At 32.0% G+C, this 576,716-nt stretch overlaps 3 protein-coding genes and 3 long non-coding RNA genes across 10 annotated transcripts; 2 read left to right on the forward strand and 4 right to left on the reverse strand.

The window, feature by feature from the left end:
* The first annotated feature begins 3,051 nt into the window (after positions 1–3,051).
* Positions 3,052–8,554, forward strand: Act88F (Actin 88F). The gene is made up of 2 exons (XM_075290737.1): positions 3,052–3,212; positions 7,213–8,554. Exon 2 carries the CDS (start codon positions 7,236–7,238, stop codon positions 8,364–8,366), a length of 1,131 nt encoding a protein of 376 aa, XP_075146852.1. The 5' UTR covers positions 3,052–3,212; positions 7,213–7,235; the 3' UTR covers positions 8,367–8,554.
* A 16,519-nt stretch (positions 8,555–25,073) lies between these two features.
* Positions 25,074–457,961, reverse strand: AdamTS-A (ADAM metallopeptidase with thrombospondin type 1 motif A). Of its 5 annotated transcripts, none has more exons than XM_075290738.1 (19): positions 456,483–457,910; positions 89,517–90,054; positions 83,362–83,526; positions 82,959–83,113; positions 80,573–80,704; positions 79,572–80,089; positions 74,528–74,677; positions 74,199–74,354; positions 73,445–74,019; positions 67,210–67,392; positions 59,446–59,574; positions 46,647–46,873; positions 46,298–46,578; positions 42,697–42,898; positions 42,442–42,627; positions 42,194–42,376; positions 41,542–41,901; positions 32,950–33,567; positions 25,074–26,681 (listed from the first exon to the last, which is right to left on the reverse strand). In XM_075290738.1, exons 1-19 carry the CDS (start codon positions 456,990–456,992, stop codon positions 26,592–26,594), a joined length of 5,358 nt encoding a protein of 1,785 aa, XP_075146853.1. In that variant the 5' UTR covers positions 456,993–457,910; the 3' UTR covers positions 25,074–26,591. The 5 variants fall into 5 exon arrangements, with proteins under 5 accessions (XP_075146853.1, XP_075146856.1, XP_075146855.1 ...); XM_075290741.1 differs by lacking the exon at positions 456,483–457,910 and adding an exon at positions 269,737–270,699; XM_075290740.1 differs by lacking the exon at positions 456,483–457,910 and adding an exon at positions 176,395–176,759.
* On the forward strand, positions 149,256–150,375 carry LOC142221162 (uncharacterized). Its single transcript, XR_012717961.1, has 2 exons — positions 149,256–149,695; positions 149,766–150,375. It is a non-coding gene; the product is annotated as an uncharacterized LOC142221162 (long non-coding RNA).
* On the reverse strand, positions 217,493–218,141 carry LOC142221161 (uncharacterized). Its single transcript, XR_012717960.1, has 2 exons — positions 217,770–218,141; positions 217,493–217,702 (listed from the first exon to the last, which is right to left on the reverse strand). It is a non-coding gene; the product is annotated as an uncharacterized LOC142221161 (long non-coding RNA).
* On the reverse strand, positions 311,989–312,637 carry LOC142239055 (uncharacterized). Its single transcript, XR_012722905.1, has 2 exons — positions 312,453–312,637; positions 311,989–312,390 (listed from the first exon to the last, which is right to left on the reverse strand). It is a non-coding gene; the product is annotated as an uncharacterized LOC142239055 (long non-coding RNA).
* LOC142219845 (uncharacterized) lies at positions 381,207–383,428 on the reverse strand. The gene is made up of 2 exons (XM_075288627.1): positions 381,595–383,428; positions 381,207–381,532 (listed from the first exon to the last, which is right to left on the reverse strand). The coding sequence occupies exons 1-2, from the start codon at positions 383,426–383,428 to the stop codon at positions 381,207–381,209; spliced, it is 2,160 nt and encodes a 719-aa protein (XP_075144742.1).
* Positions 457,962–576,716: the final 118,755 nt, after the last annotated feature.

Genomic DNA, 576,716 nt, shown 5'->3' on the forward strand with positions numbered 1-576,716 from the left:
AGGACTCAAGCACGCTCACGAATAGAAAATTTGTACTCACGCACGAAAATCTTTTAAATGTCGTGACTCACGAAAAATATCGTGACTCACGAAAAATATCGTGACTCACGAAAAATATCGTGACTCACGAAAAATATCGTGACTCACCAAAAATGTCGTGACTCACGAATAATTTTATGAGTAATTTACCTATAGAACCTGATTGAAAACATGAGTATGATTAAAATCGAAAGCGTTATAAAACTCTTTACACCTAAAGGGTGATACGGTCAAAATTTGGTCAAGGGAAAACGCGTGTAAATTGGTGAAATCGTTTATTTCAAAAATCAAATTAAATTTCTTTTTCAAGTTCAATTAGTATAAAATTCAGGAAAAATATTCAGTTAGGCTTTCGCTTTTCCAAATCCGAATTGCCGGGCCTCACGCTTGACACCTGCCATCAGATTTTGTACAGCCACCTTGTCCACTTTCTTCGCCGCAGAAAGCCAGTTTGCCTTGAACTGCTGCTCGCCATTAGCAGTTTTTTGGTCTCTCCGCTTGACAATAGTCCAGTATTTCTCAATTGGGCGGAGCTCTGGCGTGTTGGGAGGGTTCGTGTCCTTGGGAACCATCTGCACGTTCTTGGCGGCGTACCACTCCATGGCCTTTTTACCGTAATGGCTAGATGCCAAATCCGGCCAAAACAGTACGGAACAACCGTGTTTCTTCAGGAAAGGCAGCAGACGTTTATTCAAACACTCTTTTACGTAAATTTCTTGGTTGACAGTCCCGGAAGCTATGAAAATGCTGCTTTTCTTGTGCTTGAAAATATCTGCTACCTTTCCCCTTCCTTTTGCCGTATAAAACTCCTGTCCCGGAAGCTGCTTGTAGTCGGCTTTGACGTAGGTTTCGTCGTCCATTACCACGCAGTCAAACTTCGTCAGCATCGTCGTGTACAGCCTCCGGGATCGCGCTTTGACCGTCGTATTTTGTTTATCATCTCGATTTGGAGTCACTACCTTCTTGTAAGTCGATAGTCCGGCTCGGTTTTTGGCTCGATGCACGGTTGTAGACGATACACCCAGCTTATTTGCGTCATCTCGAAGAGAGAGGTTAGGGTTTCGCTTGAAACTACCGCCCGATCCAGACTTCCTGGCTGTCGACAAACGTTCCCCAAACACTCTAATTACACTTGTAACGGTTGATTTGGCAACTTTTAGCGATATTGCCAGCTTTGCGTGCGAGTAACTCGGATTTTCGCGATGCGCGAGCAAAATTTTGATACGCTGCTCTTCTTGCTTGGACGGCATTTTGACAACTGAAGAGTGAATTCCAAAATCAAAATAGGAGCAACATTCTACACACACACCTTCAAAATGAAGGGTGTTCAGGTTTTTTAAATGCAAAATTGAAAGAAATACGTCAAGTTTATATTGACCAAATTTTGACCGTATCACCCTTTGCTATCATTTTGGTAAAGGTTTTTTCCTGTTTGCTTACGAAAGAGATCAGCCATTATGGAATGGTTAGAATGCCCGTTGGCCCGATTTCTAAACCAATATTTTTTTAACAGGACGCTTTTTTACCATACGTCCCCACTTTGGCGATTTTGAGAAGTGGTATATTCAGAAGGTTAAAACTTGCAACGTGGATACCTCTTTGTAAAAAATAAATCTACGAAGTTATCTTAAGACTAGAGGTGTGTGACACGAAATTTTCGTGACACGCGTGAATTACGTGAGTCGTGAAAAAAATTTGAAAGAACTCTCGTGAATGTGTGTGAATGGGACTAAAATGAATATGTCGTGCGTGAGCGTGCGTGAGAAATAAAATCGGTTCGTGAGTGTGCGTGAATAAAATTTCTGCAAAATCACGCTCACGAAAAAAAATCAATATTTAATTCATACTCGTATGTAAACTGAAATTAATTTAGCTCTCGAACTATATTCTATTTTTGAATTTTGTTACCTTTGCTGATTTCCGTTTGGAAAATATCGTGAGTCTCGTGAATTTGTCGTGAATCAAGTGAATTGTCGTGAATCATGCGTGAGTGTGAGTCTTAAAAAGTAGTTTGTGCGTGAGTACTGGTTTTAATTTCGTGAATGTGCGTGAGTGGGATTGGCTACCATACGTATCGTGCGTGAGCGTGCGTGAATAAACAAATCTGGGCATCGGTTTATATGGGGGCTACATATAATTATGAACCAATTCTTGCATGGTTGTTAGAGACCATATACTAACACCACGTACCAAATTTCAACCGAATCGGGTGAATTTTGCTCGTCCATGAGGCTCCGGAGGTCAAATCTGGGGATCGATTTATATGGTGGCTATATATAATTATAGGCCGATGTGGAGCAATTTTTGTGTAGTTGTTAGAGACCATATATTAACACCACGTACCAAATTTCAACCGAATCGAATGAATTTTGCTCATCCATGAGACTCCGGAGGTCAAATCTGAGGATCGGTTTATATGGGGGCTATATATAATTATACACCTATGTGGAGCAATTTTTGTGTAGTTGTTAGATACCATATACTTACACCATATAGCAAATTTCAGCAGGATCGGATGAAATGTGCTTTTCTTAGAGGCTCCGTAAGCCAAATCTGGTGATCGGTTTATATGGGGGCTATATATAATTGTGGACCGATATGGACCAATTTTTGCATGGTTGTTAGAGACTAATGTACAACGTGCAGTCTGTAGGGTAAAACATCAGCCTTTGGCCGCATTAACACTTTGAACATATTTGGATTGGTTGTACTTATTGGCGTTAACTAATTTAATCAATTATTTTAGTTTTGTTTCGGTGACAAACATACACACATTTTAAAATACATTCACACACACTCACAGCCAAAATTAAGACAATGAGATAAATGGTCTTTGTGGCCATTGTTTGTATGTGTGTGAGTTAATATGGTACAAGGGAAAATGAGAATATTCTGCAAATCGAATGAATCCGTGGGCATAAGGTCTGTTTGTATGTGTTTGTGATGATCCCTGTGCTTTGGTATTGGTGATAATGCTGCATTGTTTATTTTGAGAATGAATTACGCGTAGAGGTAAATGGCCAAATAAAACGGCTCTTATAAAGGCTAAACTACTTTAGAGTGAATCTATTTGTTGTTGAGTGTAGACGGCAACAAGGATCCTTCGATCGATTCAAATAGAACCAAAGAAAAAAGAATTCTATTTCAATTTCCTTTTTTTGTTGGCCGAAAAGGTGAATATTTTTAATTTTTTTTTTGCAAGTGAAATAAGAAACAGAAAAAAAAACAAAACAGAAAGCAAATGGATTAAGGAACTATTGGACAAGAAAGGATAATACACTGAGTGTTTAAACAAAAGGATAATGTGAAAAAATATCTGAAATAAGAAGAAGAAGAAGAAATTGAAACAACAAAATGCAAAAATAATTTTTAAAATAAGTGAACGATTTAAAAATACATTTATTTCATTGAAAATAAATTTAAAAATATCATGGCTTTTTCTATAGCCCCAATAATCTCGATGATGCTGAACTTTGAAATTTTCGAAATGTGTATCAAATTTCTAACCACTCTAAATGGATATTTTTTTTGTTAATGCAAATTATGCAATGTGTTAAACTCAACATAACCTATGAAAAATGTGATCCAACTTTGAAGTGAAGTTATGCTATGGATTATAAAAGCCATTTATTTGAATTAACCATTAAAATTAAAAAAAAAATATTAAATAATCTTGGAATCTCTAAAAATAGTTTTACAAAATATTTTAATATTTTTATATGGAACTGAAACTTAATGGAAAAGTTATTTAAACAGGCCATTGATTTGTTTGTGATTCCAATTAAGTTTTTTTTTTTAATTTGAGTGCGAAAAGAAAGAAATAAAAATTAATTTATATGAAAGCCACTGAATATTATATTGAAGTTGAAAATTAGTCAATACTATTTAGTGGTTCTGAAGAAAAATTAATTTATTTAAAAAATCGAGGATCCATAATTAATAAAAAATTAATTAATGATTTTATATATATTTTTTTATTTTCGAATTTGTTTCACAAATTTTCAAGTCGGATTAATGAAAATCACTCAATACTAATAAGTGGTTATAAAAAAAAATTAATTAGATTAAAAATTAAAGCCCCATAATATAAAAAAAGAATTAAGGAAAATTAGTCTATACTATTTATTGGTTCTGAAAAAACCATTAATTAATTTATTTACAAATCAAGGATCCATAATTAAAAAAAGATTACAAATGATTCTATATATTACTTCTTTTGTATTTTCGAATTTGGATTAAAGTTCGATTTAACGAAAATCAGTCAATACTAATTAGTGGTTATAAAACTATTAATTAGATTAAAAATTAAAGACCCATAATATAAAAATTAGAGAATTAATAATTTTAAATTATTTATTTTTTTTTATTTTATAATTTGGATCACAAATTTTCAAGTCGGATTAATGAAAATCAGTAAATACTATTTAGTAGTTATGAAAACATTTAATTAAATTAAAAATCAGAAAGAAACATTATTTAAAAATTTTGTGAATTATTGACTTTAATTTTTTATTTTCTAATTTAGATCACAATTTTTCAAGTTGCTGTCTGATACACATTTTGATCAAAGAAAGTTTGGTAGAAAAATTTCCAGGTTATCGGAAACTAAATAATTTTGCTTTTGAAAATATCATTTCATCATTAGAATTTTTTAGAAATGGAACAGACTTGTAGTTTGCAATTGTAAATTAACAACATTTTTAAAATGATACTACTACAGGATTTTCTTCATAATAAAGAACGTATCCAGATATATATGAGTAATTTCAATAAATATAAAAAAGAAAATTTAATAAGTGCTAGTTATAAAATACAAAAAAATAGAATTTAGGAATCCCACAGAATATTCAACGAAATTTTAATGAAAAATACTAAAAAAAAACAAAAAGAAAAATATCACTATATAAAATTTCATCGTGGGGAATTTTAGTGTGAATAGAGGCAATAAGGCATTATGCAACCCATGGGAGGAGTAACTTCATCATCCATTACTATGTAATGACATAGTTCATGTGCTTGAGAGTGAGCTAAGGGTGTAAGCTTAGACACATATACCGTTTAGAGGTCTAAGAATTCCATATAAAAAAAATGGATCTAGGGAGGTATATAAATAATTGAGGCTGATAAGGTGAAGAAGTTTCCCGATTGCTATTATTTCAACTGAAGGCTTCTGCAAAAAATTGCAATTTTTTCAAGCCATGTCGTTGTTTGAATCTAATGCACTCGTAATGTTAGAAACATTTCAGAACTTCTCCAAATGGTGTCACAATGTCTGGCACATTATTTGGACTCACGTGCGAGAAATATTTAACTTTCGCTTTGAAATAAAAATGGAATTGTTAAGAGCACAATATTTCACTAGAATAATAAGAAAAGATTCTGAGGTTAGGGCTTAGCCTCCTCCAGAAAAATTTTAGCAACCCCCTCCCAGAATTTATTGCTGCATTTTATATAGGAGGCTATAGACCCCTCTCCAACTATAAATTGTCTAGATACCTTTAGTCATTTATCATATATTTCTTAAGAAATTTCACCTTAAAGCATTCTCATATAAAAGAGAAACCCAAGAGGAAGTATATTGTTCTCTATTAGTTGAATGGTAAATTATACTAAAATCTTACCACAGTAGTATGAGACTTCATAATCTCCCACAATTTCCAAAGAAATTAGATTTCAATGTCTTGCCACAAAAAAGAGAAACTTAAGAAAAAACATGGAGTTCTCTTAGGCAGTCATATTGGTAGAATTTCATTTATATTTAAGTGAGAGATTAGCAGCAGTGCGTTCCCATAATGAATAGAAATTTCAGAAAAAGAGATTATGGGTATGGATTTCTCTTAGCTAGCCACAATAGGTGAATGGTGATTTTCACATATATTTTAGTAGGAGATTAGCAGCAGTAAATGATTATTTTTGAATTTTAGAAATTTTATTTCAATGTCTTCCCATAAAGAAAGGAAACTTAAGAAGGGTTTTAGACGATGCAATAATTGCATGCAATAATTGCACGCAATTCTTGTTTGTAGGCAAGCGGGGTAGAGAAGCAAAGGGGGTAGAAAAAATTTCATGTTTTCCGTTCCTCTTGCAATTTTTTGACATTTCTGAAACTTGAAATTTCAAGCGATTGCATGAAAAATTTCAACGTATAAATGCTGAAGTTTTTAAGAAGCAACTTTAAAAGAGAATACAAAAAATTGCACGCAACCAATTGCATCGTCTAAAACCCCTCTAAGAAAAAACATGGAGTTCTCTTTATCAACCAAATTAGATGAATGATGAGAGATTATCAGCAAAGAGTTCTCTCAGCTAGCCAAAGAAATTTGGCCTCAATGCGTTCCCATAAAGAAGAGAAATTTAAGAAAAAAGCTTTAAGCTCTCTTAGGCAGTCATATTAGGTGAATGGCGAATTTCAATAATATTTAGAGGAGAGATTATCAGCATGGAGTTCTCATAGGTAGCCACATTGGTTGAATGGGGGAATTTCACTTACATTTAAGTGAGAGATTAGCAGCAGTAAAAGACTATTCTTGAATTTTAGAATATTTTTTCAAACATCAAAGACGATTTATTTTTTTTTTAACGAAAAATAAATCTTTGTTAATGGTAGCCGAAATTTGTTTGGCATAAAAAAAAAACAAAAACAACGCAAGAAAACTTCTTTGGCCTAAAATTGCATTGCAAAAGAAATTAATTTTCTGTGTGTGGAATGTTAGTTAAAATCAAACTGAAATTATAGAAAACCTATAAAAAATAAGTTTTAGATATTCATAGCACACTCATTACGTGTTTCACTTGAAGTCAAATTTTCTTTGTGAAAAATATAATTTTTTGGTAGAACTATATTTTGTGTGGCATTTTTGCATCAAAAATGGTTGCGATCCTCATATAAAAATTTGATATTATCGGGTATTGAATATTCTTCTACGGCGTTCATCAATTAAATTTGGATAATAAATAATTGCATTTTTGTAGTATGTATGATTTTCTAACAATTACAACAAAAAAACTCTATTTCGGTATTTTTACATCAAAAGTCTCTCAATTTCTTCTCCATTAAAATGAGATATTTTCTTTTATATTTTGTTTATCTCGCCCTGCCTGTATTATCTCAAGTTTGTTTTTAGCATACTCTATAATCTCTCTTTCTCTCTCTCTCTCTGTTTGATTTTACAGACACTCTAAAGTAAACTGCCAAAATGTGTGATGATGATGCTGGTGCCTTGGTCATTGACAACGGTTCGGGTATGTGCAAAGCTGGCTTCGCCGGTGATGACGCCCCACGTGCCGTATTCCCCTCCATTGTAGGCCGTCCACGCCACCAAGGTGTGATGGTCGGTATGGGTCAAAAGGATTCCTATGTCGGTGATGAGGCTCAAAGCAAACGTGGTATTCTCACATTGAAATACCCCATCGAACACGGTATCATTACCAATTGGGATGATATGGAGAAGATCTGGCATCATACCTTCTACAATGAATTGCGTGTTGCCCCCGAAGAGCATCCAGTATTATTGACTGAGGCCCCCTTGAATCCCAAGGCCAATCGTGAGAAGATGACCCAAATCATGTTCGAAACCTTCAACTCACCCGCCATGTATGTTGCCATCCAGGCTGTGTTGTCTCTCTATGCTTCCGGTCGTACCACTGGTATTGTCTTGGACTCTGGTGATGGTGTATCCCACACTGTGCCCATCTATGAAGGTTTCGCCTTGCCCCATGCCATTTTGCGTTTGGACTTGGCTGGTCGCGATTTGACCGATTACTTGATGAAGATCTTGACCGAACGTGGCTACTCCTTCACCACCACCGCCGAACGTGAAATTGTCCGTGATATTAAGGAAAAGTTGTGCTATGTTGCTTTGGACTTTGAGCAAGAAATGGCCACCGCTGCTGCCTCCACCTCTTTGGAGAAGTCTTATGAATTGCCCGATGGTCAAGTCATCACCATTGGCAATGAGCGTTTCCGTTGCCCCGAGGCCCTCTTCCAACCCTCTTTCTTGGGTATGGAATCTTGCGGTATCCATGAGACTGTCTACAATTCGATCATGAAGTGCGATGTCGATATCCGTAAGGATTTGTATGCCAACTCTGTATTGTCTGGTGGTACCACCATGTATCCCGGTATTGCTGATCGTATGCAAAAGGAAATCACTGCCTTGGCTCCCTCAACCATTAAGATTAAGATCATTGCTCCACCAGAAAGAAAGTACTCCGTATGGATCGGTGGCTCCATCTTGGCTTCCTTGTCCACTTTCCAACAGATGTGGATCTCGAAGCAAGAATACGATGAATCCGGCCCTGGCATTGTTCACCGCAAGTGCTTCTAAATCTTTTCGCCGGCAAAAGATTTCGACAAGCCCGCTTAGCCAAGACCAAAACCTCACTAAATTTATTTTATTTATATATTTATATATACGATTATATATTAACAACAACAACAATAAGAACAACATTCAACCACCATCTAAACCAACAACAACTAGAAGAAGAACAACAACAGCACACATCCACAAAATATTTTTTTTATGATTTTTAGTTCTATTCGAATGGGGAGATTAACCCATTCGGTACCAATACCAAAACCACCACCACCACTACAAACTACGACAACAAAGCACCAACATCAAATACAAATTTTTAATGAAATTTAACATTTTTTAGTTTATAACCTTAAAATGTTTATTTTCTAATGCGGCCCTGCGATGCGGTAGCAATGAGGGATGGGCGGGCCTTAAGCTTTACAGCTTGGTCTCACTGCCCGCTTGTGCCAATTCCAAAGGGCTATGAGTTGTAAAGTGTTTCATTTTAATTAAGATTTTACATGTTTTTATTTTTTCATAATATTTTTGAATACTTAAGATCATCTTTGGAGAAATAATAAAGGAAAAACAAAAAAAAGAAACAATTCTAAATAAATAAAAAAGTCAGAAAACAAATGAAATTTGTGATTGCTTTGACCATCAAAATGTAAAGAATTGAATGAAATGCAGTTTGAATAGCACTGATGATGCTACAACAAAACCAACAATGATTTTTTTTCTTTGGTACAACCACAACAAGATCAACACAATGTGGAACTTCTATTCCCATATGGCCAGACATCGCGCATAGTTTGACTATTTAGCTTTAAGTGATACAATTTTTTGTTTTATAAATGATTTTTTGTATTAAATGAGCTTTAAAACAAAATATTTCGAATTGAATTCGCATTGCATTATGGAAAGAGGAAGAATTACAAAAGCATTTTAGTTCCGATTTCCCAGATATAGAGGGCGTTGTTAGAAATATTAGACAATTTTAGAGGTAGTAGTTGTAGTCAAACCAAGATTTTATTCACTCCGAGATGGTCAGAAAAATCTGTAACATTGGGGACGAGGTCTTAAAACTTGAATAGATATAATTTCTTTAAAAAAAAATTAATTTGTTTATTGTTTTTGTTTGTGCAATTCAACACTAAAACAAGTATACACGGCCAAAATTTCGACCTCACCTAATTTTAATAAAATTTTGACAAAATTTTTTTATTCAAATAAAATTTTGACAAAAATTTTTTTTAGAAATAAAATTTTGACAAAATTTTCTTTAGAAATAAAATTTCGACAAAATTTTCTATAAAAATAAAATGTTGACAACAATTTTTAGAGAAATAAAATGTTGCATAGAAATAAAATTTTGACAAAATTTTTTTATATAAATAAAATTATGGCAAAATATTCTATACAAATAAAATTTTGACAAATAAACCAAATTAGGAAAGTCTAAAGTCGGGTGGGCCGACTATATTATACCCTGCACCACTTTGTAGATCTAAATTTTCGATACCATATCACATCCGTCAAATGTGTTAGGGGCTATATATAAAGGTTTGTCCCAAATACATACATTTAAATATCTCTCGATCTGGACAGAATTTGATAGACTTCTACAAAATCTATAGACTCAAAATTTAAGTCGGCTAATGCACTAGGGTGGAACACAATGTTAGTAACAAAATATGGGAAACATTTAAATCTGAAACAATTTTAAGGAAACTTCGCAAAACTTTATTTATGATTTATTGCTCGATATATATGTATTAGAAGTTTAGGAAAATTAGAGTCATTTTTACAACTTTTCGATTAAGCAGCGGCGAGTTTACAAGGAAAATTTTGGTATTTTGACCATTTTTGTCGAAATCAGAAAAACATATATATGGGAGCTATATCTAAATCTGAACCGATTTCAACCAAATTTGGCACGCATAGCTACAATGCTAATCCTACTCCCTGTGTAAAATTTCATCTAAATCGGAGCAAAAAATTGGCCTCTGTGGTCATATGAGTATAAATCGGCCGAAAGCTATATATTGGAGCTATATCTAAATCTGAACCGATTTCAACCAAATTTGGCGCGCATAGCTACAATACTAATTCTACTCCCTGTGCAAAATTTCAACCAAATTGGGGTAAAACTCTGGCTTCGGGGACCGTAATAGTCCATATCGAGCGAAAGATATATATGGGAACTATATCTAAATCTGAACCGATTTCAATAAAATTTCGCACACTAGACTATAGTACTGACCAGACTCGTCAATTTGTCTTTGGAATCACACATTATACCCGATGTCTGGAAAATGGGAAGGGTGATTCCACTACTGAAACCGGGCAAAGATTCGAGCAAAGGTGAATCGTACAGACCGATATCCCTTCTTTCGCCAGTAGCCAAGACACTTGAGGCATTACTCCTCCCCAGCCTTGTGGAGAATTTTCCAGCTGCCCACCATCAACATGGATTCCGTAAGGTACATAGTACGACAACAGCCTTACGTGCCATTTCGACACATATTAATAAGGGACTTAACCAGCCCAGGCCGTATCACAGGACGGTCCTCGTGGCGCTTGACCTATCGAAAGCATTCGATACGGTCAACCACGCCACATTATTTGAGGACATCGAGAATACGTCCCTACCGGCAGGAGCGAAGCGTTGGGTGCTGAATTATATGTGTGGACGCCAGTCGTACGTGGAATTCAGGGACAGAAAGTCAAGACCGCGTAGAGTTAAACAGGGAGTTCCCCAAGGTGGGGTGATATCTCCGGCACTGTTTAACCTCTACATGTCCTCGATTCCACCCCCTCCTGACGGCGTCGAGATTGTATCATACGCGGATGACTGTACAATCTTGGCATCTGGGCCCAATGTTGATGACATTTGTGATCGGTTGAACGTCTACATAGCTAATCTTACCAGTTATTTCACTGCGAGAAACTTGAGGATATCCCCCACCAAATCCTCAGCCACACTATTTACTACATGGACGGCAGAAGTGCGCAGGCAGTTGAATCAGAGTCGATGGAGTAATAATTCCGACCACAAATTACCCCAAGATTCTTGGGGTCACATTCGACAGCCTTTTTAGGTCATCTGCCCATGCCACTGCAATTTGTAATAAGCTCCGTGGTAGAAACAAGGTCCTCAAGTCACTAGCAGGCAGTACTTGGGGTGCGGACAAAGAAACCTTGCTAACTACTTATAAGGCAATTGGCCGGTCAGTGGTAAACTATGCAGCGCCAGTGTGGACACCGCAGACCAGTGATACGCAGTGGAATAACATACAAACCTGCCAGAACGCTGCTCTTAGAACTGCGACTGGGTGTCTCCGCAGCACACCCCTGGATCACCTTTATGTGGAGACAAAGATCATCCCTGTGCGAAGACACAACTACATGTTGTCAAAGCAGTATCTCCTGGGTTGTTATCGCAGTAATCATCCAAACCACCATCTTATGGATACACAACCACCACCCAGGAACGTAAGGGTTGATATACATAATCTAGAGCGCGAGATCCAGCGCTATAAAAGAGAGCCTCTAGATCAAGCAGCGTACCAGGCAGGTTTGAACAGGATTCATGAGGATACTGTAGCTGAAGCGGTGAGAAGCTACAAGGTTAATCCTGTTCTTGGAGTCCGACCACCGCCCATAGCACCGGAGGAAAGAGACCTCCCACGGCAGACTAGGGTAGTTTTGGCCCAATTAAGATCAGGCAAGTGCAGCCGCCTCAATTCCTACTTATCGGTGATTGATAGCAGCGTAGCTGACGTTTGTCCAATTTGCAACCAAGGGCCACACGACACGCGTCATCTTTTCTCTTGCCCAGCCAAACCAACCCGACTCACTACCAGATCACTCTGGACACACCCCATCTTAGTCGCAGAGTTCCTTGATCTGCCAACAAGCTGATGTACCAAGCGTATAACATGAAATGGATGAGATCACAATAAACTGTTACAACAACACCAACAACAACAACTAATTGTTCTTCTTGTGCAAAATTTTAAGCAAATTAGGGGAAAACTCTGGATTCTGGGGCCATATAAGTCCATATCGGGCGAAATATATATATGAGAGCTATCTAAATCTGAACCGATGTCTTCCAAAATCAATAGGGATCTATTCTGAGCCAAAACACATACTTGTGCCAAATTTGAAGTCGATTGGACTAAAACTGCGACCTAGACTTTGATTACAAAAATGTGTTCACGGACAGACGGACATCGCTATATCGACTCAAGAGCCCACCCTGAGCATTTTTGCCAAAGACACCATGTGTCTATCTCGTCTCCTTCTGGGTGTTGCAAACATATGCACTAACTTATAATACCCTGTTCCACAGTGTGGCGCAAGAGCCCACCCTGAGCATTTTTGCCAAAGACACCATGTGTCTATCTCGTCTCCTTCTGGGTGTTGCAAACATATGCACTAACTTATAATACCCTGTTCCACAGTGTGGCGCAGGGTATAAAAATTGAGAACATTTTCTGTAGAAATAAAATTTTGCCAAATTTTTCCATAGAAATAACATTTTGACAAAATTCTCTTTAGAAATAAAATGTTGACAAAATTTTCTTTATAAATAAGATTTTGACAAAATTTTCTATAAAAATAACATTTTGACAAAATTTTTATTTAGAAATATAATTTTGACAAAATTTTCTATAGAAATAAAATGTTGACAAAATTTTCTATAGAAATAAAATTTTGATAAAATTTTCTATAGAAATAAAATTTTGACAACATTTTCTATAGAAATAAAATGTTGACAAAATTTTCTATAGAAATAAAATGTTGACAATTTTTTTTTTTATAGAAATAAAATTTTGACAAAATATTCTATAGAAATAAAATTTTGACAAAATTTTCAATAGAAATAAAACGTTGAAAAAATTTTCTATAGAAATAACAATTTGACAAGATTTTCTTTAGAAATAAAATTTTGACAAAAGTTTCTATAGAAATAAAATTTTGTCAACATTTTCTATAGAAATAAAATTTTGACAAATAAAAAAATACAAAGAATTTCAACTGAATCTTTTGGAAGATACCGCTTTCTAAAGATAATCGTATCAACTGGTACGTTTCCAAAGATCAATTTATAATTTTTAACATAAGATAGATAAATTTAAAGAAACTTGTTTAATTTCTAAATTTCTGTCTAAGCGTTCAAGAAAATGAAATTAAGATATAACCTTTTATACGATTTTAGATCTAAAATGTGTAGAATTATATCAAAATGAAAGTAAAAAAATATGTAAAATATATCTAAAATAAATTGCGAACACGTCGAGCAAAAAGTGATATTTCGAGAAAATAATTCTACTCGCAAAGAAAAATAAACGTTTGGAAAACGTGTGCCGAAAACTTTTTTTTTGTGTTAGTGTTTCTTCGAAAATGTTAAACTTTTATCACCAAAAAAATTCGTTTGTTACAAAATTTTTATTTTTTCAATAAAAAAAAATTATTTATGAACCAAAGACACAGTCCATTTCGTTTATATCAAACAATGTTCTTTTCTGACTTTAAGTCTTTAATAAGTCACATTTTACCGTTTTATAGTAATAATTTAATATAGCAGTATGTAATGTTGAACACCTTTTCAGTATCTTCCGAACATATCTGGAATATATGTAAAAAAAAAAACTTTTTGGTGTTCGGTCGAAGCAGGGATCGAACCCAGGACCCTTGCTATGCAAGGCGATCGTAGCAACCACTGCTCCATGGTGCCCAACTAAATTGTATGTTTCTGTTAAATGCTATATAAATATAACTTATATGGATAATTATCTATTGATGAAAATAACAGCTACATAGCTCAGTAGATGGTGTGTTGGCTTACAAATTGCATGGACCGCGGTTCGATTCTCCGTCCAGGCGAAAGGTAAAATTTAAAAAATTTATAAAATCTAATAATTTCTTCTACATTGTTTGTATTAGTATATGACAAGACTAACAACCATGCAAAAATTGGTCCACATCGGTCCATAATTATATATAGACCCCATATAAACCGATCCCCCGATTTGGCTTGCGGAGCCTCTAAGAGAAGCAAATTTCATCCGATCCGGCTGAAATTTAATACATGGTGTTAGTACATGGCCTCAAACACCCATGTAAAAATTGCTCGAAATCGGTCCATAATTATATATAGACCCCATATAAACCGATCCCCATATTTGACATCCGGAGCCCCTTGGAAGAGCAAAATTCATCCGATTCGGTTGAAATTTGGGACGTGGTATTAATATATGGTCCATAACTATATATAGCCCCCATATAAACCGATCCCCCGATTTGGCTTGCGGAGCCTCTAAGAGAAGCAAATTCCATCCGAACCGGCTGAAATTTGGTACATTGTGTTAGTATATGGTCTCTACTGACCATGCAAAAATTGGTCCCCATCAGTCCAGAATTATATATAGCCCCCATATAAACCGATCCCCAGATTTGACCTCCGGAGCCCCTTGGAAGAGCAAAATTCATCCGATTCGGTTGCAATTTGGTACGTGGTGTTAATATATGGCCTCAAACATCCATGCAAAAATTGGTAAAAATCGGTCCATAATTATATATAGCCCCCATATAAACCGATCCCCAGATTTGGCCTCTGGTGCCTTTTGGAGAAGCAAAATTCATCCGATCTGGTTGAAATTTGGTACGTGGTGGTAGTATATGATATTTAAGAACCATGCCAAAAGTGGTCCATATCAATCCATAATCATATATAGCCCCCATATAAACCGATACCGAGATTTGGTTTTGGAGCCTCTTGGAGGAGCAAATTTCATCCGAGTCAGTTGAAATTTGGTACATTGTGCTAGTATATGGCCGTTAACAACCATGCCTAACTCGGTCCATATCGGTCTATAGTTATATATAGCCCTCAGCATAAGCGTAGGAAGGCCTCTGGGGAGGGGGCTTAGACCCCCCCAGAAAAATTTTAGCCCCCCCCAGAATTTGAAAACCTATTTACGATTTTCCATTTTTATAAAAAATAAACAAGCCCAGCCAAAACAGCGTCGCAAAAAAAGTAATGAAAATTATCTTTTTGGATCCGGAAGTGGTGCAAAATTGGTGAAGAAGCGATGAATTTAACATGGGCTTGTCATAGGACGGAAGTCCTCCATTTCAACAGCCGTTGCACTGAATTTGCATCACTTCTTTAGGTGTGATCCGAATTCAATGTTTTGAATGTAAATTAAAAAATTCTGTTATATTTTGTCAAATAAATAATTTTTATAATTTTTAATGGATTCTAATGCTTGTCGGAAACGTTTGACCTCAAACATTTTCAAAAATTCACAAGTTTTTCAGATTGGATTTAGATTTTTATTCGACAAAATTCAAATTATTTGTACCATTTTATGAATTCTTACTTCGTTTTTAAGGTATTTGAAACAAAAAAGTTAAAATTTCCCATTAAAAGTATGAAAAAACTTTTAATAAAGAACTTCCTGAGTAGTTAAAATAAAGAACATCATTGGGAGTACATCTTCTGGAAGTGCTTTTAAAGTTGTGTCTTTGGAAGAACTTCCAAATTTTATTGCTGGGAAATGTGTGGAACTACTTTTACTTGCTTTATTATAAATTAATTTTCGAGTTATTTTGATGTCTAATCTTTTTTATTCATTTTTATGAAATAAAACATTAATTGAAATATAAATAAATGAAATATAAATTTTTAGCTAGGGGGGCTATAGCCCCCCCTAGGAAAATTGTCTAGCTACGCTAATGGCCCTCAGATAAATCGATCCCCAATCACACAAAAATTGGTCCATATCAAGTTCATAATTCTAAATAGCCCCCCTCCCTATATGGGACCCCCATATTTCAATTCTGGCTCTCTACCGCGTATGGACTAACTCACAATTTAGAAAACGATGTTAAGAAGTTTTAAGATACCACAACCGAAGTAATTCGATTGTGAATGACAGTCTTTCGTAGAAGTTTCTACGCAATCCATGGTGGAGCCTGGATTGCCTGGCTGAACTTACGGCCATATATACTTGTTTTAATGTACTTTAAACACAAGTCGTATAAAGGGGCGGCCCACCTCCGCAACCATATATCGAAACATAAAGTGGCGGGCATTTGTCTAGGCATCACCCATAACCTTCCTTGGAAATTTCACCCAAATCGGAAAAGTTTGGCCCAAAAAAAATGAGGTACCCTATTTTAACCACATTATTACCCTCTACGTTCTCCGAACATTTTTCAAGTGAAAAAATAAATTATTTTATAACAAAAGCAAATGCGATGAATTCAAATTATAAATTTTTGTAATATGCGCTATATGTAAAAATAGAATTTCCCACTTTTCTTTTGAAACTTTTCTTGAACATAGCCCGAGGCCTTTCCAACGAATGCAAAAACCGTGGAAATCGGTCCGTGCGTTCTGGAGTTGCTTCAGAGATAGCACTGTATATAAAAAAGATTTTCCCGCTTTTACGTTGAAACTTTTTTCTGTGCTATAAACCTCACAAATCCCGAGGCCTTTCCAACGAATGCCAAGTCGTGGAAATCGGTTCGTGCGTTCTGGAGTTTGGTTCGTGCGTTCTGGAGTTATAGCGTCAAGAAGGAAACCCCGACTTATTTTTATATAGTAAGAAGATTAAAAATTTACGATTTTCGCTCAAAATAACTGCTTGTACAAAACTAATTTCTGTATTGAATCTTCATATTTGTGAACATCTTCGTATTGTAAACGTTAAATATAATATCAAATATGTTTTTATTTTGTAGTGCCTAAATAACCGATAATATAAGAATATAGCACCTAACTTAATAAATGTCTTTATATATTTGCTTCTCATTCCTTCTGTCCGATATATCTTGACTCAATTTTGTACTCAAAAGTACAAAATTTTCCCAAAATCCCAGCAAACCACAAAACGTAGTAAATAATAAAATGCATAACAATTAAAATTTTATCATTCAAATAAAAATTTGAAATATTTATTACATCGTTCATTTCGAATGGATATGTAAATGGTAGTTTTTGTTGTTTTGTTTGTTTACAATATATAATATATGTATATAGATAGATTGATGTATGTATTAAATGTCAGTATGATATGTGTTGAATAGCGATATATATGTGTGCGTGTAGGTAATTCGTTACGATTATCATATGATTGGTGTAAATGTGGATTTTTTTTATTTATTAATTTAAAATACGTTATACATTTAATTAAAAATATACAAAATTTCTACAATGACACAATTCATTAAGGTTCACATGTTTTTTTTTTATATTTATTTAGTTTCTTAAGTAATAGTAAATTATATGCACATTTCTTAATCGAATAAAGTTGGCTACATATACATATTTTCTATTGAAATTTTATGTGGTATTTTTGTGTTTTTTTTATTTAGTACCATAATAATAGTAGTAATGCTAGTAACTAGATAGTATGAAGCGTAAAACTTAAATAGGTTTTTATTTTTGTTTTTAAATTTCTTTCTACAATTTTATATTAAATAGACAAATTAAACTAGCTGTTTTTTTTATTATGGTTATTATACAACGATTGTATTATATCAAAGATACGGGTTGAGGGGTGAAGTATTCTCAAAGATGCGATTATAAATCAAAATTTGATTTTTTTATAATTTAGGACTAACGTAGGAAAACTTGGCCAACATAAATAATTAATGATACAAAGAATTAAAAAATGTTCAATAATTTGTCGTGAAAATCTAAATAAACTGATTTAATAGATTTTTTTTTTTAAATAAGAAACACCAGTTTTCGCTTTCGAAAAATACTCTTTTTTTCCACAACACCATAAAAATCTGTAATGGTAGACTAATAAATAGGTCAATTCGTTATATGTTCATTCACTCAAGAAAAATTGTGTTAGGATGCAAAAGTTTTAATTTAACAAAAATTTCAAAGATTTGTGTGCTAAATTTAATGAAAACAAATTAAAGCAAAATTTAAGAACTTTATTTAATCTTTTTTTTTTAAAGAAATTTTTCCTTAAAATTGAATAGTAACACAAGTTTCAGTAACATAAATTTCAAAGATTTGTGTGCTAAATTTAATGGAAACAAATTAAAGTAAAAATTAAATTAAAAATTTTATTTAATCTTTATTTTAAAGAAATTTGTCCTTAAAATTGTATAATATTTTCGTGACATAGTTTATCATTATTTCTTGTGCTACAAGATAGATTTACATATGCAATAAAAATTAAATTAACTATGAAATCAAACTAAAAGACGGAAAATTTTAAAACAATTATGAAATAACAAAAAAATAAATAAATAAAATAAAATAATAAAAAAAAACAAACACTGAAAATATTGACTAAAACAGCCACAACCAAGATTTTTTCTTTTTTGTAATTATGAAAAATATACTGGAAAATTTGTCATATGTTATAAAATTTTGGCGCCCGAGCAGGCACATATGGTAGACAATTTACATAAGTATGATTACTTAAATAGGAAGGTAACACATACAGTATGTCAAGAAGGTCTTTTGACATTGCCAAATATTTCAAATTCCAGAAATAAGTGAAATATTAAATATCGAATAAAATCAAAATTTCTAATTAAATATTTTATTTTTTTTCGCAGGAATGCTGTGTACGTATGTATACTTTACAAATAAAATTTCATTATATTTAATTTTGGAACAAAATATAATTTTTATCCTATTGTAAATACATTTTCTTGACATACTATATAACTTTTTAATATTTTCTATAACTGACATGGGAAAAATTTTTGGCGCCCGAGCAGACACATAGTCAATTTGCAAAATTATGGTTAATTAAATAATATATTCCGTTTTAACAATTTCTATTAATGAGAAGGGAATAAAATTTTGGCACCCGTGCAGGGAAAGAAATTTGTCCTTAAAATTGTATATTTTCGTGGCATAGTTTATCATTATAGGTCAATAGTATTTCTTGTGCTACAAGATAGATTTGTATATGCAATAAAAATTAAATTAACTATGAAGTCAAACAAAAAGACTGAAGAATTAAAAACAATTAAGAAATAACAAAAAAAAAAAAAAATAAATAAATAAAATAAAATAATAAAAAAAACAGAACACTGAAAATATTGACTGAAACAGCCAAAACCAAGATTTTTTCTTTTTTGTAATTATTAAAAATATACTGGAAAATTTGTCCTATGTTATAAAATTTTGGCGCCCGATCAGGCACATACGGTAGACAATTTACATAAGTATGGTTACTTAAATAGAAAGGTAACATATACAGTATGTCAAGAAGGTCTTTTGACATTGTCAAATATTTCAAATTCCAGAAATAAGTGAAATATTAAATATCGAATAAAATCAAAATTTCTGATTAAATATTTTATTTTTTTTCAGGAATGCTGTGTACGTATGTGTACTTTGCAAATAAAATTTCATTATATTTAATTTTGGAACAAAAGATAATTTTTATCCTATTGTCAATACACTTTCTTGACATACTATATAACTTTTTAATATTTTCTATAACTGACATGGGAAAAATTTTTGGCGCCCGAGCAGACACATAGTCAATTTGCAAAATTATGGTTAATTAAATAATATATCCCGTTTTAACAATTTCTATTAATGACAAGGGAATAAAAATTTGGCACCCGTGCAGGGACATAGTCGATTTGCAATATGTTCGTTTTTCTAACAAGAAGACAACACAAATGCAGTTCAAACATTTTCTGTAAATGACATGGGAATAAAATTTTTGGCGCCCGAGCAGGGACATAGTCAATTTTCAATAGGATAATTCTTCAAATAGGAAGGCAATACAGATTTTGATTTCACATTTTCTATAAGTTACATGGGAATAAAATTTTGGCGCCCGAGCAGGGACACAATTAGCGCACAAATAATCAGTGATTTTGTTCTTCCGCTAGACCAGTTGTTTTTAATGGGAATAAAATTTTGGCACTTGATGAGGAACATAGTCAATTTAAAATATGATCATTATTCAAATAGAAAGGCAATACAAATTCTGGTTTAACATTTTCTATAAGTTATATGGGAATAAAATTTTGGTGCCCGAGCAGCCCATAGTCATATAGGAAGACAACACAAAGGCAGTTGAAACAATTTCTATAAGTTATATGGGAATAAAATTTTGGCGCCCAAGCAGGGACACAATTAGTGCACAAATAATCAGTGATTTTGTTCTTCCGCTAGACCAGTTGTTTTTAATGGGAATAACATTTGGTCACTTGATCAGGAACATAGTCAATTTACAATATGATCATTATTCAAATCGAAAGGCAATACAAATTCTGGTTTAACATTTTCTATAAGTTATATGGGAATAAAATTTTGGCGCCCGAGCAGGGACACAATTAGAACGCAAATAATCAGTGATTTTGTTCTTCCGCTAGACCAGTTGTTTTTAATGCATCAAGAAAAAGAGTTTAGTAAAATTTTGTTTAAAAATTTTGGACATTTCATTCATTCTTTTTAATAAACAAAAAAATGAAATGAAATTATTCAAACAGGAAAAAGAGTTAACCACTATTTCAAATCCTACTTTTTTTTTTGTTTTCAATTATCTTGTAGTCGTAGATTATTTTTCGTTTCGTTTATATACATTTTGGATTAACTAAGTAACCTTAGACTTATGTACGATTTTCTCAAGACAAAGGAATTGATAATTTGTCAAAAATAAAATTTAGTGCTTTTTGGATTTTTAATCATCACGACGCATTGATTTCTACAATCATATTATTATTAAAAAAATTAAATTTTCTTCACTTTATCACTTCTTGTCAAAGATAATGTGAGGAAAACGTAATGAAAAAGGAGTGAAAATGTTTGTATTGAACTCATTTTCAAAAAGTGAAATTACATTGAATTCATAGCGTTTTAAGGCAGTATTTTTATTTTTTTTTTAATTTGTTCTTCTGTATATTTCTTTCTGTCTAATCTTTTTCAAATACTTAGAAATTTTCATTTAATTTTTTTTCTTTCAAATACTTTGAAATTTTCCTGAAATTTTCATTTAATTTTTGTTTTGGGCCAAGCTTTACAATGTTGTTTTTTTTTGTATATAAATATATATAAAATGAATTATAATCGCATAATGAGGTAGATGCTAACCCCCAAATAAAGCAAATACATTTCTTCTTATTGCATAAAGGGGCAAAGCATAAGGAAAAATAGTGTGAACTTGGAAATATTGGGCCATTGGTGCTCAAGGAGTTCTGACTCATACAGGGTAGAGTTATAAGCATAAACTATAAAGGACTTGAATTCATTAATTTTTCAAAGCATTTCAAAATAAAACGGCATAATACATTGTAATAACTACAATGATATTTATTTTTTATTTTTAAATGGATTCCTTTCTTTAGTGGTAAGGAAAATAAACTTTTGAAATGAGAGAAAGTATAAAAATGAAGGATTTTAAAACTTTATATCTATTACAGATTGTATTTATGTTGAATCTCTATTGAATTCACACATTTCTCAAATGCATTTATTTATTATAATACAGATATGTATATCTCTGGCATTTGACTTAAGGTGCACAGAAAAAAATTTCACGAACAATTTTCCAATTAAAATTTTAATTGAGTTTTAAAAAATATTCAATTAAAAATTTAATTGAATCAACAAATTTTTTAATTGAAACAAAAATCAATCACAAAAATTAATAGTATCAATTAATTTTTTAATTGGATCAATTAATTTTTTAATTGACCTTCAATTAATTATTTAATTGACACTATCATTTCTGTGATTGAAGACATTTCAATTAAAAAATTAATTGGATCAATTAATTTCGTGATTGAATCAGAAATTTTTTTTTGTGTGGTTATTAAGTTCGAGTTAAGCCGCTAAAATCGCTAAAGTGAAAACTAAATCAGTAAAAAACCGGCATAAAATTATACATATTAGTTGCAAATTTTGTTATAACTTGATGAGGAATACCCCAAAGTAAATTTACACAACGTTTGTATTCCTTAAGGTGGATTAATTAAGAAAAGTAATCGTGAAAAAATGGCGATTTTAGCGGCTAAACTCGAACTTAGTATCCACCTTTAGGGTTATTTTTTCGATACAAGACTTCACCAAGCCACGTTTAGTTTGAATTCAACATATATTACAAATGGAATCATCCAGACAGTTTTGTAAATAAAAAATATTCTGAAATATAAAACAAACAAAATTTTTGGTATCTCATATAAACTCATACAAAACATGTTGAATATGCAGCAGTTTTTTTTATTGATAGTCGCTTGCATTACAATAAATGTTTTAACAAAATTTCAAAGATTTTTCAAATGTAAATTTTAATTATATTTCGCAATCATGTGTAATTATACCTATTTCCATCTTTATTTCTTATAATTTATGAAGGCTATGTTTGATATATAGGCATGAATTCAAGTATCTTTCAAACGTAAAATTCTACCAATCTGATAATATAGGTCAAGCTTAATTTTCTCCTAAATAATTTCAGTTAGAGACTCCTTGATCTTGAGATTACTTTATTCCTATGAGTATTATAGTAGAAGGCAGGCAATAAGGCAGACACGTTACAAGTTGAGATCAATTTATGTTAATATAACATAAATATCTCCTCAGAGATTTGAATTGGAAATGGGGAATTTTGTTGTGTGTGTGTGTGTGTGGGGGGGGGGGGCAGGGGCAGTAGACCCTAATCCAAGTTCACTGTATCTATTTAAAGAATATTTTTTCTTTATTGATAAAACATACGAAATCTAGTTATAACCTATGATTATGGCAATTTTTTTGAAATATCTCATTAAACACAAACATTGGAATTTCATATGAATTCCATTTGATTCTCAATAATATACGGTCATAAACATTTGTGTTTATTGAGTGTTTTTTTTTTAGTAGTAGACAATTTAGCTTTAAAAGATTTTTTAGTAGATTAAAAAATATTAAGCGTTTTTTTTTTGTTAGTACAAAGCCAAGCAGGTTAGCATGATATTAAGGACATTTAAAATTTTGGCATTTGGGGAATAGTTTGATATTTTTCTTTTTCTTCGTTACTATAAAATGATAGCATGCCAGCTATTATATTATAGAAAATTGTACTTTTGCTATTATTATCTTTTTATTATATGGCAGTAATTTTCAATAGAAATATTATTTGTTTCAACATTTTTCTTCTCACTATATAAACCAACAAAATTCTAAACATTATATTGTTATTTTCTTTTCTCTTAAAAATGTGCTATAATTATAAGAGTTTATGAAAGTTTAGATTTCATATATTTTGAACACAGATGTCGTTAGTAATTATTTCAAATAAATAAATTCTAACTTTTGTTTTTTTTTTTTTTAATATGAATAACTTTAAGTGTGTGTCTATTTTGATGTTTTGTTTGTAAGTAAAAATAAACAAACAAAAAAAGCTTAAAGCTTCAATTCAATATATTTTTGTTTAAATCTAAATAATTGAGTCAAATTTTTGTTGTATGTATTATAGGCAGTATTAAATTCCAAACAAAGGGTAAAGATTTCTTTCTTCTTTTCACCAAGAACATAAAAAAACCCTAATTAAAAATTATATATTTTTTTCTAATTATAATAATAAAATTAATTGGTATATTGAGAGGTTATCTTGGCTAAAAACTTTAAATAATTAACTAGAATCTTCTTCTTGCCACAAGAATTATAATTTAAGATCCTTTAGAAACTCATCAGATGTCGCTCCAAGTAAAATTTTCAAACATTTTCCTTTGAAATTAATTGTTGGTTGAAAAAAAAATAGAAATATTTTTAATATAAAATCGTTGTCCACATTCCAAAGTGCGCTAAGTTAAAAAATGAATTTTTACTGAAAACAAGAAACAAATTTTGTTTTTTGAAATTTCTCAAAAACCGTATAAGATAGAAATTCCCTTATTTTCGGTCTTAAAATCATATTTTTAATAATTTTTTTTAGTATATACGAACTGAAAATAGTGATAATAGAACATACCCAAAAATGGCTTAGACCACTTTAGACCGAACAAAGCTTTTTGCCCTTTTTGGATTGGACATTTTTTAAAACACAGGCTAAGAACAATATTAACCATAACTTTTGATAGAAATGTCCAATAAATTCGAAATTTTGACAGGATGCAATTCACATCAACCCGAATAAAAAACAGCGAACTCCATCAAAACATGCTAAGTCGACTTAGCGTACTCTGGAATGAGGGCATCGAAATAGTGTTAATATGATTATAAAACTATTTAGTCGGTAAGTGTAGTGAGTGAATACTCGTTTTTTATTTACCCAAACTGCCTTATAATGCCAGAGATTCTCAGCGCCATCTAGAGGTTTTACATTAAGTTTATCTCTCCCTCTCTCACTAAAGAAGAGCTATGCTCTTGTATTGTTTTTGTATGGTGTTTGATTAACAATTTGTTGGAATTATATATACTTTACAATACTTTAGGGGATATCTTTTGTTCTCATTTATTAGGTATGGGAATTTTTTTTTTTTAAACTGGGTGAAAAAATTTAATCACAATTGGGCTAAATTTTAGTCATCTTGAAAAGTTAAACAAAAATGTCTATCTAATGAAATGTAATATAACGGCATAGGACGGTCATTTGTATTTAGACAACAATAACGAAATATGGCATCTCGGTTTCATAATATGGCAACCCTGATCCATTTATTCAGGGGGAAATATTTGGTAAGCCTTCGAATCGTTTTACAAATAATCCAACTCAAATTAATTAAATTATGAAGCAAATATTTGTTTCAAAACTTTAAGCTTTTTTTTTTTTTATTTTGAAGGACACACACTAAAGTGTAAATAATAAATGATATAATAAAATGTAAATTATTAAAAACAATTTTTTTGTTTTATAGATAGCAAAGTAATACTAGAACATTTCTATTATATTAAAAATTACATTTTAAACTTTTGGCCTAAGACTGGACATAGATTTTCTAATTCTAATTATCATCAACCAGTGATGGTGGTCCAAGCCCCGGGCCAAATTGCGAGACATATAACAAATTAAATAGCATTTTGCTAAAATTACAAATTAATAATGGTTTTGGGATTTTGTTGTTTTATTTTTTTTGTGTTTTTACTTTTGTCTCACATTAAATTATATATTGGATACACGAGTAGTAATTATTAATTAATTAATAATAATTGTAGTACATTTAGGTATACATACATATATATAAATATATAAAAGCTGAGAAAATTCAACTTTAGTGTTTGCTTTCATTTAAAAATACAAAAATAAATTAAAAAAAAATAAACATATATGTATATAGCTGACGTCAAAGCTTTTGAGGGGCTTAACTTTTCAACTAATGAGCGATGAAAGGCCTTTAAAAGCTTTTCATTTTTTTGTGTTGTTGAAATAAAGCTCTTCGATTAAATTTCTCTATTTCTTTTTCCCACAAAAAGAAAATTTTTACTAGAAATAAAACAGAGCTTTTATTTTTGTGAAATGTGAATGTTATCGTTTGGTGGGTTATGGGGGGGATTGTAGGGGTTTCGGTTTTAGGTGGAATTTTTTAATGAATAATTTTTAATGATATTTGGGGCAAATATTTTCTTTTTTTGGCTATTAATGGATTTATAATCTATCAATGTGATGGCATATGATTTTGTTTTTTTGTTTTGAGGGGTTTTTTTTCTTGTTTTTGGTTTTGGATTTTATGTAGTCTTCGTTTCAAGGATATATTTCCCCCTTTTTACTACTTTCGTGTTAAGAGTGGTTAATTCCAACTCTTCTATGAGTTGTTTTACATTCGTTTGTATGTAGGATTTGTTGTTGTTGTTGTTTCTGATTCAGTTGGTTTATCACTTTCTGTTTTTCCTTGCTCTTCAAAAATCCCTAAAAGTTCACTTTTAGATTCATTCTCTCCAGATATCCAAGGATTTTTTTTCTTTCTTTTTGTTTTTAAGTTAGTCATCGTAAGTAAATAGTTTGTGTGTATATAAAAAAAATCCTTAAAAAAGACCAAAAGGAACTTTTAAATCAGGAATAAATGCATAAAATACAAATTTCGATTTCTTTCCACGGAGTTTGTTTCCTCTTGAACTGCTCTCACTCTCTTTGCATCTCTTGCATTTGTTTGCTTCACTGTAGTGGTAGTAGTAAGTTGTAGTAGTAGTTCAAGTAAATTGGTAGTAAATCGAAAACAGCAGTTGTTGTTTTTAGCACCAAACAAATATAAATTCGTTATAGAAACTGCCCTCATAAAGCTAAACAGGGCTGAGATTCCCACGCTGTCAGCGTTAGATTATCACACATTTAGATAAAGGGCTGATTTACTAGATATCCGACAGCCTCCGCACCAGCCGCCACACAGCGCTCTGTGGGAGGTGATGGAATTCTGAAAGAAAACAAAAGATTAATTAAATTAATTTAACTAAAATAAAATAAAACAAGTAAGGAAAGTCTAAAGTCGGGCGGGGCCGACTATATTATACCCTGCACCACTTTGTAGATCTAAATTTTCGATACCATATCACATCCGTCAAATGTGTTGGGTGCTATATATAAGGGTTTGTCCCAAATACATACATTTAAATATCACTCGATCTGGACAGAATTTGATAGACTTTTACAAAATCTTTAGACTCAAAATTTAAGTTGGCTAATGCACTAGGCTGGAACACAATTTTAGTAAAAAATAAAAATATGGGAAACAATTTTAAGGAAACTTCGCAAAAGTTTATTTATGATTTATCGCTCGATATTTATGTATTAGAAGTTTAGGAAAATTAGAGTCATTTTTACAACTTTTCGACTAAGCAGTGGCGATTTTACAAGGAAAATTTTGGTATTTTGACCATTTTTGTCGAAATCAGAAAAACATATATATGGGAGCTATATCTAAATCTGAACCGATTTCAATCAATTTTGGCATACATGACTATATTACTAATTGTACTTCTAGTGCAAAATTTCAACCAAATTGGGCCAAAACTGTGGCTTCTGGGGCCATATAAGTCCATATCCGGCGAAAAATATATATGGAAGCTTTATCTAAATCTGAACCGATTTCAATCAAATTTGGCATACATGACTATACTACCAATTGTATTCCTTGTGCAAAATTTCAAGCTAATCGGGATAAAACTCTGGCTTCTGGGTCCATATAAGTGCATATCGGGCGAAAGCTATATATGGGAGCAATATCTAAATCTGAATCGATTTCAACCAAATTTGGCACGCATAGCTACAATGCTAAATCTACTCCCTGTGCAAAATTTTAACCAAATTGGGCCAAACCTTTGGCTTTTAGGACCATATTAGTCCATATCGGGCGAAAGATATATATGGGAGCTATATCTAAATCTGAACCCATTTCAATCAAATTTTGCACACTTGACTATACTACTAATTGTACTCCTAGTGCAAAATTTCAACCAAATTCGGACAAAAATCTGGCTTCTGGGGCCATATAAGTCCATATCGGGCGAAAGATATATATGGGAGCTATATCTAAATCTAATCAAATTTTGCACACTTGACTATACGACTAAGTGTTATGTTGGTACAAAATTTCAAGCAAATCGGTATAAAACTCTGGCTGCTGGGTCCACACTAGTCCATATCGGGCGAAAGATATATATGGGAGCTATATCTAAATCTGAACCGATTTTTTCCAAAATCAATAGGGTTCTATTCTGACCTAAATTAGGAACATGTGCCAAATTTGAAGGCGATTGGACTTAAATTGCGACCTAGACTTTGATCACAAAAATGTGTTCACAGACAGACGGACGGACGGACGGACGGACATGGTTATATCGACTCAGGGACCCACCCTGAGCATTATTTCCAAAGACACCATGTGTCTATCTCGTCTCCTTCTGGGTGTTACAAACATATGCACTAACTTATAATACCCTGTTCCACAGTGTGGCGCAGGGTATAATTAAATTAAAATAAATTAAATTAAAAGAAACCCACTGCAAATAACAAGTAGTGAAGTTATTACAAGCAAACATGAACACGGCATAGGTGGCACACGCTCTCCTACCCCACATTGTGAATGAAAAGGAAACAGATTTTGTTATTATCAGTGAGCAATATTGCAATATGACAAACGGCGTTTGGATCGAAGACAATACTGAAACAGCTGCTGTATGGTTTCCAACTTATAGGCCACCCATAAAGGACTGCGGATGCGGCAATGGCTTCGTTTGGGTGCAGATTGCGAATGACAGAATTGTAACAGGTTGGCTGATAAGTCCCCGGTATAACAAAGAAAAACACATTTTTTTGTCGAAATTCGTTTTTATTATTCAACATAGTTTCCTTCAAGAGCGATACAACGATTATAACGACCTTCCAATTTTTTGATACCATTTTGGTAGTACTCCTTCGGTTTTGCCACAAAATAGGCCTCAGTTTCGGCGGTCACCTCTTCATTGCAGCCAAATTTTTTCCCTGCGAGCATCGTTTTGAGGTCTGAGAACAAGAAAAAGTCGCTGGGGGCCAGATCTGGAGAATACGGTGGGTGGGGAAGCAATTCGAAGCCCAATTCATGCATTGTTGCCATCGTTCTCAATGACTTGTGGCAATGGCAATGTCTTGGTGGAACAACACTTTTTTCTTCTTCATATGGGGCCGTTTTGCCGTGATTTCGATGGGTTTTCCCTTCTCAAGATAATCGATAAAATTATTCCATGCGCATCCCAAAAAACAGACGCCATTACTTTGCAGCGGACTTTTGAGTCTTTCCACGCTTCGGAGACGGTTCACCGGTTGCTGTCCACTCAGCCGACTGTCGATTGGACTCAGGAGTGTAGTGATGGAGCCATGTTTCATCCATTGTCACATATGGACGGAAAAACTCGGGTGTATTACGAGTTAACAGCTGCAAACACCGCTCAGAATCATCAACACGTTGTAGTTTTTGGTCAAATGTGAGCTCGCGCGGCACCCACAGAGCACAGAGCTTCCGCATATCCAAATATTATGAATGATATGACCAAAACGTTCCTTTGATATCTTTAAGGCCTCTGCTATCTCGATAAACTTCCGGTCATTCAAAATCATTTTGTGGATTTTTTTGATGTTTTCGTAACCACCTCTTTCCGGCGCCCACTGCGTTCACCGTCCTTCGTGCTCATTTCACCACGCTTGAATTTTGCATACCAATCAATTATTGTTGATTTCCCTGGGGAAGAGTCCGGAAACTCATTATCAAGCCAAGTTTTTGCTTCCACCGTATTTTTCTCCTTCAGAAAACAGTATTTTATCAAAAGAAAGTTGCTTCACAAAAGACGGTCTATCTCACAAACTAATTGACTTACAGACGTCAAATTTTGACACGAATCACTTGAAGGTTGGTACTATATAAAAATAATATGCATTTAATACTAGCGACGCCATCTATGTGTCAGATCAAGGACTTATCAGCCAACCTGTTAAGGTGATATCTAACTCCTAGTGATAGCATCGCTGACTTCCAAGCAAACGGGAGCCACCGTGGTGCAATGGTTATCATGCCCGCCTTGCATAAACAAGGTGGTGGGCTCGATTCCGGCTTCGACCGAACACCAAAAAGGTTTTCAGCGGTGGATTATCCCACCTGCAATGTGGAACGCCGTTCGGACTCGACTATAAAAAGGAGTTTCTTGTCAATGAGCATAACATGGAATCGGGTAGCACTTAGTGATAAGAGAGAAGTTCACCACTCTAGTATCACAATGGACTGAATAGTCTAAGTGAGAATGATACATGCGATCTGGTAATATCGGGGTACTTTAACTCACAGGCGATTGAGTGGGGAATGAGAACTACAGACTCAAGAGGAAGGAAGTTCCTAGATATGCACGCACGGATAGGCATGACTGTTGCGAACTTTGGCACTACATATAATTCCGGCGACCAGGCTGAGGACATTATTCAAAAGATACGAGAATGGGGAATCCTAGAGACATACACCCGGAACTAACCATCTAAAGATCTCTTTCCGACTGCTGGGCAAAGTTGCTACACGACGAAGAGAAACTCGCGAGACTTTCAAAGACGTCAACAAGCTCGAAGGTATATATTAATACTTGAATTCGACAGGCACTCGGAGAAGAATCCAAATAGACGAGACGCAAAGTACATTGTCAATAATAAAGGTCTGCTGCAATAAGGCCAAGCCAAATAAGAAGAATAACCCTGTTCGCATAGTAGTATACCGACATCGACGAAGCATCCTCATCGTCGTACCGGACATTGCGCATGCTGAACGCAGCTGGAAAACTATTCGTACGGCTCATCAAACCAAGACTTGACGAAGCTATCAAGACTGTTGGGGGTCTGTCCGCGAGATAATATGGATTTATACCTGGGAAATCGACACTAGGAGCCCTAAAGGAAGTATCAGATGCCGTTCAGGCGACACAACAGGGCAGTCACGCTTTGAAGTATATACACAGTCTCACATAAGTTTACATACCATTGAGGTTTTTACCTTATAACTAATCATGTTTCTTGTTGTTGTTTATAATCCATACTAAAAACATCTTCTTGAAAATGGAGAAATACTTTGTTTTTCAAATTAATTTACAAAATCTAAAGCATATATATGCATATTTTATTATATTTTAATAATTAAAGAAAATACAATTTCTTAAACCGTATGTAAACTTGTGTAAGACTGTGTAATTCTACTGGCAAGGCTAGGTGGGTAAACGTAATATACACTCTGGAGACGATATTTCACATAGCGAAATACTTAAGGAAGATATTGAAGGACTATCTTAGGGACCGAGTTTAACTATATATGAGGCTATATAGGGCCAAAGAAGAATGGTGACCTCATATGCCGCATGGGGCTTAATCCTTTGACCAGATCTCTGGAAAGCGACATTCGACGAAATACTGAAGATACCTATGCCAAACGATACATTTCTTGTTGGCTACGCTGATGATATAGCCGCGGTGATGAGGGCGAAAAATGGGAGCCACCGTGGTGCAATGGTTAGCATGCCCGCCTTACATACACAAGGTCGTGGGTTCGATTCCTGCTTCGACCGAAAACCAAAATAGTTTTTCAGCTGTGGATTATCCCACCTCAGTAATGCTGGTGACATTTCTGAGGGTTTCAAAGCTTCTCTAAGTGGTTTCACTGCAATATGGAACGCCGTTCGGACTCGGCTATAAAAATGAGCTCCCATGTCATTGAGCTTAACATGGAATCGGGCAGCACTCAGTGATAAGAGAGAAGTTTACCAATGTGGTATCACAATGGACTGAATAGTCTAAGTGAGCCTGATACATCTGGCTGGCACCTAACCTAACCTAAGGGCGAAAAATACTGAAAATACTCAACGAAAACTCAGCCAAATCATGATACGCTCGAAAGACCGGTTAGACACGCATGGCTTAACAAAAAACTGAACTTCTACGAACGAGACGGAACTGTCTCCAGAAATAGAGATGCACATAGACGACATGGTAGTCCCAATAACACAGTCAATCAAGTACCTTGGACTAAGGTTGGCCTCGAAACTAATGTACTCCAAACATAGGAAGTCCTCTTCCAAAAAGAAGAAGGATGCTCATGGAGATGACTAGCAGTATACCCCTCTATGGATGTGAAATCTGAACGTTGATCCTACAGAGACGGATTATACGAAAAAGCTGCTTTCAGTACAGAGAACGGCAGTTCGGAGAATTACTTCAGCATACCGCATGGGGAAAGCCGCACTAACGATAGCGGGAACGATTCCAATATACCTACAGGCGATTGAGCGACAGAAGGTATTCGAGGCCAAACAACAAGGCGCGACGGACATGATACCGAACATTCAATAAGAGACCAGAGATATATGGTAGGAACGATGGAGAAAGGAGGCAAAGGGCAGATGGACACAAGCACTTATTATAGGGTCATGGCAAGAGAGAAGATATGGGGAAGTAACGTATTACATGACTCAGATGTTCTCTGCTCACGGATATTTTCGCAAGTATCTGCATCGTATTGGGAAATGCAGGTCAGAAAACTGTATTTACTAAGAGGAAGAGGTCTCGAACGACGCCGAGCTCACATTCTTCTGATATAGCCGGTGCCCAAAATGACGGAGAGCGCTAGAAGATGAAGTTGGATATGTCTCTTGGAGAAATATAATCCAGAAGATGGCACAGAGCGAGAGGATCTGGGAGAACATAGGGCGATTTGTAGAACACGTTCTCCGCAGAAAAAAGATTGACATGGACTCTACGACATATGTTAAGTAATATAAGCTTGAATCTGGATGCGGACTAGATGGAGATGGTCAAGGATCATATGGGGGTCCACCTCGAAGTAATGCAAATGCGATTCCTGGATCTCATACCCCGAGGAAAAGGGATGGATTTTTAGCCGGTAGCTAATTGTAACGGAGTCCGGCACACGAGTGGACACCCTGTCAAGTGCATAAAGTATTTTCTAATAAAAATCACATTCGAAATATCCCTTTCCCCTTGTGCATCATTTTTATATAACTACTATCCCTTAATTTTATTTGAATTTTGTTTATGGTGAAATAATTTGATTAAATTTCCCTTAATTCATTTCATTTTAAATTAAAATTTAATTTAAATCAGTTTAAATTTCATTTATTTTAATTTAATTATTTTAGCTTATGTTAATTCAATTTCAAACTTACCGATGATGATTCCTTTATTATCACATGATTACCGTATGCTTCCCATACAGCACCATGCCTCAGCCTAAATCCAGTGTGCTCCAAATTTATTGAAAAATCTCCTTGCGGACATTGTTTTCGTCTATTGTAACAATCACCTGCCGATCCATAGGGCTGAGGCGTACCCAGCGTATCGGCAAAGGTGAAATCATCCTCGAATACTCGTAGCGTTACAATATCAATACCGATTTTTCGGAATGTTGTACGTCCCGATCTCAACGATGTATCACGATATTCACGTTCCCTTGATTCGGGTGGACAGTGATCGGGAGTTCGGGTTTTATGATCATAATAAATGGAATAGTTTTCCGTTTCATTTACTGTGACATATTCTTTGGGATGTGCGGATCGCATATCATGACAGTAAATCTTCATAGGCGTTTGATGTACATACAGTACGTATTCACCGTCGGCAAAAGCTTTACGATATTTACGCAGTTCATAACAGGATGATGGATAGCAATGCGGCGGTGGTTTACATTTTTCACGTATGACCTTTTCCTTGGTCGGACAGCTAATACGTTGACGATGCGAATCATAGCAGATGGCACGCCTTCTTCGATATCCTTCACAGTTGCACTGTGTGCGTGTGTGATAGTGATGGAGGAGGGAAATTGGAAAAAATTAATTGTAAGTTTAATTTCGTAAATTCAATTGTAAAGAAGAAAATTTCAGAAAGTAGATAATTTAATCGCTATAAACTAAAACAAGCTTTTATTTGTTTTTTTTTTCTTTTTCAAACAAACCAGTACTGCCAAATCGGAGAAAATGCGCCCTTGAAAAATGCCTTGGAAATTCTCTCTATTCTATTTATTTACATGAAAACAAAGCATTCTTGAAATTTTCTACGATTGTCGCAAATCCCAGCAAAAACGAAAATGATTCAGTATTCCAAAGTAATGGTATATTCTCTACATCCATGTAAATTCCAAGTGTTTACGATTTGCTAAATTTTATTATATATAAAGTAATTATTAAACCATAGAACTAAAGTCGTGCAGAGCTTATATATAGTATACCTTATATTTAACGTTAATTGGACAATACAAATACAAAATGAAATGGCTTAAATAAATAAACTTACTAAATACCTCTCCTATTCATGAAGATTAATAAAGAATAGCGCCCTCTATCTTGCTAATAAGAAATAGTATATGGACCCCCGATTAGAGATATAGAAGTACAACTAGGAAAATGATTATGAGTCTATCGGAGAAGATAATATGTTTAATCGGCTGACTTGCATACAGATCAAATGTTTTATAACCTGGTATAAGTTATAAAGATTAACCGAAATCTGAAGTCTTCAGCATAAATGTTTGCGACTTCAATAGACAATTTGAGGCAAAAAAAAAGAAAAACTGACAAAATTTTCTATAGACATTAAATTTCTGATAGAAATAAAATTTTTACAAAATTTCTGATAGAAATGCAATTTTGACAAAATTTTCTATAGAAATAAAATTTTGACAAATTTTTCTATAGAAATAAAATTTTGACAAATTTTGTATAGAAATAAAATTTTGAGAAAATTTGCTATAGAAATTAAATTTGGACAAAATTTTCTATAGAAATAAAATTTTGACAAATTTTCTATAGAAAAAAAATTTTGAGAACATTTTCTATAGAAATAAAATTTTGAGAAAATTTTCTATAGAAAAACAAGTAAGGAAAGTCTAAAGTCGGGCGGGGCCGACTATATTATACCCTGCACCACTTTGTAGATCTAAATTTTCGATACCATATCACATCCGTCAAATGTGTTGGGTGCTATATATAAAGGTTTGTCCCAAATACATACATTTAAATATCACTCGATCTGGACAGAATTTGATAGACTTCTACAAAATCTATAGACTCAAAATTTAAGTCGGCTAATGCACTAGGGTGGAACACAATGTTTGTAAAAAAATATGGGAAACATTTAAATCTGAAGCAATTTTAAGGAAACTTCGCAAAAGTTTATTTATGATTTATCACTCGATATATATGTATTAGAAGTTTAGGAAAATTAGAGTCATTTTTACAACTTTTCCACTAAGCAGTGGCGATTTTATAAGGCAAATGTTGGTATTTTGACCATTTTTGTCGAAATCAGAAAATAATATATATGGGAGCTATATCTAAATCTGAACCGATGTCAACCAAATTTGGCACGCATTGCTACAACACTAATTCTACTCCCTGTGCAAAATTTCATCTAAATCGGAGCAGAAAATTGGCTTATGTGGTCATATGAGTGTAAAGCGGGCAAAAACTATATATGGGAGCTATATCTAAATCTGAACCGATTTCAATCAAATTTGGCACGCATAGCTAAAATGCTAATTCTACTCCCTGTGCAAAATTTCAACCAAATTGGGCCAGAACTCTGGCTATTAGAACCATATTAGTCCATATCGGGCGAAAGATATATATGGGAGCTATATCTAAATCTGAACCGATTTCAATCAAATTTTGCACACTTAACTGCACTACTAATTGTACTCCTAGTGTAAAATTTTAAACAAAGTGGACCAAAACTCTGGCTTCTAGGACCATATTAGTCCATATCGGGCGAAAGATATACATGGGAGCTATATCTAAATCTGAATCGATTTCAACCAAATTTGGCACGCATAGCTATAATGCTAAATCTACTCCTTGTGCAAAATTTCAACAAAATTGGGCCAAAACTCTGGCTTTTACGACCATACTAGTCCATATCGGGCGAAAGATATATATGGGAGCTATATCTAAATCTGAACCGATTTCAATCAAATTTCGCACACTTGACTATACTACTAATTGTACTCCTAGTGCAAAATTTCAAATTTCAAATTTCGGCCAAAAATATGGCTTCTGGGGCCATATAAGTCCATATCGAGCGAAATATATATATGGGAGCTATATCTAAATCTGAACAGATTTCAATCAAATTTTGCACACTTGACTATACGACTAAGTGTTATGTTTGTACAATTTCAAGCAAATCGGAATAAAACTCTGGCTGCTGGGTCCATATTAGTGCATATCGGGCGAAAGATATATATGGGAGCTATATCTAAATCTGAACCGATTTCTTCCAAAATCAATAGGGTTCAATTCTGGCCCAAATTAGGAACATGTGCCAAATTTGAAGGCGATTGGACTTAAATTGCGACCTAGACTTTGATCACAAAAATGTGTTCACAGACAGACGGACGGACGGATGAACGGACGGACGGACGGACAGACGGGCATACGGACATGGTTATATCGACTCAGGGACCCACCCTGAGCATTATTGCCAAAGACACCATGTGTCTATCTCGTCTCCTTCTGGGTGTTACAACATATGCACTAACTTATAATACCCTGTTCCACAGTGTGGCGCAGGGTATAAAAAATTTGGACAAAATTTTCTATAGAAATAAAATTTTGACAAACATTTGTATAGAAATAAACTTTTGACAAAACTTTCTATAGAAATGAAATTTTGACAAAACTTTCTATAGTAATAAAATTTTACAAAATTTTCTATGGAAATAAAGTTTTGGTAGATTATTTTTGACGATATGGACCAATTTTTGTGTAATAAGTCATCGGCTATATATAACTAAAGACCGATATGGACCAATTTTAACATGGCTGTTAGAGGCCATATATTGACAAAATGTACCAAATTTCAACCGTATCGGATGACTTTTGCTCCTCCAAGAGGTTCCGGACGTCAAATCTGGGGACGGTTTATATGGGAACTATATATAATTATGGACCGATATGGACCAATTTTTGCATGGTTATTAGAGGCCGTAAACTAACATCAGGTACCAAATTTCAACCGGATCGGATGAATTTTGCCCCACCAAGAGGCTCCGGAGGTCAAATCTGGGGATCGGTTTATATGGGGGCTATATATAATTATGGACCGATATGGACCAATTTTTGCATGGTTGTTAAAAACCGTATACTAAGACCATGTACTAAATTTCAACCGGATCGGATGAATTTTGCTCATCCAAGAGGCTCCGGTGGTCAAATCTGGGGATCGGTTTATATGGGAGCTATATATAATTATGGACCGATATGGACCAATTTTTGCATGGTAGTTAGAGGCCGTATACTAACATCAGGTACCAAATTTCAACCGGATCGGATGAATTTTGCCCCTCCAAAAGTCTCCGGAGGTCAAATCTGGGGATCGGTTTATATGGGGGCTATATATAATTATGGACCGATATGGACCAATTTTTGCATGGTTGTTAGAGACCATATACTTACATCAGGTACCAAATTTCAATCGGATCGGATGAATTTTGCCGCTCCAAGAGGCTCCGGAGGTCAAATCTGGGGATCGGTTTATATGGGGACTATATATAATTATGGACCGATATGGACCAATTTTTGCATGGTTATTAGAGACCGTATACTAAGACCACGTACCAAATTTCAACCGTATCGGATGAATTTTGCTGCTCCGGGAGGCTCCCCAAGCCAAATTTGGGGATCGGTTTATATGGGGGCTATACGTAAACGTGGTCCGATATGGCCCATTTTCAATACCATCCGACCTACATCAATAACAACTACTTGTGCCAAGTTTCAAGTCGATAGCTTGTTTCGTTCGGAAGTTAGCGTGATTTCCACAGACGGACGGACAGCCGGACAGACGGACAGACGGACGGACGGACAGACGGACAGACGGACGGACGGACGGACATGCTTAGATCGACTCAGAATTTCACCACGACCCAGAATATATATACTTTATGGGGTCTTAGAGCAATATTTCGATGTGATACAAACGGAATGACAAAGTTAATATACCCCCATCCTATGGCGGAGGGTATAAAAACGTGTAAAAGTGGCCCAGAATCCAACTACCCAAGAGTCACCAACATCACTGGAAATTTGAGTAAACTGATGGAAATTATAATTGAAGAACATAAAATCCAAATTAGCGTACATTTAGTTTCTACGAACTGATTTGATGGTTATGACTTAATTAAATATTATATAAATATTTTTACTAAATTTAAATTTTATATAAATGTAAATATAATATGTATTATCATTTGTTTATAACATAAATTAAATAACAAATAAATATAGTAGGGGGTAAGTACAAACTAACTAAATAATTAAAACACAATACTTAATGAACATTACTATATATCAAGATTTTTAAAATTTGGAACTATTTGGCAAACCACCTTTAAATCACTACAAATATACACTGGATTGTAGAATCATTTGGATATTTACCATTCCTTTGGATTTTCCATTTTGACTTTTTTTACTGGGTTATTACGCATCACATAGGGATTGCTACATACATGCAATGAGACGCATTTTTATGAGGGGTAACTATTCTAGGAAAGTTTTTTGTTTTTTTTTTATGAAATGGTTTGACGAATGCCGCCCATAAGAGTATTGAAAGCATTTAATATAAACGGAAAGAATTGTGTTGGAAATATTCGGAAAAATAAATTGATAATATTAATTTAAAAAAAAAAAAAAAAACACAAGTTTGCACCATTAACGTTTGAATTAAATACCATGCATTAATGCCTGTGCGTTGTTTGAAGGGTTGATTTTTTATCTAACCTAGCAATTGCGTTCACAAGGAAAATAAAACTCTTCAATCAACGTACGCATCCATGCGTAGCATGTAGTTCAACCTTAATTTAAATAATATCTGAAGAAATAGAGATTTTTTTGTGTGTTCTCTAAAGAAGATTTAACTGTAATAGCCTGTATATCCCTAGACACATGAAGATAAACTTCTTATTGGTTTTCAGCGTCGCTTATTTATCTCTTTCGTCCAAATATTTGATATTTTTCAGTACTGATCCTTAAATCTGGTCTGCCATTAATTGATAACGCTATCACGATAAGCCTGTTTTTGGATACGATACTATGAACTATTGCTAACGATTTCAATAACATTTTGCCTTATGTTTTTTTTTTTGCCGTGGTGCAATGGCTAGCATGCCCGCCTTGCATACACAAGGTCGTGGGTTCGATTCCTGCTTCGACCGAACACCAAAAAGTTTTTCAGCGGTGGATTATCCCACCTCAGTATTGCTGGTGACATTTCTGAGGGTTTCAAAGCTTCTCTAAGTGGTTTCACTGCAATGTGGAACGCCGTTCGGACTCGGCTATAAAAAGGAGGCCCTTTGTCAGTGAGCTTAAAATGGAATCGGGCAGCACTCAGTGATAAGAGAGAAGTTCACCAATGTGGTATCACAATGGACTGAATAGTCTAAGTGAGCCTGATACATCGGGTTGCCACCTAACCTAACGTTCGTCAACTTTATCTTAAATTCCTACAGAAACTCTCATAAATAAGTGTATGATTATTTAGCAACAAACGTATAGTAAGCACGGTTCCCACATTTGGTAGAATTGTACCACAAATGGTAGATTTTTTACTGTTTGGTAGATTGGTAGAATTTTTGACGTTTTGGTAGATTTTGCAAGATATTCCTCTCCAACTAAGGGGTAATTCACAAATTTTCTATAAAAATAGAATTTTGTCTAAATATTCTATAGAAATAGAATTTTGTTAAAATTTTCTACATAAATTTCCCATAGAACTTAAATTTTCTACAGAAATAAAATTTTGTGAAAATTGTCTATAGAAATTTTATGACAAGTTTCTATACAAATAAAATTCTGTGAAAAGTTTCTGCAGAAATAAAAAATTGTGAACATTTTCTATAGAAATAAAATTTTAACAAAATTTTCTATAGAAATACAATTTTGACATTTTCTATAGAAATAAAATATTATATCATTATATAATATGATATAATATTGTAATAAAATTTTGTGAAAATTTTCTGCAGAAATAAAATTGTGTTAGAATTTTGTATAGAAATAAAATTTTGTGAAAATTTTCTATAGAAATAAAATTTTGTGAAAATTTTCCATAGAAATAAAATTTTGTGAAAATTTTCTATAGAAATAACATTTTTTGAAAATTTTCTATAGAAATACAATTTTGTGAAAATTTTCTATAGACATAAATTTGACAAAAATTTCTGTAGAAATAAGATTTTATATCTTAATAAAATTTTGTGAAAATTTTCTACAGAAATAAAATTTTGTGAAAATTTTCTATAGAAATAAAATTTTGTGAAAATTGTCTATAGAAATAAAATTTGGGAACATTTTCTGTAGAAATAAAATTTTGTGATTGTCTATAGAAATAAAATTTTGTGAACATTTTCTATAGAAATAAAATTTTGTGAAAATTTTCTATAGAAATACAATTTTGACAAAATTTTCTATAGAAGTAAAAATTTGACAAAATTTTCAATAGAAATAAAATTTTGACAAACATTCCTATAGAAATAAAATTTTGACAAAATTTTCTATAGAAATAAAAATTTGACAAAATTTTCAATAGAAATAAAATTTTGACAAAATTTTCTATAGAAATAATATTTTATACCGTAATAAAATTTTCTATAGAAATAAAATTTTGTGAAAATTTTCTATAGAAATATAATATTCTGAAAATTTTCTGTAGAAATAGAATTTTGTGAAAATTTTCTATAGAAATAAAATTTTGTGAAAATTTTCTATAGAAATAAAATTTTGTGAAAATTTTCTACAGAAATAAAATTTTGTGAAAATTGTCTATAGAAATAAAATTTTGTGAAAATTTTCTATAGAAATAAAATTTTATGAAAATTTTCTATAGAAATAAAATTTTGTGAAAAATTTCCATAGAAATAAAATTTGGACAAAATTTTCTGTACAAATAAAATTTTGACAAAATTTTCTTTAGTAATAATATTTTGACATAGAAATAAAATTTTAATAAATAATTTTTTTTTATTTGGTACTTTTTTTGGTAAGATTTTCTTTAAAATTTGGTATATTATTTTTGGCTCAAGGGCAACCGTGATAGTAAGCTCCATTACAACATTACGTAAAACGTTGAAGAAATCGTAACAGTTACTGATTATCACATCCAAATAGCAGACGGTATTAATGCACCCAGCAAAAAATTTGGAAGTTGTTCTAAAGGCACAAGTTTAAAATCACTTCCAAAAATGCTTGCTCCCAGGAGCAGGAATATCTTTTAATTAAAATTTTTATAACTCTCGGTTTTTCATAATTTAATGGGTAATTTTATTTTGAAATATGATTTTATTTTGAAATTAATCCTTGATAAAATGTTTCAAATTCTTAAAATGATGTCGAAAAAAATGCTTGATCCATTCTAGAAAATTAGCGAATTTTTGAAAATTTGTTTGGGTCAAAGGTTTCAGACAAAATCATAAAAAATTATAAATGTTATTTATTGGGAAAAATATCACAAATTCTTTTAATTCACACCTAAAACACTGACTTCGGATCACACAATAAGAATTGATCCATTTTGCATCACTTCCTGATCGAAACAATACACTACATTTTTGGCCAGGTTGTTTTTGCTGCGTGGTTATTCCATGAACGAAATTGATTGCTATTTTCTTTAGATTTTTGTAAAAACGATAAGCACAAAAAATATCTTTGACTGTATTTATATGTATATAGGAAATGTATATATAAAATATGTAGAGGATTGTCTCTTACATTTGATAATAATTTATATTCTCTTTTGACGCAATTATTACAAATCTTCTTAACGGGAGGTTTCTTCGAAGCATCGCAGTATGTGTGATTTGTAGGATGGCCTAGCGATTCACAATAAACTGAACGGAATTGATATTCGTCACTGCAATCTGCCGGACACTGGGACCAATTTGAGACGGCCCATTTACAGGAGATATTACAAGATTTTTCGGTACGTTTCGGTTTGGGCATAGGCAGATCACGACAGTGTATAGGATCGATAAGTTCTCGTCGTCTGGGTGTACCTTTGATCTCTGCTTTATAGACACGGGCACAATTCATTTCCTTGTATCGTTTACCGTTGCCACATTGAACCGAACACTAGTGGGAGATTAATTAATTAAATGAGCGAATGAATGAATGTTGATTTTTGTTGTTTATTGTTTTGTTTTGTTGTTTTCATGAGCATATGACATCGATGATGGGTATTTGCAAATGGGTTATAGGTATAGGAAGAGGGAGAGAGAGTGAAAGAAAAAGAGAGAAAAAACAAAATACAAAAGGGATGCAAAATTGATTAGTAAAGAGACATAACTTGGAATTATTTATTATGGGGGAGAGAGAGATTAAATAACTTTGGCTTTTGTGAAAACGGTAAGCACTCTGGACTTACGCTTGACCATTTGGAAACATATTTTATGGTACAACATTTCCTTTGGCTTAAGGGTTTCTGGTCAACGGCACAACCAATGCCATCGGAATTAATGCAAATCACAGTACGATTCTTTTCGCATTTCTCATTACATTCTCCCCAATCGCCAGTCCACCAATTATTCGCAATATGCCTTGACGATTTCTGAAATACAAAAAACAAACTGTTCTCTATTCATTCCATATAAGATATTTGGCTTTCCAACTAACCTCTGCCCGCATCAATGTTGATTCTGTTGCCTGATAGGGTTGACAAGGTTCCATGCTACACATGCGAGTGATATCACGTTGATTTATCTTAGTCTTGCTATTGCAATAATCATCATGGACAAATGAGTTATTGAAATAGCAAGCCACGCTTCGAGTTTGAACTCCATAATCACAAGAACGTGAACACTATGGACAAATTGGAAAAGTTAGTGAAACAAATTTCTATCGAAAAAAAATTGCCTCTTCTTCTCTTACCGGTTTCCAATCAGTATATTTCCAGCAACCTTCTCGACATTCTTCTCGAGTGTTTATATCGAAATTCGCTTCACAATATTTCAAGTCCACAATATTGGCTCGTCCAGTTTCGGTAAAGGTTTGTATACACTGATAGATTTTCTCTCTGGTTCCAAGAGCACCACACGAGGCTGAACATTCTGTGTAGCCGGTAACATTCAACCTGAAAACAAATATGTGAATATTTTAATCAAAGAACGATGCCAATTTCTAATCAATACAAGATCAGATCAGTCGTCAGGCGCAAAAAATTTAACTCGGCCTCCGCCAGTAAAAATGGTTCGGCTTCATTATCTGCAGACAACCTGCTTAACAGTGCGTCAGCTTCATTCTCTTCCCTTGCTTAAATCTGACACGTTGCCAGTAAATCATGGTTATGTTAAAAGGAGTATCCTGATTTCACTGCCTCATATTGGCTGACGTACATTGCGCTCTAACTCTTTCTTCCCAGCATATCCCAGGTTCTTCAGTGTGTTGGTCGGTGGTTGGACTCCAATTACATTATTCACTACGTAGTTGTTTGACAATATATTAGGTTAGGTTCGGTAGGCTCGAAAAGAAAAGTAGTGTCATATCCCCTTCCAGCTAGATTCCTTGTCTTAACTAGCAGTGAAATGTATTCAATACTTTTTCTCTCTTTTGTATAGTTAGTCCACTTTCAGAAGATTTTCCACTCAGATATTAACATCTTTGCCTTATGAAATCAGGACAATGACAGGATATTGTGTTATGGTCATATTCTCATTCTATATTCCACAAGGTTCGTGTGTTCAATCTGTAACGAGCCAGTTGCTCGTACATATTGTTCTTGTTTTGGTTTTAATTGATTTATATAGATATCACATTTTTCCCCTTTGTACCACTGTACCCGCTTGGTTGCTGTGCGTCACGGTAACCATTACAACCGTAACCTCTTTCTTGCATGCGGTACAAGTGGTATCAAAGGGAAACATGTTTTCATCACCCAACATTGTTGAGATTACATGTTGGTAATTCTCATTGGGTTGATGTCTCGACCGACTTAAGAATGTAGGCTTTCGGCGACGATGGCATGAATCAACCGAGGCTTGACGAACAGTAAAGCGAGTGGCAACGACCGCTGCCAAACCTCCGAAAGCAACAACCGATTCATCCTAACGCGGTTCGTCCGCTTACGCGATTCGTTCGCATCCGAACCCTGTAGAATAGAACTCCCGACTACCCTTCTCCTATCCTTTCCCTTTCCCCTCTCTATACTAACCCCCCCTTTACGAGATTCGTTCGCTTACGCAGTTCGGCTGCTTACGCGCTTCGTCCGCTTACGCGATTAGTTCGCTTACGCGGTTCGTCCGCTTACGCGATTCGTCCGCTTACGCGATTCGTTCGCTTACGCGATTCGTTCGCTTATGCAGTTCGGCTGCTTACGCGGTTCGTCCGCTTACGCGGTTCGTTCACTTACGCGGTTCGTCCGCATCAACCAAGTGTATTTTCCCGATTCCACTAACATCAAGGTTTACGAACATTGTCGGCCGACATCATCGTCATCCCAGTACACGAACACCATCGGCCCGACCCCACCATCATCATCGTACACGAACATCACCAGCCCGAAACCACCACCTCACACGATCAACATCGGCCCGACAGCCTCGTTATAACCGTACACGAACACCGTCGGCCCGATACCCTCGTCATCACCGCGTACGAATGTCGTCGGCCCGACACCATCGTCATCCCAGTACACGAACACCGTCGGCCCGACCCCACCGTCATCATCGTACACGAACATCACCAGCCCGATACCACCGCCATCACCGCACACTATCAACGTCGGCCCGACCCCATCGTTAACCCCGAACACGAACACCGTCGGCCCGACCCTACCGTCAACTCCGTACTATTCGCCGTCGTCACCAGTTGTCATCACCCAGTCAATCCACCGACATCGTTTCATCATCATCGTCATCAAGCACATCGCCCGCTCCTCAACCAGCGCTGCCCGAGTCTTCGTCATCGTCCGACCAAACCCAGCCCACCATTCATAGTCAAGCCCCACCAGTCGTCACCCCATAGCTTGTACCGTCCATAGCTTGTACCGTCAGCGTTTTGCTTTTGGATTCTTTTTATTTTGGTAACTATCGCCTCCCAAATGATGCGAAACATATTGAGCACTATGTCTCGGACTGGTAGGAATAGTGCTAAGACCATTCAATACCCTTTACTCGCATCTACGCCTCGATTCATTTGAACCAGCTTGCCTTTTTCCCAAAGTAGCGATGGCTGAAAGTTTTACCACTGTTTCATAGAAGTTTTGTCGCTCTTGGAATGCTCAAAAAATTGTAGGCTGAAACCCTTCGAAAATTTCGTAGTATCAATGACAATCAAGTCACCAAAAAGACTGCTGCCGTGTCACCCCTGTTTTCAGGTTTCAAGAAGGTTCAAAAGTTTGGCCACAACTTTCCAATACTGCAGATTAAGTTACATTGCTTTAAGAGTTCATGTGTTTAATACCTTAGAACTCTCCAGATTCAGTTCCGTTATTCTAGTACAAACGCTCGCGTACGAGACCCTCAGCTTCCGATGGGAAATCGGGCCTCCGCTGAGGAATTCCTTGGGGTCAATTGAATCAATCCAATCAGGGTACGCTATAATTTATGTATATCTTTCTTTCACATGTGATGAAATTTGACCATCGATCAATAAATATAACTGTGGGAAATCTCCAATGAAATTAAAGATTGCAAGGTAATCTCTTTCAGCAGACCTGGGACAGTAGCCTGGGACAGTAACCTATAGCAGCTGGGACAGTAACCTATAAACCAATTGGAAATATGGTGATGCCACAACACTTCCAAACGTAGAGTACTCAAATTACTCTGGCAGGACTATAGTCCACTCTTTACCTGGGAATCAATGTTATGTTTCATGGTGTATGGACCATTGCTAACACAATAAGATTGCCTATATTGCATAAAAAAGTCATAGGCAGAGAAAGAAGCCAACCCAGTTTTGTCGGTGGCAGCTGATACTAAATTTTAACATCGGACGGCTGAGACGACGCAAATGTGTCTACTCGGCGTCAATCAATTATCCACTGAAATATCAAAGTATCCGAACTGCTATGAGAAGGTATCCCATACTTCACAAGTTTGGAGAGAATCTGGTTGCACCGAACGGAACTCAGAATCCTTCTATATCCCAGCTTGGATCAGAAGCAAACCGGGTAGGCTTCCGAAAGGTTCCTCGTGCAATGCGGTAAACCGAACAGATCTCGGGATCCTTTTATATGCCTACTTGGATCAGAGACAAACATCGGAGGCTTCCGAAAGGAACCTTGTGATCTACCAATAACACGTAACACTGAGGTGACAACTGTTAATCGGTGAGTAGGATCCCCCGGACAGATCTGGGGGTTCAAAAGACTACGTGTCATTAGGAGTGAAAAAAATTCCGTATATCCTCAACGATACAACATAAAAAGATAACTTCAATGGTCCAAAGAGATAAATTATTCTCTGAGAAGTAACTCTCAATGCCGCAAATAAATTCGAAAGTAAATTATACGAAGTTCTTATATACTTACGTGAGTATACAATCCGTATTACACGCCCTATATTCGGTAGGCGGTTTTGCTTGCATATCACAGAATTGAGGTGCCACTTTCAAACGTCTTCTGGTACTGATACATACCGGAAGACGATGTACACCACCCTGGCATAGAGATTCACAAACGCCCCATTGCTGCATTTCCCAACGATAAAGTTCAACATCCTGTACTACTTGATTGGATCTCTCCATCGTATATGAATAGGTTAAGAGTAACGTATCGTTATCTCTTTGATTGTGAGAAGTCATTGAAATGATCTGTAATAAATAAAAGATGGCAAAACGTTTAATTGATTGTTAGACGAGAGATTATTATTGAGATTTACCTCTACTCTTAGATCTCTTTTCAGTTTTTTCGTGTATGTTGTATTGACTCTCTCAATCGTACTATTCGATCCATTATATTCGTAAGCAACTCCTGCATAATAGCTTACATTTCGATAAGCTGTCAGAATCTGATCACCATTCATTAGTGATCTACCTTGATCATCTCTCAAAACAATGAAGTTCTCATCATGATTGCCAGGTTGTTCGATGACGATATTGGAAGCACCTGAAAGAGAATGAAATGGGGTTAATAAAATAATATTTTGTATTGAGTATAAGCATCGAAAATAATTTAGTAGACTTTGTTTGAGACTGATTAAGAAATAATTGGAGTGATGTAATTGGTATTTTCTTGTGTAGGGGAGGTTCACTCTAATTAAGTTAATGTTTGTCCCTTTCAAAAAGAAGACGATTGTAATTCTCGGTCCTCCGTTTTCTTATGATTGGAGCTGGGATAGAGGAAACCCCCGGAACATGGTACTGTTCTATCTGCCGACACCAGATTAAGCACCGTTCGGCTTCGCTCAGGAGTAACCGGGCGCACTTCCGGAACTGCTACGGCCTAACACTGCTGCGGGAGTATAGTCACTTGTAGCTTGCTCCATTGTGAACAAACTAGGAATGGAGGTGGAGGCCTGGCTTTCCTATTACACCCGGCTTTCCTATTGCGTGGTGAACGAAAAGGTCCCCAAGATAATCATGGGTGATTACACCATGTCTTTAGCGTCACTTGGTCGGATAAATGACGTACACATAGACCTCGCTTTGCGTGAATTATGAGTCTATGGCAAATCATGCAAAAATTGGAGACAGATAACAGCGATAACAACGCATCTTCGAAATTCTAACGACGCAAAGTGTAAACTAGTACTAAGCCAGCAGCGACGCAACTTCGAAAAAACGCAAAACGAAACGACGCAAAGCGAGGTCTAGGTGTATCTTGGTAAGCCGCCATTTGGCTGGGATCAGACCATCTCCCTATAATTATCACCATTGAACAACGGTCCGATTTCATAACCTCTGAACCACGGACGTTTTTCAACTACAAGAAGGCCAACTAAGACGGATTCGGAGAATACGCAGATCGCCGTACTAGCAAGCTCCCATTCCCTTCCCATATTCATGTTTCCCAGATGGTGTTCTGGGACATCAACAACGCAGCAACTTGTTTGAATTTCCCAGATGAGGCCTACATTCCCAGAGCCGTCGTGCTAACCTTGCAGATCCTAGAATCAAGGGACTGAATCTAGAGTACCTGAAATTATCTATGCGGGAGCCAGTCGTACGTCGAATTTAGGGATTACAAGTCAAAACCCCATAGAGTAAACCAGGGAGTTCGAAAAGGTGGGTCGATATTTCCTGCACTTTTCAACATCTACCTTTCCTCTATTTCACACACTCCGGAAAGCGTTGAGATTGTATCATATACGGACAACAGTGCAATCATCTGTACATCTGCGATCGATTAGAAATTTGAGGATATCTGTAACCAAAACCTCAACCAACTATTCAATACATGGACGGCAGAAGTACGCAGGCAGTTAAATGTCAGACTCGATGGCGAAAAAATTCCGGCTATAAATTACCCCAAGACTCTCGGGGTTATATTCCACAGCATTTACAATTTGTCTGCCCATGCCACTGCAACTTGTGATAAGGCTCATTGGAGAGACAAGGTCATCAAGTCTCATGACGGCAGCACTAGGGTTACGGACAAAAAAACTCGTTGTCTTTCTAAAAGGCAATTGGTAAACTATGGAACGCCATCGTGAACACCTCAGACAAGTGATATTTGCCAGAACGCTACCGTTCGAACTGCGACAGTACGTCACTGCAATACACCCCTAGATAGCCTTTGGGTGGAACCCGAGATCCTCCCGTTGCTTTGATCCAATTATATGTTGTCAAAGCTGTATCTCCTGGGTTGTTATCAAAGTCCAGATCTATAAAAGAGAGCCTCTAGATCAGACAGTTCTGGGCAGTATTCAGTAGGACATTGTACCTCAAACGGTGAGAAGCTACGAAGGTAATCCTGCTCTCGAATTGTAACTACCACCCACAGTACTGGAGGAATAGACCTCCCAAGACTAGCGTAGTTTTTGCCCAACTAAGATCAGGCAAGTGCAACCGTCTCAATTCCTACCTATCAGTGATTGGTAGCAGCGTAGCTGATGTTTGTCTCCCCCTGTAATTAAGGGCCTCATGACACTCGTTTCCTTTTCGCTTGATAAGCCAAATCTTCTCGCCTTACTACCTGATCACTCTGGATGCTTCTCATCTTAGTCGCAAAGTTCCCCTATCTGGCTACAAGCTCATGTGCCAACAGCGCCACACGAAATTGACGAATAACACAGTTCGAACAAGAACAACCTGACACAGGTAAAGGTAATAGCCGTCTGCAACTCCACTACAAGGGGTGTTGGGATCTCAGTCACGACTTGGAGGTGAAGAGTCAGAACTTTTTTAATCGACAGTTTCTTGAACATCTAAAGAGTAATAGAGCGAAAAGGAGAGTAATTCGCTGTCTCCACCGAAGTTACCAAAGTCGCCAACAGAGCAAAACCATCCAAGGTGCTGGATCCCCAGGGAATTTCTCTGCTAATGCTAAAGCTTTTGGGAAAATTTTGGGTTTGAATACTTGACCACAAAAAGGAGAGTAATTCGCGGTCTCCACCGAAGTTACCAAAGTCGTCAACAGAGCAAAACCATCCAAGGTGCTGGATCCCCAGGGAATTTCTCTGCTAATGCTAAAGCTCTTGGGAAAATTTAGGGTTTGAATACTTGACTACAAAAAGGAGAGCAATTTGCGGTCTCAACCAAAGTTACCAAAGTCATCAACAGAGCAAAACCATCCAAGGTGCTGGACCCCCAGGGAATTTCTCTGCTAATGCTGAAGCTTTTTGGAAAATTGGGGGGTTTGAATATTTTACCACACAAAAGGAGAGTAATTCGCGGTCTCCAACGAAGTTGGGATCTCAGTCACGACTGGGAGGTGAAGAATCAGAACTTTTTCAATCGACAGTTTCTTGAACATCTAGAGAGTAATAGAGCGAAAAGGAGAGTAATTTGCGGTCTCCACCGAAGTTACCAAAGTCGTCAACAGAGCAAAACCATCCAAGGTGCTGGATCCCCAGGGAATTTCTCTGCTAATGCTAAAGCTTTTGGGAAAATTTAGGGTTTGAATGCTTGACCACAAAAAGGAGAGCAATTTGCGGTCTTCACCGAAGTTACCAAAGTCATCAACAGAGCAAAACCATCCAAGGTGCTGGACCCCCAGGGAATTTCTCTGCTAATGCTGAAGCTTTTGGGAAAATTGGGGGGTTTGAATATTTGACCACACAAAAGGAGAGCAATACGCAGTCTCCACCGAAGTTACCAAAGTCATCAACAGAGCAAAATCATCCAAGGTGGTTGACCCCCAGGGAATTTCTCTGCTAATGCTAAAGCTTTTGGGAAAATTGGGGGGTTTGATTACTTGACCACCCTCCTCAACTTGGTCTTGGAATCATCTATCGAAGGCATTTGATTCAGAATGTCCGACGACATCGAAAACACGTCCCTAGCGAAAGGAACCCTACGTTTTATAATTGTGATACCAATTTAACATATACCCGTTATTCCTCAAGAGTATCATATAGTTTTCCCGTCTTTCTTATTTCTTCGTTAAAAAATGTCTTGATATTCGCCTCAATGTGATATCTTAATCCATCTTCTCTTATAACGTCAGTGGAAGTAAACTGACAATTAATAATGTTCGTTTTATTAACTGATTACAAAATGTCTATGTAATTAATTTACATGAATGCATAAAATGCACCTTTTAACCTCCTTCATAAAATAGCAGTCACTCAACCAGTCAAGCCATCAAATCTATCACCCATCCGGTACCAATCTCATGCACAATCACAATATAAATCTCAGATTGGCTTGTTTGTAATTAAGCTAAATAAATTGCTCAACAAGCGAACCCATCACAGATGGACCAATCAACAGGGAGGTAACCCATCAAACCAGGGAGGTAATCCATCAACGAGAACATGGAACAACTATGAAGGCGCCAATTAAAATCACAATGGAGGAAAATCACAAATTTTAAACAAGTTCAAGTTGATTGTCAAAAGCAACCAACTAAGCGCCATACAAATATCTGCTGATAGTGACTATAGGGATGATAGTCTAGCGAAGCAATGGTGCGGTTGGCGTAAACGTAAAGCAGCTACATAGACTAAATGATCACAACGGCGTTGATCACCATGATCGCATCTCACTGCGAGATTATGATCTACAGGGGTGTCATAAAACGTTTGCCTGTTAAGGTGGCGTACATTACCCTTTTGCCAATTTATGACTCTCAACATTTAAGTGTACATTGCTGTTGTGTAGTGATGCTGCAGCCTATCACCAATGTTCATATCTTCCTTAGTACACTTGGCTTTGACTTTGAATTTGACTGACATTAATTAAGTCCCTCCCTCCATCAGCAGCCAGCAATGATAGTGAAATAACCGACAGACGAAGATAAGGAAGTTGTATGCTGTACTTGATGTTTTAACATGCTTTAAGATGGCTAATTACTAGCAAGCTTAGAGGGTATCTTGTTTAGATATCATTATTATGCATGACACTTCACCTTACGTTGAGATATTATGTACTCGAAATGTGTTTAGATATTTCTAATATCAATTTCGTAACCACTCCATATAAATGAAATTTATATTAATTTTTAATTTAAATTAATTTAATTTACTTTAATAATTCTAGCTCATCTGGCAATGATCAATAAATTTGCATTATCTCCTCTAAGAGAGTTATTTTCCTTAAATTATCTTCTAGGTCTTTCATCCCTCTGATGGAGTGAAAATTTAATTGTAATTTTAATTTATTCATTCGCCTATACTAAATTGCTGGAATCACCCTATTATTTGGGATGAGCTTACAATGTTTTTCGTTTGGTTTCAAATGACATGCACGCATTTTGGAACACACCTTAAATAAAATTAAGTGTTAACTACCAACGGTTGTTGTTCAGAATGTTCGATACTTAATTGTTGTTACTGTTGACGAATAATTTAGCAGTGCTGCTTTTTTTATGTCTTTCGATGACTAAATAATTAAAAACTAAATAGATACTTACAAAACTACCGGATAGACTGAGAATAATAAAATGTTATACACTACCAAAAAAATGGCCGAACAAGAGATATAAGTGAAATTTTTGTCAAAAAAGTCAAAATTCTCTGTGGAACTCAATATTCTGAAGTCGAGCTAGGGCTTTCGGAATTTTATTGTATTAACGAAGCGTTTAGTAACAACTTGCAAATTTTCATGTGACTATATTACATCACTAAACGATACTTGGATCCAAAGATTTTGACCTTCGTTTTAGGGATTTTGGTATTAATTCCGAGCCAAAGATGCGGTTTCTTTAAAATAAGGAATTTTTTTGCGACCTATCTGGCTTTAAATCTAGGATCTATAAAATTAACAATTTCACTACCGAAATAAACCTAATGATAAAAGCTTTTATTTTTCTTCTGTTTTTACTTGCAAAGGGTGGTTAAATTGTAAGGGCCGATGTTGAATGTGAACCACACCTAAACGCCAAGTTTTTTCCGAATTTTTTTGACATTTCTCTATTTCAGACTTACTCAATTTGAGCCATAGAGAGATACACAATCCAACAACGTGTTAAATGGTTCCAAGAAATGTCAACAGTGGATGTTAAATTTTCGAAGAAAATTATCTTCAGTGATGAGGCACATTTTCACCTTAGTGGATTTGTCAATAAACAGAATTGCCGCATTTGGGCCAATGAGAATCCAAGAGTGATTGTCGAAAAACCAATGCACCCACAAAGAGTGACTGTTTGGTGCGGTTTATGGGCTGGCGGCATCATCGGGCCGTATTTTTTTCCAAAATGAGGCCGGTCAGGCAGTTAGTGTGAATGGTGTTCGCTATCGTGAGATGTCATACTGCATCTATTGCCTTTAAACATTTTGGCCAAACAGTCAGCTGCAACAACGGCTGTGCGGTTGCGCGAGCTATCGCTGTGGTCGGAAAAAAGTTACGGTCACAGTTCGGTCCTCAAAATAATGCCAGATGTGCCTAACGTAGTGGATTACACTTTGGCGAGTCCACTTTTCGACAAAAAGTTTGAGACTCTAATTCCCAACAGTGAGGCGTGGTGTACACGGGCCCCGGGGAATAAAAGATATATATATTTCTACACTGATGGCTCCAAATTGGATGGCCAAGTGGGTTTCGGAGTATATTCTAAAGATCTGGAACTTCGAATAGCGAAAAGATTATCTGATCACTGTAGTGTTTTTCAGGCTGAAATATTAGCAATAAGAGAAGTGGTGAATTGGCTGAGAAGTAATGCTCCAAGCAATATTATTGGCATTAATATATACTCAGACAGTCAACCTGCAATAAAATCCTTGGACTCTGTGTTCCTCAACTCGAAAACGGCCATCGACTGCCTCAAATCTCTCAATGAGATGGCTGAGCAGCACAATATTCACCTAATATGGGTGCCTGGCCACAGGAACATACCGGGGAACTGCGAAGCAGATGAGCTAGCAAGGCTAGGAACTACCTTACATATTCCAGGGGAACTAGAATCTGTTGGTGTGCCTCTGGCTACCTGCAAGCTCTTACTGCGTGAGAAGGCTGTCATGATGGCAAATGTTCGATGGGAGAATTGTAAGGGTTGTAACGACACCAAGCAAATATGGCCCCATTTAAACTTAAACCGCACACTAGATATGCTAGTGTTCTCGAGACGCCAGATATCACTCCTGATATCTGCTATAACGGGTCGCTGCCTGATAGGCGATTTTGCAAAAACTATTGGTGCGAAGTATAATGACTATTGTATGAGCTGTCATGATGCGGAGGAAAAGGAATCAATAAAACACCTCTTGTGTGAGTGTCCTGCATTTTGTGTAAGGCGTATGCAAATTTTAGGGACATATAGCTTCAGATTACTAGCGGACCTGGAAAACGTTAACTTAAGCAGTCTGCTAATGTTTTTGGAACAATCTGGTTGGTTCAACAGAAGAAAATAATCGAGAAGGTTCAACGGTTAAAACTAGAAGTGCCCATATGTAATAGGTACTTTTAGTTAATGTGGTATCACAATGGACTGAATAGTCTAAGTGAGCCTGAATATTAATCGGGCTGCCACTTTAACCTAACCTATCGTGAGATGATAACGAACTTTTTATGGCCCGAATTGGAAGATATGGTTGTGGACGATATGTGGTTTCAGCAGGAAGGTGCAACTTGCCACACAGCTGACGAAACAATGGCTCTTTTGCGCAACAAATTCAATGTCCATGTTATCTCACGTAATGGCGATGGGATAATTCAATTGGCCGCCAAGATCATGTGATTTAACACCGTTGGACTTTTTTCTTTGGGATTATTTGAAAGAAAAGGTGTACGTCGATAAGCCAGCAACAATTCAAGAGTTAAGGATGGGATAATTCGGCACATTAACGGCATAGATCCTCCATTATGCCTCAGCGTCATTGAAAATTTGGACCATCGGATGAAGGTGTGCCACCGAGGTCGCGGCGCCCATTTGGCCGATATTTTGTTCCAAACATAATTGAGTAATACCAATATATCATAATAAAATAAAATTACAATAATTTCCTAAATAGTTTGTGTTTTATTCCAAATCAATATCGGCCCTTGAAAATTTAACCACCCTTTACTAAAAGCATGTAGATAAAAAATAATCATTTTGAAAACCTACCTCAATTACTTTAAGAGCTATATGAGCTTGTTCTGGAAAAAGTAAGTACGCTAAGTCTAAAAAGTGAATTTTACAGGAAACAAGTTCAAATTGTTTTTTTTTTTTTAATTTCTCAAAAACCGTATAAGGCATAAATTCACTTTTTTTGGTCTTAAAATCATGTTTATTGTAGATGTACGAATTCAAAATAGTGCTAATAAAATATGGCTAAAAATGACTTAGACCACTTTAGAACGAATAGAGCTTTTTCCCCCTTTTTGGATGTGAAATTTTTAAAACCTTAGTCACAGGCTCGACTTAGCGTACTCTGAAATGAGGACATCGAGATGGGATTAATTTTCCCTTCGAATTCCATATTTTATAGCAGCACATGTACCGCCTAAAACTATGCAAAGAAACTTGTCTATCGTATCTCCTCCAGAATGCTGAGATCGAGATAAAATTATGGTTAGGTTGATTTAAATTTAATTTGAAAAAAGTGATTTCAAAATTCTATTTAGAAAACTGATACAAATGCATTTAATTTTTATTGGTTACTTAGAAAAACTTGAGTCACTTATTGTGCCAATTTTTCCAAATGATTATTCCATCTTCTGGTTATCTTTGTGCCACTTTAAGGTGGGTTGTAAGTTCGAGTTTAGCCGCTAAAATCGTCATTTTTTCACGATTACTTTTCTTTAATAATCCATTTTAAAGAATACAAACTTTGTGAAAATTTGCTTTGGGTTATTCCCCACCAGGTTATAAAGAAGTCTGCAACAAATATGTATAATTTTATGCCTTTGTTACTCATTAAGTTTTCACTTTAGTGAAAAACTTAAGATTTTAGCGGCTAAACTCGAACTTATACTCACCTTTAGTGGCAAATTTTCACTTATTCGAGTGATTTTTGTTGTCACTAAATTTCATACAATTTACATTTTTGTGACACCTTTTTATCATTCTGTGCTCCTTTTTGTTTACATTCATTTATAATGGACTTTATTTTGTACATTTTAATTCCAAATTCCGTTAAGATTACGTAAATGGTGCGTTAACATATAAGAGATTTTACGAGTCAAATATTATATTTGTGATCGATTTTCCCTATATTACCATACTGTTATCAGTGAACACATGTACCTACTGAAAGTATGCAAAGAAATTTATACTATTATTACTATTGTCCTGAAATGGACATAAACCCCCATGTTCCCATAATCGGAATTGCAAATCGCAAAAATTTAGTTTTCTTATGAAGAAACAAGTATATACGGCCGTAAGTTCGGTCAGGCCGAAGCTTATGTACCCTCCACCATGGATTGCGTAGAAACTTCTTCTAAACACTGCCATCCACAATCGAATTACTTGGGTTGCGGTAACGCTTGCCGATGGCAAGGTATCTTAAAACCTCGTAACACCGACTTCTAAATTATAAGTAAGTCCATTAAATACGTATATAATTCAGTTTAACAAAATTTTCTATAGAAATAAAATTTTAACAAAATTTTCTATATAAATAAAATTTGGACAAAATTTTCTATAGAAATAAAATTTGGACAACATTTTCTGTAGAAATAAAATTTTGACAAAATTTTCTGTAGAAATAAAATTTTGACAAAATTTTGTATAGAAATAAAGTTTTAACAAAATTTTCTACAGAAATGAAATTTTAACAAAATTTTCTATAAAAATAAAATTTTAACAAAATTTTCTATAGAAATAAAATTTTGATAAAATTTTCTATAGAAATAAAATTTTAACAAAATTTTCTATAGAAATAAAATTTTGACAAAATTTTCTATAGAAATAAAATTTTGGTAGATTATTTTTGGCTCGAGTGGCAACCATGATTATGAACCAATATGGACCAATTTTTTTTGTGATTGGGGATCGGCTATATATAACTATAGACCGATATGGACCTATTTTGGAATGGTTGTTAGCGGCCATATACTAACTTCACGTTCCAAATTTGAACCGGATCGGATAAGTTTTGCTCCTCCAAGAGGTTCCGGAGGTCAAATCTGGAGAACGGTTTATATGGGGGCTATATATAATTATGAACCTATGTGGACCAATTTTTGCATGGATGTTAGAGACCATACACTAAGACCATGTTCCAAATTTCAACCGGATCCGATGAAATTTGCTTCTCTTAGAGGCTCTGCAAGCCAAATCTGGGGATCGGTTTATATGGGGGATATATAATTATGAACTTATGTGGACCAATTTTTGCATGGATGTTAGAGACCATATACCAACAACATGTACCAAATTTTAGCCGGATCGGATGAAATATGCTTCTCTTAGAGGCTCCGCAAGCCAAATCTGGAGATCGGTTTATATGGGGGCTATATATAATTATGGACCGATGTGGACCAATTTTTGTACCAAATTTCAGCCGGATTGGATGAAATACGCTTCTCTTAGAGGCTCCGCAACCAAATCTGAGGATCGGTTTATATGGGGGCTATATATAATTATGAACCTATGTGGACTAATTTTTGCATGGATGTTAGAGACCATATACCAACACCATGTACCAAATTTCAGCCGGATCGGATGAAATACGCTTCTCTTAGAGGCTCCGCAAGCTAAATCTGAGGGTCCGTTTATATGGGGGCTATACGTAAATGTGGACCGATATGGCCCATTTGCAATACCATCCGACCTACATCAATAACAGCTACTAGCTTGTTTCGTTCGGAAGTTAGCGTGATTTCAATAGACGGACGGATGGACGTACATGCTTAGATCGACTCAGAACTTCACCACGACTCAGAATATATATATATATATATATATACTTTATGGGGTCTTAAAGGGTGATACGGTCAAAATTTGGTCAATATAAACTTGACGTATTTCTTTCAATTTTGCATTTAAAAAACCTGAGCACCCCTCATTTTAAAGGTGTGTGTGTGTAGAATATTGCTCCTATTTTGATTTTGGAATTCACTCTTCAGTTGTCAAAATGCCGTCCAAGCAAGAAGAGCAGGGTATCAAACTTTTGCTCGCGCATCGCGAAAATCCGAGCTACTCGCACGCAAAGCTGGTAAAATCGCTAAAAGTTGCCAAATCAACCGTTACAAATGTAATTAAAGTGTTTGGGGAACGTGTGTCGACAGCCATGAAGTCTGGGGAAATCGAAAAACGGAAGCCGCTGAGACGACAAAGAGAGTTGCCGGTAGTTTCAAGCGAAAACCCTAACCTCTCTCTCAGAGATGCCGCAAATAGGCTGGGTGTATCGTCTACAACCGTGCATCGAGCCAAAAAACGAGCCGGACTATCGACTTACAAGAAGGTAGTGACTCCAAATCGCGATGACAAACAAAATACGACGACCAAAGTGCGATCCCGGAGGCTGTACACGACGATGCTGACGAAGTTTGACTGCGTGGTAAGGGACGACGAAACCTACGTCAAAGCCGACTACAAGCAGCTTCCGGGACAGGAGTTTTATACTGCAAAAGGAAGGGGAAAGGTAGCAGATATTTTCAAGCACATAAAACTGTCAAAGTTCGCAAAGAAATATCTGGTTTGGCAAGCCATCTGTACCTGTGGCTTGAAAAGCAGCATTTTCATAGCTTCCGGGACTGTCAACCAAGAAATTTACGTGAAAGAGTGTTTGAATAAACGTCTGCTGCCTTTCCTGAAGAAACACGGTTGTTCCGTACTGTTTTGGCCGGATTTGGCATCTTGCCATTACGGTACGCCAACAACGTGCAGGGTGTTCCCAAGGACAAGAACCCTCCCAACACGCCAGAGCTCCGCCCAATTGAAAAATACTGGGCTATTGTTAAGCGGAACCTAAAGGAGACCAAAAAAACTGCTAAGGACGAGCAGCAGTTCAAGGCAAACAGGCTTTCTGTGGCGAAGAAGGTGGACAAGCTGGCTGTACAAAATCTGATGGCAGGTGTCAAGCGTGAGGCCCGGCAATTCGGATTTGGAAAAGCGAAAGCTTAACTAAATATTTTTCCTGAATTTTATACTAATTGAACTTGAAAAAGAAATTTAATTTGATTTTTTAAATAAACGATTTCACCGATTTACACGCGTTTTCCCTTGAAAAAATTTTGACAATATCACCCTTTAAAGGGTGTGTGTAATGGTTACTTTTTCTACGAGGGTTGCTTTTATATTTTGGGATTTGTCAAGCGTAGTTTTGCACTCTGTCATCTCTATCGCAAAGCTTGACTTTGAGGTTATATTTAAGATTTAGCTCAGCCAAAACAACTCGAAAACTGGACACGTCGTAATTGTACCACTAGAACTATGCAGAACAGTCAATTCTGAGTGGTACACAACTATTTTTTGTCATTTGTCGCCCAAGAAATCCGAAAAACCAAGCGCCGAAGACGGATCACTCTTCACCACGATAATGCGAGCTCTCACACATCGGCTCAAACAACTGCATTTTGGGAGTACTAAAAACACCGATTTGATGAATTTCAAAGTGTTTTCAAAAGGCGGGCATACCTCGACATAGATTGAATATATCTTCTGCGGTCTTAGACCAGAATGACAAATTTAGTATACCCCCATGTAATGGTGATAAACTATATTTCTCACAGTGTTATATTTTAATTACAATTATTTTGAGCTATTAAATCATTTCTTGTGTTTTTTAATGTCAAAAAAAAAAAAACTTTCCCACTTGGTCTAATGTCTACATGCAAATGATGTAAATCTTACTATCTTTTCGTGATTAGCATTAAACGATGGCTTTAGTGTCAAAACATCCAAATTGGTATTAAAAATTCAAAAAACGTTTTATTAGCATTGGACACCCACAGCATAAGCAAACAGTGAATGATGGAATGGGTCCGATGAAAAACATTGATTGCCTCAAATCAAGTCATTAATAATATGGGCAATAATTAAAAACAACAAAAAAAAAATGTTGCAAAAAAGCAGACAAGTGCGTAATCTACAAATGTTGGCCGCCATACAATTTAGCCAGTTTAACTGGTCACTCAGAATCAATAGCAGTTTACAAAAAAATCTCAATTGTAATAATCATTCTGGTTCATTGTCTGCTCACTACTCACCTTTGGGTATTGTTGTGACATGATAGAAATATGATTTGGTTTTTGGCACCTTCAACAAATCGGAGACATAGAAATGGCCCGTAACATCTTCGCATGTGTCATTGCGTCCCTCACAAACGCCACACTTATCTGCAAAATAAATAAATAAAACGCAAGCCATTAGAATACATCGAGGAAGATATGAAATTTAAATTAACACAAAATAAATGAAATTTATTGGTCTCTTGAGTAGACAAATTTTTGTGGTTTCTTTTTGTTTTTTTGTGTGTCTACCATCTGTCGCACTAGTAGCTACTAGTGGTTCTAAAGGGTGATTTGTTAAGAGCTTGATAACTTTTTTTTTTTAAAAAACGCATAAAATTTGCAAAATCTCATCGGTTCTTTATTTGAAACGTTAGATTGGTCCATGACATTTACTTTTTGAAGATAATTTCATTTAAATGTTGACCGCGGCTGCGTCTTAGGTGGTCCATTCGGAAAGTCCAATTTTGGGCAACTTTTTCGAGCATTTCGGCCGGAATAGCCCGAATTTCTTCGGAAATGTTGTCTTCCAAAGCTGGAATAGTTGCTGGCTTATTTCTGTAGACTTTAGACTTGACGTAGCCCCACAAAAAATAGTCTAAAGGCGTCAAATCGCATGATCTTGGTGGCCAACTTACCGGTCCATTTCTTGAGATGAATTGTTCTCCGAAGTTTTCCCTCAAAATGGCCATAGAATCGCGAGCTGTGTGGCATGTAGCGCCATCTTGTTGAAACCACATGTCAACCAAGTTCAGTTCTTCCATTTTTGGCAACAAAAAGTTTGTTAGCATCGAACGATAGCGATCGCCATTCACCGTAACGTTGCGTCCAACAGCATCTTTGAAAAAATACGGTCCAATGGTTCCACCAGCGTACAAACCACACCAAACAGTGCATTTTTCGGGATGCATGGGCAGTTCTTGAACGGCTTCTGGTTGCTCTTCACTCCAAATGCGGCAATTTTGCTTATTTACGTAGCCATTCAACCAGAAATGAGCCTCATCGCTGAACAAAATTTGTCGATAAAAAAGCGGATTTTCTGCCAACTTTTCTAGGGCCCATTCACTGAAAATTCGACGTTGTGGCTCGTTAGTAAGTCTATTCATGATGAAATGTCAAAGCATACTGAGCATCTTTCTCTTTGACACCATGTCTGAAATCCCACGTGATCTGTCAAATACTAATGCATGAAAATCCTAACCTCAAAAGAATCACCCTTTAGAATATGAACGTATTAAAAATATTTAATAAATTTCGTGGGGATATTTAGAAATTTAAATACCCTGTGATTCGTTTAGACATCTATAGGTAGGAGAGAGATAAATATGATTTGCTGTATCCAGATGAATCATTAATAGGGTTCACATTTGCCCGCCCCCCTCGTTTTCTGGGATATTTGGATTGGAATAGGAATTTTGTGGTATAAAACTGAATGTTATCTTGAGAACGAGTGAATACACTCAAAAAACAGTGAACCCATCAGGAAGGAAATTTTTGGTTAATATTAGAAAATTTCGGTCAATTTTAAAAAATTTAACTAAACTGTATTACAAATGCAAATGTCACTCTGATTTAAAATAATAAGTATACTTTTTCAACAAAGGGCCTGTTCGAAACCGAAACTTTTTACAATGGTGAGATATCAAATTACTATGGTGAAAAACAGTTGCTAATTTGGTGTACTCATTTGTTTAAAAAATAAAACTAATTTCTGATTGTTTTGATATAATCAAAACATGTCAAGCCTAGTGATGTCGTAAATGTCAAGAATTTTCAACAAATGTTAAATTTCTTACTAGCCCATTTGGCTAGTGAAATTATTCTCACCTCGATTTACGTCACATTTTTACCAATGCTAGTAAAAAGTTTCGGTTTCGAACAGGCCCAAACTCAAGAAAATTTATGACACAAGACTTTTTAATGAAAATTTCGTAGTTTGAAGGATAGCATTGGAGTTCAAAATAACAAAAATATATTTAGTGCCATACGAAGTTCAAGATGGGCGCATTATTGATAAAACTTGAAAATTTTAGGAAATATTTTGTGGGAGACATGAATAAAATATTTCATTTGTCTATAATTTTCCCAATTTTAAAGTTAATTTAACTACTACGGACAAAAAAATTATTCAAGTCAAGGAAACTTCCTTTAAACATAATAATTCCATGAACTAAAATATAATTAAATTGGATTTAGTAACATATAGGGTTCGTTTTTTTTTGTTTGCGTGTAAAATATATGTTTGTCGGTAAAAATTCAACAATTAGCCCCTGTGTCATGGTTGCCATTCCTGCCAACAAAATCTAACAATATTTAAGAAAAGTATAAAAATGAAGTTTTTGATCAAATTTTTGTCAAAATTTACATTCTATAGAAAGTTTTTGGAAAATTTTATTTCTATAGAAAATTTTGTCAAAATTGTCAACAGAAAATGTTGTCAAAATTTTCTATAGAAATTTTGTCAAAATTTTATTTCTAATTTTGTCAAAATTTTCTATAGAAATTTTGTCAAAATTGTATATCTATAGACAATTTTGTCAAATTTTTATTTGTATAGAAAATTTTGTCAAAATTTACATCCACAGAAAGTTTTTGGATTTTTTTTTTGTTTCAATAGAAAATTTTCCCAAAATTTTATTTCTACAAAAAATTTTGTCAAAAATTAATTTCTATAGAAAATTTTGTCAAGATTTTATTTCTAGAGAAAATTTTGTCAAAATTTTTTGTTCTATAGAAAATTTTCCCAAAATTTTATTTCTACAATAAATTTTGTCAAAAATTAATTTCTATAGAAAATTTTGTCAAGATTTTATTTCTAGAGAAAATTTTGTCAAAATTTTAGTTCTATAGAAAATTTTCCCAAAATTTTATTTCTACAGGAAATTTTGTCAAAAATTAATTTCTATAGAAAATTTTGTCAAGATTTTATTTCTATAGAAAATTTTGTCAAATTTTTAGTTCTATAGAAAATTTTGTCAAAATTTTAGTTCTATAGAAAATTTTGTCAAAATTTCATTTCTGTAGAAAATTTTGTCAAAACTTCATTTCTATAGAAAATTTTGTAAAAATTTTATTTCTATAGAAAATTTTGTCAAAATTTTATTTCTACAGAAAATTTTGTCAAAATTTTATTTCTATAGAAAATTTTATCAAAATTTACATCCACAGAAAGTTTTTTGAAATTTGTTTTTTCAATAGAAAATTTTCCCAAAATTTTATTTCTACAGGAAATTTTGTCAAAAATTAATTTTTATAGAAAATTTTGTCAAGATTTTATTTCTAGAGAAAATTTTGTCAAAATTTTAGTTCTATAGAAAATTTTGTCAAAATTTTATTTCTATAGAAAATTTTGTCAAAATTTTATTTCTGTAGAAAATTTTGTCAAAACTTTATTTCTATAGAAAATTTTGTAAAATTTTTATTTCAATAGATAATTTTGTCAAATTTTTATTTCAATAGCAAATTTTCTATATTAAATTTTGTCAAAATTTACATCCACAGAAAGTTTTTGGAAAACTTTATTTCAATAGAAAATTTTGTGAAATTTTTATTTCAATAGAAAATTGTGTCAAATTTTTATTACAGTAACAAATTTTGTCCCAATTTTATTTCAATAGAAAATTTTGTCAAAATTTTATTTCTATAGAAAATTTTGTCAACATTTTATTTCTATAGCAAATGTTGTCAAGATTTTATTTCTATAGAAAATTTTGTAAATTTTTTATTTCAATAGAAAATTTTGTCAAATTTTTATTTTAATAGCAAATTTTCTATAGAAAATTTTGTCAAAATTTACATCTACAGAAAGTTTTTGGAAAACTTTATTTCAATAGAAAATTTTGCCAAAATTTTATTTCTACAGGAAATTTTGTCATAAATTAATTTCAATAGAAAATTTTGTGAAATTTTTATTTCAATAGAAAATTGTGTCAAATTTTTATTTCAGTATCAAATTTTGTCCCAATTTTATTTCTATAGAAAATTTTGCCAAAATTTTATTTCTATAGAAAATTTTGTCAAAATTTTATTTCTGTAGAAAATTTTGTCAAAACTTTATTTCTATAGAAAATTTTGTAAATTTTTTATTTCAATAGAAAATTTTGTCAAATTTTTATTTCAATAGCAAATTTTCTATAGAAAATTTTGTCAAAATTTACATCTACAGAAAGTTTTTGGAAAACTTTATTTCAATAGAAAATTTTGCCAAAATTGTATTTCTATAGGAAATTTTGTAAAAAATTAATTTCAATAGAAAATTTTGTGAAATTTTTATTTCAATAGAAAATTGTGTCAAATTTTTATTACAGTAACAAATTTTGTCCCAATTTTATTTCTATAGAAAATTTTGTCAAAATCTTATTTCTATAGAAAATTTTGTCAAAATTTTATTTCTATAGCAAATGTTGTCAAGATTTTACTTCTATAGAAAATTTTGTAAATTTTTTATTTCAATAGAAAATTTTGTCAAATTTTTATTTCAATAGCAAATTTTCTATAGAAAATTTTGTAAAAATTTACATCTACAGAAAGTTTTTGAAAAACTTTATTTCAATAGAAAATTTTGCCAAAATTTTATTTCTACAGGAAATTTTGTCATAATTTAATTTCAATAGAAAATTTTGTGAAATTTTTATTTCAATTGAAAATTGTGTCAAATTTTTATTTCAGTATCAAATTTTGTCCCAATTTTATTTCTATAGAAAATTTTGCCAAAATTTTATTTCTATAGAAAACTTTGTCAAAATTTTATTTCTGTAGAAAATTTTGTCAAAATTTTATTTCTGTAGAAAATTTTGTCAAAATTTTATTTCTATAGAAAATATTGTCAAAATTTTAGTTCTATAGAAAATTTTGTAAAAATTTTAGTTCTATGGAAAATTTTTTCAATAGCAAATTTTCTATAGAAAATTTTGTCAAAATTTACATCCACAGAAAGTTTTTGGAAAACTTTATTTCAATGGAAAATTTTGCCAAAATTTTATTTCTACAGGAAATTTTGTCAAAAATTAATTTCAATAGAAAATTTTGTGAAATTTTTATTTCAGTATCAAATTTTGTCCCAATTTTATTTCTATAGAAAATTTTGTCAAAATTTTATTTCTATAGAAAAGTTTGTCAAAATTTTATTTCTATATAAAATGTTGTCAACATTTTATTTCTATAGAAAATTTTGTCAAAATTTTATTTCTATAGAAAATTTTGTCAAAATTTACATCCACAAAAAGTTTTGGAAATTTTTTTTAATAGAAAATTTTCCCAAAGTTTTATTTCTACAGGAAATTTTGTCAAAAATTAATTTCTATAGAAAATTTTGTCAAAATTTTATTTCTATAGAAAATTTTGTCAAATTTTTATATCAATAAAAATTGTGTCAAATTTTTATTTCAGTAGCAAATTTTGTCCCAATTTGATTTTTAGCAAATTTTGTCAAAATTTTATTTCTATAGAAATTTTGTCAAAAACGTATTTCTATAGAAAATGTTATCAACATTTTATTTCTATAGGAAATTTTGTCAAAATTTTATTTCTATAGAAAATTTTGTCAAAATTTTATTTTTATAGGACATTTTGTCAAAATTTTATTTCTATAGAAAATTTTGTCAAAATTTACATCACCAGAAAGTTTTTGGAAATTTTTTTGCAATAGAAAATTTTCCCAAAATTTTATTCCTACAGGAATAAAATTTTTCAAAAATTAATTTTTATAGAAAATTTTGTCAAAATTTTATTTCTATAGAAAATTTTGTCAAAAATTAATTTCTATAAAAAATTTTGTCAAGATTTTATTTCAGTAGCAAATTTTGTCCCAATTTGATTTTTATAGAAAATTTTGTCAAAATGTTATTTCTATAGAAAAGTTTGTCAAAATTTTATTTCTATAGAAAATTTTGTCAAAATTTGAGTTCTATAGAAAATTTTGTAAAAATTTTATTTCTATAGAAAATTTTGTCAAACTTTACATTCTGTAGAAAGTTTTTGGAAAATTTTATTTCAATAGAAAATTTTGTCAAAGTTTTCTATAGAAATTTTGTCAAAATTTTATTTCTGTAGACAATGTTGTCACATTTGTATTTGTATAGAAAATTTTGTCAAAATTTTATTTCTATAGAAAATTTTGTCAAAATTTTATTTCTATAGAAAATTTTGTCAAAAATTAATTTCTATAGAAAATTTTGTAAAAATTTTATTTCTATAGAAAATTTTGTCAAAATTTTATTTCTATAGAGAATTCTGTCAAATTTTTTATAGAAAATTGTGTGAAATTTTTATAGCAAATTTTGTCCCATTTTGATTTCTATAGAAAATTTTGTCAAAATTTTATTTCTACAGGAAATTTTGTCAAAAATTACTTTCTATAGAAAATTTTGACAAATTTTTATTTCAATAGAAAATTTTGTCAAAATTTTATTTCTAAAGAAAATTTTGTCAAAATTTTATTTCTGTAGCAAATGTTGTCAAAATTTTTATTTCGATAGTATATTTGTCAAAATTTTATTTCTATAAGAAATTTTGTCAAAATTTTATTTCTATAGGAAATTTTGTCAAAATTTTATTTCTATAGCAAATTTTATTTCTACAGAAAATTTTGTCAACATTTTATTTCTGTAGAAAATTTTGTTAAAAATTTATTTCTACAGGAAATTTTGTCAAAAATTAATTTCTATAGAAAATTTTGTCAAATTTTTATTTCAATAGAAAATGTTGTCAAAATTTTATTTCTGTAGTAAATGTTGTCAAAATTTTATTTCTATAGAAAATTTTGTCAAAATTTTATTTCTATAAGAAATTTTGTCAAAATTTTATTTTTATGGAAAATTTTGTGAAATTTTTATTTCAATAGAAAATTTTGTCAAATTTGTATTTCAATAGCAAATTTTGTCTTAATTTGATTTCTATAGAAAATTTTTTTCAATTTTTTTTTCTATAGGAAATTTTTATTTCTATAGCAAATTTTGTCAAAATTCTTTCTCTATAGCAAATTTTGTCAAAATTTTATTTCTAAAGAAAATTTTGTCAAAATTTTATTTCCAAAGAAAATTTTGTCAAAATTTTATTTTTATAGGAAATTTTGTCAAAATTTTATTTCTATAGAAAATTTTGTCAAAATTTACATACACAGAAAGTTTTTGGAAAATTTTATTTCAATAGAAAATTTTGCTAAAATTTTATTTCTACATTTTTTTGTTGTTGTGTAACTTCACTCACTATCCTAAAAAACACCTTCCACAACTTTCCTCGTATAGCAAAAATTTCATGCAATACAAGACAAGACAATTTCTGTGGTTCCATGGATGACACATTTCGCATTTCTTTGCAGTTTATTATGATTGCCAATGACATTGACATATACACATCTGTCATCAGCGATATCACAAACATTAATGCCCCTCTATCATCACAAGCAACATAGGCTACGGAAACATGTATGGTTGCCTTGCGATTTCTAAAACTGTTCGTCATGAATCATTTGGTATCCGCCTAAAATGTAGCCAATGCAGCAGTGAGAACCCATTGTGCAGTCGTAACACAAAACTGTGAGGTTGTCGGCGGTTTACTTAATAGAAATTCTGTTTTTCCCCCATTCAAATGGGTTAATCTATTTTTGTGCGAATCTGCGGCATCTTTTTTTGAAATCTTTATAATTTGCTGTGTTGCGTTTTTTTTTTTTTGATTTTGTTTTTCTTCCTCCCATTGAGATTGTCAATGATTTTTCGAAACATGCACATTCTCATGTGTACTTACCCAATTTGGCGATAGAATTGAGTTCGTTGTCACAACCAGCCGGCCGGCAAACACCGTTGATGCATTTGTCGAATGTGTCAAAGGAGCATGTGGTGCCATCAATGACTGTCTGGGCAAGACGGAAATAGCCAGTGTTAGGACTTTCACCGCGACAATATAAATTGCATTTGTCCCTCGATGATACTGGAATGAAATGTTGACAATAATGAAACGAAATAAACAAATTATTATTAATTACAAGAAAAATTGAATATGTTTGCAAAAAAAAAAAAAAAAAAACTATATAATGATAATAATCTCAGAAAAGTCGCTTTATGAATTCTGAGAATTCTATTAAAGTGGGTCAAAGCTGATATAAAAAACAAATTAAAAAAATATATTTTTTTGTTTTATAATTGTATAAGTTATCTTTAAATCTTAGATGTAACATTAGGGTTACAAATTTAATAAATTTTATTTTAGTTATAATTTTAGTTCTTAATGCTTAAAAATGCATTTTAAATTAAATTTAATTTTGACATAATTTAAATGTTAACAAAAAAAATTAATAGTAAATTTTATTTCACATTTAATTAATTTTATTTTAGTTATAACTTTATTTTTTTATGAAAGTAATAATTTTAAATGTAATTTAATTTTAATTTTAACCTAATTTAAATATTAGTTCCCATTAATTTAATAAAGTTATTATTAATTAAATGTTAATAATAATTTTAAATTTTAATAATAATTTTAATTTCATATTTAATTAATTTTATTTTAGTTATAACTTTAATTTGTATCTAAAGGTGAGTACTATGTTCGGTTTTTTCGCCAAAACACGAAATTAAAAGTACAAATATATTTATGAAAACGATTATATTTTGATCGAGTCTTGCCAAATAATGGATGGAAAAGATCCAGGGAATTGATTGCAAATAATTTTATATTTCTAAATTAGTTATTTAAAAAAAAGTAACCGTGAAAACAAGCTGGTTTTCAGCTTGAAAACTGAACATAGTACTCAGCTTAAGTCATAATTTAAATGTAATTTAATTTTAATTTTAATATAATTTAAATTTTAATTTCTAGTTTAATTAATTTAATTTTAGTTATAGTTTTAATTCTTATTTATGTAAGAATTTTAAATTCAATGAAGATTCAATTTTAATTTCCCGTTAAATTAATATTTTTATGATAGCCTGATATCAATGCAGGCTGGTTTAATGTCCAAATCGTTTAACTTACATATTATTACAATATTTATTCTTCTTGTCCAATAATCTCGAATAAATATTGTAATAATATGAAATTTATATTGTTTTAGTAATAAGTTCAATTCTTATTTAAATAAGGGCTTTTAAATTTAATTAAATTTAAATTTTAGCCTAATTTAAATTTTAATAGTAACTTTAATTTTAATATCAAATTTAATTGAATTTATTTTAGTTGTAATTTTTATTTAAGTAAGAATTTTAGATTAATTTTAATTTTAACTCAATTTACATTTTAATAGAAATTTTATTTTTAATTTCCAGTTTAATTAATTTTATTTTAGTTATAAATTCAATTCTTATTTAAGTAAGGGCTTTTAAATTGAATTAAATTTTCATTTTAGCCTAATTTAAATTTTAATAATAACTTAAATTTAAATTTTAAAATCAAATTTAATTAAATTTATTTTAGTTGTAATTTCAATTTTTATTTAAGTAAGAATTTTAAATTAATTTAAATTTAAATTTTAAATTAATTTTAATTTAAATTTTAATAGAAATTTTAATTTCAATTTCAAATTTAATTAATTATGTTTTAGTTATAATATAAATTATTTTCTAAGGAATTTAAATTTTATATAATTTTAATTTTATATTCAAGTTAAATTAATTTTATTTTTAACAAAAATAATTATGTTTTAGTTATAATTTTAATTATTTTCTAAGGAACATAAATTTTTTATAATTTTAATTTTATATTCAAGTATAATTAATTTTATTTTTGTTAAAAATAAAATTAATTAAGAAATTAAAATTTAATTTTAAATTCAATTATTATAGAAATTTTAGTATAATTTTTGCGTATTATAATTATACAAGTTCTCTTTAAGTCTTAGATCTAACATTAGGTTTACAAATTTAATAAATTTTATTTTAGCTATAATTTTAGTTGTTATTTAAGAAAGCATATTAAACTAAATTTTAACCCAATTGAAATTTTAATTTCAAGTTTAATTAATTTAATTTTGTAGTAAGAATTTTAAATTTAATTAAGATTCAATTTTAATTTCCAGTTTAATTAGTTTTATTGTAGTTATAAGTTCAATTCTTATTTAAGTAAGTGTTTTTATATTTAATTAAATTTTCATCTTAGCCTAATTTAAATTTTAATAGTAACTTAAATTTTAATTAGAAAATCAAACTTAATTAAATTTATTTTAGTTGTAATTTCAATTTTTATTTAAGTAAGAATTTTAAATTAATTTTAATTTTAGCTCAATTTAAATTTTAATAGAAATTTTAATTTCAATTTCAAATTTAATTAATTATGTTTTAGTTATAATTTTAATTATTTTCTAAGGAATTTAATTTTTTTAATTTTAATTTTATATTCAAGTTTAATTAATTTTGTTTAAATTAATTAAAAAATTAAAATTTAATTTAATTTCTTTTTCATTTATTATAGAAATTTTTGAATAATTTTTCCGTATTATAATTATACGAGTTCTCTTTAAACTTAGATGTAACATTAGGATTACAAAATTTATAAATGTTATTTTAGCTATAATTTTAGTTGTTATTTAAGAAAGCAAATAAAATTAAATTTTAACCTAATTGATATTTTAATTTCAAGTTTAATTAATTTAATTTTATAGTAAGAATTTTAAATTTAAATAAGATTCAATTTTAATGTTCATTTTAATTAATTTTATTTTAGTTATAAGTTCAATTCTTATTTAAGTAAGTTTTTTTTATATTTAATTAAATTTTCATCTTAGCCTAATTTAAATTTTAATAGTAACTTAAATTTTAATTTGAAAATCAAATTTAATTAAATTTATTTTAGTTGTAATTTCAATTTTTATTTAAGTAAGAATTTTAAATAAATTTTAATTTTAGCTCAATTTAAATTTTAATAGAAATTTTAATTTCAATTTCAAATTTAATTAATTATGTTTTAGTTATAATTTTAATTATTTTCTAAGGAATTTAATTTTTTCTAATTTTAATTTTATATTCAAGTTTAATTAATTTTGTTTAAATTAATTAAGAAATTAAAATTTAATTTAATTTCAATTATTACAGAAATTTTTGAATAATTTTTGGGTATTATAATTATGCAAGTTCTCTTTAAAATTAGATGTAACATTAGGATTACAAATTTAATAAATTTTATTTTAGCTATAATTTTAGTTGTTATTTAAGAAAGCATATTAAATTAAATTTTAACCTAATTGAAATTTTAATTTAAAGTCTAATTAATTTTATTTTATAGTAAGAATTTTAAAATTAATTAAGATTCAATTTTAATTTCCAGTTTAATTAGTTTTATTGTAGTTATAAGTTCAATTCTTATTTATTTAAGGATTTTAAATTTAATTAAATTTTAGTTTAGCCTATTTTAAATGTTGATAGTAACTTTAATTTTAACCAAGTTTAATTAAATATATTTTAGTTGTAATTTTAATTTCTATTCAAGTAAAATTTGTAAATTATTTTTTAATTTTAACTCCCCAGCAAAACAAGCGTCGCCAAAAAGTAATGAAAATGTTCTTTTTGGATCCGGAAGTGGTGCAAAATTGATGCAGAAGCGATGAATTTGACATGGGCTTGTCATAGGACGGAAGTCCTCCATTTCAACAGCCGTTGCACTGAATTTGCATCACTTCTTTAGGTGTGATCCGAATTCAATGTTTTGGGTGTAAATTAAAAAATTCTGTGATATTTTGTCAAATAAATATTTTTTTAAAATTTTTTATAATTTTTAATGGATTCTAACGTTTGTCGGAATCGTTTGAATTCAAATATTTTCAAAAATTCACGATTTTTTCAGATTGGATTTAGCATTTTTTCGACAAAATTTAAACGATTTGTACGATTTTATGAATTCTTACTCTGGTTTTAACCTATTTGAAATAAAAAAGTTAAAATTACCCATTAAAAGTATGAAAAACCCAGTTATAAAAAAATTGAATTGAAAGAACTTCCTGGGTAGTTAAGATAAAGAACATCATTGGGAGTGCATCTTCTGGAAGTGCTTTTAAAGTTGTGCCTTTGGTAGAACTTCCAAATTTTTTTGCTGGGTCAGTTTTAATTTTAATAGAATTTTAATTTTAATTCCAAGTTTAATTAATTCTATTTTAGTTATAATTTTAATTCTTTTGTAAGGAATTGAACCTTTATTTTTTCCTTTTTTTGATATTCAAGTTTAAATAATTTTATTTTTGTTTTAAATAAGATTATTTAAGAATTTCAAATTTATTTTAATTTCCAGTTTGAATAATTTTAAGAACTATGAATTTTAAATTTTATTTAATTTTAATTTTATATTCAAGTTTAATTTTCTTTTTATTACAACTAAAATAAATTAAGAATATCAAATTTAATTTAAATTTAATTATTTTTTAATTTTAGTAGTAATTTTAATTTTAACATTTTTTCTTATTATTATTTCAATACGTCTCTTCAAGACACTACAATGTTTTCCTGCACAAAGACAGCAATGGTTCCGAAGGACTTTATTATTGTGTAATTATAAATACATTATTCAAAAAAAAAAAAAATAAATAAATAAATAAATAAATAAAATATAATGTTTATTTTAACTTTCTTAAATTTTTATTAAGATAAGATAAATAAAAATTTTCATATTATAATTGTACAAGTTCTTTTTAAATTTTAGATGTAACAGTAAGGTTACAAATTCAATTAATTGTATTTTAGTTGTCATTTTAATTCCAAGTAAAAATGATGATTTTTAATTTAATTTTTATTTTAGATTTAATTTTAATTTAATTTTTACTTTTACCTTTAATTTAATTTAAATTTACACTTAAATTTAAACAATAATTTTTATTTCAATTTTAGTTTTAAATTTAGTTTAATTTTAGTTTCAATTTTATTTATTTATTTTATTATTATTTTTTTTTTTGATTAGGTTAGGTATAGTGGCAGTCCGATATTTCAGGCTCAGTTAGATTATTTAGTCCATTGTGACTAGAGGTGTGCACGTGAGTAATATGTTACTCACGCTCATGCATACTCACGACGGAAAAATCTTACTCACGCACACTACCAAACGATATTGTTTGGTAGGACTCACGCACACTCACGAAAAAAAAATGTGTACTACCGCACATTCACGCACGACATGTTGTGACTCACGGAAAATACAGTGACTCACGAAAAATATCGTGATTCACGAATAATTTTATGACTAATTTTCTTTAGGGACGTATTTGAAAACATGAGCATGATTAAAATCGACAGCGTTATTCAACTCTTAACATCCCAGGTGTCACTAAAATTGTAAATGAATTCATTTTATGTCCGCGGGCGGGATTTTTTCGTGAGCGTATTTTTCCGAAATTCGTTACTCACGCACACTCACGAAGAAATTATTTTCGTGACTCACGCTCATGCACGACTTATGGTTTGTTAATCACGCACACTCACGCCGTAACCATCAGTGTGACTCAAGACTCACGCGTGAGTCACGTAATTTTTCGTGATTCACAATAATTTCGTGTCACACGCACACCTCTAATTGTGACACCACAGTGACAAACTCCACTCCTATCACTGAGTGCTGCCTGATTTCATGTTTAGCTCAATCAAAAGGGACCACCTTTTTATAGCCGAGAGAATCTTTAAAACATTCAGAAATGTCACCAGCATTACTGAGAGGGGTTAATACACCGCTGAAAGACTTTTTGGTGTTCGTTTGAAACCCACGACCCTGGGTATGCCATGCTTAACCATAGTTTTAATTTTAATAGTAAATTTAATTTTGATTAAATGTAAATTTCCATTTTTAATTTAAGATTTTAATTTTATTTCATTAATTTTGATTTTGATTTTAATTTTAGTTTTAATTAAAAATTTTAGATAATAAATTAAAATTTTAATTTTAATAGTACTTTTAATTTTAATTAAATTTAAATTTTATTTAAAACATATAAATATAAATTTAATTATAGCATTAACTTTAATGTTAATTTTATTTTAAAAGTTCAATTTAAAACAAAAATCGAAAAACTTACATCCATATTTCGGTATCCATTTGGTATCTGGTGATATGCCACGAATTCCAAAACGTCGTCCATTCATTTGATAACACTGTTGCTCTCGCGCATCCATCGAACCCGGAGGACAATTTTGTGTATTGCATGAACGATACTTCTTGTGAGCGCCTTTACAATATTTTCCACCATATTTCGCCGCAGGATTATCACATTTCCTTTGACTCTCTTGTACACCACCACCACACGATAAACTACAAGGACTCCATGGGCTCCAAGCACCCCAACCACCGTTAATAGGTTCATGGGGATAACCATCACGTGGTACACATTCTCCCTTCATACACCAATCGCGATTACCATTGCAAGGTGTACCATCGGCCCAAGGTAATTGGCTGGAACGACAGTTCACATTGCTATAATGCGATTTACACCACAAACGTTTGCAGTCGGCTTCGTGTGAACAAAAAACTGATTCATTGCCATGGATTAGTTTACATTGTTGATCCAGAGAATAGATTTCACCGGGTTGGCGGGTATTATAGTTGACCATATAATTTGTGGGTGTATCTTCGAGACAAGAGATATCATGTTTTCTAGGGGAAACCAAAAGAAAAAATCACAATTGGAAAAATATTAAAAACACAATTGGAAAAATATTTTTCTAAGGGAAAGTAAAAAAGAAACACATATGAAAATATATTTTTGTTTTTTGAAAAATTTGTATGAAAAACAAAGCATGACCCCTAAAGAAGGGAAAAGAAACAAAACTCACTCAAAAAATTCCGAAACATAATGCCTTGAACATTCGGACCATGACCATGGGTGAATATCTTTCTCCATAACACTGGACATAATGTGACGATTTTTCCTAACTCCTGCCCTGTGGAATTGCTTGCATCGGTAGTCATCATCATGGGGCATATTTAAACTAAATTAAATAAAATGCAATTGTTATTATTGTACTTTGCTCTTAAAAACCTATTTCTGTTTCAATTGCGAAATTGATTTATTCAATTAATTTTTTAATTGAATTGGTGATATATTTTGTCTACGTATGAAGCAGGACTTTTTACTTAATTTTTCTTTAATTTTTTGACTTACATATGACCCAATTCATGGGCTATGGTAAATGCCGCTGGGAGTCCATTATCCTGTACAATCGAACATGATTTCTTGCGACACACTGTTCCCAGCTCTGCAAGACCTAATGTATCACATTTGGTTTCTTTATCCTTGCGACAAATTTTATCCCTGTAAATGAGAGAAGCAGAAACAAACGATAAATAATTATTTTTGAATATTCTTAATTGTGGAGATAATAACTATGCAATATATCAAAAATGGCGTAACACATGTATATTTATAAAATATTTCATAGTTGAATACGTTGTAAGTTATAATTTAACAATATTTTTTTATACCCTCCACCATAGGATGGGGGTATATTAACTTTGTCATTCCGTTTGTAACACATCGAAATATTGCTCTAAGACCCCAAAAATAAAGTATATATATTCTGGGTCGTGGTGAAATTCTGAGTCGATCTTAGCATGTCCGTCCGTCCGTCCGTTGAAATCACGCTAACTTCCAAACGAAACAAGCTATCGACTTCAAACTTGGCACAAGTAGTTGTTATTGATGTAGGTCGGATGGCATGGGCCATATCGGCCCACTTTTACGTATAGCTCTAGTAGCCATGCAAAAATTGGTCCATATCGGTCGATAATTATATATAGCCCCCATATAAACCGATCCCCAAATTTGAACTTCGGAGCCTCTAAGAGAAGCCAATTTCATCCGATCCGGCTGGAATTTGGTACATGGTGTTAGTATATGGTTTCTAACAACCGTGCAAAAATTGGTCCATATCGGTCCATAATTATATATAGCCCCCATATAAATCGATCCCCATAGAATCGATCCTATAGAAAATTTTGTCAAATTTTATTTCTATAAAAAATTTTGGGAAAATGTTCTTCCTATAGAAAATGTTTTCAAAATTTTAATTCTATTGAAAATTCTGTCAAAATTTTATTTCTATAGAAAATTTTGTCAAAATTTTAATTCTATAGAAAATTTTGTCAAAATTCTATAGAAAATTTTGTCAAAATTTTATTCCTATAGGAAATTTTGTCAAATTTTATTTCTATAGAATATTTTGGCAAAATTTTCTTTCTATAGAAAATATTTTCAAAATTTTAATTCTATTGAAAATTTTGCCAAATTTTATTTCTATAGAAGATTTTGTCAAAATTTTATTTCTATACAAAATGTTGTCAAAAATTTTTTTCTATAGAAAATTTTGTCAAAATTTTATTTCTATAGAAAATTTTGTCAAAATTTTATTTCTGTAGAAAATTTTGTCAAAATTTTATTCCTATAGAAAATGTTGTCAAATTTTATTTCTATAGAAAATTTTGGCAAAATTTTCTTTCTATAGAAAATGTTTTCAAATTTTAATTCTATTGAAAATTTTGTCAAAATTTTATATCTATAGAAAATGTTGTCAAAAGATTGTCAAACGTAATTATATACGTATTAGAAGACTGTGTTAGAAAGTTTTAAGATACCTTGCCATCGGCAAGTGTTACCGCAATCCAAGTAATTCGATTGTGGATGACAGTCTTCAGTAGAAGTTTCTACGCAATGTACAAAATATGTTATCAAGGACAAATTTGTTTAAAATAATGAAATTTTTATTAAAATAAAAGTCATAATCTTTGCTTCAAAATTTTTTCATTATTTCGGAAATTGGCGTCCCTCCCTTAATGTCTTTGAACTAAGGTAAATTTTCCTTCAAGTAAAGAAACATATTTTTTTATTTAAAGAAATCGTCCTTAAATTAACTGAAATATTGAATTTGCAGATTTAAGATAAAAACATCAAATATAGGCTAAGACTTATTTCGAGGATTTAGCATTTTTAGTTTAAAGTTTTTTTTGACATTAAGAAAACAATTTTTACTTTAAAATATCAGCTATAATTTGGATTTCTAAACTGGTAATAGATAGATATACCTCGAAAAGAAAATGAAAAAAGGAGCAGAGAATTGGAATATGGATATATTGATACTAGGAGACAAATTTGAATTTATACGGGTTTTTTTCTGTTTTTTTTTTCATGTTCTATCAGAGTCCTTTCAAAATGTGTTAACGACAACTTAAATTTTCCAATTCAGACTTGATTTCAAGTCGAAACTATTCTATGTTTCAAGACAAACAATCTTAAATATAATATTGGTAGAATTCCTGATGTTTTGGTAGATATTGCAAAATAGTCCTCTCCAACTAAGAGGTACTTCACAAATTTTCTATAGAAATAAAATTTTGACAATTTTTTCTATAGAAATAAATTCTTAACAAAAGTTTCTATAGAAATACAATTTAGACAACATTTTCTACAAGAATAAAATTTAGACAAAATTTTCTATAGAAATAAAAGATTGACAAAATTTGCTATAGAAATAAAATTTTGACAAAATTTTCTACAGAAATAAAATTTTGACAAAATTTTCTTTAGAAATAAAATTTTGACAAAATTTTCTACAGAAATAAAATGTTGGCAAAATTTTCTATGGAAATACAGTTTTGACACAATTTTCAATAGAAATAAAATTTTATAAAATGAGATTTTATGTCTTTGTAGCTTTTTGATAAAATGTTCTATAGAAATAAAATTTTGACAATATTTTCTATAGAAATAAATTTTTGACAAAATTTTCTATAGAAATAACATTTTGACAAAATTTTCTTTAGAAATAAAGTTTTGACAAAATTTTCTATAGAAATAAAATTTTGACAAAATTTTCTATAGAAATAAAATTTTGACAAAATTTTCTATAGAAATAAAATTTTGACAAAATTTTCTTTAGAAATAAAATTTTGACAAAATTTTCTACAGAAATAAAAGGTTGGCAAAATTTTCTATGGAAATACAGTTTTGACAAAATTTTCAATATAAATAATATTTTGCCAAAATTTGCTATAGAAATACAAGTTTTCTATAGAAATAAAATTTTATAAAATAAGATTGTTTGTCATTCTAGTTTTTTGATAAAATTTCCTTTAGAAATAAAATTTTGACAAAATTTTCTATAGAACTAATATTTTGACAAAATTTTCTATAAAAATAAAATTTTGACAAAATTTTCTATAAAAATAAAATTTTGACAACATTTTCTATAAAAATAAAATATTGACAAAATTTGCTATAGAAATACAAGTTTTCTATAGAAATAAAATTTTGCAAAAAAAAAAGATTGTTTGTCTTTGTATTTTTTTGATAAAATTTTCTATACAGAAATAAAATTTTGACAATATTTCCAATAAAAATAAATTTTTGACAAAATTTTCTATAGAAATAACATTTTGACAAAATTTTCTTTAGAAATAAAATTTTGACAAAATTTTCTATAAAAATAAAATTTTGACAAAATTTTCTTTAGAAATAAAATTTTGACAAAATTTTCTACAGAAATAAAATGTTGGAAAATTTTTCTATAGAAATACAATTTTGACAAAATTTTCAATAAAAATAAAATATTGAAAAAATTTTCTATAGAAATACAAGTTTTCTATAGAAATAAATTTTTAGAAAATAAGATTGTTTGTCTTTGTAGAAACCGATTTCCAGTTTTTGCTTAGAGAAGCAAATTTCATCCGATCCATATAAATTTTGGTACGTGGTGTTAGTATCACGCGATCGGTCCATATCCGTCCTGAATTATATATAGCCCCTATATAAACCGATTCCCAGATTTTGTTATATAGGTAAATCCTACACACACTAAAAATATTTTGGTCTTCAATCACAAAATTAATTGATCCCATTAATTTTTAATTAGAATGTCCTCATTCACAGAAAGGATAGTAGCAATCACTACAGTCAATTAAAATATTAATTGATACAACTAATTATTGTGATTGAATTTTGTTGCAATTTAAATATTTGCTGAATCAGTGAAATTTTTAATTGAATATTTTTTTTTACAAATCAGTTAAAATTTTAATTAGAAAACTGTTCACGATATGTTTTTCTGTGTATGCGAATAATATTTCTCTATAGTAATACCAAGAGCTAAATTTTAAACTTAGATGTGATGCAAACCACAAATCATGATAAACGAAATCATTCATTCATTGATGGTAAGTCATTATTCTCCAGCACACGGTATTGCTAGGATGTTTTTATATGAGCTATTTATTGAGTTTTTACTGGATTATCCTGTTGCACTTAAACACAAAGAAAATGTCATTAAAATTCAGCCAACGAGGCTGTTTTATTAATATAAAAAATATATTCGTTAGGACTATGAAAGTTTTCATAAATAGTATGAAATGTTTCACCATTGAAGAGAAAAAACTATTACAGTGAAACCTTTCTAATTTGGACACTCTGCAACCCGGAAACCTCCCGAGGGGAATTTTGCTATATTAACACATTAAAATTAACCTTTCATACTTGGACACCTCTCAAAGGTGGACAACATTTAGGCGACCGTGGGTGACCACCTTTCCGGGGTTTCACTGTATAAAAAGAAACAGTTTCATAGTATTTATAAAATTGTTAGATTATAACCTGTTAAGAACAAATTTCATTAATATAACGAAGTTTCAGGTATCATTGTAGGATGTTGCCTGTTTTTAAATGGCACAAGAAAAACTTTTCCCACCTGTAGTTTGTGTTTCTTTAGATTTATGACAAAACTGCCTACGTTGAAAAATATATTTGGATATGCATTTGCCTTAATAAGACAAATGTAAATTAATTGGCTATTTGTTTATGAAGTAATTAGATGGAAAAAATATGCAATTAATATTTTCTTCATAAAAAATACAGCCTACTATCATTCGGTTCTCAAGGTATTTGAGATATCGATAACCTTGCCACCTAAAAGCTCATGTTCACCATGTACAGGCTTTGATAGCCCACTTATGCGATATATAAATGGACATAATTATTCAAGGTCATGACAGACAAACAAAAAAAACTAGAATATTAAATTGGCCCCATTTGGCCTCTTTCGGCTAGCTGTCAAATTTTTTGACATACTATAATTCAAAAAAAAAAAAAAATTAATAAAAACAAACACCACCAATAACAACTGCAGACAAATTGCAGCAGCTTTAACATTTGAAGCACTTACCTGGTTATTAACATCGCTGTATCATAATGAAAACCACTTGAGGCTACATGAGCACAGAACGACTCCAAGACGGTTTGATTTGAGGCACTTTTACGACGCGGTCTTTTGAAGTCTTGCATTACCAGAATATTGGCCACAGACACACGTATGGTATTGCCAATCGATGCATCCGAAAATACATTCGAGACAATGGACATTAGGGTCAGAATATACGAGGTTAGATCATCCTTGTGGAATTCCTTCATGGTCCTATCGACGGTAACCAATAATTCGATGGTGTATTGATTGTCTTCAGAGTCACGTTTCTTACGTCTCAGCTTGGGCAATACACTTTGTTCGATCTCGCCCAGATTGATGTCAAGAGCGGAGACAGCATGTCTGGCATTGCGACGTGAATGCCGCCAGACTTTATGAACGATGTCAGACGTTGCGGAGGCATTGGGGCTATAGGAATCTTGTGTTTGATTGTTCACCGGTTGTATGAGTAAAGAACCGAAACTTGTTTTGATATAGCCCGTCTAAGATCAATCCAAGCCAATAACCAGCATCAATAACATGAAAATAAAATAAACAAAAAATATAATTTGTGTGTGTTGTTTTTGTTGTTTTTGCTATTTTCTTTCATCAATTTTTCTTGTAAATTATGACAACGGCTAGCAATTAATAGAATATGGGCAAAATAAAATTATAAACATGAATATTTATGAGATCCATTGATAGATGACAAATGATGTTGTTTGCATATGAATTATCAGGCCCCTTTCACTTTCGCTCTCTCTCTCACTCTCATACACAAACACACACTGCCTACCATAAAGTAGTTGATCTCTATACGAGAACTACTTTATGGTAGGCAGTGTGTGTTTGTGTATGAGAGTGAGAGAGAGCTAAAGAGAAAGGGGCCTGATAATTCATATGCATTCCTTCTTTATGGCTATGTATTGGGGGTCACATTGTCCACCATATTTTAATATTTAATTAATGGATTTTCCCATACTTACCATGCCATGACATAGAGACACCGCCACCGCTGATTGATCATCACCTTGCACATGACCTTTATAGTAACAGCCCAAATAGTGTCCTTCCTGTAGATCCACCTCTTCCGAGCGATTATTCAAGATGTTAATGACCTGTTTTGTGTTAAATCACATGTAGAAAAGGATAGAAATTTTTATTAATTAATCATAATAACTTTAGGAAAGCCAACTAAAACTAAATAATTGCAAGAGTTTTATTGCAAACTATAACCGATATAAAAAACCACAGAGGTGGATGCAAAACCAAAAATTCTACTAAAAATCTGTCATTTGTGAAGAACTGAATCAGAACTGATCAGAACTCTTTTGTATGATCGTTATGACATCCTACAAAATTTATGTTTTGATCATCTTAATTTAATTTACACGCACATCCTTGTTTATGGTATCCGTTTATCTCAATGAATTTTGTTTCGCTTCAAAAAATAATTGTAACAATAAATGGTCTAAAATTTTGTTTCCCAGAAACATAAATAGAAATTTGACGTTTCTCGTCGGATAATATTTAATGCGTTCTTCGGGTATATTTATCTCCCAGGTTTATATATCAGGATCTATTACGATTCACAAACTCACGTATCCCGTATTTAACTTTTTTTCTCCCGTTCGTTAAAAATTCAAGACTTGTTTACGGTAAATAAAGGCTTTCGCATATATATATATATATATATATATATATACATATATATATATATATATATATATATATATATATATATATATATATATATATATATATATATATATAATATATATATATATATATATATATATATATATATATATATATATATATATATATATATATATATATATATATATATATATATATATATATATATATATATATATATATATATATATATATATATATATATATATATATATATATATATATATAATAGAAAATGTAAAAAAGTGATGGATTTTTTTTTTTAATTTTAAATTAATTTTTAAATCAAACTAAAAACACTAACCCCCATTTTCATGAAGCTCCGTTAGTGCTCCGTTAACTAACGAACTTTTAAACCGTATTGTGAACATAGCTGCCATCTTGCCTGTATATTCCACATGTCAGTTAGGAACTTAACTGTTGAAAATTTTTCAGTTAAAGTTAACCGGAAAGAAGATATTTGCAATTTACTTTCTGTTAACTGGGAGTTAAAGCCTAACGGAGCTACATGAAAATGGCCGTAAGTCTGTTAAAAAAAGTATTTGAATATAGTTAGTTAGGGAGCCACCCTGGTGCAATATTTAGCATGCCCACCTTGCATACACAAGATCGTGGGTTCGATTCCTGCTTCGACCGAACACCAAAAAGTTTTTCATCGGCGGATTATCCCACCTCAGTAATGCTGGTGACATTTTTGAGGGTTTCAAAGCTTCTCTAAGTGGTTTTACTGCAATGTGGAACGCCGTTCGGACTCGGCTATAAAATGAGGTCCTTGTCATTGAGCTTAACATGGAATCGGGCAGCAGAAGTTCACCAATGTGGTATCACAATGGACTGAATAGTCTAAGTGAGCCTAATAGATCGGGCTGCCACCTAACCTAACCTAACTAACCTACGTTTTGAACGAAAAAATTTGTTGAGTTTTGCAATCAACATCAATTAAAATTTTAATTGAGTCAATTTATAATAAATTAAAATTTTCGAATGAAATCAATTAATTTTTTAATCAAGTATTTTTATACCCACCACCATAGAATGGTGACGGGGGTATAATAAGTTTGTCATTCCGTTTGTAACACATCGAAATATCGATTTCCGACTATATAAAGTATATATATTCTTGATCAGGGAGAAATTCTAAGACGATATAACGATGTCCGTCTGTCTGTCTGTTGTAATCACGCTACAGTCTTCAATAATGAAGCAATCGTGTTGAAATTTTTCACAAACTCTTTTGTCTGCAGGCAGGTCAAGTTCGAAGATGGGCTATATCGGTCCAGGTCTTGATATAGTCCCCATATAAACCGACCTCCCGATTTGGGAGCCCTCCTGAAATGTCAAAGGAAACCCTAATATTTGGTTCATGGTGGTGGGTAATTAAGATTCGGCCCGGCCGTTCGTCCGTTCGTTAGTGCTGTATATACTTGTTTTGTTTTTTTATCCATTGATACTATCATTTGCGTTATTGAAGACATTTCAATTAAAAAATTAATTGGATCAATTAATTTTGTAATTGAATCAGAAAAAAATGTTGGTGTGTATTAAGACTAAAAACATCGTCCAGATAAATATGGGGGGGGGGGGGGTGGTTAATATGTTTCTAGGGGCCCCTGTACCTCTCTAGCTACGCCAATGCATTTTTGCCATGATAGTTAGAGTGGCGTATATACTTACCCTAAATGTTTTTGGTGGTATAAATGAGGTATCTTGGCTCAATACCAAATGCAAACGTTTGCCAAATGCATTCAATATATATTCCGGATGTGGATCCCAAATTTGACTAGATTTACTACGAAATGTACCTGTTCCACTAAATGCGGAAAAATAATCTGAAAAGAAAAACAAAAAAAAAATTATATATATTGAAATTCATTAATAAAATCTGTAAATCAAATTAATTACTAATTGCAAGTCTTATAAACATAAAAAGAATAATATCACACAAACTACGTTAATTAAATTATGTTTAATTTTCACAAATTAATTCTATGAAATATTTTTTTTTTTTTTTTTTTTTGCATTTAAAAGGCATTTCTATTTGTAATGTTTTTTATCATATTTCAAATACGTTACTAACCTTTATTATTTCTATTATCTAAATTCCTTTTTGATTCATATAACAAATCATCGGCACTCAAGGAAAAATTATGAAATTTTATCGGTGTAACTAAATCACTGGTATATTCATCTGGTATACTATGGCTAAAATCTTCGATATCATTTTCAATATCATTTGATAGATCTGTAAAGAAAGAGAGAGAGAGAATAATAAAAGTGGAATATTATATTAGATATAAAAAAATTAATTGATGCGATTGTTACAATTAGTTTTTGTGATTGACTTTTGTTTCAATTAAAAATTTGTTGAGACAATGAGATTATTTATTGATTTTTTTTTAAATTCAATTACAATTTTAATTGGAAAAATGTTGGTGATATTTTTTTTTGTGTAGGAGCAAAATAATCCATGGATTCCATGTTCCTCTTCCGAAGATCTCTCAACCTCTGCCACCTCGTTAATATTAACAAAATGTCTGGTATATCTGGGTATTGTAAACCAGAAGAGAGACTAAGAAATACACTGTATTATTCCGAAAATAAATATTGTCCTAATACAAAAGATAAGGTGTCCTTAATGTTGAAATCGAAGTAGACGTTTCGATAATATGACAGTTGTATCGTCTAAAGCTGAGTACTATGTTCAGTTTTCAAGCTGAAAACCAGCTTTTTTTCACAGTTACTTTACTTAATTAATTAATTTAGAAATATAAAATGATTATCAATCAATTCATTGGATCTTTTCCATCCATTATTTGATAAGACTTGATAAAAATATAATAGTCTTCATATATATTTTTATACTTTTAATTTAGTGTTTTGGTGAAAACCCCGAACATAGTACTCACCTTAAAAGTATGCAAAGAAAACTATCTATACTAGATAAACCCTTGACCCGTCAATGTCAAAGTTTTTATCGATGAATTGAAAATAAAATGAGTCGTAGGTTCGGAATTTCTTCCGTAACTGACTTCTCGAGTTAACAACTTTTTTCAAAAAAAAAAAGTAGAAAAGTTCAAGTTGTTTTATAGTAAACTAGCGTAACCCGGCCCGCTTCGCTGCGCCTTCCGAAGCGTATTTGGAGGAACATTTTGCGTTAACTTAGTCAACTATATCCTTCGTGCTGAAAACAAATTCGAAAAGATTTGAATTCTTTTAAACAAATCGGACTACTTGATTTTTCGTTTATAGGTACAAATACGGCGGGAGAGGGTGTACCTTCTTCTATATTTCTTGTGAATTTTAAGTGTGGTTTGTCAAGGAAAGGTATCCTTCTCCTCAACATATCTGAAAATTAAGCATTATATTATAATAACATACAAAGAATTACTGTTTCCCATCCAATAAATCGCAAAAGGCAAAAGTAGTAAAAAATTTTACCACATTAACATTTGCTAAAATGTTGGAAAATAATGCACCCCTACGTTGGCTGCCAATTTCATGTAAATTTAAGTTCTTTACTAAAAAGAAGTCTGGCAGAAGCCTGTGCAAAAATCATAAAATTATGTACCGAGTTCCCATTTACGGACAACCCTCTACTTTCAACTTAAGAAAAAAAAAACGGACAAAAGGGAACCCTCTCTTTACTAATAAGAAGTCTGGAAGAAAGAAGCCTGTGCAAAAATCATAAAATTATATATCGAGTTCCCATTTACGGACAACCCTCCACTTTTAATTTAAGAGAAAAAACCGACAAAAGGGAACTCTCTCCCCACTCTCCTGATATCGGACTATCACGTACCCTATATAAATTTCGCAACTACTCCCTATAAATTCTATCCAAGTAAATCGACAAAGTTTATTTCAATTTTCCCCTTCCCCAACCAGATATCGAAAAATCATATATTAATTTAAAAATCATGTATAAATTTCATCACCTCCTCCCACGTTCCCTGTAAATTTCAAGTAGATCGGAGATGTTTAATTTTTGCTCTATTGTTTTAAAGGGACGTCACTTTCCCCGATACAATATCGACAAACACCGTAGTGAATAGCACCCTAACTTTCCTTCAAGTGTGGGGCAATTAAGGTTGCCTCTTCATTTATAACCTTTTCCCCCGCTTCCTTTGTAAATTTCAAGAAAACTTAAATTTTTTTATATTTCATGTTAGCCTGATACCGAAACAGGCAATTGACGTCCAAATGCATTATATCTAATTATACAATTATTTTTCGAGCTTTATGGACAGATATAGATTAAGGAACATGGTTAATAGAGCCATTTTTTTGCAGTTTTAGAGGAGGACCTCCTCCCCGACCAAATGTCGAAAAGCGTATCTTTTGTAAACGTCCCAGAAAATGTCAAGCAAATTATAAGCCTAAAGGGGCGGCCTCTCTTCCGTCCAAAAATCACAAAATCAGGTATCAACTATTACGGATCTCTCCCCAGTCCTCTGTAAATTTCAAGTAACTCGGTAAAGTTTAATTGTTTCTCTGTATGTACTTAAGGGAAGCGGATGTCTCCCTATGTCCTTTTATTTTAATTAAAAAATCAGGAACATGATATAAATATCATAACCTCACCCATTTTTCCGTAAAATTTCAGTCGGGGGAGTTTAGTTTTGTTTTCACTGTACTTTAAAAAAAGTCGGGCAAAGGGGTGGCCCCCTCCCCGACCAAATATCGAAAAATAATGTAGCGGATTTTTGTCTAGATGCCAACCCCAACATTCAATGAAAATTTCATGCAAATCGCATAATTTTGTTCCAAGTTTCAAAAAGTAAGGCAAGGGGGAGGTCCCCTCCCCGTCCGCATATGAAATCATCAGGTACCCCATAATAATTCCATAACCTCACCGCATGTTCTCTTTAAATCTCAGATAATTTAGAGAATTTTAGTTTTTTTCAGTGTACTTTAAAAAAAGTCGAACAAAGGGGAGGTCCCCCTCCGCCACCAAATATCGAAATATAAAGTAGCGGATCTTTGTCTAGTTGCCAATCCCAACCTTCAATGAAAATTTCAAGCAAATCGGTCAACTTTGGTCCAATTTTCAAAAAGTCCGACAAAGGAGAGGTCCCCCTCCGCGACCAGGTGTCAAAAAATGAGGTACCCTAATTCACCACATGAACGTCCTCTATGATCTCTGAAAGTTTCAAGTAAATCGGTTCAGCCGTTTCGGAGCCAACTCGTTTCATACAAACAAACAAACAAATAAACAAACATAGATTGAATTTTATATATATAGATTTCACATTCAATTACATGACTATTGGTATTTCAGTTTGAAAATTTTGTCAAATCAAATAACTGAATTTTGATTAAAAAAATAAAATGATTTTTTAAGCTGACAAATCATCGAAAAATCCAAAGTCGTGACATCAAATGTTGACTTGTTCATATTTTTAAATAGTAGAAAAGTATATTTTTTCATATTAAAAAAAGCTTTCCTACTATGTCAGACACTTGTATAGCCTGAAAGTATGCAAAATATTACGATTATATTAGGTAAATAAGGTTAATACCCTGAGCTGATTTACAAAAAAAAAAAAAAAATAAATAAATCTAGTTCGACATTTTGTTTTTCTTTTGAAAATTGAGTTGAGTGAATTAACAAAAAATCGAAAAGTTGGTTTGAATTGAAAGGAAAATGTGATTTAGGTATACTCATCGAAAAGTCGATAGGAGCGATCGGCTTTGTAATTGTCGCAAAAGCCAAAATTCGATTTTATTAATTTTGTAAAAAGTCGAAAATTTAATTTTTTATATTTTGAAGAAATATTCGACTTTTTCGACAACGTTTAGTTCATACTATGCCGGATACTTATATCGCCAGAAAGTATGCAATGAAAATTATTTATAGTAGGCAAACGGCTTACTTTCACAGTTGCAGCTGTTGGAACACTTCTAAAGTGGTATATATTTCACTGTTTGCTAGATTGCTAGCACTCTTAATGGTTTGATAGATTTCACAAGATATTCCTCTCCAACTAAGGGCATGATCACACTAGGCAAATATTTGACAGACATCAAACAAAAAAATCGTCGCCAAAGTCAAACCATCAAACATTGTTAGCTCATATTTGTTGCCTAACGTCACAATTTTGACAAACATTTCTACAGAAATAAAATTTTGACAACATTTTCTATAGAAATAAAATTTTTACAAATTTTCCTATAGAAATAAAATTTTGACAAAATATTCTATAGAAATACAATTTTGACAAAATATTCTATAGAAATAAAATTTTGAAAAATTTTCTATAGAAATAAAATTTTGACAAAATTTTCTATAGATATAAAATCTTGATTTTCTATGGAAATAAAATTTTGACTAAATTTTCTATAGAAATAAAATTTTTACAAAATGTGCAATAGAAATGAAATTTTGACAAAATTTTCTCTAGAAATAAAATTTTTACAAAATTTTCTTTAGAAATAAAATATGGACGAAATTTTCTATAGAAATAAACTTTGGACAAAATTTGGAAATAAAATCTTGACAAATTTTTCTATAGAAATAGAATCTTGACAAATTTTTCTATAGAAATAAAATTTTTACAAAATTTTCTATAGAAACAAAATTTGGACAAAATTTTCTATGGAAATAAAATTTGGACAAAATTTTCTATAGAAATAAAATTTTGGCAAAATTTTCTATAGATATAAAATCTTTATTTTCTATGGAAATAAAATCTTGATTTTCTATGGAAATAAAATCTTGATTTTCTATGGAAATAAAATCTTGATTTTCTATGGAAATAAAATCTTGACAAAATTTTCTATAGAAATAAAATTTTTACAAAATGTGCAATAGAAATGAAATGTTGACAAAATTTTCTCTAGAAATAAAATTTGGACAAAATTTTCTATAGAAGTAAAATATGGACGAAACTTTCTATCGAAAAAAACTTTGGACACAATTTGGAAATAAAATCTTGACAAATTTTTCTATAGAAATAAAATTTTGACAAAATTTTCTATAGAAATAAAATTTGGACAAAATTTTCTATAGATATAAAATTTTGGTAAAATTTTATATAGGAATAAAATTTTTACAAAACTGCCTATAGAAATAAAATTTTTACAAAATGTGCAATAGAAATAAAATTTTGACAAAATTTTCTATAGAAATAAAATTTTGACAAAATTTGGAAATAAAATCTTGACAAATTTTTCTATAGAAATAAAATTTTGACAAAATTTTCTATACAAATAAAATTTTGACAAATTTTTCTACAGAAATAAAATTTTGACAAATTGTTTATAGAAATAAAATTTTGACAAATTTTTCTATAGAAATACAATATTGAAAAAATCTTCTATAGAAATAAAATATTGACAAAATTCTATAGAAATAAAATTTGACAAAAATTTCTGTAGAAATAAAATGTTGAAGATATTTTCTATACAAATAAAATTTTGACAAATTTTTCTACAGAAGTAAAATTTCGACAAAATATTCTATACAAATTGTATTTGTATAGTTTTCTTTAGAATAACAATATTGACAAAATTTTCTATACAGATACATTTTTTACGAAATTTTCTATACAAATAAAATTTTGACAAATGTTTCTACAGAAATAAAATTTTTACAAAATTTTCTATAGAAATAAAAATTTGACAAAATTAGCTATTGAAATTGTATTTCTATAGTTTTCTATAGAAATACAATATTGACAAAATTTTCTATAGAAATACAATATTGACAAAATTTTCTATAGAAATAAAATGTTGAAAAATTTTTCTATAGAAATAAAATGTTGAAAAAATATTCTATAGAAATAAAATTTTGACAAACTTTTCTACATAAATAAAATTTTGACAAAATTGTTTATAGATATAAAATTTTGAAAAAATTTCGATAGAAATAAAATGTTGACAAAATTTTTTATATAAATAAAATTTTGACAAATTTTTCTATAGAAATAAAATTTCTGTTGTTTTTTATTGCAGCTTTAAACCATACATTGGCTAAACTATAAGTGTAGCTTAACCAACAGAGGAAAATAATGTTTGTCAAATTTATTTGGGCAAAGCCCTATAGACTACAAGATGGTTGGAATTTTTGTTTTGAATTTATTTCGGCATAAGCCGGCTATCATGGAAAAATTTTGTCAAATATTTGCCTAGTTTGACCATTTTTGTTAAAATTTTCTGCAACCGTGGTTACTTCCCTGGGCGGCCAAGGATGACATTGCTTCATAAAAATTCTTTGCTCAAAACTAAACTTACCATCTCCAATACCCCAGGGTTCTTCATCACCCTCAAAGGTCTGATTAACATTATAGGAATTAATATCGGTTATATCATACAATCTTCCACCTCCGCCAACGCCATCAATAGTTCGGACATCATCAATATCGTCACCATCATCCGATCCGATTATATCATCAAAGATATGTCTAATGGTCGATGTCGTCGTCGTTGTTGTCGTTATTGTCGATTTTGTTGGCAATGATATTAAAGGCGGTGATGGCGGCGTTGTCGTCGTCGTTATTATCCCCACTGATGTGGGTATTGTTATCGCTATACTAGTGGTGGATGTTGTTGTTGTGGATGATGTTGACCAATTACTAACGATAGTTTTGTGTGTGGATGATGGTTTACTGGTGATTGTGTCCTTGACTGGCAGTGAAAAGAAAATGATAAGGCCAAGGATTATGAAGAGGCAGGTGGTAAGGATGAGAAATGCATTGTGTTTCCAATGGGTCGACATGTTGCTGCATTTATTGCGGTAGAACCACCATTCACAAGTTTTCTTAAGGACAAGCTGAAAGAGAAGAAACAGAAAATAGTTTTAATTATCAGGATCATTAGTAATTTTATACTAATAGGATATTTTTGGTATATTTTGTCACTTTCCTAATTTAAAGATTGTAGTGCTTAAAAGAGCTCTAACACTTCTCTTTATTGTTTGCTTTGTTTTTTTTTTTAGCTCCTTAAATTTGTGCAGTTTCATGATATGCATGTTAATTCGACCACAAGAGTTATTTTATCACGTCTCCTATACCTTCCCTGATGGTCTTCTTAACACATTTGAATTTTCCCTTCCCTTTCTACACCCTTTTAGGTCTTTCCAATATATATTGATTGTTATAATCATGTGAAAATATTTCAGCATGCTTCTTCAATCGGCCTATGGACATGGGCCAAGTGGTTCAGATGTCTTGCAAATTGTTCAACAGCCCATTGAAAGGCAATTCCAAGAAGTTCACCTAGTATTCCAATAAAACACTTGTGTGATATTTGATTTCTTTTCATTTTCATTTCGCATCAACAATCTACAGGGTGTGAACATCACGCTGTGTAGACGTTTTCAGCACAACTTGAGCTGAAAGCAAACAAACAATAGACCGACCTAAACACGCACGCACACTTCACTCGAATTTACCTAAATCCTCATTTTAAGTAGTTCACACAGTCTGTGTATAGGCCTATTAACAAGCCATCACATAAACTGGTGATATGGGTGACTACACAACTAGATTAGAAATAAGAATTAAAATTTAAATTAAAATCATAAGTTTGATTAAATTTTTGCCATAATTGAAGAAATAGGCCGATTATACCTATCGATATCGTCATAAGACTATTCAGCTCATTATGATACCACAGTGCTGAACTTCACTCTACATATAATTCTTATGAACTCCAAAATCACTAAATCGAAAGTATTTGTTTTCAAAATAAATTGTACATGATTTTTATTTATTTAAAGGCTATTGATAGATGAAATTAAGATATAATCCTTAGGAACTCCTAAAAGTGTGCAAAGCTTTTTTTGAACATTTTAGCCCTATTTGTATTTAGGTCCAGGCCTAACGGAAAGCTACCAAAATCAAATAAAAATAGCTTCATGGCATTTAATGTGCCACATTTTAGCCAGATTAGAATGTTGGAAAAATCAAAAAACAATAAAAATATTCCCAAGTACATGGAAGTGTAAAGATTTTGTTAACAATACAAGGAAATTCATAATAGTTCAAAATGTATATTCTGTCTGATCGGAAAATCAAATAGAATTCTTCTAAGGAGCTATGCCAGTGTCCTTCATATTTTGCAATGAATTTAAGGTATGTTGCAGCTTTTATTCCAATCGAAATCGCCCTTAGACTATTCAGTCCATTATGTTACCGCAGTGTCAACTTATCTCTACATAACATTCTTATGAGCTCCAAAATCACTAATTCGCTAGTAATTATTGTCAAAAAAAATTTCAAATAAATGAAGATTATTGAAAGATAAATTTAGGATATAATCCTTAGAAACTCCAAAAAATGTGCAAAATTCTATAGAAAATTTTGTCAACATTTTATTTCTATAGAAAATTTGGTCAAAGTTTTATTTCTATAGAAAATTTGTCAAAATTTCATTTCTATTGAAAACTTTGTCAACATTTTATTTCTATAGAAAATTTTGTCAATATTTTATTTCTATATAAAATTTGGTCAATGTTTTATTTTTATAGAAAATTTGGTCAAAATTTTATTTCTATAGAAAATTTTGTCAAAATTTTATTTAGATAAGAAATTTTGTCAAAATTTTATTTCTATAGAAAATTTTGTCAAAATTTTATATCTATAGAAAATTTTCTCAAAATTTTATTTCTATAGAAAATTTTGTCAAAATTTTATTTCTATAGAATATTTGGTCAAAGTTTTATTTCTATAGAAAATTTGATTTCTATAGAAAATTTTGTCAAAATTTTATTTCTATAGAAAATTTTGTCAAAATTTTATTTCTATAGAAAATTTTCTCAAAATTTTATTTCTATAGAAAATTTTGTCAAAATTATATTTCTATAGAATATTTGGTCAAAGTTTTATTTATATAGAAAATTTGGTCAAAATTTTATTTCTATAGAAAATTTTGTCAAAATTTCATTTCTATTGAAAATTTTGTCAAAATTTCATTTCTATTAAAAATTTTGTCAACATTTTATTTCTGTAGAAAATTTTCTCACAATTTTATTTCTATAGAAAATTTTGTCAAAATTATATTTCAATAGAATATTTGGTCAAAGTTTTATTTCTATAGAAAATTTGGTCAAAATTTTATTTAGATAAGAAATTTTGTCAAAATTTTATTTCTATAGAAAATTTTCTCAAAATTTTATTTCTATAGAAAATTTTGTCAAAATTATATTTCTATAGAATATTTGGTCAAAGTTTTATTTCTATAGAAAATTTGGTCAAAATTTTATTTCTATAGAAAATTTTGTCAAAATTTCATTTCTATTGAAAATTTTGTCAAAATTTCATTTCTATTGAAAATTTTGGCAACATTTTATTTCTATAGAAAATTTCGTCAAAATTTTATTTCTATAGAAAATTTTGTCAAAATTTTATTTAGATAAGAAATTTTGTCAAAATTTTAGTTCTATAGAAAATTTTGTCAAAATTTTATTTCTATAGAAAATTTTCTCAAAATTTTATTTCTATAGAAAATTTTGTCAAAATTTTATTTCTATAGAATATTTGGTCACAGTTTTATTTCTATAGAAAATTTGGTAAAAATTTTATTTCTATAGAAAATTTTGTCAACATTTTATTTCTATAGAAAATTTTGTCACAATTTAATTTCTATAAAAAATTTTGTCAATATTTTATTTCTATCGAAAATTTAGTCATCATTTTATTTCCATAGAAAATTTTCTCAACATTTTATTTCTATAGAAAATGTTCTCAACATTTTATTTCTATAGAAAATTTTGTCAAAATTTTATTTATATAGAAAATCTTGTCAAAATTTTATATCTATAGAAAATTTTGTGAAAATTTTATTTCTATAGAAAATTTTGTCAAAACTTTATTTCTATCGACAATTTTGTCAAAATGTGAATTCTAAAGCAAAGTATGTCAAAATGTTATTTCTATAGAAAATTTTGTCAAAATTTTATTTCTATAGAAAATTTTATAAAAATTTTATTTCTATAAAATATTTTGTCAAAATTTTATTTCTATAAAAAATTTTGTCAAAATTTTATTTCTATAGAAAATTTTGTCAAAATTTTATTTCTATAAAAAATTTTGTCAAAATTTTATTTCTATAGAAAATTTTGTCAAAATTTTATTTCTTGTTGTTGTTTTTTTGATTTCATTTCTATTGAAAATTCAAAATTTCATTTCTATCGAAATTTTTGTCAAAATTTCATTTCTATTGAAAATTTTGTCAACATTTTATTTCTATAGAAAATTTTGTCAATATTTTATTTCTATAGAAAATTTGGTAAAAGTTTTATTTTTATAGAAAATTTGGTCAACATTTTATTTCTATAGAAAATTTTGTCAAAATTATTTCTATAGAAAATTTTGTCAAAATTTTATTTCTATAGAAAATTTTCTCAAAATTTTATTTCTATAGAAAATTTTGTCAAAATTTTATTTCTATAGAATATTTGGTCAAAGTTTTATTTCTATAGAAAATTTGGTCAAAATTTATTGTCAACATTTTATTTCTATAGAAAATTTTGTCACAATTTAATTTCTATAGAAAATTTTGTCAATATTTTATTTCTATCGAAAATTTAGTCATCATTTTATTTCCATAGAAAATTTTCTCAACATTTTATTTCTATAGAAAATTTTCTCAACATTTTATTTCTATAGAAAATTTTCTCAAAATTTTATTTCTATAGAAAATTTTGTCAAAATTGTATTTCTATAGAAAATTTTGGCAACATTTTATTTCTATAGAAAATTTTCTCAAAATTTTATTTCTATAGAAAAATTTGTCAAAATTTTATTTATATAGAAAATCTTGTCAAAATTTTATATCTATAGAAAATTTTGTGAAAATTTTATTTCTATAGAAAATTTTGTCAAAACTTTATTTCTATCGAAAATTTTGTCAAAACTTTATTTCTATCGACAATTTTGTGAAAATGTGAATTCTAAAGCAAATTATGTCAAAATGTTATTTCTATAGAAAATTTTGTCAAAATTTTATTTCTATAGAAAATTTTATCAAAATTTTATTTCTATAAAATATTTTGTCAAAATTTCATTTCTATAAAAAAAAACAACAACAAGAAATAAAATTTTGAAAAAATTTTCTATAGAAATAAAATTTTGACAACATTTTATTTCTTGTTGTTGTTTTTTTGATTTCAGCTTAAAACCATGCATTGACTAAACTACAAGTGTAGCTTAACCAACAGAGGAAAAGAATGTTTGTCAAAATTATTTGAGCAAAGCCCTATAGACTGCAAGATGGTTGGATGGACGCACGTTTCGGAATTGCCACATTCCTCATCAGCATCCTCTACTTGCAGCAAAACTATCAACCAATTATCAGAATAAATTCAGGTAATTCATTAAACCCAACAATGAACCACACTTGAACCTTCCGAAAAAAGGTTTTACATGATAGCTGGCTTATGCTGAAATAAATTCGTACAAACATAACAAACAAAACAACAATAGCAAAACAAAACGAATAAAAAAAATTATTTCTATAGAAAATTTTGTCAAAATTTTATTTCTATAGAAAATTTTGTAAAAATTTTGTTTCTATAGAAAATTTTGTCAAAATTTATTTCTATAGAAAAATTTGTCAAAATTTTATTTCTATAGAAAATTTTGTCAATCTATTTCTTAAGAAATAAATTGACAAAATTGTCAATTTATTTTATTTCTAAGGAAAATTTTGTCAACATTTTATTTCTATAGAAAATTTTGTCAACATGTTATTTCTGTTAACAAATTTCTCAAAATTTATTTCTATAGAAAATTTTGTCAAAATTTTATTTCTATAGAAAATTTTATCAAAATTTTATTTCTATAGAAAATTTTGTCAAAATTTTATTTCTATAGAAAATTTTGTCAAAATTATATTTCTATAGAAAATTTTTTTAAAAATTCTGTTTCTATAGAAAATTTTCTCAAAATTTAATTTCTATAGTAAATTTTTTTAAAAATTCTGTTTCTATAGAAAATTTTCTCAAAATTTTATTCTTATGGAAAATTTTGTCAAATAATTGTTTCTATAGAAAATTTTGTCAAAATTTTATTTCCTCAGAAAATTTTCTCAACAATTTATTTCTATAGAATATTTTGTCAAAATTTTATTTCTATAGACAATTATGTCAAAATTTTATTTCTATAGAAAATTTTATCAAACTTTATTTATTTCGAAAATTTTGTCAAAATTTTATTTTTATTGAAATTTTGTCAAAACTTTATTTTTATAGAAAATTTTGTAAAAATTTTATTTCTATAGAAAATATTGTCAAAACTTTATTTCTATCGAAAATTTTGCCAAAACTTTATTTCTATAAAAAATTATGTCAAAATGTGATTTCTAAAGAAAATTTTGTCAAAATGTGATTTCTAAAAAAATTTTGTTTGTACAGAAAATTTTGCCAATTTTTTTTTATAGAAACTTTGTGAATATTTTGCAAAATTTACCAAAACATCAGGAATTCTACCAATCTACCAAACAGTAAACAATCTACGATGGTTGGTAGAATTCTACCAAATGTTAAAAAAAAATCCCAATTTTACCTGTTCTATCTCCAGTATAGGCCTAATGGAAAGCTACCAAAATCAAATAAAAATAGCTTCGTGCCATTTAATTTGCTACATTATAGCTAGAGTAGGTAACGTGGGAAAAAATCGAAAAACAATAAAAACAATTCCTAAGTACATAGAAGTGTAAAGATTTTGTTAACAATAGAAGAGATGCTGTTTGTTGTCTTAAGGACCATATTGCGAATGTGAAGAATTGAGTCGTCAAAAGCGATACTTAAATGCAAACAATTGAAAATAGCTTACACATCGTTATTATCTGTTGCTCATATTCTTCACACTTGTAATTGTTTCCTTATGCCAGAGCGTATACCAAGTGCTATTTTGTGAATATTAGGTTTTTGGTCTATCTACATCTTGTACTCACCTCACATCATAAGCAATTATCATAATCATTAAAATTGTAATTACAAGTGGTGATTTTATATTAGATTCTCTATATTCATTATACCAAAGTCCAAGAATTTACCCTGAGGTATTGGATACATAGATATTCAATGATTTCAAAGTACATAGTTATTGAATTACAAAATTTGTTAGTCAATACCTAGTTATAATTTTTAATAAAAAGCGATACGCAATTGTCTTCATCGGGGAGAAATATGCCAATAGATTGAAGTCATTCCTTTTAATGGTCCCTCTGTTTTTATGAAAAAAAGGAATCAAAATTTGTAAAACGTGTACCGAAACCGTTTTTCTTTTGTTAGAGATTTTTGAATTACTTCGAAAATTTCAAACTTTTATCACCTAAGAAAAATTTTTGTTAAAAAATTTTTATTTCTGCAATAGAAAAAATAATTTTTGATACAAAAACATAGTCCACAGTAATGACGGAATCTTCCAAACATTTTTGGAATATTGCAATTTTTATTCCAATCGAAATCGCCATAAGCCAATTCAGTCCATTATGTTACCACAGTAGTGAACTTCTCTCTACACTGAAAAAAATATTGTCGTGAGGTCAAAGATTTCATGTCTTTAAAATACGAATACAAATTTTGCTTAGCATAGAAGACGCATTTCTCTAAAATAAAGTTATTTTCCTTGTCCAAAAGTCGATAAACTTTTCAATGAAGTCGTATTGTACTTATAATTAAGTGATTTGACTTAAAAATGGGTATCTTAACATGAAAGAAAAAATTTATAGACTAAGGTCAACTTGAATTTAATAATTCAGAAAAATTCTTTAAATTTAATGAAATTGTCTTTAAATTTGTTGTCTTTTTGCATCTTGACTACAAAGCAAAAAATCGTTCAAATATAGGACATGTTTTTCAAAACTTTATTTTAAAGAAGTTTTTTACTTCAAACATAGCATAATTTCTACTGGATGTCGAGTCCTAATTTGGAAAATAAAGTTGCCGTTAACTCGTTTTTAGAGGACTTTGATAGCATATGAAGAAAAAAAGCTGAGAAAGCGAAAAATTAAAATTTGCTTCCTAGAAGCAAGTACACAAAACCTAAATTTAAAAGAGAATTGTGTCTTAAAAGTATCCTTACTTGTATTCTCCGCTTCTTTGGCTCGGAATCAATACTAAATTTTTTAAAGTAAAGACAAAATCTTTGGAACCGAGTATGCTTTTTTTTCAGTGTACATATAATTCTTATGAACTTCAAAATCACCAATAAGCTAGTAATTATTTTTAAAATAAATTATAAACAAGTATATACGGCCGTAAGTTCGGCCAGGCCGAAGCTTATGTACCCTCCACCATGGATTGCGTAAAAACTTCTACTGAAGACCGTCATCCACAATCTAATTACTTGGGTTGCGGTAACACTTGCCGATGGCAAGGTATCTTAAAACTTAATAGCACCGTCTTCTAAATTGCAAGGTAGTCCATACGTGGTATATATTAAACTAAAAAAGACCGATTAAATACGTATATAATTAAGTTTGACAAAAGTTTCTATAGAAATAAAATTTGGACAAAATTTTCTATAGAAATAAAATTTTGACAAAATTTTCTATAGAAATAAAATTTTGACAAAATTTTCTATAGAAATAAAATTTTGGTACATTATTTTTGGCTCTAGTGGCAACCATGATTATGAACCGATATGAACCAATTTTTGTGTGATTGGGGATCGGCTATATATAACTATAGACCGATATGGACCAATTTTGGCATGGTTGTGATAGGCCATATACTAACACCACGTACCAAATTTCAACCGGATCGGATGAATTTTGCTTCTCCAAGAGGTTCCGGAGATCAAATCTGGGGATGGGTTTATATGGGGGCTATATATATTATGGACCGATATGGACCAATTTGTGCATGGTTGTTAGAGACCATATAATAACACCACGTACCAAATTTCAACCGGATCGGATGAATTTTTCTCCTCCAAAAGGCTCCGGAGGACAAATTTGGGGATCGGTTTATATGGGGGCTATATATAATAATGGACCGATGTGGACCAATTTTGGCACAGTTGTTAGAGATCATATACTTACACCATGTACCAAATTTCAGCCGGATCAAATGAAATTTGCTTCTCTTAGAGGCTTCGCAAGCCAAATCTGGGGATCGGTTTATATGGGGGCTATATATAATTATGGACCGATGTGGACCAATTTTTGCATGTTTATTAAATACCATATACTGGCACTACGTACCAAATAACAACTACTAGTGCCAAGTTAAAAGTCGATAGCTTGTTTCGTTCGGAAGTTAGCGTGAACAGACGGACATGCTTATGTTAGATCGACTCAGAATTTCACCACGACCAAGAATATATATACTTTATGGGGTCTTAGAGCATCCTATGGTGGAGGGTATAAAGGGTGATACGGTCATTTGGTCAATATAAACTTGACGTATTTCTTTCAATTTTGCATTTAAAAAACCTGAACACCCCTCATTTTGAAGGTGTGTGTGTAGAATGTTGCTCCTATTTTGATTTTGGAATTCACTCTTCAGTTGTCAAAATGCCGTCCAAGCAAGAAGAGTAGCGTATCAAAATTTTCCTCGCGCATCGAGCGAAACCCTATCCTCCGCAAATAAGCTGGGTGTATCGTCTACAACCGTGCATCGAGCCAAAAAAGAGCCGGACTATCGACTTACAAGAAGGTAGTGACTCCAAATCGCGATGATAAACAAAATACGACGGCCAAAGCGCGATCCCGGAGGCTGTACACGACGATGCTGACGAAGTTTGACTGCGTGGTAATGGACGACGAAACCTACGTCAAAGCCGACTACAAGCAGCTTCCGGGACAGGAGTTTTATACGGCAAAAGGAAGGGGAAAGGTAGCCGATATTTTCAAGCACATAAAACTGTCAAAGTTCGCAAAGAAATATCTGGTTTGGCAAGCCATCTGTACCTGTGGCTTTAAAAGCAGCATTTTCATAGCTTTCGGGCACTGTCAACCAAGAAATTTACGTGAAAGAGTGTTTGAATAAACGCCTGCTGCCTTTCCTGAAGAAACACGGTTGTTCCGTACTGTTTTGGCCGGATTTGGCATCTTGCCATTACGGTAAAAAGGCCATGGAGTGGTACGCCGCCAACAACGTGCAGGTGGTTCCCAAGGACAAGAACCCTCCCAACACGCCAGAGCTCCGCCCAATTGAGAAATACTGGGCTATGGTCAAGCGGAACCTAAAGAAGACCAAAAACACTGCTAAGGACGAGCAGCAGTTCAAGGCAAACTGGCTTTCTGCGGCGAAGAAGGTGGACAAGGTGGCTGTACAAAATCTGATGGCAGGTGTCAAGCGTGAGGCCCGTCAATTCGGATTTGGAAAAGCGAAAGCCTAACTGAATATTTTTCCTGAATTTTATAGTAATTGAACTTGAAAAAGAAATTTAATTTGATTTTTTAAATAAACGATTTCACCGATTTACACGCGTTTTCCCTTGACCAAATTTTGACCGTATCACCCTTTAATAACATATTCATTTGTTTATAGGCTATTGAAAGATAAAATAATATAGCGATGTCTCCATGAAGTTTACAGGAAACAAGTCCAAGTTTTTTGGAATTTCTCAAAAACCGTATAATATATAAATTCACTTTTTTCGGTCTTAAAATCATGTTTATTGTAGATTTTTTTTTTTCAAAATAGTGACAATAGAACATGGCTAAAAATGACTTAGACCACTTTAGACCGAACAAAGTTTTTGCCCTTTTTGGATCGGAAATTTTTATAACTTTAGTCACAGGCTAACCATAACTTTAGATAGAAGTGTCTACGAACTTTTGACAGGATGCAAGTCACGTCAATCCGAATAAAAAACAATGAACTCCATCAAAAAATGTTAAGTCGACTTAGCGTACTCTGGAATGAGGACATCGATATGTAAAATTATTTGTAAAAAACTATTTGGTCTTCGGTCGAAGCAGGGATTGAACCCTCGACCCTTCGTATGCAAGGTGGGCATGCTAACCAATGCTCCACGGTGGCCAACTCAAGGTATGTTTCTGTTAAACAAAGTTTCTTTACATCGGCTTGTGGGCGCCCAAAACTATGCTATAGAAATATAACTGTTTGACTGTTTGCCAGAAAATTAATTTTTTTTTACGTTAGTCGATATGAAATTGTTATCACATCTTGTAAATAAATCAACGTTTATCACAATAAGTATATACTTTTCTTCCAAACAAACTTTCTAACAGCGACAAGCAAATGGGAAACCATATTTGTTTGTCTAAAATTTCGTTTGGGAGTAATTTTTTGTTTGTTTTGCGTGCAGATCAAATTTATTATAGCCTTACTAATATAGACAGCCCGGCAGACAGACAGATTAACAGCGCATCAAACGCAATGACAGATATATAAATCACTAAATTATCGTAGAATTCCATCCCCTTACCTTGTATAGTTGAAAATCGAATTTCGATGTATTTTAATGGCAATCGAAAAACGTATATTCTCCCATCCCATAGGTTAGGTTAGGTTAAAGTGGCAGCCCGATTAAATTTCAGGCTCACTTAGACTATTCAGTCCATTGTGATACCACATTTAACTAAAAGTACCTATTACATATGGGCACTTCTAGTCTTAACCACTGAACCTTCTCTATTATTTACTTTTGTGGAACCAACCAGATTGCTCCAAAAACATTAACAAACTGCTTAAGTTAACGTTTTCCAGGTCAGCCAGTAATCTAAAGCTATACGCTCCTAAAATTCGCTTACGCCTTACACAAAAAGCAGGACACTCACACAAGAGGTGTTTAATTGATTCCTTTTCCTCCACGTCATGACAGCTTATACAATAGTCATTATACTTCGCACCTATAGTTTTTGCAAATTCGCCTATCAGGCAGCGACCCGTTATAGCAGATATTAGGAGTGCTATCTGACGCCTTGAGAACACTAGCATATCTAGTGTGCGGTTTAAGTTTAAATGGGGCCATATTTGCTTGGTGTCGTTACAACCCTTGCAATTTTCCCATCGAATATTGGCCATCATAACAGCCTTCTCACGCAGTAAGAGCTTGCAGGTGGCCAGAGGCATACCAACAGATTCTAGTTCCCCTGGAATATGTAAGGTAGTTCCTAGCCTTGCTAACACATCTGGTTCACAGTTCCCCGGTATGTTCCTATGACCAGGCACCCATATTAGGTGAATATTGTACTGCTCAGCCATCTCGTTGAGAGATTTGCGGCAGTCTATGGCCGTTTTTGAGTTAAGGAACACAGAGTCCAAGGATTTTATTGCAGGTTGACTGTCTGAGTATATATTAATGCCAATATTTGTTGGAACATTACTTCTCAGCCAATTCACCACCTCTCTTATTGCCAATATTTCAGCCTGAAAAACACTACAGTGATTAGGTAATCTTTTCGCTATTCGAATTTCCAGATCTTTAGAATATACTCCGAACCCCACTTGTCCATTCAATTTGGAGCCATCAGTATAGAAATCTATATATCTTTTATTCCCCGGGGTCTGTGTACACCACGCCTCACTGTTGGGAATTAGAGTTTCAAACTTTTTGTCGAAAAGTGGTTTTGCCAGGGTGTAATCCACTACGTTAGGCACATCTGGCATTACTTTGAGGACCGAACTATGACCGTACATTTTTTCCGACCACAGCGATAGCTCGCGCAACCGCACAGCCGTTGTTGCAGCTGACTGTTTGGCCAAAATGTCTAAAGGCAATAGATGTAGCATGACATTAAGGGAGTCTGTTCCTGTCTTACTAAATGCGCCTGAGATACATAAGCTCGCCATACGCTGAACTTTATCTAAACAAGTCGGTTTCTGAAGTGCCGGCCACCAGACTACAACACCATATAGCATTATAGGTCTAACCACTGCCGTGTATAGCCAATGCACAATTTTTGGTCTTAGTCCCCACTTTTTCCCTATTGCCTTTTTGCACGAGTACAAAGCTACCGTGGCTTTTCTCGCCCTCTTTTCAATATTAAGCCTAAAATTCAGCTTCCTGTCCAAAATAACGCCAAGGTATTTTGCACACTCACCAAAGGGAATTTCAGTACCCCCTAAGGAAATGGGCCTAACCGTGGGAGTTTTGCGATCTTTGCAGTACATGACTATTTCTGTCTTTGCTGGATTTACACCAAGACCATTATCTTTCGCCCATTTCTCAGTCATCCGGAGAGCTCTCTGTATAATATCTCTGATTATGGATGGGAATTTTCCCCTGACTGCTAGCGCCACATCATCTGCGTATGCCACCACTTTTATCCTTTCTTTTTCTAGAGAAACCAGAAGGTTGTTTATAGCAACATTCCAAAGAAGAGGTGATAGAACTCCTCCTTGGGGAGTGCCTCTGTTCACATACCTTTGTATGTTTGCTTGCCCTAGTGTGGCTGAAATACGTCTCTTCATTAGAAGTTCGTCTAACAGCCTATGTATACCTGGATCAACATTCAGAGTTGTCAGTCCATTTAATATCGAGCTCGGATGGACATTATTGAACGCCCCTTCGATGTCTAGAAACGCCACGATTGTGTATTCTTTGACAGATAGTGAGCTTTCAATAAAGCTGACTAGTTCATGCAATGCGGTCTCAGTAGACCTTCCCTTCGAGTATGCATGCTGTCGTTTCGAGAGCAAACCTGAATCCACGCTAGTTCTAAGATACATGTCTATCATCCTCCCCAGGGTCTTAAGTAGGAATGAGGATAAGCTGATTGGTCGGAAATCCTTCGCACTCGAGTGAGAGGCTTTTCCTGCTTTAGGTATGAAGACGACTTTTGTTTCCCTCCACTTTTCTGGAATATATGCTAAGTTTACACATTGTTTATATATCACCGTCAACCAGGGGATAATTCTTTCAGCCACTGCCTGTAACTCCGCCGGAGTAATTCCATCAGGTCCGGGGGATTTGAATGGTCCAAAGCTATTTAAAGCCCATTTTATTCTAGATTCCGACACAATTTCCTCGATAGGAAATGATCGCTGAGCCTCTGTTACACCGCCGGAACATGGTTCAACCGTCTGATTTCCAGGGAAGTGTGTGTCCAAAAGTACCTCCAACGTCTCCTCACTGGACGTTGTCCAATTTCCCTCCGATGTTTTAATGAAACCTGGAGCGGTGTTAGTGGATGCTAGTACCTTCCGTAGTCTGGAAGCCTCTGACGTATTCTCAATACTGCTACAGTAATCATCCCAAGAGTTTTGTTGAGACCTTCTCAGTTCTCGTTTATATTCTCTCAGATTCATCTTGTAAGTGTCCCAATCCTCCGGAGCTCTTGTGGACTTTGCTTTGTTAAAGAGCTTCCTGCAGGATTTCCTCATATTACTTAACTCCGTAGTCCACCATGGCGGCCGATTTTTTCCCCTTGGCTTTCCTCTAGGGCATGCAGCTTTCAGTGAAATGTTGAAGGCCTTAGTAATCCGCTCCACTGCGTGTTCGATATCTTGCACAGTGCTCATATTTGTCTCCGGCACTTCCGGTATCATCAATTTGAACGATTCCCTATACCTATTCCAATCAGCTTTCCTAACATTTGGCGGAAATATGGTCTTTGAAGTACGAACAGCCAATCTGAAACTGATGTAGCGATGATCTGAGAAGTTATGTTCCCTCAAAACTTGCCACTCAGATATCTTATCATTCAGTTCCGGAGAGGTCAACGTTACGTCCAAAACCTCTTGTCTGTTCCTGGTGACGAAGGTTGGTGCATCTCCCTTATTGCAAACTACCAGGTTAGTACGCAAAATAAACTCTATTAGCGACTCTCCCCTTGCATTAGTATCACTACTTCCCCAAATACTATGATGTGCATTTGCATCGCATCCCATAATGAGTTTTGTCTTTGTTTTTAGTGACTCCTCAACTAAGGTCTTAACGGCACAGGGTGGCATATCCCTATCATGTCCCATGTAGACCGAAGATACCCAATATTTGCATGTGGATATCTCTAGACTGGCTACGACAGTGTCTGCATTGCTCAATGAATGAAGCAGAAACAAGTTTAGTTCATTTTTAGCAACTATACATGCTCGATTTATATCGTTACCGGTATTATGCAAAAGTTTGAAACCCGGAGTGCTTAATTCACAGATCTTGTTCTTATATATGTATGGTTCTTGAATAAGAACTATATCTATGTCTCCTTTCATCAGGAGAACTTTTAAGGCAGCACAAGCGGCCTTACAATGGTGAAGATTTATCTGGAGGAACCGTAGAACCATCCAAATTTTAAACCACCGTCACATCAACCGCTTCAATTGAGTCATCAAGGGCTTCCTCTTCACAGATCTCGGTGACTCTCGCAACAATCCGCGGTTCAGCTTTGGTGAGGCTTGAGCCTGTAGAAACTTCCCGCATATGATTTTCGCCATAGTCTGTAGGTTTTATGTCTCCTTCGGCTTCGCTAGGAGATTTTTTCACTGCTGACTCTACCGGAGGCTTGTCCGTTTCGGTATCCTTTGGCTTATCGCTTTTGTATACCTTCATATGGATATCATGAAAGCCATAACTTACGCGTCCTTGGTTCTGGGCTAGATGAGGCAGCGACTCTATGTTTAATATAAACACCGCATGTCGTCTTGGTCCATCCACCTCATCCAAACGACCAACCTTCCAATCGGCGGTTGGAAGATCTGGGTTACATTCTTTTAGTCTCTCTAGTATTGACTCAGGATCAGGAGGGTTTGCCGGTATCAATGCATGTGCTCTAGGTTTAGCCGGTATGTCTTTTTTATCGACTAACTCCAAAGCGGCTCCTTCCCAAACTTCACCAATTAGCATCAATGCAGCTTTAAAGCAATCCATAGACCTCTGGTCTGCAAAAGCTATTAACTTATATCGTCCTTGATACCATCCAGCATCTTGCCGTCGAGGACTTGGTCCGGGAAACTTTTTTCGCACCTCTGAGTAGACACCAGACATCGCGTTCTCAATTTCCCCCCATTTTTGCCTTGGAATCATACCGTCCAATGCTCCTTTATTAATAATAGCCATCACAAGGCTGTCTTTTGCAACTGAGGCAAACGATCTTTGATCCCGTTTAGAGGATGGTAGCTCATCCGGTGATCGTTTCCTTTTTCCAGCTTCAAGAATTCCTTGAGCCCATTTTAAGGAATCGCTTTGCTTAGCCGACAACGTGCTTGGGTCGACTGATCCTAATTTCTTTAGGATAAACAAAGCATTTATTCGTTCCTTGAATCTCTTTCGAGAGGGATTGCCTCCTTTTGATGTCGTCACCTTAGAAAAGGTTCGACTTGCCAAAGTGTCACCGCCAGTCGACCCGTCTACAGGTCGACTAATTGGGCCTGACTCTTGGTCGATGCCCAAATTTATAACTTCAGTCGTTACCCGTCCACTGGGCCCTGAAGTTAGCAACCCAGTGGATGACTTTGAATTTCGCTGCATGGTGGTTTATTATTTCCACCACACGTGAAATTCGTAATAAGTACTTATTACGATGAAATACTCCGCTATTAGAAAACACGTCCGTTCAGTTCGACGGTTGAATAATAATCCCATACGGAGGACTATTATCGTAAATTATGTATTTTTTTATTGCGTTTATTAACCTCATTTAGCAACAATGTCATATTACAGCTAATAAATGTATTATATTCACACATAGTAGGAGTCCTAAAATTTGGTCATAGTTCTGATCAGAATTTCGCTCATATTTTCAATGGGTGGTCCTTATATTCATTATGAAATATTTTCATAATTTTATTTAACAGATCATAAAACAGTGGTGGCAATTATGTTAAACATTTTTTTTGGTTAATCTATGTCTTCGATGTTAGTTTTTTGTTTTAATTATATAAAAATATGTTTGTTTTTTTTCTTAGTTTTGAAAATTGAATACTAATGTTGGCACCTACTCATATCTGTTGGTGTTAGTAGAGATGTAATAAAGTAATTTGTTTTAAATTATCCGTAAGTGTGAACAAGGTAGTGAGAGTATTAATGATAATGAAAAAAACTACACTAATAGAAAAAAATTGCGTTCCACAATCGTGAACGGACGGTAACAAAATGAAACTGAAGCGTTCACAAAAAAAATCAAAATGGTTCATGAACGGCATTCGTTTTTTCTTGGCCATGAAAAATTTTAAATAATCGTTAGACATTGTTATGGCAACTCCGCCGGTGGTGCAATTGGGGAGTAGGAAATACAAGTTGACGAAAAGATCTCTTTTGCAAAAACAACAAATGTAAACAAATTACCGTATAGATGTCGCACAATTACCGCAGCGTTTGGTATCCCCAGCGTTGTATTCGAAGCGCTGCTTTCATAAGTTAGTTATAGAAACATCGACAGTTATAAATTCAAATTTTCTGCTAAAAAATAATAGTATAAAAAATAAAATTTCTTATTATAAATAAAATTTCGTAAACCCGCAGAGAACCGAACTGGGTAACGCCGACGCAAACTGTATGATATTAAAGAGAAACGCCGCGAAAAACTGCATGATATTAGAAAATTTTCCTTGCCTACTGACGCAGTCCCGCTTCTCAGTTTCGTTATCTTGTATTTCCTTCTCTCTGGTGCATTGTGCTAAGGCGACTGTTAACGCGTATGGTGCAGGCAACTCAGGTTCGAGTTACGGTGGCGGAAATCTTTTCATACCCTGCGCCAAACTATGGAACAGGGTATTATAAGTTAGTGCATATGTTTGCAACACCCAGAAGGAGACGAGATAGACATATAGTGTCTTTGGAAATTATGCTCAGGAACGGCCCCTGGGCACCGTTAGGTTAGGTTAGGTTATGTGGTAGCCCGATGTATCAGGCTCACTTAGACTATTCAGTCCATTGTGATACCACAGTGGTGAACTTCTCTCTGGGCACCGTTGCCACAGTTGGTAGAATTCTACCAAAAATGGAAGATTTTTTACTGCTTGGTAGATTGGTAGAATTCTTAAGTTTTTGGTAGATTTTGCCAAACTTTCCTCTCCAACGAAGTGGTACTTTAATTTTCTATAGAAATAAAATTTTGGCAAAAGTATCTACAGAAATAAAATGTTAAAAAAAAAATTCTATAGAAATAAAATTTTGAAAAAATTTTCTATCAAAATAAAATTATGACAAAATTTTCTAAAGAAATAAAATTTTGACAAAATTTTCTATAGAAATAAAATTTTGGCAAAATTTTCTATAGAAATAAATTTTTGACAAAAGTTTCTATAGAAATAAAATTTTGGCACAATTTTCTATAGAAATAAATTTTTGACAAAATTTTCTGTAGAAATAAAAGTGTGACAAAATATCATTTAGTTTTGCCAAACTATCCTCTCCAACTAAGTGGTACTTTAATTTTCTATAGAAATAAAATTTTGGCAAAAGTATCTACAGAATTAAAATGTTGAAAAAAAATTTCTATAGAAATAAAATTTTGGCAAAATTTTCTACAAAAATAAATTTTTGACAAAAGTTTCTATAGAAATAAAATTTTGGCAAAATTTTCTATAGAAATAAATGTTTGACAAAAGTTTCTATAGAAATAAAATTTTGGCAAAATTTTCTATAGAAATAAATTTTTGACAAAATTTTCTATAGAAATAAAAGTGTGACAAAATATCATTTGGAAATAAAATGTTGACAAAGTTTCGATTAAAACTGTGATTGATCAATTAATGTTGTGATCGAATCAGAAAAATATTTGTGTGTGTGTGTGTAGAAATCAGGTTGAAATTCCGTATTCTAAACATTTTTAGATATTTTTATTTTTCCATAAACATAAAACATATTCACAACAATATATTCATAATTTTTGTAACAGATCATAAAACAGTGGTGGCAATTATGATAAGTATGATATGGTGTTTGGCATATACCGAAAGGTATTATTAAAAAAAAAAACAAAAATAATAAAATTTTTCTTTCTTTTTTTGATAATTAGGGATAAATTTTAACACCTTTCCATATCGTTTGTTTGCCCGTAGTTGAGATGTAACCAGGTAATTATTTATTTTTAATAATTATCCCTAAGTGTTAAAAGGGTAGTGAGTGTATTTCAAATATAAGAAATATATAATTTTTTCCCTATTCCATTTAAATTATTTTGCTAATTTGTTTAATAGCATAGCTCAACGTGAGCTAGCTTAATTGGTTGTCAAAAATATCAAACGGAAAACAAAGCAATTTATTATTAAATATTAATTGTTGCCAAGTTCATAAATGAATGAGTGAGCAAGTGTCTATGCGGGACTACATTTGGACATAAATCAATTCGCATATATTTCCCCCAAAACAGACAAAGTAAAAATTGTGGATTTTACTTTTCTTATTTGAGAAAATAAGCAAACAATTATGTGTAAAATTCTTTTCTCAAGAGAAGAAAATATTTCGCACCTTATTTATTTTTTACATTGCAGAAATGAGAATTAATTTTCATATTTTATAAATTTTTGTAGTATAGGCGGGTGGGTTGTAGTAGTTTTTATTTTTGCCCCCCGAGTTTGAGAGAGATATTGAGTGACATAGATAAACAATATAATTTACTAATGTTAATTATTTAAGATTTGTTAAGAGATTTTTATTATACCCAAGTTATTTTAAGGCGTTATGTACAGAAGTACATTGAAACATTTGTAAATATTTAAGCCACGTGGCCAAGCTATTTGTGGAAATTGAATTTGTGGGAAACATTTGTTTTGGTTTTAATATGGACATGGTTAAGGTAAGGAGGCTGTATGTTTAGATTTTATAAAAAGTGTCACTTGCAATAAATTGTGGCACACTAATTTTAAAAGAGTGGCACAAAAATTGGCACAGTTTTTCCAAAAAAAAAAAAAAAGAATACAAAATTAATATAATTTTTCTCAGAAATTTTGAAGTCGTTTTGGTAATTTTTGTTTTTATTTATTTCTAAAAATATACCCAACAATCATTTTATCTCAATTTCATCGAAAATCAATCATTGGAGAACGCGACTTACATACACACAAAAAAATTTTTTTCTGATTCAATCACGAAATTAATTGATCCAATTAATTTTTAATTGAAATGTCTTCAATCACAGAAATGATAGTAACAATTAAAAAATTAATTGAAGGTCAATTAAAAAATTAATTAATCCAATTAAAAAATTAATTGATACTATTATTTTTGTGATTGATTTTTGTTTCAATTAAAAAATTTGTTGAATCAATTAAATTTTTAATTGAATATGTTTTAAAACTCAACTAAAATTTTAATTGGAAAAATTTTCGTGAAAATTTTTTGTGTGTACAATAGAAAAAATTCTTTGCATATTTTCAGGCGTCCTAATTATTCGCTTAACATTGCCTCGATGGCTAATGCACTAAAAAATGAATTAAATAAAGGGTGGCATGACTTGGCAAAAAAGTGGGAGCCATCGTGGTGCAACGGTTATCATGCCCGCCTTGCATACACAAGGTCGTGGGTTCGATTCCTGCTTCGACCGAACACCAAAAAAGTTTTTCAGCGGTGGATTATCCCACCTCAGTACTGCTGGTGTCATTTCTGAGGGTTTCAAATCTTCTCTAAGTGGTTTCACTGCAGTGTGGAACGCCGTTCGGAGGTCTCTTGTCATTGAGCTTAACATTGAATCGGGCAGCACTCAGTGATAAGAGAGAAGTTCACCAATGTGGTATCACAATGGACTGAATAGTCTGATACATCGGGCTGCCACCTAACCTAACCTAACCTTGGCAAAAAAAAGTGACACAAAAATGTAAAAAGTATGATATTTAGAGACCCAATAGTGTCAAGGCTTAAAAATGTGTCATTAATTTTCCACTATGGTTTGAGATGGAAAAACTGATATCCGGGATCAAAATTTACGAAAGCTAATACAAATTAAATAAAAGGTGGCACAACTTCCCAAAATGGTGACACAAAAATGTAAAAGGTTGGGAAGTTAGTGGCACAAAAGTGTCAATGCTTAAAAAAGTGGCAAATTGGTCATTAAAAGGCACAACGGTAACACTGTTGTAGATAAACTGAGACTAACTAGTCCATTATGATACCACAGGTAATTTATCTCTTTGTTGTTGGCTCGAAATTAGAATTTACCCCATGACCATGCAAAGAGAACGTGCTATCTACATTAGTTTCCCTCGTGATTACGATGTCCAAATAACCGGGTATTTTGAAAAAATCAGTTTCGATTTATACGAGAAACCCGATCGTGGAAAATGGAAAAAATTAACTAAAATGAGTTTAATTGCAACCTGAGCTACACTGTGGAACACGGTATTATAAGTTAGTGCATATGTTTGCAACACCCAGAAGGAGACGAGATAGACACATTGTGTCTTTGGGAAAAATGCTCAAGGTGGGCTCCTGAGACGGTATAGCCATGTCCGTCTGGCTGTGAACACATTTTTGTGATCAAAGTCTAGGTTACAGTTTTAGTCCAATCGACTTCAAATTTGGCACAAGCATCTGTTTTGGCTCAGAATAGATCCCTATTGATTTTGGAAGAAATCGGTTCAGATTTAGATATAGCTCCCATATACATCTTTCGCCCGATATGGACTTAAATGGCCCCACAAGCCTAATGTGCTTAAAATTTTGGATAAGAAGACCAATTAGTACTATTGTCAAGTGTGCCAAATTTTATTAAAATCGGTTCAGATTTAGATATATATCTTTCGGCCGATATGGACTGATATGGTCTCAGAAGCCAGAGTTTTATCACAATTTGGTTGAAATTTTGCACTCAGAGTACAATTAGTAGTGAAGTCAAGTGTGCCAAATTTTATTGAAATAGGTTCAAATTTAGATATAGCTCCCATATATAGTATCCGCCCGATTTACACTCATATGACCACAGAGGCCAATCTTTTACTCCGATGTAATTGAAATTTTGCACAGGGAGTAGAATTAGCATTGTAGCTATGCGTGCCAAATAAGGTTTAAATCGGTTTAGATTTAGATATATATCTCCCATAAATAGCTTTCGCCCGATTTACACTCATATGACCACAGAGGCCAATTTTTAACTCCGATTTACTTGAAATTTTGCACCGGGAGTAGAATTAGCATTGTAGATATGCGTGCCAAATTTATTTGAAATCGGTTCAGATTTAGATATAGCTCCCATATATATGTTTTCCTGATTTCGACAAAAATGGTCAAAATACCAACATTTTCTTTGTAAAATCGCCACTGCTTAGTCAAAAAGTTGTAAATAGACTCTAATTTTCCTAAACTTCTAATACATATATATCGAGCGATAAATCATAATTAAACTTTTGCGAAGTTTCCTTAAAATTGCTTCAGATTTAAATGTTTCCCATATTTTTGTACCCTCCACCATAGGATGGGGGTATATTAACTTTGTCATTCCGTTTGTAACACATCGAAATATTAGAGCAATATTAAAATATTAGACCCCATAAAGTATATATATTCTGGGTCGTGGTGAAATTCTGAGTCGATCTGAGCCGTCCGTCCGTCTGTTGAAATCACGCTAACTTCCGAACGAAACAAGCTATCGACTTAAAACTTGGCACAAGTAGTTGTTATTGATGTAGGTCGGATGGTATTGAAAATGGGCCATATCGGTCCACTTTTACGTATAGCCCCCATATAAACGGACCCCCAAATTTTGCTTGCGATTGCTCTAAAAGAAGCAAATTTCATCCGATCCGGCTGAAATTTGGTACATGATGTTAGTATATGGTCTCTAATAACCATGCAAAAAGTGGTCCATATCGGTCCCTTTTTACGTATAGCCCCCATATAAACGGACCCCCAAATTTGGATTGCGATTGCTCTAAAAGAAGCAAATTTCATTCGATCCGGACGAAATTTGGTAGATGGTGTTAGTATATGGTCTCTAACAACCATGCAAAAGTTGGTCCATATGGGTCCTCTTTTACGTATAGCCCCCATTTAAACGGACCCCCAAATTTGGCTTGCGATTGCTCTAAGTGAAGTAAATTTCATCCGATCTAGCTGAAATTTGGTATATGTTGTTAGTATATGGTCTCTAATAACCATGCAAAAATTGGTCCACATCGGTCCACAATTATATATAGCCCCCATATAAACCGATCCCCAGATTTGACCTCCGGAGCCTCTTAGAGGAGCAAAATTCATCCGATCCCGTTGAAATTTGGTACGTGGTGTTAGTATATGGTCTCTAACAACCATGCAAGAATTAGTCCATATCGGTCCATAATTATATATAGCCCCCATATAAATCCATCCCCAGATTTGTCCTCCGGATCCTCTTGGAGGAGCAAAATTCATACGATTCGGTTGAAATTTGGAACATGGTGTTAGAATGTGGTCTCTAACAAACGCGCAAGAATTGGTCCATATCGGTCTATAATTATATATAGCCCCCATATAAACCGTTCCCCAGATTTGATCTCCGGAGCCTCTTGGAGGAGCAAAATTCATCCGATCCGGTTATAATTTGCAACGTGATGTTAGTATAGGGCCGCTAATAACCATGTCAAAATTGGTCCATATCGGTCTATAGTTATATATAGCCGATCCCCAATCACACAAAAATTGGTCCATATCGGTTCATAATCATGGTTGCCACTCGAGCCAAAAATAATTTACCAAAATTTTATTTTTATAGAAAACATTGTCAAAATGTTATTTCTATAGAAAATTTTGTCAAAATGTTATTTCTATAGAAAATTTTGTCAACATTTTATTTCTATAGAAAATTTTTCCAAATTTTATTTCTGTAGAAAATTTTGTCAAAATTTTACTTCAATAGAAAATGTTGTCAAAATTTTATTTCTATAGAAACTTTAAACTTAGTTATATACGTATTTAATCAGTCTTTTTTAGTTTAACCCTCGGACAGACACATGAGTCTGGCCAGACCTTTTTCGATTCTAATTGTAATTAAAATACATTTATAATATAGCTAGGGACTTAAAACTTCTGGTACCATCCAAAAATTTTATTACCTATCGATGTGTGAAAAAATCAGGACGGAAAATACGACAGTAATAATGTAATAATATCAACAAAATAGCATATTTTCCTTGTGTTACGAATGTGACTATTGAAACATGTGTATGACGGAGGCTTAATATATACCACTTATGGACTATGTGGTATATATTACGGTGTTAGGAAGTTTTAAGATACCTTGCCATCGGCTTCAGTAGAAGTTTCTACGCAATCCATGGTGGAGGGTACATAAGCTTCGGCCTGGCCGAACTTACGGCCGTTTATACTTGTTTATTTATAAAAAATGTTTGCCACTTTCTTAAAATAGTGTGCCACCTTTTATTGCTAGTCACACTTTTTGTGCCACTTTTTTATTCTCAACAGTAACGATGACGCAACACAATTCATTGACGGCATGCCATCTTCTTCTGGGCTTGTTTTTTTCTTCTACTTTTCCTCATATTGGACAATTTGGGGGTTTGAAGCTGGGGGTTTAAAAATGTAGAAAATTCATCTTCATTCAAACACATCTATTTTTCCATAAACTTTTAATTGTGATATTTTAGATAGTGGATTAAGCCAATTGTATTTTTATATAGATCTCAGACAATTTAATTCGGGTGTTATTTATGGAATTTTCTCATTACCGAATAAATTATCGCCACATGAAATGGATCTCATTTGTCATCTCCCTTTGTATTAAAAAGCACAACTTAAACGTTTAAGATTTTTTTATATCCAGATAAGCTGGCGATCATAAATTATAGACCTGGTTAGCGAACTAAAACAAAATGAGTTGTTAACCAATGTTGTCATACTAATATGGCATATTTATTAGGTTTCCTTCTTTAAGCCAAAAAAAAAAACAAAAAACAAAATTTAACATCTCAATCTCTTTACGTTTTACTAAAATAAAGATATCCAATTTGTTTTAATTACGGTGGTGATATCATTTAGCTGATGATCTACTCACCATATCAGATTACATTTCCTCAATTTTTGGAAATTAATTTATGGCCATAATTCGTGAAAAAAAATCAACGATAATAGCCAAACGTCAAGATCAATTAAAAAAATACAAAGTAATAAAATCATATGATTTAGGAGCAAATGGGATTGATTTAACATTAATGAGATTACCTCAATCTTTTCTATCAAAGAGTTGATGTAAATGGCAATAGAAACGTTGGCGAAATAAGTTTCCCCCATAGTTAGTGTCTAATATTAATAGCAAAACAATAAACTAAAAATTTATTAAATTGCGAATTCAGCCATATTTGCTATGGCCTATTCATTCCCAAAAACTTTTGAATTTAATCGTTTTATCCCCTAAAAAAATACCAAAAACATGCCATATAAATTTTCCTATTTTGCTATTTTAAATAGGCTAGCCTCTGCATCTAGGTTAAAATCTATAAAAAAAAGTTTCTTAATCTTTCATGACATCGAACACCTCCGCCTATTTCGATGATGAGGCAAACAAAAAATCGAGTAAAATGCCAAACACGTTTCGAAATCCATTGCAATCGATATTTTTGTATAGTTTTTGAAAAATAAGCTCTTTTTTCCAAAATTTTTATAAACATTAACAAATCGATGTAAATTTATATTCCCATGAATTTTGATTGAAATTCTAGAGAAACAGTCCCACACATGTTGTAAGAGTGTTAACACATCTTCCAAAAAATAGGGAAAGCTGAGGAAGTAATAAAAAACGAAAAACGAAAAAAAAGAAAAACGAAACTTTTCACACAAGAAATTACATTATTTTGTGCATTTGGCAAATAAGTGTTACATTGGATGACCTGCAATATTGGAATATAAATTTACTTAGTCTAGAGTTTAAATATTTTTTTCAAATTAATTTAATTGATTTTAATTTATTTTTATTTATAAAAAATTAAAGAAAATAATAAATTACGATATTAAATGGGAAATGTGCTAATAACAAAGGCTTTTGACCTAATTGATTTAATTTATTTCAGTTCCATTTAATACCAATATATTAAATTCAGTTTACTGTAATCAATGAAAATAAAATAATTTTTTATGATTTATGTTTTTTTTTGTTTAATTTATTTAAAATAAAAAAAAAATTATTTTAAAAAATTAACTAGAAGAAAATGCATTGGATTATTTGCTTACGTTAGAATATATAAACTTTAATTTAATATAAATCTATCTATTTATTTTAATAAATTCCAATTGTAATAAATTAGGTTAAACTAAGCTTTTTTATTACATTTATGTTTTTTGTAAGTTTATTTTATAATAAAACAAGTATATACGGCCGTAAGTTCAGCCAGGCCGAAGCTTATATACCCTCTACCATTGATTGCGTAGAAACTTCTACTGAAGACGGAAGCCACCGTGGTGCAATGGTTAGCATGCCCGCCTTGCATACACAAGGTCGTGGGTTCGATTCCTGCCGCGACCGAACACCAACAAGTTTTTCAGCGGTGGATTATCCCACCTCAGTAATGCTGGTGACATTTCTGAGGGTTTCAAAGCTTCTCTAAGTGGTTTCACTGCAATGTGGAACGCCGTTCGGACACGGTTATAAAAAGGAGGTCCCTTGTCATTGAGCTTAACATGGAATCGGGCAGCACTCAGTGATAAGAGAGAAGTTCACCAATGTGGTATCACAATGGACTGAATAGTCTAAGTGAGCCTGATACATCGGGCTGCCACCTAACCTAACCTAACCTCTACTGAAAACTGTCATCCACAATCGAATTACTTGGGTGCGGTAACACTTGCCGATGGCAAGGTATCTTAAAACTTCCTAACACCGTCTTCTAAATTGCAAGGTAGTCCATACGTGGTATATATTAAACTAAAAAAGGCCGATTAAATACGTATATAATTAAGATTGACAAAATTTTCTATAGAAATAAAATTTTGACAACATTTTCTATAGAAGTAAAATTTGGACAAAATTTCTATAGAAATAAAATTTTGACATAATTTTCAATAGAATTACAATTTTGACAACATTCTCTGTAGAATTAAAATTTTGACAACATTTTCTATAGAAATAAAATTTTGCCAAAATAAAATTTGACAAAATTTTCTATAGGAATAAAATTTTGGTAGATTATTTTTGGCTCGAGTGGCAACCATGATTATGAACCGATATGGACCAATTTTTGTGTGATTGAGGATCGGCTATATATAACTATAGAATTATATGGCATGGTTATTAGGTCCATATACTAACACCACATTCCAAATTTCAACCGGATCGGATGAATTTTGCTTCTCCAAGAGGCTCCGGAGATCAAATCTGGGGATCGGTTTATATGGGGGCTATATATAATTATTGACCGATATGGATCAATTTTTGCATGGTTGTTAGAAGCCATATACTAAAACCACGTATCAGATTTCAACCGGAGCGGACGAATGTTGTTCCTCCAAGAGGCTCCGGAAGTCAAATCAGGGGATCGGTTTAAATGGGGGTTATATATAAATATGGACCGATATGGACCAATTTTAGCATGGTTATTAGAGACCATGTACTAACACCACGTATCAAATTTCAACCGGAGCGGACGAATGTTGTTCCTCCAAGAGGCTCCGGAAGTCAAATCAGGGGATCGGTTTAAATGGGGGTTATATATAAATATGGACCGATATGGACCAATTTTTGCATGGTTATTAGAGACCATATACTAACACCACGTATCAAATTTCAACCGGGTCGGATGAATTTAGCATCTCTAAGAGGCTCCGGAGATCAAATCTGGGATCGGTTATATAAGGGCTATATATAATTATGGACCCATATGGACCAATTTTAGCATGGTTGTTATAGGCCATGTACCAAAATACCATGTACCAAATTTCAGCCGGATCGGATCAAATTTGCTACTCTTAGAGGATCCGCAAACCAAATCTGGGGATCGGTTTATATAAGGGCTATATATAAATATGGACCGATATGGACCAATTTTTGCATGGTTGTTATAGGCCATATACTAATACCATGTACCAAATTTCAGCCAGATCGGATGAAATATGCTAATCTTAGAGGCTCCGCACGCCAAATCCGGGTGTCCGTTTATATGGGGGCTATACGTAAAAGTGAACCGATATGGCCAATTTGCAATACCATCCGCCCAACATCAATAACAACTACTTGTACCAAGTTTGAAGTCGATAGCTTGTTTCGTTCCGAAGTTAGCGTGATTTCAACAGACTTAGATCGAGTCAGAATTTCACCACGACCCAGAATATATACTTTATAGGGCCTTAGAGCAATATTTCAATATGTTACAAACGGAATTTCAAAGTTACTATACCCCCCATCCTATGGTGGGGGGATTCAATAACGAAATTAATTGTAGGACAATTAAAAAATTAATTGATTCACTTAAAAAATTAATTGATGCCATTAATTTTTGTGATTGATATTTGTTTCAATTAAAAAATTTGTTGAATCAATTAAATTTATAATTGAATATTTTTTAAAAATTTTCGTGGAATTCCTTATGCAAGAGTTGAACAAAATTATACTCCAATTCGTGAAATTTCCCAAATGCCTTGTTCTAATATCCCGGCAAACAATTTAGAAGTTCTTTCTAAGTCATTGCTTTTAATGTACATCCAAAAATGCTCTTCTATAGGGTGATACGGTCAAAATTTGGTCAATATAAACTTGACGTATTTCTTTCAATTTTGCATTTAAAAAACCTGAACACCCTTCATTTTGAAGGTGTGTGTGTGTAGAATGTTGCTCCTATTTTGATTTTGGAATTCACTCTTCAGTTGTCAAAATGCCGTCCAAGCAAGAAGAGCAGCGTATCAAAATTTTGCTCGCGCATCGCGAAAATCCGAGCTACTCGCACGCAAAGCTGGCAAAATCGCTAAAAGTTGCCAAATCAACCGTTACAAATGTAATTAAAGTGTTTGGGGAACGTTTTTCGACCGCCAGGAAGTCTGGATCGGGGGAAATCGAAAACCGGAAGCCGCTGAGACGACAAAGAGAGTTGCCGATAGTTTCAAGCGAAGCCCTAACCTCTCTCTCCGAGATGCCGCAAATAAGCTGGGTGTATAGTCTACAACCGTGCATCGTGCAAAAAAACGAGCCGGACTATCGACTTACAAGAAGGTAGTGACTCCAAATCGCGATGATAAACAAAATACGACGGCCAAAGCGCGATCCCGGAGGCTGTTCACGACGATGCTGACGAAGTTTGACTGCGTGGTAATGGACGACGAAACCTACGTCAAAGCCGACTACAAGCAGCTTCCGGGACAGGAGTTTTATACGGCAAAAGGAAGGGTAAAGGTAGCAGATATTTTCAAGCACATAAAACTGTCAAAGTTCGCAAAGAAATATCTGGTTTGGCAAGCCATCTGTACCTGTGGCTTGAAAAGCAGCATTTTCGTAGCTTCCGGGACTGTCGACCAAGAAATTTACGTGAAAGAGTGTTTGAATAAACGTCTGCTGCCTTTCCTGAAGAAACACGGTTGTTCCGTACTGTTTTGGCCGGATTTGGCATCTTGCCATTGCGGTAAAAAGGCCATGGAGTGGTACGCCGCCAACAACGTGCAGGTGGTTCCCAAGGACAAGAACCCTCCCAACACGCCAGAGTTCCGCCCAATTGAGAAATACTGGGCTATTGTCAAGCGGAACCTAAAGAAGACCAAAAAAACTGCTAAGGCAAGGCTTTCTGCGGCGAAGAAGGTGGAAGGTGGCTGTACAAAATCTGATGGCAGGTGTCAAGCGTGAGGCCCGCCAATTCGGATTTGGAAAAGCGAAAGCCTAACTGAATATTTTTCCTGAATTTTATACTAATTGAACTTGAAAAAGAAATTTAATTTGATTTTTTAAATAAACGATTTCACCGATTTACACGCGTTTTCCATTGACTAAATTTTGACAGTATCACCCTTTACAGATGGGTTTAATTTTCACTTCACAAGAAGGTGATTTATACAAATCCTTTGATTTACACATTTTTCTCTATAAATTTAAATTTTCTGAATTCTACCGGGTATTAAACATATTGAGGAGAAACAAAATAATGAAAATTTCCCAAAAAATATTTAAAAAGTATACTAACCCATTTCGAGGCAGACGTGAAATTTGCGAACAAATATTTGGTAGTATTGTTCAAAACGCCTTACATGTAAAAAATAAATTATGTTTTTTTTTATATTTTTGTCCTTATTTTGTTTTTATATTTTTGTCCTTATTTTTTTTTTTTTTGACGTCCGAAATACTGAAATATTATCACATTTGAAGAACTAATGTGAAATCAATGTTGCGGATTTCAATGCTTTAAGCCCTATGACAAGCCCATGTAAAATTTATTGCTTTGGAGCCCATTTGCACCACTTCCGGATCCGAAAAAAACATATACAAAATATAAAAGATGAATTAATGCTAAAAAAATCTTTTTTTCAAAAATGGCTTTTAACTTTTGTTCAGGTTTATTCCTCTGAGTACGGTTAACGATGGTGTTCGAAATATTACAAATTTTTCATAATAAAACCCTGTAAAAATCAAGACCTACAAGCCTTACCAAATTATTTTGTTTTTTTTTGTTTTTGCAAGTGAAATTCTCCATCGGTTTAGCAATGGACTTTTTGTTCTGTGTATCAGTATAGGGCAAAAAATAGCTGCATTCGATGATTTGCACTGGTAGAATGTAAAATGACTCAGTAGAGAATTTAAATCTAATTAAATGTAATTTTAATTAAATTAAATATAATTAAATGTAATTTTAATTAAATCCAATTAAATGTAAATTTAATTAAATATTTATCTTCTCTTGGATGACATCAAGCACCGTTATAATTACGTGTTGCGGAAGCGATGCAACAGTATGTTCGTACTTGGTTCTATCTTCAACAATGCCCTTAGGAGGGAACTGCATCTCGGCACAGGCAATTCGTCCAAAATTAAGGAAGTTTTACCGAAGCTACAGATATCTCCATTTCAGGCTGCTGGTTTTGGGCATTCAAACCACTGGCTGAGTTTTCGCTATCTTTGCCCCTACCAGTATTCACGTCTACTTCTAAGTCAAACAATGATGTGTCGGCGTTTTCTATTGCTTGTTCCCTATTATGCGGTGATGTATGGTACATATTTCTCAGAGAAGGAGTTTACAATTAATAAAAAAATGTATATTACACTAATTTATAGGTATGTTAGCTTAAACAAATCTAAGGATAAAATCTCGGCTGACTTACAAATGATGTAGTTGTAGTATGGATGGTCATGAAACTTCGCATATTTATTTTTTTGTTGTTTTTCAAATCAACCTAATTGGATATATTTTTATTATTTTCTTCCCAAAAAGAGCCTTCAGCATTACATACCCCAATATCTATGACTAAGATTTCCTTTATGACACTCTCCACCCACTATTCCCTCCCATGTGAAATATCTTACAAAATCACTGCCATTAAAACAAACAATCAGAGTCCAGGCATATCATACACATATGAATAATGTAAACTTTACAAAATAATTAACACCTTAACAATAAAAACAAATAAACTAACATTTGAATAGGCAGTCGGTGGGGAGGGGGCGACTGGTTGTCTGGCGGACAAAGTATTCAATGGACAGTAAATAGGCAACACCGGCAACATCAACAAACAAGCCATCAGTGTCAGATACTAACTCAAAAATAATGAATGAATGTTTAAATGAGCACTGCTGAACCATGTAAATTGTATGAGTGAATGGAACTGCATGTCCAAAACAATGAAATACCACCACTGAAATCATTTGCTTGTGAGGCCAATGTTAAGCTGGTGAATACCCTACTGGGCAAGAGCTGGAGAATGAAGTGTAAAAAGTTACGAATACATTAAATGAAATTGAATTACTGATTTTTATTTTTTAAATTTATTAAAAAAAATATTCAATTTAAATAAAATAAAATTAATTTAAACTAAAAAAATAAATGTATAATATCTTACTATTTCTCTTTGGTATTTATTATGTTAAGAAAATTTTTTTGGTAAATAATAAACATATAGTTTATATTTTCCATAATTATTCCTATCCCAACAAAAAAAAAAATATTTGGAAGTTGTTTAACAAACATTTCTTTTTAAGATCATACCGGGATCCTCTATTAAATTTTTTTACTTCCGATGATGTTCAAATTTTCATTGAGTTTAAATGGAAAAAAATGGAAAAATATTTCTACAAAAATATAAGCCGAAAATAACAAAATAAAAACGGTCCAACATAGAAAAACAATCTTTTAAAAAAATATGTGATACAAAAATTTTGTTGCTGGTAAGATTTGAACCTGTGTTCTTTATTTTTTTCGCTCATACTAATAAAGAACATCTCGAGAAGTGGATAAAATGTTATGCCTTGGTGTTATCTAACGGTGATATCACAAAAATTTGAACGTTTCGGCGCTAGTGTTGTAAATTTTGATTACTTTTGACTACTCGTTACTATCCGTTACTTTTGAATTGGGTACTCGTTACTTCTATAAAAAAAAATTAAAAAAGACAGTACAGAAAAGCAGATTACATTATCCAGTTTTATTCTAGTGTTATAAAATGTGGTGGTATATGGGTCTCGTTAGAAAAAGATTTTCACCAATTTTAGAGCTAATTTCGTATTCACTATTCGGTATATTTTTGTCAGGGTATATCTGGATGGCATTGTGTATGTATTATATAATACATCATTGACAGTGGATGCAAATATTTAGCGATCATTTTTGTCGTGAGACCCAATGTTGAAATCTTCCATGGGTTTTTGAATAAGCTTGGACCCTTCTCTGAAAACAATTGGATTGAACCAGCTGAAGTCAACGACATTCCTTCACCCAATGCAATTTTTTTTTTTCAAATGCAAACGTTTTTAAGAAATCAGATAAATTTTTCACTTTCTTCAAAGATGAAGCCATATATCCTTTTCGTGTCATTTTAACTGATAAAACGATTTTCGAAAACTTCAATTAATTTCGAAAACTTCAAAATTTTCCAAGAAGTCAAGAAAAAAACTGGCATTGAAGATATTGAGTACTCATTTACTAGTAACGAGTACTAAAAAATTAGTCAGTAACGAGTACTTGTAATCAAATACTCGTTACTTTCCCAAAACTTTACGGCGCTTTCTGTTCGATGGCGCGTGTGGCTGAGTGGCGATCCGTGCAAAAAAGTTTATCAAAGTGTAAAAATTAGATAATTAGAATATAAGAATGTAATACAAAATACTGATAAAAAATAAAAAGTGAAGTTGGCGAAAAGAAATTTGTTATTTCAATATTTCCATTCAAACGAACTTCCAAGGTATAACTTCTATTGCAATGTAAAGGATCCGAAAAGGAAGTAGTTTTATCCTATGACAAGCTCATGTATAACACATTGGAGATGATACAAATTTGCACTTCACAAGTTGGGAATCCAAACGACTTTTTTGGAAGCTCGTGATATCTTGGATCTTTATATCTTCCATTCTCGTGTTCTTTTTGTATTATGCTCATGGCTATAGTAGAGCGGTGTTTGCAGAGAATATAGGAATTCTTTACAGAGGTTAGGTTAGGTGGCAGCCCGATGTATCAGGCTCACTTAGACTATTCAGTTCATTGTGATACCACATTGTTGAACTTCTCTCTTATCACTGAGTGCTGCCCGATTCCATGTTAAGCTCAATGACAAGGGACCTCCTTTTTACAGCCGAGTCCGAACGGCGTTCCACCTTGCAGTGAAATCACTTACAGAAGCTTTGAAACCCTCAGAAATTTCACCAGCATTACTGAAGTGGGATAATCCACCGCTGAAAAACTTTTTGGTGTTCGGTCGAAGCAGGAATCGAAACCACGACCTTGTGTATGCAAGGCGGGTATGCTAACCATTGCACCACGGTGGCTCCCTAATATTAAGTAGTTGCCTACTACTTGCGCTATTACCTATAGTACCAGCAAAAAAATTTGGAAGTTCTTCTGAAGGCACAACTTTAAAAGAACTTCCAAAAATGTTCTCCCAAAGATGTTCTTTATTTTAACTGCACAGGAAGTTCATTTGAGTCAATTTCTTTATAACTCGTTTTTTCATACTTTTTAATGGGAAATTTATTTTTTGTGTTTCAAATAGGTTAAAAACAGATTATGAATTAATAAAATAGAACAAATTATTAAAATTTAGGCGAAAACAATGCTAAATTCTTTGTAGAAATTTTTTTAAAATATTTGATCACAAAAGTTCCAGACAAGCGTTATAATGCATTAAAAAGCATAAAAATGTTTTAAAATTATTTATGTATCAAAATATCACAAAATTTCTTAACTCACATCCAAAACACTGAATTCGCCTCACACCTTAAGAAGTGAGGCAAATTCAGTGCAGCGTCTGTTGAAATGGTGGACATCCGTCCTATGAGAAGCACATGTTAAATTCATCGCTTCTGCGCCAATTTGGCACCACTTGCGGATCCAAAAATAACATTTTCACTTCTTTTTTGGCGACACTTTTTTTTGCTGGGATGCTATTCATCATATAAGATTTGATCAGGGCAAAGAAGTCTTGTTTAAGGACATAAAAGTGGGAGCCTAGGCATAGGTGGCATATTGCATATACCGCCTTTCGGATTTTGTTCGGAAATTGTTCTGAATAAGTTTCTCACTTAAATTTGCTAAATTAAATTCAACCAATATAAATTATTATAAAATTAAATTAAATTAAAATAAATTAAATTATATTATCCTCAATAAAATCAATATACATTTTTATATATTTAGTTTCGATATTTATTATAATTCGTTTCACTTAAATACCCAGAAAAACGAACACGAATATTGCCACCGTAGCGTATTGCCATTTACGATGTGGCAATATTTTAAACATGATCATATCTAAAGAATTTAATGTTTCGGCTTTACAACTTCATGATTTCACACTGACACTGGCATGAAAACATCAAACAGCTATAAGGCAAAAATTTACAGCTGCAGATAGAAATCTTAACAGCAAATACGAGTACATTTTTCAAATAATTCATTGATAGTTTTGACACTTCGATGGACTGAAATCTAGCAATTGAAAATGTTTTTTTAAGAGTCTATGAAGTAACACTGGTTAACACATTTAAGGTTTTTATTTCAAAATGGTTATATTTTTGAGCTTGCTGGAAGACAACAAATTCAACAATAAATGCACTAAAGGGTGATACGGTCAAAATTTGGTCAATATAAACTTGACGTATTTCTTTCAATTTTGCATTTAAAAAACCTGAACACCCCTCATTTTGAAGGTGTGTGTGTAGAATGTTGCTCCTATTTTGATTTTGGAATTCACTCTTCAGTTGTCAAAATGCCGTCCAAGCAAGAAGAGCAGCGTATCAAAATTTTGCTCGCGCATCGCGAAAATCCGAGCTACTCGCACGCAAAGCTGGCAAAATCGCTAAAAGTTGCCAAATCAACCGTTACAAATGCAATTAAAGTGTTTGGGGAACGTTTGTCGACAGCCAGGAAGTCTGGATCGGGGGGAAATCGAAAACCGGAAGCCGCTGAGACGACAAAGAGAGTTGCCGGTAGTTTCAAGCGAAACCCTAACCTCACTCTCCGAGATGCTGCAAATAAGCTGGGTGTACCGTCTACAACCGTGCATCGAGCCAAAGAACGAGCCGGACTATCGACTTACAAGAAGGTAGTGACTCCAAATCGCGATGATAAACAAAATACGACGGCCAAAGCGCGATCCCGGAGGCTGTACACGACGATGCTGACGAAGTTTGACTGCGTGGTAATGGACGACGAAACCTACGTCAAAGCCGACTACAAGCAGCTTCCGGGACAGGAGTTTTATACGGCAAAAGGAAGGGGAAAGGTAGCCGATATTTTCAAGCACATAAAACTGTCAAAGTTCGCAAAGAAATATCTGGTTTGGCATTCCATCTGTACCTGTGGCTTGAAAAGCAGCATTTTCATAGCTTCCGGGACTGTTAACCAAGAAATTTACGTGAAAGAGTGTTTGAATAAACGTCTGCTGCCTTTCCTGAAGAAACACGGTTGTTCCGTACTGTTTTGGCCGGATTTGGCATCTTGCCATTACGGTAAAAAGGCCATGGAGTGGTACGCCGCCAACAACGTGCAGGTGGTTCCCAAGGACAAGAACCCTCCCAACACGCCAGAGCTTCGCCCAATTGAGAAATACTGGGCTATTGTCAAGCGGAACCTAAAGAAGACCAAAAAAAACTGCTAAGGACGAGCAGCAGTTCAAGGCAAACTGGCTTTCTGCGGCGAAGAAGGTGGACAAGGTGGCTGTACAAAATCTGATGGCAGGTGTCAAGCGTGAGGCCCGGCAATTCGGATTTGGAAAAGCGAAATCCTAACTGAATATTTTTCCTGAATTTTATACTAATTGAGCTTGAAAAAGAAATTTAATTTAATTTTTTAAATAAACGATTTCACCGATTTACACGCGTTATCCCTTGACCAAATTTCGTATCACCCTTTACTATTCGACTTAATTTAATTTTTTATTATTTGCTTTTTCATAAAAATTTTTACATTAAAAGCAAATATGTAACAGGTTGGCTGATAAAATACTGTTTTCTGAAGGGAAAAAATACGGTGGAAGCAAAAACTTGGCTTGAAAATGAGTTTCCGGACTCTGCCCCAGGGAAATCAACAATAATTGATTGGTATGCAAAATTCAAGCGTGGTGAAATGAGCACGGAGGACGGTGAACGCAAGTGGACGCCCGAAAGAGGTGGTTACCGACGAAAACATAAAAAATCCACGAAATGACTTTGAATGACCGTAAAATGAAGTTGATCGATATAGCAGAGGCCTTAAAGATATCAAAGGAACGTGTTGGTCATATCATTCATCAATATTTGGATATGCGGAAGCTCTGTGCAAAATGGGTGCCGCGCGAGCTCACATTTGACCAACAACAACAACGTGTTGATGATTCTGAGCGGTGTTTGCAGCTGTTAACTCGTAATACACCCGAGTTTTTCCGTCGATATATGACAATGGATGAAACCAACGTCCATCACAACACTCCTGAGTCCAATCGACAGTCGGCTGAGTGGACAGCGACCGGTGAACCGTCTCCGAAGCGTGGAAATACTCAAAAGTCCGCTGGCAAAGTAATGGCCTCTGTTTTTGGGATGCGCATGGAATAATTTTTATCGATTATCTTGAGAAGGGCAAAACCATCAACAGTGACTATTATATGGCGTTATTGGAGCATTTGAAGGTCGAAATCGCGGCAAAACGGCCCCATATGAAGAAGACAAAAGTGTTGTTCCACCAAGACAACGTACCGTGCCACAAGTCATTGAGAACGATTGCAAAAATTCATGAATTGGGCTTCGAATTGCTTCCCCACCCACCGTATTCTTCAGATCTGGCCCCCAGCGACTTTTTCTTGTTCTCAGACCTCAAAAGAATGCTCGCAAGGAAAAAATTTAGCTGCAACGAAGAGGTGATCGCCGAAACTGAGGCCTATTTTGAGGCAAAACCGAAGGAGTACTACCAAAATGGTATCAAAAATATGGAAGGTCGTTGTAATCGTTGTATCGCTCTTGAAGGGAACTATGTTGAATAATAAAAACGAATTTTGACAAAAAATGTGTTTTTCTTTGTTAGACCGGGGACTTATCAGACAACCTGTTAAAGAGCATTTTGTCTTTCCGCGTATTTTCTCTTCTTTCAGATGTAATCATAATACTGCAGAATAGTGTTCTAGTGGTGAATAATGTTATGTCCATGTGAATTCAACTACCTGCAATTGCTTGGGCTGAAATATTTAAACTTTTATGAATAAGATTTCTTTTCCAGGCAATTTTAGCCAGCTGCACGAGATTCCACAAAGATCACAAAAATACCAACAACATAGCCATTCACTAAACACTAAGGCTCTCTCATTGCCGTATAGACACATATGGACTGCTGGGGCTACTGCGCTAGCCAACAAAACACCTCGGCAGACAGTTTGTCGACTTTGGTATTAAGACAAATATTTAACAACAAATACGACAATAGTTTGCCAAAAACAACAACAACAACAAAGAAATATTTGTATTTCACTTAAGTTCACTCATTTAGACAATCGACAGCAACAACCACTCGCATAATATGGCCATAATCAAATATTAGCCAAATCTTTGCATTTTAAATAAAATATTGACATATTTAACATAAATTTTGCTAAATAAAAACACCAACGATAATAACATTGCAAATAGCAACAATAACAAAAGCTAACCCACAGCCAACATTGATGATGACAACAATGCCAAGAGGTGATGGGCGAATATACTACACCAGAAGAAGCCGGAGTAATGGCCAACCAAAAACAAAAACAATTTTTATAAAAAAAACTAAAATTGATTGGTGCACAGTGAGAGATAATCCTCAAAACCTTAAAACAAATTTTCATAAGCATTCTCTAAAATCGGGCAGCACTCAGTGATAAGAGAGAAGTTCAGCAATGTGGTATCACAATGGACTGAATAGTCTAAGTGAGCCTGATTCTTCACCGATTTCAATAAAATGTATGCTTAATTAATTTAATTTTATAGTAATTTTATATCATTTTATTTAATTTGATTTATTTAATTTAGTTTAATTTGATTTGATTTACGTTAGCATAGTTTAATTTAAATTTAGTTTAAATAAATTAAATAACATTTAGTTTAATTTAATTTTAATTCAATTTAATTCAACTTAAAATCATTTCATGAATTTTGATTTAATTATTTTAATTTAATTATACCCTGCGCCACACTGTGGAACAGGGTATTATAAGTTAGTGCATATGTTTGCAACACCCAGAAGGAGACGAGATAGACACATGGTGTCTTTGGCAAAAATGCTCAGGGTGGGCTCCTGAGTCGATATAGCCATGTCCGTCTGTCCGTGAACACATTTTTGCAATCAAAGTCTAGGTCGCAGTTTTAGTCCAATCGACTTCAAATTTGGCACAAGTATGTGTTTTGGCTCAGAATAGAACCCTATTGATTTTGGAAGAAATCGGTTCAGATTTAGATATAGCTCTCATATATATATTTCGCCCTATATGGACTTATATGGCCCCAGAAGCCAGAGTTTTACCCTAATTTGCTTAAAATTTTGCACAAGTAGAACAATTAGTACTATAGTCAAGTGTGCCAAATTGTATTGAAATCGGTTCAGATTTAGATATAGCTCTCATATATATATTTCGCCCGATATGGACTTATATGGCCCCAGAAGCCAGAGTTTTACCCTAATTTGCTTAAAATTTTGCACAAGAAGAACAATTAGTACTATAGTCAAGTGTGCCAAATTTTATTGAAATCGGATCAGATTTAGATATAGCTCCCATATATATCTTTCGCCCGATTTACACTCATATGACCACAGAGGCCAATTTTTAACTCCGATTTAGTTGAAATTTTGCACAGGGAGTAGAATTAGCATTGTAGCTATGCGTGCCAAATTTGGTTGAAATCGGTTCAGATTTAGATATAGCTCCCATATATAGCTTTCGCCCGATTTACACTCATATGATCACAGAGGCCAATTTTTAACTTCGATTTAGTTGAAATTTTGCACAGGGAGTAGAATTAGCATTGTAGCTATGCGTGCCCAATTTGGTTGAAATCGGTTCAGATTTAGATTTAGCTCCCATATATAGCTTTCGCCCAATTTACATTCATATGACCACTGTGGCCAATCTTTTACTCCGATTTAATTGAAATTTTGCACAGGGAGTAGAATTAGCATTGTAGCTATACGTGCCAAATTTGATTGAAATCGATTCAGATTTAGATATAGCTCCCATATATATATTTTTCTGATTTCGACAAAAATGGTCAAAATACCAACATTTTCCTTGTAAAATCGCCACTGCTTAGTCGAAAAGTTATAAAAATTACTCTAATTTTCCTAAACTTCTAATTTACTTGTAATTTAATTTACATTAATTTAATCTAATTTAATTAAACATAATTTCATTTAGATTAATTTAATATAGGTTAATTTAATTTAGTTTAATGTAATATATTTGAATTTAATTTAATTTAAGAAAAATTCCAAGGAAAAAATTTCAGTATAAAATTCTTTATTTCATCCCACGGTGCCCACTTGTCTTCTAGAACAAGTTTTCAGAGAAGTCTTTAACGAATAGCTGATAGGTTTTTAGGTAAAATCATCGAATCATGCTAAATAGGCAAACCAAGAATCAGCATCAAGCCTCTCTTAAATGCCATGCTTAAAGCAGCTTCAATCATAAATTCGATGCGGAATGAAAACCCAAATTGATAGTTCAAAAAATGCCGCAAACTTTATTCATAAGCCACCGTGATGGAAGGTGTGTTCAAGCTATAAGCAGTCTTCATGAACCCTGCGTGAAGCATGTCAGACTTTAATAAATTTAACGCAAATTAATAGAAGTAATAATGATAACAATAATTTCATTATAATATACACTTGTATTTATTCGAAAAAAAAAAAAATTGGAAGCCTAACTGATGGGAAATAATGCCTGTAGCCATTGGCCCATTATTTACAGTATTGATGCTTCAGATGTGTATTCGTGAGTTTTAAAAGTGTTTTGATTTTGCATAAATTTTATGGGAATAATTATCTGAGGTTATTGTAAAAAGAAAAGAAACCAAAGCTATTTAATTTATTCATTTTTAAATATTTTTTTATAAGCCCATCAAATGATCAGAATTAATTTAATAATGCCCTATAAAAGGAGAGTCAATGATGTGACCTAATTCAAAAAGTTAAAAAGAAGATTTTTTTATGGAAAATTTTAAAACCATTACAATGTTAATTTATCAATTATGAATCATTTCATAAGCCATATTACGCAATTCATAACGTTTTTAAATTATTTATAATTTTGTCCCTCTCTTTTGTTCTCAAAGATTTGTAACCCTTGCTTATTTTTGCTTTCAAATGGTGTTGACAAATCATTTAGAAATTTCTTGTAAATATATACGATATATGTTAGTGATATTAGAGAGAGAGAGAGAGAAAAGAATAGAAAGAGTGAATATAATGAAGTAGACGAGGAGACAGGGCTGTCAATTTATCGGCATTTTGACGATTTTTTACTCAAAAAATAGCAAATGCCGATTTTCCGATTTTTGCCCCAAAAATGACAATATTAGCTCGGTTCAAAAATTTGCATTAGAAGCGGTTCATTTACACAATTAGAGCCAGCAAAAGAGAGAATTCATTTGACAATAGTCAGATAGAGAAATTGCAAGTTTTTACTGGAGATTTCATACATGTAGGAGCTATACCTCATTTTACATCTACAGTATTAGTATCACGGTTGCCACTCGTGGCAAAAATAATCCACCAAAATTTTAAGAAATTTTTTTTTGAAAATCTACCAAATTACAAAAATATCTCGAAGTTGTTCATGAAATGGTTAGTATATACCAACAGTTTGTTTTATTCGAAAGAAATGTTTTATATGGAATTTATAGAAAATTTTGTTAAAATTTTATTTCTACAGAAATGGTTGTCAAAATTTTATTTCTATGGAAAATTTTGCCAAAATTTTTATTTCTATAGAAAATTTTTCCAAAATTTTATTTCTATAGAAAATTTTGTCAAAAGTTGTTCAAATTTTATTTCAATAGAAATTTTCGGCAAAATTTTATTTGTACAGAAAATTTTGTCAAAATTTTATTTGTATAGAAAATTTTGTCAAAATTTTATTTCTACAGAAAATTTGGCAAAACTTTATAGAAAATTTTGTCAAAATTATATTTCTATAGAAAATTTTGTCAACATTTTATTTCTATAGAGAATTTTGTCAAAATTTTATTTCTATAGAAAACTTTCTCAAGCATATCTGTAGAAAACTTTTGCACATTTTTATTTCTTTAGAATATTCTTGCAAAAATGTATTTCTATAGAACATTTTTGGCAATTATTTTCTATAGTAAATTTTTGCAAAAATGTATTTCTATGAGCATTTTTGTATTTCTAAGACAATTTTGCAAAATTTTATATTTTTTTTTTTTTGCAAATTGTCAAATTTTGGAAAATCGGGCAACACATATGTAAATATTAAAGATCTTTATTTTTATTTTTAAATAAAAAACTTACTGAAGTAAAACTATACATTAAAAAAAATATTTTTATATTTTTATACCCTTCACCACTACTGTGGTACAGGGTATAATAAGTTTGTGCATTTGTATGTAACGTCAAGAAGGAAAAGTCTGAGACCCATCTTTTAGTATACCGATCGGCTTAGAATTAAATTCTGAGTCGATTTAGCGATGTCCGTCTGTCTGTCTGTCTGTCCGTCCGTCTGTCTGTACATGTAATTTTGTGCACAAAGTACAGCTCACAATTTAAGTCCGATCGTCCTCAAATTTTGCATAGGGCCGTTTATTGGGACAGAGACAATCGCTATTGGTTTTGGAAAAAATCGGTTCAGATTTAGATATAGCTGTCATATATATTTATCCCCGATCTGGTTATAATTGGCGTATTTATCAACCGATGTTCTTCAAATTCCGTACATCCGAATATTTAGATATAGCTCCCAGATATAGATTTCGTCCGATTTAGACTCATATGGCAACAGAGGCCAAAGTTTACTACCGATTTTCGTGAAATTTTGCACAGAGAGTAGAATTGACATTCTACCAATGCTTGGTAAATTTGATGGAAATCGGTTCAGATTTAGATATAGCTCCCATATATATCTTTCGTCCGATTTGCACTTATATGACCTAAAAAGCCATTGTTTTGCCCCGACTTGCTTCAAATTTTGCACGAGAGGTACGTTTAACGTTGTCGTTATGTGTGCCAAATTTGGTTAAAATCGCTTCAGATTTAGATATAGCTCCCATATATATCTTTCGTCCAATTTGGGCTTATATGACCTCTAAAGCCAGAGTTTTGCACTGACTTGCTTCAAATTTCGCACATGGAGTGCGTTTAATAGTATGGGTATGTGTGCCAAATTTGGTTGAAATTGGTTCAGATTTAGATATAGCTCCCACATATCGGCTCAGATTTAGATATATTAGCTGTCATATATATTTATAACCGATCTGGTCAGAAATGACGTATGTATCAACCGATCTTCTTCCAATTTCGTATAATCGAATATTTTGTGAGTCTCGTAAATGCAAAATATCATTCACATCGGTTCAGATTCGGATATAGCTCTCATATATAGTTTACGCCCGATTTACCCTCATATGGCCTCAGAGGCCAATCTTTTGTTGCGATTTACGTGAAATTTTGCACAGGGAGTAGAATTAACATGTCCACACCGAATTTGGTTGAAATCGGTTCAAATTTGGATATAGCTTCCATATATATCTTTCGCCCGAGTTAGATTCATATGACCACGGAGGCCAAAGTTTCATTTCGAAAATTTTGAAGTTTTGCACTGAGCGTTCAATTAAAATTTTAGCAGTGTGTGCCAAATTCGGCTCAGAATTAGACAAATCCTTCATATATATGCTCTTCCGATTTTAGCAAATATGGCCAAAATACCCACATGTTCCTTGTAAAATCGTTCCTTGTTAAGTCGAAAACTCGCAAAAATGATTCAAATTTACCTATACCCTAATTAGTATATATCGACCTATAAATCATAAATGCAGATTTGCTAAATTTTATGCAATTTAAATATTTGCGATATTTTTTACTAACATTGTGGTCCGTCCCGGTCATCAACCAATTTAAATTTTAAGTCCAGACATTTTCTAAACGTTTAAAAAATTTTGTCCAAATCGGTTCATATTTAAATATTTGTATATGGGAATATAAACCTTTATATAAAGGGTGATTCTTTTGAGGTTAGGATTTTCATGCATTAGTATTTGACAGATCACGTGGGATTTCAGACATGGTGTCAAAGAGAAAGATGCTCAGTATGCTTTGACATTTCATCATGAATAGACTTACGATCTGCCACAACGTCGAATTTTCAGTGAATGGGCCCTAGAAAAGTTGGCAGAAAATCCGCTTTTTTATCGACAAATTTTGTTCAGCGATGAGGCTCATTTCTGGTTGAATGGCTACGTAAATAAGCAAAATTGCCGCATTTGGAGTGAAGAGCAACCAGAAGCCGTTCAAGAACTGCCCATGCATCCCGAAAAATGCACTGTTTGGTGTGGTTTGTACGCTGGTGGAATCATTGGACCGTATTTTTTCAAAGATGCTGTTGGACGCAACGTTACGGTGAATGGCGATCGCTATCGTTCGATGCTAACAAACTTTTTGTTGCCAAAAATGGAAGAACTGAACTTGGTTGACATGTGGTTTCAACAAGATGGCGCTACATGCCACACAGCTCGCGATTCTATGGCCATTTTGAGGGAAAACTTCGGAGAACAATTCATCTCAAGAAATGGACCGGTAAGTTGGCCACCAAGATCATGCGATTTGACGCCTTTAGACTATTTTTTGTGGGGCTACGTCAAGTCTAAAGTCTACAGAAATAAGCCAGCAACTATTCCAGCTTTGGAAGACAACATTTCCGAAGAAATTCGGGCTATTCCGGCCGAAATGCTCGAAAAAGTTGCCCAAAATTGGACTTTCCGAATGGACCACCTAAGACGCAGCCGCGGTCAACATTTAAATGAAATTATCTTCAAAAAGTAAATGTCATGGACCAATCTAACGTTTCAAATAAAGAACCGATGAGATTTTGCAAATTTTATGCGTTTTTTTTTAAAAAAAAGTTATCAAGCTCTTAACAAATCACCCTTTAGTTCCTAACAAATTTGAAGGTGTTAAGATGGTATCAAAAATATTGATATACATAGTGGTGAAGGGTATAATATAGTCGGCCCCGCCCGAGTTTAGACTTTCCTTACTTGTTTATATTGTGTTTTTTTTATTTTATTTATATACAAGACTGAATTCATTATGATTTTGTTGTTGAAATGCATAGTTGTGTTAATTTTCTGTTCTTTATATGAAATAAATATTTTTGTTTTTAACCAAAAATTTAGTTTGGTTTTAATATTATTAACATTGCAGATTTTTTGACGATTTTTACAATGGAAGTGACGATTATGACGAATTTTTCGGATAAAAGTGACGATTATTCTTGAAATTTTATTGGCAGCCCTGCGCAATATTCAAATAAATTACAAAAATGTATTTTATTTATAGTCTAGTATAAGATAAATTTGAAAAATTTAACGCAAGTTAACAACTTTGTAGTAATTCTCAAAATGTACATATATGCTTGCAACTGATTATGTTTGGGAGTCGTATGTAGATTTCATCACCTCATCATAGCTTGCGTCAATATTGAGCTGTAAGTCCGATTTTCTTGCCAATTTAACTCCCTAAGACTATCAGCATTAGCCTGTAATACTTTACTAGACTCATTTCCATCTCCCATTTACAAATTTTGCCCTCTTTATAACAATTGTCATTGTGTTAAAAAATTTGTTTTGAGAGAAGAAGAGAGAAGTTCACCTCCTGTGGTGAACTTCTCTTTTCTGCTATAACACAGCAAAGGGCTTGATAATCTAAGAGTGTCTGTTAATAATATCTAAACTATCATGATAGAAATTCGCATATGAATGTCTATACGAATTCGTTAAATTTTTTCCTAAACATTTTATTTAAATTTAATTTCGTGTTCGTGTTCGAGCTTCACGTCACGTCAAAATTAAATTACCTAATACAAACTACAACATAACGTTAAAACAAAATTCCCACCAATGCCACTCTCAGAGTAGTGGAAGCGTGTAAACTAACATAACAGACCACCAACACCCCCAAAAGCAAACCGCAAAGCGTTAAACTTCATTTCAAATCAATCGAAGCTAGCACGAATTTGTTTTGGGTTGTTAACATTCGTTTAATTGCGTGCCAGACACAATGTTAACAAAATCATTGGCTTAATTAATTAACCAACAACCAAAATGCGACTAGACACGAGACACGACTTAAGAGAATCATCATCCATGAAAGTTTTAAATCCACAATCGACAACAACAACAACAACAACCAGCTTCACCCTAAACTGGGCATCACGTTTCATTACGGGGCTCTCTGTGTATTTATACCCCCCCCCACCCCCCTGCACAAGCTGTGGGTGGCTCTTTGTGGTGAATGGGAAATAATATCTTGACATATGTTTTTTTTTGAATGGGTGGCAAACAAGCAAAAACATGGTTAGTTTAGGTGAATTATCATTAGGTGAACTTTTGAATGAAGACTCTAACACCTACAAATATCCGCACCTTATGTGGTATACACTGAAAAAATAAATTATATTTTGTAATGTTCAATGAAATTTTAAATGCAGTTTAATGCATATGAAATAAGACGAAAAAAATATATTTAGCAACAAATCAAGAATATATCATTAGGGGTAACCTTAGACAAAATAGGTGATGCCACGTTAAGAGAAGGTTCGCAGATCTTCGACACAATACCGAAAAGGAATGGGATCAGATTAGGATGCGATTCACTATTAATATACATTTAGTACAACAATAATGTGGCACACCGCACACTAATAGAAAATGTTTCGTTATATTAACGAAATGTGTCGTTAAAAGTCAGTCAATGAAACAAATTCGTTAATACAATGAATTTTTTCGTTAATATAATGAATTTTCTGCATATCAATGTAACATTTCGTACTATTAACGAATATTTTCATTGTATTAATGAAAACGTTTCGTTATATCAATGAAAACTTTTCGTTGGCTGACTTTTAATGAAATTGTCTTTGTGTGCATGGAAAAAGTGACAAATTTGACACTTATGGGGCGAAACGGTAACACTGGACGAAAGCACATGCACAGAACACGTTGTTTTTCTTTTCTTGATTCAATAACGGAATAAAGTGATCCAAATAACAAAATTTTCTATAGAAATAAAAATTTTACAAAAATTTTTATAGAAATAAAACTTTGACGAAATTTCCTATAGTCTAAAATTTTGACAAAATTTTTTACAGGAATAAAATTTTGACAACATTTTATAAAAAATTTTATAAAAATAAAATTTTGACAATTTTTTTATAGGAATTATAGGAATTTTCTGTAAAACTAAAATATTGACCAAATTTTCTATAGGAATAAAATGTTGACAACATTTTCTATAGGAATGAAATTTTGTCAAAATATCCCAGCAAACAAATTTGGAAGTTCTTCCAAAGGCACAACTTTAAAAGTACTTCCAGAAGATGCACTCCCAATGATGTTCTTTATTTTAACTACCCAGGAAGTTCTTTTAATTCAATTCAATTTTAACTTTTTTTGTTTCAAGTTGGTTAAAACCAGTTTAAGAATTCATAAAATGGTACAAATCATTTAAATTTTGTTGAAAAAAAATGAGGTTAAACGTTTCCTACAAGCGTTAGAATCCATTAAAAATTATACAAAATTATAAAAATTATTTATTTGACGAAATATCACAGAATTTTGTAATTTACATCCAAAACATTGAATTCGGATCACACCTGAACAAGTGATGCAAATTCAGTGCAACGGCTGTTGAAATGGAGGACTTCTGTCCTATGACAAGCCCATGTTAAATTCACCGCTTCTGCGTCAATTTTGCACCACTTCCGGATCCAAAAAGAACATTTTCATTACTTTTTTGGCGACGCTTTTTTTCCTGGGATTCTATAGAAATAAAACTTTGACACAATTTTCTCTATAAAACAAGTAAGAAAAGTCTATAGTCGGGCGGGGCCGACTATATTATACCCTGCACCACTTTGTAGATCTAAATTTTAGATACCATATCACATCCGTCAAATGTGTTGGGGGCAATGTGTTGGGTTTGTCCCAAATACATACATTTAAATATCACTCGATATGGACAGAATTTGATAGACTTCTACAAAATCTATAGACTCAAAATTTAAGTTGGCTAATGCACTAGGGTGTAACACAATGTTAGTAAAAAAATATGGGAAACATTTAAATCTGAAGCAATTTTAAGGAAACTTCCCAAAAGTTTATTTATGATTTATCGCTGGAAATATATGTATTAGAAGTTTAGGAAAATTAGAGTAATTTTTACAACTTTTCGACTAAGCAGTGGCGATTTTACAAGGAAAATGTTGGTATTTTGACCATTTTTGTCGAAATCAGAACAACATATATATGGGAGCTATATCTAAATCTGAACCGGTTACAAGCAAATTGGGCACGCATAGCTACAATGCTAATTCTACTCCCTGTGCAAATTTTAACTAAATCGGAGTAAACAATTGGCCTCTGTGGTCATATGAGTGTAAATCGGGCGAAAGCTATATATGGGAGCTATATATAAATCTGAACCGATTTCAATCAAATTTGGCACGCATAGCTACAATGCTAAATCTACTCCCTATGCAAAATTTCAACCAAATTGGGCCAAATCTCTAGCTTTTAGGACCATATTAGTCCATATCGGGCGAAAGATATATATGGGAGCTATATCTAAATCTGAACCGATTTCAATCAAATTTTGCACACTTGACTATACTACTAATTGTACTCCTAGTGCAAAATTTCAACCAAATTCGGCCAAAAATCTGGCTTCTGGGGCCATATAAGTCCATATCGGGCGAAAGATATATATGGGAGCTATATCTAAATCTGAACCGATTTCAATCAAATTTTGCACACTTGACTATACGACTAAGTGTTATGTTTGAACAAAATTTCAAGCGAATCGGTATAAAACTCAGGCTGCTGGGTCCATATTAGTGCATATCGGGCGAAAGATATATATATATATAGGAGCTATATCTAAATCTGAACTGATTTCTTCCAAAATCAATAGGGTTCTATTCTGACCCAAATTAGGAACATGTGCCAAATTTGAAGGCGATTGGACTTAAATTGCAACCTAGACTTTGATCACAAAAATGTGTTCACAGACAGACGGACATGGTTATATCGACTCAGGGACCCACCCTGAGCATTATTGCCAAAGACACCATGTGTCTATCTCGTCTTCTTCTGGGTGTTACAAACATATGCACTAACTTATACCCTGTTCCACAGTGTGGCGCAGGGTATAAAAATGACAAAATTTTCTATAGAATAAAATTTTGACAAAATTTTCTATAACAATAAATTTGGACAAAATTTTCTATAACAATAAAATGTTGACAAAATTTCCTATACAATGGAATTTTGACAATTTTTTTATTAATTTATTTAGTTTTTATAAAAATAAAAGTTTGACATAATTTTCTCTTGGATTTTCTAGGAAGATATTCTATAAACATAAAACTTTGACAAAAATGTATATAATAATAAAATTTGACAAAATTCTATAGGAATAAAATTTTGTCAAAATATTCTAACATAGAAATAAAACTTTGACAAATTTTGACAAAATTTTCCAAAATAAAATTTTTACAAAAAGTTCTATAATAATAAAACTCTGACAAAGTTTTCTCTATAAAATAAAATTTTGACAAAATTTTCACTCGGAAAATTTTGACAATTTAAATAAACATAAATAACAAATAAAAAATAACATTTTTTTGTTGGGAAGCCAATTTGACATTAATTTACCTAGAAAAAATATGTTTTGTCTTCAATAGCGAAATTAAATTTTCCCATTAATTATACCCTTCACCACTACTGTGGTACAGGGTATAATAAGTTTGTGCATTTGTATGTAACGCCAAGAAGGAAAAGTCTGAGACCCATCGTTTAGTATACCGATCGTCTTAGAATTAAATTCTGAGTCGATTTAGCGATGTCCGTCTGTCTGTCTGTCTGTCTGTCTGTCTGTCTGTCCGTCTGTCTGTCTGTCTGTTGATGTATATTTGTGTGCAAAGTACAGCTCGCAGTTTTAGTCCGATTGTCCTAAAATTTGGTATAGGGTCCTCTTTCGGCTCAAAGACGATCCCTATTGATTTTGGAAAAAATCTGTTCAGATTTAGATATAGCTGCCATATATATTTTTCACCGATCTGGTCATAATTGGCGTGTGTATTAACCGATCTTCCTAAAATTCCGTACATCCGAATATTTTATGAGTCTCGAAAAACTTGCGAAATATCAGCCAAATCGGTTCAGATTTAGATATAGCTCCCATATATATCTTTCGCCCGATTTACACTCATTTGCCCACAGAGGCCAATTTTTTGCTCCGATTTAGTTGAAATTTTGCACAGGGAGTAGAATTAGCATTGTAGCTATTAGAGGTCTGCATCGAATAACTTTTCACTACATGTAAGCAATTCGCTGTCGAATATAGTACATACACTGTTTTTCTCTCAGAGCGCAAGTAGTGAAGTGAAGAGAACACTTGCTTGTCAAATACCACCAAGTACTTATCCGAAACAATATGTGTTCCGAAAAAAAGGAACAATACAAATGTAAGTACTTGAGAAAAAGTACAACATGGATTCTCTTCACTTCACGTGGTACCACAAGTATTTCTCAGTTATGTGCGAAGCAAAACTTTTCATTATTATTAATCATAGATATGTATGTATTTCACATATTTCATATATTTATGTATGTCACACACCTACCTTAACGTTTGCCGTTCTTTAAACAAATCAAAAACATATATTATGGAGAGTAACTTTTTTTTTGTATTTCTGAAACTGCACATGGTACATGGAGTACTCTATGAAGTTTTGTTCTCGCAACATACTCGACGTGATCACTCTGTGTACACTCCAATAAGAGAGAAAGAGGAATATGTGCTTGTTGGTAGTGAAGACATCAGAGTAGCAACAAGAAGTTACTCGTGGCTTTTGGTGTTCATCAAAATGTGTACCAATTATTTTGCGACTCTCTCAAATAGATGTACTCATGTAGCAAGTACACATGTACTCTGCATTTACAAATGGAATTGTGCAGACCTCTAGTAGCTATGCGTGTCAAATTTGGTTGAAATCGGTTCAGATTTAGATATAGCTCCCATATATAGCTTTCGCCCGATTTACACTCAAATGACCACAGAGGACAATTTTTTGCTCCGATTTAGTTGAAATTTTGCACAGGGAGTAGAATTAGCATTGTAGCTATGCGTGCCAAATTTGATTGAAATCGGTTCAGATGTAGATATAGCTCCCATATATATGTTTTTCTGATTTCGACAAAAATGGTCAAAATACCAACATTTTCCTTGTAAAATCGCCACTGCTTAGTCGAAAAGTTGTAAAAATGAAATTTTACTGAACTTCTAATACATATATATCGAGCGATAAATCATAAATAAACTTTTTCGAAGTTTCATTAAAATTGCTTCAGATTTAAACGTTTCCCATATTTTTTTACTAAGATTGTGCTCCACCCTAGTGCATTCGCCGACTTAAATTTTGAGTCTATAGATTTTGTAAAAGTCTATCAAATTCTGTCCAGAACCCGTGATATTTAAATGTATGTATTTCGGACAAACCTTTATATATAGGCCCCAACACATTTGACGGATGTGATATGGTATCGAAAATTTAGATCTACAAAGTGGTGCAGGGTATAATATAGTCGGCACCGCCCGACTTTAGACTTTCCTTACTTGTTTTTAATTTAAATTTTTTAATCACAGAATAGATTTATTTATTATTTAAAGAAGTCGAGACTTTTGTTCAAAATCGAAAATATCGAAATTCTTCTATGAAGGCCAAAATCTTTGGATCCAGATAAAAATTGTTTCGGTGTTACCATATCATCTATTAATTACGGCCAAATATAATTATTTTTAGATCCGTTGTAGTAAACTTAATTTAATAATTAAGTTAATTAAATTTTATGATAAATTTCAAACCAAATTACAGTTTGCATCTCCCCAATTGGATCCATTGAATTTGTCACAGCTAAAATTTCCGTTATATTAAACTGAAGTTTAATAATTTATTTATATTTTATCATAAATGTCAAACCAAATTTCTTTCTGTGTCTCTCCTTCCAGTTTGATTCATTCACTTTTTGTCACTATTAAAATTTTTCTTTAAGGAATGTCTTCAGGTATTTTTACGCAAGCGGAAATGCTGGCTGGCCCGAATTATTAATATTCTCACAGAGACGACTCATTATTCCACGAAGAGATGACGCTGTTTTACCAAAAAACATACATATATGCCTTCGAATCCGTATATGCCTGTTTTTATATTTTAAAATGTTCGTGAATACAACGTGAGCTATTTTTAACACTTGAATAACAATTCATACCTTCGATCATATTCAATATGATTTCAATGGGATGTCATCAATTACAAATACACCATCTATTAAAAGAACCGATAATAAAAATCCATAATAGGTTTTGGCTTATGGTTAATTTTATTTTGGGTGAAAAAGTCAAATAAATCAATCATAATAATAAACTTTGAATATCCATATCAGACATGGACATGCTATGCTATTCAGGAAATAGAATTGGATGAATTGAGTTGGCAATATTTGTAATTTACAAGATATTGAACATAATACCTAGTTTGGTGTTCAAATTATCTCTATGCCAAGTTTGCTAAACAAAGGTTAACAAACTAATAATGGATCCTCATATTTATGTATTTCCTACACATGTAGAAATCAATCGTACTGCAAACAAGTATATACGGTCGATCAGGTCGGCCAAGACGAATCTGTATATACCCTTCATCATAGACTGCGTAAAGAGTTCTACTCAAGACTGCCATCAAGAATCGAAAATTGACAACATTTTATACAGAAATAAAATTTTGAGAAAAAGTTCTGTACAAATAAAACTTTGCCAAAATATTTTATAGAAATAAAAGTTTGGCAACATTTTCTATAGAAATAAAATTTTGACACAGTTTTCTATGGGAATAAAATGTTGACAAAATTTTCTATAGAAATAAAATTTTGACAAAATTTTTGTACAAACAAAATGTTAACAATATTTGCTAAGAAAGGGAATTTTGACAAGGTTGTCTGTAGAAATAAAATTTTGACATAATTTTCTTTAGAAATAAAATTTTGAGAAAAATTTATACAGAAATAAAGTTTTGACCCGATTTTCTATAGAAATAAAATTTTCTATAGAAGTTAAATTATAGAAATAAAATTTTGACAAAATTTCCTATAGAAATAAAATTTTGACAAAATTTTTTATAGAAATAAAATATTGAGAAAGTTTTCTATAGAAATAAAATTTTGACAAAATTTTTTATAGAAATAAAAGTTTTACAAAATTTTCTATAGAAATAAAGATTTTGACAAAAATTTATATAGAAATAAAAATTTGACATTTTCTATAGAAATAAAATTTTGACAAAATTTTTTATAGAAATAATATTTCGACAAAAAATTTTATAGAAATAAAATTTTGACAAAGTTTTCTATAGAAATAAAATTTTGACAAAATTTCCGATAGATATAAAATTTTGACAGAACTTTCCAAAGAAATAAAATTTTCATAAAATTTTCTATAGAAATAAAATTTTGACAAAATTGGCAATATAAATAACATTTTGACAAAATTTTCTGTAGAAATAAAATTTTGACAAAACTTTCTTTATGAATAATTTTTTGACAATATTTCTTAAGGAATAGAATTTTGACAAAATTTTCTGCACAAATAAAATTTTGACACAATTTTGCGTAGATATAGAGTTTTGACAAAATTTTCTCTAGAAATAAAATTTTGAACAATTTCTCTATATAATAAATATCTCTATATATAGAACTTCAATTTTGAGAAAAGTTTCTATAGAAATAAAGTTCTGACTATAAAAATTGGCTATAAAAATAAAATTTTGACCAAATTTTCTGTAGAAATAAAATTTTGACAAAATTTTCTATAAAAAAAATATTGAGAAAAAATTCTTTATAAATAAAATTTTGACAACATTTTCTATAGAAATAAAATTTTGATAAAATTTTCTATAGAAATAATATTTTGTAAAATTTTTTTTTGAAATAAAATTTTGACAAAGTTTTCTATAGAAATAAAATATTGACAAAATTTTCTATAGAAATAAAATTTTGACAAAATTTTCTGTAGAAATAAAATTTTGACAATATGTCTTAAGAACTAAATTTTGACAAAATTGGCTATAAAAATAAAATTTTGACAACATTTTCTATAGAAATAAAATTTTGACAAAATTTTCTATAGAAATAAAATTTTAACAAAATTTACTATAGAAATGAAATTTTAACAAAATTTTCTATAGAAATAAAATTTGGACAAAATTTTCTATAGAAATAATTTTTTTACAAAATTTCCTATAGAAATAAAATTTTGACAAAATTTTCTATAGAAATAAAATTTTGACAAAGTTTTCTATACAAATAAAATTTTGGCAAAATTTTCTATAGAAATGAAATTTTGACAAAATTTTCTATAGAAATAAAATTTTGAACAATTTCTCTATATAATAAATATCTCTATATATAGAACTTCAATTTTGAGAAAATTTTCTATAGAAATAAAGTTTTGACTATAAAAATTGGCTATAAAAATAAAATTTTGACCAAATTTTCTGTAGAAATAAAATTTTGACAAAATTTTCTATAAAAAAAATATTGAGAAAAAATTCTTTATAAATAAAATTTTGACAACATTTTCTATAGAAATAAAATTTTGATAAAATTTTCTATAGAAATAATATTTTGTAAAATTTTTTTTTGAAATAAAATTTTGACAAAGTTTTCTATAGAAATAAAATATTGACAAAATTTTCTATAGAAATAAAATTTTGACAAAATTTTCTGTAGAAATAAAATTTTGACAATATGTCTTAAGAACTAAATTTTGACAAAATTGGCTATAAAAATAAAATTTTGACAACATTTTCTATAGAAATAAAATTTTGACAAAATTTTCTATAGAAATAAAATTTTAACAAAATTTACTATAGAAATGAAATTTTAACAAAATTTTCTATAGAAATAAAATTTGGACAAAATTTTCTATAGAAATAATTTTTTTACAAAATTTCCTATAGAAATAAAATTTTGACAAAATTTTCTATAGAAATAAAATTTTGACAAAGTTTTCTATACAAATAAAATTTTGGCAAAATTTTCTATAGAAATGAAATTTTGACAAAATTTTCTATAGAAATAAAATTTTGAACAATTTCTCTATATAATAAATATCTCTATATATAGAACTTCAATTTTGAGAAAATTTTCTATAGAAATAAAGTTTTGACTATAAAAATTGGCTATAAAAATAAAATTTTGACCAAATTTTCTGTAGAAATAAAATTTTGACAAAATTTTCTATAAAAAAAATATTGAGAAAAAATTCTTTATAAATAAAATTTTGACAACATTTTCTATAGAAATAAAATTTTGATAAAATTTTCTATAGAAATAATATTTTGTAAATTTTTTTTTTGAAATAAAATTTTGACAAAGTTTTCTATAGAAATAAAATATTGACAAAATTTTCTATAGAAATAAAATTTTGACAAAATTTTCTGTAGAAATAAAATTTTGACAATATGTCTTAAGAACTAAATTTTGACAAAATTGGCTATAAAAATAAAATTTTGACAACATTTTCTATAGAAATAAAATTTTGACAAAATTTTCTATAGAAATAAAATTTTAACAAAATTTACTATAGAAATGAAATTTTAACAAAATTTTCTATAGAAATAAAATTTGGACAAAATTTTCTATAGAAATAATTTTTTTACAAAATTTCCTATAGAAATAAAATTTTGACAAAATTTTCTATACAAATAAAATTTTGACAAAGTTTTCTATACAAATAAAATTTTGACAAAATTTTCTATAGAAATGAAATTTTGACAAAATTTTCTATAGAAATAAAATTTTGAACAATTTCTCTATATAATAAATATCTCTATATATAGAACTTCAATTTTGAGAAAAGTTTCTATAGAAATAAAGTTTTGACTATAAAAATTGGCTATAAAAATAAAATTTTGACCAAATTTTCTGTAGAAATAAAATTTTGACAAAATTTTCTATAAAAAAAATATTGAGAAAAAATTCTTTATAAATAAAATTTTGACAACATTTTCTATAGAAATAAAATTTTGATAAAATTTTCTATAGAAATAATATTTTGTAAAATTTTTTTTTGAAATAAAATTTTGACAAAGTTTTCTATAGAAATAAAATATTGACAAAATTTTTTATAGAAATAACATTTTGACAATATTTCTTAAGAAATAGAAAATTTTGACAAAATTTTCTATAGAAATAAAATTTTGACAATATGTCTTAAGAACTAAATTTTGACAAAATTGGCTATAAAAATAAAATTTTGACAACATTTTCTATAGAAATAAAATTTTGACAAAATTTTCTATAGAAATAAAATTTTAACAAAATTTACTATAGAAATGAAATTTTAACAAAATTTTCTATAGAAATAAAATTTGGACAAAATTTTCTATAGAAATAAATTTTTTACAAAATTTCCTATAGAAATAAAATTTTGACAAAATTTTCTATAGAAATAAAATTTGACAAAATTTTCTATAGAAATAAAATTTTGACAAAATTTTCTATAGAATTAAAATTTTGACAAAATTTTTTATAGAAATAAAATTTTTACAAAATTTTCTATAGAAATAAAATTTGACAAAATTTTCTATACAAATAAAATTTTGACAAAGTTTTCTATACAAATAAAATTTTGACAAAATTTTCTATAGAAATGAAATTTTGACAAAATTTTCTTGAGAAATAAAATTTTGACAAAGTTTTCTATAGAAACAAAATTTTGACAAAATTTTCTACTGAAATAAAATTTTATATAGAAATGAAATTTTAAATTTTTTCTGTAGAATAAAATTTTGACAAAATTTTCTATAGAAATAAAATTTTGATAAAATTTTCTATAGAAATAAAATTGTGACAAAATTTTATGTAGAAATGAAATTTTAAAATTTTTTCTATAGAAATAAAATTTTGACGAAATTTTCTATAAAAATAAAATTTTGACAAAGTTTTCTATAGAAATAAAATTTTGACAAAATTTTCTATAGAAATAAAATTTTGACAAAAATTTCTATAGAAATAAAATTTTGACAAAATTTTCTATAGAAATAAAATTTTTACAAAATTATTTATAGAAATAAAATTTTGACAAAGTTTTCTGTTGAAATAAAATTTAGACAGTATATCTTAAGACATAGAATTTTGACAAAATTTTCTCTAGAAATAAAATTTTGAACAATTTTTCTATCCATTTTTTTCTATATATAGAACTACAATTTTGAGAAAAATTTCTATAGAAATAAAATTTTGACAAAATTTTCTATAGAAAAAAAAATATTGAGAAAAATTTCTTTAGAAATAAAATTTTGACAACATTATCTATAGAATAAAAATTTTGACAAAATTTTCTATAGAAATAATATTTTGACAAAATTTTCTATAGAAATAAAATTTTAACAAAATATTCTATAAAAATAAAATTTTGCAAAAATTTTCTATAGAAATGAAATTTTGACAAAATTTTCTATAGAAATAAAATTTTGACCAAATTTTCTGTAGAAGAAAAACTTTGACAAAATGCGTCCATTCATCTTCTATAGAAATAATATTTTGACAACAAATTTTATAGAAATAAAATTTTGACAAAATTTTCTGTAGAAATAAAATTTGACAATATTTCTTAAGAAATAGACTTTTGAAAATATTGAGAAAAATGTCTTTAGAAATAAAATATTTAGAAAAACTTCTTTAGAAATAAAATTTTGCAAAAATTTTCTATAGAAATAAAATTTTGACAAAATTTTCTATAGAAATAAAATTTTGACAAAATTTTCTATAGAAATAAAATTTTTACAAAATTTTCTATAAAAATAAAATTTTGCAAAAATTTTCTATAGAAATGAAATTTTGACAAAATTTTCTATAGATATAAAATTTTGATTAAATATTCTGTAGAAATAAAATTTTGACAAAATGCGTGCATTCATCAAACTCGGCCAAAAGTAGTGATCAGTAACAAAGATATTGTCCCAAGGTCTCATCATCCTCAAAACATGCCCTACACGCATCATCTTCTGCTGATCCTATTCGGCAAAGATGTGCTCTCGGTTCTAGGTACCCGTCATTATTCCCCTGGCCCTCCTGGTTGTCGTTCTACTCTCCTTGAGTAGGTATCCAGTCTTTTTATACCCTGTGCCACACTGTGGAACGTGGTATTATAAGTGTCAGATAGACCCCAGCAAAAAAAATGGAAGTTCTTCTAAAGGCACTACTTTAAAGGCACTTCCAGAAGATGCTCTCCAAAAGATTATGTTTATTTGAACTACACAAGAAGTTCTTTTGATTCAATTTTTTAAAACTCCCTTTTTTCATATCTTTAATAAGAAATTTTAAATTATTTTGTTTCATATAGATTAAAAAGAGAGTAAGAATTAATAAAATGATACAAACTATTTAAATTTTGTCGAAAAAAAAATTTTAATCCATTCTAGAAAAATTGCAAATTTTTTCAAATATTTAAGGTCAAACGTTTTAGACAAGCGTTAGAATGCATTAAAAATCATAAAAAAATTTAAAAATTATGTATTTGGCAAAATATGACACAATTTTATAATTCACTTCCGAAACATTGAATTCGGACCACACCTTAAGAAGTGATGCAAATTCAGCGCAACGGATGTTGAAATGGTGGACATCCGTCCTATGACAAGCCCATGTAAAATTCATCGCTTCTGCGTCACTTTGGCACCACTTTCGGATCCAAAAAGAACATTTTCACTACTTTTTTGGCGACTCTTTTTTGCTGGGGACACATAGTGTCATTAATGCTCAGGGTCGCCCCAGAGTCGCCATGTCCTTCCGTATGTTTGTGAAGACATTTTTGCAAAAAATTTAGGTCGCAGTTTTGGTGCAATCAACTTCAAATTGAGCACAAGTATCCAGAATAGAACCGTAGTGATTTCGGAAGAAATCGGTTCACATTTAGATATATCTGAAATATATATCTTTCGCCCGACTAGAACTCATTTGATCACAGAGACTATATTTTTACTCTGATTTACTTGAGACTTTGCACAAGAAGTAGAATTAACTATGCATGTGAAATTTGGTTGAAATCAGTGCAGATTTTCTTAAATTAGCTCCAATATATTTTTCCGCTTTGGACAGAATTGCCCAAAATACGCACATTTTCTTCCATGTAAAATCGATGTTATCGGTGTAGGGTATATTATAGTCGGTCCCACCTGACCTATGACTTTTTTACTTATTTTACTTTTATTTTTTTATATATAAGTTCACAATTATTTATTAAACAAAAATACCAGGTCTTTTTCCATGTTGGAAATCTCAAAATGTGAAATACAATTTTGGCTCAATTTGCACACTAGGTAGTTCATTTTTCTCATAGTACCGTGCTTGTTGTTGTTGTTGTTGTTTTTTTTAATACTGAACTTTGACTCTGTTTAAGACCCAAAAAACCTGAATCTATTTTTTAATTTGTTCTAATTTTGTACGGAAAATATTCACCATAAAGCTGTGATGATTCAAATCCATAACTCCAAGCTAGACAAAAATTTATTCCAAAAATGGTCCAATTATTTTGATGTTAATAAAATCACAATTTTTTCTAAAAAATTTCAAATATGTAGTAGATTTATTACTCACTTTTTATATTACCTTTTATAATTAACGCTTTTCGATTGATGCCGCTTAATTCGATGGAAATCACTTTTTTTTCACTAGAGATCGATATGTTTTTAATTAATTTCGTTTTATTATTTTCCTTTTTTTTATATTAAAAAAAATTATTCAGTTTCTTTTTTATTAAAAAAAAAACCATATTAATAGAGGGGGTCCGTTGAACTGTGTTTCAATACTGATTGGTAATTTTTAATATTTCATAGAGCATCACAGGTCTTTCTAAATTTGAATTATTGAAATCTAAAAGACTTAATTTAATGGACAAAATGGTGACACATCTTAATACTTTGAGCCCAAAAACAAATGTGGGGATTTTTTTTCACATAAATGTAAATTTTTTGTTTTTAAATTAAAAATTCAAAATGCATGACTAACAGCTAAAATCAATTTTTCTGATAATTCTATCTTGATCACTAATCACAAAAACATCACTTCACACATACAATGTTTCATTGATTAAAATTTTATTTTTGTTTTTAATTCGCAAATTAGACTAAACCTTCATCGGTGACAGTCTACAATAAATTTATTTGTATTAAAAAAAATTTATAATTTTTTTTCGAAATGTTAGCATTATTGTTACATCCGTTTTTGTGTAAGAAAATGAATGTGTTATCGAAATTCTACCATATTTTGTTGCACAATTTCATTTCCTTTAATTTATTTTAAGGTGACTGCCTTAAAAAAATTCACCAACACCCTCTTCTTGTACGTGTAATTTCATTAACATTTTCTATTTGTTGTTCTATAAAATTCTAAACGAAACTTTAAACAAAGCTCTGAAAAGTATGGAGATGGATCCAATCCGTTCATTAGAAAGTTACATCACATAGTTTTTTGTGAAACCGAAATTATTATTTTTTTTTTTTGTGGGAATAATTTCTGTTGTGAATTTAATACCGGTGAGGTTTGGCGTAATTCTAACAAATGGACAAGAAACGCACGTCTGTGCTGTGTAAAGATTTCACATTGGACTGACTGCAGCCATGAGGCGAACAAAGTAAATATTTAAATACAAAACACCGAACGGACCATGGCGGGCAACGCAAGCCAAGGTAAGATCCAACCTGACCAACAGAATATACAGTGACCAGGTAAGTAGCCAGTAGCGGCAGCCAATTAGTCACATTCAGCACCAACATCGTTTATTCTCTTTAATAAAAGTTGGGCCAACAGAATAAGAAGAGAAACACATGGAGAGCAGTTTACACAGTGAGACCAATGAATGAAATCCCACCAGATACTGGAAATGTATACTAATCAATTTTGGAGAAACAAAAATAAACTATACTGAGATCCTCAAAGAGAGCCTGCCATCTTCTCTCTTTTAAAAATGTTATACGTAGAGAATCTGTGTTAGCATCGTTAGCAATTTCTAAGAGAAATGCTTTTCATTTTCTTCAGAAATATTTCCCCAAATTTGTAAGAAGTCAATAAAAGTGCAAGTGGAAATGTGGGCCAACTAAAACGAGAAACACATGGTGAGTGGTTTTCATAGAGAGCATGGACATGAAAAAGAAGAGAAATACAACAAAACACTGAAAATGTTTCTACTAATTCATTTGGGGTAACTAATCCTCCAAGAGCAACGATAAAGAGAGCATTTTATGTGCTCTCTTAAATACATTCAATATTGAGATGCTTTGGTAGCAATCTGTAGCAATTTCTAAGAAATTTCCTAAAGAGAAAGCATTTCCTTTTCTCTTCAAAAATATTTCCCAAAATTTCTATAACAAAAAAAAATATCAAATCAATAAAAATGCAATCAATAAAATGTGTTAACAATTTTTTTTTCTTCAAATCAAAATATTTAAGAAAACAAAATCATTTGCCTATTTAAATAGTCTCATTACTACAAAAGAAATCCCCTTTTGAAAATGAAAAACAATTCTCTGGAATTGTTTTTCTGCAGTTTTTTTTTTTTTTTTGAAATGATTATTTATCGAAATGTGCATTTGTATGGTTTTTCTTGAAAGCAGAAAACCACCAATATTGATTTGTTTTCAACAAGAATTTTTGAATGCATAAATTTTCAAAATAAAAACAATTAATTTTTATTACAAATATTTGTGAATAATTTTTCATGGGAAATAATTTAAATTTGTTTACAACTATCAGACATAAACAAAGCGATAGATGGAGCATAGATAAATGTGGGAAAAGGTTAGTAACGGATAATTAGTTAATTATAATTAATTTATAGAATTTGTTTTTATATTAATCTAAAGAAATAATACAACTCAAATTTGTTATACCCTAAACCACATAATGGTCAGGGTATAATAAGTTTGATCGGCCAAAAAATGTGCCTACCAGAAATATTGATTTTAGACCCCATAAAATATATACTGATCGACTCAGAATCACCTCCTGAGTCGATCTAGCGCTTGGTGTCCGTCCGTCCGTCCGTTCGTCCGTCTGTCCATGTATTTGTTGTTCTCAGGATTCCGGTCGCAATTATTAACCGATTTGGATGAAATTTGGTACGCTATTGAATTTGGAAGAAATCAGATCAAATTTAGATATAGCTACCATATATATGTATCGCCCGATTTCGACAAATGGAGTCACGTTGCGCTTTTTTACAAACCGATCGTCATCAAATTTTGCACATAGTAAGCTTTTTCATCACCCTTTAAGTCTGCAAAATTTCATCGAAATCGGTTCAGATTTATATATAGCTCCCATATATATGTATCGCCCGATTTTCCCAAATTTGGCCATAAAAAACTTATTTATTAAGAGATCTTACTCAAACTTGGCTTACTCTAATTTTTTATGGTACTGACAATATGTGCCAAAAATGATCGAAATCGGTTCAGATTTAGATATAGCTCCCACATATATGTATCGCCCGATTTTCCCAAATTTGGCCGTAAAACCCTTATTTATCAACCGATAGTGCTCAAAGTTGGCTAAATATAATCTTCTATACCTCTAACTGTATGTGCGCAATTAGATTTAGATATAGCTCTCATATATATGTATCGCCCGATTTGGTCAAATTTGGCCGTAACACCCTTATTTATCAACCGATTGTACTCAAAGTTGGCTAAATGTAATCTTCTATAGCTCTAACTGTATGTGCGAAATTTCATCGAAATCGGTTCAAATTGAGATATAGCTCCCATATATATGTATCGCCCGATTTTGCCAAACTTGGCCGTAAAACCCTTATTTATCAACCGATCGTAACCAAGGTTGGCTAAATGTAATCTTCTATAGCACTAACTGTATGTGCAAAATTTCATCAAAATCGGTTCAAATTGAGATATAGCTCCCATATATATGTATCGCCCGATTTTGAAAAATTTGCCCCTAATAACCTTATTTTTGACCATAGGGGCCTCATTTATTAACTGATCGTACTCAACTTTTACACAAAGTGACCTTCTGTGGTATCAATCATATCTGCAAAATATTATACAAATTGGTTCAGATTTAGATATAGGTCCCATGTATATGCATCGCTCGATTTTGACCATAATACTCTTATTTATTAACCTATGTTATTCAAATTTCAAATTTTTATGTACTAGCTGCTCGTATTTAGACTTACACACATGCTTATGTTTACTAATTCCGTAGGGGTGGTTTAGGGTATGATATAGTCGGCCCCGCCCGACTTTCTACTTTACTCACTTGTTTTAGATATAATTTTAATATTTAAATTAATTTAATTTAGATTATTTGAATGTAATGTTTTTAAAATTAAAAGTAGACGATAAAAAGCTGTACGCACCATTGGTTACATAATTGTGTACTTAACTTTCCTTTAGTGTTGATTGCACAATTTATTTTCTTACCTGCAAAGAAATAAAAGGTAAATGGGATTTTTAAAATATATATTAAAAGAATTCACATTTCGCTCTACATATAAAATAATTAAATTATTGTCGTTTATTTCATTCATAAAAATGATTTATTTGTATCACACTCTAGGAGTATTTCTGTTGCATGTTTGTAAGAGCTTTGTGTGTTAGTGGTAGTCTCTGTTTAATAACAGAGAAGTTTACATTGAGGCTTTATCTTCCAGCTATGGTGTTTCTCTTTCTCTCTCTGTAGGACCATGGCTAGTCCAATTAGATGTTTGTTTGTACATTTTAACATTTCAGATTGTTCTGTATGACAGATATTGAGGTATGTTTGGTAGACATTCAAATTCGTAATATCTGATAAGTTAACCTGGTTTCTTGTTGACAAAATGTGAATGAATTTGTCTATGCATCAGTTTTTTGGGTATTGCATCAATTCGCATACACCCTTGAACGCATCCTATAAAACTGACACCAAATGATCAGTAACGCAATGCTGAGTAACATATTGCGTGTGTGACCTTGAAGATTTTTAAAACTATAATAAAATGAAGCTGAAACATATGGACACACACAAATACACGCATTCAACCATTAAAAAAAAAAGAAATATTCAATTTTAAAACCAAAAACGAAATCATAATAAAAAATACACGCCCCAAAAGTCAAGTAAAAAAAAAACAAAAAAGAAACACAACATCTAATCAGATATAAAGAAAACATTTCACTTGAATGCTCACCGATGGATACCAGCGATCTGATGTGGGCCTCGTTTCGTTTTTTTTTTTCAAAATTTAGTTTTATGTGTCAGACGTATAGACGTTCGGTTTGCCTAGTCGTCCTCACGTCTGTCAGTGAAATAGAAAGCAATAACATTTCTTATGCTACGGTCAGTGCGTATGGAACAACTATTGGCATATGTTTGATTACAGTCAGTTTCTTCAGTCTTCTTCTCTTCCATTTCTCAATATCATATGAAATTGAAATCCATTGGCAAATTTCAAACATATCCAACAAAAGTTGATCGAAAACTAAAAACAAAAATTCGCAATGTGAATCTTGAGTCAAACAAATCGAATTGATATGCCATTCTAACTGACTCATGGTCTATATAACATGAATAAGAAAAATCCACAACAACTGTGTTATAGCGCCAATATTTAAATTAATCGAAACTAAAAAAAAGTAGTTTTCTATTCTATGTGTGACGTAGGTAACGCATCATGGCAACGTAGGTGAGTAAGATTGGCCAAGGTAAAAATTGAATTGAACCAATCATCAGCACATGTTTTGATAATCAGGAACACTGTAGAGAGGCTTAACAATGATCTTAACCGTGCATTTAATTGGGCGAAGGCTAACGGATTATTGCTGAACCCTACAAAATCGAAATGCCTTATAATACACAGGAACAATAAGATGGGCGCTAAATAGCTTTGGACCATTCAAATCCCCTGGACCTGATGGAATTACTCCGGCGGAGTTACAAGCTGTAACTGACAAAATTATCCCCTGGTTGTCGGTGATATATAAAGGATGTATCAACTTATCATATATCCCAGGAAAGTGGAGGGAAACAAAAGTCGTCTTCATACCTAAAGCGGGAAAAGCCTCTCACTCGAGGGCGAAGGATTTCCGACCAATCAGCTTATCCTCATTCCTACTTAAGACTCTGGAGAGGATGATAGATATTTATCTTAGAACTAGCATCGATTCAAGTTTGTTCTCGAAACGACAGCATGCATACTCGAAGGGCAGGTCTACTGAGACCGCACTACATGAACTAGTCAGCTTTATTGAAAGCTCACTATCTGTCAAAGAATACACAATCATGGCGTTTGTAGACATCGAAGGGGCGTTCAATAATGTCCATCCGAGCTCGATATTAAATGGACTGACAACTCTGAATGTTGATCCATGTATACTCAGGCTGTTAGACGAACTGCTAATGAAGAGACGTATTTCAGCCACACTAGGACAAGCAAACATACAAAAGTATGTGAACAGAGGCACTCCCCAAGGAGGAGTTCTATCACCTCTTCTTTGGAATGTTGCTATAAATAGCCTTCTGGTTACTCTAGAAAAAGAAAGGATAAAAGTGGTGGCATACGCAGATGATGTAGCTCTGGCAGTCAGGGGAAAATTCCCATCCACAATCAGAGATATTATTCAGAGGGCCCTCCGGATGACTGAAAAATGGGCGAAAGACAACGGTCTTGGGGTAAATCCCGCAAAGACAGAATTAGTCATGTACTGCAAGGATCGCAAAACTCCCACGGTTAGGCCTATTTCCTTAGGGGGTATTGAAATTCCCTTTGGTGATTGTGCAAAATACCTTGGCGTTATTTTGGACAGGAAGCTGAACTTTAAGCTTAATATTGAAGAAAGGGCGAGGAAGGCAACTGTAGCTTTGTACTCGTGCAAAAAGGCAATAGGAAAAAAGTGGGGACTAAAACCAAAAATTGTGCATTGGCTATACACGGCAGTGGTTAGACCTATAATGCTATATGGTGTTGTAGTCTGGTGGCCGGCACTTCAGAAACCGACTGGTTTAGATAAAGTTCAGCGTATGGCGTGTTTGTGTATTTCAGGCGCATTCAGCAAGACAGGAACAAATTCCCTTAATGTCATGCTGCATCTATTGGCTTTAGACATTTTGGCCAAACAGTCAGATGCAACAACGGCTGTGCGGTTGCGCGAACTATCGCTGTGGTCGGAAAAAGGTTACGGTCACAGTTCTGTCCTCAAAACAATGTCAGATGTGCCTAACGTAGTGGATTACACTTTGGCGAGTCCACTTTTCGACAAAAAGTTTGAGACTCTAATCCCCAACAGTGAGGCGTGGTGCACACAGACCCCGGGGAATAAAGAATATATAGATTTCTACACTGATGGCTCCAAATTGGATGGACAAGTGGGTTTCGGAGTATATTCTAATGATTTGGAACTTCAAATAGCGAAAAGATTACCTAATCACTGTAGTGTTTTTCAGGCTGAAATATTAGCAATAAGAGAGGTGGCGAATTGGCTGAGAAGTAATGTTCCAACAAATATTGGCATTAATATATACTCAGACAGTCAACCTGCAATAAAATCCTTGGACTCTGTGTTCCTTAACTCAAAAACGGCCATAGACTGCCGCAAATCTCTCAACGAGATGGCTGAGCAGTACAATATTCACCTAATATGGGTGCCTGGCCATAGGAACATACCGGGGAACTGTGAAGCAGATGTGTTAGCACGGCTAGGAACTACCTTACATATTCCAGGGGAACTAGAATTTGTTGGTATGCCCCTAGCTACCTGCAAGCTCATGCTGCGTGAGAAGGCTGTTATGATGGCAAATGTTCGATGGGAGAATTGCAAGGGTTGTAACGACACCAAGCAAATATGGTCCCATTTCAACTTAAACCGCACACTAGATATGCTAATGTTCTCGAGACGTCAGATATCACTCCTGATATCTGCTATAACGGGTCGCTGCCTGATAGGAGATTTTGCAAAAACTATTGGCGCGAAGTATAATGACTATTGTATGAGCTGTCATGATGCGGAGGAAAAAGAATCAATTAAACACCTCTTGTGTGAGTGTCCTGCATTTTGTGTAAAGCGCAAGCAACTTTTAGGAGCATATAGCTTCAGATTACTGGCGGATCTGGAAAACGTTAACTTAAGCAGTCTGCTAATGTTTTTGGAACAATCTGGTTGGTTCAACAAAGAAAAATAATCAAGAAGGTTCAGCGGTTAAAACTAGAAGTGCCCATATGTAATAGGTACTTTTAGTTAATGTGGTATCACAATGGACTGAATAGTCTAAGTGAGCCTGAATCTTAATCGGGCTGCCACTTTAACCTAACCTAACCTTCCACCCACATGCGCCGGATATTATTATAAATGATCAGAAGGTGGATGTTGTCACCAGAGCGAAGAATTTAGGAGTAATTTTCAATAGTTCACTTAGTTGGACAGATCATGTCAATTCTGCTGCGGGCCAGACTTATGCTAGGTTAAGAGCGCTGTGGTTTAGCCATTCCTATACGCCACTGAACATACGAATTTTCTTGGCGAACACTTTACTGGTACCAGGACTGGTTTATGGTTGTGAACTTTTTGCTAATTGTGAGTCGGGGAGTCTACGGAGGTTAAACGTTGCCTTCAATAGCATCATCCGTTATGTGTATGGACTGAACAGGCGACAACGTGTCATCCATCTAGCGAATTCTCTGTATGGATTTAGTTTTCAGACTCTCCTCAATTCAAAGGCTTTGAAGTTTTTGCAGAAACTTATAGTAAAACGGACACCGGATAACTTGTACTGCAAATTGAGATTCACAAGATCAAGCAGAGGAAGAAAAATAATACCATTTAGGCGTCGATGTCTTGTTTCCGAATGGCATTTCTTTATCAGTACCATACGTCTTTGGAACACATTACCAAGCAACATACAAAGCATCAGCAACCCCTTTATTTTTAAAAATCGAATACTTCAATTGTATCGGAATTAATTTACATCCATCTTGTCCTTCATAAACTTCTTTTTTACATACTATCACGTCTTTGCATTTAAATGTTAAATTTTCTACGATATTATTATAAATACTAATAACATTTTACTTTTCAAAAATCATTAATTATATAAATTATTACAATTTAAAAGAATTTTTTATAAAATTTCCCATTATATTAATTATTGTAATCCTAGTTAAAATGGATATTATTTCAACTATTGAAATCTGCACTATAATTATAAGACATTGTCTTGCTGTGTAGAAATATACAAATAAATAAATAAATAAATAAAGAGCTAATCTCTGAACAAAAATAAAGCTGAATTAAGGGAGGATATTTAAAATTAATTTCTTCAAATAGCTGAAATAATTTTTTCCCAATTCGAGATTCATTCATAGGACCAAAAATTATTAAAAAAATAAAACCAGTAAGTTCGGCCAGGCCGAATCTTATGTACCCTCCACCATGGATTGCGTAGAAACTTCTACTAAAGACTGTCACCCACAATCGAATTACTTGGGTTGCGCTAACAATTGGCGATGACCAGGTATCTTAACCAACAGAGGAAAACAATAAAATTTTGAGAAATTTTTCTACAGAAATAAAATTTTCTATAAAAATGAAATTTTGACAAATTTTTTTATAGAAATAAAAATTTGATAAAATTTTCTATAGAACTAAAATTTTGACAAAATTTTCTATAGAAATAAAATTTCATTCGTTTTGTTTTGTTATTGTTGTTTTTTCCTGTAATCATTGTTGTTGTTTTTTTTTTTTTTTTTTGATTTCAGCTTAAAACCATGCATTGACTAAACTACAAGTGTAGCTTATCCAACAGAGGAAAAGGATGTTTGTCAAATTTATTTGGACAAAGCCCTATAAACTGCAAGATGGTTGGATGGACGCACGTTTCGGAATAACCACATTCCTCATCAGCATCCTCTACTTGCAGCAAAACTATCAACCATTAACATAATAAATTCAGGCAGTTCACTAAACCCAAAAGTAAACCACTCTTGTACCTTCCGAAAAAAGGTTTTCACGATAGCCGGCTTGTGCCGAAATAAATTCGTACAAACATATGTCGTTTCTTTTGCCACCCTCAAATCATCCATTTGAGTGCAGTTGTCTGGGTTAATTTTGAGAAATAACATTTTGACAAAATTTTCTATAGAAACAAAATTTTGAAAAAATTTTTTATAGAAATAAAATTTTCACAAAATTTTCTATAGAAATAAAATTTTGACAAAATTTTCTATAGAAATAAAATTTTGACGAAATTTTCTACAGAAATAAAATTTTGGAAATTTTTTCTATAGAAATAAAATTTTGACAAAATTTTGTATAGAAAGAAAATTTTTACAAAATTTTGTATAGAAATAAAATTTTGACAAAATTTTGTATAGAAATAAAATTTTGACAAAATTTTGTATAGAAAGAAAATTTTTACAAAATTTTGTATAGAAATAAAATTTTGACAAAATTTTCTATAGAAATAAAATATTGAGAAATTTTTATATAGAAATAAAATTTTGACAAAATTTCCTATAGAAAGAAAATTTTGACAATTTTTTTTATAGAAATAAAATTTTGACAAAACTTTCCATAGAACTAAAATTTTGACGAAATTTTCTATAAAAATAAAATTTTGACAAAATGTTCTATAGAAATAAAATTATGACAAAATTTTCTATTGAAATAAAATTTTCTATAGAAATAAAATTTTGAAAAATTTTTCTATAGAAATACAATTTTGACAAAATTTTCTATAGAAATAAAATTTTGATAAAATTTTTCTCTATGTTAGCAATAAAATTTTGACCAATTTTTTTATAGAAATAAAATTTTGACAAAATTTTCTATAGAACTAAAATTTTGACAAAATTTTCTATAGAAATAAAATTTTGACAAAATTTTCTATAGAAATAAAATTTTGACAAAATTTTCTATAGAAATAAAATTTTGGCAAAATTTCTATATAAATAAAATTTTTAAAAATTTTTCTATAGAAACAAAACTTTTACAATTTTTTTTATAGAAATAAAATTTTGACAAAACTTTCCATAGAACTAAAATTTTGACAAAATTTTCTGTAGAACTAAAGTTTTGACGATATTTTCTATAGAAATAAAATTTTGACAAAATTTGCTATAGAAATAAAATTTTGACAAACTATTCTATAGAAAAAAAATTTTGAAAAATGTGTCTATTGAAATAAAATTTTGACAAAATTTTCTATAGAAATTAAATTTTGATAAAATTTTCTATAGGAACAAAACTTTGACAAATTTTATTATAGAAATAAAATTTTGACAAAATTTTGTATAGAACTAAAAATTTTGACAAAATTTGCTATAGAAATAAAATTTTGACAAACTTTTCTATAGAAAAAAAATTTTGAACATTTTTTCTATTGAAATAAAATTTTGACAAACTTTTCTATCGAAAAAAAATTTTGATAAAATTTTCTATAAGAACAAAACGTTGACAAATTTTATTATAGAAATAAAATTTTGACAAAATTTTCTATAGAACTAAAAATTTTGACGAAATTTTCTATAAAAATGAAATTTTAACAAAATTTTCTATAGAAACAAAATTTTGACGAAATTTTCTATAGAAATAAAATTTTGATAAAAATTTTCTATAGAAATAATATTTTGACAAAATTTTCTATATTAATAAAATGTTGACAACATTTTCTATAGAAACAAAACTTTGACAAATTTTTTTATAGAAATAAAATTTTGACAAAACTTTCCATAGAACTAAAATTTTGACAAAATTTTCTATAGAAACAAAATTTTGGCGAAATTTTCTATAGAAATAAAATTTTGACAAAATTTTCTATAGAAATAAAATTTTGAAAATTTTTTCTATAAAAATAAAATTTTGAAAAAATTTTCTATAGAAATAAAATGTTGAGAAATTTTTATATAGAAATAAATTTTGACAAAATTTTCTATAGCAACAAAACTTTGATAATATTTTCTATAGGAACAAAACTTCGACAAATTTTTTATATAAATAAAATTTTGACAAAACTTTCCATAGAACTTAAATTTTGACAAAATTTTCTGTAGAACTAAAGTTTTGACGATATTTTCTATAGAAACAAAATTTGGACCAAATTTTCTATAGAAATAAAATTTTGACAAAATTTTCTGTAGAACTAAAATTTTGACAAAATTTTCTATAGAAACAAAATGTTGACGAAATTTTCTATAGAAATAAAATTTTGTTAGATTATCTTTGGCGATATAGACCAATTTTTGTGTGATTGGGCATCGGCTATATATAATTATAGACCGCTATGGACTATGGTTGCATGGTTATTAGAGACCATATACTAACACCACGTATCAAATTTCAACCGGATCGGATGAATGTTGCTCCTCCAAGAGGCTGCGAAAGTCAAATCAGGGGATCGGTTTAAATGGGGTTTATATATAAATATGGACCGATATGAACCAATTTTTGCATGGTTATTAGAGACCATATACTAACACCACGTACCTAATTTCAACCGCATCGGATGAAATGTGCTTGTGGCTCCGCAAGCCACATCTGGGGGTCGGTTTATATGGAGGCTATACGTAAAAGTGAACCCATATGGCCCATTTGCAATACCATCCGTCCAACATGAATAACAACTACTTATACCAAGTTGCAACTCGATAGCTTGTTTCGTTCGGAAGTTAGCGTGATTTCAACGGACGGACGGACGGGCATGCCTTGATCGACTCAGAATTTCACCACGATCCAGAATATATGTACTTTATGGGGTCTTAAATCAATATTTCGATGTGTTACAAACGGAATGACAATGTTAATATACCCCCCATCCCATGGTGGAGGGTATAATAAATGAGATCTTAATTTTCTTTTTGCATAAAGCTTGAATAATAATTTATTATAAATGAAATGAAGATATCTTGAAATGTATGAAAAGACGGACAGATATTTTAAATTTGATAAAAAATGAGATTAGTTCAGATGATATGGATACCCATGGTAAATATTGGATAAAATTATATTATATTGAGATTTCAAAGAAATTTTCTATCACCAATAAAATATTTATTCTTTCTTATGGTCCTCTATCAACATTAAAAGAACTCTAGTGATATTCTCATTATTAATCTATTAGGCCATAAAACCCAAAATGCCATGTCAAAAGACAAAATCCAGAAAATCTAACAGAAATGAATTCTTCAACACTAAAATCATAATAATAAACTAAAGAATTTTATTTAGGAGAATAGAAAGCGGGAAAATCACAATAAAATTTAGCCTTTGATGTTGCTACAAATATTAAAATTGATGGCCAAGTTCATGCTTCAGGTTCAAGCAGATGGTAATAGTCGATGTTTGATGATTTTTATAAAACTTTCCAAAATAACGTGATTAATTTTTTTTTGTTGAATGTTTTCAATTTTCCCGTGATGTTTAATGTGGTTGTTTTTTTTTCACTGCCTAGAAATTTGTTATTGCCCTCTAATAAGAAGAAGAACATAAAGTAAAATTATATATAGGTTTATAACACAAAATGCAATAACATTTGTATTTATAATATATTATTAAAATATTTTGCTTTTCTACATTTTAAATTGTTATTATCCTAAACCCAGTGAGAGATTATCCATTCTTCGATAGCTGATTGTAGTAGGGTTATTGTTTTGTTTTTAAGGCATTTAGTTTTGTGGTTAATTTTTATTGCAAAATTTACTATTTGTTTATTTGCTTAACGAAGAGAAAACATTCATTATTATTATTATTTTTTTTTTTTCAAATATGAAATTAAAATTATGTTTGCCTTTTTGTTTTAGTTTCATCAATATTATGGTGAGTTTATGTTCATCTTAGCGAATCCCATTCCATCAACCACCAAATTCATATGCCACCATTGCGTATGAGCGATTTGTAATTATTATTAATTAGCAGTTCGTTGACCTATGTATTATTTATTGAAGACTTTTGTTTGATATGGGATAAACAAAATCACTTGAATGTTTTAGAAATATTTGTAAAATGGCCATTATTTATGGATTCTGTTTTTGTTTTGTTTTGTTTTAGTATTTGCTAAACTATTTCTTTGGACTTTCCATAAACATAATGGTGGGTTTATAAACAATCTATATTAGTAAGGATTTTTGTAAATATCAATTATATAAGACCTAAAACCTATTCTCACACACCGTTCTAACTATTGATATAAAAATTTTGTGAAATAATTTGAGTGATTGAAATTGAAGTAATAATTTAAATCAAGTTAATTTTCGATTAAAATTAAATTAAAATAATATGAATTAAATTAAATAAAGTTAAAATGTACTGAATTAAATTTTATTATATGAAACTATTTCGAATTAAACTAAATTAAAATAAACAAGTAAGGAAAGTCTAAAGTCGGGCGGGGCCGACTATATTATACCCTGCACCACTTTGTAGATCAAAATTTTCGATACCATATCACATCCGTCAAATGTGTTGGGTGCTATATATAAAGGTTTGTCCCAAATACATATATTTAAATATCACTCGATCTGAACAGAATTTGATAGACTTCTACAAAATCTACAGACTCAAAATTTAAGTCGGCTAATGCACTAGGGTGGAACACAATGTTAGTAAAAAAATATGGGAAACATTTAAATGTGAAGCAATTTTAAGGAAACTTCGCAAAAGTTTATTTATGATTTATCGCTCGATATACATGTATTAGAAGTTTAGGAAAATTAGAGTCATTTTTACAACTTTTCGACAGTGGCGATTTTACAAGGAAAATGTTGGTATTTTGACCATTTTTGTCGAAATCAGAAAAACATATATATGGGAGCTATATCTAAATCTGAACCGATTTCAACCAAATTTGGCACGCATAGCTACAATGCTAATTCTACTCTCTGTGCAAAATTTTCACTAAATCGGAGCAAAAAATTGGCCTCTGTGGTCATATATTAGTAAGGATTTTTGTAAATATCAATTATATAAGACCTAAAACCTATTCTCACACACCGTTCTAACTATTGATATAAAAATTTTGTGAAATAATTTGAGTGATTGAAATTGAAGTAATAATTTAAATCAAGTTAATTTTCGATTAAAATTAAATTAAAATAATATGAATTAAATTAAATAAAGTTAAAATGTACTGAATTAAATTTTATTATATGAAACTATTTCGAATTAAACTAAATTAAAATAAACAAGTAAGGAAAGTCTTAAGTCGGGCGGGGCCGACTATATTATACCCTGCACCACTTTGTAGATCAAAATTTTCGATACCATATCACATCCGTCAAATGTGTTGGGTGCTATATATAAAGGTTTGTCCCAAATACATATATTTAAATATCACTCGATCTGAACAGAATTTGATAGACTTCTACAAAATCTACAGACTCAAAATTTAAGTCGGCTAATGCACTAGGGTGGAACACAATGTTAGTAAAAAAATATGGGAAACATTTAAATGTGAAGCAATTTTAAGGAAACTTCGCAAAAGTTTATTTATGATTTATCGCTCGATATACATGTATTAGAAGTTTAGGAAAATTAGAGTCATTTTTACAACTTTTCGACAGTGGCGATTTTACAAGGAAAATGTTGGTATTTTGACCATTTTTGTCGAAATCAGAAAAACATATATATGGGAGCTATATCTAAATCTGAACCGATTTCAACCAAATTTGGCACGCATAGCTACAATGCTAATTCTACTCTCTGTGCAAAATTTTCACTAAATCGGAGCAAAAAATTGGCCTCTGTGGTCATATGAGTATAAATCGGGCGAAAGCTATATATGGGAGCTATATCTAAATCTGAACCGATTTCAATAAAGTTTTGCACACTTGACTACACTGCTAATTCTACTTCCTGTGCAAAATTTCAACCTAATTGGGGTAAAACTCTGGCTTCTGGGACCGTATTAGTGCATATCGAGCGAAAGATATATACGGGAGCTATATCTAAATCTGAACCGATTTCAATGAAATTTGGCACACTTGACTATAGTACTAATTGTTCTTCGATTGGACTAAAACTGCGACCTAGACTTTGATTACAAAAATGTGTTCACGGACAGACGGACAGACGGACAGACGGACATGGCTATATCGACTCAGGAGCCCACCCTGACCATTTTTTCCAAAGACACCATGTGTCTATCTCGTCTCCTTCTGGGTGTTGCAAACATATGCACTAACTTATAATACCCTGTTCCACAGTGTGGAGCAGGGTATAAAAAATATTATACAATTAAAAAATAAATTAATAATTTAAAGATAAATTAAACAAATTAAATTTTTAATTATATCAAATATTTTTTTAATACCGCCGGTAGTTAAAATAAATAAAATAAAATAAAATAAAGTAAAATAAAATAAAATAAAGTAAAAATGTACTGAATTAAATTTTATTATATAAAACTATTTCGGATTAAACTAAATTAAAATAAACAAATATTATAAAATTTAAAAATAATTAATAAATTAAAGTTAAATTAAATTAACAAAATAAATTTTTAATTATATCAAATATTTTTTAAACTACCGCCGGTGAGTGATTTAACAAATAAATTAAATTACAAATAAACTATTTGATTTTAATATTTAGATATTTGAAGATATTTTTACACTACACAGATTATTTTCAGCAAAATTACTATTATTTCTGGTAAATATTATTTACCTTCCAATTTGTAGGTTTTTGAATTTTTTGGAAAAATTTAATTTTCAAGTTTGACTGCAGATTTCTCGGAAGTACTACAAACTTTTCGAAAAATCATATTTGTACAAATAGCGTTATGATGTTGTAAATGCATTAAACTTGATTTCAAAATTTTAAGATGTAAGAATTTTTTTGCTGATTGTATCTTAAAAGATACAGTGCGCATTTAAGGGTTAGAAAAGTTTTTTTTTTTTTTTAATATTTTTTAATAACAAATATCATGTATTGTAAAATTTTGCACAGGATGTATCAATTACAAAATCTGATTAAATTCTTTGTAATGTTTTCTTCCAGTAATAGGTTTGTTTTCAAATCAAAGAAAATTATTTATCAAAAAAAAAAAATTCTTTTAAAAAGTAACGGTCGTTACAATATAAAAACTTAAACGATTTTTGTGTTTAAATTCATTTATTGTGGGTAAAAAAAACATAAATGAAAAGCTATATTCTATTGCATAATTCTGGCATACTTTTATTCGTTATGAGATCAGTAAACATCATTACAATCTAAGAATTTTAGAGTGTTGATTTTTAAAGTTGATATGCCTGTTAAGGGGTCATTTACTTTGGAATTACCCATATCAAAATACGCGGCCATTAAGCTAACAAAATCTGTGCTAGATTTCAACAAAACAGGCCAATTAATCCCAAGATTGCCGATGTACTCTATAGAATATGTCATTCAATTAAATTAATTATGTTGAATTAAATTACGTAAAGATGAGTTATTTAAATTTAGCCTAAGATAAAATAGAAGAGTTTAATTTCATATTAAATTTATTTGTAGATTGTTTTCTTTTTTTATACCCTTCACCACTACTGTGGTACAGGGTATAATAAGTTTGTGCATTTGTATGTAACGCCCAGAAGGAAAAGTCTGAGACCCATCGTTTAGTATACCGATCGTCTGTCTGTCTGTCTGTCCGTCTGTCTGTCTGTCTGTTGATGTATTTTTGTGTGCAAAGTACAGCTCGCAGTTTTAGTCCGATTGTCCTAAAATTTGGTATAGGGTCCTGTTTCGGCTCAAAGACGATCCCTATTGATTTTGGAAAAAATCGGTTCAGATTTAGATATAGCTGCCATATATATTTTTCACCGATCTGGTCATAATTGGCGTGTATATCAACCGATCTTCCTCAAATTCCGTACATCCGAATATTTTATGAGTCTCGAAAAACTTGCAAAATATCAGCCAAATCGGTTCAGATTTAGATATAGCTCCCATATATAGCTTTCGCCCGATTTACACTCATTTGCCCACAGAGGCCAATTTTTTGCTCCGATTTAGTTGAAATTTTGCACAGGGAGTAGAATTAGCATTATAGCTATGCGTGTTAAATTTGGTTGAAATCGGTTCAGATTTAGATATAGCTCCCATATATAGCTTTCGCCCGATTTACACTCAAATGACCACAGAGGCCAATTTTTTGCTCCGATTTAGTTGAAATTTTGCACAGGGAGTAGAATTAGCATTGTAGCTATGCCTGCCAAATTTGGTTGAAATCGGTTCAGATTTAGATATATCTCCCATATATAGCTTTCGCCCGATTTACACTCATATGATCGTAGAGGCCAATTTTTAACTCCGATTTAGTTGAAATTTTACACAGGGAGTAGAATTAGCTATGCGTGCCAAATTTGGTTGAAATCGGTTCACATTTAGATATAGCTCCCATATATATGTTTTTCTGATTTCGACAAAAATAGTCAAAATACCAACATTTTCCTTGTAAAATCGCCACTGCTTAGTCGAAAAGTTGTAAAAATGACTCTAATTTTCCTAAACTTCTAATGCATATATATCGAGCGATAAATCATAAATAAACTTTTGCGAAGTTTTCTTAAAATTGCTCCAGATTTAAATGTTTCCCATATTTTTTTGTTTTTACTAACATTGTGTTCCACCCTAGTGCATTAGCCGACTTAAATTTTGAGTCTATAGATTTTGTAGAAGTCTATCAAATTCTGTCCAGATCGAGTGATATTTAAATGTATGTATTTGGGACAAACCTTTATATATAGCCCCCAAACACATTTGACGGATGTGATTGGTATCGAAAATTTAGATCTACAAAGTGGTGCAGGGTATAATATAGTCGGCCCCGCCCGACTTTAGACTTTCCTTACTTGTTTATTATTGCATTTTACTTTATTTAATCTTAGATTAAATCAATAATTTTAGCAATTTGGTAGATTTTGCAAAATATTCTTCTCCGACTAAGAGGTACTTCACAAATTTTCCATAGAAACAAAACGTTGACAAAATTTTCTATAGAAATAACATTTGATAAAATTTTCCATAGAAATAAAATTTTTACAAAATTTCCTATAGAAATAAAATTTTGATAAAATTTCCTATAGAAATAAAATTTTGAAAAAATTTTCTATAGAAATAAAACTTTGAGAGAATTTTCTATAGAAATAAAATTTTGCCAAACTTTTCTATAAAAGTAAAAATTTTAATAAAAATTTCTATAGAAATAAAATTTTAATCAAATTTTCTATAGAAATAAAATTTAGACAGAATTTTCTACAGAAATGCAAGTTTCACAAAATTTTCTATAGAAATAAAATTATGACAAAATTTTCTACAGAAATACAATTTGAACAAAATTTTCTATAGAAATAAAATTTTGACAAAATTTTGTGTAGAAATAAAATTTTGACAAAATTTTCTGTAAAAATAACATTTTGATAAAATGTTCTATAGAAATAAAATTTTCATAACATTTTCTATAGAAATAAAATGTTGACAGAATTTTCTATAGAAATAAAAGTTTGACAAAATTTTCTACAGAAATAAAATTTTGACAAAATTTTCTATAGAAAAAAAATTTTGACAATATTTTCTATAGAAATAATGTTTTGACAAAATTTTCTATAGAAGTAAAATTTTGGCAAAATTTCCTGTAGGAATAAAATTTTGACAAAATTTTCTATAGAAGTAAAATTTTGACTAAATTTGCTATAGAAATAAAAATTATAAAAACAGAAATAAAATGTTGACCAAATTGTGTACAGAAATAAAATTTTGACAGAAGTTTCTATAGAAATACAATTTTCACAAAATTGTCTATAGAAATAAAATATTAATAAAATTTTCTACAGAAATAAAATTTTAATAAAATTTTCAATAGAAATTAAATTTTGACAAAAATTTCTAAAGAATTTTCTTAGAAATACAATTTTCACAAAATTGTCTATAGAAATAAAGTTTTGACAAACTTTACTATAAAACTAAAATTTTAATAAAATTTTCTACAGAAATAAAATTTTGACAGAATCTTCTATAGAAATAAAATTTTGACAAAATTTTCTATAGAAATAAATTTTTGATAACATTTTCTATAGAAATAAAATTTTGACAAAATTTTCTATAGAAATACAATTTTCACAAAAATTGTCCATAGAAATAAAATTTTCACAACATTGTCCATAGAAATAAAATTTTGACAATATATTCTTTAGAAATAAAATTTTGACAATATTTTCTAAAGAAATAATGTTTTTACAAAATTTTTTATAGAAATAAAAATTTGACAAAATTTTTTATAGAAATACAATTTTCACAAAATTGTCCATAGAAATAAAATTTTGACAATATATTCTTTAGAAATAAAATTTTGACAATATTTTCTATAGAAATAATGTTGTGACAAAATTTTCTATAGAAATAAAAATTTGACAAAATTTTCTATAGAAATAAAAGTTTGACAAAAATTTCTACAGAAATAAAATTTTGACAAAATTTTCTATAGAAAAAATTTTTTTTGATAAAATTTTCTATAAAAATAAAATTTGAACAAAATTTTCTATAGAAATAAAATGTTGACAATATTTTCTATAGAAATAATGTTTTGACAAAATTTTGACAAATTTTCTGTAGGATTAAATTCTAACAAAATTTTCTACAGAAATAAAATTTTCACAAAATTTTCTATAGAAATAAACTTTTGCCAAGTCTTCTATAGAAATAAAAATTTGACAAAATTTCCTATAAAATAAAATTTTAACAGAATTTTCTAAAGAAATAAAATTTTGACAAAATTTTTATAGAAGTAAAGTTTTGACAAAATTTTCTATGGAAATAAAAATTTGACAAAATTTTCTATAGAAATAAAATTTTGATAACATTTGCTATAGAACTAAAATTTTTACAGAATTTTCTATAGAAACAAACTTTTAACAAAACTTCCTACAGATATAAATTTTTCCAATATAAGTTTTTTTTGTTGGGTAATCTCTTGGTAAAATATTCTCCAAATTTTTATAGTTTATTTTTGGCTCGAGTGGCAATCATGCTCTGTAGTCGTTGGTCATTATTAGAAAAAAAAAAAACTTCAAACTTCCAAATTTTTATTCCAAAAGTATTCCTATAAAATATTTTCTATAAACCAAGTACCTTGAGTCTTTAGTTCATTGCAATAAATTTTACCAAGTTTTTTCTGTTTGTTTCCCATGGCCTAAGACCAATAAATTCATGTTTGCTGATTTTTCTTTTTTTTCAATTTAAGTGAAACATTTTGTTTAATTTTTTAAGTTAATACACAAATAATTTCACGTTTTCAATTTCTATTGAAGTAAAGCCAGCGACCGCTGCAATAAATCACCGAAGGAAACATTAAATTTCGCCATGCAAACAAACACCTCTTAAATCACTACGTGGCGTAAAATCGAATTTCCTGAATGCATTTTGCCTTTAGCATGAATGTGTCGAAAATGAAAATAATATTGAAGCGTGTGGACGTGGATGGAACAAAAAAAAAGGTGAGCCATATATAGGCTCTCATAGTAATGGGTGTGTATAATTTCTTATTTTAGTGAATTATTTTTTTCTTCTGTTGTTTTTTCAATTGAAAATTTGATTTGCTATGAAACATTAGAAAAATATTTGCAGGCAAACAAATTCTAAATTTTGAAATGAAAATTCAAAGGGGAAATCAAAGCATAGTCATGCCATGTTGCTGGGATCCCAGAAATCCACAAGAAGATTATTTACAAACCAACATATAAAGTTAGGGAAATGGTGAAAAGAGTCGGCGAAATTTACAGCAGTTCTCTTGAATCACAGTGGGGGAAAATTGTTTTCACAACTAAAAAACTTGTTCTCTTTTGCAGGTTAAGTTAAGAAAAGGAGTAGGATCGTATATGCCTTATGATGGCGGTCATACTACTAAGCCAATTCCAGTTGCCAATCATCTTTGCCTCATTCACAGAAAAAAATATCACCAAAATATTTCCAATTAAAAAGTTAATTGAAGTTGAAATTTTTTTCAATTAATAAATTAATTGGTACAATTAACTTTTTAATCAAGATAGAAACGTTAAGTTAATTAAGTCAATGATTGAAAATTTTCAAATTTTTAATTAAAAAGTTAATTGATACAATAAACTTTTAATCAAATTCGGAAGACTAAGTCAGTTAAAAAAGTGATTAACATTTTTTTAAATTTTTAATTAATTTTTTTTTCAAACAATCAATTTTTAATCCAAATAAAATTTCTAAGCCAATTCAAAAGGTAATTGAAAATAGTTAACTTTTTTTTAATTAATAAATTAATTGAGTTTTGCAATCAACACCAATTAAATTTTTAATTGAATCAATTAAAAAATTAATTGAAAATTGGTGATGATATCAATTAATTTTTTAATCAAAATTTTTTTCTATGCCCAATTAAAACTGTGATTGATACTATCATTTTCGTGATTGAAGACATTTCAATTAAAAAAATTAATTGGATCAATTAATTTCGTGATTGAATCAGAAAATTTTTTTTGTGTGTTTAGAGACTCAGTCTCCTGTTTAAATTTTCTTTTATTCTAGTCCAGATCGTGGCTTTGGAGGAAGACCTTTGGATAGATATACCTCGAAAAATCAACAGGAAGCTCTTTTGAAGACAAATGAGTTCTTCAAAAAATAATCTCTCTTGTCATAACAGTTTTCCTTTGGACAAGTCAACCGAAAGTTGTGGCAAGTTCCTTTTTTTTAACAAGGAAAAATTGATATTAACAAACGAAGAATTATGTGTATCTATCAATTGTCTATTGAATCACAGAAAGAAAACATTACGGATGTGTGCAGTATATTTGTGTGATTTTTAGGTTAAAACAAAATAATGTTTTATACAATGTTACAAAGCTATCTTCATGGGGTTTCCAATACTTAGTATTGAAAATCGTTTATTTATTTAAGTAAAACTTGAAATATAAAGAAAGTTTGTTTTTTCGACGATTAATTGTCCTCATTTACTGTTCAAAGTTGCCATAGTTTTCGAATTTCAATAAAAAAAAAAGCGAACTGATTATGGAAAGCAGAGGCTAGGGTATGTCCCAGTTTTGTTCTTTTTACACACAAAAAATAATACATTTATTTTATGAATAGTGTTCACAAAAATTTTCCAAACACGGGATTCATAAATTATATGAAAACAATTCATTAAGTAAAAATACAGGTTTTCATTGACTACGAATGTATACAAAATATGAATGGAATTTTTAATATTATAAATGAAGTATACATATTTTTGTCATTGAAAAATATGAACTTTTACATAATAAAAACTTCATGCATTACATGTAACTTTGCATTTAGATTTCTGATTCTTAATGCCTGCATAATTGGTCCAAATGTATGAACCCTTTTATTAAAACCCGCATTAAATTCCAGCCAGCAAAGAACATAATTATATAATTAATAATTACAATATTTTATATTATTTATAAACATAAGCACCAACGCTTCCAGTTAATATTGTTTTTTCGTCAAATTTTTTACAGCAATAAATAATCTTCGAATCGCGACGGAGACTCAAACTGTACTGAAAAACTCAAACACACGTGTTGCCTTCACAACGTTATGTTTCGTTTTTTTTTTGTCTCGTATTATATGCTTGTATTGTATACACATGAGAGTAACTCTATGTTGTGGCTCTCTCACGCTAAGATAAAACCAGTATTTTTGATATATTAAGTAAAGTTTCATTAATTTTATGAAACCGTCCCTAAATATTATTAAAAATTGATAATTTCATAACAAGTATTTACGAAAACAATATATTATGTAGGTGTACACATTTTTTATGAAAAAGTCCGTAAATTTATAAAAATGTACAAATTTATGTACAAATAAATATTTTATTTTTTTGTGTGTATTCAACAAATCAAATATTATTGATGTGTGCACTCATTTACGAAACTTGATCGATATGACCCGTCTTCCAACTTGACCTGCCTGCAAAACAAAAAACGAGATTTCTTGATGATAGCGCTGTAGCGTTATTATAACAGACAGACAGACGGACATTGTTATATAATGTTAGAACATTTCACTGATCGAGAATATATGGTAGGTTATGTTAGGTTAGGTTATGTGGCAGCCCAATGTATCAGGCTCACTTAGACTATTCAGTCCATTGTGATACCACAGTGGTGAACTTCTCTCTTATCACTTAGTGCTGCCCGATTCCATGTGAAGCTCAATGACAAGGGACCTCCTTTTTATAGCCGAGTCCGAACGGCGTTCCACATTCCTGTGAAACCACTTAGAGAAGCTTTGAAACCCTCAGAAATGTCACCAGCATTACTGAGGTGGGATAATCCACCGCTGAAAAACGTTTTGGTGTTCGGTCGTAGCAGGAATCGAACCCACGACCTTGTGTGTGCAAGGCGGGCATGCTAACCATTGCACCACGGTATATACTTTATATAGTCGAAAATTTCGATATTTTGACAGACGAAATGAAAAACTTATTACACTGAAAAAAAAGCATACCCGGTTCCAAAGATTTTGTCTTTACTTTAAAAATTTTGGTATTGATTGCGAGCCAAAGAAGCGGAGAATACAAGTAAGGATACTTTCAAGACACAATTCTCTTTTAAATTCGGGTTTTGTGTACTTGCTTCTAGGAAACAAATTTTAATTTTTCGCTTTTCACCTTTTTTTCTTCATATGCTATCAAAGTCCTTTAAAAACGAAATAAAGACAACTTTATTTTCCAAATTCAGACTCGACTTCTAGTAGAAACATGCTATGTTTCAAGTAAAAAACGTCTTTAAAATAAAGTGTTGAAAAACATGAATTGAACGATTTTTTGCTTTGTAGTCAAGATGCAAAAAGACAACAAATTTAAAGACAATTTCATTAAATTTAAAGATTTTTTCTGAATTATTAAAGTCAAGTTGACCTTAGCCCAAACATTTTTTCTTTCATGTTATGATATCCATTTTTAAATCAAATCAATTAATTATAAGGACAATACGACTTCATTGAAAAGTTTATCGACTTTTTGGAAAAGGAAATAAACTTTATACTAGAGAAATGTGTCTTCTATGCTAAGCAAAATTTGCATTCGTTTTTTAAAGACATGAAATCTTTGACCTCACGACAATATTTTTTTCAGTGTATATCCTCATCACCAATCTATGCTAGTGGGTATAAACATAATAAAGCATCTTCGTGTACTATTCCGTATATACCCAACTGTACGATTTTATAAATAAACCACAACTAATATTATTTTATTTTACTTTATTAATTAATAATATCAAATTATTAGTTAGGTAATGGAAGCTATAGCTACATACACCCAAACGAAATTTTAGCCAAGCGAAATTCCTTTTTAACGTAAAGTACTTAAATTGATGACGAACTATTCAACGATTGTTTTAATACTTTTTATACCCTCCACCATAGGATGGGGGTATATTAACTTTGTCATTCCCTTTGTAACACATCGAAATATTGCTCTAAGACCCGGAGTGGATCTAAGCATGTCCATCCGTCCGTCTGTTGAAATCACGCCACTTTTACCCGATCCGTCTGAAATTTGGTACATGGTGTTAGTATATGGTCTCTAACAACCATGGAGAAATTGGTCCACATCGGTCCTTAATTATATATAGCCCCCATATAAACCGATCCCCAGATTTTACCTCCGGAGCTCCTTGGAAGAGAAAAATTCACCCGATCCGGTTGAAAGTTGGTACGTGGTATTAGTATATGGTCTCTCACAACCATGTAAAAATTGGTCCATATCGGTCTTAATTATCTATAACCACCATATAAACTGATCCCCAGATTTGACCTCCGCAAAATTCATCTGATTCGGTTGAAATTTGGTACGTGGTGAAATTTGGTATATTGCGCTAGTACACGCAAAGAAAAAAAACTTTTGGAAAACGTGTACCGAAAACGTTTTTCTTTTGTTAGAGTTTTTTGAATTGATTCGAAAATTTTAAACTTTTATCACCAAAAAAATTCGTTTGCTACAAAATTTTTATTTTTTCAATAAAAAAAGTCCTTTTTGAAACAACAACACAGTCCATTTCGTTTATATCAAACACTGTTCTTTTCTGACTTTAGGTCTTTAATAAGACACATTTTACAGTTCAAAAATTAATATACTAAAATGTAATGTTGAACATTTTTTCTTCCGAACATATCTGGAATATATGTAAAAAAAAAAAAAAACAAAAAAAACTTTGGTCGATGCAGGGATCGAACCCACGACCCTTGACATGCAAGTCGGACGTAGCAACCACTGCTCCACGGTGCCAAACTAAATGTTTGTTTCTGTTAAATAAACTTTATTCGGTTCGTGGGCGCCGCAAGCTATGCAATATAAATATAACTTATATGGATAATTATCTATTGATGACCATAACAGGTACATAGCTCAGTGGTTAGTGTGTTGGCTTACAAAGTGCATGGTCTGCGGTTCGATTCTCCATCCAGGCGAAAGGTAAAAAAAAATTTGAAAATTTATAAAATCGTATAATTTCTTCCACATTGTTGGTATTACAGGAAAAGGTGTTAAGAACTAAAAAAACTCGTGGATGTGAGAAAGATGTGAGGGAAAGTGCAATTAGCAAGAAAACAATGTTTTTTTTTTAATTAGGCTTTATGAAATTATTTTTACATCGTGGAAAAGAATAAACGGTTATCACAAAAAGTATATACTTTTCTTCCAAATACTCTTCCTTACAGCGAAAAGCAAATGAGAAACGAACTTTGTTTGTCTAAAATTTCGTTTGGGAGGAAAGAATTATTTTTTTGTGTGTATATGGCCGCTAACAACCATGCCAAAATTGGTCCATATCGGTCTATACATATAGCCAATCCCTAAAAATAATCTACCAAAATTTTATTACTATAGAAAATTTTGTCAAAATTTTATTTCTATTGAAAATTTTGTCAAAATTTTATTACTATACAAATTTTTTTTCAAAATTGTATTTCTATAGAAATTTTTTTCAAAATTGTATTTCTATTGAAAATTTTGTCAAACAGAATTATATACGTATTTAATCGGCCTTTGTTTTTTGTTTAATATATACCCCGTATGGACTAACTTACAATTGAGAAGACGGTGTTAAGAAATTTTAAGATACCTTGACATCGGCAAGTGTTACCGCAACCCAAGTCATTCGATTGTGGATGCCAGTCTTTAGTAGAAGTTTCTATTCAATCCATGGTGGAGGGTACATAAGATTCGGCCTGGCCGAACTTACGGCCGTATATACTTGTTATTTTTGGGAGCCACCGTGGTGCAATGGTTAGCATGCCCGCCTTGCATACACAAGCTCGTGGGTTCGATTCCTGCTACGACCGAACACCAAATAGGTTTTCAGCGGTGGATTATCCCACCTCAGTAATGCTGGTGACATTTCTGAGGGTTTCAAAGCTTCTCTAAGTGGTTTCACCACAATGTGGAACGCCGTTCGGACTCGGCTATAAAAAGGAGGTCCCTTGTCATTGAGCTTAATATGGAATCGGGCAGCACTCAGTGATAAGAGAGAAGTTCACCAATGTGGGTTCACCAATGTGGTATCACAATGGTGAACCCATGTGGCAGCCTGATACATCGGGCTGCCACATAACCTAACCGAACCTAACCTAACCTACTTGTTATTTGCTGTTAAAGAAAAAATTTATCGTCAAAATAAAATTTTGGTTGTCTAAAATTACGCTTCTGAGGCAAGAAACCTCTTCTTTCAGTGTAGACATTAAGCTTACCTAAGCACTACCTATTATTTTTTCCTCACTTTACAGGACAAAAAAATCTTCATGGAGAAATTTATGATTTATGATTATTCAAATTGATTGTGAAAATCGAATTATTGAGCAAGATAATTCAGTGCCCACTGTGTTATAACAATTAAAATTTATTGATGTGTGCAGTCAACTGATTGAGTTTTGGGTAAGCAAATGATATAGTTATATTAAAATTTAAACATAATAAAACCATCTTCATATATTTTACCCTATACAAGTTAAGATTTGGAAATGAAAAGTATATGCTTATATTATTATCTATGGTAAATATAATAATAACATCTTCATACATCCCATAGTGCAATTGTATCTAAACCAATAACTGCATAAAAATACTTCTACCTATTGTTGTTTTTCTTCACTTTAGATGACAAAAAAATCAAACCCAAATTCTGGCTTTAAATAATCCATTATGAATGATTATTAAAATACGTCGCGAATTGATTGTGGAAAACAAATAGTTGGACATGCCAAAGCAATGTCCACTGTATTATAATAATTAAATTTTGTTGATGTGTGCAGTCAATTTATTATGTTTATACTTATATCAGAATCTAAATAGAGTAAATCCATACAATATACACCCCATTGTGCAATTCTATATAAAATCAAACAACTACATACAACTACTACTACCTATTGTTTATTTTCTTCACTTTGCGTAAAAAATTAAAATTTAAACAAACCATTTTGAAGGAATCTGCTGCAACCCAGCCATCCAGATACCCAAGAAGGTGTGTTACAAATTGCGGTCGTTCGTGCTGCCCGATCGTGTGATTTAGGGCCCACGTCCGTTAAGTAGCTTGCAGATATCTCCAAATAGAGAGGAATAAGTTTGATATCCGTGTGCGTGTGGATTGGCGTGTCGGAATATTTATGGAACAAATAAAATACAAGCACACACCTTTGGCTTTCTTTTTTGTTTCTTCAATGTTTACACTACACACTTTTCTTTTGCCTCAAAGTTGCACGAAAGCATGAACTTTGTGCGATTTTCGCCAATATCATAATACTCAATGCGAATTGGAAAAAGTTTAGGAAGATTTGTACACTCAACTTGCAAGAATTTCACACCAACAGGTACTTTATGCAATGGGAGATTTTTTTTTGATTTTCTTCACAACAAAACTACTGTTTATATGGTAGGTGTAGCGGTTAATAAAATATATATTTTTTTGTTATAATAATAATAATTAGTAAATTATACGAATGATATATAATTTTTGGTAGCCCCAAAAGATTTTTGCCAACAATGAAATTTTATTTTCTTCATGTGTGGCAAGATGCCGGTCTTATACCGCTCTCTGATATATGACTTGGGGTGTGTACGCGAGATCGTTATTTCATCCGTCTGGATCAAAAAAAAAAAACGAAATGTACCAAAATTATGCAATATTTTGTTTTTATGGCCTTTTCGCAAATGATTTGTTTATTTATTTGGTTTTGGCTGGCAATGGATTGGTTCATACACGGTCGCTGATTTGATTTTATGATAGAAAATTAAGGTGGGATCATTCACAGTGCTATAACAAAATTTGAAAACTTTTTTCTTCTTCTTAAGAACCGGCATTTGTTTTTTTTTTTTTGGCAAATGATTAAAATCTATTAACACTTGCTAACATTTGATTGAAATATCAGAAATTTTCTATTCGTTGTTGATATTTTGTTGTGGGTGCGAATTTTTGCAACACAATTTTTCGATGTTTTGTTTTTTTTTTTTTTTTTTTTAAATTCAGCACGCGACAGACGACATGATCTCTTTTCATCAGCTTTTAAAATTCATTTTGTTTTTCGTTTTTTTGTTTTGCCATATTTTTAAACGTTTTCACATTCATGCTATACACGATAAAACCGAAATAACGAAACAATTGGCCAGAAATCAGACGTTTACATGCGATCGCCTTTAATTGAAAACTGAAATGATTAACATTGACAGTGAACACAATGGCAGCGATGCCACCAGAGACTAAGAGCTCCGTGGTGCAGTGAATATCCCCGAAAGGCAGATGCTATACGCCGAGATGGTAACAAAGAGCCAAGATGATAGTAATGTTTACAGTGCACAGTGTGATCATGATATTGCATTTATATATCACCATAAAAACCGGGTCCATATCCAATTTTCGTAAATTTCGAAATCGTTTAAACTATTTTAAATTTTTTTCAAAGTCAATTTAGATTGATTTTGGCCAAAATGGTTCATATCCAATTTTCGTAAATTTCGAAATCGTTTAAACTATTTTAGATTTTTTTTTTCAAAATCAAGTTAGATTGATTTTGGCAAAAATGGTATAGGAATTGCGATGCGAACAAAAAGTCCACTTTAAATTATTTTCAACTGTCGACTATTCGAATTATGTAAAAGTCGACTTTTACTATACACAGAAAAAAATTTCACGAAAATTTTTCCAATTAAAATCTTAATTGAGTTTTATATTATATTCAATTAAAAATTTAATTGAATCAACAAGTTTTTTAATTGAAATAAAAATCAATCACACAAATTAATAGTATCAATTAATTTTTTAATTGGATCAATTAATTTTTTAATTGACTGCCAATTAATTTTTTAATTGATACTATCATTTCTGTGATTGAAGACATTTCAATTAAAAAATTAATTGGATCAATTAATTTCATGATTGAATCAGAATTTTTTTTTGTGTGTAAGACTTTTTTAAAAGTCCACTTTCCCATTTCCATCCATTTTGTGGAGCTATTGTGGGGCAGTTATAGGAGGCTTCGTTGACGTTGTTACAAATAACAATTCCGCTATGCAGTGTGACCCATTAGTAGCAAATTTGCCATTTTTTCATGTGATCAAACAATCGTGCCACTTTTTACATTTTTCTGCCACCTTTTAGCATTCTTTTGCCACTTTTCATTTCATGAACAGTCGAATTAGTATCTTTTTTCAAATTTGCTTACTTTCCAAGTCGATTTTGTACTTTTGCAATTTTAAACAAGTATATACGGCAGGGAGCTACCGTGGTGCAATGGTTAGCATGCCCGTCTTACATACACAAAGTCGTGGGTTCGATTCCTGCTTCGACCGAACACCAAAAAGTTTTTCAGCGGTGGATTATCCCACCTCAGTAATGCTGGTGACATTTCTGAGGGTTTCAAAGCTTCTCTAAGTGGTTTCACTCCAATATGGAACGCCGTTCGGTCTCGGCTATAAAAATGAGGTCCGTAAGTTCGGCCAGGCCGAAGCTTATGTACCCTCCACCATGGATTGCGTAGAAACTTCTACTGAAAACTGTCATCCACAATCGAATTACTTGGGTTGTGGTAACACTTGCCAATGTCAAGGTATCTTAAAACTTCCTAACACCGTCTTCTAAATTGCAAGGTAGTCCATACGTGTAAAACTAAAAAAGGCCGAATAAATACGTATATAATTAAGTTTGACAAAATTTTTTATAGAAATAAAATTTTGACAAAAGATTCTATGGAAATAAAATTTTGACAAAATTTTCTATAGAAATAAAATTTTGACAAAATTTTCTTTAGAAATAAAATTTTGACAAAATTTTCTATAGAAATAAAATTTTGACAAAATTTTCTATAGAAATAAAATGTTGACAAAATTTTCTACAGAAATAAAATTTTGACAAAATTTTCTATAGAAATAAAATTTTGACAAAATTTTCTATAGAAATAAAATTTTGACAAAATTTTCTATGGAAATAAAATTTTGACAAAATTTTCTATAGAAATAAAATCTTGATAGAATTTTCTATAGAAATAAAATTTGGACAACATTTTTTATAGAAATAAAATTTTGACAAAATTTTCTATGGAAATAAAATTTTGACAAAATTTTCTATAGAAATAAAATCTTGATAGAATTTTCTATAGAAATAAAATTTTGACAAAATTTTCTATAGAAATAAAATTTTGACAAAATTTTCTATGGAAATAAAATTTTGACAAAATTTTCTATAGAAATAAAATCTTGATAGAATTTTCTATAGAAATAAAATTTGGACAACATTTTTTATAGAAATAAAATTTTGACAAACTTTTCTATGGAAATAAAATTTTGACAAAATTTTCTATAGAAATAAAATCTTGATAGAATTTTCTATAGAAATAAAATTTGGACAACATTTTTTATAGCAAAAAAATTTCGACAAAATTTTCTATAGAAATAAAATTTCGACAAACTTTTCAATAGAATTAAAATTTTGACAACATTCTCTATAGAAATAAAAATTTGACAAAATTTTCTATAGAAATAAAATTTTGGTAGATTATTTTTGGCTCGAGTGGAAACCATGATTATGAACCGATATGGACCAATTTTTGTGTGATTGGGGATCGGCTATATATAACTATAAACCGATATGAACCAATTTTGGCATGGATATTAGCGGCCATATACTAACACCACGTTCCAAATTTCAACCGGATCGGATGAATTTTGCTTCTCGAAGAAGCTCCTGAGTTCAAATCTGGGGATCGGTTTATATGGGGGCTATATATAAGTATGGACCGATATGGACCAATTTTTTTGCGTGGTTTTTAGAGACCATATACTAACACCACGTTCCAAATTTCAACCGGATCGGATGAATTTTGCTTCTCAAAGAGGCTCCTGAGTTCAAATCTGGGGATCGGTTTATATGGGGGCTGTATATAATTATAGACCGATATGAACGAATGTTTGCATGGTTGTTAGAGACCATATACTGATACCATGTACCAAATTTTAGCCGGATCGGATGAAATTTGCTTCTCTTAGATGATCCGCAAACCAAATCTCTGGATCGGTTTATATGGGGGCTATATATAATTATGGACCGATATGGACCAATTTTTGCATGGTTGTTAGAGATCATATACAAACACCATGTACCTAATTTCAGCCAGATCGGATGAAATATGCTTCTCTTAGAGGCTCCGCAAGCCAAATCGGAGGGTCCGTTTATATGGGGGCTATACGTAAAAGTGGACCGATATGGCCCATTTGCAATACCATCCGACCTACATCAATAACAACTACTTGTGCCAAGTTTAAAGTTGATAGCTTGTTTCGTTCGGAAGGTAGCGTGATTTCAACAGACGGACGGACGGACGGACGGATATACTTAGATCGACTCGGAATTTCACCACGACCGAGAATATATACATTTTATGGGATCTTAGAGCAATATTTCGATGTGTTACAAACGGAATGACAAAGTTAATATACCCCTCATCCTATGGTGGAGGGTATAAAAAGTCGACTAATAATTTGGTGACTTTTGACATTTTAGGAATTTTTAAGACTATCCGACTTTTGGCCATGGCAGTCCTCATCATGGCTTACTGCCGTTGTTGAAAATAAAAATTCGGCCAAACAATGATACCTTTGCGACTCTTTAGTTGAAAATTTGCCACATTTTTCATGCGATCAAAATGTGGTGCTACTAAATGACACCCTTTTTTAATTTTTGTGCCACCTTTTCCTATTGTTTTTCCACTTTTCTTTTAATGCCATTTTTTCGATTTTTTCCAAATTTGGAAAGGTCTATATTCCCACTTTTTTAAATGTTAACAGTCAATTTCATATTTCTCCTTTTTTGAAAAGTCGACTTATAATTTTGTGACTTCCAACCTTTTTTATGAACTTGTGGTGAGATTTGCGGCAGTCATGGATCATGGATTACTGCCGTTGTTGAAAATAAAAATTCGACCAATCCATTTGACCTTTGTAACCTTAGTAGAAAATTTGCCACATTTTTCATACTATCAAACTGTTGTGCCACTTACATGTTTTTGTTACTTTTTACACATTTGTGCCACCTTTTAATTTTGTTTTGCCACTTTTTGACTTTTTATTAAATTTGGAAAGGTCTACTTTCCTACTTTTTTGAATTGTAAAAAAAGTTGATTTTGTACTTTTGCAATTTTATGTTACAGAAGTCGACTTATAATTCGTTGACCTTGGAATTTTTGAATGAATTTTTAGCCACAAAAAGAACTGCATCATATTCCCATTTCAATACAAATTCGACTTTTACATTAAAGTTGTATTAGTCGGCTTTAGTCACTATAAAAATTCGATTCTGAGCAACAACAAAAGTTGGGTTGAAGACTTGATTCGATTTTCAAAAATATTAAAGGCACCAAAAAGTCGACTTCGATTTTTTGTTCTAAAAATTGTCGACTATATTTCTCTATTTTATATCCATAATTATATTGAAAGGAGAAATTTTTGTGGTAGAATCAAAAATCGACTATTATTGGACTCTTTATGAATTTCTTTGAAGCGATTTAAAACTTTTTTTCCAAATTTGCGGGATTTTGTATTTTGAAGAAAACGTAGACTTTTTGGGCTTATAGAAAAATCGAACTTATAAATCGCGACTTCCTTCAATTTAAAGTAAATTTTTCGATATGGTGTTCGAAAAATATCCTCCTTCCACGATTAAAAAAGTAGACTTTTTGGGCTTATAGAAAAAATCGAATTTGGCAATCGCGACCCCTTTAAATTTAAAGTCAATTTTTCAATATGGCGTTGCAAAATTTTCCTCGCTAAAAAATTGTGTAATAGAATTTATAGTTTACAAACAAACACTCTTCCACTTTTTTTGACTTTTAAATCTCTATAGTTGACTCTGTGTTATATATGACGAATGATGTTTTTTGTGCTAATTATGAGAAGTTTCAACAAAGTGTTCTCATCCTATTCCCAATCATTGGAAAATCCAACTTTCTAATTTTCTTTAAAAAAAAAATCATAATGATGGCCTTCTAAATCACTGTATAACGAAGGCGTCAACGCCAATCTACAACAAGTTGTGGGAAGCATTGAGCACCATTCTGAAGAAGACTCCTTGTGGCTGAACAACATAAAATGTTGCACGACAAAATTGTAAACGATAAGATGGTAGCAGCAGCAACAGCACATTCTACCTTACCCATAGCCGAAAACAGCCAAATGCACTAGCTGCTGGCCTCATGAAGATCACCATTACTCTTCCTGAAACAGTGCAGAGAGAGAGAAAAAGCAAAAATCAAAAACATATAAAACGATCAACGACTCCACAGTCATTGTAAACGATTGTGTGTAAATGAATGCAGCGTGGTCAACAAAAAACGCCAAAGAATGGAACTAGCAAACATTCACTCATATACCGACAACTATCGGTAATTGAAGGCAACATACCAGCAACAACAAATAAACCAAAAAAAAAAAAACAAAAATTAAGAGGATCTTCACAAGCCAAAAGACAAAATGTAACAACCATGCATGTATGCTTGTTGCCTCATTCATATTTACAGAGCATGTATCTCATGACCATGTAAGTGTGGTGTCTCTCTCAGGCCTAATATGTATGAATGTTTATATTTGTGTGTGTTGTACTCGTAAAAGTTCACATATGAGATGATTTCTTCGACAATAATGATGATGACGACAGCGACGGTGACGTAAATAATGATGACCATTTTGCTCATGATCACTTTGCCAAAACTGCCGGCTTTTTGCTGTATCGTATATTTATTGTTGTTGTTGTAGACGTGTAGTAGAGTTGAATGACAATCAGGAATATTAAGTCGTCGGCGATGATGATGCCGACAACGACGACGACTACATCAAGAATGATGAGAACAACAGTGTGCATACAAACGAATCAGTTAGACGAGAATGCATTAACATTCGACTAAACATACCCATTATACAGTTAAGACTCGAAGAACGTTGATGAAGACTCGAGTACCCAATTGAATGTGATTTGTATTTATGTGAGTGAAATATCAATTATACGTTAGGGCATTTATTTTGGGGTATCTTTGATAAAGAATTTTCTTATTAGATTTGGTAAATATTTGATAGAGATGTTAATTTTTTTAACCTTCCTCCTAAATTGAATATTTATAAGCCGATAGCTCTTGTGGCTATCCAGTAAAAAAGTGTCGCCAAAAAAATAATGAAAAATTTCTTTTCGGATCTGGAAGTCCTATTTATGAGAAGAATTGGCGCAGAAGCGATGAACTTAACATGGGCTTGTCATAGGACGGATATCCACCATTTCAGTAGCCGTTGCACTGAATTTGCACCAGTTCTTAAGGTGTGATGCGAATTCAGTGTTTTGGATGTGAATTAAAAAGGGTGGTATTTTGACAAATAAATAAAATTACAAAAAATTTATGATTTTTAATGCATTCCTACGCTTGTCTGGAACGTTTGACATCAAATATTTTCAAAAACTCGCAAGTTTTCTAGAATGGATTTAACATTTTTTTCGGCAAAAATTAAATAATTTGTATCATTTTATTAATTCTTAATCTGTTTTTAACCTATTTGAAACAAAAAAATTTACATTTTCCATTAAAATTATGAAAAAAGCGAGTTATAAAAAATGGACTCAAATGAACTTTCTGTATGTTGGAATACAGTTAAAATAAATAACATCTTTGAGCGAACGTTTTTGGAAATGCTTTTAAATTGTGCCTTTAGAAGTACTTCCAATTTTTTTGCTGGGTAGTGCTTTAATGTTTATTATAGTTTTTAGAATTGTAATAAATAAATAAAATAAATAATATTTATATACGACCAAAGTTATACCCTCCACAGATGGCGACCGCAAGGCATCATATGCACGGTGCCACAGTTGATAGAATTGTACCAAAAATGGTAGAGTTTTTACTGTTAGGTAGATTATCAGAATTCTTGATGGTTTGGTAGATTTTGCAAATTATTACTTTCCAACTAACAGCTACTTCACAAATTTTCTATAGAAATAAAATTAAAAAAAAAATAGAAATAAAATTCAAAAAAAAAAAAATATTCCATATAAATAAAATTTAGATAAAATTTTCCATAGAAAAAAAATTGACAAAATTTTCTATTAAAGTAAAATTTTGACAAAATTTTCTATAGAAATAAAATTTTGACAAAATTTTCTATAGAAATAAAATTTTGACAAAATTTTCTATAGAAATAAAATTTTGACAAAATTTCCTATAGAAATTTTGACAAAATTTTTAATAGAAACAAAATTTTGATGAAATTTTCCATAGAAATACATTTTTGAGAAAATTTTCTATAGAAATTTTGACAAAATTTTATAATAGAAAAAAAAATGTTGACAAAATTTTCTATAGAAACAAAATTTTAACAAAATTTTCTAAAGAAATACAATTTTGAGAACATTTTTTATAGAAATAAAATTTTGACAAGATTTTCTATAGAAATAAAATTTTGACAAAATTTTCTATGGAAATTAATTTTTGAGAAAATTTTCTATAGAAATAAAATTTTGACAAAATTTTCAATAGAAATAAAATTTTGACAAAATTTTCTATAGAAATAAAATTTTGACAAAATTTTCTATAGAAATAAAATTTTGACAAAATTTTCTATAGAAACAAAATTTTGACAAAATTTTCTATAGAAACAAAATTTTGACAAAATTTTCTATAGAAACAAAATTTTGAGAAAAATTTTAATAGAAATAAAATTTTGAGAAAATGTTTTTATAGAAATAAAATTTTGACAAAATTTTCTATAAAATAAAATTTTAACAAAAGTTTCTATAGAAATAAAATTTTGACAAAAAATATAATAGAAAAAAAATGTTGACAAAATTTTCTATAGAAACAAAATTTTAACAAAATTTTCTAAAGAAATAAAATTTTGAGAACATTTTTTATAGAAATAAAATTTTGATAAAATTTACTATAAAAATGAAATGTTGACAAAATTTTCTATAGAAATGAAATTTTGACAAAATTTTCTATAGGAATGAAATGTTGACAAAATTTTCTATAAAATAAAATTTTAACAAAAGTTTCTATAGAAATAAAATTTTGACAAAAAATGTCAATAGTTGTATTAAGCTTGAGATCTTAGTTTTCCTTTATTTATTTTTAATCCATAAAGGAAAACTAAGATCTCAAGCTTAATAAAACTATTAATATTTATTAAAAGAAAAAGATCGAATAAAACACCAAAAAAAAACAAAATTTTTGACTACATATTAGTTTTCCTTTATTTATTTTTAATCCGTAAAGGAAAACTAAGATCTCAAGCTTAATAAAACTATTAATATTTATTAAAAGAAAAAGATCGAATAAAACACAAAAAAAAAACAAAATTTTTGACTGCATATTCTGTAGAAAAAATTTTTCAAAATTTTCTAAGAAATAAAATTTTGCAAAATTTTCTAAGAAATAAAATTTTCCAAAATCATATCTCTCTCTCTCTCCAAAATTTTGGTAGATTATTTTGGGCCTGCTTAAAATTGTCTTCTGAATTTTTAAATTAGTCCATATGGAGTGGAGCTTATGGATATGGAGCTTAAAACAGGCAAGTACGGCCATTGTCTTCTGAATTTTTAAGTTAGTCCATATGGAGTGGAGCTTATGGATATGGAGCTTAAAACAAGCAACTACGGCCGAATCCTATGTACCCTCTACCATGGATTCCGTACAAAGCTCTACTAACGACTATCATTCACATTTAGTATCTAAAATAGGGAGCCACCGTGGTGCAATGGTCGTGGGTTCGATTCCTGCTTCGACCGAACCAAAAAGTTTTTCAACCTCAATATAGCTGGTGACATTTCTGAGGGTTTCAAAGCTTCTCTAAGTGGTTTCACTGCAATGTGGAACGCCGTACGGACTCGGCTATAAAAAGGAGGTCCCTTGTCATTGAGCTTAACATGGAATCGAGCAGCACTCAGGGATAAGAGAGAAGTTCACCAATGTGGCATCACAATGGACTGAATAGTCTAGTGAGCCTGATACATTGGGCTGTCACTTAACCTAACCTAACCTAGTACCTAAAAAAACTTAATGTGATTTAGTTAAAAAAAATATCTTACGTTTCTTTCGTTAAATTTATTAAAACTAAATTTAATGCATTTTATTTTTGTATTATAATTTGATCCATTGTAGAATACAAAAACTTTATCTTAAATTCCATACCTACCTATAGCTTTTCTCAGAAGTTTTTAATTTCGTTTCATGCACTTCCTCTCTATGGAATGACAATTTAACATACAAGTGTTGCTGTATATCGCAGTAGCAGCCGCAGCAGCTGCAGAACACCATTGCAGCATTATAACAGAAATTCAATCTACTGCGGATACTTAAGTCTAGTAAAAGAATAAAAACATATCGGCGTCATGTAAAACATCATTAAATGTCTGATTGGTTAACATGAGATTTTAAGAAGAAAAATTACAGTGGAGCAATTTAGTATGAAAATTAAAAAAAAAATATATATTTTAAGAATTTTTATTTCTCTATGGGAATTTTTAATATTCGATGGTATAATATATCTTGGTACATTTTTATCTACTATGTACGATATTACACCTTCAAATAAAAGAAAAACATATGCACTAACTTATAATACCCTGTTCCACAGTGTGGAGCAGGGTATAAAAATAGCTAAAAGTGACAATAAATCATAGGCGCCAAATCATGACCATTTGACCCATGCAATAGTTTATAAATATTTGAGACATACTTGGGATAAGTAAAATTGCATTGCATTGGGAAAAATTTGCAAATAATAATAATAATGTTTTCTTAAATAAAAATATATTTACATTAAATAAAAATATATTTCCATTATTCTAAGCCTTCTATTGTAACGTCTTAGTTATTGACCATGATCTATGGTTTTTGTCGAGCCTTGAAATATCCATAAATAACAAAAGTCATTTTATAAGAGGGAGAGTGAACAAAGGCCTCTCCTTTGCTGTTAATTTTTTTTTTTTTGTTCAATTTCCAATAACTTATGTCAAGACAAAAAGCCACCACAATTTAATGCAAAATATTCCTGCCTTATTGTTTTTCTTTTTGCATAAAAATAAAGAAAAAATTACACAAAAGAATTCTTACAAAAATCGTGCGCTTCTTCATTGTTTAGAGCTCATCTGATTGGAAGAGAACCGGCATGGAACGTTCAATGCACTTGTCATACTTTAAACTTTTGTTATTTAATGGTCACCGTCGTGGCCAATTGAAGGAGTTACAAAAAAAAAACTACATACAAAAAACAAAAACATCGACACCAGTTTTTGAAGCATTATCGAGTTATTCCTCTACACTTGAAGCAAGTAATGGAGAATGATAACATTTGCCATTGCTTGCAAATGTGTTTAGCCTAATGAAGGATATGCTAAGCAAGAAGACAACACTAAAGTGTAGAATTGTGTGGATTGCTTACATCTGTTGCTATGTTGCATTTCCTCGCAGGAATTTTACTATATATTCGGAATTAAATGCGAGTCTTGTCTGTCCCAAGAACACATTTTTAAGAGCCTTTTACAGCCTTTTATTTTTTGACAGCAACTACAACTTTATACCACTTTTACCCGACACTGTACTGCATTGCCATCGTCTCCATCTGTACCACGTACTTGTGCATTGCATTGGAACTTTTAAAAATGGTTCATTCGACAAACGATCATTGAAATTCCATCGTAAAGTGTCTTAAGAATTGGAGGCGTTTTGGTATCTTCCTTTTTTTAAGCACCTCCTTTGCAATGAATTCATGACTTCATGGCAAATTTATCGTTGTGAAAGTATTAACTGTTATTTTCGAGGGACAATAAAATCGGTGCTTGTATAAAATTTACCGTTTTTGATGTTAAAAAAAACAACAAAAACATGTACTCTGGTTGTTCTTTGATGCTCCTCATTGATTTATGGCTTACTTTTTTATTATGCGAGTGTTTGCCTTTTATGGAGCTGGGAAGAACCAGTTTCATGTGAAACAAAACATTTTAATTGCGAAACAACATGAATGCATGCAATCGTTACATTGAAACACTAACCCAGTCAAGGAGATGAGCAAAAATTTATTGAAAATTGGAACGAAATTTGTAAGCCAAATGAAAAGGACATGATTTTCAACCTGTTGCATCAATGATTTCATGATATCAATTAATCATACAAATTTAAACAATTTTTTTGCGCCATCATTTAATTGGAAACAATAGTTGAATGATGTAAAAAAAAATTTCTATAGAAATAAAAATTTGACAAAATTTTTATGGAAATAAAATTTTGACAAAACTTTCTATATACATAAAATTTTGATAAAATTATTTATAGAAGAACAAATTTGAGATAATTTTCTATAGACATAAAATTTTGAGAAAATTTTCTATAAAACTAAAATTTTGACAAAATTTTCTATAGAAACAAAATTTTGAGGAAATTTTCAATAGAAACAAAATTTTGAGGAAATTTTCTATAGAAATAAAATTTTGCCAAAATTTTCTATAGAAATAAAATTTTCTAAAGAAATAACATTTTAACAAAATTTGTCTATTGAAATAAAATTTTGACAAAATATTCTATACAAATAAAATTTTGACAAATTTTCTATCGAAATAAAATTTTGACAAAATTTTCTGTAGAAATAAAATTTTGACAAAATTTGTCTATTGAAATAAAATTTTGACAACATTTTCTATAGAAATAAAATTTTGACAAATTTTCTATAGAAATAAAATTTTGACAAAATTTTATATAGATATAAACTTTTGAAAAAATTTTCTACAGATATAAAATGTTGACAAAAATTTCTATAAAAATAAAATTGTGACAAAATTTTCTATAGAAATAAAATTTTAACAAAATTTTCTATAGATATAACATGTTGACAAAATTTTCTATAGAAACAAAATTTTGAGGAAATTTTCTATAGAAATAAACTCAAAATTTTCTATAGAAATAAAATCTTGACGAAATTTTCTATAGAAACAAAATTTTAACACAATTTTGGCAAAATTTTCTATAAAATTTTGACAAAATTTTTCTGTTGAAATAAAATTTTGACAAAATTTTCTATAGAAATAAAATTTTGACAAAATTTTCTATAGAAATAAAATTTTGACAAAATTTTCTATAGAAATAAAATTTTGACAAAATTTTCTATAGAAATAAAATTTTTACAAAATTTTCAATAGAAATAAAATTTTGACAAATATTTTTATAGAAATAAAATCTTGACAAAATTTATATAGAAATAAAATTTTTTCGTTTTGTTTGTTATTATTTGGCTTCTCTACAATCGTTATTGTTTTTTTTTGATCTCAGCTTAAAGCCATGCATTGACTAAACTACAAGTGTAGCTTAACCAACAGAGGAAATGTATGCTTGTCAAATTTATTTGGGCAAAATTTTCTATAGAATACAAATTTGAGAAAATTTTCTACAGAAATAAAATTTTGACAAAAATTTTTTGTTGAAATAAAATTTTCACAAAATTTTCTATAGAAATAAAATTTTAACAAAATTTTCTATAGAAATAAAATTTTGACAAAATTTTCTATCGAAATAAAATTTTGGCAAATTTTCTATAGAAATAAAATTTTGACAAGATTTTCTTTCGAAATAAAATTTTGACAAATTTTCTATAGAAATAAAATTTTGACAAAATTTTATTTAGATATAAAATGTTGACAAAAATTTCTAAAAAAATAAAATTGTGACAAAATTTTCTATAGAAATACAAATTTTTGGAAAATTTTCTATAAAATTTTGACAAAATTTTTCTGTTGAAATAAATTTTTGACAAAATTTTCTATAGAAATAAAATTTTGACAAAATTTTCTATAGAAATAAAATTTTGACAAAATTTTCTATAGAAATAAAATTTTGACAAAATTTTCTATAGAAATAAAACTTTGACAAAATTTTCTATAGAAATGAAATTTTGACAAAATTTTCTATAGAAATAAAATTTTGACAAAATTTTTTATAGAAATAAAATCTTGACAAAATTTTCTATAGAAACAAATTTTGACAAAATTTTATATAGATATAAAATTTTAACAAAGTTTTTTCAGAAATAAAATTTTCATAAAATTTTCTATAGAAATAAAATTTTGACAAAATTTTCTATAGAAATAAAATGTTGACAAAATTTGTCTATAAAAAAAATTTTTTTGACAAAATTTTCTATAGAAATAAAATTTTGCCAAAATTTTCTATAGAAATAAAATTTTCTACAGAAATAACATTTTGACAAATTTGTCTATTGAAATAAAATTTTGACAAAATTTTCTATAGAAATAAAATTTTTCCAAAATTTCCTATGGAAATAAAATTTTGTACAGAAATAACATTTTGACAAAATTTGCCTATTGAAATAAAATTTTGAAAAATTTTATATAGATATAACATTTTGACAAAATTTTCTATAGAAGCAAACTCTTGACAATATTTTCTGTAGCAATAAAATATCTATAGAAATAAAATTTTGAAAAATTTTCTATAGAAATAAAATTTTGATAAAATTTTCTAAAGAGTACAAATTTGAGAAAATTTTCTACAGAATTAAATTTTTCCAAAATTTTCTATAGAAATAAAATTTTGACAAAATGTTCTATAGAAATAAAATTTTGACAAAATTTTCTATAGAAATTCAAATTTGAGACAATTTTCTACAGAAATAAAATTTTGACAAAATTTTTTATAGAAGCAAACTCTTGACAAAATTTTCTGTAGGAATAACATTTTGAAAAAAGGCCAATAGAAATAAATTTTGAAAAATTTTCTATAGAAATAAAATTTTGATAAAATTTTATATAGAGATACAAATTTGAGAAAATTTTCTACAGAAATAAAATTTTGCCAAAATTTTTCTGTTGAAAAAAAATTTTTTCTATAGAAATATAATTTTGACAACATTTTCTATAGAAATAAAATTTTGACAAAATTTTCTATAGAAATAAAATTTTGACAAAATTTTCTATAGAAATAAAATTTTGACAAAATTTTCTATAGAAATAAAATTTTGACAAAATTTTCTATAGAAATAAAATTTTGACAAAATTTTCTATAGAAATAAAATTTTGACAAAATTTTCTATAGAAATAAAATTTTGACAAATTGTAACAAAGTTTTTGACAGAAATAAAATTTTCATAAAATTTTCTATAGAAATAAAATTTTGACAAAATTTTCTACAGAAATAAAAGTTTGACAAAATTTGTCTATTAAAAAAAAATTTTGACAAAATTTTCTATAGAAATAAAATTTTGACAAAATTCTATATAAATATAAAATTTTGACAAAATTTCATATAAATATAAAACTTTGACAAAATATTCAACAGAAATCTACTTTGAAAAAATTTGTCTATGGATATAAAATTTTGACAAAATTATCTACAGAAATAAAGTTTTGACAAAATTTTATATAGATATAAAATTTAAAAAAAATTTTCGACAGAAATCAAATTTTGACAAAATTTGTCTATAGAAATAAAATTTTGACAAAATTTTCTGCAGAAATAAAATGTTGACACCATTTTCTACGGAAATAAAATTTTGACAAAATTTGTCTAAAATTTTCTGTAGAAATAAAATTTTTACAAAATTGTATATATATTTAATTTTTTGGCAATATTTTTTATAGCAATAAAATTTTGGCAAAATTTTCTATAGCAATAAAATTTTGACAAAATTTTCTATAGCAATAAAATCTTCACAAAATTTTATAATTTTGAAAAATTTTCTACAGAAATAAAATTTTGACAAAATTTGTCTAGTAAAATAAAATGTTCACAAAATTTTGTGTAGAAATAAAATGTTGACAAAATTTTCTTTGGAAATAAAATGTATCCTCTCTCAGCAATGCTAGCGAAATTTCTGAGTGTTTCTCTAGGTGGTTTCACTGTAATGTGAAGCACCGTTCGACCTTGGATATAAGAAGATAGTCCCTTAATAACGAGCTTAGCATGGAATCTGGAAACACACAGTGATAATAGAAAATTTCACCGTCACTATGGACTGCCTTAGAAATCGGGCTGTAACTATTATTAACCTAAGCCAACGTTGGTACAAAATTCATTCAAAGAATTTTGGAGAACACTTTGCAGGTCTTGGTTATATCCTCTCCGATGGGTTTTGCATTCGTCCTAACCCTCCCAAGACCTAGTGGTACTTTCTGTGTTAAACACCTTCCTCTAGGATTTTGTCAATTTTGTTGGCCTAATTTTCAGGATTCCGTTCTTGTCTTATTGTTAAAATTAAACTTACCAAGATTTAGGATTATTCAATAAAACTCTCTTTCTTACCTGAAAAGTGAATAAAAAATAAAGGTGAGAACAAATATATACACGAAAGTAATATTAAATATTTAAATCTATTTTCTGACCTGCATGAGAGGTTCAACATTTCTCAATTACTATAATTTTACAGTAATTGTATTCAAATGCTTTACACTATGGATAATTTTGAAAATGCGCCAATTTTGCAAAAGTTCACACAACTCTCTGATTAAAAACTATTACAAGTTGAACCCCATACTGGTCCAAGGTGTTGCGGATGTAGGAATTAATGGTCAATTAATTTTAGAAGTCATAACCCCTTGCCATATAACAGCAGGCCACAATAAACCACCATCGTTATGTACCAAGTATCAACTAATGAATGGTTAAACATTGAAAAATGATTGGCTAAATATAAAAATGCGAGAGATTTTTAGATATGATCGAATAGTCAGATAATGCATAGGGGTTTTATGATTGAGGCTAAACAAAAATATGTGCTATTAATTTGTTATAATGTTTGCAACAGTGTCAGATATTAAAAAAATAATAATAAAGGGTGGTTAAAATGTCAAGGGCCGATGTTGATTTTGAATAAAACACAAACTATTTAGGAAATTATTGTAATTTTATTATGATATATTGGTATTACTCAATTATGTATAAAACAAAATATCGGTCAAATGGGCGCCGCGACCTCGGTGGCACACCTTCAAATTTTCGATGACTCTGAGGCATAATGGAGGTTCTATGCCGTTAATGTGTCGAATTATCTCATCCTTTAGCTCTTGAATTGTTGCTGGCTTATCGACGTACACCTTTTCTTTCAAATAACCCCAAAGAAAAAAGTCCAACGGTGTCAAATCACATGATCTTGGCGGCCAATTGACATCGCCATTACGTGAGATAACAAGGCCATTGAATTTGTTGCGCAAAAGAGCCATTGTTTCGTTAGCTGTGTGGCAAGTGGCACCGTCCTGCTGAAACCACATATCGTCCACATCCATATCTTCCAATTCGGGCCATAAAAAGTTCATTATCATCTCACGATAGCGAACACCATTCACAGTAACTGCCTGACCGGCCTCATTTTGGAAAAAATACGGCCCGATGATGCCGCCAGCCCATAAACCGCACCAAACAGTCACTCTTTGTGGGTGCATTGGTTTTTCAACAATCACTCTTGGATTCTCATTTGCCTAAATGTGGCAATTCTGTTTATTGAGGAATCCACTGAGGTGAAAATGTGCCTCATCACTGAAGATGATTTTCTTCGAAAATTGATCATCCACTGTTGCCATTTCTTGGAACCATTCTGCCCATTCATGACGTCCATGGTTCAAATTGAGTAAGTCTGAAATAGAGAAATGTCAAATAAAATTCGGAAAAAATAACTTGGCGTTTAGGTGTGGTTCACATTCAACATCGGCCCTTACAATTTAACCACCCTTTATTTTGGCCCCACGAATTCTTTCTTGTCCTTGTCCCTGCAAGGGCCTTAGTGGCATTTGTTAATTCGGAGATCTAGATGTGCGAACTGCAGATTGAAGGCTCAGGTTTGCAGTTCTTAACAAATGTCTTTGTAGTTCATCTGTAGGACAAAGATTCACTATTATTATAGTTTTTCCACAATAAATCTACAAGAATTTGGGCATCTGAACAGTCCATCTACAGTTCACACACACTGAACTCTTAGTGTCTGAACTGTAGACCAAAGTTGAAATTGTTGGGCCCACTCTGATGCGAATTCTTCGTTCCTGCAAACATCTTAGTGGCATTCCTTAAGTCTCAGTGTACTAATTGCAGATCGAAGTCTCGATTTTTAAGTTGTTAACAAATATTTCTGTAGTTGATACGTAGAACAAAGGTTCACTGTCCTTATAGTGTTTCCCCAAGAAATCTGCAAGAAGTTGGACGCCTTAACAGTCCATCTACAGTTCACACACTGAGTTCTCATTATAGATCAAAATCTGAGAGAGATCTGAGATTGCTGATAAATTTCTCAGTATTTTATCTATAGATCAAAGTTTTGGAATTAAGAACTAAATAGCAGTATTTAAACTGTTTTCAGTGATGGTTACGAAAAGTTAATTTAAACAAGTATATACGGCCGTAAGTTCGGCCAGGCCAAAGCTTACGTACCCTCCACCATGGATTGCGTAGAAACTTCTACTGAAGCCGATGGCAAGGTATCTTAAAACTTTCTAACAACGTAATATATACCACAAAGTCCATACGTGGTATATATTAAACTACAATAGGGCCGATTAAATACGTATATAATTAAGTTAGAAACTTTTCTATAGAAATAAAATTTTGACAACATTTTCTATAGAAGTAAAATTTTGACAAAATTTTCTATAGAAATAAAATTTGGAAAAATTTTTCTATAGAAATAAAATTTTGACAAAATTTTCTATAGAAATACAATTTTGACAAAAATTTCTATAGAAATAAAATTTTGACAAAATTTTCAATAGCAATAACATTTTGACAATGTTTTCTGTAAAAATAAAATTTTGGTAGATTATTTTTGGCTCGAGTGGCAACCATGGTTATGAACCGATATGGACCAATTTTTGTGTGATTGGGATCGGCTATATATAACTATAGACCGATATGGACCAATTTTGGCATGGTTATTAGTGGCCTTATACTAACACCACGTTGCAAATTTCAACCGGATCGGATGAATTTTGTTCCTCCGGAGATCAAATCTGGGGAACGGTTTATGTGGGGGCTATATATAATTATGGACCGATATGGACCAATTCTTGTGTGTTTGTTAGAGACCACATTCTAACACCATGTTCCAAACATCAACCGGATCGGATGAATTTTGCTCCTCCAAGAGGATTCGGAGGACAAATCTGGGAATCGATTTATATGGGGGGATTTTATATATAATTATGGACCGATATGGACCAATTTGTGCATGGTCATTAGAGAACATATACCAACACCATGTACCAAATTTCAGCCGAATCGGATGAAATTTGCTTTTCTTAGAGGCTCCGCAAGCCAAATCGGGGGATCGGTTTATATGGGGGCTATATATAATTATGGACCGATGTGGACCAATTTTTGCATGGTTGTTAGAGACCATATACTAACACCATGTACCAAATTTCAGCCGGATCGGATTAAATTTGGTTCTCCTTGAGGCTCCGCAAGCCAAATCGGGGGATCGGTTTATATGGGGGCTATATGTATTTATGGACCGATTTGGACCAATTTTTGCATGGTTCTTAGAGACTATATACTAACACCATGTACCAAATTTCAGCCGGATCGGATGAAATTTGCTTCTCTTAGAGCAATCGCAAGCCAAATTTGGGGGTCCGTTTATATGGGGGCTATACGTAAAAGTGGACGGATATGGCCCATTTGCAATACCGTCCGACCTACATTAATAACACCTACTTGTGCCAAGTTTCAAGTCGATAGCTTGTTTCCTTCGGAAGTTAGCGTGATTTCAACGGACGGACGGACGGACGGACATGCTCAGATCGACTCAGAATTTCACCACGACCCAGAATATATATATACTTTATGGGGTCTTAGAGCAACATTTCGATGTGTTACAAACGGAATGACAAAGTTAATATACCCCCATCCTATGGTGGAGGGTATAAAAAGATAAACAGAGTTGGCAACCACTTAGACCCACTTAGGTTCATTGCGACCCTTCAAATTTATTTTTTCGTCTTTCTCTTAATCTTATCATATTTGAGTTCTTTAATAATTTTTATTGGTCTTCTACCCAAAAGCCTCGACGTAATCAGCAATAGCTTTAAAGAAATTGGAACCTAGTGTCTTGTTTATTCTAAACGATAATGCAGGACACTGGGACAGAAAACAAAAATAAAGCTCATTCGGATCCAGAGACCATCTAAAAATTATCATTAATCCAATCGTAGCCATGTGTTAACCATGTGTGTCCTATTATGATTAAGGGTCTCAAATCCTCCCTGTGTGTTAAAATTAGAATTTCAGTGATTGCGGACGTATGATGATAAGTGATCGAATTACTGAGCGAAGTGTAAGTGACTAGACTGCACAGTGACAGAATTTGACCAGCAGATTGATTTGCAGCTCTTAAACAGCAATTACATTGTAGAACAAAATCTCAGCGAGAGAACTGTAGATGGATGGCTAGGTGATCGAATTGTAGCACGTAATTAATCAGTGTTAAATTGCTGCAAGAAGTTTATACAGTTGATCTGGAATTAGTGATGTAAGTCATAGTATTGAAAAACTCTAAATTGAAATTTCAGTGATAAAACTGCAGACGGATTGCTATGCAATCGAATTGTGGAGCGAATTCCCCGGGTTTCAATTGCAGACTCATTGATTGTGAATCAGACCCAAGCCTCAGAGATTAAAATGCACACTGAAGTCTCTGCAGCTGAACTAGAATTGAAGATAAAAGTCACAGTATTTGGTCTATAGGTTGAAGTTTTAGTGATAGAACTGCAGACGGATTGCTATGCAATCGAATTGTGGAGCGAATTCCCCGGGTTTCAATTGCAGACTCATTGATTGTGAATCAGACCCAAGCCTCAGAGATTAAAATGCAGACTGAAGTCTCTGCATCTGAACTAGAATTGGAGATAAAAGTCGCAGTATTTGACATACAGGTTGAAGTTTTAGTGATAAAACTGCAGACGGATTGTTATGTGATCGAATTGTGGAGCGAAGTCCCAGTGTTTCAATTGCATACCGAAGTCTGAGTGACTGCCAATCAAACCGAACCTTAGCGATTAAAATTCAGTTAAAAGTCCTTGCAGCTGAACTCTACTTGATGGTCTAAGTCGTATTTAACCAGCACATAGAAGTTTCAGTTATTGAGTTGTAGCCCACAAGCGGTTCAACTGCAGACTGAAGTCTCAGTGTTGGAATTTCTGAATCTCAGTACTTGAATGCAGCCTGAAGTTTAAGTGTGTAGATATCAGATCAACATCTTAGTGTTGACCAAACTCTGAGTGCTGAAACTGCAGATTGTAGTTTTAGGTGTTGAATTGGAGACCAAATCTCAGTATATGAACTGCAAACTCAAAATTCAATGATATGTTAGAATTCCAGATGGATGACTATACAATCGAATTGCACACCGAAGTCTGAGTGTTTCAATTGCAGACTGAAGACTCAGTGACGGCGAATCAGACCGAAGTCTCAGTGATTCAAACACAGACTAAAGTCTCTCTAGCTGAACTCGAATTGGTGATCAAAGTCGCAGTATTTGAATTGAATTTCGGGGATAGCTGCAACAGCCCAGAACTGAAGTCGCAGTAGATATTTGCAGTCTGAAGTTTATGTGTGTAAACATCAGATCGACGTCTTAATTCTCATGACGTCTCAGTGCTGGAATTACATACTGAAGTTTCAGTGGTTGAACTGTAAACCAAAATCTTAGTATTTGAATCTTAGTATCTTGAATATCTTAGAATTTGAAATGCAAACACTAGCTTCAACAATAGACGTGCAGGCGGATAGGTATGTGATCCGATTGTACATCGAAGTCTCAGTATCTCAGATCATCGCTACATCAGTTTCAAATTGGATGTTCATACCAAAAAGACCATATTTCCGCCAAATGTTAGGAAAGCTGATTGGAAAAGGTATCCGGAATCGATGATACCGGAAATACCAGAGACACATATGAGCTCTGTGCAAGATATCGAACACGCAGTGGAGCGGATACCTAAGGCCTTCAACATATCACTGAAAGCTGCATGCCCTAGAGGAAAGCCAAGGGGCAAAAATCGACAGACATGGTGGTCTACGGAGATAAGTTAATTTGAGGAAATCCTGCAGGAAGCTCTTTAACAAAGCAAAGTCCACCTGAGCTCCTGAGGATTGGGACGCTTACAAGAAGAATCTGAGAGGATACAAGCGAGAACTGAAAAAGGCTCAGCATAACTCCTGGAATGATTACTGCAGCAGTATTGATAATACGTCCGAGGCTTCCCAACTACGGAAGGTACTAGCATCCACTAACTCCGCTCCAGGTTTCATTAAAACATCGGAGGGCAATTGGACAATGTCCAGTGAGGAGACGCTGGAGGTACTATAGGACACACATTTTCCTGGAAATCAGACGATTGAACCATGTTCTGGTGGTGCCACAGTGGCTCAGCGGTCATTTCGGAATCTAGAATAAAATGGGCGTTAAATAGCTTTGGACCATTTAAATCCTCTGGACTTGATGGGATTACTCCGGCGGAGTTACAAGCAGTGAGTTGCAGAATTATCCCCCGGATGTCGGCGATATATACAAGACGTATCAACTTAGCATATATTCCAGAAAAGTGGAGGGAAACAAAAGTAGTTATCATACCTAAAGCGGGAAACGCCTCTCACTCGAGGGCGAAGGATTTCCGACCTATCAGCTTATCCTCATTCCTACTTAAGACTCTGGAGAGGATGATTGATATTTATCATAGAACTAGTGTCGATTCAAGTTTGCTCTCGAAACGACAGCATGCATACTCGAAGGGCAGGTCTACAGAGACCGCATTGCATGAACTAGTCAGCTTTATTCAAAGCTCACTATCTGTCGATGAATACACATATCGTGGCGTTTCTAGACATCGAAGGGGCATTCAATTACGTCCATCCGTACTCAATTAAATGGACTGACAACTCTGAATGTTGATCCAGGTATACTTAGACTGTTAAACGAACTTCTAAAGAAGAGACGTATCTCAGCCACACTAGGGCAAGCAAACATAACATAGAAAGGTATGTGAACAGAGGCACAGTTCTATCATCTCTTCTTTAGAATGTTGCTATAAACAACCTTCTGGTTTCCCTGGAAAAAGAAAGGATAAAAGTGGTGACATACGCAGATGATGTGGCGCTATCAGTCAGTGGAATGTTCCCATCAGAGATATTATACAGAGAGCCCTCCGGATAACGGAGAAATGGGCGAAAGGGAATGGTCTTGGGGCAGCCCGCCAGAAATTTGGGTATTTCCGGGAAATACCAAAACGGAAGTCCAGTTTTGTTATTTGCGACCCTAGTGGTTGATGTAGTCTGAAGTTAAATGTGTCGACAGCAGATCAACGTCTCGGCTTTAGAAATTCTTATCTAAATCCCAGTGTTTGATGCTAACGTGATAGAATTACAGATGGACGGAAATTTAGAACAAAATCTCAGTTTTTCAACTGCAGACTGGGTCCCTATGTTCAGAACGAAACTTCAATGGTTTAAATAGAGTGAGTCTATGCCGCTGAACTGGAATTGCTACCAAATTTGCAGTATTTAAGCTGCAGATTGAAGTTTTATTTAATGAAATACAGACCAATAGAGTATTTGAATCGTAGTCTTAATTTGGAGCCAAAAGCCTTATCGTTGGAATCGCTGACCAAGATGTCAGCACGTGACCTGCAGACTGAAATTTTAATCTAAGCACCACTCGGCCGTCAACCAATCAGCTAGAACAATCTCTCAGCATCTTAAGATTCTTTCCAACAGGTTGGCTGATAAGTCCCCGGTCTGACACATAACAGGTTGGCTGATAAGTTCCCGGTCTGACACATAGATGGCGTCGCTAGTATTAAATGTATATTATTTTTATATAGTACCAACCTTCAAATGATTCGTGTCAAAATTTGACGTCTGTAAGTCAATTAGTTGGTGAGATAGAGCGTCTTTTGTAAAGCAACTTTTGTTATTGTGAAAAAAAATGGAAAAAAAGGATTTTCCAGTTTTGATAAAATACTGTTTTATGAAGGGAAAAAATACGGTGGAAGCAAAAACTTGGCTTGATAATGAGGAAATCAACAATAATTGATTGGTATGCAAAATTCAAGCGTGGTGAAATGAGCACGTAGGACGGTGAACGCAGTGGACGCCCGAAAGAGGTGGTTACCGACGAAAACATCAAAAAAATCCACAAAATGATTTTGAATGACCGTAAAATGTTGATCGAGATAGCAGAGGCCTTAAAGATATCAAAGGAACGTGTTGGTTATATCATTCATCAATATTTAACTCGTAATACACCCGAGTTTTTCCGTCGATATGTGAGAATGGATGAAACATGGCTCCTTCACTGCACTCCTGAGTCCAATCGACAGTCGGCTGAGTGGACAGCGACCGGTGAACCGTCTCCGAAGCGTGGAAAGACTCAAAAGTCCGCTGGCAAAGTAATGGGCTCTGTTTTTTGGGATGCGCATGGAATAATTTTTATCGATTATCTTGAGAAGGGAAAAACCATCAACAGTGACTATTATATGGCGTTATTGGAGCGTTTGAAGGTCGAAATCGCGGCAAAATGGCCCCATATGAAGTAGAAAAAAGTGTTGTTCCACCAAGACAACGCACCGTGCCACAAATCATTGAGAACGATGGCAAAAATTCATGAATTGGGCTTCGAATTGCTTCCCCACTCACCGTATTCTCCAGATCTGGCTCCCAGCGACTTGTTCTTGTTCTCAGACCTCAAAAGGATGCTCGCAGGGAAAAGAAGTGGGTGCAATGAAGAGGTGATCGCCGAAACTGAGGCCTATTAATTGGTGATCAGTATGTTAGCATTTGACATGCAATCTTTCTTTCTCCAAAGTTAAATGGAAAGGCGAAGTTTTTTTCAGTGTTTGAAATGAAGCCTCAAAGTTCGAACATCAAATCGAATTGTCAGTGATGTCAACCTCCTTAATGGAAATAAAACAAATTATCGAGCCTAAAGGATATTTGTAATATTTCTTTTTATTTTAGCTCCCCTAAAATTCGCCTATGTCCACAAAATCCTTTCCTATTTAATTTGCATTTTCGTTCGTAGACATCGATCGCACTCCCGCAGACTTAACGTAACCATGTGGCTGCTATTTGGAATTCTCGTGTGCCAGTTGGGAAATCGCATTGACACCCAACCATTAATAACAATAAAAACAAAAATATATTGCAATAAAATCACAAAATGTCCAATTCACCTAAAGACAGACGAATGAATGAGTGAGCGAGTAAATAAATGAATGGCCGTTAAGTTGTGGTAATTGATCACCCAGACATTAGGTATGGTCTGGTGAAGGAGAATTTGCGCCTTTTTAGCCAAACACCAGGTACAGGAGGGTGTGATTTTAATTCATTACTCGGTCTCTGACAATTGTCAGTTAATTTATTCTTAATTTAAATATAGAACCATTTTTTGTTTGTTTAGTATATAATAAAGAAATTTATATTGTTTTATTTTTTTTGCTGTTGCCATTTATTATTAATACCGTGTTTTATTTATTTAATCTTGAGACTTGGACTACTGGTGTTTTGGGGTTTCTGTTTTTGTTTTTTTTGCAAGCGGTTCAAAATGGAAATATATAAAAAAGATTTTACGATGTCATAAATCTGAAATTGATGGCATTCATGCATAATTAAATTGTCTTTATAACTTACAAGTCAAGTTTAAATATGGAAGGAAGGTGAAATGATAGGAGTGGATTTTAATGACAAAATAATTCATTTTATTATTATTATATTTTTTAGTATTTTTATGCTTTGTCAAGAGAAAATAACTGCCAACTACTGTTCTGCAGGAAAAATCAATAAATTTTTTATCTACTTCAAAAATGTAATTAAAAACTTTAAGAACTTTCAAGTACCATACAAGGCATATGAACGACAACGACAAAAAAGATTAATCTCATCTTTAGGTTTTGAAGATTGTTTTTTTTTTTTATTATTTATGTTTTTATTAAAAACATCAACGAGTTGTTCAACACAGGTGACAAGTTCTTAAAGGTTGTATTGACTATTGTACCCAGAATGAAAATCAATACTGATCCCAACTTTCGAAAACCCATTTTTTGACTTAAAAAAGCCCGGCAACACTGCAATTTTGTTAATTTTTTTTCTATAGAAAATTTTGTCAACATTTTATTTCTATAGAACATTTTCTCAAAATTTTATTTCTATAGAAAATTTTCCAAAAATTTTTATTTCTATAGAAAATTTCTTCAAAATTTTATTTCTATAGAAAATTTTGTCAAAATTTTATTTCTATAAAAAATTTTGTCAAAATTTTATTTCTATAAAAAATTTTGTCAAAATTTTTGTTCTATAAAGAATTTTGCAAAAATTTTATTTCAATGGAAAAATTTGTCAAAATTTTATTTCTAAATTTTTCCAAATTTTATTTCTATAGAAAATTTTATTTCTTTGGAAAATTTTGTAAAAAAATGTATATCTGTAGGAAATTTTGTCAAAATTTTATTTCTATTGAAAATTTTGTCAGTATTTTATTTCTATAGAAAATTTTGTCAAATTGTTATTACCATAGAAAATTTTGTAAAATTTTTATTTCTATAGAAAGTTTCGTAAAAATATTATTTCTATAGAAAATTTTGTCAAATTTTTATTTCTATAAAAAATTTTGTTAAAATTTTATTTCTATAGAAAATTTTTTCAAAATTTTATTTCTGTCGAAAAATTTTCCAAAATTTTATTTCTATAGAAAATTTTTCTCAAAATTTTATTTCTATTAAAATTTTCTCAAAACTTTATTTCTATAAAAAATTTTGTCAAAATTTTATTTCTTTTAACATTTTGTTAAAATTTTACTTCTGTAGAAAATTTTGTCAAAATTTTATTTCTATAGAAAATTTTGTCAAAATTTTATTTCTGTAAAAAATTTTTCCAAAATTTTATTTCAACGGAAAATTTTGTCAAAATTTTATTCCTATGGAAAATTTTGTTAAAATTTTACTTCTATAGAACATTTTATTTCTATAGAAAATTTTGTAAAAATAGGGTTTCTATGAAAAAAATCTGTCAAAATTTAATTTCTATAGAAAATTTTGTCAAAGTGTTAGTTCTTTCGCAAATTTTGTAAAAATTTAAGGCTTTAGAAAAATTTGTCAAAATTTGATTTTTATAGAAAATTTTATCAAAAATTTAGTTCTTTCGCATATTTTGTAAAATTTAAGGCTTTAGAAAAAATTTGTCAAAATTTGATTTCTATAGAAAATTTTGTCAAAATTTTAGTTCTTTAGAAAATTTTGTAAAAATATAAGGCTTTAGAAGATTTTGTCAAAATTTTATTTCTATAGAAAATTTTGTCAAAACCTTATTTCTATTGAAAATTTTGTAAAAATTTTATTTCTATAAAAAATTTTATCAAAATTTTATTTTTTTAGAAAATTGTGTCAAAATTTTATTTCTATAAAAAATTTTGTGAAAATTCTATTTCAATGGAAAAATTTTTCAACATTTTATTCCTATAGAAAATTTTGTTAAAATTTTACTTTTACAGAAAATTTTATTTCTATAGAAAATTTTATGAAAATATGGTTTCTTTGGAAAAATTTGTCAAACTTTAATTTCTTATTTTTGTTTTTGATTTCAGCTTAAAACCATGCATTGACCAAACTACAAGTGTAGCTTAACCAACAGAGGAAAAGAATGTTTGTCAAATTTATTTGGGCAAAGCCCTATAGACTGCAAGATGGTTGGATGTACAGCTGTTTCGGAATTACTACATTCCTCATCAGCATCCTCTACTTGCAGCAAAACTATCAACCAATTATCAGAATAGATTCGGGTAATTCACTCAACCCAAAGTGAACTTTCCGAAAACATTTGATTTCTATAGAAAAATTTGTCAAAACTTTATTTCTATAGAAAATTTTGTCAAAATTTTATTTCTATAGAAAATTTTGTCAACATTTTATTTCTATGGAATAATTTGTCAAAATTTTATTTCTATGTAAAAATTTATCAAAATTTTATTTCTATAGAAAATTTATCAAAATTTTAGTTCTGTAGAGAATTTTGTCAAAATTTTATTCTGTGGAAAATTTTGAAAATTTTGTTTTGCTGCAAGTAGAGGATGCTGATGAGGAATGTGGTAATTCCGAAACGTGCGTACATCCAACCATCTTGCAGTCTATAGGTCTTTGCCCAAATAAATTTGACAAACATTCTTTTCCTCTGTTGGTTAAGCTACTCTTGTAGTTTAGTCAACGCAATGGTTTTAAAGTTGAGATCAAAACAACAAATATGATTGTTGTACAAACCAACAATAAAAAACCAAAAAAAATATTTGTATAGAAAATGTTGTGAAAATTTTATTTCTATAGAAAATTCAGTCAACATATTATTTCCACAAAAAAAAAAATTGTTAAAATTTTATTTCTATGGAAAATTTTGTTAAAATTTTATTTCTATAGAAAATTTTGTCAAAATTTTATTTCTATAGAAAATTTGTGAAGTACCTCTTAGTTGGAAAGGAATATTTTAGAAAATCTACCAAAACATAAGCAATTCTACTAATCTATGAAATTACCAGTTTTTGTAGAATTCTACCAGCTGTAGCAACCGTGACTGTAATCCGGATCAGGGAGGTTGAACTGTATAAATTTAGTGTATAAATACGTTTAGTGAGAGGTCAAAATCTCATACAAATCACCTAACTTCTCATCAGTCACCTATAAATCAAAATTGAAATAAATTCACAACCTCTCATGTTTCAGCTATTTATCAAGGCAGTCACTAATTTTTCTCCTCAAACTATAACAGCACCCAATCGAAACCAATTGAAAAAAAGGAGCACTCCAGGCGGTATCAGCTCAAAGTCTATTAACAACTGAAAATTGTATGTCATTAGACCATTGATGATAATTGCAGGGGTATAGACACTGGTGTAGACATTTGGTAAATATGAATATCTCCTATACAGCTACCACTTTGTTTCTAGAATGGTGAGGGGAATCGGACTTTACTGTAGCAATATTACCTCTAAACTAAATTAATTGCTCCGGACTACAATGTTGCTGGTAAATATTTAAAGATCACCATATGTACATAGCTATTATTAGCATTACCGGCAAAATATATACACAGTATATTAAATATATCAAGAAATAAAAAAACAAAAACACAACAATAGAAAACGTGCAATTACAATACATTAAACTAGTTTAAATAAATGAAATGGAATATAATATTAAAATTAGAATCTAAATCAAAATTTATATTTAAGTAAAATCAAAATTGAAATTATAATTACAATTAGAATTAAAATCAAATTAATCCAAATTAAAATTAACATTAAAAAAATAAAATCAAACTTTAAATCACAATTAAATTAAAAATAAAATTAAAATTAAAATTAAATTCAAATTAAAATTAAAATTGAAATTAAAATTAAAATTAAATTAAAAATAAAATAAAATTAATATTAAAATTAAAATTTTAATTAGAATTAACATCAAAATTAAATTACCAAAAAAAAAACTAAATTAAAAATAAAAATAATATTAAAATTATAATTAAATTGAAACTAAGTTCATTCATTTTTTATTAAAAACTATAGGGCTTTGACCAAATAAATTTGACAAGCATACTTTCCTCTGGTTAAGCTACACTAGTAGTTTAGTCAATGCATGGTTTTAAGCTGAAATCAAAACCTACAAAAGTTATAAATTAAATTAAAATTAAATAAAAACTAAAGTTAAAATTAAAATTAAAACCAAAATTAAAATCAAACTTTAAATCAAATTTAAATTAAAAATAAAATTAAATTAAAAATTAAAATGAAGTTAAAATTAAAATTAATATTTAAATTAAACTTAAAACAAGTGGACTAACAAGTTAAAATTAAATAAAAATTAAAGTTAAAATTAAAATCAAACTTTAAATCAAAATTACATTAAAATATAAATAAAAATAAAAATTAAAATTATAAATAAAATTCAAATTAAATTAAATTAAAATTAAAATTAAAATTAAAATTGAAATTAAAATTAAAAATAAAATTCAAATTAAATTAAAATTAAAAATAAAAATGAAATTAAAATAAAAATTAAAATTTATATTTAAATTTAAATTACAATTAAAATAAGACTCACAACAATATGCAAATATATTTTATGAGTCCCTTTGAGTCAAAGCTAGTATATGACCACCTTTCTGGTTATTGTTTTCAGGAGAATTTTTTATACCATCCTTGGTGAAAGGTTCTCTAAAATTTTGCGTGGGCGAAATTCCACTTGAATTTATATGCTTTTAAATATAGATTGATTTTTTCACCCTTTCTAACAATCTATCTGATTTTTTCTTCCATTAGCTGATTCCTATTATGACCCTTATCATACCTTAACAAGAAATTATAAAAAAAAAAAATAAGTTGAAACAAGTAAAGGGTGATTCTTTTGAGGTTAGGATTTTCATGCATTAGTATTTGACAGATCACGTGGGATTTCAGACATGGTGTCAAAGAGAAAGATGCTCAGTATGCTTTGACATTTCATCATGAATAGACTTACTAACGAGCAACGCTTGCAAATCATTGAATTTTATTACCAAAATCAGTGTTCGGTTCGAAATGTGTTTATCGACAAATTTTGTTCAGCGATGAGGCTCATTTCTGGTTGAATGGCTACGTAAATAAGCAAAATTGCCGCATTTGGAGTGAAGAGCAACCAGAAGCCGTTCAAGAACTGCCCATGCATCCCGAAAAATGCACTGTTTGGTGTGGTTTGTACGCTGGTGGAATCATTGGACCGTATTTTTTCAAAGATGCTGTTGGACGCAACGTTACGGTGAATGGCGATCGCTATCGTTCGATGCTAACAAACTTTTTGTTGCCAAAAATGGAAGAACTGAACTTGGTTGACATGTGGTTTCAACAAGATGGCGCTACATGCCACACAGCTCGCGATTCTATGGCCATTTTGAGTGAAAACTTCGGAGAACAATTCATCTCAAGAAATGGACCGGTAAGTTGGCCACCAAGATCATGCGATTTGACGCCTTTAAACTATTTTTTGTGGGGCTACGTCAAGTCTAAAGTCTACAGAAATAAGCCAGCAACTATTCCAGCTTTGGAAGACAACATTTCCGAAGAAATTCGGGCTATTCCGGCCGAAATGCTCGAAAAAGTTGCCCAAAATTGGACTTTCCGAATGGACCACCTAAGACGCAGCCGCGGTCAACATTTAAATGAAATTATCTTCAAAAAGTAAATGTCAAATAAAGAACCGATGAGATTTTGCAAATTTTATGCGTTTTTTTTTTTTTTAAAGTTATCAAGCTCTTAACAAATCACCCTTTATATACAGCCGTAAGTTCGGCCAGGCCGAAGCTTGTGTACCATCCATCATGGATTGCGTAGAAACTTTTACTGAAGATGCCATCCACAATCGAATTACTTGGGTTGCGGTAACACTTGCCGATGGCAAGGTATCTTAAAACTTTCTAACATCGTCTTCTAAATTACAAGGTAGTCCATACGTAGTATATATTAAACTAATCAAGGCCGATTAAATACGTATATAATTAAGTTTAAAGTTTCTATAGAAATAACATTCTGACAAAATAAAATTTTGACAACATTTTCTATGGAAGTAAAATTTGGAAAAAATTTTCTATTGAAATAAAATTTGGAAAAAATTTCTATAGAAATAAAATTATGACAAAATTTTCTAAAGAAATAAAATTTTGACAAAATTTTCTATAGAAGTAAAATTTGGAAAAAATTTTCTTTAGGACTAAAATTTGGAAAAAAAATTTTTCTATAGAAATAAAAAATTTGACAAAATTTTGTATAGAAATAACATTTTGACAATGTTTTCCATAAAAATAAAATTTTGGTAGATTATTTTTGGCTCGAGTGGTAACCATGAATATGAACCGATATGGACCAATTTTTGTGTGATTGGGGATCTGCTATATATAACTATAGACCGATATGGACCAATTTTGGCATGGATATTAGCGGCCTTATACTAACAATACGTTGCAAATTTCAACCGGATCGGATGAAGTTTGCTCCTCCAAGAGGCTCCGGAGATCAAATCTGGGGAACGGTTTATATGGGAACTATATATAATTATTGACCGATATGGACCAATTCTTGCGTGTTTGTTAGAGACGACATTCCAACACCATGTTCAAAATTTCAACCGGATCGGATGAATTTTGCTCCTCCAAGAGGCTCCGGAGGACAAATCTGGGAATCGATTTATATGGGGGCTATATATAATTATGGACCGATATGGACCAATTTTTGCATGGTCATTAGAGAACATATACCAACACCATGTACCAAATTTCAGCCGGATCGGAAGAAACTTTCGTTTCTTAGAGGCTCCGCAAGCCAAATCGGGGGACCGGTTTATATGGGGGCTATATATAATTATGGACCGATGTGGACCAATTTTTGCATGGGTGTTAGAGAACATATACCAATACCATGTATCAAATTTCAGCCGGATCGGATGAAATATGCTTCTCTTAGAGGCTCCGCAAGCCAAATCGGGGGATCGGTTTATATGGGGGTTATATATAACTATGGACCGATGTGGACCAATTTTTGCATGGTTGTTAGAGACCATATACTAACACCATGTACCAAATTTCAGCCGGATCGGATGAAATTTGCTTCTCTTAGAGCGATCGCAAGCCCATCCTATGGTGGAGGGTATAAAAATGAAATTAAAATTAAAATAAATATTAAAATAAAAATTAAAATTTATATTTAAATTTAAATTACAATTAAAATAAGTCTCACAACAGTATACAAATATATTTTATGAGTTCTTTTGAGTCAAAGCTAGTATATGACCACCTTTCTGGTTATTGTCTTCAGGAGAATTTTTTATACCATGCTTGGTGAAAGGTTCTCTAAAATTTTGCGTGGGCCAAATTCCACTTGAATTTATATGCATTTAAATATAGATTGTTTTTTTTCCTCCCTTTTTAACAATCTATCTGATTTTTTTTCCATTAGCTGATTCCGATTATGACCCTTATCATACCTTAACAAGTAATTATTAAAAATTAAGTTGGAAAAAATAAATGAACTATTATTAATGGAATCTCTATTAAGGCATACCAGTAAATTTTCTCTCTTTTTTATGTTGCAAACGAATGGGATGGTGCATTGTCTTGCTAACTACTTAAGTGTAAAATATGATTGTAATTAATATGAATTAAAACAACTTAATCAATCTATAAGGAAGCAATAAATTATAATTTACCATAATAGAAGAGAAGTCAAGCAAAAAGAAAAAAATTACAAACAAAAAACCATTGGCAACATATTCATGTGTGGCAATTTCTATGTTTGCTGAATAAAATACACTCGAACAAAGAAGTTAGTAGATGGTATATTTTTTAATACAGCTACCATATTGAACGATCTCGCCTGACCTCCGATATGGCAATTGAACTTGTATCTTCCCGTTTTTTTTTGATATGGTTGTATTTGATCTGATCATCTTCATGAATGATGTACAATTTAATATTGGGTATTATGTTATCAATGTTTATATTTTCTATACGTAGACTATTTTAACAAACAATTTTCCCTGAGTGTATAAACGATAAATCAACAAACATTTAATACAACGATTGTAATGTATTCCATTTGACTTCATTGACTTTTCATTCCCGCAGACTAGACAAGCGAAACAAAAACAGCTGAAATAATTGCAAAGATGATTAAAAATTCAAACGAAATTATTACGCTTGTCAAATTAACAGCATTTTCTTAATAAATTCACAACATTCTTTGCCACCACCTCTAATGCAGACTCTATAAAGCATTGTCATAATTTATGACAGTTTAGTAGTTTCTAGGTGTAGTTGGCAAACTTAGTTGTGGTTGAATAAAAACTAGTAAACATTGTCATTACAGTCATAATATTGTCATTACATTCTATGATCAGTCTACTTAGGTAACGACATCTGGTATGGAAGTAGACATTTTTTGGAAATCGAAAAGAGTGGCTAATTTTTTGGTGAAAATTTGAAAACAAATAGAAAGTAATATTTGTTCCCACCAGCGACATAAATTAAATTAAATTACCGACAATATCCTATGATCGTCTGTATTGTTACCTGATACAAGCATGATCACTTCGCTTTTAGACAGTAATCCCTTTAGATATAATGTTTAGTCCTGTATATGTAGTCCTTCGAATTTAGTTTTCTCTCTCAGTCAGTTAGAATCCCCTGGTGCCTCGAGCATAAAATTGTAATGACCATGCAGGTTGAAACAATGGGCGAAAAAATCATCGACAATATTGTAAGCCCTTTTTTCATCGATGGGACCCCACGTTGGGCGCCATTGATAACACTATTTCTAGGTACTCATAGTTTTCTTCATTGTGTGTATGTTTTCACTTTCTAATATCATTCAATATATCGAAATGTCTATAATCGACATTATATTCTTCACTAAGAGCACTTGCAGTATTATCTCTAAAGGTCCTGTAAATGTAGTCCTTCGAACTTAGTTTTCTCTCTACAGCTAAAATCCCCTGGTGCCCGGAGCATAAAATTGTAATGAACCAATGGGCAAAGAAATCATCGACAATATTGTAAGCCCATTTTCCTCGATGGAGCCCCACGTTGGGCGCCATTGATAACACTATTTCTAAGTACTCATCGTTGCCCTCATGGTGTCTATGTTTTCACTTTCGAATATCATCCAATACAACGAAATGGCTATAATCGACTTTATATTATTCACTAAGAGTCCTTCGAACTTAGTTTTCTCAGTTAGAATCCCTTGGGACCTCGAGCATAAAATCGTAATGACCATACAGGTTGAAACAATCGGTAAAGAAATCATCAACAATAATGTAAGCCCTTTTTTCCTTGATGGAGCCCCACGTTGGGCGCCATTGATAACACTATTCCTAAGTACTCATTGTGTCTATTTTTTCACTTTATAGTATCATCCAATACATCGAAATGACTGTAATCGACCTTATAGTTGTCTCTGAAAGCATTTGACATGATTGCCTAGGTGGTAGGTTAGGTTACGTGGTAGCCCTATGTATCAGGCTCACTTAGACAATTCAGTCCATTGCGATACCACATTGGTGGACTTCTCTCTTATCACTGATTGCTGCCCGATTCCATGTTAAGCTCAACGACAAGGGACCTCCTTTTTATAGCCGAGTCCGAACGGCGTTCCACATTGCAGTGAAACCACTTAGAGAAGCTTTGAAACCCTCAGAAATGTCACCAGCATTACTGAGGTGGGATAATCCACTGCTGAAAAACTTTTTGGTGTTCGGCCGAAGCAGGAATCTATCCCACGACCTTCTGTAACATATGCAAGGCGGGCATGCTAACTATTGCAACACGGTGGCTCCCGGGTGGTATAATTTTTATACCCTCCACCATAGGATGGGGGTATATTAGCTTTGTCATTCCGTTTGTAACACATCGAAATATTGCTCTAAGATCCCACACCCAGAGAAGGAATATGATCACCTCAAACATGTTTTAAGAGCAAAATGTTATTTTTGGGTGGTGACCATGCAACATGGTCTGGGTCGTGGTGAAATTCTGAGTCGATCTGAGCATGTCCGTCCATCCGTCTGTTGAAATCACGCTAACTTCCGAACGAAACAAGCTATCGACTTTAAACTTGGCACAAGTAGTTGTTATTGATGTAGATCGGATGGTGTTGCAAATAGGCTATATCGGTCCACTTTTACGTATAGCCCCCATATAAATGGGCTTGCGGAGCATCTAAGAGAAGCAAATTTCATCCGATCCGGCTGAAATTAGGTACATGGTGTTAATATATGGTCTCTAACAACCATGCAATTGGTCCACATCGGTCCATAATTATATATAGCCCCCATATAAACCGATCCTTAGATTTGGCTTGCGGAGCCTCTAAGAGAAGCAAATTTCATCCGATCCGGCTGAAATTGGTACATGGTGTTAGTATATGGTCTCTAATGACCACGCAATTGGTCCACATCGGTCCATAATTATATCTAGTCCCCATATAAACCGATCACTAGATTTGACCTCCGGAGTCTCTTGGAAGACCAAAATTCATCTGATTCAGTGACAGTCTTTCGTAGAAGTTTCTACGCAATCCATGGTGAAGGGTACATAAGATTCGGCCTGGTCGAACTTACGGCCGTATATCCTTTTTTTTTTTTTTTTGATACTCGAGGAATATTTCCATCCACAAGGGTATAAGTAGGTTTTCCTAGGACTTGTAAATCCAATCATTTTATACTCCAATAAATTTGATCATCTAATTTATTGGTATATAAAGGATTTTGTCCGACCTAGACATTTAGTATCACGAGAGTTATCTGACTGAATTTCCAAACAGTGCAAGGGCTGTCCGATGCACAACAAAGTTAGGCCGGAAGGAGCCAAGTAGTTGCTTCGTTTGCACAAAAGTGGCCAGTTAGCGAGTTTGGGTTTTTCTCATAAGAAGCCATTCCAAATTGAACAATTTGTGAAGAAAAAAAAATGGGGGGGGTTTATTGCGGCAGAGGTCAGCTGTGAAAGTTTACATAATTCTATGGGCCGATGGTCGTTTCCCGTTAATATTCATCGGCTGCGGAGTCAAAATATATGCCGAATATTATCGGGAAAGAGTCCTAAAGACATTATGGAAGCCCTGAGCAGGCAAACATATCGATCACAGACCTCGATATTCTATCGAACTCAGCACGCCATAACCATGGATGGCTTAAAAGGTGGCACAATGGTCACCTTATCTCAATTCGTTGGACGTTTTGCGCCAGGGGCATTTTGGAGAGCAAGGACTCAGCACCATCGCACTCAACACGTATCAACCAAGAATGGCTTAAAAATGAGGTTCCTCTGTTCATTTCTACTGCACACCAAGTTCTCCAGATTTCTATTCATTGTACTTTTGCACCTGGAGGATTTTAGTTAGATTTAGATTTAGTTGGAGTTAGATTGGCACTAAAAAATACCAAAGTGTCCATCTCTTCTCCAGGACTGGACCAAAATTCTGCAGAGCCACTTTCGTTTCGTTTGTCGGCCATAATTCGTACCAAAATTAGTGAATTGGAACAAATCTCAGTTGTTTTCATAATTTTTATTGTATTTCCGACCTTTCTTGCTTTTTAGCAATAAAATTAAAAAACAAAATAATAAGAAGTAGATAGGGCCGTAAGTTCGGCTAGGCCAAATCTTATGTACCCTTCACCACACAGAAAAAAATATCACCAAAATATTTCCAATTAAAAAGTTAATTGAAGTTGAAAATTTTTTCAATTAATAAATTAATTGATACAATTAACTTTTTAATCAAATTCGGAAGACTAATTCAGTTAAAAAAGTGCTGATTTTTTTTTAATTTTTAATTAAAAATTTATTTCAAACAATCATTTGTTAATCCAAATAAAAACTCTAAACCAATTCAGAAAGTAATAAAAATATTTTCCTTTCTTAATTAATAAATTAAGTGAGTTTTGCAATCAACATCAATTAAATTTTTAATTGAATCAATTAAAAAATTAATTGAAATTTGCTGAAAATATCAATTAATTTTTTAATCAAGAATTTTTTCTATGCCCAATTAAAACTGTGATTGATACTATCATTTTCGTGATTGAAGACATTTCAATTAAAAAATTAATTGGATCAATTAGTTTGGTCGGGTTTAGGCTTCCGACTTTTAAGAAACAACTTTTCCAAAAATTTCGACATTTAATCTAAAATCATCGCAGCCATCTTGGGAGAAAGTTTCAGAGGCTCAAACATATTTAGGAATTTCAAAATCTGCAGACAATAACGACTACGACATGCCATTTATGCAAATTTACCAAAATAAATACCAAGTGATAAAATATGGGCAACTATTTGCGAAAAATGTGAATGCTTTTACTTGTCCCGACAAATCCCAGAATAGACGGCACAATGTCCCGGATTTCGCCAACCATCACGAAATAGGTTCTATAAATTAATCTTTGTGTCTAGTACTTCACTCTAACGCTATTCAAAAAGTTAGTTGCCGAAGTTCCCGAAAACTCTAAGAGGGCCCATCCCTCTTTGTTAAGGTGGGCATTAAGTTCGAATTTAACCGCTAAAATCGTTATTTTTTTCACGATTACTTTTCTTAATTAATCCACTTTAAGGAATACAAACTTTGTGAAAATTTTTGGGCTTTGGGCTATTTCCCATCAAGTTATAATAAATTTTGTAACAAATATGTATATTTTTTGCCTTTTTTGCTGATATAGTTTTCACTTTAGCGGCTAAACTCGAGCTTAGTACTCACCTTTAACCGCTAATTTATCAAAACTTTTAAGTGTATCATGTTCATTCAGACTCAATTGGAATTTCTTGGCTCTCGCAGGCATTTTAAAATTCATAATTTACATGATCAAGATAATAAATAAAAAAAAAACAACACATTACAATATACAGTTAACAAGTTTTCTTTGTCACAATAGAATTTATTTTATTATTTTTATATATTTTTTTTGCGAAAATATTACAAAAAAAATATATTCTTTATTCACTCGAACATGTTGGAACACAGTAATGCCGCAAGCATTTCCACATAAAATCGTTTACGTAAAAAAATCATGTATAGTTTTTTTTTTTTTACAACAAAATAGAAATATGCATATGCACGAGCATGAACAAATTATTTCACTTAGTCCGTCTGCCACGGGTGTAAATTTGTTTTTTTTTTAGAATATTTAGTTTTTTTTCATTTACTAACTAGTCAACTAATTGACAGTTGAGATGAGAATTAATGAAAACTTGATGTTGTTTACAACAATCGATGTATTCCGAATAACACAATGAAATATGAGACCAAGTCTGCTATTACATACGTGATCCGATGAACAATAAGCGAATATAAGAATCTTAAGGAAATTGTTAATTAGTTTTTATATAGAAAAATGTATTTAGAAATAAATCAATGTAGAAAATATGTTTGGAAAAGTTTTTAGCTTTTAGGTGGAACTATCAGAATGGTTATATCCGTGTGATCATGTTTACGCCTTCTTGGTGTAAATCTTCCATAAAATCTATCACTAAGTGGGAAACAATTCTAATGAATGAATTATTAATTTAATTAGAGAAGCGATCGAGAATAACATGGTAATGTTTTATTACTATTAGCAGAATATAAAGATCTAAGGTGAACTATGGCTAAATCATCCCAGCAAAAAATACTTCAGCAGTAAGAATTTAGTTGCGCTTTCTGATATGCAATAAAGTAGGCAGTAAACTAGTTTATGATCATTCGTTTACGTTAGTTTCTTTCATGCAGTATAGATGCGTGAAAGGTAGTGCTGTTTTCTTTCACGCCAACAATGCTATACTCAAGATTATATATCACTTCTGAGCAATATTTCTATTAAAATAAGCAATTATATCAGCGCTATGTAGAAACTGCTCTAAATTGGGACATCGCCCACAAAAATCAGCGCTGATTCGGTTGTAATCAGTTGGTACTGCCAAGGCCGTATTCAGGGGAGGGGATGAGGGGGATCAAACCCCCCCGAAATGAATGAATATTTTTATATAAATAAATATATATTTTTAGCTGCATAGAAAAATCTTATCGAAGATGTTGAAGAAAAGCTGGAGGTTTTATTTTGAAAAACGCTTACCTATAAAACTTGCACAAATCATAGAATACTAGTTGAAAAGCCCGTCAAACGATGGTCGAAAAAAACTGATTGTTTTTGTTCTCGCACCACAAATTTCATTTTTGGAAAATGTCTTTCTGCTTTTTATCTGTGTTTGTTGTTCTTTTTGTGAACATGACTCGCTTTGTTTGGCCATAGCAACAACAACGAAACAGCCAAACACACATGTGTAAATGAAATGGCGCAAAACCTGCTAAAAGAACCTGACTAATTCAGCGATGGAAGCACTTGGAGAGTGCAATAAAGAGATATTTCCAAACGTGCATATTCTTTTAAAAATTGTGGTCACTTTGCCAGTTACTCAGGGATGGAAAATACAATTTTTAAGGAAGTACAAAAAAGGTATTTTTTGAGCGGAAAGGTACTTTTTACTAAATTTCAACAAAAATTTCACTGGAAAATTATTGTCAAGAGACTAAATTTTAAGGAAAATAAAATTTTGACAAAAGTTTCTATATAAATAAAATTTTGCAAAAATTTTCTATAAAAATAAAAATTTGCAAAAAAAAAATCTGTAGAAAAAAAATGTTGCAAATTTGTTTCTATAGAAATAAAATTTTGCAAAAATTTACTATAGAAATAAAATTTGTACAAAATTTTCAATTGAAATAAAATTTTGACAAAATTTTCTATAAAAATAAAATTTTGCAAAAATTCTATACAGAAATAAAATTTTGACAACATTTTCTACAGAAAAAAAAATCGATTATATAGAATCGCATTCTTTTTTCGACTAAAACATTCTTGAAGTTCAATAAAATCCTGTTTTTGACTATGTCTTTTACAAAATCGAGATTTTCTTCCCACATGAACATGTCTGTTTTGCCATATTTGTAAAAGACTATTAGCAAATAAGGTTGATAAAGACTTTCTCAAAATATTAAAATATTTTGTCAAAACTATTGTACCATAAATCTGATAACGACTCAAAAATGTCTACACAGAAGGTACTAAATCATTCGCGGGGGTACTACGGTACTGACCGGGGTGAAAAAGTATTGAAAAAAGTACTATAGTACTATAGCATTTTCCATCCCTGCAGTTACTACGTACTCATCCGAACTTTCATTTTCAACAATGAAGAGATTAAAGACGTATCTTAGAAATTCGACTACCCTGCCAACATTTTTTGAATTTGGGGGCGCTTCTGAGAATCCCCACTACGTCGAAAACAATCATATACGACATCAAAAACTCGTCGGAAAAGCGCCGTCACTATTGAGAAGTTGTACCACGCTAAGTTACTACGAAAAAGTTTCTCATCAGTGCAATTATTAGGTGCCTATTTAGATCAATTTCGAAGGACGCCAATAAGAACCCCTGCAAACTATCATAAAAAGTGCATTTTAAGGTATTTGTAGAAGAATCATTGTGGTCAAGTAAAACACGATTGTGTAGATGTTTATTGATTTGATTAAACATTTATAATTTCTTATAAATAAAACATTTTTCGGTTTATCTCATCACATTTAACATAATTTTTTGCATTAATAAAAGAATGATGTTGAGTTTTAAGTAGCAAGTTACATATTGCAGAGTCTATCAGCCAGTTTGTTTATTTTCGATGGAGACAGCGTGCCTGGAAAAATATTTGAAAAACGATCACTTTATTCTATTTGGAAAGTCGAAAATTGTTCACCATATACCTTTCACAATTTTAAGCGTAATATCTATGTCTTCAATACTTTATTTTCGTTTTTATTTAAATAAAATAAAACAAGCTGGTTGCGCTTGGCGTTTCACAAAAAATAAAATGGCTCTTCTAACAGTAGTGATGGCAAAATACTTTCATGTACATTTTGTACTTTTTGATATGCTTCCTCCATCACAGTTCGCGATGGTTGTGGTGACATTTACGAGTCTGTAGTAGCGATGAGGATGAAATGGAACTTTGAAATGCTGGCAGGGTAGCGAGAGTAGACTCAATGGATTGGTTCATCACCGAATAAATGTGCCGACTGAAGAAGTAATTGATTTATTTGCTGCCCAAAAAGCCCGTCGGCTCAATTTAATATTATAAAAATATTGTATACATACCTATGCATAAATAAAAGTTTCTACACATGAGATTATATTAATATTTTTTTTTAAGTTGAACAAGTTCCATAAACCAAATGGGCGCTATGAAAATGGGCCTCAGGAGGTTTATTTGCACAATGCAAAATGAAATTACTTTACACCAAAAAATATAATATATGTTGGGTTTTAGAGCATACTCAAAATGAGTTTTTTTTTCGTAACGAAACAAACCCCAAAACTTGAGGCGTTATTTCATTTCCATTAGTTCTTTCCAAATTAGCTGTATGAAAATTGGCCCCAGGAAAATGAACCCCAACTGAAACTTGGTCACAAATGTGGGGCAATAGGTTAAAGGTTAGGTTAAAGTGACAGCCCGATTAAGTTTCAGGCTCACTTAGACTATTCAGTCCATTGTGATAAATGTGGGGCAATGCTTCATAATATATATGAGCTCCAACAAAATGTAGCTAAAGCATGAAAATCGACCCCAATAATAAAATTAGAGCTCAATGTGAAAATGAACCCTAATTGACGAAAAAAATATGAAGTTAAAAAAACGCAAATTTTACTGAGTACGAATGTTTTGGTAATCGCGTATTAACCACAGGACGAAGGGCGCCCATGAAAAAAAAAACTTACACGATACAATTCTATTCGAAACAAAAGAAGGTTGTCCAGTTGCCATCAATTGCAAATCCCAGAAAGCGAAAAAGGGTCCCACTTGAAAATGAAACAAAATCCCAAAATGAAAGTTGGGGTCCATTTTCACACTCAAAAAAAAAGTTTACTTGGATCCAAAGATTTTGACCTTCCCTTAAGGATTTTGGTATTGATTCCGAGCCAAAGATGAAGCTTCTTTAAAATGAAGACATCTTTGACGGACCTCTCTGGCTTTAAATCTAGAATAAATAAAATTAAAATTAGATACAGATCTCATTCATCGAATTTTATCCTCTTTTTGCGATATATTAATAAAGGTATTTATGTACAAACAAATTCTAATTTAAAATCCAAATTATGACAGGTACTTCAAAGTAAAAACAATTTTGTTAATGTTTTGAAAAAACTTTAAACCAAAGATGCAAATCCTTAAAACAAGTCTTAGCCTATATTTGAAGCGATTTTATCTTAAATTTAAAAATGCAATATGTCAGTTGAGTTAAAGACGATTTCTTTAAATTAAAAATGTTGTTCATTAATTTAAGGAAAATTTGCCTTACTTCAGAGATCTACAAGTTGTAGATCAGAGCAGCAGAGAGACGGAAACTTTCAAGATTTGTGTCCTAAATTTAATGAAAATATTTTTGATGCAAAGATTAAAAACTTTCATTTAATTAAAATGTCATTATTTTAAAGAATTTTGTCCTTAACTTTGGGTAAATTTCGATTCCTAAAATTTAAGTTGCATAATATTCCATATTAGGTCAATATTTTTTTTTAGTGCATTTAGAATGAAATTACTCCCTAAAAAATACGAATTTGGTGTTGTTGTTTTCCTTACCATTTTTTTGGGCTCTTACTTTATTTGGGGCCCATATTCATTGCTCGATTTAAGAAAATTGATTGGTGAACAGAACGGCTGCTAGAAATAAGCCCCCAAGAAATAAGACCCCCAAAGGGAAATGAAATAAAACCTAAAAACTATATTGAAGATACTTTTTTGGGTAAAATTTCATTTCCATTTTCGGGCGTTAATTCTTGGAGGTTTAGTTCCTTCAACCAAATTGGCGGTATGAAACTGAGCCCCAGGAAAACGAGCTCCAGAACCCAAATGGTACGGGATCCCAAAATTAGGATTATGAATATCAGTATTATGAAAATGAGACCCAACTTAATGTCCTTGAAGCATGAATATCAAACCCAAAGCAAAGCAGTGTGAATTAACTCTAAGTACACCCAGAGAAGGAATATGATCACCTCAAACATGTTTCAAGAGCAAAATGTTATTTTTGGACGGTGAGCATGAAACATTTTTGTCGCAAAAATGTTATTTTCCTGAAAATTATGTATCTTGTATATATTTGTCGAGAAAAGAACATTTTTGCGACAAAAATGTTCCATGCTCACCTCCAAAAATAACATTTTGCTCTTGAAACATGTTTGAGGTGATCATATTCCTCCTCTGGGTGTATTGGAAAAAATATTACATTTGTGTGAGAAAAAATATTATTATTACGATAGTAAATTTTTTGTTGTATATTGTATTTATTTAGCTTTATAAAAATAGGCCTCAGAAAAATGTATGAAAAGTCAGAAGCATGAAAATCGACAAAAAAAAATTGGCGCAACTCAATAAATAAAATGAGACTCAATAAAAATTTGGCGGTTTAAAAATGGGCACCAAAACTCAAACGAAACAGGGCCACAAATGTAAGATAAACCAACTAAATGCAACTGTAGCTTGCAACTCGGCCCCACATAAATTGGGGCTAATTTTCTCTTTTGATTTAAAAGACATTGTGGCAAGAATCTAACTGTTGAAAAGAATCTGAATTAAAACAATGAAAATGTGGTTGAAGGGCTGGGGAAGTCTTCAAAAATTGCAATAAAGTTGATAAACGGAAAACAAAAACAGTGTTTTTTTGCAAATAAAATAAAAAATGTGGACGATACTGGATGTTACCGTCTGTCTCGACAACACTTTAAATAACCCTTGGAAGTTGGGAGCATTTGGGTCTCTCGAACTATATTTGAGGAGCTGTGGAAGACTTACACAGCCCTTCATGTTGCACTATTAAAATGTATCAACTTTGGATTCTGTCCATATAAGAAAGTCTTAAACCATGGCAGAAGGTCGACCACGAAAAAAAAACAAATCTGTTGCAATACAATAGTGATCAGTACAACAAAAGTGTTGATAGTTCCCACAACTGTCAAATCCCAGAAAGCGAAAAAGGGTATCACTTTAAAACTAAACCCAATCCCAAAAAGGAAATTGGGGTTTATTTTCATATCGCAAACGGGTCCCAAAAATAAAATGAAAATTTTCCCTAAAAAATATAAAAATTTGATGATGGTACTTCATTTAGGTTTTGGGACTGATTTTCATGGGGCCCATATTCATAGCTCCATTGGGGTTTATTTTTTATAATCCAAACGGGTCCTAAAAATAAAATACAATTTCTCTCTAAAAATATAAAAATTTGGTGATGTTGTTTCCATAAAATTGTTTGGCCCCCTACTTAATTTAGGTTTTGAGGCTAATTTTCTTTCAATATATACAAAATTAAGCATAGCTCTTTGTGGATCTTAAATACCTCAAGATTTCTAATTTTATGAAAATCGGATAAAAGTAACAACGTTTGTATGCTTAGGAAATCAAACCGATTTATAGGTCATATAGTCCATTTTCGAACTTGACTGTAGCGAGTTTACAACAAACACACCGACACAATGGCGGACAGACAGATATACATCGTTATATTGTTTTATATACGCTTTATACAGTCGGAAACGATATTTCAATGTGTTATAAAATGGAATGACAAATTTTAATCCCATTACCATTCTATGATGGTGGTTATAGCAATAATTTATATTTTGAGACTCACCATAATTAAAAGATTTTTTTATTTATTTCATTTCCATTACCTGAAAAAAAAATAAACGAAGAAATATATTAATGAAAATTTCATAAATATTTATCTAAATATAAATAATAAACAAGCGCCTTTTTGTAGAATGAAATGTTTTAAAATTGCAAATCAAATCTAAAGTGGAAAAAGTCGTTGAAACATTTTTTTTATAAATACAAGTATATAAAAATCTACTCCTCCTCTATAATGGCGAAGGTACTCTTCGACCACACTATACAATTTGGTTAAGCCATTCCATTTTGACCACAATAAAGAAAAAGCCGACAAGCCCACAAAATGATCCAAATCCATAAGATGGCCTTAAGATCATCCGCAGACATTTTTTGTTTGATTAATGAAAATTTAAATTAGAATAAAACTGACCAATCATACGTTATAAGTCAGTTAAACGTTTTTGCATGGGCGGTATTTGTCAAAATTGTCAACTTCGACAAATTGATGAAAACTCAGACATAATGGCGGACCATGTTTGCCCTGTTTTAAGAGAACAATGAAATCATAAAAAAAAAAACAAAAATAAATAAATGAAACAATATTTCACATAGGACAAATATAAAAAATGAATAGTTGGCAAGTTTTTTTAGATAATTTTGATATTCTGCCAATTTTTGTACAAACTTGAAAATAAATAATTGAATATTTTTATTATAATTTATTTATATGAAGTTATTTTTATTAAATTTTGAGTCAGTCCATTCAATTTAGCTAAAAAAAAAACAATTATTTGAAATTTAAAAAATGAATAGTTGGCAGGTTGCACTTATGCTACACTAAATTTAAATAAATTTATGAAAACATAAAATTTAAATAATATAAATTAAATATAAATTTATGAAAACTTAAGAAAAACAAGTAAGGAAAGTCTAAAGTCGGGCGGGGCCGACTATATTATACCCTGCACCACTTTGTAGATCTAAATTTTCGATACCATATCACATCCGTCAAATGTGTTGGGGCTATATATAAAGGTTTGTCCGAAATACATACATTTAAATATCACTCGCTCTGGACAGAATTTGATAGAGTTCTGCAAAATCTATAGACTCAAAATTTAAGTCGGCTAATGCACTAGGGTGGAACACAATGTTAGTAAAAAAAATACGGGAAACATTTAAATCTGGAGCAATTTTAAGAAAACTTCGCAAAAGTTTATTTATGATTTATCGCTCGATATATATGTATTAGAAGTTTAGGAAAATTAGAGTAATTTTTACAACTTTTCAACTAAGCAGTGGCGATTTTACACGGAAAATGTTGGTATTTTGACCATTTTTGTCGAAATTAGAAAAACATATATATGGGAGCTATATCTATAAGCGTAGGAAGGCCTCTGGCGAGGGGGCTTAGACCCCCCCAGAAAAATTTTAGTCCCCCCCAGAATTTGAAACCCTATTTACGATTTTACATTTTTATAAAAATTAAACAAGTATATGCTCTAACAACGCACAAAGTTCCACTAAAGACTTTCATGCACAATCGAATTACTTGGGTTGTGGTAGAAGTCTGATATTTATGAAATAAAGCTGTGGTTGAACTTATGATTTAGTTGAATAAAAAATAGTAATTGATATTAAAACGATTCTTTTATAAATTAATATCTTAATAATGCTGCAAAAAAGCGTCGCCAAAAAAGAAGTGAAAATGTTCTTTTTTGGTCTGGAAGTGGTACAAAATTGGCGGAGAAGCGATGAATGTAATATGAACTTGTCATAGAACGAATGTCCACCGTTTCAACAACCGTTGCAATGAATTTGCATTGCTTCTTAAGGTGTGATCCGAATTCAGTGTTTTGAATGTGAATTAAAAATTTTGAGATATTTTCCCAAATAAATAATTTTTATACTTTTTTATGATTTTTAATGCATTCTAACGCTTGTTTGAAGCGTTTTTTCCAAATATTATCGATTTTTCTATAATGGATTTAGCATTTTTGTGGCAAAATTTGAATAATTTGTACCATTTTATTTATTCTTACTCTTTTTTTAAACTATTTAAAAAAAGAAAAAAAAATTGTTAACTTCTTTGTGAAGACATTTTTGGAAGTGCTTTTAAAGTTGTGCTTTTAAACAACTCCCAATTTTTTGCTGGGAAAAGTGTGGAACTACCCTACGGGAAATGGATCAACCACAGAACAAGTACAGGACTAGTCCCTGGTGTGTATGGACCAGTCCCAGTTCTGATCAAAACGTATGGAAGGGACCGTCCACTTTAACATGGGTTTGTCATTGACGGAGTAAACCAAAGGACACGTCCTGGGACAATTTAGCAGAAGCAACCCATAAACAGGTCCTCAGGAACCAGTCTCGGACAAACTCTTAGAAATCTCTTTCAATTTGGGCTCCAATCGAACCCGAAATGAAAAAAAGCTTGAAATATGTCGAACAAAAGGTTATTTTGATAATTTTATTTCACTAAATGTGAAAATTGCAACTAACTGGAGCACAGGTACCAGTTCTGTGATAGGTCCGTCAGTGGCAAGTTGCACCAATTTCCCGTAGGGTACTTTTAGTTGATTTATTATAAATTGATTGTTGAGCTATTTTGATGTATATTTTTTTATTCACTTTTATGAAATAAAACATTAGTTGAACCTATAAGTTCAGTCTACTAAGTTTTAGCTAGGGGGGCTATAGCCCCCCCTAGGAAAATTGTCTAGCTACGCTAATGGCTATATCTAAATCTGAACCGATGTCAACCAAATTTGGCACGCATAGCTACAATGCTAATTCTACTCCCTGTGCAAAATTTCAACCAAATCTGAGTTATAAATTTGCCTCTTTGGTCATATGAGTGTAAACCGGGCGAAAGCTATATATGGGAGATATATCCAAATCTGAACCGATTTCAACCAAATTTGGTCGCATAGCTACAATGCTAATTCTACTCCCTGTGCAAAATTTCAACTAAATCGGAGCAAAAAAAAAATGGCCTCTGTGGGCAAATGAGTGTAAATCGGGCGAAAGCTATATATGGCAGCTATATCTAAATCTGAACCGATTTGGCTGATATTTTGCAAGTTTTTCGAGACTCATAAAATATTCGGATGTACGGAATATGAGGAAGATCGGATCATATACACGCCAATTATGACCAGATCGGTGAAAAATATATATGGCAGCTATATCTAAATCAGAACCGATTTTTTACAAAATCAATAGGGATCGTCTTTGAGCCGAAACAGGACCCTATACCAAATTTTAGGATAATCGAACTAAAACTGGGAGCTGTACTTTGCACACAAAAATACATCAATAGACAGACAGACGGACATCGCTAGGTTAGGTTAGGTTAGGTGGCAGCCCGATGTATCAGGCTCACTTAGACTATTCAGTCCATTGTGATACCACAGTGGTGAACTTCTCTCTTATCACTGAGTGCTGCCCGATTCCATGTTAAGCTCAATGACAAGGGACCTCCTTTTTATAGCCGAGTCCGAACGGGGTTCCACATTGCAGTGAAACCACTTAGAGAAGCTTTGAAACCCTCAGAAATGTCACCAGCATTACTGAGGTGGGATAATCCACTGCTGAAAAACTTTTTGGTGTTCGGTCGAAGCAGGAATCGAACCCACGACCTTGTGTATGCAAGGCGGGCATGCTAACCATTGCACCACGGACATCGCTAAATCGACTCAGAATTTAATTCTAAGCCGATCCGTGTACTAAAAGGTTGGTCTATGATTACTCCTTCTTGGCGTTACATACAAATGCACAAACTTATTATACCCTGTACCACAGTAGTGGTGAAGTGTATAAAAACTAAGTAATTATGTTTTTATCTTTACAAATAGAACGATCATTTCAGGGTTAATAATATGACATATTTATCTTCACAAAAATATTGTTTTTTTTTTAATGCATTTGCCTCTTAAGGAGTCTATAGCGAAATGTATACAGCATGAGTCAACTGGCAACATGTTGTTCTTTGAAATGTTTAACAACCTAGAGAACATGCAAAAACTGTGCAAATCAACTAAACAAAGGCAAACCACCAACACCACCACCACCATGCAAGCAACAACTGAAAATATTGCCGAGATTTATTTACTATGGCAATTTAAATATTTTATTTTGAATTGAATCGAATACGAATGGTGGTGAATGTTTCTGCTGTGATTATTATGACCAGGTAGGTTAATTAACCAAAAATACTAAATCAAAAAGTGGACTTTAGCAGAGCCAAATAAAAAACAAAGTGCAACCTACACAAACCCGCCATAGGAAAAAGTTTTCGCATTTCACCTAAACCACCCATGGTTTTTCGCAAGACATACTATACGCCTGGCGGAATGTTAGATTTTCGTTATGTTTGTTGCTGTGCAAACGAGCCTCTTTTTCTATAGTGGTACAAAAAACGGCCTAATTTCTTATACACCTCTTGATCAAAATTTTTACGAACGCATATTTTCTTATTTTGTTTGGTGTGAAATATATTTTAATTGCTTCTGACTAATTTATAGCAGACCAAATAGTAAAAATAGTAAAGCATATAAATTTGAGATTTTGATAAAAAAAAAAAAAAAAAAAAAAAAAACAATGTTCTCGGATGATTCAGAATTTTGATTTTTAACTCAGGTATATAGATGTTGCAAAGTCCATTTGACTACGTATTCATTTGATTTTTATGCTGTTTTTCAATTAAAGTGACATCGTTAGCATCGCATGGCCTATATGGATGCTAATTGAAATGAAAATCACACTAAACCAATTTGATCATATCTGAATGATTAATGTTACCACCAGATCAAAATCTTAATGTTATTTACATATGAAATCTATTTGGAAGGCAAACGTTTGGGATAGGATAATAAATTATCGCTGTTTTGAGAATATGAAGCGGAACGCCAGTCAATGGAGATTGCATTTGCAAAAATATCTAATAATTGGAATCAATAGTTTATCCAATAATGAGAAAGGGAGGCGAAAATGAAAATCCAAAATCGGATGCCTGTTCATAATTAGAACACCAATGGCTGTCTATAATTATTTTTCTTTGCTTTTAAAAAAGATTTTTTTACAGCTAAAAGAAAACTTTGGTTGTCTAAAATTTTGTTACTCTGAAAAGAAAAGTATATACTTTTTGTGATAAACGTTTATTCTTTTCCAGGATGTAAAAACAATTTCATAAGGACAAACTCAAAAAAAAATTGCATTTCTCTCTAATTGCATTTTCCCTCACATCTTTCTCACATCCACGATGTTTTTTATTTCTTAACACCTTTTCCTGTAATACCAACAATGTAGAAGAAATTATACGATTTTACAAATTTTAAATTTTTTTTACCTTTCGCCTGGACGGAGAATCGAACCGCGGACCATGCACTTTGTAAGCCAACATACTAACCACTGAGCTATGTACCTGTTATGGTCATCAATAGATAAATATCCATATAAGTTATATTTATATAGCATAGCTTGCGGCGCCCACGAACCGAATAAACAAAGTTTATTTAACAGAAACAAACATTTAGTTTGGCACCGTGGTGCAGTGGTTGCTACGTCCGACTTGCATGCCAAGGGTCGTGGGTTCGATCCCTGCTTCGATCAAAGTTTTTTTTTTTTTTTGCATATATTCCAGATATGTTCGGAAGATACCGAAAAAAATGTCAATATTACATTGTAGTATATTAAATTTTGAACTGTAAAATGTGTCTTATTAAAGACCTAAAGTCAGAAAAGAACAGTGTTTGATATGAACGAAACGGACCGTGTTGTTGTTTCAAAAATAACTTTTTTTATTGAAAAAATAAAAATTTTGTAACAAACGAATTTTTTTGGTGATAAAAGTTTAAAATTTTCGAAGCAATTCAAAAAACTCTAACAAAAGAAAAACGTTTTCGGTACACGTTTTCCAAACGTTTTTTTTCTTTGCGTGTGGCTACAAACCGATATGGACCAATTCTGGCATGATTCTTAGCGGCCATATACTAACACCACGATCCAAATTTCAACCAGATCAGATGAATTTTGCTTTTCCAAGAGGCTCCCGAGATAAAATCTGGGGAACGGTTTATATGGGGGCTATATAATTATGGACCGATATGGCCCAATGTTTGCATAGTTGTTAGAGACCATATAATAACACCACACTCAAAAAAAAGTGAACTCTCTATTTCACTAAAGCCATATTAACTTTATATTAGTTCATAGAATCATTATGTTTGGAAAAAGTTTATTTTAGTCAAATAATTTTTTGCGTATGTTAGTTAAATGAACTAAAAAACGGGAAAAAGTTATACACAAATAAAGCATAGAGATTTCCTAATTTCGTATTTCTTACAAAATAGTTCATTATTTCTTTAAATTTGTAAATTTTACCAAAAATGTGTCCATCATGAACTTCGTATGTCACTAAAGACATTCTTGCAATTTTGAACTCCACGATTTCTCTTAAAACTACAAAATTTTCTTTAACTACTGAAAAAATGTAGTTATGTCTAATAAATTTTCTTGAATTTGTCGAAAAATATTTACTTATTTTTGCCATATCGGAGTGATGCCAGCGCTTGTAATACCGTTTAGTTAAAATTTTCTAAAAAAGTTCAAAATTTTCTAAAATTAATCGAAAGTTATCTTTCCTGGTGGGTTCACTGTTTTTTCAGTGCACGTACCAAATTTCAATCGGATCGGAAGAATTGGGCTCTTCCAAGAGGATCCGGAGGACAAATCTGGGAATCGGTTTATATGGGGGCTATATATAATTATGGACCAATATGGACCAATTCTTGCATGGTTGTTAGTGACCATATACTAACATCACGTACCAAATTTCAACCGGATCGGATGAATTTTGTTCCTGCAAGAGGCTTCGGAGGTCAAATCTGGGGATCAGTTTATATGGGGCTATATATAATTATGGACCGATATGGACCAATTTTTGCATGGTTGTTAGAGACCATATACTAACATCACGTACCAAATTTCAGCCGCATCGGATGAAATTTGCTTCTCTTAAAGGATCCGCAAACCTAACCTGGGGATCGGTTTATATGGGAGCTATATAGAATTATGGACCCATATGGCACAATTTTTGGATAGTTTTTTAAAGACCATAGCATATTTTAGCCAGATCGGATAAAATATGCTACTCTTAGAGGCCCCGCAAGCCAAATCTGGGGGTCCGTTTATATGGGGGCTATACGTAAAAGTGGACCGATATGGCCCATTTGCAATACCACCCGACCTACATCAATAACAACTACTTGTGCCAAGTTTCAAGTCGATAGCTTGTTTCGTTCGGAAGTTAGCGTGATTTCAACAGACGGACGGACGGACATGCACAGATCGACTCAGAATTTCACCACGACCCAGAATATATAACTTTATGGCGTCTTAGGGCAATATTTCGATGTGTTACAAACGGAATGACAAAGTTAATATACCCCCCATCCTATGGTGGAGGGTATAAAAAAATAAAAACCTCGAGAAGTCAACATTTCCAAATTTTAAAAATCTCGTAAAGTCGGGCGAGGCCGACTATATTATACCCTGCACCACTTTGTAGATCTAAATTTTCGATACCATACCATATCCGTCAATTGTGTTGGGTGCTATATATAAAAGGTTTGTCTTAAATACATACATTTTAATATCACTCGATCTGGACAGAGTTTGATAGACTTCTACAAATTCTATAGACTCAAAATTTAAGTCTACATACTCAAATGCACTAGGGTGGAACACAATGTTAGTAAAAAACAAGTATATACGGCCGTAAGTTCGGCCAGGCCGAATCTTATGTACCCTCCACCATAGATTGCGTAGAAACTTCTACGAAAGACTATCATCCACAATCGAAATACTTGGGTTGTGGTATCTTAAAACTTCTTAACATCGTTTTCTAAATTGTGAGTTAGTCCATACGTGGTATATATTAGACAAAAAAGTTATATATAGGCAAGTCTACAAATAATTACGAATCGATATGGACTTTTTGCACGGTACGTAGAGAGCCAGAATTGAAATATGGGACCCCCGCTTATATGCAATTATGAACCTGATATGGACCAATTTTTGTGTGATTGGAAATCGATTTATCTGAGGGATATATATAACTATAGACCGATATGGACCTAGTTAGGCATGGTTGTTAACGACCATATACTAGCACAATGTACCAAATTTCAACTCACTCGGATGAAATTTGCTCCTCCAAGAGGCTCCAAAACCTAATCTCTGGATCGGTTTATATGGGGGCTATATATGATTTTGGACTGATATGGACCATTTTTGGCATGGTTGTTAAATATCATATACAATCACCACATACTTAATTTTAAGCAGATCGGATGAATTTTGCTTCTCCAAAAGGCACCGGAGGGGATCAGTTTATATGGGAGCTATATATAATTATGGGCTGATAGGAACCAGTTCCTGCATGGTTGTTGGATACCTTATACTAACATCACGTACCAAATTTCAAGCGAATGGGAAGAATTTTGCTCTTCCAAGGGGCTCTGGAGGTCAAATCTGGGAATCGGTTTATATGGGGCCTATATATAATTATGGACCGATTTCGATCAATTTTTGGTGCAATGGTTAGCATGCCCGCCTTGCATACACAAGGTCGTGGGTTCGATTTCTGCTACGACCGAACACCAAAAAGTTTTTCAGCGGGGGATTATCCCACCTCAGTAATGCTGGTGACATTTCTGAGGGTTTCAAAGCTTCTCTAAGTGGATTCACTGGAATGTGGAACGCCGTTCGGACTCGGCTATAAAAAGGAGGTCCCTTGTCATTGAGCTTAACATGGAATCGGGCAGCACTCAGTGATAAGAGAGAAGTTCACCACTGTGTTATCACAATGGACTGAATAGTCTAAGTGAGCCTGATACATCGGGCTGCCACATAACCTAACCTAACCTAACCTAACACCACGTAACAAATTTCAACTGAATCAGATGAATTTTGGTCTACCAAGAGGCTCCGGAGGTCAAATCTGGTGATCGGTTTATATGGGGGCTATATGTAATTATGGACCGATGTGGAGCAATTTTTGCATGTTTGTTAGAGACCATATACTAACACCATGTTCCAAATTTCAACCGGATCGGATGAAATATGCTTCTCTTAGAGGCTCCGCAAGCCAAATCTGGGGGTCCGTTTATATGGGGGCTATACGAAAAAGTGGACCGATATGGCCCATTTGCAATACCATCCGACCTACAACAATAACAACTACTTGTGCCAAGTTTCAAGCCGATAGCTTGTTTCGGAAGTTAGCGTGATTTCAACAGACGGACGGACATGCTTAGATCGACTCAGAATTTCACTACGACCCAGAATATAAATACTTTATGGGGTCTTAGAGCAATATTTCGATGTGTTACAAACGGAATGACAAAGTTAATATACCCCCATCCTATGGTGGAGTGTATAAAAAAGTAAAAACCTCGAGAAGTCAACATTTCCAAATTTTAGAATCTCATAAGTCGGGGAATTTATTTTAAAAGGAAAAAGTTGAAAACTCGAAGTTGACATTTTCAACTTTAAAAAAGTGGAAAACAAAACTTTTCCAATTTTCAAAAAAGGCAAAAAATCGAGTCAACTTTTCCACATTTTACAAAAGTATAAAGAAAAGCTAAATTTTCCAAATTTTAAAAGCGTCGGAAAGTTCACCTTTCATAATTTTAAACAAATCGAAAACTTGGTTTTTTCCCACTTTCAAAAAGAGCTGAATACTCGAAAAGTCGACTTTCTTAATTAAAAAAAAAAAATAATAAAATGCCGAAACTACGATTTTTTAAAAATTACAAAAAAAAAACGAAAACCAACTAAGTAAAATTCACAATTTTCAAAATGTCAAATATTCGACTTTTAAAATTTTTAAAAGGTCGAAATATCGTAAAGTCGAATTTTAAAATTTCAAAAAACTTCAAATATCGAAACGTCGACTTTTTTTTTAAATTCAAAGAAAAAAATCTAAAACTTGAAAAGTATAATTTCCATATTAAAAAAAAAAAAACAATGGAAAGTTGACTTTTTGAAAGTAAGTAAAAAATCGAAAATTCTAAAAGCTGAACTAACATATCCATCTTTTAAAAAATCGACTATTCCAACTTACAAAAAAAAAATCTTATTAAAAACACAAAACTCGAAAAAATAAAAAATGTAAAAAACTCGAAGGGTCTAATTTTTCCAAATTTGAAAAAAGTCAAAAACTCTAAATGTATATTTTTTTAAATTTGTTAAAAATTCGAAGAGTCGACTTTTCTAAATTTTACAAAAGTATAAATTGCGAAATATTAGGAATTATGGATGAAAAATAAATAAAGGAAAACTAAGATCTCAAGCTACTGACACTTATCAATTCGAAAAGCTAACTTTTCCAAATTTTAAAAGCATCGGAAAGTCGACCTTTCATAATTTTAAACAAATTGAAAGCTCGGTTTTCTTCAATTTCAAAAAAGTTCAAAACTCGAAAAGTCAACTTTCCAAATATAAAAAACAAAAAATGAGTTTAACAATTTTTAAAAATTATAAAATATATATAATTTTACGAATGTCAAAAAGTCGACTTTTAAAATTTTTAAAATATCGAAATCTCTTAAAGACTATTTTTAAAATTTCAAATATCGAAAATTTTTAAAAATTTTTAAAATATCGAAATCTCGTAAAGACTATTTTTAAAATTTCAAATATCGAAAAGTCGTTTTTTTAAATTCAAGGAAAAAACATGAAAACTTGAAAATTCTAATTTCTAAATTTTAAAAACATTGGAATTTTGACTTTTTGAAAGTAAATAAAAAATGGAAAGTTCTAAACGCTGAACTATTCATTTTGTACAAAAATCGACTATTCCAACTTACGAAAACTAGAAAATATTAAAAAAAATCGAAAAGACGAATTTTCCCAAATTTGAAAAAGTCAGAAACTCGAAAAGTCGCGGTTTTCTTTACAGGAAAAAGTCGAAAATTCGAAATTCTTCTCTTTCAAATTTTGAACAAGTTGAAAATTCGAAGACGATACTTCCAAAAAACACAATGTTTTTTTAACAAAATTCAAAAGCCCAATTGTTTTGCAAAAGTTGAAATATCAAAACGTCAACTTTTCACAATATTCAAAAAGTCGAAATGTGTACTTTTCCAAATTTTGAAAAAATTGAAAGGTCGAAAAACAAAGGTTTCCAAATTTTAAAATAGCCTACATTTCCAAATTAAAAACATGAATAGTAGTAGAGTCGTTTTGGCCAAATTCGAATGATCTTAAAATTGAGTTTTCTGAATATTAAAAAACTACAAAAGTTGACTTTTCATATTATAAAAACGTCGAAAACTTGAAAATTTTCGCGTGTCCCAAAATTTTAAAAGTCGAATTTTCAAATTTTAAAAAGACGACTTTTCAATTTTAAAACACGAATGGAAAGTTCGGGAAGGCGAACTTTCCACTCAAAAAAAAAGGCAAATCCGAAAAAAACTACGAAAACTCCAATAATCGCCTTTTCCAAATTTTAAGAAAGTCAAAAACTTGCGATGTTAAATTTTCGAAAAAAGTCAAAAACAAAAAGTTTGTTAAAAATTCCAAGAATCGACTTTTCTAAATTTTAAAAAAGTCGAAAATTTGAATAGTTGACTTTTTCAAATTTTAAAAAAGTCAAAATTTCCAGAATTTTTTTTTCTTTAATGGAAAAGTCGAAAACGCAAATCTTTCAAATTTGAATAGCTGACTTTTTCAAATTTTAAAACAGTCAACATTTCCAGAATTTTTTTTCCTTCCTTGGAAAAGTTGAAAACGCAACTCTTTCAAATTTTAAACAAGTTGAAAACTCAAAGCCTATGAACTTTGCTTAGTCGGTCGGTCGGTCGGTCTGTATTGCATTGGTAGACATAGCCCACTGGGTATATACGAAGACCTCTGGCAACATTCCTTTGTTACTCATTTCTCGACTCGCGGAGACAGACAAAGAAGCCTGGATGTTGATTTTCGTAATGGCATGCAAACAAATTTATTTAACCATGAAACTAAAGGAAGACCACAATTAATCTCAATGTATTTATCCTTAACTCAAATATTTTTTGCCAAGAGACAGCATCATCATGATTATGATGATGATGACGATGACGACGATAACAATTGTGGCAAACATTAAACTTAAAAAAAATAATACCAATGACGAGACTGCCGTTACTGATGCCTCATTGCTGATGACAGTGACAATGAACAATGAGCAATGACAACACTGACTGATGCTGATCTTTAGGCCCATCTTTCATAATTTTCTCCGTTTCTGTCTGTCTCTCGGTCACGTCTGTGGCGTTCCCTCTTAGTAGGCCTAAATATTGGCGCTGGTTTTTGTTTGTTCTTTGCTGTTTGTTTGTTTGATTTTTGCTGGTCATTTGCATTTTTTGTTTGTGATACCATCGATGCCTGTAGCATATCCAGGCTAAGTGTCTTTGTTAGTCGTTCGGTCCCCCGGGCATATAGAAAGCCGTCAAAAGAAGATCAGTTTCACTTGAAAATTATGTGCGTTTCTTTGTCAAAAAAAAAAAACTTTTTTTTGCGTACTTGCGTTTTTTGTTTTGTTGTGGCGCCACATCAATCATTGTTGTAACTCAACGCAAACATTAACAAGCTGGGACATTTTCGCTAAATTTCATATCGCTCTTTTGGCATAGATGACAAGTCATATGCTCCGGTATGTTTTTTTTTCGATCGCCTCGATCACTTAATAAAGTCGTTTAAATTAAGCAGAAAAAAGCATAAAAAACACACGCTAAAGCAAAGCGAACAGACATCACTGACTGCTACTGGGGTGTTAAATTGATATATCGTCTGGACAGTTTACTTTGGAATGTTTGTTGTGTGAGAGTGACAAAGAATTAGGGAAATAAGAAAAATTAATGGATTTTACATTAAAATGTGGTTTTTTGCCCCATTTACATGGTAATAATACCGGGATGTCAAAAAAGCTTAAATTCAAATTTATTTCGATTTTGATTTACTTTGGTTAATTAAATTAAATAAAATTTATTTAAATTAACAAAAAAATTAAATTTAAATTAAATAAAATAAAATTTAATTTATTTGCGGGCTGGGGATGGGGTAATGCTTTATGCACCTGACACAGCGCCCAGAGGCCGTGTGCCGGACTCCGTCACAGTTGACGATACCTGCTATGGACCCATCCTACCGCATCCCGGTGTATACTTTCCACCTTGGAACCGCTTTCGCAATACTTCCAGGTGGACCCCGTGGGGGTCATGTCCATCTCTTCATAGTCTGCGTCCAGACTCGTTCATCGCATCGCTACATCCATATCTGCTTACAACCTCCCAGTGCCTCTCATTCAGTAACATTTTGTTGACTATGTTTCGGGGGCAGATACGACCGATATCATTCTCCACTTCCCTACATCGTTCTGTCCATCGGTTAAATTTGAAAAATATGTGTTCTGCATAATCGACAACCCCTCTTCCTTGCATATGCACTTCGCCGTGTTTTCTGTCTCGCCATACTCGGATATCTATTATAAGCCTGTCTCTGCTGTCGTTTCTCTAGCGTCCTTGCCATTTCTCTATTGTTTCTCGCAGGATATCTTCTGTCGGGGTTGTCGCGCCCTGTTGATTGGCAAAAAATGGCCCGAAGGTCTATTGGGACCATTCCCGCTATCACTAGTATAGCTTCTCCCGATACTGTGCGGTACACTGATGTAGCCCTCAGGGCTGCTGTTCTTGGCACATAGTGAAGCTTATTCGCTCGGGTCAGTCGTTGTAGTGTCGGCGCCGAGATTTCATATCAATATAGGAGTATGCTGTTTGTTGTCTCCATGAGTACTTTCTTTCTACTTGGGAGCGGTCCACCAATATTCTCCATAAGGCGACTCAATAATGTCGTTATCATGGCAGTCTTTGTCGTCGCATACTCTATTTGGTTGAAGTATATTAGTTTTGTGTCTACACACAAAAAATTTTCGTAAAATTTTTTTGTGTGTAGTCTTAGCCCCAAGTACTTGATTGAAGGTTGCAAATGTCGCCTTGTCAGCAGCAATAATTCCGTTTTTTGCATGGCTGTAGTCTACTATAGTCCATGTGAGTCCAGCCAGGTGTTCATTTGTATCATAGTGTGGCGCAGTTTGCGTTGGGCTTCTTCCGTGTTTCTAGCTCTTATGGTCGCAGCTATATATGTATTCTGGGTATCCCACAGGGAATGTGTCGTCTGGCATATCTATCCATAAAATATCGAGGTAAGTTGCGTTCCAAAGGTTTGGTACTAGGATTGGTCCCTGTGCGGCTCCTGAAGTGATTTACTTTCATCTCGGCCCTTGCGTTGTCTCGTATATAAGTACGCGGTCCTTTAGGTAATCTCTTAGGATAGTCATTAGGTATTTCGGAATATAATTTCCAGAATGTGTATAACATCTGTCCATCTCATGCTGTTGAATGCGTTTTTGATGTCCAGAGTCACCAGTAGGATGATGTGTCTCGATGATTGTACGGTATCTACTACTTCTTTTAGTGTTCCTAATGTCGACCTTCCGGGTGTGAATCCATATTATCTATCTGATAGGCCTCCGCCTAATGGCCTCATCAAGTCTAGGTTTTATTAGAGACTCAAAAAGTTTCCCAGCTGAGTCCAGCATGCACAGCGGTTTGTGAGACGATGGAGATGTTACGCCCCTTTCCCTTTCCTAATAAGTACTAATCTTTGTTCCTTCCATACATTCGGGAAGATGCCTGCTTTTAGACAGATATTGTACATGGCAAATAATGTGCAGGGGCGTCTGATTCCTATCACTTTCATGACCTCTGTGGGTCAGCTTTCTTATTCTTAAGGCTCTTTGCGGCGAATTTCAATTCGTCCATTGTAAACAGTGGTATGTTGGCAAGGGGTTCTGTGTCGGTTACTTCATATCTGCTCTCATGTGTAGGGAATAGCGTGTCCAAAATATTTAGCAGTGTTTTTTCGACCATATTATCTACCGAACTTTTTATGCCTAGTTTCTGCATTACAAGTTTATATCCTAGTCCCCAGGGATTTTGGTTAATGTCAAGCCTGATCTGTTTCCATTTATCTCTTTTGTTTCTACACGCAGAGAAGGAATATGATCACCTCAAACATGCTTCAAGAGCAAAATGTTATTTTTGTATGGCGACCATGTAACATGTTTGTCACTAAAATGTTATTTGCTCGTCATATATAACCTACTTGCCGAAATCAGATACATGATTTCCGAAAAAATAACATGGTTGCGAAAACCATGTTACATGGTCACCACCCAAAAATAAAATTTTGCTCTTAAAACATGTTTGAGGTGATCATATTCCTTCTCTGGGTGTACTTATGCTGTGCGCCAGTTCCTTCTTTGCGTCTTTGTAAGCGTTATGTTCTGCTTCCGGGTCGCTCCTTCGTCTCGCCCTGGTGTATTTTCTCCTAGCCCAATTACGCCTACATTCACTGATCGTTGTGTTCCACAAGTAAACGGCCTTGCGTTTTGAGTTGGTTCCCTTTATTGGCATAGGCTTGTTACAGCAGGATTTTATTGGGGCCATAGTGTGCTCTACTGTCTATTTCGCATCTTGCTGATTTGTATTTTCGCCCAGAAGCCTGTCTAACTCGGAGATAACTACCTATCTGTCAAGCTTGTTAACATTCCCTCATATAAGGGTATCACGTTGCCTTGTTTAGCTTTCCAAATAGAATAATATACAGTGAAAACTCTAAAAGGTGGATACCCACGGTCGCCTAAATTTTTTCCACATTTTTGGGAGGTGTCCACTTCTGATAGGTTAATTTTAATGTAATAATATAGCAAACGTCTAACGAAAATTGTCCACTTTTGAGAGGTGTCTGCTTTTCAGAGTATCCGAGTTTATGAGAGTATCCGAGTACTGCTGGTTACTACCGGTGTATGTTTCCAATGCCTTCCACTCCTTCGTGCCTTGTATAATGCTCTCAGAGGCAAAGGTAATATCCGGGATGGTGCCTTCGTATCCTGGTCGTCGGAATGTTGGTGTATTTGCAAATGTCATGTCAAACCTTGCGAGCATCTCTAAAATCCTTTTTCCTTTCAATTCCGTAGTTCCCGGGAGTTAAAGTCGTCTGCTATTACGAATTTACCGCCTTTAAAACGTACAAAGTCCTCAATATTGTTAAGTTTCTCTTGGATTTGAGCGATACTATCACTTGGTGTTACGTAACACATTACAATCGTGAATTTTTCAATTTGTATCAAATTTAATTTAATTTATAATTTAATTTATAATTAAATTAAATGAGAATTAATAATTAAAACATAATAAAAAATAATAACATTAGCTAGTATATTTTTTGTATTGAGCGAGAGCTTAATAAATTATTTATGTTCCAGAAAAATTTTCAATTTAATATAACAGGTTGGCTGATAAGTCCCCGGTCTAACAAAGAAAAACACATTTTTTTTGTCAAAATTCGTTTTTATTATTCATAGTTCCCTTCAAGAGCGATACAACGATTATAACGACCTTCAAATTTTTTGAAAACATTTTGGTAGTACTCCTTCGGTTTTGCCTCAAAATAGGCCTCAGTTTCGGTGATCACCTCTTCATTGCAGCCAAATTTATTCCCTGCGAGCATCCTTTTGAGGTCTGAGGACAAGAAAAAGTCGCTGGGGCCAGATCTGGGGAATACGGTGGGTGGGGAAGCAATTTGAAGGCCAATTCATGAATTTTTGCCATCGTTCTCAATGACTTGTGGCACGGTGCGTTGTCTTGGCCGAACAATACTTTTTTCTTCTTCATATGGGGTCGTTTTGCCGCAATTGCGACCTTCAAACGCTCCAATAACGCCATATAATAGTCACTGTTGATGGTTTTTCCCTTCTCAAGATAATCGATAAAAATTATTCCATGCGCATCCCAAAAAGCAGAGGCCATTACTTTGCCAGCGGACTTTTGAGTCTTTCCACGCTTCGGAGACGGTTCACCGGTCGCTGTCCACTCAGCCGACTGTCGATTGGACTCAGGAGTGTAGTGATGGTGCCATGTTTCATCCATTGTCACATATCGACGGAAAAACACGGGTGCATTACGAGTTAACAGCTGCAAACACCGCTCAGAATCATCAACACGTTGTTTTTGGTCAAATGTGAGCTCGCGCGGCACCCATTTTGCACAGAGCTTCCGCATATCCAAATATTGATGAATGATATGACCAACACGTTCCTTTGATATCTTTAAGGCCTCTGCTATGTCAGGTTAGGTTAGGTTAGGTGGCAGCCCGATGTATCAGGCTCACTTAGACTATTCAGTCCATTGTGATACCACATTGGTGAACTTCTATCTTATCACTGAGTGCTGCTCGATTCATGTCCGAACGGCGTGCCACATTGCAGTGAAACCACTTAGAGAAGCTTTGAAACCCTCAGAAATGTCACCAGCATTACTGAGGTGGGATAATCCACCGCTGAAAAACTTTTTGGTGTTCGGTCGAAGCAGGAATCGAACCCACGACTTTGTGTATGCAAGGCGGGCATGCTAACCATTGCACCACGGTGGCTCCCCTCTGCTATGTCGATCAACTTCATTTTACGGTCATTCAAAATCATTTTGTGGATTTTTTTGATGTTTTCTCGGTAACCATCTCTTTCGGGCGTCCACTGCGTTCACCGTCCTCCGTGCTCATTTCACCACGCTTGAATTTTGCATACCACTCAACTATTGTTGATTTCCCTGGAGCAGAGTCCAGAAACTCATTATCAAGCCAAGTTTTTGCTTCCTCCGTATTTTTTCCCTTCAGAAAACAGTATTTTATCAAAACACGAAATTCCTTTTTTTTTAATTTTTTGCACAATAACAAAAGTTGCTTCACTAAAGACGATCTATCTTACAAACTTATTGACTTACAGAAGTCAAGTTTTGACACGAATCATTTGAAGGTTGGTACTATACAAAAATAATATACATTTAATACTAGCGACGCCATCTATGTGTCAGACCGGGGACTTATCAGCCAACCTGTTAATGTACCGGAAAAATAGAATAAATATTCGATAAATGAAATCTGTGTCCTAATTTTAATTGTATACGTTAGATCCTAGATTTAAAGCCAGATAGGTCGCAACAAAATGTTCATATTTTAAAGAAACCGCATCTTTGGCTCGGAATCAATACCAAAATCCTTAAAGGAAGGTCAAAATCTTTGGATCCAAGTAAACTTTCTTTTTAAGTGTAGATCACCCTCGTTTATAACTCCAACCCTATCCGTCATATAAATTACTCATCATTCTAGATTCACATTTTCTACTACCACTGTCTTTCCACCATTCATTCCTCCCACTGTGCTTATTTATAGTTTTATTAATTTAGATATTTTTATAGACTTTTTATATATATTATAATTCTCCTCTTCGCTGTCTGAGTTACAATACTGACAGTGTTTCTAAGCCCCAAAAAAAAATAAGTGTCATAATTCTCATGTTGGGGCGGGAGCATTTCTCTTGACTGATGTCAAATAATTTTCGCATTGTGTGTTTGCCTGTAGTTTTGTATTTTGAATTTTGCTTGAATTTTTTCTTGTCACTTTTGTTTTTATTTTTTTTTTGCTTATTTTTATTAAAATAATTGGCATTTGTTGTAGTTTCTACCCCCACTCTAAATGCGAAAACAAGATGAACATATGGTGACCCATTAACCAAAATAAATTTGTTAAGTAGACAAAATGAAAAACTAAATGACAGAATAAAATAAAAATTTTATTTAAGAAACAAAAAAAAAAAAACGAATTAGCTTGCACTTTCATAATATGGATTTGAATTTTTGTTTTAAATTAATTTTAATTTGATAAACAAAAACATTTTATGACATGCATACAATGTCTGTTTATGTTTCCGTATTACGAAGGAAGTTGTCAAACTGTCGTTAAAATATTTTTAAAAATTAAATAGAATATGTTTTTATTTCGTAATAAAAAGAAATTTACTACTATGATAATTGGTTAGGCAGTTGGTTGTTATTGCCACTGCAAAATTTTATATGTTGTAGTAGTTAAAAGTGGACTTTGTTGCAAATTGGACTGAAATTGCAAGAGATTGTGAACAAAGATTAATGCATTCTTAACATTTAAGAGGCAATTACTTGTGCATGTACTAAAAAGTATTAAGAATCTTATTTTTTTTTTATAATGAATGATAAATTTTCATATATTTTACCAGTGTGGTGGTACAGCGTAGTCCGTAATAGGTACCTATCACGATCCCAACAAAATTGAAAGTTATCCCACAACAATGCCTTTTAAAGGCATATCCCATTTTACTTCATCGATTCTTTTCCACTCCTGACTCAGTTCTTTTGGACAAATTTTAGAAAGTACTCTATTAGGCCGTTTTAACTGAGAATTAAAATTTCATCCCCGATGGGATTTGAACCTGTGCCGTTTGACTATTTCACTTCCATTGCAGAGTCTACAATACAGTGGAGGATGTCGTATTTTTTGTATTATGACTTTTGTACCACCAAACTCTAAATTCGCAATAGGTACCTACCTATCACCATCCCAGCAAAAACTTTTTATACCCTCCACCATAGGATGGGGGTATATAACCTTTGTCATTCCGTTTGTAACACATCGAAATATTGCTCTAAGACCCCATAAAGTATATATATTCTGGGTCGTGGTGAAATTCTGAGTCGATCTGAGCATGTCCGTCCGTCCGTCTGTTGAAATCACGCTAACTTCCGAACGAAACAAGCTATCGACTTGAAACTTGGCACAAGTAGTTGTTACTGATGTAGGTCGGATGGTATTGCAAATGGGCCATATCGGTCCACTTTTACGTATAAACGGACCCCCAAATTTGGCTTGTGATTGCTCTAAAAGAAGCAAATCCGATCCGGCTGAAATTTGGTACATGGTGTTAATATATGGTCTCTAACAACCATGCAAAAATTGGTCCATATCGGTCCACTTTTACGTATAGCCCCCATATAAACGGACCCCCAAATTTGGCTTGTGATTGCTCTAAAAGAAGCAAATTTCATCCGATTCGGCTGAAATTTGGTACATGGTGTTAGTATATGGTCTCTAACAACCATGCAAAAATTGGTCCATATCGGTCCACTTTTACGTATAGCCCCCATATAAACGGACCCCCAAATTTGGCTTGCGACTGCTCTAAAAGAAGCAAATTTCATCCGATCAGGCTGAAATTTGGTACATGGTGTTAGTATATGGTCTCTAACAACCATGCAAAAATTGGTCCATATCGGTCCACTTTTACGTATAGCCCCCATATAAACGGACCCCCAAATTTGGCTTGCGATTGCTCCAAAGAAGCAAATTTCATCCAGTCCGGCTGAAATTTGGTACATGGTGTTAGTATATGGTCTCTAACAACCGTGCAAAAATTGGTCCACATCGGTCCATAATTATATATAGCCCCCATATAAACCGATCCCCAGATTTGACCTCCGGAGCCTCTTAGAGGAGCAAAATTCATCCGATACGGTTGAAATTTGGTACGTGGTGTTAGTATATGGTCTCTAACAACCATGCAAGAATTGGTCCATATCGGTCCATAATTATATATAGCCCCCATATAAATCGATCCCCAGATTTGTCCTCCGGAGCCTCTTGGAGGAGCAAAATTCATCCGATCCGGTTGAAATTTGGAACATGGTGCTAGAATGTGGTCTCTAACAAACACGTAAGACTTGGTCCATATCGGTCCATAATGATATATAGCCCCCATATAAACCGTTCCCCAGATTTGATCTCCGGAGCCTCTTGGAGGAGCAAAATTCATCCGATCCGGTTGAAATTTGCAACGTGGTGTTAGTATAAGGCCGCTAATAACCATGCCCAAATTGGTCCATATCGGTCTGTAGTTATATATAGCCGATCCCCAATCACACAAAAATTGGTCCATATCGGTTCATAATCATGGTTGCCACTCGAGCCAAAAATAATCTACCAACATTTTATTTTTATAGAAAACATTGTCAAAATGTTATTTCTATAGAAAATTTTTTCAAAATTTTATTTCTATAGAAAATTTTGTCAAATTTTATTTCTATAAAAAATTTTGACAAAATTTTATTTCTATAGAAAATTTTGTCAAAATTTTATTTCTATAGAATTTTTTTTTCCAAATTTTATTTCTATAGAAAATTTTGTCAAAATTTTACTTCTATAGAAAATGTTGTCAAAATTGTATTTCTATAGAAACATTAAACTTAATTATATACGTATTTAATCGGACTTTTGTAGTTTAATATATACCACGTATGGACTATGTGGTATATAATACGGTGTTAGGAAGTTTTAAGATACCTTGCTATCGGCTTCAGTAGAAGTTTCTACGCAATCCATGGTGGAGGGTACATAAGCTTCGGCCTGGCCAAACTTACGGCCGTATATACTTGTTTCTTTTTAAGAGCATACCGGGATCCTTCAACATTTTTTTTCACTTACGATGAAGTTCTTTTGGACAAGTCATATAAAATACGCTATTTGATCAGAAAATTTAAATTTTGGATAATTATGTCGGGAAAAAATGAATAAAAAATCAACACAAAAGTAAACAACATTACAAAAATAGAAGTTTCACACCCTCGAAAATGTGAACCTGGGCCAATTGACTTCTTCATTTCCATGGTAGTTCTTTTGAGAATGTTTTGCAAATTACTAGAATTTTTATACCCTGCGCCACACTGTGGAACAGGGTATTATAAGTTAGTACATATGTTTGTAACACCCAGAAGGAGACGAGATAGACACATGGTGTCTTTGGCAATAATGCTTAGGGTGGGTCCCTTAGTCGATATAACCATGTCTGTCCGTCCGTCCGTCTGCCTGTGAACACATTTTTGTGATCAAAGTCTAGGTCACAATTTAAGTCCAATCGCCTTCAAATTTGGCACATATTCCTAATTTGGGTCAGAATAGAACCCAATTGATTTTGGAAGAAATCGGTTCAGATTTGGATATAGCACCCATATATATCTTTCGCCCGATATGCACTAATATGACCACAGTGGCCAATCTTTTACTCCGATTTAATTGAAATTTTGCACAGGGAGTAGAATTAGCATTGTAGCTATGTGTGCCAAATTTGGCTAAAATCCGTTCAGATTTAGATATAGCTCCCATATATATTTATCCCCGATTTGGTCATAGTTAGCGTGTTTATCAACCGTTTTTCTTGAATACCGTACATCCAAATATTTTATGAATCTCGCAAATCTTGCAAAATATCAGCCAAATCGGTTCAGATTTAGATATAGCTCTCATATATATCTTTCGTCCGATTTAGACTCATATGACCACAGACCCCAAAGTTTACGACCGATCTTCGTGAAATTTTGCACAGAGGGTAGAATTGATATTCTACCAAAGCTTGGTAAATTTGATTGAAATCGGTTCAAATTTAAATATAGCTCCCATATATATCTTTCGTCCGATTTGAACTTATATGGCCACAAAAGTCAGAGTTTTGCCGTGATTTGCTTCAAATTTTGCACAAGGGGTACGTTTAATAGTATCGTTAAGTGTGTCAAATTGTGTTAAAATCGGTTCAGATTTAGATATAGCTCACATATATATCTTTCGACCGATTTGGACTTATATGGTCTCAAAAGCCAGAGTTTTGCCCTGACTTACTTCAAATTTTGCACAAGCGGTACTTTTTACGATACTATTGTATGTGCCAAATATGGTCAAAATCGATTCAGATTTAGATATAGCTCATATATATATCTTTCGTCCGATTTGCACTTATATGGTCTCAAAAGCTAAAGTTTTGCCGTGATTTGCTTCAAATTCTGCACAAGGAGTACGTTTAATAGTATCGGTGTGTGCCAAATTTGGTTTAAATCGGTTCAGATTTAGATATAGCTCCCATATATATCTTTCGCCCGATTTACACTCATATGACCACGGGGCCAAAGTTATACTCCCATTTAGGTGAAATTTGGCAAAGATAGCAGAACTATTATTCTAACTATACATGCCAAATTTAGTCTAAATCGGTTCAGATTGTATATAGCTCCCATATATACGTACACCAGAGAGAAATATGGTGGACTGTTTCATATTTTAGACCCATTTTCAATGGGATTTTCCTCCAATTGACTGGATAGTTTCCACAGAGAATACAAATATGGCAAAAATTCTCACACTTTACACAAAATTCTGTGATGATTTCCCCATATCTTAGCCATATCCTACACACTGCAATGCCAAAGTTTCCACAGAACGGATGAGTTTTAAATAAGGATCCAAAACGCCCGACTAGACCAAATAATATATCACAACCCACATTTGACCACATATCTTGGCGAGATCTAACCAATATCCTTGTAAAATCGCCACTGCTGAGTAGCAAAAATTGTAAATATTACTCTAATTGTCCTATATCTCGAATACATATGTATCGCCTGAAAAATCATAAATCTCTTTTGTACAATTGCATTAAAATTTCTCTCGCTTCATATTTCCCATATTTTTTACTAACATTGTGTTTCATCCCAGGGCGTTAGCCGATTTAAATTTTAATTCTACAGTTTTTGTAGAAGTGCAAAAAATTGTTTCCATTAAAAGTATTTGTATCTGGAAATGCAAACCTTTATATAGCTCCCAGCAAATTTTAAGTAGTTGGGGAAGGGTATAATATAGTCGGCTCCGCCCGACTTTAGACTTTACTTACTTGTTATACCCACCACCATAGAATGGTGACGGGGGTATAATAAGTTTGTCATTCCGTTTGTAACACATCGAAATATCGATTTCCGACTATATAAAGTATATATATTCTTGATCAGGGAGAAATTCTAAGACGATATAACGATGTCCGTCTGTCCGTCTGTCTGTCTGTCTGTCTGTCTGTCTGTCTGTTGTAATCACGCTACAGTCTTCAATAATGAAGCAATCGTGCTGAAATTTTGCACAAACTCGTCTTTTGCCTGCAGTCAGGTCAAGTTCGAAGATGGGCTATATCGGTCCAGATTTTGATATAGTCCCCATATAAACCGACCTCCCGATTTGGGGTCTTGGGCTTATAGAAATCGTAGTTTTTATCCAATTTGCCTGAAATTGGAAATCTAGAGGTATTGTAGGACCACAAATACGTGTGCCAAAAATTGTGAGTATCGGTCCATGTTTTGGTATGGTCCCCATATAAAACGACCTCCCGATTTGGGGTCTTGGGCTTATAGAAATCGTAGTTTTTATCCAATTTGTCTGAAATTGGAAATCTAGAGGTATTTTAGAACCATAAAGAGGTGTGCCGAAAATAGTGAGTATCGGTCCATATTTTGGTATAGCCCCCATATAGACCGATTTCCCGATTTTACTTCTTGGGCTTCTAGAATCCGAAGTTTTTATCCTATTTGCCTGAAATTAGAAATCTAGAGGCATTTTCGGGTCATAAAGAGGTGTGCCGAAAACGGTGAGTATCGGTCCATATTTGAGTATAGCCCCCATAAGAATGATCTCCCGATTTAACTCCTTGGGTTTCTAGAAACAGTAGTTTTTATCTGATTTGCCTGAAATTATAAACATTCTGGTATTTTAGGCTCACAAAAACGTGTATCAGATTAAGTTTTTATCAGTCCATTTGGTAATGCCTCCATATAGACCGACTTTACTTCTTGAGGGTGAAGAAGGCGCACTGATCATGAAAATTGCTTGAAACTCAATGTAAAATTTCCAGATTTTACTTCTGCAGATTTAAGATTTCAAATCAAGACGTTATTTTATAATTTTCTTGCTCACTTACAAGAGATGTTAATGATTCCTCTAAAACTCAAACAAAAATGGTTCTTATAAATCCAGAATATGATATAGTCCTCATAGGTGAAATCTTTAAATTTATCTTCGGGAAGTGTCCTCAAGCCCTCCTGAAATTTCAAAGGAAATCCTAATATTTGGTCCATGGTGGTGGGTATTTAAGATTCGGCCCGGCCGAACTTACTGCTGTATATACTTGTTTTTTACTAACATTGGGTTCCACCCTAGTGCATTAGCCGACTTAAATTTTGAGTCTATAGATTTTGTAGAAGTCTATCAAATTCTGTCCAAATCGAGTGATATTTAAATGTATGTATTTGGGACAAACCTATATATAGCACCCAACACATTTGACGGATGTGATTTGGTATCGAAAATTTACATCTACAAAGTGGTGCAGGGTATAATATAGTCGGCCCCGCCCGACTTTAGACTTTCCTTACTTGTTTTTTACTTGCACTGTGTTCCATCTCAGTGCATTAACCGACTTAAATTTAAAGTCTATAAATTTTGTAGAACTCTAACAAATTTTGTCGAGATCAGATCAGATTTAAATATATTTTTAGGGGAACATAAACCGTTATATCTAGCAACCAACACATCTACAAAGCGGTGTAGGGTATAATATAGTTGACACAGCCCGACTTTAGTCTTTCCTTACATGTTTGAAATAATTTTTTTTTTGCTGGGATATCACTCAAAATAAAAAGTGTTAAAATTAACAAAAAATATAGTTGGTCAGATATAATTGATTTGCTTTGTGTTTTTTTTTTTGTTTGAGTGTAGATCTACATTATGGAAAAAATGTACTATCTCGTGCAAAAATTTAACTAAATTGCATTCCAAATTTTGAGATTCATTAAATTAACGAAAATTATCATACATTTTTGGATTTTTAATTACCATTTAAGAAATGCATCTTTCTCGAAAAGAAAAAATGAACTAAAAATAAAGAAAATATCTTAAAGGCCAGATCATTCCCATTTTAGCCACGCTGTAGTTCATTCTTACTATTTTTGAGAAGTGTACGAAAATCTTCTTCTGTTTAAGTTAGAATTGAAATAATATATGATTAGTATATGATTGAAATTTTACTGTCATTTAGTTCATAAAATTTTTGAGACATACTTGAAATAAAAAAAATCGTTGAGTTGGGGAAAATTTCTTAAAAAATTTTAAAAATAAACTAAAATAAAATAAAATTTTTGCAATAAATATTAGTTCATTTTAGCATGAGTTTTACAACAGATTTTTTTTTTGTTTTTTGTGTAAAGAGGCAGCACTTTTGCCTCGGGAAGGACAAAATCTTACAATCCAAGTCATATTTTCTTGTTCGTTTTTGTTTCAGAAAGTTGATTGTTTTAATCAGTAATAAATTTTATTTATTTAATCTTAAAATAAATTGCCAAATATTTATTTATGTTTTAAACAAAATTCCATATGGTCATATGGTTTATAATTGGCCAAAGTTTTTTTTCGTTTTTAGAATGACTCAAGATTTCTAAATTTTTGGTTCATTACTTTCATCCAATAACAACAACAATAACTTTTTTTACCCTAGCATTTAGTTTATATAGTAGCACTTCTAGTATTACTTATTATCTATTAACACCATTTGTTTTGTATCAAAATATTTGAAGGTAATTGGTGTTGAAGCAGGCTATGATATTTATAAGTTCTTTAACTTTTAACCAAACTACCAAATATTTTAACGTGGATAATAAATTTCAATTACTCTAGCAGAAATATTTTAATTGGTGGCCATGAAAATAACATACAAAACAAACAGAAAGATTTACCATAGTTCTATGGGCAATGGGAAGAAAGCAAGGGGCAAGGGAATATTTTGTTCTAAAAATATCATACAAATCTACCAAAATTAAAAATTATTAAATTTATTTTATAAACTCACAACAAAACATTGCCAAGCACACTAGATGGCCAGTAATTTTAAACAAAATTCTGAATAGGTAGCCATCAAACAATCGATACAATGAAATGCTTTCGCTCTTTGCAATTTTTGGGTGATTTTGGTAAAAACAAACAAAACTTTTCTATTATGATCAAGGCAATAGTAGTGCAAAAAAAAACACAAAACAACAAACAAATTGTTCATAATACTAACTTAGGCAACAACAATGTTGCAAAATACAAATTTAAATTCTTTTGTATAAAATCGAAATAAAAATTTATGAAGAAAATCTAATCTAAACAAAACATGAGAGGCCATGGATCGATTCCCAAATCCCAATAACCAATCACCACTCGAACTAAAAATAAAATCTCTTTGCCTCCCCCCTCCCATGAAAAAAAAAAATATTTTAAAAATCAATTGGCCATAAATTTCAAATTGAAAATGAGCAACCATAACTGAAACTTTGGAATTTAGGAAAAATTAGTATAACTAATTAACCAAGAATATTTAGAGCAAAAGAAATGGGGTAAACAATGTGGCAAAATTTCTATAGGTTCTGCAGGGTGGCAAACAAAAAAAACAGTCCTCTCAATGATATATGGAGACAGTCAAGTATTAGCTTTTTACCCAATTTTTTTTTTTAATTTTAATTTTCCACACTAAATGTGAAAAAGCCAAACAGATGGCAAGTAACCTAATAATTAAGTTAGAAAAAAACCAAACGGATCGCAACAAACCTCAAGCAAATATTTGATAAACCATAAATCAGACTAGGGTGGGCTATGAACATTATCCAAAAGACACTTTATTATGCAAAATGTTGACAGGATTAAAGTTTAATTAATAAAAATCTAAATAGCTGGATATATAATGTGTCCGAGTTTGTATGCTAATGGCAATCATACTAAATTCTTTTTCATAATATACTTCATATATATTTCATATTTTATAAATAAAATTTTTAGTTTAGAAAATATTTTCCCAAAAAAAAAAAAACATAAATTTTTAAATTTATTACCCAGGGTTAAATTAACTCACCACTCATCCGATGACAAAGACAGACATGACCATAAAAATTTTTAATTTTCTTACCTGTAAAAGAATAAGGAAATATATGTTATATCTTATATACACATAAAATTTAATAAAAAAAAAATAATTTAATTTATTCAATTTAAATTGATTTTAATTACCAATAATAAATGTACACTCAAAACAAGTGAACACTCTATTTCACTAAAGCCAATTTCACTTTATTTTAGTTCGTGGAATTATTATGTTTGGAGAAAGTTTTCTTTATTCTAATAATTTTTTGCGTACGTTAGTTAAATTAACTAAAACAAGTATATACGGCCGCAAGTTCGGCCAGGCCGAATCTTATGTACCCACCACCATGGATTGCGTAGAAACTTCTACGAAAGACTGTCATCCACAATCGAATTACTTGCCTTGTGGTATCTTAAAACTTCTTAACATCGTTTTCTAAATTGTGATTTAGTCCATACATGGTATATATTAGACAAAAAAGTTATGTATAGTTAAGTCTACAAATAATTACGAATCGATATGGACTTTTTGTACGCAGAGAGCCAGAATTGAAATATGGGGGTCGCTTATATGGGGGCTATATACAATTATGAACTTGATATGGACCAATATTTGTGTGATTGGGGATCGATTTATCTGAGGGCCATATATAACTATAGACCGATATGGACCTAGTTAGGCATGGTTGTTAACGACCATATACTAGCACAATGTACCAAATTTCAACCCACTCGGATGAAATTTGCTCCTCCAAAAGGTTCCAAAACCAAATCTCGGGATCGGTTTATATGGGGCTATGTACGATTATGGAGTGATATGGACCACTTTTGGCATGGTTGTTAAATATCATATACTACCACCACGTACCAAATTTCAAGCTGATCGGATGAATTTTGCTTCTCCAAAAGGCACCGGAGGTCAAATCTGGGGATCGGTTTATATGGAAGCTATATATAATTATGGACTGATAGGAACCAATTCCTGCATGGTTGTTGGATACTAGCATCACGTACCAAATTTCAACCGAATGGGAAGAATTTTGCTCTTCCAAGGGGCTCTGGAGGTCAAATCTGGGGATCGGTTTATATGGGGCCTATATATAATTATGGACCGATATCGACCAATTTTTGCATGGGAGTTTGAGGCCATATATTAACACCACGTACCAAATTTCAACTGAATCAGATGAATTTTGGTCTTCCAAGAGGTTCCGGAGGTCAAATCTGGTGATCGGTTTATATGGGGGCTATATATAATTATGAGCCGATGTGGACCAATTTTTGCATGGTTGTTAGAGACCATATACTAACATCACGTACCAAATTTCAGCCATATCGGATGAAATTTGCTTCTCTTAGAGGCCTCTCAAGCCAAATCGGGGGATCGGTTTATATGGGGGCTATATATAATTATGGACCGATGTGGACCAATTTTTGCATGGTTGTTAGAGACCATATACTGACACCATGTACCAAATTTCAGCCGGATCGCATGAAATTTGCTTCTCTTAGAGGCCTCTCAAGCCAAATCGGGGGATCGGTTTATATGGGGGCTATATATAATTATGGACCGATGTGGACCAATTTTTGCATAGTTGTTAGAGACCATATACTGACACCATGTACCAAATTTCAGCCGGATCGGATGAAACTTGCTTCTCTTAGGGGCCTCGCAAGCCAAATCGGGGGATCGGTTTATATAGGGGCTATATATAATTATGGACCGATGTGGACCAATTTTTGCATGGTTGTTAGAGATCATATACTGACACCATGTACCAAATTTCAGCCGGATCGGATGAAATTTGCTTCTCTTAGGGGCCTCGCAAGCCAAATCGGGGGATCGGTTTATATGGGGGCTATATATAATTATGGACCGATGTGGACCAATTTTTGCATGGTTGTTAGAGACCATATACTAACGCCATGTACCAAATTTCAGCCGGATCGGATGAAAGTTGCTTCTCTTAGAGGCCTCGCAATCCAAATTTTGGGGTCCGTTTATATGGGGGCTATACGTAAAAGTGGACCGATATGGCCCATTTGCAATACCATCCGACCTACATCAATAACAACTACTTGTGCCAAGTTTCAAGCCGATAGCTTGTTTCGTTCGGAAGTTAGCGTGATTTCAACAGACGGACGGACGGACGGACATGCTCAGATCGACTCAGAATTTCACCACGACCCAGAATATATATACTTTATGGGGTCTTAGAGCAATATTTCGATGTGTTACAAACGGAATGACAAAGTTAATATACCCCCCATCCTATGGTGGTGGGTATAAAAACGGGAAAAAAATTATACACAAATTAAGCATAAGGATTTACTAAATTCGTATTTCTCACAAAATAGTTCATTATTTCATTCAATTTGTAAATTTGACTAACAATGCGTCCATCATGAACTTCGTATGTCACTTAAGACATTCTTGCAATTTTTAACTCCAATTTTTTCCTTCAAACTACAAAATTTTCCTCAACAATTGAAAATAATAATTTTTACTAATAAACATTTTTCTTGAATTTGTCGAAAAATATTCACCTATCTTTGTCACATCGGCCTGATGGCAGCGTTTGTAATACTTTTTAGTTAAAATTTTCTAAAAATATTCAATATTTTCTAAAATTAACCGAAAGTTTTCTTCCTAGTGGGTTCACTGTTTTTTCAGTGTATACTCAAAAAAAAACTTACTTGGATCCAAAGATGTTGACCTTCCCTTAAGAACTTTGGTATTGATTCCGAGCCAAAGATGCGGCTTCTTTAAACTAAAAACATTTTTTATTGACCTATGTCGCTTTAAATCTAAGACCAATAAAATTAAAATTAGAATACAGATCTCATTTATCAAATTTGCATTCTCTTTTCGCGGTTTATTAATAAAGGTACTCACGTACAAACAAATGCCAGTTTAAACATCCAAAATATAACGGATACTTCAAAGTAAAAAATGTTTTCTTAATTCCAAAAAAAAAAAAAAACTTTAAACCAAAGACGATAAATCCTCAAAAACAAGTATATACGGCCGTAAGTTCGGCCAGACCGACGCTTATGTACCCTCCACCATGTATTGCATAGAAACTTCTTCTAAACATTGCCATCCACAATCGAATTACTTGGGTTGCGGTAACGCTTGCCGATGGCAAGATGTCTTACAACCTAAGTAAGTCCATACGTGGTATATATTAAATCAAAAAAGACAGATAAATGCATATATAATACAGTTTGACAAAACTTTCAATAGAAATAAAATTTTGACGAAAGTTCCAATAGAGATAAGATTATGACAAAATTTTCTATTGGAATAAAATTTTGACAAAATTTCCAATAGAAATAAGATTTTAACACAATTTTCTATAGAAATAAAATTTTGACAAAATTTTCTATAGAAATAAAATTTTAACAAAATTTTCTATAGAAATAACATTTTAACAAAATTTTCGATAGAAATAAAATTTTGACAAAATTTTCTATAGAAATAAAATTTTGACAAAATTTTCCATAGAAATAAAATTTTGACAAAATTTCCAATAGAGATAAGATTTTGGCACAATTTTCTATAGAAATGAAAGATTTTCTATAAAAATAAAATTTTGACAAAATTTCGTATAAAATAAAATTTGTTTTTGATTATTTTTGGCTCGAGTGGCAACCATGATTATGAACCGATCTGGACCAATTTTTGTGTGATAGGGGATCGGCTATATATAACTATAGACCGATATGGACCAATTTTGGTATGTTTGTTAGCGGCCATATGCTAACATCACGTTCCAAATTTGAACCGGATCGGATGAATTTTGGTCCTCCAAGAGGCTCCGGAGGTAAAAAAAGTAATGAAAATGTTCTTTTTGGATCCGGAAGTGGTGCAAAATTGACGCAGAAGCAATGAACTTGACATGGGCTTGACATAGGATGGAAGTCCTCCATTTCAACAGCCGTTGCACTGAATTTGCATTACTTCTTTAGGTGTGATCCGAATTCAATGTTTTGGATGTAAATTAAAAAAATTCTGTAATATTTTGTCAAATAAATAATTTTTATAATTTTTTATAACTTTTAGTGGATTCTAACGCTTGTCGAAAACGTTTGAATTTTTTCAGATTGGATTTAGCATTTTTGTCGACAAAATTTAAATGATTTGTACCATTTTATGAATTCTTACTCTGTGTTAACGTATTTGAAACAAAAAAAGTTTAAATTACCCACTAAAGTATGAAAAACCCAAGTTTTAAAAAATTGAATTAAAAGAACTTCCGGATCGGATGAAATTTGCTTCTCTTTTGGGCTCCGCAAGCCAAATCTGGGGATCGGTTTATATGGGGGCTATATATAATTATGGACCGATGTGGACCAATTTTTGCATGGTCATTAGAGAACATATACCAACACCATGTACCAAATTTCAGCCGGATCAGATGAAATATGCTTCTGTTAGAGGCTCCACAAGCCAAATCTGAGGGTCCGTTTATATGGGGGCTATACGTAAAAGTGGACCGATGTGGCCCATTTGCAATACCATTCGACCTACATCAATATCAACTATTTGTGCCAAGTTTCAAGTCAATAGCTTGTTTCGTTCGGAAGTTAACGTGATTTAAACAGACGGACATGCTTAGATGGACTCAGAATTTCACCACGACCCAGAATATATATACTTTATGGGGTCTTAGAGCATTACTTCGATGTGTTACAAAAGGAATGGCAAAGTTAATATACCCCATCCTATGGTGGAGGGTATAATAAGTCTTAGCCCATATTTGAAGCGTTTTTATTTTAAATCTAAAGATTCAATATTTCAGTCAATTTAAGTGTGTTTTTTACTTTAAGAAAAATTTTCCTTAGTTCAAAGATGACTAATTTTAATAAAAAAAAATTTTTTGAAGCAAACTTTATCTTAATTAAAATTTCATTATTTTAAAGAAATTTGTCCTTAGTAATTTGTAAATTTCGCATCCTAAAATTTAGGTTGTGTAATCTTTAAATCCTTAAAACATACTTGTGCCAATTTTGAAGTCGATTGGACTAAATTGGGACTTACACTTTGATTACAAAAATGTGTTCACAGAGAGACGAACGGACAGACGTACATGGCTGATCGACTCAGGGGCCGGTCCTGAGCAATATTGCCAATGACATCATACCTTGTCTCCATCTGAGTGTTGCAAACATATGCACTAACTTATAATACCCTGTTCCACAGTGTGGCGCAGGGTATACAAATTAGATTAAGGGTTGTAATCATAGGACAATATAATGCACAGTGGTGGCTTTAAGTGATTAAATGATTTCAATGACAATTTATATATTATAATAAAAATTTAAATAAAATTAAATTAATGTATGGTTTCTCCATTAGTGTGGTTTAATTTATTTTATTTATTTGTATTTAATATATTTAATTCAATTTTAATTCTAGTTTTGATTTTAATATAAATTTTAAGTTTACATTTTATCTTTAAGTTTAATTTAATTTTGATATTAATTTTAATATCAATATCTATTTTAATTTTAATTTAAATTATCTATTTAATGTTAATTGTATTTTTAATTTATATTTTTATTTCAATTTTGATTTAATCAGCCTATATTGATATTAGACTAACATAAATAATAGTTAATTAAATTAAAATAAATTAAGAAATTAAAAAATGTCGAACAAGTATATTTTGAATGTATATTTTATTCTGTAATTGATACCATCATTCTCGTGTTGTAAGCAATTTCAATTAAAAAACTTCATAAATTACAAAGTAAACTCTTCAGTGAAATCTTTCCGGTAGGACGTTTCGAGTAATCCTTATTTGTGAAAAATTGACGGAAATGTTTTTTTATATATCCCATTGTTTAATAATATTTTATATTATGTTGTTTTATTTCCCATCATTTTATCATTATGTAAAAAAAGTATTTGTGTCATTGCCTTTCACATGACAAAATAACACTGTATAAAAATAAATTTAGTCAAAAATTATTTTTTGAAAATATGGGGGTGTATAATGGTCGTCTGTTTGAAAACGTTTTTATTCGAATATTATTTAAATGTTATAAATTATATTTTTTTCCTGCCACATAGGAATGAAAGGAATTTTTTTGTCTATGTCAGACTTTTTGAGATTCGATGTGAAGCACACACATATACAGGAAACTTAAATTACTTTTGAAAAATTCTAGTAAATAGCACGTTTTATTTATTAAAAACGGTTTTTTTTTTTGTTTTAATTTTCACAAAGAGATTTTTTTTCTGAAAATTGCCAAAAGAGGGGATGTGGTGAAATCTATATGAAATAAAAAAAATCGAAATTAATTAAATAATTATGAGCGAAAGTTTGGCTAAGCAGAAAGTGAATCGTATAACAGAATTTCGGAATATATTAATCGGTTAGAGCCGTAGATAGCACATTTTGCATGTTCTACTTAAAAAATCCTGTTTATCGGCAAATTTTCCACTAAAAGGCACAATGGTAACACTGGCCCAACGGTAGTTTCCATAATATGACAACGTATGGTCTGCCTTCCGAACTACTGTATGTAGAAATATCTATACTAGGTTACAATCTAATATTTTATTTAGTCTGGAAGTTAACCGTGATATAAACTGCTGGACGGATTGAATCAACATTTAATTGCGATTTGAAATATCAATATCCTCAGTGCGCTGTTCAAATCACAATTTTCAACAGAAATAAAATTTTGCAAAATTTTCTATAGAAATAAAATTTTGACAAAATTTTCTATAGAAATAATATTTTGACAAAATTTTTTAAAGAAATAACATTTTAAGAAAATTTTCTATAGAAATAAAATTTTGACAAAATTTCCTATAGAAATAAAATTTTGACAAAATTTTTTATAGAAATAAAATTTTGACGAAATTTTCTATAGAAATAAAATTGTGACAAAATTTTCTATAGAAATAAAATTTTGACAAAATTTTCTATAAAAATAAAATTTTAACAAAATTTTTTATAGAAATAAAATTTTGACAAAAATTTGCTATAGAAATAAAATTTTGACAAAATTTTCTATAGAAATAAAACTTTGACAAAAATTTGCTATAGAAAAAAAATGTTGACAAAATTTTCTATAGAAATACAATATTGACAAAATTTTCTATAGAAATAAAATTTTGACAAAATTTTCTATAGAAATAAAATTTTGAAAAAATTTTCTATAAAAATAAAATTTTGAAAAAATTTTCTGTAGAAGTATGATGTTGACAAAATTTTCTATAGAAATAAAATTTTGACGAAATTTTCTATAGAAATAAAATTTTAACAAAATTTTCTATAGAAATAAAACTTTGACAAAATAAAATATTGAAAAAATTTTCTATAGTAATGAAATTTTGACAATTTTATAGAAATAAAATTTTAGCAATATTTTCTATATAAATAAAATTTTGACAAAATTTTCTATAGAAATTAAATTTTGACAAAATTTTCTATAAAAATAAAATTTTGAAAAAATTTTCTATAAAAATAAAATTTTGACAAAATTTTCTATAAAAATAAATTTTTTTCAAAATTTCCTATAGAAATAAAATTTTTACAAAATTTCATATAGAAATGAAATTTTGATGAAAATTTCTATAGAAATAAAATTTTAAAAAATTTTGACAATTTTATAGAAATAAAATTTTAACAAAATTTTTTATAGAAATAAAACTTTGACAAAAATTTGCTATAGAAAAAAAATGTTGACAAAATTTTCTATAGAAATACAATATTGACAAAATTTTCTATAGAAATAAAATTTTAACAAAATTTTCTATAGAACTAAAATTTTGACAAAATTTTCTATAGAAATAAAATTTTGACAAAATTTTCTATAGAAATAAAATTTTGACAAAAATTTGCTATAGAAATAAAATCTTGACAAAAATTTGCTATAGAAATAAAATCTTGACAAAATTTCCTATAGAAATAAAATTTTGACAAAATTTCCTATAGAAATAAAATTTTGATGAAAATTTCTATAGAAATAAAATTTTAAAAAATTTTGACAATTTTATAGAAATAAAATTTTAACAATATATTCTGTAGAAATAAAATTTTAATAACATTTTCTATAGAAATAAAATTTTGACAAAATTTTCTATAAAAATAAAATTTTGACAAAATTTTCTATAAAAATAAAATTTTGACAAAATTTTCTATAAAAATAAAATTTTTTCAAAATTTCCTATAGAAATAAAATTTTTACAAAATTTCATATAGAAATAAAATTTTTACAAAATTTTCAATAGAAATAAAATGTTTACAAAATTTCATATTAAAATAAAATTTTGACAAAATTTTCTATAGAAATAAAATTTTGACAAAATTTTCTATAGAAATAAAATTTTGACAAAATTATCTATAGAAATAAAATTTTGACAAAATTTTCCATAGAAATAAAATTTTGACAAAATTTTCTATAGAAATAAAATTTTGACAAAATTTTCTATAGAAATAAAATTTTGACAAAATTTTCTATAGAAATAAAATGTTTACAAAATTTTCGATAAAAATTTGACAAAATTTGCTATAGAAATACAATTTTGACAAAATTTTCTATAGAAAAAAAATGTTTACAAAATTTTCTATAAAAATAAAATTTTGACAAAATTTTCTATAGAAATAAAATTTTGACAAAATTTTCTATAGAAATAAAATTTTGACAAAATTTTCTATAGAAATAAAATGTTTACAAAATTTTCTATAAAAATAAAATGTTGACAAAATTTGCTATAGAAATAAAATTTTGACAAAATTTTCTATAGAAAAAAAAATGTTTACAAAATTTTCTGTAAAAATAAAATTTTTACAAAATTTTCTATAAAAATAAAATTTTCTATAGAAATAAAATGTTTACAAAATTTTCTATAAAAATAAAATTTTGACAAAATTTTCTATAGATATAAAATTTTGACAAAATTTTCTATAGAAATAAAATTTTGACAAAATTTTCTATAGAAATAAAATTTTGACAAAATTTTCTATAGAAATAAAATTTTGATAAAATTTTCCATAGAAATAAAATTTTGACAAAATTTCCTATAGAAATAAAATTTTGACAAAATTTTCTATAGAAATAAAATTTAAAAAAAATTTGCTATAGAAATAAAATTTTGACAAAATTTTCTATAGAAATAAAATTTTGACAAAATTTTCTATAGAACTAACATTTTGACAAAATTTTCTATAGAAATAAAATCTTCACAAAATTTTCGAAAAAATAAAATTTTCTAAAAAATAGAATTTTCAGAAAATTTTCTATAGAAATACAATTTTGAGAAATTTTTCTATAGAAATAAAATTTTGAGAAAAATTTCTATAGAAATAAAATTTTGACAAAATTTTCTATAAAAATAAAATTTTGACAAAATTTTCTATAAAAATAAAATTTTTTCAAAATTTCCTATAGAAATAAATTTTTTACAAAATTTCATATAGAAATAAAATTTTGCCAAATTTTCAATAGAAATAAAATGTTTACAAAATTTCATATTAAAATAAAATTTTGACAAAATTTTCTATAGAAAAAAAATGTTTACAAAATTTTCTATAAAAATAAAATTTTGACAAAATTTTCTATAGAAATAAAATTTTGACAAAATTTTCTATAGAAATAAAATTTTGACAAAATTTTCTATAGAAATAAAATGTTTACAAAATTTTCTATAAAAATAAAATGTTGACAAAATTTGCTATAGAAATAAAATTTTGACAAAATTTTCTATAGAAAAAAAATGTTTACAAAATATTCTATAAAAATAAAATTTTTACAAAATTTTCTATAAAAATAAAATTTTTAAAAAATTTTCTATAAAAATAAAATTTTCTATAGAAAAAAAATGTTTACAAAATTTTCTATAAAAATAAAATTTTGACAAAATTTTCTATAGATATAAAATTTTGACAAAATTTTCTATAGAAATAAAATTTTGACAAAATTTTCTATAGAAATAAAATTTTGACAAAATTTTCTATAGAAATAAAATTTTGATAAAATTTTCCATAGAAATAAAATTTTGACAAAATTTCCTATAGAAATAAAATTTTGACAAAATTTTCTATAGAAATAAAATTTAAAAAAATTGCTATAGAAATAAAATTTTGACAAAATTTTCTATAGAAATAAAATTTTGACAAAATTTTCTATAGAAATAAAATTTTGACAAAATTTCCTATAAAAACAAAATTTTGACAAAATTTCCTATAGAAACAAAATTTTGACAAAATTTCCTATAGAAATAAAATTTTGACAAAATTTCTACAGAAATAACATTTTGACGAAATTTTCTACAGAAATAAAATTGTGACAAAATTTTCTGTAGAAATAAAATTTTGACAAAATTTTCTATAGAAATAAAATTTTGACAAAATAAAATTTTGACAACATTTTTTATAGAAATAAACTTTTACAAAAGTTTTCTCTAAAAATAAAATTTGGACAAAATGTTCTATAAATTCAATATAAAACATTTCTTTCGAATAAACCAACATTTGTTTATACTAACCACAAAAATTTGATGAACAACTTTAAAAAAGGATTTGTTTTAATTTGGTAGATTTTTGGTAAAATTTTCTTCAAATTTTGGTAGACTATTTTTAGCACGAGTGGCAACCGTGGTTCCAATGCCTTGTATGTATAACAATATAATCATAAAATCAAATTCAATATCCGGAATAAATCCCCCTCCTAACAAAACATTTGAGACGGACAAGCATTCCATGATTGCAGTCTTGATTGCCAGCGAAAATAAATGATTTAAGACTATGGCTTTAAGATATTTCCAAATTTCATTAATTTTACTTAAAAGAAAAAATAAAAAATATAACAAATGGCAAAAAAAATTCAAACAAAAGCATCGCCTTTTAAGCTCCTTGGAGATTATGTAGGAATTATGATTAATTTTCAATTAAAAGACCAAATGAATATTATAAAAAAAAAATAATTAGTTGAAGCAGCCGTTATGCCGGAAACATTCAAATTTAAACTGATAAAATTGCCTGTCTCAAAATAATGGGGAAATTATATGCTAATTGGCTATAAAAATGCACACTCTATCTCTTCACCGCTCGGTCATTTACTCTGTCCCTTGTAATGTATATTAGTTGGTACTCAAGCAATTTGAAAACCTCAACATGAGCAATGATTGTTTTATTATGGTTAATTAATTAATAATTTGCAATAACAACAGCAACAACCAGAAGAGATATGAAAACAACAAAGATAAATGGTCGTCAAAAATTTAACATCGCTTCACAAAAAAATTTGCATTTTCCTTATCCTCATGGTAGGGGGTTCGAACTGTGAGCCAAGTTGGTGGGGTTGTTTATGTTGCAAAACATGCAAAATGTCAAGTATGACAAATGGCCAGATCAATGAGCTGTGGCACAGTGGTGAAACGAATTTAGCTTTACCATAATCGTGCGTTGCCTTTTCAATAGGTGGTGTAGTCATATCTCAACAATCCAAATTGCAGAAAAAACATGTGAAGCCTTTTAACTAATAAGACCCTCAAAATTGCATTTTTTCAGTATGCTGTTATCATTGGTAAAAAATAAGAACAATTTGGTTAAAAAAAAAATTTATATAATTTTTTTTTTTTTTAATTAATGGAATATAATTTATTTATTTTGTAATAAAATTTGTAATAAAATTTTATTTTGTAATAAAATTAAATAAATAATTTAATTAAAAAGTAAATATTTTTTAATTATTTGTTTGGTTTTAATTTAAATAAAAAATTAATCATTTAATAAAAATTTAATTAAATTTAAATTAAGTTAGTTTTTCCCTATTAGTTTCGATTCAGTTATTTCATTTACTTGTGTATTCAATTTTTTTTAATGTAATTTTAATATTAATTTTAATTTTATATCAAGAAATAGTACTAAACATTTATTTATTAAATTTTGACCTAGTTTAGTTTCATTTAAATTTAAATTTTAACTTAAATTTGAGATTTTATTTTAAGATAAAATTTAGTTTTATTTGCAATTCGAAGTTTTGGTTTTATATATATATATATATATATATATATATATATATATATATATATATATATATATATATATATATATATATATATATATATATATATATATATATATATATATATATATATATATATATATATATATATATATATATATATATATATATATATATATATATATATATATATATATATTTTTAATTTTTATTTATAGTTTTTCACATTTAAATTTAATTTAATATAATTTTTATTTTAGATTCGAAAATTTAAGACTTTAAAGTTTCCGATAGAACTTTTATTTTATTTAATTCAATATTAAATTTTAATCCTTAAAATTTAAATAGTTACTCTGCTATTTCGTCTTAAATTTAACTTTTACTTTAACTTTATTCAAAATTAATATTTAATGTTGTAGTTGAAATTTTATTTTCATTGAATTTTATATGTTGTTTGAATTTATTCCAATATTAATTTCAACTTTAATCTTTCTTCCAATTTCGATTTTTTTAATTTCTAGGTTAATTATTCAAATCACGTTAAAATTCAATTTAAAATTTAATACAATTTATTAATTTAAATTAATTTGTATTTTCGTTTAAATTTTCATTGTAACTATAATTTCAGATTAATTTTTTTAAATTATAATTTTAATTTTAAGTAGTTTAATAATAATAGTAATTTTAAATTCAACTTTACATTTAAATTTAAATACAATTTTAATTTTAATGTAACCTTAAGATTAATTTTGAGATTTAATTTTCAATTTCAACGATGTGGATTTTAGTTTCTAATTTAATTTTTCAAATTAAAATCAAAACTGACATAATGTTAATTTTCATTTTATTATAATTTAATGCTTAATTTTAATTTCAAATAAATATAAATAAAAACAATGAAACATAACAAAAATTTTGTTTTTAATTATAACTATAATTTCAATTTAAATTTCAAATTAAAATTTAATTTAAAGTTTAAAATTTTAATTTTCATTTTAACTATAATTTTAGTTTAGTTTTAACGTTAGATAGAATTTTTGTTACAATTTCTTTCATTTTAATTATAATTTTAATTATTTTCATTATATATGCCATTATAATTGTTTTAATGATAATTATAATTTCAAATTTAATTTTATATCTAAATTTAAATACATTTTGATTTTGATATAACCTTAATTTTAATTTTGAGATTTAATTTTCAATTCCAACTGTTTTTTTTTTAATTAAATTAATTTGAATTTGTTATTTTAAATTAATTTGAATTTAAGTTTAAACTTTTATTTTCATTTTAACTATAATTTCAGTTTAATTTTACCTTTAAGTTTAATTTTTGTTACAATTTCTTTCATTATAAATATAATTTTAATTATTTTCATTATAATTATTTTAATTGTAATTGTAATTATAAATTTAAATTTAATTTTATATTTAAATTTAAATACAATTTTAATTTTAATATAACCTTAATTTAAATTTTGAGATTTAATTTTCAATTTCAACTGTTTTCGATGTGGATTTTAGTTTCTAATTCAATTTTTCAAATTAAAATCAAAATTAACATTATGTTAATTTTGCATGTTATTATAATCTTATCCTTAATTTTATTGTCAAATAAATAATTATTAAAAAAAATAAACATAAAATAAATTTTGTTTTTAATTATAACTTTAATTTCAGTTTAAATTTCACATTTAAATTCAATTAAAAGTTTAAAATTTTTTAATTTAATTTGAATTTAAGTTTAAATTTTCATTTTAACTATAATTATACCCACCACCATAGAATGGTGACGGGGGTATAATAAGTTTGTCATTCCGTTTGTAACACATCGAAATATCGATTTCCTACTATATAAAGTATAACATATATATTCTTGTTCAGACAGAAATTCTAAGACGATATAAGCATGTCCGTCTGTCCTTCTGTCTGTCTGTTGTAAGCACGCTACAGCCTTCAATAATGGCGTCATCGTCCTGAAATTTGGCACAAATCCGTCTTTTATTTGTTTCGTCAAGTTCGAAGATGGGCTATATCGGTCCATGTTTTCATATAGTCCCCATATAAACCGACCTCCCGATTTGGGATCTTGGGCTTATAAAAACTGTAGTCTTTATCTAATTTGCCTGAAATTGGAAATCTAGAGGTATTTTAGGACCATCAAAAAGTGTACCAAAAATGGTGCCTATCGGTCCATGTTTTTCACGATTTTGCCTCCTAGCGTCTAGAAAGTGTATTTTCAATCCGATTTGCCTCAAATAGGAAATCTAAAGGTATTCTAGGACATTAAGGAGGTGTGCCGAAAATGGTGAGTATCGGTCCATGTTTTGATATAGCCCCCATATAGACCGATCTTCCGATTTTACTTCTTGGGCTTCTAGAAGCCGTAATTTTTATCCAATTTGTCAGAAATTTGAAATCTAGAGGTATTCTAGGACCATAAAGGGGTGTGCCGAATATATTGAGTATCGGTACAGTTTTGATAAGACAAAAAAAAACATTTTTTCTGTGTATGTTACGAGATAAAGTGCATAAAAAAACAAAGTTTATATTGCTAAATTTTATAGTCTGTTTACTAGTAAATAATGCACATGTGGTCATTAGACCTCCCATTGTCACTGATGTATGAATGCATGCATGAGGGTGTTCATTAATTTTTAATTTAATTGGTAGCATTTATTCAAATCCAAAACACAATGGCTAAAACCCCCCATTTATTGATTAATGCTTTTAAAGAATATTTTATGCAAATTTCCAACATTCCGCATTCCGTATTCAAGCACCCCCATAGTTTATTGACTGCATACAAGAGAGCGATAAACTATGGACAATGGTCATTAAACTCAGATCTGTCATTAGCAGGACTGAAGTTTCAAATCTCAATCACGATCTGCAAATAAAAACTTCAGTTCATCTCTCCTACAAGTATTGCAAAATTTAAATTAGCCTTTTGCATTTACTGGCCAATGGCCAGACAATGGTTATGAGATATTGTTGAGATTGTCGACTTATTGTTCAATCTCTGATTGTTTATTTGCATTGAAATCGAATGCAAAAATATTTTTGTTTTTTTTTTCAATTTAATTTATAATTGATTTTAGCTTAGAGTTATGATTATTGCCACAGCGCGCCTGTCGCTGGTGTTTCCATTTAAATTATTATTATTAATGTTTAATTATGCCACGTTTAAATTAATTACGACTGACTGCTGATGGTTTTGAGCTTCTGAAATGAAATTGATATTACCTGGTCATTGCTTATCACATAAATTATTTAAAATTATTTTTTGGATAGAAAAAAGTAATATATGGAATGCTTAATTGTTCTAAAGGCGCCATCAAATGGCCTTCCGCCATTTGCTATAGCTTTTCTTCATTTATGGTGCAAAGAAGAATTAATAGAGTTATTATTTGTAGCTTATGGTCTTCATAAGAATAGGGGACACAAAAAAAACAACAACATTCATCACTGTCTTAATTGACTGCAAATTAATTCAAGTTTTTGGGAATTATTCAATGTTCTTGTGTTATACAGAGAATTATTAATAAACTTTTCTTTAATCATATTTACCAATAATTTATAAACTAAAATTCAGTCGATAAATTATTTGCAATTTTTAATGAAAAAATGAAGCGGGTTTCAAATCACAATAAAACTGGATATAGTCATTGATGATAAAAATATAATCACAGTAAGCATTTAATTGATCAATTAAATTCTCACCAAGGAAATAATCTATAGAATGTAGAGATTAGGCATTATAATGACAACCAAATCATCGATTTTTATACCCATATTGGGATCGTGATTAAATTTTGTTTCGATCTAGCGATTTCCGTTCTGCCATCCTTCCGTTTGACGAAATCACGCTAACTTTCGAACGAAACAAGCTATTATCTACCTATAAAAGGTGATCTTTTTACAAGGCTACATCTACAAATCAATGAAAATTGTTGTCTATTTTAAAAGTCTCAATGGTTATTAGTTCAAACCAATTAAAAAATTGTAAATAGGATTTATAGCAATTAAAATATTTAAAATTTTCTAAAGTAACTCAGGAATTAATATCATTCATACGTCCCCATATCCGAAAATTAAATTTTAAAATCACATGCCCTTTGACATATATTTCCACTACATTCAAGTAAAAATTAGGACATATTCGTAACGGAATAATATACCAAACATAAAACCATATTTTTTATATTGAAATAAATAAGAAAAATGTATCCATTAGCATCGTGGGTTAATTTTTTCTTATTTATTTCAATATAATAAATATGGTTTTATGGTTCGTATATTATTCCCTCATTGTTTATTGCAATGAATTACGGACTGAATAAGAAAACAATTTTATCTTCTGTTTTGATTCACTTGCAGTACACTGTCTGTGGATTTCAATTAGAATTTTTTTTTGATCAACAAAATTTTAATGTGCTGAATTTAAAGTTTTTTTTTTTTTTTAAATTGGTAACAAACTTCACAGACCTTAGCATTGACATCACTAAATCCAATCAATAATTGAATTGAGTAGGGATCTATAGTACAAACCAGGGAGCAACCGTGGTGCAATGGTTAGCATGCCCGCCTTGCATACACAGTAATGCTGGTGACATTTCTGAGGGTTTCAAAGCTTCTCTAAGTGGTTTCACTGCATTGTGCAACGCCGTTCGGACTCGGCTATAAAAAGGAGGTCCCTTGTCATTGAGCTTAACATGGAATCGGGCAGCACTCAGTGATAGGAGAGAAGTTCACCAATGTAGTATCACAATGGACTGAATAGTCTAAGTGAGCCTGATACATAGGGCCGCCACCTAACCTAACCTAACGTATAGTACAAACCAATAATCGAATTTTCGCCTTTTCGATTATTGATTTTTAATCAAAAATCGTTTTTCTATTATTTTTACCAATCAAAATTTGAATATTCGATTTTTATACCCTAAACCGCATAGTGGTCAGGGTACAATAAGTTTGATCTGCCAAAAAATGTGCCTACCAGAAATATTGATTTTATACCCCATAAAATATATACCAATCGACTCAGAATCACCTGCTGAGTCGATCTAGCGCTTGGTGTTCGTCCGTCCGTCTGTTCATGAATTTGTTGTTGACAGGATTCCGGTCGCAATTATTAACCGATTTTGATGAAATTTGGTACAGGGAGTTCTTTGGAAACGAACGCTATTGAATTTGGAAGAAATCGGATCAAATTTAGATATAGCTCCCATATATATGTATCGCCCGATTTCGACAAATGGGATTACTTTGCGCTCTTTTACAAACGGATCTTCACCAAATTTGGCAAAATATAATATTTTTCATCGCCCTGCAAATCGTCTGCAAAATTTTATCCAAATCGGTTCAAATTTAGTTTGCAGCTGTTAACTCGTAATACACTCCGGAGTCCAATCGACAGTCGGCTGAGTGGACAGCGACCGGTGAACCGTCTCCGAAGCGTGGAAAGACTCAAAAGTCCGCTGGCAAAGTAATGGCCTCTGTTTTTTTGGGATGCGCATGGAATAATTTTTATCGATTATCTTGAGAAGGGAAAAACCATCAACAGTGACTATTATATGGCGTTATTGGAGCGTTTGAAGGTCGAAATCGCGAAAAAACGGCCCCATATGAAGAAGAAAAAAATGTTGTTCCACCAAAACAACGCACCGTGCCACAAGTCATTGAGAACGATGGCAAAAATTCATGAATTGGGCTTCGAATTGCTTCCCCATCCATTGTATTCTCCATATCTGGCCCCCAGCGACTTTTTCTTGTTCTCAGACCTCAAAAGGATGCTCACAGGGAAAAAATTTGGCTTCAATGAAGAGGTGATTGCCGAAACTGAGGCCTATTTTGAGGCAAAACCGAAGGAGTACCACCAAAATGGTATCAAAAAATTGGAAGGTCGTTATAATCGTTGTATCGCTCTTGAAGGGAACTATGTTGAATAATAAAAATTGTTAAGAAAATGCCAACCATACTGGAAGATAGACCAATCCACATACTTAGATTAACTCAAAAGTCCATATTAAATAGTTTGGCACAATATGTCAAATTCTTACCGTTCTGCATATTACAAATATACACTTAATAATACTCAGCATCACTTTTCCCTTATCAGGAAACCTATTAATTTTTACTAATTCCAATATTAGTTAAAATTAATGCATACATTTTTGTTTGGGACCAAATTTCATTTTTAACATAAGGAATATTTTTATAAAGTCGTGTTATTTAACTAATCTTGTGTAATAATTTATTGGAATATTGATTGTATGTTATTGAAAATTTTGTTTTTTTACCCAAATCTAATAAAAACTGCAGCATTGCTCTTATAACGTAGGATATATTCAAATCTTTCTAAAATAACTCAAGAAATAATATCACTCATTCGTCACCATGTCCCTAAAACAAAATTTAATGAATTTTTATTTACTGACAGACTTTGAGACACATGTTCCTAGGGATAATAAATATATGTAGAACAAGTTTCTACTAAATATAACTAGGATTATTCTATGTCATAAAATACTCAATTGAGTTAAGTTCCTAGTCAATTGTTTAAGAAATGTAACCAAAACTTAGATTAAATCAAGTGTCCACATTAATTTGTTTATCTTTAGCCACAATGTGTCTAATTCTTATCTTCCTTCATTCATTTATAATACTTAGGATCGCATTTATTTCACTTTATTTACAATTGTATCTTTTAGAAACCGGATGGCATTTATTTTACTTTATTTACAATTGTATCTTTTGGAAACCAGTTGACACTTTATTCATTTTGGAATTAATTTTTATTTGAGGCCAAATCTCATTTTTCAGATTAGGAAACATTTAACACAGCCATCATATTTGACTGACATAGCATAACAAGTTATTGGAATATTGTTGACATATTATTGCAAATTTTGTTCTCCACTCAAATCTGTTTAAAGCATCAGAATTAGAATTAGAGTATAGGAAATATTTAAATATTTCTAAAATAACTCCAGAATTAATATCACTCATTCGTCACCAAGCCCTGAAAGCAATTTCTAAAGTAATCTAAAGTATCTAATTTTTTGTGTGTATTGCAATCATATACTTCCTTTATTTAAAATACCTATCATTGCATTTGTGGTATTTTATTTCTTTTCTTTTTTATTACTTGACTAATATTGGAATTAATTGGAATGTATCAAATCTCTTTAATTAATATCACTCATTCGTCACCAAATCCTGAAAGCAAATTCTAAAGTAATCTAAAGTATCTAATTCTGTTTTTTTGTGTATTGCAATCATATACTTCCTTTATTTAAAATACCTATCATGGCATCAGAATTTGTCTTAAAGTATGGGAAATATTTAGATATTTCTAAGATAACCCAAGAATTAATATCACTCATTCGTCACCAAGTCCTTAAAGTAAATTCTAAAGTATCTAATTCTTTTTTTGTATATTGCAATCATATACTTCCTTTATTTAAAATACCTTTCATTGCATTTGTGGTATTTTATTTATTTTATTTTTTGAGTATTATTTACTTGACTAATATTGGAATTAATTGGAATGGATTAAATCTCTTTAATTAATATCACTCATTAGTCACCAAGTCCTGAAAGCAAATTCTAAAGTATCTAATTCTATTTTTTTTTTGTGTATTGCAATCATATATTTCCTTTATTTAAAATACCTATCATTGCATATGTGGTATTTTATTTTCTTTCTTTTCTTTTTTTCGAGAAACTTATTACTTACTTGACTAATATTGGAATTAATTGGAATGGATCAAATCTCTTTACAAACCTCTCATAGATGACTTATCTTGAGATAACAAATTATTAGAAGATTGTTGGCATATTATTGCAAATTTTGTTTTCCACCCAAATCTATTAAATATTTCAGCATTGCTCTTCTAATATAGTATATATTTAAACATTTCTAAACTAATTCAAAAATTAATATCACTCATTCGTCACCATGGTCCTAAAAAAAAAAAAGAAATTCTAAAGCATTTTTAAATACTGACAAATTATTCGACTACATCAATCAATCTCACCAAAAACAAAACCATATTCTTCACAACCACAAATAACAAATGCTCTTGAGCAACTAGCTCTCTTTCATATTTTCGCCAGATGATAATATCTCTTATATTTAAGGAAACTTGCTGGATAATAACAAAAATGAAAAATTCCAAAATAAAAATAATCCAAGAAAATAATGTTGCGTTGAATGACACTAACTGTCAGCAGGAGGCTTTAAAAAAATTTACGAGCAGATAACAAGTTCTAAAAATAACTAAACATATCTTAAATTTGCAGTTAATAAACTATGGAAGCACCAAAGAAAACAAAAAAAAACATACCTTAAAATTATTTGAAAATGAGATGGAAAAAAATATTGGCAATTTTTAGCACATGGAGGTCGATGGAAATGCAGACAGCAGCTAGCTACGGCCAGCGTCGTAGCTGCCGCCAATATTTAATAAGAATCAGCAGATAGATTTTGGATTTCGATAATTTCTGCGTTTTTTTTTATTTTTTATTTTAGGTTTTTTGCTCAGCAACGTGGATGAACTAAAAAAAAAACACGGGTTCGTTTTTTGGCAAACTTTTTTCCTTGGGATTCTTATTTTATTTTTGTTTATGGTCGTATTGAATTTTCTCACTCATCTATGATAATATCCAACATGGTAATTATAAACACGAACATTTTTCGCAATATTTCTATGGGATTTTCTATTTCTATGGTATATTTTATTTGTTTACTTTTTATTTTTTAATACAAAATTATTTTTAAACAATTTTTGTTTCGTATTGGTTTTTTGGCCCAGTGTAAATAAATGAATATTATGCAATTTTCAGACACTTTTCATTTTTTTTTATTTTGTTGATGTGTGGAAGTGAAAGGGCATCGGTTGGGTTTTTGTTAAATGTATAAACAATTTTCTTCGATTTTTCCTTTTGGGTGAAATGTTTCTTAGAGATATGGCATCGTCTGCCGTTTTTTGGTTTTGTTGCCGGTTGTTTAATTTTTTTTTCTTAGAAAGGGGACAGTTTGACACTTCCGGTCTGGCGCCTGACTGTGGCACAAAATTTTTTTTTTGTTTTTTTTTTTCAACACTTTTTCTTGACTATGTCACCTTTGACCTTTGGTTTTGCAATTTTGTTTTTTTTTTCAATTTTCGTAAAATTTTATTTTCAATCAAAAAGTCTTCTACCTTTTTTTCGGATTTTTGTTTTTTTCAAACTACAAAAAAATCTATCGTTTACGCGCTGTATCGTGGTGCGCTGTCGCTGCCGCCGAGCTTGAGCGATAATCGAAATAAGACTGGTCGCACAAATCGGCCAGAATAGAATTTGTTTGCAAAATTTTGAGATTTTGGCTGAATTATCGCTGAATGTTTAGAGTGTCCATATTGGCCATATGCTCTTCACAACACGCGTACTCAACGATACGTGAATTGAGTTTAGCGATCCATGGCACCTAATACACATCGTCTAGTGGCTTTAGAGAAATTCTGATAAATTCAAAAGGAAAACAGGGCAAGGTGTCTCCAATACCTTAGCGTTTAATATCATGCAGGAAGGATCTTATTTGCGTTGACATGTCCTATAAAAAATTGTGACATGGGAATATGTGATGCCAATTGAATTAGAGATGCCATTTGCCACAGGGTTGTAGAATTAGACATTTTGGGACAGATTTTAGGGATATTTGTAATAGCAAAAAAAAAAACAAAAAACAAAGAAGAAATTTTTTAAAAATTTCAAATCTCTTTGGAAAGCATAAAAGTCTCCCTCGACTTGTACACAATAATAAGAAATAAAGGTTTTTTTCAATTTCTCGATTTTTAGTCTGATCTATCAGATCAGACTAAAAATCAAGAAATTTAATATTAATATTTAGTATTAATTTTCAATATGATAATTATCAATATGATAATTTTAATTAGCATCTAATTTTAGTTTGAATTCTATATTTAATTTTAATTTCAGATTTATTTGCTACAAATGTTAACTTCAAATGTAGTTTTATTTATATTGCTTTCATTATGAATTTTATAACGATTTTTAAAATTAAAATAAAAATGAAATTCACCTTAATTTTCAATTTTATTTATTTAATTTTTTTTTTATTTAAATTCGGCTTTTGTACTTTATTAAAATTAAAACTTTTATTTACATTTGATATTTAATGAATGAATTTGAGTTTTAGTTTTTATATTGTGATTTGAATTTATTCCAATTTTAATGGAATTTTTATTTTTTCGATTTTAATTTAAATTAAATAGTTGTTTAAAATTTTAAGTCATCATTATGTTTAAATTTAGTTCTGTATAAATACTAATTTAATTTTAAACGTTTTCAATTTAATTTTAAATTTAAATATAAAATTTCATTTGTAATTATCAACAATTATTATTAATTATTAAAATTGAAATCTAAATGAAAATATTTGTAATTTAAATTTCTATCTTAGCTCTGCTTTATATACATTTAATATTCAATTTGTATTTGAATTTATTTTAATTTTAATTTCAATTGTAGTTTTTCTTTTAATTTAATATTTAATTGCAATTTAAATTTGGATTTTAATTACGAAATTAATTTTTCAAATTGCAATAAAAAATTATTTATTTATTATTTTCAATTTGTCTTAATCTTAACCCCAATTTTAATTAAATTTTTCATGTTAGCCTGACATCGAAACCAATGATTAGCTTTAAATTTGGTTTTTGTTTGTTTTTGAATTTTAATAAGAATTCAAGTTTAATTTAGTTTAAGTTTAAAATTTAATTACAATTTTATATCAATTATAATCAATTATAATTTTATATCAATTATAATTAAACCTACATGTTTTATTTTAATTAAAAGTTCAATTTAAATTTTACATATTTACATTTACGTATAATATTATTTTTATTTTTAATGTAAACTTTAATTTAATTATATTTATTTTCAAAATCTTAATTAAATTAATTTTCATTTTTATCTTAAATTTGATTTATTTTAAAAACTATAATTAAGGATTTTGTTTTTATTTGAATTTTAATTTCAAATTTTCAATTTCAATTAAAACTAATTTTGATTTTAAATCTTTTTATACCCTCCACCATAGGATGGGGGGTATATTAACTTTGTCATTCCGTTTGTAACACATCGAAATGTTGCTCTAAGACCCCATAAAGTATATATATTCTGGGTCGTGGTGAAATTCTGAGTCGATCTGAGCATGTCCGTCCGTCCGTCCGTCCGTCCGTCCGTCTGTTGAAATCACGCTAACTTCTGAACGAAACAAGCTATCGACTTGAAACTTGGCACAAGTAGTTGTTATTGATGTAGGTCGGATGGTATTGTAAATGGGCCATATCGGTCCACTTTTACGTATAGCCCCCATATAAACGGACCCCCAAATTTGGCTTGCGAGGCCTCTAAGAGAAGCAAATTTCATCCGATCAGGCTGAAATTTGGTACATGGTGTTAGTATATGGTCTCTAATGACCATGCAAAAATTGGTCAATATCGGTTCATAATTATATATAGCCCCCATATAAACCGATCCCCCGATTTGGCTTGCAGACCCTCTAAGAGCAACAATTTTCATCCGATCCGGTTGAAATTTGGTACATGGCGTTAGTATACGGTTTTCAACAACCATGCAAAAATTCGTCCATATCGGTCCATAATTATATATAGCCCCCATATAAACCGATCCCCAGATTTGACCTCCGGTGCCTTTTGGAGAAGCAAAATTCATCCGATCCGGCTGAAATTTGGTACGTGATGTTAATATATGGCCTCAAACACCCATGAAAAAATTGGTCAATATCGGTCCATAATTATATATAGCCCCATATAAACCGATCAACAGATTTGACCTCCGGAGCCTCTTGGAAGACCAAAATTCATCTGATTCAATTGAAATTTGGTGTTAGTATATGGTCTCTAACAACTATACAAAAATTGGTTCACATCGGTCCATAATTATATATAGCCCCCATATAAACCGATCCCCCGATTTGGCTTGCGGAGCCTCTAAGAGAAGCAAATTTCATCCGATCGGGCTGAAATTTGGTACATGGTGTTAGTATATGGTCTCTAATAACCATGCAAAAATTGGTCCATATCGGTCCATAATTATATATAGCCCCCATATAAACCGATCAACAGATTTGACCTCCGAAGCCTCTTGGAAGACCAAAATTCATCTGATTCAATTGAAATTTGGTGTTAGTATATGGTCTCTAACAACTATACAAAAATTGGTTCACATCGGTCCATAATTATATATAGCCCCCATATAAACCGATCCCCCGATTTGGCTTGCGGAGCCTCTAAGAGAAGCAAATTTCATCCGATCCGGCTGAAATTTGGTACGTGATGTTAATATATGGCCTCAAACACCCATGAAAAAATTGGTCAATATCGGTCCATAATTATATATAGCCCCCATATAAACCGATCACCAGATTTGACCTCCGGAGCACCTTGGAAGAGCAAAATTCTTCCCATTCGGTTGAAATTTTGTACGTAATGTTAGTATAGGGTATCCAACAACCATGCAGGAATTGGTTTCTCTCAGTCCATAATAATATATAGCTCCCATATAAACTGATCCCCAGATTTGACCTCCGGTGCCTTTTGGAGAAGCAAAATTCATCCGATCTGGTTGAAATTTGGTACGTGGTGGTAGTATGTGATATTTAACAACCATGTGAGTTGAAATTTGTGGATGACAGTCTTTCGTAGAAGTTTCTACGCAATCCATGGTGGAGGGTACATAAGATTCGGCCTAGCCGAACTTACGGCCGTATATACTTGTTTATTTTCATTTGAGTTTTCATTTATTTTCATGAATAAGTTTGAAATTTAATTTTTATATAAAATATAATTTTAATTGAATGTTTACTACAATTTTAATTTAAATTTTTAGCTAACTTTTAATTAAAATTTTGAAGTTAGATTTACTGTTATTATTAATTTAATCTTATTTTTGTTTAAATTTAATTATTATTTTTTTGTTATTTATCTTCAGCGAATATATATAAATTTACAAATGTTTGCCCAATCAAATCGCCAATGACATCTCTAAGAGGTTTAGTTTTTTTCTTTTTGGCTACTTTTTGCCAGCGTTAGCGTTCTCTGCACGCTTCAATAAATGCCGCATATGCCAGCGTTACTTTCGGCCGCTTCCTAAAATAGATTGAGTTTTTTCGCGTTTCCTTTTGCTTTTGCTATTCATCAAATTGTTTAGAACATGCGTTTGTTTCGAGCATTAGTTTTTCGTGTTGCTTTGCCTATATCTACCCCTCTTAAACGTCAATCATTTCTCTCTCTCGATTATTAAATTTCTTCCCTTAGCTTTTGATATCTTTGCGATGGGATCATGTACGAAACTACAAAAGATGCCAATTTCTATTTGCTTTCAAACTAATTTCCCACTATTTTCTCGATAGTTTTTGAGCGCTCTCTCTCCCTCTCTTTCACGCTCTAACTGTATACTTGTACTTCCATTATATTGGTGAGCAAATGTTTTCTATACACACACGAATGACATAAATTAAGGGGAAATTTCATTTGGGTTATGATATGCAAAGATTATAGAAGAGGAAGATGGGAGATTGGCTACTGAGCACATCAAACCATTTACCACATTAGTTTAATACTCGAACCAAACGCGTATACGACAAGTATTGACATAGCATTAAAATGCAAATAAAAAGAAATTAAGAGCACGAAATAAATTTCCATAAAGGGGAAAATGTATTTTTTTTTTGTTGTTGCCTAAAATTTAATATTGTTTCATTAAGAAAATTAATTTTTTCATTTAAAAAATAAAAACTAAAAACAACTAAAAGATTACAAACATGTATTAAACTAATCTAGTAAATGCAACATTTAGTATGACGCAAGCCAATCTCCCATCATCCTCAAATCTATAATCTTTGATGATATGAAGGTGCGTTTGTGGGAATATACGAGATTGGGCTACACTACGCGACAAACTATAGAATTGCGAACGCAGAAAATCAGTGTTGCCAGTATTTTTACAGATCTTGTCCCCAAATTATGATATTTTCGTCCCCAAAAATCCCCAATTTAAACTTAAATTCCTCACAAAAATCCCCAATACATTTTTGACAAGTTAAAAAAAAAGAATAAAAGGCTCTGCTGTAGAAAATCAGTAATATTTAAAAATTAAAATTTTGTCCAATCCAACAAGATCCAATCTAAGATCCAATAAGATCAAATTTTCGAACCAAAACACCAAGAGACTGGTGATCGACTTCCAAATGCTGGAAAATGGGAGTTCGGAAACCTGTATTTATAAACGAAAATTTACTTCTTAATATTCAAGTAGTAAAACTAGGTTGGAGACACGTTGATAAAGTTAGTAGAATTTTTGATGTTTTGGTATATTTTGCAAAGAGGTACTTCATATATAAATAAAATTTTTTCTATATAAATAAAATTTTGACAAAATTTTCTAGAGAAATACATTTTTGTGAAAATTTTCTATAGAAATAAAATGTTGACAAAATTTTTTACATAGAAATAAAATTTTGACAAAATTTTCTATACAAATAAAATTTTGGCAAACTTGTCTATAGTAATAGAATTTTGCCAAATTTCGTATGGAAAAAATGTGGACAATATTTTCTATAGAAATAAAATTCTCACAAAATTTCCTATAGAAATAAATTTCTCACAAAATTTCCTATAGAAGTACAATTTTGGCAAAATTGTCTATAGAAATATAATTTTGACAAAATTTCCTATAGAAATAAAATTTTGACAAAATTTCCTATAGAAATAAGATGTTGACAAAATTTTCTATAAAAATAAAAAGTTGACAAAATTTTCTATAGAAATAAAATTTTGTCAAAAAAGATTAAACCGATTTCTCGAAAAAATCCCCAAAAAAATGCCCAAATTTATGGAAATTCCCCACCAAATACCCAAGTCCCCAACTACGAAATTTCGTTCCCATTCACGAAACAATAACCCCAATATGGGAAAAAATCCCCAATACTGGCAATACTGGAGAAAATATTAAATTTAGCAGGTTGCTATTATTTTTTGGATTAATTGGTTCAATACAAGAGTATTGCTGACAGTGTTCAATGGTCAACAAACTGTAAGTACCTAGATGGACTAGTTAAATTAACTTAGCTTAACTAGGTATTTTTAGATAATCTGGTTAGGTTAGGTGGCATCCCGATGTATCAGGCTCACTTAGACTATTCAGTCCATTGTGGTACCACATTGGTGAACTTCTCTCTTATCACTGAGTGCTGCCCGATTCCATGTTAAGCTCAATGACAAGGGACCTCCTTTTTATAGCCGAGTACGAACGGCGTTCCACATTGCAGTGAAACCACTTACTTTGAAACCCTCAGAAATGTCACCAGCATTACTGAGGTGGGATAATCCACCGTTGAAAAACTTTTTGGTGTTCGGTCGAAGCAGGAATCGAACCCACGACATTGTATATGCAAGGCGGGCATGCTAACCATTGCACCACGGTGGTTCCCTAATCTGGTATAACTATGGTCTAAATTGTCCAAATATGCCTGAAAATTTTCTACGAAATTTAAGGAATCGGATTCTAAAATTCAACCATGAAGCTGAACCGCAGACATTCTTTGCCTATCCTTTACAGAAAACTGCTATAAAAGGTGACACTTTTTTTAGAGAATTACGATTTTTATGCTACATGTTTGATATTATCAACCCGGCTGCGTATGTCTAAGATATTGGGTTCATGTAAACATTAAATATATTGATTAAATAAAAAAAACTTATTTTACGTAGCTAAAGCCAATTTCTTAAGTTGCGAAAATTAAACTGAATTTTCCTTACAATTTGACGACAAGCCCCAGTTAACAATTTTTGATTCTTTTTTTTTAATTAAACGCAGCTCGATGGTATTTTATTGAGTAATATATTCTTACCACTTCCATGTAAAAAAATACCAAAATCTTTTCCATTCTTACCTAAAAAGAAATAAAGAAAATATATAATTAAAAGATTTTTCTAAAAAGTTCGATATTGTAAGCAAATATAATATCTAAAGCCAAACAAATTATATAGTACATAGTTTTAATGCTGAACTGGATGAATGTTGTTGCCAAAAATAGGACTCTACTAAACATTTTCACTTTTTATGTTTATTTACTTTTTATAATAATTATTTTTTTTTTTTGTTATATAATCTTATTTTTATATTCAATTTTTGATAATTAATTATTTACTCAATTTATTTTTTATTGCAACATTGTTTTATAGAATTAATATATTTTCAACACACATTTCTCTTTTAATGTAGTTTGATCTCAAGTGAGTGATATACATTAGAAAGTTCATTGCTCTCTTACTCTCTCATCTAACAAAATAACGTTATGAGTGGTATGGTTAATATTGGCTTAAACAGCTCTCAATTTATTAACTTGGAATAAGAGAGAGAGAGAGAGAGTTGAGTGTTAGGTTATGTACATTGATATTCTCTTACTCTCATTAAAATGTAATTAAATACATGCCATATTATAGATTTTATCATTCTGAATATTTTTATACCCACCACCATAGAATGGTGACGGGGGTATAATAAGTTTGTCATTCCGTTTGTAACACATCGAAATATCGATTTCCGACTATATAAAGTATATATATTCTTGATCAGGGAGAAATTCTAAGACGATATAACGATGTCCGTCTGTCCGTCTGTCTACCTGTCTGTCTGTTGTAATCACGCTACAGTCTTCAATAATGAAGCAATCATGCTGAAATTTTGCACAAACTCGTCTTTTGTCTGCAGGCAGGTCAAGTTCGAAGATGGGCTATATCGGTCCAGGTTTTGATATAGTCCCCATATAAACCGACCTCCCGATTTGTGGTCTTGGGCTTATAGAAATCGAAGTTTTTATCAAATTTGCCTGAAATTTGAAATCTAGAGGTATTGTAGGACCACAAATACGTGTGCAAAAACTTGTGAGTAGCGGTCCATATTTTGGTATAGCCCCCATATAGACCTATCTCCCGATTTTATTTCTTTGGCTTATAGAAACCGCAGTTTTTATTCAATTTACCTGAAATTGGAAATCTAGAGGTATTGTAGGACTACAAATACGTGTGCCAAAAATTGTGAGTATCGATCCATGTTTTGGTATGGTCCCCATATAAAACGACCTCCCGATTTGGGGTCTTGGGCTTATAGAAACCGTAGATTTTATCCAATTTGTCTGAAATTGGAAATCTAGAGGTATTTTAGGACCATAAAGAGGTGTGCCGAAAATGGTGAGTATCGGTCCATATTTTAGTATAGCCCCCATAAGAACGATCTCCCGATTTTACTTCTTGGGCTTCTAGAATCCGAAGTTTTTATCCTCTTTGCCTGAAATTGGAAATCTAGAGGTATTTTCGGGTCATAAAGAGGTGTGCCGAAAACGGTGAGTATCGGTCCATATTTTAGTATAGCCCCCATAAGAACGATCTCCCGATTTAACTCCTTGGGTTTCTAGAAACCGTAGTTTTTATCTGATTTGCCTAAAATTGTAAATATTCTGGTATTTTAGGCTCACAAAAACGTGTATCGGATTAAGTTTTTATCGGTCCATTAGGTAATGCCTCCATATAGACCGACTTCACTTCTTGAGGATGTAGAAGGCGCACAGATCATGAAAATTGATTGAAACTCAATGTAAAATTTCCAGATTTTACTTCTACAGATTTAATATTTCAAATCAAGACGTTATTTTATAATTTTCTTGCACACTTACAAGAGATGTTAATGATTCCTCTAAAACTCAAACAAAAATGGTCCTTATAAATCCAGAATCTGATATAGTCCTCATAGGTGAAATCTTTAAATTTATCTTCGGGAAGTGCCCTCAAGTCCTCAAGCCCTCCTGAAATTTCAAAGGAAACCCTAATATTTGGTTCATGGTGGTGGGTATTTAAGATTCGGCCCGGCCGAACTTAGTGCTGTATATACTTGTTATAATTTATATTTAAGAGAGGACAATACTAGACTTCTAAAATAAAATGTTTATATATATATATATATATATATATATATATATTTTTAATTTTTAAATATTTTTTTTATATAACAAATAAATCGTTATTCAAATCAAACGAAACCATTTACATTTCATATGAATCCTTTGTTAATACTAATAAATTGAAAATCTATTCGGATTGAAAAATGTTTCATTTGAAATTAAAATGCCATATTTTAAAATTTCATTAAAAAAATTTAGAAAGCCTTGGTCTTGAACATCGATAATAAAATTGAAATTAGTTTTATATGGTCAATAACTCTAATGTGTTTTCAATTAAATTTTGAATTCATTGTCAATTTCCATTCATGTACACGAACGTATATCTTTCAACATAATGAACTTCATAGATATTTTTTTCATAACGCTGCGATTGCTGTTTTGCTTTAGCAAACATCCATTATGACAAGATGCGAAAAACATGGACCTTGCCTGTGGCAAAACCAATGTCAAAATAACATTTTTATGGATCAACGCAGGAAATCCGAATCATCCTCAATTTCACATAGAATGCGTTCTCACATTTGCATCGTGCATACATGAGATCGCATAAAAGACGCAATTTAGTTGTAATGGCAATGGAGGAGGCTTTACAAACGATTTAATTTAATCTGCATTTACGTGTTTGCCAAGTGATTTAATTATAAACATCTAAGCATCTACCACAAGTGCACAAACTATTGGACTGATTTTCAAATGGACTGCCATTTGGGGATTAGAGAAAAAATTATACTTTTAGTATACTTGGCAATTAGGTAGGAAAAAATATTTTATATTAAAAAAATTAAATTAAAAATTATTAAAATAAAATAAAATTACATCAAGTAAATTGAAATGAAATTAAACGATTAAATTAAATTCAAACAAAGTAAATTAATTTATAAATTAATTAATGGAATTGGATTTAAAATAAAAATTCAATGAAAATAAATTACATTAACTTAAATTTTATCTAATTATCATTTCAAGTGTATTTTTTTATTTCTTCACCTTTTCAAAAATACACATCAACGTTGCAAGATTTTATACCGGACATATGTTAAATAGGATTAAAACTATCTAACATAGTTCCCCTTCAATATTCAATGTAGTATATATTAGTTTGCTGTTTGGAGGAGTTAAATAAATAATTTGCATTAACAGCAATAACCATCTTCATTCTTCACAAACATGGCGAAAAACACAACAAATCATAATAATTTATGGTCTAGTCTACTTGGTTGGTCTTTGCCAGCATACAGAGCATTCCACACTGAGAATGGAAATATTTTTTGTTTTTTAATTTATTATAAAGAAAACAAATAGAACTAAAGCTGGACATTGTCAGATGCATTTTAATTCAAATAACCTTAAGTGGCGTTTAGACCCCCTCTGGCGTTTGTAGCGAGGACCACTGTGTGTATGTATGTGGTGGCTAAGGCTAGTGGTGCCAATACCGGAAAAATATGCACTCCATAGGGGGTGACATAATCGTTTTAATTATGATACGCCCAATTAATTATTTATTTTACTAGGTCACGCCCTTGTCAGCCACTGACGACAATAAATATGAGCCGTAAACTCAGTAAAAAGGCACATGGCATACAGAGGCAATATCAGTCAGAGTTTGCAAATATATCGGAGGCGACTACCACAGTAACTACAGTTCGGTAGATAAAGACCTCCTAAAGATAAAACAAAACTACATTGGTCACAATGTGTTTATCATTTGGTTAATGGGTGGGGAAGGTGTGGGGTTTCGTATAACATTCACATCTCTGTTATATTAGGTGCTAATAACATACATACTAACAGATGTATATGAGTTCGCTTGTGAGATGATATTATCATACATTCAGATCTTAGTGACGCCAGACGTATACGTAATATTATTTGGGCATATACGAAAACACTCACACGCATTGATGTCTACGATGACATTATCGATGTTGTTGTCGTCATTTGTTTGTATTTCTCCGATAGGGGTGTTTGCCTATGAGAGTCATGGTGTATAGGTACATGTGAATGTTATAGAGTGCTAGTGTATATATTCCTAGAACCAAAAATAAGAGAAGATGAAGATGGGAAATTGGCCGACGTCATACCAAAGGGTTATTTTAAGGTTATTTCCAGGGTTGCCATTTTGGTCCGACGAAAATTGGACCAAAAAATTAGTAAATTTTAAATTTGGTTCGATGGTATAACCAAATGATATTTGGTTGATTTTGGTCCATTTTCGTAAAATCGGTTATATTTCAAAATTTTTAAAATTTTAACAAAATTTTCTGTAGAAATAAAATGTTGACAAAAGTTTCTATAGAATAAAATGTTAACAAAATTTTCTATAGAAATAAAATTTAACCAAAATTTTGTAAAGAAATAAACTTTTGTATAGATATCCAATTATGCAAAAATTTTTAAAAAGAAATAAAATTTTGCGATAACTTTCTATAGAAATAAAACTTTGGCTAAATTTTCTATAGAAATAAAATGATGGCTAATTTTTCTATAGAAACGGAATTTTGACAAAATTTTCTACGGAAATAAAATTTGGACAAAATTTTTTTATAGAAATAAAATTTGGGCAAAATTTTTTATAGAAATAAAATTTCGACAAAATTTTCTCCAGAAATAAAATTTCGGCAAAATTTTTTATAGAAAAAAATGTTGACAAAATTTTCTATAGAAATAAAATTTTAACAAAATTTTCTATAGAAATTATATTTTTACAAAATTTTCTCTAGAAATAAAATTTCGAAAAAATTTTTTATAGAAAAAAATGTTGACAAAATTTTTTATAGAAAAAAAATGTTGACAAAATTTTGTATAGAAATAAAATTTAGACAAAATTTTCTATAGAAATGAAATTTTGACAAAATTTTCTATCGAAGTAAAACTTTGGAAAAATTTGAACTTTTTAATTATATTAATTTAATTTGGAAAAAATGGTCCGTTGGTACGAATTTTGGTCCAATTTTGGAAAAATGTTGGTCCAAAATAAAAATTCATTGTGGCAACGCTGATTATTTTGATACATACACGTTCGTTAATTTTTAATTGCAATTTTTTGTGTTAAAAACTCAGAAGTGATGTTAAATTTTGAGTAAATAATAATGAGTCATTTCCTGATATTAATTTCTTTTTATTCTTAGTTTAATTTGGGGGAAAAAAATCATAAACTACATGTTTGTATCGAACGCGTCAATGGTTTGATACTCTCTGTTGCTTTTTTCCTATCTTCGTCTTCTATTGTTTTTGCCTAGAACCTTCACCACTACTGTGGTACAGGGTATAATAAGTGTATACCGATCGTCTTAGAATTAAATTCTGAGTCGATTTAGCGATGTCCGTCTGTCCGCCTGTTCATGTATTTTTGTGCGCAAAGTACAGGTCGCAGTTTAAGTCCCATCGTCCACAAATTTGGCATAGGGTCGTTTTTTGGGACAAAGACAATCGCTATTGATTTTGGAAAAAATCGGTTCAGATTTAGATATAGCTGCCATATATATTTATCCCCGATCTGCTCATAATTGGCGTGCTTATTAACCGATGTTCTTCAACTTCAGTACGTCCGAATATTTTATGAGTCTCGAAAAACTTGCAAAATATCAGCTAAATCGGTTCAGATTCCCATATATATATATATCTTTCGTCCGATTTAGACTCATATGACCACAGAGGCCAAAGTTTATTACCGATTTTTGGGAAATTTTGCATAAAGAGTAGAATTGACATTCTACCAATGCTTGGTAAATTTGACTGAAATCGGAAAAGTTACTACTTCTACATAAAGGGCTAACAGAATTTATAGAAAATTTTGTCAAAAATTTATTGCTATAGAAAATTTTGTCAAAATTTATTTAATGTTATCAAAATTTTATTTCTATAGAAAATTTTGTTAAAATTTATTTTTATAGAAAATTTTGTCAAACGTTTATTTTATTTCTATAGAAAATTTTGTCAAATTTTATTTCTTTTGTAAAAAATTTTATTTCTATGGAAACTTTTGTCAAAATTTTATTCCTATTGAAAATTTTGTAAAAATTTATTTCTATAAAAAATTTTGTCAAAATTTTATTTCTATAAAAAATTATGTCAAAATTTTATTTCTATAGAAATTTTGTCAAAATTTCATTTCTTTAGAAAATTTTGTCAATAATTTATTTCTATAAAAAATTATGTCAAAATTTTATTTCTATCGAAAAATTTTGTCAAAATTTTATTTCTATCGAAAAATTTTTCAAAATTTTATATCTATGGAAAATTTTGTCAATTTTTTTTTTTATTGAAAATTTTGTAAAAATTTATTTCTATAAAAATTTTTGTCAAAATTTTATTTCTTTAGAAAATTTTGTAAAAATTTTATTTCTATAGAAAATTTCGTCAAAATTTTATTCCTATGGAAAATTTTGTCAAAATATTATTTGTATAGAAAATTTTGTCAAAATTTTATTTCTATGGAAAATTTTGTCGAAACTTTATTTCTATAGAAAATTTTTTCAAAATTTTATTTCTATAAAAAAATTTGTTAAAATTTTATTTCTATAGAAAATTTTGTCAAAATTTTATTTCTATAGAAAATTTTGTTAAAATTTTATTTCTATAGAAAATTTTGTTAAAATTTTATTTCTATAGAAAATTTTGTCAAAATTTTATTTCTATAGAAAATTTTGTCAAAATTTTATTTCTATAGAAAAATTTGTTAAAATTTTATTTCTATTAAAAATTATGTCAAAATTTTATTTCTATAGAAAATTTTGTGAAAATTTTATTTCTATAGAAAATTTTGTCAAAATTTTATTTCTATAGAAAATTTTGTCAAAATTTTATTTCTATTGAAAATTTTTTCAAAATTTTATTTCTATGGAAAATTTTGTCAAAAAAATTATTTCTATAAAAAATTTTTGTCAAAATTTTATTTCTCTGGAAAATTTTGTCAAAAAAATTATTTCTATAGAAAATTTTTGTCAAAATTTTATTTCTATAGAAAATTTTGTCAAAATTGTACTTCTATAGAAATAAAATAGAAATAATAATATTTCTATAGAAAAATATTTCTATAGAAGATTGAAGTACCTTTTATTTGGATATGATTTTTTTTATACCCACCACCATAGAATGGTGACGGGGGTATAATAAGTTTGTCATTCCGTTTGTAACACATCGAAATATCGATTTCCGACTATATAAAGTATATATATTCTTGATCTGTCTGTCTGTTGTAATCACGCTACAGTCTTCAATAATGAAGCAATCGTGCTGAAATTTTGCGCAATCTCGTCTTTTGTCTGCAGGCAGGTCAAGTTCGAAGATGGGCTATATCGGTCCAGGTTTTGATATAGTCCCCATATAAACCGCCCTCCCGATTTGGGGTCTTGGGCTTATAGAAATCGTAGTTTTTATCCAATTTGCCTAAAATTGGAAATCTAGAGGTATTGTAGGATCATAAATACGTGTTCCAAAAATTGTGAGTATCGATCCATATTTTGGTATAGCCCCCATATAGACCGATCTCCCGATTTTACTTCTTGGGCTTATAGAAACCGCAGTTTTTATCCAATTTATCTGAATTTGGAAATCGAGAGGTACTTTAGAACCGTAAAGAGGTGTGCCAAAAATGGTGAGCATCGGTCCATGTTTTGGTATGGTGCCCATATAAACCGACCTCCCGATTTGGGGTCTTGGGCTTATAGAAACCGTAGTTTTTATCCAATTTGCCTGAAATTGGAAATCTAGATGTATTTAGGACCATAAATAGGTGTGCCGAAAATGATGAGTATCGGTCCATATTTTGGGAGTCACCGTGGTGCAATGGTTAGCATGCCCGCCTTGCATACACAAGGTCGTGGGTTCGATTCCTGCTACGACCGAACACCAAAAAGTTTTTCAGCGGTGGATTATCCCACCTCAGTAATGCTGGTGACATTTCTGAGGATTTCAAAGCTTCTCTAAGTGGTTTCACTGCAATGTGGAGCGCCGTTCGGACTCGGCTATAAAAACGAGGTCCCTTGTCATTGCGCTTAACATGGAATCGGGCAGCACTCAGTGATAAGAGAGAAGTTCACCACTGTGGTATCACAATGGACTGAATAGTCTAAGTGAGCCTGATACATCGGGCTGCCACATAACCTAACCTATCCAACCATCGGTCCATATTTTGGTATAGCCCCCAATAGACCGATTTCCCGATTTTACTTCTTGGGCTTCTAGAATCCAAAGTTTTTATCCAATTTGCCTGAAATTGGAAATCTAGAGGTATTTTCGGGCCATAAAGAGGTGTGCCGAAAACGGTGAGTATCGCTCCATATTTTAGTATAGCCCCCATAAGAACGATTTCCCGATTTAACTCCTTGGGTTTCTAGAAACCGTAGTTTTTATCTGATTTGCCTGAAATTGTAAATATTCTGGTATTTTAGGCTCACAAAAACGTGTATGGTATTAAGTTTTTAGAGGTCCATTTGGTAATGCCTACAAATAGACCGATTTCACTTCTTGAGGGTGTAGAAGGCCAACTGATCATGAAAATTGCTGGAAACTCAATGTAAAATTTCCAAATTTTACCTTTTGGGTGAAAATCTACAGATTTACGATTTCAAATCAAGACGTTATTTTATAATTTTCTTGCACACTTACAAGAGATGTTAATAATTCCTCTAAAACTCAAACAAAAATGGTTCTTATAAATCCAGAATCTGATAGAGTCCTCATAGGTGAAATCTTTAAATTTATCTTCCGGAAATGTCCTCAAGCCCTCCTGAAATTTCAAAGGAAACCCTAATATTTGGTTCATGGTTGTGGGTATTTAAGATTCGGCCCGGCCGAACTTACTGCTGTATATACTTGTTTAATCTACCAAAATATCAAGAATTCATTCTTTTAATCTACCAAACAGTAAAGAATCTACCATATTTTGGTAGAATTCTGAGGAGATCAGTATTCATTTTGTTTTTTCAAAGAAACATTTTTATGTATATCCAATTTATTATAGCCAGAGCATATATTGAATTAGTTTATAAAAATATGGCAAACATTTTTCTCAAAATGACTTTAAAATTGCTTGTGGATTTTTGATGTGAATCATTGTAATAAAAATTCCATAATAATAAATTTCAGTCTAGCTAAGTGTCAGTTTTGCCACATTGCAAATAGAATTTTAGAATTTATGTTCAATTGTGGGTCTACCATAGACACCATAATTTGCATAAATATTTTTTTCTATTCTCTTTCTTATTATTCTTTGTGGTTTTGTTATATGTAATTTTTTTCTAATTTTCTGCTATGTTATTCGATTGTTAATTCTGTTGTAGATATGTGTTTTTGTTGTTTGGTTTATTTGAAAAAGATTTGTCAATATTTTTTATCGCACAATTAATTGGCAAATGTTTAACAATCTTGGGCACATTTCGATAAAATAAAAAAAAACAGAAACATTTTGTCATTGAATTTGAATTTATATCCCAATTTCAAAGAATTGCTAGGAATTTCCATTTATGGATATCTTTTCAAATGTGCCATATTATGTCTTCAGTTTGGCATTACTTCTATAATCCGCATTGTGATGTTTGACAGAATTATGGTTATTTATGTATCTCCATCGCAATGGGCTAATGATGATGGCATAACCATTTTAGGTATGACATATAAATCTATTAAGCTTAACAAGAAAACTACTATAATAAAAGTTTTTTTTTTTTTTTTTTTTTTGTTAAAATTAATAGTGAAAACCACGTTCAAAATAAAATTTATAGGGCCATTAAAACAGATGCATGGCATCTATTTCACTTAAGAGTCAAATTAATGCCTTTGAAGCAAATTTTTATGAATATGATCTCTAAATTTATTGTTCTCGTTTTTTTGTAAATCATTTTGATAAATTAAGTAATTAGTCATTTCCCATAGATGAAAACTATATAAGGAGGAGATTTTAGAAATTTAATTTAATTGAGGATCAAAATAATTATGGGGTAAATTAGAGTCAATATATCTCTAGCAAACAATCCTACCTAAAATTACCAAAATTAGTATGATTTATATATGTCCATATTTTTTGTATTTAAATAAATCTAATATAATTTAAAAAAATATATAATTTAATTAAATTGATTTAAATTACTTAATAAAATTAGTTAGTATATCTGATATGTAAGTCCGTCCATATTTTTTCTGTTATTTAAATAAATATAATATAATTTAATTAAATTCGATTGGATATTATTTAAATTAATTTAACTTAGTTTTTATTTATTCCATATAAAATATTCTATTATTATTTAAATTTATTATATTTAATTTTCATACCATCACAAATGCAATTGATCTTGTTCGTCCGTTCATAAAATTTCCTTTCATTTAAATAAGCCTTATTTAATTTAATACCATTTAATTTAATTAGTTTGCTATTTAAGTTAATTGGAATACATTTATTTAATACATTACATTTAATATATTTTACAAAAAAAACTCATGCATTTTGTCCATTAGCATTTAAAGACTATAAAAATGCACCCTCACCAGTACTGAATCATGTATAGCTAGTAGAGGTGTGCACGTGACACGAAATTGTCGTGATTCACGAAAATTTTCGTGACTCACGCTGAGGGAAACGGCGTGAGTGTGCGTGAGCGTTATTAACCAACCAAATGTGGTGCGTGAGCGTGATTCACGAAAATAATATCTTCGTGAGCGTACGAGAGTAACGAATTTCGGAAAAACACGCTCACGAAAATAATACCGCTTACGAACATAAAATGCTTAGGAGTTGAATTCATTATACTTTTTGTGATATCCTAAGTGTTAAAAGTTTTATAGCGCTTTCGATTTTAATCATACTCATGTGAGTACGTGAGTCACGCGTTTTTTGCAAGTCACGACATTTTTCCTGAGTCACGATATTTTTCGTGAGTCACGACATTTAAAATATTTTCGTGCGTGAGTACAAATTTTCTTTTTTCCAAAAAATATCGTGCGTGAGTGTGCGTGAATAAGATTTTTCCGTCGTGAGTGTGCGTGAGCGTGAGCAAAATATTACTCACGTGCACACCTCTAATAGCTAGACGTGTACATAAATGGCTCAATTTATAAAAATCCATTCATCCAATTTGTCCAAAAAGCTCGAATATTAAAATAATTATGTCATATATTTTATTCTAATTTACTTGAATTTATTATAGTTTTCTTTAGGATTTTTTCATCCATTCCATAATCATAATAATTATATATAAATATGCCAGCAAACTTATTTTATATTAATCGAAAGGAAATTTTGATTTTTCGTGCAATTTAATTAATAAACTGATTTAATCTAGAAAAAATATGACATTATTGCTGTAGGTGCTTTAGTTTGAGGGTCTGTTGCTTTATTTGTTTCGTGTTGATTTTCGTGTGTTGGCTATAGTTATGTTGAAATGTGGGCAACAGTTTAAGAGTCATTGGGAGAGTATAGATAAAAAGAGGAGAGCGAGTTAAATAAAGCAATACGATTGTATTGTATTTTGTATAACGGACCTATGTTGATAGTATTGGTTGAGAGGTGTGTAGTGGGGATTGTATGTAGTTAGTGTTAAAATAAAGACTAGAACTTATATCTGTTAAGAAAACGTAGGGATTTAATGTATATCTAGCAATTGTAACAGGGATATCGTATAGGGATATGCAGTTGCTACAACAGGTTGGTATAAGCTCTGTTCGCGTACCAAAAAATTTTGGAAAATTATTCAAAATTGTTTGCAGCATTTCGATCAATTACTGCAAAAAGTCAATAAAAGAGAGTCATAGAGATAAAATTTGACATATGGCACGTTCTGGTTCAAAAAAATTTCCCAGTAACCCTGTAAAGAGGTAACACATAATTATCAGACAAATCATGTACACTGAAAAAAAGCATGCCCTGTTCCAAAGATTTTGTCTTTATTTTAACAATTTTGGCATTGATTCCGAGCCAAAGAAGCGGAGAATAGAAGTAAGGATACTTTTAAGACACAATTCTCTTTTAAATTTGGCTTTTGTGTACTTGCTTCTAGGAAGCAAATTTTAATTTTTTATTTTTTAAAATTTTTTTCTTCATAAGTCATCAAAGTCCATTAAAAACAAGTTAACGACAACTTTATTTTCCAAATTTAGACTCGACTTTCAGTAGAATTTTTGCTATGTTTCAAGTAAAAAAAGTCTTTAAAATAAAATTTTAAAAACAAGTCCTATCTTTTAACGATTTTGGGCTTTGTAGTCAAAAAGACAACAAATTTAAAAACAATTTCATTAATTTTAAAGAATTTAACAGAATTATTAAAGTCAATTTGACCTTACCCTAACAAATTTTTCTTTCACGTTATGATACCCATTTTTAAGACAAATCACTTAATTATAAGGACAATACGACTTCATTGAAAAGTTTATCGACTTTTTGGAAAAGGAAATAAACTTTATATTAGAGAAATGCGTCTTCTATGCTAAGCAAAATTTGCTTTCGTATTTTAAGGACATGAAATCTTTGGCCTCACAACAATATTTTTTTCAGTGTATGCAATATATTTCATAATGGCGATTAGAATTGAAATAAACAATGTGATTATGTTCATTTTTTTAATTGGTTTAAAACCTGTAACTTATTTATGGTATATTTTTATTGAATAGAGTTCCCGTACATTTCTGCTAATTTTAGAAAGGAGAAATTTGTCGAGAAATATTTACTTTAATGGGTAAAAAAATTGTTTTAATATTTTTGATTTTTATCATATCGTGAGTTTGTGTGAATTTTTGTCAAAAATGTGTCCATCTTGAATTTCGCATTGCAGTAAGGATATTTGTTGCAATTTTTTCTTCAATACATTTCGAATTTTTCGTAAACTTCGTAAAAAAACCTGCTTATGTAGTTTTCTCAAGAAATTTACTTTAATAAAGAAATACATATTTTTTTTATAATCATACACTGAAGAAAATAATTTTTGTGTTCAATCACGAAATGCAAATAATTTTTAAATGAAATTTCTTCAATCACAGAAATAATAGCATTAATCACCATCGTCAATTAAAAACTTAATTGGTGAAATTAAAATATTAATTAAAATTAAAACTTAAAATATTAATTTTGTGATTAATTTGTATTTTAATTAAAAGATTGTTGAATCAGTTAATTTTTGTTTAATTGAATATTTTTTTTTTTAATTTCCTTGAAATTTAATTTTAATTGGAAGAAATTGGGAATGTGTAATAAAATTTAATGAAAAATTTCTAAAATTAACTTAGATTTTCTTTTTAGAGCGATTAACTATTTTGTTTTTAAATGGAGCATATAAAGGTTGAATTGATAAATAAAAAACAATATTTATACATTTTTATTACATGTGTAAATTTATTATAGTTAAACATTTCATTATTAACAATTAACAAATATTCTTTTTTTTTTGAGAAAACCAAATTTAAAAATATTTTTTTTTTTAATTAAGTTAATTAAGACATTGTTAAATATTTCATTAAAATTAACTGTACAACTGTAATTAAAAAAAGTAATTGATTTTTAAATTTAATTAAAAAAAAGAAAACATAAACTTCCATATTTTCAATTATATTAAAGCTATTTTTTTAATTAATACAATTTTTATTAATACAAAAACCAATTAAAAACCCAAAACCAAAAATATAATATTATTTTTAAATAAGATTTTGTTAAAAAAAACTAATTATTCAACTGTTATTAAAAAAATATTTTATTGAAAAAGTAATCAATCATAAAACCTCAGATTTTCAATTATATTAGTTTATAATTATATTCAGATTTTCAATTAATTAAAATTAACACATTTTTTTTTTGTAAAATTTAAATAATTGTTTAACTGAAAACATAAATAAAAAAAAAAATAAAATAATCAATCATTAACACCAACAATTTCAATTACATTATTTTTTAATTAACACAAAAAAATATATAAAACCAAAAACTAATTTGTTTAATAAGACATTGTTAAATATTCCATTAAAAATTATTTGAACAACTGCAATTAAAAAAAAATTGTTTTTTTTAATTTAATTTAAAAAAATCATAAAGGTCTGTATTTTCAATTATATTATAATTATTTTTTTTTAATTAGCACAATTTTTATTAATACAAAAAAAAAATTAATAAAATCAAAACCCAAAAAAATAATATTATTATTAAATAAGACTTTGTTAAAAATTCCATTAAAAAAGTAATTGTTCAAATGTTATTTAAAAAAAAAAATTTTTTGAACAAATAACCAATCATAAAACCTCCGATTTTCAATTATATTAGTTTTTTTTGTTTTTTAATTAAGACAATTTTTTTTGTAAAATGTAATCAATTGTTTAACTGAAAACATAAATAAAAAATAATCAATCATTAACATCAACAATTTCAATAACATTATTTTTTTAATTAACACAAAAAAATATATAAAACCAAAAACTAATTTTTTTTATAAGACATTGTTAAATATTCCATTAAAAATTAATTGTTTTTTTTTTTTTAATTTAGAAAAAAAACATAAACGTCCATAGTTTCAATTATATTATAATTATTTATTTATTTATTTATTTACAAAATTAGACTATTATAATTATTTTTTTTAATTAACACGATTTTTAATAATACAAAAAAAAATTATAAAACCAAAAAAATAATATTATTTTTAAATACGACTTTGTCAAACATTCGATTAAAAAATACTTGTTCAACTGTTATTAAAAACATAATTCTATTAAACAATTAATCAATTAGAAAAGCTCAAATTTTTTTATATTATTTTTTTTTATAAACACAATTTGTTTAGTAAAACCAAAAACATAACAATAATATTATTTTTCCCTGAGGCATAGTTAAACATTCGATTAATTGTTTAATTGTAATAAAACAAATTAATTGTGTTTTAATTTAATTAACAAAAAAAAAACAATCAATTAGATTATTATATTTTTAATCAATACAATTTTTATTACTACAAAAAAAAAACGAAAACCAAAAAATATTATTTTTAAATAAGACCTTGTTAAACATTCGATTTAAAAAATAATTGTTCAACTGTTATTTAAAAACAAAATATTTCATTTAAAAAACTCTCAGATTTTTAACTATATTATTTTTTTTAATTAACACAATTTTTATTAACACAAAATTTTTTAATAAAACCCAAAAAAAAATATTATTACATAAGACATCATTAAAAATTGGATTAAAAAATTAATTGTTTTATTGTCACGTAAAAAAATTAATTGTGCTTGTTTAATTTAATTTAAAAAATAATCATACATAAACGCCCAAATTTTCAGTCATATTTATAATTAGTTATATATTTTCTATTTAATTCAAATTAATAAATCTTATTAGAAATTACCTAAAATTAAGCCGATAACCTTTGTAGCTTGTGCTTTAATATTTATTACAGTTCTGTTTTAGAATATATAATAAAAGATAATAGATAGATAATAATAGATAAATAACTAAAAATTACCTTATCAAATTCCTCGGAAGGTTTATAGACCGGGCCCAAGCCATTCTGATAGTAATCCAAAATAATTTGTGTCCGTTGTTTAATTTGCTTCATTTTTTGTAAATTGTTTTCTCTTTTTCACTTCACTTAAATTTCTCTTTTTTTTTAATTATTTTTAAATTTATATATATTTTATTTGTGTAATGCCTTTTAATTTGAAAGTATTTTTTTAATATTTGTATTAAGTTTCTTTTAGCTTTGAATACACATGACTTTCAGAAAAACCATCGATCAATCAAAATCCTTTCAAATAAAAAGAAAGAAAGAATCGATTGTTATTTTTCACATTCACTTCAACATGATGGTATTTCACTTTTTCCAAGAATCATGAAGCAACAAATCTAAAATTAGAATAGCGCATTCCATAACCGAAAAGTATTGAATAATATTGACCACAAGTTCAATGCCCCATTACCGCCGTTACCAAGGAAGTGGATTTCTGCCTTTGAAGAAGTGGTCTCTGTCAGAGCTGAGTGAAACCGCCCGCATGTTAAGTGATGTGCTCCGACAAAGGTATCACTCAGCAATATTAGCATGAAAGAATATTGCGAAGATATTTGCCAACCATCAGAATTTAAAATGACTGCAACAGTAACGAAAATAAAACAAAAACGGGAACAAGGTATGGTTTCTCGTAAAACATCTTTTTTTTTCGTCTTCTTGTTAGACAGTTTCTTTCGTTTTTTTATTTTGTGTTTGAAAAATTCCTTGTCTTGCTTTTCGCCTGGCGCTAAAATGCTCTTCGAATTTGTTAAGGTGGAATTTTCTGATGTCTCACAGACATCATCTAAACCAACAATGCATACAGGTGACTTTGATCAGTTGATGACTGTCTGTTGAACCATAAACGACCAATGTCTGGTCATATCTGATGGCTTTTCTTTTAATGCGATTTCCACAAATGTCGCTCTGTCCGATATTCACTGCTTCTGGCGAAAGAACACAAGTAAGTGATATTGCACCGGTGCCAACAATCTACCAGGGCGAATGGATATACGTCTGTCGGTCGTGCAACATCAAGCCAACCAAACGACCAGTGCCCCCCCCCAAAAAAAACATAGTGAATTGCATACAGCGACATCATCATCATCGTCATCGCCATCGCCATCAACAACATCATCAGCGCCACCAATCATGCCACTACCAACAGCCATAGCAGACAAGATCAAACACAGTCCTTACCCCCAGTACCAGGCATCTCCATCAGAGAACATAAAATGCTTTATTTACAGTCTTCATGGAAACTGGGTTGCAATCTCTTTTCACTGCTGTTGTTCAGATCAACTGCATCGGAATCAGCATCATCATCATCGTTGATGTTCGTGGCATGGGATTTTGATGTTGTCGTCATTTGTTCGTTGGCGTGGTGTCATTGCTGTTGCTGCGTGTATTGTTGTTTTAGGCTCTAAGGTATGAAGTGCAAATGCATCATTCTCCAAGGCGACAGTTGAGCATGCGCTTAAAGATAACTGCTGCCAAGTTAATGATACATATGCTAAACACATTAGTGAAAATAAAAAGCAAGCACCAATGTCTTCTTAACCGATTATGTAAGCCCTTAAGCTAAACGCAAGAAACCACCATGCCCCAAGTCCGAAATCGTGATTATGGTAGTTGACTTCAATAGAAATTCTGCGAATATTTTAAAGGTTAATGCTCTAGAAAAATTCGAGCACTATGAATGCTAATAAATGTAATGGAGAAGTTATGTCAATGAGACCTAAGTTTGCCGGCCCTGGATGAAGGTCTAAACAATTCGTCGATCTGAGCATGTCCGTCCGTCCGTCCGTCTGTTAGCGTGATTTCAAACGCTAACTTCCGAACGAAACAAGCTATCGACTTGAAAATTGGCACAAGTAGTTGTTATTGATGTAGGTCAGATGGTATTGCAAATGGGCCATATCGGTCCACTTTTACGTATAGCCCCCATTTAAACGGACCCCCAAATTTGTCTTGCGAGGCCTCTAAGAGAAGCAAATTTCATCCGATGCGGCTGAAATTTGGTACATGGTGTTAGTATATGGCATAGACCATGCCAAAATTGGTCCACATCGGTATATAATTATATATAGCCCCCATATAAACCGATCCCCCGATTTGGCTTGCGAGACCTCTAAGAGAAGCAAATTTCATCCGATCCGGCTGAAGTTTGGTACATGGTGTTAGTATGTGGTCTCTAACAACCATGCAAAAATTGGTCCACATCGGTCCATAATTATATATAGCCCCCATATAAACCGATCCCCCGATTTGGCTTGCGAGGCCTCTAAGAGAAGCAAATTTCATCCGATCCAGCTGAAATTTGGTACATGGTGTTAGTATATGGTCTCTAACAACTATGCAAAAATTGGTCCACATCGGTCCATAATTATATATAGCACCCATATAAACCGATCACCAGATTTGACCTCCGGAGCCCCTTGGAAGACCAAAATTCAACTTATTCAGTTGAAATTTGGTACGTGGTGTTAATATATGGCCTCAAACACCCATGCAAAAATTGGTCGGTATCGGTCCATAATTATATATAGCCCCCATATAAACGGATCCCCAGATTTGACCTCCGGTGCCGTTTGGAGAAGCAAAATTCATCCGATCTGCTTGAAATTTGGTACGGTGATCGTATATGATATTTAACAACCATGCCAAAAGTAGTCCATATCAGTCCATAATCATATACAGCCCCATATAAACCGATCCCGAGATTTGGTTTTGGAGCCTCTTGGAGGAGCAAATTTCATCCGAGTGAGTTGAAATTTGGTACATTGTGCTAGTATATGGTCGTTAACAACCATGCGTAACTAGGTCCATATCGGTCTATAGTTATATATATCCCTCAGATAAATCGATTTCCAATCACACAAAAATTGGTCCATATGAACTTCATAATTGTATATAGCCCCCATATAAGCGACCCCCATATTTCAATTCTGGCTCTCTACGTACCGTGAAAAAAGTCCATATCGATTCGTAATTATTTGTAGACTTAACTATACATAACTTTTTTGTCTAATATATACCACGTATGGACTAACTCACAATTTAGAAAACGATGTTAAGAAGTAATTCGATTGTGGATGACAGTCTTTCGTAGAAGTTTCTACGGAATCCATGGTGGAGGATACATAAGATTCGGCCTGGCCGAACTTACGGCCGTATATACTTGTTTTTTTTTTTTTTTTTTTTTTGTAATTTGTTTTATATTTTTAAGTTGATTTATATTTTTTGCCTGTAAGGGTAGAAAAATGCTTTAAGCACCTGACAGTGTCCCAGACTCTGTTACAATTGGTTATCAGCTAAAAACCCATTCCTCTTCCCTTGCGGTAAGACTACCACCTCGGATCACAGTGGACTGAATAGTCTAAGTGAACCTCCTGCAATAAATCGGGCTGCCACTTCAACCTAAACTTTTACCATCTCGGCGCCGTTTTCGCATTACTTCGAGAATGACCATCTCCTTCTAGTCCGCATTCAAATTCAAGCTTACATTATTCATGTCGTAGTCTCCATGTTAATCTTTTCCTACGGACAACTTGTTCTACAAATCGCCCTATGGCCTCACAGTTCCTGTCACACTGCACCATCTTCTGGATTATATTTCTCGGAGAGACATGACCATTTGCATCTTCTATAGCTGTCCGTCGGTAGCCACCGTGGTGCAATGGTTAGCATGCCCGCCTTGCATACACAAGGTCGTGGGTTCGATTCCTGCTACGACCGAACACCAAAAAGTTTTTCAGCGGTGGATGGTTAGGTTAGGTTAGGTTAGGTTAGGTGGCAGCCCGATGTATCAGGCTCACTTAGACTATTCAGTCCATTGTGATACCACATTGGTGAACTTCTCTCTTATCATTAAGTGCTGCCCGATTTCATGTTAAGCTCAATGACAAGGGACCTCCTTTTTATAGCCGAGTCCGAACGGCGTTCCACATTGCAGTGAAACCACTTAGAGAAGCTTTGAATCCCTTAGAAATGTCACCAGCATTACCAAGGTGGGATAATCCACCGCTGAAAAACTTTTTGGTGTTCGGTCGAAGCAGGAATCAAACCCACGACCTTGTGTATGCAAGGCGGGCATGCTAACCATTGCACCACGGTGGCTCCCAGCGGTGGATTATCCCAACTCAGTAATGCCGGTGACATTTCTGAGGGTTTCAAAGCTTCACTGCTATAAGGAACGCCGTTCGGACTCGGCTATAAAAAGGAGGTCCCTTGTCATTGAGCTTAACATGGAATCGGGCAGCACTCAGTGATAAGAGAGAAGTTCACCAATGTGGTATCACAATGGACTGAATAGTCTAAGTGAGCCTGATGCATCGGGCTGCCACATAACCTAACCTAACCTATAGCTGTCCGTCGTTCGGACATATCTAAAGAATGTGAGACCTCTTCTTCTTCTTCTTGGTAAATATAGTTCTGTCAACAGCATTTCCCCATACGATGCAGATACTTTCGAAAGTATTTGTGACCAGAGAGCATTTGAGTCATGTAATACGTTAATTCTCCATATCTTATCTCTCGCCATAACTGTATGTCAGTTATAACTCCATGTGTCCATCTGCCCTATGTCTCGTTCTAGCCATCTATCTCTGGTCTCTTGTTGAATCTTCGGTATCATGTCCATCGAGCCTTGTTGTTTAGTCTCGAAAACCTTTTGCCTCTCAATCGACTGGAGGTCTATTGGAATCGCTCCTGCTATCACTAATGCGGCTTCCCCCGATACTGTGTGGTATGCTGAAGTGATTCTCAGAGCTGTCGTTCTCTGTACTGAAGGTAACTTTTTCGTCTAGTCCGTCTTCGAAGGGTCTACGCCCAGATCTCACATCCATAGAGGAGTATACTGTTAATAATCTCCATGAGTATTCTTCTTCTGCTTGGAAGACGGCCTCCTATTTTCCCCATTATTGCTCATTCCCGACATTATCGTATCAGCTTTCTCCGTTGCGTACTCTATCTGCTTGGAGTACGTTAGTTTCGAATCCTGCCTTAACCCCAAGTATTTGATTGACTGCTTTGTTGGGATTACCATGTCGTCTATGTGCATGTCTATTTCCACAGGAGATTCCGTCTCGTTAGTGGCAGAAGTTTGGTCTTTTGCATGGTTAATTGTAAGCCATGAGTGTCTAACCATTCCTTCGCGCGTATCATAGTTACCCTCAGAAATGTCACCAGCATTACTGAGGTGGGATAATCCACCGCTGTAAAACTTTTTGGTGTTATGTCGAAGCAGGAATCGAACCAACGAACTTGTGTATGTAAGACGGGCATGCTTACCATAGCACCACGGTGGCTCCCATTGCACCACGAAGCCTCTTAGTATTTCTCGCTTTTTATCACAGCGGCTATGTCATCAGCATAGCCAACAAGACCATGCCAGATGAAACATTAACCTGGCATGGGTACCTTCTGCATCTCCCCGTATTTTGCGTTCCAGAGATCTGGTTCAAGGATTGTGCCTTGTATAGTGACGTATATCAAAAGCCGGTCCTTGGGATAGTCTTTCAATATTCTCGTCAAGTATTTCGGTATGTGAAATATGGACTCTATGTATATTACGTCTACCTTAGGTTATTGAAAGCATTCCTAATATCCAGCGTCCTAATATCTCGAAGGGTGGCTGCCCTGTTGTGTCGCCAGAACGGCATCAGATTAGGCTTGCCAAATGGCCGGGATTCGCCTGGATTGTCCCGGAATTCCGTCTCCAGGAAGTGTCCCGAATCTTTTACAAATTTGAATTACTCAAGGTATATGTTTTATTTTTTCCATTTCTTATAAATGTAAACGATTTAAAATTAAATCACTTTCAAAAATATTTTGGATTTTGGATTTTCATGCTTTGTCTGTCAGATTTTTTTTTTCGAATCATCAACAGTCACTTAAGCAGTAAATGTAAAAAAAATATACGCAAATATCTAATTTTATTTCAAATTCACGTTTTTCTGCAAAATGTATTTAAAAAAATATAAGTCAAGTCTGTACTCCCTGTTCGATTTTATCCCTATCACTACCTTAGACCCTTTAGTGACACTATAACAATCCCCAAATCTGATGTGAAATATACCCAAAACCATGTTCATGGCCATATCCAATTTCCCAGTCCAGTCGAAAGCCACTACAAAAGAAGCAGCAATTGTCACCTCAGAGTTTAAGTTTGTTTGCCAAACGCGAAAATAATATGCCAGTAAATATGAGTTTAGGTTTCCGTAAAAAAAAAAACAAATTTTCCCAAAAATATTTACGTTTGATATAAAATCATCGCAGCCATCTTGGGAGAAAGTTTCAGAGGTTCCAACATATTTAGGAATTTCAAAGTCTGCAGAAAATCATGACGATGGCGTTTATTCAAATTTACCAAGTGATAAAATATGGGCAACTTGTCCCGTCAAATCCCGGAATGTACTGCGCAATGTTCCGGATTTCGGCAACCATCATCTGGCAACCCTACGTCAGATACTTCCTTAAGGGGGATCCTAGTGTCGCTCCCAGTTCCCAGATCTCAATCCGTATTGTCTTGCAGACAGAGTCCCAACAGTCCTGATAGCCTCGTCAAATCTTGGTTTCCTGAGATGTGCGACGATAGCGAGGCTTGGTCGCCCTTACTCTTGCTGATAAGAAATAATCTTTATTCATTAGTGAAGATTCCTTCTATTAGGTAGCTGATGTACCTAGCAAGATGGGTTTCTGGTCACTTGGTTGCTTTTTCTTTAATTACCAAGTGGCTTGAGACTTTTGGTGGCATTTTACAGTTACTCCACTATAAAGAACGGAATGTTTACAGACACTTCTGTCTCGCTCTCGTCTTCTCTAATCTCATGTCTTGCGTTGTTTCGCATTTCTTTCTCGTCCATCTTGTCCACCGTACTTCTTGTGTCGAGTTCTTGCATAATTATTAATGTAATTTTAAATTTAACTTAATTTAATTTTAAACTAAATTAAATTTTTATTCCAGAAAAATATGTGTACTGCATTCGAGTCAACGAATTTCTGCATCCACAACCTGAGAGGGTCTAATTGACAGAGACACTATTCATGTTTTCTTATGAGTGTATAGCTTAAAAATTCAATGTGATATACACTCACAGTTCATAAAGAAAAATATACAGTTCAAAAATAAAATTTTGTTTATGTAAAACCTCCAGTTCACTGCTACAAAAGCTGACATAGGTAATTTCTCTTTTTCACTTCCAATCAAGAAATATTTCTCTGGGTCGAGTAAAACCCCCACACAAAATCAACACCTACAGAGAGGAATTTTGTTTCAACACAATCACAACACCGCAGAATTGCAAAAGGAATGGGCTGTTGTCACAACCGCCTTTGTTTATGTTGACATTGATTCAAACATTTTCTGACGGACATCTGTCTCAATGGTGAGGATTGACAATCACGCTATATAAAACTCTTAGATGGAACTTGGCTTCCTTGTGGCACAAAATACAAAATTTCACTAAATCACACAAACACAGAGGCAATGGGATTCATTGATCTTGAGTTAAGATGTTTTTTTGTTATTTTATTTATTTATTTTTTTTTTTTTGAGTTTTTATTTCTTTTTTTTTTAAGTGAACAAAGGAATGAATTCAGTCCTTTTGAATACAAAAAAATGCAAAATAATTTATTTTGTACAACACACAAGACAATCAGGCATTCATTGAACCGTATTCACAAGAAGAAGCACAAAAGACACATACGATCGTAAATAAAAGTAACGACTTTTTTTCTTGTTTTTGGGTTTTTTATGAAAATTCACTCTTCATCCGTTTTAAGGCAAACTGAACTGAACCGTACCGAATGTTAATCAGTTTTCATGCTCATGTGTCCCGGCACCAAGCTCTGATGTCTTTCAGAGATGAACTGTTGTTGGTATTTGGTTTGCGTTGGAGTTAATGTTGCTCCTTCGTAGAAAACAAAAATCTGTTGTAGTATAAACCAACAAAACACAACCACACTCTACAGCAGCAGTGCTGGCGATGGCATTAGCTAGAATCAGCGCAAACAGTAACGACAAATCACAAGAAGAACACAAAACTCATAGCGATGATCTATGATGACGGCAACACAGCAACGACATAATGCTTACAGCTAAAGCAAACGCAGCAGCATTGCTTCAATTTGGTAGTTTCTAGCATTACTGCTGAGGGGGTAAACAGCTAGTGAGAAGCACCACTCATAATTCTTCGTCCGTTTCCGCAGGGCCATGACGATGATGATTCTCCTTCAACTTTAATGTTTGGTTAGTGTGGCTGGTGGTGATGATGTTAACATAGCTCATCATCATGATTATTATGATGAATTTGTATTAGCTTTTGTACTGTTGTTGTTGCTGCTGCTTCTGCTTCTACTTCTGTCATCTCAGTTTGTTTATTTCTCCTTAAGATCAAGATAAACATGGAGTAGAGTTGTATGCTCTTGTTTTTGCTTTGTGTGTCCTATGTTATGTTGTTGATGTTAATGGCACGAGTGTAATGATACGACATCAACCCATTCCACCCACTTCGTTTGCCATCGTTAGACCACTGTTCAGTCTCTCTCACACATCGACACTATTCAGCAGCATTCATAATTATTATTATTATTATTATTGTTGTTGCTCTTTACTCCCTGTTTTGTTTGTTCTCATCAACACCCCATTACAGTGATGTTGATCTATTCTCACAACCACACAAGCACAATAGAAATGAAGAAACAGCTGTCACAAAAGCTCTTCAATTGCTATACGTTGTTGTTGATGTTGTCGTTGCCATTATTGTTGTTGTTGTAAAGTGTGCGTACATAGTTTTAATTGTTGATTTTTTGTAGTCGCTGTTGTTTTGCTCTGTGATATGTTTGTTAATGATGTCGATCATTTGGTCAAATTAATAATTTAAGATCAAAAATCTTTTTGATTAACATGAAATTGTACTTGCTTGCTCACTTGACGCCAGTCTGTGGCTATTGTTTCCTTAATCTTTTGATTTTTGACGAGGCTAGATAAGAAATTCCGAGAAGTTTTTAGATAGCAGGCGAAGATTTTTGTCGAAATACTTGTTTCTAAGGTATGCAGACTCTGTCGATAGGATCAAAATATGTGGAACAATACCAACGCAATAGTTATCTGGTAAAACCAAAGATCAAAATATGAATAGATGTCCCAAGTAAATAAAGAGTGCCGCTGTTTCTTTGCACCACTTACACTGCAAAAAAAAACCCATGTCCTGCTCCAAAGATTTTGTCTTTACAGTAATGAGTTTGGTATTGATACCGAGCCCAAGAAGCGGAGAATTCGAGTAAGGACACATTTAAGGCAAAATTCTCTTTAAAATTTGAGTTTTGTGTACCAGATTCTAGGAAAAAAAATTTAATTCATTCGTTTTTTAGTTTTTATACCCTCCACCATAGGATGGGGGTATATTAACTTTGTCATTCCGTTTATAACACATCGAAATATTGCTCTAGGACCCCATAAAGTATATATTCTGGGTCGTGGTGAAATTCTGAGGCGATCAGAGTATGTCCGTCCGTCTGTTGAAATAACGCTAACTTCCGAACGAAACAAGCTATCGACTTCAAACTTGGCACAAGTAGTTGCTATTGATGTAGGTCGGATGGTATTGCAAATGGGCCATATCGGTCCACTTTTACGTATAGCCCCCATATAAACGGACCCCCAAATTTGGCCTGCCGATCCTCTAAGAGAAGCAAATTTCATCCGATCCGGCTAAAATTGTGTACATGGTGTTAGTATATGGTCTCTAACAACCATGCAAAAATTCGTCCACATCGGTCCATAATTGTATATAGCCCCCATATAAATCGATCCCCCGATTTGGCTTGCGGAGTCTCTAAGAGACATGGTGTTAGTATATGGTCTTTAATAACCATGCAAAAATTGGTCCACATCGGTGCATAATTATATATAGCCCCCATATAAACGGATCCCCCGATTTGGCTTGCGGAGCCTCTAAGAGAAGCAAATTTCATCCGATCCGGCTGTAATTTCGTACATGGTGTTGGTATATGGTATCTAACAACATTGCCAAAATTGGTCCACATCGGTCCATAATTATATATAGCCCCCATATAAACCGATCCCCGGATTGTGTTTGCGGAGCCTCTAAGAAAAGCAAATTTCATCCGATCCGACTGAAATTTGGTACATGGTGTTAGTATATGGTATCTAACAACCATGCAAAAATTGGTCCACATCGGTCCATAATTATATATAGCCCCCATATAAACCGATCCGCAGATTTGACCTCCGGTGCCTTTTTGAGGAGCAAAATTCATCCGATCTGGTTGAAATTTGGTACGTATGGCATATGATATTTAACAACGATGCCAAAAGTGGTCCATATCAGTCCATAATCATATATAGCCCCCATATAAACCGATCCCGAGATTTGGTTTTGGAGCCACTTGGAGGAGCAAATTTCATCCGAGTCAGTTGCAATTTGGTACATTGTGCTAGTATATGGCCGTTAACAACCATGCCTAACTAGGTCCATATCGGTCAATAGTTATATATAGCCCTCAGACAAATCGATCCCCAGTCGCACAAAAATTGGTCCATATCCCAGCAAAAAAAGCGTCGCCAAAAAAGTAATGAAACTGTTCTTTTTGGATCCGGAAGTGGTGCAAAATCGGTGTAGAAGCGATGATTTTAACATGGGTTTGTCATAGGACGAATGTCCACCATTTCAACAGCCGTTGCACTGAATTTGCATCACTTCTTAAGGTGTGATGCGAATCCAGTAATATGGATGTGAATTAAGAAATTTTTTGATATTTTGACGAATAAATAATTTTTAATTTTTTTTTGATGATTTGTAATGCATTATAACGCTTGTCTGGAACGTTGACATTAAATATTTTCAAAAATTCGCAATTTTTCTAGAAAGGATTTAGCATTTTTTTTTTTCGACAAAATTTAAATAATTTGCACTATTTTATTAATTTTTAATCTGTTTTTAACGCATTTGAAACAATAAAACTTTAAATTTCCCATTAAAAATGTGAAAAAAGCGAGATATAAAAAATTGACTCAAATGAACTTCCTGTGCCGTTAAAATAAAGAACATCTTTGGGAGGAGATTTTGAGAGGAGATTTTCCTCTAAAGGCACAACTTTGCCTTTAGAAGAACTTCCAAATTTTTTTGCTGTGCATCAAGTTCATAATTGTATATAGCCCCATATTTCAGTTCTGACTCTCTACGTACCGTGCAAAAGTCCATATCGATTGGTAATTATTTGTAGACTTTTTTGTCTAATATATACCACCTATGGACTAACTCACAATTTAGATAACGATATTAAGAAGTTTTAACACAACCCAAGTAATTCGATTGTGGATGACAGTCTTTCGTAAAGGGTGATTTGTTAAGAGCTTGATAACTTTTTTTTTTTAAAAACGCATAAAATTTGCAAAATCTCATCGGTTCTTTATTTGAAACGTTAGATTGGTCCATGACATTTACTTTTTGAAGATAATTTCATTTAAATGTTGACCGCGGCTGCGTCTTAGGTGGTCCATTCGGAAAGTCCAATTTTGGGCAACTTTTTCGAGCATTTCGGCCGGAATAGCCCGAATTTCTTCGGAAATGTTGTCTTCCAAAGCTGGAATAGTTGCTGGCTTATTTCTGTAGACTTTAGACTTGACGTAGCCCCACAAAAAAATAGTCTAAAGGCGTCAAATCGCATGATCTTGGTGGCCAACTTACCGGTCCATTTCTTGAAATGAATTGTTCTACGAAGTTTTCCCTCAAAATGGCCATAGAATCGCGAGCTGTGTGGCATGTAGCGCCATCTTGTTGAAACCACATGTCAACCAAGTTCAGTTCTTCCATTTTTGGCAACAAAAAGTTTGTTAGCATCGAACGATAGCGATCGCCATTCACCGTAACGTTGCGTCCAACAGCATCTTTGAAAAAATACGGTACAATGATTCCACCAGCGTACAAACCACACCAAACAGTGCATTTTTCGGGATGCATGGGCAGTTCTTGAACGGCTTCTGGTTGCTCTTCACTCCAAATGCGGCAATTTTGCTTATTTACGTAGCCATTCAACCAGAAATGAGCCTCATCGCTGAACAAAATTTGTCGATAAAAAAGCGGATTTTCTGCCAACTTTTCTAGGGCCCATTCACTGAAAATTCGACGTTGTGGCAGATCGTAAGTCTATTCATGATGAAATGTCAAAGCATACTGAGCATCTTTCTCTTTGACACCATGTCTGAAATCCCACGTGATCTGTCAAATACTAATGCATGAAAATCCTAACCTCAAAAGAATCACCCTTTAGAAGTTTCTACGCAATCCATGGTGGAGGGTACATAAGATTCGGCCTTGCCGATCTTACGGCCGTATATACTTGTTTTTCTTCATGTGCAATCAAAGTCATTTAAAAACATGTTAACAACAACTTAAATTTCCAACTTTAGACTCGACTTCAAGTAGAAATTATACTTTGTTTCAAGTAAAAAATGTCTTAAAAATAACGTGTTGAAAAACACATACTATTTTTAAACACTTTTTTGCTTTGTAGTCAAAACACAAAAAATTCAACAAACTTAAATATAATTTCATTCATTTTGAAGAATTTTTCGAATTATTAAAGACAAATTGACCTTGGTGAAACAAAATGTTCTTTAATATGAAGACACCCAATTTAACTATACACAAAAAACGACTTCATTAAAAAATTTATCGACTTTTGGACAAGGAAAAAACCTTATATCTGAGAAATGCGTCTTCTATGTTAAGCAAAATTCCCATTCATATTTTAAAGACGTGAAATCTTTGACCTCACGACAAAAGTTTTTGCGGTGTAGATAGCACACTTCTTATCTTTAATTTAATTTCTCAAATTTCCTTTCCTCTTTTCAAATTGTCTAAAAGAATATGAAATTCTACACATCAATCCTTTTTAAATACAAATTGATAGATTTTTACAGCAATTCTCCATAGGTAAATTGAGAGATACGTATTCGTATGAGTAATGTATGCCTACTGTAGACAAACAATAGCACTGTTAATTTTAGTTGAGATGTAAATAAATATACCTTTGGTGGTGTATGTTAAAATCCAGAGATTTGGTTAAATGTTAAAGAATGTAAACATGCAGTCGTTTCATGCAGCCTGAAACTTATTTTTGACCGACTCAGAAGACTAAAGATTGTCATATCGATCAATAGTGAATAGAGGAACACTATGAAAAGTGGCGCATTTACATCTGCAAAATAATTCTTAAAAGTTAATAATTGTCGTGAGAAAGCTGCTATATTATCACATTAATGTTAACCTGTCATAAGTGCACAACTTCCAGATGTGGGCAAAATTGAGGCGACTGCAGATTCTGAAATTTATGGTCGGAAACCTTTACACCTTTACCTATCTTCTACTGAAGGCGAATTTATGTCGAATAAGATAATTAGCAATACCAGCTTGGATAGCTGGATTGTAGTGCATCCTTATCTTAATTTTCAGTCCTATAATTTTCTCTAGAATATAGTCCAACTGTAATTGAAGACACATAGTCACCAGTTTCCAACACCACATAAATAGTTCTGAATAAGCCTATTGCAATCGCATAACTTAACTATGATTCTTAGTTAACACTCTAACCTAGCCCAACGGAAAAAAATGCGTGCCAATTAAATACGCAAATCTGTGAATTATTTCACAGATTGTGTTAACCACTTCATAAATGTATTACAATAAAAACGAAGACAGCATAACCTTCAAGAGTACTTTTTGAAAGTACCCCATTCTTGTTCTTCGATTTCGACATAAATAATTGCTGGCAGTTGCTCCATGTCAAAAATCCCTTTTGATGAATGATTTTAAGGAAATGAAAGGTCATGTTGCCACTTAAGAAATATAGCCGGAAAAGACAAAAAAAAAAAAAACTGAGTAAAAAACTTCTGTATAAATTCTTTCGGCCGCAAATTTTCAAGTGATTTTCAGTCACGATCGCCAGTTCTAACCCACTTATGAGAATGGCCAAATGTTTGTCGTCATCATGCGGGCAACTGATGTTTTATAAATAAAGACCAAAGCAAAACGGAAAGAATTCCAACTTGATGTATTTGTTTTACAGCAAATAAAATAGGCGTCATAAAATAAACAAAATCAAAACGATTAATAAAATTGGCCCACTTTAAATATGATATATTTATAGCCTCAATATAAAACTCAAAAAAAGATGACTTGGATGGTCACCTAAGGATTTCGGTATTGATTTCAAGCCAAAGGTATGACCTAATTAAAATAAAGACATTTTTAAAATAAGATTTAAACTTTCTAAAATAATTAAAATATAGGCTTTATTTTATTTAATTTAGTTAAATTTAACAAAATATAAAATAATTTTAATGAAATTTTCTATTTGATAAATATGCTTATATTAAAGAAGATATATAATTATTTTTTCTTTATTTCACGAACATGATCACCTCAAACATGTTCCAAGAGCAATCTGTTATTTATGGACGGTGAACATGGAACATTTTTGTGGCAAAAATTTTGTTTTGTTGGCAAACATATACATGGTCATCGAAATCAGATACATAATTTTCAAGAAAATAACATGGTTACGGCAAACATGTTCCATGTTCACACTCCAAAAGTAATATTTGTCTCCTAAAACTATTTTGAGGTGATCGTAAGACGGAACGTCTGTACAAGTCTACAGAATAAAAGACTAGGTCTTCTTAAATTTTAAAAAAAATTGCTTTCTGAAATAGAGTGAATCTTCTCGAACTTGGCCATGCTGAACGGTGGACATGTCCCAAAAGTGGGCAATTTTCGTTTGTTTTACTATCACAAAAAAATTTAACTCTTACAGGTGGATATCTCCCAAAAAATGGATTTTCCCACTTTTCTTCCAATTTATCAGAAACAAGAAAAAAAAATTACAAAGTGACTGTGAACAAATCTTATACATATACATATGTATTTTGAGTGAATTTTATCACAAGGTATATACAGTTAAACCTCTCATATGTGGACACCGTTGGTCGCCGAATTTTTGCCCATATTTGGCAGGAGACCACCTATGAGAGGTTAAGTTAAATGTGATAAATAAGCAAATATCTCACAAAAATTTCCACTTTTGGGATATGCTTGGGCATTGAGAGGTTTCACTATATATGAATATAGATATGTAGGGTTCCTCATACCCATTGCTGTATTTGCTTTCTAAATCCGGTGAGACGTTATTATCGATTAATAACACTTTGCTCCCATTAGAAACACTTGACGAAACTGTGTTATTGGCAAGCAAAGCCAATTTTCGCGAGAGATATATACCAGGCTTTACTAACAACACATCATTATCCGCAACAATGCTCTAATGAGCATAATCTCCTAAATGTATGAGATTTCAGTGAGAGTATGGAGTGCAAATAAAATAAGATATTTCTTAATGTGCAAGTGAGATTGAGATGCAAAAAAATATAATTGTGTTTGTGAGATAATCAAATCACCGACGAGAGCAATGATAACAACATTTTGGATATATCATGTGAACTTATGTTAACATCAGAACTAACATAAATATAAAACAAGCATATACGGCCGTAAGTTCGGCCAGGCCGAATCTTATGTACTCTCCACAATGGATTGCGTAGAAACTTCTACGAAAGACTGTCATCCACAATCGAATTACTTGGGTTGTGGTATCTTAAAACTTCTTAACATCATTTTCTAAATTGTGAGTTATTCCATACGTGGTATATATTAGACAAAAAGTTATGTATAGGTAAGTCTATAAATAATTACGAATCGACATGGACTTTTGCACGGTACTTAGAGAGCCACAATTGAAATATGGGGGTCGCTTATATCGGGGCTATATAGAATTATGAACTTGATATGGACCAATTTTTGTTGGATTGGGGATCGATTTATCTGAGGGCTATATATAACTATAGACCGATATGGACCTAGTCAGACATGGTTGTTGACGGCCATATACTAGCACAATGTACCAAATTTCAACTGACTCGGAAGAAATTTGCTCCTCCAAGAGGCTCCAAAACCAAATCTCGGGATCGGTTTTTATGGGGGCTATAATGATTATGGACTGATATGGAGCACTTTTGGCATCGTTGTTAAATATCATATACTACCACCACGTACCAAATTTCAACCAGATCGGATGAATTTTGCTTCTCCAAAAGGCACCAGAGGTCAAATCTGGGGATCGGTTTATATGAGGGCTATATATAATGATGGACTGATATGAACCAATTCTTACATGGTTGTTGGATACCATATACTAACATCACGTACCAAATTTCAACCGAATCGGATGAATTTTGCTCTTCCAAGGGGCTCCGGAAGTCAAATCTGGGGATCGGTTTATATGGGGGCTATATGTAATTATGGACCGACGTGGACCAATTTTTGCGTAGTTGTTAGAGACCATATACTAACACCATGTACCAAATTTCAACCTGATCGGATGAAATTTGCTTCTCTTGGAGGCTCCGCAAGGGGATCGGTTCATATGGGGGCTATATGTAATTATGGACCGACGTGGAACAATTTTTGCGTAGTTGTTAGAGATCATATACTAACACCATGTACCAAATTTCAACCGGATCGGATGAAATTTGCTTCTCTTAGAGGATCGGCAAGCCAAATTTGGGGGTCCGTTTATATGGAGGCTATACGTAAAAGTGGACCGATATGGCCCATTTGCAATACCATCCGACCTACATCAATAACAACTACTTGTGCCAATTTTCAAGTGGATAGCTTGTTTCGGAAGATAGCGTGATTTCAACAGACGGACGGACGGGCATGCTCAGATCGACTCAGAATTTCACCACGACCCAGAATATATATATTTTACGGGGTCTTAGAGCAATATTTCGATGTGTTACAAACGGAATGACAAAGTTAATATGCCCCCATCCTATGGTAGAGGGTATAATAACATTTAATGAGTATGTAAACATAAAATGTATTGTAATATGTGATAAAAATGACAATGACTGTGGTTTTGATAGGTAGTGCAATATATTCACTATAAAATAAGATATCTCTCAATGTGAGAATAAGATTAAGAAGCAAACTTTAATCATTGTATTTGCGAGTTAATCAATTCAATATAGAGAACATTGATAATAGTGTTTACAATAGTTCATCTACAGTTATGTTAACATTAGTTAACATAACATAAATACGTGGCATAACAGTTGATGGGAAGCTTAAAATGAAATATGAGATATGCTAATGAAGGTAGTGGTGGTAGCTGTCCTACAAACGCAACATAACATAATTTAGTGTAGTTTTATTTATTTTATTTTAATGTAATCAAGTTAATTTAGTCCAATTTATTTTAATTTAAGTTTATTTAATTCATTTTCAATTATTTTAATTTAATTAATTTATTTTAATATTATTTTAATTTAAGTTTATTTAATTCATTTTGAATTAATTTAATTTAATTAATTTATTTTAATATAATTTATATTTTATTTTTTTTTTAATTTAATTGATGTAAATTTTTAATTTAATTTAATGCTTTCATTTAATTTAATTATATCATAGTTATCTAAAATAGGCTTGGCTTTCCTTTACTATGAATTTTAACCTAGTATATTACGGCTTGTTGGTACCCATACGTATATGAGACAAACCCAACAAAAACAAAATCAAGCGTCATCTGAAATATTTAATGTTTCTGCAAAAGCATTTTAACAGATGTACATGGCCTGTGGTGATGACACCTAAAACTTAGTGGTCTTACGATGACAACATTTTGCAAATAAGCCCAAGATGAAGATAATTCGAACAAATGATGAAGTGTGTTGCGATGGTGCTTTTTTGTATGCGAAAAAAAAATTGGGAGTGACACTTTCCCAGAATTAACTCAGCACTACTTCGTGGTGGGCATAATGATGAAGGACTGGTCGCTTCGCTATAACTGCCTCTAATTGTGATAAGCGTGTTGATGGTGTTCCGCCTTTTCAGATGGCTTACTGCATTCACATTGCCAAAGCTGAAATTAGCAATGAAATATTCCAAATGGCTTATGCTAGACCCCCATATCGAAATCAATTAGTGAGTGATTCTTTTTTGTATGGCATAATAAAAGGTGCAGTATGGATGGTGCAACAAAATCTAATCAAAAAAGACCCCAAAACAAACAGTCACCTTTAGCTCTTAAATGGCCACCTACGACATTGCCAAAAAAATTAAAAAGTCGACTACCACCCAATACCAAATAATGCAGAACCAATAATGGCGTTAGTTTGGTGTGAACACAGCTCAATTAAAGGAGGAGAATGCAAATTTGCCTAAATTGATCTTTGCTAAGCTTCATGAACCGATAGACAAATCGGTAACACCCATGTTATGCCAATGGGAAACTTGAGTCTCACTTCATGGAATATCGAAAATTGATTTGAGTGACATGTGGGTATTAGGTTGCGAAATTGTTTTCGTCTTGTTTTATTAATGTCTATATGATTTGTTTATATTTGAAATGTACAAATAGATATTGAGAATATCACTGCTTCAGTTCATGACTACAATTTTTAGATTTTCGGTATTTCATGGAAAAGGGGAACAAAGGAAGGTAACAGGATAATATCTGTCCAGAGAACAGTAGCATTGTGTAAGCTGAGGCCGTGCTGGTAAAAGATTTACAAATATATAAGCATATGCGAATATTGGATTCTCTGATTGCATAATCAGAGAAACTGGGAGAATGGAATCAATTCAAGAAGTAGAAGCAAATCTGGAAACAAGGCGCAAATGCGCAAAACCTGGTGGGATGAGGAAACATACGGACGCTGGACAACGAAACTTGTACCCAACATACAAATTTGGAGATACACAGAGAATACAGATTGGTTGTGATAACCGAATTTATTGCCAACCTCATTTTGGCAGTTGCAGCAATTATCTGTTGGCAGTTGTGTCAGCTGAAGAATTCGGTCGATTCAATCGAATTACGGCAATTACAACTTATGTCATATTAAGGTGCAGGTTATCGGTACCACCATAATTCGGTTGTGAAGCCCAACATTAAGGATTCCTACAACTGAGTTGAAAATTATTTATATTACAAAAAATACGAATTTGGAGTTCGGTCTTTATTATAATTACAAATTATGTGACTCTTATATCGAAATTTTATATATATACAGAGATATTATAATAAAATATGTACCAAAGTAAAGAGAGACTATAGTTACAAAATTGGGCGATGTATGTGGGAGCTATATCTTAATTTTGTCCGATTTTTCAAATATTAAATAGCGTTGGGGGGACTAATTAAAGTGCAGACTACCACGTAGTTGTGAAAATCATATATATGGACCGATAGTTCACATTCGTCTTCGGGCACATGTTCCAAAAAAATAGAGCAAAATGAGGGAGCACGTTTATCCTTTCCACTAACAAAATCCTATAGATAAAGTAAAATCAAACGTTCCAACATCCACCAAAACCTCCAGTTTTATGTCCGTTTTCATCCGATCCTGTAAGTTCCGAACATGGAGTTAATTTATGTTCCCTAGCAATATACAATTCCGATACAAACCAATGTTGTTGTTTTCATAGACCCATCATTTGAAGTTGCGATATTTTCTGAATAATATCTTGATTATTGTCCTTGACGAAGGGCACCTAAGATTAAACCTGGAATAACTTTTTGCCGCATTTATTGGTTTTGATTTTAACTTTCTATATACATATACTGTTAAATATGAATTTATTGACAATATAATAACAGAAATGACATTTGAAAAATATATTAAATAATATTTGGCTATGACTACCGTATGTAAGTGATGATTGCTGAATGTCAGTTACGGTGTTTATTTAAGGTAGGTCATATGTACCGATTTCAAGTAAATTTTTTTGTAGTAGGGATATTTGATTGCTACAACTATTTATATTATATCATAAAAGATTGTGTGTGGACACCACCACCAAATCGTACAGAGGACGAATAAATTTGTGTAAATGTTGAACATAGGTTGACGCAACCGATTTATAATTCTTAACGTGGAATGTTAATTAGTACAACCGATTTCCAACCAATCTCTTCCCTGTGTGTAGGTGCTATAACACCATCAAATATAATTTGAAAAAATTATATTTGATGGTGGATAGATTTAGGATAGATTTCAGAAAGTGCCCCGTTATAACGTTATAACAGTATACTGTGAACGAGTACTGAAGACAAAGAAACTTGCATTGTATAAATGAACATAAACATGAATTCATTGTAGAAGAAAACGGAGTAGCAATCATAGAGTAATAGAAATAATGAACAAACAGAATAACGAAAATTTGTATAGCTAAAAAGGCCTTAAGATAAAAAAATCTTGTTTATCTCAACAACAAATCTTGTTTATCTTGAACAAAATGTTCTATGGAAATAAAATTTTGACAAAATTTTCTATAGGAATAAAATTTTGACAAAAATTTCTATAGAAATAAAATTTTGACAAAATTTATTCACCCTATCAAATCTTGTTTATCTCAGGGCCTTCAGCTTTCAGGAATCACACAATTTTATGGATGTGTGAAGCAAAAAAAAAATCAGTTACACCGTAGTAGGTAATATTACGAAATCCAATAAGCAAAGAAATAAAACATCATCCATAAATAAAATTTTGACAAAATTTTCTATAGGAATAAAATTTTGACGAAATTTTCTGTAGAAATCAAATTTTGAAAAAAAATTCTATAAACAAATTTACAAAACTTTTTATAAAAAACAAACTTTTGAAAAAATTTTCTATAGAAATACAATTTTGATAAAATTTTCTATAGAAGTAAAATTTTGACAACATTTTCTATAGAAATAAAATTTTCTATTGAAATAATAGTTTGATAAAATTTTCTATCGAAAAAAAATTGATAAAATTCTCTATCGAAATTAAATTTTGACAAATTTTTTGAAAGAAATAAATATTTGGTAAAATTTTTTATAAATAAAAAATTTTGACAAAATTTTTTATAGATATAAAATTTTGACACAATTTTCTATAGACATAATATTTTGATAAAATTCTGTATAGAAATAAAAATTTGACAAACTTTTCTATAGCAATAAAATTTTGAAAAAAATTTCTAGAGAAATAAAATTTGGACAAAATTTTCTATAAAAATAAAATTTTGACAACATTTTCTATAAAATAAAATTTTGACAAAATTTTCTTAAAAAAAAAATTACAAAACTTTTTATAAAAAACGAACTTTTGAAAAAATTTTCTATAGAAATACAATTTTGATAAAATTTTATATAGAAATAAAATTTTCTGTAAAAAATGTACAAAACTTTTTATAAAAAACTAACTTTTGAAAAAATTTTCTATAGAAATACAATTTTGATAAAATTTTCTATAAAAATAAAATTTTGACAACATTTTCTATGAAATAAAATTTTGACAAAATTTTCTATAAAAAAAAATTACAAAAATAAAATTTTGATAGAAATAAAATGTTGACAACATTTTCTACAGAAATAAAAAATTACAAAATTTTTGGTAGAAATAAAATTTTGACAAAATTTTCTGTAGAAATAAAATTTTGACAAAATTTTCTGTAGAAATAAAATTATGACGAAATTTTCTGTAAAAAAATTTACAAAACTTTTTATAAAAAAAATAATTTTTGAACAAGTTTTCTATGGAAATAAAATTTTGATAAAATTTTCTATAGAAATAAAATTTTGATAAGATTTTCTATAGAAATAAAATTTTGATAAGATTTTCTATAGAAATAAAATATTGACAAGATTTTCTATAGACATAAAATTTAGACAACATTTTTGATAGAAATAAAATTTTGATAAAATTTTTGATAGAAATAAAATTTTGATAAAAATTTCTATAAAATAAAATTTTCTATGAAAAAAATTTCTATCGAAATAAAGTTTTGACAAAATTTTTAATAGAATTAAAATTTTGACAAAATTTTTTATAGAAATAAAATTTTGATAAAATTTTCTATTGAAATAAAAGTTTGACAAAATATTCTATAGAAATAAAATTTTGACAAAATTTTCTACAGAAATAAAATTTTGACAAAATTTTCTATAGGAATAAAATTTTGACAAAATTTATTCACCCTATCAAATCTTGTTTATCTCAGGGCCTTCAGCTTTCAATAATCATAAAATTTTATAGATGTTTGAAGCAAAAAAAAAAGTCAGTTACACCGTAGTAGGTAATATTACGAAATTTTGGACGAAATTTTTTGTAGAAATCAAATTTTGAAAAAATTTTCTATAAACAAATTTACAAAACTTTTTATAAAAAACGAATTTTTGAAAAAATTTCTATAGAAATACAATTTTGTTAACATTTTATATAGAAATAAAATTTTGACAAAATTTTCTATAGAAATAAAATTTTGACAAAATTTTCTACAGAAATAAAATTTTGACAAAATTTTCTATAGGAATAAAATTTTGACAAAATTTATTCACCCTATCAAATCTTGTTTATCTCAGGGCCTTCAGCTTTCAATAATCATAAAATTTTATAGATGTTTGAAGCACAAAAAAAGTCAGTTACACCGTAGTAGGTAATATTACGAAATTTTGGACGAAATTTTCTGTAGAAATCAAATTTTGAAAAAATTTTCTATAAACAAATTTACAAAACTTTTTATAAAAAACGAATTTTTGAAAAAATTTCTATAGAAATACAATTTTGTTAACATTTTATATAGAAATAAAATTTTGACAAAATTTTCTATAGAAATAAAATTTTCTATTGAAATAATATTTTGATAAAATTTTCTATCAAAAAAATTTTTGAAATAAGTTTTTGACAAATTTGTTGAAAGAAATAAAATTTTGATAAAATTTTATAGATATAAAATTTTAACAACATTTTTTATAGAAATAAAATTTTGACAAAATTTTCTATAAACATAAAATTTTGCTCAAATTCTGTATAGAAATAAAATTTTGACAAAATTTTCTATAGAAATAAAATTTTCTATTGAAATAATATTTTGATAAAATTTTCTATCGAAAAAAAATTTGATAAAATTCTCTATTGAAATAAAATTTTGACAAATTTTTTGAAAGAAATAAAATTTTGATAAAATTTTTGATAGATATAAAATATTGACAAAATTTTCTATAAAAATAAAATTTTGACAACATTTTCTATAAAATAAAATTTTGACAAAATTTTCTGTAGAAATAAAATTTTAACAAAATTTTCTATAAAAAAAAATTACAAAAATAAAATTTTGATAAAATTTTTGATAGAAATAAAATGTTGACAAAATTTTCTATAGAAATAAAATTTTGACAAAATTTTTGATAGAAATGAAATTTTGACAAAATTTTCGACTGAAATAAAATGTTGACAAACATTTTCTGTAGAAATAAAATTTTGACAAATTTTTCTGAAAAAAATTTACAAAACTTTTTGTAAAAAAATTAACTTTTGAAAAAATTTTCTATGGAAATAAAATTTTGCAAAAATTTTCCATAAATAAAATTTTGACAAATTTTTCTATAAAAATATTAAACTTTTCACAAAATCTTCTATAGCAATAAAATTTTGACAAAATGTTCTATAGAAATAAAATTTTGATATATGTTTCTATAGAAATGAAATTTTGATAAAATTTTCTATAGAACTAAAATTTTACCAAAAATTTCCATAGAAATTAAATTTTGACAAAATTTTCTGTAGAAATAAAATTTTGACAAAATTTTCTATAAAAAAAATAAATAAAAAAAAATAAATAAATAAATAAAATATTGACAAGATTTTCTATAGACATAAAATTTAGACAACATTTTTGATAGAAATAAAATTTTGATAAAATTTTTGATAGAAATAAAATTTTGATAAAAATTTCTATAAAATAAAATTTTCTATGAAAAAAATTTCTATCGAAATAAAGTTTTGACAAAATTTTTAATAGAATTAAAATTTTGACAAAATTTTTTATAGAAATAAAATTTTGATAAAATTTTCTATTGAAATAAAAGTTTGACAAAATATTCTATAGAAATAAAATTTTGACAAAATTTTCTACAGAAATAAAATTTTGACAAAATTTTCTATAGGAATAAAATTTTGACAAAATTTATTCACCCTATCAAATCTTGTTTATCTCAGGGCCTTCAGCTTTCAATAATCATAAAATTTTATAGATGTTTGAAGCAAAAAAAAAAGTCAGTTACACCGTAGTAGGTAATATTACGAAATTTTGGACGAAATTTTTTGTAGAAATCAAATTTTGAAAAAATTTTCTATAAACAAATTTACAAAACTTTTTATAAAAAACGAATTTTTGAAAAAATTTCTATAGAAATACAATTTTGTTAACATTTTATATAGAAATAAAATTTTGACAAAATTTTCTATAGAAATAAAATTTTGACAAAATTTTCTACAGAAATAAAATTTTGACAAAATTTTCTATAGGAATAAAATTTTGACAAAATTTATTCACCCTATCAAATCTTGTTTATCTCAGGGCCTTCAGCTTTCAATAATCATAAAATTTTATAGATGTTTGAAGCAAAAAAAAAGTCAGTTACACCGTAGTAGGTAATATTACGAAATTTTGGACGAAATTTTCTGTAGAAATCAAATTTTGAAAAAATTTTCTATAAACAAATTTACAAAACTTTTTATAAAAAACGAATTTTTGAAAAAATTTCTATAGAAATACAATTTTGTTAACATTTTATATAGAAATAAAATTTTGACAAAATTTTCTATAGAAATAAAATTTTCTATTGAAATAATATTTTGATAAAATTTTCTATCAAAAAAATTTTTGAAATAAGTTTTTGACAAATTTGTTGAAAGAAATAAAATTTTGATAAAATTTTATAGATATAAAATTTTAACAACATTTTTTATAGAAATAAAATTTTGACAAAATTTTCTATAAACATAAAATTTTGCTCAAATTCTGTATAGAAATAAAATTTTGACAAAATTTTCTATAGAAATAAAATTTTCTATTGAAATAATATTTTGATAAAATTTTCTATCGAAAAAAAATTTGATAAAATTCTCTATTGAAATAAAATTTTGACAAATTTTTTGAAAGAAATAAAATTTTGATAAAATTTTTGATAGATATAAAATATTGACAAAATTTTCTATAAAAATAAAATTTTGACAACATTTTCTATAAAATAAAATTTTGACAAAATTTTCTGTAGAAATAAAATTTTAACAAAATTTTCTATAAAAAAAAATTACAAAAATAAAATTTTGATAAAATTTTTGATAGAAATAAAATGTTGACAAAATTTTCTATAGAAATAAAATTTTGACAAAATTTTTGATAGAAATGAAATTTTGACAAAATTTTCGACTGAAATAAAATGTTGACAAACATTTTCTGTAGAAATAAAATTTTGACAAATTTTTCTGAAAAAAATTTACAAAACTTTTTGTAAAAAAATTAACTTTTGAAAAAATTTTCTATGGAAATAAAATTTTGCAAAAATTTTCCATAAATAAAATTTTGACAAATTTTTCTATAAAAATATTAAACTTTTCACAAAATCTTCTATAGCAATAAAATTTTGACAAAATGTTCTATAGAAATAAAATTTTGATATATGTTTCTATAGAAATGAAATTTTGATAAAATTTTCTATAGAACTAAAATTTTACCAAAAATTTCCATAGAAATTAAATTTTGACAAAATTTTCTGTAGAAATAAAATTTTGACAAAATTTTCTATAAAAAAAAATTTACAAAAATAAAATTTTGTTAAAATTTTTCTATTAAAATAAAATATGGACAAAATCTTCTAAAGAAATAAAATTTTGATAAAATTTTTGATAGAAATAAAATTTTGACAAAATTTTTGACAGAAATAAAATTTTGACAAAATTTTCTATACAAATAAAATTTGGACAAAATTTTCTATAGAAATAAAATTTTGGCAAAATTTTTGATAGAAATAAAATTTTGACAAAATTTTTTATAGAAATAAAATTTTGGTAGAATTTGCTATAGAAATCTATAGCAATAAAATTTTGATAAAATTTTCTATTGAAATGAAATTTTGACAAAATTTTCTATAGAAATAAAATTTTGATAAAATTTTGACAAAATTTTCTATAGAAATAAATTTTGACAAAATTTTCTATAAAATAATTTTGACAAAGTTTTTTATATAAATAAAACTTTGACAAAATTCTCTATAGAAATAAAATTTTGACAAAATTTTCTATAGAAATAAAATGTTTGCAAAATTTTCTATAGAAATGACAAAATATTCTATATAATAAAATAATAAAACACTTCTTTTAAAGAAACATTTTTTTCCATAATAACCACAACAATTTGAGCAAACCAAGTACACAATTTTTGGTAGTTTCTTTGTTAAATTTTCTCCAAATTTTGGTAGATTAAGCTTGGCTCTAGTGGCAACCAGGATTGGAATACCAGTTCTGTTATAACCACAAAACAATTTCCATTTTCATTTCTATTAATGAATATCGCAGAAGATTTCTCAATTTAAATTTCAGGTGAAATATAAAAAAAAAATATGTTAAATTCGTCCATTAATAATAATAATAGTAAAACCAAAACAAATAAAAATGTATTTATAAAATTAAATCACCTTTATAACAACAAACACCTTATGGTCCTTAAAACTTCAAAGGCTGCCAGAGGCGCCATTATAAATTTAAGCATCCTTAACCGGAAAAAGAAAACAAAAATTAACCAAACAAACCAACAAAATAAGAGGTCTGGAAATAAATAAGGCAATGTGGAAACCATAGAAAATACAAAGAAGATACGTAAACAAAACAAAACAAAAAAAGGAAGTGATATTTTACGATAATTTCCACAAAAATATTTCGAGGAAATTTTCAGATGACAGGGCATGGCATAAGAATGTAAACATCTGTTGACCGGCAGATCACCACAGAATTTAGTAGGGTCTGGTGTATCTCGAATTGGAATAATTTTTGTTTTTGTAAGAAAACAAAAAAACCACATCAGCATTGTGTCTATTCATTTGGCACGAATTTGTAATAAATTTTATTTGTTTTGACTTACATTAGTTTTCTCATTTAATAAAGCATAAATAATCGATTTTAAGACAAATGTAACAAAAAATGGAAAACAATGTTCACCCCTTCAGTAGAAGTGAAGGGAATTAAAATTGAAACGAAAAAAATTAAGTATTAAAAATAAATTCCATGTTGTCGATGCTGATATGGGTCTCTCTCTATGAAGCATTTGAGGTTTCTCGTGTAGTTATGCGGTTTACTATAGAAAATCCCTAGTCATTAATTTTGAAATATTTCCGGCACTTACAGCCATAAGGCAGATTATCAGATTAACACCCAGACATTTGGTCTCTCTAAAAATGCTAGCGTCACATTTGTGTCAGAGCTCATATTCATAAAACTCTCCCATAAAAATTCATTCAATGTTCTGAGGTCCAAGTCTCTGGTTCCCTGTATGTGCTGTATGCATTTATTCTCGTCTCTATCTATCCAGTTTTACAGGGCTTTACTTAGCATTGACAACTCGAGTATGTATGGCAATACACGCCATCATTCGAATTCTTCGATCAACATCTTCCAAATAAATCCAATTTTTTTGCGGAATAAGAAGCTTACAAGGTTAGCTTGGATACATGAGAATTTTGAAACGTTTTCTTTTGGCGGATATATGATAGTTTTGGTTTTTTTTGTACTAGACAGAGGTGTATGATTAAGGGAGTTACTAATTGAGGTAGGTAAGTACACGGATGAAAAGGTTGTTTTTCATATGTTTGGCTATAAACATTATATGTTTGGAACACAAATTTTTAAACACAATATTTTTGAGTGCAAGCATATAATGTTCATAAACTAGCATAACATGTTTGGGACATATATGTTAATATGTTAGAACATATTATGTTTGGGACATAAAATGTTTGTAAATATAATATGCTTGGATGCAAACATATATTAATTTAGAAATAGCCTTTAAATATATATATGTGTTTAGTAGCTTGGAGCGCTATTTAACAGGGAGCGATATTGAATTAAGTTGGTGGTTGTTGCTTGTTATTACAAAATTAACATTTTATTTTTCCTTGGGCAATTGATCAGCTACTTCTTTGATCCTTACAAACTGTGTGGTCCGCTGTTCGAATCCCCGTCCGGCAAAAGGTAAAATTAAAATAAAAAAAAAATCATAAAATTGAATAATTTCTTCTACAATGTTTGTATTACAGAAAAAGGTGCTAAGAACTAAAAAATCTCGTGGAAGTGAGAAAGATGTGGGGGAATATACAATTGGGTAGAAACAAAATTTTGAGCATTCAGGTCGAAAACCTATGTTGTTAGCACTTATATTACCTATTAATTTTCATAATTCGTTATGATTGTAAATATATAAATAAATAAATAAAATTTTGAGCACAATATTGTTTGGGAGAATTTTTTTAAGCATATAATATTTTTGGGTGCAAAATGCTTCCAAACATATTATATGTTCACATAATAACATATTGTTTTTTGGAAGACAACATTATTGAATTTGGATGCAAAAATACAAAATGTTTGGAACTTAGACTACCCAAACATATATTGTTTAGACTAATATGCTTTCAAACATATTATATATTGGAAGAGATCAAACATATAAATGTTTGGGCAATACCCAAAAATGTATATGCTTGAAGCAAAATATGTTTGGGAGTATATGTTACAGAAGCGATTTTTTGTGAGCGTGTAGGTTGGAAGATTTTTGTTAAGAGTTCCTCTAGACTGAATTTTCAAGAAAATAAATTTTTGTTTGCCAACTCCTCAATTTTAAATATTTTTATAGTTTTATATCTGCTTAGAAAAACTACCATAGTATTGTAATCACGGTTGTCACAGTTGGTAGACTTCTACTGTTTGGTAGGATTCGTGGTATGTTCTGTAGATAAATAAAAATTAATTTCTCACAAAATTTTCGATAGAAATAAAATCTTGGCAATTTCTTCTTATAGAAATAACATTTTGACAAAATGTTCAACAGAAATAAAATTTTGACAAAATTTTCTATAGATATGAAATTTTAACGAAATTTTCTATAAGCTTACAAGGTTAGCTTGGATACATGAGAATTTTGAAACGTTTTCCTTTGGCGGAAATATGATAGTTTTTTTTTTGTACTAGACAGAGGTGTAAGTAGGTTGGAAGTTCTTCTAGACTGAATTTTAAAGAAAATAAATTTTTGTTTGCCATTTCCTCAATTTTAAATATTTTTATATTTTTATATCAGCTTAGAAAACTACCATAGTATTGTAATCACGGTTGTCACAGTTGGTAGACTTCTACTGTTTGGTAGGATTCATGGTATTTTCTGTAGATAAATAAAAATAAATTTCTCACAAAATTTTCGATAGAAATAAAATGTTGACAAAATTTTTTATAGAAATAAAATTTTGACAAAATTTTCAACAGAAATAAAATTTTGACAAAATTTTCTACTGAAATAAAATTTTGACAAAATTTTCTATAGATATGAAATTTTAACAAAGTTTTCTATAAAAATAAAAAATTGACAAAATTTTTGCTATAAAAATAAAATTTTGACAAAATTTTATATATAAATTTTTTTTTTACAAAATATTCTAAAGGGTGATACGGTCAAAATTTGGTCAATATAAACTTGACGTATTTCTTTCAATTTTGCATTTAAAAAACCTGAACATCCCTCATTTTGAAGGTGTGTGTGTGTAGAATGTTGCTCCTATTTTAATTTTGGAATTCACTCTTCAGTTGTCAAAATGTCGTCCAAGCAAGAAGAGCAGCGTATCAAAATTTTGCTCGCGCATCGCGAAAATCCGAGCTACTCTCACGCAAAGCTGGCAAAATCGCTAAAAGTTGCCAAATCAACCGTTACAAATGTAATTAAAGTGTTTGGGGAACGTTTGTCGACAGCCAGGAAGTCTGGATCGGGGGGAAATCGAAAACCGGAAGCCGCTGAGACGACAAAGAGAGTTGCCGGTAGTTTTAAGCGAAACCCTAACCTCTCTCTCTCCGAGATGCCGCAAATAAGCTGGGTGTATCGTCTACAACCGTGCATCGAGCCAAAAAACGAGCCGGACTATCGACTTACAAGAAGGTAGTGACTCCAAATCGCGATGATAAACAAAATACGACGGCCAAAGCGCGATCCCGGAAGTTGTACACGACGATGCTGACGAAGTTTGACTGCGTGGTAATGGACGACGAAACCTACATCAAAGCCGACTACAAGCAGCTTCCGGGACAGGAGTTTTATACGGCAAAAGGAAGGGGAAAGGTAGCAGATATTTCCAAGCACATAAAACTGGCAAAGAAATATCTGGTTTGGCAAGCCATCTGTACCTGTGGCTTGAAAAGCAGCATTTTCATAGCTTCCGGGACTGTCAACCAAGAAATTTACGTGAAAGAGTGTTTGAATAAACGTCTGCTGCCTTTCCTGAAGAAACACGGTTGTTCCGTACTGTTTTGGCATCTTGCCATTACGGTAAAAAGGCCATGGAGTGGTACGCCGCCAACAACGTGCAGGTGGTTCCCAAGGACAAGAACCCTCCCAACACGCCAGAGCTCCGCCCAATTGAGAAATACTGGGCTATTGTCAAGCGGAACCTAAGGAAGACTAAAAAAACTGCTAAGGACGAGCAGCAGTTCAAGGTAAACTGGCTTTCTGCGGCGAAGAAGGTGGACAAGGTGGCTATACAAAATCTGATGGCAGGTGTCAAGCGTGAGGCCTGGCAATTCGGATTTGGAAAAGCGAAAGCCTAACTGAATAGTTTTCCTGAATTTTATACTAATTGAACTTGAAAAAGAAATTTAATTTGATTTTTTAAATAAACGGTTTCACCGGTTTACACGCGTTTTCCCTTGACCAAATTTTGACCGTATCACCCTTTATAAGAAATTAGAAATATGGACTATGATTACAACTATTGATTGGAATAGATGCAACGAGCCTACAGTTGTGGCATTCTGTTAGCTGAGTACCTGGGAGTAATATCTCAAGGAAATGGCTTTCAGGATAATGTCACAATTGTCCCGTTAAACTATGGGCAAGGAGAAGAGAATGCCTTGCCCGACATTGTCATTAAGATGGCAATGTAAGTTCTATTGAGACGACATCCAGGTTAGTGTCCGACCTGGCTCTGAACACAAATACCCATAAGGTCTTGTGTCAACCCTCGGGAGGGCCTTACTGCTTGCATAGGGACCCTCGGAGTCTCTTCAAAGGGCAACTACATTATCGGACACAGATAACGTCTCCAAGTTGGGACCTGCTTGCATAGGGACCCTCGGAGCCTCTTCAAAGGGCAGCTACATTATCAGACACAGATAACGTCTCCAAGTTGGGACCTATACGGATCTATACTCCAACAAACAATTCACTTAATGGGAGAATAGGGGATAGGGAGCTAGCATCGATATTTAGAAACACCTTTAAAATACTGTGGTCGCCTGGAGAAACGATGCATCCCAGGTATCAGGAGGACAGTAATGGAGGACTGGTTGGTATAGATATATCCAGGGAAAAGGAAGAATACCCCCATTCGGAGGGAACGTTACAGCTCGACAAATCACGCGTTCATTATGGAAATGAGAAAATCCGAAGAGGAAGTCCAACCTAAGCGTCAGTTGACACTCTGCAAGATGAAGGCAGACATAAGTAGACAGAATAACATTAGCAGGGATGTTAAAAACGGAGTCTCCGAAATAGACGAACTAGTTGATTTAATCGGTAACTACCGGAAAACCTGGAAGATTTCAGATAAAGAGAGGGAAGGATAGATGAAGATTTTACTGCAGATACCCCAGCACTTCAAAACCGAGAGAACAAGTGAAGTGCACTCAGCCCAGCGGGGACAAACCACCACAATAGAATTTCAAGACCTGGATAGACTCACGACAAAGACTCCTAATGAAGACATGACAAGATAATGCGGTCGCCGCTAAAAACGACTCGTCCCACCAGCCGGTATATACTAATGAAGGAGAGGCTGGTATATATAAACTACCCGGGATTAAAGTAAATCCCAATCCTAAGGGACGCGAAATTCCTAGCAATCCAGGGAAAATGGACAATACCCCCAATCGGAGGGAAGGTTTTCAAATTACAGCTCTACAAAACACGAGTTCATTATGACAAATCAAAAGAGGAAGCCCAACCTAAGTGTCACTCTGCAATATGAAGGCCGCAATAAGTAGACAAAATACCATTTGTAGGGATGTTCAAAACGGAGTCACCAAGATGGACGAACTATTTGATTTTATCGGTAACTACCGGAAAACCTGGAAGATGGCATAGAAAGAGAGGGAAGCCGAAAACCGAAAAGGTTTTTTTTTTTTCAAAGAAGGAATACGTTGAATCCAAAGGAAGCTGAGATTGCAATTCATGCCGTTCGGAAGACAAAGAGGCCTTTAGTAAGACTATCATGGGCACATTGGAGGTTATGGCAGTTGTGCAGACCAGCTTTGAATCGGGACACATGCAATGGGACTGCAAAGGACCAGACAGGAAGGGAATGGTTCTCTGTATAAAATGTGGAAGGACGGGTCACAAGATGAAGGAATGCACGAACGCCATGAGATGTTGCATTTGCTCTAAGAGCGAGGGCAAAGCACCAGATGACATGCTCCCGTGGCTGTAACCCCACGGCAAATAACAAGTACTGAAGTTCTTACAAACAAACATGCACAGAGTAAAAGTGACACATGCTCTCCTGTGCCAAATTGTGAAAGAGGAGAAAGCAGATTTCGTTATTATCAATGAGCCATATAGCAGTACAGCAAACGGATTTAGGCTCAAAGGTGAGACTGGAGTAGCTGCAATATGGTCTTCAACCTGCAAAGTGTGTGCGTCGACCCTACAAGGACGAACTAGAGCAAAAAGCTGCTTTAAGTACAGAGAACGGCAGCCCTGAGAATCACTTCATCATAACGCACAGTATCAGGGGAATCCGGATTAGTAACAGTAGGAACGATCTATATTGACCAGACGATTGAGCGGTAAAAGGTTTTCGACGTCAGACAAGAAGGCGCAACAAACTTGACACCGAACAAGAGACCAAAGATAAATAGCAGAAACGATGGAGGATTGAGGAAAGCGCAGATGAACACATCGATTCATAAGCGATATTCAATTATGGAAAGAGAGAAGAGATAGGGAATTGACGTATTACATGACTCAGATGATCTTTGGTGACGGCTACTTTCGAAAGTATCTACATCGTATGGGGAAATGTAGGTCAGAGAAGACGTCACGGATGATGCCGAGCATCATCAACATTCTTTAGATGTAGGTGTTGGACAAAACTGCGGACAGCGTTTGAAAATGAAATTGGACATGTCGCTCCGAGAAATATAGTCCCGACGATGATACAAAGTGAGAAGAACTGGAAGGCTATACGGCATACATTTTTTAGATGTAGGCGTTGGACAGAACTGCGGATAGCGTTTGAAGATGAAATTGGAGATGTCGCTCCGAGAAATATAGTCCCGACGATGATACAAAGTGAGAAGAACTGGAAGGCTATACGGCTTGGGATCTAACCCCAAGCCGTATAGCCTCAGTCAAACAACACTTGGAGATGCCCGAATGGATTTTACTTTCCTCTGGTGTAACACTATTTGTAATGGGTAAAAATTAACTCGCTCTCGAAGCCTTGCAGAACAAATTATCCGCAGGAAAAAAGTTTACTTGGACACGACATAGATGCGTAATGTAAGCTTTAGTCTGGACGCAGACTATGAGGAGACGGTCACGGACCACTTGGGGTCCACTTCGAAGTAATGCAAAGGCGGTTCCGAGGTGGTAATCATAACCCGATGGAGAGGGATGGGTTTTCAGCCGGTATCGTCGATTGTGATAGAGTCCGGTACATGGGAGGACACACTGCCAGGTGCATAAAGTATTTTCCTACAGCACATGTTACAAGAAGGAGTCATTAAACTTAAGATAAAAGTAGTTTGCCGCTTCACAAAGGATTAATAGTCCACATGGGTCCAATCCATGGGTCCAAATCCAATCTTGACCTATCTAACCTTACTCTCTCAATTTTTATACTGTGTTGATAAGGAAAACCAAACGCATAGGATTAGCATCTCAACGTACATATATGTGGGTCTTCTATTTTGAATTTTGCTAAACTGTGATCCAGATGCATGCTGATACTATTTGTGCATCTATTCGATCAAACATTTCAACGCTGTCTCCCCCTCAGCACAACGCCACTGTCTGAACTGTCAAAACATTTCTCGGAAAAAATTCCTTTGAAATTTCATAAAAAAACACATTATGAAATACCAGAGCCTCATCAAAATAAGAGTGGACATATGTGGATTTATCTGTGGTGCTACATAGGAACCTCCCATTGTATCTCTACAAGGTTTTTTTCGTTTTATTTTCAAAAGAAATTTGTGTTGTGTTATTTAAAATGAAATTAAATTTCATGTAGATGTTGGATTTTTGTTATTGTCAAGTTTCTGTTAATGAAATTAATCCCTTCTCGCAAATGAATCAACACAGAAAAAAAAACTAAAAAACTGATCTGCTGGGTTGAACGAATGGAAGAATGAATTTATGATGGATAGTCTTAGCACTTGTATTCAAAGGTCTTTGATGTTGCGATGCTGTGACCATTTCAGACTTTTTAGCTGTCATTTTGGGTATTAACAATTAAGAACTATTAAAACAAATTCCCTTCAATACAATTTTATTGAGAAAACCGGGGGATCTCATTTTGCGTATGGGGGGATCGTTTCATTTATATTATTGGCAGACGGACAAATCTTCACGCATAAATAAAGATCACATAAAGTTATAAATTGTTGGGGGTTATCAGAGATAAAATTCATTGGAATCATGCTAATTAGTAATTGTCTTCCTCATTTGGGGAAGAGTGAGCTATACATAGTTCCTCCCCCCAAAATGAGAAAGCCAATTTGATTTATATGTCAAGGAAAGAACAGAAAAAACGAAAAACAATCCTAAAAGATCGACCATGATGATTTCGTAGGAAGGGGACCTTCGATCACAATAAAAATTTAATTCTTCCGCGTTCCTCTATTGACTCATCAAGGGTGCCAGCTTAATTGATTGTGTCAAAGACAAATGTCCTCTTGTTTTGTGGCATAAAGAAAATATTTTTATATCTTACCCTTTTTATGATATAAATCTCAAAATCCAGGAAGACATACCTGAAAGAGACAAAAATAAAGTTAAATTTGTCAACTGTAATTTGTTTATGTTTATATTTGGAATTTCTAAGAATTATTATTTTTTGTCGCGAATTTTGTCTATGATTCCAAAGGTGAATGAACTTTTCGTATACAATAAATACAGCAGGCGTCATAATAAAGTATACGGTTAGGTAGCTGTTTCAAAATTTCCTTTATTTCATTTTTAATATTTACAATTTTATTAAATACTTTTTGGTAGCAAATTCTACTTCTAAACCAAAAATTGACGGGTCCATCAAACAATTATACTACGTTCGCACTAGACACGAAATCCTTGTAAACGAGGATTTTGGCCGAAATCCTCCTAGATCTCAGTAGATTTACAATAGGCAAATATCAGCTGGCTCGTAGAGGATTTCAAAAAAATCTCTTTCAAAATCCCCTATACTGCCTTGTACAACTGTGGTTTCAGTACTAAAAATGCGTTTTTTGCAACCCTGCCCCAATTTTCCTAGTAGATGAATGTGAGTGTGCGTGTACACATACAGGTTTGTGTTTATATTGATATATTTACAAACAGCTGTTAAAATCTCAAATCTATGAAATCTCGTTCTTTTGCCAATCCGAACACTTGAGATTTGTAAAGAGATTTTGGTTCTAAATAGCGAGATTTCGTGTCTAGTGCGAACGTAGTATTAAACTGAACAATCGAAGAAGAAGAAATTGCCCTCCATTTGCCCTCTATTTGCGAAGAACAAATATCAGACCATTAGAAGATCGCATAATTGGTTAATACAGATCCGGTCAATACGATATCTGATGGTCAAATACCACAAACAGATACGATAAGATACAAATTGCTATACAGATGGGAGAAAGGACGCAACAGCCGACAAAGGCTATCGACTTTCACAATAAAGGGTGATACGGTCAATCAATTTGGTCAAGGGAAAACGCGTGTAAATCGGTGAAATCTTTTATTTAAAAAATCAAATTAAATTTCTTTTTCAAGTTCAATTAGTATAAAATTCAGGGAAAATATTCAGTTAGGCTTTCGCTTTTCCAAATCCGAATTGCCGGGCCTCACGCTTGACACCTGCCATCAGATTTTGTACAGCCACCTTGTCCACCTTCTTCGCCGCAGAAAGCCAGTTTGCCTTGAACTGCTGCTCGTCCTTAGCAGTTTTTTTTTTGTCTTCTTTAGGTTCCGCTTGACAATAGCCCAGTATTTCTCAATTGGGCGGAGCTCTGGCGTGTTGGGAGGGTTCTTGTCCTTGGGAACCACCTGCACGTTGTTGGCGGCGTACCACTCTATGGCCTTTTTACCGTAATGGCAAGATGCCAAATCTGGCCAAAACTGTACGGAACAACCGTGTTTCTTCAGGAAAGGCAGCAGACGTTTATTCAAACACACTTTCACGTAAATTTCTGGGTTGACAGTCCCGGAAGCTATGAAAATGCTGCTTTTCAAGCCACAGGTACAGATGGCTTGCCAAACCAGATATTTCTTTGCGAACTTTGACAGTTTTATGTGCTTGAAAATATCTGCTACCTTTCCCCTTCCTTTTGCCATATAAAACTCCTGTCCCGGAAGCTGCTTGTAGCCGGCTTTGACGTAGGTTTCGTCGTCCATTACCACGCAGTCAAACTTCGTCAGCATCGTCGTGTACAGCCTCCGGGATCGCGCTTTGGCCGTCGTATTTTGTTTATCATCGCGATTTGGAGTCACTACCTTCTTGTAAGTCGATAGTCCGGCTCGTTTTTTGGCTCGATGCACGGTTGTAGACGATACACCCAGCTTATTTGCGGCATCTCCGAGAGAGAGGTTAGGGTTTCGCTTGAAACTACCGGCAACTCTCTTTGTCGTCTCAGCGATGCGCAAGCAAAATTTTGATACGCTGCTCTTCTTGCTTGGACGGCATTTTGACAACTGAAGAGTGAATTCCATAATCAAAATAGGAGCAACATTCTACACACACGCACACCTTCAAAATGAGGGGTGTTCAGGGTGTTTTTTAAATGCAAAATTGAAAGAAATACGTCAAGTTTATATTGACCAAATTTTGACCGTATCACCCTTTAGTTGAGTTTTCGACTTGTTAAAAACGATCTGGTCCATAGGATCTATGCTGGATTCTGTTGAGATCATAGAGTAATATAGACTATACGATAGGGACCATGGTTAGGTTAGGTTAGGTGGCAGACCGATGTATCAGGCTCACTTAGACTATTCAGTCCATTGTGATACCACATTGGTGAACTTCTCTCTTATCGCTGAGTGCTGCCCGATTCCATGTTAAGCTCAATGACAAGGGACCTCCTTTTTATAGCCGAGTCCGAACGGCGTTCCACTTGGCAGTGAAACCACTTAGAGAAGCTTTGAAACCCTCAGAAATGTCACCAGCATTACTGAGGTGGGATAATCCACCGCTGAAAAACTTTTTGGTGTTCGGTCGAAGCAGGAATCAAACCCACGACCTTGTGTATGCAAGGCGGGCATGCTAACCATTGCACCACGGTGGCTCCCAAAGGGACCATGGAATGGAAACAAATTGGTTTAACCTGTCTGAGAAACAAAATGCATAAAATACTGAATACTGGTTTAGGTTCCCTACGGGAAATGGATCAACCACAGACCCGGAACAGGGCTAGTCCCTGGTGTGTATGGACCAGTCCCAGTTCTTGTCAAAACGTATGGAAGGGACCGGCCACTTTAACATGGGTTTGTCATTGACGGGGAAAATTTAGATTTTAGGACGCGTCTTGGACTCATCCCAAAAGACACGTCCTGGGACAATTTAGCAGGAGCACCCCATAGACAGGATCTCAGGAACCAGTCTCAGACAAACTCTTAGAAATCTGTTTCAATTTGGGCATCCCAATCGAACCCGAAATGAAAAAAACTTTTAAAATATGTCGAACAATAAGTTATTCTGATTATTTTATTTTACTAAATGTGAAAATGGATCTAAGATTTTAATATCAAGCGAGTACGGAAATAAATAAATTACGATTATTTAAAAATTGCAACTAATTGGAGCACAGGTACCAGTTCTGTGATAGGTGCGTCAGTGGAAACGGGAAATCCCGGGTGCTCTCCTCAAATTAACTCAACAATGGTTAGGTCAGGTGGTAGCCCGATGTATCAGACTCACTTAGACTATTGAGTCCATTGTGATACCACATTGGTGAACTTCTCTCTTATCACTGAGTGCTGCCCGATTCCATGTTAAGCTCAATGACAAGGGACCTCCTTTTTATAGCCGAGTCCGAACGGCGTTCCACATTGCAGTGAAACCACTTAGAGAAGCTTTGAAACCCTCAGAAATGTCACCAGCATTACTGAGGTGGGATAATCCACCGCTGAAAAACTTTTTGGTGTTCTGTCAAAGCAGGTATCGAACCCACGACCTTGTAAGGCGGGCATGCTAACCATTGCACCACGGTGGCTCCTCAACCATAAAACTCATTGACCTGTTTGCAGTTCTGCGTTATAATGTTTAATGTGTGCTAAGGAATTTATTCCTGGACATGCCATACGATGATATACTGAGACTTTCAGACGTATAGTTTCTCCAATGAGGCTAGAAAAAAACTAGCTCTGTTCTTCGGTTCTATAGTTCCAAACTAATTTCTTCCACCACTAAGTTAATCGGATGCGTAGTCCCCCACACCTGAGTTTTTCGCCCCAATAGTCCCATCATAAGTTCTTCAGATCTACAAACTTCCGATGTTCCTCGGATCGACGGTTCACAGAGTTTTCCCCGATCTAATTGTTTGGATCTATAGGTCCACTCTGATGTTTTCGGATCTATAATTCCTCGATCTACATTCCCTTGGATCTACATTCCGCCATTGAGTTTTTCTGCGACCATTTCTTCGGAACTGCAGCCTATAGTAATCTACAGTTTCACCACTGATTTTTTCAGATCTGGAGTTCCCTCACTGGGTTTCTCGGATCTACAAATCCCCGCCTGAGTTCATCGGATCTGCAGTTCCCTTGCAGATATTTTCGAATCTAAAGTTCCCCCCAACTAAGTTTTTCGGATTTACAAATGCGCGATGAAGTTCTTCGGATTTGCAGTTCGCTCACGGAGTTCGTTGGATATTCAATTCCCCGACTGAGTATCTCGGTTCTACAGTTCCCACACAATGGACTGAATAGTCTTAGTGAGCCTGAATCTTAATCGGGCTGCCACTTTAACCTAACCTACAGTTCCCTCACTGAGTTCTTCAGATCTATAAATCCCCTCACGGAGTCCATCAAGCAGGCCCTTCAAAGTTTCGCTTTCCTATTATGCCTCCTTCTATTTTTGTCCGTTCGTTGTATGGGATCGAAGCACTGTGCGACGTTCCCTTACAGAGTTCCCTGGATCAGCAGTTCGTCCACCGTGTTCTTTCTCTTCTATTCCCTCGCTGAGTTCTTCTTCCGATCAATAGTTTCCTCACGGAGTTCTTCACATTTGCAGTTCCTCCACAGAGTACTTCAGATCGCCAGTTTTAACACAGAGTTCTTCAAAAGTTCCTAAGCTGAGATGTAACAGGTTGGCAGAAAAACACATTTTCTTGTCAAAATTCGTTTTTATTATTCAACATAATTCCCTTCAAGAGCGATACAAGGATTACAATGACCTTCCAATTTTTTTATACCAATTTGGAAGTACTCCTTTGGTTTTGCCTCAAAATAGGCCTCAGTTTCGGCGATCACCTCTTCATTGAACCCAAATTTTTCCCTGCGAGCATCCTTTTGATGTCTGAGAACAAGAAAAAGTCGCTGGGGCCAGATGACTTATGGTACGGTGCGTTGTCTTGTTGGAACAACAATTTTTTCTTCTTCATAGGAGGCCGTTTTGCCGCGATTTCGACCTTCAAACGCTCCAATAACGCCATATAATAATAGTCACTGTTGACCTTCTCAAGATAATCGATAAAAATTATTCCATGCGCATCCCAAAAAACAGAGGCCACTACTTTGCCATCGGACTTTTGAGTCTTTCCACGCTTCGGAGACGGTTCACCGGTCGCTGTCCACTCAGCCGACTGTCGATTGGACTCAGGAGTGTATTGATGGAGCCATGTTTCATCCATTGTCACATATCTACGGAAAAACTCGGGTGTATTACAAGTTAACAGCTGCAAACACCGCTCAGAATCATCAACACGTTGTTGTTTTTGGTCAAATGTGAGCTCGCGCGGCACCCATTTTGCACAGAGCTTCCGAATATCCAAATATTGATGAATGATATGACCAACACATTCCTTTGATATCTTTAAGGCCTCTGCTATCTCGATCAACTTCATTTTAAGGTAATTCAAAATCATTTTGTGAATTTTTTTGATATTTTCGTCGGTAACCACCTCTTTCGGGCGTCCACTGCGTTCACCGTCCTCCGTGCTCATTTCACCACGCTTGAATTTTGCATACCAATCAATTATTGTTGATTTCCCTGGGGCAGATTCCGTAAACTCATTATCAAGCCAAGTTTTTGCTTCCACCGTATTTTTTCCCTTCAGAAAACATTATTTTATCAAAACACGAAATTCTTTTTTTTTCATTTCATTCACAATAACAAAAGTTGCTTCACAAAAGACGCTCTATCTCACAAACTAATTGACTTACAGACGTCAAATTTTGACACGAATCATTTGAAGGTTGGTACTATATAAAAATAATATGCATTTAATACTAGCGACGGCATCTATGTGTCAGACCGGGGTCTTATCAGCTAACCTGTTGCGGATCTACAATTCCCCGACTGAGTTCCTCGGATTTACTGCTCCACCACTGTTTTCTTCGGATCTGCAGATCTCTGTCCCTTATAGAGTTCTTGGAATTTGCAGTTCTTCTTTTAAGCTACTAATTTCGCTTCTTTATCACTGAGTTCTTAAAGAGTTTCTTAGTTGAGTTCTACGGATCTACAGCTCCATCACTGAGTTCTTGGAATCTACAATTTGATATGTAGTTCGCTCCATGAGTTTTTTGGATCAACAATTCCACTACTGAATTCTTGTGATCTACTCTTTTGAATAAGTTCTTCAAATTGTTTTGAATGAGCCGTCTGCAGTAATACCAAACCAACACGAAAATACTACTGAACACAAAACCATTACCAAAGTCGAAGCTCTTGCAGAAGGCAGGAATACTACCACTCTACTATCGATACCGAAGCTGAGGTCAATCGATGTCTACGGGCAATGTCATTTGGCGTCATCTTTAAGCTGAAGAACCTATTAATTCCCACGTTCTCATCAGCTACCGAACATCTGGACACCAACCAACATCCGATTATCTGCGGGAGTTCAATTTTTTTAAACAATTACAAGTTCAACCGTTTTTATATTCCTTAACAAAACGCATTTTTAATTTCGAAAGGTTTAGTTGATCCTTACGTAGACCCTGAAAATGACTGAGCTTACATAAAACCACGGTCAAATAAGAAGACCGAAGAAGAATCTAGATATCGGTTTATATAAAAATTATATAGAAATGTGCATGTGTTACCTCTATTTCAAATTTCCCATAAAAAGCAAATTCCATAAATGAAAATGCTTTTGTAAGCAAATGTTTCTTTTACTACTCTATAGCGGATAAAAAAATTTGAATTGCCTTCTAAATCTACGCAAAAACGATAGGACATTTAAAAGATATAAAATATTAACTACTTTTAAATCGAGGAAAATTTATGATTATTTGAATTTAATTATGTTTTACTGCATCTAAGGCTAATGGAAATTGTAATGAAATATTAATAAATTTCAATGATGGATTTTATGACTGCGATAAATTAATCGGTATTTCAATGACATGAGTTTTAATTTCAAACTAAGCAAGGCGAATCGACTATACATTGGTATACCCTAGACTACAAAATGGTGGGGGGAATTTTTTGCTTTATTCTCTGTGACTCCAGATTATATTGGGTAGTCAATCGATGTCGTTACCGACTTCTCTCTCTCACCAGATAATTTATGGCCCTTTTACGAAATTACGAAATGTGGTTTTAATCTGAAATTATAGTGGATCTTATCTATTGCAAAACATTTGTATTTCAGGTAGAAACAGATAACCATACACACTAAAAACCTTCATTATTTCTTTCCATTTGCATGATCTTACATCAAGATATTTAAGGGTAATTTTGTCCAATTTGCCAAACGACAAAAATCGTGGCATAAGAAATTAAAATAAATTGAATACGATCGATTGATTTCGTTGCCTTTCGAATGCTTCAATGATCGAGTGAATTTCAATTGGGGTTCTTATCTTAAGCTGACAATTAATGACAATTAAATTGCCACCAAAATGACAGGGGTCTTATATGCTTGCCGCAACCATTTTAAATTTAAATAGAAATCGTATGAAGTAATTATTAAAAAACAAAACAGAAAATACTGAGATATTCAAATAAGGAGTGGGATACAAAAATTATTTGGCGGCATATAAGAAATATGGGAAGGGTTTGACATTTCCATGAATTTTTCCTGAGCTATTATTGGAAAGAATACCCAACCATAGCTATCTCAATACAGCTTCTATTGTGAGTTGGATGATCCATTTAAGGGCGAATATATAATCTTTATACACTCTTAAGGTAGCCTTTCTGCCAATTATCGCATACGGTAAAACAGACACAACAGCCAGGAGTGAGTAGAGAGTACAAGCGAAATTGTGTGTAAGTGAAAAAAGTGACGAACGCGTAAATCCCAGCATAGAATGTTTTCCGAATACCCGCGCCCTCCGCATAGTAACAGCGCCGCGAATAACAGGTTGGCTGATAAATCCCCGTCTATGTGTCAGATGGCGTCGCTAGTATTAAATTATTATTTTTATATAGTACCTTCAAATGATTCGTGTCAAAATTTGACGTCTGTAAGTCAATTAGTTTGTGAGATAGAGCGTCTTTTGTGAAGCAACTTTTGTTATTGTGAAAAAATTGAAAAAAAGGAATTTCGTGTTTTGATAAAATACTTTTTTCTGAAGGGAAAAAATACGGTGGAAGCAAAAACTTGGCTTGATAATGAGTTTCCGGACTCTGCTCCAGGGAAATCAACAATAATTGATTGGTATGCAAAATTCAAGCATGGTGAAATGAGCACGGAGGACGGTGAATGCTGTGGACGCCCGAAAGAGGTGACAATGGATGAAACATGGCTCCATCACTACACTCCTGAGTCCAATCGACAGTCGACTGAGTGGACAGCGACCGGTGAACCGTCTCCGAAGCATGGTTAGGTTAGGTTAGGTTAGGTTAGGTGGCAGCCCGATGTATCAGGCTCACTTAGACTATTCAGTCCACATTGGTGAACTTCTCTCTTATCACTGAGTGCTGTCCGATTCCATGTTAAGCTCAATGACAAGGGACCTCCTTTTTATAGCCGAGTCCGAACGGCGTTCCACATTGCAGTGAAACCACTTAGAGAAGCTTTGAAACCCTCAGAAATGTCACCAGCATTACTGAGGTGGGATAATCCACCCCTGAAAAACTTTTTGGTGTTCGGTCGAAGCAGGAATCGAACCCACGACCTTGTGTATGCAAGGCGGGCATGCTAACCATTGCACCACGGTGGTCTCCGAAGCATGGAAAGACTCAAAAGTCTACTGGCAAAGTAATGGCTGAGATGCGCATGGAATAATTTTTATCGATTATCTTGAGAAGGGAAAAACCATCAACAGTGACTATTATATGGCGTTATTGGAGCGTTTGAAGGTCGAAATCATGGCCCCGAAAAACGGCCCCATATGAAGAAGAAAAAAGTGTTGTTCCACCAAGACAACGCACCGTGCCACAAGTCATTGAGAACGATGGCAAAAATTCATGAATTGGGCTTCGAATTGCTTCCCCACCCACCGTATTCTCCAGATCTGGCCCCCAGCGACTTTTTCTTGTTCTCAGACCTCAAAAGGATGCTCGCAGGGAAAAAATGGGCTGCAATGAAAAGGTGATCGCCGAAACTGAGGCCTATTTTGAGGCAAAACCGAAGGAATACTACCAAAATGGTATCAAAAAATTGGAAGGTCGTTAAAATCGTTGTATCGCTCTTGAAGGGTTGTACCGGTCTAATAAAGAAAAAAATGTGTTTTTCTTTATTAGACCGGGGACTTATCAGCCAACCTGTTAAGTGAAGGTTCCCATGCGGTGGTGTCCACGAAACGCCTATTCCAAGGTTTTAAACCAGTGACAGACACAACAGGAACAGTTGAATAGAGAGTACACGCGAAATCGTGTATGAGCGAAATAAGTGACGAACGCGTAAACTCTAGCATAGAATGTTTTCCCGAATATCAACATCCACCGTATAGTAATCACCTCACAACTAAACGAAGATTCTCATGCCGTGGTGTCCAAGTGAAGCCTGTCGAAAGGTAACCTCTCAAAAGCGCCACTAAAGAGAAGACGTGGGTACAGATCCGCCTTCGATTTGTGTTCCAAATGCCATCACACTTCGGTCCTTTTCTCTTTCTTGCCGTCACATTTACTTGAACTTGTATTCCTAAAACGGTCAGAGCCAAGTTCGCTTACCGCTTGCCTCGTCACCGCTTACGGGGAGCAAAAAGGTCACATCTGAGCCATTTCCGTATCATGATCCTTATGTCGCCAATAAGACACAATTGCAGTGATTTGTGTTTCGATCGCGGTCACAGTCATAGTTACGTTTTCTCACAAGGTTCCTTGCCACCTGTCAAGTTCAGATGCAGCCGTATCTATTTCAACATTGCTAGCGAATTGTGTTCCGAAAACGATTGCAATCACGTCCTTTTCTCTTTCGTGCAGTCACATTTCATTCGACTTGTGTTCCGATCTCGATCACTGTTACTGTTCTCTAACAAATTGCCCTGTCATCTTGCAAGTTCAACCTCAGGCGTTTCATACTTCAGTTTCCTTGCCTCCTTTCAAACTCAACCTCAGCCGTATCATATATCGGCATTGGAAGTGGGGCTTATATTCCGAACACGATCATAATCACTTCCTTTACTTTTTTGTGCTGTCATATTCCCTTCGTCGTGTGTTCCGACCTCATTCACTGTCACTCACAAGTTGCCTTGTGACTTGTCAGCCGTTTCATATTTAAACATGGGTAATGGCTTGTATTCCGAATGCGGCAAAATCACGTTCTCTTCTCTTTCGTGCAGTCACATTTGATTGGACTTGTGTTCCCATATCGGTCACTATTACTGTTCTCCCACTAATTCTGTCAGCGATGTCTTGCATCGGTCAGCCCTCTTGTGTAGTAGCATCGGCAATGATATGTGTTCCCACCACAGTCACTGTCATGCCTTTCCTGCCGTCAGAATACCATTCCAGTGGGCTTTGTATTTCGACCGCAGCTACAGACAGATTCTCATCATTCTGTCCACTACATTCACATTAATCTTGTGGTTTGGCCACGTTCCTAATCCTGTTCTTAATTCCACGTTCATTTCGATTTGTGACCCAATCAATGTAACAACCTAGATTTTCGCGTAATATTCCCCTCGACCACGCGTGTTTCACTCAAGGTCACAGCCTTCTTGATCTGTTACGAGGTTTCCCACAGGTGAATCCCTCGACGACCTGTGATCTGGTCGAGATCATAAGCCTGATTTCGCATAGCGTACTCTTCGGCGACGCGTTTGTTGCTCAAGGTCACATCCTTCTTGCGTGGATACTAGGTTTCGCTCAGGTGTCGCCCCGATGACTTCTGTTCCTATCTATGTTACTACCCCGAAAAGCTTCCTGTCGGACGACTAAAGGTCGCAGCCTTCTTGTCTCGTTCCTAGTACTACTCCAATCACGGTCATTAAACACCGATCGTCTCAAGGTCACAACCTTCTTGATGCGTTCCTAGTTTTACCACAGGAGACGAGCAGTGATCCCATTAAGGATCAGCAGTTTTCAACATAATATGCCCTTTTACGACTCTTGCCTCGCTCAAGGCCACAGCCTTCTTGCCCCGAACATTGTTTTCTCACAGGTGACGCCCTCGTTATCCGATCTACGTTACTGATCCGAGAAGCTACTGTGTTCAACTCGTACACCGATCACGAACATTAGCCGTCGCACAGTGGTTCCAAATCGCTTTTTTTGAACGGATAAAGATATCAACATAATTTTCTTTTTCTGAGGTGTTTTACTCTAAGGGGAGCCACGGTGGTGCAATGGCTAGCATGCCCGCCTTGCATACACAAGGTCGTGTGTTCGATTCCTGCTACGACCGAACACCAAAAAGTTTTTCAGCGATGGATTATCCCACCTCAGTAATGCTGGTGACATTTCTGAGGGTTTCAAAGCTTCTCTAAGTGGTTTCACTGCAATGTGGAACGCCGTTCGGACTCGGCTATAAAAAGGAGGTCCCTTGTAATTGAGCTTAACATTGAAAAAGTTCGCGTGCTCATGCGATTATCTTTTACTGTTCGCAAGATATGGTCCCCACAATTTATTTATTTTTTTTTTTTTTTGCAAAATTTTGGCAAAGTGGGGTCAGTATTTTGAACCTAGAAGATCCGTTTTTGAGTGGATTCATAATTTTTCTTTTTAACTGTATACCCTAGACAATTCTACGAATTCTAGAAACAATGTGTACCTATGTGCTTTCCATTAAAAGTTATAAAGTCTACAAATTAGAATTTCAAAAGAAATATCGAATTTTTACCATTTTTTTAATTCTAATTTGTGAACTTTACAACTTTTAATATAAAGTCTTTGTGCACCACGCTTCACTCTTGGGAGTTTCAAACTTTTTGTCGAAAAGCAGTTTCGCCATAGTGTAATCCACAACGTTTGGAACATCCTGTATTATTTTGAGGACCGAACTGCCAACGTACCTTTTTTCCGACCACAGCGATAGCTCGCGCAACCGTACAGCTGACTGTTTGGTCGAAATGTCTAAAGGCAATAGATGCAACATGACATTAAGGGAATCTCTTTTTGTCTTAATGAAAGCGCCTGAGATACACAGGCACGCCATACGCTGAACTTTATCTAAATTTGTCGGCTGCTGAAGTGCCGGCCACCAGCCTACAACACCATATAACATTATAGGACTAACCACTGCCATGTGTAGCCAATGTACAATTTTCGGTTTTAGTCCCCACTTTTTTCCTATTGCTTTTTTGTACGAGTACAAAGATACCGTGGCTTTTCTCGCCCTTTCTTCAATATTAAGCTTAAAGTTCAGCTTGTTGTCCAAAATAATGCCAAGGTATTTTGCACACTCACCAAAGGGAATTTCAATATCCCCTATGGAGAAGGGCTTAACCGTGGAAATTTTGCATACTGTGCATGACTGGTTCTGCAAACGAAATTCGACCTCAACTTATTCAATTCCATTTACCGTTACTGCAATGCATTGGCCATCAAGGTCACATCTTGCCTGGTTCCTTGGTTTCCCGCAGGTTCTGCAAACGAAATTCGACCTCAACTTATTCAATTCCATTTACCGTTACTGCAATGCATTGGCCATCAAGGTCACATCTTGCCTGGTTCCTTGGTTTCCCGCAGGGGACGCCACGTTAAGTTCCCACGTACGACTCGTGTTCCTATTACTGTCAATAGGCGTCGGTCAACCCAAATTATTCAAGCCCTGTTTCTTAGCAATATCTCCTTTGTCCAATCCAGTACAGCCCGCCCCACCACCGCCAGCTGATCTGAGAAGGCCAACAGATCGACAACCGAGCCAATAAACTAGCACCGTTAGTCCCCATTCCAGTGAAACGTAGACAAACGAAGAAATGTCTCTTCTTTTGTGACTTTCCCATAAATTTCGTTAATGCTTCCTTTCCTGACGTTCATACCCCAGCATACGGAGGGAACTCGTCGTTACAGGTTTCAAAGCATTAAATGGGCTTTCCATGTTGATAAATTTTGCAGTCCAAAAGTTATGTTGAGCCCTTCTCAACTCTCGCGTATATTCTCAATATTGCATAAACTCCACACAACCTGAACTTACAAGGTTCATTACCATTCAACCAAATAACTGTATTATCAGCATAGGTCAAATGAAATTCGACCTCAACGTATATAATTGCATTTAGCATTACTGCAATGCAAATGCAAACCTTTTTATATCAGTATTTACAGTTAAGTGGTATGGCTCTGATTTAAGCCACGAAAATGCAAAAACGTGGAAGAGGGAGATATGACAAAAAAAACAGAATTGAGATAAATAAATTGGGTCAATTGGCATGATGTTTACTGGACTGGTTCAATGGCTGATTACTGGCTAAAAACGTACGTAGGTTGACGATGGCGACGTTTTTATACCCACCACCATAGAATGGTGACGGGGGTATAATAAGTTTGTCATTCCGTTTGTAACGCATCGAAATATCGATTTCCGACTATATAAAGTATATATATTCTTGATCAGGGAGAAATTCTAAGACGATATAACGATGTCCGTCTGTCCGTCTGTCTGTCTGTCTGTCTGTCTGTCTGTCTGTCTGTTGTAATCACGCTACAGTCTTCAATAATGAAGCAATTGTGCTGAAATTTTGCACAAACTCGTCTTTTGTCTGCAGGCAGGTCAAGTTCGAAGATGGGCTGTATCGGTCCAGGTTTTGATATAGTCCCCATATAAACCGACCTCCCGATTTGGGGTCTTGGGCTTATAGAAACCGTAGTTTTTATCCAATTTGCCTGAAATTTGAAATCTGGAGGTATTTTGTGACCGTAAAGAGGTGTGCCAAAAATGGTGAGTATCGGTCCACGTTTTGGCATAGCCCCCATATAGACCGATCTCCCGATTTTACTTCTTGGGCTTATAGAAACCGCAGTTTTTATTCAATTTACCTGAAATTGGAAATCTATAGGTATTGTCGGACCACAAATACGTGTGCCGAAAATTGTGAGTATTGGTCCATATTTTGGTATAGCCCCCATATAGACCCATCTCCCGATTTTACTTCTTTGGCTTATAGAAATCGCAGTTTTTATTCAATTTACCGGAAATTGGAAATCTAGAGGTATTGTAGGACCACAAATACGTGTGCCAAAAATTGTGAGTATCGGTCCATATTTTGGTATAGCCCCCATATAGACCGATCTCCCGATTTTACTTCTTGGGCTTATAGAAACCGCAGTTTTTATTCAATTTACCTGAAAATGGAAATGTAGAGGTATTGTAGGACCACAAATACGTGTGCCAAAAATTGTGAGTATCGGTCCATATTTTGGTATAGCCCCCATAAAGACCCATCTCCCGATTTTACTTCTTTGGCTTATAGAAATCGCAGTTTTTATTCAATTTACCGGAAATTGGAAATCTAGAGGTATTGTAGGACCACAAATACGTGTGCCAAAAATTGTGAGTATCGGTCCATGTTTTGGTATGTTCCCCATATAAAACGACCTCCCGATTTGGGGTCTTGGGCTTATAGAAACCTTATTTTTTATCCAATTTGTCTGAAATTGGAAATCTAGAGGTATTTTAATACCATAAAGAGGTGTGTCGACAATGGTGAGTATCGGTCCATATTTTGGTATAGCCCCCATATAGACCAATTTCCCGATTTTACTTCTTGGGCTTCTAGAATCCGAAGTTTTTATCCTATTTGCCTGAAATTGGAAATCTAGAGGTATTTTCGGGTCATAAAGAGGTGTGCCGAAAACGGTGAGTATCGGTCCATATTTCAGTATAGCCCCCATAAGAACGATCTCCCGATTTAACTCCTTGGGTTTCTAGAAATCGTAGTTTTTATCTGATTTGCCTGAAATTGTAAATATTCTGGTATTTTAGGCTCACAAAAACGTGTATCGGATTAAGTTTTTATCGGTCCATTTGGTATTTAATGCCTCCATATAGACCGACTTCACTTCTTGAGGGTGTAGAAGGCGCACTGATGATGAAAATTGCTTGAAACTCAATGTAAAATTTCCAGATTTTACTTCTACAGATTTAAGATTTCAAATCAAGACGTTATTTTATAATTTTCTTGCATGCTTACAAGAGATTCCTCTAAAACTCAAACAAAAATGGTTCTTATAAATCCAGAATCTGATATAGTCCTCATGGATGAAATCTTTAAATTTATCTTCGGGAAGTGTCCTCAAGTCCTCAAGCCCTCCTGAAATTTCAAAGGAAACCCTAATATTTGGTTCATGGTGGTGGGTATTTAAGATTCGGCCCGGCCGAACTTACTGCTGTATATACTTGTTTTTCTTAAGCTTGCTTTAAATATTTTGGCCGCCCGATCTATGTAACTGAGTACTATAATTGGGTTCACATTGCCATTGAAGAATCAATGCAGGCTTTGTAACCATTACCAAAGATAGCCAATCTTACATTGGCTTAGTGGTGGATAAAGAGTAGTGTTCTGCTTACATCTGCTGCTTCAACGAGGCAGAGAATTGGAGAAAAACTTGTTTCACAGAGAACATGCCCCCACAATCAACCATTAATGGTTGTTGTATTCCTCGTGTTTGTTTGAATGCACATACACATACATAAACATCTCCAAAGAGATCCGCTACTTATCACATTTACTCGTACTCATTTCCAAACCTCCCACCACCACATATGTTCAATTGATCTTTGATGTCTGTTAGTTTGAAATTATCTACCATTATCTCTTTTTCATTCATAACAAGTAAGGAAAGTCTAAAGTCGGGCGGGGCCGACTATATTATACCCTGCACCACTTTATAGATCTAAATTTTCGATACCATATCACATCTGTCAAATGTGTTGGGTGCTATATATAAAGGTTTGTCCCAAATACATACATTTAAATATCACTCGATTTGGACAGAATTTGATAGACTTTTACAAAATATATAGACTCAAAATTTAAGTCGGCTAATGGACTAGGGTGGAACACAATGTTAGTAAAAAAATATGGGAAACATTTAAACCTGAAGCAATCTTAAGGAAACTTCGCAAAAGTTTATTTATGATTTATCGCTCGATATATATGTATTAGAAGTTTAGGAAAATTAGAGTCATTTTTACAACTTTTCGACTAAGCAGTGGCGATTTTACAAGGAAAATGTTGGTATTTTGACCATTTTTGTCGAAATCAGAAAAACATATATATGGGAGCTATATCTAAATCTGAACCGATTTCAACCAAATTTGGCACGCATAGCAACAATGCTAGTTCTACTCCCTGTGCAAAATTTCAACTAATTCGGAGCAAAAAATTAGCCTCTGTGGTCATATGAGTGTAAATCGGGCGAAAGCTATATATGGGAGCTATATCTAAATCTGAACCGATTTCAACCAAATTTGGCACGCATAGCTACAATGCTCATTCTACTCCCTGTGCAAAATTTGAATTAAATCGGAGTAAAAGATTGGCCTCTGTGGTCATATGAGTGTAAATCGGGAGAAAGCTATATATGGGAGCTATATCTAAATCTGAACCGATTTCCACCAAATTTGACACGCATAGCTATAATGCTAATTCTACTCCCTGTGCAAAATTTCAATTAAATCGGAGCAAAAAATTGGCCTCTGTGGACAAAGGAGTGTAAATCGGGCGAAAGCTATATATGGGAGCTATATCTAAATCTGAACCGATTTGGATGATATTTTGCAAATTTTTCGAGACTCATAAAATATTGGGATGTACGGAATTTGAGGAAGATCGGTTGATATACACGCCAATTATGACCAGATCGGTGAAAAATATATATGGCAGCTATATCTAAATCTGAACCGATTTTTTTCCAAAATCAATAGGGATCGTCTTTGAGCCGAAACAGGACCTCATACTAAATTTTAGGACAATCGGACTAAAACTGCGAGCTGTACTTTGCACACAAAAATACATCAACAGACAGACAGACAGACGGACATCGCTAAATCGACTCAGAATTTAATTCTAAGACGATCGGTATACTAAACGATGGGTCTCAGACTTTTCCTTCTTGGCGTTACATACAAATGCACAAACTTATTATACCCTGTACCACAGTAGTGGTGAAGGGTATAAAAATGCATACGTGAATTTGGAAATAGAAGAGGAACTATGAACTAGCCACCTACACTCAAAGTCATCGATTACTGTTCTAGGATTTTTGGCTAGCTTTTGTGTAGTGAGTATGGAAGTTTGCATTGAAATCTGCAATTATGAATTGACTTAAGAAACAGCGATAAGCAAAAAAAAATTTTTTTTGTATAGAAATTAATAATTTTACAATAACCAATTTATGTTAACATTTGATAACGGTAGTAGAATTGGAGATGTTAGGAGAATGGGTAAAAAAAAAAACTAAACAATACCAACTATCAATAAGGTTTTGTATATTTAAGGAAATTTATGATTAAAAAGCACTGAAATAATATTGCTAAATATTTCTTCTCCTTAAATACGAATGCGAATTTTGCTTAGCATAAAATGTTAAAGTGGCAGCCCGATTAAGATTCAGGCTCACTTAGACTATTCAGTCCATTGCTTAGCATAGAAGAGGCATTTCTCTGACCAAAGCAAACAAGCGTTCAATAATAGGACAAGTTTTTCATCAATTTATTTTAAAAACATTTTTACTTGAAACCATAATTTCTACACCCTCAAAAAAACAAATCGCGTCTGTAACATTTTTTTCTACTTCCGATGCAGTCCTTTTGTACAAGTATTAGGAAGCAAGTAATTGGGCTATTTTAAGTGCAAATTTAAGTTTTGGACAATTAAATTTCACAAAAAAAAAAAACTAGAAAATTAACACATGATATAAATAATAAATATCATCCCCACTGGGATTTAAAACTGTGCCGTTTGACTTTTCCGCTTCCATGAAAGTTCTTTTGAGATGGTTTTGAAAATTACGAGATTTTTTTTTTGTGATGTTAATACTCGTAGAAAAAATATATTTATACGAAAATATATGCCGAAAATAAAACATAAAAACGATGTATAACATAAAATAATATTTTTTTAGAAAAATATTTGATACATAAAATTGCCGTTGGTGATATTTGAACTTGCGTTTCTTATTTTTTCGTTCATACTTATAAATAACATCTCGAGAAGCAGTTAGAATGTTGTTCCTTGGTGTCGTATTACGATCATATCACAAACATTTGAATTGACGTTTCGACGCTTTGTGTTCAATGGCGTTTGTGGCTGAGTGTGCTAAGGCGTTCTGTTATGGTGCCAACAAACCCAGGTTCAATCCCTAGTCGGAGCGAAAAAGTTTTTCAAATTGTAAAAATTAGATAATAGGAATATAACAATGTAATAACAAATATGGATGCAAACAAGTAAGTAAAGTCTAAAGTCGGGTGGAGCCGACTATATTATACCCTTCACCATTATGTAGACAAACATTTGTGTTACCATCTCAACTACTTCAAATTTGCTGGGAGCTATATAAAGGTTTGCATTTCCAGACACAAATACTTTTAATGGAGACAATTTTTTGTACTTCTACAAAAACCCTAGAATTAAAATTTAAATCGGCTAACGCTCTGGGATGAAACACAATGCTAGTAAAAAAACAAGGATATTGGTTAGATCTCGCCATGATATGTGGTCAAGTGTGGGTTGTGATATACAATTCGGTCATGTCGGGCGACTTGGAGCCTTATTTAAAACTCAACCGTTCTGTGGAAATTTTGGCATTACAGTGGGTATGACTAAGATATCGGGAAATCATCACAGAATTTTGTGTAAAGTGTGGAAATTTTGGCAATATTTGTATAAACCGGAAAAACGAATATATGGAGGCTTTATCTAAATCTGAACCAAATTAGATCAAACTTAACACAATTAAATATCATATTAAATAACATATATTCTCTGTGGAAACTATCCAGTCAATTGGAGGAAAATTCCATTTGAAAATGGTCTAAAATATGAAACAGTCTACCATATTTCCCCAACTCTGGTGTACGTATATATATATATATATATATATATATATATATATATATATATATATATATATATATATATATATATATATATATATATATATATATATATATATATATATATATATATATATATATATATATATATATATATATATATATATATATATATATATATATATATATATATATATATATATATATATATATATATATATATATATATATATATATATATATATATGGGAGCTATATCTAAATCTGAACCGATTTTAACCAAATTTGGTACACATAACGACACCGTTAAATGTACCTCTCGTGCAAACTTTGAAGCAAATCAGGGTAAAACTCTGGCTTTTGAGGCCATATAAGTCTAAATCGGACGAAAGGTATATATGGGAGCTATATCTAAATCTGAACCGATTTCAATCAAATTAACCAAGCATCAAATTAATCTGTGCAAAATTTCACGAAAATCGGTAGTAAACTTTGGCCTCTGTTGCCATATGAGTCTAAATCGGACGAAAGATATATATGGGAGCTATATCTAAATCTGAACCGATTTGGTATTTTGCAAGTTTTTCGAGACACATAAAAAATGCGGATTTACGGAATTTGAAGAAAATCGGTTGATAAAGACGCCAATTATGACCAGATCGTGGATAAATATATATGACAGCTATATCTAAATCTGAACCGACTTTTTCCAAAATCAATAGCGATTGTCTTTGTTCTAAAAAACGACGCTATGCAAAATTTGAGGACGATCGGACTTAAACTGCGAGCTGTACTTTGCACACAAAATTACATATACAGACAGACGGACGGACAGACAGACAGACGGACATCGCTACATCGACTCAGAATTTAATTCTAAGACGATCGATATACTAAACGATGGGTCTCAGACTTTTCCTTCTTGGCGTTACATACAAATGCACAAACTTATTATACCCTGTACAACAGTAGTGATAAAGGGTATAAAAAGTGAAATTGTTTGACATTTTTTTCGCTTTTTAAATTTCTTCATTCAAATGAACTTCCAGGCACAACTTATAAAGCAATGAAACGGATCCAAAAAGGGAGTACTTCCGTCCTAGGACAAGCCTATGTAAAATTCATTGGAGATGATCCAAGTTTGCACTACTTCCGGATCACAGATTGGGAAGCTTTTTTTGCTGGGAAGTGGCAAAAATTGATGGAGGATCCCGGAATGCTCTTAAAAAGAAATGTTTTTGGAACAACTTTCAATTTATTTTGCTGGGCAATGATAAGTTTCGTTATTGCAATGACTTTTTTGTATGAGACCTTATCACGATTGCCGTACCTCTGGCGAGATCCTGCGGGCAGAAGAGCGGAATAAGAACGAATTTATTAAATGGTTCAATAATCATACTTGATGGGACGTGGCATTCACGAAGAGCCGAAGGGCCGGCAATCAACGGCAGAGGTGATAAAGAAACATATTGCACTAAAAAAAAACACGTCCGATATCAAAGATTTGATATATATACTAATGACTTTGGTATTGATTCTGAAGCAAAGAAGCGGAAGGATAGGATACCTTTTGCGTACTTCATAATAGGGAACATTTTAATATATTCGTTTTTTTCAGCTGCCTTCTTGATGTGCTATTAAAGTAATTTAAAAATGTGGTAACGTCAACATAACTTTCCAAATTCAGACATGTTTCGACAAGTAGAAATTATGATATGTTTCAAGTAAAAAGGTCTCTAAAAAAGGTCTCTTTGCAGTCAAGATACAAAAAAGGTCAAAATGCTTAAAAACGATTTAGTTATTTTTAAAGAATTTTTCTAAATTATTAAAGACAAGTTGACCTTAGTCAAACGAAATTTTCTTTCATGTGAACTCACCCAGTTTTAAGTCGAATCACTTAACTCTAAGGACAGAACGGCTTCAGTGAAAAGTTGACCTACTTTTGGACAAGCAAAAAAAAGAAACTTTTATATCAGATTCGTATTTTAAGGAAATGAAATGTTTGGCCTCACGCCAATATTTTTTCAGTGTGAAGTTAAGAATGAAAAGTCGTACGTGAGATCAGTATATGTTTTCCTAGAACAATGCCAGAAATAGTCAATATCGGTCCATAATTATGTATAGCCCCCAATACAAACCGATCCCTAGATCGAAGGCAAATTTCATCCGATCCGGTCCTCTAATTACTACGCTAAAATTGTTTCATATCGGTTCATAATTATTTATACACTCGTATACGAGTATAAAATTGATTAAGATCTAAAGTGGCTTATATGGGTATTTATTCTGTGTTTTTTATCCAACATAGACTCCATATGGAGGAGCTTACAATTTAGAAAAGAATGTTAAGAAGGTTTGAAATATAGTGCAATCGCCAACTACTACCACAAGTCTTTAGTATAACTTTTTGTGTGATACCCACAACGGAGGGTACATAAGATTTTCGGCCGTATATATTCATATTTGCTCTTAATTTTTATGTTTGAACAAACTATTAGTTTTGTTTTTGTGGATACTTATTTTCAATTACAAAAACACAAATTTCAAATTCTCCTAATATATTTAGAAATCTGCAACATTTCCTGTCAACGCCAAATAAAAATGCATGCAAATTTTTGCAAAATTGTATACAAATCTGATCTATGGTGGACGGTGCAACTGAACATGCGTTTACACATTTGTTAGTGCCTACGCAGGCCAGGCATGCAAATATTTCTTTTTATATTTTTTGTTTTTGCATAGTAGCAAATCGACTTAACCAGCCGGTAAGCTTGAGAACGTCAATTTTATTTCAAATATTATAAATATTTATGTTACGCTGTTGTTTGCCCACATCATCCCACATGTTGCAACCAAGTGTCAATATGATCACAAATTGAAATGGTAGCAAAACGTTTTTGTTACACTGACCGATATTTTAGAGATTCAAATACAATTTGGTGTTGGTGTTGTCTATTTATCCCATAACTTAGAAATATACAAAACAAACAGATGTTAAATACACTCAAAGAAAAATGTATAGCAATATTAACTGATATTTATTGTAAGTTGTAACCACGGTTGCCACAATTGGCAGATTTCTACCAAAAAAATGGTCGATTTTTTACTGTTTGGTAGATTGGTAGAATACTTCATGTTTTGGTAGATTTTGCAAAAATTTTGACAAAATTTTCTATAGAGATAAAATTTTGACAAAATTTTCTATAGAGATAAAATTTTTACAAAATGTTCTATGAAGATAAAATTTTGACAAAATTTTCTATAGTGATAAAATTTTGACAAAATTGTATGTAGAAATAAATTTCGACAAAATGTTCTATAAAATTTTCATAAAATTTTCTATAGAGATAACATTTTAACAAAATCTTCTATAGAGGTGAAATTTTGACATAACTTTCTATAGAGATAAAATTTTGACAAAAATTTCAATAGAGATAAAATTTTGACAAAACTTTCTATAGAGATACAATTTTGACAACATTTTCGACAGAGATAACATTTTGAAAAATTTTCTATAGAGGTAAAATTTTGACAAAATTTTCTATAAAATTTTGACAAAGTTTTTTATAGAAATACCATTTTGAGAAAATTTTCTATAGAGATAAAATTTTGACAAAACTTTCTACCGAGATAACATTTTGACAAAATTTTTCTTAGAGATAAATTTTTGACAAAATTTTGGCAAAATTTTCTGTTGAAATAAAATTTTGACAAAATTTTCTTTTGAAATAAAATTTTGACAAAATTTTCTGTAGAGATAAAATTTTGACAAAGTCTTCTATAGAGATAAAATTGTTGACAAAATTATCTATAGAGATATATTTGTGACAAAATTTTGTATAGATATAAAATTTTGACAAAATTATTTATAGAGATAAAATTTTGACAAAATTTTCTATAGAGATAAAATTTTGACAAAATCTTCTATAGAGGTAAAATTGTGACAAAATTTTCTATAGAGATACATTTTTGACAAAATTTTCGATAGAAACAAATTTTGACAAATTTTTCTATAAAATTTTGATAAAATTTTCTATAGAGATACATTTTTGACAGAATTTTCTAAAGAGATACAATTTTGAAAAAAATTTCTATGGATATACAATTTTGACAACATTTTTGACAGAGATACAATTTTAACAAAATTTTCTATAGAAATAAAATTTTGCCAAAATTTTCTATTGAAATAAAATTTGACAAAATATTCTATAGGAATAAAATTCTGAAAAAATTTTCTATAGAAATAAAATTTTGATAAAAGTTTCTATAGAAATGGAGCCACCGTGGTGCAATGGTTAGCATGCCCGCCTTGCATACATAAGGTCGTGGGCTCGATTCCTGCTTCGACCGAACACCAAAAAAGTTTTTCAGCGGTGGATTACCCACCTCAGTAATGCTGGTGACATTTCTGAGGGTTTCAAAGCTTCTCTTAGTGGCTTCACTGCAATGTGGAAAGCCGTTCGGACTCGGCTATAAAAAGGAGGTCCCTTGTCATTGAGCTTAACATGGAATCAGGCAGCACTCAGTGATAAGAGAGAAGTTCACCAATGTGGTATCACAATGGACTGAATAGTCTAAGTGAGCCTGATACATCGGGCTGCCACCTAACCTAACCTAACCTTCTATAGAAATAAAATTTTGACAAAATTTTCTATAGAAATAAAATTTTGACAAAATTTTCTATAGAAAAAAAATTGACAACATTTTCTATAGAAATAAAATTTTGAAAAAGTTTTCAATAGAATTAAAATTTTGCAAACATTTTCTATAGAAAGAAAATTTTGCAAAAATTTTCTATAGAAAAAAAATTTGGCTATAAAAATAAAATTTTGACAACATTTTCTATAGAAATAAAAATTCGACAAAATTTTCTATAGAAAAAAAATTTTGACAAAATTTTCTGTAGAAATAAAATTTTGACAAAATTTTCAATAGAATTAAAATTTTGAAAACATTTTCTATAGAAAGAAAATTTTGCCAAAATTTTCTATAGAAATAAATGTTGACAAAATTTTCTATAGGAATAAAATTTTGACAAAATTTCTATAGAAATGAAATTTTGACAAAATTTTCTATAGAAATAAAATTTTTGGTAGATTATTTTTGGTTCGATTGGCAACCATAATTATGAACTGATATGGACCAATCTTTGTGTGATTGGGGATCGGCTATATATAACTATAGACCGATATGGATCAATTTTGGCATGGTTATTAGCGGCCATATACTAATACCACGTTCCAAATTTCAACCGGATAGGATGAATTTTGCTCCTCCAAGAGGCTTCGCAAGCCAAATCTGGGAATCGGTTTATATGGGGGCTATATATAATTATGGACCGATATGGACCAGTTTTTGCATGGTTGTTAGAGACCATATACTAACATCATGTACCAAATTCCAGCCGGATCGGATGAAATTGGCTTCCCTTAAAGGCTCCGAAGGTCAAATTTGGGGATCGGTTTATATGGGGGCTATATATAATTATGGACCGATATGCACCAATTCTTGCGTGTTTGTTAGAGATCACATACTTAGGTTGGGTTAGGTTAGGTTAGGTGGCAGCCTGATGTATCAGGCTCACTTAGACTATTCAGTCCATTGTGATACCACATTGGTGAACTTCTCTCTTATCACTGAGTGCTGCCCGATTCCATGTTAAGCTCAATGACAAGGGACCTCCTTTTTATAGCCGAGTCCGAACGGCGTTCCACATTGCAGTGAAACCACTTAGAGAAGCTTTGAAACCCTCAGAAATGTCACCAGCATTACTGAGGTGGGATAATCCACCGCTGAAAAACTTTTTGGTGTTCGGTCGAAGCAGGAATCGAACCCACGACATTGTGTATGCAAGGCGGGCATGCTAACCATTGCACTACGGTGGCTCCATACTTACACCACGTTCGAAATTTGAACCGGATCGGATGAAATTTGCTTCTCTTAGACGATCCGCAAGCCAAATCTATGGATCGGTTTATATGGGGGCGATATATAATTATGGATCGATATGGACCAATTTTTGCACGGTTGCTAGAGACCATATACTTACACCATGTACCAAATTTCAGCTAGAGACGCTCCGCAAACCAAATCTGGAGGTCCGTTTATATGGGAGCTATACGTAAAAGTGTACCCATATGGCCCATTTGCAATACCATCCGACTTACATCAATAACAACTACTTGTGCCAAGTTTCAAGTCGATAGCTTGTTTCGTTCGGAAGTCAGCGTGATTTCAACAGACGGACGGACGGACATGCTCAGATCGACTCAGGATTTCACCACGACCCAGAATATATATACCTTATTGGGTCTTAGAGCAATATTTCGATGTGTTACAAACGGAATAACAAAGTTAATATACCACCCATCCTATGGTGGAGGGTATAAAAAGAACTTTTAACCAAAGATGTTACATTCTCAAAATTAGTCTTGGCCTATATTTGAAGCGTTTTTATCTTAAATCTGAAGATTTAATATTTCAGTTAATTTATGAACGACTTCTTTACATCAAAATTGTCTTTACTTTAAGGAAAATTTGCCCTAGTTCAAAGACATACGGCACGAATTTCTAAAATTTGTATCCTAAATTTAATAAAAAAATTACCAAAGATTATAAACTCTATTTTAATTAAAATTTCATTATTTTAATGAAATTTGTCTTGTAAATTCCGCATACTAATATTTAGGTTGAATAATCTTTAATATCACATAAATATTTTATTCAGTGTGGGTTTAAAATTGTCATTGGATTGCCCATGAGAGAAGGTCCTCTGGTTCTTTGAAAATTAGAAAAATATAGTGCCCGTTTCCTCAGATTTCTATCAATCAAATACCACACCTAAGCTTTGTTTTGAGTGTTTTGTTGTTTATGCCCGATGTTTGGTGGTGCACTGAAAAAAATATTGTCGTGAGGTCAAAGATTTCATGTCTTTAAAATACGAATGCAAAATTTTGCTTAGCATAGAAGACGCATTTCTCTAATATAAAGTTTTTTTCCTTGTCCAAAAGTCCATAATCTTTTCAATGAAGTCGTATTGTCCTTTTAATTAAGTGATTTCACTTCAAAATGGGTACCATAACATGAAAGAAAAAATGTTTGGGCTAAGGTCAACTTGACTTTAATAATTCAGAAAAATTCGTTAAATTTAATGAAATTGTCTTTAAATTTGTTGTCTTTTTGCATCTTGACTACAAAGCAAAAAATCGTTAAAATATAAGACATGTTTCTCAACACTTTATTTTAAAGACGTTTTTTACTTGAAACATAGCATAATACCTACTGGAAGTCGAGTCTTAATTTGGAAAATTAAGTTGTCGTTAGCCCGTTTTTTAAGGACTTTGATAGCATATGAAGAAACAAAGGTGAAAAAGCGAAAAATTAAAAATTGCTTCTTAGAGCCAAGTACACAAAACCCAAATTTAAAAGAGAATTGTGTCTTAAAGGTATCCTTACTTGTATTCATCGCTTCTTTGGCTCGGAATCAATACCAAAATTTTTAAAGTAAAGACAAAATCTTTGGAACCGGGCATGTTTTTTTTTCAGTGTGATATTAGACAATAATTTTCTTATTCAATTGATCAGTTGTTTTTGTTTTTGTTTTTTTTTTTTGTTATTAATATCATTATTATATGAAATTAACATTAAAGGCGAACTGTTTTAGGATAAATTTGGGTCATTAACAAATCGACGAAACACAAACAAAACGTCGCACCGACAACAAGAGGAAATTACAAATAAAACACCAACCAGCCTCCATTCAGAAGCGGCATCAATGAATGCCCAATAACGCCATCAAGTTCAAATTGGAAACATTTGGCTACGCTTAAAGAAATGTCTGTCATTTTTGCAAAAAAAAAAATATATGAAAGAAAAAACACGCAAAATTTAACCAGCATGAATAATCAAGAAATTCAAACAAATCTACCTAACATTTGCTTGCCTGATTGACAGACTGCCTTTATGAATGGCCAAACAGACAGAAATCTATATTTAGACAATGAAAACACGTGCATAAACTTGTCATTTTTGGAGACTTTAATGTGTTACTATTTTTATATGCGAATTATTTGATTTCATTTGCAATTTTAGTCTGTTTTTCATTCAAATTTAAAAAAAATCGAAACAGCTTGAGATGAAGAGTGAAAAGATTGAGCAAGTGAGAGTGAGTTTGCTCAATCTAACGTAACGTAAGACACAATCATAGCGTCGCTCATAATTGTCTATTACCGATGATTGTCTACTTTTTCAATTGTGATTAGTTGTTGTTGTTGTAGTTCTTGTTGTTGCCAAAAAGGTAAAGGTAAGTAAAATAGGTTTTTGTTTTCGTTGCGAACAAATGATGTTTAAATTACATTTGGCCCCAAACATCAGGTGGTATTTGGCGGCGTCTTAAATGATAGCGACCGCACATTTATCCCCTCGAAATACAACCATGTTTTGCTTTTGGTGCTCTTGGCTATGCATATTGGCGATGGTGAGATTGTGGTGCTGGTGGTTGTAGAGCTGGTTAACAACAATGACACGCTATAATTACTATAATTAATTGTTTACGTTAACATTAATGATTATCTTAATGGACAAATAATTTTCAACATTTATTGTTTGATTTTCAATTAAAAGATTTAATCTTTCGGCTAAACGATTGTCTTAACGTTTTTTCTTTCGATTTTTTTTGCTTGAGTACTGTAATTGGAGGAGGAATTAGTGGTGATCGTTAATAGGTGTGCCATTACGATTAGTGAGTGATTTACCATTAGATCTTAATATTGATCCCTATTTTGACAGTTGTCTAGAAAATGTTAAAATGGACAATTTAAATAAAAAACAAGTATATACGGCCGTAAGTTCGGCCAGGCCGAAGCTTATGTACCCTCCATCATGGATTGCGTAGAAACTTCTTCTAAACACTGCCATCCACAATCGAATTACTTAAGTTGCGGTAACGCTTGCCGATGGCAAGGTATCTTAAAACCTCCTAACACCATCTTCTAAATTGTATGTAAGTCCATACGTGGTATATATTAAATCAAAAAAGATCGATCCAATACGTATATAATTCAGTTTGACAAAGTAGACATACAATTTTGACAAAATTTTCTACAGAAATAAAATTTTAACAAAATTTTCTATAGAAATAACGTTTTCACAAAATTTTCTATAGAAATAAAAATTTTGACAACATTTTCTATAGAAAGACAATTTTGACAAAATTTTCTATAGAAAAAAAATCTTGGTACATTATTTTTGGCTCGAGTGGCAACCATGATTATGAACCGAATAAAATTTGAACAAAATTTTCTATAGAAATAAAATTTTGACAAAATTTTCTATAGAAATAAAATTTTGACAATGATGAAAATTTTATTATGAACCGAATAAAATGTTAACAAAATTTTCTATAGAAATAAAATTTTGATAAAATTTTCTATAGAAATAAAATTTTGACAAAATTTTCTATAGAAATAAAATTTTGGTAGATTATTTTTGATTCTAGTGGCAACCATGATTATGAACCGATATGGACCAATTTTTGTGTGATTGGACCAATTTTGGTATGGTTGTTAGCGACCATATACTAACACCACGTGCCTAATTTGAACCGGATCGGATGAATTTTGCTCCTCCAAGAGGCTCCGGACCGATATGGACCAATTCTGGCACGGTTATTAAGGATCATATACTAACACCATGTTCCTAATTTTAACCGGATTGGATGAAATTTGCTTCTCTTGGAGACTTCGCAAGCCAAATCTGGGGATCGGTTTATATGGGGGCTATATATAATTATGGACCGATGTGGACCAATTTTTGCATGGTTGTTAGAGACCATATACCAACATCATGTACAAAATTTCAGCCAGATCGGATGAAATTTGCTTCTTTTTGAGGCTCCACAAGCCAAATCTGGGGATCGGTTTATATGGGGTCTATATATAATTATGGACCGATGTGAACCAATTTTTGCATGGTTGTTAGAGACTATATACCAACATCGTGTACCAAATTTCAGCCGGATCGGATGAAATTTGCTTCTCTTAGAGGCTCTGAAAGCCAAATCTGAGGATCGGTTTATATGGGGGCTATATATAATTATGGACCGATGTGAACCAATTTTTGCATGGTTGTTAGAGACCATATACCAACACCATATACCAAATTTTAGCCGAATCGGATGAAATATGCTTCTATTAGAGGCTCCACAAGCCAAATCTGAGGGTCCCTTTATATGGGGGCTATACGTAAAAGTGGACCGATATGGCCCATTTTCAATACCGTCTGACCTACATCGATAGCAACTACTTGTGCCAAGTTTCAAGTCGATAGCTTGTTTCGTTCGGAAGTTATCGTGATTTCAACAGACGGACGGACGGACGGACATGCTTAGATCGACTCAGAATTTCACCACGACCCAGAATATATATACTTTATGGGGTCTTAGAGCAATATTTCGATGTGTTACAAGCGGAATGACAAAGTTAATATACCCCCATCCTATGATGGAGGGTATAATAAGTGCGTTTGATTCGCCGTCAAATTCGCAAAAAATGTGAACCAACCAGAAAAGAAAAAGTAGGCTAGCTTTATAATTTTTTTAATAAAATATATTACAAACGCTGATATAATAAATATTTAAAAAACTTTTTTTTTTTTTAAATTCAAGAATTTGAAAGTTATCTCCAAATCATTACTTTTAATATATGTGATGCACATTGGATGCTCTTCTATAGATGTGATCATTTTTAAGGTGATATATAAAAACCATTTGTTTTACACAATTTAAACAATCAATTTAAATTTTCTCAATTTTAGTGGGTACACGCAAAAAAATAATTCTTTCCTCCCAAACGAAATTTTAGACAAACAAAGTTCGTTTCTCATTTGCTTTTCGCTGTAAGGAAGTGTATTTGGAAGAAAAGTATATACTTTTTGTGATAAACGTTTATTCTTTTCCAGAATGTAAAAACAATTTCATAAAGACAAACTCAAAAAAAAAAAAAAAAAAAAAACAAGTAAGTAAAGTAGAAAGTCGGGCGGGGCCGACTATATCATACCCTAAACCACCATTACAGAATTAGTAATCATAAGCATTTGTGGGGTAACATATAGGTCTGGGAGATAAACCGCAGTTGCATATTTAAGAAAATTAAGGGGAACATGTCTATGGGTGCTTTGTGTCAATCTGACTATAGCTCATAGTCAATGTTGCCAGGGAAAATGTTCGGTTTACCCTACAAGGACAAAAAAAGTTCCCTACTTTCCCATACATTCCCAAACAATTTTCCCTACTATATTTTTCGTTAAATTTAAAAAATTTTACACAACAAAAATAGTTCTAAGTACTTTATTATCTTAAAACATGAATATGCAACGTATATAACTTAGAATATAAATTTGTATTACCACCACGGTTGCCACAGTTGGTAGAATTCTACCCAAATTAGTAACCTTTTTTGTTAAATCTCTATAAAAATAAAATTTTGGAAAAAGTTTCTATAAACAAATTTTTGTGAGAAATTTTTCTATAGAAACAAAATTTTGACAATAAATTCTATAGAAATAAAATTTTGAGAAAAATTTTTATAGAAATAATATTTTGAAAAAAATTTCTATAGAAATACAATTTTTACAAAATGTTCTATAGAAATAAAATGTTTACAAAATTTTCTACAGGAATAAATTTTTCCACACATTGTTAAATATCAAGCCTTGCCGGCATCTAATTTCCTCCTATAGAGCCACCAAAATGTAAAAATTATTACAAATTGTGTTGAGTGAAAATGTCCTACATTGTGGCCCTACGTCCCTACAAGACGCTAAATATTAGAAAAACCCTACATATAGGGAATTTCCCCTACTTCTAGCAACACTGGCTGTGTGACTGCCCATTATTAAAAAAGAGAAAATCGTTAAATTAGTGTGGATAATAAATAAAAATTTGTAAAAATCGTGCAATATTCTTATGTAAGCGCTACAAGTACGTATAAATACGATCGGCTAGTACATCAAAATTTGAAATTTGAGTAACATTGGTTAATAAATAAGAGTACTATGGCCAAATTTGGGAAATCGAGCGATACATATATATGGAAGCTATATCTAAATCTGAACCAATTTGCATAATATTTTGCGGGTTTGATTAATACCACAAAAGGTTACCTTGTGCAAGATTTGAGTAAGATCAGTTAAGAAATGAGGCCTGTATGGTCAAACATAAGGTTATTAGGGGCGAATTTTTCAAAATCGGGTGATACATATATGGGAGCTATATCTACATCTGAACCGATTTCGATGAAATTTTGCACATATAGTTAGTACTATAGAGGACTGAATCTAGCCAACTTTTAGTAAGATCGGTTAATAAATAAGGTTTCTATGGCCAAATTTGGGAAAATCGGGCTATACATATATATGGGAGCTATATCTAAATCTCAACCAATTTCTATGATTTTTTGCACATATAGTTAGTGCTAAAGAAGACTACATTTAGCCAAATTTGGGTAAGATCGGTTGATAAATAAGGGTTTTATGGCAAAATTTAGAAAAATCGGGCGGTACATATATATGGGAGCTATAGCTAAATCTGAACCGATTTCGATGATTTTTTGCACATAAAGTGAGTGCTATAGAAGATTATATTTAGCCAACTTTTAGTAAGATCGGTTAATAAATAAGGTTTCTATGGCCAAATTTGGGAAAATCGGGCTATACATATATATGAGAGCTATATCTAAATCTGCACCGATTTGGATGAAATTTTGCAGACTTGAAGGGCGATGGAAAAGATTACCTTTTGCCAAATTTGGTGACGATCCGTTTGAAAAAACGCGCAATGTGACCCCATTTGTCGAAATCGGGCAATACATAGATATGGGAGCTATATCTAAATTTGATCCGATTTCTTCCAAATTCAATAGCCTTCGTCCTTGTGCCCAAAAAACTCCCTGTACCAAATTTCATCAAAATCGGTTAATAATTGCGACCGGAATCATGTGAACAACAAATACATGGACAGACGGACGGACGGACGGACACCAAGCGCTAGATCGACTCAGGGGGTGATTCTGAGTCGATCGGTATATATTTTATGGGGTCTAAAATCAATATTTCTGGTAGGCACATTTTTTGGCCGATCAAACTTATTATACCCTGACCACTATGTGTTTTAGGGTATAAAAACAAATCTTGTCCTTAAAATAAGAATGCCAATTTTGCTTAGCATAGAAGACGCATTTCTCTGATATATTTTTTTTTTCTCGTCCAAAAGTCGATAAAATTTTCAATATAGTCGTTTTGTCCATATAGCTACATGAAAGAAAATTTTCTTTCACTAAGGTCAACTTGAATTTAATAATTCTATAAAAATTCTTCAAAATTAATGAAATCGTCTTTAAATTTATTGACTTTTTCTATCTTGACTACAAAGCAAAAACGCGTTTAGAAATAGAACACATTATTTTAAAGACTTTTTTTACTTTAAAAAACATAGCATTTTATTTCAAGTCGAGTTAAAATTTGGAAATTTATATTTCCGTTAACACGTTTTTCAAGAACTTTGAAAGCACATGAAGCAAAAAGCTGAAAACAAACAAATAAGTTAATATTTGATTCCTAGATTCAAGTACGCAAATCTGTAATTTAAAAGAGAATTGTGTGGTAAAAGTATCCTTACATCAATTCTTCACTTCTTTGGCTCGGAATCAATACCAACTCTGATTTTATTTCTATAGAAAATTTTGTCAAAATTTTATTTCTATAGAAAAATTTGTTAAAATTTTATGTTTTATAGAAATATTTGTCAAAATTATATTTTAATAGAAAATTTTTTCAAAATTTTATTCCTATAGAAAATTTTGTCAAAATTTTATTTCTATAGATAATTTTGTCAAAATTTTATTTCTATAGAAAATTTTGTAAAAAATTTATTTCTATAGACAATTATGTCAAAATTTTATTTTTTATAGAAAAATATTTCAAAATTTTATAGAAAATAGAAATTCCTATTCAACCGTCGAACGGAACGGACGTGTTTTTCAATAGCGGATAAACTCATCGTAATAGGTACCTACTACGAATTTCAAGTGTGGTGGGATATTAAGCCACCATGCAGCGAAATTCCAAGTCATCCACTGGGTTGCTAACTTCAGGGCCCAGTGGACGGGTATCGACTGGAGTTATAAATCTGGGCAATGACCAAGAGTTAGGCCCAATTAGTCGACCTGTAGACGGGTCGACAGGTGGCGACACTCTGACAAGTCGAACTTTTTCTAAGGTAACGACATCAAAAGGAGGTAATCCCTCACGAAAGAGATTCAAGGAACGCAGAAATGCTTTGTTTATCCTAAAGAAGTTAGGATCAGTCGACCCAAGCACGCTGTCGGCTAAACAAAGCGATTCCTTAAAATGGGCTCAAGGAATTCTTGAGACTGGAAAAAGGGAACGATCGCTGGATGAGCTGCCATCCTCCAAAACGGATCAAAGATCGTTTGCCTCAGTTGCTAAAGATAGCCTTGTGATGGCTATCATTAATAAAGGAGCATTGGACGGTATGGTTCCAAAGCAAAAATGGGGGGAAATTGAGAATGCTCTATCTGTCGTCTACTCACAGGTGCTGGAAAAGTTTCCCGGCCCAGATCCTCGACACCAAGAGGCTGGTTGGTATCAAGGACGATTTAAGCTAGTCGCATTTGTGGACCAGAGGTCTATAGAATGTTTTAAAGCTGCTCTGATACTAATTGGTGAAGTTTGGGAAGGAGCTGCTCTAGAGTTAGTCGAGAAGAAAGACATACCGGCTAGACCTAGAGCACATGCCTGGATACCTGCAAACCCTTCTATTTTAAATAGACTGAAACGATGCAATCCAGATCTTCCAACAGCTGATTGGAAGGTTGGCCGTTTGGATGAAGTGGATGGGCCAAGACGGCATGCAGTGTTTATATTGAACACTCAGTCTTTGCCACATCTAGCAAAGTCCCAGGGCCGTGTATGTTATGGCTTTCATTATATCCAAATGAAGGTGTATAAAAACGATCAGCTAAAGGATTCAGAAATGGACAAGCCTCTGTCTGAATCAGAAGTAAGCGGATCCTCTTGCGAAGTCGAGGGGGATACCAAGACATTTGAAGACATGGATAGATACCGTATGCGTGAGGAGGCTTCTACTGCCTCAGAACTCACCAAAGTTGAACCTATGGTTATTGCGAGAGTCACCGATGTCTCTGAAGAGGACATTCTTGATGACTCGATTGAAGCGGCTGATGTGACGGTTGTTGAAAATCTCGATGGTCCTACGGATCCTCCAGTTTTCATACCTAAAGCGGGCAAAGCCTCTCACTCGAGGGCGAAGGATTTCCGACCAATCAGCTTATCCTCATTCCTACTCAAGACCCTGGAGAGGATGATAGATATTTATCTTAGAACTAGCATCGATTCAAGTTTGTTCTCGAAACGACAGCATGCATACTCGAAGGGCAGGTCTACTGAGACCGCACTACATGAACTAGTCAGCTTTATTGAAAGCTCACTATCTGTCAAAGAATACACAATCGTGGCGTTTCTAGACATCGAAGGGGCGTTCAATAATGTCCATCCGAGCTCGATATTAAATGGACTGACAACTCTGAATGTTGATCCATGTATACTCAGGCTGTTAGACGAACTGCTAATGAAGAGACGTATTTCAGCCACACTAGGACAAGCAAACATACAAAAGTATGTGAACAGAGGCACTCCCCAAGGAGGAGTTCTATCACCTCTTCTTTGCAATGTTGCTATAAATAGCCTTCTGGTTACTCTAGAAAAAGAAAGGATAAAAGTGGTGGCATACGCAGATGATGTGGCTCTGGCAGTCAGGGGAAAATTCCCATCCACAATCAGAGATATTATTCAGAGGGCCCTCCGGATGACTGAGAAATGGGCGAAAGACAATGGTCTTGGGGTAAATCCTGCAAAGACAGAATTAGTCATGTACTGCAAAGATCGCAAAACTCCCACGGTTAGGCCTATTTCCTTAGGGGGTATTGAAATTCCCTTTGGTGATTGTGCAAAATACCTTGGCGTTATTTTGGACAGGAAGCTGAACTTTAAGCTTAATATTGAAGAAAGGGCGAGAGAGGCAACTGTAGCTTTGTACTCGTGCAAAAAGGCAATAGGAAAAAAGTGGGGACTGAAACCAAAAATTGTGCATTGGCTATACACGGCAGTGGTTAGACCTATAATGCTATATGGTGTTGTAGTCTGGTGGCCGGCACTTCAGAAACCGACTTGTTTAGATAAAGTTCAGCGTATGGCGTGTTTGTGTATTTCAGGCGCATTCAGCAAGACAGGAACAAATTCCCTTAATGTCGTGCTGCATCTATTGCCTTTAGACATTTTGGCCAAACAGTCAGCTGCAACAACGGCTGTGCGGTTGCGCGAAGTATCGCTGTGGTCGGAAAAAGGTTACGGTCACAGTTCTGTCCTCAAAACAATGCCAGATGTGCCTAACGTAGTGGATTACACTTTGGCGAGTCCACTTTTCGACAAAAAGTTTGAGACTCTAATTCCCAACAGTGAGGCGTGGTGCACACAGACCCCGGGGAATAAAGAATATATAGATTTCTACACTGATGGCTCCAAATTGGATGGACAAGTGGGGTTCGGAGTATATTCTAATGATCTGGAACTTCGAATAGCGAAAAGATTACCTAATCACTGTAGTGTTTCTCAGGCTGAAATATTAGCAATAAGAGAGGTGGCGAATTGGCTGAGAAGTAATGTTCCAAAAATGTGGGCATTAATATATACTCAGACAGTCAACCTGCAATAAAATCCTTGGACTCTGTGTTCCTCAACTCGAAAACGGCCATCGACTGCCGCAAATCTCTCAATGAGATGGCTGAGCAGTACAATATTCACCTAATATGGGTGCCTGGCCATAGGAACATACCGGGGAACTGCGAAGCGGATGAGTTGGCAAGGCTAGGGACTACCTTACATATTCCAGGGGAACTAGAATTTGTTGGTATGCCCCTAGCTACCTGCAAGCTCATGCTGCGTGAGAAGGCTGTTATGATGGCAAATGTTCGATGGGAGAATTGCAAGGGTTGTAACGACACCAAGCAAATATGGCCCCATTTCAACTTAAACCGCACACTAGATATGCTAATGTTCTCGAGACGTCAGATATCACTCCTGATATCTGCTATAACGGGTCGCTGCCTGATAGGCGATTTTGCAAAAACTATTGGCGCGAAGTATAATGACTATTGTATGAGCTGTCATGATGCGGAGGAAAAAGAATCAATTAAACACCTCTTGTGTGAGTGTCCTGCATTTTGTGTAAAGCGCAAGCAACTTTTAGGAGCATATAGCTTCAGATTACTGGCGGATCTGGAAAACGTTAACTTAAGCAGTCTGCTACTGTTTTTGGAACAATCTGGTTGGTTCAACAAAGAAAAATAATCAAGAAGGTTCAGCGGTTAAAACTAGAAGTGCCCATATGTAATAGGTACTTCTAGTTAATGTGGTATCACAATAGACTGAATAGTCTAAGTGAGCCTGAATCTTAATCGGGCTGCCACTTTAACCTAACCTAACCTAACCTATACCCTAAACCACATAGTGGTCAGGGTATAATAAGTTTGATCGGCCAAAAAATATGCCTACCAGAAATATTGATTTTAGACCCCATAAAATATATACCGATCGACTCAGAATCACCTCCTGAGTCGATCTAGCGCTTGGTGTCCGTCCGTCCGTCCGTCTGTCCATGTATTTGTTGTTCACAGGATTCCGGTCGCAATTATTAACCGATTTTGATGAAATTTGGTACATTGCGCGTTTTTTCAAACGGATCGTCACCAAATTTGGCAAAAGGTAATCTTTTCCATCGCCCTTCAAGTCTGCAAAATTTCATCCAAATCGGTTCAGATTTAGATATAGCTCTCATATATATGTATCGCCCGATTTTCCCAAATTTGGCCACAAAACCTTTATTTATCAACCGATCTTACTCAAAGTTGGCTAAATATAATCTTCTATAGCACTAACTATATGTACAAAAAATCATCGAAATCGGTTCAGATTTAGCTATAGCTCCCATATATAATCGGGCGGTACAGATTTTTCTAAATTTGGCCATAAAACCCTTATTTATCAACCGATCTTACCCAAATTTGGCTAAATGTAGTCTTCTATAGTACTAACTATATGTGCAAAAAATCATAGAAATCGGTTCAGATTTAGATATAGCTCCCATATATGTGTATAGCCCGATTTTCCCAAATTTGGCCATAGAACCCTTATTTATTAACCGATCTTACTAAAAGTTGGCTAGATCCAGTCCTCTATAGTACTAACCATATGTGCAAAATTTCATTGAAATCGGTTCAAATTTAGATATAGCTCCCATATATGTATCGCTCGATTTTGAAAAATTCGCCCCTAATAACCTTATGTTTGACCATACAGGCCTCATTTCTTAACTGATCTTACTCAAATCTTGCACAAGGTAACCTTTTGTGGTATTAATCAAACCCGCAAAATATTATGCAAATTGGTTCAGATTTAGATATAGCTTCCATATATATGTATCGCTCGATTTCCCAAATTTGGTCATAGTACTCTTATTTATTAACCAATGTTACTCAAATTTAAAATTTTGATGTACTAGCTGATCGTACTTATACTTTTTACAAATTTTACAAATTTGTATTTATTACCCACACTAATTTAACGATTTTCTCTTTTTTAATAATGGGCTCAATATTAGTGTCATACTAACTCCGTAGGTGCAATATCAACACAGCCAGTGTTGCTAGAAATAGGGGAAATTCCCTATACACGCAGAGAAGAAAAATGATTGCCACAATCATATTCGAAGAGCAAAATAATATGATAGCAGCTATTTTTGCGGCGACCATGTAACATTTTAACCTGCAACCATGTTGGCTCAGTGAACATGGTTCTAAGAAAAATACAATTGTCCTCATCTAAAATGTTATTATATTGATAAAAAGAATTTTGTTTCCATTAAAAGACAGTGGTCACGATCTAAAATGTTCTTTTTTCTTCTAGTTAAAAGAACATGGTCACAACCTAAAATGTTTTGATTTTTATGAAAAAACTTTTTTCGTCGTCGAAAAAAGGACGCCACTTGAGAAAAGAAAACACAAAATCAACTTTATTTATTTGTTTTTATTTATTTATAAACTAATTCATTGTTTATTTGTATTTATAATGTCGTGCAAGCAAACTTCACATATTTTTACACACTCTAGTTTGGTTCAATTTCAACAATAAGTAATCATTCCATATTTACTTCGTGCCCATCAAATGTACAAACGCAGACATCATGTAACTGCAAATAAAAATAAATTATACCATATATCAAAATGCAGAACAAAAACCAGGTATATTTTTTTCAATTACACTTTCCTTTTTTGTATTCATATAAAACCACGTGCCATTTCTGAATAAATAAATTAACACAAAACACAATAATTCCGTATTCTCCGTCCATTCCAAGAAACAATCAACACACGACTGACGCGCAAAATGAAAATCGTGTGTACCTGCTCAATGTTTTTATAAAATTCTTGTCGCTGCAAAAAAATTAAAAAATTAAATGGTCACGAAAACAATGTACATGGTCTTTATGGCCATGTAATGGTTGTAGACATGTCTATACGTAAACTATAAAAATATTTTTTTCTCTGCAAAAAATGCAAAAAATTGAATGGTCAGCTACATGATTTTCCTGACCATATAATGGTCTCAAATTCTATCATTTAAATAATAGAACATGTTTGCGGCATTTGAGAACCATTTAAATGCTTATTACCAACATATATTTTTCTCCGCTCGAAAATTATTTTTACAAAGACAAAATACATGGTTTTCGCGACAATTACATACTCTAAATAAGCATTAAATGCATGCGGCAACCATGTCCAAACATGTTTTTTCTGTGCGTGTATGTAGGGGTTTTCTAATATTTAGCGTCTTGTAGGGACGTAGGGCCACAATGTAGGACATTTTCACTCAACACAATTTGTAATAATTTTTACATTTTGGTGTCTCTAGAGGAGGAAATTAGAAGCCGGCAAGGCTTGATCTTTAACAATGTGTGGTAAACTTTATTCCTGTAGAAAATTTTGTCAACATTTCATTTCTATAGAACATTTTGTCAAAATTGTATTTCTATAGAAAATTTTCTCAAAATATTATTTCTATAAAAAATTTTCTCAAAATTTTATTTCTGTGGAATTTTTTCTCAAAATTTTATTTCTATAGAATTTATTGTCAAAATTTTATTTCTATAGAAAAATTTCTGACGAAAATTTGTTTATAGAAACTTTTTCCAAAATTTTATTTTTATAAAGATTTAACAAAAAAGATTACTAATTTGGGTAAAATTCTACCAACTGTGGCAACCGTGGTGGTAATACAAATTTATATTCTAAGTTATATACGTTGCATATTCATGTTTTAAGATAATAAAGTACTTAGAACCATTTTTGTTTTGTAAAATTTTTTAAATTTAACGAAAAATATAGTAAGGAAAATTGTTTGGGAATGTATGGGAAAGTAGGGAACTTTTTTTTGTCCTTGTAGGGTAAACCGAACATTTTCCGTGGCAACATTATCTTAAATATGCAACTGCGGTTTATCTCCCAGACCTATATGTTACCCCACAAATGCTTATGATTAGTAATTCTGTAATGGTGGTTTAGGGTATGATATAGTCGGCCCCGCACGACTTTCTACTTTACTTACTTGTTTTGATATAAAATTTGGTCAATATTTTATTTCTATAGAACCATTAGTCAAAATTTTATTTCTATAGAAAATTTTGTCTAAATTTTATTGCTATAGAAAATTTTGTCAACATTCTGATGTTTGATAGAAAATTTTGTCAAAATTTTATTTTTTACTAGCGTAACCCGGCCCGCTTCGCTGCGCCTTCCGAAGGAACATTTTGCGTTAACTTAGTCAACCATATCCTTCACGCAAAAAAATAATTCTTTCCTCCCAAACGAAATTTTAGACAAACAAAGTTCGTTTCTCATTTGCTTTTCGCTGTAAGGAAGTGTATTTGGAAGAAAAGTATATACTTTTTGTGATAAACGTGTATTCTTTTCCAGGATGTAAAAACAATTTCATAAAGACTAGCTCAAAAAACATTATTTTCTTGCTAATTGCATTGTCCCTCACATCTTTCTCACATCCACGAGGATTTTTAGTTCTTAACATCTTTTCCTGTAATACCAACAATGTAGAAGAAATTATACGATTTTATAAATTTTAAATTTTTTTTTTACCTTTCGCCTGGACGGAGAATCGAACCGCGGACCATGCACATTGTAAGCCAACACACTAACTACTGAGCTATGTACCTATTATGGTCATCAATAGATAAATATAAGTTATATTTATATAGCATAGCTTGCGGCGCCCACGAACCGAATAAACAAAGTTTATTTAACAGAAACAAACATTTAGTTTGGCACCGTGGAGCAGTGGTAGCTGCTTTTCGATCCCTGCTTCGGCCAAAGTTTTTTTTTTGTTTTTGTTTTTTTTTTTTACATATATTCCAGATATATTCGGAAGATTCCGAAAAAATGTTCAGCATTACATTGTACTATATTAAATTTAGAACTGTAAAATGTGTCTTATTAAAGACCTAAAGTCAGAAAAGAACAGTGTTTGATATAAACGAAACGGACTGTGTTGTTATTTCAAAAATAACTTTTTTTATTGAAAAAATAAAAATTTTGTAACAAACGAATTTTTTTTGGTGATAAAAGTTTAAAATTTTGGAAGCAATTCAAAAAACTCTAACAAAAGAAAAACGTTTTCGGTACACGTTTTCCAAACGTTTTTTTTCTTTGCGTGTTCGTGCTGAAAACAAATTCGAAAAGATTCGAATTATTTTAAACAAATCGGACTACTTGCTTTTTCGTTTATAGGTACAAATACGGCGGATATGCATATGTAAAACGGTTCGTCTTAAAAAATGTCGGGGACAGGGTGTACCCTTTCCTCCAAATTTTTTAAATAATGTTCTGTATTCAAGTAGTTGGACAATCTTCTATATTTCTTGTGAATTTTAAGTGTGGTTTGTCAAGGAAAGGTATCCTTCTCCTCAACATATCTTAAAAAAAGTAATCACTATATTATAATAACATACAAACAATTACTGTTTCCCATCCAATAAATCGGAAAAAGCTAAATTAGTAAAAAATTTTACCACATTAACATTTGCTAAAATGTTGGAAAATGATGCACCCTCTACTTTGGCTGCCAATTTCATGTAAATTTAAGTTCTTTACTAAAAAGAAATCTGGCAGAAAGAAGCCTGTGCAAAAATCATAAAATTATGTACCGAGTTCCCATTTACGGACAACCCTCTACTTTCAATTTAAGAAAAAAAAACACGGTCAAAAGGGAACCCTCTCCCCACCTTCGCTCCACTCCGACCTGATATCGGACTATCCCGTACCCTATATTAATTTCACAACTACTCAATGGTCCCTATAATTTCTATCGATGTAAATCGACAAAGATTATTTCAATTTCCCCTTCCCAAACCAGATATCGAAAAATCATATACTAATTTAAAAATCATATATAAACTTAATCACCTCCTCCCACGTTCCCTGTAAATTTCAAGTAGATCTGAGATCTTTAAATTTTGTTTTAAAGGGACGTCACTTTCCACGATACAATATCGACAAACACCGTAGTGAATTGCACCCGTAACCTTCCCTGAAAATTCTTGAAACTTTCAAGTGTTCGGCAAGGAAGGTTGCCTCTTCGTTCATAACCTTCTCCCACTGCCTTTGTAAATTTCAAGAAAACTTTAGAATTTTTGTTTTTTTTGCAGTTTTAGAGGAGGACCTCCTCCCCGACCAAATATCGAAAAGCGATGTAGCGTATCTTTTGTAAACGTCCCAGAAAATGTCAAGCAACTTATAAGCCCAAATTTCAAAAAGCAGGGCAAAGGGCGGCCCCTCTTCCGTCCAAATATCACAAAATCAGGTATCAACTATTAATATCGTAACCTCTCCCCAGTCCTCTGTAAATTTCAAGTAACTCGGTAAAGTTTAATTGTTCTCTGCATGTACTTAAGAGAAGCGGATGTCTCCCTATGCCCTTTTATTTTTCCCCGACCAAACATTCATTGCCGCACCCTGTTTTTCCGTAAAATTTCAGTCGGAGGACTTTAATTTTGTTTTCTTTAAAAAAAGTCGGGCAAAGGCGAGGTCCCCCTCCCCGACAAAATATCGAAAAATAAAGTAGCCGTTCTTTGTCTAGACACCTCCTTCAATCTTCCATGAAAATTTCAAGCAAATCGCATAATTTTGTTCCAAGTTTCAAAAAGTAGGGCAAGGGGGAGGTCCCCCTCCCCATCCACATATGAAATCATCGGGAACCCCATATTAATTCCATAACCTCACCACATGTTCTCTGTAAATCTCAGATAATTTAGAGAATTTTAGTTTTTTCACTGTACTTAAAAAAAAGTCGAACAACGGGGCCCCCCTCCGCCGCCAAATATCGAAATAAAAAGTAGCGGATCTTTGCCTAGATGCCAACCCCAATCTTTAATTAAAAATTCAAGCAAATCGGTCAACTTTGGTCCAATTTTCAAAAAGTCCGACGAAGGGGAGGTCCTCCTCCGCGACCAGGTGTCAAAAACTGAGGTACCCTATTTTCACCACATTAACGCCCCCTACGATCTCTGAAAGTTTCAAGTAAATCGGTTCAGCCGTTTCGGAGCCAACTCGGAACATTCAAACAAACAAACAAACAAACAAATAAACAAACATAGATTGAATTTTATATATATAGATAGAAAAGTTTGTCACAATTTTATTTTTTTTTTTATAGAAAATTTTGTCAAACATTAATTTTTTATAGAAATGTTAAATTTTATTTTTGATAGAACATTGTATTTTTATAGAAAATTTGGTCAACGCTTTATTTGTATAGAAAATTTTGTCAAAGTTTTATTTTTTATAGAAAATTTTGTCGAATTTTATTTTTTATAGAAGATGTTGTCATGGAGAGCAATATTTGGTAAAATCTACCTAAACATCAAGAATTCTATCAGTATGCTAAACAGTATAAAAATCTACCATTTTTGGTAGAATTCTACCAACTGTGGCAACCGTGTTTCCAATCCCCTTACAATACAACTGGAGATCACACATAGACTGAGAAATAGATTGCAATATAACCCATTTGTTGGGAATATCCAAGATCTTATTCAATTTACAAATGCAATCCTAATTTTATTTTCCTTATAAATTTTATAATTGTCTTTCCGATTTTTATTAAATTAAATTTCCAGGCCTTATCTCTGTGATAACATAGTGTAGAATACAAGCACCCGTTTATTTTGAACCCCCCATTATGCAATAACCCAATCCAATGAACATTGTAAATAAATCATTTTTTATGAATTGCGAATGTAATTTAAAAACGATTTACTATCGCTCGAGCAATTGCATATTTCCCTATTTCATTATCGCTCCATAAATCACATCAAGCATTGCACTATGGAAATTAAACGAGATTTTCATTTCGAAATGTATTGAAATGGAACGTTTGGTTTTCCTGTTTATACAAATATTTTTAATTGGGTTACAATTAACGACAACAGATCCAGAGGCAAACAAAACAGAAAAAAATAAAATAAAATAGAAAACATGCCAGCTGGGAATTGATACAAGTCAGTACCCCAAAACATATCAACCTGATCGATGATGGATGGACAGACGGTATTGCAGTCATGAGAAGAACTGCCAGCGAGGCAGGTCTTTGACCCTGTCATGTATTTCAGAGTGAAACTACATATGATTGCAACTAAATATCAATAACTTGATAATACTACAAACAGATCCTTTCCTCCTAAATGAAATTTTAAAATTTGGTTGGTCTAAACTTTCCGAGAATGGAAATTATTTTTTTTTTTTGCGTGTAAACCAGTAGTGTCGCTAAGACGAAGAGGAAGTTTAGAAAACATAATAAACGAGGCGTATTTTTGGATGGTGACCATGTACCATGTTTGTGGAAAAAATGTTGTTTTCTCGGCAAACATAACATGCTTTCAGAAAACAGATACACAATTTCGGAGAAAATAACATGGTTGCAGCGAACATGTTACATGGTCACCATCCAAAAATAACATTTTGCTCTTGAAACATGTTTGAGGTGATCATATTCCTTCTCTGGGTGTATTGGGACGCCTATCACAGCTAATTCTGAGTATAAAATAAAAAGATCATAAGGACGAGGTGCAGGAGTGGAGGGCCTCCGAAAAGCACTCATATTCCAATCATTATTATGCCACCTTTAGAATAACTAAGTTTCTGAAATAAAGCTGAGTACTATGTTCAGTTATCAAGCTGAAAACCAGCTTATTTTCACGGTTACTTTTTTTAATCAATTAATTTCGAAATATTAAATGATTCGCAATCAATACATTGGATCTTTTCCATCCATAATTTAAAGAGACTTGTTAAAAATGTTATCGTCTTCATATATATTTTTGCACTTTTAATTTAGTGTTTTGGTGAAAAACTCGAACATAGCACTCACCTTAAGGCGTAAACCATTGGACAAAATTCGGAACAAAATAAAACGCCACCTGCAGTGGACGAGATTTCTTTACTCCGAGAAAGGAAATCTGGTGAGGAGATTTGAAATGAGAAATTAGATCCAATTAGATATCAATAGGTCATGCCGGAAAAGAACGGGCTATATTGGGATACTTGCCACATGAGTGTCAGAGAATAATATAGGATCATAAATATGAGATATACGAGTGAAGGGCTTCATATGAGCTCTCATATTCCAAGCATGCTTGGAATTTTATCAAAATTTTATTCCTATAGAAAATTTTGTCAAAATTTTATTCCTATAGAAAATTTTGTCAAAATTTTATTCCTATAGAAAGTTTTGTCAAAATTTTATTTCTATAGAAAATTTGTCAAAATTTTATTTCTATAGACAATTTTGTCAAATGGTTATTTCTGTAGATTTTTTTTAATTCTATAAATAAAAAAATTTTATATAAAAATTTTGTCAAAATTTTATTTCTATACAAAAATTTGTCAAAATTTTGTTTCTATAGAAAATTTGGCAAAATTTTATTCCTATAGAAAGTTTTGTCAAAACTTTATTTCTATAGAAAATTTGGTCAAAATTTTATTTCCATAGATTTTTTTGTTTTAAATTTTATTTCTATAGACAATTTTGTCAAATGGTTATTTCTATAGATTTTTTTTAATTCTATAAATAAAAAATTTTTATATAAATATTTTGTCAAAATTTTATTTCTATAGAAAATTTAGTCAAAATTTTATTTCTAAACAAAAATTTGTCAAAGTTTTATTTCTATACAAAAATGTGTAAAAATTTTATTTCTATAGAAAATTTGGCAAAATTTTATTCCTATAGAAAGTTTTGCCAAAATTTTATTTCTAGAGAAAATTTTGTCTAAATTTTATTTCTATAGATTTTTTTGTTTTAAATTTTATTTCTATAGACAATTTTGTCAAATGGTTATTTCTATAGATTTTTTTTAATTCTATAAATAAAAAATTTGTATATAAAAATTTTGTCAAAATTATATTTCTATCGAAAATTTGGTCAAAATTTTATTTCTATACCAAAATTTGGTAAAAAATTTATTTCTATACAAAAATTTGTCAAAATTTTATTTCTATAGAACATTTTGTCAAAATTTTATTTCTATAGATTTTTTTTTTTAATTTTATTTCTATAGAAAATTTTGTCTAAATTTTATTTCTATAGATTTTTTTATTTTAAATTTTATTTCTATAGACAATTTTGTCAAATGGTTATTTCTATAGATTTTTTTTAATTCTATAAATAAAAAATTTGTATATAAAAATTTTGTCAAAATTATATTTCTATCGAAAATTTGGTCAAAATTTTATTTCTATACCAAAATTTGGTAAAAAATTTATTTCTATACAAAAATTTGTCAAAATTTTATTTCTATAGAACATTTTGTCAAAATTTTATTTCTATAGATTTTTTTTTTTAATTTTATTTCTATAGAAAATTTTGTCAAATGGTTACTTCTATAGATTTTTTCTTTTTATTCTATAAATAAAAAATTTTTATATAAACATTTTGTCAAAATTTTATTTCTATAGAAAATTTGGTCAAAATTTTATTTCTATACAAAAATTTGTCAACATTATATTTCTATACAAAAATTTGTCAAAATTTTATTTCTATAAAAAATTTTGTAAAAATTATATTTCTATAGAAAATTTTGTCAAATGGTTATTTCTATAGATTTTTTTTAATTCTATAAATATAAAATTTTTATATAAAAATTTTGTCAACATTTTATTTCTATAGAAAATTTGGTCAAAATTTTATTTCTATACACAAATTTGTCAAAATTTTATTTCTATACACAAATTTGTCAAAATTTTATTTCTATACACAAATTTGTCAAAATTTTATTTCCATACACAAATTTGTCAAAATTTTATTTCTATACAAAAATTGTATTTCTATAGAAAATTTTGTCAAAATTTTATTCCTATAGAAAATTTTGTCAAAATTTTATTTCTATAGAAAATTTTGTCAAAATTTTATTCCTACAGAAAGTTTTGTCAAAATTATATTTCTATAGAAAATTTTGTCAAAATTTTATTTCTATCAAATTTTATTTTTTTTAATTTTATTTCTATAGAAAATTTTATCAATTGGTTATTTCTATAGAATTTTTTGTATGTTATTCTATAAATAAAAAAATTTTATATAAAAATTTTGTCAAAATTTTATTTCTATAGAAAATTTGGTCAAAATTTTATTTCTATACAAAAATTTGTCAAAATTTTATTCCTATAGAAAATTTTGTCAAAATTTTATTTCTATAGAAAATTTTGTCAAAATTTTATTTCTATAGAAAATTTTGTCAAAATTTTATTTCTATAGATTTTTTTTTGTTTTAAAGTTTATTTCTATAGACAGTTTTGTCAAATGGTTATTTATATAGATTTTTTTTAATTCTATAAATAAAAAAATTTTATATAAAAATCTTGACAAAATTTTATTTCTATACAAAAATTTGTTAAAATTGTATTCCTATAGAAAGTTTTGTCAAAATTTTATTTCTATAGATTTTTTTGTTTTAAATTTTATTTCTATATACAATTTTGTCAAATGGTTATTTCTATAGATTTTTTTTAATTCTATAAATAAAAAATTTGTATATAAAAATTTTGTCAAAATTATATTTCTATCGAAAATTTGGTCAAAATTTTATTTCTATACCAAAATTTGGTAAAAAATTTATTTCTATACAAAAATTTGTCAAAATTTTATTTCTATAGAACATTTTGTCAAAATTTTATTTCTATAGATTTTTTTTTTTACTTTTATTTCTATAGAAAATTTTGTCAAATGGTTACTTCTATAGATTTTTTCTTTTTATTCTATAAATAAAAAATTTTTATATAAAAATTTTGTCAAAATTTTATTTCTATAGAAAATGTGGTCAAAATTTTATTTCTATACAAAAATTTGTCAACATTATATTTCTATACAAAATTTTGTCAAAATTTTATTTCTATAAAAAATTTTGTCAAAATTATATTTCTATAGAAAATTTTGTCAAATGGTTATTTCTATAGATTTTTTTTAATTCTATAAATATAAAATTTTTATATAAAAATTTTGTCAACATTTTATTTCTATAGAAAATTTGGTCAAAATTTTATTTCTATACACAAATTTGTCAAAATTTTATTTCTATACACAAATTTGTCAAAATTTTATTTCTATACACAAATTTGTCAAAATTTTATTTCTATACACAAATTTGTCAAAATTTTATTTCTATACAAAAATTGTATTTCTATAGAAAATTTTGTCAAAATTTTATTCCTATAGAAAATTTTGTCAAAATTTTATTTCTATAGAAAATTTTGTCAAAATTTTATTCCTACAGAAAGTTTTGTCAAAATTATATTTCTATAGAAAATTTTGTCAAAATTTTATTTCTATCAAATTTTATTTTTTTTAATTTTATTTCTACACTGAAAAAACAGTGAACCCACCAGGAAAGATAACTTTCGATTAATTTTAGAAAATTTTGAACTTTTTTAGAAAATTTTAACTAAACGGTATTACAAGCGCTGGCATCACTCCGATATGGCAAAAATAAGTAAATATTTTTCGACAAATTTAAGAAAATTTATTAGACATAACAAAATTTTGCAAGAATGTCTTTAGTGACATACGAAGTTCATGGTGGACACATTTTTGGTAAAATTTACAAATTTAAAGAAATAATGAACTATTTTGTAAGAAATACGAAATTAGGAAATCTTTATGCTTTATTTGTGTATAACTTTTTTCCGTTTTTTAGTTCATTTAACTAACATACGCAAACATTTTATTTCTATAGAAAATTTGGTCAAAATTTTATTTCTATACACAAATTTGTCAAAATTTTATTTCTATACACAAATTTGTCAAAATTTTATTTCTATACACAAATTTGTCAAAATTTTATTTCTATACACAAATTTGTCAAAATTTTATTTCTATACAAAAATTGTATTTCTATAGAAAATTTGGTCAAAATTTTATTTCTATAGAAAATTTGGTCAAAATTTTATTTCTATACAAAAATTTCGTAAAAAATTTATTTATATACAAAAATTTATCAAAATTTTATTTCTATAGAAAATTTTGTCAAAATTATATTTCATTCTTTTTGTTTTGTTATTGTTGGTTTTGTTCTTTAATCATTGTTGTTGTTTTTGATTTCAGCTTAAAACCATGCATTGACTAAACTACAAGAGTAGCTTAACCAACAGAGGAAAAGAATGTTTGTCAAATTTATTTGGGCAAAGCCCTCTGTTTCTTTTCCTCTGTTAGTTAAGCTACACTTGTAGTTTGGTCAATGCATGATTTTAAGCTGAAATCAAAAACAACAAAAAAAATAATATTTCTATAGAAAATTTTGTTAAGATTTTATTACTAAAGGAAAATTTTCTAACAAGTAAAATTTTGACTAAATTGTCTACGGAAATAAAATGTGGACACAAACTTGATCAAAAACTTCAAAATAAGTTTTTTTTTTAAATTTGGTAGATTTTTGGTAAAATTTTCTTTAAATTTTGCTAGAGTGGAACATAGGGTGAGTTTGAATGGAACATATATAAAAGGAACTATGAAGTGAAAAACAACACTATATTTTAACCTACGGTTGAATTCTCATCCTCAGATTATTATTTAATCACCGTCTATTAAAGCTTTTGTAGCTGTTTCATGCATAAAGCGATAAATAATACACACTCATAATTCTTCATAATTCTTTCTATGAAGAGTGAACTATTATTGTAAATTATTTTGCTTACCCACATTTAAATCATTTGAAATTCTTAACAAAACTTTATTGATACTTGCCTCCAATATTTGTTACCAGACCATGTTTAAATAAATATTTTTATATTTTTGTTTAGCAAATAAATCAACACCAAATTATTTTCTGATGGCAAAATTATGACGGCAAAATCAACAATTGAACAGATTACCGACAATATTTGGCGGTGAAAAAAAAAAATGATTTAGTAAGAAAAACAAATCACCAAAGATGTTAATTGATTTGAAATTGAATTGAACGAATGAACTAACGAAAAAAAAAAATGAAACTGTCAAAACACATCATTTGGGTTTGTTGGTTTTGTAGAGTAGACGATTTTTTTTTGTTGAGGTTTTGTTGACATTTACGATTGATCGCATCACTTGAATGAATCTCTCGATCACTTCATTCACCAGACATCGAATAGCAGCAATATTAGCCACTGTCACTGTGTTGTGATAAGATTTTGCAATTCAGTGATAGTGAATGTGGGTATGTACACTACGGTAGGTATTGAATTTAGAAATTGCAACATAATTCAAAAAGTTAACTTTTCAAAAGATTTTGTAAAGATCCCCAGCAAAAAAAAAATTGCAAAAGTTTCCTCCCGAAGATGTTTTTTATTTTAACAACAAAGGAATTTCTCTTGATTAAATTTTTTATAATGAAGTTTTCATATTTTTAATTGATAATTTTCAATTTTTTTTGTTTCAAATAGGATAAAAAAATTAAGAATTAATAAAATGGTACAAACTATTTAAATGTAGTCGATAAAAATGCTAAATCAATTCTAAAAAAATTGAAAATTTTTGAAATTTTTGAGTTCTAACGTTCCAGGCAACCGCTATAATGCATTAAAAATCATAAAAAAATTATAAAAATTATCTATTTAGCAAAATATCACAAAATTTTTTAATTCACATCCAAAACACTGAATTTTAATCACACCCTAAAAAGTGATGGAAATTCAGTGCAAAAGCTGTTGAAATGGTGGACATCCATCCTTTGACAAGCCCGTGTTAAATTCATCGCTTTTGCGCCAATTTTGCACCACTTTCGGATCCAAAAAGAATATTTGCACTACTTTTTTGGTGACGCTATGTTTGCTGGGATCTTTTATAGTGATTTCGATTGGTAAACATGTGCATATTTTACATCATACCCCCATAAATCGAATATTTTTGTTCGATTGGAAATTCCAGTGCAACCTACCCAAAATATGCTCGTTCGATTGACAAGGTGTTACCCATTGCAAAACCAGAAAGAGAGTATAGAAAGTAATAAATTATATGAAAATTAAAAAATTGCGACAAAATGAAGCACTGCACTGAAAAAATAAGTATAAACGGCCGTAAGTTCGGCCAGGCCGAATCGTATGTACCCTCCACCATGGATTGCGTAGAAACTTCTACGAAAGACTGTCATCCATAATCGGATTACTTGGGTTGTGGTATCTTAAATCGTTTTCTAAATTGTGAGTTAGTCCATACGTGGTATACATTAGACAAAAAAAAGTATGTGTAGGTAAGTCTACAAACAATTACGAATCGATATGGACTTTTGCACGGTACGTAGGGAGACAGAATTGAAATATGGGGGTCGCTTATATGGGGGCTATATATAATTATTGATATGGACCAATTTTTGTGTGATTGGGGATCGATTTATCTGAGGGCTATATATAACTATAGACCGATTTGGACCTAGTTAGACATGGTTGTTAACGGCCATATACTAGCACAATGTACCAAATTTCAAATGACTCGGATGAAATTTGCTACTCCAATAGGCTCCAAAACCAAATCTCGGGATCGGTTTATATGGGGGCTATATATGATTATGGACTGATATGGACCACTTTTGGCATGGTTGTTAAATATCATATATTACCACCACGTACCAAATTTCAACCAGATCGGATGAATTTTGCTTCTCCAAAAGGCACCGGAGGTCAAATCTGGGGAACGGTTTACATGGATGCTATATATAATTATGAACTTATATGAACCAATTCCTGCATGGTTGTTGGATACCATATACTATCATCACGTTCCAAATTTCAACCGAATCGGATGAATTTTGATCTTCCAAGGGGCTCCGGAGGTCAAATCTGGGGACCGGTTTATATGGGGGCTATATATAATTATGGACCGATTTCGACCAATTTTTGCATGGGAGTTTGAGGCCATATATTAACACCACGTGCCAAATTTCAGCCGGATCGGATGAAATTTGCTTCTCTTAGAGGCCTCGCAAGCCAAATCGGGGATCGGTTTATATGGGGGCTATATATAATTATGGACCGATGTGGACCAATTTTTGCATGGTTGTTAGAGACTATATACTAACACCATGTACTAAATTTCAGCCGGATCGGATAAAATTTGCTTTTCTTAGAGGCCTCGCAAGCCAAATCGGGGGATCGGTTTATATGGGGGCTATATATAATTATGGACCGCTGTGGACCAATTTTTGCACTGTTGTTAGAGACCATATACTAACACCATGTACCAAATTTCAGCCGGATCGGATGAAATTTGCTTCTCTTAGAGGCCTCGCAAGCCAAATTTTGGGGTCCGCTATACGTAAAAGTGGACCGATCTGGCCCATTTGCAATACCATGCGACCTACATCAATAACAACTACTTGTGCCAAGTTTGAAGTCGATAGCTTGTTTCGTTCGGAAGTTAGCGTGATTTCAACAGACGGACGGACATGCTCAGATCGACTCAGAATTTCACCACGACCCAGAATATATATACTTTATGGGGTCTTAGAGCAATATTTCGATGTGTTACAAACGGAATGACAAAGTTAATATACCCCCTATGGTGGAGGGTATAAAAATATTGTACGAGTGCAAATTTTGCTTAGCATATGTTAGAAGACGCATTTCTCTAATATAAAGTTTTTTCCTTGTCCAAAAGTCTTTCAATGAAGTCGTATTGTCCTTATAATTAAGTGATTTCACTTAATTATAAGTGACATGGTGGGAGCCACCGTGGTGCAATGGTTAGCATGCCCGCCTTGCATACACAAGGTCGAGGGTTCGATTCCTGCTACGACCGAACACCAAAAAGTTTTTCAGCGGAGGATTATCCCACCTCAGTAATGCTGGTGACATTTCTGAGGGTTTCAAAGCTTCTCTATGTGGTTTCACTGGAATGTGGAACGCCGTTCGGACTCGGCTATAAAAAGGAGGTCCCTTGTCATTGAGCTTAACATGGAATCGGGCAGCACTCAGTGATAGGAGAGAAGTTCACCACTGTGGTATCACAATGGACTGAATAGTCTAAGTGAGCCTGATACATCGGGCTGCCACATAACCTAACCTAACCTAACCTAAGTGACATGGTGTAATTTTGAATGCAATATACAAACGCCTCTAAAAAGTCTTTCTTTCCGCAATCAGCTGGATGGATGAATTCTGTGGACTTTTGACAAAACAATGTCTCTTTTTAAAATTGTTCAGGAGAGCCAAAAAAAGGTTTAATGTATTAAAATAGTCATGTTGTATTTACATTAAAGAAAATTTTAAAATTTCTTATTATGAAACTTTTTATGCTCTATCTGCTGTTTGTTTTTAAAATTAATTAGGGTTTAGATTTATGGAAATATTTTAGAAAATATGAGATATGATGTTTTGTCAAAAAAATTTTTTAGAAAAAAATCAACATAATTCGATATATGTTGTTATGTCAAATTAATTTTTCCAAACCCCAAAACTAGATTTATTAACATAAGTCGAGTTACAATGTTTTATCAAATTGTTCAAGAGAAGAAAATGGGATATGTGTTGTTTTTCGAAATGCGTTTTATTGAAGCTTTTAGAAACTTAAAAAGAAAAATTCATTAAATGTATTTTAAATAAAAATAGTTACTAAAATAAAAATTACACAAAATTCATTGAAATGTATTAAAAATTAAACTTTACTCTTATATAAAATTATTCATCGTTGTCTATTTCGTCCAAATCGGAATCTACTTCAATTGAACATTCTCCTTCAGTCTTTAAATTTTGATAAAAATTGTGAAAATTTTCGTTGATCAATGGCAGCATTTCAATCAAATCACGTTTTTTGTTCATTGAAATAGGCAGATCAGAGGTATAACTTTGGGTTAATGATGCAGTTTGTTCCTTTCGACGACGTTGATTTATATTCAATTCTTTGAATTTTTCCTCCATTGTGTGAGAATGTTTATATTGTAATATTCCAAGTTTGTCTTTCTCATATCGCATCCAGCGCACCATCTTCCATTCAAATTTCTCACCTATAAATTATAGCCTGTATTAGAAAGAAGTTAAAAGTTATGCTTAAAATATATATACCAACCTGTGAAATTATTTGTTCTCCAACTAAAATTTTGCTTCAAAAAAGCTTGAAAGTCGTAGAAGTCATCTTGTTTCAATTCATGGACAACATATTTTTTATTTGTAGCAGCTATTATGTTCGCCCAATCATGTGGATGTTGTATGGAACCAGAAGAATTTTTTTTCTTATTTTCTATCTGTGCATGAACTGTATCACACTCAAGGTGAGTATGACCTACGATAAGAAATTTGTGATCAATTGTTTGAATACTTGGATGATCCTGCAGGATTTTCTCGAACACTGCACAGACATACGAGTTTCGATTTTGTCCAGGACACGAATCACTATATAAAATAACGTGATTTACTGAATATGGTAGTTCCGAAAGGTATTTATAAATACAAGAACCAATATCATTTGCTCCTCGTTTTGCAATACCTTCATGCCAAATATAGCAGTCAGCTTTGTTTGTAGCACCATCATGGATAGTAAAGTTGAAAGTCCATAAAGGACGCTTGTAAAAAAATATCGATGCACTCAAATACGGAGTTGGCAGACACTGCTGCAAATCAAATGTACACATTTTTACGGACTTATCACTCATAGAAAGTCTTTTATCATTTCTTTTACATTCATAGGCGAAATCAGCCTCATTATGATGGTTAGTTAGCTGTTGCGAAAGTTCTGATTTTTCTACATCATTCTTGTTGTTTTTTATTTTTGCTTTTAATGTCTCACATTGCGTACATAAATCTAGCTGAGGTTTTTTAAACTTTAAGTCCAAAGTGCGAAATATTTCTTCAAACTTTGACTTTGAAACGCGTAATGAGATCTTATTCCTATAAAAGGTATACAATGTTGAAAGGTTAAGTCCGCGCTGAAAATATACTTTCTTGGTATGCCGACGACTATAATGACTTTGATACTTCGGAATTAAATTAATAAATTCTAGAAATTCATTATGTTTCTCAATTGATATTTTATGAGCAGGATCATGTTTTCCACGCTTGTCGTGTTGAGAAACCCCTGGTAGTTCATCTTGAATCTTACTTTTGCAGACAGTTCTTACACTTTGCTCGGTTTCGCCAAATATTTTCAGGAAACATTGCTTGCATACTCTTGTCTTGATGCCGTGGATTTCAAAATGATATAAATATACAAATTTTCGATTTTTTTGTGTTTCAGACATTTTAACTGACTCTGTTTTCTTAGTTTGAACTTCAATTAAGTTTGACAGAAATTGACGGCGCTTATTATACTCTCCCAAACTCCAGTAAGCTTCGAAAACATTTGTTTGCTGTTCAAAATTAATTTTAGTATGGCATTTGAGTCTGCACATTCCTAATTCTTGAGTTTTTCTTGCCGGCATAGTTTTATTTTTGTACGTAACATATTGTAACCCTAGGTTTTTCTTAAGTTTGTTTCCATTTTTCAATGATGAATTAAAAGTAAATAAGTCAATTTTGTCGAGCTCCGACACATTGTCGTTGCACATGTTTAACTCCAGAACATTAGCCATAGCCCGAACACATTCGGATGTTATGTTCAGTTCTGAATTGGAACTACTACCTGAAGGAATATAGTCAGAATCATCGAAGTCAGTTTCATGAAAATCATCTTCTTCACTTTGGCTCTGGCTATCCACCTTTTCAATCATTTGAACTTTATACTGCCTAAGTTTCAATAAAGTGCTATTAATCGCCCCAACATCAAACGAAGTTTGTGTTTCATTAGGAATGGGTTCCATTCTTTCTTCTCGGTAGTACTTGAAACCGAATTTATTTTTATCAAACATGTTTTCTCCCTCATATGAAATTTTTCTTGCCATGTCGGCAAGCAAGCGACCTCTCTCCATTGTGGTCTGTTATGTAATGAAGAGATCTCATTTATTTAATTTTCTTCCAAATGCACACGACAAAAGCACATATGTAGAGATGAGAACACGGTTTCTTTTCTTTTGATTTTGACAAAACCTATTACGTCGACATATGATGTTTTGTCAAATTAATAAATCGCAACATTCGTATGAAGAAAATCAACATAATTCCACTTATGAAAGCGGGGTTTCAATATCTATATTTGACAAAAGAACATATGTCGAAATACGCAGACTAGACCAAAAGATGCGCCTTCAAAAATCACCCATATGATTAAAAAAAATGCAATTTGTCATATCTCGACTTATGTTGTTTTGCCAAAAGTCCACAGAATTAATGTGACTCAATGGTACGGCCTGACATGTCGCATCATCATCGTCATCATCATGGGCCACGAGTCGGCTTGTATCTGTCAATGTCAAAAATTTTGAATGTTTTGTGCATTGACTTCTGAATCGAGTGATAATTAATTCGAATTGAAATGTTTTCCAATGAATTTTTCCATTATGCGACAAATTTCTAATAAATTCAACAAATTTTTTAGTTGTTTAGTTGTTTTTTTTTTTGATATGAATGCGTTAAACATTAGACAGCCAAACAAGTCAAATAAGCAAACAACAATCAATAAACCATCGATCGATTGACTGACCGATCCATCCGTCAGATTGATCGACGATGACAGACGCATTGTCTGTCAAGATGAAGACAAACTGAGGCATTAGAAACTGCTATTATGAGAGGTCGTAGATAGACGACAATGTAGGCCTATATGTCATTATAGGAAATCTGTAAAACGGGGGAAGAAATGAGAATTTTGATTTGCAAACTTGCGGAAACTTGTTTTCTTAGGTATCAGTAGTATCAGTGCAGTTTTTCAAAATTAATTTTGTATGCCTCTTTTGAGAATATTTTAGAATTTTATTTATATATATTCCATTATTGTTAAGCGACATCCAAAATTTTACTTTATCTCATGATTTTATTAGATCCGGTTTGAAATTTGTCCTTCTAATTATGATAAGATTTTTTTGGTTCATATCGTTTCATAATTTTTATAGGCTTCTCTATATAAACCGATCAAGAACTAAAGTAGCTTATATAGATATATAATCGGCCTTTTAATCATCTAATCGTCCAAGTAATTCGATTGTGGATTATAGTCTTTAGTAGAACTTGTAAGGGCAAAAGTCGCTATTCAGCTCGTTTTTAGCCATAAAAGTCATTATTGTCTTTCTAATATTATTACAGTAATCCCTCGATTTACGTCGTGATTGGTTCCGAAATTTAGTGAAGTTAATCGAAACGACGTAAACTGAATTAAAAGTCGCTCATACTTACACCTAAGTCCGTTGTGTCCCTGAATCAAAACAATAATGCATTCACGAATGAAAAGCTACACACACATACACGCTCACAAAAAAATCGCTTCTGTAACATATACTCCCAAACATATTTTGCTTCAAGCATATATATTTTTGGGTATTGCCCAGACATTTATATGTTTGATCTCTTCCAATATATAATATGTTTGAAAGCATATTGGTCTAAACAATATATGTTTGGGTAGTCTAAGTTCCAAACCTTTTTGTATTTTTGCATCCAAATTCAATAATGTTGTCTTCCAAAAAACAATATGTTATTATGTGAACATATAATATGTTTGGAAGCATTTTCACCCAAAAATATTATATGCTTAAAAAAATTTTCCCAAACAATATTGTGCTCAAAATTTTATTTATTTATTTATATATTTACAATCATAATGAATTATGAAAATAAACAGGTAATATAGGTGCTAACAACATAGGTTTTCGACCTGAATGCTCAAAATTTTGTTTCTGCCCAATTCTATATTCCCCCACATCTTTCTCACTTCCACGAGATTTTTTAGTTCTTAGCACCTTTTTCTGTAATACAAACATTGTAGAAGAAATTATTCAATTGTATGATTTTTTTATTTATTTTAATTTTACCTTTTGCCGGACGGGGATTCGAACAGCGGACCACACAGTTTGTAAGGATCAAAGAAGTAGCTGATCAATTGCCCAAAGAAAAATAAAATGTTAATTTTGTAATATTCACGTGATATTAACGAGTACGCAACCTCACTTTTAGGATTCGAAATTTACACACTATTAAGGACAAATTTCTTGAAAATAATGAATTTTAATTAAAAGAAAGTTTATAATCTTTGCTTCAATTTTTTTTTCATTAAATATAGGACACATATTTTGAAAATTTGCGTCCCTTCGTTATTGTTACTAAATTCACACTATAAAAAAATTTATAAACTATTTTGTGTAAATTTCAAATCTAGTAATATTGTTATCTAAATTTGTATATGTTTTTCTCGTTTTTAGTTCATGTAGAAAAAAATCAAAAAATTATTAAAATTAGATAAAATTTCCTCACATATGGCAAAATTGAATTAAAATCAACTAAATTTCATGAATAAATAAAATTAAAAAAAAAAATCATAAAAAAATTAAATCAGTTATAAAAATTTTCGTTGTCTTTTTTCAGATTGTAGAAAAAACAGTTTCAAGTAAATTTAGTTTAAAAACAAAATTTCTTTTCTTTTAAAATAAATGTTCTTAATAACATTAAGTAATTAATTTTCAGCAAAACAAAAACTTTACATACACACGTTTATAGCTGAAGAGACAAATTGTCTCTAGACGTAATCAATTTAGTGCAGATAAAAAAAAAAAAAAAAACAAAAACTAACAATAAGACAAGGCCAAACCAACTGAGAAAAGTCTGCCATCTGTGATTTGGTGGTGATGATGCCATAAAAATGAAATCAAGGTCAATGTTCCCGTCCACCGCCATAGAAAGCAAAAAAAAACAAAAAAAAAATAAAATCCAACAAAAATTCTATAATCCGGCATACGCCATCCTACCATGTCAGTATGTCTATCATGCATTGAAAAATTAGAAAAATCACGAATAAACAAGAAGAAACAAAAAACTTAAAAGCTAAAAAAAAAATAATAATGCCATAAATACAATTAACAATAGCAAAGGAACATATGGTATTCCAAGTTAAAGTTAAACTAGTGCTGAAAGTGAAAACTCGGGCGGGAGCGATTATACTACACCCTGCATCGGGTGACCGAACACCGAACACGATATTATCGTGATTCACGAAAATTTTCGTGAATCACGATAATATCGTGTCACGTGCACACCTCTATAACCTACCCATGAATCCACTTATTCGCATCGGATAGCAAGAAACATATGAAGCAGTGGATTGCTCGCGTGCTCTAAAGGAGACTGTCATGTTTGCCAGAATGTTTAAGGTCATCACTTTTTGGGATGTCCATAAAGTCCCCGGTTAAGACGATCACAGGGCTCTAATATGTAAAATTAATGAATCCAAGGAGAAACGGCCACTCTATTGTAGGAGGGTACATAAGGTTGGGAGCCACCGTGGTGCAATGGTTAGCATGCCCGCCTTGCACACACAAGGTCGTGGGTTCGATTCCTGCTTCGACCGAACACCAAAAAGTTTTTCAGCGGTGGATTATCCCACCTCAGTAATGCTGGTGACATTTCTGAGGGTTTCAAAGCTTCTCTAAGTGGTTTCACTGCAATGTGGGACGCCGTTCGGACTCGGCTATAAAAAGGAGGTCCCTTGTCATTGAGCTTAACATGGAATCGGGCAGCACTCAGTGATAAGAGAGAAGTTCACCAATGTGGTATCACAATGGACTGAATAGTCTAAGTGAGTCTGATACATCGGGCTGCCACCTAACCTAACCTAACCTAACCTAAGGTTCGGCCCATATTTGAGAGTAAAATTATCACATTGTGCATTCCTTTTGGGAGTTGCAAGAATATATCCTAACTTATTAAGCTCTTTTTCCATAATTATGGACCATCATATTAAAACGACGAATATCGGAACATGAGTGATAAATTATAAAATATATTGCTGTATGAATTGTTAATGTTTTAAACATTTAAAAAATAGAATCTGAAAATAAAAATCCAATTCACAATCTTCATAATTGCAATTTACGCATCATTTCTGCTCTCGATTTATTTCAGAATTTTCCAATCTATGATTTCTAGGTATTGAACTTTCCAAAACTTTATTCGAGATAGCTTTGTCCATGCGTGTTAAAAGTCATTTTGTTGTCCCATAAATATTGCTTTTTTGTCAGCCGAAAATAATTGAAATATGTATATTGTTTTATATTCTAGAAGTTTTCTTATCACTTTTAAAAGACAATTTCAAAGAATATTTTTGAAACAAATTGTAATGGAATGACCTCGTTTGGCATTCGCAGCTGCTTTGGTTCGTTTAGTTTATAAAAGATATTTTTTTTGTTAATATATTTGATGGGGTTTCTATTGTATAAAAAAGAAATTTATTGAAGCATGATTTTCCTAGATAAGCCACAATATTTTTGTTGCCCAACTCCAATATTTTATTTTAATTTACATCTTTATATGATGGGGGCATATTGCTTTTATATTTGGCTTTTATTATCTGGTATAGAGAACACAGTTTGATAGTCATTAGAAGCAAGAGAGAGAGAGTGTGTATGGTGATGGCAGTGTTGTAAGATTAGAGGATTCTGAAAACAGTTTGAGACAGCATCAGAAAAGCATCAATAGGAAGAGTAACTGAGAGTGAGAGAGTATGTATATGTTGATTGGGAGTGAAAATGTTTTAGGATACTTTTTGTAGTAGTTTTGCAATGTAAAGCTGCCATCTAAGAAAATCTAAAGAAATTAATTTCTCTATAATAAATGCTATCGTAATAGATATGTCCATAATTTCTTATGCGGTTGTTGTATCAAAGTAAAATTACCGGAGCTGATTTGCAATTCGTACTTGAATAAATTAATCCAGATTTACACAATATGTTGAAAAAAGGAAAATTTCATAAAAGAAAACAAAAATTAAGTAAAAGCAAAGAAATAATCTTTGAATCATTTCTATTTCAGTTTCTATTCTATTATTATAGATATTGATATTTCTATTCTATTATTATAGATATTGATATTTATACTCAAGCTTAGTTCATAAAATTTTTGGCGCTTACTAGATATAACCAAAATATCAATGCGCTGGGGAAATTTTCGTAAATGCAATTAAACTAAAACAGAATAGTTGTTTAGCAATAAATTAGTTTTAGCATTGCTAATAAAATTAGCATTTTTCTAAGTTCGTACATAAAAAAAGCAACAATAATGTCATTTTCTTCTTTATAGGCTAGTTTTATTCAAATCTACAAAGGTGTTCATATCATCTAAATTCAAAACCCATTAAAATTCTTTATTAGAATATCAATGGCAGTGGGCAATCGCAATATCATTAATAATAAAATCATGCACTCATGTCGTCCAGCATGTATAAAACATTTGTCATCCAATAGATTGCATGTTGGCTACCACTAAAACAAAAATAAAGCCCCCTTGGCACCTTGGTACCGTAATGAAAAAATAAAAAGAGAACAACAACAACCACAAATTTAAATCAGGCTGTATTTTTTATTGTCTTCATATGTAATAAAAATTAATGTTTATTGCCTTAATTGCATATAATTTAAATTTCAATTGCATAATGCTAAATAAACATTCAGAGACATTCAAATAAAACCGTAAACAAAAATTTTGACAACACTAGAAATTTTCAGAAATTCTAACAACACCAGAATATATTCAAATGGCCACCCCAATGTGACCCGACAACGCAAATGACCATGATAAGAAAAACCCAAATAAAATTTAAGAGCCAGACATTATTAAAATAATTTTTAGTTTAATTACTTTGATCCCAATAAACATGGTTGTATTTAATTGTACTATAAAGAGAGAGAGAAAGAGAGCAGCAGCAATGAGAATTGAATTAAACATCAATGTCAATTTTAGATGATCGGGGGTATTGCAAATGAGTTTGCAATGAAATAATAAACATAATACAGGGTTATGTACACGAAGTTTTCCCAAGCCCATATTTTTTCAATTTGCAAATATATTTTTTTATTTGAAATGATAAAAATAAACGAAAATACTCCCAATGACAAAATACGTAGTTTTTGGATGGATATGATTACTATTACATTTGAGAGGGGAGAGAGAGAGAAAGAGTAGTGTGTTGGAGCATTGATAATTAATTTAAACGTCAATGTCAATTTTAGATGATCAAGGGTATTGCAAACAAGAAGTTTTACCGAACACACTATTTGGTATGGATTGATCATTTTTTTGCCTTGAAAAAGCTTCGACTTTAGTTACTTGTTAAAGAAAAATTATTCACTATTAAATAAATCGAAAAACAACAACCCTATGTGAAATTTATCAATAGACATAGTTAGGCCTACAAATGTTTAGCCTTGCACTAAGGTAATAAACCTTTTTTGAATATAAAGAATATGCATTGACTTTGTCTGTCTTCATGTGAGGAAATCCAACGAATTTAAAATTCCAAATGGTTATGCAGTCCAAACAAACAAAAATTGTATTTCAAAGTTTTGATCTTTTGTCTCTTGTTGTGTGGTGCACCTACGGTAGCCCAAAGATATTTTCATTCGTTTGTTGACTGCTTCCCAATACCCAAAATTTCCATACAAAATTAATATGTTTCTTATTCAGGAATTTTGGTGTTTCAAAAAACTTTTTTTTTTGCTTTAAAATGGAATTTATTTAAAAAAAAATATTCGTATTACCATACGTATTACCTTAGTGTGTGTGTATATAGAACGTGATGTCAATCAATCAATCGAGAAGCGCTTGAAATGAATTTATTATTCAAACCACCACAGAGTAGCGATATTTATTCGAAAATCGAATTTTCAACTCAAATCAATGGGTTCAGATTATATATCGGTCATTTCATGTCAAGTGACACAACATTTGGAGCTGTTGTGTTGCCATATATTTGAAAATAGTTGAGATCATACCCACACCAGCTGTATATAAAATCGGGTTACTCCCATGGAATTAAATAAAATGTTCTAGTATATTTCTGTTTTTATGATATATGCTCATCTCTTAACGGCTTTCAGTCAATTTTCTACCGCTTCATAAATTTTGACAGGTCATTCACATACAAAAAAAAATTAATTGATTTCAAATTATCATTAGAGACATCACAAAGATTAAATTGTTTTCATTTTAGATTGATTAGCCAATCATATAAGAAACATATAATTTTCGAAACGAACAGAGCGTGATTAGAAAAACTTGATTGGATTGAATGTGAAACAAAATTGAATGACAAATTAAAACAAAAAACATTTTGGCTTGCATTTATGATCACCGGACATATAAAAGTTTTGATTAATCCGTTAAACGAGTTTGATTTTTTTTATAGTAGAATTATGCGATTAATGGTAGATTTGCATTGCAGCCAAATTTGTTTAAAAATAATGGGGACTTTATTGTGGTACATTTATGTCTCATTTTAATCAACTCTTACCGATAACAAAGTGAGGGGTATTTCCCAAACAAAAAGACATGTGGCGTTCATACCTGCAAACAAAATAAAAATACAAGATGTGTTAATAGTTATACTGTGTGTTAATAAACAAAAATTAATATTGAGGTATAGGAAAAAATTAACATGTCACTAAATGCATGTTCCCTGAAATTGTATGTTATGATGGAATAGAGTATTATAAGCACGGTTGCCAATCGAGATAAAAATTATCTACCAAAATTTGGAGAAAAAAAAAACTAAACAAAACAAAAAAAACTAACAAACAAAAATTGTATTTCTATATACAATTTAGTAAATTTTTTTCTATAAAAAATTTTGTCCAAATTTGATTTCTATAGAAAATTTTGTCAAGATTTTATTTCTAGAGAAGTTTTAGTCAAAATTATATTTCTATAGAAAATTTGGGCGAAATGTTATTTATATAGCAAATTTTTACGAAATTTTTTTCTATAGAAAATGTTGACAAAATTTTATTCCTATAAAATATTTTGTCAAAATTATATTTATATTATATTAAATATATTCTATATTTATTTAAAGAAATTTTTTTTTTCGAAATTTTATTTCTATCGAAAATTTTGTGAAAGGTTTCCTTCTATAGAGAATGTTGTCATGTATAGAAAACTTTGTCAAAGTTGTATTTCTATAGAAAATGTTGTCACCATTTTATTTCTATAGAAATTATTGTCCAAATTTCATTCCTATAGAAAATTTTATTTCTAAAGAAAATTTTGTAAAAATTTTATTTCTGTATAGAAATTTTGGCAACATTTTATTTCCATTGAAAATTTTGTAAAAGAAATTACTTCTATAGAAAATGTTGTCCAAATTTTATTTCTACAGAAAATTTTGTCCCAATTTTAATCCTATAAAAATTTTTTTTGAAATTTTATTTCTATGGAAAAGTTTGTCCAACTTTTATTTCTATAGAAAATTCCGTCAAGATTTTTTTTCTATAGAAGATTTTGTAAAAATTGTATTTCTATAGAAAATTTTGCAAAATTTTATTTCTCTAGAAAATTTTGCAAAATTTTATTTCTCTAGAAAATTTTGTCATAACATTATTTCTAACAAAAAAAAAAAATTGTAAAAATTTTGTATAGAAAATTTTCTCAAAATTTTATTTCTGTAGAAAATTTTCTCAAAATTTTATATCTGTAACAAATTTTCACAAAATTTATTTCTATCGAAAATTTTGACAAAACTTTTATTTATATAGAAAATTTTGACCAAATTTTATTTCTATAGAATTTTATATCTATAGAAAATTTTGTCCAAATATGATTTCTATAAAAAATGTTGTCAAAATTTAATTTCTATAGAAGGTTTTGTCCAAAATGTTATTTCTACAGAAAATTTTGTCCAAATTTTATTTCTAAGAATTTTTTCAAAATTTTATTTCTACAGAAAATTTTGTCAAAATTTTATTTCTATGCAAAATTTTGTAAAAAGTTTATTTCTATAGAAAATTTTGTAAAAATGTTGTATAGAAGATTTTCTCAAAATTTTAAATCTGTAGAAAATTTTCTCAAAATTTTATTTCTGTAACAAATTTTCACAAAATTTATTTCTATAGAAAATTTTGACAAAAATTTTATTTCTATAGAAAATTTTGACAAAATTTTATTTTTTCATTCGTTTTGTTTTGTTATTGTTTGTCTTGTTCTTTAAACATTGTTGTTGTTTTTTTTTATTTTCAGCTTAAAACCATACATTGACTAAACTACAAGTGTAGCTTAACCAACAGAGGAAATGAATGTTTGTCAAATTTATTTGGGCAAAGCCCTATAGACTGCAAGATGGTTGGATGGACGCACGTTTCAGAATTACCACATTCTTCAGCAGCATCCTCTACTTGCAGCAAAACTATCAACCAATTATCAGAATAAATTCAGGCAGTTCATTAAACCCAACAATGAACCACACTTGAACCTTCCGAAAAAAAGTTTTGCATGATAGCCGGCTTTTGCCGAAATAAATTCGTACAAACATATCTCTTTTCCGTTTTATTTCTATAGGAATATTTTCAAAATTTTAATTCTATAGAATATTTTATTGCTATAATTATTGCTATAAAAGATTTTGTCAAAATTTTTTTTCTATAGAAAATTTTGGCCAAATTTGATTTCTATAGAATTTTTTTCAAAATTTTATATCTATAGAAAATTTTGTCCAAAATTGATTTCTATAAAAAATGTTGTCATAATTTTATTTCTATAGAAGATTTTGTCCAAAATTTTAGTTCTACAGAAAATGTTGTCCAAATTTTATTTCTACGAATTTTTTCAAAATTTTATTTCTATAGACATTTTGTCAAAATTTTATTTCTATAGAAGATTTTGTCCAAAATGTTATTTCTACAGAAAATGTTGTCCAAATTTTATTTCTACGAATTTTTTTAAAATTTTATTTCTATAGAAAATTTTGTCAAAATTTTATTTCTATGCAAAATTTTGTGAAAAGATTATTTCTATAGAAAATTTTGTAAAAATTTTGTATAGAAAATTTTCTCAAAATTTTAAATCTGTAGAAAATTTTCTCAAAATTTTATTTCTGTAACAAATTTGCACAAAAATTATTTTCATCGAAAATTTTGTTTCTATAGAAAATTTTGACAAAATTTTATTTCTATAGAAATTGTATCAAAATTTTATTTCTTTTGTTATTTATTTATTTTCGTCAACATTTTATTTTATTTCTATAGAAAATTATGTGAAAATTTTATTTCCATACACAATTTTGTCAAAATTTTATTTCCATAGAAAATTTTGTTAAAATTTTATTTCTATGGAAAATTTTCTCAAAATTTTATACTTGTAGAATTTTATTTGTATAGAAAATTTTTTTCAAAGTTTTATTTCTATAGCAATATTTTCAAAATTCTATAGAATATTTTGTCAAGATTTTATTTCTATAGAAAATTTTGTCAAAATTTTGTATAGAAAATTTTATCAAAATTTTAAATCTGTAGAAAATTTTCTCAAACTTTTATTTCTGTAACAAATATTCACAAAAAATATTTCTATCGAAAATTTTGACAAAAATATTATTTCTATAGAAAATTTTGACAAAATTTTATTTCTATAGAAATTGTATCAAAATTTTATTTCTTTTATTATTTACTGATTTTTGTCAACATTTTATTTTATTTCTATAGAAAATTATGTGCAAATTTTATTTCCATACACAATTTTGTCAAAATTTTATTTCCCTACAAAATTTTGTTAAAATTTTATTTTATTTCTATGGAAAATTTTCTCAAAATTTTATACTTGTAGAATTTTATTTGTATAGAATTTTTTTTTTTCAAAGTTTTATTTCTATAGCAATATTTTCAAAATTCTATAGAATATTTTGTCAAGATTTTATTTCTATAGAAAATTTTGTCAAAATTTTAAATCTGTAGAAAAATTTCTCAAAATTTTATTTCTGTAACAAATTTTCACAAAAAATTTTTTTCTATAGAAAATTTTGACCAAATTTGATTTCTATAGAAAATTTTTTCAAAATTTTATATCTATAGAAAATTTTGTCCAAATTTGATTTCTATAAAAAATTTTGTCAAAATTTTATATCTATAGAAGATTTTGTCCAAAATTTTAGTTCTACAGAAAATTTTGTCCAAATTTTATTTCTAAGAATATTTTCAAAATTTTATTTCTGTAGAAAATTTTGTCCAAATTTTATTTCTATAGAAAATTTTTCAAAATTTTATATCTATAGAAAATTTTGTATAGAAAATTTTATCAAAATTTTAAATCTGTAGAAAATTTTCTCAAACTTTTATTTCTGTAACAAATTTTCACAAAAAAATATTTCTATCGAAAATTTTGACAAAAATTTTATTTCTATAGAAAATTTTGACAAAATTTTATTTCTATAGAAATTGTATCAAAATTTTATTTCTTTTATTATTTATTGATTTTTGTCAACATTTTATTTTATTTCTATAGAAAATTATGTGCAAATTTTATTTCCATACACAATTTTGTCAAAATTTTATTTCCCTACAAAATTTTGTTAAAATTTTATTTTATTTTTATGGAAAATTTTTTCAAAATTTTATACTTGTAGAATTTTATTTGTATAGAAATTTTTTTTCAAAGTTTTATTTCTATAGCAATATTTTCAAAATTCTATAGAATATTTTGTCAAGATTTTATTTCTATAGAAAATTTTGTCAAAATTTTTAATCTGTAGAAAAATTTCTCAAAATTTTATTTCTGTAACAAATTTTCACAAAAATTTTTTTCTATAGAAAATTTTCACCAAATTTGATTTCTATAGAAAATTTTTTCAAAATTTTATATCTATAGAAAATTTTGTCCAAATTTGATTTCTATAAAAAATTTTGTCAAAATTTTATATCTATAGAAGATTTTGTCCAAAATTTTAGTTCTACAGAAAATTTTGTCCAAATTTTATTTCTAAGAATTTTTTCAAAATTTTATTTCTGTAGAAAATTTTGTCCAAATTTTATTTCTATAGAAAATTTTTTCAAAATTGTATATCTATAGAAAATTTTGTATAGAAAATTTTATCAAAATTTTAAATCTGTAGAAAATTTTCTCAAAATTTTATTTCTGTAACAAATTTTTACAAAATTTATTTCTATCGAAAATTTTGACAAAGATTTTATTTCTATAGAAAATTTTGACAAAATTTTATTTCTTTTATTATTTATTTATTTTTGTCAACATTTTATTTTATTTTTATAGAAAATTATGTGAACATTTTATTTCCATACACAATTTTGTCAAAATTTTATTTCCATAGAAAATTTTGTTAAAATTTTATTTTATTTTTATGGAAAATTTTTTCAAAATTTTATTGGTATAAAATATTTTGTCAAAATTTTATTTCTATAGAGAATTTTGCCAAAACTTCATTTCTATAAAAAATTTTGTCCAAATTTTATTTCTATAGTAAACTTTGTCAAAATTTTATTTCTATTGAAAATTTTTTCAAAATTTTATTTCTATAGAAAATTTTAAAAAATTTAGTTCCATTAAAATTGTTGCCACAATTTTATTTACTATAGACAAGTTTTCACATCTAAAACAATTCGGGTCACAACTTAAGAAGTGATGCAAGTTCATAGCAACGGCTCTTGAAATGGTGGATATCCGTCCTATGACAACCCAAATTTATGTTAATATTTTTGGTAATAACAACCTAGCTACCCAAAATCATCATTGATGACAACTTAAGCTCCCATAAATATGCTACAAATCACTTTGACATTACAACAATTAAGGGTATGCTATAAATTTCATCGCTAACTACCTACACACGCTAGAATTACAAACCAATTTGTAATATTTTGTTTTCATTGAAAACTGTCGTTAATCTTTATCACCTCTCTTGGTAACTAGGCCCTTGCGGGGTGGTTCATAACTAAGGTTGCTACGATTATTCTTTTGATGTGTGTTTTTTTCCTAGCTTCTCAAAATAGAAAACACAACTAATAATAAAATAAAACAAATAAAAAAACCATAAGAAAACATTAGCATAAATTAGATATTAATTAACACCAAACTCAAGGCAAACATATCTTAAGTATGCGTATCTTGAAACATATGGAATTTTAAAAATGACAAAAAACTACAACTATCCAAAACTACACCGAAACGGCATCGGCCGTATAATCGAATCAATAATGAAACAATATTTAAATGATTTAAAATACCAGAAAAAAACATCGGGAAAAAATATTGAGATGTATATACGGCGCATAGATTGGCGGGACTGAATCTTAAATACCCTCCACCAGTGATGGTGTTTTATGCGCCCTTCAGACTATAAGTTTGTCCGGATGGAATGTCTGTGTTTGTAAAGAATCTTACAGTGTGACCAATCGCAACGTATTGTCGGTGATAACTAAATAATCGATAAATGTGTTATCGATAACATTAACTAATAATCAGCAGTATCGAATATGCCGTTATTGTGTGGCCAACATCTGGGATATGTCTCGAAATGTTGGACAAGGGTATTATCGTCCGGATCGGCGCATAAGGCTCACCGCCCACCCCTCGTTGTTGGATTTAGTGTTCCACGCTTACATCAGGCCATGATGACAGTGAATTTCAAACGTGGATTAACAATAATTTCTTCCAATATCTGCCCCCAAATATGGACATCGGCATCGTAAATATGCTGAATTAGTCACCAAGTACGTTGGCTGCGACTGAAGACGATGGCTTGTAGGTCAAAAGGTAAATATAAGGCGACAATTCTGTCGTCATAAAAGTCAGTAGAACTGTGCAGGTCTCACCTGTGCTCATGGTTGCCAAAATTGGTAGAATTCTACCAATATTTAAAAATATTCCTTTCCTACTAAAAATTACTTTACAAATTTTTCTATAAAAAAAAAATTGACAAAATTTTCTATAGAAATAAAGTTGTGACAAAATTTTCTATAGAAATAAAGTTTTGGCTAAATTTTCTATAGAAATAAAATTTTGTTAAAATTTTCTAAAGAAATATAATTTTGACAAAAATTTTTTATAGAAAGAAAATGTTGACAAAATTTTCCATCGAAACAAAAAGTTGACAAAATATTCTATAGAAATAAAATTTTGACAAAATAATCTATCGAAATAAAATTTTGACAAAATATTCTATCGAAATAAAATTTTGACAAAATATTCTATCGAAATAAAATTTTGACAAAATTTTCTATAAAAATAAAATTCGGACAACATTTTCTATAGAAATAAAATTTTCTACAGAAATAAAATTTTGACAAAAATATTTATAGAAATAAAATTTGTACAAAATTTTTTAAAGATATAAAATTTTGAATTTTTTTCTAAAGAAATAAAATTTTGACAAAATTTTCTAGAGATTTAAAATTTGAAAAAAATTCGATATGGAAATAAAAGTTTGAGAAAATTTAAAAATTTGACAAAAATTTCTATAGAAATAAAACTTTTACAAAATTTTCTATAGAATTGATTTTCTGACAAATTTTTCTATGGAAATAAAATTTTGACAAAAATTTCTAGAGAAATAAAATCTATACAAAATTTTTTAGAGATATAAAATTTTGTTAAAATTTTTTATAGAAAGAAAATGTTGACAAAATTTTCCATCGAAATAAAATGTTGACAAAATATTCCATCAAAATAAAATTTTGACAAATTTTTCTATAGAAATAAAGTTTTGACAAAAGAAATTAATTTTTGGAAATTTTTTCTATGAAAATAATATGTTGATAAAATTTTCTATAAACATAAAATGTTTGCAAAATTTTCTATAAAAATAAAATTTTGACAACATTTTGTATAGAATTAAATTTTAAGAAAATTTTCTACAGAAATAAAATTTTAAGAAAATTTTCTACAGAAATAAAATTTTGACAAAATTTTCTATAGAAATAAAATTTATACAAAATTTTTCAAAGATATAAAATTTTGAAATTTTTTTCTAAAGAAATAAAATTTTGACAAAATTTTCTAGAGAATTAAAATTTGGACAAAATTCGCTACGGAAATAAAAGTTTGAGAAAGTTTAAAATTTTGACAAAAATTTCTATAGGAATAAAAGTTTTACAAAATTTTCTATAGAATTGATTTTCTGACAAATTTTTCTATGAAAATAAAATTTTGACAAAAATATCTATAGAAATAAAATTTATACAAAATTTTTTAAAGATATAAACTTTTGAAAATTTTTTCTAAAGAAATAAAATTTTTACAAAATTTTCTAGAGAATTAAAATTTGGACCAAATTCGCTATGGAAATAAAAATTTGCGAAAATTTAAAAATTTAAGAAAAATTTCAATAAAAATAAAACTTTTACAAATTTTTATATAGAATTGATTTTCTGACAAATTTTTCTATGGAAATAAAATTTTTACAAAAATTTCTAGAGAAATAAAATTTTTACAAAATTTTTTAAAAATATAAAATTTTGAAATTTTTTTCTAAAGAAATAAAATCTTGACAAAATTTTCTAGAGAATTAAAATTTGGACAAAATTCGCTATGGAAATAAAAGTTTGAGAAAATTTCAAATTTTAATACAAATTTCTATAGAAATAAAACTTTTACAAAATTTTCTATAGAATTGAGTTTCTGACAAATTTTTCTATGGAAATAAAATTTGGACAAAAATTTCTAGAGAAATAAAATTTATACAAAATTTGTTAAAGATAAAAATTTTGAAATTTTTTTCTAAATTTTTTTCTAAATCTAGAAATTTTTTCTAAATTTGGACAAAATTCGCTATGGAAATAAAAGTTTGAGAAAATTTCAAATTTTGACAAAAATTTCTAGAGAAATAAAATTTATACAAAATTTTCTATAGAATTGATTTTCTGACAAATTTTTCTATGGAAATAAAATTTTGACAAAAATTTCTAGAGAAATAAAATTTATACATACATTTTTAAATATATAAAAGTTTTAAATTTTTTTCTAAAGGAATAAAATTTTCTAGAGAATTAAAATTTGAACAAAATTCGCTATGGAAATAAAAGTTTGAAAAAAAATTCTAGAGAAATAAAATGCTGAAAAAATTGTATGTAGAAATAAAATTTTGACAAAATTTTCTATAGAAACAAAATTTTGACAACATCTACTATAGTCAAAGTTTTAACTTTGACAAAAATTGCTATAGAAATAAAATATGGATAAAGTTTTCTACAGAAATAAAATTTTGACAAAATATTTATTTTGTTTGGTACTTTTTTGATATGACTTTTTTTCCAAATGTTGGTAGATTATTTTTGGCTTGAGTGGCAACCGTGCCCGTGCTCCGACCATCAGTGATGTAAACTCGACTAAATTAGTCACCAAGAGCGTTGGCTGTGGAAACATGAATGACGGTAGAACTATGCTACTCGCACTTGGACTCAGGCCGTCAGCGATATCCAATCGAGATACCCATAGACGGCTCAGAACAAGGAGCTTTGAACCGCAATATGTTTTCCCTCAAAGACTTAAGAGGGTCGTGGATTTAATTTCTGCTTCCACCGAACACAAAAAATTGTTCATAGGGGATAATCCACTCAATAATGCTAGTCACATTTCTGAGTGTTTCAAAGCTTCTCTGAATGGTTTCACTGCAATGTGAAAATGCCATTCGGACTCGGCTAAAAAAGGAGGTCCCTTGTCATTGAGCTAAACATAAAGTGGGGCAGGACTCAGTGATAAGAGAAAAGTTCACCTCTGTGATATCACAATGGGCTGAAAAGTCTAAATGAGCCTGAAAATATCGGGCTGCCACTATACACTATACAGAGAAGGAATATGATCACCTCAAACATGTTTCAATAGCAAAAAGTTAATTTTAAACCAAAATCTATCAATACACACAAAATCATATTATTTGTCTTCTAATAATATATCCAAATATTTTTTTATTGAAATGTCTTCAATCACAGAAATGATAGTATCAATCACCAAAGTCAATTAAAATAATAATTGAAACAATTAATTTTTGTTTAAATTAAAAAATTTGTTTAACAAATTAAATTTTTAATTGAATGTTTTTTAAATTTAAATGAATGTTTTAATTGGAAAACTTTTCGTGATATTTTTCCTTTCGGCCCGTTGTTTGGAAACTTTACCATACAGACGGACAGACATTTCGCAATTTACTCTAACCAAATTTTTCAAATAAATACCATTTTTCGATATTTCCCATGCAGAGTGACAAAATCATTATACATCACATTTTTGTGTGGTGCAGAGAGTATAGGAAAGCAACATATAAATATTTATGCTACTGGCCAGAGTTGTATTATTATGTAAATATCGATGCTGATGAGGATGGCAAAGATAACGATGGGTGGTATAGTTAGGCATAGACGAAAAAAATCGATAGACAAACGTACCCACGGACAGATGCGAAAAAAACAAACGAAAAACTAAACGACACAGACTATGTGTCTTCCCAAAACATTAACTCATTTAACTTTCAAATTGAGCTTTATTAGAGGAACCGCAAACCAAAAAAAAAATTAGAAACTTTGTTGTTTTTATTCTGTCAAAGATATTTTTTTGAATGAATTATTATTATTGTTTGAATTTTCAAAATTTTGTTTTTTAAATAATTTTCTACGGGTTTCTAGGTATTATAGTCTGTTCTCAAGAAACCAAAGGTGAATTTCGGATGAAACTTGTTACGCCTATTGTTTTCGAATTTATCGATTCAACTTCAAAGCTTCTATGTCCGCTTCTGTATCACATTCGTTTTTGCTTTTAATTTGCAGGTTTCATGCTTGTGCAGATGTTGGCCGTATGGCTTTTTTTTGGGTTAATACAGACACTGGTCACATCATTACGATATGATGAGGTGACTTATTCCTTCCCTGAGTGCATAGATTAGATTATTAAAGGATATTTTGCCTTACTTCACAGACATATGGCTTTAATAGACTTTTATAAATTTTAAATTTTCATGTCCCAAATTTAATTTAAAAGTCATGCTTCCAATTTCTTTTACAAAATTGACCATCTTCGACTTTTATGCTCCTACGAAATTTACCTGTATCTCGAGCAATATAACAGGTTGGCTGATAAGTCCCCGGTCTGACACATAGATGGCGTCGCTAGTATTAAATGCATATTATTTTTATATAGTACCACCCTTCAAATGATTCGTGTCAAAATTTGACTTCTGTAAGTCAATTAGTTTGTGAGATAGAGCGTCTTTTATGAAGCAACTTTTGTTATTGTGAAAAAATGGGAAAAAAAGGAATTTCGTGTTTTGATAAAATACTGTTTTCTGAAGGGAAAACGTATGGTGGAAGCAAAAACTTGGCTTGGTAATGAGTTTCCGGACTCTGCCCCAGGGAAATCAACAATAATTGATTGGTATGCAAAATTCAAGCGTGGTGAAATGAGCACGGAGGACGGTGAACGCAGTGGACGCCCGAAAGAGGTGGTTACCGACGAAAACATCAAAAAAATCCACAAAATGATTTTGAATGACCGTAAAATGAAGTTGATCGAGATAGCAGAAGCCTTAAAGATATCAAAGGAACGTGTTGGTCATATCATTCATCAATATTTGGATATGCGGAAGCTCTGTGCAAAATGGGTGCCGCGCGAGCTCACATTTGACCAAAAACAACAACGTGTTGATGATTCTGAGCAGTGTTTGCAGCTGTTAACTCGTAATACACCCGAGTTTTTCCGTCAATATGTGACAATGGATGAAACATGGCTCCATCACTACACTCCTGAGTCCAATCGACAGTCGGCTGAGTGAAGAGCGACCGGTGACTTTGAGTCTTTCCACGCTTCGGAGTCCGCTGGCAAAGTAATGGCCTCTGGTTTTTGGGATGCGCATGGAATAATTTTTATCGATTATCTTGAGAAGGGAAAAACCATCAACAGTGACTACTATATGGCGTTATTGGAGCGTTTGAAGGTCGAAATCGCGTCAAAACGGCCCAATATGAAGAAGAAAAAAGTGTTGTTCCACCAAGACAACGCACCGTGCCACAAGTCATTGAGAACGATGGCAAAAATTCATGAATTGGGCTTCGAATTGCTTCCCCACCCACCGTATTCAAAAGGATGCTCGTAGGGAAAAAATTTGGCTGCAATGAAGAGGTGATCGCCGAAACTGAGGCCTATTTTGAGGAAAAACCGAAGGAGTACTACCAAAATGGTATCAAAAAATTTGAAGGTCGTTATAATCGTTGTATCGCTCTTGAAGGGAACTATGTTGAATAATAAAAACGAATTTTGACAAAAAAAATGTGTTTTTCTTTGTTAGACCGGGGACTTATCAGCCAACCTATTAAGTTCGATAAGAAGATCTTCTATAATGATTTTTTTAATTCACAAAAAGTTATTTTAAAGTGATTAAATATATATCACAATTTAAATTTAAATTTTTAAAATTTTTCTGGGTATACAAGAATAAAAGCGACCAGTATTACTTTCAGAACTGGTAAAAAGTGACACAAAAAGTCTCAATTGCAATAAAGTATGGCACACCAATTTTAAAAAAAGAGTCGCAGAGTCTACCAAAATTTTCAGAAAATTTTACCAAATAAAAAAATATTTATTTATATAGAAAATTTTGTCAAAATTTTCTTTCAATGGAAAATTTTTTCAAAATTTTATTTCTATTGAAAATTTTGTCAAAATTTTATTTCTATTGAAAATGTTTTCAATATTTTATTTCTAAAGAAATTGTTCTCCTTATCTTATTTCGATAGAAAATTTTGTGAAATTTTATTTCTATAGAAAATTTTGTCAAAATTTTATTTCTATAGAAATTTTTTTTCAAAATTTTATTTGTATTGAAAATATTGTCAAAAATATTATTTCTGTAGAAAATTTTGTCAAAATGTTTTTTGTTAAAATTTAATTTCCATATTTCAAAATTTTATTCCTATAGAAAAAAATTTTTGGATAGAAATAAAATTTTGATAAAATGTTCTATAGAAATAAAATTTAAGCGCAATTTTCTACACTCAAAAAAAGTGAACCCTCTATTTAACTAAAGCCAAACTTTAGTTCATGGAATCAATCCATATTTGCAGAAAGATTCCTTTCTTCTAATAATTTTTGCATAAATGAATTAAAAAACGGGAAAAAATTATACTGAAACAAGTATATACTTCGGCCAGACCGAATCTTATGTACCCTCCACCATGGATTGCATAGAAACATGTGCTAAAGACTGACATCCACAACCGAATTAATTGCCGATGGCAAGGTATCTTAAAACTTCTTAACACCGTCTTCTCAATTGTAAATTAGTCCATACACTGAAAAAAAGCATACTCGCTTCCAAAGATTTTGTCTTTACTTTAAAAAAATTGGTATTGATTCCGAGCCAAAGAAGCGGAGAATACAAGTAAGGATACTTTTAAGACACAATTCTCTTTTAAATTTAAGTTTTGTGTACTTGCTTCTAGGAAGCAAATTTTAATTTTTCGCTTTCTCAGCTTTTTTTCTTCATATGCTATAAAAGTCCTTTAAAAACGAGTTAACAGCAACTTTATTTTCCAAATTAGGACTCGACTTCAGTAGAAATTATGCTATGTTTGAAGTAAAAAACTTATTTAAAATAAAGTTTTGAAAAACATGTCCTATATTTGAATGATTTTTTGCTTTGCAGTCAAGATGCAAAAAGACAACAAATTTAAAGACAATTTCATTAAATTTAAAGAATTTTTCTGAATTATTAAAGTCAAGTTGACCTTAGCCTATAAATTTTTTCTTTCATGTTAAGATACCCATTTTTAAGTCAAATCACTTAATTATAAGGACAATATGACTTCATTGAAAAGTTTATCGATTTTTGGACAAGGAAAATAACTTTATATTAGAGAAATGAGTCTTCTATGCTAAGCAAAATTTGTATTCGTATTTTAAAGACATGAAATCTTTGACCTCACGACAATATTTTTTTCAGTGTACGGGGTATATATTACACAAAAAAACCGATTAAATACGTATATAATTCAGTTTGACAAAATTTTCTATAGAAATGAAATGTTGACAAAATTTTCTATAGAAATAAAATGTTGACAAAATTTTCTATAGAAATAAAATTTTGAGAAAATTTTCTATAGAAATAAAATTTTGACAAAATTTTCTATAGAAATAAAATTTTGACAAAATTTTCTATAGAATAAAATTTTGACAAAATTTTCTACAGCACTAAAATGTTGACAAAATTTTCTATAGAAATAAAATTTTGACAAAATTTTCTATAGAAATAAAATTTTGACAAAATTTTCTATAGAAATAAAATTTTGACAAAATTTTCTATAGAAATAAAATTTTGACAAAATTTTCTATAGAAATAAAATCTTGAAAAAATTTTGTATTGTAATAAAATTTCGACAAAATTTTCTATAGAAATAAAATTTTGACAAAAATTTGTATTGTAATAAAATTTTAAAAAATTTTCTATAGAAATAAAATTTTGGCAAAATTTTCTATAGAAATAAAATCTTGACAAAATTTTGTATAGTAATAAAATTTTGACAAAATTTTCTATAGAAAAAGGATGTTGGTAGATTTTTTTGGGATCGGCTATATACAACTATAGACCGATATGGACCAAGTTTAGCATGGTTGTAAGCGGCCATATACTAGCGCACTGTACCAAATTTCACAACGTACCAAATTTCAGCAGGATCGGATGAATTTTGCTCCTCCAAGAGCTCCGGAGGTCAAATCTGGGGATCGGTTTAAATGGGGGCTACATAGATTCATTACCGATATGGACTAATTTTTGCATGGTTGTTAGAGACCATATACTAACACCACGTACCAAATTTCAACCGGATCGAGTGAATTTGGCTCTTCCAAGGGACTCCAGAGTTCAAATCTGGGGATCGGTTTATATGGCGGCTACATATAATTATGGACCGATATGGACCAATTCCTGCATGGTTGTTAGAGACCATATAAATACTAACACTACGTACCAAATTTCAACCGAATCGGATGAATTTTGCTGATCCACGAGGATCCGGAGGTCAAATCTGGGGATCGGTTTATATGGGGGCTATATATAATTATGGACCGCTATGGACCAGTTTTTGCATGGTTTTTAGAGACTATATACTAACACCACGTACCAAATTTCAACCGCATCGGATGAATTTTGCTCATCCACGAGGCTCCGGAGGTCAAATCTGGGGATCGGTTTATATGGGGGCTGTACGTAAAAGTGGACCGATATGGCCCATTTGCAATACCATCTGACCTACATCAAAAACAACTACTTGTGCTTTCAAGTCGATAACTTGTTTCGTTCGGGAGTTAGCTTGATTTCAACAGATGGACGGAAATGCTTAACATAGATCGACTCAGAATTTCACCACGACCCAGAATATATATACTTTATGGGGTCTTAGAGCAATATTTCGATGTGTTACAAACGGAATGACAAAGTTAATATACCCCCCATCCTATGGTGGAGGGTAAAATGAGGTATAAAGATTTACTAAATTCGTATTTCTCGCAAAATATCGTAGTTGATTAGTTTCTTAAATTTGTAAATTTTGCTAAAAATGCACCCATCTTGAACTTCGTATAGCACTGATGACATTCATGCAATTTTTGACTCGAATTTGTTCCTTCAATCTACAATTTTTTTTTAAAGAAATTTTCTTGAATTTTTTGAGAAATATTTACTTATATTTGCGATATCGGCGTGATGTCAGCGTTTGTAATACTGTTTAGTAAAAATTTTTTTAAAATAATCTAAATTTTCTAAAATTAACCAAAATTTTTCTTCCAGGTGGGTTCATTGTTTTTTCAGTGTAGAAAAGAAAAATTTTGACGCCCAAAATTATAATATTGGTCACATTATCCTACTTGACATCTACCATATCTGTAATTTCAAGGGGATCCGAACTCAAATTGTAAGACATTTAAAATTGAGCATTTAGTGGCACAACAAAGAAAATACAGTGAAGACTCTCAAAGGTTGACACCCACGGTCGACTAAATTTTGTCCCCATTTGGGAGGTGTCCACTTCTGAGAGGTTAATTTTAATGTAATAATATAGCAAACGTCTAACGAAAAGTGTCCACTTTTGAGAGGTGTCCGCTTTTCAGAGTGTCCAAGTTTGGGAGTTTTCACTGTATTACAAAAGTGTAAAAGGTAAAACTAAATCAGTGAATTTCAAAACACCTTTGAAAATGTGCCGAAATATTTCTGGAAAGACTGGAAATTTTGGGTGAAATATATGTCAGGATATGTTATCACGTCTTTGCATAGCAATAGAATCGAAATTGTAAAGAAAAAAAATTATTTTTAAAATGTTTACTTATTTTTTTAAACTAGCATAACATCGAAAAAACTAGAGCTAAATTATTACTTTAAACAATGACTTCCAATCTTTAACAAGCCCGTATAAAATACATTGCTTCTGATCCGATTTTGTTCAACTTCTGGATCTAATAAGAACATTGTCATAGCTTTTTTGGCTGAATGTACGTATATTACCGGAAGCTGTATAGCGACCCCAAATCTATCCCAATACAATGGCCCACAGGCTGTTTATCAATCGCAGTGTTTAATAACATCGATTAATTTTAAAAAGGCGGTCTTTTATATTAATTTCTTTGACACCTAATCGATGTTGGCATATTGGCTTTGGCGGGTTTCTGATGTTTGTTTAAATTTTCCCTCTAAAAAATTGTGGTCTCTCTCCGAATAGTGCGAACTGGTCTTTTGTGTTGTTACACCGACCTTTTACTTATGATAAATTTCCATGATAAACATAACGTTTGATTATTGGTTTTTAATCAGACACTCACATCCATATCCAACCATCTAATTATGCCTTTTGACCAATCGACCAATTTATGATGGATGATCTTCAAAGGTCCCATGGCGAACGACACGTTTCGAATTATTATCGTTATGATGTTTTAACTAATTTCTATTAAATAGAGTGAGGCAACAACAAAATGCAAAATTATCATAAAAATTTCAACGAGGCTGAGTTGTTAGTTTGTGTGTGTTTTTTTTTTAATTCTAATTTTTTGGGGGGGTTAATTTGAAAATTTATGAGTTAAGTCCATGATGATAAAACAAACACAAGGGTAGATTATCATTGGCATTATCTTTTATGGGCGTAATTTGGTCGATGTATGGGAATATAGAAAAATTATTTGGACTTTTTAATCCATTTGCTTAATTTATGTTTTTATACCCTCCACCATAGGATGGGGGTATATTAACTTTGTCATTCCGTTTGTAACACATCGAAATATTGCTCTAAGACCCCATAAAGTATATATATTCTGGGTCGTGGTGAAATTCTGAGTCGATCTAAGCATGTCCGTCCGTCCGTCCGTCTGTCCGTCTGTCCGTCTGTCCGGCTGTCCGTCCGTCTGTGGAAATCACGCTAACTTCCGAACGAAACAAGCTATCGACTTGAAACTTGGCACAAGTAGTTGTTATTGATGTAGGTCGGATGGTATTGAAAATGGGCCATATCGGACCACGTTTACGTATAGCCCCCATATAAACCGATCCCCAAATTTGGCTTGGGGAGCCTCCCGGAGCAGCAAAATTCATCCGATCCGGTTGAAATTTGGTACGTGGTCTTAGTATACGGTCTCTAACAACCATGCAAAAATTGGTCAACGTCGGTTCATAATTATATATAGCCCCCATATAAACCGATCCCCAGATTTGACCTCCGGAGCCTCTTGGAGGGGCAAAATTCATCCGATCCGATTGAAATTTGGTACCTGATGTTAGTATATGGTCTCTAACAACCATGCAAAAATTGGTATATATCGGTCCATAATTATATATAGCCCCCATATAAACCGATCCCCAGATTTGACCTCCGGAGACTTTTGGAGGGGCAAAATTCATCCGATCCGGTTGAAATTTGGTACCTGATGTTAGTATACGGCCTCTAACAACCATGCAAAAATTGGTCTATATCGGTCCATAATTATATATAGCTCCCATATAAACCGATCCCCAGATTTGACCACCAGAGCCTCTTGGAGGAGCAAAATTCATCCGATCCGGTTGAAATTTAGTACGTGGTCTTAGTATACGGTTTTTAACAACCATGCAAAAATTGGTCCATATCGGTCCATAATTCAATATGGCCCCCATATAAACCGATCCCCAGATTTGTCCTCCGGAGCCTCTTGGCGGGGCAAAATTCACCCGATCCGGTTGAAATTTGGTACCTGATGTTGGTTTACGGCCTCTAATAACCATGCAAAAATTGGTCCATATCGGTCCATAATTATATATAGCCCCCATATAAACCGATCCCCAGATTTGACCTCCGGAGCCTCTTGGAAGAGCAAAATTCATCCGATCCAGTTGAAATTTGGTACATGGTGTAAGTATATGGTCTCTAAAAACCATGCACAAATTGGTCCATATCGGTCCATAATTATATATAGTTCCCATATAAACCGTCCCCAGATTTGACGTCCGGAACCTCTTGGAGGAGCAAAAGTCATCCGATACGGTTGAAATTTGGTACATTTTGTCAATATATGGCCTCTAACAGCCATGTAAAAATTGGTCCATATCGGTCTTTAGTTATATATAGCCGATGACTTATTACACAAAAATTGGTCCATATCGCCAAAAATAATCTACCAAAACTTTATTTCCATAGAAAATTTTGTCAAATTTTATTACTATAGAAAGTTTTGTTAAAATTTCATTTCTATAGAAAGTTTTGTCAAAAGTTTATTTCTATAGAAATGTTTGTCAAAATTTTATTTCTATAGAAAATTTTGTAAAAAATTTATTTCTGTAGAAAATTTTGTCAACATTTTATTTCTATACAAAATTTTGTCAACATTTTATTTCTATAGACATTTTTGTCAAAATTGTATTGCTATAGAAAATTTTGTCAACATTTTACTTCCATAGAAAATTTTGTCAACATTTTATTTCTATAGAAAATTTTGTCAAGTTTTTATTTCTATAGAAAATTTTGTCAAATTTTTATTTCTATAGAAAATTTTGTCAAAATTTTATTTCTATAGAAAATTTTGTCAAAGGTTTCATTTCTATAGAAAATTTTGTCAAAATTTTATTTCTATAGAAAATTTTGTCAAACTAGATTATATACGTATTTAATCGGCCTTTTTTTGTTTAATATATACCCCGTATGGGCTAACTTACAATTTAGAAGACAGTGTTAAAAAGTTTTACGATATCGCAACCCAAGTAATTCGATTGTGGATGACAGCCTTTAGTAGAAGTTCCTACGCAATCCATGGTGGAGGGTACATAAGATTCGGCCTGGCCGAACTTACGGCCGTATATACTTGTTATATATTTTTTTTTGTCGAAATTCACCTTGAGACGAATTGTATTTGATGTGCTGCAAGAATATTAAAAATTATTATAATTTCTAATATTTACTTAAGAATTATTATTAACAAATATGAAAAGAGTTAAAATGGCCATCATTAACAACTACTAAATTTCTTAGATATGGTAAATTGCATTTATTGTGTAAATCGATTAAATTTTTGTAGAAAAAAATTGTCTTTTTTAATATTTACGTTGCCTTGGTTCTTGTATGAGTTGAATAGGTATTGTTTGGATGTTTGTGTGCGAGGCTTTTATTATGCTGGCACAGGGATGATAAATGATGTTGACGAAAAAGTACTAAAAAATTATTAAAACTGTACTTTTCGAAGCCAAAAGGTGCTAAAATTACATAATATCAAATTTAAAGACTATTGTAAAAGTATACGTATATTTAAATCTAGACTGATTTAGAATTTTTTTAGATTTTAGAAAAAAAAATATTTTGCAATCTATATATATAAAATGCAATCTATGTTTGTTTATTTATTTGTTTGTTTGTTTGTATGTACCGAGTTGGCTCCAAAACGGCTGAACCGATTTACTTGAAACTTTCAGAGATCGTAGGGGTCGTTCATGTGGTGAAAATAGGGTACCTCATTTTTTGACACCAGGTCGCGGAGGGGGACCTCCCCTTTGTCGGACTTTTTGAAAATTGGACCAAAGTTGACCGATTTGCTTGAAATTTTCATTGAAAGTTGGGTTTGGTATCTAGGCAAAGATCCGCTACTTCTGCCAGATTCTTTTTAGTAAAGAACTTAAATTTACATGAAATTGGCAGAGGGTGCATCATTTTCCAACATTTTAGCAAATGTTAATGTGGTAAAATTGTTTACTACTTCTGCTTTTTCCGATTTATTAGTTGGGAAACAGTAATTCTTTGTATGTTATTATAATATAGTGCTTAATTTTCAGATATGTTGAGGAGAAGGATACCTTTCATTGACATACCACACTTAAAATTCACAAGAAATGTAGAAGTTTGTTCAACTACTTGAATACAGAACATTTTTTAAGACGAACCATTTTACATATGCATATCCGCCGTATTTGTACCTATAAGCGAAAGAGCAAGTAGTCCGATTTGTTTGAAAGAATTCAAATCTTTTCGAAATTGTTTTCAGCACGAAGAATATGGTTGACTAAGTTAACGCAAAATGTTCCTACAAATACGCTTCGGAAGGCGCAGCGAAGCGGGCCGGGTTACGCTAGTATATTATAAATATATAATATAAATAAAATGCAATATATACATATATATATATATATATATATATATATATATATATATATATATATATATATATATATATATATATATATATATATATATATATATATATATATATATATATATATATATATATATATATATATATATATATATATATATATATATATATATATATATATATATATATATATATATATATATATATATATATATATATATATAAATTTTGTCAAAATTTTATTTCTGCAGAAAATTTTGTCAAAATTTTATTTTTGCAAAAAGTTTTGTAAAAATTTTATTTCTATAGAAAATTTTGTCAAAATTTTATTTCTATAGATTTTTTTTAAGTTTTATTTCCATAGGAAATTTTGTCAAAATATTATTTCTATAGAAAATTTTTACAAATTTTATTTCTATAGAAAATGCCAAAATTTTATTTCTATAGAAAATGTCAAAATTTTATTTGACAAAATTTGATGTCTATAAATCTTTTTTCAAAATTTTATTTCTTTGGTAAATTTTGTCAAAATTTTACTTCCATAGAGATATTTTTGAAAATTTTATTTCTTTAGAATTTTTTTTTTTGAAAATGTTATTTCTAACATATAGAAAACTTTGTCAACATTTTATTTATATAGAAATATTTTTCAAAATTATATTTCTATAGAAAATTTTGTAAAAATTTTATTTCTATAGAAAACTTTGTCAACAATTTATTTCTATAGAAACTTTGGTCAAAATTTTATTTCTATAGAAAATGTCAAAATTTTATTTGACAAAATTTTATTTTTATAGCAAATTTTTTCAAAATTTTATTTCTATTGTAAATTTTGTCAAAATCTTATTTCTATAGAAAATTTTGTCAACATTTTATTTCTTAAGAAAGTTTTGTCAAAATTTTATTTCTGTAGAAAATTTTGTCAACATTTTATTTCTATAGAAAATTTTTTGAAAATGTTATTCTATAGAAAATTTGGTATACATTTTATTTCTACAGAAAATTTTTCAAAATGTTATTTCATAGAAAATGTCAAAATTTTATTTCTATAGTAAATTTTGTCAAAATTTTACTTCCATAGAAAATTTTTTGAAAATTTTATTTCTATAGAAACATTTTTGAAAGTTTTATTTCTTTAGAAAATTTTTTGAAAATTTTATTTCTTTAGAAAATTTTTTGAAAATTTTATTTCTATAGAAAATTTTATTTCTATAGAATTTTTTTTTAATTTATTTTTATAGAAAACTTTGTCAACAATTTATTTCTATAGAAACTTTTGTCAAAATCTTATTTCTATAGAAAATGTCAAAATTTTAGTTGACAAAATTTTATTTTTATAGCAAATTTTTTCAAAATTTTATTTTTTTAGTAAATTTTGACAACATTTTATTTTTATAGAAAATTTTGTCAACATTTTATTTCTTAAGAAAATTTTGTCAAAATTTTATTTCTGTAGAAAATTTTGTCAAAAATTTATTTCTATAGAAAATTTTGTATACATTTTATTTCTACAGAAAATTTTTTCAAAATTTTATTTCATAGAAAATGTTAAAATTTTATTTGACAAAATTTTATTTCTATAGTAAATTTTGTCAAAATTTTACTTCCATAGAAAATTTTTTGAAAATATTATTTCTATGGAAAAATTTTTGAAAGTTTTATTTCTTTAGAAAATTTTTTGAAAATTTTATTTCTATAGAAAATCCTAAAATCAAATAACCAAAACTCAAATTTAAAAGAGAATTTTGTCTTAAAAGTATCCTTACTTCAATTGTCAATTTCTTTGGCTCGGAATCAATACCAAAATCATTTGGGTAAAGACATAATCTTTAGAACCTGACATGATTTTGTTTCAGTGTAGTTTAATGAGAGTTGTTCCTTTGAAATGTCAAAAAGAAATACTTCACCCATCGTTAATAAATGTCATCATGGAATTTTTTTTTCTTCAAATCTGTAAAATGTGTTTTTTGTCAATCAATAGCTTAATTATTATCCAATAATAAATTTAAAAGTATTGTGGTTTAAATAGGTACAAACAGTCGACCATGGCTAAACCAATTCAATTGATCGATTCCTATTTGTTGCATGTGACGCTCTGCAACCTATATCTTAGTATACACACTTTTTAAGGGACAAATTTCTTTAAAAAAAAATGACATTTTAATTGTATTTACATTTTTTCATTAAATATCGGACAAACATTTTTGAAATTTATTTCTCTACGTTAACGTTACATGTCAATTTGTCCTTAAAATAAAAGCGAGAAATAATCATAAACTTAAATGAGATATTCAATCAAATATGGGCTAATATTTAGGTTGAAGATTTCCACAAAGATTCCATTCCAATAACTCTCTAGAAATGTCTTTATTATACCCTCCACCATAGGATAGGGGTATATTAACTTTGTCATTCCGTTTGTAACACATCGAAATATTGCTCTAAGACCCCATAAAGTATATTTATTCTAGGTCGTGGTGAAATTCTGAGTCGATCTGAGCATGTCCGTCCGTCTGTTGAAATCACGCTAACTTCCGAACGAAACAAGCTATCGACTTGAAACTTGGCACAAGTAGTTGTTATTGATGTAGGTCGGATGGTATTGCAAATGGGCCATATCGGTCCACTTTTACGTATAGCCCCCATATAAACGGACCTCCATATTTGGCTTGCTATTGCTCTAAGAGAAGCAAATTTCATCCCATCAGGCTGAAATTTGGTACATGGTGTTAGTAATGACCATGCAAAAATTGGTCCACATTGGTTACAAATTATATATAGCCCCCATATAAACCGATCCCCAGATTTGGCTTACGGAGCCTCTAAGAGAAGCAAATTCCATCCGATCCGGCTGAAAGTTGGTACATTGTGTTAGTATATGGTCTTTAATAACCATGCCAAAATTGGTCCGCATCGGTCCATAATTACATATATCCCCCATATAAACCGATCCTCAGATTTGGCTTGCGGAGACTCTAAGAGAAGAAAATTTCATCCGATCTGGCTGAAATTTGGTACATGGTGTTAGTATATGGTCTCTAACAACCATGCAAAAATGTGTCCACATCGGTCCATAATTACATATAGCCCCCATATAAACCGATCCCCCGATTTGGCTTGCGGAGCCTCTAAGAGAAGCAAATTTCTGAAATTTGGTACACAGTGTTAGTATATGGTCTCTAATGACCATGCAAAAATTGGTCCACATTGGTTACTAATTATATATAGCCCCCATATAAACCGATCATCAGATTTCACCTCCGGAGCCTTTTGGAAGACCAAGATTCATCTGATCCAGATGAAATTTGGTACGTGGTGTTAATATATGGCCTCAAACACCCATGCAAAAATTGGTCAATAAATATATATAGGCCCCACATAAACCGATCCCCAGATTTGACCTCTGGAGCCCCTTGGAAAAGCAAAATTCATCCGATTCGGTTGAAATTTGGTACATGATGTTAGTATTTGGTATCCAACAACCATGCTGGAATTGGTTCATATCAGTCCATAATTATATATAGCCCCCATATAAACCGATCTCCACATTTGACCTCTGGTGGCTTTTGGAGAAGCAAAATTCATCAGATCTGGTTGAAATTTGGTACGTGGTGGTAGTACATGATATTTAACAGCCATGCCAAAAGTGGTCCATATCAGTCCATAATCATATATAGCCTCCATATAAACCGATCCCGAGATTTGGTTTTGGAGCCTCTTGGAGGAGCAAATTTCATCCGAGTCAGTTGAAATTCGGTACATTGTGCTAGTATATGGCCGTTAACAACCATGCCTAACTAGGTCCATATTGGTCTATAGTTACGTATGGACTAACTCACAATTTAGAAAACGATGTTAAGAAGCTTTAATATACCACAACCCAAGTAATTCGATTGTGGATGACAGTCTTTCGTAGAAGTTTCTATGCAATCCATAAGATTCGGCCTGGCCGAACTTACGGCCGTATATACTTGTTTTTATGTCTAAATTCATTTTAAAGGTCCATATATGGCCTTTATTTGTAAAGAAGCCTTGGCGTCTCGGTTTATTTAAAAAGGACGTTATTCGATTGAAATTTAAGCGTGATTGAGTTGTATTGCGCCGTATCAATGTGGGTAAAATTCTAAATTTCTTTAATTATTTTACAATGTCTAGCCATGTAAAAAAATGTTCAACGAATATATGAAAAAAATTATCAAAACTTTAATAAAATTCACAAAAAAAGCAACAAAAAAAAACTATATATATGTGAGCCAAATTGCACAAAAAAAAACTGACGAAAAAAGGGTGATTTTGGGAAAAATTTGCAGTTAGTCCACATATAAATTGCAAACATGTATCAAGGATACGAAACTCCTCAATACATATACATTTGGGCTTAATTTAATTTATTTTAATTGGTTTGCCATGTCATTGAACTAATAAAAAACCTTGAAAACATATTTTTCTAATAAAATTAATTTTAATTGTCAGCATTTAGAAATGAAACCAAAATGGAAACAATGATCTAAGAACCATTCTCATTGATACGGAGACAAATGACCCAATGACTGACATCAAAAAAACAAATGCTTTTCTTAGAGTATTCGATTTTAAATTATAGGAATTTGGGGAAAAATATTAAGAATCGTTTTATTTACTTAAACTGAAAGTGAGAAAAACATTTTCGAGTGCTCTTAAAGATATCGACACCGACAAATGTTCTATATCAAAAACAAAATTGTTTCATATCTTGGTTTCATATATTGTTGCTAAATAATTCAAATAAAAATTGGCAATGTTTTTTCCTCCATTTATTTCATCTTCAAATTCAATTTAAAAACAAAAAAATCTTTGAATGTCAATGAACGCTTAAAATTTCCCTTTTATTTTGTTTCTAACTAAATTTGTATTTATTTTTTTTATTTCGATTTGTTTTTTTTTACTTTGTATTGATGCTTATTTATTGGCAATTTTTTTTTTCTAAGGCGATCTTCTTTTTTGTTTATATTTTGTACCATTTATAAATATTTGATGGTGTAGCTTTTTAAAGAGACAAGCAGAAATATAAAAATCACAAGTAACAAAAACAATTCGCCAGAAATTATGACAGACATTTGTTTGAAATATCATATCTTTTGGAAGTGCCCAGTGTTCGAACAAAGTTAATACACGAAAAAAAACTACCTTTAAATATATATACTTATACCTCATACACATTAGGCTCGAAATCTATTAAAAGTGGATTTGAAATCCCTTATTTATAAGGCAAATGACGGTTGAAATCGAGTTAAAGTGGATTTTGGAAGTGTGAGTGAGGTATTACTGGAAATTGGGTTATTGAAAACGCTGAACATTTGTTGAGCTGAGATATCGATCAATGCTTCCTCAAACATTATTACTTTTGTGTAAATTTGACAGTTATTGCTATACAATAAAAATCCCCATTAGAATTTGAGCATATTTTCAGGCTGACTTATAGTTATAGAACTACATGTTTTGTTTAACTTTTTCTATTTTTTAAATTTTTATTATATATACGAATTAAATTAAACGTATAAAATAAAAGGCACTAGCCGCTAGCGCTTAAGCGGCCTTTGTTTAGAATAAGCAAAACGGTTTGTACAAAACAAAAGTATGTTTGTTAATTTATTTGGGCTAAGCCCTATAGATTGCAAGACGGTTGCATGGTAACTTTACAATTATCACATTCCTCATAAGCATCCTCTACTTGCAGCAAAACTAAATAAACTTTTGACAACATTTTCTATAGAAATAAAATTTTGACATTTTCTATAAAAATAAAATTTTGACTAAATTTTCTATAGAAATATAATTTTGACAAAATTTACTATAGAAATAAAATTTTCACAAATTGTACTATATAAATAAAATTTTGACAAAATTTACTATAAAAACAAAATTTTTACAAAATTTACTATAAAAATAAAAATTTTACAGAATTTTCTATAAAAATAAAATTTTTACAAAATTTACTATAGAAATAAAATTTTGACAAAATTTTCTTTAGAAATAAAATTTTGACAAACTTTTCTTTACTATAGAAATAAAATTTTCACAAATTGTACTATATAAATAAAATTTTGACAAAATTTACTATAAAAACAAAATTTTTACAAAATTTACTATAAAAATAAAAATTTTACAGAATTTTCTATAAAAATAAAATTTTTACAAAATTTACTATAGAAATAAAATTTTGACAAAATTTTCTTTAGAAATAAAATTTTGACAAACTTTTCTTTAGAAATATAAAAATAAAATTTTGACAAAATTTACCATAAAAATAAAATTTTTACATAATTTTCAATAAAAATAAAATTTTGACAAAAATTTACTATAAAAATAAAATCTTGACTAAATTTTCTATAGAAATAAAATTTTGACAAAATTTACTATAAAATTAAAATATTGAAAAAATTTTCTATAGAAATAAAATTTTGACAAAATTTACTATAGAAATAAAATTTTGACAAAATTTACCATAGAAATAAAATTTTGACAAAATTTACTATAGAAATAAAATTTTGACAAAATTTACTATAAAAATAAAATTTTGAAAAAAATTTACTATAGAAATAAAATTTTGACAAAATTTACAATAGAAATAAAATTTTGACAAAATTTACTATAGAAATAAAATTTTGACAAAATTTACTATAGAAATAAAATGTTGACAAAATTTACTGTAAAAATAAAATTTTGACAAAATGTACTATAAAAATAAAATTTTTGACAAAATTTACTATCAAAATAAAATCTTGACCAAATTTTCTATAGAAATAAAGTTTTGACAAAATTTACTATAAAATTAAAAAAATTGACAAAATTTTCTATAGAAATAAAATTTTGACAAAATTTACTATAGAAATAAAATTTTGACAAAATTTACTATAGAAATAAAATTTTGGCAAAATTTACTATAGAAATAAAATTTTAAGAAAATTTTCTATAGAAATAAAATTTTGACAAATTTTTCTATATAAAAATAAAATGTTGACAAAATTTTCTATAGAAATAAAATATTGACAACATTTTCTATAGAAAAACATTTTGAAAACAATTTTGTATACAAATAAACAATTGACAAAATTTTCTGTAGAAATAAAATTTTGCCAAATAGAAATATTTTTTTCTATAGAAATAATATATTGACAACATTTTCTAAAAAAATAAAATGTTGATAAAATTTTGACAATATTTTCAATTGAAATTAAATTTTGAGAATTTTTGCTATAGAAATAAATTTCAGAAAATTTTCTATAGAAATAAAATTTTGACAAAATTTACTATAAAAATAAAACTTTGACAAAATTTACTATAAAAATAAAATTTTTACAAAATTTTCTGTAGAAATAAACTTTTGACAAAATTTCAATAAAAATAAAATTTTGACAAAATTTACTATAAAAATAAAATCTTGACAAAATTTTCTATAGAAATAAAATTTTTGACCAAATTTACTATTAAAATACAATTTTGACAAAGTTTACTATAAAACTAAAATTTTGGCAAAATTTTCTATAGAAATAAAATTTTGACAAATTATTCTTTAGAAATAAATTTTTGAAAAAATTTACTACAAAAATAAATTTTTGACAAAATTTTCTATAAAAAAAATTTTTGACAAAATTTTCTTTAGAAATAAAATTTTGACAACATTTTTTATAAAAATAAACTTTTTAAACAATTTACTATAGAAATAAAATTTTGACAAAATTTTCTATTGAAATAAAATTTTGACAAAATTTACTATGAAAATGAAAATTTGAGAAATATACTATAAAAATAAAATTTTGACAGAATTTTTTCTAAAAATAAACTTTTAGCAAAATTTACTATAGAAATAAAATTTTGAAAAAATTTACTTTAGAAATAAAATTTTGACAAAATTTACCATAGAAATAAAATTTTGACAAAATTTACTATAGAAATAAAATTTACTATAGAAATAAAATTTTGACAAAATTTACTATAGAAATAAAATTTTGACAAAATTTACAATAGAAATAAAATTTTGACAAAATTTACTATAGAAATAAAATTTTGACAAAATTTACTATAGAAATAAAATGTTGACAAAATTTACTGTAAAAATAAAATTTTGACAAAATGTACTATAAAAATAAAACTTTTGACAAAATTTACTATAAAAATAAAATCTTGACCAAATTTTCTATAGAAATAAAGTTTTGACAAAATTTACTATAAAATTAAAAAAATTGACAAAATTTTCTATAGAAATAAAATTTTGACAAAATTTACTATAGAAATAAAATTTTGGCAAAATTTACTATAGAAATAAAATTTTAAGAAAATTTTCTATAGAAATAAAATTTTGACAAATTTTTCTATATAAAAATAAAATGTTGACAAAATTTTCTATAGAAATAAAATATTGACAACATTTTCTATAGAAAAACATTTTGACAACAATTTTGTATACAAATAAACAATTGACAAAATTTTCTGTAGAAATAAAATTTTGCCAAATAGAAATATTTTTTTCTATAGAAATAATATATTGACAACATTTTCTAAAAAAATAAAATGTTGATAAAATTTTGACAATATTTTCAATTGAAATTAAATTTTGAGAATTTTTGCTATAGAAATAAATTTCAGAAAATTTTCTATAGAAATAAAATTTTGACAAAATTTACTATAAAAATAAAACTTTGACAAAATTTACTATACAAATAAAATTTTTACAAAATTTTCTGTAGAAATAAACTTTTGACAAAATTTTCAATAAAAATAAAATTTTGACAAAATTTACTATAAAAATAAAATCTTGACAAAATTTTCTATAGAAATAAAATTTTTGACCAAATTTACTATTAAAATACAATTTTGACAAAGTTTACTATAAAACTAAAATTTTGGCAAAATTTTCTATAGAAATAAAATTTTGACAAATTATTCTTTAGAAATAAATTTTTGACAAAATTTACTACAAAAATAAATTTTTGACAAAATTTTTTATAAAAAAAAATTTTGACAAAATTTTCTTTAGAAATAAAATGTTGACAACATTTTCTATAAAAATAAACTTTTTAAACAATTTACTATAGAAATAAAATTTTGACAAAATTTTCTATTTAAATAAAATTTTGACAAAATTTACTATGAAAATGAAAATTTGAGAAAATATACTATAAAAATAAAATTTTGACAGAATTTTCTCTAAAAATAAACTTTTAGCAAAATTTACTTAGAAATAAAATTTTGTCAACATTTACTATAAAAATAAAAATTTGAGAAAATATGCTATTAAAATAAAATTTTGACAGAATTTTCTATAAAAATAAATTTTTGACAAAATGTAATTTAAAAATGATAATTTGAGAAAATTTACTATAAAAATAAAATGTTGATAAAATTTTCTATAAAATTTAAATTTTAACAAAATTTTCTATAAAAATTAAATTTTGACAAAATTTTCTATAAAAATAAAATGTTGACAAAATTTACTATAGAAATAAAATTTTGACAGAATTTTCTATAAAAATAAACTTTTGACATAATTTACTATAAAAATGAAAATTTGAGAAAATTTACTATAAAAGATCTAGACAAAATGTTCTATTGAAATAAATTTTTGACAAAATTGTCTATAGAAATAAAATTTTGACAAAATTGTCTTTGGAAAACTTTATAGAGATTTTGCAATGTGTATTTCTTAGCACATTTTTAGTTTTTTGTTTTGCATTAATTATTGAGAGCTCTTTTTGTCATTGTTTTTGATTTCTTCTTGCCATAGTATTTTTGCTATACAAATTTTGATTGTTTTCTCAATTGTAGCTAAGTGCCAGTTTTGAAAGTCTCTTGTTTTTTTTTTTTTTTTTTTTTGCCCTCAGTTCGTCCACACGACCAAATATCTGTTCATCAGACAGTCTATCCGTCTGTATGCCTATTCATTCATATGTCTCTTCATCCACAAATTGTTTAAACAGCAACTTGACCATAAGGTTAATGTGCATGCATGTTTCTATATTTTAAAGATTAACATTTCAAATGTGAAAAGAAAAACAAACAAAAATATGACTTTTTGTTTGCTTAAATAAATAAATAAATTTGGGGTTGCCATTAATGAAAAGCAAAAGCAGCAGCATGTATGCTTTTACAAACGACACATATCCAAAATATTTTTGAAGAGGTTTCATAATGGAGAGGATGAAACAAGATTTGCCTAAAAATATGCTATGATAATTTAGGCATTATGATGGTGAATGTTATAATGGCTAAAATATAAAGTATAATTTTAGGGGCTACTATTTTTAAAACAGTGACGTAGAGCTTAAGGCGGAAATTAAGAATGATATTCATAACAATTATTTAATGGATATGCCACTAAAAGAATTGCTCCAAAATGAATTATGAGAGATTAAGATAATCGAAATTTGTAAGAATGTTTTTAGTCTATTTTTGCTTCACTAACTTCGAAATTGTTTAACCTTATGTTAACAAAAAAATTTAAAGAAAGTAAGAAAAAAAATATCTCATCATTGTAAACAAATTATAACCCGATTAAATAAAAAATTTTTAGGGATTATCAGGAATTATTAGAATAATTTTTTATTGTATCGAAATATCTGTATAAAAAATAAGGGGGAATTGTTGACACATAGAATAATATCTGGTTTTCATAATTAAAAAAAAAATCTCTTAATCCGTTTTTTATTAATCTTTATAGACTTGATCTAAAATGATTTAATTTCATATTCAAAAATCCAACGAATGTGGTAACACAAAAAAATTAGTAAACCTCTTAAAGATGGATAATATAGACATCAAATGGTTTATAAAGTTAATAAAAAATCAAAATATTTTAGTAAACAAAACAAATCTTTTATAGTCTAGATTATCTTTATTATTATTTTTTTTATATAATCAGGGGTCCAACCTTAAAAACCCAATAAAAATGCTATTTGTTAATTCTCCATTTCAATATAATCAAAAAAAAAAACAAACAAAAAAATATTCCATATTAAAATTTGCATTTTTATGGGAAAAACTGCGTATTCCGCAAGTTAATTTTTTTATAAAAAAAAAAATAAAATAAAATCAAATGATTTATGGTCAACCATATATTTTGGCAATTTCAATAGACCATGAATTCATAGTTTTTGATTAAATTGAGCTAAAAATGATACGATTTTTATACACTATCATTTTGTTTATTTTGACACTCTACATTGAGTTGATATTGCCAAATTATTCTTATGCAAATTTATGTACTGAAATTGGAATATGAATCGAACTAAATGCCGATTTTTTATGACTATGATTTAATCAATTTTCAATAGCTGTCTCTATAGATCTTATCAGTGAGGAACACCGAATTAAAATGCAATGTATTTGATTTTAACAAGAAAGTATTTTGCACAATCAAGTTGTCCTAATGAAATCAAATTCAATTAACTGCATTAAAAAAAAAAAAATCACCATTATTTGGAGATTCCGAAACTTATTGGGACATATGCGACCATAATGTTTGCATGCCTGCACCTTAGAAAACCAGCTTTCAAAATATAGCATTTTTAGCTTTAAAGAACTCGAAATGTCGATTTCAGGAGATATAGAGAATACAAATATTCTTTATAAGGGAGATATTCAAAGACTTAAAAGATTTAACGATGCCGGTCTGTTTGGTATTGTTATCACGATGCAGCCTTCAACAGTGAAGCTACTATGCTGAAATGTAGCACAGGGATGCTTCTTTCAATTTTTGTATACTCTCCACCATAAGATGGGGGGATATACTACTAACTTTGTCATTCCGTTTGTAACATATCGAAATATTGGTCTCAAACCCCATAGAGTATATATGTTCTGGGTCGTGGAGAAATTATCAGTCGACCTAACGATGTCCGTCCGTCATATCGGACTATATTTAGCTAAAGTCCCCATATGAAGAGCTACCCAGATTTCAGTTCCGGAGTTCCTTGGAGCAGCCAATTTCATTCTATCCACTTGAAGTTTGGCATTTTGAATAAATGAAAAAAAGGATTACTCGGTTCCGAAGAAATTTCTTTTACACTTTTGATTGGTATTGATTCCGACCCAAAGAATGGGAGAAGTGATTTAAGGAAACCTTTAAGACAAAATTTGTTATTTTTATACCCTCCACCATAGGAGTGTGGTATATTAACTTTGTCACTCCGTTTGTAACACATCGAAATATTGCTCTAAGACCCCATAAAGTATATATATTCTGGGTCGTGGTGAAATCCTGAGTCGATCTGAGCAAGTCCGTCTGTTGAAATTACTTCCGAACGAAACAAGCTATCGACTTGAAACTTGGCACAAGTAGTTGTTATTGATGTAGGTCGGATGGTATTGCAAATGGGTCCACTTTTACATATAGCCCCCATATAAACGGACCCCGAAATTTGGCTTGCAGGGACTCTAAGAGAAGCAAATTTCATCCGATCCGGCTGAAATTTGGTACATGGTGTCAGCATATGATCTCTAACAACCGTGCAAAAATTGGTCCACATCGGTCCATAATTATATATAGCCCCCATATAAACCGATCCCCCGATTTGGTTGCGGAGCCTCTAAGAGAAGCAAATTTCATCCGATCAGGCTGAAATTTGGGACATGGTGTTAGTATATGGTCTCTAATGACCATGCAAAAATGGTTAATATCGGTTAATAATTATATATAGCCCCCATATAAACCGATCCCCAGATTTGACCTCCGAAACCCCTTGGAAGAGAAAAATTCATCCGATTCGGTTGAAATTTGGTACGTGATGTTAGTATATGGTCTCTAACAACCATACAGGAATTGCTTCATATCAGTCCATAATTATATATAGCCCCCATATAAACCGATCCCCAGATTTGACCTCCGGTGCCTTTGGAGAAGCAAAATTCATCCGATCTGGTTGAAATTTGGTACCTGGTGGTGGTATATGATATTTAACACAACCCAAGTAATTCGATTGTGGAAGACAGTCTTTCGTAGAAGTTTCTACGCAATCCATGGTGGAGCGTACATAAGATTCGGCCTGGCCGAACTTACGGCCGTATATACGTGTTTTAATTTGAGTTTTGCGTACTAGGAAACAATATTGAATTTGAATTCGTCTTTCTCATTTTTTCTTCATGTGCTACCAAAGCGCTTTAAAAACGTCTTAACGACAACATAAATTTTCAAATTCAGACTAAACTTTATGTAGAATATAACAGGGTGTTGCCCTGTATCAAATTTCCAAATCGGTTAATAATAGCGACCGGAATCTTGCGAACAATAAAAAAATACATAAAAACCAGACGGACGGACACCAAGGGCTAGATCGTTTCAGAAGGTGATTCTGAGTCGATCGGTTTATATTCAATCATTTTAAGACACGCAATTTACGCAAGAAAAATTTCTATCAAATAATGAAATTATAATCTTAATAAAAATTATAATCTTTAAATAATATAAATTTTGGCAAAATTTTCTGTAGAAATAATAACTATATTTTGACAAAATTTTCTACAGAAATAAAATTTTGACAAGATTTTCAATAGACATTAATTTTTGCAAAATTTTCTATAGAAATAAAATTTTGACAAAATTTTCTATAGAAATAAAATTTTGACTAAATTTTCTAGAGAAATGAAATTTTGACAAAATTTTCTATACAAATAAAATTTTTACAAAAATTTCTATAGGAACAAAATTTTGCCAAAATTTTCTATAGAAATAAGATTTTGGCGAAGTTGTCTATAGCAATAAAATATTGAGAAAACTTTCTATAAAAATAAAATTTTGACAAGATTTTCTATAGAAACTAAATTTTAAGAAAATTTTCTATATATGTTGACAACATTTTCCATAGAAAATACATTTTGAGAAATTTTTCGTTAGAAATAAAATTTTGAGAAAGTTTTCTATAGAAATAACATTTTAACAAAATTTTCTATAGAACTAAACTTTTGACAAAATCATTATATAGAAATAAAAGTTTGACAAAATTTTCTATAGAAATAGAATTTTCCTATAGAAATAAAATTTTGACAAAATTTTCTATAGAAATAAAATTTTGGCAAAATTTTCTATAGAAATATAATTTTAAGAAAACTTTCTTTAAATTAAATATACAAACGTTATCAATAACAAACGTTATTTAATATCGTTAAAAAGGTCAAAATATTTAAAATTCGACATATTAACAATGCAACGGATTGTCGCTAATAGGAGAGATCATAATAAATAATATTTCAAATACTGAAATAAATAAAATAAAATGATAAAACATTTCTTTCGAAGAAAAAAAATCATACCAACCACAAAAATTTGATCAAAAACTTCACAAAATATTTTGTTTTACTTTGGTAGATTTTTGACAATTTTTTCTTCGAATTTCGATAGATTATTTTGGCACGAATGGCCATGGTGCCCGGAAACCATATCTGGAGATCGTTTGACATCTAAACCTGGTCCAATATGGCCCATTTGCAAAACCATCTGACCCACATCAATAGCAACAAGTTTCAAGTGGATAGCTTGTTGCTCTGGGATGTTAATATGATTTCAACAGATGAACGGACATCGCTATCGGATCAGAATTTCACTACGACTCAGAAAATATATACTCTATGGGCCTCCACCATCCCATGGTGTATGGTATAGAAAATCACAATGCGATTGAAAAAAAAATTCAAATCTAAAAAGGAAATTTCATTAAGTTGCTAATTAACAAATATTTCATTTTAGAACATCGATAATATTCGAAATAAATCTAAAAAATCAATGAAATTCCAAAGAATAACCAGTTTTGTCTTTTTGGTTAAGGAAGAGAATAAATCATTTGGTAAACGCCCCATATTCAGAGACACACGGAGCCACAACAAAAGAACAAAATTCAAGCAAGATATTTATTGGGCGTAATAAAGTTTTATGATTACAAGAAAAATCTAACTGGCCTTTCTTAACAATTTTTATATTGGAGAGGATTTCTTGCGATTTAATTGAGTTTTTGGGCAATCCATTTTTTTTATATATTCTGTTTTTTATATTAATTATTATACTTTAATATAATGTCATAATTTATGGCATTCTGTTTCGTTGTGATCTATGGAGGTGGAGGATTATCACGTCTAGGTATGTTTGTGCCCCAGTCTATAATCTCCTCCAATCAATTTTACTGAAATAGAATTAAGGCAATGCAAGACATTAATAATTTCTATTTATTGAGAAGCAACGACCAACAAAAAAAAATAGAATATTTGAATGCGTTTTTTAATGATTTAATTGGTTCATTTTTGCTCTTTTGTTAAAATTCATTTTGATTAACGGCCACATTTATCTGCATAAAAATTTTTGTATTTCTCCATAAAGGCGGACAGGTTTCTTAATAATAGACACTGCATAGACCGATACCAATACAAAAAATTCCAATAGAATATGCCAGATTTTATTTACTGCATTAGCAAAAAATCTCTATAAAAATGTTAATAAATTAATCTGTTATCTTAACATGACAGTCAACATTCGCGTGTATAGATGACTAGGTATTGCCTATTAAAATGTCGATGATATTAACAACTTTCAGAAAACTTTCAGAAAAAAAAATTGGTAAAATAAATTGTATATTAAAAATATTATTACATATTTTATTTCTATCGAAAGTTTTGTCAAAATTTTATTTCTATAGAAAATTTTGTCAAAATTTTATTTCTATAGAAAATTTTGTCAAAATTTTATTTCTATAAAAAATTTTGCAAAAATTTATTTCTCTAAAAGACACGTGCGTCCATCCAACCATCTTGCAGTCTATAGGGCTTTGCCCAAATAAATTTGACAAACATTCTTTTCCTCTGTTGGTTAAGCTACTCTTGTAGTTTAGTCAACACAATGGTTTTAAAGCTTAGATCAAAACAACAAATATGATTGAAGTACAAACCCACAATAAAAAAACAAAACAAAAATTTTATTTCTATAGAAAATTTTGTCAAAATTTTATTTCCATAGAAGATTTTGTCAAAATTTTATTTCTATAGAAAAATTTGTCAAAAATTTTTTTCTATCGAAAATTTTGTACAATTTTATTTCTTTAGAAAATTTTGTCAAAATTTTATTTCTATAGAAAATTTTATTCTATCGAAATAGTTGTCAAAATTTTATTTCCATCGAAATTTTTGTCAAAATTTTATTTCTATCGAAAATTTTGTCAACATTTTATTTCTATAGAAAATTTTGTCAAAATTTTATTTCCATAGAAAATTTTGCAAAGTTTTATTCATCAAGAAATTTTTGGAAAATTTTATTTCTATCGAAATAGTTGTCAAAATTTTATTTCTATCGAAAATTTTGTCAAAATTTTATTTCTATCGAAAATTTTGTCAAAATTTTATTTCTGTGGAAAACTTTGTCAAAATTTTATTTCTATCGAAAATTTTGTCAAAATTTTATTTTTATAGAAAATTTTTTCAAAATTTTGTTTTTATAGAAAATTATGTCAAAATTTTATTTTTTCGTAGGAAATTATGCCAAAATTTTATTTCTATAGAAATTTTTCTGAAAATTTTATGTCTATAGAAAATTTTGTCAACATTTTATTTCCATTGAAAATTTTGTTAAAATTTTATTTCTATGGAAAAATTTTTCAATATTTTATTTCTATGAAAAATTTTGTCAATATTTGATTTCTATAAAAAAATTCAAAATGTATTTCTATGGAAAATTTGGTCAAAATTTTTCTATCGAAAATTTTCTCAAAATTTTTATTTCTATAGACAATAATTCTATAGAAAATTTTGTCCAAATTTTATTTCTATAGAAAATTTTGTCACAATTTTATTTCCATAAAAAATTTTGTCAAAATTTCTTTTCTATAGAAAATTTTGTCAAAAATGTATTTTTATAGAACATTTTGCAAACTTTTATTTCTATAGAAAATTTTTTCAAAATTTTATTTCTATAGAAAATTTAGTCAAAATTTTATTTCTCTAGAAAAGTTTGTCAAAATTTTATTTCGATAGAAAATTTTGTCAAAATTTTATTTCTATGGAAAATTTTAGGAGAATTTTATTTCTATAGAAATTTTAGGAGAATTTTATTTCTATAGAAATTTTGTCAAAATTTTATTTCAATGGAAAATCTTGTCAAAATATTATTATACCCACCACCATAGAATGGTGACGGGGGTATAATAAGTTTGTCATTCCGTGTGTAACACATCGAAATATCGATTTCCGACTATATAAAGTATATATATTCTCGATCAGGGAGAAATTCTAAGACGATATAACGATGTCCGTCTGTCCGTCTGTCCGTCTGTCTGTCTGTTGTAATCACGCTACAGTCTGCAATAATTAAGCAATCGTGCTGAAATTTTGCACAAACCCTTCTTTTGTCTGCAGGCAGGTCAAGTTCGAAGATCGGCTATATCGCTCCAGGTTTTGATATAGTCCCCATATAAACCGACCTCCCGATTTGGGGTCTTGGGCTTATAGAAATCATAGTTTTTTATCCAATTTGCCTGAAATTTGAAATCTAGAGGTATTTTATGACCATAAAGAGGTGTGCCAAAAATGGTGAGTATCGGTCCATGTTTTGGTATAGCCCCCATATAGACCGATCTCCCGATTTTACTTCTTGGGCTTATAGAAACCGCAGTTTTTATTCAATTTAACTGAAATTGGAAATCTAGAGGTATTGTAGGACCACAAATACGTGTGCCAAAAATTGTGAGTATCGGTCCATATTTTGGTATAGCCGCCATTAAGACCGATCTGCCGATTTTACTTCTTGGGCCTATAGAAACCGCAATTTTTATCCAATTTACCTGAAATTGGAAATCGAGAGGTAAACCGTAAAGGGGTGTGTCAAAAACGGTGAGCATCGCTCCATGTTTTGGTATGGTCCCCATATAAACCGACCTCCCGATTTGGGGAGGTCGGCAGACCGATCTGCCGATTTTACTTCTTGGGCCTATAGAAACCGCAATTTTTATCCAATTTACCTGAAATTGGAAATCGAGAGGTAAACCGTAAAGGGGTGTGCCAAAAACGGTGAGCATCGCTCCATGTTTTGGTATGGTTCCCGATTTGGGGTCTTGGGCTTATAGAAACCGTAGTTTTTATCGAATTTGCCTGAAATTTAAAATCTAGAGGTACGTGAGGACCATCAAATGGTGTGCCGAAAATGGTCCGTATCGTTCAATGTTTTGGTATAGCCCTTATATAGACCGATATCCCCATTTTACTTCTTAGGCTTCTAGAATCCGAAGTTTTTATCCAATTTGCCTGAAATTGGAAATCTAGAGGTATTTTCGGGCCATAAAGTGGTGCGCCGAAAACGGTGAGTATCCGGCCATATTTTAGTATAGCCCCAATAAAAACGATATCCCGATTTAACTCCTTGGGTTTCTAGAAACCGTAGTTTTTATCCGATTTGCCTGATGTATTTCAACCGTCGAACGGAACGGACGTGTTTTTTAATAGCGGATAAAATCATCGTAATAAGTACCTACTACGAATTTCAAGTGTGGTGGGATATTAGGCCACCATGCAGAGAAATTCAAAGACATCCACTGGGTTGCTAACTTCAGGGCCCAGTGGACGGGTATCGACTGGAGTTATAAATTTGGGCAATGACCAAGAGTTAGGCCCAATTAGTCGACCTGTAGACGGGTCGACAGGTGGCGACAATTTGACAAGTCGGACCTTTTCCAAGGTAACGGCATCAAAAGGAGGTAATCCCTCACGAAAGAGATTCAAAGAACGCATAAATGCTTTGTTTATCCTAAAGAAATTAGGATCAGTCGACCCAAGCACGTTGTCGGCTAAACAAAGCGATTCCTTAAAATGGGCTCAAGGAATTCTTGAGGCTGGAAAAAGGGAACGATCACCGGATGAGCTGCCATCCTCCAAAAGGGATCAACGATCGTTTGCCTCAGTTGCTAAAGACAGCCTTGTGATGGCTATCATAAATAAAGGAGCATTGGACGGTATGGTTCCAAAGCAAAAATGGGGGGAAATTGAGAATGCTTTGTCTGGCGTCTACTCACAGGTGCTGGAAAAGTTTCCCGGCCCAGATCCTCGACACCAAGAGGCTGGTTGGTATCAAGGACGATTTAAGCTAGTCGCATTTGAGGACCAGAGGTCTATAGAATGTTTTAAAGCTGCTCTGATACTAATTGGTGAAGTTTGGGAAGGAGCTGCTCTAGAGTTAGTCGAGAAGAAAGACATACCGGCTAGACCAAGAGCACATGCGTGGATACCTGCAAACCCTCCTGACCCTGAATCTATTTTAAATAGACTGAAACAATGCAATCCAGATCTTCCAACAGCTGATTGGAAGGTTGGCCGTTTGGATGAAGTGGATGGGCCAAGACGGCATGCAGTGTTTATATTGAACACTCAGTCTTTGCCACATCTAGCAAAGTCCCAGGGCCGTGTATGTTATGGCTTTCATTATATCCAAATGAAGGTGTATAAAAATGATCAGCTAAAGGATTCAGAAATGGACAAGCCTCTGTCTGAATCAGAAGTAAGCGGATCCTCTTGCGAAGTCGAGGGGGATACCAAGACATTTGAAGACATGGATAGATACCGTATGCGTGAGGAGGCTTCTACTGCCTCAGAACTCACCAAAGTTGAACCTATGGTTATTGCGAGAGTCACCGATATCTCTGAAGAGGACATTCTTGATGACTCGATTGAAGCGGCTGATGTGACGGTTGTTGAAAATCTCGATGGTCCTACGGATCCTCCAGATAAATCTTCATCATTGTAAGGCTGCATGTGCTGCCTTAAAAGTTCTCCTGATGAAAGGGGACATAGATATAGTTCTTATTCAAGAACCATATGTTTATAGAAACAAAATATGTGAATTAAGTACTCCGGGGTTCAAACTATTGCAGTATACTGGTAATGATGTAAATCGAGCCTGTATAATTGCTAAAAACGCTCAACTTGTTTCTGCTTCCTTCAATGTGCAATACAGACACTGTCGTTGCAAGTTTAGAAATAGCCAAATGCAAATATTGGGTATCTTCGGTCTACATGGGACATGACAGGGAGATGCCTCCATATGCCGTTAAGACCTTAGTGGAGGAGTCACTGAAAACAAAGACGAAACTCATTATGGGATGCGATGCGAATGCACATCATAGTATATGGGGAAGTAGTGATACTAATGCAAGGGGAGAGTCGCTAATAGAGTTTATTTTGCGTACTAATCTGGTAGTTTGCAACAAGGGAGATGTCCCAACCTTTGTCACTAAAAACAGGCAAGAGGTTTTGGACATCACCTTGGCCTCGCAAGAACTGAATGAAATGATATCTGATTGGCAGGTTTTAAGTGAACACAGCTTCTCAGATCATCGCTACATCAGTTTCAAATTTGATGTTCATATCACCAAGATCATATTTCCGCCAAATGTTAGGAAAGCTGACTGGAATAGGTATAGGGAATCGTTCAATATGATGATACCGGAAATAACAGAGACAAATATGAGAAATGTACAAGATATCGAACACGCAGTGGAGCGGATTACTAAGGCCTTCAACATCTCACTGAAAGCTGCATGCCCTAGAGGAAAGCCAAGGGGGAAACATCGACCACCATGGTGGTCTACGGAATTAAGTAATATGAGGAAATCCTGCAGGAAGCTCTTTAACAAGGCAAAGTCCACCAGAGCCCCTGAGGACTGGGACGCTTACAAGAAGAATCTGAGAGGATACAAGCGAGAACTGAGAAAGGCTCAGCATAACTCTTGGAATGCTTACTGCAGCAGTATTGAGAATACGTCCGAGGCTTCCAGACTACGGAAGGTTCTAGCATCCACCAACTCCGCTCCAGGTTTCATTAAAACATCGGAGGGCAATTGGACAACGTCCAGTGAGGAGACGCTGGAGGTTCTATTGGACACACATTTTCCTGGAAATCAGACGGTTGAACCATGTACTGGCGGTGCCACAGTTGCTCAGCGGTCGTTTCCTGTCGAGGAAATTGTATCGGAAACTAGAATAAGATGGGCGCTAAATAGCTTTGGGCCATTCAAATCCCCTGGACCTGATGGAATTACTCCGGCGGAGTTACAAGCTGTAACTGACAAAATTATCCCCTGGTTGTCGGTGATATATAAAGGATGTATCAACTTATCATATATCCCAGGAAAGTGGAGGGAAACAAAAGTCGTTTTCATACCTAAAGCGGGAAAAGCCTCTCACTCGAGGGCGAAGGATTTCCGACCAATCAGCTTATCCTCATTCCTACTCAAGACCCTGGAGAGGATGATAGATATTTATCTTAGAACTAGCATCGATTCAAGTTTGTTCTCGAAACGACAGCATGCATACTCGAAGGGCAGGTCTACTGAGACCGCACTACATGAACTAGTCAGCTTTATTGAAAGCTCACTATCTGTCAAAGAATACACAATCGTGGCGTTTCTAGACATCGAAGGGGCGTTCAATAATGTCCATCCGAGCTCGATATTAAATGGACTGACAACTCTGAATGTTGATCCATGTATACTCAGGCTGTTAGACGAACTGCTAATGAAGAGACGTATTTCAGCCACACTAGGACAAGCAAACATACAAAAGTATGTGAACAGAGGCACTCCCCAAGGAGGAGTTCTATCACCTCTTCTTTGGAATGTTGCTATAAATAGCCTTCTGGTTACTCTAGAAAAAGAAAGGATAAAAGTGGTGGCATACGCAGATGATGTAGCTCTGGCAGTCAGGGGAAAATTCCCATCCACAATCAGAGATATTATTCAGAGGGCCCTCCGGATGACTGAACAATGGGCGAAAGACAATGGTCTTGGGGTAAATCCTGCAAAGACAGAATTAGTCATGTACTGCAAAGATCGCAAAACTCCCACGGTTAGGCCTATTTCCTTAGGGGGTATTGAAATTCCCTTTGGTGATTGTGCAAAATACCTTGGCGTTATTTTGGACAGGAAGCTGAACTTTAAGCTTAATATTGAAGAAAGGGCGAGGAAGGCAACTATAGCTTTGTACTCGTGCAAAAAGGCAATAGGAAAAAAGTGGGGACTAAAACCAAAAATTGTGCATTGGCTATACACGGCAGTGGTTAGACCTATAATGCTATATGGTGTTGTAGTCTGGTGGCCGGCACTTCAGAAACCGACTGGTTTGGATAAAGTTCAGCGTATGGCGTGTTTGTGTATTTCAGGCGCATTCAGCAAGACTGGAACAAATTCCCTTAATGTCATGCTGCATCTATTGCCTTTAGACATTTTGGCCAAACAGTCAGCTGCAACAACGGCTGTGCGGTTGCGCGAACTATCGCTGTGGTCGGAAAATGGTTACGGTCACAGTTCTGTCCTCAAAATAATGTCAGATGTGCCTAACGTAGTGGATTACACTTTGGCGAGTCCACTTTTCGACAAAAAGTTTGAGACTCTAATCCCCAACAGTGAGGCGTGGTGCACACAGACCCCGGGGAATAAAGAATATATAGATTTCTACACTGATGGCTCCAAATTGGATGGACAAGTGGGTTTCGGAGTATATTCTAATGATCTGGAACTTCAAATAGCGAAAAGATTACCTAATCACTGTAGTGTTTTTCAGGCTGAAATATTAGCAATAAGAGAGGTGGCGAATTGGCTGAGAAGTAATGTTCCAAAAAATGTGGGCATTAATATATACTCAGACAGTCAACCTGCAATAAAATCCTTGGACTCTGTGTTCCTCAACTCGAAAACGGCCATCGATTGCCGCAAATCTCTCAATGAGATGGCTGAGCAGTACAATATTCACCTAATATGGGTGCCTGGCCATAGGAACATACCGGGGAACTGCGAAGCGGATGAGTTGGCAAGGCTAGGGACTACCTTACATATTCCAGGGGAACTAGAATTTGTTGGTATGCCCCTAGCTACCTGCAAGCTCATGCTGCGTGAGAAGGCTGTTATGATGGTAAATGTTCGATGGGAGAATTGCAAGGGTTGTAACGACACCAAGCAAATATGGCCCCATTTCAACTTAAACCGCACACTAGATATGCTAATGTTCTCGAGACGTCAGATATCACTCCTGATATCTGCTATAACGGGTCGCTGCCTGATAGGCGAATTTGCAAAAACTATTGGCGCGAAGTATAATGACTATTGTATGAGCTGTCATGATGCGGAGGAAAAAGAATCAATTAAACACCTCTTGTGTGAGTGTCCTGCATTTTGTGTAAAGCGCAAGCAACTTTTAGGAGCATATAGCTTCAGATTACTGGCGTATCTGGAAAACGTTAACTTAAGCAGTCTGCTAATATTTTTGGAACAATCTGGTTGGTTCAACAAAGAAAAATAATCAAGAAGGTTCAGCGGTTAAAACTAGAAGTGCCCATATGTAATAGGTACTTTTAGTTAATGTGGTATCACAATGGACTGAATAGTCTAAGTGAGCCTGAATCTTAATCGGGCTGCCACTTTAACCTAACCTAACCTAACCTATCCGATTTGCCTGAAATTGTAAATATTATGGTATTTTAGGCTCACAAAAACGTGTATCGGATTAAGTTTTTATCGGTCCATTTGATAATGCCTCCATATAGACCGACTTCACTTCTTGAGGGTATAGAAGGCGCACTGATCATGAAAATTGCTTCTCATCTTAAATTTCCAAATTTTACTTCTCGGGAGAAAATCTACACATTTAAGATTTCAAATCAATACGTTATTTTAAATTTTCTTACACACTTACAAGAGATATTAATGATTCCTCTAAAACTCAAACAAAAATGGTTCTTATAAATCCAGAATCTGATATAGTCCTCATAAGTGAAATCTTTAAAATTTCAGGAAGTTCGGGAAGTGTCCTCAAGTCCTCCTGAAATGTCAAAGGGAACCCTAATATTTGGTTCATGGTGGTGGGTATTTAAGATTCGGCCCAGCCGAACTTACTGCTGTATATACTTGTTTCTATAGAAAATTTTGGGAAATTTTTTTTCTATGTAAAATTTTGTCACAATTTTATTTCTAGAAAATTTTGTCAAAATTTTATTTCTATAAAAAAATTTGTAAAAATTTTATTTCTGTAGAAAATTTTATCAAAATTTTATTTCTATCGAACATTTTGTCAAAATTTTTTTTCTATAGAAAATTTTTTAATTTTTGTTTTTTCAATAGAAAATTTTGTCAATATTTTATTTCTATGGAAAATTTTGTCAAAATATTATTTCTATAAAAAATTTTGTTAACATTTTATTTCTATAGTACATTTTTGTCAAAACTTTATTTCTATAGTAAATTTTGTCAAAATTTTATTTCTATAGAAAATTTTGTCAAAATTTTATTTCTACGGACATTTTGCCAATGTTTTATTTCTATGGAAAATTTTGTGAAAATATTATTTGTATACAAAAATTTTGGGAAATTTTTATTTCTATGGACAATTTTTTCACAATTTTATTTCTAGAAAATTTTGTCAAAATTTTATTTCTATAGAAAATTTTGTAAAAATTTTATTTCTATAGAAAATTTAGTCAAATTTTATTTCTATCGAACATTTTGTCAACATTTTTTTTCTATAGAAAATTTTTAAAATTTTTTTTCTATAGAAAATTTTGGGAAGATTTTGTTTCTCTAGAAAATTTTGGGAAAATGTTATTTCTAACGAAAAGTTTATCAAAATTTTATTTCTATAAAAAATTTTGTCAAAATTTTATTTCCATAGAAAATTTTATTTTCCATAGAAAATTTTGTCAAAATGTTATTTCAATAGAAAATTTTGTCAACATGTTATTTCTATAGAAAATTTTGTCAACATTTTATTTCTATTGTAAATTTTTGTCAAAGCTTTATTTCTATAGTAAATTTTGTCAAAATTTTATTTCTATAGTAAATTTTGTCAAAACTTTATTTCTATAGTAAAGTTTGTCAAAATTTTTTTTCTATAGAAAATTTTGTCAAAATTTTATTTCTACGGAAATTTTGTCAAAATTTAATTTCTATGGAAAGATTTTTCAAAATTTTATTCCTCTAGAAAATTTTGGGAAAATCTTATTTCTTTCGAAAATTTTGACAAAATTTTATTTCTATAGAAAATTTTTAGAAAATCTTATTTCTATTGAAAACTTTGTCACATTTTTATTTCTATAGAAAATTTTGAGAAATTTTGTCAAAATTTTATCAAAATTTTATTTCTTTGGAAAATTTTGTCAAAATTGCATTTCTATGGAAAATTTTGTCAAAACTTTAAAATTGTATTTCTATAGAAAACATCCTAAAAGCCGATTAAGGGCATAGCCTTATTTTCCTCTTCCTTGGTTTGCCTGAGTTCATTCCTCACTATGGGTGTTTCTTTATTATCAGCCAACCCTGTTTCTTGTAATATCTGAACGCATACACCTACGATCAACTCCCAGTGGGAGACATGTGTAAACAACAAAACACAAAAAAACGCACTTACGAGGGGGCTTCATATTACCTTCATATATGCAAATCTTTGCTATATCTTCTTCCGCTTCATAACTCACTAAATACATTGTGTTTATTTTCTAGAAATGCTGGCATACAAAAATTTAAAATAATTTACATGCCTGGTGAATGGAAGCACATAATGAAACACATATTAGGAAAAGTGCATACGTCAGGGAAAAAACGATAAAATTCGACCAGCTCCAACTAGACGCGAAAGTTTTTGTTTATTTCACATTGTATTTATTACAAACGTAATTGTGACCTTGAACATTTGTATATTTTGGGAACACACAGGGATGATAAATAGCATAGTTGAAATGGTACTAAATCAGATTGGAGGGAAAAAGTACTTTTCTAAGGCGTACCTTACTCCTTTGTGAAAGCAATGTCAACTCTAAACCTTAACCCTCTTTAATGCTTTAGAAGACATTATGAACATCGGAAGTTTTTAGTGAAAGACAAAATTGTTAGAATTAAAAAAAAAAGTTAAAACTGTACAAGAGTTTATGGACCATATCGATCCATAATTATAAAAAAGCCCCCATATAAACCCATCCCCAGATTTGATTTCCGGAGCTTGCTGGAGGTGCAAATTTCATCCGATCAGCTTGAAATTTGGTACGTGATGTTAATATATACCCTCTTTGGGTTCCTTAACATCGAGACATCGGATTTGGCTGAATTCTAAACGTATTTTAGGTCCGAAAACAAAAAAGCCTAATATGGTGTGCATTGTTTTAAGTTCAGTTGAATTTTTGAGTTTTTGAACACCACATTTCTATCCGATTTGGTTAGAAATACAAACTAGAGGTATTTTCATTAGCGTAGCTAGACAATTTTCCTAGGGGGGGCTATAGCCCCCCTAGCTAAAAATTTATAGACTGAACTTATAGGTTCAGTCTATAGGGGGCTATAGCCCCCCTAGCTAAAAATTTATAGACTGAACTTATAGGTTCAATTAATGTTTTATTTCATAAAATTGAATAAAAAATTAGACATCAAAATAACTCGACAATTAATTTATAATAAAGCAACTAAAAGTAGTTCCACACTTTTACCAGCAAAAAAAATTGTGAGTTGTTCTAAAGGCACAACTTTAAAAGAACTTCCAAAAATGCCCTCAATTATTTTAACTACACAGGAAGTTTTTTTACTTGATTTTTTTCATATTTTTATGTGTAATTTTTTGTTTTCTTTTTTTCAAATACTTAAAAAAAAAAAGTAAGCATAAATAAATTGGTACAAATTATTCAAATTTTGCCACAAAACTGCTAAATCCAGTATAGAAAAATCGATAATTTTGGAAATTGTTCGAGGAAAAACGTTTCAAACAAGCGTCAGGATGCATTAAAAATCATAAAAACAATATAAAAATTATTTAGTTAAAATATCACAAAATGTTTTAATTCACATTCAAAACACTGAATTCGGATCTCACCTTAAGAAGTGATGCAAATTCATTGCAACGGCTGTTGAAACGGTGGACATCTGTCCTATGACAAGCTCATATCACATTCATTGCTTCTCCGCCAATTTTGCACCACTTCTATACCCAAAAAGAACATTTTCACTACTTTTTTGGCGACGCTTTTTCGCAGCATTATTAAGATATTAATTTATGAAAGAATAGTTTTAATATCAATTACTATTTTTTTAAATTAAATTGACTAAGCTACATCAATCATAAGTTCAACCACAGCTTTATTTCATAAATATCTGACTTCAAACATTGCCATCGGCAACTGCTACCACAAACCAAGTAATTCGATTGTTCATGAAAGTTTAGCGGAACTTTGTGCGATTGTATATACTTGTTTAATTTTTATAAAAATTAAAAAAAAACTATTGACATTTATTGAAAAATGGAAAATCATAAATAGAGTTTCAAATTCTGGGGGGGGCTAAAATTTTTCTGGGGGGTGGTCTAAGCCCCCTCCCCAGAGGCCTTCCTACGCTTATGGGTATTTTAGGTTATTAAAAAGTTGTGGCAAATATGGTGTGTGGCAAATATGGTTGGTATATCCCTAAATAGACTGATCTCCCTATTTGCTCTTCTAGAAACTGCAAGTTTTATTTAATTTGAGTTAAATTAAAAAAAAAATATAGAAGTATTTTATGTCCATAAAAATCGCTTCTGTTACATATACCCCAAAAACATTTTGCTTCAAGCATATATATATTTTCCAAACAAAATATTTTTTGTATTGTTCAAACATATTATGTGTCACCTTAGGGCATAAAAAAAAATTTTATGAAAGTTTCTTTGCGTGGATACATATATTTAAGGCGCCAATTGGTTACTTCCATTTTTTTACTTGCAGCATACTCTCTACACCGAAAGAATTTTCTTCGTAAAAAGAACGAAAAATTTCGTTAAAAGTACGAAATTTGTCATTGTTTTACAACCAAAGAAACTTTTCATTAAAAGTACGAAATATTTCGTACTTTTTACGAAGAAAAGTTCTTCCAAAATTTTCGTAGTTTGTAAGAAAAATAATCGTACTTTTTATGAAGAATCTTCGTACTTTTTATAAAAAATCGTCGTACTTTTTATGAAACAATTTCGTTCTTTTTATGAAAATGTTTCGTACTTTTTATGAAAAATTTTCGTAGTTTTTATGAAAAATGTTCGTACCTTTTATGAAAAACTTTCGTACTTTTTCCTGAAAAATGTTCGAACTTTTAGAAAAAAAAATTTATAGTCGAAAGTGCATTTGGTTGTAGTTGCAAGTTTGAAAAATGACATCACTACTTTACATCTTAAGTTTTTGAATAATTTTTAGTTTTATTGCTTCACTTTTATTCATAGCGCGCTATCACCCAAATGAGAAGTAGCACAGACTTGCATAAAAAATAGAATAAAGGAATACACTCAAGCACATTATAAAAGACAATTTAATGCCGCGAACGGAAATTTTACAACTTCAATGAAACTTCTTCGTTATTTCAAAGAAAATGTTTCGTACTTTCTATGAAGAAATTTTAACGCAGAATGTTTCGTAAAATATTCGTAAAAACTTCTTCACAAAATTCATGAAATATGAAGAAAGTTTCGTTAATAGTACGAACTTTTTACGAAGAAAAGTTAATGTAGAATGTTTCGTAGAAGTTTCGTACATTCGTAAAATGTTCTTCGTAAAATTTATGAAAATGAATGAAAATTTCGTTATTTTAATGAAGAATTCAGGAAGAATAGTTAATGAAGAATTCTTCGTAAAATTAACGAAGAGAATTCTTTCGGTGTATGTCTCTCTTTCTAAACACATATATGGTTATAGGCTATTTCCAAATTAATATATGTTTGCATCTAAGCATATTAATTTACAAACATTTTACGTCCCAAACATAATATGTTCCAATATATTAACATATATGTACCAAACATATTATGCTACTTTATGAACATTACATGCTTGCACTTAAAAATATTGTGTTAAAAAATTTGAGTTCCAAACATATAATTTTTATACCCAATCATATGAAAAACAGTCTTTTTCGTCCGTGCATGCAATTCGATTTTGAATGTCAGTCTTTAATAGAAATTTTCATGCAATCACTGGTTGAGAGAACATAAGATAAGGCCTGGCCGAAATTTCGTCCATATATTCTAATTATTCATCGTAATCCAGAATTTGTGTGTTATTTCGTTTCAAGTTTGCCACATTTATATAATTTGTCATCGTGGTCTCAAATTTCAAAAGGAAATGGCCAAAAGGTACCCGTTGATAGTAACTGTTTAGACATAAACGTTGTTTTTTTTTTATTGGGTGAATAGAGCGGCACAAAAACATAACAAACTAACCACAACACGAAAAATGGCATAAAATTCCAACAAACGAAATAAATCACAAAACACACCCGAAAATTCGGGTTTCACTTTATTTACAGCTTTGGCTGAGAATAAGCCACACTCATTTTGTTTTTTGTTCTTGTGTCGAAGCGAGTAAATAGACATTTTGGGAAAAAAAATTTAATCTGTGAAAAATATTTCAAAATGTCCTAAGTGATGAAATTTTGTTTTATTAATTTACAATAAATTAAATTCATTTAATTTAACTCAATTTAATTTATTTAAGTATTTATTATTATTATTATTTATTTTTTTTTTTTGAATAATTAAATAATTCTTTACATAAAGGGTCCCGAGCCAAAAGTCATATTGGGACCAGTTGATAAATTCATATTGTTAAAACCAAAAAAAAAAACAAAATCAAAAACAAAAACAACAAAAACAACTATATACTGCCGTAAGTTCGGCCAGGCCGAAGCTTATGTACCCTCCGTAGAAACTTCTACTGAAGCTGTCATCCACAATCGAATTACTTGTATTGCGGTAACACTTGCCGGTGGCAAGGTATCTTAAAACTTCTAAATTTCAAATTTCAAGGCAGTCCATACGTGCTATACATTAAACTAACAAAGGCCGATTAAATACGTATATAATTATGTTTGACAACATTTTATATAGAAAAAATTTTCTATAAAAATAAAATTTTGACAAATTTTTATATAGAAATAAAATGTTGATAAAATTTTCTATAGAAATAAAATTTTGACAAAATTTTCTATAGAAACAAAATTTTGACAAAATTTTCTATAGAAATAAAATTTTGACAAAATTTTCCTTAGAAATAAAATTTGACAAAATTTTGTATAGGAATACAATTTTGACAAAATTTTGTATAGGAATAAAATTTTCACAAAATTTTATATAGGAATAAAATGTTGACAAAATTTTCTATAGAAATAACATTTTGACAAAATTTTGGTAGACTATTTTGGGCTCGAGTGGCAACCATGATTATGATATGGATCAATGTTTGTGTGATTGGGGATCGGCTATATATAATTATAGACCGATATGGACCAATTTTGGCATAGTTATTAGCGGCCATATACTAACACCACGTTCCAAATTTCAACAGGATCGGATGAATTTTGCTCCTCCAAGGGACTCTGGAGGTCAAATCTGGGGATCGGTTTATATGGGGACTATATATAATTATGGACCGATATGGACCAATTTTTGCATGGTTGTTAGAGACCATATACTAACACCATGTACCAAATTTGAATCGGATCGGATGAATTTTGCTCCTCCGGAGGTCAAATCTGGGGATCGATTTATATGGGGGCTATATATAATTATGGACTGATATGAACCAATTCCTGCATGGTTGTTGGATACCATATACTAACATCACGTACCAAATTTCAACCAGATCGGATGAACCGGTTTATATGGGGGCTATATATAATTATTGACCGATGTGGTTGCATAGTTGTTAGAGACCATATACTAAGACCATGTACCAAATTTCAGCCGGATCGGATGAAATTTCCTTCTCTTAGAGGCTCCGCAAGCCAAATCGGGGGATCGGTTTATATGGGGGCTATATATAATTATGGACCGATGTGGTTGCATGGTTGTTAGAGACCATATACTAACACCATGTACAAAATTTCAGCCGGATCGGATGAAATTTGCTTCTCTTAGAGGCTCCGAAAGCTAAATTTGGGGGTCCGTTTATATGGGGGCTATACGTAAAAGTGGACCGATATGGCCCATTTGCAATACCATCCGACCTACATCAATAACAACTACTTGTGGTTGTTAGAGACCATATACTAACACCATGTACCAAATTTCAACCGGATCGGATGAATTTTGCTCCTCCAAGAGGCTCCGGAGGACAAATCTGGGGATCGGTTTATATGGGGGTTATATATAATTATGGACTGCTATGAACCAATTCCTGCATGGTTGTTGGATACCATATACTAACATCACGTACCAAATTTCAACCAGATCGGATGAATTTTGCTTCTCCAAAAGGCACCGGAGGTCAAATCCGGGGATCGGTTTATATGGGGGCTATATATAATTATTGACCGATGTGGACCAATTGTTGCATAGTAGTTAGAGACCATATACTAACTCCATGTACCCAATTTCAGCCGGATCGGATGAAATTTGCTTCTCTTAGAGGCTCCGAAAGCTAAATTTGGGGGTCCGTTTATATGGGGGCTATACGTAAAAGTGGACCGATATGGCCCATTTGCAATACCATCCGACCGACATCAATAACAACTACTTGTGTCAAGTTTCAAGACGATAGCTTGTTTCGTTCCGAAGTTATCGTGATTTCAACTGACGGACGGACGGACGGACATTCTCAGATCGACTCAGATTTTCGCCACGACCCAGAATATATATACTTTATGGGGTCTTAGAGCAATATTTCGATGTGTTACAAACGGAATGACAAAGTTAATATACCCCCCATATATATAATAATATATAGGGGGTATATATATAATAAAAATAAAGTATGAAAAACTATGGCAACTAGATTTGAAAAATAGAAGTATTTGAAAAGTGAATTTTTCTCCAGTAGCTAAGGGTCACCACAAATCTATTTCATGTTATTAAATAAAAACCAGTGCAAAAATCTTTTAACGATACCGCTGATCTTTTCTATATAATATCATTACAATAACATCGTTGACGGTGAATTAAGTATTCAATTAGTTGACTACCATATATTTTGAAATATTTGAAATATTAAGCAAAAGTACTCTTGTTGTTGCAAAATATAGTAAAATCTGAAACTTGGAGAAATTCCCGACATTTGTAGAAAAAATGAAAAAATCCCTACAAAAAAAGGATTTTTCCCCACGTATGGCATCACTGGCTACGAGTATTGAATTGTACTAGCTTCCCCCTCATAATGATAATTTCACCAAATATTTACATATAATTTTCACTTCATTAAGCTAAAAGTCATTAAGATATATTGTGGTAGTCTCCAAAACATATCTCTTACTTTTACTTACTCAACTTATCGCTAAACAAATGCTTTTGAAATCTTAAGACCAAAAACCAATGACACTATACTTTTTAGGTAGTACCGAATTTAAGATAAAATCTAAAATTTGTTTAATTTGCCTATCATAGACGCGTAAGACGACAAGGTCGTGTTCTACGCTTAGTGATTAGCATAAAAAAACAGCATAACCAAAAAAAAAACATTTTTTTTTGTTTTGTATTAAATGTGATTTTCACTATGGTGTTAATTTGAGAATGAAGAAGAAAAAATAGTAAATATTGAAAAGAGAAGTGTTAATGTTATTATTGATATTAAATATTTTAACAATAAATTTAAAATTACTGAATATACAGCAGCTTTCCCATGAACTACCATTATGGGAAGCAGGTTTAATTGGGTTTACATTTGCCTCAGACGATTGACAGGAATTGAAAATGAAATTTTAAGACATGGAGATTCAATAGAAAAAGTGTTTAATAATGAATAATTTTCCTCAAATAATAAACTTGGTGACTAGCAAAGGTCCAGTTACTGATACTTTGCGGAACTCCAGACTCAATATATCACCTATACTAACTCGTTGTGACCTGACAGAAAGATTGCTATGAATAAGCCTACTAAATCCAAAAAAAAAAAAAAAAAATAAAAATTAGAACACATTGTCGAGGGAGTCAAATGCTTTCAAAAAGCCTAAAAGATGTAACAGGTTGGCTGATAAATCCCCTGTCTAACAAAGAAAAACACTTTTTTGTCAAAATTCGTTTTTATTATTCAACATAGTTCCCTTCAAGAGCGATACAACGATTATAACGACCTTCCAATTTTTTGATACCATTTTGGTAGTACTCCTTCGGTTTTGCCTTAAAATAGGTCCCAGTTTCGGCGATCACCTGTTCATTGCAGCCAAATTTTTTCCCTGCAAGCATCCTTTTGAGGTCTGAGAACAAGAAAAAGTCGCTGGTGGCCAGATCTGGAGAATACGGTGGGTGGGGAAGCAATTCGAAGCCCAATTCATGAATTTTTGCCATCGTTCTCAATGACTTGTGGTACGGTGCGTTGTCTTGGTGGAACAACACTTTTTTCTTCTTCATATGGGGCCGTTTTGCCGCGATTTCGACCTTCCAACGCTTCAATAACGCCATATAATAGTCAATGTTGATGGTTTTTCCCTTCTCAAGATAATCGATAAAAATTATTCCATGCGCATCCCAAAAAACAGAGGCCATTGCTTTGCCAGCGGACTTTTGAGTCTTTCCACGCTTCGGAGACGGTTCACCGGTCGCTGTCCACTCAGCCGACTGTCGATTGGACTCCGGAGTGTAGTGATGGAGCCATGTTTCATCCATTGTCACATATCGACGAAAAAACTCGGGTGTATTACGAGTTTACAGCTGCAAACACCGCTCAGAATAATTAACACGTTGTTGTTTTTGGTCAAATGTGAGCTCGCGTGGCACCCATTTTGCACAGAGCTTCCGCATATCCAAATATTGATGAATGATATGACCAACACTCTCCTTTGATATCTTTAAGGCCTCTGCTATCTTGATCAACTTCATTTTACGGTCATTGAAAATCATTTTGTGGATTTTTTTGATGTTTTCGTCGGTAACCACCTCTTTCGGGCGTCCACTGCGTTCACCGTCCTCCGTGCTCATTTCACCACGTTTGAATTTGCATACCAATCAATTATTGTTAATTTCCCTGGGGCAGAGTCCGGAAACTCATTATCAAGCCAAGTTTTTGCTTCCACCGTATTTTTCCCCTTCAGAAACAGTATTTTATCAAAACACGAAATTTCTTTTTTTCACAATAACAAAAGTTGCTTCACAAAAGACGCTCTATCTCACAAACTAATTGACTTACAGACGTCAAATTTTGACACGAGTCATTTGAAGGTTGGTACTATATAAAAATAATATGTATGTAATACTAGCGACGCCATCTATGTGTCAGACCGGGGACTTATCAGCCAACCTGTTATGTGTGTGAAGTTTTCACTGCCATACTGTAATCCCATGTCATGAAGGACCTTCATCTATGTGACAACGGAAACCAGATTGAAATAGTGCCCAAAGTCCACGATCTGTCAAATAAGATCTTATCTGCTGCGTCAACAAAGCTTCGAACACTAACTGGCCTTAGAGTAATACACATTTAGAAGCTGGCAATTCACACTGTAATTGTTCCAATTTGCCAGTTTGAAAAGTTTCTCTTTTTGCCCATTATAAGAAATTTCTTTGCTTTACCGAAAACGTGCTGTGATCGACTGATTGTAATTTCTTTAAGGTAAGCAAGGTTAGGTTAGTTGGCAGCCCGATGTATCAGGCTCACTTAGACTATTCAGTCCATTGTGATACCACATTGGTGAACTTCTCTCTTATGACTCAGTGATGCCCGATTCCATGTTAAGCTCAATGACAAGGGTAAACAAAGTATTTCGACATTCCTTAAACCTCGTTCTTGAGAGAGTACCAACTTTTGATGCCGCATTATCTTGGGAAATGTTCTACTTGCCAAAGAGGACCTAATGACCAAAAGTATTGCCCAAATTGCTAACTTCAGTCGAAAATCGCCCACTGGGCCCAGAAGTTGTAATCCCAATGGATGACGTTGAATTTCACTTGAAATTCGTAATAAGTACCTATTATACGAAATTGAAATAATTCGAGTTAGAAAACACGTCCATTCTCTTCGAGGATTGCCATTTACACCTTTAGGTGACGGATTTTTTTTGCTGGCTAATTGCTTAACAATTTAGAATTAAGTTACCTTCAATATTAACAATTTAGAATTAAGTTACCTTCAATATTAATTAATAATGAGAGTTCTTGCTGGGTAATCTAGTGAATATAACTTCTGCATAATAATTTAACCGATAATTCAGAATTTTCCACCTAATCTGTGCATGTCATTCTTTTTCTGAGGTGAGGAAAAATCTGTTTATAGCAACATTTAAAATTGCGGATGATAGAACTTCTCCTACTTCGTGAGTATCGCTACACAGATTCCCTTAAAAGTTTGATTGATCTACAGTGATTAAATTTGCTTGGTGTCGTTCCAACCCTTGCAATTCTCCAATCGAACATTCGCCATCATGCAACCTTCTCACACACTATGACTTCCAGGTAGCCAGAGGCATAACAACAGATCACAGTTCCCATGGAATATGTAAGTCTTGCTAACTCCTCCGCATCGCAGTTCCCTGCTCAGCCATATCGTTGAGAGATTTGTGCCAGTCTATGCGAGTTAATGCTCTTTAAGAATCCAAGGCGCAGTGTTCAATATAATCACCACATAACGCCCTGGTCCACCTCATTCCTGCGGCCAGTTTTCCCAATCAACTATTGGAAGATCTTGGCTACATTTTTAGCAGCCTTGATCAGTAACTGCAATTAACTTAAATCGTCGTTGATACCATGCAGCCTCTTGGCGTCGAGGACATTAGCCGGGAAACTTGTCCGGCAACTATGAATTGTAGCCAGACATTTCATTCTAACTTTCCATTCATTTGTGCTTCAGACACATACCGTTTACAGAGATGTCACAGCCTATCGACACGTCTTCAAGTCGACAAATAGACACAAATCTATGGTGCCTTGATATACCATCACACTTGGTGCCTTGATTTACCATCACACTTAAAATTCGTAATAGGTACCTATTATACTAAATTGAAATAATCCGATTTAGAAAACACGTCCGTTGTGTTTGATGGTTGCCACCTACATCCTTCGATGGAACCGAAATTTACCTCGTAACCAGTGGGTGAAGTGGTGACTACTTGACCTCAATAACGAAAGGCACATAGGTTAGGTTAGGTTATGTGGCAGCCCGATGTATCAGGCTCACTTACGACTATTCAGTCCATTGTGATACCAACTTCTCTCTTATCACTGAGTTCTGCCCGTTCCATGTTAAGCCCATTGCACCACGGTGGCTCTCAAAATTCATTAATGATATCCATTTTCACCAACAAACTTTGCTTACCACATCCTCTGTGTATGCCATTCCAATTCTGAGGAGAGCTATCTGGCGCGGCCTCAATCGTCGCCCCTCTTGTTTGGGGAATGTTAATTTTCCACACATTACTTTAGAGGTCCTCCAGCTGTCCCCAATGGTAGCCTGAGCTCAACCCCATCGGACTTTACATACTTTAACTTGCTTTAGTTTTTTTGTCCATCCACTGACATTAGTCATCCAAAATGTTCAAACCATATGACAATTAGCTACACAAATGCTCTCTCTTCTATCTATATCCCTATTAAATATTTTAATTAAAATAATAATAACATTAAAGTAAATATACATTTGGGGGATTTTACTTTTTCCTCAACACATAAATCCTCACTGAAAAGAATTTATCGTCTTCTTTATTGCTAATATTTATTTAGAAAATAGGATTAACCCAAAACATAAGGCTTTATCAAACAGGGTCCCCAAGGGATTAATGTGCCATAACACTTAAATAAAAATAATAATAATTTCGAAAATAAAAACGATGGAAATAAAGACGGCAAAAAAAGCTGCGACAACATTTTGTCTGTCTAGCGGCTGTGTTTTTTTTTTTTTTTTTTGGTGATCAGTGACGATTGGCATGGTCTGTTAACACAGAACCAGATACAAACGTCAGCAGTTGTACGTCGCGGAGGCATAAGCAAACTGCAGCAACAACAAAACAACACCAATATTTGAATGTCTATCGGAGCGCAACGTCGAACAGTCGAAGATGGCGTAGGAAACCCCTTTAGCGGGAACCCCAACAACGATATATTAATTAAAATTATAAACAAATTCGATTTTAGTCGATAGTGACAACTTCTACGATGGTTTCGTTTTCTTAAAGTTATCTTCGAGCGTTACCGATAGAGCGTTCAACTTTTGGTGAAGTCCTCCTTAAAGATTTTAACGATTATAGAGAGTCATTGATAAGCAGACATAAGAGAATATTACAGATATACGTCAAGATTTCCTGAAGCGTAATGACAATGTCCGTCAATTCATCCACTACATTAAAAAATTAAAATTAAATTCCGCAACAAAATTGGTAGTTCTACTTAAGTCATTACTTTAAATTATATTGATATCCCAAGAATTAATTCGAAGTATATGCAACAAAGTTCCGCCGTCTGGCAAGCCCATTCAAAATTCAATACTTTTGATTCGAGCAGACGACGTCCGGGCGACACAACAGGACAGTTACGCTTCGAGATCTATAATTCTACTGGCGACGCTAGATATTAAGAACGCTTTCCACAGCCTAAGGTGGACAAATATACACCCTAGTGTTGATAATTACTGAAATACTTGATGAGAATGAATTGAAAGACTATCATAAGGACACTTTTCTGGGCCTAAGAAGAATGGAGGTAACCTCAGGTGCAGCACAACGCCCAATCCTCGGACCTCTGGATTTCTGGAACGCAACATACAACGAGATACTGCGGATACTCATACCGGACGTTACATTTCTTGTTGTTACGGAAGAGGTTCAACACAAACGATGATACGCGCGAAAGACTGGTTAGACATACATGGTCTACAATTAGCCCTGCAAAAACCCGAACTGCTACTGCTAAAGAAACGGCATCTGCTTCTAGAAATAGAGATGCACATTGACGGCGTGGTAATCCTAACAAAGCAGTTAATCAAGAACTTGGGAATAAGGCTGGGCTCAAACCCAAGCAGATAGAGTACGCAACGGAGAAAGCTGCTTCGATAACGTCGCGACTGAACAGGCTGATGACAAACATAAGAGGGTCTCTTCCAAGAAGAAGAAAGATACACATGGAGATGACTAAGAATATACTCCACTATGGATGCGAGATCTGGGCGCCAACCCTACAGGGACGATCTGGAACAGATAACGGCAGCATTAAGATAATACCAGGACCGATCCCAGTAGACCTCCCGGAGATTGAGCTGCAAAAGGTTTTCGAGGCTAAACAACAAGGCGCGACAGATTTAATACCGAAAATCCAGAAGATAAACCACAGGAACGAGACAAAGGGTAAATGTTCACACCGACTTATACCTGACATACAATTATGGCGAACGAGAAGATATGGAGAGGTGAAGTATTACATGACTCAGATGATCTCTGGTCACAGATACTTTCAAAAGTATCTAAGTTTGGACATGTATCCGAGAAAGGTTTTTCTTGCCCACCAACAGGGCGCGCAATCCCCGACAGAAGACATCCAGCAAGAAACAATAGAGAAATGGCAAGAACGTTGGAGAAACGTAATAAGAGGCAGGTGGACACATCGGCTTATAACAGATATCCGAGTATGACGAGACAGAAAACACGGTGAAATGAACTACTACATAACCCAGATGCTATCCGGCCGCAGAAATTTTCGTAAATATTTGAACCTTATGGGGAAATGCAGTACGAATAAGTGCATATATAAGAAGAAATTGTTGATGATGCAGAATACACCTTTTTCAAATGTAGCCGACGGAAAGAACGACGCAGGGAAGTGGAGAGTGAGATCGATCGTATCTCCCCCCGATATATAGGTAACAAAATGTTACTGAATGAGAGGCACTGGGAGTTTGTAAGTAGACATGCAGAAAACACCAGCAAATAAATTTTCAAAGGCACAACTTTAAAAGCAAAAATATCCTCCCAATAATTTTTGAAAATATTTGAGGTCAAACGTTTCAGACAAGTGCATTAACAATTATAAAATATTTAACAAATATAAAAATTATTTATTTGTCAAAATATCACTAAATTTTTAAATTCACATCCAAAACACTGAATTCGAATCAAACCTTAAGAAGTGATGCAAATTCAGTGCAACGGCCTTTGAAATGGTGGACATTCGTCCCTTGACGAGCCCACGTTAAGTTCATCGCTTCTGCGCCAAATTTGCACCACTTCCAGATCCGAAAAGGACATATCCACTACTTTCTTGGCGACACTTTTTTGCTGGGACGTTCTTCGCACAATGGATGGACCTGGCGATGCGATAAACGAAAGCGGGAGTCTGGACGTAGACTAAGAAGAGATGGACATGATGGACAAGCAAAAAAAGGCATCCGAAAAAGCAATGAAAATAATTCTTTAGAAGTTACCCTAGTTCAGTATTTCAGATTTCTGAAGGATTGTTATATATAAGCTAAAAGAACTTTTCGTGGAGTGAAAATTACGTCCATTTTTTTATGCACATTAAAAGTAATTTCTTAACAAGAACTTCCAATTTTTTGTTGAAATATTATCTACATATATCCCAAAAGTGAACGACAATTTCCATTGAACCCTGAAGTTAATAAAAAATATTAAATTAGTTTAAATTTTCGTAACCTTTATCTCCCTCCACCTTAAGGTAGATTTCTTCCAACTTTATTGAAATTTGCAACACTGCCAAAAACAAACCCCAAAAATGTTTAGTGATCAGCAGAAATGCCAGAATTGAATTTCTCTGCAATAGACGACGACGACAACAACCAGAAAGCTGAAACAACGACAACAACAATATTTTGAATGCAAACAAATAATATCAAATAAAATAAAATCCAATAAAAAACCCAGAAAACTTATGTATATTATTTTTTTTTCTTGGTTTTGCCAAACATCACAATTGCAAAAGGAAAGAAACTGAAGTGGAAGCCAAATATCATCCCATTGAGAGTAAAAATGAGATATGATCCTCTCTAACTGGCATTTTATTATGCAGAATTTCATGGATATTTTATTCATTTCTGTAGAATATTTAGCCCACGCTCTTATCGTTATCGTTCAACAATGATGGATGAGTGGGTTCCTTACAAGGTTATTTGAAGATGCGATACCACATGGCAACAAGACATACTCTTCATTATCTTCTACTTGTTGTTGCAAATAAGGAAATAACCATTCGGAACTATGTTGGTAAATATTGGAATATCACTTGAGATAACTCATTTGGCATTTTAATCCTATTTTTAATTTTAGATGACAGCTGGTTGATTATGAAAACGCTGGTTGATATTGAAAAACAAGAAACTTGTTTTTAACTCTAGTGCAGGTAATAGTATCTAACGAAGTAAAATATTTTGAGTGTCAGCTCTGAATTCCGAACATGTAGATATTTGATCTTTTACTATCCGTCATAGAACGAATCCGTTTGTAACATATAGTATTAACAATATCTATCTACACATAACATCCCAATTATGTTTGTTTGTTCCGGGTAAGCTCTGAAACGCATTTACTTGAAATTTTCAGAGAACCCAGAGGATGATCATGTGTTGAAAATATGGCACATCATGTTTTGATATCTTGCCTGGGACTTTTAAAGATGGGATTTAAATTCTCCGATTTGCTTGAAATTTTCAAGGAAATTTGGGAGTGGCTTCTTGACAAAGATCACGTTTTTATACCCCCACCATAGGATGGGGGTATATAAACTTTGTCATTCCGTTTGTAACACATCGAAATATTGATCTAAGACCCCATAAAGTATATATATTCTGGGTCGTGGTGAAATTCTGTGTCGATCTAAGCATGTCCGTCTGTTGAAGTCACGCTAACTTCCGAACGAAACAAGTTATCGACTTGAAACTTGGCACAATTAGTTGTTATTGATGTAGGTCGGATGTTATTGCAAATGGGCCATATCGGACCACTTTTACGTATAGCCCCCATATAAACGACCGCCAGATTTGGCTTGCGGAGCCTCTTGGAGGAGCAAAATTCATCCGATCCGTTTGAAACTTTGTACGTGGTGTTAGTATGTGGTCTTTAACAACCATGCCAAAATTGCTCCATATCGGTCCATTATTATATATAGCCCCCATATAAATCGATCCCCAGATATGGTTTTGGAGCCTCTTGGAGGAGCAAATTTCATTCGATTCAGTTGAAATTTTATATTTTGTGCAAGTATATGGACACTAAGAGCCATGCAAAAATTAGTATATATCGGTCCATAATTATATATAGGCCCCATATAAACCGATCCCCATATTTGACCTCCGATGCCTCTTGGAGGAGCAAACTTCATCCGATTCGGTTGAAATGTGTACATTGTGCTAGTATATGGCCTCTAACAATCATGCCAAACTTGGCCTATATAGTTATATATAGCCCTCAGATAACCGATCCCCGATCACAAAAAAATTGGTCCATATCAGTTACCTATACATATCTTTTTGTTTACTATATAACACGTATGGACTAACATACAATTTAGAAGACGATGTTAAGAAGTTTTAAGATACCTTGCCGTCGGCAAGTATTACCACAACCCAAGTAATTCTTTAGTAGAAGCTTCTACGCAATCCATGGTGAGGGGTACGTAAGATTCGGCCTAGCCGAACTTACGGCCGTATATTCGTGTCTATTTTTCGATATTTGATAGGGGACCTCACCTTCTTTCAAAGTTACTTTGAATTTATAGAAAACGTGTGGTGTAAGGAAATTTGTACGGAGTATCAAATTGTTGGATATCTGTACAGGGAAGGGGATCTCCCTCTTGTCCTACTATTCAAAAATTTGGCTTAAGTTCTCTGATTTGCTTTAACTTTATCTTTCGATACGTTGCAGGGGAGAGGGATCTCCCCTTTATAATCGTTTTATTAAAGCACAACAAAAAAATAAGCTATTTTAATTTACTTCAAATTTACAGAGCACGTGGGAGGAACTTGACTAATATGGGGTTACTGATTTTTATACCCTTCACCACTACTGTGGTACAGGGTATAATAAGTTTGTGCATTTGTATGTAACGCCAAGAAGGAGTAATCATAGACAAACCTTTTAGTATACGGATCGGTTTAGAATTAAATTCTGAGTCGATTTATCGATGTCCGTCTGTATGTCTGTCTGTCTGTCCGTCTGTCTGTTGATGTATTTTTGTGTGCAAAGTACAGCTCGCAGTTTTAGTCCGATTGTCCTAAAATTTGGTATAGGGTCCTGTTTCGTCTCAAAGAGGATCCCTATTGATTTTCAGATTTAGATATAGCTGCCATATATATTTTTCACCGATCTGGTCATAATTGGCTTACACGTCAATCGATCTTCCTCAAATTCCGTACATCCGAATATTTTATGAGTCTCGAAAAACTTGCAAAATATCAGCCAAATCGGTTTAGATTTAGATATAGCTCCCATATATAGCTTTCGCCCGATTTACACTCAATTGCCCACAGAGGCCAATTTTTTGCTCCGATTTAGTTGAAATTTTGCATAGGGAGTAGAGTAGCATTGTAACTACACACAAAGAAAATATCATTAAAATTGAGCCATCGAAAATTGTTCATTGATATAACGAAACATTTTCATTAAGACAATGAAAATGTTCGTTAATAGTACGAAACGTTTCGTTGACTAACAGAAAATTCGTTATAATAACGAAAAATTTCGTTATAAATATCAATGAATTTGTTTCATTGGCTCAATTTTAATGACACATTTCATTAATATAACGAAACTTTTTCTACCAGTGTATGCGTGCCAAATTTGGTTGAAATCGGTTCAGATTTGGATATATCTCCCATATATAGCTTTCGCCCGATTTACACTCATATGACCACAGAGGCCAATTTTTAACTCCAATTTAGTTGAAATTTTGCACAGGGAGTAGAATTAGCATTGTAGATATGCGTGCCAAATTTGGTTGACATCGGTTCAGATTTAGAGATAGCTCTCATATATATGTTTTTCTGGTTTCGACAAAAATAAATACCAACATTTTCCTTGTTAAATCGCCACTGCTTGGTCGAAAAGTTGTAAAAATGACTCTAATTTTCTAAACTTCTATACATATATATCGAGCGATAAACCATAAATAAACTTTTATGGAGTTTCCTTAAAATTGCTTCAGATTTAAATGTTTCCCATATTTATACCCTTCACCACTACTGTGGTACAGGGTATAATTTTTTACTAACATTGTGTTCCACCCTAGTGCATTAGCCGACATAAATTTTGAGTCTATGATTTTGTAGAAGTCTATCAAATTCTGTCGAGTGATATTTAAATGTATGTATTTGGGACAAACCTTTATATATAGCCCTCAACACGTTTGACGAATGTGATATGGTATCGAAAATTTAGATCTACTAAGTGGTGCAGGATATAATATAGTCGGCCCCGCCCGATTTTAGACCTTCCTTACTTGTTTTATATTTGGATGGTTTCCCGATTTTATAGAAATTTTTGAGCAATTATTTATAGGTTAGGTTAGGTTAAAGTGGCAGCCCTATTTATTGTCAGGCTCACTTAGACTATTCAGGGAGCCACAGTGGTGCAATGGTTAGCATGCCCGTCTTGCATACACAAGGTCGTGGCTTCAAACCCAGTTTCGAGCAAACACCATGCTCCTAAAATTCGTTTACGCCTTACATAAAATGCAGGACATTTACACAAGAGGTGATTAGTTGATTCATTTTCTTCCGTATTATGCACTACTTATGCACTAGTCATTATACTTCGCGCCAATAGTTTTTGCAAACTCGTCTATCAGGCAGCGACCCGTTATCGCCAAATATGAAGGACATTGTCATAGATTTTGGATCCTGTATCCCTCACAACATTATGAATTAACAATAACTTTGGAATGACACTTTAATTTGAGGGAAAATACAATGAGGAAAAAAGTAGTCTAACACCAGGGCAACATGTCGTTGCAACCCTTGCAATTCTACCATCGGACATTCGCCATCATAACAGCCTTCTCACGCAGTATAAGCTTGGTAGTTCGTAGCCTTGCTAACTCATCCGCTTCGCACTTCCCTGGTATGTTCCTGTGCCGAGGCACCCATATTAGGTGAATATTGTATTGCTCATCTGCCATCTCATTGAGAGATATACGGCTGTTGATGGCCGTTTTCAAGTTAAGGAACACAGGGCTCGGTTGCCACTCGTGGCAAAACTAATCTACCAAAATTTGAAGAAAATTGCACTAAAAATCTTCCAAATTTAAAAAATTTTATTTTGAAATGTTTGATCAAATTTTTGTGGTTAGTATGAAAGAAATGTTCTTTTTCTTCGAAATAATATTTTTTTAGCACTTTACTTAAATATTTCCAATATTGTCTATTATAATCCTTTTAGCGACAATTTTTTTGGTGTATAAATATTCCTTGAATTGTAAGTTTATCAAATTTTAAATGTTTTAACGTTCTTAGAATGCACCAACAAGTGAAAGTAACTACTTCTACTGCATTTTGATAGTTTGAGCGAAGTTTAAAAATTTAAAATTTTTAATGATATTGAACTTTAGAAAATTTTCTCAAAATTTTATTTCTATAGAAAATTAATGTACCTCTTAGTTGGAAAGATATATATTTGCAAAATCTACCAAATCATCAAGAATTCTACCAATCTACCAAAAATTTAAAAATCGACCATTTTTGATAGAATTCTACTATCAAAAGCTACGGCAGCATCTTCTTGGGGTCGCGATCTTTCGAAGGCTGTAATGTCGCAATAATTGATCAGTTTATACATTTCTCCATGATGAAGAATGAATATAATATACAGTCGGAAATTGATATAGATCGTTTTAGAATTTCTCTCCGATCAAGAATATATATACTTTATATAGTATGAATGGGTATTTGGATCACGGTTGCCACAGTTGGTGGCAAGATTGGTATAATTCTTGATGTTTTGGTAGATTTTGCAAAACATACCTATCCAAATAAGAGGTACATCAATTTTCTATAGATATACAATTTTGACAAAATTGTTTATAGAAATAAAATTTTCCGGTTTCGGTAAATTGGCTTCAATGCGCCTAAAGCCGATTATCGAATACCGAAACCGATTATTCAGTCGAGCTCTGGTTTATAATTACATTCTAAAATGGGGAGTGCTATTATTCACATACTCCTAGAGAGGCTAAAATAAGTTTTTTTTGGTTGGTGATTAGGTTAAGGAACAAATTTTCCAAATATTGACTTATACCATTTTATAGCTTACCAGCCACTCTCCACATACCCATTGTGTGTATGCATATTTTTTGTGCGGTTATATGTGGGTCTTGCTCATGTGAAATTTTAAACGAAATCGAAAACAAATCAAATTAAATTTAAAAATCAATAAATTTCCAACTAAATATTTTATTGGTAATTTTAAGCCGGTTCTTGTATTTCATAGTCATTTTCATGCCATGCAAAAGCCTACACAGCAAAAAAAAAAGGAAACGCCAAAAGTAAAGACAGATAGTGGCAAGAACTGGCGGGGTCACTTCCCTGAAAATTATTTAGCAAGCCAAAAAAGGCTGGCTCATTGTTCTCCCCGGATTATTCATCTAAATCAAATAGGAGTTGGCTAAAACGCTAATCTTGCTAGGATTGCTCATACATACCTGTTTCTCAACCAAGGGTCTACGGTAGATGAATTCCTTTTTGGCCGAATACAATTCAGGCGGTATGCCTTTGAAGGAATACCGCAAGACACTATCCTCATCCTCTGATGTATAGCCATTTGTGCTGGCAAGGCCATTACCTAGTGTTGATCGGCTATTTCGGCTAGGGATATTACTGATGTCGCCTATGGAGCCTTCAGCAGCAGCAGCGGCAGGTAGAAAACTAAAAGATTCAGCTACAACACTCTCACTATAGACATTTAGATGATGATCACAGGAGGGGCAACAATTACGCTGCTGGCTTAGGTTACATGAATACGATGACCATGAATCGGTTGTAGTTGAGCGTAAAGTTGCAGTGGCACTGGTCGATGGTTGATTATCATCGAACCCATGGCAACAGCAAGGTGAAGATTCCACCATATCCGCTGTGGAGGTGGAAGAAGGTGCTCGGGTATGGGTGTGGTGGCTATTTAAGGGGGCCAATAAACTTTGGGCCTCAGCTACCATGGTGAAAGTGTGCGTTGGGTGTGGGTGTGTGTGTTCTGATCACTTTGTCGTCAATGTTGTTAAGCAGGGGGAGTCTTTTAAGGCCTTGGCAACTCCACAACGTTTTTTTCTCGTTTTCTCGCAAAAATATTTGCAGAGTTTGCCAAAGAATTCCTTATTTTGCCCCCTCGTTCAATTTGCACGGATGTTTAATATTCTAGACCCGTTACCTCACTCTCGTCTTCGTCGTCGTTGCTGTGGCCTGTTAATGGAGGGCATTGATTCGCTTATGGTTTCGACTTTGACAAAACAAAAACAAAACTCGAATTTGCTTAAGTTTTTGGTTAGGTGGTTGGTTAACTGCTTGTTAACTGCTGGTCTTGGTAATAATGGTTACCGGTAGCTGGAATCGCCTATGGTGTTGTTGTTGTTGTTGTAGGTAATTATTATTTCCGTTTGGTTTGTGGGTTTTTGCTTTTATTGACATTAGCAATTTTCTCTATATTTTTTGCAATCACTTTAAGCTTGGCCGTTGTTGTTGTTTTTTTATGTTAATTTCTTACAAAACTGCAGCTTAACTCATTTATTTTTATGTTATTATTGATTTTAGTAATTTTTTCGCATTTTGTTTTTTTATCTAAATTTCTAGAGATTAGAAGGAGGATTATTTTTTGTTTTCACCAAGAAATACATTTCAATACACTTTACATTTTCGTATCAAATCAAAAAGGCAAGACAGTGTTTTTTTTTCAGTTTCCGTTTATTAACCAACTCCCTAAAACGGCTCATGATTGATGATTGTCGTCCAATTCTGTCCTGTTATATTTGTTGCAATCAATTCAATTTTTGTCAATTTTTTTTTTTTTTGTTGATATCATTGATTATTTTTTTTTTTTTTGATTTGGTGACATTTTGCAGCATTTTGATCGAGTTCGTTTCATTTGATTTGAGTATGAATCGATTAAGTTGATCGATGATATCGATCTATCGTGGGGACAGTGGGTGAATTTGAATCAAGATACAAACAAGTTTTCGAAATACGTGGGGGTGTTAAAATGGAATGTTAAAAGACAATGTGAATTTCACGGAAAAATTTCTAATAATGAAGAAAAAAATACGGCCATAAGTTCTGGCAGACCGCAACTTTAATACCCTTCACCATGGATCACTTATAAAAATTTCTTTTGAAAAAAATCTTGTTATAACGGATTTCTTGAGAATATATATAAAATTTCTGGTGGAAATGAAAACAAAAAACTTAATCCTTTAATCCTTTGACTACCGATGCTCGCTATAGATGGCATTCGAAAACGACACTAAAATCGAATTTCTAACTTAGTTTCGATTTATTTCTTGATGTTAGTTTAAAGTTTTAATTGGGAATAAAAAATATATGATTAAAAAATTGATTTGATAATCAATCAAATCAAATCAATTTTTTAATCATATATTTTTTTATTCCCAATTAAAACTTTAAACTAAAATTCAATTATTTTTTTTTTTTGTAATTAAAAAAGTAACTATTTTCAATTACTTTCTTAAATGACTTTGTGTTTTTAGTTTAATTAAAAATTTAATTGTATGAAATAAATTTTTATATAAAACAAGTATAAACGGCCGTAAGTTCGGCCAGGCCGAATCTTATGTACCCTCCACCATGGATTGCGTAGAAACTTCTACGAAAGACTGTCTTCCACAATCGAATTACTTGGGTTGTGGTATCTTAAATCGTTTTCTAAATTGTTAGTTAGTCCACACGTGGTATATATTAGACAAAAATGTATGTAAGTCTACAAATAATTACGAATCGATATGGACTTTTGCACGGTACGTAGGGAGCCAGAATTGAAATATGGGTGACGCTTATATGGGGGCTATATACAATTATGAACTTTATATGGACCAATTTTTGTGTGATTGGGGATCGATTTATATGAGGGCTATATATAACTATAGACCGATATGGACCTAGTTAGGCATGGTTAACGGCCATATGCTAGCACAATGTACCAAATTCCAACTGACTCGGATGAAATTTGGTCATCCAAGAGGTTCCAAAACCAAATCTTGGGATCGGTTTTTAAATATCATATAGTAAAACCGCGTACCAAATTTCAATCAGATCGGATGAAGATTGCTTCTCCAAAAGGCACCGGAGGTCAAATCTGGGGATCGGTCTATATGGGACTATATGTAATTATGGACTGATATGAACCAATTCATGCATGGTTGTTGGATACCATATACTAACATCACGTACCAAATTTCAACCGAATCGGATGAATTTTGCTCTTCCAAGGGGCTCCGGAGGTCAAATCTGGGGATCGGTTTATATGGGCCCATATATAATTATGGACCGATTTCGACCAATTTTTGCATGGGTATTTGAGGCCATATACTAACACCATGTACCAAATTTCAGCCGGATCGGATGAAATTTGCTTCTCTTAGAGGCTCCGCAAGACAAATCTGGGGATCGGTTTATATGAGGGCTATATATAATTATGGACCGATGCGGACCACTTTTTGCATGGTTGTTAAAGACCATATACTAACATTATGTACCAAATTTCAGCCGGATCGAATGAAATTTTCTTCTCTTAGAGGGTCCGCAAGCCAAATCTGGGGATCGGTTTATATGAGGGCTATATATAATTATGGACCGATGTGCACCATTTTTTGCATGGTTGTTAAAAACCATATACTAACATAATGTACCAAATTTCAGCCGGATCGGATGAAATTTGCTTCTCTTAGAGGCTCCGAAAGCCAAATCGGGGGATCGGTTTATATGGGGGTATATATTTAATCTGGGCCGGTGTGGACCAATTTTTGCATGGTTATTAGAGACCATATACTAACAACATGTACCAAATTTCAGCCGGATCGGATGAAATTTGCTCCTCTTAGAGGCTCCGCAAGCCAAATCGGGGGATCGGTTTATTAGGGGGCTATATATAATTATAGACCGATGTGGACCAATTTTTGCATGGTTGTTAGAGACCATATACTAACACCATGTACCAAATTTCAGCCGGATCGGATGAAATTTGCTTCTCTTAGAGGGTCTGCAAGTCAAATTTGGGGGTCCGTTTATATGGGGGCTATACGTAAAAGTGGACCGATATGGCCCATTTGCAATACCATCCGACCTACATCAATAGCAACTACTTGTGCCAAGTTTCAAGTCGATAGCTTGTTTCGTTCGGAAGTTAGCGTGATTTCAACAGACGGACGGACGGACATGCTCAGATCGACTCAGAATTTCACCACGACCCAGAATATATATACTTTATGGGGTCTTAGAGCAATATTTCGATGTGTTACAAACGGAATGACAAAGTTAATATACCCCCCATCCTATGGTGGAGGGTATAAAAAGATATGTCAAAATTTTGTCAAAATTCTATTTCTATGTTATAGAAAATTTAGATTTCTTTAATTTTTCTATAATTTTTCTGTAATTTTTCAAAATTTTATTTCTATAGGGAATTTGTGAAGTACCTCTTAGTTGGGGAGGAATTTAGTGCAAAATCTTCCAAAACATCAACAATTCTACCATTCTACCAAACAATAAAAAATCGACCATTTTTGGTAGAATTCTACCAACTATGGCAACCGTACTCCGGAGGCTAAATCTGGGCATCTTAGGTCAAACACTGGAATCAAGTAAACATTTTTTAGTATGACCTGTTGTTTGCCTGTCTTTACAATTTTCACTCACACGGCACCCATTGTGATCTACTCTACCGATCACTATAAGTGAGGTCTGCTGCCTGGTCAAATTGGTTTGTCGCAAAAAATGTTTGTGTTTTCAGTTTCTGTTGTTTTTTCTTTGTCAAAGCGTGGCTAATTTCAACAACAACCAAATCGAACTTAACCACACCACTCCACCATAGACATTCGGTTAAGGTCAGCTTGCTTTAGGCTGTTGTACTCCACATCACATTTGGTGCCGGCATGTGTCAAAGAGTTTTGGCCAATGAATGGATGAAATTCATTGAATAGGCAAATCAGTACACAGTGAGAAAAATAAAAAAAAAAACAATCCTCATGTCACATTTCACCCCCTCCCCACCCACTCCGTTTTATTAGCATTCATAAAATGTCGCCATAGCTCTATTAATATAGGGGCAATTATGGATTTGGATCTGTTGTTTGAAAATAATAAAGCAATTTTTTTCTTCTTCTAATTAACAACTCATTTTTGGAGACCAATTATTTGTGGGCATGCAATGGCTATTGGAACGGAACAATTAATCTTCTTCGGTACCTAAGTAGGAAAATTAAAAACAACAAGAATAGTAGGTGAGAAGGAAATAAAGTCCAGAGCTGAATATCCGATATTAACACCTGAAATTTAGTGGTGGTGGTGTAGGATCGATACATTGTTTATGGGATATAGTAAAGGAGTTCTCTCTCTCTCTTTCTCTCATATTTGAAGAATATAGTTTTCCATCGATTTAATATGGCTATTATCAAGGTAGTTATCATATTCAAGGGATTACAAACACGGTTAAGTGGCAACCAAAAATAATCTACCAAAATTAGTAGAAAATTTTACCAATAAAACCACCACATAAAAAAATCTTAGTTTGTATTGTTTGATAACATTTTTCTGGTTATTATGGAAAAAAAAAGTTTCTCCAAAAGAAATATTTTATTATTTTATTTTAGAAGTTTATTTTTTAATCACTCCTAATAGCGACAATTAATTTGAGTGTATACAATGAAATGTAAAAAGAGAAAGTTACTACTTCTACAAAAGGGAGGTTTTGAAATATTGATTTTATAGAAAATTTAGTCACAATTTTGTTATTATAGAAAATTTTTTTCTATAGAAAATTTTGTCATAATTTCATTTCTACAGAAAATTTTGTCAAAATTTTAATTCGATAGAAAATTTTGTCAAAGTTTTAAATTCTATAGAAAATTTTGTAAAACTTTTACTTTATTTCTATAGAGAATTTTGTCAAAATTTTATTTCTGGAGGCAATTTTGCTAAAACTTTATTTCTATAGAAAATTTTGGTAAAATCTTATACCTATAGAAAACTTTCGCAAAATTTTGTAGAATATTTTGTCAAAATTTTATTTCTGTAGAGAATTTTGTCAACATTTTATTTCTATAGAGAATTTTGTCAAATATTTATTTCTGGAGGAAATTTTGTTAAAACTTTGTATAGAAAATTTTGGTCAAATTTTATTTCTATAGAAAACTTTCGCAAAATTTTGTTTTTATATAAAATTTCTTTTCTATAGAAAATTTTGTCAAAATTTTATTTCTATAAAAAATTTTGACAAAATTTTATTTCTACAGATAATTTTGTCAAAATTTTAATTCTATAGAAAATTTTGTCAAAATTTTATTTCTATAGAAAATTTTGTCAAAATTTTATTTCTATAGAAAATTATGTCAACATTTTATTTCTATAGATAACTTTGTCAAAATTTTATTTCTGGAGGAAATTTTATTAAAACTTTATTTTTGTAGAAAATTTTGGAAAAATTTTATTTCTTTAGTGAATTTTGTCAAAGTTTTATTTCTATAGAAAATTTTGGCAAAATTTTATTTCCCTAGAAAATTTTATCAACATTTTATTTCTATAGAAAATTTCGTCAAAGTTTTAAATTCTAAAGTATATTTCGCAAATTTTTTTTCTTATAGAAAATTTTGTCAACATTTTATTTCTATAGATAATTTTGTCAAAATTGTATTTCTATAGAAGATTGTGTCAAATTTTTTTTTTCTATAGAAAATTTTGTCAACTTTTTATTTCTATAGAAAATTTGGTCAAAATTGTATTTCTGGAGGAAATTTTGTTAAAACTTTATTTCTCTAGAAAAGTTTATTTCTTTAGTCAATTTTGTCAAAATTTTGTTTCTATAGAAAATTTTGTCACAATTTTATTGCTACAGAAAATTTTGTCAAAATTTTAATTCTATAGAAAATTTTATCAAAGTTTTATTTCTATAGAAAATTTTGTCAAAATTTTATTGCTATAGAAGATTATGTCAAAATCTTATTTCTATAGAAAATTTTGTCAAAATTTTATTTCTATAGAAAATTTTATCACAATTTTATTTCTACAGAAAATTTTGTCAAAATTTTTTTCTTATAGAAAATTTTGTCAAAGTTTTAAATTCTAAAGTATATTTCGCAAAATTTTTTTCTATAGAAAATTTTGTCAAAATGTTATTTCTGTTTTTTTTTCAACATTTTAATTTCTATTGAAAATTTTGTCACAATTTTATTTCTCCAGAAGATTTTGTCAAAATTTTAATTCTATAGAAAATTTTATCAAAGTTTTAAATTCTAAAGTATATTTCGTAAATTTTTTTTCTTATAGAAAATTTTGTCAAAATTTGGTTTCTATAGAAAATTTTGTCAAAATGTTATTTCTATAGAAAATTTTGTCAAAATTTAATTCTGTAGAAAATTTTGTCAAAATTTTAGTTCTATATAAAATTTTGTCACAATTTTATTTCTACAGAAAATTTTGTCAAAATTTTAATTCTATAGAAAATTTTGTCAAAGTTTTAAATTCTAAAGTATATTTCGCAAAATTTGATTTCTATCGAAAATTTTGTCAAAATTTTATTTCTATAGAAGATTTTGTCACAATTTTATTTCTGTAGACAATTTTGTCAAAATGTTATTTCTATAGAAAATTTTGTCAACATTTTAATTTCTATTGAAAATTTTGTCACAATTTTATTTCTACAGAAAATTTTGTCAAAATTTTAATTCTATAGAAAATTTTATCAAAGTTTTATTTCTATAGAAAATTTTGTCAAAATTTTATTTCTATAGAAAATTTTGTAACAATTTTATTTCTACAGAAAATTTTGTCACAATTTTAATTTTATAGAAAATTTTGACAAAGTTTTAAATTTTAAAGTATATTTCGCAAAATTTTTTTCTTATAGAAATTTATGTCAACATTTTATTTCTATAGAGAATTTTGTCAAAATTTTATTTCTATAGAAAATTTTATCACAACCCAGCAAAAACTCTCATTACCCGGTAATCTTGTAGGTAAGCCGTTTTAAAAAATAATAACCACTTATTAATTGGCATCGCTCCGGATTACATTTACATACGCATGTCCTAGGAGGAAAGTACTTCTCTCCAGGCATACTTTCGGCCATGAAATAAGTAGTGCTTTTAAAGCATATAATAACATAATATGTAATCACTTATTCGTAGATACACCAAAGCTTGTAAAATAGCCACTTATTGTCTCAGGCAACCAAATCACGAAAATATTGATTTCTATTGCGATTACAATGGATCAAAATATGGCGAGTAATGGTGTAATAGGAGCACTACACCCAGAAAAAAGTGTCTTCGAAACTAAAGGAAAAAATATTCATCCATTTAGATTAGCCATTTTATTTGCATTAAGTTAAATTACACTAGTTCACACTGAAAATGTACACTTGATGAGAGCCGACCTTTTTTATGTATTTTGATCTGCTGAATTCGAAAAAAAAATGTTTAAAAATTTTCTATGGAGTAGTTTTTGAGATATCCTGTTATTTTTATTTTTTCGCTCTTTTCTCTCTAAACAAATTATATCTCGAGTTAAAAATGTCCGATTATATCGTTGTTGGTACTTAAATGAAAGGTATTAAAATGACGAATAATCGGGTACAATTGTATCTGTGATAAGTTAAGTGGTTTAAAAATTTTCGATGCGAAAAGCCAAATTTTCAAAAAATTTACAAAGGACCTTTTCCGCCAGAAAAGTATAAACCATTGAAAAAACGTCTGGAAGAGAAGTTCATGATCGTATAGATGATACTCTAACGTAAGTAATAAGATCAACTAGAAGAAAAACGACCGAAAAATGTCGTTCCATAAAAAAAAAATTTGATTTTTTTTCGAATTCAGCAGATCAAAATACATAAGAAAATTTGCCTTTCATTAAGTGTACATGAATTTTTTATTTTTTTGTAAACTAGTGTTATTGTGTGAAATAATAAAATTTACTTGCTTCAGTAAAAAAAATCCTATCCTGAAAGCAGTTAGGAATAGTTCATTAACTACCCACAAAAAAATTTCACGAAAATTTTTCCAATTAAAATTTTATTTGAGTTTTAAAAAATATTCAATTAAAAATTTAATTTATTCAACAAATTTTTTAATTGAAATAAAAATCAATCACAAAAATAATAGTATCAATTAATAACATTTCTGTGATTGAAGACATTTCAATTACAAATTAATTGTATCAATTAATTTCGTGATTGAATCACAAAAAATTTATGGCATTTTACTAATACTGTTTTCTTCGCAGGGTATACGAATTTACTACTGAACAGGAAAATTTTATCCACTGATAACAAAGCATTCGTAAAAATGAACAAAAACCGAACAAAAACTAAAACCAAATTTAGTAAAATTTCTTATAAAATGATAACTCTGACTTCCTTTATTATAGAAAGCTTATCATTCATACGAATAACACTTAGCATAGAAAAATATTTCAGTTCATTCGTACTAAGAAGTATTCAATCCTTTAAATTCTATTTCATTAAGCCAACTGCCTAAAACTATTCGAAAATTATTAGGCATTATATTTATTTTTGTCATTACAAGTAAGTCATTATAACTCACCGCAATGTAATGCAACGTGTAATGACAGCATTACTCCTGGTAATGCCAATTGTAATGAGATGTGGTTACCTAGTTTTTGCTGGGAATCTTATTTCTATAGAAAATTTTGTCAAAATTTTAATTCTGTAGAAAATTTCGTCAAAGTTTTAAATTCTAAAGTATATTTTACAAATTTTTTTCTTATAGAAAATTTTGTCAACATTTTATTTCTATAGAGAATTTTGTCAAAATTTTATTTCTGGAGGAAATTTTGTTTAAACTTTATTACAAATTGAATTGTAATTTATTAAAAGCAAAAAAATAAATAAATTATAAATTTGGGAAGAATAATTCTCGTATGTAACATAAATTTCATAATAAATTAACATAAAAGAACCAAATTAAATCATCTCACCCGGCCAGATCTCGCTAAAGACTATGGAAATGTGTAGTGGCCAACACTGAAACAGATATGTATAGTCAGGTTTGCGAGATGGATATCTGGCATTTTGTTTTCAGTAGCTTAATAATGACAATTCCCTTAATCTTCCTGTCTAATAAGCTCGAATAAATATTGTAATAAATTGTAGTAAAAACAAATCGAAATGAAAATATTTAAAATCAATATGGGAACTACAGTAAGCCTAAATAAACCGGGAATAACAGGCTTCCAATATACCTAAGCTAATCGGAAATTCTTAAAAAAATCGAGTTTTGAAAAATTATCAGTGAAATTTTTTTGTACTCCAGCACCTTTTGATTGGTGAATAATGTGTGAATTTTCTGTCACCAGTGGTGGTGAAACTTCCCGTTTTAATAAATTTGATTTTTGGTAAGAGAATTTCTCTTACCAATGGCAGTGGAAAATATTTTCATAAATGCTTGGTGGACGAAAATGTTCCATGTTGCCCGTCTAAAAAGAACATTATGCTCTTGAAACATGTTTTTGGGTCATCCTATCACGGTTGCCACAGTTGATAGAATTCTACTAAAAATGGTAGATTTCTGCCATTTTGGTAAATTGATTGAATTCTTGATGTTTATGAAGATTTTGCATAACATTCCTCTCCAATAAGAACAAACTTTTCTAAATATAATTTGGACAAAATTTTTTAAAGGAATAAAATTTTGACAAAATTTTCTTTAGAAATAAAATTTCGACAAAATTTTCTTTAGAAATAAAATTTCGACAAAATTTTCTAGGGAAATAAAATTTTGACAACATTTTCTTTAGAAATAAAATTTTGACAAAATTTTGTATGGAAATACAATTTTGACAAAATTTTCTATAGAAATAAAATGTTGATAACATTTTCTATAGAAATAAAATGTTGACAAAATTTTCAATAGAAACAAAATTTTTACAAAATTTTATATAAAATATTTGACAAAATTTTCTATAGAAATAAAATTTTGACAAAATTTTCTATAGAAATAAAATTTTGACAAAATTTTCTATAGAAATAAAATTTTTACATAATTTTCTAAAGGAATAAAATTTTGACAACATTTTCCTTAGAAATATAATTTTGAAAAATTTTTCTATAGAAATAAAATGTTGACAAAATTTTCTATAGAAATAAAATTTTGACAAAATTTTTTATTGAAATAAAATTTTGGCAAAATTTTCTATAAAATATGTGACAAAATTTTCTAATGAAATATAATTTGGACAAACATTTCTAAAGGAATAAAATTTTGACAAAATTTTCTTTAGAAATAAAATTTCGACAAAATTTTCTTTAGAAATAAAATTTCGACAAAATTTTCTAGGGAAATAAAATTTTGACAACATTTTCTTTAGAAATATAATTTTGACAAAATTTTGTATGGAAATACAATTTTGACAAAATTTTCTATAGAAATAAAATGTTGATAAAATTTTCTATAGAAATAAAATGTTGACAAAATTTTCAATAGAAACAAAATTTTTACAAAATTTTATATAAAATATTTGACAAAATTTTCTATTGAAATAAAATTTTGACAAAATTTTCTACAGAAATAAAGTTTGGACAAAATTTTCTATAGAAATAAAATTTTGACAAAATTTTCTATAGAAATAAAATTTGTACATAATTTTCTAAAGGAATAAAATTTTGACAACATTTCCCTTAGAAATATAATTTTGAAAAATTTTTCTATAGAAATAAAATGTTGACAAAATTTTCTATAGAAATAAAATTTTGACAAAATTTTTTATTGAAATAAAATTTTGGCAAAATTTTCTATAAAATATTTGACAAAATTTTCTAATGAAATATAATTTGGACAAACATTTCTAAAGGAATAAAATTTTGACAAAATGTTCTTTAGAAATAAAATTTCGACAAAATTTTGTTTAGAAATAAAATTTCGACAAAATTTTCTATGGAAATAAAATTTTGACAACATTTTCTTTAGAAATAAAATTTTGACAAAATTTTGTATGGAAATACAATTTTGACAAAATTTTCTATAGAAATAAAATGTTGATAAAATTTTCTATAGAAATAAAATGTTGACAAAATTTTCAATAGAAACAAAATTTTTACAAAATTTTATATAAAATATTTGACAAAATTTTCTATAGAAATAAAATTTTGACAAAATTTTCTATAGAAATAAAATTTTTACATAATTTTCTAAAGGAATAAAATTTTGACAACATTTTCCTTAGAAATATAATTTTGACAAATTTTTCTATAGAAATAAAATGTTGAAAAAATTTACTATAGAAATAAAATTTTGACAAAATTTTCTATTGAAATAAAATTTTGCCAACATTTTCTATAAAATATTTGACAAAATTTTCTAATGAAATATTATTTGGACAAACATTTCTAAAGGAATAAAATTTTGACAAAATTTTCTTTAGAAATAAAATTTCGACAAAATTTTCTTTAGAAATAAAATTTTGACAAAATTTTCTAAATGAATAAAATTTTGACAACATTTTCATTAGAAATAAAATTTTGACAAACTTTTCTATAGAAATAAAGTATTAACAAAATTTTCTATAGATATAAAATTTTGACAAAATTTTTACAAATTTTTCTATAAAATATTTGACAAAATGTTCTAATGAAATATAATTTGGACAAAAAATTTTAAAGGAATAAAATTGTAACAAAATTTTCTATAGGAATAAAATTTTGACAATATTTTCGTTAGAAATAAAATTTTGACAAAATTTTCTATAGAAATAAAATTTTGACAAAATTTTCTATTGAAATAAAATTTTGACAAAATTTTCAATAGAAACAAAATTTTGACAAAATTTTCTATATATTTCCATTGTGAGTGAATTCTCCCCTTTTGTCGAAGTAGTCACTGAAATAACTAAGATAAAAAAAATTAAAAATTTCTGTCGAAGAAAAAAAATTTTCATACTAACCACAAAATTTTGATCAAAAACTTCAAAATGAGTTGTTTTTTATTTGCTAGATTTCTGGTAAATTTTTTGTAAAATTTTGGTACATTATTTTTAACACGAGTGGCAATCCTGGATCCTATTCATTCTCTCTGTGTAATTCTCGTCTTTCATGTTCCTTAGTGTTGTTATTGGGCTATACAAATAAATTCTACAACTCGGTCTAAGGTTTTATGATGGAGGGTATATGAGTTTCGGCCTGATCTATAACAAAATTATGTTTGTTTATTTTTTGTTTTTTAATTATATTCAAATATCTTAAATTTGCAACAAATTAGAGGAACTCAGTCAATATTTATTGCAAATGGGCGGGTCAGTTAAAAATATTTATATAGCTTTTTTTTAATTTTTATTTTTTTTGTCCATGCGCTAAGCATTTATTTTATTGTATAAGCACCTGCGAAAATGTCACAAAGTGTTTAGAATATAAAAAAGTGCTAATAAGATCGCCAGCAAAAAAATCTACAACACAAACACTGGTTTGGGAGGTTATTGTTTAATGTTTTATGGCAAAAAAAAAAAAAACAAAAACAACATAAACTCCCAAGATTTCTTTGACATTTCCTTATTATTTTGTTTCTGTTTTGTTTTCTCATAGTTTTACTATAATTTGTTATAATCTTAGTAGAGAAAAAAATTCGCCATATATTTTTATGTCTATTTTTCATTTCATTAACTATTTAAAATATTTTTTACATTGATAGATAGGCTGGCGGTGGTGGCCAATGTTTACACAAATAAATTTGTTAAAAAAAAAAAAAAAAAAACTTTTTTAACAACGGCCAAATACCACCATGTGCTCTATTCGAAGGCATTGACATTAAACACAAATTTATTTAAAATTCGGCATTATCGCTGAAGCGTATAGCAAGTAAGGGGGTTGGCTAGGCAAGCAAAGGCAGTGGGAGTAGGGGATTCTTAACAAGCATTTGTTGCTAGTCTACTAAGTATTTTTTTGTGGAATTTTTGGCATAGTTTTTTTTTGCCTTTTTCAAAGCTAGGGAGCTTTAGTTTCATTTACCTCCCTTTTTCATTTCTGTTTTTTGTTTTTTAAATTTTATGCAAATTGAGCTCAAGTGAAGTGAACTGAAGCAAAATGTATTAAACGAGCCAATGAACAAACAAACTAGACGTCATTTAATTTTTATGTTTATTTAATTTTGACACACGAAAAAGCATTTAATTATACATTATGTTTTCGCTGCTTTTGTTTTGTTTCAAAAAAAAAGTAAATAAATAAATAAATAAAATAAAAATAATGTGAAACAAACTGACATGTTTACACACACGCATATTTTTATATACAAAGATATTGTTCAAATACTTTTAGTAAAACAAATTATTTTGTTGACTTGTTCTTTCCTACGAAAATTCTTCTATGCAACACTTTTTTTGGGAGGGATTTTGAGAAATTTTCAGACAAATGACAAATTATGTTACGCCAAATACACAAAGAGAAAAAAATGTTTAGAATTCTTTAGAGAATCTTATTGTCGTGGAAACATGTATTTTCATCTCTGGTGGCAATAAACATTTAAATTGTTCTCAAACATCATAAACATGTTTTTTATTTAGATCATAGAATTTGAGACCATTAAAGGCGCAGAAAGTTTTTTTTCGAATTTAATCACGAAATAAATTTATCCAACTAGTTTCTTAATTTAAACTGCTTCAATCACGAAAATAATAGCATCAATCACAGAATTAATTGGAAATTAAAAATATTCATAACTCCAAAAAAAATTGATTTCTTCGGCACTTTCAATAAATTTTTTAATTAAGTCAATTAAAAATTTAATTGATTTGGGGAAATCAATTATTTTTTAATTTAAATCATAGCGTTTGAGACCATTACAAGAATAGCAAAAAATTGTTTTCTAATACAATCACGAAATAAATTGACCCAATTATTTTTTATACCCTCCACCATAGGATGGGGGGTATATTAACTTTGTCATTCCGCTTGTAACACATCGAAATATTGCTCTAAGACCCCATAAAGTATATATATTCTGGGTCGTGGTGAAATTCTGAGTCGATCTGAGCATGTCCGTCCGTCCGTCCGTCCGTCCGTCTGTTGAAATCACCCTAACTTCCGAACGAAACAAGCTATCGACTTGAAACTTGGCACAAGTAGTTGTTATTGATGTAGGTCGGATGGTATTGCAAATGGGCCATATCGGTCCACTTTTACGTATAGCCCCCATATAAACCGATCCCCAGATTTGGCTTGCGAGGCCTCTAAGAGAAGCAAATTTCATCCGATCCGGCTGAAATTTGGTACATAGTGTTAGTATATGGTCTCTAACAACCATGCAAAAATTGGTCCACATCGGTCCATAATTATATATAGCCCCCATATAAACCGATCACCAGATTTGACCTCCGGAGCCTCTTGGAAGACCAAAATTCATCTGATTCAGTTGAAATTTGGTACGTGGTGTTAATATATGGCCTCAAACTGCCATGCAAAAATTGGTCGAAATCGGTCCATAATTATATATAGCCCCCATATAAACCGATCCCCAGATTTGATCTCCGGAGCCCTTGGAAGAGCAAAATTCATCCGATTCGGTTGAAATTTGGTACGTGATGTTAGTATATGGTATCCAACAACCATGCAGGAATTAGTTCATATCAGCCCATAATTATATATAGCACCCATATAAACCGATCCCCAGATTTGACCTCCGGTGCCTTTTGGAAAAGCAAAATTCATCCGATCTGGTTGAAATTTTGTACGTAGTACATGATAGTATATGATATTTAACAACCATGCCAAAAGTGGTCCATATCAGTCCATAATCATATATAGCCCCCATATAAACCGATCCCGAGATTTGGTTTTGGAGCCTCAAGAATAATTGTATATAGTCCCCATATAAGCGACCCCCATATTTCAATTCTGGCTCCCTACGTAACGTGCAATAGCCCATATCGATTCGTAATTATTTGTAGACTTATCTACACATACTTTTTATTTTGTCTAATGTATACCACGTATGGACTAACTCACAATTTAGAAAACGATTTAAGATACCACAACCCAAGTAATTCGATTGTGGATGACAGTCTTTCGTAGTCGACGCAATCCATGGTGGAGGGTACATAAGATTCGGCCTGGCCGAACTTACGGCTGTTTATACTTGTTTTTAATTGAAATTGCTTTAACCACAAAAATTTTAGTATCAATCACAGCATTAATTTAAAATAAAAAAATATTTTTGAGTAAAAAATTTATTGATTTCTTTGGCACTTTAATTAATTTTTTATTGGGTAAATTAAAATTTTAATTCATTTATGCCGCAAAACTCAATTATTTATTTTTTTTTTTTTGTAAAGAGACCATTATAAAAAATTTAAATATTTTAATTAGGTCAAATTTGTTTTCTAATACAAAATTTGTTTTCTAATACAATCACGAAATAAATTGACCCAATTATTTTTTTTATTGAAATTGCTAAAATTTTAGTATCAACCACTGCATTAATTTAAAATTAAAAATATTTTCGACAAAAAAAAATAATTAATTTCGTCGGCACTTTTAATTACTTTTTTTTGTGAATTAAAATTTTAATTCATTTTTGCCACAAAACTGAATTATGTTGTTAAATGAGGTAATCATTTATAGAAAACCGATTATAGAAAAATATTCTTTATAAAATCATAGAAATTGAGCCTATTACAATCACAGACAAAAATTTATTTTCTAATATATTTTTGTTAATTGAAATTGCTTTAACCATGAAAATGATAATACCAATCACAAAATTAATTGAAAATTAAAAATATTCATAACTTAAAAATTAATTAATTAATAAACAATTAATCGTCGTTACTTTCAATTATCTTTTTTTTATTGGGCGAACTAAAATTTTAATTGATTTTGCCGCAAACTCTATCAAGGCCTGGGACGGAGTTCTATTCTAATCGAAAAAAAAATCATAAAAACTAACTTAAAAACCAAATTTTAATTTTCTGGCTAATTGAATCTTCCCTCACATCTTTCTTATTTCCGCGATGTTTATTTGCTTCTTAGCGCCTTTTTCTATAATACAAATAATTAAGAAGAAAACTATTTGATTTTAGAAATTTTTCAAATTTTACTTTTCGCCTGGAGGGAGAATCGAGCCGCGGACCATACAGTTTGTAAGCCAACACACTATCCACTGGTCTATAGCCATCAACGCATAAGCAACGCAAGAAATCAAACAGTTATATTTATAAAACACAGTTTTCGGCGCCCACGAACCTATGTAAAGAAACTCTATCTGACAGAAACGTAGATTTAGTTGGTCGCCGTGGAGCAATAGTTAGGGTCATGGGTACAATTCCTTAGGGTCATGGGTACAATTCCTGCTTCGACCGAATACCAAAAAGTTTTTTTTTTAAATATATTTTTACATATATTCCAAAAATATTGGGAAGAATATTCGACTACACAGAAAAAAAAATTTTTTGCTTCAATCACGAAATTTATTGATTCAATTAATTTTTAATTGAAATGCCTTCAATCACAGAAATGATAGTATCAATCACCGAAGTCAACTAAAATATTAATTGTTCCAATTAAAAAATTATTTGATATAATTAATTTGGGTGATTTATTTTTGTTTCAGTTAAAAAATTTGTTGAAGCAATTACATTTTTAATTGAATATTTTCTACAATTCAATTATAATTTTAATTGGAAAAATGTTTGTATTATTTTTTTTTTCTGTGTACTATATTAAATATTAAGACTTAAAGTCAAAAAGAATAGATATAAATGCAATGGAATGTGTTTTTGGATTAAAAATTATTGTTTTTTATTGTAGAAATAAAAAATGTTGTAACAAAAAAAAATTTTTTGGTGAGTTTTGAAATTTTCAAAGAAATTCAAAAAACCTCTAACACAAGAAATGTGTTTTCGGTACCCGTTTTCCAAACGTTTTTTTTTTTTTCTTTGGGTGTAAGCATGTTTTAAAGGACTTATAAATATGAAGAAAAAATGGATAAATTCAAATTTGTGTTCAATACGAAAACTTCAAATTTAAACAAGTATATAGGGCCGTAAGTTCGGCCAGGCCGAAGCTTATGTACCCTCCACCATGGATTGCGTAGAAACTTCTTCTAAACACTACCATCCACAATCGAATTAATTAATTACGTTACGTAACGCTTGCCGATGGCAAGGTATCTTAAAACCTCCTAACACCGCCTTCTAAATTATATGTAAGTCCATACATGGTATACATTAAATCAAAAAGGATCGAATAAATACGTATATAATTCAGTTTGACAAAATTTTCTATAGATAAAAAATGTTAACAAAATTTTCTATAGAAATAAAGTTTTGACAAAAATTTTTAATTAAATTAAATGTTAACAAAATTTTCTATAGAAATAAAATTTTAATAAAAATTTCCTATAGAAATAAAATTTTGACAAAATTTTGTATAAAAATAAAATTTTGACAAAATTTTCTATAGAAATAAAATTTTGACAAAATTTTCTATAGAAATAAAATTTTGGTAGATTATTTTTGGCTCGAGTGGCAACCATGATTATGAACCGATATGGACCAATTTTTGTGTGATTGGAGATCGGCTATATATAACTATAGACCGATATGGACCAATTTTGGTATGGTTGTTAGCGGCCATGTACTAACACCACGTTCCAAATTTGAATCGGATCAGATGAATTTTGCTCCTCCAAGAGGCTCCGAAGTTCAAATCTGGGGATCGGTTTATATGGGGGCTATATATAATTATGGACCGATATGGACCAATTTTTGCATGGTTGTTAAGGACCATATACAAAGACCATGTACCAAATTTCAGCCGGATCGGATGAAATTTGCTTTTCTTTGATGCTCCCCAAGCCAAATCGGGGGATCGGTTTATATGGGGGCTATATATAATTATGGACCGATGTAGACCAATTTTTGCATGGGTGTTAGAGACCATATACCAACATCATGTACCAAATTTTAGCCAGATCGGATGAAATATGCTTCTCTTATAGGCTCTGCAAGCAAAATTTGGGGGTCCGTTTATTTGGGAGCTATACGTAAAAGTGGAGCGATATGGCCCATTTGCAATACCATCCGACCTACATCAATAACAACTACTTGTGCCAAGTTTCAAGTCGATAGGTTGTTTCGTTCGGAAGTTAGCGTGATTTCAACAGACGGACGGACATGCTCAGATCGACTCAGAATTTAACCACGACCCAGAATATATATACTTTATGGGGTCTTAGAGCAATATTTCGATGTGTTACAAACGGAATGACAAAGTTAATATACCCCCCATCCTATGGTGGAGGGTATAAAAAGAATTGTGTTTCAGAGATATCCTTACTTCTAATCTCCTAAATCATTAGAGTAAAGACAATATCTTTGAAACTGTACCATTTTTCTTCGGTGTAACATCAATCGCAGTTTATGATTCTATTGTATTTTTTCCAGGATTCAATTTATTCAGGTTTTTATTGTTATATTTGACCTTCTTGGAGCTTGTCCTGAAAAAATATTGCCTGGAGCACAAAGATGTCTTGTTCTTAAACTACGAATGCAAGTTTGCTTCAATACATAAAAAAAAAGATTTTTTAGCTTCCCTGCAGAATTTTGTTATTAATTCCGAACCAAAGATGGATGATGCTTTTTTTCTAAAATGGAGATATTTTTAGGAAGCTATCGAACTATAAATCAGCAGTCTATAAAATTAAAAATAGGCTAATGATCTCATTAAACCGATTCCTATTCCGTTTCTGCTATATATTAACAGAGATATTGTTGCACAAATATATGTCAGTTTAAAAATCCACATTATAGAAGATACTTCAACATAATTGTAAAAAAAAAAAAAAAAAAAAAAAAACTTTAAACAAAGATGCAAAATACTCAAAACTTGTTTTAGCCCATATTTGAAGGGTTTTTGTTTTTAAATTTGCCTTACTTTAAACACATACAACTTTAATGGAAAGAAGCAAAACTTTCAAAAATTCTTGTTCTAATTTTAAAGGAAAACATTTTAAAGCAAATACTGTGAAGTTTTTTTAATTTCTTTATTTAAAAAAAAACTCCGTCCTTAATATTGTGTAAATTACGGGTCCTAAACTTTAAGTTGCATAATATTTCATATTAGATCACTATTTTTTTCTGTGTATTAATCATCGCACTTCCATTTTTTGTTTACCCAAGTAGAAGATGATTTTTGAATTCAATTGCGAATATTATTTAGATCGGCAAACTGATATGTCTTATGTTTTACATTTTTTTGTCCATGCCTTATGATTCAAATTCACGATGAAGGCTAAAAGAGTCTCTAACACCATTCTTCCTTGATTTATTTTATATAAAATGATTTACTTAGTTTTAATTTTTTTTTGTTTTGTTTATATTTCAAATATTGTTTTTTATTTCATTATATAATTTATTTCATATATAATTTTTTTTGTTACTATTAATATTATTTTTATTATTTTTTTTATTATCATTTGTATTCAAGAATTTTCTCTTACTTAATATTTAAATTTTCGCTAGCACACAAGGACACTTTTTCTCTTGCTTTTTTTCTTGCTTGGTTCACTTCGATTTACTTATACTTCCGATTAGGCGTACATAATTCTCCAGTCAATAATAAAAAAACAAAAACACTGGGAGCTATTAATTCACACTCATTTCGTAGCATCATCCAATTTTGTTAGTTGAAGCAAACAAATTAGTAAACAATTCTATTTAGTTTTAACACTTTTTTGCACTTCTTTAGAACACACTCGTAATCCCATCGATGATCGAATGTTATCCGATAAAGAAAACCAGCAAATCAAACAGTGGCGGTTAATTTAATTTGTATTAAATTTACATTTGAATTTTGTGATTTCGATTGATTGATTTAATGATATTGATTTAAATTCTAAACAAATTTTGATACACACGTTTTTCACTCAAAACTTGTAAAAATTTTCAATTTTCGTTTGACGTTCACTCTCGATACTGCATCGATAAAGGCGGAGTAGATTACACAGTTCTTATGATTTCTTTCAAAATATAATGATTAGAATACAATTTTATTTCAATAGAGATTTCGCTTAATTTTTAATTTCGATCGAGAGGCTTTTTCGGTTTCGCCTTTTTTTTGTGGGGGGACCTAATCAAAGCAGCCAGTGGTATTATGGTGTATTTTTGCGCGCTCGTTGTTCGTTGCCTCAAAACACGCGTCCAATACTAATCTACGGGTCTTGTCTGATGTCTGTCGCTTCAGACTTTATTTTTTTTTTTAATTTTTTTATTTTTGTTATTTTTTGTGCTTTTTTTCGATCATGCTTTGCGACTTCAAGAGTATTTCATAGTGCTCGAGCTTACTGCGACAGAGCACAATGCTGCTGTTCCTGCCAACTGCTGCTAAATGTGATGAATGTTTGTATAGACAAACAAATTTTGTGTGTGTGTGGGTGTATGTGTGCATAAGTTTGGTACTATTCAAAATTTTGTATAGGTACTTTTCTCCAAAAAACAAAATATCAACAATAAAAGTCAAATCTCATTTCATAGCAAAGAGACAGATAATATTGACGTTGGCACTAACATCAGCCGCATTAGCGGCAGCAGCAGTAGCAGCAGCAAAAACTGCAACAACTCTACTAAGCACCAAAGTGTAGCCCATTTGTATTGGAGTAACTCGAGCCTTCTCTGTGAATTGTGTGCAAACGAAAAACACAATACTCATACGTATAGGTCGTCTCTAAACAAAAAAGCAGCAAAAACAAAACAAACGAGAGTTTACGTTTTTGTTTGAACCCAAAAATATGAAAACACAAACTCATACTCACCAATCCTAAGACAAATGTTGATTTCTTATATTTCTAAATATCATAAATTACTCTCTCTAATTCTCTCTAAGCCTCTCAGACTCTCATTTATTTATAAGCTCAGTTTGTGGGATTTTAGAAACACACATTTGCACAGTCATACGTAAATAATAACAACAAACCCTGAAAAACACGTTGGCAACTAAGACACCCTTTAAAAATTATACCAAATAGAGATGCCAACATTGCTATTTTGTATAATGAAAATCTCCATGGGCTTCGACAATCAGAAATTTTTGCTATAAATTCGAAATGATGCGCACTGTTGGATTCACAATACAATTCAGTGTTAAGACACCCGTTAAAAATTATACCAAATAGAGATGCCAATATTGTTATCTAAAATACAGTGAAACCTTCTGAAAGGTGAACACCCACGGTCGTCTAAATTTTGTCCACCTTTGTGTCCAGATATGAGAGGTTAATTTTAATGTGTTAATATAGCAAACGTCCCCAGACAACTGTCCATGTTTGGAAGGTGTCCCGTTTTCAGAGTGTCCAAGTTTGAGAAGCTTCAATGTATTAGAAAACCCCAAATTTCTATAATTTCCAAATTTCATTTTGGTCATAGATTCGAATAGATTGTATTCACAATACAATTCAGTCGATCGAGGTAGTGATCGCCGGGCATGCATTTATTTGTTGCTGTTAGAGGTCGCAATTTTTATGTGATTTTCGTAAAATGACCTTTTTGAAAGAAAATTGCGAATCCTATAGGTTATTTATAATGGTAGCCTATTATTGTTGGCTCATTTTGACTATTCAGTCCATTGTCCAAAAAAATAAGGCCCCAAAATGTGGGACGACGTTTCCCAATGAATATGAATCCCATGAAAATGAGCCCCAACTAAAGCATGAAAATCGACCCGAAAATAAAATTAAGGCTTATTTTCACTTTTGATATCAAAGACCATGTGAAAAATACTCCTGGGAAAAATAAGAAGTTGTAACAAAAAAATTTAAAGTACACACAAAAATTTTTGTTTCTGATTCAATCACGAAATTAATTGATCCAATTAATTTTTTAATTGAAATGTCTTCAATCACAGAAATGATAGTATCAATTAAAAAATTAATTGACAGTCAATTAAAAAATTAATTGATCCAATTAAATATTTAATTGATACTATTAATTTGTGTGATTGATTTTTATTTCAATTAAAAAATTTGTTGAATCAATTAAGTTTTTAATTGAATATTTTTTAAAACTCAATTAAGATTTTAATTGGAAAAATTTTCGTGAATTTTTTTTCTGTGTACGCATCCCTTGGGAATCGCCTTAGCCCACTTTGGACTCTTTCTATAGGAGAATATATTAAACCCCGGCCAAAGCCGCCTACAATTTCAGAACAACAAAATTTTGTTTAGTTTCCACCATAGTCAAATCCCAGAATACAAAAATAGAGCCCATTTTGGGTATTGTTGTTTTCCATATAATTTTTGGGGTCCTATTTCATTTAAGTTTTGAGACCAAATTTCATGGGGCCTATATTCATAGCGCCAAATGAATTAGGGCTCTTTACAGTCGAGCAAAATTTTTACTTGATATTTTTTCATATGGTAAGTTAGCACCCTATACATGAAATAACCGCGCCATGAATATGGTCCCCATGAAAAGAATCCTCTAAACCTAAAGGTCACCAAAAAAAAAAATATGTGAAAAACAAACAACCAATTTTTTATGTTTTTTCGGCGTAACTTCATTCTAGTTTTGGGGTCTGTCTGCGTTACGAAAATAACCCCAATATATCAAATGAAAATGAACCCAAATTTCGTTTTTGAGATGGTCCTTCGTTGTCAAGTGAAGCCTATTTTCGTTTTCTGGTTCTTAACAATGGAGGCAACTATACACCCTTTTGTTGTTACGAATATCCACAGAGTTGATACGTATTGCAAAGTGGGCTAACGCGAACTTACAACAACAAAGACCGAATGTCAAAAAGTGGGCTGACTTCAGCTGGGGTTCAAGACTTCCGCTATGGACAGAGTCCAAAGTTAACTAACCCGGTTGCAAACAAGTATAATCCCGACCGAAGGCTAAGGGTTTATGACTTCCCTTATATACAGAATACAAATTGGATTAACACGATTCCAAAGTGACATAAGATGATGACCTTTAGAGGAACTTATACACTTTCCTCCTATGGAAAAATCCATAGTTGACCAGTGTTGAGTATGCACAGAAAAAAAAAATTCCGTAGTTAAACTAACGCTAAATTTAAGTTATTTTTATTGAAAAAAATTTATTTGCTAGTAGTTAAATTTTATTATTTGAAATCTTACTTTTTTTAAGTATGCTTCAAAAATTTTATGAACTAAACGTGGGTGTAAAGTTCAAGACCGTACATATAAGTTCAATATGAACTAAAGCAAAAGTGAAATTTCGTATGATTCCCAAAAATAGTAAGAATGAACTACTGTATGGTTAAAATGGTCATGATTTGGCGCCAATGATTTTCTTCTTTACTTTTAGTTTTTTTGTCTTCTATGAGAGGATGTAATTTCATGAACTGCAGTTAAAAAATACAACAGGGAATTAAAATTTCCTGGTTTTAATAAACTTTTGGGGGAATCTAAAAATGTGGAGTAAAATTTAGTTCAATTTTCGTGCGATGTAGTTCATTCTTTCTATAAAACAGTTCACTTTTTTTGGGTTTGCTTGTCAAATTTATTTTGGGCAAAGCCCTATAGACCGCAAGATTGTTGGATGGACAGCTGTTTTGGAATTACCACATTCCTCATCAGCATCCTCTACTTGCAGCAAAACTATCAACCAATTATCAGAATAAATTCGGGTAATTCACTCAAGCAAAAGTGAACTACACTTGAACCTCCCGAAAAAAGGTTTTTGATAGTCGGCTTTGCCTAACTATCAATGCATGGTGTTAAGCTGAAATCAAAAACAACAAAATTAATGATTGAAGAATAAACCAACAATAACATAATAAAACGGATTAATTAGAATTAAAAATTAAATTAAAATTTTACATTTTGAGGTCTACTTATAAACATGTGTAGACTTACTCGCTGGAATCACCCTTATAGTATATTCCTATTGAGTAATGCTTTTTCTTTAATATTTCTACAACAAAAACGAAAACACAACAATATTGACATCCCTATCATTCACCCACATGGGCTCAAATGCTCATCTCTCCATCACATATACATGCATATGTTTAAGCAAGCCAACACGTGAGCTTAGAATATTGAAACTACCACTACCTACCCTACACCAGAGTAAGTATGAAAACACATGGTAAAATGCAAAGCAAAGCTTTTTAATCGCATTCATTAGAGAAGATAAGAGAATCAGTTTCAATAACCAATCTCTCGCTCTCTTCATTTCTCACATTGTTTATAGTTTAGTTTAAGCTCTTCACCACTAGGTTTTCTGAATGGTTTATGTTTAATAATAAGTGTGTCGGTGTGTGTGTGTGTGTGTTGAAAACCTACAAATAAGAACAGAATTCTAGTAAACACTACAGAAAGGTTAAGTACCACCAGCTTGTCATTATGTCAAGCAAGAGTAAGACCTTAATCGATCATGTGATATGCTATATTATACGTATGTTAAATAAAATGTTCCAACAACAATGTTGTGAGAGGATATTATGGCGGGCGTGTGTTGTTTGTATTACATTTTAATCGATTGTAATAAACACAATTGCAGTACTAGCTCTATCTTAATGTTTGCTGTATTTGTAACATTGCTGTAATTTTTGTTGTGTTATATTTTCGTGGTTGCAGAACGATTCCTTGAAGCGTATGATCAATGTAATTGGCAAACAAGAGATCTTCTAAGCGTATGAGTGATTTAAAATAAAACTACATTCGCAGGAATTTACTCATAAACACATTTCTGTGTAGGCTACAATCAAAGTTTTAGAATGAAATTTTAATATATATTTCTGAAGAAATATTCTGTAAAAAATAGTATTTAATACATCACTCAAATAATGCAACAAATTACAGAAATATGATTCATCTAGCTCTTTAGCTTGACACTTTGCCACAGTGTTGTCAGTATTTGTCTGGCTCTCGTCTCCAAATTGAAATTGGTACTTTTCCTACTCTAGAGATCCCCAATTTAGATTAAAATTCCTCAAAAAATACATTTTTGATAAATTTTTAAAAATAAAAATAAAATTTTAAAAGAATAAAATTCGCGCTCGTATTTTAAGGACATGAAATATTTGGCCTATTCGTATTTTAAGGACATGAAATCTTTGGCCACATATTTCAATTGAGCTTTGAAATATGTGGAAAACCTTATTCTGGCAGCAAGGCTTAGAAAAAACGCAGTTTTATCCATATTTCAATAGAAACCGGTCGAAAATAAAAAAACTAAAAATAGCTAAAAGAGTCATGAAAAAAGCCAGAAAAAAAGCTAAATGCATTTTTCCCGCTAAACGACTTCAAAATCTAGCGGGAAAATAGCTAAATTGGCGATGAGGCCCGAATCCGTCCGAAATGATTTCACAATTGTAGAAAATGTCTTAGGCAAAAAATCCCGTTTCTAGCACAAATGCTCCCTTTCCACCCTATTATATGCGATGTAATAAAAAGGATCAAGTTTTTATTTTGTTTTTAATTTTGACGATTCGCTGGAAATAAAAATAATTTGATGTAAACCCAATTTATTATACTGATCCGATTTCGAAAAAAAATTCCCAAAAATTCCCCAAGTCCTTAACTCAAATATTTCGTGCCCATCGACGGAAAAATATCCCCAATTTGGGGAAATATACTCAATACTGGAAACACTGCACTGGACGAATAAGATTTTTCTGATTCGATTAAGAATTAATTCATGCAATTAATTATTTAAAATTGCTCCAATCACGAAAACGATATTACTTGAAAATTAATTGATATCGAAGACACGTTCAATTAATTGATTAAAAAAAAAAAAAAACAAATTAATTCATGGCGGTCAATTAATTTTGTTATTCCGTTAAAAGTAAAGTAAAGTATTTATATTCTGGGTCGAAGTGAAATTCTGAGTCGATCTAGAGTTGTCCGCCTATTAAAATCGGGGTAGCTTCCAAACCAAACAAGCTATCGACAAGTAGTTGCTTTTGAAAGTGTTTAGTAGAACTTTGATTAAAAAGTGAGGCATATTCAATGGAACGACTGTTGAAATGGTGGACAACCGTCGTATGACCAGCCCATGTTTTTGGATCCGGAAGTGGTGCAAAATAAGCGCAGAAGCGATGAATTTAACATGGGCTTGTCATAGGACACCATTTCAACAGGCGTTGCACTGAATTTGCATCACTTCTTAAGGTGTAGTCCGAATTCAATGTTTCGGATGTGAATTATGAAATTGTGTCATATTTTGCAAAATAAATAATTTTTTTGCTTGTCTAAAACGTTTGACCTAAAAAATTCTAAATCCATTTTTCTAGAATTGATTTAGAATTTTTTCGATAAAATTTTAATAATTTGTACCATTTTATTAATTCTTACTCTCTTTTTAAACTTGTTAAAACAAAATAATTTAATTTGTTTTATTAAAAATATGAAAAAAGCGAGTTGTAAAAAATTGAATCAAAAGAATTTACTGTGTAGTTAAAATAAAGAATACATTTTTTGGGATGGCATTTTTGGAAGTGCTTTTAAAGTAGTACCTTTAGAAGAACTTCCAATTTTTTTGCTGGGTGAACTAACTATATTTTCTCTACCGGAAATTAAAACTTCCCATCTCTGTCATAGTAATACAACCATCTTATTGCCGAGCGACTATACTCACGAAGCTTTACCTTGTTATTTAATACTCCGTTATTTAATAAACTAAGCACATGTTGTGAAAAAGCCTAATGCTTATATCTAAAATATAAGCCAAGTTCGCTGCCACCACTGCAGCATTTGCAATATCTCTCATAAGCTCTTGCCCTCTTGTTTGTGAACAAATACTAATCTCTCTAATACGAACTCTCTTCATACTTGACGATGAACTTCTCTTATTCTAATAGTATCGTATGATCGAGATTGTACATGTAAGGGGATATCTTTCGAAAAGTAAACAATACTCTTAATAATCTCTCTGAATCTATTAATACTGAGATAGAGTATCTCTTCTTCTCACAAAACTACTTTTGCTGAATCATTCAACAGAGGATGTGATAGTAAAGATAGCTGTCGTCTGGGAGCCGCGACGACAATGAGGCAGAACACCGAAATTTATTATCTTTTCTTTAGATTTTTATGTCATAATGGACGTCACAATAGATGAAATGAAACATCAAACTTTGTGTTACTATGTATTTCACTTACACCACTATACGTACGACATATGTTTGTGTGTTTGTTGTGTCCATCCGTACAAACAAAAGCACATGTGCGATATAAGTACAGGCTTTTAGGTCTTGTACTATCACGAACAATTAGTTTATTAGGGTGTTTCAAAGTGTCGTAGAACATTTTCTTAAGATATTGAGAGTCTTCAATCATGAATTTAATTGATCTAATTAATTTTTCATTAATATCCATATGGGTTCAGATTAAGATAAAGCTACCACAGAAATTTGGCACAAGATATTGGTAAGTCTTTAACCAGCAATATGACACACGTAATGGTTCGTATTTACGGGTTGCATTTTCTTCCGCACACAAATCAAATTTCATTTAAAGTTTTTTTCTAGCAGTGTATGTCTAAGGTGAAACATATACATGCTTAAAGCAAAATGTGTTTGGGAGTATATTTAACAGAAGTGATTTTTGTTTGTTTAGATGGTGTGTAGCCCCCATATAAAGCGATGCCCAGATTTGACTTCCGGAGCAACTTCAAGAAGTAAATTTGATCTGAGCCTATTGAAGTTTTCTACGTTATGTAACTTGACGTCCTATTAGGTCCACTGAAAAAAATTATACTCCAAAAATTTTGTCTTTACACTATTGTTTGCATTATATATAAAAAATGTATGTACCAAACATAATATGTTCTAACATATATATATATATATTTATATATCGCAAACATGTTATGGTAGTTTATGAATATAATATGCTTGCACTTAAAAAAATGTGCTAAAAATTTGAGTTCCAAACATATAATTTTCACACCGAAATCAATGAACAGTCTTTTTCGTCCGTGTATCAAAGTCTTTTAAAAACGTGTTAAGGATAACTTAATTTTCCAAATTCGGACTCGACTTCAAGTAAAATTTATACTATGATTCAAGTAAGAAAGATGTAGTGAAAAATATATCCTTTTTTTGAACATTTGTTGCGTACAATTAGTCAACAAATTTAACAAGTATATACGGCCGTAAGTTCGGCCAGGCCGAATCTTATGTCCTCTCCACCATGGATTGCGTAGAAACATCTACGAAAGACTGCCATACACAATCGAAGTACTTGGGTTGTGGTATCTTAAAACTTCTTAACATCGTTTTCTAAATTGCTATATACAATTATGAACTTGATATGTGTAATTGGGGATCGATTTATCTGAAGGCTATATATAACTATAGACCGCTATGGACCTAGTTAGGCATGGTTCTCAACGGGCATATACTAGCACAGTGTACCAAATTTAAACTGACTCGGATGCTCCACCAAGAGGCACCAAAACCAAATCTCGGGATCGGTTTATATGGGGGCTATATATGATTATGGACTGTTATGGCATGGTTGTTAAATATCATATACTACCACCAAGTACCAAATTTCAACCAGATCGGATGAATTTTGCTTCTCCAAAAGGCACCGGAGGTCAAAGATGGGTATCGGTTTATATGGGGGCTATATATAATTGTGGTCTGATAGGAACCAATTCCTGCATGGTTGTTGGATACCATATACTAACATCACGTACCAATTTCCAACCGAATGTGAAGAATTTTGCTTTTCCAAAAGGTACCGGAGGTCAAATCTGGGGATCGGTTTATATGGGTGCTATATATAATTATGGACCGATATCGACCAATTTTTGCATGGGTGTTTGAGTCCATATATTAACACCACGTACCGGATCGGATGATATTTGCTTCTCTTAGAGGCTTCGCAAGCCAAATCGAGGGATCGGTTTATATGGGGGCTATGTATAATTATGGACCGATGTGGACCAATTTTTGCATGGTTGTTAGAGATCATATGCTGACACCATGTACCAAATTTCAGTCGGATCGGATGAAATTTGCTTCTCTTAGAGGCTCCGCAAACCAAATCTGGGGATCGGTTTATATGGGGGCTATATATAATTATGGACCGATGTGGACCAATTTTTGCATGGTTGTTATAGATTTCATACTAACACCATGTACCAAATTTCAGCCGGATCGCATGATATTTGCTTCTCTTAGAGGCTTCGCAAGCCAAATCGGAGGATCGGTTTCTATGGGGGCTATATATAATTATGGACCGATGTGGACCAATTTTTGCATGGTTGTTGGAGACCATATGCTCACACCATGTACCAAATTTCAGCCGGATCGGATGAAATTTGCTTCTCTTAGAGGCTCCGCAAGCCAAATCTGGGGATCGGTTTATATGGGCTATATATAATTATGGACCGATGTGGACCAATTTTTGCATGGTTTTTAGAGACTATATACTAACACCATGTACCAAATTTCAGCCGGATCGGATGAAATTTGCTTCTCTTAGAGGCTCCGCAAGCCAAATCTGGGGATCGGTTTATATGGATCGATGTGGACCAATAATATGGACCAATTTTTGCATGGCTGTTAAATACCATATACCAACTCCATCTATCAAATTTCAGCCGGATCGGATGAAATTTGCTTCTCTTAGAGGATCCGCAAGCCAAAATTGGGGGTCCGTTTATATGGGGCTATACGTAAAATTGGACCGATATGGCCCATTTGCAATACCATCCGACCTACATCAATAACAACTATTTGTGCCAAGTTTCAAGTCGAAAGCTTGATTCGTTCGGAAGTTAGCGTGATTTCAACAGACGGACGGACGGACATGCTCAGATCGACTCAGAATTTCACCACGACCCAGAATATATATGCTTTATGGGGTCTTAGAGCAATATTTCGATGTGTTACAAACGGTATGACAAAGTTAATATATCGCCATCCTATGGAGGAGGGTATAAAAACAACTGTTTCAGATTTTTACAGATTTTTTCAGAATTATTAAAGCCTCCACCATGGAGGATACATAAAGTATCTTTATGTATCCTCCATGGTGGAGGATACATATGAGTCGATCTGACCCAACTTTCGGCCCTATAAACTTATTTTAATATAGCCTCTAAATCATCAGTCATATATACTAGATTTATGCATGTTTGCCCCAATTTATTTCATTTTCTAATTCATTTTGAATTAAAATGAATGCAATTTAAATGGAGAATTTTTACCTCCTCCAGAAGTAAAAATATAGCGTGAGAAAATCTAATACTGCAGCGTTTTAAAGTCAAATCAGAAAATATTTACATGCTGCTGGTCACAAAGGCCCAAGACCCAATTTAAAGGGTGTATCAACATGCAAAGTATTTGTGATCTTTTTGTGATATTTCTTCTATAAATCACAATTAAATTCGACAACAATTTATTATTTACTTCATATTTGAATGGCATCCACTCCACATCGCTATGTTATGTCTCAAGTCTTCCATACAGCCAATGCCGAAAATGTTTCTATGTCCAATTGATCAAGAAAAAATAAATACTTTTGTTGTTGTAACCACATTGTTTGCCATTTAAATTATGCATGCTTGGTGGTCATAATTAATTAAAATTTTATAGTTTTAATTATCCCTCTCTACCCTCTTCACTAGACAAAAACGAGAACACGATAAAAAAAATCGTCAAAAAAACACTCTTAAATTCACCCACTTACCCAAATGCGCGAATAGTTGAACATTGTTTATTAAATCATCTATTTTAATTAATTGATTAGTTTAATGGCATTGCTGGTGATGGTGGGCAATTAAATACTTGGAATTTATTTCTAGGCTTATTGCTAACCATACCATTTGGCTTCTTTATGGCCTCACACACATAATTCATTCAATATTTCCCATTTTTTTAAATTTCAGAAGAAATTCTTCTTTAAAGTTTTTGGTCATCCTAGGGTTATGCATAGTGATGGTGGTCATTCGGGATGATAATAGATTTCATTACGGAATATTTCTTTTATAAATTTGAATGATGTCAACTTACACGAAAATCCATTAAAGTCGATGAACTGCCATTCGTATGATATTTTGTTTACAATGCCTTGTGATTTCCACAATGCTCGCTTATTTTTTAAAATCATATCCAAATAGTTCACGAATGATTAAAATCAATATCACTCATTTGCCGAAATAGTGACAATTGGAAAAATTAAAAATTTTTAGGCCTTTTTTACCCGGAGACAGAGTTTTGCCTATTCACTGGGAGAACTAAAATTGTCCAATATATCGAACCGAGTTTTTTTGAGCAAGGCAATACCAGTGTCTGATAAAATAAAGGGCTAACCTTAAACAGGAAGTGGAATTGGAAGAGCGACATAAAAGAGAAGACTTAGAACGCCTACAGATGTTGGGCACTGTGCAGAAAAGCGTTGGGCCCTGAATCCCAAGGACTGGATTTATATGAGAGCAGAGGTTAGGTTCGGTTAAAGTGGTAGCCGGTGGAGGTTGGCCTATAATTTTTTTTTTCATGTTATGATACCCATTTGTAAGTGAAATCACTTAATTATAAGGACAAAACGACTTCATTGAAATGTTTATCGACTTTTGGACAAGGAAAAAAACTTTATATTAGAGAAATGCGTCTTCTACGCTAAGAAAAATTTGCATTCGTATTTTAAAGGCATGAAATCTTTGTCCTCACGACAATATTTTTTTCATTGTATGGATGGATATATAAGAGCAGAGCATAGGCTATGTTAAAGGTGGAGCCCGACTTATTTGCAGCATCACTTAGACCATTCAATCCACTGTGATAAATCCACTATGATACAACATTAACTAAAACCACATATTTAATATATACACTCAAAAAAGTTTACTTGGTTCCAAAGATTTTGACTTCCTTAAGGATTTTGATATTAATTCCGAACCAAAGATGCGGCCTCTTTAAAATAGAGACATTTTTAGAGTCCTTTTTTAGGATCAATAAAATTAAAATTAGGATACAGATCGCATTATAACAACAACAAATTACAAACAAACGGTAAAAAGTACAATTTAAAAACCCAAATTATAACACATACTTCAAAGTACAAAATGTTTCCTTAATTCCAAACAAAACTTTAAACCACACGCATAGAAGGAATATGATCACTCCACAATTTTATTTTTAGACGGAGAACATGGAACATGCTTGTCGTAAAAATGTTGTTTGCTCCCCAAAAATCTACATGGCGTTCTTATCTTAAATCTAAAGACTCAATGTTTCAGTTAATTTGAGGACGATTTCTTTAAATTTGTTTTTTTTTTTATTTTAAGGAAAATTTGCCTTAGTCCAAGTACATGCGACTTGGGAGCCACCGTGGTGCAATGGTTAGCATGCCCGCCTTGCATACACAAGGTCGTGGGTTCGATTCCTGCTACGACCGAACACCACAAAGTTTTTCAGCAGTGGATTATCCCACCTCAGTAATGCTGGTGACATTTCTGAGGGTTTCAAAGCTTCTCTAAGTGGTTTCACTGCAATGTGGAACGCCGTTCGGACTGGGCTATAAAAAGGAGGTCCCTTGTCATTGAGCTTAACATGGAATCGGGCAGCACTCAGTGATAAGAGAGATGTTCACCAATGTGGTATGGCAATGGACTGAATAGTCTAAGTGAGCGTGATAAATCGGGCTGCCACATAACCTAACGTAAGTACATGCGACTTGAACGGAGGGCACAAATTTCTAAAATTTGTGTCTTAAATTTAATAAAAAACTTATTTTTGAAGCAAAGATTAAAACTTTTTTTAAAGAAATTTGTCCTTAATATTTTGTAAATTGCGCATCCCAAATTTTAGTTAGTGTAATCTTTAATATCACGTAAATGTTTATTCCAGTGTAGGCACTTGTAGTTTTTACCGTTGAACCCATCCGATTATTATACCCTCCACCATAGGATGCGGGGTATATTAACTTTGTCATTCCGTTTGTAACATATCGAAATATTGCTCTAACACCCCACAAAGTATATATACGAGGGCAGTTCGGAATCTTCTTAGCCTAGCACAAAAAGCGCGGTATAAACAGAAAAAAGTTAAGTGTTTTGGAAACTTCCATATCTGTTATAAACACATGTTAAATTTTGTTTCGAACTGGCAAATCCTTGATATAGAAACAGGTGTTCAAAAAAGACGCATCCGCAATTTTTTTGCAATGGAAAAATTAGAAATGCGTGCTGTCATTAAATATTTACATAAAAAAGGTTTATCGGGACAAGAAATTCATAATGATATGGTGAATGTGTTAGGTGAAAGTGCTCCTTCATATGCCACAGTAAATTGGGTTGCTGAATTTAAACGTGGTCGTACAAGCATTGAAGATGAACCACGTAGTGGACGCCCAAAAACAGCAACAACAACAGAAATTGTAGCCAATGAGCATGATATGATATTAAATGATCGACGAATAAAAGACAAAAGAACAATCCAAACAATGGACTGAAGCTGTGGGAAGTGCCCCAAAGAAGGCAAAAACAATTCAATCGGCTGGTAAGGTTATGGCAACGGTTTTTTGGGACTTCAAATGTATTTTATTGATTGACTATCGGCAAAAGGGTAAAACAATAAATTCAGAGTACTATTGCAACCTTTTGGATCAATTAAATGTACAAATTCGAGAAAAACGTCCTGGCTTACAACACAAAAAAAAATAATTTTTCGTCGGCTAAAATCAACGAATTAAAGTACGAGTTGCTTGACCGCCCAACTTATTCTCCTGATTTAGCTCCCTTGTTCCCAAATCTCAAAAAAAAAAATCATTGCTGGCAAGCGTTCTACCTCAAATGAAGATGCAATTGCATTTTTAACCCACTATTTTGAAGACCTTGAGGAAAACTATTTTAATCAAGGAATAGAATTGCTAGAAAAGCGTTGGACTACTTGTATTGAAGTTTCAGGAGATTATATTGAAAAATAAAAATATTTTTGAAAAACTAACTATTCTCTTTCATTGTTAGGCTAAGAAGTTTCCGAACCGAACTCGTAACAGGTTGGCTGATAAGTACCCGGTCTAACAAAGAAAAACACATTGTTTTGTCAAAATTCGTTTTTATTATTCAACATAGTTCCCTTCAAGAGCGATACAACGAATATAACGACCTTCCAATTTTTTGATACCATTTTGGTAGTACTCCTTCGGTTTTGCCTCAAAATAGGCCTCAGTTTCGGCGGTCACCTCTTCATTGCAGCCAAATTTTTTTCCTGTGAGCATCCTTTTAAGATCTGAGAACAAGAAAAAATCGCTGGGGGCCAGATCTGGAGAATACGTTGGGTGGGGAAGCGATTCGAAGCCCAATTCACGAATTTTTGCCATCGTTCTCAATGACTTGTGGCACGGTGCGTTGTCTTGGTGGAACAACAATTTTTTCTTCTTCATATGGGGCCGTTCTGCCGCGATTTCGACCTTCAAACGCTTCAATAACGCCATATAATAGTCACTGTTGATGGGTTTTCCCTTCTCAAGACAATCGATAAAAATTATTCCATGCGCATCCCAAAAAAACAGAGGCCATTACTTTGCCAGCGGACTTTTGAGTCTTTCCACGCTTCGGAGACGGTTCACCGGTCGCTGTCCACTCAGCCGACTGTCGATATGACTCAGGAGTGTAGTGATGGAGCCATGTTTCATCCATTGTCACATATCGACGGAAAAACTCGGGTGTATTACGAGTTAACAGCTGCAAACACCGCTCAGAATCATCAACACGCTGTTTGTTTTTGGTCAAATGTGAGCTCGCGCGACACCCATTTTGCACAGAGCTTCTGCATATCCAAATATTGATGAATGATATGACCAACACGTTCCTTTGATATCTTTAAGGCCTCTGCTATCTCGATCAACTTCATTTTACGGTCATTCAAAATCATTTTGTGGATTTTTTTGATGTTTTCTTCGGTAACCACCTCATTCGGGCGTCCATATCGGTTCACTTTTATAGCCCCCATATAAACGGGCCCTCAGATTTGGTTTGCGGAGCCTCTAAGAGAAGTATATATCATCCGATGTGGCTCAAATTTGGTACATGGTGTTAGTATATAGTCTCTAACAAACATGCAAAAAGTGGTCCATATCGTCTCATAAATAATTGTAATAGCCCCCATATAAACCGATCCCCAGATTTAACTTGCGGAGCTAAATCCCCTCAAAGAGAAGCAAATTTCATCCGATCTGGTTGAAATTTGGTACATGGTATTGGTATATGGTCTCTAATAACCATGTAAAAATTGGTCTACATCGGTCCATAATTATGTATAGGCCCCATATAAACCGATCCCCAGATTTGGCTTGCGAGCATCTTGGAGGAGCAAACTTCATCCGATCCGGTTGAAATTTGGTACGTGGTGTTAGTATATGGTATCTAACAACCATGCCAGAATTGGTCCATATCGGTCCATAATTATATATAGCCCCCATATAAATTTGACCTCCGGAGCCTCTTGAAGGAGCAAAATGCATTCGATCCGGTTGAAATTTGGTACATTGCGCTAGTATATGGCCGATAACAACTATGCCAAAATTGGTCCGTATCGATCTATAGTTATATTCAGACCCCAGAAAACCGATCCCCAATCAGAGAAAAATTATGATTGGCACTATTTAACATTTTATAATTTTTTAATACTGTGATATTTATGAAATGTAATTTCTTAAAATCTATTGTAGATCCCCTGAAGAAGCAATTCAATATGACAATCGCGAAATATTGGGAAAATAAATAAAATACAAAAAAAATAAAAAATAAAAAAGACCTCGAGCTTGAAAAATCATTAATTTATTATTATAACATAAAAAAGGTCGAAGAAAATCAAAGAAAACAATAAAATTTTATTTCTATAGAAAATTTTGTCAAATTTTTATATCTATAGAAAATTATCTCAACATTTTATTTCTATAGAAAATGTTATATCTAACATATAGAAAATTTTGCCAAAATTTCATTACTATAGAAAATTTTGCCAAAATTTTATTTCTATAGAAAATTTTGCCAAAATTTTATTTCTATAGAAAATTATCTCAACATTTTATTTCTATAGAAAATTATCTCAACATTTTATTGCTATTGAAGATTTTCTCAAAATTTTATTTCTATAATTTTTTTGTTTAATTTTATTGCCATAGAAAATTTTGCCAAAATTTTATTTCTAAAGAAAATTTGATCAAAATTATGTTTTTATATAAAATTTTGTCAAAATTTAGTTTTAATAGACAATTTTTTAAAACTTTTATTGGAATCGAAAAATTTTGTAAAATTTTATTTCAATAGCAAGTTTTGCAACAATTTTATTTCTATATATAAATTTACCAAAACCTCAAGAAGTAAAATTTACCAAAACCTCAAGAAGTCTACCAAACCAATTTAAGATTGGGAGTAATTAATAAGTTGAGATTTAATATATTAAAAAATCTTAATTTTGGTTTTAGGTCATACATGCTACTAAAATCCATTATTAGACCACATTATAAATTCTTCCTCTTTATAGAAGTATAAACTTTCCCAAGTTGGTGCTAGTTAAAATCGGTTGGCTCACGAGGCAATCGTGTATAGAAAATTCCTAGATTATTGAAAATTGCCGTACTTAGAAGTAAAATTTATCAATTTTGCTTCACGTGCTCATTCGAATAACGAGGTAAAAATCCAGAATCCAATGTAGTATCCATATGTAGAAATTTTAAGTTTAATTTCGGGAAGCATACCATTTGAAATTTAATTATCATTAGTTTTATCGCTTGCATGATTTGAAGCATATTTCATGAAAAATTAATTGAATTAAAAATTTAGTGTAATTTAAATTCAGCCCTTCCAAAGTTTCGGTTATACGTAATTGTTTGTTGTTGGACTTATTAATTTTTTTTTGTCAATTTTTATTATGGGATGCAAGATAAAATCGTTTAATAAAAGTCAACAAATCCATGATAAGTGTTTTTATGGCAAGTGAAAAATATCATAAAGAAATGTCATGGGCCTGTCCATGTCACCAGCAAATTCAAATATTTATCCTCAACAAAGTTGCACGGAGATGAGTTCAAGGAATGCAATGGCAACGACAGATTCAATATTAATTTCTCATTAACTTTGAGATATACTTTCTTGAATTGTCTGAATATTATATTTTTTCCATGAACTATTTAAAGAAACACATTCTCACGATAATAATATGATCTTCTTGTAGGTCTGGTCCATTATCAAAGCATCTGATAAATAAATTAACCATCAAACCAAACCACGCATAACAAACACACTGCTATAATGCAGACATCACACTTGATTTCCTTTCTTTTCGAAAAGAAAGTTCATCTCAGTCATTATCGTATTCTCCAAATGAAGGTAAATTTTGCTTGAAAAGCCAATTGTGTCATCGTAACTGATATTGAGATAAGATAGCATCTTCATATCTCTTTGATGGGTTTGGTAGCCAGCACATCATCTACCAGCTTATCACATCCCAAGTTTATCATAGACACAAAATTACAAGTGAAACGCAAGATTTTCATGGAATCTGCTAATACACGAATCTATATTGGGGTGTCGCATAACAGAGATGATCACTTTTGTATGAAATGAAAATAAATTTTGCAAAGTGATTGTGTATATTTGTATTCTAACATAATTTGAGTGCGATTATTTGGCGATATTAGGACCACACAGGAAGTGCTTTCAAAATTTTGATGAGATCCATTTCCACCTCGGTGGCTATGTCAACATGAAAAATCGTCGCATTTTGGGACTGGACTGAGATTTTGATGGGCATTTTAAACAGTTGTTGGTTGTTTATTTTGACTCACGGTCATTACCATCAGCGCATAGTACTTCGATCCCATACAAAGAATGGACTAAAATAGAAGGAGCTAGGAAGGCGAAACTTTGAAGAGCCTTGTTGATGGCCAAAGCTGAAAACTAAAAAATGAAAAATGAAAAGTTTACTTCCAATCGGATCTCTGATCTGATTGCATAGAGGGGTGAAATAACACCAACAGCAAAATGTTCATCATTTGGAAACGGGCATAGATCGCTCTTTAAAATTTTGTACGGTTAGAGTCGATATCGATGGGAGCCACCGTGCTGCAATGGTTAGCAAGCCCGCCTTTCATACACAAGGTCGTGGGTTCGATTCCTGCTTCGACCGAACACCAAAAAGTTTTTCAGCAGTGCATTATCCCACCTCAGTAATGCTGGTGACATTTCTGAGGGTTTCAAAGCTTCTCTAAGTGGTTTCAGTGCAATTTGGAACGCCGTTCGGACTCGGCTATAAAAAGGAGTCCCTTGTCATTGAGCTTAACATGGAATCGGGCAGCACTAAGTGATAAGAGAGAAGTTCACCAATGTGGTATCACAATGGATTGAATAGTCTAAGTGAGCCTGATACATCAGGCTGCCACCTAACCTAACCTAACCTAGAGTCGATATATTGACCAAGCGGTGAGCCAAATTTTGAGACCCTAGGTAAACCGGAATTCAAATAAAACGGAACTCTATTGACAGACCTCTATAATTGGTCCATTCGGTTATGGGGAATTTTTTTCAACTTTTCATTTTTCTACCCTCCACCATAGGATGGGGGTATATTAAATTTGTCATTCCGTTTGTAACACATCGAAATATTACTCTAAGACCCCATAAAGTATATATATTCTGGGTCGTGGTGAAATTCTGAGCATGTCCGTCCGTCCGTCCGTCTGTTGAAATCACGCTAACTTCCGAACGAAACATGCTATCGACTTGAAACTAGACACAAGTAGTTGTTATTGATGTATGTCAGATGGTATTGCAAATGGGCCATATCGGTCCACTTTTACATATAGCCCCCATATAAACCGATCCCCCGATTTGGCTTGCGGAGCCTCTAAGAGAAGAAAATTTCATTCGATCCGATTGAAATTTGGTACATGGTGTAAGTATATGGTCTCTAATGACCATGCAAAAATTGGTTCACATCGGTCCATAATAATATATAGCCCCCATATAAACCGATCCTCCGATTTGGCTTGCGAAGCCTTTAAGAGAAGCAAATTTCATCCGATCCGGTTGAAATTTGGTGCATGATGTTAGTATATGGTCTCTAATGACCATGCAAAAATTGGTCCGCATTGGTTGCTAATTATATATAGCCCCCATTTAAACCGATCAGATTTGACCTCCGGAGCCTCTTGGAAGACCAAAATTCATCTGATTCAGCTGAAATTTGGTACGTGGTGTTAGTATATGGTCTCAAATACTCATGCAAAAATTGGTTGAAATCGGTCAATAATTATATATAGGCCCCATATAAACCAATCCCCAGATTTGACCTCCGGAGCCCCTTGGAAGAGCAAAATTCACCCGATTCGGTTGAAATTTGGTACGCGATGTTAGTATATGGTATCCAACAACCATGCAGGAATTGGTTCATATCAGTCCATAATCATATATAGCCCCCATATAAACCGATCCCGAGATCGGAGCCTCTTGGAGGAGGAAATTTCATCCGTGTCAATTGAAATTTGGTACATTGTGCTAGTATATGGCCGTTAACAACCATGCCTAACTAGGTCCATATCGGCCTATAGTTATATATAGCCCTCAGATAAATCGATCCCCAATCACACAAAAATTGGTCCATATCAAGTTCGTAATTCTATATAGCCCCGATATAAGCGAACCCCACATTTCAATTCTGGCTCTCTACGTACTGTGCAAAAGTCTATGTCGGTTCGTAATTATTTGTAGACTTACCTATACATAACTTTTTTGTCTTATATATACCACGTATGGACTAACTCACAATTTAGAAAACGATGTTAAGAAGTTTTAAGATACCACGACCCAAGTAATTCGATTGTGGATGACAGTCTTTCGTAGAAGTTTCTACACAATCCATGGTGGAGGGTACATAAGCTTCGGCCTGGCCGAACTTACGGCCGTATATACTTGTTAAGTTTATAGTAGTATGTAATGTCGAATATCTTTTCGGAATCTTCCAAACATTTTTGGAATATATGTTAAAATTTATGTAAAAAAAAGCTTTTTGGTGTTCGTTCGAAGCAGGGTTTGAAGCCACGACCCTTTATGTGCAAGACAGGCATGCTAACCACTGCTCCATGGTAGCCAAATAAATGTGTGTTTCTGTCCAATCAAATTTCTTTACATCGGCTCATGGACGCCGAAAACTATGCTTTATAAATATAAATAATGCGTGACTGTTTGCGTTGCTTGTGCGTTGATGGCTATAGCGTAGAGGTGTCCAGTGAGTAATATTTTACTCACGCACACTCACGACGGAAAACAGTAAATATGAGTTTAGGCTTCCAACTTTCAACGGACAAAAAGATATAAAATCATCGCAGTCATATTGGGGGGTAAGTTTCAGAGGTTCCAACATATTTAGGAATTTCAAAGACTGCAGGTAATAACGACTACGACATGGCGTTTATACAGATTTACCAAAAGAAATACCAAGTGATAAAATATGGGCAACTATTTGTTTAAAAATGTGACTGTTTTTGCTTGTCCCGAAAAATCATCTGGCAACCCTAGTTGGATGTGAATTAAGAAATTTTGTGACATATTGACGAATAAATAATTTTTAATTTTTTTTTAATGATTATTAATCTATTATAACGCTTGTCTGGAACGTTTGACATCAAATATTTTCACAAATTCGCAATTTTTATAGAAGTAATTTAGCATTTTTTCGGGAAAATTTAAATAATTTGCACTGATTTATTAATTCTTAAAATACATCTTTTAAACCTATTTGAAACAAAAAAAAAATAAATTTACCATTAGAAATATGAAAAAAGTGAGTTATAAAAAATTGACTCAAATGAACTTCCTGCACAGTTAAAATAAAGAACATCTTTGGGAGGACATTTTTGGAAGTGCTTTTAAAGTTGTGCCTGCAGAAGAACTTCCAAATTTTTTTGCTGGGATGTTAATCACTTCCGGATCCAAAAAGAACATTTTCACTACATTTTTGTTTGTTGGGATGTAACATAATTTTTCGTTTTAGATCAGCACTTATTCATTCAGTGCATTTGTGTCTTTTTTCTGTGTAATCATATGATATATTACCATTATGAACACTTAATTACAAATTACATGTAGCAGCCTAAAAGTATGCAAATATTTCAATAGGTTTTTCTTCAAGTATCAAACAGGATTTCACAATAATCTGTCAATTACAAGGAGCTAACTTAAATTAAATGCGCAGAAAGATGTATTAAAGTTAGCCTTAATTTGATTTGAAACTGACTTAAATGGATTCAACCCATTTTTTGGAAATTCTAGAAAGTGTGATACATTTTACTATTAAAATCAATTAAATTTTTAATTTAATCTATAAAAAAAATTAAATGAAAATACCAAAGATATTAATCAATTTTTTTAGTCAAGTATATTTTTTTAATTTCTTATTTATTATATAAAAGACCAATTGGATAAATTAATTTCGTGATTAAATTAGGAAGAAATATCTTTTCCGGGTACTCGTTTAAATTTATAACAAAAACTGAGATAAAATTATCAAACAGCATATCAGCTAAGAATTACATAAATATAAATAAAAAAAGTTATTATACCCTGACCACTATGTGGTTTAGGGTATAAAAAGAAAAAAACTATTAAATTTCGAAGAAAAATATTGTTGATCTTATAACAAATTCATCACACGAATCAATCATGTTACCGATGATGCATAATTCCAGAGAATATCTTCTATGTGCAGATTATCCAGATTTAGAAATTCCATTAACTAGGTTGTGGCTTCTCTTCATCAACGGTGAGATCATTGACAGGCCAATCACACAGGTAATGCGTCAGCCACACTTTTTTGTCTAAGTGTATGTTCGTTGGCGTAACATGAAGATGTGCCCATCCCCGTACAATTTAATTTTCTTTTGGGATTATAAAAAGCGATCACTCCAAGTACCGCACCCTTAAGAGGTATTTGTAACCACCGATGAGCAACATTAGAAATTTACCCAGATATCTTCCACATCTTCGAAAGAAAAAGATCACACATAAAAACTGTCAAAAATGTTTGAAGAGCACAGATGATAACAAAAAAAAACAGCTATCGAATGAATGTTTCCATTCAAAAATATTCCAGAGATGCAAATCGATAAAGCACAGTGGAACACGTTTATTTTCATCAAATTTATATCAAACACTAGACAAAGATGCACGGAATAAAATTAGAATAAAATAAATATAATAAGCAATTAAGAACGATCCAACTGTGGGCAAACATGTTATACGTTCCCCGTTAAAAAGTAATTTTATGCTCTAGAGACATGTTTGGGTTGACCAAATTCCTTCACTGTATTTATATGTATTTCGTACAGGTAAAATGGGAATTTCTCAAATTCCAAAATATTCCCAATTAAAAAGTTGATTGAAGTTGAAAACGTTTTTAATTAAAAAAATAATTGATGCTATTAATCTTTTAATCAAACTAGAAACTTTAAATCAATTAAGTCAATGATTTAATTTATTTAAATTTTCAATTAAAAAAATAATTGATACAATTAACTTTTTAATCAAACTCGGAAGAATAGGACAATTAAAAAAATTTGGATATATTTTTTGAATTCTTAATTATTTTTATACCCTTCACCACTACTGTGGTACAGGGTATAATAAGTTTGTGCATGTGTATGTAACGCCAAGAAGGAAAAGTCTGAGACCCATCGTTTAGTATACCGATCGTCTTAGAATTAAATTCTGAGTCGATTTAGCGATGTCCGTCTGTCTGTCTGTCTGTCTGTCTGTACGTCTGTCTGTCTGTCTGTTGATGTATTTTTGTACATCCGAATATTTTATGAGTCTCGAAAAACTTGCAAACTATCAGCCAAATCGGTTCAGATTTAGATATAGCTCCCATATATAGCTTTCGCCCGATTTACACTCAAATGACCACAGAGGCCAATTTTTTGCTCCGATTTAGTTGACATTTTGCACAGGGAGTAGAATTAGCATTATAGCTATGCGTGCCAAACTTGGTTGAAATCGGTTCTGATTTAGATATATCTCCCATATATAGCTTTCGCCCGATTTACACTCATATGACCACAGAGGCCAATTTTTAACTCCGATTTAGTTGAAATTTTGCACGGGGAGTAGAATTAGCATTGTAGCTATGCGTGCCAAATTTGGTTGACATCGGTTCAGATTTAGATTTAGCTCCCATATATATGTTTTTCTGATTTCGACCAACATTTTCCTTGTAAAATCGCCACTGCTTAGTCGAAAATTTGAAAATATGACTCTAATTTTCCTAAACTTCTAATACATATATATCGAGCGATAAATCATAAATAAACTTTTGCAAAGTTTCCTTAAAATTGCTTCAGATTTAAATATTTCCCATATTTATACCCTGCGCCACACTGTGGAACAGGGTATTATAAGTTAGTTCATATGTTTGTAACACCCAGAAGGAGACGAGTTAGACACATGGTGTCTTTGGCAATAATGCTCAGGGTGGGTCCCTGAGTCGATATAACCATGTCCGTCTGTCCGTCTGTCCGTCCGTCCGTCCGTCCGTCCGTCTGTGAACACATTTTTGTGATCAAAGTCTAGGTCGCAATTTAAGTCCAATCGCCTTCAAATTTGGCACATGTTCCTAATTTAGGTCAGAATAGAACCCTATTGATTTTGGAAGAAATCGGTTCAGATTTAGATATAGCTCCCATATATATATTTCGCCCGATATGCACTAATATGGACCCAGAAGCCAGAGTTTTATATCGATTTGCTTGAAATTTTGTACAAACATAACACTTAGTCGTATAGTCAAGTGTGCAAAATTTGATTTAAATCGGTTCAGATTTAGATATAGCTCCCATCATAAGCGTAGGAAGGCCTCTGGGGAGGGGGCTTAGACCCCCCCAGAAAAATTTTAGCCCCCCCCCCAGAATTTGAAACTCTTTTTATGATTTTCCATTTTTCAATAAATGTCAATAGTTTTTTTAATTTTTATAAAAATTAAACAAGTATATACAATCGCACAAAGTTCCGCTAAAGACTTTCATGAACAATCGAATTACTTGGGTTGTGGTAGCAGTTGTCGATGGCAATGTTTGAAGTCAGATATTTATGAAATAAAGCTGTGGTTGAACTTATGATTGATTTAGTTTAGTCAATTTAATTAAAAAAATAGTAATTGATATTAAAACTATTCTTTCATAAATTAATATCTTAATAATGCTGCAAAAAAGCGTCGAAAATGTTCTTTTTGGGTCTAGAAGTGGTTCAAAATTGGCGGAGAAGCAATGAATGTAATATGAGCTTGTCATAGGACAAATGTCCACCGTTTCAACAGCCGTTGCAATGAATTTGCATCACTTCTTAAGGTGAGATCCGAATTCAGTGTTGTGAATGTGAATGTGAATTAAAAAATTTTGTGATATTTTCCCAAATAAATTATTTTTATTTTTTTATGATTTTTAATGCATTCTGACGCTTGTTTGAAACGTTTTTCCTCGAATAATTTCCAAAATTATCGATTTTTCTATAATGGATTTAGCAGTTTTGTGGCAAAATTTGAATGATTTGTACCAATTTATTTATTCTTACTCTTTTTTTTAAACTATTTGAAAAAAAAGAAACAACAAATTACACATTAAAATATGAAAAAAATGAAGTAAAAAAACTTCCTGTGTAGTTAAAATAATTGAGGACATTTTTGGAAGTACTTTTAAAGTTGTGCCTTTAGAACAACTCACATTTTTTTTGCTGGGAAAAGTGTGGCACTACTTTTAGTTGCTTTATTATAAATTAATTGTCGAGTTATTTTGATGTCTAATTTTTTATTCAATTTTATGAAATAACACATTAATTGAACCTATAAGTTCAGTCTATAAATTTTTAGCTAGGGGGGCTATAGCCCCCCCCTAGGAAAATTGTCTAGCTACGCTAATGGCTCCCATATATATCTTTAGCCCGATATGGACTAATATGGCCCCAGAAGCCAGATTTTTGGCCGAATTTGGTTGAAATTTTGCACTAAGAGTACAATTAGTAGTATAGTCAAGTGTGCAAAATTTGATTGAAATCGGTTCAGATTTAGATATAGCTCCCATATATATCTTTCGCCCGACATGGACTAATATGGTCCTAAAAGCCAGAGTTTTGCCCCAATTTGGTTGAAATTTTGCACTGGGAGTAGATTTAGCATTGTAGCAATGCGTGCCAAATTTGGTTGAAGTCGATTCAGATTGAGATATAGCTCCCATATATATCTTTCGCCCGATATGCACTTATATGGACCCAGAAGCCAGAGTTTTATCCTGATTAGCTTGAAATTTTGCACAAGGAGTACAATTGGTAGTGTAGTCATGTGTGCCAAATTTGATTGAAATCGGTTCAGATTTAGATATAGCTTCCATATATATTTTTCGCCCGATATGGACTTATATGGCCGCAGAAGCCAGAGTTTTGGCCCAATTTGATTGAAATTTTGCACTAGGAGTACAATTAGTAATATAGTCATGTGTGCCAAATTTGATTGAAATCGGTTCAGATTTAGATATAGCTGCTATATATATGTGTTTCTGATTTCGACAAAAATGATCAAAATACCAACATTTTCCTTGTAAAATCGCCACTGCTTAGTCGAAAAGTTATAAAAATGACTCTAATTTTCGTAAAATTCTAATACATTTATATCGACCGATAAATCATAAATAAAGTTTTGCGAAGTTTCCTTAAAATTGCTTCAGATTTAAATGTTTCCCATATTTTTATACACTTCACCTCTACTGTGGTACAGGGTATAATAAGTTTGTGCATTTGTATGTAACGCCAAGAAGGAGTAATCATAGACCAACCTTTTAGTATACGGATCGGCTTAGAATTAAATTCTGAGTCGATTTAGCGATGTCCGTCTGTCTGTCTGTCCGTCTGTCTGTCCGTCTGTCTGTCTGTCTGTCTGTTGATGTATTTTTGTGTGCAAAGTACAGATCGCAGTTTTAGTCCGATTGTCCTAAAATTCGGTATAGGGTCCTGTTTCGGCTCGAAGACGATCCCTATTGATTTTGGAAAAAATCGGTTCAGATTTGGGAGCCACCGTGGTGCAATGGTTAGCATGCCCGCCTTGCATACACAAGGTCGTGGGTTCGATTCCTGCTACGACCGAACACCAAAAAGTTTTTCAGCGGTGGATTATCCCACCTCAGTAATACTGGTGACATTTCTGAGGGTTTCAAAGCTTCTCTAAGTGGTTTCACTGGAATGTGGAACGCCGTTCGGACTCGGCTATAAAAAGGAGGTCCCTTGTCATTGAGCTTAACATGGAATCGGGCAGCACTCAGTGATAAGAGAGAAGTTCACCACTGTGGTATCACAATGGACTGAATAGTCTAAGTGAGCCTGATACATCGGGCTGCCACATAACCTAACCTAACCTAACCTAGATATAGCTGCCATATATATTTTTCACCGATCTGGTCATAATTGGCGTGTATATCAACCGATCTTCCTCAAATTCCGTACATCCGAATATTTTATGAGTCTGGAAAAACTTGCAAAATATCAGCAAAATCGGTTCAGATTTAGATATAGCTCCCATATATAGCTTTCACCCGATTTACACTCATTTGACCACAGAGGCCAATTTTTTGCTCCGATTTAGTTGAAATTTTGCATAGAGAGTAGAATTAGCGTTGTAACTATGCGTGCCAAATTTGCTTGAAATCGGTTCAGATTTGGATATATCTCCCATATAAAGCTTTCGCCCGATTTACACTCATATGACAACAGAGGCCAATTTTTAACTCCGATTTAGTTGAAATTTTGCACAGGGAGTAGAATTAGCATTGTAGCTATGCGTGCCAAATTTGGTTGAAATCGGTTCAGATTTAGATATAGCTCCCATATATATGTTTTTCTGATTTCGACAAAAATGGTCAAAATACCAACATTTTCCTTGTAAAATCGCCACTGCTTAGTCGAAAAGTTGTAAAAGTGATTCTAATTTTCCTAAAGTTCTAATACGTATATATCGAGCGATAAATCATAAATAAACTTTTTCGAAGTTTCCTTAAAATTGCTTCAGATTTACGTGTCCCATATTTTTTTACTAACATTGTGTTCCACCCTAGTGCATTAGCCGACTTAAATTTTGAGTCTATAGATTTTGTAGAAGTCTATCAAATTCTTCCAGATCGAGTGATATTTAAATGTATGTATTTGGGACAAACCTTTATATATAGCCCCCAACACATTTGACGGATGTGATATGGTATCGAAAATTTAGATCTACAAAGTGGTGCAGGGTATAATATAGTCGGCCCCGCCCCTCACTTGTTTTAACTACATTTTTGAATCAAACTAAAAAGGATTAAAAATAGTTATAGAAGGTGATTGAAATATAGCATAGCGATTACAAATAGTTTCGGTTTTAACTAATTAAATTTTGTAATCAACATCAATTAAAAATTTAATTGAATCAATTTAAAAAATTATTTAAATTTGCTAATGAAATCAATTCATTTTGTAATCAAGTATTTTTATACCCTCCACCATAGGTATATTAACTTTGCCATTCCGTTTGTAACACATCGAAATATTGCTCTAAGACCCTTGGCTTGCGGATCCTCTTGGAGGAGCAAAATTCATCCGATCCGGTTGAAATTTGGTACATGGTGTTAGTATATAGTCTCTAACAACCATGCAAAAATTGCTCCACATCGGTCCATAATTATATATAGCCCCCATATAAACCGATCCCCAGATTTGGCTTGCGAAGCCTCTAAGAGAAGCAAATGTCATCCGATCCGGCTGAAATTTGGTACATGGTGTTAGTATATGGTCTCTAACAACCATGCCAGAATTGGTCCATATCGGTCCATAATTATATGTAGCCCCCATATAAACCGATCCCCCAGATTTGACCTACGGAGCCCCTTGGAAGAGCAAAATTCACCCGACCTTTTTTTTAATATACCCCGTATAGACTAACTTACAATTGAGAAGACGGTGTTAAGAAGTTTTAAGATACCTTGCCATCGGCAAGTGTTACGGCAATCCAAGTAATTCGATTGTGGATGACAGTCTTTAGTACAAGTTTCTATGCAATCCATGGTGGAGGGGAACATAAGATTCGGCCTGGCCGAACTTACGGCCGTATATACTTGTTTTTTTTTTTTTTTTTTTAATTCTCAATTAAAACTGTGATTGAAGACATTTCAATTAAAAAAATAATTAGATCAATTAATTTTATGATTGAATCTGAAAAAAAATTGTTGTGTGTAGGGTCTTATCTGGCAACCTCTAAAGGAGAAAAATTACAAGATTTATATCCTTGCAAATCCACTACAAATATTTCTTTTCAAGTGCATCCAGGGATCCTTTATCCACTTTTTCCAATTCTAATGAAGTTATTTTTCTCTATTGGGATCCGCTAATATTGGATGTGTCAACTGTGGTCACTTAATCGATATGGGAAAAGTCATACCACTAGACTAGAAATTCTTTTGAAACGTCTTTTCCTTCCCTCAAGCCAATGCTTTAATGATCAAGTTTCTGCTCTCAATAGTTCAAACTAATTCGACGTGTTTAGCGATGAGGCTACTAACTGTCATGCCACGAACCATAGAGTTCTTGGGCGTGGCAATGCTCTAGCCCCAGCTCTGCTGGCCCCAGGTCATTAAGATCTGTTTTCAAGCCCTTTAGTAGATTTTTCAACCATACGACTTTTTATATACCCTCCACTATAGGATTAAGGGGTATATTAACTTTGTCATTCCGAAATATTAGTCTAAGACTCCGTAATTCTGAGTCGATCTAGCGACGGCCATCCGACCTTCCGAACGAAACAAGCTGTCCACCATCCGTGCAGGTCGAATGGTATTGCAAATGGCCCATGCCCGACCACTTTTAGGTATAGGCCCGATATAAAACGATCCCCAGATTTGGATTGCGGAGCCTATTGGAGGAGCAACTTTCATCTGATCTGGTTGAAATTTCGTACGTGGAAGAATCATGCAATATTTGGTCCATATCGGTCATAAACATATATATAGGCCCCATACAAACCGATCCCGATTGATTGATTTCCGGAGTTTCGGTTGAAATTTAGTACAAAGTTTTAGTCTATGGCATCAAACAGTCATGCAAAAATTGGTCCATATCGGTTCATAATTATATATAAGTCCATTATAAACCTATCCGATCGGGTTGAATTTTGGTACATAATGTCAGCAAGGTCGGCACTCGTGCTGATATAATTTACCAAAATTTGAAGAGAATTTTACCGATATTGCCACCGTGGTGCAATGGTTACCATGCCCGCCTTGCATACACAGCGTCGTGGGTTCAAACCCAATTTCGACCAAACACCAAAAAGTTTTTCAGCGGTGGATTCTCCCACTTCAGTAATGCTGGTGACATTTCTGTGTGTTTCAAAGCTTCTCTAAGTGGCTTCCCTGCAATTTGGAACGGACTCGGCTGTAAAAAGGAGGTCACTTGTCATTGAGCTTAACATAGAATCGGGCAGCACTCAATGATAAGAGGGAAGTTTACCACTGTGGTATCACAATGGACCAGAGATGGTCTGTATCAAACTTTTTTAGGTTTGCGACTGCCGCAATGTTGTAAACGTCGTAAACGTCACATACGCGTCGTAAATATAGAAAAACTAACAAAAGTCGCAAACTCAAAATACTTTAGTCGCGTCAGCTAGGCAGCGAATTCGATGATATCCAAGACGATGGTATGTGCGAATAAGTTTCAATTCTTAGGAATGTTCAAAATTTTCGGTTTTAGTCCCCACACGAGTACAAGGTAACCGTGGATTTTCTCGTCCTTACTTAGCTTTAAGTTCAGTCTCCTGCCCAACACACTCACCAACGGGAATTTCGATACCACCTAAGAAAATAGGCTTGACCATGGGAAAACTTTCACAAATTTCTGCAGAAACTCACAGCGAATGCTGTCAAACTAAATTAAAAAATGTTCAGAATTTCCTCTATTCAAAATTTGGTTTTCTACAGTAGGTTTACGACTTTTGCGACATTATACCGTCGCAAATGTATGTCGCAAAAGTCACAGTTTGTGACAGGCCAACCCTGCAATGGACTGAATTGTCTAAGTGACCCTAAAATATCGGGCTGCTACTATACCTAACCTAACCTATTATAAAGTCTTGAGAAGTTGTTAGACGATGCTGTAAAAAATTGTCTGTTGCATGTTTTAAGAACTCATAGAGAATTCTGTCTTTCCCAGGAGCTTTAACATCTTGTGTAGATTAGACATGTGAGTCACGAAAATAATCTCTTCGTAAGTGTGCGTGAGTAACGAATTTCAGAAAAATATGCTCACGAAAATAATCTCGCTCACGAACATAATAACGCTTACGAGTTGAATTTTAGTGATATGTAAGATGTTAAGATTTTTATAACGCTCTCAATTGTAATCATGCTCATGTTTTCAGTCTGGTCCGCCAGGTAAATTACTCGTATCACCACTGTACCACAGATGGATAAGCTATATACAACATGGTGGTCTCCAACAATGTACACTGGTTTCATTCAAATGGCAATGTGTCTATTAACGATTTCAGTCACTCAACCCATCAGTTAATCTATCTATTGATTTTGGACTGAGTAACATATGATGCCATTCCATCGATCAATTGCTCTGGTCATCCATGCCACTTGCCATCTCTTTCTTTCTCTCTCTCTCTCTTTCTCTTGCTCTTAGTGCCTGATCTTTTGGCTAGCAATCGATCTAACCATCGATTTGAGCTGTCATCTGCCTGCGTAATCCATCACATTTTACGCTGATTATTTCCATGCCACGCCACGCGTCGTTATGCCACGCACATCGATTGGCGTCCATGGTCTCTCCATAAGACGCGCGTGGATTGTATCATCATTGTTGGAGCGTCTGGAAGCGTATGAGTTTAGTTTACAAATTGTTTGTGTTGCCTTTCGAAAATTTATTGCAAATGCTTAAGGTTCTGACAATGTGTAGCTGGCTGGCTGGCAAATGTTTCTATTTTGGGGTGATTTGGGATCACTTCTTCTCTTCTATATTTTTCTTGTTCTATGAGATGCCCATTTTCACATCGGTGTGGTTTTGTCTATAATTAAAACCATTAAAATTATTTAAAGCTAAAATATGAAATGAATTAAATGCGCCTCCTCTATTCATACTCGCCAGCAATAAATGTTCTGCTTAATATTAAACAGAAGGAAGAAACTGAAATAAATTTTGAAGTAGCCATAAGGAAGTGAGTGCGCATGGAATTCGCATTGATCATTCAGGCAGATGAGTAATACCCTACTATCGCATAGAAGGCAGATGAAGTTCGATCTATCAATACGGACTGTCTAGACATTGTTTCTATTGGGGCTAGATAAATTCGGAAAGAGCCAAGTATATCACGATCCCGTCATTAACAGAGATGGTCTGTATCAAACTTTTTTAGGTTTGCGACTGTCGCAAAGTTGTAAACGTCGTAAACGTCACATATGCGTCGTAAATGTAGAAAAAGTAACAAAAGTCGCAAACTGAAAATACTTTAGTCGCGTCGGCTAGGCAGCGAATTCGATGATATCCAAGACGATGGTAGGTGCGAAGAAGTTTCAATTCTTAGGAATGTTCACAATTTTCGGTTTTAGTCCCCACATTTTCCCTATTGCTTTTTGCACGAGTACAGAGTAACCGTGGATTTCCTCGTCCTTTCTTAGCTTTAAGTTCAGTCTCCTGTCCAATATAACTCCAAGGTATTTTACACACTCACTAACGGGAATTTCGATACCACCTAAGAAAATAGGCTTGACCGTGGGAAAACTTTCACAAATTTCTGCAGAAACTCACAGCAAATGCTGTCAAACTAAATTAAAAAATGTTCAGGATTTCTTCTATTCAAAATTTGGTTTTCTACAGTAGGTTTACGACTTTTGCGACATACGTATTATACCGTCGCAAACGTATGTCGCAAAAGTCACAGTTTGTGACAGGCCAACCCTGGTCATTAATGAGTTAATAAGCCTAAATAAGTTATGAATCCTTACATACAAAAAGTCATGGGTTCAATCCTAACTTTTCCTTGAGCAAAACATAGGATCGGACAGCAATCATTGATAACCACTGGTTGTTTATCACAATGGACTGAATACAGGGACGCAGAAAACGGGTTTCACATGTTACAGTGTAAACATTAGATGTTTAGAACTCAAATTTTTAGCACATTATTTTTAAATGCAAGCATATAATATTTATAAACATGTATTGCATGTTTGGGACATATATGTTAATATGTTAGAACATATTATGATTGTGGATTGGCTATACACGGCAGTGGTTAGACCGATAATGCTATATGGTGTTGTAGTCTGGTGGCCGGCACTTCAGCAACCGATAGGTTTAGATAAAGTTCAGCGTATGACGTGCTTGTGTATCTCAGTCGCATTCAGTAAGACAGGAACAAAATCCCTTACTGTCATGGTGCATCTATTGCCTTTAGACATTTTGGCCAAACAGTCAGCTACAACAATGGCTGCGCGAGCTATCGCTGTGGTCGGGAAAAATGTACGGTCACAGTTTGGTCCTCAAAATAATGCCAGACGTGCCTAACGTAGTGGATTACACGCTGGCGAAACCACTTTTCGACAAAAAGTTTGAAACTTTAATTCCCAACAGTGAGGCGTAGTGTACACAGATCCCGGGGAATAAAAGATATATAGATTTCTACACTGATGGCTCCAAATTGGATGGACAAATGGGCTTCGGAGTATATTCTAAAAATCTGGAACTTCGAATAGCGAAAAGATTACCTAATCACTGTAGTGTTTTTCAAGCTGAAATATTAGCAGTAAGAGAGGTGGCGAAATGGCTGAGAAGTAATGATCCAAAAAATGTTGGCATTAATATATACTCATAATAAAATCCTTGGACTCTGTGTTCCTTAACTCAAAAACGGCCATCGACTGCCGCAAATCTCTCAACGAGATGGCTGAGCAGTACAATATTCACCTAATATGGGTGCCTGGCCATAAGAACATACCGGGGAACTGCGAAGCAGATGAGTTAGCAAGGCTAGGAACTACCTTACATATTCCATGGGAACTATAATCTGTTGGTATGTCTCTGCCTACCTGCAAGCTCTTACTGCGTGAGAAGGCTGTCATGATGGGAGAATTGCATGGGTTTTAACGACACCAAGAAAATATGGCCCCATTTGAACTTGAACCGCACACTAGATATACTAGTGTTCTCAAGACGTCAGTTATCACTGCTGATATCTTCTATAACGGGTCCCTGCCTGATAGGCGAATTTGCAAAAACCATTGGTGCGAAGTATAATGACTACTGTATGAGCTGTCATGATGCGGAGGAAAAGGAATCAATTAAACACCTCTTGTGTGTGTCCTGCATTTTGTGTAATTTGTGTGTTCTGTGTATTTTGTACTTTAGATTACTGGCGGACCTGGAAAACGTTAACTTAAGTAGTCTGCTAATGTTTTTGGAACAATCTGGTTGGTTCAATAAAAGAAAATAATAGAGAAGGTTCAGTGGTTAAAACTAGAAGTGCCCACATGTAATAGGTACTTTTAGTTGAATGTGGTATCACAATGGACTGAATTGTCTAAGTGAGCCTGAAACTTAATCGGGCTGCCACTTTAACCTAACCTAGGTTAGGTTAGGTTAGGTGGCAGCCCGATGTAAGCTCAATGACAAGGGACCTCCTTTTTATAGCCGAGTCCGAACGGCGTTCCATATTGCATTGAAATCACTTAGAGAAGTCTTGAAACCCTCAGAAATGTCACCACCATTACTGACGTGGGATAATCCACCGCTGAAAAACTTTTTGGTGTTCGGTCGAAGCATGAATCGAACCCACGACCTTGTGTATGCAAGGCGGGCATGCTAACCATTGCACCACGGTGCCTCCCTAATCTAACCTAAGTTTGATCGTTTTTAAATTTGGCACAGGGTCCTTTTTCGGATCACAGACAATAGCTATTAATATTCGAAACAAATCGTTTCTGATTTAGATATAACTGACATATATAATTATCTCCGATCTGATCATAATTGGCGTGTTTATCAAGCGATCTTCTTCAAATTCCCTACATCCGAATATTTTGTAAGGAAAACTTACAAAATATCAGCCAAGTCGGTTCAGATTTAGGTATAGCTCCCATATATCCATTTCGTCCGATATGCACATATATGGTCCCAGTAGCTAGATTTTTACCCCGATTTGCTTCAAATTTAGCACAAAAAGGACAATTGATAGTTTCGTCAATTGTGACAAATTTAGTTGAAATCGATTCAGATTTCGATGGAGGGTCGGATTTACACTGCTATGGCCACAGAGGTAAAAGTTTTATTCCGATTTACGTAAGACTTTACACAGGGAGTAGAATTAACATTACAGCAATTCATATAAAAATTTATTGAAATCGGTTAAGATTTAGATATAGCTCAAATATAAATCTCGCGCCCGATTTACACTCATATGACCACAGATGCCAAGGATAGGTTAAAGTGGCAGCCCGATTAAGATTCAGGTTCACTTATGGTATCAGTCCATTGTGATACCACATTAACTAAAAGTACCTATTATGTTACATATAGGCACTTCTAGTTTTAACCGCTGAACCTTTTCGATTATTTTCTTCTGTTGAACCAACCAGATTGTTCCAAAAACATTAGCAGACTGCTTAAGTTAACGTTTTCCAGGTCCGCCAGTAATCTAAAGCTACACACAAAAAAATATCAATTAATTTGATTGTCAATACAATTAAAATTATGTTTAAATTTGAGCTAACAACGTAATTTATAAATACAATAACGATTTTAGTCACTTTAACAACCAATTTTGTTATATCAACAAACATTTTGTTATATCAACAAAAATTTTGTTGAACTTAAAAATTTTCTGTAACAACAATTTATTGTTAGCTCAAAAATTGTAATATTATTTTCTGTGTATATGCCCCTAAAATTTGCTTACGCCTTAGAGGTGATTAGTTGATTCCTTCTCCTCACGCAGTATGAGCTTGCAGGTTCTAGTTCCCCTGGAATACGTAAGGTAGACCCTAGCCTTGCCAACTCATCCGCTTCGCAGTTCCCCGGTATTTTCCTATGGCCAGGCACCCATAGATGCCGAAGGAATCGACCGATTTAATTGAAATTTATCACAGGGAGTAAAATTGACATTATAGTCATCCATGCCACATTTGGGTAAAATCGATTCAGATTTAGATACACCTCCCATATATATGTACGCCAGATTTTGAAGAAATTTAATAGAAAATTTCATATTTTACACCCATTTTCAACGGGATTTTACTCGAATTGACTTGATATTGTACACAGAGAATAGATTTAACATTTGATACAAATCGATTCAAATCTTTCAATTCTGTGATGATTTCCCCATATTTTAGTCTGTCCTACACCCTCAAAAAAAAAATCGCTTTTGTAACATATACTCCAAACACATTTTGCTTCAAGCATATATATTTTCAGGATTGCTCCAAACAAAATATTGTTTGTATTGTTCGAGCATATTATGCATCACCTTAGGCATATACTAATAGAAAACAATTTAAATAAAATTTTCTTTGTGTGTATTTATTTTTAAGGCGCAAATTGTTTACTTCCATTCTTTTACTTGCAGCATACTCTCTAGGTCTCTCTTTCTAAACACATATATGCTTATAGGCTAGTTCTAAATTAATATATGTTTGCATCCATTTTCTAACATTAACATATGTATGTTCCAAACATATTATGCTAGTTTATAAACATTGTATACTTGCACTTAAAAATATTGTGTTAAAAAAATTGAGTTCCAAACATTTAATTTTTATATCCAAACATATGAAAAACAGTCTTTTTCGTCCGTATAATGACAGACTTTGCACAGAACGGTTAAGATTTCGATAAGGCTTCAACAAATATTTTTCCAACTAATGTCTCAAAAGCATATATATCCCATATTTTTATACCCTCCACCATAGGATGGGCGGTATATCAACTTTGTCATTCCGTTTGTAACACATCGAAATATTGCTCTAAGACCCCTTAAGTATATATATTCTGGGTCGTGGTGAAATTCTGAGTCGATCTAATCATGTCCGTCCGTCCGTCTGTTGCTAACTTCCGAGCGAAACAAGCTATCGACTTGAAACTTGGCACAAGTAGTTGTTATTGATGTAGGTCGGATGGTATTGCAAATTAGAGGTGTGCGCGTGTCACGAAATATTCGCGTGAATCACGTGAGTCGAGAAAAAAATTTGAAAGAAGTTTCATGAATGTGCGTGAATGTGACTAAAATGAATATGTCGTGCGTGAGAAATAAAATCGGTTCGTGACTGTGCGTGAATAAAATTTCTGCAAAACCACGCTCACAAAAAAATCAATATTTACTTCATACTCGTATGTAAACTGAAATTAATTTAGCTCTCGAACTATATTCTATTTTTTAATTTTGTTACCTTTGCTGATTTCCGTTTGGAAAATATCGTGAGTCTCGTGAATTTGTCGTAAATCACGTGAATTTTCGTGAATCGTGCGTGAGTGTGTGAGCAAAAATTGGTCCACATCGGTCCATAATTATATATAGCCCCCATATAAACCGATCCCCAGATTTGGCTTGCGGAGCCTCTAAGAGAAGCAAATTTCATCCGATCTGGCTTAAATTTGATACACAGTGTTAGTATATGGTTTCTAACAACCATGCAAAAATTGGTTCACATCGGTCCATAATTATATATAGCCCCCATATAAACCGATCCCCCGATTTGGCTTGCGGAGCCTCTAAGAGAAGCAAATTTCATACGTTTCGGCTAAAATTTGATACATGGTGTAAGTATATGGTATCTAACAACTATGCAAAAATTGGTCCACATCGGTCCTTAATTATATATAGACCCTATATAAACCGATCACCCGATTTGGCTTGCGGAGCCTCTAAGAGAAGAAAATTTCATCACATCCGGTTGAATCTTGGTACATGATATTAGTATATGGTCTCTAACAACCATGCAGAAATTGGTCAACATCGGTCCATAATTATATATAGCCCCCGTATAAAACGATCCCCAGATTTGAGCTCCGGAGCCCCTTGGAAGAGCAAAATTCACCGGATCCGGTTAAAATTTGGTACGTGGTGTTAGTATATGGTCTCTAACAACAATGCAAAAATTGGTCAACATCTGTCCATAATTATATATAGCCCCCATATAAACCGATCCCTAGATTTGGCTTGCGGAGCCTCCAAGAGAAGCAAATTTTATCCGATCTGGCTGAAATTTGGTACATGGTGTAAGTACATGGTCTCTAACAACTATGCAAAAATTGGTTCACATCGGTTCATAATTATATATAGCCCCCATATAAACCGATCCCCCGATTTGGCTTGCGGAGCCTCTAAGAGAAGAAAATTTCATCCCATCCGGTTGAAATTTGGTACATGGTGTAAGTATATGGTCTCTAACTACTATGCAAAAATCGGTCCACATCGGTCAATAATTATATATAGCCACCATATAAACCGATCTCCCGATTTGGCTTGCGGAACCTCTAAGAGAAGAAAATTTCATCCCATCCGGTTGAAATTGGGTACATGGTGTAAGTACATGGTCTCTAACAACTATGCAAAAATCGGTCCACATCGGTCAATAATTATATATAGCATCCATATAAACCGATCTCCCGATTTGGCTTGCGGAACCTCTAAGAGAAGAAAATTTCATCCCATCCGGTTGAAATTTGGTACATGATGTTAGTATATGGTCTCTAACAACAATGCAAAAATTGGTCAACATCGGTCCATCATTATATATAGCCCCTATATAAACCGATCCCCAGATTTCACCTCCAGAGCCTCGTGGATGAGCAAAATTCATCCGATTCGGTTGAAATTTGGTACGTGGTATTAGTATATGGTTTCTAATAACCATGCAGGATTTGGTCCATATCGGTCCATAATTATATGTAGCTCCCATATAAACCGATCCCCAGATTTGACCTCCGGAGCCCCTTGGAAGAGCAAAATTCACCGGAGCCGGTTGAAATTTGGTACGTGGTGTTAGTGTATGGCCGCTAACAACCATGCCAAACCTGGTCCATATCGGTCTATAGTTATATATAGCCGATCCCCAAGAAAAATCTACCAAAATTGTATTTCTATAGAAATTTTTTTCAAAATTTTATTACTACACAAAATTTTGTCAAGATTTTATTTCTATAGAAAATTTTGGTCAAAATTTTATTACAATACAAAATTTTTTCAATATTTTATTTCTATATAAAATTTTGTCAAAATTTTATTTCTATAGAAAATTTTGTCAAAATTTTATTGCAATAGAAAATTTTGACAAAATTGTTTTTCTATAGACAATTTTGCCAAACTGAATTGTATACGTAACATATTTAATCGGCCTTTTTTGTGTACTATATACCCCGTATGGACTAAGTTACAATTGAGAAGACGGTGTTAAGAAGTTTTAAGATACCTTGCCATCGGCCAGTGTTACCGCAACACAAGTAATTCGATTGTGGATGACAGTCTTTAGTACAAGTTTCTATGCAATCCACGGTGGAGAGTACATAAGATTCGGCCTGGCCGAACTTACGGCCGTACATACTTGTTTACTAACATTTTGTTACGTCCCAGGACATTAACCAAATTTAAATTTTATCCAATTTCGGTCTATAAAGTGGTGAAGGGCATGAAAGCTGCCAATTTCATCCGATATGCTTCATATTTAAAATGATAGAGATATATTCAACTCATAAAGATCTACATAGTATCACATAAGTTTACATACCCCTGAGTTTTTTACCTCTTAACTAAACATGTTTCTTGTTGTTGTTTATAACCCATACCAAAAAATCTTCTTGAAAATTAACAATTACTTTAATTTTCAAATTAATTTACAAAAACGAAAGGATATATATGCATATTTTTTAAAATTTGATTATTGAATGAAAATATAAATTCTTTAACCGTATGTAAACTTGTGTGAGACTGTGTATATTAAATTGATTTAATATTAGCCAATAAGAATAATTCAGATATGACCACATATTGGGCAGAATATATTTGCTATAAATAGGTCTTTCATTGCAATATTTTCGACTTTGTTCAAAGATATATTGCAAACCCAATATACTTAATGTAGGGTATCAACTTGGGGGTCATCCAATCGTATTGAACTGACTTCTGTATATTCAGAGGAATCATAAACATTAGCCACAAACCAAAAAAAAAATTAAAATAAAAAACATACGGCATACATAAAATTCATAAACACACAAACATAGCCTCTCTTAAGTACCCCTTAAGTTTTAGGATAATTTCAGACGGAAAGTGCGCAAAACCTCAAAAGGAAATGAATTCATTTCTTTTAACACTCACATTTTTCATACAAAGCGCACTTAGTCTAGGCCATAAAAGTTCATCAAATGACGGAGTCGATGGATGGATGAGGGAAACACAGAGCACATAGTAAATCCAATATTCACAATTTTAGAATATGCGAATATTCATTTAATTGCATTGGTCTAGTCGGCACTTTGGGTAAATGCAATTTATGTATGTGGATTTCTTGTTTAATGATAATGTTTTAGGCAAATTGTTATATGGCCTATTTCATGATGCCAATTCACTTCATCATTATGTAAGAATAGAGATCACTTGACTAGGCCGAGGGAGCAGTCACTATCCAAATCCAAATGGACCATATACACGCACAGCATTAATGCAGCCATATTCTCATCATCGTTGAATTCATTTCAAATGAAATTTGCCAAAGCTTGAGAGCGTTTTTCATTCATATGTGGCAATTCATATGGGACATTTCACCATGCTATTGAAATGTAATCTAAGCTCAACAAAAATCAACGAAAGTTAAAAAAGAAAACAAGTATATAAAGCAGTAAGTTCGGCCGGGCCGAATCTTAAATACCCACCACCATGAACCAAATATTAGGATTTGCTTTGAAATTTCAGGAGGGCTTGAGGACACTTCCCGAAGATAAAAGTAAAGATTTTACCTAAGAAGACTAGATCAGATTCTGGATTTTATAAATCCATTTTTTGTTTGAGTTTTAGAGGAACGTCTTGATTTGAAATCTTTTAATCTGTAGATTTTCACCCGAGAAGTAAAATCTGGAAATCTTACATTGAGTTTCAAGCAATTTTCATGATCAGTGCGCCTTCTAAACCCTCAAGAACCAAGAAGTGAAGTCGGTCTATATGGAGGAACTACCAAATGGACCGATAAAAACTTAATCCGATACACGTTTTTGTGAGCCTAAAATACCAGAATATTTACAATTTCAGGTAAATTGGATAAAAACTGCGGTTTCTATAAGCCCAAGAAGTAAAATCGGGAGATCGGTCTATATGGGGGCTATACCAAAATATGGACCTATACTCACAATTTTTGGCACGCGTATTTGTGGTCCTACAATACCTCTAGATTTCCAATTTCAGGTAAATTTAATAAAAACTGCGGTTTCTATAAGCCCAAGAAATAAAATCGGGATTTCGGTCTATATGGGGGCTATACCAAAACATGGACCGATACTCACCATTTTCGGCACACCTCTTTATGGTCATAAAATACCTCTAGATTTCAAATTTCAGGCAAATTGGATAAAAACTACGATTTCTATAAGCCCAAGACCCCAAATCGGGAGGTCGGTTTATATGGGGACTACATCAAAACCTGGAACGATATAGCTCATCTTCGAACTTGACCTGCCTACAGACAAAAGACGAGTTTGTGCAAAATTTCAGCACGATTGCTTCATTATTGAAGACTGTAGCGTGATTACAACAGGCACACAGACAGCCAGACAGACAGACATCGTTATATCGTCCTAGAATTTCTCCCTGATCAAGAATATATATACTTTATATAGTCGGAAATCGATATTTCGATGTGTTACAAGGTTACGAAAAGACTGTCATCCACAATCGAACTACTTGGGTTGTGGCATCTTTAAACTTCTTACAAATATTTACGAATAGATATGGACCTTTTCACGGTACGTGGAGAGCCAGAATTGAAATATGGGGGCTATATACAATTATGAACTTGATATGGACCAATTTTTGTGTGATTGGGGATCGCTTTATCTGAGGGCTATATATAACTACAGACCGATATGGACCTAGTTAGGCATGGTTGTTAACGGCCATATACTAGCACAATGTACCAAATTTCAACTGACTCGGATGAAATTTGCTCCTCCAAGAGGCTCCAAAACCAAACCTCGAGATCGGTTTATATGGGGGCTATATATGAAAATGAACTGCTATAGACCAGTTTTGGCATGGTTGTTAAATATCATATACTACCACCACGTACCAAATTTCAACCAGATCGGATGAATTTTGCTTCTCCAAAAGGCACCGGAGGTCAAATCTGGGGATCGGTTTATATGGGCGCTATATATAATTATGGACTGATATGAACCAATTCCTGCATGGTTGTTGGATACCATATATTAACACCACGTACCAAATTTCAACTGAATCAAATGAATTTTGCTCTTCCAAGAGGCTCCGCACGCCAAATCGGGGGATCGGTTTATATGGGGGCAATATATAATTATTGACCGATATGAACCAATTTTTGCATAGTTGTTAGAGACCATATACTTACACCATGTACCAAATTTCAAACGGATCGGATGAAATTTGCTTCTCTTAGAGGCTCCGCAAGCCAAATCGGGGGATCGGTTTATATGGGGGCTATATATAATTATGGACCGATGTGGACCAATTTTTGTATGGTTATTAAAGATCATATACTAACACCATGTTCCAAATTTCAGCCGGATCGGATGAGATTTGCTGCTCTTAGAGGATCTGCAAGCTAAATTTGGGGTCCGTTTATATGGCGGCTATACGTAAAAGTGGACCGATATGGCCCATTTGCAATGCCATCCGACCTACATCAATAACAACTATTTGTGCCAAATTTCAGGTCGATGGCTTGTTTCGTTCGGAAGTTAGCGTGATTCAACAGGCGGACGGACGGACGGACATGCTCAGATCGACTCAGAATTTCAACACGCCCCAGAATATATATACTTTTTAGGGTCTTAGAGTAATATTTCGATGTGTTATAAACGGAATGACATATAAAGTCTAAAGTCAGGTGGGCCTACTATATTATACCAAAGTAGTTTGGATCCCCAATTTGTGATCCGGAAGTAGGGTAAAGATGGATCATCTTCAATGAATTTTACATGGGTTTGTCATAGGACGGAAGTACTCCATCCGGATCCTTTGCGATGCTTTAGAAGTTGTGCCTTGGACGTTCATTTGGATGAAGAAATTAAAAAAAAAAAACTAAAAAACGATTTTTTTTCATTTCACATTTTTATCAGTATTTTTTGTTACACTTTTATTTTCTTCCCAGCAAAGAAGCGCCGCCAAAAAGTAGTGGAAATGTTTTTTTGGATTCGGAAGTGGTGCAAAATTGGCGCAGACGTGATGAATTTAACATGGGCTTGTCATAGGACGGATGTCCACCATTTCAACAGCCGTTGCACTGAATATGCATCACTTCTTTAGATGTGATCCGAATTCAGTGTTTTGGATGTGAATTAAAAAATTTTGTGGTATTTTGACAAATAATTAATTTTTATAATTTTTATAATTTTTTATGATTTTTAATGTAATCTAACGCTTGTCTGAAACCCTTGACCTCAAATATTTTCAAAATTTCGCAATTTTTCTGGAATGAATTTAGAATTTTTTTCGACAAAAATTTAAATAATTTATATTTTATTAATCCTTACCCTGTTTTTAACATATTTGAAACAAAAAATGTTTAAAAAAAATTTACTTAAAAGAACTTCATGAGTAGTTAAAATAAAGAACATCTCTGGGTCTGTTGGCACCATAACAGAACGCCTTAGCACACTTAGTCACAAACGCCATTGAACACGATGCATCAAAACGTCTATTCAAATGTTTGTGATATGAAGCTAATATGACACCACGGCATGCCGCGGCATGACGTTCTAACTACTTCCTACTAATGTTCCTTATTATTATGAATGAAAAATAAAGAACGCTAGTTCAAATCTCACCAGCGGAAGTTTTTATACCAATCACCACTACTGTGGTACAGGGTATAATAAGTTTGTGCATTTGTATGTAACGCCAAGAAGGAAAAGTCTGAGACCCATCGATTAGTATACCGATCGTCTTAGAATTAAATTCTGAGTCGATTTAGCGATGTCCGTCTGTCTGTCTGTCTGTCTGTCTGTTCATGTATTTTTGTGCGCAAAGTACAGGTCGCAGTTTAAGTCCGATCGTCCTCAAATTTGGCATAGGGTCGTTTATTGGGACAAAGACAATCGCTATTGATTTTGGAAAAAATCGGTTCAGATTTAAATATAGCTGTCATATATATTTATATCCGATCTGGTTATAATTGGCGTGTTTATCAACCGATGTTCTTCAAATTCCGTACATCCGAATATTTTATGAGTCTCAAAAAACATGCAAAATATCAGCCAAATCGGTTCAGATTTAGATGTAGCTCCCATATACATCTTTCGTCCGATTTAGACTCATATGACCACAGAGGCCAAAGTTTACTACCGATTTTGGTGAAAATGAATGCGTAGAGAGCAGTATTGGTATTCTACCAATGCTTGGTAACTTTTATTTAAATCGGTTCAGATTTAGATATAGCTCCCATATATATCTTTCGTCCGATTTGAATTTATATGGCCAGAGTTTTGCCCTGAACCAGAGTTTTGCCCTGATATGCTTCAAATTTTGCACAAGGAGTACGTTTAGTAGTATCGGTAAGTGTACCAAATTTGGTTGAAATCTGTTCAGATTTAGATATAGTTCCCATATATATCTTTCGTCCGATTTGAACTTCTATTGCCTCAAAAGCCAGAGTTTTGCCGTGATTTTGCACAAGGAGTACGTTTAATAGTATCGGTAAGTGTACCAAATTTGGCTGAAATCGGTTCAGATTTAGATATAGCTCCCATATATATCTTTCGTCCGATTTGAACTTATATGGCCTCAAAAGTCAGAGTTTTGCCGTGATTTAGTTTCAATTTTTCACGAGAGGTACGTTTAATGGTATAGTTATGTGTGCCAACTTTGGAAAAAATCGGTTCAGATTTATATATAGCTCCCATATACATCTTTCGTCCAATTTGCACTTATATGGCCTCAAAAGCCAGAGTTTTGCAGTGATTTCCTTAAAATTTTGACCGAGAGGTACGTTTAATGATATCGTTATGTGTGCCAAATCTGGTTAAAATCGGCTCAGATTTATATATAGCTCCCATATATATGTACACCAGAGGTGGGAAAATATGGTAGACTATTTCATATTTTGGACCCATTGTCAATGGTATTTTCCTCCAATTGACGGGATAGTTTCCACAGAGAATATATTTAATATGATATTTAAGTGTGTCAAGTTTGATCTAATTTGGTTCAGATTTAGATAAAACCTCCATATATTCGTTCTTCCGGTTTATACAAATAAAGCCAAATTCCCACACTTTACACAAAATTCTGTGATGATTTCCCCATATCATTGTCATATCCTACACACTGTAATGCCAGACTTTCCACAGAACGGTTGAGTTTTAAATAAGGCTCCAATTCGCCCGACTTGTCCAAATAATATATCACAATCCACACTTGACCACATATCTTGGCAAGATCTAACCAATATCCTTGTAAAATCGTCACCGCTGAGTAGCAAAAAATTGTAAATGTTACTCAAAATGTCGTATATCTCGAATACATAAGTATCGCGTGATAAATCATAAATACTCTTTTGTACAATTGCTTTAAAATTTCTCTTGCTTCATATTTCCCATATTTTTTACTAACATTGTGTTTCATTCCAGGGCGTTAGCCGATTTCAATTTTAATTCTAGAGATTTTGCAGAAGTACAAAAAATTGTCTCCATTATAAGTATTTTATCTGGAAATGCAAACCTTTATATAGCTCCCAGCAGATTTGAAGTACTTGAGATGGTAACACAAATGTTGGTCTACATAGTGGTGAAGGGTATAATATAGTCGGCCCCGCCCGACTTTAGACTTTACTTACTTGTTTTATTAAATATTTTTCAAAAAATTAAAAATTATTGCAAAACCTTCTCAAAAGAACTTCCTTGGAAGTAAAAAAGTCAAACAGCCCAGGTTCAAATCCCAACGGGGATGATTTTATATTTTTTTTATTGATTTTCCATTCTTTTTTTGCGAAATTTGATTGTCATAAACTTAAATTTTCACTTAAAACGGCCTAAGTCAGTACTTTCTAAGACTTGTCCAACTGGTACGGGAGTGGAAAAACTCGATAGGGGTTCCCGGAATGCGCTTTAAAATAAATGTTTGTGGACTTATTCAAAAGGACTGCATAGGAAGTGGAAAAAAATTGATGGGGGCTTCCGGGATGCGCTTTAAAAGAAATGTTTGTAGAACCATTTCCAATTTTTTTTTGCGGTGACCCTTCACCCACCACCATGAATCTAATATAATAGTTTCCTTTGAAAACTCTTCTTCGTTGAGGGTTATTTGATAATATATAGGATTTCAGGGGGGTTTGATGGCAGATCAGATCATAAGCAGATCAGTTCAACCAGTACGCTTCCCAAAGGTAAATTTAAAGATTCTACCTATTAAGACTAGATCAGATTTTGGATTTATAACAACCATTTTTGTTTGAGTTTTGAAGTAATCATAAACATCTCGTGTAAGTGTCCAAGAAAATGATAAAATAACGCCTTGATTTGAAATCTAAAATCTGTAGATTTTTACCCCCATTATTCAACTGATTAGAAGAGGTAAAATATGGAAATTTTACGTTCAGTTTCATGCAATTTTCATGATCAGTGCGCCCTCTATATCCTCAAGAATTGAAATCGGTCTATATAGAGGCCGTACCAAATGGACCGATGAAAACTAAATCCGTTACAACTTAACTTAATTGTGGTTCTGAAAAATCTACAATTTTGGGTGGGTTTATGAGGGGGATATATCAAGATGCCAAATGGGGGGGTCGGTTTATATTAGAGGCGTGCATGTGACACAAAATTGTCGTGACTCACGCGTGAGTCGTGAGTCACGGTCATGTCAACGGCGTGAGCGTGATTAACAAACCAAAATGTCGTGCTTGAGTCACGAAAACAAAATCTTCGTGAGTGTGCGTAAGTAACGAATTACGCTCACGAAAATAATCCTGCTCTCCAACATAAAACGCTTAAAAGTTAAATTCATTTGCAATTTTAGTGACACCTAGGATGTTAAGAGTTTAATAACGCTCTCGATTTTAATCGTGCTCCTGATTTCGGACACTTTCCTCAGGTAAATTACTCATAAAATTATTCGTGAGTCACGACATTTTCGTGCGTGAGTGTGCGTGAGTAAAAGTTTTCTTTTCCTGATCAAGAATATATATATATACTTTATATAGTCGCAATCGTTATTTCAATGTGTTACAAACGGAATGACAACGTTAGTATCGTATACCCCCATTCTATGGTGGAGAAGGTGTAAAAATAAGGAAACCAGAGTCAAATCTCGCCAGAGGCGAATACTTTATCTATTTATACTCTTGACCACTACTGTGCTACAAGGTATAATAAATTTGTGAATTTGTATGTAACGCCAAGAAGGAGAAGTTTAGTATACCGATCGGCTTAGAATTAAATTCTGAGTCGATTTAGCGACGACCGTCTGTCTGTCTGTATATGTAATTTTGTGTGCAAAGTACAGCTTGCAATTTAAAGCCGATCGTCCTCAAATTTGGCATGGAGCATTTCTTCGGGTCAAAGACAATCGCTATTGATTTTGGAAAAATCGGTTCAGATTTATATATAGCAGCCAAATACATATATTTATCACCGATTTGATCATAATTGACGTGTTTATAAACAGACCATCTTCAAATTTCGTACCTCCAAATATTTTGCAAATTATCAGCTAAATAGGTTTACATCTAGATATAGCTCCCAAATATTAAGGATAAATTTCATTCAAATACTGAAATTTAGGACACAAATTTTGGAAATTTGCGTCCCTCCGCAAATTTGTACTATAATCAATTAATTTTCATGAACTAAAACATAGTTAAATTTTCGTTAATTTTTTTTTTTTCGATGAATATCTCATACATGACTAATAAATGCTTCCAACGTATGTAACATTGCAAGAGATGCAATGTTTCATAGATTTCACAACAAATATACTCGTCCAAATTAAAAATTTAAAGTAAATAATGAGTTAGGGATGAATGGGGGCCACCCATAGTCTGCATTAATTACACAGAAAAAAAAGTGTCTCGTAAATTTAAGAAGATTTTTACAATAATTTATTACAAGAATTTTCCAGAATTTTAGTTAATTTTTCGTATCTTTAACGAAAATTAACTACTCGAAAGGAAATTTTACAAATTTTAAGTAGCAATCGTTTAGTTCATAGCCTACAAAATACGATGGAAATTTCCTTAAAAATTTTCTTAACTGGTAGTTAAAAATTCTTTCGGCATACTATAAAACTACTTATGAAATGTAAAATACTTTCTAAATAATAAGTGTAATTTACTATAAAGAGTTTTTGTATGAGAAAATATTTTTTTACGAAAATTGAACTTGAAAGCGGATAGCAATTTCTTACTGGCAATTCCTATAGTTAATAATAGTTGGTACAACATTTCTCAATGAAATATTTTTAGTTCACATGTAATTAAATTTATAGACATTTTCGTCAAAAATGGGTAGATATCATTTCATGAAGTTTTTGCTAATTTTAAGTTAAACGTTTCATCGTTCTTATACTGATATGCATTTAAGAGTATTGTTTTTAGAGTAAATTGTGGACAGATGCGATGAACTAATGCATAGTACAGAGATCTTTCTCGTCAAAGTGGAATATGTTTAATGTAAAGATGATGTTACTTGAAATTTTTATGAGAGTGAGAGCATGCAATGCAATAATGAGAAATGGTAGCGAGTGATGGAGATGTTGTGTATATCTGAGCGTGGGGTTGTTTTTATTTTTGTTCTTTCAGTGGCTTGTGTGTGTGTGTGTGTTTATTATTCGCGAATGGTTTATTTGTCTGGATAAGGTGTTGTTTTCAATGAAGGCACATGTGTTTTTGTTGTTGTAGAAATGTTTTAGTTTTGCTTGGTTTTGTTTGGCATGCTTCAGTTGTAAAGTTGGCGTTGGCGTGGGCTGTTGCACCTTTTTAGCAAGTATGTAACAAGGGAATATAAATGTATGGAATATTTTGGTTTTTTTTGAGACATATATTGGTGTTTGTTTATTAAAACTTTTAAATGAAGGTTACTAATATTTTAGCGATGAGGTGTACAATGGCGAAGTGATGATCGGTAGCTTAGAAAAAAGTTATTAAGAATGTTCAATATTTAGAAAAAAATGCTGAAATGGAAAGTATATTGAAATTGTTTTATCTAATTTAATTTTTATTATTCAATGTAAAAACTAAGTAACTCCAGATGAATTTGGAAAATTGTTTGTTACACCTCAGCGTATAGTTTAATCATAAATAGGTAAGTGTTCTTTTTTCATTGTGGTTTTCTTTTAAAAATAATATTCTTTATTATTTGCTAATTATTATTATTATTATTATTTTTAATTATTATTTTTTAACCAGTTTTATGTTTTTCTTTGTTGTAAAAAAATATTTAATTTAAGATCAACCCCAGATGGATTCGGGCAAATTTTTATATTTCTCCTCAGCGTATAATTTAATAGAGAAGTGGTAAGTTTTCTTTTAAAAATTGGCTTAATTAATATATTAATATATTACTTAATTCATTATTTCTCTAATTGTTTCAGGTACAAACTTTATGAGGTACGTTTATCTAAGAAAAGTTGAATTTCTAACACCATTTATTAAAATGCCCCCAAATATGGTAAGTTACAAGCTAATTTAAAGAGCTAAAAAACTATATTTTATTACATGTTACTTTTTAACAATTTTCATTATTCCTTCCATTTTTTTCAGCAAGATATGTGAAAAATATACTTACGATGAATAAAAAACTATGGAAAATCAAAATGTCCAAAAAGCGAGTTAAAATAAACTACTTTCTTGTTCCACGTGGTCATAATTTTTATTCACAAAAACATTGTATTAAGAACTTTCATCATAAGTTTTTATAATAAAGTACTTTTGCTTAAAGAAAGTTTAATTTTATTGCATGCAAATTTTCATAATAGTAAAACGGTTTGTTGTTCCTTTAATTATTTAATTTCTCTGTACTGTGGAATGATTGATTTAAAAATAATTTAGTCGTCGACATTTTAAAAATACTGTTACCCAATTTTTATTATCGGGTTTCCCAAAAAATAAGCAAGTAAACCAAAATAATACTGACTTTTTACCTTGGTAGGGGTATATAAATCTTATGGTGTTGTAAAAATGAACTAAAATACAATGTTACAGATGAACTAAAATTTAAGAGAATTATAAACTAGACAAGTTGAAAAAAATCTTAAGGGCTAAATCATGGTCAATATTACTACAGTTTAGTTCATTTTGCAATGGAAAACGGTTCACTGTTTTTTTCAGTGTAGAGGTGCATATTTAAACTAATACAACAACTCAGCAAACAAAGAGCTTTGAAAAAAGTAGTTTGGATCCCCAATTACCGATCCGGAAGTAGTGCAAACTTGGATCATCTCTACTGAATTTTACATGGATTTGTCATAAGACGGAAGTACTTCGTTTTCGGATCGTTTGCATTGCTTTAAAAATTGTGCCTTGGAAGTTCATTTGAATGAATACATTAAAAAAAGTATATACGGGTGTAAGTTCGGCCAGGCCGAATCTTCCGTACCCTCCACCATGGATTGCGTAAAAACTTCTACTAAATACTGTATCAACAATCGAATTACTTGGGTTGCGGTAACACTTGCCGATGGCAAGGTATCTTAAAACTTCCTTAACACCGTCTTCTAAATTGTAAGTTAGTCCATAAAACAAAAAAAGGCCGATTAAATGCGTATATAATTCAGTTCGACAAAATTTGACAACATTTTCTATAGAACTAAAATTTTGAAAACATTTTCTATACACTGTTAGAAAAATATGTTTTTCGTATGTTCCGATATAAACAAAATGTGTTTCGGGCACACTTTTTAAACACAATATATTTAAGTGCAAACATATAATGTTCCTTAACTAACTCTAAATGTTTGGGACACATATGTTGTATGTTAGAACATATTATGTTTGGGACATGAATGTTTCATAAAAATAATATGTGTGAATGTAAACATATATACATTTACAAATTTCGAGTAAACATATATATGTTGTGATAATTTATTCAGAGAGCGAGAGTATAGAGAAAGAAATAGAGATGGAAACCGGGAGGGTTGGCGAAAGATATCAACATAACACAGCGAGAGACTCAAAAGAGAGCAACTTCTGTGAAACCGCTTGTATGTTGTTTCGGAAAACTGTTTTATGATAAGGCAAAAAATTTGATATGCTTAAGTCTAAATATTATTTAATTTGAATATTAGTAGAGTAGAGTAAAGAGAATAAACATTCGGAACCAAGAGAATAGACATTTGGAAAAAAAACACGTGTTTTCGCCTACACGGTTGAAAAAGACTGTTTTTCATATGTTTGGCTATAAACATTATATGTTTGGAACACAAATTTTTAAACACAATATTTTTGAGTGCAAGCATATAATGTTCATAAACTAGCATAACATGTTTGGGACATATATGTTAATATGTTAGAACATATTATGTTTGGGACATAAAATGTTTGTAAATATAATATGCTTGGATGCAAACATATATTAATTTAGAAATAGCCTATAAACATATATGTGTTTAGTAGCTTGGAGCGCTATTTAACAGGGAGCGATATTGAATTAAGTTGGTGGTTGTTGCTTGTTATTACAAAATTAACATTTTATTTTTCCTTGGGCAATTGATCAACTACTTCTTTGATCCTTACAAACTGTGTGGTCCGCTGTTCGAATCCCCGTCCGGCAAAAGGTAAAATTACAATAAAAAAATCATACAATTGAATAATTTCTTCTACAATGTTTGTATTACAGAAAAAGGTGCTAAGAACTAAAAAATCTCGTGGAAGTGAGAAAGATGTGGGGGAATATACAATTGGGCAGAAACAAAATTTTGAGCATTCAGGTCGAAAACCTATGTTGTTAGCACCTATATTACCTGTTTATTTTCATAATTCATTATGATTGTAAATATATAAATAAATAAATAAAATTTTGAGAATTTTTTTAAGCATATAATAATTTTGGGTGCAAAATGCTTCCAAACATATTATATGTTCATATAATAACATATTGTTTTTTTTTGGAAGACAACATTATTGAATTTGGATGCAAAAATACAAAATGTTTGGAACTTAGACTACCCAAACATATATTGTTTAGACCAATATGCTTTCAAACATATTATATATTGGAAGAGATCAAACATATAAATGTTTGGGCAATACCCAAAAATGTATATGCTTGAAGCAAAATATGTTTGGGAGTATATGTTACAGAAGCGATTTTTTGTGAGGGTGTAGAGAGCAGCATTTTATGTATGTGTGGACATGTGTTTTGTTTATCATTTTGGCATTATGGGCAAAATTTTTTTCTTGGTTCCAAGCTAAAAAATTTCGTGGAAATGAAAATTATGTGAGGGAATGAGCACAATCTTCTTTGAGGAAAATTCTTCCAAGCATATACTATTTTTGGGCTCAAAATGCTTCCAAACATACAATATGTTCACATAACACAAACATATTAATGTTTCGGCAGTATCCAATAATATATATGCTTCCTGCAAAATATGTTTGGGACATATGTTAGAGAAGCGATTTTTTTTGAGGGTGTAGACACAAAATTTTGACAAAATTTTCTATTGAAATAAAATTTTAACAAAACTTTCTATAGTAATAAAATTTTGACAAAATTTTCTATAGAAATTTTGATAGATTATTTTTGGCGATACGGACCAATTTTTGCATGGCTGGTAGCGGCCATATACTAGCGCAATGTACGAAATTTCAACCGAATCGGATTAATTTTACTCCTCCAAGAGGTTCCGGAGGTCAAATCTGGGGATCTTTTTATATGGGGGCTATATATAATTATGGACCGATATGGACCAATTTTTGCATGGTTGTTAGAGACCTTATATTTACACCATGTACCAAATTTCAGCCGGATGGGATGAAATTTGCTTCTCTTAGAGGCTCCGCAAGCCAAATCGGGGGATCGGTTTATATGGGGGCTATATATAATTATGGACCGATGTGGACCAATTCTTGCACGTTTGTTAAAGACCATATACTAACTCCATGTACCAAATTTCAGCCGAATCGGATGAAATTTGCTTCTCTTAGAGGCTCCGCAAGCCAAATCTGGGGATCGGTTTATATGGGGGCTATATATAATTATGGACCGACCAATTTTTGCATGTTTGTTAGAGACCATATATTAACACCACATACCAAATTTCAGCCGGATCGGATGAAATTTGCTTCTCTAAGAGGCTCCTGAGTTCAAATCTGGGAATCGGTTTATATGGGAGCTATATATAATTATGAGCCGATATGGACCAATTTTTGCATGGTTGTTAGAGACCATATATTAACACCACATACTAAATTTCAACCGGATCGGATGAAGTTTGCTTTTCCAAGAGGCTCCGGAGGTCAAATCTGGGGATCGGTTTATGAGGGGGCTATATATAATTATAAACCGATATGGACCAATTTTTGCATGGTTCTTAGAGATTATATACTCACACCAGGTACCAAATTTCAACTGGATCGGAGAAATTTGCTTCTCTAAGATGGTCCGCAAGCCAAATTTCGGTTTATATGGGGAATATACGTAAATGTGGTCCAATATGATCCATTTGCAATACCATCCGACCTACTCCTATAGCAACTATTTATGCCAAGTTTAAGTCGATAGCTTGTTTCGTTCGTAAGTTAGAGTGATTTCAACAGACGGACGGACGGACTTGTTTAGATAGACTCAGAATTTCACCACGACCCAGAATGTATATATGCTTTAGAGGGTCTTAGAGCACTATTTCGATGTGTTACAAACGGAATGACAAAGTTAATATAGATAAAAAACAATCTTTGAAAAAATATTTGATAAAAAAATTTTGCCGCTGGTAAGATTTGAACCTTTGTTCTTTGTTCTTTATTCTTTCACTCATAATAATAAAGAACATCTCGAGAAGTAGTTAATATGTTATGACTTGGTGTCATATTACGATCATATTATAAACATTGGAATTGACGTTTCGACACTTTGTGCCCAATGGCGTTTGTGGCTGAGTGAGCTGTAAAGTTATTAAGAAACCCAGATTCAACCCCTGGTGGGTGCGAAAAAGTTTTTCAAATTGTAAAAAGTAGATAATAAGAAAATAAAAGTTTTAAAAAATAAAAAAAAAAAAATTCAAATTGTAAAAAGTAGATAATAAGAAAATAAAAGTTTTAAAAAAATTTTGATAAAAATAAAAATGAAACTTAATTTCTTCATTGAAATGAACTTTCAAGGCGCAACTTGTAATACAATGCAAAGGATCGAAAAATCGAGTACTTCCATCCTATGACAAGCTCATGTAAAATTTATTAGAGATGATGCAAATTTGAACAACTTCCGGATCACAGATTGGAGATCCAAGCTACTTTTGTGGAAGCTATTCTTTTGTTGGGTATATTAGCTCAATTAGAACGAATTGCTTTTGGCCTATGTCATAAAAAATACAAAGATATTAAATCGTTTTACCAAAGTAAACTTTTGACATTGCCAATCATTTGTTGGTTTTGCAATAGGTAATGGACCGATTTTCCATTCACTTGGATAATCTGGTGTTGTACACTGCATTCGCGTAATTAAGCCATTAGCCATAACACTTGTTTTGCAGCTTGTGGCACTCCAAACCAACAACAACAAAAATGGCAATCAATCTTTTAAGGAAAAATCTTATCTTCACATTCCCATCATCATTTATGCCATTACATGAAGCATGGGATTTCATAATTTCAATATTACGGTGCTTATTTTGCCATAATTTTATTTTTAATTTGTATAAAGCCTAAAAATAAAATTGAAAATCCACATAATTGCCACAAACCTGATTGCATCTCCGATCTAGAGGCAAATTAAAAAAATTGATTTTACATGTGTTTCATGCATGCTGCAAAAGAAGATACTATCGTTAAAATTGATCAAGAAATAAATATCCATAATTCTCGTCAGAGCATTCGATCTGGGCTTCGGTTTATTTGGGGATTATATGTAATTATGGGCTGATTTGGACCAATTTTTGTATGGTTGGTAAAGGGCATATACTAACATCACGTAGTGAATTTCAATCAGATCGAATGAAATTTTCTCCTTCCAGAGGATCCGGAAGTCAAATATGGGCATCGGTTTATATGACGGCTATATACAATTATGGACCGATTTGAGTCAGTTCGCGTTTATTAGAGGGCATATACTGAAATCACGTACCAGATGTCAAAAAGGTTGGATGAAATTTGACATTTCTAGAGGATCCAGTTTATATGGGTGCTATATCTAAAAGTCTATGGTCTAATATGGCCCATTTGTAATACCATCAGACCTACATTAATAACTACAACTTTTAGAAAATTTCAAGTTGATATCTTGTTTCTTTCGAAAGTCAGCGTTATTTCAACAGACGGACGGACGAACATTGCTATATCGATTGAGAATTTCATCATTACTTTATAGTGTCCGATTGCTACAAACTGAATTTTTTGATACCATTTTGGTAGTACTCCTTCGGTTTTGCCTCAAAATAGGCTTCAGTTTCGGCGATCACCTCTTCATTGCAGCCAATTTTTTTCCCCTGCGAGCATCCTTTTGAGGTCTGAGAACAAGAAAAAGTCGCTGGGGGCCAGATCTGGAGAATACGGTGGGTGGGGAAGCAATTCGAAGACCAATTCATGAATTTTTGCCATCGTTCTCAATGACTTGTGGCACGGTGCGTTGTCTTGGTGGAACAACACTTTTTATACCCTCCACCATAGGATGGGGGTATATTAACTTTGTCATTCCGTTTGTAACACATCGAAATATTGCTCTAATACCCCATAAAGTATATATATTCTGGGTCGTGGTGAAATTCTGAGTCGATCTAAGCATGTCCGTCCGTCTGTCCGGCTGTCCGTCCGTCTGTGGAAATCACGCTAACTTCCGAACGAAACTAGCTATCGACTTGAAACTTGGCACAAGTAGTTGTTATTGATGTAGGTCGGATGGTATTGAAAATGGGCCATATCGGCCCACGTTTACGTATAGCCCCCATATAAACCGATCCCCAAATTTGGCTTGCGGAGCCTTCCGGAGCAGCAAAATTCATCCGATCCGGTTGAAATTTGGTACGTGGTCTAAGTATACGGTCTCTAACAACCATGCAAAAATTGGTCCATATCGGTCCATAATTATATATAGCCCCCATATAAACCGATCCCCAGATTTGACCTCCGGAGCCTCTTGGAGGGGCAAAATTCATCCGATCCGGTTCAAATTTGGTACCTGATGTTAGTATACGGTCTCTAACAACCATGCAAATATTGGTCCATATCGGTCCATAAATATATATAGCTCCCATATAAACCGATCCCCAGATTTGACCTCCGGAGCCTCTTGGAGGAGCAAACTTCATCCTACCCGATTGAAATTTGGTACGTGGTATTAGTATATGGTCTTTAACAACCATGAAAAAACTGGTCCATATCGGTCCATAATTATATATAGCTCCCATATAAACCGATCCCCAGATTTGAACTCTGGAGCCTCTTGGATGAGCAAAATTCATCCGATCCAATTGAAATTTAGTACGTGGTGTTAGTATATGGTCTCTAACAACCATGCAAAAATTGGTCCATATCGGTCCATAATTATATATAGCTCCCATATAAACCGATCCCCAGATTTGACCTCTGGGGCCTCTTGGAGGAGCAAAATTTATCCTATCCGGTTGAAATTTTGTACGTGGTGTTAATATATGGTCTCTAACGACCATGCCAAAATTGCTTCATATCGGTCCATTATTATATATAGCCCCCATAAAAATCGATCCCCAGATATGGTTTTGGAGCCTCTTGGAGCAGCAAATTTCATTCAATTCAGTTGAAATGTTGTATTTTGTGTAAGTATATGGACACTAAGAGCCATGCAAAAATTAGTATATATCGGTCCATAATTATATATAGGCCCCATATAAACCGATCCCCAGATTTGGCTTGTGGAGCCTCTAAGAGAAGCATATTTCATTTCAATGAAGAAATTAAGTTTCAATTTTTTATTTTTATCAATTTTTTTTTTTAAACTTTTATTTTCTTATTATCTACTTTTTACTATTTGAAAATTTTTTCGCACCACCAGGGGTTGAATCTGGGTTTCTTAATAACTTGACGGCTCACTCAGCCACAAACGCCATTGGGCACAAAGTGTCGAAACGTCAATTCCAATGTTTATAATATGATCGTAATATGACACCAAGTCATAATATATTAACTACTTCTCGAGATGTTCTTTATTATTATGAGTGAAAGAATAAAGAACAAAGAACAAAGGTTCAAATCTTACCAGCGGCAAAATTTTTTTATCAAATATTTTTTCAAAGATTGTTTTTTATCTATATTAACTTTGTCATTCCGTTTGTAACACATCGAAATAGTGCTCTAAGACCCTCTAAAGCATATATACATTCTGGGTCGTGGTGAAATTCTGAGTCTATCTAAACAAGTCCGTCCGTCCGTCTGTTGAAATCACTCTAACTTACGAACGAAAGAAGCTATCGACTTAAACTTGGCATAAATAGTTGCTATAGGAGTAGGTCGGATGGTATTGCAAATGGATCATATTGGACCACATTTACGTATAGTACCCATATAAACCAGGATTTGGCTTGCGGACCATCTAAGAGAAGCAAATTTATCCGATCCAGTTGAAATTTGGTACCTGGTGTGAGTATATAATCTCTATGAACCATGCAAAAATTGGTCCATATCGGTCCATAATTATATATAGCCCCCATATAAGCCGATTCCCAGATTTGACCTCCTTACCCTCTTGGAGGAGCAAAATTCATCCGATCCGGTTGAAATTTGGTATGTGGTGTTAGTGTATGGTCTCTAACAACCATGAAAAAAATTGGTCCATATCGGTTTATAATTATATATAGCCCCCTCATAAACCGATCCCCAGATTTAACCTCCGGAGCCTCTTGGAGAAGCAAACTTCATCCGATCCGGTTGAAATTTAGTATGTGGTGTTAATATATGGTCTCTAACAACCATGCAAAAATTGGTCCATATCGGTCCATAATTATATATAGCTCCCATATAAACCGATCCCCAGATTTGACCTCCGGATCCTCTTGGAGGAGCAAAAGTCATCCGATGCGGTTGAAATTTGGTGCATTTCGTTAGTATATGGCCTCTAACAGCCATGTAAAAATTGTCAAATTTTATTACTATAGAAAGTTTTGTCAAAATTTCATTTCTATAGAAAGTTTTGTAAAAAGTTTATTTCTATAGCAATGTTTGTCAACATTTTATTTCTATAGAAAATTTTGTCAAAATTTTATTTCTACAGAAAATTTTGTAAAAAATTTATTTCTGTAGAAAATTTTGTCAACATTTTAGTTCTATAGACAATTTTGTCAACATTTTACTTCCATAGAAAATTTTGTCAACATTGTATTTCTATAGAAAATTTTGTCAAGTTTTTATTTCTATAGAAAATTTTGTCAAAATTTTATTTCTGTAGAAAATTTTGTCAAACTGAATTATATACGTATTTAATCGGCTTTTTTTTTTGTTTAATATATACCCCTTATGGACTAACTTACAATTTAGAAGACGGCGTTAGGAAGTTTTAAGATACCTTGCCATCGGAAAGTGTTATCGCAACCCAAGTAATTCGATTGTGGATGACAGCCTTTAGTAGAAGTTCCTACGCAATCCATGGTGGAGGGTACATAAGATTCGGCCTGGCCGAACTTACGGCCGTATATACTTGTTTCTTCTTCATATGGGGCGGTTTTGCCGCGATTTCGACCTTCAAACGCTCCAAAACCGCCATATAATAGTCACTGTTGATGGTTTTTCCCTTCTCAAGATAATCGATAAAAATTATTCCATGCGCATCCCAAAAAATAGAGGTCATTACTTTGCCAGCGCACTTTTGAGTCTTTCCACGCTTCGGAGACGGTTCACCGGTCGCTCTCCACTCAGCCGACTGTCAATTGGACTCAGGGATGTAGTGATGGAGCCATGTTTCATCCATTGTCACATATCGACGGAAAACCTCGGGTGTATTACGAGTTAACAGCTGCAAACACCGTTCAGAATGATCAACACGTTGTTGTTTTGGGTCAAATGTGAGCTCGCGCGGCACCCATTTTGCACAGAGCTTCCGCATATCTAAATATTGATGAATGATATTACCAACACGTTCCTTTGATATCTTTAAGGCCTCTGCTATCTCGATCAACTTCATTTTATGGTCATTCAAAATCATTTTAGGGGATTTTTTTGATATTTTCGTCGGTAACCACCTCTTTCGGGCGTCCACTGCATTCGCCGTCCTCCGTGCTCATTTCACCACGCTTGAATTTTGCATACCAATCAATTATTGTTGATTTCCCTGGAGCAGAGTCCGGAAACTCATTATCAAGCCAAGTTTTTGCTTCCACCGTATTTTTTCCCTTCAGAAAACAGTATTTTATCAAAACACGAAATTCCTTTTTTTCATTTTTTTCACAATAACAAAAGTTGCTTCACAAAAGACGCTCTATCTCACAAACTAATTGACTTACTGACGTCAAATTTTGACACGAATCATTTGAAGGTTGGTACTATATAAAAAAATAATATGCATTTAATACTAGCGACGCCATCTATGTGTCAGACCAGGGACTTAAAATTTGGTCAATATAAACTTGACGTATTTCTTTCAATTTTGCATTTAAAAAACCTGAACATCCCTCATTTTGAAGGTGTGTGTGTGTAGAATGGTGCTCCTATTTTGATTTTGGAATTCACTCTTCAGTTGTCAAAATGCCGTCCAAGTAAGAAGAGCAGCGTATCAAAATTTTGCTCGCGCATCGCGAAAATCCGAGCTACTCGCACGCAAAGCTGGCAAAATCGCTAAAAATTGCCAAATCAACCGTTACAAATGTAATTAAAGTGTTTGGGGAACGTTTGTCGACAGCCAGGAAGTCTGGATCGGGGGGAAATCGAAAACCGGAAGCCGCTGAGACGACAAAGAGAGTTGCCGGTAGTTTCAAGCGAAACCCTAACCTCTCTCTCCGAGATGCCGCAAATAAGCTGGATGTATCGTCTACAACCGTGCATCGAGCCAACAAACGAGCCGGACTATCGACTTACAAGAAGGTAGTGACTCCAAATCGCGATGATAAACAAAATACGACGGCCAAAGCGCGATCCCGGAGGCTGTACACGACGATGCTGACGAAGTTTGACTGCGTGGTAGTGGACGACGAGACCTACGTCAAAGCCGACTACAAGCAGCTTCCGGGACAGGAGTTTTATACGGCAAAAGGAAGGGGAAAGGTAGCCGATATTTTCAAGCACATAAAACTGTCAAAGTTCGCAAAGAAATATCTGGTTTGGCAAGCCATATGTACCTGTGGCTTGAAAAGCAGCATTTTCATAGCTTCCGGGACTGTCAACTAAGAAATTTACGTGAAAGTGTGTTTGAATAAACGTCTGCTGGCTTTCCTGAAGAAACACGGTTGTTCCGTACTGTTTTGGCCGGATTTGGCATCTTGCCATTACGGTAAAAAGGCCATGGAGTGGTACGCCGCCAACAACGTGCAGGTGGTTCCCAAGGACAAGAACCCTCCCAACGCGCCAGAGCTCCGCCCAATTGAGAAATACTGGGCTATTGTCAAGCGGAACCTAAAGAAGACCAAAAAAACTGCTAAGGACGAGCAGCAGTTCAAGGCAAACTGGTTTTCTGCAGTGAAGAAGGTGGACAAGGTGGCTGTACAAAATCTGATGGCAGGTGTCAAGCGTGAGGCCCGGCAATTCGGATTTGGAAAAGCGAAAGCCTAACTGAATATTTTTCCTGATCTTTATACTAATTGAACTTGAAAAAGTTACACACATGTTATGCTAGTTATTGAACTTTATATGCTTGCACTTAAAAATATTGTGTTAAAAATTTTGAGTTCCAAACATATAATTTTTACATCCAAAGGTATGAAAAACAGTCTTTTTCGTCTTTTTTTTTTTTATTACGTCTATAGATACAAAATCCTTACAGACTAATATGTACAAATAATTTATCTGTTCAAGTGCAAGATAATGTTTCTCTTTAACGTTACTCGATTCTCAGACAGATCTAGAAGGTTAAAATATTTGTTGAATTGCGCGCATAATCTTCGAAAAGGATCATTATTTGCAAAGTTTGTTCTATGATATAGAATTTTTAATGGTTCAAAATTCCTCGTGGGCCTAGTAGGTATATTGAAGGCAAGCCTGTTGAGAAGAAACTCTGATTCAATCTCACCTTGAATTATATTCATTATATAACAGATATTTAACATTGTCCTGCGACTTGACAATGAGGGTAATTTTATAAGATTCAAACGAAATTCATATGATGGTAAAGACTGGGGATCCCAGCCTCTGTGTCGTAGGCAGAATAAAAGAAATTGCTTCTGCACAGATTCTATCTTGTCCGAGTGGATGGTGTAATATGGATCCCAAATTATGGAACCGTACTCAAGATGGCTTCGTACTAATGTAGTGTATAATATCTTAGTAACTGAATAATCTCTAAACTCCTTACTCCATCGTTTCATAAATCCTAGAGTAACATATGCTTTACTAATGGCCATAGAAATGTGTTGACGGAAGTTCAGACGCTGATCCATTAACAATCCAAGATCCTTGAAAGAATCAACCGCCTCCAGCCTGGTAGAACCGATAATATAACTTGAATCATATACAGTGCCTCTATTCTCTAGTAATTCAATATTTTATAACTAACTTTTTCATACTTTTAAATGGGTAATTTTAATTTTTGTTTCAAGTAAGCAAAAAACAAAGTAAGAATTACTTAAATGTTACAAATTATTTAAATTTTGGTGAAAAAAGTTTTTTTTTGAAAATATGTGAGGTCAAACGTATTAGACATGCGTTAAAAATCATAAAAAAATTAAAAAAAAAAATATATCACAAATTTTTTGTAATTCACATCCAAAACTCTGTGTTCGGACTACACTTCAAGAAGTGATAAAAATTCAGTGCAACGGCTGTTGAAATGGTGGACATCCGTCCTATGACAATCCCATGATAAATTCATCGCTTCTGCCCCAATTTGGCACACTTTCGTATCAAAAAAGAACATTTTCACTACATTTTTGCAGACGTTTCTTCTGCTGGGTAGCCTTTACAAAAATATATTGCCCGATTTTCAGGAATTTGGCTACGTTACTCACACTTATCGATCGATTTCCTCTTTTTTCTTTTACACCGAAACAAATGAAAAGCAGTCTTCTTCAGCTTATTTGCAATCATAGTTTTGATTACCTCATTTAGTTTTCAACCCAATATTCCCAGCACTTGATAATAAGACTTAAATTAGCTTGAAACATTTGCAAATAATTATGCATAAAAGCTTTATCACAATGAACTAAATAGCCTAAGTGAGCCTCAATCAAATCGTGCTGCCACTTTAACATGCATAAAAGCAATTATCTATCTTTCATGAATAAGTGGTTTCAAATATCAGTTTACATTTTTTTTTGTTATTTTCATTATTCTAAATGCATTAACCGTTTTGCAGATAACTTGAATAACAACTTCCTCACTGTGAATTACGAGCAATAAATTAAATTCATTGGTAACAATTTGATTTACAGCATAAATAAACAATTTATCAGATACACACCAAGATCCTTAATCAACTGCCATAACAGATAACAAAGTATCCATTACCGGAAGTTTCTTTGATTACAGACACTAAATGGGAATTAACACATAACTACATTTAAATTCAAATGTATATTCAAGTCAACTTTCAAACTATGTACAATGCAAACTGAAGAACTATACACATGGAGAAAACAGTTTTGATGTGATGATGAGGGAAGCAAGTCAAAAGGTCGGGAGTAACCAATGCCTTCCTCTATTGATCGTATACAAATTTCCCCTAACCCCTTAATGTGTGCATTGGTAGAATTCTTGGTAAATTTTGCAAAATATTCATTCCCAAATAAGAGGTACTTCAATTTTCTATAGAAATAAAATTTTGACAAAATTTTCTATAGAAATACAATTTTTACTAAATTTTCTACAGAAATAAAATTTTGACAAAATTTTCTATGAAATAACATTATAATAAAATTTTCTATGGAAACAAAATTTTGACAAAACTTTGTATAGAAATGAAATTTTTACAACATTTGCTGTAGCATTAACATTTTTACAAATTTTTCTATCGAAATAAAACTTTTGACAAAATTTTCTATAAAAATAAAATTTTCTATAGAAAGAAAATTTTGACAAAATTTTCTACCGAAATACAATTTTGACAAATTTTTCTACAGAAATAAAATTTTGACAAAATTTTCTATGAAATAAAATTTTGATAAAATTTTCTATGGAAACAAAATTTTGACAAAACTTTGTATAGAAATGAAATTTTTACAAAATTTGCTGAAGCATTAACATTTTTACAAAATTTTCTATCGAAATTAAATTTTGATAAAGTTTACTATAGAAATAAAGTTTTGACAAAATTTTCTATAAAAAAGTTTTTACAAAATTTTCAATAGAAATAAAATGTTGGCAAACATTTTCTACAGAAACAGAATTTTGGCAAAATTTTCTATAGAAATAAAATTTTGACAAAATCTTCTATAGAAATAAAGTTTTGACAAAATTTTTTATAGTCATAAAATTTAAACAAAATTTTCTGTTGACCAAATTTTCTATAAAAATAAAATTTTCTTTCGTGTTTTGTTTTTTTATTGTGGGTTTGTACTTCAATCATATTTGTTGTTTTGACCTCAGCTTTAAAACCATTTGACAAAATTTTCTATAAAAGTAAAATTTTGACAAAGTTTTCTATATAGAAATATTGAGAAAATTTTCTGAAGGAATAAAATTTAAAAAAAAAATTCTACAGAAACGAGATTATGACAAAATATACACGGATGAAAAAGACTGTTTTTCATATGTTTGGCTATAAACATTATATGTTTAGAACACAAATTTTTAAACACAATATTTTTGAGTGCAAGCATATAATGTTCATAAACTAGCATAACATGTTTGGGACATATATGTTAATATGTTAGAACATATTATGTTTGGGACATAAAATGTTTGTAAATATAATATGCTTGGATGCAAACATATATTAATTTAGAATTAGCCTATAAACATATATGTGTTTAGTAGCTTGGAGCGCTATTTAACAGGGAGCGATATTGAATTAAGTTGGTGGTTGTTGCTTGTTATTACAAAATTAACATTTTATTTTTCCTTGGGCAATTGATCAGCTACTTCTTTGATCCTTACAAACTGTGTGGTCCGCTGTTCGAATCCCCGTCCGGCAAAAGGTAAAATTAAAATAAAAAAATCATAAAATTGAATAATTTCTTCTACAATGTTTGTATTAGAGAAAAAGGTGCTTAGAACTAAAAAATCTCGTGGAAGTGAGAAAGATTTCGGGGAATATACAATTGGACAGAAACAAAATTTTGAGCATCCAGGTCGAAAACCTATGTTGTTAGCACCTATATTACCTGTTTATTTTCATAATTCATTATGATTGTAAATATATAACTAAATAAATAAAATTTTGAGCACAATATTGTTTGGGAGAATTTTTTTTAAGCATATAATATTTTTGGGTGCAAAATGCTTCCAAACATATTTTATGGTCACATAATAACATATTGTTTTTTGAAAGACAACATTATTGAATTTGGATGCAAAAATACAAAATGTTTGGAACTTAGACTACCCAAACATATATTGTTTAGACGAATATGCTTTTAAACATATTATATATTGGAAGAGATCAAACATATAAATGTTTGGGCAATACCCAAAAATATATATGCTTGAAGCAAAATATGTTTGGGAGTATATGTTACAGAAGCGATTTTTTGTGAGCGTGTAGAAACTTGTACTAAAGACTGTCATCCACAATCGAATTACTTGGGTTGTGGTATCTTAAAACTTCTTAACATCGTTTTCTAAATTGTGAATTAGTCCTAGTTAGGCATGGTTGTTAACGGCCACATACTAGCACAATGTACCAAATTTCAACTGACTCGGATGAAATTTTCTCCCCCAAGAGGCTCCAAAACCAAATCTCGGGATCGGTTTATATGGGGGCTATATATGATTATGGACTGATATGGACCACTTTTGGCATGGCAGTTAAATATCAAATACTACCACCACGTAGCAAATTTTAACCAGATCGGATGAATTTTGCTTCTCCAAAAGGCACCGGAGGTCAAATCTAGGGATCGGTTTATATGGGGGCTATATATAATTATGTACCGATGTAGACCATTTTTTGCATGGTCATTAGAGACCATATACTAACACCACGTATCAAATTTCAGCCGGATCGGATGAAATTTGGTTCTCTTAGAGGCTCCGCAAGCCAAATCGGGGGATCGCTTTATATGGGGACTATATATAATTATGGACCGATGTGGCCCAATTTTTGCATGGGTGTTAAAGATCATATGCTGACAAAGCTTCTCTAAGTGGTTTCACTGGAATGTGGAACGCCGTTCGGACTCGGCTATAAAAAGGAGGCCCCTTGTAATTGAGCTTATCATGGAATCGGGCAGCACTCAGTGATAAGAGAGAAGTTCGCCACTGTGGTATCACAATAGACTGAATAGTCTAAGTGAGCCTGATACATCGGGCTCCCACATAACCTAACCTAACCTCAAATTCTTTCAAAAATTCACAATTTTTCTATAATGGATGTAGAATTTTTTCGAAAAAAAATTTATAATTTCTTACCATTTGATTAATTCTATTTGAAGCAAAGAAAGTAAAAATTATTACTTAACAAGTATATACGGCCGTAAGTTCGGCCAGGCCGAAGCTTATGTACCCTCCATCATGGATTGCGTAGAAACTTCATCTAAACACTGCCATCCACAATCGAATTACTTAAGTTGCGGTAACGCTTGCCGATGGCAAGGTATCTTAAACCTCCTAACACCATCTTCTAAATTGTATGTAAGTCCATACGTGGTATATATTAAATCAAAAAAGATCGATCCAATACGTATATAATTCAGTTTGACAAAGTAGACATAAAATTTTGACAAAATTTTCTACAGAAATAAAATTTTAACAAAATTTTCTATAGAAATAAAATTTTCACAAAATTTTCTATAGAAATAAAAATTTTGACAAAATTTTCTTTCTATAGAAAAAAAATTTCTACAGAAATAAAATTTTAACAAAATTTTCTTTCTAGGTAGATTATTTTTGGCTCGAGTGGCAAAATGAACCGAATAAAATTTGAACAAAATTTTCTATAGAAATAAAATTTTGACAAAATTTTCTATAGAAATAAAATTTTGACAATGATGAAAATTTTATTATGAACCGAATAAAATTTTAACAAAATTTTCTCTAGAAATAAAATTTTGACAAAATTTTCTATAGAAATAAAATTTTGGTAAATTATTTTTGGCTGTAGTGGCAACCATGATTATGAACCGATATGGACCAATTTTTGTGTGATTGGACCAATTTTGGTATGGTTGTTAGCGACCATGCCTAATTTGAACCGGATCGGATGAATTTTGCTCCTCCAAGAGGCTCCGGAGGTCAAATCTGGAGAATGTTTTATATGGGGGCTATATATAATTATGGACCGATATGGACCAATTCTGGCACGGTTGTTAAAGATCATATACTAACACCATGTTCCAAATTACAACCGGTTTGGATGAAATTTGCTTCTCTTGGAGACTTCGCAAGCCAAATCTGGGGATCGGTTTATATGGGGGCTATATATAAGTATGAACCGATGTGGACCAATTTTTGCATGTTTGTTAGAGACCATATACCAACATCATGTACCAAATTTCAGGCGGATCGGATGAAATTTGTTTCTCTTTGAGGCTCCGCAACCCAAATCTGGGGATCGGTTTATATGGGCGCCATATATAATTATGGACCGATGTGGACCAATTTTTGCATGTTTGTTAGAGACCATATACCAACATCATGTACCAAATTTCAGGCGGATCGGATGAAATTTGTTTCTCTTTGAGGCTCCGCAACCCAAATCTGGGGATCGGTTTATATGGGCGCCATATATAATTATGGACCGATGTGGACCAATTTTTGCACGGTTGTTAGAGACCATATACCAATACCATGTACCAAATTTCAGCCGGATCGGATGAAATTTGCTTCTCTTTGAGGCTCCGCAAGCCAAATCTGGGGATCGGTTTATATGGGGGCTATATATAATTATGGACCGATGTGAACCAATTTTTGCATGGTTGTTAGAGACCATATACCAACACCATATACCAAATTTCAGCCGGATCGGATGAAATATGCTTCTGTTAGAGGCTCCACAAGCCAAATCTGAGGGTCCCTTTATATGGGGGCTATACGTAAAAGTGGACCGATATGGCCCATTTTCAATACCATCCGACCTACATCGATAACAACTACTTGTGCCAAGTTTCAAGTCGATAGCTTGTTTCGTTCGGAAGTTAGCATGATTTCAACAGACGGACGGACGGACGGACATGCTTAGATCGACTCAGAATTTCACCACGACCCAGAATATATATACTTTATGGGGTCTTAGAGCAATATTTCGATGTGTTACAAACGGAATGACAAAGTTAATATACCCCCATCCTATGATGGAGGGTATAAAAATATAAATTAAACGAGTTATTTATAAGGCTTCGAAATTTGTATTGTGGGAAGTTACTGCATATATTTGCAACACGTAGAAGAAGACGAGATAGACACATGATGTCTTCGGCAATAATGTTCAGGGTCAGCACCTGTGTCTTTATAGCCATGTCCGTCTTTCTGTGAACATAGTTTTGTAATCAAAATTTAGATCGTAGCTATGATCGAATCCACTTCATTTTTGGCACAAGTACCTAGTTTGGGTCAGAATAGAACCCTATTGGTTTTGAATGAAATCGATTCAGATTTAGATATATCTTCTATCTTTCTCCCAATATGCATTTATATAGCTCCTAAAGCCAGAGTTTTATCCTAATCTGCTTCAAAAGGAGTACAATTGATAGTGTCGCAAAGTGTTACAAATTTTATTGAAAACGGTTCAGATTTAGATATAGCTCCCATATATATCATTTGCCCGATTTAGACTTAGCTATTCATGCCAAATTTGGTCAAAATCGGTCTAGATTTAGATATTGCTCCCATATATTTTTTCGATTTGGATACAAAATGGTCAAAATAAAGGGTGGTTAAATTGTAAGGGCCGTTGTTGAATGTGAACCGCACCTAAACGCCAATTTTTTCCGAATTTTATTTGACATTTCTCTATTTCAGACTTACTCAATTTGAACCATGGACGTCGTGAATGGGCAGAATGGTTCCAAGAAATGGCAACAGTGGATGATCGATTTTCGAAGAAAATCATCTTCAGTGATGAGGCACATTTTCACCTCAGTGGATTCGTCAATAAACAGAATTGCCGCATTTGGGCGAATGAGAATCCAAGAGTGATTGTCGAAAAACCAATGCACCCACAAAGAGTGACTGTTTGGTGCGGTTTATGGGCTGGCGGCATCATCGGGCCGTATTTTTTCCAAAACGAGGCCGGTCAGGCAGTTACTGTGAATGGTGTTCGCTATCGTGAGATGATAACGAACTTTTTATGGCCCGAATTGGAAGATATGGATGTGGACGATATGTGGTTTCAGCAGGACGGTGCCACTTGCCACACAGGTAACGAAACAATGGCTCCTTTGCGCAACAAATTCAATGGCCGTGTTATCTCACGTAATGGCGATGTCAATTGGCCGCCAAGATCATGTGATTTGATACCGTTGGAATTTTTTTCGGGATTATTTGAAAGAAAAAGTGTACGTCGTTAAGCCAGCAACAATTCAAGAGCTAAAGGATGGGATAATTCGGCACATTAACGGCATAGAACCTCCATTATGCCTCAGCGTCATCGAAAATTTGGACCATCGGATGAAGGTGTGCCACCGAGGTCGCGGCGCCCATTTGGCCGATATTTTGTTCCATACATAATTGAGTAATACCAATATATCATAATAAACTAAAATTACAATAATTACCTAAATAGTTTGTGTGTTATATAAAATCAACATCGGCCCCTGAAATTTTAACCACCCTTTATATACATTCTTATTGTAAAACCAGTAAGGAAAGTCTAAAGTCGGGCGGGGCCGACTATATTATACCCTCCACCACTTTGTAGATCTAAATTTTCGATAGCATATCACATCCGTCAAATGTGTTGGGTGCTATATATAAATGTTTGTCCCAAATACATACATTTAAATATCACTCGATTTGGACAGAATTTGATAGACTTTTACAAAATCTATAGACTCAAAATTTAAGTCGGTTAATGGACTAGGGTGGAACACAATGTTATTAAAAAAAATATGGGAACATGTAAATCTGAAGCAATTTTAAGGAAACTTCGCAAAAGTTTGTTTGTGATTTATCGCTCGATATATATGTATTAGAAGTTTCGGAAAATTAGAGTCATTTTTACCAATTTTGGACTAAGCAGTGGCGATTTTACAAGGCAAATGTTGGAATTTTGACCATTTTTGTCGAAATCAGAAAAACATATATATGGGAGCTATATCTAAATCTGAACCGATTTTAACCAAATTTGGCACGCATGGCTACAATGCTAATTCTACTCCCTGTGCAAAATTTCAACTAAATCGGAGTTAAAAATTGGCCTCTGTGGTCATATGAGTGTAAATCGGGCGAAAGCTATATATGGGAGATATATCCAAATCTGAACCGATTTCAACCAAATTTAGCACGCATAGTAACAATGCTAATTCTACTCCCTATGCAAAATTTCAACTAAATCGGAGTTAAAAATTGGCCTCTGTGGTCATATGTGTGTAAATCGGGCGAAAGCTATATATGGGAGATATATCTAAATCTGAACCGATTTCAACCAAATTTGGCACGCATGGCTACAATGCTAATTCTACTCCCTGTGCAAAATTTCAACTAAATCGGAGTTAAAAATTGGTCTCTGTGGTCATATGAGTGTAAATCGGGCGAAAGCTATATATGGTAGATATATCAAAATCTGAAACGATTTCAACCAAATTTGGCACGCATAGTTACAATGCTAATTCTACTCCCTATGCAAAATTTCAACTAAATCGGAGCACAAAATTGGCCTCTGTGGGCAAATGAGTGTAAATCGGGCGAAAGCTATATATGGGAGCTATATCTAAATCTGAACCGATTTGGCTGATATTTTGCAAGTTTTTCGAGACCTATAAAATATTCGGATGTACGGAATTTGAGGAAGATCGGTTGATATACACGCCAATTATGACCAGATCGGTGAAAAATATATATGGCAGCTATATCTAAATCTGAACCGATTTTTTCCAAAATCAATAGGGATCGTCTTTGAGCCGAAACAGAACCCTATACCAAATTTTAGGACAATCGGACTTAAACTGCGAGCTGTACTTTGCACACAAAAATACATCAACAGACAGACAGACAGACGGCCAGACAGACAGACAGACGGACATCGCTAAATCGACTCAGAATTTAATTCTAAGACGATCGGTATACTAAACGATGGGTCTCAGACTTTTCCTTCTTGGCGTTACATACAAATGCACAAACTTATTATACCCTGTACCACATTAGTGGTGAAGGGTATAAACACCATTGCTAAGTCGAAAACTTGTAAAAATTACTCAAATTCTCCTACATAAATATTTATCGACCGATAAATCATAGCCGACTTTAATTTTAAGCCTATGTGGAAGTCTAATAAATTTTGTCCCGATCGGGTCAGCTTTAGGTTAGGTTAGGTTAGGTGGCAGCCCGATGTATCAGGCTCACTTAGACTATTCAGTCCATTGTGATACCACATTGGTGAACTTCTCTCTTATCACTGAGTGCTGCCCGATTCCATGTTAAGCTCAATGACAAGGGACCTCCTTTTTAAAGCCGAGTCCGAACGGCGTTCCACATTGCAGTGAAACCACTTAGAGAAGCTTTGAAACCCTCAGAAATGTCACCAGCATTACTGAGGTGGGATAATCCACCGCTGAAAAACTTTTTGGTGTTCGGTCGAAGCAGGAATCGAACCCACGACCTTGTGTATGCACGGCGGGCATGCTAACCATTGCACCACCGTGTCTGCGCCACACTGTGGAACAGGGTATTATAAGTTAGTGCATATGTTTGCAACATTCAGAAGGAGACGAGGTAGACACTAGAGGTCTGCACAACTCCATTTGTAAATGCGGAGTACACGTGTACTTGCTAAATGAGTACATCTATTTGAGAGAGTCGCAAAACAATTGGTACACATTTTAATGAACACCAAAAGCCACGAGTAACTTCTTGGGTCTACTCTGATGTCTTAACTACCAACAAACACATATTCCTCTTTCTCTCTTATTGAAGTGTACTCATAGTAATCACGTCGAGTATGTTACGACAACAAAACTTCTTAAAGTACTCCATGTACCACGTGCAGTTTCAGAAATACAAGAAAACAGTTACTCTCCATAATATATGTTTTCGGATTGATATAAAGAACGGCTAACGTTAAGGTAAGTGTGTCACATACATAAATATATGAACTATGTGACATACATACATATCTATGATTAATAATTATGGAAAGTTTTGCTTCGCACATAACTGAGAAATACTTGTGGTACCACGTGAAGTGAAGAGAATCCATGTTGTATTTTTTTTTTAAGTACTTACATTTTTATTGTTCCTTTTTTTCGGAACACATATTGTTTCGGATAAGTACTTGGTGGTATTTCACTTCACTACTTGCGCTCTGAGAGAAAGACAGTGTATGTACTATATTCGACAGCGAATTGCATACATGTAGTGAAAAGTTATTCGATGCAGACCTCTAGTAGACACATGGTGTCTTTGGCAAAAATGCTCAGGATGGGCTCCTGAGTCGATATCGCCATGTCCGTCTGTCCGTGAACACATTTTTGTAATCAAAGTCTAGGTCGCAGTTTTAGTTCAATCGACTTCAAATTTGGAACAAGTATGTGTTTTGACTCAGAATAGAACCCTATTGATTTTGGAAGAAATCGGTTCAGATTTAGATATAGCTCCCATATATATATATATTTCGCCCGATATGGACTTATATGGCCCCAGAAGCCAGAGTTTTACCCTAATTTGCTTAAAACTTTGCACAAAAATAACAATTAGTACTACAGTCAAGTGTGCCAAATTTTATTGAAATCGGTGCAGATTTAAATATAGCTCCCATATATATCTTTCGCCCGATTTACCCCAATTTGGTTGAAATTTTGCAATAGGAGTACAAATATCATTGTAGCTATGCGTGCCAAATTTGGTTGAAATCGGTTCAGATTTAGATATAGCTCCCATATATAGCTTTCGCCCGATTTACACTCATATGACCACAGAGGCCAATTTTTTGCTCCGATTTAGTTGAAATTTTGCACAGGGAGTAGAATTAGCATTATAGCTATGTGTGCCAAATTTGGTTGAAATCGGGTCAGATTTGGATATATCTCCCATATATAGCTTTCGCCCGATTTACACTCATATGACCACAGAGGCCAATTTTTAACTCCGATTTAGTTGACATTTTGCACAGGGAGTAGAATTAGCATTGTAGCTATGCATGCCAAATTTGGTTGAAATCGGTTCAGATTTAGATATAGCTCCCATATATATGTTTGTCTGATTTCGACAAAAATGGTCAAAATACCAACATTTTCCTTGTAAAATCGCCACTGCTTAGTCGAAAAGTTGTAAAAATATTTCGAGCGATAAATCATAAATAAACTTTTGCGAAGTTTCCTTAAAATTGCTTCAGATTTAAATGTTTCCCACATTTTTTTACTAACATTGTGTTCCGCCCTAGTGCATTAGCCGACTTAAATTTTGAGTCTATAGATTTTGTAGAAGTCTATAAAATTCTGTCCAGATCGAGTGATATTTAAATGTAAATATGTATTTGGGACAAACCTTTACCCAACACATTTGACGGATGTGATATGGTATCGAAAATTTAGAGCTATAAAGTGGTGCAGGGTATAATATAGTCGGCCCCGCCCGACTTTAGATTTTCCTTACTTGTTTATATATAACAACCAACAACAAATTTAAACGTTGTGAGATGGTATCGGAAGTGTTAACCTACAAAGTGTTGCTGGGTATATTATAGTCGGCCCCGACTTGCCTTAGACTTTCCTTTCTTGTTTTAATTAAAAAGCATTGAAACACGATTAGAAATCTACAAGATTCAATTGTTTTCAATTAAATTCGTTATAATTCCATGCATTTCATGCCTTGTTGCATACATAACTCAATAACCGGGAATTTACCCCCATATCTAAGTAATTTTATCTTCTGTAGAAATTAATTACATGATTATATATACCACCTCTCGTTCATCACACTGCCATCTATAATTTCCATAATTAGATTTTTTAATGTTTTTTGTATTATTTTTAATTTGTAATTGTGCCAATTTGCTTAGAATCGATGTCAACTGCATTGATATGTTAATTTATGCAAAACTCTTTAGACAGAGAAACACTCGTTAATCATACTTCACAACCGGGTTATTTAAGCTCCATGGATGAGATGATATATCTGGCGATCGTTTCTATTTAGCTAATGGTGAAATCGAAACGGCTACTAGATACCCTGCCTCTATGGAAGGAACATAAAATAACTGGCATATTAACTCTTTGGATTAAAAATAAAAAAGTTTCCAAAAAATAAAAAAAGTCTCAAAAATATGCTAATACTTATTTTAATGATCTTTGGTTTAAAGTTTGTTTTTTTTTTTATTAAGATTTTTTAAACTGGCATTGATTTTTATATGAATAGCTGTGTTGATATATTGCAAAAAGAGAACGAAACTTTGATAAATATGATCGGTATCCTAATTTCAATGTTATAGAACCTAGATTTAAAGATACTAAAAATGTGTTTATTTTAAATAAACAGCATATTTGGCTCGGAATTAATACTAGGGTTTTTTCCCCGGTAACGGGATCACGGGAATTTGCTATTTTTTCGCTCCCGCTTTCCCGGGAATGAAGTGCGGGAATTCCCGGGAAATTTTCTTTACAATATTTTATATATAATAGAGGGTTTTATATAGCAAATGACAGTTAAAATCTAGTTAAAGTGGATTTTGGAAGTGTAATGTGAATGAATATGGAACCAAGTAGTAGTAGTTGCCTTGTGGGACATATACAGTCGTGGGTTCTAGCCCAGATTAAAACAAGTACATACGGCCGTAAGTTCGGCCAGGCCGAATCTTATGTACCCTCCACCATGGATTGCGATAAAACATCTACGAAAGACTGTCATCCACAATCGAATTACTTGGGTTGTGGTATCTTAAATCGTTTTCTAAATTGTGAGTTAGTCCAACGTGGTATATATTTGACAAACAAGGTACGTGTAGGTAAGTCTACAAATAATTACGAATCGATATGGACTTTTTGCATGATACGTAGAGAGCCAGAATTGAAATATGGGGGGTTGCTTATGTGGGGGCTATATACAATTGTGAATTTGATATGGACCAATTTTTTTGTGATTGGGGATCGATTTATCTGAGGGCTATATATAACTATAGACCGATATGGACCTAGTTAGGCATGGTTGTTAACGGCCATATACTAGCACAATGTACCAAATTTCAACTGACTCGGATAAAATTTGCTCCTCCAAGAGGCTCCGATCTCGGGATCAGTTTATATGGGGGCTATATATGATTATGGACTGATATGGACCACTTTTAGCATGGTTGTTAAATATCATATACTACCACCACGTACCAAATTTCAACCAGATCAGATGAATTTTGTTTCTCCATAAGGCACCGGAGGTCAAATCTGGGGATCGGATTATATGGCAGCTATACATAATTATGCACAGATATGAACCAATTCCTGCATGAATGTTGGATACAATATACTAACATCACGTACCAAATTTCAACCGAATCGGATGAATTTTGCTCTTCCAAGAGGCTCCGGAGGTCAAATTTGGGGATCGGTTTATATGGGGCCTATATATAATTATGGACAAATTTTTGCATGGGTGTTTGAGGCCATATATTAATACCACGTACCAAATTTGAAATGAATCAGATGAATTTTGGTCTTTCAAGAGGCTCCGGAGGTCAAATCTGGTGATCGGTTTATATGGCGGCTATATATAAGTATGGACCGATGTTGACCAATTTTTGCATGGTCATTAGAGACCATATACTTACATCATGTACCTAATTTCAGCCGGATCGGATGAAATTTGCTTCTCTTAGAGGCTCCGCAAGCCAAATCGGGGGATCGGTTTATATGGGGGCTATATATAATTATGGACCGATGTGGACCAATTTTTGCATGGTTGTTCGAGACCATTTACTAACACCATGCACCAAATTTCAGCCGGATCGGATGAAATTTGCTTCTCTTAGAGGCTCCGCAAGCCAAATCGGGGGATTGGTTTATATGGGGCCTATATATAATTATGGACCGATGTGGACCAATTTTTGCATGGTTGTTAGAGACCATATACTAACACCATGCACCAAATTTCAGCCGGATCGGATGAAATTTGCTTCTCTTAGAGGCTTCGAAAGCCAAATCGGGGGATCGGTTTATATGGGGGCTATATATAATTATGGACCGATGTGGACCAATTTTTGCATGATTGTTAGAGACCATATACTAACACCATGTACCAAATTTCAGCCGGATCGGATGAAATTTGCTTCTCTTAGAGGATTCGCAAGCCAAATTTGGGTGCCCGTTTATATGGGGGCTATACGTAAAATGGACCGATATGGCCCATTTGCAATACCATCTGACCTACATCAATAACAACTACTTGTGCCAAGTTTCAAGTCGATAGCATGTTTCGTTCGGAAGTTAGCGTGATTTCAACAGACAGACGGACGGACATGCTCAGATCGACTCAGAATTTCACCACGACCCAGAATATATATACTTTATGGGGTCTTAGAGCAATATTTCAATGTGTTACAAACGGAATAACAAAGTTAATATACCCCCATCCTATGGTGGAGGGTATAAAAAAAATTGCACTTAAAAAGGAAGATTGCACTTCCTAATTTATAATTGCCATATTTCTGTAAACCAACACCCAGAAAAAAGTGACCTCTTCTTTAAGTTAAAATGAAGTTATTGTGAAGAAAATTGAACTTCGTATAGCGCCAAAGACATTTTTATTTGTTTGAACGATATGATTTTCGTAGAAATTAGGTAGAATGCATTCCATATATTAGTTAACATTTTCCTATATTTATGTACCACTATACTACAGAATGAAAAAATGTAACTGAATTGAATTCATATATGGAATGATTTTATTGAACTTGTTTCATTCATTTGGATAAATCTTACATATTTGTAGTAGACCTTTTACTTCGAAATTAGAACTGCTTATCTTCGTTTTTAAATAGAATTTTATTTATTTATATAGGCAATTTTTTCTTCAATAAAAGACATGTTTTATTAATATATTAAATATATTTATTTAGAATCAACAGCATCGACTGGCCTTGAAATATTTTTTTCTTCTTCTAGTACCTTTCACTTTGAAAAAGTTGCTGCCTAGCAATTTTGTCCACTTTTTTCCAATTTCAATACCTACAAATATAAACAAAAAATCCTAAATCAATTTTTTCACAAAAGGTTAGCGTCACTGAATATTACCTGATAATCGAAGATTCCAAAATGAAGTCGAATGAAGGGGTTGTTATTCTGCTGGTGTTTTCTTTTTTTATTTTCAAAAAATTTTCTCACTAATTTAAAATAACAAATATTTTATATATTTTATTTGTTTTTTATTATATTATTTTACTATAATATTTTTTAACAATCTCTCCGTATACCATAACAACCCGATTCCAACTAAAAACAACCCACGCGCAAACATATCGATAACAGGTATCGATTACAGGTAGATAAAAGAAATGTAGGAAATTTTCCTATATTCTAATAAGTGTGTTTCCTTAAGTTGTGAAAAGATTAAATACTTCGTAGTAGGAATATACATAAATAAAATAAATAAATAAATTTATCATTTTATAAGAAACTTTACTAAATTTGAGGAAACTTGGTTTTAGTTCGGTTTTTGTTTATTTTTACGAATGCTTTGTTATCAGTGAATAAAATTTTCTTGTTCAGTAGTAAATTCTTATACCCAGCGAAGAAAACAGTATTAGTAAAATGACATGCCTTATTCTAGTTAATGAACTATTCCTAACTGCTTTCAGTTTAGGATTTTTTTACTGAAACCAGTAAATTTTATTATTTGACACAAAAATTTAACTGAATGGAAATAAAATGGCTAAACTAAATTGATTAACATTTTTTCCTTTAGTTTCGAAGACACTTTTTTCTGGGTGAACATTCCGATAGAATGGTAGACTGACGAAAAAATTCCCGCTTTCCCGGGAATGGAAAAAGTCCGGGAAAAAGAAAACCCTAATCAATACCGAAATCCTCATGGGAAGGTGATTTGGGGTATGATATAGTTTAACACCCGTGATTTTCTACTTTACTCACTTGTGTTGTTATAAATGCCACAAACCTTGTGACCAACTGAATATATCGAATATCCTTCAGTTCGTCATTGCCATTGTTGACTTAACACAATAATTCTGTTGTTCTTTCAAGACGTAAACTGTCACAAACAGTTAGTCATAGCCGCCCCGCATTGGATAATATTGCTCTCATGACAGTTAATCTGCGATTTATTTATTCCACTTTAGTCTACAGGAAAAAGGGATAGTGTCGTCTGAAAATGTCACTCGTGATTTGTAAAAGATTTTTCATTTGTATGGAATAACTGACACGTTTTACAACATCAATCAATTTCAAATGAACACTTGTGTGATCATACAGCAAATCTCCCGCAAGCAAGAAGCAGCGGTCCTCTGATATTGAATGGTACCGCATTGAAATCGAAAAACACAAAAAAATGAAAGAATCACGCTAATCTCCAATGGCATGGTTGGCTTGAATTCAAAGTACATACGTGCTGAGTGGTAGTAGTAGTAGAACTTGGTCGAGGAAGTGTCATTGACAGTTTTAGAAATGTCGCCAATATTCTACATCGAGAATAAATAATGAAACAAGCCATGGACCACAGCAAATGTCCGTCCATCTGCCTGCCAGGCGTATAATGTTAGAAATAATATCGGATTCGACAATGCATTGGAGAAAAGTATTGTCATTAATATTGTAAATTGGCCGATTTTTCTAGCTGCAATGGAATATGAACAACTTAAAATTGTTTCTTTGGATGGGAAATATTTACCATAAAGAAGGTCATTTTCATAAAATGCTCATAAGATACATAATTTCTGAGAAAATAACATAGTTGCGGCAAACATATTAGTTTTTCGGCATGCAAAAACAACATTTTGTTCTAGAAATATGTTTGCGGTTTTCATATTCCTTCTCTGGGTGTTTTAAGCTGCAATGATTTCAGGTCCTTAACTGGTCATTGTGATATATTCGCCAAATACTTGTTTTAAATTATTTTGGTTTTTTTTTGTTTTCGGCAATTTTATATAGCCATTATTCCAAAATGTTTCTTTTTTTTATACCCTCCACCATATTAACTTTGTCATTCCGTTTGTAACACATCGAAATATTGCTCTAAGACCCCATAAAGTATATATATTCTGGGTCGTGGTGAAATTCTGAGTCTATCTGAGCATTTCCGTCCGTCCCTCCGTCTGTTGAAATCACGCTAACTTCCGAACGAAACAAGCTATCGACTTGAAACTTGGTACAAGTAGGTCGGATGGTTTTGCAAATGGGCCATATCGGTCCACTTTTACGTATAGCCCCCATATAAACGGACCACCAAATTTGGCTTGTGGGGACTCTAAGAGAAGCAAATTTCATCCGATCCGGCTGAAACTTAGTACATGGTGTTAGTATATGGTCTCTAACAACCATTCAAAAATTGTTCCATATCGGTCCACTTTTACGTATAGCCCCCATATAAACGGACCGCCAAATTTTTCTTGCGATTGCTCTAAGAGAAGCAAATTTCATCCGATCCGGCTGAAATTTGGTACATGATGTTAGTATATGGTTTCTAACAACCACGCAAAAATTGGTCCACATTGGTCCATAATTATATATATAATTATAAACCGATCTCCCGATTTGGCTTTGCGGAGCCACTAAGAGGAGCAAATTTCATCCGATCCGGCTGAAATTTGGTACGTGGTGTTGGTATATGTTCTCTAATGACCATGCAAAAATTGGTCCACAACGGCCCATAATTATATATAGCCCCCATATAAACCGATCCCCAGATTTGACCTCCGGAGCCTCTTAGAGGAGCAAAAGTCATCCGATCCGAATGAAATTTGGTACGTGGTGTTAGTATATTGTCTCTAACAACCATTCAAAAATTGGTCCATATCGGTCCATAATTATATATAGCCCCCATATAAGCCGATCCCCAGATTTGACCTCCGGAGCCTCTTAGAGGAGCAAAATTCATCCGATCCGGTTGAAATTTGGTACGTGGTGTTAGTATATTGTCTCTAACAACCATTCAAAAATTGGTCCATATCGGTCCATAATTATATATAGCCCCCATATAAACCGTTCCCCAGATTTGACCTCCGGAGCCTCTTGGAGGAACAAAATTCATCCGATCCGGTTGAAATTTGGAACATGGTGTTAGTATAAGGCCGCTAATAACCATGCCAAAATTGGTCCACATCGGTCTATGGTTATATAGCCGATCTCCAATCACACAAAAATTGGTCCATATCAATTTTTTCCAAATTTTATTTCTATAGAAATTTTTTTCCAAATTTTATTTCTATAGAAAATTTTTTCCAAATTTTACTTCTATAGAAAATGTTGTCAAAATTTTATTTTGTCAAAATTTTATTTCTATAGAAACTTTAAACTTAATTATATACGTATTTAATCGGCCTTTTTTAGTTTAATATATACCACATATGGACTATGTGGTAAATATTGCGGTGTTAGGAAGTTTTAAGATACCTTGCCATCGGCAAGTGTTACCGCAAACCAAGTAATTCGATTGTGGATGACAGTCTTCAGTAGAAGTTTCTACGCAATCCATGGTGGAGGGTACATAAGCTTCGGCCTGGCTGAACTTACGGCCGTATATACTTGTTTTTTTTTTTATCCATTATAGACCTGGCGACTTTTATGTAATGTATACCCACATCGATATATCGATTTCCGACTATGTATATTCTTGAAAATATTCCAAGAAGATACAACCATATCCGGCAGCGTGATGATAATTCACGCTACAGCCTGCAATACTGTAGTTATCGTCGTGAAATTTCAACAATTTCGTTTTTATCTGCACGCACGTTAATTCCGATGGGCTATACACGGATGCAAATCCCCTTTTCAGTCTAACTTTTTTTGTCATTAGTAAGCTCTTGAAGTTTTAGGGACTTCAATGGCTTCAGTCCAATTTTTCAAATGGGTTGAATCCATTCTAGAGATATGTTCAGTTCACGAATAAGTTTCCTACCAATACGGAGTGGATTTCGATTAAATTCTGATCTTCACATTTCGGATTATTTCTGGTTCCGTTTTTCGTCCACTTATTAGACGCAATGCAACATTGCCAGTATAACGGGAACAAACAATAGTACGAGAAACAAAGATTTATTCATATTTTAATCGTGGATAACTCTAACCAACGTTGTAATTAAGAAAAATTTTCCCCAAAATGGGGAACTTTGGCAACATTTCTTTTTAAGAGCATCCCGGTATCCTTTTGTCGCCAAAAAAATAGAAAATAAAAAAATTTAGAAAAAATAAAATTAAAATTCTTACCCCCTGGTAGTGAGGGATTGGAATCAGTGTCAGTTGACTTTTTCCCATCAAAGGAAGAAATTTTGTGAAGGGTTTGCAATTTTTTGTTCAGTTTAAATGGAAAAATATATTTATACAAAAATATATGCCAAAAATAACAAAACAATGTAGAACCAAAAAAAAACAAGTAAGGAAAGTCTAAAGTCGGGCGGGTCCGACTATATTATACGCTGCACCACTCTGTAGATCTAAATTTTCGATACCATATCACATATAAAGGTTTGTCCCAAATACATACATTTAAATATCACTCGATCTGGACAGATAGACTTCTACAAAATTTATAGACTCAAAATTTAAGTCGGCTAATGCACTAGGGTGGAACACAATGTTAGTAAAAAAATATGGGAAACATTTAAATCTGAAGCAATTTTAAGGAAACTTCGCAAAAGTTTATTTATGATTTATCGCTCGATATATATGTATTAGAAGTTTAGGAAAATTACAACTTTCCGACTAAGCAGTGGCGATTTTACAAGGAAAATTTTGGTATTTTGACCAATTTTGTCGAAATCAGAAAAACATATATATGGGAACTATATCTAAATCTGAACCGATTTCAACCAAATTTTGCACGCCTAGCTACACGCACAGAAAAACCATGTTTGGACATGGTTGCCGCATCCATTTAATGCTTATCTAGAGCATGTAATTGCCGCGAAAACCATTTATTTTGTCTTTGTAAAAATAGTTTTCGAGCGGAGAAAAATGTATGGTGGCAATAAGCATTTGAATGGTTCTCAAATACTGCAAACATGTTTTATCATTTAAATGATAGAATTTGAGACCATTAAATGGTCGGGAAAATCATGTACCTGACCATTCAATTTTTTTACTTTTTTACAGGGAAAAAAAGTATTTTTATAGGTTAAGTATAGACATGTCTAGAACCATTACATGGCCATAAAGACCATTTACATTTTTTTCGTGACCATTTCATTTTTTAACTTGTTTGCAGCGAAAAGAATTTTATAAAAACATTGAGCAGGTACACACGATTTTCATTTTGCGCGTCAGTCGTGTGTTGATTGTTTCTTGGAATGGACGGAGAATACGGATTTACTGTGTTTTGTGTTAATTTATTTATTCAGAAGTGGCACGTGGTTTTATGTGAACACAAAAAAGGACAGTGTAATTGAAAAAATGTACCTGTTTTTTGTTCTGCATTTTAATATATGGTATCATTTATTTTTATTTGCAGTTACATGATGTCTGCGTTTGTGCATTTGATGGGCACGATGTAAATATGGAATAATTGCTTATTGTTGACATTGAAATAAAATAGAGTGTGTTAAAAAATATGATGATAAATACAAATAAACAATGAATTAGTTTAAAAAATAAATAAAAACAAACAAATAAAGTTAATTTTGTGTTTTTTTTTCTCAAGTGGCGTCCTTTTTTCGACGATGAAAAAAGTTTTTTCAGAAAGATCAAAACATTTTAGGTTGTGACCATGTTCTTTTAGCTAGGAGAAAAGCATTTTTAATGAATACCATAACATTTTAAATCGTGACCATTGTCTTTTCATTCAAACAAAATTCTTTTTATCAATATAATAATATTTTAGATGAGGACAATTACATTTCTCTTAGAACCATGTTCACTGAGCCAACATGGTTGCAAAAATAGCTCCTATCATATTATTTTGTTCTTCGAATATGATTGTGACAATCATGTTTCTTCTCTGAGTGTACAATGCTAATTCTACTCCCTGTGCAAAATGTCAACTATATCTGAGCAAACAATTGGCCTCTGTGGTCATATGAGTGTAAATCGGGCGAAAGCTATATATGGGAGCTATATCTAAATCTGAAGCGATTTCAACCAAATTTGGCACGCATAGCTACAATGCTAATTCTACTCCCTGTGCAAAATTTCAATTAAATCGGAGTAAAAGATTGGCCACTGTGGTCATATGGGTGTAAATCTGGCTTCTGGGACCGTATTAGTCCATATCGGGCGAAATATATATATATATATATATATATATATATATATATATATATATATATATATATATATATATATATATATATATATATATATATATATATATATATATCTATATCTATATATATATATATATATATATATATATATATATATATATATATATATATATATATATATATATATATATATATATATATATATATATATATATATATATATATATATAGATATAGATATATATATATATATATATATATATATATATATATATATATATATATATATATATATATATATATATATATATATATATATATATATATATATATATATATATATATATATATATATATATATATATATATATATATATATATATATATATATATATATATATATATATATATATGGGAGATATATATAAATCTGAACAGATTTCTCCCAAAATCAATAGGGTTCTATTCTGAGCCAAAACACATACTTGTGCCAAATTTGAAGTCGATTGGACTAAAGCTGCGACCTAGACTTTGATTACAAAAATGTGTTCACGGACAGACGGGCATGGCTATATCGACTCAGGAGCTCACCCTGAGCATTTTTGCCAAAGACACCATGTATCTATCTCGTCTCCTTCTGGGTGTTGCAAACATATGCACTAACTTATAATACCCTGTTCCACAGTGTGGCGCAGGGTATAAAAATAGTATTTTGGTTTTTGTTACAGAATAAAATTTATATACATAAAATAATTATATAAATTTTTCATGGGGAAAATTTTTTCTTTAAGGGATTATTTGGTGCTATACTTTCGAAATTTTGGGTATCTCTGTCGAGAAAATCAGGCCAAATCACAGAAAAAATATTTTTCGCCTTCAATAACGGAATTAAATGATAGTATCAATCACCAAAGTCAATTAAAAATTAATGGATACAATTAAAAAATTAATTGATACAATTAAAAAATTAATTGATACAATTAAAAAATTAATTGATACAATTAATGATTTTTATTTCAATTAAAAAATTTAAAATTTAAATCAATTACAGCAATCCCTCGATTTACGTCGCCTCGGTTTATTTTGTTTCGATTTACGTCGTCAAATTTTTTTCATCCAACTTCGATTTACATCGCCATTCGATTTACGTCGTCGATTTTTTCCCAACTTTATCAGAAATGCCTTCCAGAAGTGAAATAAGTACCAACGATAATGACATCGAAACATTTATTTCAGAAATGCTTACCGAAAATTCGTCAAATTCTGATTGATATTGCATATATAACACAATTGTCGATGTGGCGATGTTTTGTTTTATATGTTGTAACGTAACGTAACGGTTTTTCATTTGTTTATAAACTTAATTTTTAAACCCTGATATTTTTGAATAATGAATTGTTATGTGTTTTTTTATGTTTGCTTTATGTATATTTATTTATTTATTCGGTTTACGTCGTTTTGATTAACGTCGTCAAATTCCGGAACCAATCACGACGTAAATCTTGTTTTTCCTCCTCTCTGGTTCAAGTCTCCCCAGTGTTGCCACGTTGAATTTTGGTAAAGTGAAGTTTCTTAAAGGCTTAAGAAATTTATTTTGACCTGTTCGAAGAGCTTGGCCAATTCTTCAAAATAGTCTATGATAAAAAATTATTTTGCCATTATTCCAAAAAGTTTTTTTATTTTGTTTGTTAATACAATAACTAAATTACAACCCTTTCAAGCATGAGATCAATATGTTTTTCTCATAAATTCCATAGAGATTTCAATTGCGTATGGCAATTGCCGCACAATTTCGTTTCTTCTTCTTCTTCTTCTTCTTTAATTTGCATTTATCTAACATTGACTAAGTCCATCAATGCGTTCAATCTTCCTTCAATGACTTTTATGACCTTTTCATAATAAAACAGTCTGGTATTTTTCCAATTTCTATGAACAAACCAACAACAACAACTAAACGCAGAATGATCAGATCTGATGAAAACTAGAAGCTAAAAAAAACGATATAAAGAATCGCTCGATGTACAACAGCACACACACACATACACGCACGGCGACTTTCCTTCAAGGCAATTTCGATGAAATTGAAAATTGCATGATAGTTGTTGGTTGGTTGGATTGGTATTATTGCGGTTTTATGTCTTTTCCAGACAGTTCAACTAATGGAGGGAAAATAAAGCAGCTCTGGCCATTTGTCGATGACCACCATATTGAAAACCAGATGGACAAAATGCATCATTGTTTGTGTGCTGCAACAATGTTTATTCGAAATGGGAGATTTTTTAAACTTGAACTACTTCGCCAAGTGATGAGCAATAAGCATTGCACGCGTCTTTGATGCCATAACCCAGTGAATATCACAGTTGGCATTTGAAACGAAAACAATTTGAGAGGAATCGATTGTGTTTACACATATGGCACATATGGAAAAGAAATTTTAGAAAAAGAACCGTCGTTTACCATTTTCTTTCCGCTGTAAGTAAGTTTGTTTGTAAGAAACGTATAAACTTTTTGTGATAAACGTGAACTTTTTAACAGGATATTGAAAACAAACACCAACAAATCCACGTGACGGAGAAACGAACCGCGGATCATACAGTTAATAAGCTAACACTGGTCCATGTAGATATATTGTCATCAGCAAACAATTATCAAGATAGCCATCGACGCACAAGCAACACATACAGTCTAGCAGTTCTATTTATAGACCACATTCTTGAGTACACACAAGTCTATTTAAAGAAACTTTATTTACCTTCCGAACGAAACAAGCTATCGACTTTAAATAGCAAATGGGTCATGTCGGATCTAACGATGTTCATCAGTCTGGTGATACCAGGCTAATTTCATTCGATTTTGCTATTATTTGGTATGTTATGTTAGATTTGACTGTCAGGCACGGTTGGCACTAGTGCCAAAGAAATCTACCAAATTTTGAAGAAAAGCTTACCATAATCTACCAAATTGAAAAAAATCGTGTTTTTAATTTTTTTATCAAATCTTTGTGATTACTATGAATAATAGGTTTTTTTTTCTTCAAATGAATGAACACGACATTTTTTTTGGTTACACAAATAGTCTTGAATTGTGTCGAACTTTATATGTTTTAACAATTTTAACTTGCAGCAACAAGGGAAAACTGATACTTCTACAAAAAAGGATATCTTACTCACAATGGACTTTGATAATATGAAATAACATAAAAATAAACATTTTTAAAGATATTGATTTATAAAAAAAATCTCAAAATATTTTCTATAGAAAATGTTCTCAAAATATTATTTTCATAGAAAATTTTCTCAAAATGTTATTTTTATAGAAAATTTTGACAAAATTGTATTTTCATAGAAAATTTTGTCAACATTTTATTTCTATAGAAAATTTTATTTTTATAAAAAATTTTGTCAATATTTTATTTCTATAGAAATTTTTCTCAAAATTTTATTTCAATAGAAAATGTTCTCAAGACGTTTTTCAATAGAAAATTCTGTAAAAATTTTCTCAAAATATTATTTTCCCAAAATTTTATTTCTATAGAAAATGTTTTCAAAATTTTATTTCTATAAACAATTTTGTCAAAATATTATTTCTATAACAAATTTTGTCAAAATTTTATTTCTGTAGAAAATTTTCTCAAAATTTTCTTTTTATAGAAAATTTATTTTTAAATTTTATTTCTGAAGAAAATTTTCCCAAAATTTTATTTCTATAGAAAATGTTTTCAAAATTGTATTTCTATAGAAAATTTTGTCAATATTTTATTTCTATAGAAAATGTTTTCAAAATTTCATTTCTATAGAAAATTTTGTCAATATTTTATTTCTATAGAAAATTTTGTCAAAATTTTATTGCTATAGAAAATTTTCTCAAAATTTTATTTTTATAGAAAATTTTGTCAAAATTTTATTTCTATAAAAATTTGTCTCCATAGAAAAAACTTTATATGTTTTAACAATTTTAACTTGCAGCAACAAGGGAAAACTGATACTTCTACAAAAAAGGATATCTTACTCACAATGGACTTTGATAATATGAAATAACATAAAAATAAAAATTTTTAAAGATATTGATTTATAAAAAAATCTCAAAATATTTTCTATAGAAAATGTTCTCAAAATATTATTTTCATAGAAAATTTTCTCAAAATGTTATTTTTATAGAAAATTTTGACAAAATTGTATTTTCATAGAAAATTTTGTCAACATTTTATTTCTATAGAAAATTTTATTTTTATAAAAAATTTTGTCAATATTTTATTTCTATAGAAATTTTTCTCAAAATTTTATTTCAATAGAAAATGTTCTCAAGACGTTTTCCAATAGAAAATTCTGTAAAAATTTTCTCAAAATATTATTTTCCCAAAATTTTATTTCTATAGAAAATGTTTTCAAAATTTTATTTCTATAAACAATTTTGTCAAAATATTATTTCTATAACAAATTTTGTCAAAATTTTATTTCTGTAGAAAATTTTCTCAAAATTTTCTTTTTATAGAAAATTTATTTTTAAATTTTATTTCTGAAGAAAAATTTCCCAAAATTTTATTTCTATAGAAAATGTTTTCAAAATTGTATTTCTATAGAAAATTTTGTCAATATTTTATTTCTATAGAAAATTTTGTCAAAATTTTATTGCTATAGAAAATTTTCTCAAAATTTTATTTTTATAGAAAATTTTGTCAAAATTTTATTTCTATAAAAATTTGTCTCCATAGAAAATTTTCTCAAAATTTTATTTCTATAGAAAATTTTATCAATAAGATTTGCAATAGAAAATTTTTTCAACATTTTATTTCTATAGAAAATTTTCATAAAATTTTAGTTCAATAGAAAACTTTTTCAAAATTTTACTTCTATAAAAAATTTTGTCAAAATTTTATTTCAATAGAAAATATTGTCAACATTCTATTTCTACCAAAAATTTTATAAAAAAAAAAATTAATTATATTTCAATAGAAAATTTTTTCAAAATTTTATTTCTATAGAAAGTTTGGTCAAAATTTAGTTTCTATAGAAAATTTTCTCAAAATGTTTTTCAATAGAAAATTCTGTAAAAATTTTATTTATATGGAAAATTTTCTCAAAATATTATTTCTATAAAAAATTTTCTCAAAAACTTTATTTCAATAATAAACTTTGTCAAAAATTTTTTTGAATAGAAAATTTTGTCAAAATTTTATTTCTATAAACTATGATGTCAAAATATTATTTCTATAAAAAATTTTGTCAAAATTTTATTTCTATATAAAATTTTGTCAAAATTTTATTTCTGCAAAATTTTTTTTTCAAAATTTTATTTTTATAAAAAAAAATTATTTTAAAATTTTTTTTTCTGTAGAAAATTTTCCCAAAATTTTATTTCTATAGCAAATGTTTTCAAAATTTTATTTCTCTAGAAAATTTTGTCAATATTTTATTTCTATAGAAAATTTTGTCAAAATTTTATTGCTATAGAAAATTTTCTCAAAATTTTATTTCAATAGAAAATTTTGTCAAAATTTTATTTCAATAGAAAATTTTGTCAAAATTTTATTTCTATAAAAATTTGTATCAAAATTTTATTTCAAAAGAAAATTGTGACAAAATTTTATTTCTATAGAAAAAATCCTCTCCATAGAAAATTTTCTCAAAATTTTATTTCTAAATATAGAAAATTTTGTCAATAAGAATTGCAATAGAAAATTTTCTAAACATTTTATTTCTATAGAAAATCTTCATAAAATTTTAGTCAATAGAAAATTTTCATAAAATTTTAGTTCAATAGAAAATTTTCTCAAAATCTTACTTCAATAGAAAATTTTCTAAAAAATTTATTTCTATAGAAAATTTTCATAAAATTTTAGTTCAATAGAACATTTTCTCAAAATTTTACTTTTATAAAAAATTTTGTCAAAATTTTATTTCAATAGAAAATATTGTCAACATTTTATTTCTACCAAAAATTTTATTTCTATAAATTTTTTTTTAATTATATTTCAATAGAAATTTTTTTCAAAATTTTATTTCTATAGATAGTTTGGTCAAAATTTTGTTTCTATAGAAAATTTTCTCAAATTTTTATTTTTATAGAATATTCTGTCAAAATTTTATTTCTAAAGAATATTTTGTCAAAATTTTCTCAAAATTTTACTTCTATAAAAACCCAGCAAAAAAAGCGTCGCCAAAAAAGTAGTGAAATGGGCTTCTCATAGGACGGATGTCCACCATTTCAACAGCCGTTGCACTGAATTTGCATCACTTCTTAAGGTGTGATGCGAATCCAGTGATTTGGATGTGAATAAAGAAGTGTTGTGATATTTTGACGAATAAATAATTTTTAAATTTTTTTATGAATTTTAATGCATTATAACGCTTGTCTGGAACGTTTGAAATCAAATATTTTCACAAATTAGCAATTTTTTAGAAACGATTTAGCATTTTTTTCGGCAACATTTAAATAATTTGCACTATTTTATTAATTTTTAATCTGTTTTGTAACCCCTTTGAAACAATGAAATTTTAAATTTCCCATTAAAAATATGCAAAAAGCGAGTTATAAAAAATTGACTCAAATGATTTTCCTGTGCAGTTCAAATAAAGAACATCTTTGGGAGGACATTTTTGGAAGGGCTTTTAAAGTTGTGCCTTAAGAAGAACTTCCAAATTTTTTTGCTGGGAAGTGTTGTCAAAATTTTAGTTTAGTCAATGCATGGTTTTAAGCTGAAATCAAAAACAACAATAATGATTGAAGAATAAACCAACACTAACAAGACAAAACGAATGAAGTAAGAGGAAGCACGCTCAAAATAAACCCAGCCAACTGCACTCAAATCGATGATTTGACACTGGCAAAGGAAAAGAGAAATGTTTGTACAAAGATTTATTCAGCAAAAGGCCACTATCATACCACTTTTTTCGGAAGGTTCAAGTGTAGTTCACTTGGGGTTTAGTGAACTGCCTGAATTTATTCTGATAATTGGTTGATAGTTTTGCTGCAAGTAGAGAATGCTGATAAGGAATGTGGTAATTCCGAAACGTGCGTCAATCCTACCATCTTGACGTCTATAGGGATTTTCCCAAATCAATTTGACATTCTTTTCCTCTGTTGGTTAAGCTACTCTTGTAGTTTAGTCAACGCAATGGTTTTAAGCTGAGATCAAAATCACAAATATGAAAAAATTTTATTCCTATAGAAAATTTTTTCAAAATTTTATTTCTATAGAAAAATTTCTTAAAGTTTTATCTCTATAGAAAATGTTCTCAAAATGTTATTTCTATAGATCTATTTTTGCTAGAATTATACCAACTGTGCGTGCTGCTCAAAAATTGTTTCCTTTTAAAATAGCAAATTTCATTCGATCCCGTTTAAATTTGATACATAATGTTAATAGTTCCCATCCAACAGACATCCAAAAATTGGTTAATATTGTTTCCAAATTAGACTGAAAAAAAATATTATCGTAAGCCCAAATATTTCATGTCCTTAAAAGACGAATGTGAATTTTGCTTCGCATAGAAAACGCATTTCTCTGATATAAAGTTTTTTTTTCATTCCATGCGCAAATGTCGATAAACTTTTCAATGAAGTCTTTTTGTCCCTAAAGTTAAGTTATTCGAACTAAAAATATGTATCTTTACATAAAAGAAAATTTTGTTGAACTAAGATAAACGTGACTTTAAAATTCTTCAAAAGTACGGAAACCCGCAGGTCGATGAGAGCCTGAAAGAAGAAGGAGCTCAGTATCTTGTTTCTTCTAAAGGATAATGCTACACACTGGCACATAAAATGGTACGATTCTTTCTGCAAATGTCAGTACCTCTTTTTACCATATGTTTCTCAAGGGTGTTATGCCCAGCTATAATGTCAATTAAAGGCCTCAATTCCTGTCTATTCATTGCCTTCAGATTTTCGCAATTCCTACGGTTCGTTTCGTCCCATATCAACTTGGTTTGCTCGCAATCTTCCGAGAAGACCCAACGTCCTCGCTTGAAGACATCGGAGGAAAAATGTCCGCAAGGTCATTATACGTTCCTCGAGCACCTCCCTTAGCATCTCCCTTTTCATATCCCTTCATGGCACAGGGTCCAGAAACCCATATCCTAAGTCACATAATATTTTTTCACCTCCTCTCCGAAATCCTTCGCTCAAATAGTTGCCTGGGTAACTAGCCAATGTTAAACAGTAGATAGTAAATTAAAATTCTAATAAAACAATGTCTAGAGTGCGTAGTATAAGTTAAACAAACAACAATTGAAAATAACAAACAAATTAAAACAAACACTGATGCCTGTGATAGTCTGTGTAACGATGAAAGGTCTGTAATTCGTTTTAAATTGATTTTATTTGTGTAACGAAATGTATAAGCAACTGCCTCACTTCCTTCCTTTTCACCACCCACTGGGTGGCATTGTTGGTCATAATTTTGTTTAGTGCCAATAGCATGATAAAAGGAAATGTTTTTTTCTTTCAATTTTAATAATAAATAAACATTTTTATTAATATTGATTGAAATTTTATAATTTCGATTTTTCTCGGCCTATACATCAACATTGTAGTTTTTATAGTTTCCTGATTCAGTTGAGTCATGAATTTGGGCTTTAGACGAACAATTCCTATTGCAGTTACCAATATAATATTTTAAATTCAAATAAAATAATCCTCCACCATTCTTCTCATATTAGTAGGAACATTTTATAAGATCTTCAATGGACTTATTTCATGTTTTTAATGAAAAAGGATTTCTCATTTAAAACCAAGCAAAAAAAAAAGCTTCCGAAAAAGCAATTCGTGCTCAGGAAGTGCAAAATATGGAACATCTCCAATGATTTTTTTATTGGGCTTGTCAGAGGATGGAAGTAGTAGTCCGTTATTGTATCATTTACATCCCTACGGGAAATGAATCAAACACAGGACTGGTACAGGACTAGTCCCTGGTGTGCATGGACCAGTCCTAGTTCTGGTCAAGACGTATGGAAGGAACCGGTCACTTTAACATAGGTTTGTCATTGACGGGGTAAATTTACACTTTAGGACACGCCTTGGAATCGTTCCTAAGGACACGTCCTGGGTCATTTTAGTAGTAGCACTCCATAGACAGGTCCTCATGAACCAGTCTCGGACAAACTCTTAGAAATCTGTTTCAGTTTGGTTGTCCGAATCGCACCAGAAATGGAAAACTTTAGAAAAATTTTGTACAATAGGTAATTCTGGTAATTCTACTTCACAAAATGTGTAGATCCAATAAGATTTTTATATTAAGCGAGTATGGAAATCATTACATTATCACTATTTAAAAACTGTGACAAACAGTGGCAATTTGTACCAATTTCCTGTAGGGATTGTTTAAAAAGTTCATGTGAATGAAAAAATTTTAAAAATTAAAAAAAAGTTTTTTTAACAATTTCACCCAATTTCATTTCAATATTTTTACAAGACTTTTATTTTTTGATTATCTAAATTTTACAATTTGAAAAACTTTTTCGCTCTCACCGCGTGTTGAACCTGTTGGCACCAAAACGGAACGTCTTAGAACACTCGGCCACAAGCGCCATTGAATACGATACATCGTAATTGCAAACGTCAATTCACATGTATGAGATATGAACTTAATATGACATCAAGGTTTAACATTCTAACTACTTCTCTAGAAGTTTTTTATTATTACCCAGCAAAAAAATTTGGAAGTTGTTCTAAAGGCACAACTTTAAAAGTACTTCCTGCCAACATTAGCGTAGCTAGACAATTTTCCTAGGGGGGGCTAAGCCCCCCTAGCTAAAAATTTATAGACTGAACTATAAGTTCAATTATTGTTTTATTTCATAAAAAAGAATACAAAAATAGACATCAATATAATATATAATAAAGCAACTAAAAGTACACAGATAAAAATAAGTTTGAGAACCAATAACTTTTGTTGGAAAACCAATAACAAAATTTGTTAATTTTCCTGCAACAAAATAATTTGTACTTTTAATAACCATTATTACAAAAAAGTTGTTAGCAATCGTCACCATCAGAAGGCAACAAATAATTTGTGTTCTCAATAACATAATTTGTAAGTAATTTGTTGAGTATCCAACAGTACAAAATATTAATCCTCAACAAATATTTTTGAATTTGAACGAAAAAATTTGATTGTGGTTTGTTGGAGTTTATCAATGACCTGTAACAAATTTATTGGTGTATTGATAAAAAATTAAATTGAAATTAAAATTGACAGAATTTTGCTATGAATTGCACCAAAATTGCAAAATTGCCGGAACAATTTTGGAGATATTTTGTTAAGTACACACAGAGAAGGAATATGACCGAAATGTTATTTTTGGACGGGGAACATGTAACATTTTTGTGTCGAAAATCCTATACTCAGTTTTGTAAATGTTTGACAATTTTAAATTTGAGTAGTCCCGGGTCTAGCAAGCATTTTGACAACTTTTTTCCCAGTGCTATATATTCTAGTTAATTAGAATTGTAATAACTCTAATCCCGATATTAATATGGTTTTATTATTTATCTCATACAAAAACACATTTAAGAAACTACCATATTGAAAAATATACAAATAATATATAAAATATATAAATATAGCTTTCGTACATATTCTCAGCGATGTGTGGGTAACCAGTCTTGTATTTTTGTTTTCATATCGATAGCAGTCAACTATTTTCGCAACAAAGCAATTTGTTGAAAATTCAGAATATTTCTATTATTTCCTCCGTGAAGCATCTACAAACACATTTCAACAACAAATGCCTCATGTCCAATAGACAAATTTGTTGAGCATAAGCAGATTCTACATACAAATAAAGTTGTTAATATTTATTTGCAGTTATTTTTTTGTGTGTAGGATATGGCTAAGATATGGGGAAATCATCACAGAATTTTGTGTAAACTGTGAGAATTTTGGCCATATTTGTATTCTCTGTGGAAACTATCCAGTCAATTGGAGGAAAATCCCATTGAAAATGGGTCTAAAATATGAAACAGTCGACCATATTTCCCCAACTCTGTTGTACGTATATATGGGAGCTATATACAACCTGAACCAATTTTGACTTAATTTGGCATGCATAGTTAGAATAATAATTCTGCTATCTATGCGAAATTTCACGTAAATGGGAGTATAACTTTGGGCCCCCTGGTCATATGAGTGCAAATCGGACGGGAGATATATATGGGAGCCATATCTAAATCTGAATCGATTTCAACCAAATTTGGCACAATTACCTATACTACTAAACGTACTCCTTGTGCGAAATTTGAAGCAAATCACGGCAAAACCCTGGATTTTGAGGCCATATAAGTTCAAATCGGACGAAAGATATATATGGGAGCTATATCTAAATGTGAACCGATTTCAATCAAGTGTACCAAGCATTGGTAGAATGCCAATTCTACCCTCTGTGCAAAATTTCATGAAGATCGGTAGTAAACTTTGGGCTCTGTGGTCATATCAGTCTAAATCGGACGAAAGATATATATGGTAGCTATATCTAAATCTGAACCGATTTGGCTGATATTTTGCAAGATTTGCGAGATTCATTAAATATTTGGATGTACAGTATTTCAAGAAAATCGGTTGATAAACACGCTAACTATGACCACATCGTAGATAATTATATATGGCAGCTATATCTAAATCTGAACCGATTTTTTTCCAAAACCAATAGCAATTGTCTCTGTCTCAAGAAACGGCCCTATGCCAAATTTGAGGACGATCGGACTTAAATTGCGAGCTGTACTTTGTGCACAAAATAACATATACAGACAGACGGACGGACAGACAGACAGACAGACGGACATCGCTAAATCGACTCAGATTTTAATTCTTACCCGATCGGTATACTAAAAGATGGGTTTATGACCACTATTTCTTGGCGTTATATACAAATGCACAAACTTATTATACCCTGTACCACAGTCAGGGTTGGCCTGTCACAAACTGTAACTTTTGCGACATACATTTGCGACGGTATAATACGTATGTCGCAAAAGTCGTAAACCTACACAGATAAAAATAAGTTTGAGAACCAATAACTTTTGTTGGAAAACCAATAACAAAATTTGTTAATTTTCCTGCAACAAACTAATTTGTACTTTTAATAACCATTATTACAAAAAAGTTGTTAGCAATCGTTACCATCAGAAGGCAACAAATAATTTGTGTTCTCAATAACATAATATGTAAGTAATTTGTTGAGCTTCCAACAATACAAAATATTTGTTGTTGATCGTTACGTTTAATCCTCAACAAATATTTTTGAATTTGAACGAAAAAATTTGTATGTGGTTTGTTGGAGTCTATCAATGACCTGTAACAAATTTATTGGTGTATGGACAAAAAATTAAATTGAAATTGACAGAATTATTGCACCAAAATTGCAAAATTGCCGGAACAATTTTGGAGATATTTTGTTAAGTACACACAGAGAAGGAATATGACCAAAATCCTATTTTTGGACGGGGAACATGTAACATTTTTGTGTCGAAAATCCTATACTCAGTTTTGTAAATGTATGACGATTATAAATTTGAGTAGTCCAGGTCTAGCAAGCATTTTGACAACTTTTTGCCCAGTGATATATATTCTAGTTAATTAGAACTGTAATAACTCTAATCCCGATATTAATATGGTTTTATTAATTATCTCATACAACAAACACATTTAAGAAACTACCAAATTTAAAAATATAAATTTTTCACAGACATTTATAAATGCCTTTCTGTATTCTCTGATGAATGAGCTCTTTGCTTGCTATCATACACGTGCATGTGCTCATACTCATTTTGTTCTAACGGTATTCTTCGCATACTTCTTTTAGCTTTCGTACATGTTCTCAGCGATGTGCGCGTAACCAGTCTTGTATTTTTGTTTTCGTATCGATGGCAGTCAACTATTTTCGCAACAAAACAATTTGTTGAAAATTCAGAAGATTTCTATTATTTCCTCTGTCAAGCATCTACAAACACATTTCAACAACAAATGCCTCATATTCAATAGAAAAATTTGTTGAGCATCAGCAGATTTTACATACAAATAAAGTTGTTAATATTTATTTGCAGTTATTTTTTTGTGTGTAGTTCCACACTTTTCCCAGCAAAAAAAAAGGGATTTCTTTACTTTAAAAGCACTTCCAAAAATGTCCTCACAAAGAAGTTAATTGTATTAACTACACAGGAAGTTTTTTACTTCAGTTTTTTCATATTTTAATGCGTAATTTTTGTTTTCTTTTTTCAAATAGTTTAAAAAAGAGTAAGAATAAATAAAATGGTAAAAATTATTCAAATTTTGCCACAAAAATGCAAAATCCATTATAGAAAAATCGATAATTTTTGAAAATATTCAAACAAGCGTTAGAATGCATTAAAAATAATAAAAAAAATATAAAAAAAATTATAAATTAATGTTTCTTGAAGCTCGGGGTCTTTATAAATATTTATATAATTCTAACAAAACTTCGACCAAAAATCAAATAAAAAACGAATAAATAAAAATTATTTATTTGGGAAAATATCACACAACGATATGGACCACACCGTAAGAAGTGATGCAAAATTATTGCAACGGCTGTTGAAACGGTGGACATTCGTTCTATGGCGAGTTCCTATTACATTCATCGCTTCTCCGCCAATTTTGCACCACTTCCGGACCTAAAAAGAACATTTTCACTTCTTTTTTGGCGACGCTTTTTTGCAGCATTATTAAGATATTAATTTATGAAAGAATAGTTTTAATACCAATTACTCTTTTTTAATTAAGATGACTAAACCAGACTAAACAATATAATAAAGGGGCTTTACAGCCTGTTTATGTATGTCGAATGAGCTCTGTGGATCGACTAAAATGGAAACAAACAGCTGAATTTATAACCAAAAAACAGCTGTTTCTATGCATTTCAGTCGATCGATTGAACTCGTTCGACATACAGAAACAGGCTGTTAGTTATTCAACTAAACCATAAGTTCAATCACAGCTCTATTTCATAAATATCAGACGTCAAACATTGCCATCGGCAATTCATAAGTAATTCGATTGTGCATGAAAGTCTTTAGCGGAACTTTGTGCGGTTGTATATACTTGTTTAAATAGGTAAATAGGTTTTCAATTTCTGGGGAGGGGGCTAAATTTTTTCTGGGGGGGTCTAAGCCCCCTCCCCAGAGGCCTTCCTACGCTTATGCCTGCCAAAGATGTTCTTTATTTTATCTACACAGGAAATTCTTTTATTCCAATTTTTATACCCTCCACCATAGCATATTAACTTTGTCATTTCGTTTGTAACACATCGAAATATTGCTCTAAGACTCCATAAAGTATATATTCTGGGTCGTGGTGAAATTCTGAGTCGATCTAAGTATGTCCGTCTGTCCGTCAGTCTGTTGAAATCACGCTAGCTTCCGATGGAAACAAGCTATCGACTTGAAACTTGGCACAAGTAGTTGTTATTCATGTCGGTCGGATGGTGTTGCAAATGGGCCATATCGGTCCACTTTTATGTATAGCCCCCAAATAAACCGACTCTCAGATTTGTCTTGCGGAGCCTCTTGGAGGAGAAATTTGGTACATAGTGTTAGTATATGCTCTTTAGCAAACATGCAAAAATTGGTCCACATCGATCCATAATTATATATAGCCCCCATATAAACCGATCCCCCGATTTGATTTGCGGAGCCTCATGGATGAACAAAATTCATCCGATTCGGTTGCAATTTGGACGTGGTGTTAATATATGGCCTCTGACAACCATGCAGGAATTGGTCCATATCGGTCCATAATTATATGGAGCCCCCATTTAAACCGATCCCCAGATTTGACCTCCGGAGCCCCTTGGAAGAGAAAAATTCACCCGATCCGGTTTAAATTTCGTATGTGGTGTTAGTAAATGGCCTCTAACAACCATGCAAAAATTGCTCCATATCGGTCTATAGTTCTATATAGCCGATCCCCAAAATCTACCAAAATTGTATTTCTATAGAAAATTTTGTCAAAATTTTATTACTATTAAAATTTTTAAGGTCTGATAACAAGAAAAAGTGGCTGGGGAATTTTTGCCATCGTTCTCAATGACTTGTGGCACGGTGCGTTGTCTGGGTGGAACAACACCTTTTTCTTCTTCATATGGGGCCGTTTTGCCGCGATTTCGACCTTCAAACGCTCCAATAATGTCACTGTTGATGGTTTTTCCCTTCTCAAGATAATCGATAAAAATTATTCCATGCGCATCCCAAAAAACAGAGGCCATTACTTTGCCAGCGGACTTTTGAGTCTTTCCACGCTTCGGAGACGGTTCACCGGTCGCTGTCCACTCAGCCCACTGTCGAGTGGACTCAGGAGTGTAGTGATGGAGCCATGTTTCATACATTGTCACATATCGACAGAAGAACTCGGGTGTATTACGAGTTAACTGCTGCAAACACCGCTCTGAATCATCAACACGTTGTTGTGTTTGGTCTAATGTGAGCTCGCGCGGCACCCATTTTGCACAGAGCTTCCGCATATCCAAACATTGATGAATGATATGACCAACACGTTCCTTTGATATCTTTAAAGCTTCTGCTATCTCGATCAACTTCATTTTACGGCCATTCAAAATCGTTTTGTGGATTTTTTTGATGTTTTCGTCGGTAACCACCTCTTTCGGGCGTCCACTGCGTTCACCGTCCTCCATGCTCATTTCACCACGCTTGAATTTTGCATACAAATCAATTATTGTTGATTTCCCTGGGGCAGAGTCTGGAAACTCATTATCAAGCCAAGTTTTTGCTTCCACCGTATTTTTTCCCTTCAGAAAACAGTATTTTATCAAAACACGAAATTCCTGTTTTAATATTTTTTCACAATAACAAAAGTTGCTTCACAAAAGACGCTCTATCTCACAAACTAATTGACTTACAGACGTAAAAATTTGACACGTATTATTTGAAGGTTGGTACTATATAAAAATAATATGCATTTAATACTAGCGACGCCATCTATGTGTCAGACCGGGGACTTATCAGCCAACCTGTTAAATTATTAAATTACATCACTGTGTATGTGTCATTTCTGATGTTTTTTTTCAATATCTCTTTCAAGATTTCAATAATTTTGTGGAAAGTGTATGGAAATTTCGTAAATATTTTTAAATACATCACATCAATGATTCATGTGGCACGAGAGTTCCTTTTGTTTTTATTTCGATAGTTTTTTTATACCCACCACCATAGGATGGGGGGTATATTAACTTTGTCATTCCGTTTGTAAAACATCGAAATATTGCTCTAAGACCCCATAAAGTATATATATTCTGGGTCGTGGTGAAATTCTGAGTCGATCTGAGCATGTCCGTCCGTCCGTCCGTCCGTCTGTTGAAATCACGCTAACTTCCGAACGAAACAAGCTATCGACTTGAAACTTGGCACACGTAGTTGTTATTGATGTAGGTCGGATGGTATTGCAAATGGGCCATATCGGTCCACTTTTACGTATAGCCCCCATACAAACGGACCCCAAAATTTGGCTTGCGAGGCCCCTAAGAGAAGCAAATTTCATCCGATCCGGCTTAAATTTGGTACATGGTGTTAGTATATGGTCTCTAACAACCATGCAAAAATTGGTCGACATCAGTCCATAATTATATATAGCCCCCATATAAACCGATCGCCCGATTTGGCTTGCGAGGCCTCTAAGAGAAGCAAATTTCATCCGATCCGGCTGAAATTTGGTACATGGTGTTAGTATATGGTCTCTAACAACCATGCAAAAATTGGTCCACATCGGTCCATAATTATATATAGCCCCCATATAAACCGATCCCCCGATTTGGCTTGCGAGGCCTCTAAGAGAACCACATTTCATCCGATCCGGCTGAAATTTGGTACGTGATGTTAGTATATGGTCTCTAACAACCATGCAAAAATTGGTCTACATCGGTTCATAATTATATATAGCCCCCATATAAACCGATCACCAGATTTGACCTCCGGAACCTCTTGGAAGACCAAAATTCATCTGATTCAGTTGAAATTTGGTACGTGGTGTTAATATATGGCCTCAAACTCCCGAGCAAAAATTGTTCGATATCGGTCCATAATTATATATAGGCCCCATATAAACCGATCCCCAGATTTGACCTCCAGAGCCCCTTAGAAGAGTAAAATTCTTCCCATTCGGTTGGAATTTGGTACGTGATGTTAGTATATGGTATCCAACAACCATGCAGGAATTGGTTCCTATCAGTCCATAATTATATATAGCTCCCATATAAACCGATCCCCAGATTTGAACTCCGGTGCCTTTTGGAGAAGCAAAATTCATCCGATCTGCTTGAAATTTGGTACGTGGTGGTAGTATATGATATTTAACAACGATGCCAAAAGTGGTCCATATCAGTCCATAATCGTACATAGCCCCATATAAACCGATCCCGAGAATTGGTTTTGGAACCTCTTGGAGGAGCAAATTTCATCCGAGTGAGTTGAAATTTGGTACATTGTGCTAGTATATGGTCGTTAACAACCATGCCCATATCGATTCGTAATTATTTGTAGACTTAACTATACATAACTTTTTTGTCTAATATATACCATGTATGGATTAATCACAATTTACAAAACGATGTTAA

The sequence above is a fragment of the Haematobia irritans genome, chromosome 1 (assembly GCF_050003625.1).
Source record: "Haematobia irritans isolate KBUSLIRL chromosome 1, ASM5000362v1, whole genome shotgun sequence".
Classification (NCBI taxonomy): domain Eukaryota; kingdom Metazoa; phylum Arthropoda; class Insecta; order Diptera; family Muscidae; genus Haematobia; species Haematobia irritans.

Excerpts from the sequence above, each read along its gene's own strand:
- AdamTS-A (XM_075290738.1), bottom strand. The coding sequence starts at position 456,992 with ATGGTAGCTGAGGCCCAAAGTTTATTGGCCCCCTTAAATAGCCACCAC. Across the intron at positions 67,393-73,444 it reads ATGGATACCGAAATATGGAT|TATCATCGAGGGACAAATGC; the intron begins GTAAGTTTTTCG and ends ATTTCATTCCAG. Across the intron at positions 42,377-42,441 it reads CAACATTGATGCGGGCAGAG|AAATCGTCAAGGCATATTGC; the intron begins GTTAGTTGGAAA and ends TTTGTATTTCAG.
- Act88F (XM_075290737.1), top strand. The coding sequence starts at position 7,236 with ATGTGTGATGATGATGCTGGTGCCTTGGTCATTGACAACGGTTCGGGT.
- LOC142219845 (XM_075288627.1), bottom strand. The coding sequence starts at position 383,428 with ATGGAGAGAGGTCGCTTGCTTGCCGACATGGCAAGAAAAATTTCATAT. Across the intron at positions 381,533-381,594 it reads GAGAACAAATAATTTCACAG|GTGAGAAATTTGAATGGAAG; the intron begins GTTGGTATATAT and ends TATAATTTATAG.